Source organism: Choloepus didactylus, chromosome 8 (assembly GCF_015220235.1).
Source record: "Choloepus didactylus isolate mChoDid1 chromosome 8, mChoDid1.pri, whole genome shotgun sequence".
Lineage (NCBI taxonomy): Eukaryota > Metazoa > Chordata > Mammalia > Pilosa > Megalonychidae > Choloepus > Choloepus didactylus.
In genome coordinates, this window is record NC_051314.1 from 136496213 (window position 1) to 137027425 (window position 531213).

Sequence of the window (531213 nt, forward strand, 5' to 3'; positions counted from 1 at the left end):
GTGACTTAACTTGCCTCTCAGAAGAAAACTCAACAAGCTTTTAAAGGAAGACAACAAAATCCATACTCTCTACAGTGTAGAATCTGCAATATCCAGCATCTATGAAAAATTACCAAGACACACAAAGAAGCATGAAAATGTGATCCATCAATTCCATTACATGTGTGCAATGCATAGAGGCTTTATTTATAAGAACCCAAAACTGGCATCAACCAAAATGTCCATCAACAGGTGAACGGATTAAAAAAAAAAAAAAATTGTGGCAATGGAATACTACTCAGTAATAAAAAAGAACAAAGTATTGATATACACAACATCATGGTTGATTGTCACAGATATTGTACTGAGGGAAACAAGACAGATGCAAAAGAAGACATCTTGTATGCATTCATTTATATGACATTCTAGAACATAAAGGAAATGGAGAGAGTGCTGTGATCTCTGGTGGGAAGAAAGCCAACAATCACCAGGTACCAAATCTGAACATTGTTATGTCCAGTCCAGTCCATTCCTGAGTCATTACAAAGGAGCCACAGGAATCCAGTCTAGAGAAAGGAGAAAGATGCAACTTTGAAAGCGTAGAACAGCAAATCTGGGTTTTACATACCAGGTCAAACCAGAAATTCCTGCCAAAATAAAAGGGAAGGTAAAACTGGATCAAGCTTGAGCTTCCATGGAGCAGAGCCTGCAAGATACAAAGTAAAAACAAACCCCAGAAAAATCACATCATCAGACCAACAAAATGCAGGAGAAATTATGCGTGCCCAAGAAATGTAGGCATATAGTAGATCAGATAAGCGCTCTGCCCTTCCCCTGGAACACTCTGTGGAATTGTGGCACAGTATCCTCAAAGGATTCCTCATAGGCCCTAAAGTGGGGAGAAACCCTGGTTCACCGAGAGTCAGCTCTGAATATTCTCTCCAGCTGACTTAGCAACAATTACAGGCAAGTTATGGGGCCAGTTGGGCATTGCTATAATCACACTCAACCATGACTGTTTGTATCTTCCTGTTAAACAGTAGTAAAGGCAAACGCCATCTTTCTCTCGTTTTAATGTATTAGTTCAAAGTAAGTCTTGATGCATCATCCATGATTATGGTCACAGATAACCAAGGACAGAATGATGACCTTACATCTCACACTTCCTGGTGCTATGAGAAGGGCATGCTTGAACATGGCGAACTGATCACACGTGTTTATCGATTCACCCAACGGACAGAGGAAAGGCAAGGAATGATAATGGTATTTGTTCATAGGGAAAAGGAGATTGTGAGTAGGTCGAGTTTTTGGAAGACCCAGAGTGGATGAGGAGTGGTACACGATGTAGCAGTACAGAGGGAGTTAGCAGTAGTGGCCTGCAAAGGGAGACACTTATGGGAAGTGACACATTTTCCCTTACAGTCCTCTTGAGAAGGGTTGTTCTAGGAGGGAAGGTTGGAGTGAAGCACATGGCTAAAATCAGTGGGACTTGCTGCAAGTCTACACAGAGGACCCTTGGAGAACCCCCTCTTGGTATCACTCACCCCAGTGAGTACAGCCAGGACACCACACCTCTCCAGAGAAAAGACCTCTCAGGCATGCTGCCTCAAGTAGCTACAAGAAGATGCATTCCACCTCAATTAAACAAAGAAAGAGAAAAGCATGGGATGGAGAAAACAGGGCCCCAGGAAGGCAGCACAGGAAGGACACGGAATTCAGCCCTATGTTAGAGAACAAACTGGAAGAGAACAGGGAGCATGGCTATCCCTCTCCATCTCCTGGAGAGGAACAGGGCAGCTGGAGGGGCCGGAGGGCGGAATGGAGCTGGTGGTTTGTTTGGAACTATGTTTGAGCATTTAGAAAAAGTATTAGTAGCCATGTGAAGTCCTAGAGCCATCTGGAAAGAGCAACAAGTACATTAAAAACTAAGCAAGCCCTTCCCCCTACGTGGGACCTGACTCCCAGGGGTATAAATCTCCCTGGCAATGCAGGATATGACTCCCGGGGATGAATCTGAACCTGGCATCATGGGATTGAGAATATCTTCTTTACCAAAAGGGGGAGGCAAAATGAGAAGAAACGGAGCTTCAGTGGCTGAGAGATTTCAAACGGAGTCGAGGTCACTCTGGTGGACATTCTTACGTACTATATAGATAGCACTTTTTAGGTCTTAATATATAGATAGCACTTTTTAGGTCTTAATATATTGGACTAGCTAGAAGAAAATACCTGAAACTACCAAACTCCAACCTAGTAGCCTTGACTCTTAAAGACGATTGTGTAACAGTGTAGCTTACAATGGGTAACAGTGTGATTGTGAAAACCCTGTGGATCGCGCTCCCTTTATCCAGTGTATGGATGGATGGGTAGAAAAATGGGGACAAAACCTAAATGAAAAATAGGGTGAGATGGGGGATGGGATCTGTGTTTTTGTTTTTGTTTTTTTTATTCTGATTCTGATTCTTTCTGGTGTAAGGAAAATGTTCAAAAATAGATTGGGGTGATGAATGCATAACTATTAAGATGGTACTGTGAACAGTTGATTGTACACCATGGATGACTGTATGGTATGTGAATATTTCTCAATAAAACTGAATTAAAAAAAAAACTAAGCAAATGTGGTTGCATTTCTTTGATTGAATGTGGAATGAAGTATAAAGATGCAGTTCAGTTTATGAGACAAAAAAGGTGAGCATTCAATTCCAAACAGCTGCTTTACCTGGAGAAATACTGACCTAAGATGTGATTACACTTCAGTGATTCCAATGGACTTTGCTATGTTCAGTAGAAGAGTAATGTAAGCAAAGGCTGACTTGATTGTGGTATTTAGAGGGAACTCTTGGTACCTGGAAATGTGAATCTAGAATCCTAACTGTGTCATCAAAGTAGTGATGGATTCAATACTCCTAGACAACTCTCATCATTGGAAAAATGCAAACAAACAAACAAAAAATCCCTCTATAACGTGAATAAAATGTTAAAGAACAGGAGAAGGAAAAACGGATTAATTCAGTGAAGGATGATTTTGCTCCCAGTGTTGGAGTTTGAATTTCTGCCAGGATTGTATTATTTCAAAATCTCCTGTCTTTTTTAACTTATTCAAAATTAGTCTCTAAGGAAAACCAGCAGAACATTAGCCATACACGACCATTTGTTTGGGGGAGCACCCTCTTCCATTATGCTTGGCATAAAGACCTCCCTATGGTGGGATTTCTCCTTTTCTTTTCTTATTTTTGGTGGGGGTTGGGGGGTGGGAAGGGTATATTTTCCCTCTCTTCTCTCCTTTCCCCCACTCCCCTTTTTTCCAAATACAAGTTGTAGATGGAATAGGGGAAGCCCTTGTGGCTGTAGATGTGTGTGCATTCTGGCAGCCTTAAGCCCAGCTGGGCATTTTTAAGAAAACAAACAAACAAACGAACAGAAAGACCAGGGGGAAAAAAAAAGTGGTGGCATATATATTATATGCCCAAGGTGGTTTTTAGTCTTTTCTGATAATGGGGTGTTTGTGTTAAGTTTCTTTTCCTGAAAACCTTATCCCACACTAGGCAAGGTAGCCAAGAGCCTTTTCCTTTTGATTTTTGTCTTGGTAGGTTAGTGGGGAAATGGGATTTTAAGAGGAGTCTTTTCAAAGAACTTATCAAAGAATTCCCTTTTCCAACCAATGAAGCTAAGCAGGTATCCCAGAAACTTGTTTTCTGAAGGGGAAGACTGCAAGCCGTCAATGAAGTTGTCCAAGCAGAGAGTTATTAGCACAGTTTCTACATGTGGAAGAATTGTGAGCTGTAGCATCACTCTGATTTTCTGTCTAAAGATGTTAGAGAATGCTGGTCACTTAACATCTTTATTTTAGGACTGATTTGCACTCTGAGTTTTCTGGAGTGGTCAAATGAGTAGAAGCAAAGACATGATTATTTCAGACTTGAGAAATGCCTGTGATGGGTATTTTCCAAACTGCCCTCTATATGTACAGTGCAGATTAACCACTGATTGCCTTGTTATTTTCTTACTAGGTTCCTTTCAAGCTTAAAAAAAAAAAATTGCTGGTTCAAAACCAATACTGCCTAGTGAGTATGTGTCCATAGCCCCTAACAGGGTAGGTAGAAGAGAAACACAGGGCAACACAACAAGTAGCAAAGGGACTGTGCTGCCTGCGAGGTGGTGCAGTATTATTTTTGCAGATATGTTGCTGGGTTGGATATGCTGATCTAGACAAGCTGTTTTCCTGCAGTTGTGACTGGGTCGCACTGACAAAGCAAGTGGAAGGGCACCGTCAGGGGCTCTTGCACTCTTTTCACCTAGATATTACATATTTAATAATGATCTGCTTCTACGGTTCTGAATGCAGGCTTAGGGTCATCTTGTCCTGCTGGAATTTGCTGTGCAGAGCCACCAACTTCCCATTTTGTTAGGATCAGAGAGGCCAGTAGGGATAGACCGGGATCTTGGTTCTCAGTGATGATCTCTCAGATGCTGGCCGTGTGAACTGCCTGTTTCCTACTGCCGGAGTTGTTTTGAGTTTTAGCTACATGCAAATCTGCAGATTCTCTCCTTCCCCACCCCCCAAAACAAAACAAAATAATGATTTGTGAAATTGCTGTTAGGATTTTAAGGTGAAAGATGATGGTACTTTCCAAAATTCTTTATTTCAGAACATGACAATAGATTCCTTGAATGTAGGCTCAAGATCAAAACGACATGCTCTCCAAGCTCAGACAGACCATCTGCTGACTCCGAGGGTTTTGCTCAATACCATAACAAAGCTTTTGCCTTTGACGTACCCTGATTTTTGTTCTTTGAGGGGAGGAGTGTGTGTGTGTGTGTGTGTGTGTGTGTGTGTTCAGCGTCCAGCAGTATCAGTGCTTGCCTGAGTTAGGAAAAGAATATTCCTGGTACAGTATGAGGAGAAGGGTGTATAAAGCAACATGAAACATTTGCCCTTATTTTGTTTCAACTACAGGCTAATGTCAATTGCTCTCAGAATTCAAACAGCTTTTTTTCTTTTGGATTTAACGAAGTCGTGCTACCTGAAGCCAGTATGACATGGTGAGAGAGATGTCAGACTGATGAGAGATGTGCAGCCTGATTTAAAACCAAACCCCGAAACTTTATAAAGAACAATAAAACATATTTTACAAAAAGAAAAAAAAGAAAAAACCAAGAAGCAAATGGAGAAAACAAGGCAATAATTAATTCTGAGAAGAGCAAGGAGTAGCATAAGATAGGAAATGTAATCAAATTATACCACTTGACTCATTAGTAGAAATCTTTACATAGTGCTGTTTAATTGATTGATGTAGCCAAAACTTGACATATGACTCTATTGAGAAAACAGAGGAAGCTGAAGGGAAGTGGTGTTGGGATAAGACAATTAAATCCTCAATTGTAGAAAAAAATAGGAGTCAACTATTGATATTATCTAAAAATCAATAATTAGTTAAAAAAAAAAACAACCTGTGTGCACCTATTATTTAGAAATGTACAGGGAACTAGCAGAAGAACTAACGTGTTGACCGTGGTCTTGCCTGGGGAGAATGGGGATAAGGGAAGTTTATGGTGGGATCCTTACCTTCCCTGTACATGCTGATGGCAAGTCCCTGTGACTCTGCCTGGGGACTCTATCTGGCTGTGCTCAGCCTGCACATGGGGCCACCCAGAAGTGCTGGGGAGTAGATGGTTCCCTGCCAGCAAAGCCTTAGATGACGATGCATGGGGACTGGAAGATAAAGACTCCAACGTCCTCGTCCCTTGGGTGAGCCAACTCTGATGTCTAACAGTCACCGACTGCCAGAACTGCCCAGCGAGACCAAGCTCCAGGTGCACACAGTGTCATCCTGCTGACTAACGCTGCCTGAATTGGCTCCCTTCCCTTCCTTTCCCACTCTCCCACTTCCCTACTTCCTGGAATCTCCTCCGAAATAAACCCCTTGCCCCCTCACCCTTGCAGGATCTGCTTCTGGGGGAAACCAACCTAAGAGAAGCTGTTTCTCAATATGAGCCTTTTAGAACTACAGGTATTTGATTCCTTCACTATGTACATGTGCTACATGGATAAAAATCAAATTTTGAAATACTGCAAGGATGGATTATCCTCTGAGTTTGTGCCATACTGTATCTATTATAATTAATTATTAATTTGCGTACAACTTAAGTGAATTTGCGATAGATTCATTATAACATTATAGGTTCAATTGAGAAGTCAAGCATGACAATAGACCATTGGAGGTAAAAATATTCTCCTAACACACATTACCTGGCTGTGCTGCCTCCTGAATAATAATCTGAAAGAGGTAGACTCTTACCCCTGCATCTCCAGCTAGAGTGTCTGTGAAATCATCCATTGTGTCAAAAAAAAGTAAGTTTTCCTATAATTTCTGTTTCCACATCTGTTCCTCTGCTGGAACTAATATGTGTGAGTGTTTGTTTCCCTCATAGGTTCTGGTAAGTGTCAACTAAGTTTGGCAGCAATATTGATTTCTCTGCTTATAAAAGTGTTACTGCCTTGGGAGTTTTACCAAGGGCCAGGTGACTACTCTGTACATTAGGATTTATTAACCCCCATGATTCCCATCTTTCTACAGAATAGCACTGTGGCTACTTTCCAAAATACTTAAGGTTATGCTGTGATATTTTTTAATTCTTCACCAATTCACACATGAAAACAATTCACTGAAATCTCACCTCACCATCAGATGCCTAGCATTTCCATTTCATGCCAAGGGACTGCAATGATCAGTGTGTGAAAACCAAGCCAAAGTGACAGTTACCAGATCTGGTTAAGTCTCTTAGCCAGGACTCATCACCGAGGCAAGTGGAGAACAGACCCAGTCACCAAGTCTAGACTCGAAAGCTAGCACATTGTTTGATTTCACTGATGTGAAAAGATTAGAATAATCAAATTCATAGAGTCAGAAACTAGAATACAGGTTACGAGGGACAGGGGTAGGGAATGGGGAGTGACTGTTTAATTGGTACAGTGTTTCTGTTTGGGGTGGTGCGAAAGTTTTGCCAATGGATGGTGGAGATGGTAGCACAACATTGCGAAGGTAATTAACAGCACTGAATTATATATTTGAATGTGGTTAAAAGGGGGAAATTTTAGGTTGCATATGTTGCTAGAATAAAAAGAACCATAGGACTGTACAACACAGTGAACCCTAATATTAGTAAACTATGAACTATGGTTAATAGTACAATTGTAATACTGTTTCATTAATTGTAACAAAGGTACCACACTAATGCAAAATGTTAATAATAAGGAAAAATGCATGTGAGGGGCAGGTATATGAGCACTCTGTATTTTCTACACTTACAACTTTTCTAATAAAAAAGTAAGTAAATAAATAAAAACAAAACAAAACAAAAACTAGCACCAAGGCACTTATCAGTAGTGACAGGAGGACATCAACTAACTGAACTTCGCCATACATTTATTTTACTAATCCCAGAGTTTAACAACACTCAGCCTATCCAGCTAACAGCTAAGTAATATTAGCTCATATGCTCTTCAAAAACAGAGTAGCATCAACCTCTGAGAGTGGTTTCCAGGAGGCCAAAGACCAGAAGGAATCAAGGTTCATGAAAAGTGCCAAGAACAAAGAAAAATGGCGCATCATTTAAAATAAATGTTAAGGAACAAAAGTGACCAGAAATAAATAGCCCCTTTGCTTGAGAATATCAATGTAATGTTACTATGTGGCTAAGAGAAGGAAGAACTACAGAACTCCTAATTTCTTAGATTTCACCCAGGAAAATGGACAAGCATTGTTTAAAAGGAAGGAAGGTCCAATATAGGAGAAAATACAGAAAGAACATTCCTACACTCTTCAGCTGAATTGAGATCACATAGCACCTATCATGGAGCGATGAAGTTAGTAAATAATCTTGCAGATTTGGTCTCAGAAACATCATCCATAATTATTAAGAGAATGGGAGAGGGGCAGAAGACAGATGGCAGACAAATGCCATCCTAGCAGTGAAAGAAGAAGCAAAGGTGAATTTTAGGAGGGGTAAACTGGTAAGTTTGGTACAGTGCAGAGAAATTCTGGAACAGTTTCAAAGGGGAGATTCAAAACATTACCAATTAAGTAAAATTTGTTGGGACCAGTCATACCAGGGAAATGTCAGAAGCCTAGAGCATCTTCATTTCCTTGAGGCAGTCAATGAAATCTCTTATTAGACCTTTGGTGATCAGGCTGAGAAATGAATGGTGGCAGATAGTAGAAGAGAAGACCTTGAAGCTGTTGAAAACATGGACATGCACAAAGGAGTGCGATTTAACCCAAGCTAACCTTTTAAGAGGCAGTTAATCAGGAATAATACTTGGGTTTTGGATTTAGGCCTGTAGGAACCAGCTAGGTGTCTTTGGCAAGTTACTTAACCTCACCCGCTGAGCCTCCGCTTCCTGATCTGTATACAAATGGACATGAGAACAATGCTGGCCTCATGGGTTGCTGCAGATGCTAAATGAGCTAGCACTCTTAAAGGGCATATACAATACAAACTACACATAACAGTAAGTGCCACCAGAAAGCATCTCTTTATTGTCCTTGTGGATTTGAAGAACATGACCCCATTTGTCTCATCATTCTTTTCCCTTATCAGGGAAGAATCTATGGCCAAGAAAGCTTATCCTCAAATACTTCTACCTCAACATGAAGACTGCAAATTAGAAACCCATGCCATAAATGAACATTCTTTTCTTCAGGCATACTTAGCTCCTCTATTAGTCAGAGTTCTCTAGGGAAACAGAGCCAAAAGGAGAGATCTTTAAATATGAGATTTCATAAAAGTGTCTCATGTAACTGTGGGGATGCATGAGTCCAAACTCTTCAGGGCAGGCAGCGAACCGACAACTCTAATGACGGTCTTCTATGTACTCCCCAGGAGATGCTGGCTAGCCAAAGAAGTGAAGCTTTTCCCTCTTCTCCCTTAAAATTCTTCAATTGATTGGATTACATCCAGTTGATTACATTCTCTCATTGTGGAAGACACGGCCTTTGCTGATGTAATCAGTCACAGCTGCAGCCAATTGACTGATGATTTAATAAGCCAGCCTTCTGGTTTATTAACCAGCCACAAATGTCCTTGCAGTAATGGTTAGGCCAGTGCTTGCTTGACCAGACAGCTGGGCACCATCACCTGGCCAAGTTTATACATGAATCACCTAACCATCACAACTCCCTCTGCTTTGTAGTTTGATAGCGTTCTATTTTGTTAATGAGACGTGAATTTGCAACTTAACTTTAAAGTTTTTCTATCAATGTGGTACCAACAGGAAAGTTTGGCAAGTTACACATGCTTGAGCATATAAAACCCTGTGCCTGGCAGGTCAGCAATCTAGTGTCACAAGTTCCCCTGGGCATAGGAAGCTAGGGGAAAGAGCTAAGAAGTGCCTTTAAATTTGCCCCAGTTCTGAAGCAGTGACTGGGCCACTGCAGCGGTGCCCTTGGGTTATCTGTACATTCTGTACTGTATGCGGCTTAACACTGGACTTTTCTCTGGGGCAATCTAGATAAGCAGCCCCCAAACAGGCAGGAAAAACATTCTACGACATTGTCATGGTATTAAGAACATTCTCATTCTGCATTTGAAAGTCTGAGCTTATGGTGTTCCCTTTGGTCCACAGAAAATCAGTAGAAGGTGTCGGAATGACAAAGAAAACTGCTTTGTTCTTATAAATAATTACAGAAGGTCGGGGCCATTAGCAAGGGCCAGGGAGGGGGACTTTCTCATTGGGGAAACCGAATATCCCATGAGAGGAGCAGGGATAGATAGGAATCTCATGAGGTCCTTTTCTAGAGCTGGAAATTCTGACTGGCCAGCTCCACACGAAGAGTCTTTTGTATGTTGAATTGGTCCTGTTTCATGGCACTGCTCTCTCCATATTCTTCTCCCCAGGCCTGTTAAAGGGCAATGCCAGGCTGGCGGCTCTCAGTAGCTTCCCAAGTCCATCAAGTGGAGGAAACCCTGACAGGTGGGGTTTCCTAGGAGGACACTAGAAGCCTGGGTCAGCGCTAGACGTCTCCCTGTAGTTTTTGCCCACCCCGGGATAAATCTAAAATACCCCAAACCTCCAAGAGAGTGGTCAGGCCAGACTTCAAGTCTGAAATGAACAAAAACCTAGAGAGAAGTGCTTCCAACCCCACTGCACCAACAGGGCTGATTTAAAGTCAGAGGGTGGGCCAGGGGGAGGAAGACAGGGAGGAACAGAAGGGAGAAAACTGCCACAAATAGGGAATCGATCGTGGGCCACAGCAGGAACCCAACCAGAGCTCTGGGACCATGGAACCTGCTCTCCTGGCTCCGTGTAACCAAGGCCTCAGCCCAGGGCTGCAACTGTGTGGGGGTCAACAAGAAGGGAAAGGGATTTGAATCAGATCTGCCTTCTCTGGATGAAGCAGAGACCAGAGCTAAGGAGAGGCAGGGGTCAGCCTAACTCGGGGAAGGCTGGTAGATGTCTGGAGAAGTGCAGGGTCCTCAGGCCCAGGCTGGAATCCCTACATAGCCTTGTCACTTGGTATGAATTACTTACCTCCTCTGTCTTCATTCCCCCATCTGTGAAATGGGAACAATAATCCATGTTAACTACTTAGAGCAGTGCTTGACACATAAAAATTGCTCAAACTTTGTTTGCAATTATTATTAGTGAAATTCCCCTTGACAATTCTAGTAGCGCTGACATTGTACCTTCCCCTCTATCAAGGGTTCTTCTCCATGGTCTCATGTAGGTGAGTTGGACAGGTGCAAACTTACCTGTTCTTCATCTACACCTGAGCTCAGTAGGGAAATGAGGCATCAGTCATTTACATCAAATATGAATTTGTCACAGGGTGATGCTTCCTTTTTAAAGCCCTATCAGTAGCTGTGAAATACGACGATACGCCCACTGCTGAAGGACATCAGTGAACACACAGGGATCATTTTAGGGAAGAAGAGTCCCCTTCCCCAAAGAACATGAAAACACACCATGTGGGCAGCCAGTCACCTGCTCTGCCCAGGTGCAAGACTGGCCCAGAGCAGAGAAGGTGGTGACTCAGCAGCTATGACTGTGCCCTACTCATGACTAGTCAGTCCTGGGTCCTTAAACAGCCCTGAGCAGAGCTGGGTGGAAAACCAGCAACTGTTGGGGGCACAGAGCTGAAGCCAACTGCCCCAGTTCACCAGGGCTGCTGTGACAAATACCACACACTGGTTGGCTTCAGCAACAGGAATTCATCATTTCATGGTTTTGGAGGCTAGAAGTCCAAAATCAAGGTCTTGACAGGCCATGCTTTCTCCCAGAGTGTGTACTGTGCGGGTGCTGCCTTGCTCACTTGGGGTTCCTTGGCTTGCATTTCCGCCCCTGTCACATGGCCATCTGTCTCCTGGTCTCCTCCTTTGGCTTTCTCTGACTGCTGGCTTCAGACTGCATGCATCTGATTTCCTCTGCTTGTAAGGCCTCCAGTTAAATGGATTAAGGCCCACCCTGACTCAACGTGGCCCCATCTAAATAAGATCTTGGACGATCCATGACTTTAGTAATTGCATCTTCAAAGGTCCTATTTACAAATGGGTTCACACCCACAGGAGTGCAGACTAGGACTTGAACATTGTTTGTGGGGGGCATGATTCGATCCAAAACACCCCCCAAGGAGGCAGCACATTCTCAAAAAGAGCTACAATAGTCAATGTATGTGAAACAGTGGACTCACAGGAGGTTTCTTTTAACAAACTCTCTGATATTGCTTTTAATTCAATGGCTTAATAATTAATCAGGGATGGAAAGCCACATTTAAAGGCAGTGGATGGAAAATCAATGAGTAAACGTATATCCCTGCTTGCAAGGGTAAAACAGACCATCCCGGCCAGGAATACTTTTCAGAGCTATTGTCCCACTTTTCCGACTAGGGAGTAAGTGCAAGGGCCACAGGGCTGTGACGTGTTTCCTATTTGTCACTTAAATGGGTAAAGTCCCAGTCCGTCAATTTCCAAAAAAAAACTTAATCTAAAAAAATTCTACAAAAATAAAAAATAAAGATAGATGTGTTTCCAATGGGCAGCAGCAACACTGTTTTTTTTCCAAAATAAAAAGTCACAATTCCATTTCCCCAGCCTCTCAGTTCCTCTACTCTTTAAAACATTAACATAAATAGAAGGCGGTGAAACTTAAGAAACATATACTTATCCAAGAAATATTTCCAGATACTTCTGGTGAGCACATTTAGGATGCATCTGATACCACCTGCAAAATACTGACTTCATGTTTCAGTGTATATCAAGATTTATTGTCCCTTGAGGTAAATATTGACCTTCGCGTTGCCACAGTCAATATTTACTGTGCCTCTCACTTCGATAAATCTTGATATTCACTCAAATGAGAACTCGGTGCCTGCTCTGAATAAACTAGCTATAAGGAAAGAAAGTTTAGGAAGGAGAGTCCAGGAACTGAATAGCTCTACTCTACTTTCTCAGAAGGGGAACCCGGCTAGCAGGACAAATCCTAGGGAAACTTGTTAAGTGAGTGTGGTTTGCATTCGGCATTGCCCTGTCTGCTTTTTCAAATCCTTACTGCTGCTCTGCATTGCCTATTTAACCTAATTTTCTAGGTCCAAAATAACCCAGTCAAGAGGAACTATTCCTACCCTGGATCTCTACCCTACAGCCCGCACCCCCATCCTGCCCTGCCATCAACAATCACTCAGTATCTGTCATCTTGGCATACTGGAAAGCACTGGATCAGCTTAATTACAGTTAATGGCTGACTATGAAAGTAATGGAACTCCCCTTGACCTAACTTACCTAACTAAGAAATACATTTTTAACTGTGGAATTTCACACATGGGGCACCCTCACAGGGGCTGCTTTGAGAAAGATGAGCAGGTTGCACCCCATCCTATGGGTTGCTCTCCAAAGAGTGCCAGCTATTTCTTCACACTCTAAACTCTTTGTTCTGCTAAGGAGAGAGGAAAGTATGCATTTCCGAATAAATCCTTAAAATTCTACATGCATCATCTCTCAGGAAGTTGGTCCTGATCTTCCATGTTCCCTGGAAAGTGCATTCAGAAGAGTTGGGGCAAAGGGAGGGAAAGAAAACCGAGAGTCACCCCACAGAACAATGCCTGGCACGTGAAACATGGACACACTTTTAAAAAATGCTCACAGAATGAATTAAAAACACAAATCTACATAGATTTGGGGACTGTGTGTACTCTTCCAGGTGGAGATGGGTTTATGTTGGTAGAAGGGCTTTCTAAATGTCCCCACTGGGGAGTAGAATAGAATTTTTTCAGCCTAGACTGGGTAATGTGAAAATTAATGTCCCAAAAGTTTTGCTTAGAAGTTTTTCTGAAATTAGGTTCATTCGAGTTCTGTTTTCAGTCTGAAAATTGACACGTCAAGGAGTCCCTGAACCTCATCTAAAAAAAAAGAAAGAAAAAAAAAGACTGCTTTTCCTATATTGATTTCTCTTCTCTTAACCCTACATACACATTATGAAAAATTTTCAGAGATCAGCGATTTGCCGAATCGTAGAATACTGGAGAGAAAACACTAGAGATTATCTACTTCAGTTTGGTCATTTTAATTGGGGCCTCTAGAGCTTGCAACTATGAACACATTTATGTTCTACCTCCCCAAGAATTGTCTTGCCCGCATACATCTCAGAGGTATAGAAGAGGGTAAAGTCATAAAATGCAGGAATTTCAACGCTATTTTAGAGCAACAGCCTTAAATGCCTAAAGCTGAGGAGACCAATCAAAAGACAATCAAGTTGTAAATGTGGCTTTTAATTTAACATTTCCAACCATCTAAATTCAGGCTACATTTTTCTCTCTCTTTACATCTTTCTCTCCATTCTCTTTTTTCTTTAAAGTACCATTATTTGGATAAAAGCATCAAGGAAGTGATTCTAGGAAGTCAGTAGTATGGATCCCATGTGCACTCCTGTTGTGATGCTTTAAAGGGAAGTGAGGAGTTGATTATAAATCCCTGTCTTGGACAGTGAGTCCCTGGAAGAAAGAAAACACATCTCTCTCTGCCCAGCCTAGTGTTGAGAGCTGATATCATTAAAAAAAAAAGTATATTTTTCAATAGGGTTCATTAAACAACCACAGCAAAAGGCAGTGAAGTCTGTAGATAATAAGAAATAGATATTAGTGTTTATTTTCATAAAAGACAAATCAAAGAAAACATGTATCGCTTCCCCAATCACTAACCACAATTTAAAGAAAGAGCTAGAAAAGAGAGGTTTGTTTTTTTTTTAATCCTACAAAGTTACCCAGAAATACAAACACATCAGCAAACTAGCGTAGCCTGACAAAATGAATTTATTGGACTCATCTTGATGTCTTCAACAGACTCTCAAGCTGATAAACAAATGGGAGAGAACATCAACTCATCCTTTTATTTTCAACTAAGCTCTCTCGATAAACGACTGTCCGTTAGGTAAACTGAGAAGCCGCTCTTTGATAGTGTTCACATTTGATTAAGAAACTCTGCTTGGCAGACCAAAGCACACCAAACTGTTAACTGCTTTTTAAAGGAGAATTATGACACTTTCAACAAGCCACCAATTTTACTGAAGACGGTGAGGGTAGATGCTCTCATTCTGCTGAACTGTCCTATTTTGAGATTCGGGTCCCTAATTGCTTATAAACCACACTGTTTATTGAGTATTAACTCTGGCACGGTTGTTTATTACAGGAGCTTATTGCCTGATGTCTATAAAAAGCCACATAAAGTCTGCGCCTGTGGTATCTCCCCTCCCAAAACACACATGCACACACACACTCAAAAGCCCACAGAGCCACACTGAAATTCATCAGCTGAAAGAGGCAGAAGTCTTTGCAGAATTATGCAGAGGTAAAGCTTAAATAGCACGTTGCTTGGTAACCAGAAAGTCTGCTGTTGATTCTCCAGGGTGTCGACCATACATTTTCTTCTGCACATTACCGACAATGAAAAGGTCGACGACCCAATGAAATATCAGATTAAGTCAAACTATTAACTGGACAAATGCATTTAAAGTGCTCTTGTACCCTGGTTGGGTTTGATTAGTATACATTATGCTCTGCCAAGGCAAGCATGAATCATTAATATATTCAGAGTCGGCTGGTCTCTGCAATGAAACATAATAACTCAGAGCTGAGTAATGCAGTGGGTTGTTTTTAAAATGTGGAGCCTTCAGTTAGTGTGATCTACGGTGTTGTTATTTTGTGGAAAGGACACAAGCTCCTATTTTTTTCCTCCCTTTAGTAAATGGTGTTTGTCATTCCCTTAAAAAGACAGAAAAATCTTTCCCGGGAAAAACTGGTGCCTGTATTTCTGAGTCCACGTGGGGGGAGACGAGAGTAACTTGGCCCGTAGATAAATGTATTTCTTTTTTGCTCACTCTATGAAGTTTTTTTTTTTTCACCTCTTACTGTTTCAAGTCACTTCTAATAGAGACCTGTGCCAAGAGAATATGCATATTTAAAGTTAAAGAAAGGCAAACAATCTCAAAGCAAAATGCCAGTGATTTATTTTGAACTCTGACCTCTGCTTGTTCTCTCTTTCTGTGGCTGTACTGCGGCAGCTAGTTGGATTTAGTTTGCGAACCCATAAACTGGGAATGTGTCCCACTCTGTTTTCTCCCCAGTAGCTAGAACCAGAAATCTAGAATTCCATGAGCTCAGCCATTTATAATTTGACCTCTATTCATACAAGTTAAGTGCACAGGGATGGAAGTGATTAGATGGTGGAACTTTAGTTCTGTTACCACCTCTGCCCCTAATTAGCCTATTTAATTAATAAAAAAAATATGACAGTGGGAAGGAGAAGATGATTAGGGGACAGGGGACAGTATGATTCATGGCAGCCTTTAAACTCTGAGACTTTCCCTGGAATTTACTTCCACCCCCAAATGGGAGCAAACTATTCTTCTGCTCATCATTCTTTGGTAATCTGAAGCAAGTTTCAGCTAAGGTCAGTTCAGCAGGCATATATTGCACAACTACTGTGCACAAGGCATAGTGCTAGGATACAAGACGACAGCTACATTCAGTCTACACACTGAAGCATCACAGCGGAGATGGAGAGCTAGCTTAACTGTGTAGCCATTGAGGAATCTTTATGTTGTTGAATAGCAGCAATCCAGCCAAGAGGATGCTAATATCAATTTCCAAAAAGTGCATTCCACCCCCTGCCACAGTTCTAAAATATATACATATATGATTCCGTGTTTTCTTAATGGACATTAGGGAAGAAAAATCCCCCAACAGATGGACCGGATAATTTGCAGAGAAAGACGATGGCTAAGCCAATGAAATGTTGGGCAGCCTTCCATAACTCAGGGATCTGCAGTCCTAACATTTGTTTTAAGTTCTCTTTCTGCCTTTGCTTTGTATACTCACACTCTTCTCTTTTAGGAGTCTGCAGTATTGGGGGCCCAAGAGGTTGTTTGCCTCTCGGGATAACTACTACCAAGTCTTTCAGTGATTAAAGATACTACCACACGGAAGCAGCTCCCAGAACTCATTCTCTGTGGATGACAGTCTCTTCTCATTCTTTCTTGACTGAGTAGAATTCAACAGTGACCATGTGGAGCTACCATTTAAGAAAGCAAGCCCCAAATCACTCAAATTCTAAAGTTCTGGCTATTTCAATCAAATACACTTGCTGTTGTTAGCTGGCCGGGAAGTTCAGAAAGCTAGACTGAGGTGACCTCTAAGAAAGTAATCTTTCTTTTAAAGAATATGGCAGCCATAGGTCCTCACTTCAAGTTTCAGATCATCCTACTACACAAAATATCTTAGGTAATTCATCTCTCCTTTCAAGAGCTTCCCAAACCTTGTGATCATCTGGCTAAACACACACAACACCATACTTACAACAGAGAAAGAAAAATCAAAACACTGCATCAGGTGTTAAACTACACTTCCCTGTGTCCCCAGGAAAACAGCCCCCATGGGCAAATATCTATGTTTTTAATAGCAGGTAGCTTAATGGTTAGAATAAGTTAATGGGCTTCAGTTTCCACCTTGGCTGCAAAGCGGTGTAGTTAAAGGACCTTGCCTCGCCATTTTGCCTTATTTCCCTTATGTTTACATGAAGGGGACCCATTTGGAAGAGAATGCTGGTTTGCTGATTCAGGCTATATATGTGTGAATGTGGGATTCTTTCTGAACATAAAAGGAAACTGAAAGTGCTAAAGGAAGGGATTGGGGCTGAGAATAGGATGAAGAATTGGCATTAATCCAGCTAAACCTATACACTAAGACCACGTGACCTCCAGGAAGTCCTTCATTCCATTATGTTTCTGTATAACAGGGGCTGTAATAACTCCATTCATAGTAACACTCAGCAGAGAGATCAAAAAACAATACAGTTTATTTATTAGGGCAAAAGATAGAATGGAAGCTGATAAATGTTCCAGGGAACAACCATTAGCAATTTGATGAATTAAAGTTCTGTTTACATTTCCATTGTGATGGATCATCACTTGTTAGCTTAAGTAATCCCCATGCTTTGAATATAGCTATCAGCACATAAAAATACTGTGTAATCCTCAAAGGTGTAGCATTCGAATGTGCTTAAGAAAATTCAAGCACATTATCATTCACTGAAGCACTCCACAAGACAGGAGTTTAAGCAAATAATTTGAGTTGTCTTGGAAGGTAAAAATAGGCCCCTAGTTTATGAATAGGTCAATTTGTATTCTCTGCAAACATAGATCTGCTTCTCCTCCTCAGGTCTGTAAAATAAAATCATATCCTCTGGAGAGCTTCCCTCAAGCAATTTTTACAAGTCCAGAAAGAAGGATGGAGAATTAAGCATAGATGAGAAAGCTGATGATGATAACAGCCAAGGCAGGTTTGTATGTGATGCAAAGTGGTCACTCTTGTGTTTTCCCGCACACTAAAGCATTCAGTTGAGATCTGAATTACTGTAAGAGGAGAGAACAAGAAAAGGGATGACCATTTTGGGAAAGTGTCATGTTTCTGAAGAAGCTATCCTTTCCGCAAAGCCAAAGATAAAGGATCCTACAAGAATCTTCTGTCGATTTAGAGTCTATCTGAAAAAAAAGAAATAGTGATATTTCATTTCCATCTACTTAGCTACCAGGCTCGCTGCCATAGCCAGCATGTCTCAATCCATGGCCAATGCAGGGAGAGGTGCTACACACGGCACCCCTTCTTGGGTGTGAGCGTGGTGGAGGGACCCCACTCTCTCCCCACTAGGGACAGCTATACCACCAGGATACGAGCTAGATGCATAGAACTTGCCCACCCGAGTCAGACTGTCCCCTGAATGTTCACATATGCTCGCGACAGCCAGAGAAGGAACGAACCCAGCCCCCCTACCTACTAGGGCATTGTATTTTATCTTGCCAGGCCAGTGCATCTAGTCCTGAGCAGAAGACACACTTGTGGCTCCCAGGGAAAGGCAGCAGACCGCGCCAGGACTTCCCCTACCCAGAACACAAGAGCAAACCACACCACTCCCACTCCATTCATGCGTCTGGATGAAAGACACAACTTGGGCATTGGAGGGGATATTAGTCAGGGTTCTCTAGGGAAACCGAACCAACAAGAGATATCTGTAAATATGAGATTTTATAAAAATGTCTCACGTAACTGTGGGGATGCATGAGTCCAGATTTCATAGGGCAGGATGCACAAGTCCAAATTCTGTAGGACAGGCAGTGAATTGGCAATTCTGACGAAGGTGTTTGATGAACTCCTCAGGAAACACTTCATTGGCCAGCCAAAGAAGTGAAGGTCCTCTCTCTTTCTGCCTTAAAAGTCTTCAAATTGATTGGATTAAATCCAGCTGATTGCATTCTCTCATTGTGGAAGACAGGGCCTTTGCTGATGTAATCAGTCACAGCTGCAGCCAATTGACTGATGATTTAATAAACCAGCCTTCTGGTTTATTAACCAGCCACAAATGTCCTTGCAGTAATGGTTAGACCAGTACTTGCTTGACCAGACACCTGGGCACCATCACCTGGCCAAGTTGACACATGAACCTAACCATCACAGAGGATGAGGGGGTATTTTATTTGCCTTCTCTTCACCCTGTCAGTGAGAAAGGGGTTCCCAGCCCAGGGTTATGGGGATAGTTGGAGACATGGCACCCAACAATGGAGAGATGAGATCAACAGCAGCATATCTGTCATGTACATTCATAACCTGGGGGATGGGGACAACACAACCCATGTAGGGCACATGGGGGTTGCACTCAGGAATAAAGTGAATGACAGAGGCTCTGGAAGCAGGCTCTGTAGGAACAAGAAGGTGAGGTGCCCCTTGATTCCTGAAGGAGGATGTGCGCTTAGCTGGCAGGGAACCAAATCTGCTACTCAGGCATAATCAGGCACTGGGCCTGGGACCTCTGAGAAGAAAAATTGTTTGGCTAGGACCTCACCTGCATGGATTAGGTAAGATGGATTAAAATTTCAGGAGAGGCTGTTAATATGAAAAATGAAGCTATAAGTTGTGAAAATAAAATGGTATCTTAGTCAATAGAAAAAAAAAAAAGCCACGTAAGACCCTCTCAGTTTTACCAGATGTCAAGGCTACACTTCATATTGAATCTTAATTTCAGGCCTCACATTACAGGGAGATGGGAAGTTATGAGGGAAAGGGGGAGGTCTGAATCAAATATGAAATTAAAGTTTTTAAATAAAGGCAATCAATTCTTGAGATGTAATTGGAAATGTTTTAATAAGGGAAAGTGACTGAAAAGTATGGAAGTTAAGTGAAAATATCTCAGGGGACATTGCTACAATTAGAATAAAACCATTTCATGCTTATTTCTCCAATAAAGTGAGATTCCCCTTTACACAATGCAATAACTATTATTCAGTAAAGCAAATGTCTCATTGTAGATTAAGTATTGGAGAACAGGACACATATATGGTCAGAAGAAAGTGATATCAAATAAGAGAGAAAAGCTGTTCTGAAAGTTCTAGATTTAATTCCCAGCTTGTGAAAAATACTTTCGATTGCCTCCTCTGTGATCATAAGCTCCCCGAGCTCTCAGTTTCCTTGCTGACAGAAACCGTCTCCTCCTGTAAGAGCTAAAAAATACCAGATCCTCACTTTCCCAGCCTCCCTGCCTCCCCTGAGGATAGGACATGGGCATGTGACCCAATCCCAGCCAATGAACCAGACAGAAAGTCTGCGGAGGGTTTGGGGGCACTTCTAAGAAAGGTCCCACTCCTTACTGAAAAGAACAGTAGGGGAAAGTCTCCTTTTCTTCTTCAGGAGGACATAGTCACTTCTATACATTATGCCTGGAAGCAGGTAGCCAACTTGCAGATAAGAGGGCACAAACCTAAGCCCCCGGCCATCCACTAAGAATGGCAGCTCAGAAAGAAGAAAGAAGTCTGGGTCCTGGAGGACATAAGTGAGCCACTGAACCAACCTTAGACCTGCCTGTCAGGACTTCCTGTTTATGTTGGAACATAAAGATCAGCGCTGCTGAAGCCACTCTTAGAAGGCTTTTCTTTAGTTACATCTGTAAACATCCTAACCTATATGTGGCTTTTCCAAGACTCTGAGTTATAGACTGGAGTAAATTGTCTTCCAGTGTCTCTAACTAGAGCCGGAAATGACAGGATTGTTGGACCACGAAAGTTTAGAGCTGAACGGACCTCTGAGCTTATTTTAAACACGAGAAAACTAAGGATGAGAGGTTAAATGGTTTACTAATTCCAGTTTTTGTATCTTGTCTCCATCACCCAAGCCCCAGGAAAGTGTATTGGTTGAAGCTCACACTTTGCTACTCCTGGCAGAGTGGGGCTGTTGGACCAAAAAAGGGCAGGCAAATCCCCATGCTTGGCTAAATATCATTAAGCAGAATTCCATGAATAGTCATTCAGTGATGTTCTTTCCTTCCTTTCTGTCTCCCCTGAACATACACATATATACACTGGCTAAAAAAAAAAAAAAAAAAAAAAAAAAAAAAAAAAAAAAAATCCGTATCTGTAATTCGGGTCATCCATCAAGCTCTTGGGGGAATTGACGAAATAGGTAAAGCTGTCTCTTTTCTCTAGCCTGTCCAAGCCTGTACATATGAAAAGTAAGTTGTTGAGCCTAATTTTCTGCTACACAGGTTGAAAGGAGCCATGGGGCTGGAAATAACAGGAATAAGTATCACATGGATATTGTGATTATTATTAAGTTACCAAACACTTATTCATTCATATATATAATCAACCCAAAATTACCTTGAGAGCTAGGTAAGAAATATTTTTGCCAATTTAGAGATCAAGAAACCAAGGCTCAAAAATGCTTGAGGACTGAAACCCTGGTGACCTTCCAGGATTGATGCCAATCCTGGGTTTTCAGTTTGGACAGTGACTACCTCTCTGCTCCCCAGCCAGAGTTCAGCTACTTTATTTTAGAAAGATCCTAACAACACTCCTTGACTAAAATTTTTAAAAATGCTGGCAACAATTTCATCCTCCTCCCTGGAAACCACTCAAGGGAAACTTGAGTCCTTTCTATGCTTGGAAGGGGATGGTGTCTAGATTCAGTCCTAAACCACAGTCAGGTGGTGGCAATAAGGTGGGCCATGATCCATAAAACGTGTCCCCCTTTAACCTAAGTGCTCCTTATAAGGAATAAATATTAATGTTCTGCTTCATAAGCTGGATCCCTATCAGGTTGCTTGTTATTATGGTAATGCTTCGTGCAATACAATCAGCAACGTCAAGACGTGAGAAATTATGCGCTCAAGAAGGGAACTTAGACATGAGACGATGACGGAATGAATTCCCTAGGATAAGAATGCCGTTATTAGTTTGAATTTAATTTTATTGAGCGGGCAGTACTGGGAACACTTAAGGTACAGGAGAAATGTTTATTGCCAGTAACGATAACAATAATAACGACAGCTGGCCTGTTTCTGCCCCTTCAGCAATGTGTCTCTGATAGAAAATCTGGCTCTCCTTGACTATGTCATTAGACAAGCCCTTAGGAGGCAACAAGAGGCCAGGAATAATTTTATCGGGCAACCACTATAATCACAGCACCGTACTAGGCTCTGTAGAGGCATGCATCGATTGCTTCCTATGTCAAAGAATCTTTATTACCATTATTTCTAATTTCCCAACCAGCCTTCAAGGCAAGGAAGCTCAAAGACCTTAGGTATCTTTCCCAAGGTCAAAAGATTGAGGCCTCTGGACTCCAACACAGGGGTCTTTTCAAATGTCACGGGGCCTGAAGCTATACTCTTAAACCCTTCTACCTCAAGAGGCATGAGAATATCAACCAACAAGATTGGGAAACCGACTCTAACATCACAACAATATCAATGGAATAATACTACTTTGAATACAGATTCAATCAACATACTAATCTGGTGCTTCCTTGTGTTTTATTTTAACATGCTTTTAAAACACCTCCTGGAAATCCCTCCCCACTCTGAGGAGGCTATAGCTGATCTCCATGTGGCCCTTGAACTTTAAGTAACCTTGGCTTTCTCTACCACTTTCAGAGGGGTGAGAGGCATGGTTCGTACAACTCTCCCTTGGAAGCCACGTGTGTCACAGAAAGGCTTCTTAAATTGTTTCAGGGAGGATTGTCTGATCCTATTTAACAGCATTTATCAGGTTACGCAACTCTTTTTATTTGTGGGACTGTTTTGGCTGCACCCCTATCTAGCCTGTGCCTAGCTCTACGTGGGCAAGGATCCTGGTGTGTTTTGCTTACTAGCGAATTCCCAGAGTGGATCTCAAAGCTTCACCAATAATTGGCTCTCAGTCCTCATTTGGGAGTGAATGAATGAATGTCAAAACCCAGTCTATTGCATGTTTTCTTTCAACACCTTGTTGTCTTTTACAATAATCCTGTGAGGTATGTGTAATGATGGAACTCAATTCACAGGCAAGGAAACTGAGGTCCCGGGAGGTTAAGTAACTGGTCAAAGATCCTAGAGTTGGTAAATGGTAGACCGAGGACACTAGTCCACAACTTCCTTTTTTGAGCCTTTTCCCTACTATAGACCTTACACGCCAAAGTCTTAGCTTTTCCCATACTTCAGACCCTTTAAAACAACAACTTGACCACAGAAGCAAGAATGTAAATGGGGATTTCAGATGGCCATTTCTTGGAATGACCACAGAATAGGACCAAAGGGTGCGTAGGCTTTTATTCAGGTGCTCCTGGACCTGGGTAGGCCAGGTAAGGTTCTCATCAAGAGCATTACAGTGTAGACCTGTGTGCATCAAGTGCAACCCTCAAGGTCCATGCAATATGAGGTTTGGTGAGATCCTCACATTTTTAGGATAGCCTAAATGAGTCCAAGATCCTCAAGTCCATCCTTGGAAAATCTGAGCAAGAGCATATTGCAAAAAGACCCCAACTTCTTTTTTAATTTCCCAGATGTCTGATCCAAACTATTAGATGCTAACACACAAGATCTATAACTCCAAGCTGTCCTACCATGACAAGGTGGACACCAGAACCTGAGATCTCTCAAAAGCATCTATACAGTAATCTATGCCTTATTCATTCCAACCTCTGTTATTTTCTCATATTGATTTCTCATATTTCACTATCTGACCTACAATTCTACACCAGAGCCTTGGGGATGCTTTCCCTGTGCTCATGTAACAAGCTTCATACAATGATATAAAAGATAACAATTTTAAGACCAAGATGGTAGTGTAAGATGCTCAATCACTTTTAAACTGTGTGGCCTCAGGCAGGATCTAGACCTCTTGGAACCTCAGTTCCCCCCATTTCATGTATAAAAATAATAACGCTTATTTTTGTTTGGGGAGTAGTAGGAAAAACGTATGCAAGGGGACTATTCAGCACATGGCAACCATAATTATTAATCAGTAACCGTTTTTGATGGTACACTAGTTATTTCAGTTCTCTTGGGTCCTCAGTGAGAATGAAAGTTCTGGAGATTAGGGAACCTGTCTTTCTTTTCCCTGGTATGCCCCAGTTTTAAACACGTGGGAAATGTGTTTCAATGAACAACTCAAGTGCTACAGTTCCAAATATCTGAATTGTCATCTTAAAATGATTCTCCTTGTCTTGTCTTTAGGCATCTATTTTTTCCTTTCTTGATATGTTATTTGGTCTTCTAAAGAGCAGGTTTGACATCCAGATGGGAACCCAAACCCAACAGCAATTTCCCATAATTTGAGGAAGCTGACCCTGCAGCCTGACCAGGAGGAGTTCTGGCTCTATCTCCCAGACACACTAGCACTTGTTTGCTGAACCCCTTTCCAACCAATGTCTGTGCCAGCAGCTATTCTGAATCTGTAGCTGTAGGGTATGTTGCTCTCAGTGATCCTTGGGGAGCTCAAAACAGAAGGATCTAAGGACAGATAGAAAGTGGGAAAACAGAAAATATTTGCAAATCATGTATCTGGAAAGAGTATAGTATCCATAATCTATAAAGAACTCTTACAACTCAAGAATAAGAAAAACAATACAGTTAGAAAATGAGCAAAGTATTTGGATAGACATTTCTCCAAACAAAATATACAGATGCCAATAAGCATATGAAAAGATGTTTGACTTCATTAGCCATTAGGGAAACACAAATCAAAACCATAGTGAGATTCCACTTTACACCACTAGGATTGCTATAGTTTAAAAACAAACAAACAAAAACCATCGAAAATAAAAAGTGTTGGCAAAGAAGTGGAGAAATTGGAATCCTTGTGCATTGCTGGCAGGAATGTAAACTGGTGCAGCCCTTGTAGATAAAAGATGATGTATAGATAAACAAAATTTGGTATATCCATACAATGCAATATTATTCAACCACAAAAAAGAATAAAGTAATGATACATGCTACAACATGAATGAACTTTGAAAACATTATGTCGCTATAAGGAGACAGACACAAAAGGACCCATATTGTATGATGCCATCTAGATGAAACATCCAGAATAGGCTGATCCATAGGGAAGGAAAGTAGATTCATGGCTGCTTGGGGTGGTGGGGGAATAGGGTGTGACAGCTTCCCAGTACAGGGCTTATTTTTAGAGGAAAATAAATATTCTGGAATTAGATAGTGGTGATGGTCACACATTGCGTTTTTACTAAAAACCACTGAATTGTACACCTTAAAATGTTGAATTTTATCTCAATAAAAAATATTTCAAAACAAACAAAAAAAAGAAGTCTCTACCCCATTATTACCAAATATCATCCATATTTATCATAACTAAACCCCAGCCAATCCCAGCCTTATGGACACAGCTATTCAAACACACAGGATTTTAGCCTCTTATCTTTGTGGAATAAGAAATGAAATGGTGGAACTGTGACCCATGGCATCCTTTGAAATTTTTTCTATAGCTGCTTGTTGAATTACAGTTTGAAGGCTGTCACCTTTTTGTCTATGTGTTATATTTCACAATAAGGAAATAACTGAAACTAGGGTATTATAACTCATAACAACTGGAAATTTCCTATACAACTATTTGTTAAATCATACTTTGAAAGATACTATTTTTTTGTATATATGTCATATTTCACATAACAAAATGACTGCAACTGTGGAACTGAGACCCATGATATTCTTTGAAGTTTGCTCTCTAACTACTTGAAGTGTATTTGGAAAGTTATCACTTCCATGTATATATATGTTATAATAAAAAATGATTTAAAAAAGAACTATCCAGCAGGGGTTTAGTTAAACACAGAGTTTATTTATTTTACCATTTACACAGGACTGCACAATATATTGTTGAATAATCAAAATGTCACTGACATGTTCTCTTCCGATTTTCCTGGGTATAATTCTGATATTAAAAGCACTGAGGATAGCATGTGAGTATTCAATAAGTGTCACCAATCAGGAATAAATGTCACCAGTCAAGGACAATAGTAAAGGAAACACAAGAGAGCAAACACCTTTACTAGGAGAAGATATGAGAGAAAGTGAGGTCTAGGTTCTCTTAAGGATACAAATCCCCACCTCAATCCCTACCTTCACATGTTCATTGAAAGTCCTGTATTTCATATGCAGAGGCCCTCTTAGGAGCTGGTGGAGAATGCAGGGGTGTTGGGCTTCCCCACCTGGATGCTTGCTGATGTGCTCACAGACATAGGGGACTGGTGGTTTGATGGGCCGAGCCCTCAATACGGGACCTGCCCTTGGGAAGCCTGTTGCTGCAAAGCAGAGGCTAGGCCTCCCTATAATTGTGCCTAAAAGCCTCCTCCCGAATACCTGTTTGTTGCTCAGATATGGCCCTCTCTCTCTCTAGCTAAGCCAGCTTGGCAGGTAAAATCACTGCCCTCCCCTCTACGTGGGATCCGACACCCAGGGAAGTAAATCTCCCTGGCAACGTGGACTATGACTCCCGGGGAGGAATCTAGACCTGGCATCGTGGGATGGAGAACATCTTCTTAACTAAAAGGGAGATGTGAAAGGAAATGAAATAAGCTTCAGTGGCTGAGAGATTCCAAAAGGAGCCGAGAGGTCACTCTGGTAGGCACTTTCATGTACAATATAGACAACCCTTTTTAGGTTCTAATGAATTGGAATAGCTAACAGTAAATATCTGAAACTATCAAACTACAACCCAGAACCCTTGAATCTTGAAGACAATTGTATAAAAATGTAGCTTATGAGGGGTGACAATGGGATTGGGAAAGCCATATGGACCATATTCCCCTTTGTCCAGTGTATAGATGGATGAGTAGAAAAATGGGGGCAAAAAAAAAAAAAACACCCAGTGTTCTTTTTTACTTTGTTATTTTCCACTTTAATTTCTATTTTTATTATTTTTTTTGTGTGTGGTAATGAAAATGTTCAAAAATTAATTTTGGTGATGAACGCACAACTATATAATGGTACTGTGAACAACTGAATGTACGCTTCGTATGACTGCATGGTATGTGAACATATCTTAATAAAACTGAATTTAAAAAAAAAAGGTCCTGTATTTCATGTTCAAATTACCCTCAAAATTTACGTAACATCAAGGCTGACCTTCCACCTGGAAGCAGAGCAACTGGCCATGTGGCCTGATTTCAGGGCTTCTGGGAAGGTCTCAAAAGCTCCTTGTCTCCCACGCCTGATTCCTGACCAGTGGCTGCAAATTTTCCTTAGATAGTCTCTTTTTGTGTAGGGTCTTTCTCCCAGGAGGAAGTAACTGAAGTGAGAGTGAAGGGTGTAAGGACTGGATTTGCTAGGGACAGCAGTATGAGGACACTGTGTTTGGAAAGAGAGTGGTGGCAAGAAGTTAGAACTTCAGAAAACAACCTTTACCTGCTGCCCCTACCCATCTTCTCCAAAGAGGTGGTGACCTCAAGATCCAAGAACAGCCCATTCCTGCCACATCTGGCTTTGAAGGCTCTACTCCAACAGTAAACTGCCTGGATTTCCTCATCACAAAACACAACTCTTCACTTCCATACCTGGGGGACCTTAAACAAATCATTTAAAATATCTGAACCTCAGTTTCTTCTCCTACCATTGGGGAAAATACTGCTCTCTCAGAAGGTCGTAATGGTAATTACCTCAGATAATTTACATAGCATCTCCTAGCACACCGCCCGGCAAAGAGTGGCCTTCCTCTGGAAAATAAGCATACTCATTGAAACTTAATTTGGAGACCTGAGTCAAATATGAACTATTTAGTCTGAGTCCCATATTACAAGATCCCATAACATTCTATACATTCTCTTGTTAACATTTGCCACACTGGTAAATATTTGCTTTGGGCTCCTGATCCCCCACTGGATTATAAAATCCAGGAGGTGCTAAGTAATTTGCATTTGCTGCTCCCTTATCAGGGCCTAGCATAGGTGGAGGGTGCTTACTCACTATTTACTAGTTGACTGACAAGTCACATTGAAACCTAGTACTATTCAGTACATCTAAACAAGGCTCCCTTATGGATTTGGTCAGCACTTTCCTGTGGAAACACCTTTGTATGGGAAATCAGATCATCCAAATTCTCCTTAGGGCTTTAATGCCATGTGAATTTAGGTAAGTTGTATCTCTTCCTGGCCTCTGTTTCTTCCTTTGTTAAATAAGGAGTTGGGCTAGGTGGTGTCTGAAATCTCTTCCAGTTCTATCATTAAAAGGCAGAGATATCTGACCCCTTGCTAGTTTATACAATCCACTGTGCTACCCTTTGAGAGCCACTTGTTGGCTCCTTAATTAATAGGAAGCAATTTCGCATGATGTACGTACGTTTTGTACTGCAGATGAGCCTCAAGGCAATAGGGATGGATTACAGTGAAGGAAAGATGATTCAGACGTCCCCATAGGGAGAAAAGAAAACAAGCGAGCAAAGAGACTGGAGTTCTCTATTGGCAGAAAGAAGTTGAAATGAAGGTGATTTCCCATATTACCCAGACACTAAATAGAGACAATGTGATTTGTTTGTGATTTGTCCTGTTGACCCAGTGCCCTGACACACACACACACACACACACACACACACACACACACAGTGTGTAGACTTGCCAAACATACGGTTTTGGTTTTCAGAGAGGGAATAAGTTGTAAACTTTTTCATTGTTTTATTGTTTTGCACTCAAAATCTAGTAGTCTAACTGGGCTCTTTTTATAGGCTCCTGCAGCATCATAATTAAAATGGGATGGGCGCAAGTGCATGAGGCACCATTAAGAAGGATCTACCTTCTTTATCGCAGGATTGTGAAACACTGAGGACATTAAGGGAGGGTATGCAGTTAGTAAGCTACAAACAGAAATATTTCATGCCCTGTTAAACCTCAGTTAGCTTACAGGAAAATAGTAGAAAAATAATACAATTGTTTCAGAGGGGTGAATTAAATGTTTTCTAAAAAGCTAAGGATGGAGTTATTAGATCATAAGTTCTAAGCTAAATGCAAAGAAGCAAAGGTTTACATGGAAAAAAAAAGATATTAGGCCAATAGGATGAAGTAGCATCTAGGTTACGGGGTGACCTGAGCAAAAAAAAATGTGAAATGACAGCATTTTCTTTTAGTTTTACACCCTCCTTGTTTTTTAAAAATTAATTTTTATTTGAAAATTCCCCAAGTTTCCAAAAATACTCTCTACCCACCAAGCAACAATTCCCTTTTCTCCCCATCCCTTATCCCTTGGCAACCTCTAATCTACTTTTTGTTCTCTATAAATTTGCTATTTCTAGATATTTCACATAAGTGACATCACACAATATTTGTCCTTCTGTGCCTTCCTTATTTCACTTAGCGTAATGTTCTCAAGGTTCATCCATGTTGCAGCATATCTCAGAACTTCATTCCTTCTTCTGGCCCAAATAACATACCACATTGTGCTTATACATTCACCTATTGATGGACTCTTGGGTTGTAACCACCTTTTGGCTTTTTGGTTGTGAATTTTTAATGAGATAATGGATGCAAAGTGCTAAGAATTAGATCACACAGTAACTGATCAATGCATGCAAGCTAATTATATTCTTACTGATGTATTCCTATACTTCCTGATTTATTTTTATTTATTAAATTAAAATTATTTTACAAACCCAACTCCTGCTGAAGTCTTTACCCACTGGCTATAGAGTTTTCTCAATTTATTTCCCAATACTCCAAATTTTTGCATACAGAACTAATACTACTAAATCTGTTCCACCCCACCCCCCACCCTTTTAAAGTTCCATCTCTTTCTTTACCTGACTTCTCACATGGTTCTTCCCAATATTTCAGGTTACCCACAATACTTTCCCACTCAGCCTGTCCCTCTCCACCTTAGGGAGCTGACCCTACTTAATGTCCTTTCTCCAATTTCTTGCTAAAGAGATAATAAGCTATCCATGAATGTATCTGACCCAGTCAATGAAAACAGTTCCTGCCAGGCAATAGCACTGCTGACCATGAATCTGTCACTCTGGAACACACCATGCTGTTCCCTGTCCCCAATAAATCCTTAGCACCTAATGCCATCTTGACATATAATCATGTTTCTAAGATTCCAGTATTTCCTTTGACATACATCTTTGCACGCTTGTCTAATTGTTTTCTGGGGTTACTTTTTCAGATGGGCAATTGCTGGGTCAAGGGTGTGCACCTTGTTAAACTTCGAAACATATTGTTCATAGACCTCCATTTGAACCTATTGACAGTCACACTCACAGGATATGACAGGACTTAGCAACTCTAGGTGGAATAGAGTTAACAAGGAAATATGAACAAAACAGAATTTCATCCTTTTTCCAAGTCATACTTTTTAATTCTCCTTGCAGCCCTCCCCCCCAAAAAAATCCACCTAGAGTTTTTAAGTCCACTAAACCTTTGGAAATTATAAATTATGCCACCAATTAAAACTATTCATCTTCTTGGATAGAAATCTCCCTTTGCTCCTGAGAGAAGACACTGGAATGGTCAATAAAAGGGACTTTTCTGTTCTCTTGGGTTTTCCTGATGTTCTAATATTCAATAAGCGGCATCCCCTTGTCGAGTCATACATTTCTTCTAGGCCAAGCTGGGTAATCAGTTGTCCTCAATTGTCCTCACACCCTAACTCTGGCTGCCATGGTAAGGGCCCAGAGGAACAGCTCATTGGTAGTATTATTTATATCCATAGTTCTCTGTACTGAACAGCAAATCCTCATAATTTAACATGCAACAGACAGAGGAAAAAAGATGGGCCTTGAAGCAAATTAGTTCATATTAGCTAGAGGTTTTATTAAAACCCACAGAGCTCTCAGTTGACTGGAGAAAGACAGCTGTTTTGAACAATGAATATGATGATGCTCAGTGGTGTTTGCATTTTCAAGGTATTATTAGTCACGTATGTTGTTGATGATGATTAAAAGAACACTCTGCAGCTCAGAAGGAGACACATACAGACAGAACAATTATTAGGAAAGGACATGCAAATTACATAGACGGAAGAGTCTACCACTCCACATGAGCTGAATGAAAGAACTGACAGCCTGGCCCAGCTCCACCCACAGACCTCATTTTAGGCAGATCCTGTACAAGGATGAAGAACTGTTGTGCAAGAAGAAAAGGCCAACTCTTTGCATTTGGACTTGACTAACAAGCACTACCATCTGAGCAGCCTTTGCAAAAAGTCTGTGGGACAAATTAAATCAGGCCAGTACCTCACAGACAGTTTAGTCTCTGAGTTTGAAGACAATGACTGTGTAGCTTAAAAATCACCATATTCAAAAAAGTTTTGGTAATGGATGGTGGTGAGGGTAGTACAACAATGGGAAGGTGATTAATCCCACTGAATTGTATACTTGGGACTGGTAGAGATGGAAAGTTTTATGATGCATATATGTTTCCACAATTTCAAAAGAGAGAGAGAGAGAGACACTAAAGAGATAATGACATTTAAATGCAATATGTGATCCTGGACTGGATCTAATAATGGAGGAGAAAATACCCAAAAGGACATATTAAGACAATTGAATAAAATGGAATATAGACTGTTTGCTTTATATCAATGTTAAATTTCTCGAACATGATAACTGTACTTAATGAGATTACAAAAGTGAATATCCTTGTACTTAGGAAATATACATGGAAGTATTAAGGGTTCAATGAGCATAATGTATGCAGTCTACTCTCAGATGTTTAGAAAATAGATGTTTGATAGAGAGATGGCAGATAGACTAGATAGATGAAAGACGATAGATGATAGAGATAAATGTGTCAAAATGTTAGAAGTTGGTAAATCTGGGTATCTGGGTAAGGGTATATTGGAGTTCTTTTCTTTGGTTATTTATTATTTTTGCAACTGTCCTGTAAATTTGAAATTACTTCAAAATAAAAGTGTTCCAGTTTGCTAATGCTTCCATTATGCAAAATATCAGAAATGGATTGGCTTTTATAAAGTGGGTTTATTTGGTTCAAAAGTTACAGTTCTACAGCCATAAAAGTGTCCAAACCAAGGAATAAACATGAGTATACCTTCACTGGAGAAAGGCCATCGGAGTCTGGAAAACCTCTGTTAGCTCAGAAGGCACGTGGCTGGTGTCTGCTTGCTCCTAGGTTGCATTTTCAAAATGGCTTTCTCCCAGGGCATATCTCTCTAGGCATCTGGGGGTATTCTCTTAGTTTCTCCCAGGCACACTCTGGAGTAGCAAAAGTCTACTTTCAATGGCTTTCTCCAAAATGTCTCTCTCAGTTGTTCTTTTATAGGACTCTGATGATTAAATTAAGACCCATGCTGAATGGGCGGGACCACATCTCCATGGAAATAATCTAATCAAAGGTATTACCCACAGTTGGGTGGGTCACATTTCCATGGAAACAACCTAATCCAAAGATTCCAACTAATCAACACTAGTACATCTGACCCCACAAGATTGCATTAAAGAACATGGTGTTTTGCAGGACATAATACATCCAAACTGGCACAAAAAGGTTTAAAAAAAATAGTAACCATTCTCAAAAAGCCATCTTTTGGCTTAAAAGCAACCTTTCTGCTACCATATCAGATCTTCTAGAACATGGTATGTTCCAGTTTTTCTTTTATCTCCCCTAGAGGACCTAGGAACTCAGTAATTGCTGAACGGATGAATGATGGCTTACTGTGTTAGTGTGTATGTAATTTTCTGCACCACTCTTTTCATTCTCCTTTGAATGTGTCTGGATGGGTTTTTTCTCCCAGGATGCAGTAGATCTTTGCTATTACTCTTTGACAAAAGAAAGCCCAACTCACATACCCTCGGTTGCAGTTAAATATTAAGGTGATTCTTGGTGTAGTAGTGTTGGAATGACTGCTGAGGTGCTGCAAGAGTCACAGAGAAACTCTTTGGGAGGGCATCTGTTTACTAATCCAGTGTCCCCATGCTAAAACTACAATCACTTGCTACTATGCAGTGTAGCAATAAATGAAGAAATGAGAAATAGCACTGTAGAGCTGATACGCTATCTGTTGTCAAATGCTGTAAAATGTGTCTAGATGAAAAGGAAATAGATTTGTAGATCTTGAAAAGGCAAAACAATAGTCCATGTATGGTAGTTATGGGAAGGCAGCTTTCAGCTCATTGTGAGTAAGTTTTGATAGCAACTAAGGCTGGGGCAGTAAATTCTCCATCAAAGAAAGCTAAGTTAAAGTAATGCTGTTGCATTAACAAATAAACACAAGAATTTCATTGGCTTAATGTCAAGTAAGTTTCCTTCTTGCACATGTGACCTGAGGCTGGGCATTCTGATCAGCTAGTCCTTTCTTCCACGTGGAAGGGTCCCAGTTTCTTGCTTCTTATGGCTCAGACCACTAGAGCCTTGGGGGCTTCTGCTTCCAGCTAGGGAAAAGAAAATCACAAGTGGAAAAAATGCAAGCCTTTCTTAAAAACCATGAGTGGCTTTAGTTCTGTGCACATCCACCAGCAAGAACAAATCACATGACCACATCTGGATGCAAGAGGGGCTGGGAAACGTAGGAAGGGCAGGCCTGGCTGGGCAGCCTCCTCTCAGAGCCAACTTCATGTGAAAGTGGAGCACATCCCACCTACTCGGTCTCCTCACAGATGCCACAGATTTGCCATTTCCACACTGAGTAGGAAACTGGGCTAGATGGTCTTTACAGTCGCTTCCAAATCTGGGATTTAATTTAACTGATTCATGAAATAGGTATTGTGTACTTACTCTATCCATGATTCATGTCAAGCAATAAAATATAAATATAAAATATTTAGGACTATCACCTGGATGCTTACAATCTAGAAGGAAGGCAAGACAAACATAACCAATGATATACAGAACCATATGATGTGAGAGGTACAAATGCTGTAGGAACTCAGGGAAGAATTAGGCCACTTGAAAAGCTTTCATTGAGTAAATGGCGTCAGGGATGGGCACTGAAAGAAGGGTCGGATTTCAACAGGTGGAGATGGGGGAAATGTTCAGGGCAAAAGCATGTACAAAGGCATAAAAGATTATCAGATGCCCGATTTCTATTACTTCTATATTTCTATTCTGTTACAAAAATATTTAATAAACCTATACTGATATTTTTGTTAGTATAAATGAGTCAATGCCTTAGTCAACATCCACATGGAATCCACTCAATAAATGGTAGCTACTAGTAGCTGTAGGTGTAGAAATATTTAACACAACAGATATTAATGATTTTGCTTGCTTACTTCACAAGAACATGATGTAATCATATCTGGAGGCTCCAAGCTCTCTTAAATTCTCTTGATACTCAGGGAAACCACAGTCATAGATCCACTAACCCACAGTTTAGATCTGTTCACAAAACCACAAAAATGAACTTTCCCTAAAAACCATATCAACAGGGCCATTATTTCACCTGAATTACTGGGTGAATCACCCCAATTCTTGGTTCAGTTTTGTTACTGGAGACCAGACTCCAGTGTCCTAAATAGGTCACTTCACTTTCATATACCTTGTTCGTTCTCTTGATAAATGGAAATAATATCTAACACTGTCCATGACAGAATGAGATAATGTCTGTAAAGTATATTGCACTCCTTGCTAGAACCAGCCCATCCCCATGTCCCCAGACAATTACAAATAACCATTTCCTTCCTCTCTGAGTTCACTGCTATGGAGAAGTCATAGAGATTTTCTTATTTAATTTGCCTGGTGTCAGCTCAAGGTTTCCACTCTCTTCTTTACAAATGGTTTCCCTATATAGTGCTAGGATTGCTGGATCCTTGGTGTGTGCTTTCTTCCTTTCAGTCTTGCCAGAATAGTTGAGGTGCTTCATATCATTAGCTGATCTTGACAATTAAGGATGAGCAACAGATTTCCAAGCCTGAAAAAGTCCATCCTAGAAGATACCAGGGGAGTTAAAATGAAGTGCTCATTTTCAGACCTTAAAAGTAACCAGGAATTTTCAGTGCCAAGCAAGAAATTAATGAGAAATAAATCAAGCAGAGTTAAAGCACATTAATCCCAAGCCAATTTAATATGCTGAGGTTGGCTGGATTTTTTTTTAAATATAAGCATTCAATCCAAAATAAAATTGGAACTCAAAATTTCTAGAAATAGAATATTTCAGTGAATTTTGTTGCACAGATTTGTAGGAAACAATATAGAACATGGGTGTGTAGTAAAGAATTTGGCTTCACCCAAAGAGAGGTCTAGTCTTTTTCCCCAGCTCCTGTAAACCCTTGGAATTTCCTGAGTGATAGGAGTGTCTTTGGAATTCATGGTGGTCCCCTGAGACCATACCTAAGAGTTTATGCTAATGAGGTGACTCAAGGTGGGCCTGTGGCCCACAGGTTATCAGCAGGATGTCCAGGGTGCAGGGGGCGGAGAGCAAGTTCAGCCATGTGGGTGATCAATCACAGTCAATCACATGTATTAATGAAGCCCCAATAAAAACTCTGGACACCTGAAGCTCAGGTGAGCTTCCTGAGTTGGCCAGACTCTGTATATTTTCTTTAGATTGATTCTGGGAGGGTAACAAAACCCTCCCACACTCTGCCTATAAGGTCTCTTTCCTGGGCTAATTTTAACATATCCTTTCCCTGTAAAAAAAAAAAAAAAAATCTGTAACCCTGAATATAATAGCTTTTGTTGAGTTCTGAGAGTTCTTCTAGTGACTTATCACACCTGAGGGTGGTTTTCAAAAACCCCGGAACTTGCAGCCAGCAGCAAGGGTGATCTTATGTGGACTCTCCCCCCTAACTTTGTCATTGGACCCTAATTCCTTGCAGTTGGTGCCAGAAGTCTTGGGCAGACTTGGCAAACTGGGGGACTGTGCCTTCAAACCTTGCAGTTTGGATAACTGCGGGTAATAGGCCTGGCTTTCTGTCGTAATCCATGATTATCTGAAATGCAAAATGAGCCAAAAAATATGTGGGGGCTAAAGAGTGAAGAAGAAAGTGTCAGGAAAGAAAGGCAGATTTTATTTCATAATAAGCAAAAGGGAAAAAAAAGGAAGTCAGGGGACCTATGGTCAAGATTAGGAGACTGAGATAATTTCTGAAGAATTACTAAAAGAGAACGTGCAATCACAGTACAACTCCATAGTCTAGGCGTGCATGTGGAGACGAAGAGATTGAGTGTGACGCTCTGGCATGCAGTAATATCACCCATGCCAAGACCTGGGAAAAAGAGCTAACTTGTTTGTCTCACTGCCCATAAAACCTCACAAGTGTGTGTAGGACGGGAGGAGGCATATTGGGAAAATAAAGAAAAAAGAAAGAAAGAGAGGTGGGGAGAGAGGGAGGAAAGAAGGAAGGAAGGAAAAGAGGGAGGGAGGAAGACAATGGGGGGTGGAATATATCTGCACACACGTGTGTATGTGTTTAAAAGGAAAACAAATGAGTTGTAAGAGGAGCTGGAGGCCTAATTTAGCCACTTGTACACAAAAGCATTATATGAACCAATATTGAACCCTTCTAGTCTTGTCCAGTGCCAGGATGAAAAATGTTATTTCATTCCCCCACCTGACTGGGTTGCTTCTGGATTTCCAACTGTATGGAGTGACCTTTCATTCCCAAGCCCAAAAGGTGCCTGTGCTGGTGTAGATACATTATGTCCCCCACAAAAAGTCAAAATTTTTCATCCAATTTTGTGGGATATTGGGATTAGGTTGTTTCCACTGAGATGTGACCCACCCAACCAGGGGTAATACCTTTGATTAGATTATTTCTATGGAGGTGTGGCCCTGCCCATTCAGTGTGGGTCTTGATTAGTTTACCTGAGTCAGACGGAAGGAGCTCACTGCTGTAGCTAAGCCCAGAGACATTTTGGAGAACGCCATTTTGAAATGCAACCTGGGAGCAAGCAGACACCAGCCACCTGCCTTCCCAGCTAACAGAGGATTTCCAGATGCTATCAGTATTCTTCACTGAAGATACCCTACTGTTGATGCCTTTGTTTGGACTTTTTCATGGCCATAAAACTGTAACTTTGTAACCAAATAAACCCCCTTTATAAAAGTCAATCCATTTCTGGTATATTGCATAACAGCAGCATTAGCAAACCGGAACACTGCCCATAGACTCCGCTCAGCGGCTGAACGGCTGTTGGCCTCTCAGTCAGGTGTGTTGTGTTCTGTCTTGAACATGACGTCGTGGAGGCTGGCCCATAGAAAAGTCTTCTTCAGTGATTCCAATAAAGTTCAGTGGGATGTTGGGGGACTTCTCCCAAGATCTAAAACTAGAGGCAGGAGGGGAGAGTGCATCCATATGACTAATGACTTGTCCCATAAAAGGACTTTTGTACCTAGAACAAGATGGTAAACTCAGAACCTTAATGGAATCCCCAGAATAAATTATTAGCTACATTTCCTGAAAGCAGTGCAGGTCGGAGTCCACACAGCTTCCACTCGGTAGACACATGAATCCTTTCTGTTAATGTCTACATTAGGAATAGTGGCTCGGGTTTTTTCAAAGGGACAATGTGCTAATTCATGTTCATAGCCACTTAAAATACTGTTTCTGAGGACAGGAGGGTGAGGAAATAAACGGATCAAACTTGGGAGGCCTTGCCTCTTTCTCATCACTAAGATCTTCTCAGCCAATCACACTTCCCAGTTATCAAGGGCAGCCTCAGGGTTCTGGTAAATCTCCAAGTGGCCTAATATTGAACAACCTATATCCCACCAGTGGATCAGACCATCTGGATACAAGACTAACAAAAATAAATAAACCACCTCAATAAAAACACCCTTCCATTCCTCTGTCCTCCCTACATTCCAAATTTCTGATATGTGTGTCTACTTGTATTATATTCTACTTTATAAGTCCTTCCTTCATTCTTTGTTCTTTAATTGAATCATGATTCAACATTTTTTTCCCTTACATAAGGTTTAAAGCCTACTTGATGGCCCCCTTTGATGTTGTAGAAAACAACGTTAAAATAAAGGCAAGACAACTCGGCAGGTGATCTCACTGCCCTCCCCACTACGTGGGACCTGACTCTCAGGTGTGTAAGTCTCCCTGGCAACACAGGATATGACTCCTGAGGATGAATCTGGACCTGACATCATGGGATTGAGAACATCTTCTTGACCAAAAGGGGGATGTGAAACGAAACAAAATAAAGCTTCAGTGGCTGAGAGATTTCAAATGGAATAGAGAGGTCACTCTGGTGGACATTCTTATGCACTATATAGACAACACTTCTTAGATTTTAATGTATTGGAATAGCTAGAAGAAAATATCTGAAACTATCAAACTGCAACCCAGTAGCCTTGACTCTTGAAGACGATTATATAGCAATGTTGATTACAAGGGGTAACAGCGTGATTGTGAAAACCTTACGTATCACACTCCTTTTATCCAGTGGTACGGATGGGTGAATAGAAAAATGGGGACAAAAAACTAAATGAAAAATAGGGTGGGGGGGGATGATTTGGGTGTTCTTTTTCACTTTTATTTTTTATTCTTATTTTCACTTTTTCTGGTACAAGGAAAATGTTCATAAAATAGATGGGGCAATGAATACACAACTCTATGATGGTACTGTAAACGATTGTACATTTTGGATGACTGTATGATATGTGAATATGTGAACATATCTCAATAAAATTGAATTAAAAAAATAAAGGCAAGAACTTGTTTGTGATTCTCTTTGGGGAGAGTCTGAGATAAAAGGAAATATGCACATTTAATGTGAGGTGAAAACCTGGACTCAAAATATATTAGTTGGTGTTTAATATTAAGAATTAATATAGGCCCCAAATGCTAGGGGCCCTGCTTCAGAGGTAGCCTAAGCAAACAGACAAGGCTGGGAAAGCATGGGCTTTGCAGCCAGGCAGAGGGGAGCTGGAGGTCAATTGGGCCATGTATTAATAGTTGTGTTATCCTGCATAGTTACTGAGACTCCTGGTTTTCCTGATCTGTAAAACTAAGATAATAAAACCCACTTCTTAGACATTTTATGGAGATTAAGTAAAGAAATAAAAGTGAAAGCACACAGCAGGAGCTCAGAAAAAGTTATTTTATTTCTCCTACTTCAATGGATATATCTTAGCCCAGAAACTGATGGTTCTTGATGTTTGGCATGCATGAAAATGACCCAGAGACATTTTTAAAAGTACAGATTCTCAAATCCCATCCCAGTCCTACTGAAACAGAGGTTTTCCAAGTGAAATTCCGGCAAACTCCAGAGGTAATGGTGATGCACATCTAAGACTGAGAAAGTTCTTAAATCCTTTTTGAAAAAGATACACAGGTATTTTAGATGGACAGTTGATGGTAGATGGTCAGTAGAGAGAAGGATTAGGGTAGGGTGGGATACGATAGGATGGGATGGGATGGGATAGGGATGGGATGAGATAGGGATGGGATGGGATGGGGTAGGATGGGATGGGGTGGGGTGGGATGGGATAGGGATGGGATAGGGATGGGATGGGGTAGGGATAGGGATGGGATGGGATAGGGATAGGATGGGGTGGGATGGGATGGGATGGGACAGGGATGGGATGGGATAGGGATGGGGTGGGATGGGATGGGATAGGGATGGGGCAAGATAGGATGGGCTGAGATGAGATAGGGTTAGGACGGGGTAGGATAGGATAGGACAGGATAGGATAGGATAGGATAGGATAGGAGTGGAGAGAAAATTCTGTGCCTCATGTGTCAGGAACAAGTAACTCGTAAGTTCCCATTAAAGCTAAACTCAAAATCAAGTAAGAGGCTGGCTAGGTCCAGAGCCCAGAGATCTGTGTTCAGGGTTTCTGTGAGTGACTCTAAACAGTGGTTGTTACTCTGAGTCATAAAGATGGTTAGGGAGGAAACGTACGGTTTTAAACAAATAGAACAAAGAGGGCTTGTAGTGGGGAGGAGGAGGGCTACAAGTACATTTTGAGAGGAGACAAGATCTTCCAGTTATACATACCTCTTTCTACAGTGCCCACGTTCAGACATTCAGAGAAAAGCATTAGAATAAAACAAAAGCCATTTGTGTTTCATGGAGGAAAAAAACTTCATTCCTTCATCATCAGGTACTGTTTGTAGACCCCATTTCTCTGTTCCAATTTGGTTAAAACTCCACTTAAAGGGCAGGTATTTCATAGCTGGTCTCTACACAGATCTCCCATTTCAGTGGATCTAGGCTATAGGATTGGCTGTGCAGCTTTCAAAATTAGAGTAAGAAAAAATAATCAGTTCAAGAGGCAGCTGTCACCAAATAAGGCAGGAAAGGAACAGACAAGAGTGCCTGTTAGGGACATCAAACACGTCAGGGAAAGGAAGTCAGCAGAAGAAACAGTTCACCGAGCAGTGACAGGTACGCAGCCATGCCTGCTGTGACACTGCTTCTAAGAGCAAAACCACAAACAGTATAAATGTCCTTGAACAGATGATTGGCTAAGACAGTTTAGCTCACTGATGCAGTGGATTAACCCACAGCCATTAGAAAAGGTAACAGGTGTCACTATATACTGATGTGGGGAAGTAGTCATCGTATCTTGTTAAGTGAAAAAAAAAATCAGAAATTAGGTGATCCCTTGATGTGTGAAATATATCTATGGGTCATTCAACAAATTTGTAAGATAAGCACAAGTTTTCAGCTGTGATTTTCTCTAAGTAGGTGAGCTTATGATGTTTTTATTTTCCTATTTTGGCTCAGCTATGGTTTCTAACTTTTCGTTAATAAGCATATGTTGCTCTCATAATAAGAAAAAGCAAATAATCTTGTTTCAAATTAAAATAAACTTTAAATAAAAACAAACAAAGCTTCAGCCATATATTGCAAGTTGCCACTAAAGGATACCCTCAGCTCTATCTAAGACTCTATAAAAGTTTTGCTTAAGTTTATTTTTTCAGAAACTTAAAACCTTCAGATTGATCGTATGCCAGATAAGCCCTGGGACCCAGAGGTACCAGTCTCTCCCAAAACATCAACCAGTTTCATTCCTCTACCCCATAAGGTCAACACCCCTTTCCAGCATGAAGAAGCTAAAATGGTCATTGCCCAGGTATCCCCAAAGATTGAGAGAACGATTAGATGAGAGGGAGGAGCTGCAACAGAGAAGTTAGGATTTAACAAGTGATTATGACTACTGAATCATTATATAGATATTTCTTTTTAGTTTCTAGTGTATTTGAACAGCCAGAAGGAAATACCTGAAATTGTAGAACTGTAACCCAGTAGCCTTGATCTTGGATAATGATTGTCTAACTATGTAGTTTTTATCCTATGACTGTGGTTGTAAAAACCTTGGGATTGACACCCACTTTATCCAGTGTATGGGTAGATGAGTAATAAAATAAAGACACACATAAAAAAAAAAAAAAATCCAAGATCAGTCCAGGCTGAAAGGGGGCAATGGCCTGGCCTGGCTGGGAACATCAGCAGGCCAAGCCTTGGCCTGGGAGGGGAGGTTAAATGGGCCAAATGGGGCTCCTTTCCCCACTTTTATACCTTCTCCTCTGCCTCCTTTCCCTTAAATACTTAATCTCTCTTCAGGTGACAAGTCCCTTCCTGGCTTTAGGGTTTGCTCTGTATATTAGTTTCTTAGGGCTGCCATAACATAGTACCACAAACAGGGTAGCTTAAAACCACAGAAAAATTTTGTCTCACAGTCCTGGGGGCAAAAAGTCTGAAATCAAGGTGTGAGCAGGGACCTGCGCCCTCTGAAACCTGTAGGGGAAAACCCTTCCTGGCCTCTTCCTGCTTCTGTTGTTCGGCCAGCAACCCTTGGCATTTCTTGGCTTGTAGGCGCATCACTCCAGCCTCTGCCTCTTCTTGTAAGGACACCAGTCGTATTGGATTAGAGCCACCCTCATCCAGTTAGCCTCATCTTAACTAATGACATCTTCAAAGACACTATTTCCAAAAAGGTTATATTCATGGGAGCAGGATTTAGGACTCCAGATACTGATTTGTGGGACCCAATTCAACCCATAGCACCCTGTTTCAGGGGAGAGTTCCTTCATTCACACTGAATTTCAAGAATTACTAGGAGAGAGCAAGAGAGGAAAGAGGGCCTCCTCCTGCTGGCCACGCCAAGGCGGTGAGCCCCACTCCCTTACTCCTGGGGGCTCTGAGCCCTGCCGTTCACCTCCCGTGCACTCTTGGGAGCACACACTGGCCCCGACCATGTGGTCATTCCAGCCCCCATTGGGAGCGGCCAAGCCTCTGCCACTCAGACACCCAAAGGCTCCTCCTAGAAATCTCACCATGGCTCAAGGGAAATGCCACATCCCTTGGATTTTGTTGGAAGAGGAAATGACACTCTGAAGACATTAATTACCTCTCAGAACCCTTGACCTTCCTCTGATTCTTGGTATCAGAGACCTATAATGAAGCAATAAAAATATTCTTTTCAGGTGAAAGCTTCAATTCTTCAAATTGGGTTCCATTTTTCACAACATTTATTTCCTAACAGTAATGAAGTCCATTCCTGGCAAGCAAAATCCTGCATAACATCAAGGTGCATATATGTCCTCCCATGGGGCAAACCCTAAGGCCTTCAGGGAGAAACACAGCCCTTTGAGAGGCAGCTCCTACTTGTGGCTCTTCCAGAGAATCCTAAAGCAACGAGAGATCAGACAGATGGATTCCTCTTACTAAAGCCGAAATTCCACACGTTGCATTTCTCAGTGTTTTTGTGGTGAGGAGGTAGATCCTGGGTCATCTTGGGGAAACATTGCAAAGCAAGCAAGGTCCTCTTTGGGGTCTCCAGACCCCCTCTCTGTGTTTGTAACCTTCAGAAAGGTCTCTCCCATTCCATTGCCTTTCTTCCTTTTCTCTATCTTTCAGTGTCAAAACTTGTACTTAGAAGAGAAATAGAAAAATGAGATCCTGAAGCACGTGACATCAGGGATGAAACCTGAGGACACAATGCTGGGTGAAATAAGTCAGACACGAAAGGACAGATATTATATGAGTTCACTAATATGAACCAACTAGAATATATAAACTCAGAGTCTCAAATGTAGAATATAGGATACTTAGAGATAGAAGTTAGAGAACCCTAATATGTTCAGAATGTTTTCAGAGGTTGATGGTAAAACATTTGGAAATAGAAGAGAAATCAAGATCAGGAATTTATGGCATGATGGAAATAAATGCAAAGGGATGTTCCTTTGGAATTTCATCACAAACAGTAACAAGGACCACTTCCTCTCTGGGCCCTTCCAGAAGGGCAGGCACCCTGCCTTGTTCTTCGTTAACCTCTGGAAAAGGATCTTAGTTCATATTCAAGAGATAAAAGAAATGAGGAGAGAAGTGTTGGGCTTCCAGTATGAAAGTTGTGACTACTAATGATGAATGGTTTCTGTAACCACAGTTTACCTGATGTTAGTGTCCATGTTGGAATCATATTTCCATAGCAATCCAAATCAGCAGATTCCTATAGGCTCTGTTTTTATTTTGTAGCCAGTTGTTATAATAAAATTGCACAAGAGGAACAAATAAGATTCCAGAGAAGGTAGATAATGAAAGTGAAGGAAAAAAAAATCCCATTTCAAGACTTTAAATATTAGCAAAAGCTCTGATGCCCCTAGAATTTCCCATTAAAAAATAATAAATGGCATTTTTAATGTAAAGGCTGATGTGCAGAGGTAGGTAAAGGTCAAGGATTCTGAGAGGTAATTAATGACTTCAGAGTGTCATTAAATAATAAACTTATATTAATTAATATTAAAAATAATATTAAAGAGTCATTACAGGCCTATGTTTGCTGACTCTACAGTGCCGTAAATTGATAAATGTCTGGATACTATTATGATCCTATGTTCCTCTTCTGCAGAGTAATATAATCAAATTGAGTGGTGTAAATGGTGCAAGTATGGGTTTTCAGATCACCACATGGGAACTTGGGGAAAACTCTTGTCACGGTTCACCAAGGTCACAAGAAGTGACTAGGTACCTTGAAACTGTAGGTGGATCCAAGAGATATTTTAATTGCCACTTACCGAACAAAGAAGCATGAAATGATTGGCGACAATCACCTCTTTTATTTTATTAGCCCTTACAGTTGACCCTCATTCTATGTGTTCTTGAGTACAATTTAATTAAGTGGCCCGTTTTCAAGAATTTTCTGGCCTGACTTCGTCACCCACTTCTCAAAATGACACAGAAATGGAATCAGGTCTTGGATGACTTTTTCAGTGTGCAGAGAAATTTAATTTGAAGCTGGTCCATCTGTGTGTGTCCTAAAATAAAGGATAAATAAGGGGGGAAAACCCATGCTACTTCAAATGTCTTTTTATTTTTTCTTTCTTTGCCTCTGCCCTCTGACACTTTAGCCGCTCCAGCCTTCCCGGAATTGTCAATAAGTGGCTCTCTGCTGTGCAGCTTCCCAAAAGCTGTCCTGATTTTGTGCATGAGGAACTGGTTTTAGAGAAGGTTTCAAACGTTCTCCTGAGCACTACTTTCCACGGAGGTGCTTTGAGAACTGCTAAAGGGGTAAAAGGTGTCTCCTCCCATCTACCCCACATCCAGCTGCCACCAGCAGAGCACCACTGCTAAACATTTTGGAGTTTCAGATATATTTTTGCTTGAATCTAAATTGGTAAATGACAAATTTGAAAACCACTAGCCTATAGCATCCTTAAGCATCCCTTCCCCTTGTTAATGTACTGTACTAATTTATTTTTGTTTATACCTTCCACCTTACGCAGCTGCCACTCTCCAGGGAGAACAACGTGGACATGTTTCTGTGATGCCAAACCACTGCTGTTCTCACCACCCCACAAGGCCAGACTACTACTTGACAATGTTAATACATGTTCTCAGTGGCTCCAACGGAGTCTCCTCGAGCTCTGGTTTTGACATCAGCATCCGTGTGAGAAGAGCAGTGAATTCTTCCTTGCTAAGGAATTCTGATAGATTCTGTCTTCCTTAGTGGATGGCCGAAGTCACCGTTTACGTGGTCACCCTGCTTCCTTCTCCAGCCTCTTTCCTTGCCTCTTGCCACCTGCATCCCACACTTCCCCTACATTCTAATCTGCCATCTTCTCTCCTACTCTCTGGCCTTTGCACTGACTTTTCTCTTTTCCTGGGACACCTTTACACTCCTCCCTCCCCCCCAATCTTGCTAAATACTGCTTCTCTTTCACATCTCGGTGAGACGTCCTTTTGCCAGGAAGCCCTCTCTGATCACCCAAGACTAAGTCAGGCCCCCCTTCTGTGGGCTCCCCTGGCAGCACCTTGTACTGGGTTCCAAAAAAGCCACCTGTGTCACTGTACTGAAAACACCTGTGCCCCCCCCCACCAATGGACCATAGCACTTTTGTGTTGGTCCTACATGGGTCCCTGGGGCCACTTGTGCAGCCCCAAGAAGACTCTAAATAGATTTTGCTGCATAATTGAAGAAATGTCATTTTTTAGAGTAGGCTATTGCTAGTGTGTTTAGAAGGTAAATAGGGTCTAAAATAAGATAATGGTAGGAAAGATAGGAAGGCACTGATTTGAGAGACGTTTAGGAGATAGAACTGTTGATACATAGTGATGGATTGGATACACGGGGTGATGCAGAACAGAGTCCAAGTTTTCCAGTTTTCTGACTTGGGTTGGCTGGTGGATAATGAAATACAAATGAATAAATGAATGAATGAATCCTGCCCATAATGCTCAATTTGGTGGTGGGTGGGGATGAGAGTTGATACTAGCCCAGGAGTTAGAATATGTGGATTCTAGACCTCTGCAATAGATAATACGTTTTTTAGCTTTTGGGCCCATCATTTGTAATATCTGGGCTCAAGTTCTTTATTTGTGAAATATGGTGGTCGCTGAGTTGTTTGTTGCAGTTCCTCTGAGCTCCATCATCGAGTCACTCTTTCCCTTCCATGCAGAGTGGTTTGAGTTCTCAGTGGACTTCAGTACATTGGAGGTAATTCTTCTCTGAGAGTTCTTGGGAGACTTTCAAGATGCAAACAGTCTTAAGCATAATTTAAATGTCACATAAGTGCATAAGACGACCTCCAATCTTGTAGGAGGATATTTTGGGGAATGTGCCTCTAAAAGCAAAGCTGAATTTAAAATCCCACATCCAGTAAAGCAGATCTCAATCTGCAGCAACAACAAAAATGAATAAATGAATGAATGAATAAATAAATAAACTGAGTAGAGATTTACGTATACATCTGTTCCTCCAAAAGGGACCTGAGATGTCCTTAGAGACATCCACCACTTAGCCAGCATGACTCATTCTTAAGAACTGCACAGAAGTAACATCAATGGGGAGCAAAGTCTACAATGGGTTTGCGATGAGGGCTTTTTCAGGGTAGGAAACCTGTACTCCTAAAATACACTAGTAGAGCAAGTGTTCTTGAAGTCCATTAGTTTCTTTTCTCTTGCATGAAGTCTAAATTGAAATCTGCACAATGAGGTGTTTGTTCAGGGCCACACAACTCTTTCAGTACAGACTTGCCCACCAAGTCTCTTATTCTCTACATGTGTCAAACCCAGACAGGGAAGGCCCCCTTGGGTGGAGGAAGATGGGGCAAAACCATGCAATGGGAGGGAGACTGCAGTGGATGCTGGTGGGTTGTAAGGTCCTCGCCATTTTAGTGAGGTAGTAGTTTCCAGGAGGAGAAAGGCCTGATTTGCAGGGAGGTGGAAGTGTGTGTGTGGGGGAAGAACCTCTTAAATTCTAGAATAAAAAAACAATAAAAGAGAGGTTAAATTATGCAAATTCTTGGAGAAACGCTGTTCAGTCAAACGCCTAAGATCAAGGGCTCTGAAATTTGTATCAATGTTCAGCCACCGTTGAGCTGCCCAACCTTGGGTGAGGGACTTGACAGCTCTAGGCCTTGTTTTTTCTCATCTGTAAAGCCAGTGGTAATGAAAGCACCAACCCCTAAGGATACTGTAAGGATTAAATGAGATAAAGGTGGTAAAAGTGCTTAGCACAATTACTGACCCCCCATAAATCCTTAATCAATGTGAAGGATTATGCTTTATATAATCCACCAAGAGGCACAGGCAAGTATAGAACCATCTTGAAGTAGAAATCCCTTTTATAGGAGAAACAGTCTATAGTTTTCTTGATTATGGACTATGTTTCCTATATTTTCAGAACCCAAATTCAGGACAAGTGGCTTCTGAAATACAAAGAACTTTTAGAAAAATGGAAAAGGGTATTTTAAATTAACACTACTCAAAACATTCAGAACATAAGGCTGCCATAATGTTTATTCTTGTTGAACTCTCCAGGAAAAGAACATTGAGCACTAAAGATTTCATTGAGCACTGAGGATTTAATGATGAATCACATGAAAATATATAGACTGAGAAACAGTCTTGTATTGAACATCACCAATGCCTGAAAATTAACCTGTGAGGTCAACCTCTTTGGACAGGTCAACTTGCATCTTATTTAAGTGCTACCTGCTCAACACAGAGCAAAGAAGATGACCCCAGAGGGGTAATTTGAGCCAGGAATTTATTGTGACGGAAATAATAACTAAAATGGCTATTGTGATTGCTCCAAATTGATGGCTCACCACCATGCAATCTCCTACATTCCAGACTGCCTGCCAGTGATGGAGAGGTGACGGATTTTAGGGTAGCTTGATGAGAACAAGAAGTGCCCTACGACTGCTCATGATGACTGGCCTTGATTCTCATACACTGTATGTAAACTGGAATCATTCTGCCAAGAGAAAAGAAATCATAATATACACATATATTGACAATGTTTTCATTGAGGTTTAATATTATTCTAAAAACATTTTAGGTTTTTTTTTAATTTTTAAAATATTTTAAGTTTGTAAGCTTCTTTGGGAGGGATTTCTTTTCAGTGATGTGTGGGAAGGCTGAGCTCCACACCCACATACAGGACAACAAGAAGGAAAATACACTTTGCAGATTTCTGAACACAATAATTAAGTGTCAAGTTCAAAATAAACATTGAAACTAATTTCCACATAGGGACATCTACTTGCAGTAAGTAACCAGGATGAAGAAGGAAAAGAAGGGGCCCCATTTCTCAACTTCAGCACAATGCAAACAAATTCCCGGACTTGCCAGATGAATCTTGGTACTGATTATGTTGCCTGGGTATTGGCATAGAGATGACAGAAAGAGTATTTCCAAAGAATATCTGTAGCTGCTGTGAACTAAATCGAGGGGGATAAAATCTGAATAAAAAAGCAAACTTAATAAATAATGGCAAGGGCTATCCATTGAAGGCTTCTTAGAGGAGAACTGAGCGGTCAATAGGAAGTAGAGAACATTCTCATCAAGTTTAAACCTGTAAATTGTGTACCAGTTACCAGCTGTGGAATTTGATTTAAAACCAAAGTAGGTCACAGAATTGTGAACACAGGAACTTCAGAGTCCTAGAACTCTGTGCTTCAGTTTTCTCTTTTGGAAAAATGAGAATGCTAATTAGCCTCCACTTCACAGGAGTTTTGCCAGGATTAAATGAGCTGATCAATGTAAAGCACATAGAAGAGTGCCTGGCTCCGAGAGCAAAGCAAGTGCTCTCTACAGTGTTAGCTGTTGTTTGTTATGACTGCTGCATTGCATCTTCACTGTGATTCTCTGCCCCTTCAGATCTCGTGGGTGCAGAAAGCTCATGACGTCCCTAGATTTTATGGTTTCATTTACAGTAAAAGTTCAAATGTGGGGTATTGTCCTAAGATCAACTAATTTATATTTTGGACAGGTAAAGACGTGAAAAACAAAAGTCTACCATCTAATAGGAAAGAACAGTCTTGGAACAAAGGCTATTCCTTAAATTGAATGAATTTAGTTTTCTGAAAACCTCTTGTTCCTGTTTCTCATTTGCAACAGATGAGTGAAAATCTGTTGTGAGGTGCCAGGGAATCACGGCCCTGCATTTAGGAACTCCTGTTCTATAAAACAGAATTCCACGCAAACAGGCTAAGTGGACCCAGATTATACAGACTGAGAAACAAGCATAGATTCAGCCTAATCTTACCTATTTGTATTTCCTTCTGAAAAATATTTACGTTACAAAGGAATTTTATATTGTAGTTTATTGAAAAGTCATAAACCCCAGAATTTTTACTATTTGACAAAATTGAAGAAATTGGCCTGCATTAGCTTCCTGTGTCTGCTGTAACAAATTATCACAAACTGGGTGGCTTAACACAATAGAAATGTGTTCTCTCAGAGTTCTGGAGGCTGGAAGTCTGAAATCAAGGTGTCAGCACAGCCAGGCTCCCTCTGAAGGCTTTCAAGGAGGACCCTTGCTTGCCTCTTCCAGCTTCTGGAGGCTCCAGGTTCTCCTTGGCTTATGGCAGCCTAATTCTAGTCACCACTCCATCTACATATGGCCTTTTCCCCTCTGTCTGCTTCTGTGTCTCCAAATCTCCCTCTCCTTATAAAGACACCAGCCGTTGGATTTAAGTCCCAGCCTAATCTGGTTTGACCTCATCCTAATTTGATTTTATCTGCAAAGACCCTATTTTCCACCTAAGATCCCCTTCATAGGTCCCGGGGTTAGGACTGCAAGATATCTTATTGGGGGGAACACAATTGAACCCAAAAGAAGGCCCAAAGTAATTCAGAGAGATAAGAAGAGATAAGCAATAGGAATTAGCCAGCATATAATCAGAACAATCTCCAGTTTGGGTTCTTCCCTAAACTATCTACTTTGTTGTTTTTCTTGAGTAAAGTTGTACAGGGCTACAGGGCAGCATCCTTAGGTATCCATCAGCGTAGCTGGGGTTCCCTCTGCCCTATATAAAGCAGGTGCTGCCCATGGTGGTGGTGGTGGGGGGGCTATGACAAAACCAAAGCAATCACAGCTAAAATGAAGGGAATATGCATGTGCCAATAAGCAAAAAGGGTGAAAGGAAAGAGACCAAGATGTTGTTGACATATGTTGGGACTTGGAGGGATTTTTCTTCTCCTTTTTTTTCCTTCTAACTTCAGAATTTTCTCTAATGTGCAAGGGTTGGCTGGCAGTCTATAGAAGAGAGCATTTGGCTTTTACAAGAAGGTAATCTTACATCCATCACCTTGAGCTCTGAAAACTTAAAGAGGGAATTTGGCCTTTCTGAGTCTCAGTTTTCTTATGCATTGCCTTAAAAAAAAATTATATCTAAGTTGCTGGGTAGGTGAAGTGTTTATCCCAGCAGTTAGCATCTGGAGGCTGTTCAAGAAATATATCTCTAATAGAAAACATATTTTCACTTTATAAAATTGCTAGAACTATTTCATTTCTTCAAGGCCAACTGTGTTGACTGTATTAGCCCATTTACGTAAATTAAGAACCATATTGAGGAATTAAAGGCAGACCTGGTCCTAACTGTAAGGTGGTAGTAAAATGCTGCAGAATAGCTACATCGTCTACGAATGGGGTCTACCACATACAAGTTAGCAGAGACACCCCTAGCTATTACCATGGAAGTCAGGAAGTTTTAGTTAGGAGTTTGCATTGATTTAGCTGGACCAAAGAAAAAGCTTACTGATGGTGGCAGGCTCTTCAAAATGGCTTTGACATGCTCCTTGTTCTACCCTCCTCCCAACCTCTACTGTGAAAATCACCACTTTCTACCAGTTATTTGTAATACCTGGATTGTCAGACACTATCATCTCTGAAAATAGGTCTACATTTATCTCGGTTGAGTTTGAAAAATTTCTGGATAGGAATCTTATCACCAGGAAGCCTCATCACCTTCAAGCAAATTGTCAGGCTGAAAGGATGGGTACATTACCAAGGAGCCCTAGAACGGATTGTTGGAGAAGACTGGCTAACAAGACTTGCCAAAATCTCATCACTCACCTTGCTTATCGCAAGGAATTAGCCATGATGAAATACTACGATGATTCATGGCTCACCTCAATATTACAATAGCCTCCATCCAGACTTAGAGAAATACTTTAAAGAAGTGCAGGAATGCATTCTGAAAAGTGCTCTGGCTAAACCAATTTTTTGTTCATGTAAGCCAAGAGTCTTTTCTAAGTAGGAAATTGCATTTTTAATTGAGCATGAATAGGCTGTATCCGTCAAATTCCCATGTGCAAATCAGGCTCCACAGCAATGCTTTGGGGACCTAAAGAAAAGACGGCATTAGTGGCACCGTAAGAACCATCTCTTCTAGAATCACCCAACATCGATTCTTTAGCTGCTTCTCCTGAGAATTCCATCAAGGCCATGAAACAAGCAAACCCACAAAAGGAATTATTGTTCTCTGGCCCCTGCACAACTGCAGAGGCAGAATAACCTACATGTGTGCAGCCACTTGGAAACACTTCATAATTTATCCAATTAAATATTCCACTTCTTAAATTGTTATGGCATCTCCAGCTTAGGCATTTCCTCTGACAATATTTTCCTGGTGGTTTCATGTAACCTTCTCCTGTCACAGACGCGTTGCTCGAATTTCAGTACAGGCATGAGTGGGTGTAAAACATAGAAAAAGAATTGCCCATCTCCCTTTCCACTCCAGGCATCAGCACACTGAGAAAAGAGCTCATTCACCGGAAGAGAGGAAAATCCAATTTCTGCCTGCCAGCCTTTCTGCTGAAAATTTTGAGAGCAATTTCAGTCATTAGTATCCTTCATAAAGGCTGGAGTCATTACGGTAACAGAGTGGCCAGGAGGCACCCTGATCCCGTGTTCATTCCACGTTCCTGAAACCGCGACATAAATACGACTATTTGCCTTTCAAAATGATAGCAGAGCCACCATATTAGCCATGAGAGAAGATGGGATCTTAGAAACACTCTTTTTAACCGGCATCTGTTTTTATTGTTATTCTTTTCCGCCAGCATCAAGGAATATGTGTTTTCTTTCTTTCTAGAGCGTACAATTCCCATGACTTTTAGGAGAATTTTTTGCCACCAAAAGTTGGAGCAATCGACTTTTAGGTTTTCACCTTGAGTCGGTGATACCCTTCCAGCACATTTTGGAAACACACGAGCATGCCTGTAGGGGCTGCAGTGTGCAGTTTTTAAGATGGGGGCTTCTTACAGTCAGTCAGCTATGGGTCTGAGTGACTGAACGATTCAGAACCTCTCATTTCTGAACCGCTCATTTCTGAACTGTAAAATTAGTATGCAGTAGTCCCTGATTCATAAAGTTGCTGTGAAGATTCAATGAGCTGTGTATAGCACCTGATACATGACAAGCACCCAATAAATAGTAGCTTTTATAGTAGCTTTTATTACTGTTATTATTTTTATTACAGTTCGCATTCGTTGTGGTGCAGCGGCAGCTTCTTGCAAGAACGTCTTGCTTCCCTGATTTCCGTGGTGAGCACCTGTGGCCTCTAGAGGGCAGCAATGAGCAGTGCCCTGCAGAGTTCCCTAATGGGAACTAGCCGTTCCCAGAAAGCACTTTGCAGGGAGAGGGGGGCAATTTTCTGGGAGTTTGGGGGATGTTTTGTTTTGTTTTATTTCACACATCTAGAGAAACAAATCTTTGCATTTGTTCATTAATTAATGGCAAACTCCATGGGAAAATAGATGGTGTTTCAGCCTAAAAATGTAGCATTAACAAAAATTATAATAATTAAAGTTCCCAATATTGAGGGCCTTCTCTTCCACCCTGTCACTAATCCCCACAATAATCACACAAGGTTAGCATGCTTCTACTCATTTTACACATGTGGTAACTGATATTCATGAGGTTAAGGAATTTTCTTTCTTAGGACATTATTGATGCAAACAAGATTTGAATGTAGGCCTGCCTGGTTTAAAAGGCCATGTTCTTTCTGTTCCACCACTTTGGCAGGAGGGTGTATCAGTCATCATCTATTAAGTTATGCTGCAGTAACAAACAACCCATGAATCTCACTGGCTGGCAGTCACAATGGTTTATTTCTCACATTCTGTGGCAGCTGTGGGTTGTCGTGGCTCTGCTCTGTGTCTTTGCTGTCCCAGAAGTCAGTCTGGCAAGCAGCCCCTCCTGAGACATACTGCCCTAATGGCAGAAAGAAAACATTATGGTGGAGCTCTAGCGTGGCTCTCAGACTTTCTGTTCGGTTAAGCTCATATCTCCTTGGCCAAAGCAATTCACATGGCCAAGTCTGATATCAATGAATGAGGTCTTGCAGGGATGGACCTGGGGAGAAAGCAATTATTTTAAACAAATAATATAATCTACCAGAAAGGGTCTTCCAGGAGGAAAGATCCCAGATGCAAAGAGTTTTCAAGATCAATGAGTAGCCCAATCTACCACGTTGAAAAAGTACATGCTGGAGTTAAAGTTTGAAAGTTATGCTTAACTTAATATTTTGAAGCACTCTGAATGCTAGGCCAGGAAGGATGTACTGTATGCAATGGGCAGTAAGGAGTAGCCAAAGACTTTTAAGCAGGGATTCAAAACTAAAGATGACTTTGTGTTTCCATGGCACAGTAAGTCATGCTTTGCTGTATCTATCCTCTCCTGCAAACATGGCATTGACAGATACGACAGAAACCTTGAAAAGGAGAAAAAGGCATAACTAGGATCAGAAATACGCTGACCTTCTCTGCGAATCAGAAAGGGGCAGGAGCATAAAGCAGTGAGCAGTACTGAAGCTGAGGGTTGCTAAGCTGTAAGACATAAGCAGGGAACTCTGCTCTTTCAAAGTAGTGGGTACCAAAAAGCACCCCAGTTGATGTGGAGAGATGATGAGAGCCAGAGCAACAATGCTCTCAGAAACGGGGAGTGGAGCTAGCAAAAAGACAAAGACAAGAAACTAAGCCCAAATGCTGCTGTCTCCCTTCAAGGCCATAACTAACTCAGGGTTCTAATAATAGGTGGTATGTGGGAACTCTGTATTTTATGCATGCTTTTTTTCTGTAAATGCACAACCCTTCTAATTAAAAAAAAAAACACCTGGGTCTGAACTATCTCTAAGGTCAATGACCTGAAATATCATTATGAAATCTAGTTTTGGATTAGGGGCAGTAGGAACTCTATGCAAGAAACTGTAAATCTGAAAACTGATATAACTGCCTGACAGAAAGTAAAGGAAACAAATTAAAATAAAACAAAAATTGCCTTTTAAAATGAGTATGCAAACCCAAATTCAATAATAAATGAAGAAACCCAATGCTGAAGAATGGCATCCACCAAAAAATAACAAGCACATTAAGAATTTGCTCCAAACTGATGTAATCTTGTGGAACTTCAAAATAAGCATGTTAAGGAGGAAATAATATCCTTTAAAATTACCCAGAACTTGCAAAATCAAAACAGGCAATAATGAAGTATGATTATTGTTTCAAAAATGAAGCAATGAAGAAGAATAAAGTAGAAGTTTTGTAAATAAAATATGGAATAATAAAAAATACATGTGAAATAAATTCTAATCCAGGCAGTCAAAGAGGAAATTATGATTTGGAAGATAACTAAGGAAGTCACCCAGAAAACAAAATAAAATTTTAAAATTGAAGTTAAGCAGTGAGAAGGATTGAATGACAGTCTCCAATATATGTCTAATTCCAGAAGAATGGAGGGAATGGCAGAGAAGACATATTTGAAGAATTGATGATTATTTTCCAGAAAAATAAGGGTACAAATTAAATAATACACTCCAAGTACAGAGAAGGATACATACATTGCAGTAAAACCAAAGAACCAAAGTGATGAGAAGAATGTCTTAAAATCTTCTAAGAAAAGAAAAAAAAACTGAAATTACTAAGAGTGAAAAGTAGACTATGTAGCAGAGATAGCTCGCTATCCACCAAAATTCATGCACAACTCTCCACAGTATAGAGATGTATGTATATAGGTGGTTGTATGTGTGACCATATTACTGTTTCTCACCAAAGAATACATAATAGAATCAATATGGGTCCATTGAACATAAAACTTTTAAGGCACAGGTGGGACTTTTCCATACATTCTTTCATTTTCTGCCAGATGGATGCAGATTTTGGCATAATACCTTAGGTGGAGCTAAAAGATAGAAAGACCCAGTGCCCCTGAATTGTTGAATAGAGGTAAAAACCAACAAATAAGTGGAATCTAGACTGGACTGAGACCCAGAATAAAATTTATATTGTGTTTCCACTAAAATAATAGGATTTTATTTATTATCCTAAATAATTCAGACTTCTCATCTGCATAACTGTAAGCCAGGAGACTTGCAAGAGCTGAGGGAAAATAATTTGAAGCTAGAAATTTTACTCAAACTGTCATTGGAAAATAAGGGAAAAGCCCATTTCCAGGAATGGTGTGTAGGTTTGTTTGTTTTTAATCTATCTTTCCCCTGAGAACTGGAAACACTAGACAAAATTTTTTTAATAATTTGAGCTTCTATTTTCAGTTATGATGTGATAACTGGAACTAGCCTACCATCTGAAATAATTTTAAAAAAAGAACAAAATACATGAAGCAATGGTTTTTAAGAAACTGGACATTAGGCAGTGATGGAGAGTGATCCTGCAAAGCAGAAGACAAAGAGTGAGTCTCAAAATTACATCCTTGAGAGAGTTTCCAAGCCATGGCCTGTAGACTTCCATAACTAAGAGATGGAGTCAAGAGTCCAGGGAGACGCAGGTAGCTATAGGGAGAGTCATGGAGCTCCTTGGAGAGAGTGCTGGAGAGGACAAAGAGTGTTGCATAGAGAGAGGATTTTGGAGATACACAGATGGTCCCATTAAGCATTCAGCAGACACCAGTCAGCACACACATGGCAGGCAGAATTCTAAAGAAGCTCCCCTCACCCTGCAAGATTCCCACCTCCTGGATATTTAATCATACACTAATCTAGGTATTGCTGGCAATGGGTTTTGCAGATGCCATTAAACTCCCAAATTGGTTCATTTTTTGACTTGGATATCATCTGGGTGGGCCTGATCTAACCATACCATCCCTTTAAAAGCAGAGAAGTTTCTCCAACCAGAAGCAAAAAAAGGAAATCACAGAGACATGCTCTTCTTGGCCTCGAAGACAAATCCATTTTATAAGGTTAATAAAACTTGACACCAAAATTTTACAGGACAATAAAGAAAAGAAAATTATGGCTCAATTTCACTTCTAAACATATTTTCAAGAAGCCTACATGAAATACTAGAAAGTTGAATTAGGCAATGAGTAAAAACAATAACACATCATGACCAAACGGAAATGCAAAGATGGTCCAATATCAGAAAATGTATCATATACTATACTAGATTAAAAAATTAATGAACATGTTCTCAATATGTATATTAAAAGAAACCATATGATCACATCAATTGGTGCATAAAAAGTTTCTGATCATATTCAACTATGATTCATGACTATGAAACAAAACAAAACACATGACTTTCAACACATCCTTAACCAGGTAAAGAACATCTATCAGAAGTCTACCACAAATACTTAGTGCTAAATTTATAGGAACACTTTGTTTAAATTTTAAGAATGAGACAATGATGTCCAATATCACTGCTTTTATTCAACATCATAATGGAGGCCTATAAAAAGACAGTAAAACAAGAAAAAATGAAAACAACCTTCAAGACTTAGAAAGAAAGATTCAAAAGCATTACTATTTCCAGATGATAGAATTTCTTTCATAGAAAACAAGAGACTCTTACAGACAAATGTTAGGACTTATACATGGATTCAGCAAACTTTTGGACGTTAGTCAACAAAGGGAAATTAAGAGCAAATCTGCAATCCAGAAATAATAAAAAAAAATTTTTAAAAAAGACTCCATTCACAACAGACAAGGAAATTATCCCAGAATAAATGTAACAAGACGTCTATGAAGAAAAACTACAGAAAGTCATTTATCAACATAAAAGAAAACTTGAATAAAGAGAACATTATATGTTGATGGGGAAAATCCTAGTCATGAAAATGTCCATTTACCATGTATTAATTTATTAATCCAAATCCAATCAAAATCCCTGCAGAGTTTTACAGTAAATTTACAAGCTTATCCTAAAATTAATATTATAGAAGAACGAGTCCAGGTAACTTTTGAAAGAATAATAAAGGGGAACCAATCTAGCAGGTAGCAAAGTAAAGCCAAGGCCATCAAGAATGTGATACTGGAGCAAGAAGAAACAACCAAACAGAAAAAAGATTCCAGTGAGTCTTATAATTGCCCCAGCTTGCAGCCTTGAGTTTCAAGCCACAGCCACCAGACTCCCTGTACTGAAGAGATGGAGCGTAAAGTCCAGGAAACTAAGGTAGCTAGAGTTCTCTTCTGATCTCTCTCTCTGGTTTGGTATTAGCATGATGCTGGTCTCACAGAGTGAGTTAGGAAGCGCTCCCTCCTCTTCATCCTCATGGAAGAGTTTGAGCAGGATTGGTGTTCATTCTTGGAATTCTGGTAAAATTCACCAGTGAAGCCATCTGTTCCTGTTCTTTTCTTTGTTGGGAGATTTCTGATGACTTATACAAATTTTTAGTTGCTATTGTTCTGTTGACATCTTCTATATCTTCTTGTCAATTTAGAGAACTTGTGTCTTCTAAGAATATGTCCATTTCATCTAGGTTACCTAATTTGTTGGCAAGAAATTGCGCACAATATCTTCTTATAATCTTCATTTCTGTACTGTCGGTACATTTCTCATTTTGGTTACATGCATCCTCTCTTTTTTACTCTGTCAATATAGTATTGATTTGCCAATTTTATTTAACTTCTCAAAGAACCAACTTTTGGTTTCATTGATTCTCTCTATTGCTTTTCTATTCTCTATTTCATTTATCTCCTCCTCTAATCTTTACTATTTCTTTCCTTCTGCTCAATTTGGGTCTAATTTGCTCTGCTTTTTCTAATTTCTCCAAGTGTGAGGTTAGGTTACTAATTTGAGGTCTTCCTTTTTAATGTAAGCATTTACAGCTATAACCCCTCCTCTGTGCATGGCTTTTGCTGCATCCCTTAAGACTGAAATCATACAAAGTATCTTCGCTGACAACAATGGTCATCGATCTTTTGAAGTGAACCCTTCAGAATCTCTCATTTCCTACTGTACATATTTTTCAAATATTTTCTTTGTTGTTACCATGAGGCTTAAATTTAACATCCTATTTCTATAACAGTCACGATTTGAAACCAGCTTAATGTCAACAGAATACACAAGCACTGTTCTATAACCCTCCCTCCCGTTTGCTGTACTTATTACAAATTATATCTGTTCACATTGTATGTCCAAAACCACAGATTTATCATTACCTTTCATTCATTGCATTTTAGAACCTGTATTAATACATGACTCCCAGGAGTGTAAATCTCCCTGGCAACATGGGACATGACTCCTGTGGATGAGCCTGGACCTGACATCATGGGATTGAGAACATATTCTTGACCAAAAGGGGGAAGCAAAATGAAACAAAATAAAGTTTCAGTAGCTGAGAGATTTCAAATGGATTTGAGAGGTCATACTGGAGGGTGTTCTTATGTGCTATGTAGACATCCCTTTTTAGTTTTTAGTGTATTGGAATAGCTAGAAGGAAATACCTGAAACTGTCAAACTGCAATCCAGTAGCCTTGACTCTTGAAGACAACCGTATAACCATATAGCTTACACTGTGTGAACGTGTGATTGTGAAAATCTTGTGGCTCACACTCCCTTTATCCGGTATATGGACAGATGAACAGAAAAATGAGGACAAAAATTAAATGAAAATTAGGGGGGATGGGATGTTTTAGGTGTTCTTTTTCACTTATTTTTATTCTTATTTTTACTTTTTTTGAAGTAATGAAAATGTTCAAAAATTGACTGTGTTGATGAACATACAACTATATGATGGTACTGTGAACAACTGATTGTATGATGCGGATGACTGTATGGTATACGAATATAACTCAATAAAATGGAATTTTAAAAAAAGAACCTGCATGAAGTAAAAAGTGGAGTTAAATGCAAAATATACAATACAGTAATACTGGTATTTGTAATTACCCATATGATTACCTTTAATGAAGGTATTTATTTTTTTATGCCACTTCAATACACTGTCTAGTGTCCTTTCCATTCAGTCTGAAGAATTCCCTTTAGTATTGCTTGTAGGGCAGGTCTAGCGGTGATGAACTCCCTCAGCTTATCTGGAAGTGTCTTAATCTCTCCCTTATTTTTGAAGAACAGTATTGCTGAATATAGAATTCTTGGTTGGCAATTTTTTTCTGTCATCCCATTGCTTTCCTGCCTGGTTTCTGTTGAGAAACTGGCACTTAGTCTTACTGGGGTTCCCTTGTACATGACACATGACAAGCTGCTTTTCTCCTGCTGCTTTCAAAATTCTCTCTTTTTCTTTGCCCTTCGCAGTTTGGTTATATATGTCTCTGTGTGGATCTCTTTGAGTTTATTCTACTTGGGGTGCGCTGACCTTCTTGGATGTGTATTAATCACATCTCTCATTAAATATAGGACATTTTCAACCTCTATTTCCTTAAATATTCTTTCTGCCCCCCTGTGTCCTTCTTCTCCTTCTAGAACTCCCATGATGCACAGTTGGTACACTTGATGGGAGCCCATAGTTCTCTGAGGCTATGTTCACTTCTCTTCATTCTTTTTACTTTCTTTTCCTCAAATTGGATAATTTCAATTACCCTGTCTTCAAGTTTGCTGATTCTTTATTTTGCCAGCTCCAGTCTGCTCTAGGGAATTTTTAATTTCAATTATTATGGTCATCAGCTCCAGGATGTCTGTTTGGTTCCTTTTTATGGTTTCTATCTCTTCATTGGAATTCTCATTCTGTTCAAATAAATTTTCCTTATTTCTCTTAGTTTTTTGTCTGTATTTTCCTTTTGCTCTTTGAGCATGCAGTTTTTGAAAGTCTTTGTCTGGTATGTTGAAATTTTGGGCTTCCTCATTGATGGTTTCTGCTATTTTATTTTATTCCTTTGAATGGGCCCTCATATGCTGTTTCTTTGTATGCCTTGTGACCTTCCCTCCTCTTTGATGTTGGCCAGTGGAACGTGGGCATAAATGACAGCAGACCATTTCCAAGCTGAGACCATAAGAGGCACTGTGTATTTCCTCTGCTCCCTTGTACTCCTGTTGTCCACCAAGAGAAAAATCACACCTGAGTATCTCCTGTCTCTTTGCTTTGGCCCTAGTATGGACACGTGGAGAAGATGTGGACTCAGACCTGTAGCCCAGAGACAACCCCATCTGAGATCAGCCCAACCCTAGCCAATCCACAGACCAGTGAGGGAGCAAGATATTTGTTTGGGAGTTATTTGTTATGTAGCATTATCACAACAATAGCTATGTGATAAAAGTCCAGTTTACAGTTGGAAAAACAAAATTTAGAGACAATTCTCTGTCCAAGTAAAAATCCAGCAGACAAACCTAAGTCTTCTTTTCCTAAAATGTACGTTCTTCTCAATACACCATGGTATTCTCAGTTAAGTGGGTGAGAAAAGATTTGATTCTACAAGGGCACCTTATTCATGTAGAAGGAGGGTTCCAAAGACTTAAGTAAAAGAGCAAAGAAGTAGGGTTGGGAAGAAGTAGGACTAATCTGGATGAGGATGAACAGAAGCCACAAATATCGACTTGGAGGAATTGTCATTCTGAGGCTATAACTATTTATAACAGGTATCTGAAGGCAAGGAGGTGAGCTGTTTCCAATAAGGGAAGAGATGCATATCTTTGTGCCCTAAATTGTCTATTTACTGAATTATGTCTTTTCTTTAATCCATGTTGTTCAGCTTCCTTAGGGAAAACTTGCACTTAGTCAAGTGCCATTAATTTTTTTTTCTTTCTTCATTCATTCAACAAATATTTATTAAACAACTACTATGGACTAGTCATAGTCCCTCCTCTTAAATAGCTTAAAGTCTAGTGCAAATAGTCAAATAATTAAAAAAAAATAAATGTATAATAACAAATTAAGGTAAGTACTTTAAAAGGAAGGAACATTGGACCATGAGAATATATCCCAGAGGAATCTGATCAAGGGTGGTGAGTACAACCGAGGAAGGACTCCCTGGGAAAGTGCCCTTTGAGCTAAGATCCAAAGGATAAATAGGGATTAGCAAAGAAAGCTGAGAGTAGATGTTCCAGACAGAAGGAACAGCAGGAGTCAAGACCCTTTGGTTGCAGGGAGCTTGGTGCATTCAGGCAACTTAAAAAAAAAAAAAAAAAAAAAAAAAAAGGTCATATGGCCGAGGTAAAATTAACAAAGAGAACTTCTGAGAAACAGTGCTGGAGAGGTCTTATTGGCCAAGGCTCTATGTGCAGAGGAAGTTATGGAAAGTGGGACATTTCCAGTATTTAGTTTCCTGGATGGAGAAAAATTTCACCTTCTAGGTCAGCCAACCTTGTCAGTAGTGATGGATTATTCAAATTAGGTTCTCATGATGACTTCTGATGGAGATATTGGATCAGGTAGTATTGATAGTTCCTCAAAGGGACACTGGACTTTTTACAAGGGGATCCACTGCTGAGGTAAACCTGTCTTCCTCATATAGCTTTAGAAGCAAGAATTTTAAAGATCTTCTACATGAAGCTGAAATTGACATGGCTTCATCAATTACCTACTGGAATTCCATGCCTTTTTCCCATGATTGGATCACATCATCATGTATAAAACAGTGTCCCATGAGGAGTTAATTTTTGTAACTGAGTCACACACCTGCTATTCTTTCTCAAAATCCAGCTGGCTCTAAGCCACCTTGGCAGGTGATCTCACTGCCCTCTCCCCTACGTGGGACCTGACTCCCAGGGTGTAAATCTCCCTGGCAGTGCAGGATATGACTCCCGGGGATGAATCTAGACCCGACATCGTGGGATTGAGAACATCTTCATGACCAAAAGGGGGATGCAAAATGAAATGAAATAAAGTTTCAGTGGCTGAGAGATTTCAAATTGAGTCAAGAGGTCACGCTGCTAGACATTCTTATGCACTATATAGATTACACTTTTTAGGTTTTAGTGTACTGGAATAGCTAGAAGTAAATACCTGAAACTATCAAACTCCAACCGAGTAGCCTTGACTCTTGAAGACGATTGTACAACAATGTAGATTACAAGGGGTGACTGTGTGATTGTGAAAACCCTGTGGATCACACTCCCTTTATCCAGTGTATGGATGGAAGAGTAGATAAATGGGGACAAAAACTAAATGAAAAATAGGGTGGGATGGGGGGGATGATTTGGGTGTTCTTTTTTACTTTTATTTCTTAATCTTATTCTGATTCTTTCTGGTGTAAGGAAAATATTCAAAAATAGATTGGGATGATGAAGGCATAACTATATGATAGTACTGTGAACAGTTGGTTGTACATCATAGATGACTGTATGGTATGTGAATACATCTCAATAAAACTGAATTTAATTAAAAAAAATCCAGTTGGCTTGACAAAAACAGAGAAAGCATGTCTGTTACCAGTTTGATATTGGAAATTCTGTGATGTCTAACCTAAAATTAGGCTTCAAATACTCCCCCACTTCAGACACACTCTGCAATGATCCATGATTCAGTCTAATAAAGGTTTCAAAGTTATACAGAAAAAAATTCCATCCCTTTCTTCCAAATACCCACAACTGGATAATCACTTTCCTTAATCTTTCAAAGCAAATCTTGCAGGACATTAATTGCTCTGTCTTGTGTATGCCTCAAAATAGTACCACTGGCAGTAGCACACACTTAACTTTATTTGCTGTGTCAGATTTTACTTCATTTAATACTACTTTGCAGCAGACTTTCACAGTTTGGTGATACTTGAGTGCTATCAAAAAGTTGCTTTGAGGAGCATTTGCATTCTTAATCATTATCGCCAAAACTATATCCATCATGTAGAGGGACCTAGAGAATATACAATATCTTATAGTTTCTACTGCCAAGCTTGGTTCAGTCTCACCGTAAGCAAAGAAATGCACACACACACACATAATCTTTCACACATAATCTTTCTTTCACTAATAATGAAAAATGATGATTACTAGCAAGCATCAGTTTGAAATTAAAACTCATTTCTGGCTCAAACCATCATGTTTTCATGCAGCTTTGTTGGCAAATGATAGAGTGATTTTGAGGGTTCTATCCTGTCAGCTGGCAGGACCCCAGATGGACTACACAACCATCTGAAGTTTTCAGATAAACTGCAGACTTTTCTCTGAATAGATTTTTTCACATTTACTTTTTTCCTTTGGATTTTGGACTAGAATGGCTTTTCCATGGCTTTCTTTGAGAGCTTGCTCAAATGATACTTCCTCAAGATACTGTGATGTGTATCATGCCCAAAACTTCAGTCAAAGGGTGAGGTTCGGGAGGAAAACCTTGCTGACTAACAAGTAAAGCTCAAATCTGTGCCTGCTCCCCTGTCCGGGGCACAGATAGTATCGCCATTGTCAAAACCTGCCCCCTCAAATCACTCGTCTGTATAAATATATGGAAGACAGTGGCAGAGAGCCACGCACAATTTACAGATGGAGAAACTCAAGGAGAATGTTCCAGAATGTGTTTGAAGCCCCACATCACCAGGGGTAATGCTTAGGGTTGCAATCTAGGAGTTCAGGTGCCTAATTCATTCTTTAATTACCTACTGTTCTGCACTTTAATTTCTTATCTGTAAAATGTAAGCAAAAACATTGAACCTAGTGGTAATTTTACAAGAAGTAATGATAGGATTCCCACCCTACCCACCCACCCACACATACACAGAGGCTGGTGCATTGTAAGCAATCAATAACTGTCCAACCCCTTCCATTAGTTGTTCAAGTATTCAACATCCCACATACTTCAGGACAGGTGCACTAAAGCAATGATGCTAATATGGACTGCTTCAGTGAAACCAAATTTGAAAAAGCCAAATTTCCAGATTTAAAGAAGGTGACCCTTGGAGAAATCCTGAGAAAATACTGTGAGGCATTAATCATCAGAGGTTATAATCAAAACCAACATGGGAACTCAAATTTGCTCTCAAGTGGAGTCTTCAGTAACTTGTCCTGAGTCATGGAGCAACCTCATTCCCTCTTTTGTCTCCATTTGCTCACCTAGAAAATTAAGGTGATGGACCCAGTGGTCTCTGATGTCCCTTCTAACCACCACAAGCTACTGAGGTGTACACAGGCAGCTCACAGACACAATCGTATCTCCTCTCGTCCACACAGCAACTCTGCAAGTAAGATTCTTACTCTACCACCCTTCAGCTCTGAAATGCTATTATCTGATTTGTATAAGGTACCATGTCTTAATTGCAGAACATGAATAGGACTTGGATCTCGTGATTCTTGGGTAAATATTCTTTCCTCTATAACAATGGCCTCCAAACTCAGGGAAAAAAAATATTTTTGAGCATGTACTCTAAAAGTATGCATGCATGTTTGTATGTATATGTGTGTGTATACATATATATAACTTGTAAATTATATATATACACACAGATACAAGTTACTTGTCAATTATACATATACATGCAGTGCTATTCTTATATATTATGCATTTTGCAAAATATACACAAAAATTTTTGAAAGAGATGAGCTAAAAGCTAAATAATGGATTATTTGTGGAAAGTACAAAATTGTGCTCTTACTAAAAATAACTACTACTAATTTTAGAGAGGAGCATGCGATTGAGTGTATATCATCATTTTTGAAAATATCAACTTAACACTTTGATTCAGCAGTTTAAAGGCTGGAAACTAAGTTCAGCTCATTTCCCTAAGTGGTTTTAATGGCTGTTGTAACACAGGAGAAGGAAGTCATTGGCTGTGGGTTTTCTGTCACTTTCATCAAGCATGAAGATGTTTGTTGAGATTCAGCTAAAAAGGTTCTCTTTCCCCAGTGTTAATCAATTATTTGTATTTACTAATCAGAAGGTACTGCATTTTTAAATTTTTAGCAAATGAGTTTACAATGCTTGGAAACACTTTCATTTGAAATTTTTGAACAGGCTAGAAAATTCTGTGTCTAAGTTTTTTAAGTATAAAAATATGAAAGCCTCTGTAAGTGATTCACTTAAACCATTTTCCTCACAAAAGTCACATAATGATTGCATTCATTTCATAGCTGCTAAGACAAATACCATACAATGGGTTGGCAAACAACAGGAATTGATTGGCTCACAGTTTCAGAGGCTGGAAGGCTTGCTTCCTCCCAGGTCACTGTCTTCTGGCTGGCTGGCAATCTTTGAGGTTCCTTGGCTTTTCAAACACATGGCAATATACACAGCAGTGTCTTCTTTCTCTTCTGGATTCCAGGTCTGGCTGCTCCCCGTTATTTCTCTGTCCATGTCCAATTTCTTTTGCTTATAAGGACTTCAGCCATATTGGATTAAAGCCCACCTTCATTTAGTCTGGCAACCTTAATCAATAGCATCTTCAAAGGTCTTTTTACAAATGGGTTTCACACCCACAGACCAGCTTGGAATGTGAACATGCCTTTTGTGGGGGGCATGATTCAATCCCCAACAATGATAGAAACATTTCCCAACATCCATATTCAAAATGCTCTCTCCACAGCATGAGATTCTTTCAAAACGCTGTTCTTTTTCCACTGTTAAGTTACATTTACCACAAAATGACAGATTAAGTGCATTTATTACTGCTAGGAGCACACTCCGACAGCCACTTTTCATCACAGGAAAGGTCAACAATTTGGAACGCTTGTCTTTTTGCAAATGTAAAAAATGTGCAACTCGTCTTTCCATTCACAACTCTTTTTAACACTTGGCACAATATCGGTGGCAAACCTCGGTGTGGTCTACAAGATTTACATGGTCACTCCTCATCTGTTCAAAACGTATGCTAAATATCCCACTATTTTAGACCATGAGATCCATAAAAATGACTTACCCAGGCACGAATCAGCTGAAATATGCCCCAATACACTGAAAGTCATCCAAGAAAGGATGGACGGAGCAGAACTCCAGCTCCTCCCCACTCACCCCCAGGAAGGAGCACTCAGAAACCATATGATGCCTGACAATCTGACCTGCAGATTAAATGTAAACATGTACATTACATGCTATTTAAGGGTTGGTTTATCCTTATTTTTTGATGAAAATAGATCTAAACGGATGTCAAATATTTCCTTTCCCTACTCTAATGACTTTCTTACATCCCCCTTCCCACAGTCACCCACTTCTCTGGGAGAACTCTGCGCTTCTCTCTAAAACCTAATCACCTGGCCGTGTGGACAGCTGCTGCTCAATAAAATTTCAGGTGCAGGCCTAAGCTAAGGAGCTTCATGCAACAGCATTCCACAGTTTCTTCTAGACTGGGAACACCATGTACTATTTTTTCCCCGTTCACACCCATGAAAGGACAACAGTGCCCCTTCCATTAGTCTCTCCATCTCTTATTCCTTCTTACCCACCCTTTGAAGACATTGGATGTCCCCACGCCTCCGAGAAGTCGTCCAGTGAACAAAATCTCATCCCTTTCTCTGCCAGTTGGCATTTGGTTGTAATATTCTTCCCATTCCCCCCTAAGACCTCTCTAGAACCCAAAGGCTATTGCTCTTTTGCTTGAAACTTACAGCCAAAGGATGTCCTACGGAATGGGTCCCCCTTGTCCAGCCCTGCTCTGCTACCACCCACGTCCACTCTCCTATGGGATAAAGGCTCCCTGGTTCTTTCATGGCTTTATTGTGCTTCCTTCAAAGGTATCATTTGGCAGTGTTTACTTAAGGCTTCTCTCCCTTTTAAAGGGTGAGTATTTACATATTATAATGAGAACCACTTTATAATTCCAGAAGCAAAAACAGGGTAACAGCTTTACAGAGGAGATCCAATAAAACGTTTTATACTTCTCTTCTATTTTCAAAAGGTCAGAGTGTCATTTCAAAAAAAAAGCACTGATCCAATAAAGTAGCAGCTGTATAGAATGAAGACCTTTTTCCATACCCACTAAACTGTGATTCATATAAAAGCAAAGATCTCTTGAACTAATGAATAGCTGTTAAAGTTAAAGATCCATGCAGAGAATAATATGTGGGTGAGGTTCAGAGAGTTCCGAATTTCACATACACGATAACTGCACTTGGAGCTTGTGAGGAGAGCTTTAAAGACCGATGATCTGTTTACTCATAGAACAATAAATGTTTGCAAAACTCATTTCCAATCATTCTTTCTTTCCACTAAACAACCCTCCCTTCCAGGACAGCCCAGGATCCACAGTACAGAGATGTTTTCACTTCAGCATGTGGATTCAGAGCAAAGAGCCAGGGTCTGGGGCAGGGGTTTTGTTTTAAGGTGGAAGATCAGATTAGATAATCAGAGATCCAAACCCCTCCCCACCCCAACAATTTGCTTTATAAGAAACTGCAAGTCCTCTCATCTCTATTTTCTCATCTATGACATGGAAGGGTATGCAGCCCCTTACTTTTCACCACTCATTTTCTTGAACATTGAAAAATAAGCATGTCTTCTTGTTACTGACCACACCCACTCATTTAGTGATTTCCATCCTATGGATCACAGATATGTTCAAACTCATAAAAGCCATAGCTAAGACACAGTGTACTTCACATCAGTCCAAAAACCCAGAGCCCTACAAAATTGGGAACCATTTATAAATCAATAGCATTTGACTCACAAAGAGGTTTTGAAAATAATTAGGAAAAACGAAAAACAAAAGTGGTTCTAGTGCCCCAGAGACAGAAATTCCTGAAAATTCCCAACTGAAGATTTTGCCCAATGTAAACATTCCTTTAGTGAGCTGAACCATCCTTGCCTTTCAAAAGTCTTAAAGGAAGGAGGATAAGCACAATCCAGTGTACCTCATCCAAAATCCATTCCCCTTCCTTTATTTCTTTATCTAATAACAGATTATATGTAAATACATTCAGGGTAGAAACCTAACTTCCTAAAACATAGAGGTAAAAGTCAATAACTCGCTACTTACTAACCACCTACACTTTCATATTAAATAATAAGATAATTCTTACAGGGTAGAATTGGAATGCTCTTTAACAGCATTAAAAATACCATTAAGAAGAGATGCCATATTGCAGAATTTTAGAGCTGGAAAGACATCAGTTGGTTAAACATCCTGTTCTACAGATGAGAGAATTAAAGACCAGAGAGGTGAGGCGGGGCAAGATGGCAGACTGGTGAGCTGTATGTTTTAGTTACTCCTCCAGGAAAGTAGGTAAAAAGCCAGGAACTGCGTGGACTGGACACCACAGAGCAATCTGTCTTTGGGCATACTTCATACAACACTCATGAAAACGTGGAACTGCTGAGATCAGCGAAATCTGTAAGTTTTTGCGGCCAGGGGACCCGCGCCCCTCCCTGCCAGGCTCAGTCCCGGGGGAGGAGGGGCTGTCAGCTCCGGGAAGGAGAAGGGAGAATTGCAGTGGCTGCTCTTATCGGAAACTCATTCTATTGATTCAAACTCCAACCATAGATAGACTGAGACCAGACACCAGAGACTCTGAGAGCAGCCAGCCCAGCAGAGAGGAGACAGGCATAGAAAAAAAACAACACGAAAAACTCCAAAATAAAAGCAGAGGATTTTTGGAGTTCTGGTGAACACAGAAAGGGGAAGGGCGGAGATCAGGCCTTGAGGCGCATATGCAAATCCCGAAGCAAAGCTGATCTCTCTGCCCTGTGCACCTTTCCTTAATGGCCCTGGTTGCTTTGTCCATTAGCATTTCAATAACCCATTAGATCTCTGAGGAGGGCCGTTTTTTTTTTTTTGTTTGTTTGTTTGTTTTTAAATCCTTTTTGCTTTTTCTAAAACAATTACTCTAAGAAGCTCAATACAGAAAGCTTCAAAGAATTGAAATTTGGGCACGTCAAGTCAAGAGCAGAACTAAGAGAGCTCTGAGACAAAAGGCAATAATCCAGTGGCTGAGAAAATTCACTAAACAACACAACTTCCCAAGAAAAGGGGGGTGTCCGCTCACAGCCACCATCCTGGTGGACAGGAAACACTCCTGCCCATCGCCAGCCCCATAGCCCAGAGCTGCCCCAGACAACCCAGTGTGACGGAAGTGCTTCAAATAACAGGCACACACCACAAAACTGGGCGTGGACATTAGCCTTCCCTGCAACCTCAGCTGAATGTCCCAGAGCTGGGAAGGGGGAGCAGTGTGAATTAACAGAGCCCCATTCAGCCATCATTTGAGCAGACTGGGAGCCTCCCAACACAGCCCAGCAGCCCAGAACTGCCCTGGGGGGACGGCACTCACCTGTGACATAGCACAGTCATCCCTCAACAGAGGACCCGGGGTGCACAGCCTGGAAGAGGGGCCCACTTGCAAGTCTCAGGAGCCATACGCCAATACCAAAGACTTGTGGGTCAGTGGCAGAGACAAACTGTGGCAGGACTGAACTGAAGGATTAGACTATTGCAGCAGCTTTAAAACTCTAGGATCATCAGGGAGATTTGATTGTTAGGGCCACCCCCCCTCCCCGACTGCCCAGAAACACGCCCCACATACAGGGCAGGCAACACCAACTACACACGCAAGCTTGGTACACCAATTGGGCCCCACAAGACTCACTCCCCCACTCACCAAAAAGGCTAAGCAGGGGAGATCTGGCTTGTGGAGAACAGGTGGCTCGTGGACGCCACCTGCTGGTTAGTTAGAGAAAGTGTACTCCACGAAGCTGTAGATCTGATAAATTAGAGATAAGGACTTCAACTGGTCTACAAACCCTAAAAGAACCCTATCAAGTTCAGCAAATGCCACGAGGCCAAAAACAACAGAAAATTATAAAGCATATGAAAAAACCAGACGATATGGATAACCCAAGCCCAAGCACCCAAATCAAAAGACCAGAAGAGACACAGCACCTAGAGCAGCTACTCAAAGAACTAAAGATGAACAATGAGACCATAGTACGGGATATGAAGGAAATCAAGAAGACCCTAGAAGAGCATAAAGAAGACATTGCAAGACTAAATAAAAAAATGGATGATCTTATGGAAATTAAAGAAACTGTTGACCAAATTAAAAAGATTCTGGACACTCATAGTACAAGACTAGAGGAAGTTGAACAACGAATCAGTGACCTGGAAGATGACAGAATGGAAAATGAAAGCATAAAAGAAAGAATGGGGAAAAAAATTGAAAAACTCGACATGGACCTCAGGGATATGATAGATAATATGAAACGTCCGAATATAAGACTCATTGGTGTCCCAGAAGGGGAAGAAAAGGGTAAAGGTCTAGGAAGAGTATTCAAAGAAATTGTTGGGGAAAACTTCCCAAATCTTCTAAACAACATAAATACACAAATCATAAATGCTCAGCGAACTCCAAATAGAATAAATCCAAAAAAACCCACTCCGAGACATATACTGATCACACTGTCAAACATAGAAGAGAAGGAGCAAGTTCTGAAAGCAGCAAGAGAAAAGCAATTCACCACATACAAAGGAAACAGCATAAGACTAAGTAGTGACTACTCAGCAGCCACCATGGAGGCAAGAAGGCAGTGGCACGATATATTTAAAATTCTGAGTGAGAGGAATTTCCAGCCAAGAATACTTTATCCAGCAAAGCTCTCCTTCAAATTTGAGGGAGAGCTTAAATTTTTCACAGACAAAGAAATGCTGAGAGAATATGCTAACAAGAGACCTGCCCTACTGGAGATACTAAAGGGAGCCCTACAGACAGAGAAACAAAGACAGGACAGAGAGACCTGGAGAAAGGTTCAGTACTAAAGAGATTCGGTATGGGTACAATAAAGGATATTAATAGAGAGAGGGAAAAATATGGCAAACATAATCCAAAGGATAAGATGGCCGATTCAAGAAATGCCTTCACGGTTTTAACGTTGAATGTAAATGGATTAAACTCCCCAATTAAAAGATATAGATTCGCAGAATGGATCAAAAAAAATGAACCATCAATATGTTGCATACAAGAGACTCATCTTAGACACAGGGACACAAAGAAACTGAAAGTGAAAGGATGGAAAAAAATATTTCATGCAAGCTACAGCCAAAAGAAAGCAGGTGTAGCAATATTAATCTCAGATAAAATAGACTTCAAATGCAGGGATGTTTTGAGAGACAAAGAAGGCCACTACATACTAATAAAAGGGGCAATTCAGCAAGAAGAAATAACAATCGTAAATGTCTATGCACCCAATCAAGGTGCCACAAAATACATGAGAGAAACATTGGCAAAACTAAAGGAAGCAATTGATGTTTCCACAATAATTGTGGGAGACTTCAACACATCACTCTCTCCTATAGATAGATCAACCAGACAGAAGACCAATAAGGAAATTGAAAACCTAAACAATCTGATAAATGAATTAGATTTAACAGACATCTACAGGACATTACATCCCAAATCACCAGGATACACATACTTTTCTAGTGCTCACGGAACTTTCTCCAGAATAGATCATATGCTGGGACATAAAACAAGCCTCAATAAATTTAAAAAGATTGAAATTATTCAAAGCACATTCTCTGACCACAATGGAATACAATTAGAAGTCAATAACCATCAGAGACTTAGAAAATTCACAAATACCTGGAGGTTAAACAACACACTCCTAAACAATCAGTGGGTTAAAGAAGAAATAGCAAGAGAAATTGCTAAATATATAGAGACGAATGAAAATGAGAACACAACATACCAAAACCTATGGGATGCAGCAAAAGCAGTGCTAAGGGGGAAATTTATAGCACTAAACGCATATATTAAAAAGGAAGAAAGAGCCAAAATCAAAGAACTAATGGATCAACTGAAGAAGCTAGAAAATGAACAGCAAACCAATCCTAAACCAAGTACAAGAAAAGAAATAACAAGGATTAAAGCAGAAATAAATGACATAGAGAACAAAAAAACAATAGAAAGGATAAATATCACCAAAAGTTGGTTCTTTGAGAAGATCAACAAGATTGACAAGCCCCTAGCTAGACTGACAAAATCAAAAAGAGAGAAGACCCATATAAACAAAATAATGAATGAAAAAGGTGACATAACTGCAGATCCTGAAGAAATTAAAAAAATTATAAGAGGATATTATGAACAACTGTATGGCAACAAACTGGATAATGTAGAAGAAATGGACAATTTCCTGGAAACATATGAACAACCTAGACTGACCAGAGAAGAAATAGAAGACCTCAACCAACCCATCACAAGCAAAGAGATCCAATCAGTCATCAAAAATCTTCCCACAAATAAATGCCCAGGGCCAGATGGCTTCACAGGGGAATTCTACCAAACTTTCCAGAAAGAACTGACACCAATCTTACTCAAACTCTTTCAAAACATTGAAAAAAATGGAACACTACCTAACTCATTTTATGAAGCTAACATCAATCTAATACCAAAACCAGGCAAAGATGCTACAAAAAAGGAAAACTACCGGCCAATCTCCCTAATGAATATAGATGCAAAAATCCTCAACAAAATACTTGCAAATCGAATCCAAAGACACATTAAAAAAATCATACACCATGAACAAGTGGGGTTCATTCCAGGCATGCAAGGATGGTTCAACATAAGAAAAACAATCAATGTATTACAACACATTAAAAACTCGAAAGGGAAAAATCAATTGATCATCTCAATAGATGCTGAAAAAGCATTTGACAAAATCCAACATCCCTTTTTGATAAAAACACTTCAAAAGGTAGGAATTGAAGGAAACTTCCTCAACATGATAAAGAGCATATATGAAAAACCCACAGCCAGCATAGTACTCAATGGTGAGAGACTGAAAGCCTTCCCTCTAAGATCAGGAACAAGACAAGGATGCCCGCTGTCACCACTGTTATTCAACATTGTGCTGGAAGTGCTAGCCAGGGCAATCCGGCAAGACAAAGAAATAAAAGGCATCCAAATTGGAAAAGAAGAAGTAAAACTGTCATTGTTTGCAGATGATATGATCTTATATCTAGAAAACCCTGAGAAATCGACGATACAGCTACTAGAGCTAATAAACAAATTTAGCAAAGTAGCGGGATACAAGGTTAATGCACATAAGTCAGTAATGTTTCTATATGCTAGAAATGAACAAACTGAAGAGACACTCAAGAAAAAGATACCATTTTCAATAGCAACTAAAAAAATCAAGTACCTAGGAATAAACTTAACCAAAGATGTAAAAGACCTATACAAAGAAAACTACATAACTCTACTAAAAGAAATAGAAGGGGACCTTAAAAGATGGAAAAATATTCCATGTTCATGGATAGGAAGGCTAAATGTCATTAAGATGTCAATTCTACCCAAACTCATCTACAGATTCAATGCAATCCCAATCAAAATTCCAACAACCTACTTTGCAGACTTGGAAAAGCTAGTTATCAAATTTATTTGGAAAGGGAAGATGCCTCGAATTGCTAAAGACACTCTAAAAAAGAAAAACGAAGTGGGAGGACTTACACTCCCTGACTTTGAAGCTTATTATAAAGCCACAGTTGCCAAAACAGCATGGTACTGGCACAAAGATAGACATATAGATCAATGGAATCGAATTGAGAATTCAGAGATAGACCCTCAGATCTATGGCCGACTGATCTTTGATAAGGCCCCCAAAGTCACCGAACTGAGCAATAATGGTCTTTTCAACAAATGGGGCTGGGAGAGTTGGATATCCATATTCAAAAGAATGAAAGAGGACCCCTACCTCACCCCCTACACAAAAATTAACTCAAAATGGACCAAAGATCTCAATATAAAAGGAAGTACCATAAAACTCCTAGAAGATAATGTAGGAAAACATCTTCAAGACCTTGTATTAGGAGGCCACTTCCTAGACTTTACACCCAAAGCACAAGCAACAAAAGAGAAAACAGATAAATGGGAACTCCTCAAGCTTAGAAGTTTCTGCACCTCAAAGGAATTTCTCAAAAAGGTAAAGAGGCAGCCAACTCAATGGGAAAAAATTTTTGGAAACCATGTATCTGACAAAAGACTGATATCTTGCATATACAAAGAAATCCTACAACTCAATGACAATAGTACAGACAGCCCAATTATAAAATGGGCAAAAGATATGAAAAGACAGTTCTCTGAAGAGGAAATACAAATGGCCAAGAAACACATGAAAAAATGTTCAGCTTCACTAGCTATTAGAGAGATGCAAATTAAGACCACAATGAGATACCATCTAACACCGGTTAGAATGGCTGCCATTAAACAAACAGGAAACTACAAATGCTGGAGGGGATGTGGAGAAATTGGAACTCTTATTCATTGTTGGTGGGACTGTATAATGGTTCAGCCACTCTGGAAGTCAGTCTGGCAGTTCCTTAGAAAACTAGATATAGAGCTACCATTCGATCCAGCGATTGCACTTCTCGGTATATACCCGGAAGATCGGAAAGCAGTGACACGAACAGATATCTGCACGCCAATGTTCATAGCAGCATTATTCACAATTGCCAAGAGATGGAAACAACCCAAATGTCCTTCAACATATGAGTGGATAAATAAAATGTGGTATATACACACGATGGAATACTACGCGGCAGTAAGAAGGAACGATCTGGTGAAACATATGACAACATGGATGAACCTTGAAGACATAATGCTGAGCGAAATAAGCCAGGCACAAAAAGAGAAATATTATATGCTACCACTAATGTGAACTTTGAAAAATGTAAAACAAATGGTTTATAATGTAGAATGTAGGGGAACTAGCAGTAGAGAGCAATTAAGGAAGGGGGAACAATAATCCAAGAAGAACAGATAAGCTATTTAACGTTCTGGGGATGCCCAGAAATGACTATGGTCTGTTAATTTCTGATGGATGTAGTAGGAACAAGTTCACTGAAATGTTGCTATATTATGTAACTTTCTTGGGGTAAAGTAGGAACATGTTGGAAGTTAAGCAGTTATCTTAGGTTAGTTGTCTTTTTCTTACTCCCTTGTTATGGTCTCTTTGAAATGTTCTTTTATTGTATGTTTGTTTTCTTTTTAACTTTTTTTTTCATACAGTTGATTTAAAAAAGAAGGGAAAGTTAAAAAAAAAAAAAAAAGAAAAAAGACAAACAAGGAAAAAAAAAAAAAAAAGATGTAGTGCCCCCTTGAGGAGCCTGTGGAGAATGCAGGGGTATTCGCCTACCCCACCTCCATGGTTGCTAACATGACCACAGACATAGGGGACTGGTGGTTTGATGGGTTGAGCCCTCTACCATAAGTTTTACCCTTGGGAAGACGGTTGCTGCAAAGGAGAGGCTAGGCCTCCCTGTATTTGTGCCTAAGAGTCTCCTCCTGAATGCCTCTTTGTTGCTCAGATGTGGCCCTCTCTCTCTGGTAAGCCAACTTGAAAGGTGAAATCACTGCCCTCCCCCCTACATGGGATCAGACACCCAGGGAAGTGAATCTCCCTGGCAACGTGGAATATGACTCCCGGGGAGGAATGTAGACCCGGCATCGTGGGATGGAGAACATCTTCTTGACCAAAAGGGGGATGTGAAAGGAAATGAAATAAGCTTCAGTGGCAGAGAGATTCCAAAACGAGCCGAGAGATCACTCTGGTGGGCACTCTTACGCACACTTTAGACAACCTTTTTTAGGTTCTAAAGAATTGGGGTAGCTGGTGGTGGATACCTGAAACTATTAAACTACAACCCAGAACCCATGAATCTCGAAGACAGTTGTATAAAAATGTAGCTTATGAGGGGTGACAGTGGGATTGGGAATGCCATAAGGACCAAACTCCACTTTGTCTAGTTTATGGATGGATGTGTAGAAAAGTAGGGGAAGCAAACAAACAGACAAAGGTACCCAGTGTTCTTTTTTACTTCAATTGCTCTTTTTCACTCTAATTATTATTCTTGTTATTTTTGTGTGTGTGCTAATGAAGGTGTCAGGGATTGATTTAGGTGATGAATGTACAACTATGTAATGGTACTGTAAACAATCGAAAGTACAATTTGTTTTGTATGACTGTGTGGTATGTGAATATATCTCAATAAAATGATGATTAAAAAAAAAAAAAAAAAGAGAGAGGGAAGAGATAAAAAGGATGGGATTAAATGGAAGTTTATATCCCAAATATTGAGATGGCGCCCCTCCCCCAAGTCTTCTCCCCTCCTTAGTTCCAGAATGCTAGTAGCTAATCTCCAAAGGCAAGAGGTTAGAAGATCCTTTTTTGGGGAAAGTGGCTGACTTAAGAGAAAATCTCTAAGATAACCATATTTGTTTTATTTTAGCTATTATATTTTTAATTTCCAAGGGCTCTTTCTTGTTCTTTCTAATAATTCATTTTTCATAGCGGCCTCCTGTTTTTATTTCATTAATGAAACATCTTATCTTTTATCTTTGAGGATATTTAATTATATAAATATGACATCATATATATGTGTGTGTAAGTTTCGGTGTGTTTTAAATATCTATTCTGATCCCCGAATTGTCTCCATTTTCTCCAAGTTCATTTTTACTAACTTAGATCCCTGGCTCTGTGTTAGAATCTTTCCTAAATATCTGATCATCCTTGAAAGCCCATTTACATTCAAAAGAGAAGTAAAAAAAGGTGACCAGAAGCTCTGTGTACTCTGGCCTTAAAGACTAATAGGCATCTTTCCAGGGTTTCCTAAGAGAAAAAAAACAAGTCATATTCAAAAGATCAGAAATCAAAACCACACGAAACTTCCCAGTAGAACACTGGAAACTAGAAGGCAGTGGAGCAATTGTTGCCTTAAAATCCCAAGAAAAATTATCTTTATCTAAGAATTCAATACCCAGCCAAACTATCATTCAAGAGTGAGTGTAGATCAAACTGCAGCCTGAAACCCTTGGGTCTTGGAGATGATTGTGTAATGGTGTAGCTTATGAGGGGTGACAATGTGATTGGGAAGCCCATGTGGATCATACTCCCCTTTGTCCAGTGTATGGATGGATGAGTAGAAAAATGGGGGCAAAACAAAACAACAACAACAAAAAAAAAACTAAAGGAATAATGGGGGTTGACAATTTGGGTGTTCTGTTTTTACTCTTTTTTTTTTCATTCTTGCTTTCACTTCTTCTGGTACAAGGAAAATGTTAAAAAAATAGATCAGGGTGATGAATGAACAACTGTATGATAGTAATGTGATCAATGGATTATATACTTTGGATGATTGTATGGTATGTGAATAAATCTTAATAAAAAAAAAAACAGTGAAAAAAAAAAAAAAACAAAAAACAAAAAACAAAACAAAAAAAAAGACCAGAGAGGTGACAAAATATTTTCCAAAGTCAATCAATTGTGATGGCAACCAGACAGGGACCCAGTTTCACTCATCCTGAGCCTGGACCCGGTTGTCTTCACTGTCCTGCTTTCTGATGGGGTATAGACATGTGCTTGGATGATCTAAATCACTGCCCTTGAGCCTTTCTATCACATCGTGAATCCCTAAAAAAAAAACAAAAACACTGAGGTTATAGAAAACCTATTTTGTCCAACTGCTACACACACACACCCACACCCACACATTATAGAAAGCAAATATCATCCTCCACTATCTATACTCAGGACTTCACTCTTCTATTTCACAATCCCACAGAACAATTTCTGTCTCCTGGAAAATGTGACATAAATCCTGGGCCATGTTATTGACACCATGTGCTACAAGGATCAGAGAACTGGGTGGGATAAAGGACAATGAGACTTTCGAGGGCCTGGCAACTCACTGTCAATCTGCTGAGGAGGCAGAGAGTCCCTTTCCTATGTTAAACGAATTTCCTCCTTTCCTTTGAAGCCCTGTTCAGTGACTGCTCCTTCCCAGGCAAGGGGCTTCCAACCAATTCCTTTTTAGTTTATCTTCTGGAAAGATACAGCATTCCAGGTCACCATATGCCCACCCCCTAGTAATATACTTAAAAATGACCTGCGAGTTTTCTGACAGGCATTTCTCTAAAATACCAGAAGATTGACACTACACCTGCAGAAGTGGGGCGTGTAGAAAGAGGTAGCTAAGAAAAAGGGTCCCGTGACTTGAGAAATTATAAGTAGTTCTAAGATCGCCAGAGGCTGAATATGGGACAGGGAGTCCCAGGAAAGGAGCTGTGGCAGGTAAAACGTCCTCAACCGTTTCTCTTTCCACAGAGCTCTTAGCCCCTGACATACCAGAGATCACCCAATATGTGAGTTTGGTTGCTGAAAAGGAGATTTCAGCATTTCTGGACATCTTTGAAATTCAATTTCCATCCGCTTAAGGTTTCATGCCTCTTCTAAGGACTGTGGGTAATTCGTGGCTGGTTTTCTGAATACTGCCCTCAGGCTCAAAGCTGCTAAATTCTTAAGGAACAACCAAGTGAGCACAGAAGGAAGAAGAGAGGCATCCTTTTCCCATTAAATAAAGATCTCTGGAGGGTGGGAGAGAAGGGGTAATGTCCAATTCCTCTTAATGGAAAGTGAGTTCCCATTCCAAAGAAAGGGGGAGAAAGGGAGAAAAGCTTTATTTATTAGTATTACTTTTTTACTGTTATTTCTTAAGAGCTAGCAAGTCAGAATTATTGGTGTGTGTGTGTGTGTGTGTGTGTGTTTTATTTTGGGAGCTCTGAATTCCCCCTCAAAATATAGAATATTTTAACCAGTTAAGTGATGAGTGTGTGTGTGTCAGGGGTTAACAGAACTGAAAGGATGTGAATATTTTTCTGACACTACTGAAATTTTCTCATCCTTAGGCCAGGGACTGTCTGAGAGGAATGGAAAAAAAATCCTGGTATCTTTTTTAGGAGCAGGTAACATTCTCACAGTGCCTCCTGGATAGAATACTTCAGTTGGGTTTGAAGGAGTCAGATCTGTATCTCTTTATATGGATAATAATAGGCCACAGAAAGAATGGATTATCTAGGCCATAGAGTGAATGATGAATTATTTAGGTTGGTGTCTTTATAGGACACATGACAAAGAATAATATGTCACCAGCATCTTTCAGGTCTTTTGTTTGCTATGCAATCATGACTTCTTTTTTCTTTCTCCTCTGCTGGGTACCACTCAGTGCCTAACTCTGGCTTAAATTTTAAAGACAGTAATTAAGCCCTAGAAACTTGTGGTGCCAAAGCTGTTCTGCAGCACTGTTAGTGTCCTGTAAATCACCACCCTCTCTCCCTTGGGGATCCTTCCCAGAAGCTGTCGAGGCAACTCCCAGTTTATGAGAGAGTCTCTAGACGCTTTATACTCATTGAGATAAAATGAAGTCAAAGAGCATTCAGTTAAAGTGGCAGGGTAATTAAATGAGCTGTACTGTGTCCTTCCGTGTAAATTACTTCAAAGACTCTGAATTGGAGAATGAGATGTTGGAGCCATTTTCTTGCTGAGCAATTGTGGAATACTACAGAAACTAGTTTGCTAATTAGGTCATGGAAGACTGGAGACTCTGGGGTCTCTTCTGTGTATACTAAAAACATGCATGAGGCGTCTAGGGGTTCCTATGTCAGGTCAAAAAGTGGACAAGAATTGATGGAGCACCAATGGGACAACAGACAGCTCTGAACCACCTGGCTGGAGACCCAAAGAGTAGGGGACAGATGTGGTTCCTGGTCTCTATGAGTTGACAGATGAGTAAAGAAACCAATTCAACCAATGAGGGTACACTGAAGAAGAGAGAGAGAACAGGAATGACGAAGCAGGCATGGCTTTAAGTTGGTATCAACTAGGGAATATTTGGAATTATGAAATTCTGACAGCCAATAGAGATCAGAGAAATATCTAGTCCAGAGGTCTGCCTTCTCCTGGTGGTTTTTACTTAGATACTCCAAACATGCGCCAGAAGAGGTTAAGACAACTGGTAATAGCAAATCCTCCCATAATCCTACCGAGATTACTTTTTGGTAACCAATCAGTTCCCATATTCAGCCTCACTTCCCTGCCCACACACACCAAGGTGGGGATTTCAACAATGTACTTCTCAGCAGTTATTTTGTTTGTGGGAGTACAGACACCCTCCATAAACCATCCTCCTCCTTCTTGCTGAGGCCCAATGGATCAGCCTCTTCTTCACTGTCACCTGGGCTCACTCTTCCCCCAACCCAATCCCATCCCTTGCACTCTCACCTTTAACCTGGAGTCTACCTTCTTCCAAGACCTTCTCTGACAGACAGCCTCCCACATACTCCAAAGTATATTCAGCTCTCTTAACCTGAGCACATCATTCTGTCTCTTCATTAACTTTGTCACTTTCACATGCTCGTCTTTGAGAATCAGTATGTTGCATTTTTCACATATTGAACCATGCTGCGGTACCACAAAATAGAAGATGTTTATCAAATTAAATTTAAAGAATTAGTCCATGAGAAATGATTTCTGAATTACACTCTTTAGTATATTTCAATTTACTCCTTCTAGCCATCTGTAGAAGTTTAAATCTGAACAGTCCATAAACATTTACAAAAGACTTTTCTTCCAATCAAGCATTCATTTTCATATACCTTGTCTCCAGTAAAGGCAGTTTCCTGCTTTCATGCATTTTAAACATTATAAAGGTCAAGCAGGTAGGTAGACATCTATGAGATATCCTGGCAGGTGGTGCTTGGTTTTGGCAAGTTCCTGTAAAACTCCATCATTCTGCCCTTGATTAATCTTTGCTCGGTGATCAGCTTCTTCACCTAACGTAAGGCACCTGAAATCTCCCTGGTTAATGCCAAGTACTGACTGGATATCTGGGATCTCCCTGATGCTGATGTCCTGCAGCTGCTGCTCAACACTCGTGCCTCTGTCCAGAACTGCTTTTAAAGGAAATGTTTGAGAGTCATTGCTACCCTAAACACACGGCGTTCCATACTTGTCTGAGTCTTCAAGACTTGCTCAACTACAAAGGCAATGGCCCTGGGTTTGCCCTGATCATTTAAGTCTTGCCTCTGATACAGAATCCGAGTCTCAGCTTCTTGCCTGTCTCCATACTCCAGAAGTTTCCCTTGGGCTGACATGCTAACTCTGTAAATATATGACTCAGTTTCACTGGGAAATACATAGCTGAAAACCCTAAGGTTCCAACTTCATAAGACTACAGAGAGAATTGTAGAAAACACTAATGAAGAAAGAAATGGTGGCAGCAAGATGGAAACAAAGTTTGCCCACACCAAATGTTACCTGGTAAACCCGGGACATGAATACTTGTTTTGAAAAGGCAATTAACTCCAGGCTACCCAAGTCAATGAAGGAAATCGTCAACAGCCACAAGTTTCAGATATTTCCCAAAAGACCTTTTTATCAGATTTCCGATATCCATATTGATGTGAGTTTTCCAGAGGAACACTGAAATTGACAAGACATGGTCTGAGAAGTGGGGAAGTTGGGTACTCTTTTTGTATAATCAGGAGTTGATTGAAGAGACTGATCTGGCAATGAATGCTGCTTTCAGAGTAAGAACACTATTAATGTTACAAACTCTGATTCCAGCTGTTCTTTGGCTGGAAACTCCTAAAAGGCAGATCCATGGACTGTGGATACTACACCCTGATAACACTGAGCTCAGACGCCTGTAAATAGGGAACACTCACAAAAGTATTGTTGAATAAAGAATGAATTAATATCCTCATTGCGACCAGTACTGGATTTCCATATCATATTCTACAGAGAAATACGAGACACAATCTTATTAAGATTATATCAAGGTTGTAAAAATATTTCTGGCAAAGCTAGATTTTTCTATTTTGTAAGGACAGTAATGGGCTGAAAACAGATTAGAAAATTTCCCTGACACAAATAAGAGTTAGCACTACAGTAACAAAGCAGAGTGTTTGATAAAATGTATACTTTTAAAAAAGATTTATGCCATTGGTTGCCAGGGCATCTTGATGCTTCCTGATGGCGATTTATGTAAAAACTGAACTTTAAAAGAATTTTGTAATTCATTTGAAACTTAATTTTCTGCATTCATTATTAACTGAGAAGTACACAACTGATAAAAGAGCTTGCTAGGAGTAGCTACCCAGGGATTACACGAACTCTACTGTATTATGCAGTTGTTCTTTTGCATATTTCATTTACTCAAGGGGAAAATATTATAATTTGTAATTTCCATATTGCCAGATTATTGTGCACTCTCCAATGATTACTCTTTCTATTTGTTTGGAATCTGTCAATTTCTGCACAATTTAATAAAACAATTTGACTTCCCAAACACCAGAAGAATCTCCAAGGACTGCATTTCAATTGAAAAGACTACAGTTATTTCTCAGGAATACAAACTCAGAATTACCATTTGTTAAACCACCTTCCCCATTCCATTTCTTTCTCTTCCCTGAAGCTTAACTGTTTGATTTCATGTGGCTACAATAACACTTTCAAGAATATAATCTTAAATATTATTTTAATGCTGAAATAGGAAATACAGGAGATGCAGTTATTATTACAAGTTTGCTATATGTTGCAACTGCATTACATATTCACAGATTTATTTTGGGAGTAAATGCATTAACTCTTTGCAAAGACTGAAAGCAATTTCCACAGCACTGAATCCACCAACCATACAGTTTCCAAATATTATTAAGTTGAAGAAATCCTATTTGGTCCTTGCCTGTACGTTGCCCACATTTAACAATGCTGTCCTCAACTCCCTCGCAGCCCGGCAACCAAGATGTTTATATAGCTTCCACATCAGCCCATTTAATTTTGCTTTGCTTCAAGTTGGTCTTCAAATAGATTTTGCAATTAGTTCCCATTTGTGTCAATCATGAAAATCTGTTTGTTTAATTCCATTCAGTCAGCAAGTAGTTATTGAAAGCTTACTTGGAGCTGGTACTGAAAATACTCTTTTCTGCAATATTCTGAGCTGCGGGCTTGTTGTCTACTTTAAGGACTTTTTCAGGCTCCTTCTTTAAAATCCAAGTTTTTCAAACCAGGAAGTGCAGATCAATCCACAGGAAAGCGGATGGGGCTTTTGTAAACTTTATTTTTAGTGCCATCATTGGGCATTTTTCATGGGTTCAACACTATGCCTAGACAACGTATGTATGTGGCACACACTAAAAATTATAATATAATTATATCAAAATTTAGATGCAATCTATTCGAGATTTGCATGCTAATAGCATGACTTATTAAGATCCAGTGTCTTAACAGGCATATCAGAGAGGTTAAGTGCATGAACTTTGGAGCCAGACTAAAATCCCTGATCTGTCACTTTCCAGCTGATAGTCTTAAACTAGTTATTTAAATTCCCTAAACCTCAGTTTACTCACCTGTAAAATGGAAATAATAATATCAAATGCCTCATAAGGTTGTTGGAGGATTAAATGAGATGATTTCTACAAAGCACAGAGAAGAGACTACAAGTATGAATGGCCCTGGTGGCTTATCCTGGTAGTTTAGCAGAGACCTGCTTCAGGTGGTCTGAATTAGCTCAACAGAAACGCTGGTATCAGCTGTTGAGCGCCAGAGGATCCTCTTTTCTAAAAGGGCCATTCCCCCAACCAGAAAGCTTCTGTGATTCCATAGTTGCACAGACGTTGTGGCCCTCAGAACTCTAAATATGTGAGACATAGTCAGAACTATGTCTCTCTCTTCATAAACACTGACCAGAGAACACGGAGTTTATTTATACTCAGTCTTAAACTGCAGGGTAAGGAAAGTCCCAGAGATTATATTAGCTCTGCTTTCTCTCTGTAAGATACCCATCACCCCATAAACTCCCTTTTATATTTGCATCACATGGTGTTAGTGAGGTATATCTGAAACCTTTTTGCCCAACAAGAAACTAGCACAGAGACTGGGACTTATTAAATGCCCAGTATACCTTTTGATGATGATGATATTGACTACAACATGATACTGTCATCTTTTGAACTCTAGGAATGAGTATCTTGGTTCTGAGCGAGGGACTTAAGCTGCCAACTCTAAGATGTGTGAAATTCAAACACACTTGGAAAAATTAAGCAGATTAAATGATGCCTGATGCTGATGTGAATGAAGTTAAAACTTACTTTTTAAAAAAAAACAACAAAACAAACGATCACTTTTGATCACTGTCAAGCGAAAATGGAGCCCTGTGTTTTTATGAAAATTATACTCATCTAGAAGTTAGGAGATTGTGTTCTGGTCTCAGATCTTCTTGTATCTGTGTGACTTTGAACAAGTCATTTTCACTCTCCAGCTCTCAGATTCTTCATCTGTAACATGAAAGAGATGCCCTACTTTCTAAGATTTCCCACATTTTCCAATTCCATCACTTGGGTTCTAGAATTTACTTCCTATTAGCTCTTCAGTGCAGAAGATACAGACTAATTTATGTGATATTCAAGATGAGGCATGGGGTTATGCTATACATATATACTCAAAACTGAAACACACATGGGGCACAGGTCCCCAGTGGACAAGCCCGAGAGAGGCTGAAATGAGAGCTGACATTTGAACAGGAGAAAACAGCCTCTTTTTCAGTATTACTCAATGTCATTCAGTTTGATAAGCACTTAGCATCAACTGTGTGCCAGGTACTGCGGTCACTGAGGCACCAAGATGATTTAGATAAAATGACTACCCTGAAGGCCTCCTGAGAATTTCACAGTGTCACAGTCCAGGGGGAAGACCAATAAAAAAACAGATAACCTCAAACATGTTGGAAAGACTATAATGAAGGTATGAGCCAAGTTCTAAGGGGGTAAAGGAGAGCGTTGGGGAAGGCTAAACAAAATGGATCTCTCAGATCATTCTTAGGGGATGTGAAGGATGACTTGGCCAGGCAGTGCAGGGGGATAACAGCAATCAATTCATCTGTATTGCAGGTTATTAATGGGGGCAAATTTAAAGAAGTCACTAGTTTAATTGTGTCAAATTTAAATAAGTAAGTAGGCAAAATGACTTAACTACATATGATAGTTGGACAATATCCAGGAGGAAGGTGGACAGAAGCGATGCACTATAAATTATATCATGTTATTAAAAACTATCTTTTGCCATGAATAATCATCTCTACAAGGCAGGGCATAAAACACACTGTCACTGATAATAATTCCCTCCAAATCACACAATTTAAAAATATTTTATTTCAGCTTCAATTATGCATTCTCTTTAAAACTGAGGAGACATTTAGAGAAAAATTGGGGGGATGAGATACTTTTATGAAGGATTCGTTCTTTCATTTACCAATATTTACTGAGACCTATGACATCTCAGACACCATCACACATGGGATCCATCAGTGAACAAAACATTTTCTTTTCTTCAGATTAAAAAAAATTAAGTTGGCAAATAAGTTAGCCTTGACATCCTAAAATATTTTTTTGTTTCATGCTCTTTGAATGGTTAATGGAGAAAGGATGCTTTAACCTGAGTTGTTTATATACTCTATTTACATGCTTGGGCCATGTCTGGATGGTAAAGACAAACCATTCATTCATGATTTCTTCATTCTACTCTGTCTTTTCATTTGTGAAATTGATTTTTAAATATACTTGGTGGCATTAAGTGCCATTGGAGATTCTCTGTGGTGCCGTTTGTACTCCAGAGCTCACTGTGAGCTCAGGCTGAAGGTTCAGCAGAACCCCCTCTTTGCCCAGCTTACTTCTCTGCTCTGTTCTGCTCCCTTCACTGCCTTACAGGTTTCTTCTAGAAGATTCACCTAAAAGAAGCCCCAACTCCGGCTCTGCTTCTAGGGAACCTAACCTGAGACATGCAACCCTCTCTCTCTGCTTACCAGTTTCTTCTACTTGCCCATAGATTTTGGCAAATTTAGCTTGATCGTGGCTTTGGTTTACCTTGGCACCAACTTTAGACCTATTTTTCAAAGAAGCTTACTATAGTCTCTGGGTCTCCTGATTCAAGTATTTTAGAAAGATAATCAGATTGGCCAGGTTTCAACCTGTGGTTCAATCAGCTATCTTCTCATGGCTCAAACAAGGGATGCTGGTGATTGGCATATGCACTTAAAGCCTAAAGTCTATACATCTCTGATTCTTACATTAGAACATATATTCCTTGATGCTAGGAATTATGACTTTTAATGACCATGTCCAGGAAAGTTCATGATATATTCGAAGTGTTCAGAATATACTGGATAAATGATACAAATGAGTCTAACCTCAGCCCACAATGATCTTTCCATTCTTTGAAGCTGCTACTTCTACACAATTAAGTAGTAGACTACATAATCTTATGTTATTTTCCAATTCTTTCATTCATATTTAAGATTATCTTATTTTTTTAAATTGTAAACCCCATAAGGTCAGCTGAACTCAATTTTCCAAATTGGACAGTACACAGTAAGTAATGGGTTAATTTTTAATTTTTTAAAAGCACTTTTTAAATGGTAGGGGCCTAGCAGTGTGCTAGATTCTGGAGATTCAACAATGAACTAGATACGGTGCCTACCTTCAAGCAAAACACTGTGTAGTGAGATAAGTCAGTAGCCAGAACTTAAAATCCTGTGGGCAAAAGATAAGCACAGGATTCTGGGTGAACATGGGGGATGGAAAACATCCCTCAGACAGCCCAATTCATAGGATCGCTGTGAGGACTGAGTATTACAGTGAATAAAAAGGCTCTGGCACCTGGTGTCTGCTCCCAAAATGTCAGCCCATTTCAGCTTTACCTTCCTCTTCCTCCAATCCCTTGCTGCAAAGGACCCTGCTGCTAGAAGATAAATTCAGCTATTTCCTTAAGAGATGTTATTTTTAAGAGCGCTGTTAGGTATGAGTGGTGGATGTAAGATTTTTAGGCTAGAAATAGGCTGTACGGTATTAACTTCACTATATGCCTCCTCAACAGAGTTTGATCATTCTGAAAATGGATGGAAAACATGTGTGGTAGACTGAATTAGGCATCCCAACAAAAGACATGTTCATAATCTTAATCCAACAACTGTGATTGTGAGGCTATTTGTCAATAGGACCCTTTGAAGATGTTTTATCAGTTAAGGCGTATACTCATTTGTAAATGGGATTTCCTAAATTCCTGTTTAGAGGAGGTCAAATTGAATTGGGGTGGGGGTGGTAGGGGACTTAGTCCATACTCCTGGAGGCCTTGTAAGAGAAGCCAGAAGATGCAGATACCAGAAGTCAAGAAAGCCACAGGAGAACAAGGACATTGCCATGTGATGGAGGCAGAGATGCCAGCCAAGGAACCCCAAGGCTTCCGGCAAGCCAGCACCAGAATGCGACAGACTTGGGAAGAAAGCATGGTTTTGACGACATCTTGCTATTGGACTTCCAGCCTCCCAACCCATGAGCCAATAAATTCCTCTTGTTAAGCCAGCCAGTGTATGGAATTTGTCATGGCAGCCCTGGCAGACGAAGACAACATCTCTCTATAAAAGGGTCGATTTACTGATTCTAACCTAGGACCCTGTTCTCCTATCTTGTAACTCTTAGAGGAGGGATTAAGAGCATTCTGGATGTAGAGAGACTTGAGCTCTAATCCTGACTCTCGGACCCTTAATTGCTCTGATCAAGGTCAACTACTTTTCTTAACCTCATTTTCCTCAGCTTTAAATGGGGGGAAAATAGTACCCACCTCAAAGAACTGTTGTGAGGATTCAACAAGGTAATGCATGCAAAGAGCTCAGCTCATTCATTTATTCAACAAAGATTAATCGAGCACCTTCTCTATTCTAGACGCTAAAGATTTCACAGGAAAAAAAAGGACAAAATTGCCCGCCCTATTGGCACTTACAATCTAGTGGGGGAGGCAGAAAATAGACAAGATAAATAAGTAAAATGTATATTATGTTAGAGAGTGAGGAGAGCTAGGAAGGAAAAATGAAAGTAGACAAAGAGGATATGAAATATAAGGAAGAAGAGTCAAAATTAAGTAGGGCGGTCTATCTTAATAAAGACCTGATGGTGGAGAGCTCGGCAAAAGTGCATATTAAGTAAATGTTAACTCTTTTATTATTATATGCTTTTTGTTCCTCTTCTCTGGAGTTGGAGCACATTATGATCAGCGTATCTTGGAGAATGCCAATTTGAGATGGTGAGTTGAGGTTGTCACACTTTGCTTCTGTGATTAGATTTAATTGCCATTCATATTACTCATCTGTGTTACTGGCTGCTGCAATTTTTTTTCCCTTATTCCCTGTGCAGCTCTGATAATCACGTTTGAAGCTTCTTTTCTAAAAACAAACAAACATCACCCCTCTGGGGCAATCTTGCCTCCAGAGGACCTACTAAAGCATTTGCTTCTGCATCTTTCAGAAGAAACTGTCCCCATCAAAGAACTACTTTGTTTTCCACTATTGTTTCTCAGCAGATGCTAAATTATACAAAAGAAAGTAATGTTCCAAGTGGAGCTCAAATGTGGTTAGTGCTGCTAATGGGATTTGCACACTTGTGTTGTGGCTGAGACCTTCAGCCTGTCAGGGAAGATGACATTCTAAATGACAACATATTCCAACTACAAATAGTGTCAACGTATTTTGTCACTGATTTAATAGTACACTATGATCAGACAGAGGAGAAGAGAGTAAGAATTCTCATCCATCTCTTCCAGCTAAACAAAATCACTGAATTCCTAAAGCAAAAAGTAATCTGATTGGATCTTTCCTTTTGCATCCTCTTCCCCTCCTTCCCGGTTTTGACCATCTCCCTCTCCCCAAACTTTTGACCATGCTCCTCCTAACTTTAGTCAATGTCTATTTATTAAATGTCCACAGTGCTGAGGGTGAGACCAAGCTGTGTGTACTTGGGCAATTCACTCACCTTTTCCAGACCTCAGCTGCTGCTTCTGTGAAATGGTCATGAGAAGTCCTCACCTGACAGAACATGGGATTCTGGGATGGTGGGTTTTGTGAGGTAAGCTCAGATTCAGTGACAAGGTGAGCCAAAACTTTCAAGGAGCTTGTTGTGTAGTTGGAGAGACAGTGCTTACTGATGGGTGAAGAAAAAACACCATATAATCAGGTGCCATGGAATAATGATATCCATGATTCCAAAATGGAGGACTCACTCCTAATGGCCTCTGTCCAGTCCTGGCTTAGCACTTCGTCCATGAGATTGGTACATTAGGGTGCGTGTCTCTCTGTGTGTGTCTTTGTGTGTGTGTTCTAAAGATTAACAAGCTCCTTTTTGTCTTTTCAAAATAGAAATATAATTGCTATCTTTTCAGACAATGAATAATTGTCATAACGTTGCCATCCCAAGAGTAAGTCACACTGTGACAATTTGTTTTATGTTCTGCAAGGCTTTTTTAAAAACGCAACATCAATATAAATTATGTATGTGTATATATATTTATTTCTGACACAACAGGAATCATATTGTAATATCATTTGATAACCTACTGTTTGTACATAATATCTCACAGATATAACTTCTCAATAAAGAAAGCACTCTCTTTTCTGCTCCAATGGTTGCACAGTGTTTTAAGATGCAATTGTATCACAACTTATTTAAGCAATCCCCTATAATAGATATTTAGGTTGCTTCTAATTTTCTCTACTGTAAACAAAGCTTCAGTGAATATCCTTACACGTGTATCTTGCCTTTTTTTCTTATTTATTTTTTTATTTCTTTAAGATAAATTTTAGGTAAAATTGTTAAATCACAAGATAAGTATATTTACAATTGTAATAGCTTCCAAAAGATTGTGGCAACTGACAGTCTCATAAACAGTGTAGGAGTGTGACGTTTTTATACACTCTCATTAGCAATGGGTATAAGTGCCCTTTAATATCTGTCAATTGGATGGGAGAAAAGAAATAGCTTACTAATGTTTTAATTTGTATTCTTTGAATATTAAAAATAGATTTTTCATATGTTTATTGGCTAAATTTCTTCTTCTCTGAATTACCTATCCATGTTCTTTGCTATTTTTTTCTTTTGAGAGCCCATCTTTTCAATCTATTTAAAGTTCTGTGTTTATTGATGTGCCGGTTTGAATGTATTATGCCCCCAGAAAAAGCCATATTCTTTGATGCAATCTTGTGAGGCACACATATTACTGGGGATTAAGTTGGAACGTTTGGTTTAGGTTGTTTGCATGGGAACGTGCCCCACACAACTGTAGGTGATAACTCTGATGAGATATTTCCATGGAGGCTTGGCCCCACCCATTCAGGGTGGGCCTTGATCAGTGGAGCCATATAAATGAGGTGACAAACAGAAGGAACTCAGTGCAGCTGTGAGTGATATTTTGAAGAGGAGCTACAGCCAAGAAGGACACTTTGAAGAAAGCACAGGAGCTGCAGATGAGAGACAGTTTGAAAACGGCTGTTGGAAGCAGACTCTTGGTCCAGAGAAGCTAAGAGAGGACAAATATCCCAAGTACAGCTAAGAGTGACACTTTTGAGGAACTGCAGCCTAGAGAGGAACATCCTGGGAGAAAGCCATTCTGAAACCAGAACTTTGGAGCAGACGCCAGCCACGTGCCTTCCCAGCTAACAGAGGTTTTCCAGACATCATTGGCCATCCTCCAGTGAAGGTACCCAATTGCTGATGTATTACCTTGGACACTTTATGGCCTTAAGACTGTAACTGTGTAACCAAATAAACCCCCTTTTATAAAAGCCAATCCATTTCTGGTGTTTAGCAAATTAGAACAATTGATATTAACCTTTTGCCATAAATAGTGCAAATAATTTTCTAAGTTATTTTTAAAATTTTGTTCATTGTGTCTTTCAGTTTTTACATAGTCAAATTTGTTATTTTATTTGCTTTGGGGTCCTATAAATAAAGACTATCCTTTCATGAAAATATCCTCCTGTTTTGGTATACTTTTATTATTTTGACATTTGCATCTTGAATTCTTCTTGGATTTATTTTGGCTTAGTGTCTACAGGTATAGTAAAACTGTCATAAGTATGAAAATAGATGCACTATGTTGGTAAGTTAAAAAGGAAGCATTTATATAGCATTTTAACATTTTAAAGCATCTGTACATATTATCTCTTAATCCTCATGGCCAAGTTTGAGATTTCAGTGAGTATACTTATTTGTAGATGAGAACAATTAGACTCAACATGATAAAAAATATTTATTTCTGCTTCTAGCCATGAGGGAGTAACAGGGTCTGGGTTCACCTCCCATTGTGAGTAATTAGAAAATAAAACAAAACATAGGAAATGATTGTTTTCAGACATCAGGCATCAAATGAATGAGGTAAGCTCTAGGATCACTCAGATTTTCCATCTGGAGGTATTTCCAGAATCTCTTAGCGTGACCAACTGTCTCAATGTGGCCAGGGCTCTCCTGGATTTCCCACTTGAAAGTCCCGTGCCAGGAAAATCCCTCAATCTTGGGCAAATGGGGATGGTTGGTCCTTCTAAAAAAGGAATTAAAACAGAGCCCAATGATCTCACATAGTCTTGAACTTAGATGTCAGGGCTTGAGGAGACCTAGCTGGCGAGAATTTGTAGAGCACATTAACTAGAGATGGGAGCTGTGCAGAGAGAGAATCCCCAGGTGTCCTTGGCTTATTCCAAACCTGCAGGTTTGTGGGATTTGTTCAACTTTCCACATCCAGAGTGGAGCAGTGTCTTTGAAAGCATGGAGCATTCAATAGAGACCACAGAAAAGCTACGCCTTAAAAGTGGAGCTAAAGTAGTCCTGGGGTCCAGCCAGATTCACCCAAAGAACTTAAAAATAAGACTCAAAGGGATATGTTACCACTAATGTGAACTCTGTGAAAAATGTAAAATAAATGTTTTATATTGTAGAATGTAGGGGACCTAGAGACAGACAGCAACTAGAGCAAGGGGAATGATAATCTGATAAAAACAGATAAGCTATTGAGGGTAATCTTAATATTATGGGAATGCTCAGGAATGATTATGGTTTGTAAATTGTCTTGGGTATGGTACGAACATGTTGGAAGCAACGCAGTTATTTTAGGTCATTTTTCTCATTCCTTTGTTTGAATTTTTCTTAATTTTTTGATAATACAGTAAAAAAATAATAAAAATAAAAAAACTCAAGGGGATTTAAAAAAAAATCACCTCCTGGAAGGAGGAAAGTATTCCAGGAAACAGAAGGCCAAGGCTCTACTTTCCAGAAGTCCACGTCCCTTCCTGAAGCTACACCTCAGCTAGGGGCCTCCCACAGCCGTACCACTTGAATCTCCCCATGTCCTGGCACTTCGCTGCTCCTTCGCAAGGCTCTTTATTGTCTTTACCTGCAAGTTCCTTGGCCTCTCTGGAGAATGCTAACCCCAATTAAGATCCCAACAAAATGCCTAGAAATTTTCCCCAAGAGCTTCTGACAGCTTTCTTCTTCCTGTCTCGGTGACTTCTACTCCTTCCTGATCATAATACCCTATTTTTATGGTTTTGATTACCCTGCTCTTCTTCCTAGTTTTGCCCTTAATCATGTCTCCTGAAAACATAATTTTGCCTATTTTTGAACTTTTACAGAAACAAAATCATGAAGCACCTATTTTGTCCTGTGTGGCATCTTTCACTCAATATTATTTTTAAAATTTTCACTCAGGATTTTACAGACAATTGTAGATCATTCATTCATTGCTCTATGGTATTCTACTGTGAGAATATGCCACAATTGATTGATCTGTTCTAATAATGGTCATTTTTATTTGGGGCTATTCAAATGCTGTGTCTATGAACATCATGTGTATGTATAACTGTGTCCATGACCAAGCATTTCTAGAAGGGGGTTCTCTCGTTTAATCTTTACAGCCAAAGGATGCATATGTTCTTGTTATCCCAAACCTGCAGATAATGAAGCAGGGGCACACAGATGTCAAGTAACTTCCCGAAGTTACAGAACATGGATGCAAATCCAGACAGCCTGACCCAGGGACCCCACTCTGACTGAATCTTAAAAGAATGAGACTGTAGTCTAGGAATCATTTATTTACAGCACTAGCACAGAACCTGACAAATAGTATGATGCTTAATATATGCTAATTGAATGAGTGAATATGCTTCATTTAAAAGAAAATGTAATAAAAGGCCATTTTCTTGTCCTTTTGTCCTAAAGAAAACGGTAATCTTTTGTACTACAAATAATCCAGAACTAAAGTATTTGTTGTTTGAAAACTCAGAACCACAAAAATATCATGTTTTTACAACTTATTACCAGATGCTGTGGCCCAGGAAAACTTACTATTAGGAAAAAAAAATGTTTTAAAATATGAAGAAAACACTTGAGAGATAAGAGAACACTTAAACACTTTATGCTATAGCTACCAAGTAATAGGGACTTAAAGTTTATGACACGAATTCTCTAGGGACAGACTCAACCTGAGTCTCTTAAAAACCCATTATGCACCCCCATTTCTTCTCATTGATTGTAAATTCCTTGAACAAAAGAACCCACTATTATTCTATTTTATTTTTCCAATTGTGTCTAATATAATGCTCAATTAATGCCTATTGAATTTAAGTGAATCCAATCTCTAGCTGGAAGAGCCTGTTTTTGTGTTGGCCCCTTTGTAGAAGCTGGCAGATAATACCAACTTAATTTTTGAATGGCACCTTAGATTTTGTTCAAAGTATATTCATATTCATTTTGTGGAGACTTTAAATCCCAACTCTGCCCCTAAAAGGGAATTATTTCATCTCTTTGAGTCTTAATTTTCTCATCTATAAAATGGTATATCATAATGGCTTAAATCAGGCCATTTATGTCAAGTTCTTAGTGCCAAGCCTCACACACCAGCGGTGCCCAATCATCATCACACTCTGATCCCCATTTTCCAAGTCAAAAAACGCTAAATTTGCATGTGGGATTGGATTCTACACCCCAACAAACACATGCTCGTCATCTTAATCCTTGACCCTGTGGGTGTGAGCCCTCTGTAAATAGGACTTCTTAAAGATTTTATTGTAGTTAAGTGTGGTGAACTGAACCATATTACTGGAAGCCTTATAAAGAGAACCCAGAAGTCACAAAAGCCAGAAAGGGGAGGACTTCACCATGTGACAGGAGACAGGGACACAAGCCAAGGAATCCCAAGGGTTGCCGGCAGCCAGAGCCAGAAGGGTACGGATTCTGGGGAGAAAGCCAGCCTCGCTGATATCTTGATTTTGAACTTCCTCTAGTGTACAACTGTGAGCCAATAAATTCCTGATATTAAGCCTGACAAACTAAGACAAGTAGAGCAGGTATTTTACATGAACCAGGTTAAATGATTAGTACAGCCTGTGTGTTAGACCTCTTGATTTACAGACTCTTCTTTCTGCTGGGTTGATATGTGGATAACCATCTGCACCTGAGCCAGGGACCCCTGTCCCAGAGCAATTCTATGCCTATGTACATACACCTCACATGATAAAATGGTATTATGACTTGGAACAGTTATGAGTAAGCCTTCCACTAAGTAAGCATTAACTCCAATGTGTTTCGAATACTGTCAAAATATGTCAAAATTTGAGTGCTTTGGAAAAAGTGATCAAAACTCTCATATTTATTATTGAACGTGGGTCCCAGGTGGTTGCCTCTACATTAGTACTTTGCTGGCTTGAACAAGGCTTTAAGGCAGAGGTCCTCAACTGGCGGTTTGGAATCCAGCTGCAGACATTTTCTTTAATGTAAATGTTTAAATTTCTTGCCAGCATTTAACCACTTGGAGACTTCCCATACAAATCTGTATTTCTGGTTTCCCCTGGGAAATCAAAAGTAATGCAACAACCTGGTCCACATTTGTACTAAGAGCTGGCTGGAGAAACGCCTGTTAGGCAGGCATGTTCTCTTTCCACTTCCCCATCACCCCCATCCAGCCCACTACCCTCATTTGAGTTTTCAATCCCACCTTTAAGGCTGGTAACAAGGATTGGGTCCTTGTATAGGGATCAGAAAAGGAACATAAACATCACTTTTCTCCTTTATTTGCAGCTTGAACCTCCACTGTACACACATCAGCTCCTGGTTTGCTCAATAGTTATTTCTGTGCATGCTCCACCTCCCATTCTAGGTGGCTCCTGCCCTTTTAGGAGAGGCTAACAAAATGATATTCTTTTTCCTAATGTACCAATCAAGTGCATATCATTTAGTAGGAATGAAAACATTTTTAGATGCATTGATGTTTCCTTAGGGTTATCATGAGTTGGTTTCACACTTGCTTCAATGTTTCATAAAATGTTCTTGTTTCAGCTTATTTGAATGGGCCATTTGGACAGCACAGACCATCGATATCACAGACATTAAGGGTGACTGTTTCAAGTGGGTCAGTTGTTATATAGCAAAGAGCACAACATCAGTTTGCACACAGAGCCGGTATGCATAACCATGCATTCCAACAGAGGGGAGAGAATGGATTGATTTGCTCAAATTACAGTAGGTGTTTGCATTATTAATCTCATATTTACTCCACTCTAATGTCATGCCTCTCAGCTCCAGAGATTTATAAGAAGAAGTCAAAGGGGCTAATATGCAAAGCAGTTTTTTCAAACCGTTTGTAGAAAACTGAGGTTTTACTAAGTGTTAAACTATGCAGAGAAGACATTTAGAAATGTCAACTAACTGAGCATTTTGGGAATTGTAGCTTAAATGAACCCCATGCCAATATGAATTTTCATATGGGCTAAAGATCTTATTTATAAATAGTATGGATAATGTACAATTTAGCTTTATTCTGAGAACATGACCGAATACTACCTGCTGCTTGGAAGAAGTTTTTTAAAAGGTAATATTGGAGAGACTTTCAGTCAAAATGATTCTGTAAGCTTGAACTTGGACACATCTCCTATGTTCTAGACACAGAACAATGGTAACAAAGGCTATAAGACATGGCTGAACTAGAAAATGAGGAAAGCATTTCTGTGGACCAGAAAAGGTACAGAAACACAAAGTGCTGCATGGGGCTTCAGTCAAAGACTCACTGAGCTTTGGAGCATGACTGACCTAGTTGTCATTGGGGGCTCTGTTTCTATGGGGCAAAGGGTTCCATGAGTGATGGGGCAGCAGCCAGATTTGGAATCTGAAGCCATGAGCTGAGGTGGACCTCTCTCACAGTAAAATAAGACTGACAAGAAAGGCTGTCAGAGCTGGGGACCCAAGTGGAACAGTCTTGAGGAAGCCGGAGGATGAAGATATAGCTTCCCTACTGGGAAGTGAACCAAGCTGAAAATTGGCTAACTGTCTGGGTAGGCAATAGACCCAATTCCACCATGAGACCAGAATGTTTCCTCCCAACAACAGAAGACCTGATTCTACCTAGTTGACCCACAGGCTGGATAGAAGGAAATCAAACCACTAACTCAATAAACAAGAGGGAAAGAGAACAAAAATATACAAACACAAAACACAACCTTCCACTCAAAATGACCTTGCAAACCAAAATTTCAAAAACATAAAAATATCTAATGCTAAGAAAAAAGACCAAAAACACCAGGATGGAAATTCCTTTCATATGGGTTCAGTGAAGTTGCTGGATAGAATATTAGCATGTAAAAGTCAATAATGTTCCCCACAATAGCATTATATATAATGGAAAAAAAAGATAGTCAAATATTATAAAATATAGAGAGAATATATTTAATAAAATATGTGGAAGACTTTTATGGAGAAAACATTACAACTTTACTGAAGGAGATATAAAAGACATAAAAAAAGAACTATACTATCTTCTGGACAGAAAGATTCAACAGGATAAAAGAAATCAATTTTCCCCAAATTTTTCCACAAATATAATGCAATTCCGATCACTACCCCAACAGCTTTCTATGAAATCCAACAAGATGAGCCTAAAATTTATAAAAAAGAGCAAAATATCAAGAATGGCCAAGAAAACTTTGAATAAAAAGATTAATGGAGATATCTCCCTTACCAAATATCCAGGATTATTTTAAAGTCATAAAACTTGATCAAGTGTGATAATGGTGTAGGGACAGACAAACAGACCAAAGGAATAATAGAACACAGAGCCAGACACAGACTCACAGATAGATATAAATGTGAAATAAGATAGAAATGGAATAGCAGGTCCCTAGGGAAAGAATGGACTTGTGGGCAGTCAAAGTAGGACAGGGCAGTTTAACAACCTCACGCCACCATCCATCGCCATACCATTTTCATATTCATTCAACTGTCAATCATTAAAAAACTCTGCTAAGTGTAGGTGAGATGGTTGAGCAGGGATAAATCTGACACACTTCTGCCAGGAATGTAAACTCCATCACTGTGGACAACATTGGTGACATCAACCAAAAAAAAGAAATTATTCTAGGGAGACAGGGAAAAGCAAAATGTGTGAACTTTTAAAAGCAAATAAAAGACACTACCTTTACGCCCTCAGAGTACAGAAGGTTTCTTAAACTATAGAACACAAACACAAAAAATCATAACTCAAGAAACTGATATAGTGCATTAAAATAAAAAACCTTCTGAATTACAAAGGACAAAATAAAGCAAAAAGACAAACTGAGCAGAGAAAGAAAATCTGCAACACGCACTACTGATATGGGATTAAGACGTTATAAAGAACCTTATGTTAGAGAGACAGAGAGATGTCGGGAATCTGTAGACGCTATGAGCAAGGCCATTCACAAAGAGGAAACACGATGGTGCCTTGGTTTGTCTGCACTGCCCTCACGAATACCGCATGGACTGGCTTAAACAGCAGGAATTTATTGACTCACGGTTTTGAGGCCAGAGGTCCAAAATCTAGATATCGGCAAGACTTGCTTTCTCCCCGAAGACTGGAGCACTGCTGCCGGCGGCTGCTGGTGGTCCTTGGTGGTCCCTGACTCGCCCACCTCCTTTCTCTTCCGGGTTCCCTGACTCGCCCACCGCCCTTCTCTTCCGGGTTCCCACCGTCTTCCTGTTTCTCACTGCGTCGTCTCCACCACCTTCCGGTCTCTTCATAGGCTTCCCTGTAAGATCCACCCTGCTTCAGATGGCCACACCTTAACCAAAAATAGCATCTTCGGAAGATCTTATTTACAATGGTTCACACCCACAGGGAAGCAGATTAAGCTTAAGAGCATGTCTAAATTGGGCTACCAGGAAAGGCCAATAAGCAAATGAAAAGATGTTGAACTTTACTAGTGATTTAGGGAATGCACATCGGAACTATACTGAGTTAAACGTTTCCAACTCATCAGATTGACACTAGTTAAAAACTACTAGGTGTGGGGGAGAGTGTGGAGCTGGAATAGCTCTTACACACTCCTGTCGAGAGTGTAAACTGGTGCCACGGCTGTGGGTAGCAATGGCAATAACTAATAACATATTTAATGTTATTTAATAACATATTTAATGTGCATATTCCATGGCTCAGTGATTTCACTGTTAGCTAGACTTTACAGAGATTGCTATGTGAACGCTTAGGAAGTTCTGTATAAAATATTCATGGCAGCATTCTCTGAAATGGCAAAAGACTGAAAATAACTTAAAGGTTCATCAATAGGAGAACGGATAAGTAAAACGAGAATTGTTCAAAGGAATTTCTGCAGCAGTGAAAATAAATGAATTCGAAATGTATATATTAAACATATGGATACATCTCATAAAGATGATATTGCGCAAAAAGAGCAAACTGCAACCTGATGCGCGTTGTGTGATAAAAAGAAAATACTGGAAAAAAAACAGACCAGTGCTATATATTATTATGTCTATATACTGATGTAGCAATGGTATAAAATCATGCCTACATGAGAAACACCAAAATCAAAATAGTGGTTGCCTCTGGATATGTGGGAGGGGAATTAAAACAGGGAGAGGATAAAGGAGGCTTCAAATCTATCTAAATGATTTCAAGTAAAATAAATATGAAGCAATGTGGAAAGATGATATTATTTTTAAAACCTGGCTAGATGGTACATGTACATGTGTTGTGCTATGTTGAATTATTTAAAATTTATTTAAGATGAAAAAAATATTTGAGGTATAAAAATATTAACTGCACCCCATGGAACATGATTACAGAATAACGGTTCATGAAGAAAATCTAAATGAGATAAACAACTTGATTTCAATATTGTGTTATAAATATACATAGACATATGACAAAGTGGTAATTGGACATAGATCATATGGGCAATTTAATAACCATCCTTTACTTCCCAAATTTTCTGTAATGCACACATTTTACTTTAGTAATCAGAAAGAACATTTTTAATTTAGCCTCCAGCTCATTTTTTAAAGTAATTCCATAAAGGATTCATGTTAACGGCAGTGACAATTACCCAAGGCTGGTAGGTTTCCCAGGCTAGAGATAACTGCCGGATTACACTGGAATATTTTGCCATTTGTATTTGCACATTGCATACGTGAATATAATAATAGCTACTTTGAAAAGCCTACTATCTTAGCCTAGTTCCCTAGAAAACAGATCCAGAGTAAAAGCTTACAAGTTGATGCTTTATTGCGGGGAGGGTGTAATCGCACAATGGGGGCAGTTAGGGAAACTACATGCCAAGAAGTGCATTACAGAGTTGGCTATGATTTTATGGGTGAGCACACACAGTTGGGATATCTCTGGGCAGGCTGCACAGAACCACCATACCTCGGGACAGTCCATCTGGGGGTGAGAGAGTAATCGATTTGCTGACTCCATCACATCTCTCCTTGAGCTAAGTTTGCCCTATGGGACTTTCACTCCCTAGCCCTTTCAGGTTCTGGCACCCAAAGCAGGCTTATTCCACCCCACAGTGCTCCCTCTGGATCCAGAAGTGATGGGAGGAGCCAAGCTTTGATGGGTCAGGTGCAGTGGCCCTGAGTGTCAGAGCAGCTGTGGCTCTCACCAGGGCAAGTGTGATGAAGCTGCTCTGGAAATGGCCCTCACCCTGAATTGCCCAGGACAGCTCACCATGTTGGGAGATGGAGTGACAGCACCAGAGGCTGGGGCAAGTAGCTGAAAGCCTGGGATGCAGCTGATGCTAAGAAAATCTGGGGAAGGTCATTCAATGATCCAACACCACTGCTCCTTGGGTCACTCAGATGCACTTACACCCTCTCATGATGTCCAACTCTCATGTTCTGAGAACAAGATGCCCTCATTTCTTTCCCAAGAGGAGAAGTGTAAGTCCAGTTCTTCAAGATGGTGGGCAGTCACCCTCTCCTAAAAGACTTGATGAGGGTTAACAAATCAAGCTCCAGTCCCCAGTCAACTCTCTCCTCTACCACAAACTATGGAATTCCCTCACCCTTACCGGCCTGCAGGCTAGTCTGGATTCTTGTTTGATGGAGGGCTCCAGACCTTCATTTCCCAAGGAGTCTAAGCCCTTAGTTGCCCTGCCTTGGTTGGGCTCTGTTGCCTCATCTGCGTATTCCCAGTTATCAGTGGTCACATTAAACTAAGAGACCCCCAGTGAACTCCCTGCATCCCAGATATACCCTCCCCTGCTCCATTTTGCAGCACCAACCCTAGCTCCTCATGCAATCCAGCACATCAACTCTTATCTTTGTCTGCTGGTCTACATGCAGAAGTTCAAAGTGGCCAGTGGTTGTGCCACAGCTTCCAGTTCAATAGCACCCTGGGTCCCACAGGGAAGACATTCTACAAGTGACTCACTGGGAATAAATGGTGAGAGGGGCTGATCCTACTTCCCCCCTTTGGTTCCTTGACCCATATGTGCCTTCCAGTATTGGGAACACAGAACCTTACATTGGCAATGGGTTTGGTATAAATGTAGCACCTGGGAGGGCAACCTAAATCAATAAGATGCAGTTTCTGAGCTGATGACATAGCTATCCCACTGCTGTATCAGGTTGGCTGCATTTGGGTGATGGAGTGCAGGGTCAGACCAGTGAATCTCATAGTCATGAGATCATTATCATAATCCTTTTGCATTAAAAAGGATCTCTTGGTCTGATATAATGTTGTGTGAATACCTTATCAATGGATCAGGCATTCTGTGAGCCCTGAAGACAGAGGCATGGCAGGTGAAGAAGGCAAACCCATAGCAGAGTATGAATCAAGGACAAATCACTGTCTTCTCTAAGGTGCAAGAGATCCACTGCTATCAGCTATCTAAGAGGTGGCTGGCTGGTTTCTCCAAAGAATGATACCACAATAATAGGGTCTTAGCTGATGGGAGACTGAATATTCAACTGTGGCAGTGGCTAAACCATCCTAGAGAGAAGAGCTGTGCTGTTGGGCCCATGTAAAGTCTCCATCCCTGCCACTATCGCCACTGTCTTCAATGGCAAATGCACATGCCACAGTGGACAAGGAGAGATACGGGTCGACATCCATAGAACTGGTCATCATGTTGACCAGGTTTTTGAGAGCCCCGTCTGCAGAAGATTCTCTCTAGTGAAGAGCAACACCACAAAGGATTTGCCCATTCCTACAGATAAGCTCACAAACCTGGTTCTCCAGACCTTCTTGCCCCCAATTTAATATCTTCTATACCTCTGATCAAACATTGAAGCCATTTGTCACTTCCCAGAAGTCAGTGTTTCAATACCTCAGGCTACCTCTCCTTCCAGATGAAGTGAATGTCTATTATCAGTCAGAGTCACTCCTGAGTGGAGCTGTGATAAAGTGGTAGCCCATTTCTGGCTACAACCCATCTATGTGCATGCCTGAGTCCTTTCTTCCTCCATCAGCTTGGTTGAAGAGATGCCCTTATAAAGCCATATATGCACATATAGAGACAGGTATTGCTGTATTAGAAACAGGTGGCATGGATTCATATACTTCACTTGTACTTTATGGACTTGCTCTAGCTTCTTGCGTAATGTACAGTTTTCATCACACAATGGATTGCTTCCATGTCTGTCCAGACTTTTGACTTGGTAGATACTAGAGCACAGAGCTCATGGTGAACATCGCAGGTTGAAAAGTCACCTGGTTTCCCATGGCATGCCCGATGTATCTCCTAGGGTCCCATAGTGTTCCAGAAGCTATTTTCAAATGGAAAAGTTTTCTGCTGTGGAGGGCCTGGCCTTATTCTAGAACCTCAGGAGATGGCATTCTGAATCTCCTATCAAGGCTTAACAGAGACACCATATAGCATCCCTTTCCACTCTGGACACCTCCATCTCCTTCTAGATGGATTGGGTCTTATGGCCAACTGAGAGTGCAGCTTGGCAGTGCAGCCTGAATTTGCTGCAGAGCCCTCTTTTTCTCTGGGCCCCACTTGATGAGCAGCCATAAATCACCCAATAAATGAGTTAAAACATTACTCCCAAGTGCAGTGAATGCTGCCTCCAAATCCAAAGTGCAACCCCCCACCCGAGCGCTATGCCTGTTTCTCAGAAGTAATTAGTACAAAGTATAACAACTTGTCCTCTACATTAGAGGGGGTTTCCGGGGGTGCTCCAGGCCACAGGAACTCCCAACACTTTACCAATAGAGCAGTCCCCTGAATATTTGTGGGTTTATCTTCCACCCTCTGGCATGTATGTGTGCTTCACCATAGCATTTAGGTAAGATTCCTGCTCATTAAGTCCAACTGGCATGAAGCTATCAATACTGAGGACCAACAAAACATTCAGATGACCAATGTCCCTGTGACTATATTATGAAAACAAAAAAGGGTAGGAGCATTAGCATAGCCCTGATTTATATAGTTTCTCCATTAGAACGTTTCCCACCTTCTGACTTCATTCTCAACATTGTGGCAAGGATGCTCTGGCACTTTCATCTTGTTTATTGTAGGGCAACATCTGGAAGAGATCCCAGATCATCATTTCCTGGCTCCAAGTTACCCTTACTAAAACATTTAATACCAGGTCATAGGTAAGTACCCCAATATCACGAATCCTCCCACAGCCAGCCTTATATTTTCTCCTGATTGGGCTAACACCCTCGATATAACTCCACTTCTGACAGTATAAATATGGCATCCTATAATTACTTTGATGTTTGGACTATTATTCCTCGATCAGGATTTGTAGCTCCCTGCTCAGGCTGGGTCTGGTTATTGGTCTAGGAGGCATGATGGGTCACCGTGGGGCATACCTTGAGAGCAATGTCATCTTGCAAAAGCACTTGCATCAGTCAAGGTCATTCTATGGTGTTCTATGGTTCCCGGAGGAAGGGGCTGCTTCTCCCAACTAAGAAGGTTCAGGGGAATTCAAGGGTTCAAGATCCTTGGCTGAGCTACTCAATATCCCCAAATGAGATTTCAGATATCCACTCTCCCCTTCAGGACCCTGATTTGATGAAGCAAACACGCCAAGGTTACACATTTAAGCTTTGCAGCTCTGCCATCCTTATAAGAACATCCGGCCTGATGTTCAGTCCAGTCTTCCCTGTGGTGGCAGGTTAGATTATCTTTTAAAGCAGCTTAGAGGTCCTCAAGCTGGTAACTGGCTTCCCTAAGCCTACTATTTTCTTTTCTCAAGGCCAGTGCCATTGCACACACCACCCTTTTTAATATCATCACTGGTACCTTAAGCAGGAGTCATGTAATCTCCCATAGCTCTGCCTTCCAGCTGCTGCTCATCCACAGGGCAAAGCTTTGGTGACTCTGATGCCATTGAATGTCAGGCTTTGTTACTCCACTCACTAAAGGCAGTAGGGTCCCTATTGCTTTCAGACACATGGCAATCCACCTCCAAAGTCCCATCCTGAGGTTTGTTTTTCCAAGAAATTTCTGGCCCCAATTGTCTTCTCTGTGGTTCCAAAAACAAGCCTGAGGCAAAGCTGACACACTACTATTCTGTTGTGAAATAAAATACCTGGGTGGTTTGATGGGTTGAGCCCTCTACCACAGGTTTTACCGTTGGGAAGACGGTTGCTGCAAAGGAGAGGCTAGGCCTCCCTATGGTTGTGCCTAAGAGCCTCCTCCCGAATGCCTCTTTGTTGCTCAGATGTGGCCCTGTCTCTCTAGCTAAGCCAACTTGAAAGGTGAAATCACTGCCCTCCCCGCTACGTGGGATCAGACACCCAGGGGAGGGAATCTCCCTGGCAACGTGGAATACGACTCCCGGGGAGGAATGTAGACCTGGCATCGTGGGACGGAGAACATCTTCTTGACCAAAAGGGGGATGTGAAAGGAAATGAAATAAGCTTCAGTGGCAGAGAGATTCCAAAACGAGCCGAGAGGTCACTCTGGTGGGCACTCTTACGCACACTTTAGACAACCCTTTTTAGGTTCTAAAGAATTGGGGTAGCTGGTGGTGGATACCTGAAACTATCAAACTACAACCCAGAACCCATGAATCTCGAAGACAGTTGTATAAAAATGTAGCTTATGAGGGGTGACAATGGGATTGGGAAAGCCATAAGGACCACACTCCACTTTGTCTAGTTTATGGATGGATGAGTAGAAAAATAGGGGAAGGAAACAAACAGACAAAGGTACCCAGTGTTCTTTTTTACTGTAATTGCTCTTTTTCACTCTAATTATTATTCTTGTTATTTTTGTGTGTGTGCTAATGAAGGTGCCAGGGATTGATTTGGGTGATGAATGTACCACTATGTAATGGTACTGTAAACAATCGAAAGTACGATTTGTTTTGTATGACTGCGTGGTATGTGAATATATCTCAATAAAATGAAGATTAAAAAAAAAAAAAAAAATACCTGGGAAGCAAGAGTGAGGGAAAATGGAAAATGAGGGAAGGAGGAAAAACAAATAGGAGTTGGCCACAGCTTAAGGAAACATGGGTGGTTTCTCTGTCAAGAGCAACATCCATGGACAGGCCATACAGAAGAGCTACATTCTTCAGAACAGTCCACTGAGGAACAAGGGAGACCAACTTTTCTGCTCTGCTCTTCTATCTCCTTATAGATCTAACTAACTCTCGAGGACATTAACTCTCCCTGCCCTGGGGGCTGTCACCCAGCCCAGGGTATAAGCTGCTGGGGAAGGCAGATCCCGTGCCCCGTGGAGTGGTACTTCCCCTGATCTCAGAAGTGATGGGAGGAGCTCAGGCTTTCAAGTGTTTGATGGGTCAGGTCTGGGTGCTACAGTCACCGGGCTTCCGGCTGGGGTGGGCATCAGGCAAGTGGTGGCGGAAACTTTCCAATAAGCAAGTAGTCCGGGGCCCAGGAGTTTGAGCCCAGGACTGCCTAAAAATCACAGTAATTGTGCTCTTTCTCCTAGTCAACGCTGTCTGTTCTATCTTGGACTCACTCCCTACGCTGTATACATCTAGCCGTAGGGTATCTACTATTCCAAAATTTTCAAGCAAAAGATGGCAGTAACAATCACAAACCAAAATCTGGTTTTGGGGAGGTCATCATGTATTGACCTGACTTCACAATGACAATTTTCTTCTTATTTAAGACTATGAAACAAACACCACTTAGACACATCAGTTACATAGGTACACTAAACATCATGCTTTGGCACAACAACCAACTGTATGAAATAGGATGAGTTGCAGTACAGACTTGGGTGGACACCATAAGGATCTCCTGATGAGATTATTCTCTTGTAAATCTCTGTCTCTTATTATTTTGCTGTGGTATTTGCATCTCACCAGTAAAACATCCACTGTTTACCTAGGAGTTGTCCAAGCTTGTGCCCAAGTAAATAGTATGTTTTATTGTTGTCTCTGAACCTGCACTAAGCATTATGCTCTCTCAAAAACTTAAAATAAAATAGTGGCAAAGGAGAAGTGACTTCTGGAAAAACGAAGGTTGTAAACAGCCTCACTAGATGGCAGAAGAATTAAAAGTACATGTTGGTGACAACACAAGAGGCATGTGCTGATTTTCTGCTTGATTCATTCAATTTATAGGCATCCTGGAAATGGGTTTGGCTTTTGCTTTATTTGGTTATTCACTTAGTCTCTAAATTTTTATTCTCAAAGATCTTTGAGTGCAAATATAAATACAATGACTAACCCATATAACTCTTCATGTATCTGCTTCTGGTGCATTTTGAGAAGATGGGGGGGGGGGGATTTTCCTACTTTAAGTCTGTCCTCTTAGGTTTTGTTGTTTTTGTTGTTAAAGCCCTGCTACTAGAAAAAAAATTCCATGATTAAAAACAAAAACAAAACACAACAACTCCTATCCCAGAACTTGATTACCAGTAGGGCAAAAGAATGTATTTACAGTGATATTGGATACTTGAGACTGCCCGGCTTCAAAGCCAGGAGAAATTATTCTGCACTCCTGCCCCTCAACTTTACCTGAAGATCTTTTATTCTCTTTTCATCTCCTCTGTCCCTACGTAACATACTGGAGGCTGCCGTGGGACAGGGGAAAGGAGCATTTCCAGTGTATGAGAAGGTCCCAGCCAAGAAGCAGGGAGGCAGAAGTTAGCTTTTCCTCTTTCATCTTGGATGCTTAATGCCTATTTGTGATACTTAAAAGGAAGTGATCAATGTAAACACAGTACAGCGACTTAATCTCCATTCTCACAGATGCAGTCCTGCTAAAGTACCAGGTAATCAATCACAGACTTACTAAAATGATTGAACACGGAGAGGCTAGATGTGATCATATGAGAATATAGTGACATTTTGCCTACAAAAAAGAAGAAATCCAAGTTCCTTGTGTAGAAAGTTCCAGTTACTGTGAAAGGTCCCACAGAACTTTGACAGGAATGGTTATGAAAAGCCCATAAACATATGCTTTTAGTGCATGGCTAAAAACAAACAAACAAACAAACCCCAGAACAAAATAACCCTATGTTAACCCCAAAAACATTATTTAATAACCTTCAAAACAAAGATGCAAACACCATCACAGAATTTTTTTACTTTATTAACAATGTGGCTTACAATTTTTTTTCAAGTAAAAAGGGTTTTCTTTTCATTTAGAATAAAAATTAAAATATAACTCTGATATAGATTTTCATTTATTTACATGAAAACATATATACAGAATACAATCTTACAGCAAACTAATAACATGCCCTTCGTCCTGCAAATTTCAAAAGTAAAAACACCAACTTTCCCTTTTACGCACCAAAATGTACACAAGATATGAGTCAAATTTCAATACAACCTATTCAAACTGGAATGCAAAAGGGCTTTCGACAATTGCAACTAGGGACAGTTTATGCTTCTAGATATCATGCCAGCTCCCCTTCTGAACAACAAATGAGCTAATTATTTCTTCTGTTATTTAAAACATTTGTCTCAAATTTCCCATCGGAAGATGATTTTCAGAACACAATTGTCCTAGAACATTACTCTTTCTCCAATGCATCTCTTCAGCCTGTGAGAAGGACTGTTCAGCCTTGGTTAAAAGACATGGCTCACGCACTGGTGCCAAATCACAGCCATTTTGCCACAAAATCATTAAGATGGAAAGACAACAGCTCAGAAAATTGTTGGCATTATTTATCATTTAAACAAGAGAGAAATTTAATCCAAATACAAAGGCAGCATCACATCTCAGCATTTATAGTATTTAGGTAAATTGAGTGAGTCAAAAATAGCACAATTTGATTTTATCATGTCATTTTTTTGATACCTATTGTTAACCAACTCTAGTGATAAAAGTTATAAGAATAAACCAACTTAAAAACTCCAAGTAAAAGGGGGTAAAGTCATTTTCAGAAAACTCTGCAACAGAGAGAACAGTGAATAAGGGAATCTTTAAACTGCAGTGTCTGCCAATACAACTTGCCTTTCCTATTTAATTATTGCACCAAAGAGACATTAGGAGTATGTATGTCTCTCCAATGGTTTCCTCTTCAAGACTACAGATATCATAATTCACTATTTTATCCTTCAAATAATTGCACATTTAATCACAGCTTTCTAAAGACAGAACAGAGTGAGTGGAACCCAGGTTCACCATCTTAGCCAATAAGCAGCTCCAATGCTCAAACCACAACATAGATTTTAACACTATTGTTTTAGTTCTATATACAGAAATAAATATAAGTGGGTGTTCTAAAAAATAAGCATGAAAACCCCTAGTGCTTCCAAAACTAAGGGAATAATAGCTCTCAGAAAAAGGTATAAGATAAAAGACAAATCCCAGAACTTGCCTAATATAACACACAACATTCTATGAGTGAAATCAGGAAACTGAGATGAGTCTTCAAAAGGCTGATCAAAATCAACCTTCTCGAGATTGAAGTAAGGATCAGATGTGGCAGTGTTCGGTTTGAATCATTTTAATTTACTGAGGAAGAAATCAAAGCGGACACAGGAAATGATCTTTCAAATATGATCAAATAAGGTAAAGCAAACAAATAGCTGCACAGCTCGAACACTGTGTGAATCTAATTTAAATCAAAGGAACCCAATTTAAAAAGTAGCAGACGAATCCTCCATGCTATGAAACTCCGTGATGGAGGAAACTGATGTTTGTTTTGTTTGCTTCTTTTGAAGGCAAAGAATTTCTTCTGTAATGCCAGTGGTGCCCTGCTCTTTTAGGCTTTTCTGTTCATGTTTTCTGCATGTAGAATATTTTTACAACACAGCACACAACTGGAATCAAGAGGTCAGGGGCTGAAACAAGTTCCTTTAGGTTTAGGGAGGGAATGAGCGATAGTTATTTAAAGGAAAGGTGGCATTTCTGCTTCCCAAGTTAATACACACTGTACAGGCTGCAAAATGTCTACTTGGCCGGGAGAGGGAAAAACCACACTTCCTGGCCAGTTCTCGGAGGTAATGAGTGTTCTGATTACACAAGACCCAGGGGCCTAGAAGAGAGGAGTTTGGTCCCAAATTAAGAGAGACAGAGAAGAAATTGTGACGTCCGGGGACGACATGGTGGGGGTGCCGCTTGTTAGAGTATTTAGACCAAGAAACGGTTGGCCCAGGGGCTGTGGTGATTATTGGGGTACATATGTAAAATTAATTTTTCTCTCCTAAGAGACAAGGACACAACCCAGCAAAATGCCTCTTGGAGGACGGCTGGGCTGCTCTTCTAAGACAGAAGGTGGTGAGAGGAGAATCCTTCAGAAACGGACACAACCTTCGGATTCTGTTGCAACAGGATCGCTGCTGACGTGGTGAAGTACACCCAAGATCCTGGAACCACTCAAAGATCCAAGTTCAGGAGGACATTTGCAATACTCAGAGGAGAAGCAAGGGCTTGGTCCTAAAATATTTCTTGGCTCTCCAGAAGGGCTGGGGAGAGCGCATGGATGATCTCCATCGTGACACCCCAGAGCCAGGCAAGCTGCCTCCTCTCCTCTCCAGGCACTCGCAAGGCTGAAGCTGAAGTGCGTGGTGTCACGCAGGGAGAAGCAAGAGACAACTCTTCAGGTCTGCAGAAAAAGGAGCCTTGGGCCTTGGCCCCACCCAGCCATGGTGGCCGTGTCCTGCCTGAGGATCCCGGTGGGAGCCCTCAGCCCCTCGGGGTGGGGGTCCCACTCAGTCGGTCCACCTTCTCCCACATAGCCCCTCCCCCTCCATGCCATGACTTGAAAGGGCACGAGAAGGCGATATTCGCCCTGGAAATCCTATGCCCCATGGTAGCCAATGATTTCTGTCATCCCTGTTTCAAATGCAGCAGAAATAGCTCAGCTTGAAAAGGTCACAGTGAATGATCATCAAGGAGGGAGCGCACAGAAAATGCCAACAATCTTGAAATGGATACGTTTTCCGATCATCTGACAAAATTTAACTCCACAACATTGAGCACTTAAGGCCAAAAGCACGTGCCTGAGAAGGCAGGGATGGGAAACTGAGAAGGGGTCAAGACTTTAGATTAGCAGAAAGATATGACTGCAAACTAACCCTGAATCGCCAAGTCCATTTCCTCCCTCAAAATGCTGCGTGCTAACAGTGTTTCAGAGATTGCTCTTTCCCCACCTGCCAAAGGTTTAAAACTCGACTGGAGAAATTTGCTACAGGGGAGACTAAAAAGTCTCAACCACAAAGTATTTGCTTTCCATGTTCATCTGTAACAGCTACAGAATACTAAGAAAGGTTAGCGGTAGTTTGACAGATAATGGCCCCACCATAAACAGGGATGCGGTAGTCCATTTGGAAGCATCTGGGTCTGACCAAATACACTGAATCACTTATGTGAATACCCAGATGAAGTGCTTGGTTCCAAAGAGCAGCCACGTCTCAGGGCCACAGAGCTCCTGCAAACAGCTTTAAGTGACTAAAGGAACAATGCCCAAGACATTCTGTAAGCCAATCTCAAAGCCAGAATGAGCTTCAGGAACTACAGAGCGAAAGCAAAATATAGCACACTTCTTTCTCGTTTCTTTTCTTTTCCTCATTTTGGCCAATCTGGATGAAGGTGAGGGAGAGGAGGCATATGCTCACAGCCACACTCTTAAGTGTTCAAACCTGTCGTTTGACAGGAACGGAGTCCCCAAGAAGACTGAGAATGACCTCAAGTCATGGCGCTAGTCATTAGCAAAGCCGGGATAAGAAAACCGGGGCTTGCTCACTGAGCCTGGTTCTAGCTACGCCGCATCCCACCAGGAACACGACCTCATCACGCACGGTATCCATGGCCTGTCAGAGCGGAAATGCACAAACGCTGGGCACAGGAGGTCCCCCGTGGTGACCTCATGCCGGCCTTCCTCTAAGGGGGTGAAGCTCATTCATGAAAAGCTTTCCCCAGTCTCTTCACAGTCTTGCTCTCTGAAACTAAGCTTCCCCTTCAACATGCAATTCCGCATTTCTTGGGTGACTAAAGGAGACTCTCTATGATCTGGTGACAAACTAAAATGTGAGAGGTATCAGAGGTTCTATAAAAGACTGAGAATAGAACTTGTCTCTACAGACTTTCTAAGACTTCGATGCCTCAAGAAAAACAGTCTCACTATAATGAGTTGCTGGCCGGCCTTCCCTCCCCCTACCTCCTAAAAGGCACCGCTGGCAGAGGATGCAGGGCTAGCTCAGCTTTTCATAACTACATCTGGAAACATCCCCTACAGCTGTGTTTGAGAAATGAGTTACCACCAAGATCAAATTGCAGTGGCAGCACAGGTCCCTGGACCTCAGTCACAAGTGTATCAATGTGAAAGAAGCATTGATAAATGTGCCTGAGAATGGTTATGGCAAAAGCTACCAGCAAGGTATCCTCTGCGGTCCCATTTGCGAAGACACCAGCTCCACTTTGGTTTTCAAAGGAGCGTGGACCCTGTTCAGGGGAAGCTGCCTGGTTTGGGGTGGTGGCGAGGCGAGATGTGGATAAACAACATGTAAGCTCATCCATATTATGGCAGGGCCTGAAACAGAACTTAAAACTCTCCAGAAGGTTCTGCCGTGGTACCTGGGTGTGCTTGAAAAAGATAGAAAGAGCAGAACAGGCTGGTGTAGAGGAGGACTTGGTCTTGTCACTTTTCGGTGGTGGTGTACCATTTCACATATCCCGGAAAGAAATAAAAAGTCATGGTCCTGAAAGCTTTCACTGCATCGCTCTAAGGGGCCAGCGTATGAGAACAAGAGTCAGTTGGCATATTGGGCGTAGAAAGCCACCTTCACTCTCTCGATCTGATGGCACAACTTGATAGCGGGTCCCAGCTTCAGCTCCATGCACTCCTGCACCGTGGGAAGAGTCAGGAGGAGCAACGCCTGCCCATCGATGTCCTGTGGGAAATAAAACCAGATTAGAGAGGAGGCAGGATGCACCAAGAGAAAACTGCATTTATCCTACTGAGCTGGGTCCTGCTCCAGCCAATGGTGGAGACGGCCGCCAGAGTTATCAATGCGTTGCCTGGCTGTCTTGTCTTCCTGTTGATAATGTTTTTTTAAAGTTTTATTCACACACCATAAAATCCATCCTAAGTGTTCAATCAATGGCTTTTGGTATAATCACATAGTTGCACATTCACCACCATAAGCAATATGGAAACATTCTCATTTCTTCCAAAAAAAAAAAAAAATCCCTTATACCGTCCTATTATTGACATTTAGCCTTGATACAATTAACGAAACATTATTATTGTGAGCTATAGACCTTAGTTTGTATTAATTGTATTTTTTCCCATATACCACCCTACTATTAATACCTTGGAATAGTAATGCATGTTTTTTCTGGTTTATGCAAGAACTTTCTTGTATTTATGTAATTAACCACCATCATTGTCCACTCTGGGTTTTGCTAAGTTATACAGTCCCAGTTTTTATCCTCTAGCTTTCCTTCTGGTGACGTACACAACTCTAGCCTTCCTCTTTCAACCATATTCATACTCAGCTTTGTTAATTATACTTACAGTACTGTGCTACCATCACACAGTATCGTGCTCTCCATTTCCGAATACTTACAATCAACCTTATTAAACATTCTGTACTTGTTAAGCATCAACTGCCCAATCTGTACCTTCTTTCTATCTCCTGATAATCTGTATTCTTGAATTTAACTCACAAAATTTGCTCATTATAGTTAATTCATATTAGTGAGAATAACATCTTTTTGCTAATATGATCTTGGCTGCTCCGAAATTCACATGCCTACATGGTGAGCACACAGTGCTGGGAGACGTGGTGGCTGCAGAAATTCTTTTTCAAGTTCATCACCCATCAGCCAAGGGCTGGCCTTACTGGGAGACGGGTTCTCAGGCCCAGTCTCTCCTGTGCTGTGGTGAGTGCTGTGATGTAATTTGAGCACTAGAAAAGGGCTCTCTACTAAGAAAAAAGAAGCTTCCTTAGCTCCCTGCCAAAGCCTGACATTTCACCATCAGGATGGGGGAGAAGAGGCTCAAGTCATCTATACCAGCTACACAGCCTAGTTTTCCATAGAGGAAAACACTTGCATCCAGACACACACATGCACACACAACTACATACAAACACATACCTCACCCAGAGTAGGGCCCTACCTGCATACAGGCCTGCTTCCCCTGTCTGTCTATATATGTAGCCATTTCTGCACAGTGTCCCACAAAGTGAAGACATTCACTAAATGATTTTTTAAATCGAATTTGTTGCACAAAGAAGAAAGTCTCTCCCCAAAGCTTCAAGACCATTTCACTAGACATCTCTGACTCTTTACCAGCTTGCTTCCCATAACAATCTGGTTCATTTGTGCAGATGCCAAAGTGTAGCTTGGTTGAGTACTGTGTTTAACTGCAACCCTCTTCCTATGTAACAAGACAGCCTTTGTATTCCAGAGGAAATAGCTGAGGCTCAAAGAGTGTGTACGCCCAAGGTGGGGCTAAAAGGCAGTGGGAGAGGTGGAGAAGAAATTAAACCCAGCATATCAGAAATGTCTGCCACCAGAAGATGGATTATGCCAAGGGAGGTCAGAAGCCATGAAAGCTCAAGAAGCACGCAGCTTCCCATGGGCATGTGTCCTAGACATCACTCAGCAATGATTTTACACAAGGATAAATTTTTCTTAAAGAAATGAATGGTTTGTTTAGCTGTCTGGAAGACATCTGAAGAAAAAAAGAAAAAGAAAAAGAAGAAAAAAAAAAACGAAAAAAACACACAAAACACAAAATGTGCATAAATGCTAGCCCTGGGAAGACATGTGTAAACAGCAGGCATATGATCAGTTTCAAAAGCCACCTTGATGTGCTAATGTTCTCTAGTAAGTACAGGAGGAATATAAATTAAGCATTAACATAAGAAGGATCAATGCAAGTGCAATTCATTATTTTTAAGTTACAGAGGAGTGCTAAGGATGACATATGCAACTATAAGTCATGTCCCAACCAAGACTCAAATTTGACCATAACAGACCTCAAAATAAACGGATGAGTCTTGTATGCATACAGAAAGTAAGGGATAAACTGAAAAAACTGCCAATGAAATTTTCGTGTTATATTTATCTCATCTTTTCCTTTTACTATAATGCATTTACATGTTATTTTACGTTCTTTTAGACGATACCTGTAAGACTGATTGCCATAAGTGGGAATTGGAGGTACAGAAATATAAGAAGTTTTTGCTCAAGGTCAGGGAGCAAACAATGGTACCAGCTGGCCTGGAACTATCAGCTGACTCCTGTTTCAGAGTCAACTAAATATATATTACAGCAAAAGTGGACAGAGAGGGGACGGGCTTAGTGCGCAAAATCTTCTAAATATCACAGGCCTCAAAAACATACATTGCAAGTAGGCAGTGAGCTGATGTCATAAAACTAGGCACAGGTGGCTTAGCCATCATGTTCAATGAACAAAACAGAACGGGATAGAAGAAAACTGAAACTTATTTTGGGGAGCTGGAAATTCATGTCCAGAAAAGCTAGCTCACCTACCTAAGATCATAAAGCTAGAGACAGCACGGGAACTGGAATTACGGTTTTATGATATTAAACCTGGGGGAGGTTGTAGCTCAACTCTTAACCCTCAGTTGCGATGGCCATTGAAGATACACAGATTCAACTCCGACTGAAAATCAGCTCTAAAGCATTTATAGAGGCCTTTCCCTACGCACCATTTCAGTGAAGGTGGGTGACATATGAATGCACCTCTTCCAGTGTGGAAGGCCACTCGTTTACCTGCTCAGCAAGCATTTACAGCATCTAACGAGTGCTAGGCACACTGATGGCCTCTGCGGATGTCACATCGAACAAAACAAAGATTCCCTCCCAAGAGACTCGGAATCTGAAGGGAGGCAGACGAGTACACAGTCTATCAGGACACAGGGAGACAGTGTGACCCGAGGGCCATGGTCACGGAGCCGTGGACCATAGAGGAGGAACCAAGCCCACCTCACAGGAATTGAGGAAGGCTTCAGATGTCAGATGGTGCCTGAACTGAGGCTGAAGGGACCAGCAGGGATTATTCAGGTGAGGATGGATTTAGGGAACACAAGCAGTTTGCTGGAGCACGGCGTTTAAGGAAAGTGGTGAGATATTACAGGAAAGATGGGCTTCAACAGCCAGGTTCAAGTTCTTGGCACTTATTCTGAGGTAAGTAATAAGAAGTCATTACATGATGTTAGGCTGGGAGGGTGACATTATCAGATTTGTACTTCTGAAAGCTAGCACCGGTCACAATGTATGACAATGAATTGGGAGGAAGTGTGGGGAAGATATGAGAGGCTGAAGGTAAGATTTTTTAGGAGGTAATAAGATTGAGACATTTGAGAGAAATCACTGGCCAGAACTGGAGTACTATCTGTGGGATTCACTGAAAAGCACCATAATATGGATAAACCAACATAAACTGGGGGAAAAAGTTTGCAACATGCATAACTGACAAAGGTTTGCTGTAGTACCCATAATATGTAAAGAACTCCTACAAATCAATAACAAAAAGACAAACTATTAAAAAATAGGCTAAAGACATGAGTACTATTTCACAAAAGAAATAAAAATGTCCAACCTCATTAGGACTCAGGGAAATGCAAATTAAACCCACAATAAAATGTAATTTTATACCCATAAACATCAAGAAGTCTGACAATACCAAGTGTAATGTCTCCTACACTACTGGTGGACATGTAAATTGGAACACTACTCTGGGAAACATTTTGGCGTCACTACATAAAAGTATATAAGAGAAAACCAACCAGGGGTACAATAAACATGAAATTCACAATAGCGTGTACCTCTGACAGAAACAGAGAGGGAAACAGAACAGAACATGCCCTTTGATGGATATAGTGTTATCACAGTCTTCTAACTTTTATCTTGGGTAGTGGCTTTCACAGGTGTTCATTTTACTTGCTCCATAGCTACAAATGTTAGATTCACTCTTTGGTATGTATGAATTATTTCTCAATTAAAAAAAAACATTTTAATGCATTCACAGCTTGCAAGTAAATCAGTATTTCTTATTGGCTTTCTTTCTGAAATGCTTCTAGGTATCTATATTTTCTGACATGAAAGAGGCAGGAGGAGGTAGGATCCCTTTTGAAATAAAATCTTAGTTTCTGATGAGGTACCAGGCTTCCGGAAGCTGTTTTCAATTATTTGCAAAATATTTATTAGATTATCTGGATGGCAGACACTAGAGTAGATGCTAGAGAGACAAAAACCCCTAAGAGATGGTTCCCTCCTTCTCCAACTGTGCTGGTTTGGATGTATTATGTCCCTCAAAACGCCATGTTCTTTAATGCACTCTTGTGGGGGCAGATGTGTTAGTACTGATTAGGTTGCAATCTTTGGATTAGGTTGTTTCCATGGAGATGTGACCCACATTCAGTGTGGGTCTTGATTTAATCACTAGAGTCATATATAAGAGCTCAGACAGAAGGAGCTCAGAGCAGTCGCAGCCAAGAGAGACACTTTGGAGATGGCCATTGAAAGCAGACTTTGCCGACACTCTGCTCTGGAGAAGCTAAGAGAGGACAAATGCCCCAAAAGCAACATTTTGAAGAACGCACAGGAGCTGCGAGAGGAGCTGGAACACAACCCAGGACCAGCAGATGCCAGCCACGTGCCTTCCGAGCTAACAGAAGTTTTCCAGACGCCAATGGCCTTCCTTTGGTGGAGGTATACTTGTGTTGATGCCTTCCAATTGGACAATTTCATGGCCTTCAGACTGTAACTTTGTGACCAAATAAACCCTCTTTATAAAAGCCAATCCACATCCGGTGTTTTGCATAATGGAAGCATTACCAGACCGGAACACCAGACGAGAAGGAGGACACACACACACTGCAACACCTTGGCAGGGGAAGAAAGAGCTAAAGAGGTTCGACTGGGGTGGGAATGGGGAAGCTCAGTGAAGGCTTCACAGAGGTCCTGCATTTTAATTGGCTCCAAAGAAGGCACGTCCGTGAGGACAAGGGTTTTTGTCTGGTTGGTTTGCTGCTCTATCCTCAGTACCTAGAAAAATGCCTGCTTGGCACCTAGCAGGGGCTCAGGAAACATCTGTTGAATGAATGAATGAATGAATGGGTAGAACTGGCCTAGATAAACTTAAGAAAAGTCAACAGATGGATTAAAGGGAAGGGTGAGAGAAAATCTGGAAACAGGTGGATGTGGGAGAGCAAGAAAAGGGCCTCCCCGGTCTGGGGCTGCCGTCTGAGGCTATGCATGGTGGCCTGCGGCTCCGTGGTGCACCTGCTGCCCGTCAGGGGGGCAAAACCGGTCCAGGGAGGAGCCCCTTTCTAGCAGCTCCTTGGCTCCCAGAGAATCCTCATACCTGATGGCACTCTCACAGTGGAAGAAATAAAGACGATGAGGTTAACTATATTAAGCTGCTAATACACTCAAAATAAAAACTTGCATCCAGTGGTGAGGGTTAATAGACAGTCTCCAAATCTCCAAATCCAAACTTCCCAGAAAAGGCCACCTCACTTTCAGTCTTTTCTAAACTGTACCAGGGCTCTTGCGCCCCACAGGGCAGGCTCTGTGGAACAGACGCTGAAAGCGAATGTGGTGTTTATAGAGCTTTAAGGTCACAAAATCCTTCTATGCAGCCCAAGTGGTTATCCCGGGGAAGGCTGCAGAGCTTTAAGTCACCCAGGAAGGCACTGGGGTTTCCATACGCTGAGAGTTTGGCTCACTTCAATAAACTGTTCCTGTTGAGATGCACTTGATCTTGGGATGCTAGAAGGAACTGTGTTGTCACTACTCCAGAGGCTGGGGCTGTCAAATTCCAGGCTCATTTAAAGACTGAAGGATGACTATGGGGACACATAAGCTACGTTTGCCAGTGTCTGGCAGGGTGTGGCACACAACAGACACGCAAAGATTCCCTAAGTGAAGAGATGTCGTAAAATATTAGAATAAAGTTAGGTCTCCAGACTAAGCACTAAAACTGCCTAATTATGTTTCAAAATGGGAGGGGGAGATTTGGAGAATTTGGTCTCTTCTGGGGCACGTCATCCTTGCTATCTTTTGGAAAGATAACGGTGTTTTGATCTGTGTCATGATTTACCATCTGCCACAGGTCCCACACCTCTAGCTCAGGCCCACCCTTCCCACTTCCCAGCCCACCACCTGCTCTGGGCCCACAGCTCTAACCCCACTTTGCTCACCATTCTGCAAAGACCCTCCACCTCGCTCCTGCTTTTGCTGAGCTGCAGGCGGCTTCCCAGGCCTGCTACAAGTAGCATCACTGTCTTAGGTCTGATTCAATGCTATCTCTTCCCTGACTTCTCAGCTTAAACCTCCATCCTCCCCTTCACTGATTATACCACCATTTTATTCATTGATGTGTTGCTGCCTATTGTCCATCCATCTTTCACTCCATTTGACTGTAAGCATTCAGAATTCGTGGGCCATCTTATCTACCTTTGTACTCAGGCAGCTTTTAACAAAGTGCCCTGCACACAGAGACATCTGTAACTTCTTCTTGAAATGAAGAGACGTCTTACACATAAAAGGTTAAAGGAAAATAAGGGCCTGAATTATCAGTACTCTCTAGACCTGGAGGAAAAGAATCATCAGACTGTCTTGTCTTACTCCCCAACCCCCCTCACCCCAGCACCTAGCCCCATTGCAAGCACATAAGAAAATGCTCAAATAATGGTTGATGGATTGAAGAGCAAGAATAAGGAACGGATGGGAGGTGTGGAAGCAGCATTTGAGGCAGGGATTAACACAACCCGGGCATCAGTGAGCTTCCTCATGATTTCCTAGGACTGGGGTTTCCAGCATGAAGAACTTTTCTCTACTCGACTACACTGTATATATTTGAAACTTCTATTTTGGAAACTGTGGATGAGAATTATTAAAAGGGTTAGACTCAGGGAGGCATCAGGATTTTTACAAAGGCCAATACATTTCCATCACAAGCTAGGTTGGCAATTTAAGAATGTGCTTTAACTAGAGAATTTAGAATGGCTTTATCTAAAGGGAGCAAAAACAAACAAACAAAAAACCCTAACAAGCAAATTCCAAATGCCTGATACATACCATTAGTTTTTATGTTTTACTCTAGAAAGGGTGCAGGTTATAGAAGGACCGTCAAACTTTAGTTTCAGTTATACAGAATTATCTTAACAAATAGTGAGGTATAATGAGCTAAACACTAGGCTACTGGGGTGTGCATTCCTTAAGTTATGCTATTCAAACCAATCCCTGTTTTTGGTTTTGGTTGCTTCAAAAGAAAAAATATTCGATCCAGAAAAAAAAAAATCATAAACTGATTCCACAATAAGCTTTCATAAAAGGTATTTGGGACCTTCAACACAGAATGTCCCAAATAACTGCATTCATTCATTTTTTTAAATATGCAGCTACCTTCACAATAAGGGAGGCATAGTTTTCCCAAAAGAGAGAGGGTCAATACCTGTGTATGAAAACACAAAGGTTTTTGAGGACAGCATATATATTCACATGTTTCTTGCCTTACAAACCAGCCATGGAATAAATAAACCATCGACATGCCATGCCGCTCCCCATTCAGGGTTAGAAAAAGAAGCTCAGAAGTATTTTGCCAATTATTTTGAATCACAACTAGACTCGAGGGCAAGTCTAAGTTCAACATCACTCTGTCCCTTGCGCCCTTACTGAACATAGGAGGAAGCTGGGCGCAGAGGACAAAGGTGTTCTGATTACTTCTTGGACATCCCTCCTGGTAAAAATTCCCTGAGAATTTACGGATTCATGGAGGAGGATGTCCAGAGACAGAGAGTGCCTCAGGCTGGACGGAAAAGCAACTGAATGGTGACCAGGGTTCTCTCAGGGGCACCCCGTGACCCTCAACAGAGCAGCCCGTCCCCTGCTCCAAGGTATACTCACCCACCCTCACCTCAGGCTTCGTAAAGAGAAAAGTAAATGGGGGGTGCTCACCAGGCTCCCCCTTTCTGCCCAGCCAGCAGCAAAGGTGAATCCTCGAAAGTTTAACAGCGAAGTGGGTCTGGAGGCAGCATGTGGGGCTCGGGGAAGAGCCCACGTGCCAGGAGGTGCCAGGGACACGGAGACAAATTTCAAGTGGGGGCAGCCTGGGATGGATGGGTGCCTTGACCCACATCTTTGAACGTTTTCTCTTTCAGGGCTGGCTTACGCAAGTCCTGAGGTCTTGCCCTATCCCTCGTGCAACCCTTGAACATCTGGGACGAACGACTGAGGAGAAAACAAGAACTCAAGTGTGTCTGCAAAGAAACTCCTATTTGCAGGGAGATGTAGCTTAGGGGCAGGGGGGCGGGGACAAAGGTGAACTCCCGTGATTGGTTATAGGGACCTTTCACCCCGCTTTTTATTGGGGAAGAATTAGCGAACCCCAAAAGCTGGTAGTTGAGGTGGGAGGAGGTGGAAATGCTGTTTGTCATATTTGAGCCATCTAAGGGAAAATGGTTGCCCCCTCTGGGTTCTCAACTCATCTTCCATTTTCCCTAAATGAGACAAAAGAATGCCTGAGTAGGATCATTTTGACAAGAAAACGATACCAAAGAGAAAATGATGTCTCTGACTTTTAGGCACCAAGGGTTTATGTTGCCTCTTGAAAGGCACTAGATTCACCAACATGACTACTGGATTGTCGATGGTGAGGGAAAACTGTGGTGTGGTTTGATGATACCAGAATAATAATGGTGGAGCCACAGGGCTAAGCCCTGACTCCTCGGGCTGCAGACAGGATGAAATCGACGTCCGATCCACGTTCTCAAGACAGGGGAGGGAGAGATGGGAGAATGGAAGCCACACTGGGCAGGCAAGATAAGCCAGAAGTCAAGGAATGAGGGATGAATTCTATCCTACAATCCCTCACAGGAAGCCTTTGTCTTGGTTTGAAAAAAGAAATTATTATTTTTTTAAGGATTATGTAGACAACACACCAGACCTCAAAGTTGCATTAATTTTTACAAGCATGCTCCTAATTCAGAATTACTTGCATATCCCTTGTTATATTAAAACAAGAATTACCATAAGTGGACTACTCATTTTTAAGTAATGAACTAGGATAAAATACACAACATTAAAGTTATACTTGGTACAGATAAAATTAAGTTTATTTTGATCGAGTTCAGTTGAAGACCTGGCAGTTCCTTAATGGAGGCAGTGAGGTCTGTAGATGTAGAAAGGGGAAGGACGAATCTGAATCTGCACTAAACTTGTAAACTATCATTAAAACTTTTGTATTTTTCTAGTTACAGACTGTGGAGTTTACTGCCTACTGTAATGTTTGCAGCATTAGACGACTAGAGTACAGATTTTTTAAGCAGTTGCCATAATACGTCAGAATTAAAAAGCATCTATCCTGCTAATGGAAAGTTCTGTAATTTTTACAAATGCTCCTGGTGATTATAATAGCCTCTGAATTTATAACATCTAGAGAAGTGAACGTGCATAGCTATTATCATTCCATGCACTGTGATTTCTCCAACACACTGGTGAGTAAAAAAGCCTCTGAGTACCTTCTAGTTCATTTAAAATTCCATATAACGCCCGGAGGGACGGCATCTGAGCTAAAAGACAGTAGACCAAATTAGTAAAAATTAGTAACTGAAGGTCTGATTGCACAGAAAAGCATTCAAGTGGCCACTCACTTCAGACAGCCCAGCGGGCAACAGCCTTTTATTGTGACAGGTGGAACTGCCTAATGCGAGATTTAAAAGGAACTATGAACAAGACTATTAGTAATTAAAGCCTATCTATTTGTCTCTCTTGTAAGAGAAATAAGTTTGTAGACCCAGGCTTTTAGCTGATGTCTGGAGGAAGGGGCTTGCCCCCTGCTCGATTCTAGGAGTGATACTGTGCTTGTAGTGTTTCGTTACTTAGAAGTCGTAACGTACGAAGGCATAAAACTTTATAAGATAATGTTGGGTATAGAGTACAGTCAAGAAGACTCAGTATATAGTCTTCCTATATGTACGCAGTATTTCTGTATTCTACAGGATGTAGTATTTCTGCCTCTTTCTCAAATCAGCTTTGTTTTTACTTTCTTGCTTACTACTGACAATTCTGTCTGAGATACAGACAGATGAGCTTCTCAGGCTTTCATGGAAGAAATGGTCTTGAATTCTTTTCCGGACTTGGTACCCAAGAGGGAAAAGCTCTGTTCTTTCTTCTATGACAGGCCCAACTGATAAATGATTCACAGTTAAAACTGGACCTTTGAGTGTGAAAACAAAACAAAACAAGACTTTAGACTAGTATAGAAGGTTGTGTTCCAAACCTGCCTTTTGGATGTTTCTAAGGCACACAGCAGAAGCTCAATCAATATATGCTGACTGGATACATGAATGAATAGATATGTATTTGCATATTAAAATCTGTTTAATTAGCATTTGTCATATATTTGAACATGGTGCTTTTTCTGCAGTGCCACTGTAATAAACACTTGATTAGCAAACGCTGCTGTATTTGGCAATGTTTTAGCCAGGATCTCAACCTACTGCTTTATATTTGTTTACAAAGTGGCAATGTAGCATATCAACAATCCCAAATCATATAAGCTCTTGCATTTTTTACAATTTTGTCTTCTCTTTGTGTGTTTTAATTGAAAGGACAACCTCAACACCCAGATTTGGGGTGATAAAACAAACATCAGCAAACTGAAAACAATTAAAAGAATAGAGTGTGTTCTCTGATCACAACAGAATCAAACTAGAAATCAGTAACAGAAAGATAACGGAAAATCTCCAAATACTTGGAAACTAAACCACACGCTTAAAAATAATTCATGCGTCAAAGAGGAAGACTCAAGGGGGAAAAAAACATAACTGAATGAAATGAAAATACGACATATAAAAATCTGTACAACACAGCTAAAGCAGTGCTGAGAGGGAAATTTATAACACTAAATGCCTAAAGTGGCAAAGAGGAAATGTCTCAGATCAATAATCTAAGCTTCCATTTCAAGAACTTAGAGAAGCAAGCAGAATGAAGGAAATAATAAACCTAAGAGGAGAAATCATAAAATTGAGAGCAGAAAAATAACAGAGACAATCAATGAAACAAAGAATTGGTTCTTCAAAAAGATCAACAAAATTGAGAAAACTTTACAATACTGACAAAGAAAAAGAGAGAAGATACAAATTATCAATAACGGAAAGAAAGAGAGGATATCACAATAGACTTTGCAGACACTGAAAGGATAAGGGAATATTACAAACAACTTTATACACATAAATTTGGTTTTAGATGTAACGGATCAATATTTTGAAAAACACAGACTACCCCAACTCACCCTAATAGATAACTGAAATAGCTCTATAGCTAGTAAGGAAACTGAGTCCACAAATTTAAAATTCCTGAAAAATAAATCTGTAGACCCAGATGATCTCACCGGAGACTTCTACTCAACATTTAAAGAATTAACACCAATTCTATACTAGCTTTTCCAGAAAATAGAAGAGGTGGGAAAACTCACTTCATTTAACGTAGCTAATATTACCTTGATGATAAAACCAAAGACGGTACAAAAAAAGAAAAAGAAAACCACAGACCCAATATTCCTCATGAACAGAGTTGCAAATATCATTAAGAAAATATCAGCAAACAGAATCCAGCAATACATAGAAAAACTCTCGGCCGTGATAAAGTGGGGTTTATTTCAGGGATGCAAGGCTAGTTCAATATTGGAAAATGTATCAGTGCACTGCACCATAATAACAGGCTAAATAAGAAAAATATCATCAAATCAAATGATGCAGAAACAGCATTTGAAACAATTCAATATCCATTCATGACAAAAAGTCTCAGAATAGGAATACAGGCATATTCCTATTCATAGAGCACTGTACTAAAGTGAATATTGCAATAAAGCAAGTCGCATGAAGTTTTTGGTTTCCCAGTGCATACAAAAGATACATTTACACTACACTGTAGTCTGTTAAGTGTACAAAAGCATTATGTGTAAAAATACAAAGTACATACCTCAATTTAAAAAATGCATTATTCTAAAAAATACTAACCATCATCTGAGCCTTCAGCGAGCCACAATCTTTTGCTGGTGGAGGGTCTTGCTTCGATGTTGATGGCTGCTGGCTGATCAGGGTGGTGGTTGCTGAAGGTTGGGGTGGCTGTGGCAATTTCTTAAAATAAGACACAGATGAATTTGCTGCATCAATTGACTTTTTCATGAAAGATTTCTCTGTACCATGGGACGCTGTCTGATAGCATTTTACCCACAGCAGAACTTCTTTCAAAACTGGAGTCAATCCTCTCAAACCCTGCCACTGCTGTATCGACTAAGTTTATGTAATATTCTAAATATTTTGTTGTCATTTCAACAATGTTCACAGCATCTTCACCAGGAGTAGATTCCATCTCAAGAAACTACTTTCTTTGCTCATCCATAAGAAGCAACTCCACATCCATTAAAGTTTTATCATGAGATTGCAGTAATTCAGTCACATCTTCAGGCTTCACTTCTAATCCTAGTTCTCTTGCTGTTTCTACCACATCTGTAGTTACTTCCTCCAGGGAAGTCTTGAACTCTTCAAAGTCATCCACTGGGACTGGAATCAACTCCTGTGAATGTTGATATTTTGCCATCCTCCCAGGAATCATGAATGTTTCAGAATGGATGTTGTGTTAATAGACATGGAAACAACATTAATCTTGTCATATATCTCCATCGGAGCTCTTGGGTGACCAGATGTATTGTCAAGGAGCATTGATAATTTGAAAGGTATTTTTTTCTGAGCAGTAGGTCTCAACAGCGGGCTTAAAATACTCAGTAAACCATGTTGAAAGCAGAAGTGTTGTCATCTAGGCTTTGTTGTTTCATTTACAGAGCACAGGCAGAGTAGACTTAGCGTACTTACGGGACCTAGGCTTTCTGGAAAGGTAAATAAACACTGGCTTCAATTTAAAGTCACCAGATGTGTTAGCCACTAACAAGAGAATCAGCCTGTCCTTTGAAGCCAAGCACTGACTTCTTCTCTCTAGCTATGAAAGTCCTAGATGTCATCTTCTTCCAGTAGAAGGCTTTTTGTCTACAATGAAAACCTGTTGTTTCGTGCAGTCACCTTCATAAATGATCTTTGCTAGATCTTCTGGATAATTCACTGCAAAACTTGTACATCAGCACTTGCTGCTTCACCTTGCACTTTTATGTTATAGAGATGGAGTATTTGCTTAAACCTCATGAACCAACCTCTGCTAGCATCAAATTTTCTTCTGCAGCTTCGTCTCCTCTCTCAGCCTTCAAAGGATTGAAGAGAGTTAGGGCCTTGCTCTGGATTAGGCTTTGGCTAAGGGAATGTTGTGGCTGGCTGGATCATCTATCCAGACTACTCAAACTTTTTAACAGCAATAAGGCTGTTTCACTTTCTTATTATTCATGTGTCCACTAGAGTAGCACTTTTGATTTCCTTCAAGAACTTGTCCTTTGGATTCAGAACTTGGCTAATTATTTGGCGCAAGAGGCCCAGCTTTTGTACTAACTCAGCTTTCCATATGTTTTCCTTAATCATAAGGAAGCTTAATCATTTTTAGTTTTTTATTTAAAGTGAGAGATGTATGACTCTTTCTTTCCTAAACACTTAGAGGTCATCATAGGGTTATTAATTGGCCTAATTTCAATATAGTTGTGCCTCAGGGAATAGGGAGGCCCGAGGAGAGGGAGAGAGAAGGGGGAACGGCCGATCAGTGGAGCAGTCAGAACACACACAGCATTTATCGATTCAAGTTTTCTGTCTTATATCGGCGTGGTTTATGGAACCCCAAAACAATTACAGTAGTAACATCAAAGATCACAGATCACCAAAACAGTTATAATAACAATGGAAAAGTTTGAAATACTGAGAGAACTACCAAAATGTAACACAGAGACCCAAATGAGCACCTGTTGTTGGAAAAATGGTGCCACAGACTTGCTCAATGCAGGGTTTGCCACAAACCTTCAATTTGTAAAAAATGCAATAGCTGCAAGGTGCAATAAAGCAAAGTACAATAAAACGAGATATGCCTGTAGCCCCAAACTGGAGAAAACCTACATGTCCTTCAACAGGTGAATGGTTAAACAAACTGTGATACATGCATACCATAGAACACTCCTCCGCAATAAAAAGAAGGGGCCACTGATACTTGCAACCAATTGGATGGATCTCAGGGGAACTCTGCTGAGGGAAAAATCCAATCCCAGAAGGTTACATACTGCATGATCCAATTTATAGAACATTCTTGAAATGACAAAATGATTGATGTGGAGAACAGATTAGTGACTGCCAGTAGTCAAGAGGGGGTGGGTATGGGAGGGAAGAGATGTGGCTATGAAAGGGTGACACAAGGGGCCCTTGCAGTGATGAAAACATTTTGTGCCTTGACTGTATCAATGTCAACATCCTGGTTGTGAAATTTTACTATAGTTTTGCAAGAAGTTACCGCTGGATGTAAGAGTACATCTCTATGTAATTTCTTACCAATGCAAGTGAATCCACAATTATCCCAAAATAAAAGTCTTCTTACCAAAGAAAAGCAATGGATGTATGGTGTGATTCCATTTGTATGACATTCTGGGAAAGACAAAACTATAGGCATGGGAAACAAACGAGTGGATGTCAGGGGTTAGGGACGATAGGAAGGGTTGTCTGCAAGGGGCCATTTTGGGGCAACAGAACTGTTCTCTATCATAACTGGCATATATATATGTCTACTTATGTTTTAAAACCTATAGAACTGAAGACCACAAAGGGTGAAGTCTACTGTATGTAACTTAAAATATTTTTAAAAATGTATTTCAAATGGAAGGTATTATTGACACTGGTGAGTTCATTAACCTGTCCTCCAGATGAGTGACTTTTTCTAGGCATGACTCAATAAATGTTATTTCCTTGCCTGGTGGGTGTGTGAGTGTGTGGGGGCAACAAAATAAAGGTGAGAGGAAGGAAAGACAAAAATGAAGAAAGGAGAGAGGTGGGTTCAATGATGGAAGAAAGGAAAAGCTACAGAAGTGAGAAAAATGCAGCAGTATTAAACTACGTAACTGGAAGTGGTAGGTGAATTATCAACATCCTTTCCATCTCAAAAATGCTATGATTTTACTACTTATTACTAAAACCTTTCATATGACGCATGTTCTGAAGGTTTTGCTGGTATTAAGATACTAATTAAGGAAAACCGCCCGCATTTTTTTCCCTCATGGCTTCTCTCCTGAAATGAAACAGTAAGTCAGAGACGCAGTTGCATGAAACCATGGTGTGAAGGTGTGAAGGAGAGAATGAAGAGCCTCTAGCAGAACCACCGTACCTGTTCCTGAAATATTTTGGCCAAGGGGGCGCAGTCTGTCAGTTTAATGAACCTCACCACGTCGGTCACTGTCCACTCTAGTGGGTTGCTCTCGAGAATGAGTCTTTCCTCGTCTTCTGGTTTCATTTCCTACAGAAGGAAAGGAAGTGGGAGCTCACATCACCATCCCACAGTCCTCACCACCCCACAGTCCTCTCCACCCTGTCTAAACCCCTCTGGGTCTGAGCCAGACTTCCTGGACCACGAGCTACCTCCTCCCTTGGGTCTCTCCCTGGGCATCTGAACAAGCTGAAGAAACTTTCTGTCTCTAGGGAACTTCGTGTAACTTGTCTGGGTTCTGATAAGCCTTTAAGGACTTGTGTGCCTTCAGAGGCAGAAAAAAGGCACAGGGATAAGCAGTTCTTGAGTTCCGCGTTTGGGAAATCTCGGGCTTGCTAAAGAAGCATCTCTGATTAAAAGAGGAGAGATGATAAGGGGCTTATTCAGTTGTACACAAGAGAGAGCCAGTCCCCTCTCCCTTTATTTTTGTGATGATGGTAGCAATTATCATTTTGGCCAATCATGCACCACCTATGGGTTTACTGAAAACTGGATACACTGATTAATACTTTAAAACATCACAGAATTATGCTATACAAGAAGCAAAACACAAGGGCAGCCAAAGGAGATGCTGAGATGGAATTTTGGAGACTCGTGGCAAAGGGACCTTGATCACTTCATCTTGTCCATTCTCCTGACACCTAACTCACCCAAGACTGATAAGAATCTTTTGCCCTTGTAAAGCCTTCCAGAAAAAGAGATGCTATTATTTCCCTCCAATACTCCACTCTGATATTTAATGACTTGCTCTGTCAAGATGTGAAATCACCAAGCCTTCCGCCTCTGAACTTAGGAACTCAGCTGGAGCAGCCACTAGTGTTTTGGGCATTTTAAACAAGTTCCCCCAAGTCAAGGATCTAAATTCTAATGGGTTTTCCTCTTGAAAAATGAGAGGCAAACCCTGGCCTCCCAGAATGGGGGCAGGTCAGGGCTGCTGCCAGCTGTTACCTCAGCTCCCTCCGGCCTGGCCTGCGTGCTCTTCTCGTCCCCCTCGGCGTAGGAGGGCACCGGTGCTTTCCGGACCCTGCGCGTTCTCTCGACTGGGGGACGCCGCTCCGGCTCTGCCCCGCTCCGCAGGGTGGCGGCCCTCCTGGGCCGGGCGGAGGGGACCTCGGCCGAGGAGGTGTCCGTCTGGTCATCCCGGAGCTCAGAGCCCGTCTCCTCACTCCCCGTGTCATCTTCCACGGCATCTGGGTCCTCCTCTTCACTTTCCTAGGGAGAAGACAGACGCAGCTGAAGGGAGCTAGGCCACAAGGGACCCTCAGCCAGCAAACAGGGTGGACTGAACCCCTCGCCGCAGAGCTGGGTGTCCACCCCCACTCCAGTTTTCCTTCTCAGCATGGCCCTGAGCACATCCTTCGTGATGTCTGTCCCAGCAGGCCTCCGAGAACTGACTCAGTTACCTCAAGCAGCACCTGTCTAAGGTGGCTGAAAGTGCCCAATCTGTTTTCTTTGCGGTTCTAACCATTCAGCATCAAACTTCAGCCACAGCCTCCCTGGAAGTGGGTTACATTTGCCAGCCGGGCCCATGAGTCAGCGTGGAATGCTGGAAGGTGTATTTCGAGCAGGACATACCTCTCCCGAGCCAGTGGTGAAGTCCACTGTCGAAGAGCGCCGTTTCTTCTGCACAAAAATGGATTTCCGTCTTTTCCTACGCCTGGCGGGTTTGGGGTGTCCGCTTTCTGTGTTGTTTTCCCCAATGGGAGGCTTAATGATCTTCTTTCTTTTTCCATAATAATAGGCTACAGTGAGAAAGATGATTGGAAACATTTTTAAAGACCACATACACCCCTCCACAGACAAGTACGTACATGGACAGAGAAAGAGAGAAAGTAGAAAGAAAGAGAGGAGAGGAGAGGAGAGTGAGCAGGGAGAGAGGAAAAAAGAGAAGGAGACAAAGAACCCGTTCTTCATCTCATTTGGGGCAGTGGATACCTGACTTCTCATTTACACCTCAGGAAATAATTCTAGGAAAACAGCTTCACAGAGATGGAATATTTCTCCACATCCTCAGGTTGAGAAGGGAGAGAGCCAAATGTGCCCATGGTACTTACAGGATTTTCTCTCTACTCCATCCCTGCCCCAAATAGTGCGTACAGTGGTGGCAATTACTTCCCACTGGAGTGCACTGCTAACTACTCCTCAAGTCTGAACCCTGAAGAACGATCATCTGGGAGTGTTCTTGCCACTTGTTATGACTGATTCTCCTCTTCTTGATTTGGTCGAGCCAAACTAGTGACCTTAAACACACAGGGCAACTTAATGAAGCACCTCTTTTATTTTCCAAGAACACTCCTTGTCTGTTACATATTTTATTCTCCTCTCCTCTTATTCAGTGAAGACATTCACTAGTTCTGAATCTATAGCAGGGACATATATATCTATATATATCTGTCATCTCTTATTTCACTGGTTACAAAATTATTTAGTAGCTTTCAAAAATAAAATTTCTTTTATAATTCAACTACATATCAAACAAATGAAAACCACTACTACGATTTCAGTATTTGACAATAATCCTGATCACAGCAGCTTACTCATTAACAAAGGGCTCAATTGCCCCACTCTGTAACTCCCTTATTTCATAAAACAACAAAATATAGCAAAGGAAGCTTTGCCTACAGATGGAGTGAGCCAAAAGGGAAAATCAAAACGAGTGGCTCCGAGCTGACATGGCCTTCCCACACTTTGCATTGCAGTGTGGTTTTGGTATATGCCCCACTGCTGGACCACTACCTGCATTTTATGGATAAGTTAACAAACCTCTCTGGACCTTGATTTCCTTACATGTAAAATGAAAGCACTGGGACCAACTAGCATAGGTTTCCTTCAGGACTAAAATCCTCTACTTCCTATACGTCTCACTTGAATTTGGTCCATAAGCATAACAGTTATGAAAACTGCCAAGAAACCACATAATCCACAGAACTCACAGAAAATGACACCTGCTGTGGATGGCATGTGCATGGTCTAATCAGACTCTTGACTGGGGCTGGTTGATGAGAACCTGCAATAACATCCGTCTCCAATTCTACAGGGACCACACTCTTGGAAGGGCATGTGCGAATTACTGCTGAATGAACACTGCTTCACGGTTATCTCCAGGTACTGAGTACAAATGACAAAGCAGTTGTTCACACCCTAAAATCCCAAGTGGGCGTGCCAAATCTGTTTTCTCAGAAGTACGACTCTGGAACCAGAACTGCATTTACTAAATGTGCCTGAAGATGTGGCATGTTTTAAGAGCCTAGGTTGGGTGACCGCTGCTCCTTACTGCTTTCAGTTCCACCTAAATATTGTTTTATCATCCTCTCCTTAACGCTGTAGTTTAACCATTAAGCAATATCCATTGCCAGTTGACCCAAGGGATCCTAGGATTTGAAGTTCTAAAATACCAGATCCAGAAAAAATCTGTGGATGCATTTCCTCAGTTGTGTTTAATTTGAGGTGTACTACCCTAGTTCTTCTCCCCCATTCCCACATCCTGGAAGTAGGAGACGTCAGTTTAAAGGTAAAAGTTCAAGGCCAAGTTGAACCCTCAGTTAATGCCTCTTTTATTTGGGGACATCTGCTGATGAGCAGCTTGCTTCAGCAAATCACTCCCCTGGCCCGATACAATGAGATGTGGAAACAAGTTCTTCGAGAGCACTAGGAGGCACCTGCCCAGGTCTCCTGCGTGAGTCAGTGTTTGTGGGCTGAACCAGGGCTCAACCGGATAGAGAAGGTGGCTGACTTTTAGCAGAAATGGGAGTGGAAAATAAGTTTTTCACTATATATATACATATATATAATAGAAGGAAATTCACATTCTGCATAGCATTTCAAGTATGTTCAGATTCCACGGGTCCTTGTAATTTCCCAGATGCCAGCTTGGCACACTGGCTGTCAGGGCAACTTTCCAGGTCACCGTGACCAGGAAAGCAGCCTGCCCCTTGGGTTACAGACAACTGAGAGGAGATGTAGAAAGACGAGGTGAGGACCAGAGGGAAAGGTTCAGAGCTGGAGACAGCTCAGGTGGAGGCATCTGGGTGTGACTGAAAGCTCAGAGAAGAAGGCCCTTGGGGCGAGGAAGGGCAAGACTTTGGAGAGGCCATCGACAGAAGGCAGAGGTCTCAAGGGTGATGGTAGGAGATGGAAAAGGCAAGTACTCAAGGCAAGCAAAGTCCTGGTGGGAAGAGGATGGAGCCAAAGTGGTACGGGCAGGAGGTAACAACTCTGAATCATGCATCATGGTGGAGAGCCAAAGGCAGTCGGGGGCAAAGTAGGTGATGACTTCTTCTGAAGCCACAAATTACTCCACTAGCAGCTTTGAGGAACATGGTGCAAGTGAGGGACACACAGATTACAATGCACATGTTTCCCCTGGGGTAAGGAAGGGCAGTGAAAGAATCACTACAGCTTCCCAGTTTAAGGGCCAAGAAAGTAATTCTGGTTTCTAACTATTACTATTGATCAATTTTATCATGGTCTTCCTTTTAGCTGCTTAGTTTTCAAAATCAGCCAATCCACCGAAATTCATAACAATCTATTCATGTTCATGGCTTCTCTACCAAGACTTACCAGTGATAATTCATCCTGTTTTCAATCATGCCCATCCCTTCCTTACTTATGCCAAGGTTGAAACACATATCTGCAAAACTTAGCAAACCCTAGAGAAAAACTGCCTAAAAGATTCAAGAAAGAAAAGACCAAATACATGATCTCAGTTTGTTTTTTTCCCTCATAGTTTGCACTTACTGTATTTGGTTTTGGTATGAACCGAGCAGTTCTCTGGGCAGTTTTCAGAAACGAGCACTGGGCTAAACAAATTTGGACAGCATTCTAGCTTGGAACAAACACGTCTGCAGAAATCCGCTACTTGGTCAGACGTTCGTACGATTTTCACCACAGCCCTGTATGTTTTGCCTCGGTACCTAGAAAATAAGGAAGGTAAAGCTATAGTAAAACCAAGCGTTTATTTCGCAAAGGTGAATATTCTGTACAGCATATTCTACATGGAGCCACTTTATTTTCCAACAACAAAGTATACTGTGAGTAAGTTTCACTTTAATTGCTTTTATAGTTCTTAATGACCTCACAAAATTATCTTTAGGGATACACAGCATCATGCATAACACATGAGATAACAGGGCTAAGCCAGAGTCCACTGCAATGAAGACTTTCCCTTTAGCACACCCTTAGTGTGCTATATATAACTGAATATCAAATATTAGTGGTTTAGGGTGCAAATCTAATGGGCATGATTATCAAACTGAAGATAGTGAAAGAGAATGTACATTTTCCTGCTGCTAAAATGTATACTTTTTGAAAAATATGAGTACATAAAGTATCACACTTCTGCTTTGAGAACCATGCAAATTCAGAACGCTGAAGTAACACCATTGTCGAGACAGTATTCAGCCTTCTGAGTGAGAAACCCGTAAAATCAGCAAGGATACCCTAAATCTGAGACCTCAGCAGTAGGTGGCTTTAGTTTAGGCCTCACAGGACCATATCAGACCTCAGGGGAATTATGAGAAGTTGAGGAAAAAGACTTTTGTATTTCTTAGGTATGAAGGGGCAACGTGAAACGATAAAGCCTTCAAAAGTATCTTGCCCATTAGGGTAACCACGAATCTCATCCCCTAGATGGGGAAAGTGAAAATCTCTCAGCGAACTAAAACTTGCTCCCAGGGAAGTCATCTGCCCCTGCAGGTTCACCTGCCACAGGCTGGGGTTCCTCTCTCCAAAGCAATACGCCAAATCGAGGGGTCTCACACTGGGCCTTCACTCTCATACCTCCAGGAGGCTGAGAGGGTCACAAAAACGGGATGCCGGACAATTTGTAAACCCCTCAACACCAACAACAAAACTGCTTCTCCTTCTAATCATGGCTAAAATTCTCCCCTTTCTTGCTGAGTATTCTGTAACACTTCTCAGAGGCCATCATCAGTGTTTTCCCTCTTTGGGGGGAGGTAAGTCTACAAGAAGGGTATTGAAATTTTCTTCCAAAACTTTTCCAAGGTACTACAAATAAGATTTGAAAATGTAGACACCCTTTATATTCACTCACAATGAACTGATTTTATGGTATGGGAAGCCTTTTTAAAAAATACAGTGAACATTGCTTTATGGGATGGTTACTTTACTGCCATGATATTTAAATATTAATTAAATCTCTTATGTCTGCCCCACAGCTGAAACTGACAGATGAAAGTTCCATAATGTTTATATTCTTTGAATAAAGCACAACTGTTTAGTGAAATATGAAAATCCTACCACCACCCTGTCGTACCCACCAACATGACAAAGAATTTAGAGGGAGAATGCTTCTGGAACCCAGATAGTGTCATCTTTTGCTAATCACTTTTGACAAAAAATAAAAACTTCCTTCCACCCAAGAAAAACCACATGCAACAAAGTCACCGACATAAAGCAAGAATCAATACCTTCTGGGAACTATATTGGATGGGTTATTTTATTGAAAATAGATATTTAAGCCCTCGCCCAAATCTTTATAGTAATATGGGGTATATAATGCCTGGAAAAAAAATGAGCACTTGGAAATAACTGTTCTAATCACCTTTTAATACATTTCTAAAGTATCATCTGTACAAAATACTTTAAAACTTTTTAGTTGGCAATAGATTATAGGTCTTTATTTGGTTCACTTCTCACTAAATTCAGAGTGCACTGAAATTAGATGGCATCAAAATAGCTGTGCCCTTCATGTGTGGCCTAATTAAGAAGTTAAAATCTTGAACAACAAATTTATTTTCCAAGAAAATAGCATACAGTGGTAGCTTTGGCAAATAAGACTAGTTGGCGTTAGTTTTTGGAAACCCAATCAAAATCGAGGCATGAACTACCAAGGTTAAGTTGATGTTGCCAACTTGCTGAGATAATGACATGAAATCTGAGCCAAACCTGTTCTTTCATGCACTTGTATTCAGGTCTCCAGAAGTCCACTAAAAATACAACAGGGACATCAGGCCTTTTGTGCATATAGGAGTATAAAATAAGGAGATGGCCACTTTTTGTAATTTGCAAATGAAACATTAAATTCAAAGCCTTGCTCTGGTTTACCGCAAATAACGCAGTGGCAGATACAACTATGGTAAACTTCTGCTGAGTTTCTTTCACCTTTTTTTTAAATGTCTTCTGGAGAGTGTAAAAACCTCCTTCCCCCCAAATAACTCATCTCCTAAATTCTCATTGCAAAAAAATTGAAAATCGTAAGCTGAAAAATATTGTACTGTATGTTGACTCACTGGTTTTTCAGATTCCAATCCCTCTGTATGAGGGAAATATTAGAAAGATAACCAAGCTAGTATACAATAGAAAACCCTTGGGCAGTATAATTCATCTCAGAAAGAAAGAAGGCAAAGAAAGAGAAAGAAATAAAAGATCACTGGATTGAAAGTGATAAAGAGCAAAGATAATAAAAAAGATGGGATGGGGCAGGCAGAGTTGCAAGAAGTTCTCTAGCAAGGAGATCCTTCATTTAAGGCAGTCCTCAGAGAGGAGAGCTCTGCTTCCTTTTTTATTTTTTTTCTTTAAAGACTATTTCCGTTTCTTTCCTTAGCACTTTTGGATAGCCAAGGTTCTAGATAAATCTGAAAGTAAGAAGGTAATTTTCTTGTCTCTATAAGAGTCACGCTAGTCTCAGACACACACTGTGAAAACCCAGCCCCAAACAGCAGAGCGAGCCATAGGAGAACAGAAGGAAAGGAGAGAGATGCTCTTTGCTGGTTGTCAGAGAGGAAGTGTGAGTCGTCCGATTTCTTCCTCCCAGACAAAGAAGGGCTTAGACTCCACGTGTGTGTGCATAAGGCAGGGCTGGAGAAAGACAGATGAAGATGCAGAAACAAAAGTGCTGGAGCGAGAAGCTCAGAGAGGAGGCCACTGGAACCAGAAGCTGAAAGCAACAAAACCCAGGAGCAAAGGACCAGCAGACACCGGCCATGTGCCTTCCCAGGTGACAGAGGCACCCCAGATGCTGGCAGCCTGTCTTTGGAGTCCCGGTATTGTCCTGTTGATGCCTCAAGTTGGACATTTTCATGGACAAGAACTGTACATTGCCCATTCATCAGTAAAACAGCCAACCAGTCAACCAACCAATAAATGAATCCTCAAACCAGTCAACAAACCAACAAAACAGCCAAGGAGCCAATGAACCAGGCAACCAACTATCAATGAACTAGTGAACTAGTCAACCATCCAACCAACCAATCAACCAACCAATGAACTAGTCAACCAACCAACCAAGGAACCAGTCAGCCATCCAACTAACCAACCAACAAATGTACTAGTCAGCCAACCAACCAAGGAATAAGTCAACCAACTCATCAACCAACTAAGGAAACAGTCAACCAATCCACCAAAGAACCACTCAACCGTCCAACCACCCAACCAGTCAACAACTAACCGAGTGGACCAAACATTTCTTCAACCATTCCAACATCCTCTTTACTGATTACATCAGTGGTTTCTCTGATTCATTCCCTAGTTTTGTTCTTAAAATACAAACTAGATCATATCACACACATATACACACAGGCTCACACAAACCTTATGTCATCTTTAGTTCATTAATTATTGAAAACCCACTATATGCCAAGCATTTGGATACTGTAATGAACAAAATAATTGCTGCCTCAAAAAAAAAAAAAAAAAAAAAAGTGCTGGAGCAAAAATGGCCCCTACTCTTTCAGTAGTCAAGAGGTAAGAAAAACCAAAATGGATTTGGAGGCTAAAAGCAAGACAGTGAAAAAAGCCACACTGGTCTAACAGTCCTCCTAGCATCGTCCAAGTGGGATGACATCAATTTGGTTTACATCATGTCGTTTATCTTTGAAATGGCACATCGTGACCTTTTAACAAAATCTTCTTAGACACTGGGGAAGGTGGGAGTGAAGACAAGATTCCAGTTCTTCAAGCTGAGCTCACATTCTTGGATATTGAAAGAAGAATTAAAAGGAAACAGTGGTAATGCTACAAAAACAAGAAGCTTCGCATGCCATGAAGAAATCACTCTCCTCTAGCAACAGTAAGATACGGTCCTGTTTTCCTTCAAAACAAGGCTTTACTTCATTGGTCACATCTTAATCATCAGACACTAAGGCAAGTGCTCACTGGTTTTTAATCTAATTATGACATTTATCACCTCAGGACTTTCTATTTCCTCACATCTTCCATTTCACGAAACACAAGGCAAGACAATCTTTCCTAGACTCATTAAATTAATGGAAACTCTATACAACAAATGGGTGGGTATGTGTGTTTTAGGGAAGACCAAATCCAATTCAGAACATCCTAAAGTAGGTCTGTGTTCAAACCACAAACACAACACATAATCTGATAAACTTAAGGGCACATGTAGAAACGCACCCTTCTCTTAGGCTAGATTGGTTCATATGCTTGCTACAAGCAAAGGACAGCTTACGTTTTAGGAGTGCCAACAGCACAAATCTGATCAAAGTGAATGCAAATTAAAAAAAGAACCAACAAAAACCTTTCCCAGTGAAAATCCCTCTGTTTGGGAATCTTTTTTTTCATATGAATCACTTTATGGCCAAATATTGTATCTTACCCTGTTCATAAAATATGGGGGTGAGTAAAAGGCAAAAAAAAAAAAAAAAAAAAAAAAAAAAAAAAAAAAAAAAAAAAAAAAAAAAAAAAAAAAAAAAAAAAAAAAAAAAAGAAGTCAAATGAATAAAAACTAGCCATTGCTTATGAAAAAAAGAAACCAAAATAATATTTCCACAGAGCTAAGCTTGTCTTGCCTAAATGTGAAGATCTAACTCTATCTCCTTGCCACCATCTAAGGGATAATGAAGCTTAATTCACTTGGAATTATACTAGGATATTCCCTCTTTAAATTTTCTGGATAACAGAAACAAAGGACAACTTGAAAAAATCTATTAAGCCTCCACCCTGGCTTTTATAAAGGTTACCCATTCAAGAGAGAGCACAATCTTTTCTTTCCCCCAAGAAAATTTTGTTAACAATTGAAAAACATACTTAAGTGTCTCTAGATACATAGAGTAAGAGTTTATTTTATTTTCCAAAGGTATACCCTAAATCCCTTCTCCTGAGTTTCAAAATAATGTAGGTCAATTTGGTACACTTAAATTCATCAGGAAGAAAGAATTTTCTCCTCCAGAATAGCTGAAAAGAACCACGGTAGCTAAACTATATTAGAATCCATTTTTCCCTCTGCACTACAATGAGTACATTTTTGCCATTTAATATATGTTGAGTTCTAATAATAGGAGAGATTCCTTGCATGGTGTTCAAATATTGCAACAATTTCTTTAGGAGTAATATAAAAAGTATGGCTGTTGGATAAGTAGAAAAACCACTGAGGGGCGAGTAGAGATGATAATGTTAGTTTTTACATTTACAGGTCAAACACCTCTCCACATGCACCTCCATCCTCATGAGGAAATGGGGCTGCTCTTTAGTGGGGGAAAAAATACATAGTCAGAAATCCTAGATGCTAAGTGACAGCAATCACGCTGCCCTAAGGACAATCTCATGCCCTTTCTTCCTATGATCATAATTCGGCATAAACCCTGGGCAACTGCATGCCTTACACTCAGGTCTTCCCTCTGCTAAGTTAATTTATCAGACAGAAAACACTTCTAGGGCACTGGAGTGCAGAATGAGATGGAAAAAGCTTTGAACAACCAGGAAGAGCTAGCAGAAACATCCTTCTCAAAGCTCCAGAAAACAGTTCAAGGACTGTAGTACCAGGGCGAGCGCCAAATTGGGAAAAAGGCTACTTCAAAGTGGCAGGATCTTGGGGTGCCCTGGCTGGCCCCTCCCTGATCCCCTCGTTGGCCTGGCACGGAGCCAGCCCACACTCCCAGTGCAGGTTGCTGGCCCTGGTTCCAGAGGGAGCAGAGCGACCCTAGTGCACATTCTGGGAGCATGTGAGTCGGGCCCAATCTGTCTGGTGGTGGCCTGAGGACTCGCTGTTTCAGAACTTGCCCCACGTGTAGAAGGCAGTTCCCGGAATTCCCAGAGCTGCCAGGGACAAGGGATTGTTGGCTGTAGGACACAGGGTGCAGTGGCCGAGATCATGAGGATGCTGCTTCCTAGAAAAGAGGGGACATTCATATCAGTGTAAATGGGGGAATTTTTCAGAGCCACGTGTGCGTGCCCAAGATGAGAGGCATACGCAGAAACTACCAGGGAGGCCCCTATGCTTTGGAGCTACCCTACAAAGTCACTGTATGAATAAGCCCTGAAGGAGAGCACTTACACAGTTTCTTCTGAAAAGACTGGGGAAGGTATCCTCCCCCCTTTTTTTTGTTTGTTAGCTCCTGGCATTCAAGGAAAGCTCTGTCAGATCACGAGCTGCAAACAAGCTTAAGGAACAGATGCCTCAGAGTCTAAATTCCAGCAATAACATATTAAAATATCAAAATGTCCAGGTTTCAACAAAAGGTTATAAAACATACAGAGAAATGGGAGGTGATGGTCTAGGTAAAGGAGAAGAATAAAGTATTAGAAACCATTTATGAGGATGATCAGAACTGTGACAAACCAGACAAAAAACTTATAAACAAAATCCTAAATATGTTCAAAGAGCTAAGGGAAAACAATAGGTAAACAGAAAGAGAGTATCAATGTAGAGATGGAAATTATGAAAAGGAACCAAACAGAGGTCAACAGTAAGAGAAATTAAAAATTGCCTAGAGAGGTTCAACAGCAGATTGGACCTGGCAGAAGAAAGAATCAGAGAACCTGAATATGCAGCAATTGAAATCATTCAGTCTCAGGAACAGAAAGATAAAAAAATAGACAAAAGTGATGAAAGCCTGAGAAACCTGTGAGACACTATGAAGTATATCAATATACACACTGTGGGAGTCCCAGAAGGAGAAGAAAGAGAGAAAGGGGCAGAGAACATGCAGAGAAGTAACGGCTGAAAACTTCCCAAGTTTAACAAAAGACATGAAAACATACATCCACCATGCTCAACAAACTCCAAACAGCATAAACCCAGGTAGACCAATGCTGCAGCACATTATAATCAAACTGTCAAGTGCCAAAGATACAGGATTCTGAAAACCATAAGAGAGAAGGAATGAGTTACGTACAAGGGAGTCTCAGTAAGATTAAATGCTGATTTCTGATTGGAAACCATGACGGCAAGAAGAAGTGGGATGACATATTTAAAGTGCTGAAAGCAAAAAACAAACAAACAAACAAACGCCAACCAAGAATTCTATATTTGGCAAAAACTGTCTCTCAAAAAATGAGGGAGAGTTAAGACATTTCTGTATAAACAAAAGCTGAAGGAGTTCGTCACCATTAGGCCAGTCTTACAAGAGGTGCTAATTAGGGTTTTGCAGGTTGAAAAGAAAGGAAAAGAGACAACAGATCAAAGCAACATGAGAACTAAAGATCTCCTGGGAGGGTAATATCATGGTAGAAATATAAATGCCAGTACTACTGTACATTTGCTTGTAACTTCATATTTTACTTTTAAAAAGCAAATACATAAAATGTAATGGTAAATTGGTGGTTTTGGACTCATAATGTTTAAACATGTATTTGGTGACAAGAACTACATACAGGTGGGGGGACTGGAGGGGTATAGGAACATAGTTTGTGTTTATATTGGAGTTAAATTGGTATCAAAGCAAATGAGGTTGTTATACATTTAGAGTGTTACAGTTAAGCTCCATGGTAACTACAAAGAAAATACTTGAGACTGCAAGCTCACAGAGACAGAAATTAGAGTACTGATTGCAAGGGGCAGGGGGCAGGGAGAATGGAGTTAATGCATATGGGTGTAGGGTTTCTGTTTGGGGAGATGGCAAAGTTTTAGTAAAAGGAAGGTGGTAAGGGCACCACAATATGGTGAATGAGATTAATCCCACTGAATGGAATGCTTGGGAGCAGTTGAGATGGGAAAGTTTATGTTATACATATGCTACCACAATAAAAAAAAAAAAAAAAGAAGAAGAAAAAAGAGCAACTAAGGACAACAGTAATTAAATGCAATACATGATCCTGGATGGGATCATGCAAGGGAGAAGAAAAGCTTAAAGGGACATTATTGGGACATATGAAAAACTGGACTATAGACTGGGAGCTTTATATTAATGTTAAATTTCTTGAACTTGGTAACTGCACTTAAGGTGGTTACATAAGCGAACATCCTTGTTCTTAGGAAATGTATATGGCAGTGTTAAGTGTTCAAGGAGCTCGATGTATACAACTTCAGAGGATGGATGGATACAAAGACAAATAGATAGGTAGACAGACAGATAAGTAGAATGATATGGCAAATGAGGCAAAATGTTAAAATTGGTGGATATGGGTATCCAGGCAGGGGGCAAGGGCATGTGTGCATTCTCTGTATGGGGTTTGTATTATTTTTGTAACTGTCCTTTAAGTTTGAAAGTATTTCAAAGTAAAAAGTTAAAAAACAATAACAAAACAACAACACATTGCCCTTTAGCTAATGGAAGTAGCCAGCTGTCTCTCCTCCCATTTGTACCAACATAAATAGCAAAGTCGTCAAGATCTAAAAAGTTGTCGTTTTACATTAGAAGGAATGAGGTGACTCACGTGTAGTATTGTAACAGGAAAACTCCTGCTGACTGTAAACCTGTCATTATTAGAAGCTGCTCCGAGACGCTGCTGTGATCTAGCGCACTTGAAACCCAGTTTAGAACGACATTTTCTCATTATAAGTTGCTGCATAAGATTTTGCTATGGAACTTACTGTCATATTTAATATAATAGGTAACGTACTGCCTTTACAATATGGCAGGGCTGTATTTTGCAATGTCTGTTTTGATTGTTATCAGGCTTGATTTAATAAAAGCTCCAATCAATGTAGTAACAAGGAAACAAGTGCAACCTCTGCAAATAAACTACCCCTGTCATTTTCTGGAGTGAGTGTCTGGCTCTTCCCTGAGAAGCAGGGAAGATTATAATGGAATTTAAGATTCTTTGTGCTTTTGCTATTTTTATACTCATTAGGTGTCTCTGTATGTATTGAATTTTACAGAAAAGTTTTAAACAAGTAAGAAGGATTTCTTCATACAAACACTTGCTCAAATTTTGTACTGCTACTATTATAAATTGACCTTACAAGAAAATGCTCTTCGGTTGCTGATGATCTGTCCCTAAGATAAAGTGGGAAACTGTGGAATATCAGAGATGAAAAGAGCTTGTTTTACTTTCTTCTGGGTTTCACGTAGGAATATTATTTATGTATTTCTTGGGAAAGAAGGAAAGGCTGAATTCTAGTGCCACCTTTCATTGACACGCCACTTTATACAAATAAACTCTCTCTTTATTTACACATTATCCCTTTAACCTTTGTGATTTGGTAGAACACTGTTAGATCATAAATGACTCTTAATGGATCTAAAATTATGGAGATGCTCAAAAGAGGCACCAAGACTGCTGAGTTGATTACAGACAACAGAGGCAGAATAACAGTGCAATATCTCAAAATCTCCACTCGGTACCAGCATAATTTGACTACAGAGGAAAATATTACTGGTCACACAAATTTTTTTTAATATTCTTCCATTGCACTTACTTAGAGGGGTCTTACATACTCCTTAGCCTTGAGAAAGTGGTTTACTCTTTAAAAAAGCATCATTTCCCCAAGATCTTAATGATATTTTAGGAAATTGTTATAAAAGAAGTCAACCAGTAAGATCTATTGTTTTTGAAAAGCATAAATAAGTATGAAAAGCCTCTGAAAACACCAAAGCAATGACTAAACATCATGTTATCTTGAGAAATTTATCATTTTTCTACATACTACTCAATGGGGTATAAGCCCATCACTCCGGTTCGTGCTCTTAACTGCAGAATTCAAGACACTTAAAGCAAAGCCAAAGCCTCCCCTTTCCAGTTAGCCTATTTCCAAATAAAAGAAGAAAGTGATTTCTACACGTCAACCCAAAGCCCACTGCCATTTCCCATAACCAAAACCAAACAGAGGCATTGGTTGCTTTTACTTTTTTTAAGACTGTAAATTCCCAGAGTAGAGAATCTATTTGGCATAAAGTCTTTACAATAAAATACTAAGGGCTGTTCATGAATATCGTGTAATGATGGTAAGGGCTATCCTCTATAAACTTTCTCCCTTTCAATCAAATAATCTATTTGCCCTGAACAACAGTTCATTTTTTTTAATTAACTTTGTCAAAAAATTAAAAAAAAATTCCAAATAAAACATAGCAAAGGAATAAGAAAAATACAAATATCCTGAAATAACGACGTTTGATAACTGTGGCCACCTGACCACAGCACATTTTTATCCTGAATGAACAAATCTGACACTTAACATAGTCAAGTACCCATTAAGCAAACCTCTCCTCCTGAGGAGCCCTCCGGCTTAAGGCAACTCTCTAGAGCAAAATCGCCAATACGTGTGCAAGCAGGACACAGAAGCGCAGAATAGCACTCCTTTGGTTTGTTTCTATTTCTCTGTGCTAAAGCAAAAAGAGGAACGACGAGCTTCAGAGTTGCCGGCTAAGTACTTCCAAACCCCTCATTTTCCAGGATCGAGAGCACTCACTTGGCCTTCAGTGTCTCCTCCTGGAAATTCCAGCTCAGGTCTTCCACCAACTGCAGCTCTCTTAAGACCCTTCCGGGCTTGTAAGCCGCATTGATGATCATGCTAAGAACCTATTGGGGAAAGAATAATAACTGTGGTCAACTTTAACTGGATCCATTCCTACTCAAACAGTAAGGCCTTGAAAAATACGACACTGGCAGTTAAGGAGTCCCTGCTTTGCACCCACATTAAGCAAAGGACTGAAGGACCAAAGGACGGTGATTAAGTCTGATAGAACATTTTGCAGGATAACCCTGAATTGGTTCACCATCGACAGGATAAAACAGGTGGTGAAATCCAACCCCTTGGGCTAGGAAAGGATGAATTGCTCACGAGGTTGGGTGGGGGCGAGGGGTGGCAGACTCCCAGGAACTCTTCCTGGTTACAGAAAAACGGAACCATTTCCTCCAAAGAACAATTTATTATTCTTCAGCAGGATTACTCTTCAATAGCATGGGGGATTGAGACTTTTATTTTTAAAAGTGATTTCAAATGGAAACAGTGAAACGGAGGTGATGTGCTCTTGCCAACACCTGTGGATAGACTTCAACTACCTGTAAGGAGGGTAGCAGATTATTTGCAACTAACCTGAGCCAGGTGGGCTCCATTAATGGACATTTAACACTAGGGTCACTGTCTGAGATGTGAGAGTGTTTTAAAGGATAGTCTGGTGCACCTAACACCATCCAATATAATAGTTCCCCAAATTATCCCTTTACACCCAAGTCCAAGCAAATAAGCATTGCCTATTGCCTTCTCTAGGGTCCCACTAGAACCAAGCATTTCCCTTATGTTCTTCCCTGTGCATGCCCTGTAGAGAGAGCTCATTCTGTGCTCATTTGGATGTGCTTTTCTGTTGAAAAAGAACAAGGAACTTAAGACTCCGGGAGAACTCACCTTTCAATAAGCAAATCATCATCAACTACTAACACTTATGAGTTCTGGCACTAAAGCTGCCCTATTTGGATACAGAACTTAAAGAAATGGGAAGGCACAAGGCAAAGGAACACACAGATGATGCCTGGGGTTTAGTCCCATGAAATGGTTCTTGGCTGAGGATTTACTGTGTGCTGGGTGCTGGAAATGCAAAAGAGGACACAGTTCTTGCCCCTTGGGAAGTTTCCTACAGTCCAGAAGAGATAAAAAGGAACAAAGCAGGCACTGAGGTCACATTTCATGTTTCAGAGCAAATCCACCACAGAGAGAGAGGGAAGCATGTATTACTGAGATGGGACGCTGGCATGGCTGCCAAAGCACCCAGTTTTTGGAGACCACTTCCATTTGAATGGGAAGGAAGGCAATGGAAGTGTGCTGCAGGAATTCTCACGTTTTCACACATCTTGATGTGTCTCAGGAATATAACCAACTTGGTTTGTGCCCTGATGTATTTCTGAAAAACAAAGCCTTTCTCATTTGATAACTAAGAACTTGATTTATTAAAAAAAAATTTTATACTATACAGACAGCACAGCAACAGTCTCTTCTATGCCTGGGTAGCACATAGCTATGCTCCAAGCTATTGCATCTCCCCATCAAGAGAACACAGCCAGGTCACGAAAAGGAGCTGGCAATGCATTGTGGGCAGTTTTGGTGTGGTTATGTTTTCTGTATTAGAATAATCATCTGATTTTACTGTTTACTGTCAGTACAAATTACAGAACCTGAGTTTAAAAATAAATCAGATCAGAATTGGCTGAAATAAGACACAAAGTGCTTACCAACAAACAATAAAATTCCAACTACTTCTTTTCATTGTATTTCGCTGAGAAAACTCCAGAGCTACATGTTATTTGCTGCATATTGAAATGCATTTTGCAGCTGAGAAAAGAAAATGTTTTCCAGAGTTCCATTCAGTCTGGAATCAGCAGCAATTAAATTGTAAAAAGCCTCCAATGTTGAATATTGTAAAATGAGTGTATCCAATGGTTTTTCTCAATGTCATGGTGTTTGTCTCCAGATCCACCAAGCTCTCTATAAAACTTTGGAATTGTGAGCCAAACGATTTCCGTGTACATAATATCTTAATGTATTTTAGTTATTAGCACCATGAAAGTAACCAAGTAGATAGCAGTTATCCAGAATGAGACTGGCTTAGTATACCTTGCAAAACATAAGAGTTGATTCATTATGCTCTTGACCATGAGGGTAGCTTGGAACCTGCTCCCAAGGAAACTTTAGGATTTCAGGTGTGAAGTCAACAGACACTCTTCCCAACAAACTGGTGTGTGGGGGGAAGGTGGGGTTGGGTGGGGGGAGTAAGTACCTTTGAGAACAATGCACCTCACTGGATTTCTTGGGATTCCTGAACATACATCTACACGTGAACTCCCCACAGTGTATTATAGCAGAAAGGCAATAGATAACCTTTGCAGGTGGACAGATGTGGGATCAAACACCTGTTCCATCACTTAGAGGCTGTTAAGTCTTTGGGCAAGATGCTTAACTCTCTCTTCCCTCATCTGTTTAATGGGACACTGACATTTATCTGATTCCTAGGGATGTCACAAGAAATAAAAGAGATAATGTCTTGGTGTACACAAGATACGTAAAGGTACTCTCTTTTCGCTGCCAAAAATTAAAACTGTCAGTGCAGCCCTCATTAATCCATAAAATAAACTCCTTTCCCTTCAACCTTGCTGTCCCCACTGGTCTATATTTACATTTCAGTCTTGCATCTCTGGAAAATAACTCTCGTTAGAAGCTCCCTGATTTTCTGGTTGTTGCCTTCTTTTGAGAGCTACACTTCTCAAAAATGTACTTTATCCTTTTTTAGCTCTTCATCATCAATTCAATTCTCAACCTACCAAACTCTGGTCTCTTCTTCAATTACTACAAAGAAATGCTTTTAAAAGGTCGCCGAGGAGCTCATTCTGAAGTCAGGCAGCCCTTCCTGCCCCACTGGATCTCCGAGTCATCTGACAATGTGTTCACCCCCCAGTCCTGAAATCTGCTTTCCCTTCCTCCGTGATGAGGAATGGAAGTCGGTTCAGAAAATGGTGACTGGATGAGGGCACAGGGGGAAGGAGCAGAGGGATAATCAGAGGGAGGAAGAGAGAAAAAGGATAGTGGTGTAGGTGCTGCTGTGCCTACTTTAGCAAGGAAAGAAACAGTCGCTACGTGGGGGGTGGAATTGCACCCCAGCTTGGATTTGTTCTTGGTCTTGGTCCACATTTTGGTGGGATGGACCCACCATAAACAGGATCTCCTGAAGATGCTACTCCAGCTAAGGTATGGTCCAACTGAATCAGGCTGAGCTTTAGTCTGGATTAACAGAGTCCTTTAAAAACAGAATGAAATCCAGACAAAAAGAGAAAAAAATCACAAGAAGGAGCCAGAAGTCAATGGAACCCAGAGAAGAGAAGATAAGGCCATGTGCTTGGCCATGTGACACAAAAGCCAAGGACCAGAGATTACCACAGCCAGCTCCAAAATGCCACTGTCTTTGGGGAGAAAGTATTATCGTACTGATGCTTCCCTTTGGACTTCTCCCAGCCCATAACTGTGACCCAGTCAATTCCCAGTAAGGCAACCCATTATGTGGTATTTGTTTTAGCAACCAGGAAACTAAGACACATTACAAACTGAAGTCTCTCAATAAATGTTAGTCTCCTCCTGCACCTGCCTTCCCTTTCATGTATACAATTTTAACAAGATTATACAAATCAAATGAGATTTTTTTTTGTTCACTGCATGAAACTAGGCTATTAGCTTATTTCCTTTCATACTCCCTCCCATAAAAACTTCTCACAGAACACCAAAGTAATTTAGATATTTCTTATCCCAACTACATTATCTGATTAAAGTAATAATGATATTGAAAGTGCAAAGAACCACTTCATAGGAGACAATTTCTTTCAGTATCAAAGTTCGAAAAGCATTTCAGAATGCAAATATGGGTCTCTGAGCTTGAGTTAGATTGACTTAATGGGGAGAAGACAGATTCATGCCTTTGAAGGTCAGTAATCTGTTGAATTTTGGAGAGAGGTCTTTATAGGTAGACCTTTATGGACAGACTAGCCCCAGAGAAATTTGATGGAGAATTCTTTCTCAGAAAAAGGATGTGGACCCAAAGAAGCCCTCAATCACATGTTCACACTATGTTTCAACAGGTCTTTCGGTTCCTTCATCTGTCCACACATCATGGTTACAATTAACTTTTACAGAAATCAGGAAGCATCCAAGGACCCAGTGGACCTAAAAGATTTCTTCTTTTCAACTTCAACATCAGATGCAACGAAGCTAATTTTTCAGGAACCATTTTTATTTTTAAAGTAAAATGCTAATGAATTTTTCCTGCTTAATCAGTAATTTCTCTGTAAAAAGGGTCTCCCTAGCGAATGGTATCTTATGTGGAAAATTGCAAGAGAAATAAAACGAGATACAGACTTCAACACACCTGGCACTGGCGATACAATCAGAACCCCAGGAGGCTGCAGAGCAGGCAAGCAGAGTTTTTATTTTTTCATTTTTTTGCAACCAAATTTAAATGAAGAATGTTGATTTTAAGATGTTTCCTTTGGAAAAGGAGAGTTTGGGATTGTTGTAAAAGCATAATGGCAGTTGTACTTTTTTTTTCCCTGAATTATTTCACGTTTACTCTACAAATGATGGGCCTATTAGGACAATGATGTTGTGGCAGCCATTATTTCTTTCACTCTTATCCATGTAAATGCCACCAACAACTTGAAATAAGGGGAAATGTGCTTGCAAGAAGAGAGAGGAGCCAGGAGAGTCTTTTCTTCTCTTTAGTGCATACACCAGTTTTCAAATAAAGCCAGAGAAAGCACAAAGCTGGCTTTGAAAAGGAAACAAGGCAAATGACTCACAAAGTGACTTACCCCTTAAAAGTAGGTATTTTCATTTTGGCTCCCGAAAACAGAAGGCTCCGTGCACGTGCCGAGATCAAGGTAACTGCTGTGCCGAATGTACAACCCAAATGTCATCTCATCCCAACCATCACATCCATCTCCTTTTGTTGTTAGGTGCAAAATTCGAATCATAACAACAACCTGACATATTTATCAAGTCTAGAACATGATTATTTTGGTCAAAATTGACCGCAGTCTGCCCTTTTTTAGATTCTGAGTGTCACACTGACCTCCCCTGGCCTCCCCACGGACCCCGGAGAGCAGGCACTCCTGGTGACACTAGAATGTCCCAGCCTCAGCGGCAAAGTCAGGGAGCCCCACTGAGCTCTGTTTCTAATAGCAGGCTGGTCTCCTCTTGGCTTCCTTCCTTCCCAAAAGGAGGTTACAACTATCAGGAATTTTCCACCTCCCACTAGCAGGCCAACAGGAGACTCCCCTTCGTGACTGTATCCTCATTTATTTGACTCAGCAGAAACCAGAAACTCCTAAAACAGCCCTCCTACCCCAAATCTGTAGGGTCAGTTTTGTGTGTGTGTGTGTGTGTGTGTGTGTGTGTGTTTGACCTTGCTGTCTTCCCTTCTCTCTCCTACATCATCAGTTTTCTTCCTCCTTACTCAATCACTCCCCTTAGCACATGAACTTGCAATATCTCCCACCTTAAAACAAAAGCAAACCTCCTTTCATCCCTTACCTTCCTTCAGCCACCAACTCATTTCTCTGCTCTTTTTATAGTGAAACTCTACACTCATGGCCTCCTCTTTGTCTCCTTCACTCTCCCTTGAGCCCATTACAATGGGGACTTCCAGGTCCAGGACTCCTTGAAACTGGTCTTACCAAGATCACTTGCGCTGCCAACATTGCCAAACCATGGCCAGTTCTCTTCTTATTCCACTCTGTAAGCAAAGGGTGACACTATCTATCCCTCCCTCCTCTTTTTGGCTTTTGCTGCATCTCTCACTGGGCTGTCTTTTCCTTCTCCCCAACTCAAATGAGGTGCACCCCAGGCTCAGTCTTGGAACTTTTATCTTTACTATCTTCATTCACTCCTTCGTGGGTCTGCATTTAAACTCTATCCAGACGTTAGCAAACTCTTTGCAACCAAATTTCTATCTCCATCCCAGGCTTTGTCCTCAACTCCAGATTCATACTTGGATGTATCACAGTCAAAGTTAATCTGTCCAAAATGCAGATTTAACCTGTGCAATGGGTTCCCTCTTCTCTACAACTTTCCTCTGCCGACCGTGAGGCCAAACTTTGGAGGGCTCCTTGAATTCTCTATTACTCGTACAGCCCACATGCAATTCAAGACGAAATCCTCCCTGTCAGCTCCACCTTCAAATGCACCCACACCCAGCGGCTTCTCACAACCTGCCTGCTACCACTGGGTGCAAGCGACAACCTGGGCTACTGTCATTTTTCTGCTTAGGCTTTTGCAGTTGCTTCCAGACTGTTCTCCTGCTTTTACCCCTTATCTTCCTAGGGTTTGTCTCCTCTATATACTAAAGCCAGCACGATCCTTTAAAATTTGACATCAGATAAGGCCGTTCCTCTACTCAAAACTCATCAAAGCTTTCTCCTTCTCATAGAGAACCACCACCAAAGTCCTTATCTTGGCCACTAAGGCCCTACATGAACTGGCTTCACACAACCTCCCTGGCCTCTCTCCCAAGCCCTTGTCCCCTTGCTCACTTAGCTCCAGCCACACGTCCCCAGCATGTCCCTGCATCTCGAGGCCTTTGCTCTGGCTCTTTGGATTGTTCGTAGAGTCTCTCATGGGATATCTTTATGGCCCAACCCTCCCCTCACTCAGGTCTTCACTCACAGAGCCCGTAGCAGAGTGGCCTCCCTCGGACAGCCTCTGTTCCACAGCACCTTTCTCTCATGGTTCTCCAGCGCTTCACTGAGTTGGTTTTTCTTCATAGCACCTACCATCTGACGTATTATTTATTTACTGGCTTATTTGTTCACTGCCTGTCACTTTTAGAACATAGGCCCTACTTTTTTTTTTAAACAGAATTTTATTGAGATATGTTCACATACCCTACAATCATCCCCAGTGTACAATCAATCACAGTACCATCATAAAGTTGTTTATTCATCACCAGAGAAACAATTTTTGAACATTTTCCTTTAAAAATAAAAATGAAGGTAAAAAAGAACACCTAAAGCATTGCATCCTCCCATCCCACCCTATTTTTCATTTAGTTTTTGTTCCCATTTTTCTATTCATCCATCCATACACTGGACAAATGGAGTATGATCCACAAGGTTTTCATAGTCACACCCTCACACCATGTAAGCTACGTAGTTATGCAATCGTCTTCAAGAATCAAGGCTACTGGGTTGCAGTTTGACAGTTTCAGGTATTTCCTTCTAGCTATTCCAATACATTAAAAACTAAAATGGGATATCTATATAGCACATAAGAATGCCCTCCAGAGTGACCTCTCAACTCCAGAGGTTGAAATCTCTCAGTCACTGAAACTTTATTTTGTTTCATTTTGCTTCCCCCTTTTGGTCCAGAAGGTTTTCTCAATCCTACCATGCCGGATCCAGGCTCATCCCTGGAAGTCATGTCCCACATTGCCAGGGACATTTACACCCCTGGGCGTCACCTGCCACATGTATAAGCCCAACTTTTTGCTTGCTGCTTATTCACAGTAGCTAAAACTCTATCTGCCCATAGCAGGTGTTCAACAAATATTGCTTTGAATTTGTTCAATGAATTTCAGTATGGGCACCGAAATTAGATAAATTCTCTATTCAACTAAAAATTAATGACTCATTCACTCCAAGAATTTATTTGATAACATACAACCAATGGAATGGAGGCCCAAGAGATATCCATCGTTACTGGTTTTTGTTGCTGTAGAATTTTATCCTCTGCTATAACAGGAAATTTCAACAAAGGTATCTTGTCTTCTTCATGGGCACATAAAGCCTTAACAAAATAGCATTTTTTTCAGTTTTATTTTTCCAACCTTCCCAGATATTATCCAGTGTCCTAAGAATTCCCACATCACAGAATCTGTTTGTTTGTTGTAGCTTATACCCATCCATGAGCTGGGTACATAAACCTAACAGGAACACATTCTTTCTGGGTTAGCTAATATTCAGCAGCAAACAAAAACACAACAGAGTATCTTTAAGACATATGTCAACGATGTTCTTTGATTGCAATGACTGATTCAGCTGGATGATAGCTACGTGAGATTTTGCCTCTATCCAATATTGATTGAAAAGAGGAAGCCCTTGATACGTGACCAGGTTTCCCATGGCTTCAACACCAGCTTGTCTCAATGATACTGCTTAGATATGGCCACTCTGAAGAATCAAACTATCCTCATCAGCAGTAAATCATCGTTTGTAAACAGTCAAGGCTGCACTGGATTTCTTACTTTCTAGGGGTCCACATTAAGGTTTCCTAGGTTTTAAGGAGAAGTTGTTGAGAACAGCTGGGTGCAAATGTTCAGAGACATAATGAGGAAGAAATTCAAACAAGATAGCACAGAACTCCAACACTGAGAAATAAACACAATTATTTCTAAGTGAAGAAACTGAAGGAAGTAGCTTCACGATCACCCATGTAGTAGAAATGTAAACTATATAACAACAACTAAAGTCAAATTCCAAACTGCCAGGTTACAAGGAACAGTGGCCATTTTCTCTCTTTTGGGGCAAATCTACACTATTTGCCGAAGAGTCTGTGACGGAGGGCAGGAGAGTAGGAGCCCACGGCACTCCATTCGAGGAGACAAATAAGGCTCTGGCCTTGTGTAACACACAGAATTTCTTTGGAACCTCCTGCTCAAACCTATTTCACATACCAGCAAAGCAGAGCAGAGCCAGCCTGGGCCTGGAATCCTTGGTAATGGTCCATCTGCGTAGCCTCTTTCCACTTGAGAAAGATTCCACTTCAATATTTCCATCCTTTGCTGCAATGTCGGAAGTCATACTTCAACTGACTGGTTTATATTTGTCAGACTTCCTGGAATAATCTCAAAGCCAGACATGATTGCTTGATGCCCGCACGACACAGACTTCCTAAATTTCTATCAGTCAGCGAAAATGGGGATGTGATACTGAACCCTGAGCTATATAAGAATCATGAAGAACTCTATGAAAGTAAGACTGGAACTAACACAAAAGGTACATGGGGAAAGGGGTGTCTCTGTAAGAAGGCATTTTTTCCCCATCCTCTTACTGTTAAAGCAACAAATGGCACTGGGTTTCAGATTTAAAAACAACTAGTATTGCTACTACCAGAGACTCCAGATAACAAAGAATTGGGCTATCAGCCTAACAACCAGGCACAGATGTCTGCCTGTGTATTTGTGTTAGGCTTGTCAGATGAGACAGGCCTAGGGGGAGTGGAGAGGATAAGTCCCCTCCTTTCTCTGCAGAGTAGATGGGACCCCTCAGTGAGGCAGGGACCACATCTCTTGCTCGCCATGAGACCCCCCAGCTTCCAGCACAGTACCTGGCAGATGGTTAAGGACTCATTAATTGTTATGGCCTGAATGAATGAATGAATGGACAGATTTTGCTTCATTTACTGCTGTGTTCCCAGTGTTAGAAGTATACCTGAAATGTAGCAGACACTCAATGAATATCTGCTGAATGCTGAATGATTCAATGCCTTGGTTTCTGAAAAACCCTGGATAGGATGAGGAAAGATGGAAAAAAGAGAAATGGACACAACTGGCACCTGGCTGTCCCCACACCGCTTACTTTTCACTTTCTGAGGCCATGGGGCAATTAGACCACAGGAGAAGAGAAGGGAATAAAAGTCTTGTTCAATAAAAGTGAGTGCCCCAGTCTCCTCTATGGCTTTTTTGCACCCTGGTGGCAACGTGTTAACACCCAATTAACTACTCAAACTCTGACATCAGATCAGTACTTATGACTCTTAATTGCTCTGTAGTTCTTTTTAGTGACGTTAAACTAGTTACAACCTGTACTGGTTTGGATATACTATGTCCCCGACAAAAGCCATGATCTTTTAATCCAATCACGTTGGGTAGAAATTTTGCCTTAGAACTGTAAATCTGTAACCTAATAAATCCCCTTTATGAAAGCCAATTCATTTCTGGTATTTTGCATAATGGCAGTATTAGTAAACTGGAACACAACCCATCCCCTTAGATACTGAGGAAGGCTTAATTTCTCATGTCTAACCTTTGCATCCCTTGACAAGGCTAAGGAGGAGTACCAGAGTGACTCTTTTAGATATACCATTGTTCCAGTTTGTTAATGCTGCCATCATGCAAAATACCAGAAACAACTGGCTTTTATAAAGGGGGTTTATTTGGTTACAAATTTACAGTCTGAGGGCCATGAAAATGTCCAAATTAAGGCATCAACATGAGGATACCTTCACCAAAGGAAGGCCAATGGTGTCCTGAAAACCTCTGTTAGGAAGGCATGCGGCTAGCATCTGCTGATCCCAGGCTGTGTTCCAGCTCCTCTCTCAGCTCCCGTGCATCTTTCAAAATGCAGCTCTTGGGGCATTTTGTCCTCTCTTAGCTCCTCGGGGGCAAACTGTGGGCTAGCATCTCCAAAGCGTCAGCAAAAGTCTGTTTTCAGTGGCTGTCTCCAAAATATCTCTCTCAGCTGCAGCACTGAGCTCCTTCTGTCTGAGCTCTTACAGGGCTCCAGCGATACAATTAAAAACCACTGAATGGGTGGGGCCTCACCTCCATGGAAATAATTCAGAGTTATCACCTACAGTTGGGTGGGTCACATCTCCATGGAAACAACCTAATCCAAAGGTTCCAACATCACCAAGACTAAATACATCTGCCCCCACAAGATTGCATTAAAGAACATGGCTTTTTCTGGGGGACATAATCTATCCAAACTGGCACAACCATGTTCATGGATGGATGGACAGATGGATGGATTGATGGGTTAATGGATAGGTGGATGGGTGAATGGGTGGGTGGATTGATGGCTGGGTAGATGGGTGCATGAGTGGATGGCTGGGTGGGTGGATGGATGCAAGTGTATATATCTGTATTTTACCCATCAGGAACAAAGATTTCTGCCTTGGTACAGCAGAAGCTCATTTTAGTCTTGATTTTTTTTTTTTTTTTTTGGTCTATTCCACTATATTTAGATAATCTCATGACTGTAGCTGAAAGCCCCACAGGTCAAATCAGTGTCACTGGCAATCACCACTAAATGGGGCAGAGAATTATACTGCAGGGAAAGAATAAGCTCACAGAAGCCTATCAATTGAGAAGGCTTCCCGAGTGTCTAAGCTTCACGTTGCTTTCTCCCAGGCCTTCTTTTAACTACCAGAAAGAGGAAAAGGGAGTAGGAAATAGGTGCTATATTTTTGCTTTTTAATAGAGAGTGCACAATCTGTCAATTTTTCCTCTACAAAGGTTCATCTCTTAAATTACTGAGCCCAAGCTGCCAAAGAACAGCACAAAAAAGACAGGTCATCTCTACTGCACAGCTAATAACAGCATTCTGGACTGATTACCAGCTTAATACATCTAAAAGTAATGCAAGAAATGTGGAAAAGGACTCAAGATTCCCCACTTGAAATGAAATGCTTCTCTTCTTTACTAAAAACAGAGGTTATGTACTGGCCCAAATTATAAGTCAAATAACTTCCAGGATCAATCGTGGATGCTCCCCAAATCTCCATAAGCCACCCTGGGATTTTATCCTAATATATGGCCTCCACAGCCTTTAGCGTCTCTATGAGGACAGACTCTATCATTCTTCCCACACTGGTGGTTTCGGTCTCTTTTGCCAATAGGTCTTGCCTAGTCTTCCTCTGTTTCATCACGTGTCTTTACGAGAAGCTAAAATATTCATCCCAGGGCACGCTGCTCTGAGTAAACATATTACCTGTTCTACTTCCCTTTTTGCCTTGTACTCATGTTGGCTCACTCACTTCTTCTCTTACATGTGCAGACACAAGAGCACACAACACCAAACTTATTGCACTGTCTATAAAGGTAAATGTCTCAGGCCTGGCAATGTATGGAATTTCACATTAATGACTGAATGTGGTAGATCAAATTATGTGCCCCAACAGAGACATGTTCTTAAGCTTAACCCACATTCCTGTGGATGGGTATGAACTGATTCGTAAGGAGGATCCCCTGGGGATGTACTCTCAGTTAAAGGGTGGACTCATTCGTGAATGGAGTCTTGGAAGATCCTGTTTTGGTGTGGCTCAACTGAATCAGGGCGAGCCTTCATCTGTGTTCCTGGAGTCCTTTATAGGTAGAAGAAATTCAGACACAGACTTTGGAGAAAGCCAAAGAAGGAGGGCAAGGGCACTGCCATGTGATGGGGGACAGTGATGTCAGCCAAGGAATCCCAAGTACTGCAGCCAGCCAGCCCCAGAATGCTACAGATTTTGGAGAAAAAGCAAGGCCTTGCCAATGCTTTTTGAACCTCTAGCTTCCCAAACTGTGACACAACAAATTCTTGTGCTTTAAGCCACCCCATTGTGTGGTATTTGTCACAGCATCCTGGCAAGACTAATAACCTGAGCAAAAATTAGTTGAACACCTTCGTGCAATGCACCAGGAAGAGAACGACAAATGAGACCATCACACAATGCTAATAATCTCAGAGGTGTGTAGGTTGATGGCACAAAACTTCACAATTAACCAAGAGCCCAAAGAGACATGTAGTTTTTGTCACTGTTGGAGACCCTGGATGAGGCATTGTGGCGAGACCTCGGGAGGGGAGGTGAAGGGACAGTGCTGACTGACAATGGCAATGGTAGGTTTGATTTATGGCAAGCATCATCACTTATCTTTTGTACTTCCTGGGTCCCACCTCCATGCCAACTGGGTCCTGCACCCAAGGGGACCTCTATGGGCTTGCTCTGTCCCCACCTCCCAAGATCTGCTTTGTTCTGAGTTCCTTGACTTGATTCTCACCTCTGCTTGGTACCACAGGTTGGTTGGATCACCTGCCTGGTCAGACCCCCTGGCTTGACGCTGGCTCCAGCTTTGCCGCATCCTCTCTGGAATCGAGGCCCATCACAGCTCTCTCGAAACCCCACTCAAGTCTAGTGCCCAGAACGCTCACTTGTCCAGAAAGCGAGGAGACACATACAAATGACGACTTTTGCCGGGAGTTTCCTTCACCTAAGTATATCTCCCTGGCAGAGTCCAGGACCCCGCTTCTCAGACAGCATTTAATTTTCTCAAGGCCACTCTGCATCGATGCCCATGGTTGCTGTCTATTTCTAGCAGGCCAGACAGAGAGAAAACAACGATCAGCTTCCATTTCCTAAAGATACAAAAGTTTTTGATTTCTAATAGCACTGATGGCCAGGAAGAAGCAAACATGCTCTGTCTTTGCTTCAATTACCTCGTCTTTTTAAGTAAAATGAAATCTGAAACCATACGGAGGTTCTAGGCTGATGGAAAAGTATTAGCATAAATATTAGCCTGGTGGAACGTACGTGTTTCTTGCACTCCCAGATCTGAAGCACTTGCTTTTTTAATGTTTTTTTTTTTGTTTTTCTCCCTGTCTCATGCATTTTCTGAACATCAGCGAAAAAATTAGTTTTGTCATCAGAAAACTGCTCTGACCTGGCTGTTAGATTTGACAGCTGGCTCCTCTTGGATTATTTAACAAGGATAACTACCTTGGACTTAAAAAAAAAATCGTTTAGTAAAGTAAAATAGCTGACCCCCTCCTAATGAGAGGCCGAACCTAAAAGCTACCTTTTTTGTTAACAGAACTGGCGGATAACTGAAAGCCTCATTTTAACAACTGGAAAACGTAACGTGAAACAGCCTTGAGAGCAGCTCTGACAAAACCCATTTTTAGCAGCTGTCTTGATCTTTCCTATTACTCCCCCCAAAACAGGCACAAATACAGGCAGATATCAGCCCCAGAGCAAAAACCCATCCACAGGTGGAAAGCTACAGTGGACTGAAAAAGTCAATTCTTGGTGTAGGAGGCTTAGTTTATACTGATAGAAATTCTTCAGTGTAATCCTGCCTTGATTTCTTTTTTGATCAAATTTAACATCTGCAGGGAACTATGGTTTGGGCCAATTCAAACAGCAAGAGGGAACCAGCTGTCTGATCACCTAGCCAAATTGCTGAAGCTGTTCAGAAAGCCACATCCCTCCCTCTCTATCACTATTATTCTTTAGCACAGATTTTTTCATCTATGGACTCCACCTTCCACTAGGGCAGAGCAAGGCCCACACTGACAGGTTTCAGGATGTAACACCAAACTTCATTAAGACAAGCCATTTAAGATGAGAGTAGCTTCAAATTGCTGCCAAGTGAGACACACATGAAGGATCCAGTACAAAATCTAGACCCATGGCGGACTCCCAACATCCATTTGTGCCCTTCCCAGTTCCTCTTTTGCCGTCACTCCATCTGAAGCGCCGTAAGCGCTCCTTTCCCGCTTTTTTTCTTTTCATGCCTTGGCACCAGGGAAGGTCTGGCCTGCAGCCTCCTAAAGCTTCTCCCTCTACCTGGAGCAGGCTGCCCGTTTCACCTTGCCCACAGACCATGGGTGACTTCCATGTGATCTCCCAACTTCCGGACAATCCTGCACAGCACCTGTCAGGACTGCTCTGCCTTTAACTTTCTACTTCTTCGCTTTCCTGTTTGCCTGGACACATTTTAAACATTATATATACTTAACGCTTGATACATATTTATTAAATGCGCTCCAAAAAACATCCACAACAGTAGCCAGCTCAATTTCTTGCAGTTTTTCTTCTAAACTGTCACCCCAAATTTTTCTCTAAAAGAGAATTTTTCCCTCTACATCTATAAAAGCCTCTAACTTCTAATATCACTGATGCCTTGGATAAGCAAACACATTCTGGCTTTGCTTCAATTGTCTCGTTCTCTTTATGTGGAATGGAGTTCGCTACCAAGCAGGGGTTCTGGTGTTGGGGAGATGGCATTAGCAGAACATCTCTCTGATGATTCCCCATTACCCAGAACACAGAACCCAAATTCTTTAGGGTACTCAGGAAGGCCTTTCGCCAGCAGCCCCCCATCTTGGTGGTTCTGCCTCACCCGGCAGAAATCAAGCAAGTCAGATTTCTCTGTTTCTTTTGAAAAAATCATATACCCTTTTATAGCTATTAATGTCCCCCAGCCTAAGTACCCATGTTCCAGCCATATCTGGCCACTTTCCTTTCCCGAATACACCTGAACTTCTACCCGTGTGGCCTCACCCATGCTGTGCATTTGAAATGCTGCTCGCTTTGTCTAAATCAGACCAAATGTCACTTCCCATATACCTGTCACTCCCTGCTCTCTGCTCCCAGGGCCCTTCACTCCTGTCCCTCTTGAGTTCTGCACATCTACGTTTGGACGATGTTTCCTCTACAACAAGAATGCACAACTCCATCAGGCAGAGGGCACAGTGTTTGCATTTTTTGACCCTGTGCTTCACTCACCCGGCTCCTAGAAGCTCCCTAACAAATACATGTTCAGTGGATAACTGGATTGTTGTGCCCAAGGAATTAGAAACACATTCATCATGGTACAGGAGCAATAAAGAAGACATATCTGGTGTCCTCTTTCTTAAGAGAAAGCACTGATGTGTGTAGAAAAAGCAGAGATGGAGTTCTAAGAATTGTCCCAAACTCACACTCTGTCTCCAAGCACTGTCTGAGGCTAAGCTATAAAAATGCAGAGAGAGAAAAACCTCCATCAACAGAATCAGGACCCACCTCTTTTTTGTGCAGGTCATCTCCTAATGGCAGGGAGAGAAATGGAAAATAATGCCAGGGTTATAGGCTGTTTAGGATGCAGCCCACAACAACGCACTTCAGGAACAGGCCTGGATCCATGGAAACATTTACTATGCGCCTTCCCTCATCCGGGGGGGGGATAGAAAAAATAGGAGATACCACTCCCAAGTTTCAGAAACCCTGTGACCCAGCTGCCGTGTGCCTATTCCTAACAATACTCTATGTGGCCTCCTGAAGTCCTTTTCAGCCTTCTAGGCTCATTTCTAACACCACGTCTACTGAGAAACCTTGCTTGACTCTTCAACCCTTCGCCCTCACTCGATCACAATTAATCATCCTCCAACGTCCCACAGCACTTCATGAAAATCCAGTGTCATCTTTTCTCCTGACTCAAGGGGCAGAAGGTATGACCCTCCCTCTCCACTGGGAGTTTTTCAAGGACACCAATGTCCCCTTTCCCATCACAAGCTTGTAGCCCAGAGGACTGAGAGAAACAAGGGCACCTGATAAGTATTAATTGATTGGATCAAACTTCTAATGTCTCCTTTAGAAACTGGCAGTGCCCATGACTTAAATATCCTTTGGCGGCACCTGTGAAAGTAAACCGATGGTGATTATGGAAGTGCTTTACCTCCTTCAGAACCAGCACACATTTCCCTGGTCCCACCGACTGAGGTAGCTCTGCGATTCTTCCTTTGTTTAGGTAAGGGCCTGAGAAACACCTGTGGTTGATGAAAAGCTGAGGGCAACAGTACTTCCCGTTGACGGTACCTGCAGGGGAAGATCAACACAGCTGATGCTGGAGGATCACAAAATCACAACTCCCCTAACTTAGGGACCAGCAGGAAACTTGGCTAATCCACCTGGCTGGCAAAACTGCCTGAAGAGGCTATCAAACACCTTGATTGACAGGATGCCCGGAGTTTAAAAAAAAAAAAAACGAATGGGACTCAAAAGAGCTGGTAATGACCCTGAGGTTCATGCTCAGAACTCTAATTAGGGGGCCTTGTTTGAGTTCCAAATCATGAGAGACCAAAGGAGAAAAAACAGGCGCTGCTTCCTTTGAGAAAAGGTGCATCTTGTCTTAACATCAGGACATTTTATATCCATAATAATATCTTGGAAAGTCTGGTTATTTTTCCCACCATATAAATAAGTTTTTCCATTTGCTATGCAGCATTCATGACCCAAAACAACAAGATGGAAACAACAATCTGGTATCATACCCAGCCCACAAGACAAAACACCAACGCTGCCTACACAGCTAAGTCCCACCTCACTCCCATCCCAGGTATCTCCCCCCAAGAACTCCTCTACCTTCTCTCTCAGAGCCAACCACTTCCCTGGATTGGGTGTTGATCATCCCCATGCAAGTCTATAAACTTTACCCCATACATATGTATGTGGGTATCCATAACTGTATGTAATTTTACTCTGGGTATTTTAATAAAATGTTCTATAAATGGCACCTCTGCAAATTTTGATTTCCCTGTTTGCTCAATGTTTGATACAACCATGTTGGCAAATGTCCATCCAGAACATGCATTCATTTTTCACTTTTTTATATCATTCCACTGTGTAACTATATCACAATTTAGTTATGTGTTTTCCTATTGGTGGAAATTTAATCGTTTCCACTTTTTTACGATTACAAACAAGTGTCAGTGAACACCGCTGTAAAAGTCTACTTCTGCATATGGATGTGAGGGTCTTGAAGGTATAAAACGCACAGTAGGACAGCTTGGTTAGAGGGTCTGTCCAAATCCAGCTCTATGGATACAGCCAGACTGATCTCCAAGGTGACCGTCCCAGCATATGTGCCCATCAGAATTGTACACGAGTTCCCAGTGCCCCACATCCACCCAACACTAACTACTGTCCATCTTCATTTTGCCAATCCGATGGATGCAACAGGTACCTCCTAGTGGTCTAAATTTGGATTTTCCTGGTTTGTCTTTCAATTTAGAGAGTGAACAGGCAAAGTTTTTGGTTTTGCTGTGCCCCAAGCTACCATGGGGGTGTGGGGTGGGGAGAGGTTTCACTTTTGGCTAAGGGGCTCACCCTAACCTCACACCCCCCTCAACTGCAGCCCCAGGCTAAGTTCCCCTAAAGGAAGCATTTCTATTTATGTACTGCTGTGAATTAGGAATGGTAATTTATCAGTCTAGGAATGCTGGCTCTCACGAGGACTTCGACTAAGAACCAACAGGTAAGAAGGAGGCAAAAATGTTTTTTTTCATCCGACAGAAAACAAAAGGGATAAAAATAACAATGGCAGACTATGAAAAAGTAGCTGACATGGTACTTTTAAAACCACTCTTGAGTTTGAATTCTACACACCAGGCAAAAAAAATTAAGTCCATAGCTGCATTTACACGGAAATTTTGGGGGAGGATTAACCTGCCCAGACATTTAGAAAAAAAACCATTTTAGTAAGTCGACTAATACAATTGCTTTCTCTGCTGCAAAGATAACTTCAACTAATATGATTCATCTACTGCCTTACAGGTTTTAATCTTGGAATTCAAAGCAGATTCATTTTGGTTAGAATGTTGAATTCTTAATTAAATATGACTTAATGCACAAACATGTCTATTATCAGATTTGATGGTCAAAGGGAAACTCACAGTAACCAAGGTTATTGTGTGATATAAGATGTGACACATGCAAAACCATATATAGTTCACAACCAGCTGCTCAAACACAGAAGGTTTTAAGGGAACAATTCAAAAGCCAGCAGGGATGTACATATTATTCACTAGGGTTAAAAACGTAAATAAAACTGGAATAAAATGTTAAAAAAGGAATGCCTAATAATGTATATTTTTGACTCCTTCCTTTTCCACATGGTTGTCTATGGCACACAGAACCCGAATTTGGCTTATAATTCCCAAGGAGCCCAGGGACCCTATTTATGTAGATTTTTCAGTGCTGATCTACAGCTACTGACAGAGAAGCTATAAAAAAGAGGCACACAGAATTTAACTCTGAAATTAAAAATGATTACAAGATAGGTATCTTTTAATAAGCAGCAACAGAGAAAAAGAGAATAGGCTGAAAGTTCAGGTACACCCATATTCGCCTAAAAATACATGCACATTCCTACTCCTAACAATGAAATGGAAAGGAACATGGAACATTAAATGGGACTAACTTACTTGTATTGTCCGGGTGAGGGAATGAACAAAGGTCATGAGGTATTTTCTCAACAGGCACTGAGGACGTTAATCTGTTGATAAAAAAATAAATAAAACTCCATCACGGGTCACAGACTTTAGAAGGAACTCGTACTGGCCAACATCTTTTCGTAACTCAAAGCAACTACTGCAGAAATCTGAGAGTAAGACAGGATGTGTGTGTGCATCTAGGATCAATGCCAATAAGAACAAGTAAGATCATTTCGGAAAAACTCTTCTCAAATTCTTCTGAAGACCCTCACAAGCTTATGGGGCATCTGCCCTCAAGGAGTCATCGTTGGTCGGTGAGGTTCTTCTCTAGGTCACTGATGGGCTTCTCCCTTGCTATAAAACTGTAAGAGCGTCCCTAGTTATAATTTAGAAATGAAGAAACATGAACTTGTTTTTGAATAAAGTGGCACCTCTCATCCTCAGTGTCTAACTGAAAACCACTCTCGGCTAACCTGTATTTCTGGTGTCTGTGGTTTGGTGGGTCCTGACCACACTGAAGAGACCTTATAGGAAGGCCTATAAGCTGGTGACTCTTAAATGCGAACGAGGATTATTCTAGGACAGAGCGCTGCATAATGACTTGGTAAAAAGGTGCTGAATAAACACAGAAAAAAAGAGGAGACTTGAGTGGGGGGCAGTGAGGTGGGCTTCACAGTGGCTTTCACATGTTGGCCACACTGAAACTACTCAGCTGAAAAACTATGGAAACTCAAATACCATTACATGGTATTTTATGGGGTTTCATTCATGGCAGTGGTTCTCAAAGTGGGGTCTCCAAACCAGCAGCATCAGCGCTGGCTAGGAACTTGTCAGAAATGCAAATTCTGGGTCCCCACCACAGATCTTCTGAATCAGAGATTTCGGGAACAGATCCCAGCAATCACCTTGGAGTCTCGTGTTTCAGCAAGTCTTCAAGATGACTGACAACTACCCTGATCCAGGAATTGCAAATTTAGGAGGTGTGGATTCAAACTTGGATTCAACCATGGGTCTATAATTATTCAATTTCTCTACTTCCATGGTATCCAGATAAAATGAAGCCAAGTTATTAACCTGATGTACTGGCTAATGAATGTATAAAAAATACCCACATTGTTAATCTCAATAAATTCCCATTAAATTAAATTCTCAATAACAGTGTAATTATTATTCAGTCACAATGATTTAAATTGAAAATATGGTGCCAGAGACAATGCTGTTTTCAATTCCTTTTCCATCTGTATACTTTTTTCACCTAAGAATACAGACTCACTTGTCATAGGATGTCTATTTTTGTGTATTTTAAAATATTTTTCAATATACAAAAATGTTACCAACTGTTACAACTTTTCAAAAACATGTTGCCTGCAGGTAGACCCTCTTCCCTAACATCCTCTGCAGTAGGTTGAATTCTGTACCCCATTAAAAAAACATGCTCTTCATCTTTATCCATTCCTGTGGGTGTGGAAATCCACTGTAAATAGGAACCCTTGAAGATGTTATTTTTACTTGAGGTGTGGCCAAACTGAATGAGGGTGGGATTTCAGTCGGGCCACATCTTAACTATCTTAACTAAACTTAACGAATACTGGCAGCTTTTTGATGAGAAAGCCACATGGAAGAGCAGAAGCCAGAAGTCAACAGAACCCGGAAGAAAAAAGAGAGGCCATCATCATGCGATGGGAAGCCCAAGACACCCAAAGGGTGCCAGGCCTCCAGAAGGCAACCGACCCAGGAGGGAGCAGGCCTTCCAGCCTCCGAATTTGTGAGCAAATAAATTCCTATTGTTAGGCCAATCCATTATGTGGTGCCTGTTACAGCAGCTGAGAACTAGGACTACCCTCTTTCCTCATAAAGTTAGGATAGAAATGTGGGGGGACCTATGTCCATTTAACAATTTAGGGTCCACAATGTTATTCACATGGAATTTAAGTTAATCTTTCAAAAAAACAAAAACAAAAACAAGCAACAAGAAAAACAAAAGAACAAAAGAAACACCCCGGGAAACAGGCAATTTAGAAGTGAAGGCATGAAGACGTAGAGCACCAGAGCAGCTTTGTTTGAGTTCCCCCAGCTGAGAAGGCATCTTTGGGGATGAGACAGTTTCCCAGGCCTGGCTGTGACTGCAGAGGTTGGGAAGTGACAGCATGCTGGGGGGTGGCCTCTGGGGGCACTAAGAAACACGACCACAGGGAGCCATTCCCACCCATGGCATGTCTGGGATGTTCTGCAGGTGCACTAAGGTGGAAACATGACAAGAAGTTACAATCCAGAGTGCAAGCTCCTTGCGAGCAGGCAGGGCCTCCTGTACATACCAGGTGCACAATAAGGAAGGGTAGCTAAATTCTACTGTCTTCTTTACTACTGTGCTGTTTGTTAACTAGTTATTTAGTAACTGAAGCAGCCGTGCTTCTCATCCTCTAGGAAGACACTCAATAGTTTTTCATATAGTTTGTGAAAGAAAAAACTTACTGTTTTTCTGGTTGCACAACTGCAATCTTTCTCTTCTTTTGGGCTGTAAAACAGGCAAAAAGGGAAAAAAAGAAAACCAGCTTTGTTACCTAGTTAGTGATTTGGTCAAATGACTTTTTTTAACATTTTTTTTTTATTAGAGAAATTGATGGTTTAAAGAAAACTCATGCAGAAAACAGTTCCCATATGCCCTCCCCCATTATTAACACTTTGCATTAGTGCACAATTGATGAAACAATATTACTATAATTATACTAACTATAATCTATAATTTACATTGGGTTCATTGATTGTGTTGTACAGTCCTATGGTTTTTCTAAAAATTTTTATTCTAGTGCCATACATACAACCTAAAACTTCCCTGTTGACCACATTCAAATATAGAATTCAGTGCTGTTAATTATATATACAATGTTGCACTACCATCACCACTATCCATTCCCCAAACTTTCCCATCATCCCAAACAGAAACTCAGTACCTACTAAGCTTTAGTGTAAATGTCAGTTTTCAAGTAATAACTGAAATAGTGAAAAGCAACTTCACTCATGCCACAGTATTATATTAATTTCTTCTAGCATAACATAGGCTTTGCCTCATCAGAAATGAGGTCTAAATAGAACTTAGTACATTTAATCTTATCACCACACTGCTTATTTTATTTTAAAATGTGCCTTTAATAAGAAAGATAATGAGCACAAATCTCTAACCTGGCATAAACACACATGGGAAGATAAATTGTTGTAAGCATGATTACCCAGCAGGGTTCCCCCCCCAAAAGAAATTGCAATAAGTTGTTACTATAACAGTACACTCCAAAATTAGGATTAGAAGCATGTTTTAAAACGAAAACACTTTATTATGTAAGGAGGATTGAGTCCTAATGAATATGTCTATCAAATATTGACATAAACCAGCAAATAATAACTTTTGGATAAGAAAATTTTCAGTTTATATTTATAATAGATTAGAATCACTGTAACAGAAATAAACCAGAGCTTCTGGCATCCATTGATTTTGGCACAGATAATCCTGCATCTTCCAACATAAGCATAAATTAACTCTAACAGAACTTCTAAGCCTGTTTAGAGTTTGGCAGGTATAATAAGCCTCTTTAAAGCAAAAAGAATATTTGTAGAAGACAGGAAAATAAGAATAAATAAAACACTAGCCACTCCTGACTTTATTTAGTATTCGATTCTTGTGATCACTACAGTGAAGTATAAGTCTGATGATCTCTAAAACACGAGTTAACAGGGGTGGGGATGTGTGAACCGGAGGACATCCTGGCAGACGCCATCCACAGCAGACCTGGATACAACTGTATTAGCCTTAGCCCATATGTGACTTTGCTCCAGACAACCTCAAACACTTGTAGCCTCTCAAATCCACGTGAAACAGGGGCAAGATGATAAAGAACATGAAATCCTGAGCAGGGGACAACTAAGATACAGGGGATTGGGCCCCAAACCCCTGACAACCTAGGGAAGGCCAGACTATCAGCCACGTTAGTTGAGTGAGTTAAGAATTGGCATCATTTTAAGTGAAAAATGAATAAATAAATAATCACTGACAATGAAATAATTATTCTACGCCGGAAAATTTCCTATACTTCTCTTACTGAACACTGAACAGGAAGACTCTTAAGTGTCCTTCAAAATCTATCTACAGCAGGGACCGTGAGGCCACCTATGAGATGGAATGTTCCTTATACTAATGCCCTGAGAATTTACATAATTGTACATTCGGTAAGATGCTAGAAAGAAGCAAAGCTATCATATAAACTAGGAAAAGAAAATATTAGAAATACAATAATCTATTTCACAAAAATTGAAACCCCTTATCTTTAATTACTCACAGTTTTAAATAATACTTGCAATACACATTAGGGTGGAAATAATAAACTGCAAGATTGATTAGGTTTCAAGCTATTTCATGATCATGATTCCCAATACCCTATATTTAAAGCATATTCTTGCATTACTTAAATATATCTGTATGTGCACCTATGTTTATTGTTGGGTTGTTTAACTGCTAATATTGCATTTATTTGATACTTTTGTGATCTAAGTGTAGAACATAATGCACTTTTTAAAGTGTAGACAAAATCTTACCAGTTAGCGGGTATATATACATATACACAGGTATGTCAGTAAATTATTAAGACCAATTATTATTTCTTTGGGAGAAACCTCTTAAAAATTAGTTTTTCCTCAAAAATGGTAATATAAAAATATAGGATTTAACTTGTCATCTTTCAAATCAAAATAATTGACTGTATATGAAAACCAAGAGTACAGATTTCAGACATTTTATCTCTACCTGGGACTTCCAGTTGTCTCATCACTGTGCCTTAGTTTGTCAACCTACAAAATGCTTCCAAATCTTCATCTCATGCAAACTTTAAAGGATAAATGGAATAACAAAAATATTGGTGTTCCTTGGAAAATCTAATACCTTTTTTCTTTTTTTTTTTTCCCACAACATGGCTATACTTCCTTCACCAAACTGTCTATTCATTCAACAACATCCCAGATGTTAGCCCTTCCTGCCACCCCAACTTGGCAATACTTACAAACTGTTTTGTGTGGTGCAGTCAAGGGATAAGAGTTTGCTTCACACCAGCCCACTGGGAAGATATCCATAGATTCAACATCGACAATGAATTCAGGAATGGGAGTCTGCAGACCTGCATTGGAAAAAGTCAAGACAATAGGTACGAGCAGATCTCACGGACAAAGAAACAGAAAAAAATAACCAACAATAGGGCACCCCTGAAACTGAGCAAACCATTCCCTTGTTGGAAGATGCTACTTTAAGAGAGGCTAATTGTCTTGTGACAGATACAACTGCTTCCACACTAAAACTGCAAGAGTACAAGGTGGTACAGATGAAACTGGGGGGTTGGGAAAGAGAGCTGTACTTCCCACAGAAAATGCAAGGAGGAGGAAGGGATTTAGGGACGGCTGGCATCTGAGTCAAGTATGTTGTCAGAGGGAACAGTATCTTCCTTTCCTAAGAAGAGCTTTGAAATGAAGTAAATGGGGCAAGCTTGGGTTGGAGGCCACAGGGCACACATTCAGGCCATCAGAACAAACTTCAACTTAACACCAAGCAGGGTCAACATTCAACTAAAGACAGTTACGTGTAAAAGTTAAAGGAATCAGTAAAACTCTACAACACCAACCCTGAGCAATAAACTTATTAACTTGTCAGTTTGACTGAAGTCACGTATTTTGAACTCAGTTTGTGGCCTGCAGACTTTTGCCACATCACCCAAAAGTTGATTGTGTAGAAATGTCTTTTTTAGTGGAGATATGTCTAACTCACATCCTGTTTCACAGTCACAATAACGTCTGGATATAAACCAGCCTAACAGTCAAGAGAGTCTGAAAAAGAGAAGACATCTGGATATAACATATTAGCAAGAGTTTCAAGGAGTTCCAGCTACTGAGAAAATAAATTTGGAAGCCAATAAACCAGTTAATAGAAGAAAATTCTACACTGAATCAATAGCTGTTAGAAAAAGACTTTGAGGAAAGACACTCTTGAACCAAGAATCAAAAGATAAGAGCTCTATTAATAGATAGTGACTCACTGGCTCAGACCACTTAATCTTGTTTCTCTTTGGTTTCCCACTGGAAATCAAGATGAAAACAGCACAGTAGAACACCATTACACACACACGTTATCAAACAACATCGGATGAACATTGAATTATATTATCTCCAAAACATAACATCATGTCAGATGCAAAACAGTTCTCTCTCTGATGTCAGGTCCACTGGCTTCCAACCTCTGACCTTCTCATCATAAAGCAGATATTGTGAAAACTGAGTAAATTTTGATAAATGTAGGCTCTTAATTTAGTGTTAAACCAATATACTGGTGAATAAAAGTACCCAGAACATTCTGATACAGGTCCTAATGCATATATTTATCATCACCATTACTTACTTTGAACTTTTGATTTGGTTTCAAGAAAGGAATTATTAATGATTATCAACCTGAACTCTATGCTGAATTCTCCTATAATTTGAAGGATATATAAGCTAAAGGAAGGCAAGCAGGCTTTTAGAGATTATTTTTCAATAAAATTGAATGACTAGAAATATAATTTCTATTTATAATAGTATAAAACTCAACCAATATTTAACTAGTTGCCCCAAAAATAATCAAATAAACATGGAAGAATATATTCGAGACAGGCAAAAGGTAAAGAAACCCCCCAAAGAGCTTCAAATGTGCAAGGGGCTCCCTCTGTCCTCAAGAGCACACATTTCTCCAGAGGGTCCAATAAACGGGACCCCTTGAGCAGCTAGCTCCCTGACACATAAGGTCATTTTCTCATTGCCAGACTCACAAAGAGAGTAGCGTTTGTTTCCTAGCTACTAACAAGTTAAATTCAACTACTAGATACATTTGTATTTCCAGATTTAATTTAGGTTATGGATCAGATTTTCAAAGAAGCATAATGTGAACTTTATAGCTTATTCCTTTCTAAATTATGATTTTCATCTTCTAATGTTCGGCTGGTTCAAACATGGTCTCAGATTCATGCTTTAATTTACACATTTACCTAACAACGTATATAATAATAGATTGCTAGGTCTGTTTTTAGGATTCTTTAAGATTCTTTGATCATGCTATCCATACAATTAAACAAATATTTATGAGCTAATATGTATCAACCACTTTGTCCTTAAGAAAGTGGACTTCCTTCCATCCTAAATGTAGCCCATTAAAGCATCTAGTCAATATGAACTGAAGGAAAAGTGATTATTTATCACTCAGGAGGGTTTTCCTGACTCTGAAACCTTTCAAATCCCATTCTGAAGGATGGGTACCAAATCTATTTCCTTTCTTCAACCTTATGAATCTTCTTACATTTGGTTGAACTCAGAGAATAATCTTGTAAAACATAACCCACTATTTTCCCAGATTAGAGACCCAGCAGCTTACAAAATCATCCATTAGAAACACATGCAAGGCTCCTTGATTATTCTAGGGTTGGCCAAAGTATAAATGGAAAGTTGGATGTTCCACTAAGGAGCACTGCAATATCCTTCATCACTTCATAGAAAAAAATCTCTTATGAGCAAGACATAAATCACTGTTATCACTGACTCAGTCTTTGTCTCTATTAAATTGAGTTAAAATAGGTTCTACTGATTCATTTTTACCCAGAACCTACATTTCAAAAACCATCAGGAAGCCTAAACAATCTCCATCTATGGGAAAGTGCTTAAATTATGGTGCATCTTCATGCATGCTGGAATAATCTGCAGCTATAAAGAAGAATGAGAAACCTCTTTATATATTTATATGTAAATATTTTGTAGGTATATTATTAAGTAAAAAAAAAAAAAGCAGGGGGCAGAACAACACTGCATATAGAGTGTATACTACCATCTGTTTAAAAAGGAAAAATAATATATATTCGTATGGTCACAAGATAAATCTGAAAAGAAATGCAAAATATAGATAACCGTGGGTGTCTATGAGAAGGAAAAGGACTAGGGGACTATGGGCTGGGAGGGCAGAAAGAGGAGGGAGAATCTGACTAATACCTTCTTACATTTCTTTTTTAACACTTGTAGAATGAATTACCTGCTTTATAACTACAGCTAACATCATCACCACAATAATAACTACACAACAAAAGATATTCAGAGAAGAAAGGAACAGTCTCACATGAACACAGAATTGCCATAAAGCTTAGATTAACGAAGGGCAAGTTACCTTAAAAGGAAAAAAAAAAAAAACTAAAACAAATCATTTCAATGCTTACAGAAGACTTTCCATATTTAATATATTTAAAAGCATACAAATTTGTGCAAATCACTCTGGAATCTGAAAATAATTCTCCAAGGTGATATGCACTGAGAACTTCGGCCTCAGATCACAGGGCACCATCCGCTCCCAGAAGTGTTCTCCTTGTCCTTCAACCTGTGGAGACGGCCTCACGGCTGATTCCACACGGCAAGCTGCAAAACGGATGTAGCCTTGTTCTATTCAAAACACTGGGATGGAAAAAGGAGATGGCATGCCCTTATGTTTAAGTACCTTCCTAGGAACGCAGTCCTACTAACTCTGAAAATCATGTAATCTCTTCATTCCCAATAAATTACAGAAGAGAGAGCAAGTGTGGGAGAGCACAAGACGGAAAGATGCTACTGAAGGGCCAGAGGGAGATGAGGGGAAAGAGCCAGGACAACTGCAGGGCAGGCAGAGCAAAATGCATTTTCATTTATTTCAGTAATAGAATCGGAACAGCCTCTTTTATCTCAGTTAAAAACTGGGGCTGGAACAAAGGTAAGAGGTATTTAAGGGGACAAGTTAACCTTGTTAGGTATCCCCGTTGAAAGTTAAAGGGCACACCAGATTTGATAGAATCCGTATGAGATGAAAAGGTAAAACACAGACAACTATACGACTTAAAAGCTCATCCGATCAACCATGAGCAAGCAAGAATGGAGGGTGGAAATCTGCGGACCACCTGCCATGCTTTCTCCCTTTGCAGATGCCTGTCTACACAGCAACCATTTACAGCATCCTTTTGTCATCTCAGAGGCTAAATTTCTAAGGAATAAAGAGATTCCTTAACTCTGATTTCTTAGAACTGTGGCTGGTGAGATCAAGATGTCACAGGAAATAAGCAGTCTGAAGGGAAGCCAGAGAAAGGGGACTGAATATGTAAGTATTTATGTGCATGTATGTTTGTAGAAAGAGCAAACAGCTGTTAAATGGCAGACTCAGATTTGAACCCAGGCAATCTAGCTCCGGAGCCTTAGAAAGCATTTGAGATGGGCAGTTTTCTTTTTGGGGGGCTGTCACATATCCATCTTCTGCCTAGAAGAGCCCCGATCCCTTCTGCAGACTCTCCATGATGAGGTAGCTGTGGCCTCCTCTGCAAGAGCAGGACCAGGTTCAGCTTCTCTCTGCAGGTGGTTGAGGATGGGCTGTGGTGATGGCCTTTCTCTCCAGAGCTTGAGCCCAAGCAAGAGTGTGGTCAGCCAGAAGTCACGTTCACCATGCGGCACCTTCCACCCAAACTTTGCTTTGGTTCCTGATGCAAAACCCTCTGGAGAGGCGTCCCTCGGCCTCTTGTCAGTAGACTGCCTCAAAATTCCCATGTCGCTTAAGACAGCCAGAGCCAGTTCTGTTGCTGGCCACCCAGAACCTTGTCTGATGGAGCATCAACTTCCAGAACAAAACGAATGCGGTAGCATCAAAAGCTTGTCCCAGTACAACAGCTCACGCTCTTGGGCCACCTTATTTTAACTGTCCGGGAAATACTGCGCTGGCACCCTAATCTGCTGAAGCAGCTTCTCCCACAAATGTTTCACGCAGACCACACCCCTTTTTATAGATTTTTAAACCACCGACATTGGCTTAAAATGTAGTATTTTCACCTTTGCATTTTCCCTTTTTCATTTTTATAAGTCTCTACAAAATGTTTATTAACCACCTGACTTTTTTCACAAATTATGGAAAGGCTTAAGGAGCAGTTTTCTGCACTTGGTCTCTTCAGCATAAGAGGTTGCCTCAAACTTGTTTCTCTGAACCTCGCCATGAATTTTGACCTCCTAGAATGGTTTGCAAACTCTAACGTGCCAAGAACCATCTGGGAGGGCGACTTTATAAACCTGCTCCCAGGGATTCAGATGCACAGGTCTGCCTGGACCCCAGGAAATGACATTTTAACAGGACGGCAGTTAATTACGATGTAGATGGTGGTTTACTGGAACTGAACCAAGGATATAGAAAATTGATCAAGAATTTCTAAAATTTTAGCTTACAAGTATAAAACACCTCATTGCCTCAAAATTTGGTTGGCAAAACAGCAGCATTTAAGGGACTGCTGTATCTTCATTCACATTTTCATATAGGAACACGCAAAGTCTTGTACAAACATCATGCTGTATAATGTGGAAAAACAAGGGTACAGGCCCAACAAACGGTATATAACACCGATAACAATATCAAGTTGTTTACAGATCCAGTGAGTGTTCTGTTCTGATGGAGCACAGGCTATATGCAAGGTGGGAAAGCCGAAAAGATAAGTTTTAATATAATACCATCAACAACCTCTATCTACGGAGCACTGAGGACAGTGTTCCAATCATAGGTGCCAAGCCCTGTATGGATATTATTGCACCCAGTCAACCCACACTGCTATCCTATGGGCTTGGCTCTATTGCTATAGCGAGTTTATGGAACAAATAGACTTCTTCTTAAGAAGAGACTTAAGACTCCTAATCAAAAGTGTTCAAGATCACACATCAGGAGAGTATATGTGCATGTTGGTAAAGGGCTGCTGAGTGCCATGTTAACTAATTTCTCTTTACTCCCTGAGAATATGCAGAGCTCATTAGGAAGACGGCAATGGCTGGCTTGCATCTATATTTTACAAAGATAATTCTTAGTGCCTCATGAAGATGGTAGAGAAAGCAGCTGGGAAACTACTGAAATATAAAGAGAAAGGAACGAAGACCTGAATCAGAGTGTGGTGGTGCGAAAAGTATAACAGAGATGAAGATGGGTCGTGGAAATGACTCCTGGTTTGGGGGGATGGGGAGCAGCGAGAAAGCAAATAAACAAGAGCTGTTAGACAATTCCTAACCTAGATGACTGTGCTTTCTAAATAAAGTAAAAGGACGGTACCATCGAGTCAGACAGGGCGCTTGAGGAGAAGGGCAGGAGAGAGGGGTTACAGTCCTGAAACCTGTTTTGGACATGCCTAGTGGAAGGTGATGGAATCCACAGAGTGACGTTTACGGGTAGACGAAAGAGGGAGGCTTCGTTTCCTGCGAGAGTTGGGTATTTGCACGTCAGCACAGAACTGCTCCTTGAAGATGAGACCATGTACGGACACTGGTGAAGAAAAGACCTTTGAAGAATTCCAGGCTTCAAATGTAAGCGAAGCAGAAAAAAGATGAAGCCGAGAAAACCCATCTAAGAAGGAGGAGTGGGTGGGGAAGGGGACCCTGCACAGAAAGGGCTGAAGGAGAAGATGGAGAAGAGGGTTTGAGGAGGTCAAATGCTGCAACAGAAAAGGAACCAAAACAACATAGGGGTGGAGAATTGCAAATGATAGTAGAGAAACTTGCCTAAAAAGAAAACGAACTCAGTTAGAAAACAAAAACCAACCAGCCAAAGCAAGACAAGGGGCATACATAGTCATCCTCCTAAAAGGAGGTAAAGAAAAACTGACTGAGAAAAATGGAGATAGGAAGGGTACTTATTAGTGATAAGGGTTGTAGCACCTGCCACGTAAGGGACATAAGTGGTTACAGCCAGTTCACCCAGTTTATCCATGGATTCCTTGCCCAAACATATGTGTGGAACTAACGTGGCATGTTTTGTGTGGTTACTTCATTGAAAACATATGAATTGTGATTCAGCTTCCTCGATGAAAATAAGAAAGCCTTTATCCCGTTGATCACATAATCTAGGGTCTTGTGCTATCATCTACAAAGTCAAGTTTCCTTGAAGGAGGCAATGCTGGTTATGGCTTCCTGGCTCCCGGCATCGACTCCCACTTTCCCTGACCCCACTCTCCACTCTGTTCTGCTCATGTCTCTCCCTGATCCTATATCACAACGCAAAGGATCCATGCAGCCAGCCCAATGCCAAGTCCACCCGCACAGCTCCAATTTCGCCTAACATCACACCATAGACGCAAGATAAAACTCTGCAAGAGCACAGGGTCTGTCTTTGGGACCAGAGGTGGGTTTGCCCACAGGTTTATCCTTGCTGACTCCCTGGTTTCCCAGACAATGAATCCTGCCTGCTTCTCCTCTCCCATACCTGCTCCACTCCCTCCTGGCCAGGGCTTGCTGCCATTCCGGTCCTGGTTTGAGAGGGTCCTACTGCCTTCGTACAAGACAAATGGGCCCCGCAGTACAGACTTAGGTACAAACGCTCCATCCTGCAGGCACCGTCCGTCTTGCTGTCTGTCAGTCCCCAGCCACCTCCGGCACCCAGAAGAAAATGAAAACTTTCGTACGTGTCAGGGTCAATGAGGCGCATTGCCTTGTCTTTCTGTCTTTGGCTGGGTGTTCTCCCTCCATTCTTACTCATGGAAAACTCTTCCACTGGCTTTATGTACAAACAATGATACCCAGCCTTTCCCAAATGCATCTGCTGTGATGGGAAGGTCCTGTGCCGGCTGCTTTACACTCAAACAAACCCCCTGGCATGAGTATTAAATTACTGTCATTTTAGAAATGAGGAAACTGGGGCTCAAGGAGATTAAGCAACTTGCTCAAGGCTGGGCGTCAGTGACGGCTTCAGTTTGAACCTGGTTCTGTCTAGCTAGAAAACATCATGAATATAGCTGTCCACTGCCACCATGACTCCTTAGCAGATGCTCCAGATTACACTCAGCTCACATCCCAGTTTGCATGGGAGAGTCCAGGTTAAGCCTGCAGTACCAGAATCACATTTGAAGAGTATTCCCCTTCACTCCTAAAAGTCTCCCAGTTTAAATAAATTAGATGATCACTGTCCCTGCCATCTTCTGTGGCTTCTGCATTGAAATCCCAGCTGCCCGCTACCCATCTTCACCTGGAATTCATACTCATAACTTAAAACCAAACAGTCCAAATGCACATCTGTTTCCCACAAATCTTAATTCTCTTCTCCCATGTTCCTAGTTCCTCCAAATGGCCTCTCTAGCCTCTGATCACCTGGGTTTGAAACCTCATTGACAACCCTGACAGCTTTATCTCCTGTAACTATCCATCCTTAGAGCCCCAGCTCAAACATTACCTCCTCTTCAAGACTCTCCCCTGCTGGAAAGCATCTCCCCTTCTAAATTCCCATCATGTTTTCTACCTTGTAGACTGGTTTTATTTATGCTTCTTGGCTTCCTTCTTTGAAGGGACTGGGTTCATTTCTGGATCCCCTGCAGCCTCCAATGCAGTGCTTTCTATGGAGGAGGTGACTGTAAATGTGGCCTTTTAACCTTCAGCCTATAGCTCAGCCTTTCTCTGCCACAACCCTCCGTCAAGAGAGGAACTGGACTGCTACACACTGGCACAAAAATCTACAGAGGCGATGCAGCTTTTCTGCCCTTTCTCCTAGTAAGAATCCACAGACTCTTTTCCCAGCAAGGAAAAATAGGGGCTAACTGCCTGCATGGATTTTCTGTGTCCTCGATTAATTTGCCAATTAAAACAGGTGCCCATTCCTCCTACTCTAAGAGATTTTTGAATGCCTGCTAGGTGACCAGGTTTGCATAGAGCTGGATCATCAAGAGGGACAAACTGAAAATTATGCTGGTGACTGGAAATAAATATTACCAATGAAGAGTCACATCTTATTCCTTCAATTTTCTAGCACCCTGAGAGCTAAAGACTATATATTTAAAGGTTCTTTCATCATTTCACAGTCACTTCCTAAGGTAACATTCCATCTGCATGTACCAACACAAACTAAGCATGTACAATCTTCAGAAACTAAGAGAAACATTCCACTGTGCCAAGCTTAAAAAAAGCATGCTTTTTGCCAGGAGCCCACCATACTTTTTGGAGTTACCATCTCTGACCACGAGTGGACTCTCAGACGTTATCCCCAGGGGCCAAGAATCAAGGACAACTGACTCCGTCAAGTTCAACAGCAGCCACCAAAACTATGTCAATGGTTATTTTATCATTCATTAAGGATCTACTTGGTATGTGTTTTCCAGTGGATTATGGTCTTCCAAAAGCTTCTTAATGCTCAATTCAAGATGGTCCCAGTCTTTACAGAGTCATAAAGTTAGGTCTAGAAGGGAGAACAGAAACCAACCAGTTCTTTCTCCTTTCTGATGCTAAATGGATCTCACCCAGCCACACTCTCAGAAGCAATGCCTCCAGCTGGGTGTACTGCACTGCCAAAAAGTAAATGGCCTGGAATTGGTCCATTTAAGGATCTTCTACTCTGTTAGCACCACAAAACAGCATTGTAACATCAAAGACCAGAAGCTTTTAGAAGGACAGAGTTGTCAGACAGAAGGCATATAAATACTTTACTTGCCTATTCCTCTGTGCTTTCATCAACATCTCTAAACTCAATCCCTTTTCTAGCTACATGGACTTTATCTGGCATAATCTCTGTTGACTTTCCTATTCAGCTTTGTTTTGTTGATAAATGTGGCAGACACTATAGACTACCTGCTCAAAAATCAGTCACAATGCCTTCTCTCTTATCTTCCTTTTCTACAGAGGCTGGAAAATAAAAATACTCAATTTCCTAGACTTCCTTGGAGCTGGTGGCAGCCAAGTGACACAGTTCTGGCCAGTGAGATTTAAGCATGTGTCACTAAGAGAGCCTTCTAAGGAAGCCTTTTTTTTTTTAACAGTACAGACATATTCACCTTCATCCCTCCTATCTTCTTCCTTCCTGGAACTCTGACGCAATGCCTGGAGGTACAGCAGCCGTCTTGTAATCATAAGGACGAAAGACACAAGCAACGAGGATGGCAGAACAGAAAGATAGAAGGAGCCTGACTAATAAAACTCTCAAACTGACATATCAGCTCTACTCTAGCTATGCCAAAATTTTTACTGCTTGAGATAAATACCTTGCTCCCAAAAGTGAGATCAACAAACAAGCAGCATTGGCATCATCTAGCAGTTTGTAAAAAATGAAGAATCTCAGCCTGTCCCACCCTCCTTGCCCTTGAATAATAATCTGACTTTTAACAAGATTCCCAGGGGATTCATATGCACATTAAAGTTTGAGAAGCAATGGCTTAAGGCACTATGAATTACGTTGTTGCTTTCAGTTGAATTCAATCCTAACAATATTTATATAAAGTCCTAGGAGGACCACAGAACACATTTTCCCTTGAGTTGACTACTTGCGTTCAGATGACCAACTTTATGCATGTTTCTCATACTGCCTAAGACTGATGACCTAATGGTTTGGGGAGAGAAAATCAAGAACAAAACTCAGAGGCAAAGTGGCTTTGCAACTAGGAAACAGGAGGAGCTGCTCTGTCACCCAACTCTTTGAAGTTGCATAAACCATGAGCTTTCCACATCTTAATATCCTTGCCAGCTAAGTGGCCAGGTTTGTGAGGTTCATACAAGATAACATGGCAAATTATTATGAAAGTACCTAAACAGAAAGCACTATTATTATTTATTATTATTATTTATGCCAATGCTAAATGTATATGAGAGGGGGATATAGGGGAGGAATATGGGATTTTTGGTAGTGGTGTTATTTGCTGTCCTTACTAGTATATTGTATTGTATGACATGTTATTTTTCTTTTTATCATTTTTTTCTTATTGCTAAAAAAAAAAAACAATTTTTCTTGTAGTAATCAATATGTTCAAGTGCTGACTGTGGTGATAAATGTACAACTTTATGATGAAACCATGAACAAATGATTGTACACTGTGGATAAATGTATGGTGTGTGAATATAACTCTATAAAATTGTAGGAAAATTAAAAAAAAAATCTTGCAAAAAGAAAAAAAAAAATTTTTCAATAAAAATCTCACTTCCCCTGTAGAACTATGGGTGAAAAGCTAAATGATTCAAAGTTCTCATCAATCTCTTGCATTAACTAATGGAATTTGTGGCTAGAAATCTATTTTATCTCATTTAAATAGTGCAATGCATGTGTTATGTATTTAATGAAGTGTCCAGGAAAAACAATCCTGAGAGAGTGGACCTCACGAGAGAAGCCAATGCCAAGACATAAACCCACATAAGGAGTTAAAGAGCTGTGAGATCAAGTCCCTGAATTACATTTGCCCCATAAAAAAAAAATCTGAAATGAATGTAAAGTTGCTTGATTTGGGGGAATGCAGACATACGAGTGTGTGTGCCAGTCTCTATTTTTGATTAGTCCCATGTGGCTGCAATGCGAGAGGCAATAAAACTGAAAGTAATTCATATTATTGTGGGTAATGCCCACAATAGTAGATATGAGAAAGTCAGGCGGATTATTAACGTAAGAGAAAGCAGTGGGACAATACCCATCACCATAAATTGTCCTTGCTAACTATCAGTGGTTTGTGAGAGCTTGAAACTATTTTCAAATATGTACCTAAAATAACATTATATTAATCTCATGTATCTTGTTCATTGCTCCCTGTTCAAAATCTGTTCCTTTATAGACACTTAGAGAACTAACTGACTCCAAGAGAAGTCAGATATTAAACAAAAATGATCATTTTAATGACCTAAAAGTGGTCAATCAGCTGTGTGCTGAAAATATTTCAAATCAATCTAACGCATAAAAATAACTAATAAAATTGTGATAAAGCACTTTACGAATTTAAAGTGTCATATAAATGGTCTATAATCAGAATAACTGTCATTATATAAATATTTAATAGCCACAGAGCAACCATAGAGAATCTCTATCTTTTTATCCCCTAGACTGAAGGAAGAAAACACTATATACAGAGCACTGTGAAAAATAAGAAATTTAGCTGTCACTTTAAAAGTTAAATGCTCAGTAAGGGAAGGAAAAAAAAAAAAAAATCAAACCAAGACCAAGGAGATTGATAGGCTTTTACTTTATTTGTGTGTATTATATTTTTTAAGTGGTAAGACAGTTGCATGATTTTGGCTAATGATTCCAGATAGACGATATTCAAACAATTGCTTAAAACACTTACGAAAAATGTGCAAGGTCTGAAAAATCTGGCAATCTATTTTTTTACTGTTTCCTAACGGTGACTAAAATTTTCATTATTACAGGACGACAGCACTCTGGGGAATAAGGAAAAGAGCTGACGTGAGCCAATGTACTTTTTTTTTTGTTAAAAAAACAAAAATTTATATCCCAAAGACGACCAGCAAAAGGAGAAACTACTGTCAAAGTGTTAAATTTACACTGAATAATGCTCATCATTCTTTCTAAAAAATGGGACACTGTGGGGTCTAGTGAATTAAGCAACACAGAAGATGAATTTGAACCCCAAGCATATCTTAATGGCTCAGCTGTTTCTCCACCTATAAAAATCAAGATACTCTTACTGCTGTCTGTGTTAGGTAATTATCAGCTAAGGCACTCTGAAAGTAAAAACTCTAAAGAAATAATGGCTGTCAAAGAACTTTAACCATAATGTGTTAAATAATAATGATGATAATGGTCTTGAAATTTTACCATTTTTGTTTTCAAGTTACTAATGTAAATGAGATTCCAATTTCTTAATATGGTTCAGTGTGGTTAAATTTAAATTAGTTACATGTAGTTAAAGTTAAATTTGGTGACTGGGAATTACAGAAAGGGTTGTTTTTCCAAGAGCAGTTGATTCAGCTTTACGTGTAAATAATGAAAATAAAGTCATGCTCTATTCTTGTAGCGCAGGAATACACACCACTTTGCCTCTGTCTATATACTGGTTGATTCCAACTGGAAGCCATTCCACTTCAAAATCCGTTAACCAAGCACTCAACTTTTTCAGACTTTCCAATTATTTCAAATTTATTTTGAAACCCTAAATCAAAATCATGTTTTAAACTGTTTTCTGGGAAGTAATGACACATGGAACATCCATTTAAAATTACTGTTCTCTACTTTTCCCAATCTTTTGGACTACAATATTTATGAGATTGTAGACCTATTTAAAAGATTTTCACTGCCTTTTAGATTTGCTTACCAAGAAAATAAGGATGGAAAAGATATTAGCAACAATTCTGTAATTATCAAAAGAACGAACATTGACCTTTGAAACCTCCTATTCCAGTGGTGTTGTATAAGTAGGTCTTAAGATTTAAACGATAGACCAAGAAAGCCAACATTATTTTATTATGCATATCTAGTCTTCACTTTCAAATACACTTGAAGTGCTCTAAAATATTAAAAAAGAAAACCAAGGAATTATAAATCAGGGGGAAATCGGAAACCTTAGAAAACAAACCCATTTTAATTATTTCTCACTGAAAAATGTAACCTGGGAAAATAGTTATTTGCCTAAATCCAAAATAATGATCATCCAGGTTCTGTTTAGAAAGATAACGCTCTTCTGTGAATTATCTGTGTTCTTGTAAATGGACTGTAGCTATAAGGAATAATTTAAATATCACTGAACAAACAGGCTTAAATCCTGTTTATTAAGTAGTTGGAGAGAAAGTCATCCTCTACATACTATTCTGAGGAAAAATCAAGCATTGACTGAAGAAACTAAAAAGGTATTATTCACATTAAAATGCAAATATATAATTTTATCTTCCTAACAACCAAGACCTCAAATACCAATCTCAGTGACTCATACTAATTTAATTGTGACATTAGCTTTTATGATCACAGATGTAAAAAGACCACTGTGTTCCAAACATAATTATCACACCAGCATCTCATTTCATGAAATTATGAGCTAAGATGAGAGCCTCTGAGTGAATTTAGATTTGATTAGTTTCACTTATTTAAGAACACTGAATAATTTAAGAACTGTTTAAGTAAAAGGGAATCAAAAGGGGCCCTTCGGAGAAGAGCTGCATTCCTCCAGAACCTGCCAGTGCATGGTGGAGACACGTGTTCTCTGGAGTTACTACTCTCTGTACATACCTTCCAGGTGAAGCCACATCAGCCTGCCCTTCACACCAACGACAGAGGCCACACAGAGCTCTCCTGGATTCCTGGGATTGACAGCTTCGAGCTTCATGTTCTTTGTGAAGCCTCGACCGAATGATGTCTGAAAGAAACAGAACTAACACTGAGCCGGTGGATATCACAGCCTGATCACATGTGGCAACAGGGCTGGCAGATGAAGAAGCAGAAATACACACACATGTGTGCACGTGTAGCTCATTTATGAGACAGGCAGGCATTTTACGTGTTTAGCTTTCCCACCATGCATGAGGAAAAAAGAACTATGCATTCTTTATTTTTATATCCTAGTATCTAGAACGATGCTTGGCACACTGCAGGTGCCTAAGGATATTGGTTAAATGAGCAAGAGAATAAACACACAAATGAATCCGAAGTCTCGCTTTCCAGTTCATTTACTTCAGGGAAAGTTCATTTACTTTAGGGAAACCACCAAAGGACCAATCATTTCTTCCACTTTCCTATACTCCTGACTAGAATCAAACCAGGGCATATTTAAGTGAGTTGAAGTATGTATTTCCGAGCTCCCATCAGGCTTCATTTCCCTTCAGCCTGGAGAACACCCTTCTCTTATAGGACAGGTTTGCTAGTGAGGAATTCCCTTGGTCTTCTTTCACCTGAAATTTATTTTACATTTGTTCTTTTTGTTTGTTTTTATTTCCTTTTTTATTCATTTTTTAAAAATGTACATGTACTAAAGCTCACTCTTTGGTGTACAATTCTATGAGATTGGGGCTGGTAGACAAAGGCACACAGTCTGGCAGCCATAAACACAACCAAGATTGTCAACAGTTCCTTCAGCCCCCCAAAATACCCCAGCACTAACCCTTGTTAATCAGTCCCTCCCCAATCCCTGGCAACTACTGATTCCTGTAATTCTGCCTTTTCTATAATATCATCTAAATGGAATCATATCTTTGGGATCTGGCTTCTTTCACTTAGCATAATGCATATGAGATTCATCCATACTACTGCATGCACTGGTAACTTACTCTACTTAATTGCTAAAAATATTCCAATGTATAGCTGATAATGGATTGTATAGATGGACAATGTCTATCCATTTACCAGCTGAAGGATATTTGAGTTTCTCCCAGTTTTGTGTGATTATGAGTTAAGCTGATATACATATTCAGGTACAAGTCTTGGTGTGAACATAAGTTTTCATTTCTCTACAAATGGAATCAATGTTTCAGGTTTTAAGTGTATGTTTTACTTCATTAGAAACTGCCAAAGTATTTTCCAAAGTGGCCATAACATTTTGCATTCCCTCCAGCAATGTATGAGAGTTCCACTTATACATTCTACCTAGCACTTGGCATAGCCATTTTTAAAACTGTAGCCATTCTAACAGGTGTGCAGTAGAATTTCACTGTGGTTTTAATTTGCAATTTCCCTACTAACTGATGATGTTGAGCCTCATTTCATGTGTTGCTTTGTCATCTATATACCTTCTTTGGTGAAGTGTTGGTTTTTATCTTCATTCTTGGAGCATATTTTTGCTGGATATAGAATTATAGTTTTTTCTTTCAGCACTCTAAAGACTTTCATCCACTATCTTTTGGCCTCTGTCATTACTGAGGAGAAGTCTGTTGTTATTCAAATTGTTGTTCCCCTATTTGAAATATATCATTTCTTTTCCTCTGGCTGCTTTCAAGATTTTTCCCTTTATGTTTGCTTTTCAGCAATTTGACCGCAACCCAAAGTTGCAGCTTGGGGTTCACAGAGAGTCGTGAGCCTGTAAATATGTAGGTCTTTCAGCTACTTTGAGAAATTTTGGGTCATTATATATATGTTTTTTTCTGCTAGTCTCTCTTGCCACTTCTGGGTCTCCAACTGCACACAATGTTGTCTCTTAGATCCCTGAAGCTCTGTTCATCTTTTTCTCCCAAATCTTTTTCTACTCTCTCTTCTTTAGATTGGCAAATCTCTGTCTTCAAAAATTCAAGGTCATTGACTCTTCTCTGTCATCTCCATTCTACTAATAACTCCTTCTAGTGAATTTCCTTATTCAGATATTTTATTTTCAGTTCTAGAATGTCCATTCTTTTAAGTTTCTGATTTGGTTGATCTGGAATGCACCAGAGAATTTGTATTTTCCACAAGTATTTCTCAGATGATGCTGAAGCTGCTAGTCTGGGGACTATACTTTGAGAACCACTACTTTATATCATCGGGTTTAGTTATAATAGAGGTTTTAAAACATTTGTCTGCTAATTCCAACATCTGGGTCATCTTGGTTTTAGTCTCTGTTGATTATCTTTTCTCAGAAGAAACTCGTCAATATAAAGAAGAGAGAGTAGAAAAAGATTTGGGAGAAAAAGATGAACAGAGCTTCAGGGATCTAAGGGACAACATTGTGTGCAGTTGGAGACCCAGAAGTGACAAGAGAGACTAGCAGAAAAAAAACATATATATATAATGACCAAAAATTTCTCAGAGTAGCTGAAAGACCTACATATTTACAGGTTATAACCTAAATGGTTTCAACATTATGTGTGAAAACTGTTCTGGATTGTGTTATATTCCTCCCAAGAGTGTTGACTTCTCTGTTTTAGCAATCAGTTACCTTGGTTGGACCCAAACTAGAAACTCTGGCTCTTGAGCAGTAGCTCAAATTTCAGTTCACTTATTTTCTCTTTAGCTGAGTTGTTTGGAGTCTGCCTGGCAGACATGTGGATCAGGGATCAGCCAAAGATTTAGGCAAAGTTTATACTCAGAAATTGTGGTTCCCCCTCTCCATCTCTCTCCTTTCTGAGAGTCTCTCCTCACTTTCCAGTGGCTGTCGTTGGCTAGATTACAATATGTAGTTCATCAGACCAGAAAGGCCATGAAATTCCATCACTGTGGTAGCTATCCTCTATGTTGCCAACTGTGGCAGCCCTCAGGCAAAAAGCCTGAAAAAACTGGGACAAATGTTCCATGCTGTTCCTTTCTTCCAAGTGTCCTCTCCCTCCAGAATCTCACTGCTTTTATTCATTCTCCAGTGCACTCAGGTAGTTGTTTTTGGTACTTTTGTCCAGAGCTTAGAATTGCTACCTGAAGGAGGGCCAGTTAGGCATGAGCTTAATCAGCCAATACTGGAAGCCAAACTGTCACTAACATTATTTTAAAATAAATATGAAATTCTCCAAAATCACCAACTACTATCAATTATAATCAGACATGTTACAACACTATATAAATAAATGTAACTATTTTGAAACATACATACCAAGATAATCACGTTCCTATAAGTAACGGAACACCCTTATGTTATTCACAGAAAGAAATTAAGGTTAATACACGTTTACATGTCTTTTTATGTAAGTTAAATTGAAAAATGCAATTATGTCTTTACATAACCAGAGCAGAACTATCTAATATATATTAAGAAACCAATTTGTTCTATTCCTTTGTTTCTTTGCAAACAGAAATCAAAGATATTCTAGGTAGGCTAGAATATTTTTCTGCAAGTCATTCAGCCTCATCCAAACATATTATGTATTGAATTTCTTTCTGATAATACAACTCAATAGGCTGCCTAAAAAGACCTCTAAGTGAGTTATAAGCATTTTATCCCACTTAATAAGGGAAAGCTATGACCACATAACCTATTTTCGTTTCAGCTCACTGCCTGAGGGTATTTATAAAGGATCAATAGCAAAACTGTTACCTGTGAGTTTATTTTACTAAGCATTTGGCTGTGTCAATCCATTTCATAACTGCCTAGGATTGTTAAACATCCCCGGGGAAATGTCTTCCCTGCATCCACTGCCACACTAGCTCTCTCCTTCTACAGGGGAGATGTATGATTAAAAAATGAATTCATAATAAACATTCCATTAGAGAGCACTTGAAGCAAGCTAACAAATTCAGCAAAGTACCTGTAATGCAATGCATATGCCAATGGGCCGATGCCAATCCTGCCTATTAAATAAACAGAGGCAGAAACAAGGGGGGAGCATATTAGTGCCAAGGGTTTTCCTAATGAATACACCGGCAAGTTCATTAAAGGAGATTTAATCTTGGTTGCTAAATCCCAAAAGCTCAGAGGCCACCTGGGGACGTGGCTACTTGCTCCACTACTAAAATCCATTTGGACAACTGCTTGGTGAATGGGAGCAGAGGGCAGATAAAATGAAGCCTTAGTGGTGCTGTGTTATCATAGAATAAAAAGCTCCCTAAATATAGGAAACTAGGAGGAGATGCAAGGATTTTCTTTCCAAGGCTAGAGTGTGAGGAATATTTCTCTTCTCAAGTGGAAAGCACAACTTCCAAGGGGAATGGCAATGGGACAAAGTACTTCCATGGTCTTCAGTGAAAGGCATTGAGGCCAGAAGATCCTGTGACAGTGACATCACTGTGGTGAAAAGTCAAGTAAGAATTCACTGGACTTAGCAGCTCTCCAGTCACCCAGGTGCTGACTTCATGGAGGCACAGTCACATGGCTGTCCCTGCCAGACCACCTAAGCACATGCCACACAGGTCTCCAGTGCTGCAGAGAAACCACCTTGTGCAAAGGCAATGGAAAGTCCAATGGAAAGCTCATTTAACCATTTAAGGAGCCCTGAACTTCCAACTCTGCCACTAATTTTTTTCTGTATTTATGCGTATACAATGACCCAGTCATCAACTTACTTAATTCTCCAAAATCTGTTGTAACTTTTGCTCAGTATTGAGTTTCTCTCTATTAAGACAACCCTATGTGCCTCCCAGTTCTCATATTCTTTTATCCCTGTACTACAAATCATGGTGAGGTCAGGAGTGTGCAGGGAATCAGCAGCTAGAGGGGCACATGTTTAGAAAACAAGTATTTGATTTGGGAGTGCTTTCTACTGTTGTAAAATAGATCCCAAGTAGAGCATTACATCTTTTTTGTCTTGCCATAAAGAATTAGCTTACATGATTTACTGTATGTTCAACACACTACACTATCTATTTATACCTCATTCTCAAAATAAGGATAACAGTGCATATCCCTTTTCATAGTTACAAGGGATGATGAAGTTTAAATGAATAATTTTATAAACTACTTTATACAACCACAACCACCACCTATAATTTCAAGTGCACACATGTACACACACATACATATGCATTCACTGCTAGTTTATTGTCAAAAACATCCTATTACTATGCAATAAGCTCCACTTGAACAAGGTAGCAGCTTAGAGTAAGCAAAGTGCAAAACTGCCTTCCTAAATCACTCAAAAAAACATTTTTTTCTTTAAATTTTTTATTTTGAAAGAATTTCAAACTTACGGGACAGTTGCAAAGTAACACAAAACCCACAGAGAGAATGCCAACATACCTCTTCCCCCAGAGACCCAGATCCACCGATTTTAACATTTTGCCACATTTGCGGCATCATTCTATCTATGCAGCCATCTATCAACCTATCTATCTGCCTGTCTGTCTACTTATCAATTTTCTAAACATTCAAGAGTAGGCTGCATACATCATGTACCTTCAATACTTAATATTTCAATTTACATTTCCTAAGAATGAAGATATTCATTCATGTAACCACCTGAAACATGGTTATCAAGTTCAAGAACTTAACCCTTCCAATTTTTTTATATGTCCCAATAATATCCTTTTGGGCCTCAAAGAAAAACATTTTAAGATCATACTTTTAAGAATATAACTCAGGAGCAGAGAATCTTACATCAACGGGCTTGTCAATATTACAACACATAGCAAATGCGTATCTAATGGTAGCATAATGACTAGCTCTCCACCAAAATTTGTGCTCCATCTTCCACAGCATACCATCCAGCCAAAATACTTGTGCCAGCTTCACTTACGGCATGACACAGCCCTGTGACCAGTTCTCACCCATGGAGAGTGAAGGGGAAGTGATATGTTTCAACAGTGGGCTATAGTTTTTAGAACTAGAGATACCCTCTCCTTGATCTCCTGTCCTATCTGGTGGCCGGATTCAGATGGTGAAGCCAAAACCAGCTGGAGTCCAGATCTCTGATTCACCACACTGAGAACAACAACCCACTGATCAGGAACATTGTGGACTCTTCCAGAAGTGAGAAATCAACTTACACTATGTTTGAGCCACTACACAGTTATACAATTCTGACTACACCCTAAGTATCATACAAGCTGAGAGATGGACTTTCCAAAAGCTGTGAAAGCTTTTTGACATTGCGATACAAGGTTATACTCTAACTTTGCTCAATAAATAGAAGGTGACTTATAAAACCTGTGGAGGACAATGTTTATCAAAAAATGTAATGAAAAAGAAGAATCTTACGTTTCTGAAGCAGAAGGGAGGGGCTGCCTCTGCCCCATGTTGCTTATGATAATCTGCCCAGTCGAAGTCCTGGCTAGAGTAACCTGTGTGGGACAAAACAGAGATGAAATAATGGCGTGGATCAGGCGAAATCTGAGACACATGAACAGCTTCAGGGTGTACCAATAATTTAAACGATAATGGGAGCAAGTTTTGGTCCACCTAAGATGACGTCACCTGCATAAGCCTAAAAGCACCTCAGACTTCAGGAGGGTCAAATGGAAAGTTTTGAAAAATGCTAACAGATACATGTACAGTATACCATCATTATCATAATGTGGTGCCTAAAGGCTGGTAAAGGCTGGACTTGACCTACAGCAGCTCTTGCCAGCAGGCAGATTTGCTATAGGGAAGAAGAGCTGAGGAGGGACAATACCCAAAACCCTTTTGCACCATCCATTTGGCAGAAATGCACAAGAATACCTACCTGTGTGCAAACGCTGAGTTTCCGTGAACTTACTGTTCACTATCTACATGGACACCGTGAGAATTTATACTGAAAAAAACATGACATGGGAATGATTTCCAAAGAGTAATAGAAGGTCCAGCAGGTGGCAAACAAGGGGCAGAGGTTCCAGAGATGGAGTCGCCAAAGAAATGAAGGGAAAAGAGGAATATACACTTTGCTTTGGAACTTCATCTTCTTGAAGATGAAGGACAGTGAGACTTGGGAAAGATGGGATTTTCTGGTGGGAAGCTTTTGGGGGCAGATCTGAGATACCAGGAAAGGAGTTTGAAAAACAACTATTCACATATGTACTGGAATTCAGTTAAACACAGATCCTACTCAAATGGTATTTTTTCTCTTTTTTTTTCCATTCTTTTCTTTGGAAGCAGGGGTATGGAAGGAAGCAATTATCCAATATATCCATCTCCACCATGACAACCATGACAATACGTGGCAGGAAGTGAGAGGAAACTGTTCTGAAGTGTAAATAAGAAAGGCATCAGGTATATGGCTTAACCTAGCTAGGACAATACCTCCTAATACGTGTGTCGTCTGCAGAAAGCCAGAAAAATTAACAAGCTGTCCTGCAAAGGGGAAAGAGATGTTAAAAAGTTTCCTGTGAACACACAGGCTGTAAAATGGGAATGGAAACTGCAATACTAATTATGATTAATTGAAAAAGTGTGAAATGTTATCTTCATTGGACTTGCTCTCCTTATTGGTTTAAGTGTATGTAAAATAAATCAATAATGAATTTCTCAAGTATATTTTGACCCAAGTCCCGCAATCTCTTTTCTCCATATCATCATAAATTCTACAAATACCAATTAACTTAACATGAGCAGACTTTTTGTTTACTAAACCCCACAGCTACAGAGGAACTTCAGAAATTTTTTATTAAAGTAACTCAAGTTTATTGGTTGCCTTCTATCTCCATTTGTGCTCCCCGAGGACAAACAGGTATAATTTTTATTAAGTAACTGCAATCTATCAATTGCTTTTTTAGGATGTATCTGTCTGTGTGTATATGTGTGCATGTGTGTGTGTATGACCAAATTTGTCCAAAAAGGCAGCTGGCCTCCCTCCCCGGTCCCTGGGACTGATCCAAGACCCTTCCATAACCTTGCAAACCATCACTGGTAGAAACAGGTTTCTTTCCTTCCTAAAATGCCCATATCATCCTATAAAGACAACCGCTAATTTCCTTCCAACAAGGGGATAAGAAGTCTCAAAATTTTGAGACACTATATACCTTTCTAGCTAGTTTTGAAGATCCAAAAAGGAAATTATTCAAGTTTTCTACCTACCCTCCAACCCCACAACTCCTCTATTTATCCACCAGCTGAATGGCTATTTCACGAGAGGCTTCCGGAAGGTATTGAACCAGTTTTTCTTCAAACAACTAAAACAAAACATATCTTAAGTAGGATAATGAAAGTTTCTTTACAATAATACAATTCTTTACTTGGAACTCTGGAACGGTTTGGGGTGACATCCTTGTGTGACTAGGTAAGAACAGAAAAATTATCCTCAAGACAGTGCACCCTACCTGAGAGTCTATAAAAGATGTGCACTCACCAAGTTTTATCTCTCAGAAACTTAATTCCACTAAGACTGTTCCTATGCCAGACAAGTCCTAAAACCCAGAGGCAACAGCCTCTTTAAGAACAGCAATCAGATGCAGCCCCTTCCCCATACTGTCGATACCCCCCTTCAATATGAACAAGTTAGGGTGCTCACTGCCTAAACACCTCTGAAGATGGAGATAGAGATTAAGTGAGAGGAAGAGGTAGCAACAAACAAGGTAAGATTTAACAAAGGTCCATGAACACTGAAGCATTATATAAGTGTGTATATATATATATATATATTTGGATGCTGGGGTGTTGGAACGGCTGGAGGGAGGTAGATGTCATGAAGAACTGTGGCCTATGGCATCCTTTGGGATTTGCTCTGTGGCTGCACTTTGAATTGTGCCTTGGGGGTCTTCATCTTTCTGTATATACCCTGTATTGCACAGTAGGGAAGGGACTGGGACTGTGGAACTCTGGTCCATGACAATTTTTGGAATTGCCTACATAACTGCTTGTACACCAAGAGTGGACACCTTTCTGCATGTCTGTTGTATTTTACAATAATGGGGGACGCTCAGGTTGTGGAACTGTGACCCATGACATTCTTTGAGGTTTGTTCTCTGACTGCTTGTGGGATTGTACTTTGAAAGTTGTCACTGTTACATGTATACGTTGAAGTTCACAACAAAAATAAAAAAAAAAAATACAGTGCAAATGGTGAGGAGCTTTGTATATGCACACAAGGTACTAAACAGGAATGCAGGACTATAAATAACTGGATAAATCAAGGTAAAAGCCAATGAAATCTGTGCCTGAGTTCCTCGTCTACAAATTCACAAAATAAAGAATAGATCTTTGAGGGTTCCCCTAGCTACTGCATTCTAAGACTCTGAGCCATCATTACTAATTATTTTACTGTGGCCTCTTAAGATTTTTTGTCCTCTCTCTGTGGTTAATTCTCTGCTGGGTTGGACAAGGAGAGGTTATGCAGAAGGACATTCCCTCTTGATTTTGTTAAAGTCAAGATCTCCTTTTGTTCAAACGACCTCTGTCACTCCCTTAGTTAATTTTATGAACTTAAGAAAACCTTCACCAAGATTATGGGGGGGTGGGCAGGGGGTAAAGAGGAAAAATCCTTTTACATAAATGAATAGCAAATCACTTTCAGATATAACACGGGATTTGGGTATTCCTAAAGGTCAATAACTGTACAGATAACAACTTTCCAATTTAGAAGCTACCCCAACCCTCCAACAGACAGACATTTACAGGATTTGGACTTTCTAAAAATCCATATTCACAACAAACAACTTCCAATGGGCTTCAAAACATTCCATAAAATGTTATACTCCATGGTTTCTTGGACCTACATTCAACCTCTTCTAACTCCAGTACTCAAGTCTCTCTCTATGGGGAGCCATTTATGAATCTAATAATTTGAAGATATTATCAGGTCTTGCTGGTTATCTTCTAAACAACAATTAATTATTCTGCTCCTAAAACTCTCTGATTTCCATGAACGTTTTCTAACAGCCTGATTTTTCCTTCTTCTCTTAGGGACCGTAACTCATATCACAGCCTAAAATTCTTTCCTTCAGGCTGATAATAAGCTCTCTTTGTAAGGCAGTTTTGTGACAGCTCAAAAACTAGCAGCTACATGAAAACAAAGTGCTGTGGTTGCATAATAGAGACAACCGGGGTCAATTATTCTCATTAATCAACAAAGACAGAACAAGAAGTACTAAGGCTTAGGTGCAGCCAGGAAAACATGTTTTAAACCCCAGAGGGAAATAGCAATGGATTATGATGTATTATGTAGAAGGGAGTCCCAATAAGATGAAGTGCCAATATCTCATCTGAAAACATGGAGGCAAAAAGTCAGAGGGATGAAATATTTAAAGTGCTGAAAGAAAACAACCGTCAGCCAAGAATTTTGTATCTGGTGAGAATGTCTTCAAAAAGGAGGGAGAGATGAAGCCATTCCCAGATAAATAAACACTGAGGGAGTTTGTCACTGCTAGATCTACCCTACAAGCAATGCTAAAGGAAGTTCTTCCAACTGAAAGAAAACGACAAAAGACAGTGGATCAGAGCAGCATAAGGAAATAAAAACCTCCAGGAACAGTAACCGTATGGAAAATTTTAGATACCAGTATTATCGTTATATATATATATTTGGTATGTAACTCCACTTTAAAATTCTTGCAGATGGCAAAACGCAAATGTATAAAAAGTAATGATAAATCTATGCTTTGTGCTGGATTTTGTCAAATGCCTTTTTGTGTCAATTGAGATGATCACGTGTGGGTTTTTTTCCCTTTGTACACACAATGTACAGAAACACAATTGTAACGTATCACAAAAAAGAGGTTGGAAGGACAAGCACAGGAACAGTGTGTGTGTATGCTACTGAAGTTAAGCTGGTATCAAATCAAACACGATGGCTACAGATTTAGAATGTTAAACTTTAGCTCCATGGTAATCACAAAGAAACTATTTGAAAAAAATATATATTGAACGAAATGAAAAAGGACTCAAAACGGTACACTACAAAAAAAAAATCAAGTAAATATGAAAGTAGGCATTAAAGGAAGAATTGAGGGTCAAAAAAGGTATAAGATTTTAAATGACCAAGTAGCAAAGGGGAAGAAGAAACTTCTGCTTTATCAGTTGTGATTTTAAACATGAGTGGATTAAAGTCTCCAGTCAAAACGCAGAGATTGGCAGAATGGATAAAACACACTCATACTGAAATTCACATCAACATAAAAAAATCAAGTAATATATTACGCTACATGGACAGAATGAAGGGGAAGAAACCCCACATGATCATCTCAGTCGACACAAAAAGGCATTTGACAAAATCCAGCATTCTTTTCCTGACAAAAAACACATAGGAAATCAGGAATAGAAGGAAACTTCATCAACAGATGAAGGGCATAAAGGAAAAACCCATAGCTACCATGATACTGAAAAACCTTTCCACTTAAAGATCAGGAAAAGGACAAGGAAATGTTGTTAAGATGTTAATTCTACCCAAAGTGATTTACAGATTCAATGCAATCCCAATCAATGTTCCAAAAACCTTCTTTGCAGAAATGGAAAAGCCAATCAAATTTATATGGAAGGATAAGGGGCCCCAAATAACCAAATCCATCCTGAAAAAGAATGAAGTTGGAGGACACTCACGTCCCAATCTTAAAACTTATTGTAAAGCCACAATAATCAAAATAGCATGGTACTATTACAAGGACAGGTATATAGACCACTGGAGTCAAATTGAGAGTTCATATTTTAATTCAGGGTTTAATATCCAGAATAGATACAGAAGTCGAACAACTCAACAACAAAAAGAAAAACAACCCTATTAAAAAATGGACAAAAGACTTGAATAGGGATTTATCCAAAGAAGATATACAAATATTCAAAAAGCATATGAAAAGATGCTCAACATCATTAGTCACTAGGGAAATGAAAATCAAAACAGTAAGGAGATACTATTTCACACCCACTAGAATAGCTATTATTAACAAACAGAAAATTACAAGTTTGGAGAGAATGTGGGAAAAACAGGAACACTCATTCATTGCTGGTGGGAATGTAAAATGGTACAGCTGCTGTGGAGGACAGTTTGGCAGTTCCTCAGAAAGTCAAGTATAGAATTACAACATATTCTGGCAGGCACACTTCTAGGTATTCTCCTAAAAGAACTGAAAGCAGGGACTTGAACAGATATTTGCACACCATTCTTCATAGCAACATTATTCACAACTGCAAAAAGAATGTGGTAATCCAAATGTCTTTCAGTCAATGAACTGATAAGCAATATGTGGTGTATACACACAATGGAGTATTATTAAGTCGTAAAAAAGAATGCAGTTGTGATATATGCAACAACACAGAGGAACTTGCAGACATCATGTTCAGTCAAATAAGCCAGACTCAAAATAACAACTATTGTATGACCTCATTGATATGAAATTATTAGAATAAGCAAACTCATAGAGTCAGAATCCAGAATACAGGTTACCAAGGGACAGGGTAGGGAGAGGGAAATAGGGAATGAAGGCTTAAAATGTACACAGTTTTATTTAGGACAATGAGAAACTTTTGGTAATGTATAGGGGTGATGGTAGCACAACATCATGAACATATTTAACAGCAAAGAATTAAATATTTGAGTGTGGCTAAAAGGGGAAATTTTAAGGTGTATATATGTTACTAGAATAAAATTTTTAAAAATCCATGGAAATGCATAACACAAACAGTGAACCCCAAGTTAAACCATGGACTGTAGATAATAGTACAATCATAAAAGCGTGCTTTTATCAATTGTAACAAATGTAGTACACCAATGCAAGCTGTTAGTAATAGGATGGATGGCATGTGGTAATCCTCTATTTTATGCATTATTTTTCTGTTAACCCACAACTTCTCTAAAGAAGAAATAATACAGATACATACATGGAGGGGGAAGAGGGTGAGGGGGTTGAAGCTAAATAAAAAACAGAAGAATAGTAGATGTAAGAAGAAAATAACAGCCAAAAAAAAAAAAAAAATCCCTTCGACCATTAAAACTTGCAGCATGTCTGCCCTGGGACACTGCAAACTAGGACCAGTAGAGTTATTTAAGCTTTCATTAGTGTTTATTTTGAATGAAATTCCAACTATTGCAGGTTGAAAGGGGATGAGGGCAATGACCCATTTCCTTATGATCCAAATTAACTGACATAAACCAGCTCCACTTGTAACATTACTACTGGCTGCATAAACGGACAATTCTTCTGAAAAGCGATTTGGCAGTAAACATGTTCACGTCCTTTGACACAATAATTTCATTACTGGGAATTCAGGCTACACAGACAAAGTGTTAATTGAAAAAGTCTTCATAAAGACACTAATGGCAATATTATTGATAATACTGGACAAACCAAAACCAACTTCACATTCGACAACAAACAATTCAAAACTCAGCCAAGTCCACTGAATCTCAAGCAGGCAGGGAAATGTGCACAGTTCGTAAAGAAAAAAGCACGGGCAAGTGATTACTATGGGTGTAGATGAAGAGATCGCTACAAACATACGCAGAAGGAGCAATTTTACATAATAATATGCAAAGAAAAAAGAACAGAAGGAAATGTAGGAAAAACTTCACAGTAAATATCAAAATAACTGTTCGGGTGTTGGGATTCATGGTTACTTTTTCTTTTACCCCTGCATTTCCCAAGTTTTCCATAATGATCACAAATTATTCCAATAATAAAAGTTATTTGAAAACATAGCATTGTTGCTCTATTTTTCAAGATAAAATCTTTAGAAGTCACTGATCAATCGAGCAAGCATTTATTCAGCATTGTGGAATCCACCATGACTGCCTCTTGACAGCATCCTCCCGCTTCCTGCCTGGAAACAGCCCCTGAGTGAATCACGCCAACCCTAAGACCATCACAGTGGTCTCGCACCCCTTGCCAACGGCTTGGGATCAACCAGGCTGATGTGTAATTTTAATAACAAAAATAAAAAGAGGAAAAGAACATCATGCTTGCAATCTACCTGACTGGCCAAGATGGAAAAGAATGATAAGAACCTATTATTCTAAAGGATGTCAGGAAGCAGGTACGTTCAAGCACTTCTGGCTGGAGTCAAACCAGATAATCCACTGCAGATGTCAATTTGGCAACATGCATCAAAACCTTAAAAATGTGCTTGCCTACCCTCCAGCCTAGTCATTCATTCATTCGTATATATTCATTCATTTCAAATCTCTTGAAATAGTGCATGACATGTTCTACTAGGGATAGAGAAGTGAACAAAAATCTCTACCTCACAGAGCTTACATTTCAGTGCATGGAGATAGATAATAAACCCATCTAAAAGGGCAGAGTATCACAAGTGCTGGAGACAAAAAGCAGAGAAGGGGTACAGGTTGCTGCAACTATGAACAATAACAAGGTGAAAAGTGAGCACAGACTTGGAGGAACTGAGGAAGCCAGCCATTTGGCAATGCAGGGAACAGTGTGCAAGGAGGGGGAATGGCAAGGACAACAGCCCAGCAGCATGTCCAGAGTGTTTTGAGGAACAGCAAGGAGAGCTGTGGAGATGGGGCTGGGGCAGGGTGAGTCAGGAACAGGACAGAGCAGTCATTCCAGTGTGGCGTCAACAAGAGAAGTAAAAGAAGAGCTATACAAACACATTACTCTAAACATATTCAAAAACAACAAACAAGAACCACAAGAAATTGTTTACATAAATTATTTCCCTGCAGATCATGGATTTCTCCTCAGAAATTTAAAATATTAGACATTCTGACATGAGGCCCCTTAATAAATAAGTGACAAAAGCAATTTACAAGATGGATAAATTATATGTGTATGAATAATTCAGTAGATGTCTATATTACATACTCAAGGAAACAGAAATGTGAAGGAACATATATCAAAAGTTATTTCTTCAGGATAGGATTACTACTATTATAAGTAATATATTTTAAACTTTTTTGTTTTTTCAAATTTTTCAAGAAGGAATGCATATTAAATCTGTATTAAGTATAAATATTTCTCTAAAGAAATAAAGTGAAGTCCTATAAAATAGTAATGCCTTCTAAAACAAGGAAATGCATTTGTTCAGTAAGTATTCACTGTCTGCCAGACTTGAATTAGCTGCTCATAACAAAAGGATGCAAAAGGCATCACCCCAGCTTTCACTTGCTCCCCTAGACTCCTGGGGCTAACAGACACAGTCGGATAAATGTAACAGTGTGGGGTAAAGGCAGTGGTGGAGAGAGAGATAGATAATTAGGAAAGAGAGCTCTGAAGACACTCACCAAATACAATCGAGCAGCATGCAGGGGCTTCACAGAGCTCCATCTGGGAATCATACACTACATTTACCCGGACCCTACTGGAGCTAACTTTCTAGTGAGAAGATAGAGAAAATAATAAATTACTCTAGGTCTCCTGAAAAAAACAAGAACATGGGGAGGAAGCTAATACAAAACTGCCCTAGAGAGGAAACTTTCAACTTAGGAACACCCACAGTAATAGCAACTACCACTGCAAATTAGTCAACAGTGAAAAATCACACACTACAAACCACCACGAGGGGCAGTCGGACAAAAAAGACGTTGAAGCAATTTTACTAGAGAGAAAGAGGTATTGCCAGGGAGCTCAAAACAGCTTCGATCAGGGGAAAACAAAAAGGAGAAGTGGACACATCCTCAATCTCTGAGTGATTATTTTCTTTTGGAAATTTATAGAGCAAACAGACAAAAATACAGTAAGAATACAGAATATTTGAACAGTACAATGAATACAATTAATAAGCCTGAACTAGCGGAATATGACAATAAATTTGAAAACAGCTGAAACAGACAATTCTGTCGAAATATATGCCTTACTGAAACTGTCTCCAGCAGAAATGGTAATCAGAAGTAAACTTAAAACCATGAAAGGAAATACATTTATAGTCAACAAAATACCAACAGCTCCAGATGGTTTTACAAGCTAGTTTCATCAACACTTCAAGAATCCTCTAATCCACATCTTATGCTAACTGTTTTCAAGACAGACAGCTCAGCAATGCAGCTGGATATGAAAGGAATAAACAAAACTCAGTAGTTTTCCTCTGTAACAGCCACAACTAATAAGAAATTAAAATAATAATAAAGTTTCATTCATGCAGTCAGAAAAAGAATGAAGAACCCAGGAAAAATTCTAACAGGTGATTTCAATTTATAAAAAGATAATATAATAATATGTCAAATTTTTTCTACATTAAGCCATAAATCCAATGCAAAACCCGTGAAAATTCCACTGGGATGTTTACAGAGCCTTACAAATTGATCCAAAAATTTACATAGAGGAGTATCTTGCCGAAAACTTCAGAAAATTTTAAAGAAGAAGAAAAAGTGGAGGGCCCCATCTAATAGATAATTGAGACATCATAAAATAATATTCATAAAAAAGGTGAGGTATTTATATAGCATTAGACAAGTAGACCAATGAAACAGTAAAATGAAGAACAGGATAAGGTCCGTGATCATAAGGGAACTTGATATGTGACAGTCCTGGCTTTACAAATCTGAGAGGAAATGACAGACTGTTAAATAAATGGTGCTAAGACAATTGGTTATTCAAGCAAGAAAGAAATTTCTCTCTTCATGCCATGCAAAAATTAATTCCAAGTAGGTTACAGAGCTAAACATGAAAAGCAAAACTGCAAGATGTTAAAAGAAAACAGAATATAAGTAAAAAGGATTTCTAAAGACACAAACAGAAAACATAATGGACAAAATGGATGCATTTGACTACATTATAATTCAATACTTCATAAAATATAAAACACCATTAAAAAAGTCAAGAAATCACAGACAAGGATTCTGTTGCTGAAACACATTACTGAAAAGGGATTTATATTAAAGTATATAAGATTTTCTATAATCAAAAGAGAAAGGTCCAAGAATATAATCAGACAACACGAAATCAGACAATATAGAGAGAAGACACAAATTGCCAACAAGCATATATGAACTCAACCTCACTGGTAATCACAGTGCCAAGCAAAATGAGGAGATCCTTTTGCTCATCAGAAGGCAATGTTTAAGCCTGAGAACACCACGTGATCGTGAGGATGATGCAAGATGGTGCACTTTGGTGGACAACTAGTACAACTGGGAGAGCATTTGCAATATCTAGGGAATTCCAACAATTCCACCTCTAGGTATATCCCACATAAAGAAACTCGCACAGCTGGGTACTTATACAAAGATGTCCGTTTCAGTACCTCTTGGAAAAGTGAAAACTGGAAATACATGAGATATTCAGCAATAAGTAGACAGATTTAAAAATAAGGTTATTCATAAAGCAGGTAAAATGAATAAACAATTTACAATGTATCAACAGAGAAATATCTGAAAAATTGAAAAGTTACACCAATTTTATTTATGTAAACTGAAAAGGTACACCAATATTATTTATGCAAATATTAAAACATGATCATTTTAAAGCAATTGTAATAACAAGGGAAGACTGGAGCAGAGATAAACAAAGAAACCAGTGTAGTCATGTAGTAAAAGCCTAAATCTTTAGAAAGGTGGTTATCTCATGGAGAGTGAGGCCGGAGGGGAACAAAATGCGGGCAGGACTTTGGTTCCCCCAGCATTCTACAAATACTCATTTTGTGCCATGCGATATTCTAGCTACTGGGGAGGCAGCCAAAAAGAGTAAGTAAAATATATAGCATACATGCCAATAAATTCTGTGGTGAAAAACATTTCAGGAAGGAGATAAAATGTTGTGAGGTGGCAATCTGCAATATTAAATAGAGCAGCCAAGAAAGAGCACCCCTAAAAGGTAGTTGAGTGAAGATTAAAAAAGGTGAAGGAGTGAGCCAGGCAGCTATACAGGGGAAACAAGGGATGTCCCTGGTGTATTCCAGAAACAGCCAGGAGGTGGATGGCCCCAGAGCAGACGGAAGAGGGGAGTCAGGGGAGATGAGGGCAGCCAGGGAACTGGAAGCCAGAGCTGTTGGGCATTTGGAGGCTGCTGTCATGATCTTGACTTGGGTATTGAGGAAGGTGGGGAGACACCGGACATTCTGAGCAGAGGATGGACACGTCTGACTCAGGTTTCAAAACGAACACTGACTGCTATGATGAGAACAGACTGAGGAAACCAACAGACCACTGTGTACCCAGGTGGGGTAAAATGGCGGCTTGGACCAGAGTGGCTTTGATGAGAGTCAAGGATGACTCAGTGTTTAACTTGTATCTATGATGCCTTACTTCATTTTTTAAAAATCTGCATCAAATACAGCAAGCTGCTGGCATCTGTTTAATCTGGGCGGTAGGTCAGTAAGTATGTATATATTATTTTCTGTCCCTTTGGGTGTGCCTGAAATATACTGAATTACAAAATGTACTAAGATCATCAGTCAAAGTCTGAGATTTTTCTCTAGGAAAAGAGAATACACATTAAGGCTCCCAAGTGTGTCTTGGTAATAATTAAAAAAACACCTTTACTTCTTAAATCCCATTAACAGTTTAAGCATCTATTAAAATGGTCAACCTAAGAGACAAATCAAGTTGTTAAAATAAGCTATTTGTACTGCTCACACATTTTACAACAGAAGTTGAAAGGCTCAACCTTTTCCACAAAAGTCAACCCAGGGTGGAACTTTGTCCTCCTCTAATTCTACAACGAATCTTTGATGTTATGTGCTGGGAAGGTTAATGAAATAATATAAAAACAGCAAGCCATGGGTGGTAACCTCTGCACATTTTTCCTTCTTTATTTTCTTGTTGATCACTCTTCTTGGCATAGAAAGTGGCTATAATACAGAATTGTATGTTGTGTTTAACCAATGGGCTAAAATCTCCAAGGTTCTATCCTTGGCTTACTGGGAAAGCAAAGGCTCCCACAGAGAGCACCAGTGAGTAATTGCTATGTACTCTGCCTTAGACCTCTTGTCCCTAATGTCTGGCAGAGTTATGTTTTCTGTTGTTTTTTAATATAGGAATAGTGTCTAAACAATGCAGTTAAAGATCTACAATCTTTGCACCTCTCTCTCTTATATCACAAGATGCTCCTTGGTCCATCAGCTGCTTCCCAATAACATCTTTTGGGGATCAGACTACATATGGTAATTGCAAACAGAAATCCAAACAATGTAATACATTCCTTGAAAACATATACACATGAAAACATCTAAAAGCACTTGTCAATATATATAATAAATCCTATGGCCTGTATCTATAAACCACAGTATTTAACTTAAAAACTACAAAGTTTTCAAAAGAGTTTATTCGTCTCTCTATTGGTAGGACAAAGAATGGCATTTGAAAAATCCCTGTAACATATTCCCAGCCCTGGTGTTGAGATACAGGACATGTAACAAATTCCTTCAAAGAGAAGCCCTAAAATCACCACTACCCAAACCACCACCACCGTTTCTAAATTTTAGTTCATTTTAACCACAGAAATAAACATGCTTCGCTCCCACAAGATGAGGAGGACCTCACTAGATAGTCATGACTTTGCTATGACCACAGAGATGTGCAGAATTATTCCCTTGACTGGTAATTCTCCAACTGCTTTTTGCAAAATTGTCGACTGACATCAGCTGCTCCTATTTCAATCAACCAGAACTCCACTAAAATTACTACGGGTGAACATTGTGGCGCGACGAGTGAAAGAACAGTAGTGAGGTACGGATTTGTGATAGGTAGAAAAAGTAGTCAGTTCCATTTCAGATATTAGGACTGAGTAGTTTCAACATCAATTTTATTTATTTGTTTTTAATTGTGGTAAAATATGTGTTAAATGAAGAATCATTTTAACCATTTTAAGTAGACAATTATTTGACATTAAGCACCTTGGCAATACTGCAAAATTTTCACCACCACCTATTTCCAGATTAGTCACATCTTCCCAAACTGAACTCATACTCACTGAGTGTGAATTCCCCATTTCTCCCTCCCCTCACCCCTGTAACCACTAATCTGCTTTCTGTCACTATGAACTTGCTTATTCTAATTATTCCATATAAAAGAAATCATACAATACTTGCCCTTTGGTGTCTGGCTTACTTCATTCAACACGTCTTCAAGTTTCATCCATGTTTTAGCACGTACTGAAATTTCACTATTTACAGCAGAATAATATTCCATTGAGTGTGTATCACATTTTGTTTATCCATTCATTGGCTGATGGACACTTGGGTTGCTTCCACCTTTTGACTATTGTGAAAAATGTTGCTATGAACATTGGTGTGCAAATATCTGTCTGAGTTCCTGCTTTCCATTCTTTAGAGAATATACCTATGAGTAAAACTGCTAGGTCATATGTTAATTCTATGTTTAACTTTCTGAGGAACCACCAAGTTGTTTTAAAAGTGATTGCACCATTTTATATTCCCACCAACAATGTACAAGTGTTCCTATTTCTCTGCATCCTTGCCAATACTCATTATTTTCAAAATTTTTTACTAGTCATCCCTGTAGCTGTTAAGCAGTATATCCAATATATCATTGCAGTTTTAACTTCCATTTCTTTAATGGTTAATGATGTTGAAACATCTTTTCATATACTTATTGGTCATCTAAATATCTTCTTTGGAGAAATGCCTATACAAATCCTGGCCCATTTTTTAACTGAGTTTTTTGTCTTTTTGCTGTTGAGTTGCAGTTGTTCTTTACATAATCTGGATTTTAAAGTCTTATCAGATATATGGGTTCCTAATATTTTCTCCCATTCTGTAGGTTGTATTTTCACATTCCTAATGTCCTTTGATGCACAGAAGTTTTTAATTATGATGAGGTCCCGTTTGTCTATTTTTTCTTTTGTTGCTTATGCTTTTGGTATAAAATCTAAAACTTCATTACCTGTTACAAGGTCCTTTCGATATTTCCCTGTTTTCTTCTAAGAGCTTTTTTACAGTGTTAGTTCTTACATTTAGGTTGTTTATCCATTTTGAATTAATTTTTGTAATATGGTGAAAACGTAGGGGTCCACGCTCATTCTTTTGCATGTGGATTTCCAGTTGTGCCAGCACCATTTGTTGAAGAGACAATTATTTCCTCCATTGGATGGACTTGGCACCCTCATCAAAAATCAATTGGCCATAGATGTGTGGACTCATCCCCGGTCTCCCAATTTTATTCCATTGGTCTGTATGTCTATCTTTATGCCAGTTCCACACTGTTTAATTACTACAGTTTGTAGTAAGTTTTGCAGTCAGGAAATGTGACTCCTGCAAGTTAGTTCTTCTTGATTGTTTTGTCTATTCAGGGCCCCTTGCAATTCCATATTTGGAATTTGAGGGTCAGTTTTTTCATTTCCGCAAAAAAGGCTGCTGGAATTCTGATAGGGACTACACTGAATCTGTAGAACACTTTAGGCTGTATTGACATCCTAATGATATTAAGTCTCCCAGTCCATGAACGTGGGATGTCTTTCCATTTATTTGTCCTCTTTAATACCCTTCAGCAATGTTTTACAGTTTTCCTCGAACCAGCTTTTTACCTCCTTGGTTAAATTTATTCCTAGGTATTTTATATTTTAGATGCTGTTGTAAATGTAACTGTTTTCTTGATTTCCTTTTCAGATTGTTCATTACTGGTGTATGGAAAACCAGATGACTTCTGCGTGTTTACCTTGTATCCTGTAACTGCTGAATCGTTTAATTCTAATTGTTTTTTCATGGACTCCTTGTGATTTTCTATACATAGGATCATGTCATATGAACATAGGTATAATTATTATTTTTCCAATTCAGGTGCCTTTTTCTTCTTTCTCTTGCCTGACTGCTCTGGCTAGAAATTCCAGTACAGCGTTGAGTAACAGTGGTGACAGCAGACATCTTTATTTCATTCCTGATCTTACAAGTTTTAAGCCACCTCTGCCTCAGCTGATCCTCAAATTCTCCGTGTATAAAATGACGGGGGTTGACATTTATTTGTGAAGAGGTCCACATAAACACAAATCAAAAAGTTAAAAAATTCAAATGTAAAAAATAAAAAGTATTCTGTGAAGAGTTTCACTCCCACCCTTAAAACCATCTTCCCTGCTTTCTACCCTCCACAGCCCACACAGAGGTGAGCTTTTCCATGAAGTTCTATGGCAACTTCCAGAGTTTCTTTACAGAACATGAGTACATGCTAACATATACTCTCACTTACTCTTTTCTACCACAAAAGGTTTCACACCATACCCACTGATTTTCATCACCCACAGTGCACACTGGAGAACTTTCCAGAGTAGTGCATAGAGATTTTCCTCATTCTTTTTAACCACAGCATACACTTGAGATATTCATGTAACAAAAACTATTTGACCATCCCCTACTGACAGACACTTGGATATTTTCCAGTTTCTGTTATTACATATAATGCTGCAACAAACTTGTACATACATTATCTGTATAGTATATCTTTAGCATACATTTCCAAAGTGGAACTGCTCAGTCACTGTACAAATGCTTCTATAATTATAGTAAATATTGCCAAACCCCCTTCCAACAGACTGCACCTTCCTGCCCTCTCAATGCATCAGAATCCTTGTTCCACCATATTCTCATCAAAACAGATCCGTCTTTATTTTTTTAATTTCTACTCCATCTGATAAATAAGTGGCATCTCAATATGCTTTTAATTTGACAGCCTTGAAAAACTGAAGCTCAATTATTTGGCTAAGGCCACAGAGTTAGTGAGTACCAAAATGGAAACAGAACCTAGGGCTGCTCAACTAGCATCCTGCCCACTGGCATTGAGCACAGACTCAGGAGCCAGGTGTCCTGGGTTCTACCCTCGCTGTGCTACGTTCTATCCATGATTCCGTTTCCCAAGAGAGTTCTTTTTTTGAGGATTAAATGAGTTAAACAGTGATGGGTAAAGAGTCTGCGTTACGTAAAACTTCATCATATTATTATCAGACCACACACCAGCACTGCAGAACTTTAGCCTGAAGACTCATTCAAAGCTGGAATGGAAATAATAAAAGTATTTCTTCCAGGGCAAATGAGTATGGGGAGAAAAATCAGGATAGAAGGCCAGTGGAGTATAGTCACGTCAGAGAAAAAGCAGGTGCAGCAGAATGAAGTACTGCTTAGAGTATAGGATGGCCACAAGTACGCTGGAACTTACCCTGTGTATCCAGATATTTTCCCAGTATGGTTAATGTCACTAGTAACCCAACCCTGGGGGATTTGAAAAAGGTAGCACAAAACCCCTATGTAATCTGAGGTTATCTGTTAAAATCCTCCCATGATTTTATTTTTCTAACCTCTTTCCAATTTTCTCTTCTACTGTTCCATTTTCCTTTTCATATTCTTATCTTTCATTCTGCGGTTTTCTCCCCTGAAAAACCCTTAGACTTGTAAGTGACAACAAACCACATTACTTAAATACAAACTCAAACTCAGTAATTCCAAATAATTGGGTTCTTGGCTCCCAATTTAAAATTGTTCTAATGCATCCTGGCTCCAATTAAAAATTATGTTAAGATATTATAACATCAAATTGTTGGGTATCTGAGAGTAATTTGGGCTCTGGGGAAAATATGACTTAAAAATAAAAATTTAAATTGCTTCATTAGTAAAATAAAAATTTAAAGAAAAGTTTCCTTAGCATTCTGTTGCATTTTTAAAGCCACTTCTCAAGACACTTTTCACATTTTGCCCTCAATCACTTAGCAATTCTGTACCTTCTATTAGGAGACAACAATAGAATAACAATCAATATAGTAATTGATGGGGAAACTAAGGTTCACAGAGGTTGATTGAGAAGCCCAAGGTTACAGATCTCAACATGTGATGTAATTGTAATTGACTCCTGTGCCAAGCTAACTACAAACTAAGGTGTTTTCCCACTACACTTAAACACTTACGCCTTAATGATTTACAACATAAACTTTTCCGGGTTAACAAAGGCATTACTTCAGTGACAATAAGACATCCCCCTCCCCACCCTATCCAAGCCTTGCAAAATTTCAACAGACACAAACCTTTGGGAGGTGTGAGATTGACTCCGTTTTTAAGGCACCATTGAACTGGTAAAATCCCCAAAGAATCAGCATGGCACAGCATTGAGATTTTACTAGGTTCTGCTCTCAGGTCATCAATGGTCACTTGAAAAAAATGATTGCTAAAAACCTGAAAGAAAATACAAGTAGAGCCAAGGGTTAACTCTTTGATGTTACAAATGATGCTAACATAAACTACTGGCACAGCTTTCAAAGACAATAAATAAATTTTACCAAATGATTTGAGCACAATCTGGCATACCAACATATATTCACTAAATTAATCCAGTTGCTAAAATGTTACAGTTGGACAATGTTGTCATATAAATAAAGATACATGAATAATTAGAATATGCAGAAGAAAGAGATTTAAAAAGATGAAAGGCTTAGAGGAGGTAAAGCAATGACCATAGTTGGAAAAAAAAGAACACTGATGAAGAAAGTAAGACATAGATAAACCCTAGTCTGGAAGAAAGTCAAGGTGCACAATGAATGAAAGGTCAAAATGGAATACTGGTTTCCCTCTGTCCAAAGCAGATGCCAAATTCCTTACACCACCTCATTCAAGACCCTCCAAGATCTGGCTGAATCTTATCTTTCTAGCCTCATCTCACATCACATCCCTCCAAATAACCCACCTTCCAGCCCAGCAGCGTCCTCACTCCTGTCCTCAGTGTGCCCCAGCTCCATTTTTTATCTACCAAATCACAGTGTATTTTCGAAGGAACATCTTAAATATCAGTGCAGCTGGGAAGTTTCCCCAGCCCATCGGGTTGAACTAAAGGGCCTCCTACTCTCAAAGCATCTGGCTTGTAAGCCTATACTGAAAATTCTCATTCATTCTTGTGGACTGATAACACATCTGTTTCCCCCAACAGATCATAAGTTCTTTGAGGACAGGGGACTCTTCTTATTCATCAATGCATTCCTGCAATGTACAGAAAATGCTGTAAACCTAGACAAATGTAATGCATAGCTACTGAATACAAAAAAAGAACACTGATGAAGAAATAGGAGCAAGGGTTGCTGACTGACAAAGCAGAAGGCAAAGTTCAGATGTACACGACACTGAAAAGCATGATGGATTCACAGAACCGAGTCAGCAAACCAGAAAATAGAGATCACTTTCCCTACCCAACAAGAAACAAACCAGTCTTTCTTAGGAAACCTTAACATTTTTACAAAGCCATCAATCCTGGCTCCTTCATTTACAAAATATTTTCTGGAAGAACCCTGGTTAAGGACAAGGTGGAGAGGAAGCTCACTTATATTCCTCTCTACGTTAATTCCAATAAAGAGCTACAATAATTCTCCTGTCTGAGGTTTGCTTCTGAGATTAGATGTCAGGGAGCAAACGTCACCTTTCCTAATGAGGCCAGCTCTGACAACTCTATTTAAAAATTACATCCTCTCTCCATCTCAACACTCCATTATCCTCAGTGGATGCATTTTTCTCCTTAGCATTTAGCATGCACCATACTATATTTATTCATTTATTTATTTTATCCATTGTCAAGTCCTCCTCTTTAAAACATAAGCTCTGAAAGGAAAGGAACTTTTGTCTGCTATGTTCCCATTGTCTAAAATACCACCTAGCAGACAGCAAATGCTCAGCAAATATTTGCTAAATTAACATGGTCTAGTCTTACGCATATATACACACACATACATATGTATGTAAAATACATGTAATTCTGTAGACAACTGGCAGGATCTCTGTGCCATTGGACCACATAAGGGTGGACAATAACAAATCTCCAAAACCTCTTAAAATACATGTTTATGTGTGCACATTTCAGGAGAAAGGGTTTATAAATTTCACAAATCCATCAGCAAGTTAATGTCTCCAAACAGTTTAGAAGTCAGAACCAACAGGTCTCAGAACTGATAAGAACCTTCCTCAAAACTGCAGTTCAGAGCTGGTGGAAACAGAAAGAGAATCCAAGCCCTGGAATTGCAGAATCCTGTCCTCTAAACTATATGGTATATTTCACATACAAAGATATTACCATCATCATCGTCGTCATCATCTATCAATCTCTCACTGTTTTGGAACATCAAAAACACATGCCCTCTAACTAAAGGCTGATCATTTAATACTAGATCTGCCATGTGCTTGTCTATATTCTTGTCTGTTTGCTTTAATATTATTATTTATTTCTTCAACAGTTGTCCCATGAAGGAAAAAAAACAGAAATTTCATTATGATGAGTAATAGCAGTATGATATATCCTCAAGCATCATATTCTGAAACATTTTCTGATCTTGAAAGAAATGTATATTTATTTACAAATCTCTTCTACATTGAGAATAATCTGATACCTCATTACATGAAGATGATTGTTGAACTTGGGGAGGCACCTACCACCCAAGTTCTAAGAGGCAGAAACAGAATTCCAATCCATGAATTATACAACATATGATCAGTTAGAGAAGAAGAAGGGTGTATAAGAAACAGAATGACTTAAGCATTTTATCTTTGGTACAAAGGTTAAAAAAAAATAAAATGAAACACAAAATGTAGGTTAGGGATTAGTGAAAATCATCCCCCCACCCCCCCATCCAAAATGAGATTGACTTAGAAACATTTTTAGTGTGAATCCCAAACAGCTGTGAATGGAAGTCTAGCCAACTACATGAAGATATTTGTACTGAAACTAATTATAATTAGTATGTGCCATTCTAACTTCATATACTGCAATTATTTAAAGGGATAAGAATATGAGATAGTCTACTGTGGGCAAGCTAAGCACATCTAGAGCTCTGTTTAATTTATTTTATAAATACCTAATGAAGCTGACACTGTAGCCTTTTAGAATGAGGACAATGCAATACATAGCCCAGATAAACGGAATTAAGGGAAATTCTGGCCAGGTTTCAAAAAGATATCATTTCTGGTTTTGGAAAAATATGCTACAATTACCAGAATACATAGTAAAGAACCCCAAAGGCAATTTCAAATGAAAAGGCTTTTAATGGATGGTGTTTGAGCAAGAGAGCATGAATTTCAATCTTGAGATGATCAGGCAAAGCATAAATCAGTATTTTTTCCTGTTTGTGGTAAGTCTTTAAGAAAATTACCTTAAGAATAATAAAAATAATTCATGTTCACTAAAAATGCACATTTTGAAAAGAAGAAATTCATTATAATAATTTTCCATATTCTATCATGTACTATCACCACTAAATTTCTTAAACTTTACCAAATCCTGAATGATAAAAATCATGATTTGAAAACTTCAAAACGCTACTGGCTGCATCAACCAATCCAATCTCCTTCAGAAAAAGTCAAAACTCAACTGTCTTTTGAACCTCTAGTTAAGTTTCCCCACTGAAATTGCCAGAAGGCCATTCGTTAACCAAAACAATGCACTTATGAAGACTGCTAAATTTGTTGGTTTTCCTGTCACGTACAAGGAAACATTTACGTAACCAGAGGTGCCTTCATCCAAAGTCCTTTGCTGGGGAAGGGTAATTACTATCGTAAAAGAATATCAGATCATAATAAAAATGCCTTTACATGAGAAAGGAATTTTGTTCTTAATTTGGAGAGCTTAGAAGCGTGGGTTTCCTTTAGTCCATGAAAATCAATAAGAAAGAGATTGAAATGCTGACAATTTGGAGATGGAAATGTACTTTTCACCATTTTCAGATCTTTTCAAATATAAATAGATCATATTAAGTATTCTCGGTGCAAGAGGAACATGTTACCATTGCAACGATTACAATATGCAACTCATACCCTTATAACAAATACAGTATGCAACCAATAGGTAGCTTAAATATTTCAATGAGAACAGGAACAAACAACAGCTTAAAGTAAGTAATCTCTGTAGCTACCACTAGTTAATAGAGGCGGTCAGCTGTCCCTGACAGAGGTCACCGCTTCAACTCACAGTTATGCATCTGAACTTTTCTCCAAATCTTCAAGGACACCAGGGTTAAATTCCAGAGTATCAGAAGACAAGCAAAATTCGCCCCACTCATTATAAGAGGAGGCAGCTGATTCGACTTGCTCTATGGTACCAGTGATAAAAGGCAAGCTTAAAATATTACTGATCTGGAGAGAGGGAAATTTCTCTTCTGTTCATTTGACGTTACTGCATATCCTTGCAGGAAATATATTTCATCTGGTTGGCTTTGAGTTGAATGACTTCTTTGATTCACTCTGGAGGTGGAGGTGAGGGGCAAGAAGGAAAACCCACCTTAGTCACTGATGCAGGACAGATATGAAAGGGTTCACTCATATCCACTGCCTCTAGCTTCATACCAACTGTGAAGAAATGGCTTCGCAAATCTGCATGATCCTGTAGGGAAAGGGTTTAAAAAAAAAAAAAACAAAAAAAACTGAAAGCCATGGTATTGTAAATTAACTCAGTAACTGTCTGGGTGATATCCTGAAACATTTTCCTGAGCAGCCACTGAAATCTGATTGAAATAATGAAACCTCCCCGTTTCGAATTTCTAATTATTGCAAGATACTGTCGATTTAATTATTTTCTGCAGGCGAAATAGCTTTTCCGGGGGAGAAGGAAATAAGCCTTTGTAACCATTCTTAAATTTACACTAAGCAAAAAAATTCACATTACGTTGCTTTGATCTTACGAGGTGCAACCAAACGAAAGGCAGCAGGGTGAGAGAGGCAATCAGTCATCTTAAACGCAGCAGGACAATCTTCAGAAAGGATGGCCTCGTGCTCGTGGAGTTACTTCCCCAGGGTTTCAGTAAGTACCTTGTGGGTGACACAGTTACTCCCTGCCTCTCCACATCTGAGAGCACGTGCCTTATCAATAACTGGCAGTGAGCCGATGATCTTGGAGATATGCGCATAAAAGAGAAGAATCCAAAACAGCCCCACAGAGAATCAGAACCTGACCTCCCTACTCAATAAAGATGAGCGACAGCCTTCTGTAATCGTTGTCTGGCAATTTTATAACCCACTCACAGCAACCGGATGCATGGGAGACGGAGCTGCCCCGCCTTCTCGAGGAAACAAATTTCAATATTCACTTTAGCTCCAACAGCAATAGATGAGATTGGCTGGACTCTGGATACCAGAAGGCCACCTCATAACTCACAGTCTGCATAAACAGTAGTGGATAAATAAATGTATTTGCAGCCTGGCCCTGAAAAAATGATAGCTGCAAATAAATTCGGCTATTTCTGAATACATCAATCGGGTGTGAAGTACAAAACTTCAAAAGCTCCATCGCTTTCTTTTATCCAGTGACCTCAAGTGGCTTTCTAATTAACTTGATCTTGCCATTGCGCATCCCACTCTAAGGATGGCATACAGCCATGTGTCAGCTCCAGTCCCCCACAAGAGGTTGACAACACAGCCAGTGTCAGTCCCGGGAGAGGTCAGAGAAGATGAACTGCTCCCAAAACCCTTCCCTGCCCCAGGGCTTCACCAAACCATGCACAGAATATCAACCCCTGCAGCACCCCAAGGATGCTCTCATTTTTCATTTCCCCTTGGCAGTCTGTACAGGTCGCTGCAACCCATGGATATGCAATAAATGATGGGCTCCGATGAAGAAAATAATGCCTTGACCAGGGAGGGGGGCTGAGCAGGATGAGAGAGGACACGGCCAAGGTACAATGACTTACACGACAAAAACTAATAGAAAGAACTGGCCCATGCTAAACCTTGAGAATTCAGAATAAACGCATTATAAGCACTATATGCATAAGGAAAAAGCACGAGGAAACATTCTTAGGTATGGATGGATGGCTTTCATTTTTTTATATTGAAAATTAAGCATCTGTTTTTAAAGGTGGCTGGAGAAGACAGGTCCTAAAAGAAAGAAAGAAATAGAAAAGAGAGCTAAAGTATATTAATATCTACCAAGCACAATGCCAATTAAAAAAAAAAAAAGAGCTTTTTTGCTATATTGTAGCACAGCCACAAAGCACAGGTGTTGAGACATAAGAACCAAACAGAAAGATAACAAATTGACACCTGAGTTAGAAGATTAAAAGACATCATGGCCCCAGGACTTCACCCTCAAGGGAGACTGAGTCAAACTTAATGCATTTTGCAGATATTTTTTTCTATAAGCACAAAACCCTTTCACCTTTTGAATAGAGGGACTATCCTAGAATTATAATATGCCTCCCCCATTCTGCCTGAATACAGTCAGCAAACTTAAGCAGTCATTACTATACTGTTTTACAATACAGCAATGCCCTCAAACGCTAATGACACACTTTAACTTATAACAAATGGCCCTGGAGGAATGTAATATTTTAAAAGATGGTCTTCTGTTTCCCACTCTGCCATCAGATGTCCTTCCTTACTGCAGCAAGCCCTCTCATTACCCTGAGCTACCAGGCTACACATCTTTGACATGTGGTCCACCAAGAGGAAGTATGTAATACACTCCCTGTCCACCTGCCTCTATCATCAGGGTCCTCTTGGATCTTCCACCTCTCATCTGTTCTCCCTTTGCTTCTCCACTGAGCTTCCACAGCAGGGGCTCCTGACAGCAGCCTGCACATCTTGACCTTCTTGCCACCATCAATTCCCTCTCATTCCGCCCTGCATGCCCCCTCCTCTCTGACCAATATACTTGTTCCGATCTTTGTTCTCTGAATGGAGCCAGCAGCTCTCTAGTAGCTTTGACCCAGGCCCTCCTGGCCCTTTCTCCATCCCAGGCTGACCATTTTGGCCCTGACCACTGACTTGCAAGTCTCTAGCCTATATTCTGCAAGGCAAGTGCTACTGGAAAGTCTTCCAATCACAGCTCCCGATGACGGTGGGCTCCAGGAAGCCTGTGCTAACCACTACCCTTTAACCGCTGCCTTATTTTATTCACAGCTATGTAGTGGGAACTGGGTGGTGGCTGCCTCTCCTTAGAAATAAAACATAAAGGCTTAGGACAACAATTTGTTCCCTCGTAACCTCCTCATTTCAGGGCTCGTGACTGTATTATAAATGTTTATCATTAATGATTTCATTGCTTTCTGCTTCCTCTGACTGCATCGAACTACATATCTAGGGTAAGAGTGGATCTCTTGGTGCAGCTATTCCATATTCTTTTCTTTCTTTCCTGAAGCATCTGTGCGTTCTTATGTCAATCACTGAACTTCTCTGTCTCTCTACTCAGGCACAAAAATTGCCATAAACATCCAAGTCATGCATGGCCATATGTGAGACAAAAATAAAAAATAAGACAGCATTAAGATATTTCTAAACTCTTTAAAAATAATACTTAGTATTATTCCAAAGGTTTAGAGACAAGCTTTCCCTACATTTTCTACATCTTAAATATTTCAACTAGGTTTCACAAACTTCTTACTTGTGGAAACCCATTTGTTTTTGTTCCAAACTATTCAAAAACCCTTAAACTCTCACATTTAAGAAGAGAAGCCAGACATTTTGGAAAGCGGCAACAAGCAAATTCAGGTATTTTATATTCTGCTCTCAAATATCCACAGGCATCTATAATATCCTATTAAACTTGAACTCCAAATTTCAGAAATGAATCTGAAAACCAAAAAATACATTGTTGTATCTTCCAGCCCTAACTTCCACATTTTTAAAGTCACTTTTCAGCCATAGGGAGGAAAAATCCTTCTATGACCATGTAGAAATTGCATTAATTTCTTAGGTAAGTCAATTTAACGGAAACCCAACAGACTCAAGCAAAGATACACAACAATTAGGAGTATAACTACATCTGCTACCATAAATGTTTACGGTATCCATGAATGATGACGTCAGAATTGTTTTACTACAAGAGGCAGGATAATATTTTCTAAAGGGCCTTGCCACTGGGGAAGTCTTAAAAACAAGACAGGTGTTCCTAGAGAATGCAGATCTCTCTCTTTTAGTGCTATGCGGTTCACCCAAGAAAGCCTCAATAAATATTTATTGAATTAAACTAAGGAAACATCAAAAGCTATGATTTCTTGCCATCCATTCCAATTCCATTCACTCAATTTTATCATTCACTCAATAAGCGTTCAGTAGAAACCTCTAAGGAACCACACAGTAGGCTATGAGTGAAAAAAATCTACCAAAAAAAAAAAAAAAAATCAAAGGAAGAAGGAAAAGTCAAACAAAAACAGCTATGGAAGACGCAGACTTACATGAAATTTCAGAATGAATTCCTTTACTTCCAGCAGACTTAGATGAAATTTCAGAATGAATTCCTTTACTTCCAGCATATAAAAATTAAAGCTCACTCTGGTGATACAGTCAATAGATTTACAGGAATGAATCTTAATTTGGAATTGGAAAAGCATGCTACTCGGAGTGAGGAAGGAAAGATTTTTGGGAAGGAGGCACAGTAAATTTAGTGATGGAGGCAGGGTCTTAAATATCTAGCTGAGGCATTTGAGTCTGATCTAAAAGGCAAAAGGAGACATTCAACACTCCTAAGAAAAGAGTTTTTTTAATAACTGAAGAATTCAACACCAGAGGATGTCCAAATAAGCCAACATCATCGCCCCTCTAAGCCCTGTGTGTGTGCACATGTGCATCCATATTAGTATATGAGAAAAGGGAAACACACCCTCATTTACAAACACGGTGAATTACACAGTTTGTGTAAATGACTTGGGCAGTCATTTACACAAACAACCAGCCCATTTACCTTGGGCAGTCATTTACACAAACAACCAGCTAATCATTCTCAAGAGAGGGTCGCTGCCCCTGAAGATGATCCACGAAACCTATTATCCACAAAAGGATAATGGAAAAGTCACTGTGGTTTGAAAGATACATTCCAGCAGCCTCTGCAAAGCTCTCGAGAATCACTGACACCTCACAGTAACTGGATGAAGAATGATGTTACTTCTGATATCAGTGGGTATTACTAAGTTCTCAGTACGTTTACAGATATGCCTGTCACGTTCGAGAGACTGCTTATTTAAATGCACTGAAGTCTGGTTAAACTGCTCACAGAAAAACCTGCTTTCATTTAATCAATGCTGGCAATGCCATTCCACTCTACATTCATTGCAACACATCTGATTTTTGCCCTAAAGTAGTCTTACATCAATCAAAAGCAAAATGCCATTCATTTCATCAGGGCTCTGTCTTACCAGCCACCGTAACAATCTCTCTTCAAGGAATCTTATTTTTAGTCGAATGACACAGTAAAAGGGATTATGTATACAGCAACTTCCTTTCTCCACTCTGGTTGCATCTGCTTTATTTCTCCAGAATGTGAGTAGCTCGCTCTCTCTCCTAAGATACAGCGACTGCACTGAGAAAAAATTTGGTTTGGTGTATGATATCAAAAAGATGGGAGTAATAACAAAACTAACATACTTTAAATACTTTTAAGCACTTTCTGTGTATCATATATCCTTTTCCCCTCACTACAGTTCATGGGGTCATATCCATCTTAAAATGAGGAATTTAAGACACAGAGAGGTTATGTTGCAGAAGCAAAGACACAGAGCTAGTAAGAGTGGAGGCAGGATTCAACATCAAAACAGTCAGACTCCGAGTCTATGATCCAACTACTAGATTACATAACAGGCTGGGAAGCCAAGACCAAAAAAGAACCTTCAGTTTTGATCCCTAATCAGTAAAAACCAAACAAACAACAGCCCTACAATCTCTAGTTCCTAAAAGTTTACTTCAAAGACAGATATTACTGAGCTAAAAATTGGTAGCTATTAATACTGATTATTGACTTATAACCTCCAATTTGCACTGTTAATTCATAATATCAATCAATGGCTTATGAAAAAAAAGTGTGTTAGGGAGAATCCAGACATAAAAAAATAAACTAACAGTTATCCCCAAAATAATTATATCCAATCACAGTCTTGTCAATAACAAATATTTTTAATAAACTACTTTTCTGTGTTTTTATATTAAGCAATGAAGATTTAAGAAATATGTCTAGTAAAATGCCTAGGGTATACTTAAGTAATCTTTCATCAGGACCTATTTCCTCTTAATGTCAGCAATATTAGCCAAGACAGGTTTATATGATAAATGTGGTTAATCCCAGTACAACAAGGCTGGCTGCAAAATCCACACCAATCTTCATCCAGCTTTTAAAATATAACTATGGGTTAAGGGCTAATAGGTAGTAAGAGAAAAGGAGATGATATAATTCCTGACTTCAAGAAGCTCGAAATTAAGATGGAAAATAACTGAGGGGTGGGTAATAAAAAATTAGGCTGGAACAAGAAGTTTGAACAAACCAAACTATATATTTGGTTGTTTGGGCTTTACGGTTCTGGGTTATATTTCACTTTTTCACCTGCTAAACAGAAATCAAGATTCACCCACCTCAAGGCCTTCCACAGAGCATTAACTTCATGCTAGTCACTTACCCTTTAAACCTTAACCTCCATCGAAAATTTTGCCTTTGAAATGACTACCACACCTGGAGACAGGTATTACCTGTTTCTGGAAGAAGGAAACCTAGCTATTTAAGCCACACTGCTGCCAGAGGCTTCCCTGACATTAGTCATCAGTGAGTAAGGAGCAACACAAAATTTTCTGGCACAGTAATAACATCTCAGGGTGAATACTTAAGTTATAAAACGACTGTGAGTTTTAATCTACAGATGGAGATAAAGAGTATTAACTGAGAAACAGAGAGAGAAAAAGGAAGAACACTCAATCATTTTAGGTTCCCTTCATCTCCCACATGAATGCCTGAATTTAAATAATCACTCCACATTTATTTCAGGGGCGTGAAAGAACTACCGGTTATGCTCTTATAATTCAGTATGTGGCTATCAGACTTTCTAAGCAGCTAATGCTTCTTCTCATCCCTCCTTCATTAGATAAATATATTTCACAGGAAAAAAACTCTGAAGGCTGAGACACAGGGGAGAATGAGTTCAAACTAATTAACACAACAAAATTAAAATGTACCTGGTGACGATTTTAACATGGGAGAAAATTGCGAATAATCCCCTGTGCAGAAATCAAATTTCTAACCTGAGTTCTGCTATCAAATGCTACAGGACGTTTTCTTCAGTAGTGGCATTCTCAGTGTCAAACTTAATAATTGTTTCTGCTTATTTGACATAAAATCAAATGGGCAAAAAAATTGATATGTGTTCCCCTCCAAAAAACTGTTTTAAGTATCAAAATCTTTTAGTGTTTCAGAATTATCACAAAAATACCACACAGTATAATTTTCCAATTTCAGTATGTCAGGTTTTTTTGGTCTACAGGGAATTCAAATATTGCATATGCTTCTTTTTAAGCTCTCAATAATTTGCATAATTTCTAAGAATAGACTTCAGTGGAGTCAAAGGAAGGTTTTAATTAGTATTACATTCAAATTGGTATATAATGAACTACACTTTAATTCCTTTATTCACATCAGCATGGTATGTCATGCTAAAGAAAAGATTCAGTGCAATTTATGGTATCGTTATCTTTTTGTTTCAACAATGACCTAGTGCTCACACAATCATTAGAAAATTATTCTCATAATATTAGTTTCATCTAAAAATGGCCATTAGGGTGCCAGCATTTATTAAATCAATGGTATTAATGTATTTCAATTTTACTGTAACAAATTAAGTTTAACCAATGAAATATTTCTAACAAAACTGCAATAAAAAATCTATAAGCTGAACGCAAATAAGCATTTCCATTTTTTACTTACAGCTGTAAATAGCAATTTTATCTACTGGTCTTGCATTAAACAAAGGTTTGAAAATGAAGTACTACATATTTCAAACTGAACCACGAGATTTATAACTGGTGATTACAGTAGGCCTATTTTGCAGTAAATCTCCAAACTGATATACTAGATTGTTAAAAAGGGGGTAGAAGGGAGAAAGAAAAATGTCGTTCATTGATTAACAATTAGCACCTTAAAAGCATGTGTAAGTGGCAAGAAAGTCAACCTCACTTACAACATAACTATGCAAATAAATAAATAAAAGCCAAGGAAAACCAGGCTCATTTTGTGAGTGTAGGTAAACAGTGATTACACCGTGAGTTCTCAGGCTTGGTTAATTCTCCCCCAATACGCTGGCGTCGCTCCCTGTGTTGCCACAGCAACGCCCTGCGCGTGCGTACTGAGAGCGCGCGGGGCAGCAGCTCGGCGGGCCGGCTCCCGTCGCCTCCCAGCCTCACGCCGACAGAATGGGGTCTGCAGAACTTGCCGGGTGGGGTGTTGCTTCTGAGATCCCAAAGGTACGACTCAACCGTCGTCAACCTCCCCCAGCCGTGCTGTTTCCACTCGGTCGTGATCAGAACGTACCTTTTGGAGGAAGGATCAGGAGCTGGAGGGTGAACCGAATGCACAAGGAAACACAAACTTCTCCCCCAGGCGCAGTCTGCCTTTCCCTTCTGACACTTCAGGACATGTACAGGCTCCGAGTCTCCTGAGTGGCGATGTGCCACGGGTGGGGGTAGATTGCAAACCGCAGCGAGGAGCCAGCCCCGCACAGATCTGTTCAGGCTGCCTTCCGCCTCCTTCAATTGGCCAACCTGTTTCCAGGTTGGCGATGGGAGTGTCTCGAACTCGTCACTACTGATATCTGGGGCTGGATAAATCTTCATTGACAGGGTCTGTCCTGCACATTGGAGGATGTGCAGCTGGCACCCACCAGCGGCCAGCAGCAACCCTCCCACCCCCAGTTATCAAAATTATCTCTGGAGACAACTGGTGTTCTCAACGGGGAATTCCGTCCCCACATGAGAACCACAGCTGAAAGAGAAACCCTGCATGGTTGATGAGACACTAGAAGGTATGGTCTCCCCCTCCTCCCTCATCACTTTGCAGAAGCTTCCCCAGGGTCTTTTGACTCTCTTTGCCTCCTTCTCCAGCATCAGGTCACCTGGAAGCTCTTCGGCCCCTTGGTTTGACAGGCCATGCAGTGTCTCTTGCAGCTGGACTCACTCGAATGCCATCTCAACAAGACCTGGGCATCTGGACTTGGGCTCTGTGCCTGTGCACCCCACAGACCTGGTGCTGGGGTCCCCTGCCCGCCCATGGCCACCACTCTGAATATCATGTATAAACTCAGATGCTGTCATGAAAGGAGAGGAGGACCACACCATCATGGCACTCACGGCGGCGTTAGGTTAATGGTTATTTTGCATGCATGTAACAATGATGCTGGGTTAAAGTCCCCTCAAGTATTTGCTAATCTGCCTGCCTACCAGTAAGGCAGCAACAGGTTCATTTCTAAGGAGCAAGCTGCCATTTCAAACTCACAGACCAGCAGACCCAGTCATCAGGACCGGTGCTGGTTTCTGATGAAAGCTTCATCTATCAGGGTGCTGTCACTTGCAAAGACCAGAACACCCTACCCAAACTGGGATAAGCCAGAAGGAAGCCCACAGAACAAAGCACTCCAGAGGAAAGGCAGCTCACAACTGGTTAACAGAAGGGTTAATTAATGTTGAAGCGGCCCCAGTTCTTCCCATCTTCTTCAGCATTCCAGGAATGGCTTTCCCCCATCCAGCTGCCTTCATGGTCTCCAGATGACTGACTGTAGGCGTGTGAAGACCCTCAGCCAAAGACAGAGCACAGAGGAAGAAGAGAAAGCAACTCTTCCTTATTCCTCTTTTTACAAGCAAGGAGCCCTATTCCAGAAACCATCCAGCAAACTTCTTCATACACTGGTGACCCAAATGGTCACATGCCTCTTCAAAAAACAATCACTTCCAAGAAAAATGGGACACCCAGGACTAGCTAACACCGGTAGGTCTACACGGGAGCCCTATCATCGTCAGGGGAGGGGGCATTTGGCAATGTTTGCTACATTATTTACTACAGCTAAGTAGCATCCTGCCCAAAATGCCAAGACTATCCCTATCAAAGACAACTGAATAAGGAGTCAACCAATATAATGCAGTGTGAATATGATAACTGATAGGCAATGGTTAATACTCTCAGAAATCATTTTCTGATTCTTTAATAATAATTTTGCTCAATCTTTAAATATCTTGTCTTACTTCTAAAAACTGGACAATAACAGGAAAGAACTTTGCCTTGGGATTGATTCATTTAGATATGTGCTAAGTCCAGGCTTTCCCACAGACTACAATGTCCTCCTTAGAACATAAGACAGGAAAACTCACTTCTCTAGGTCTTGAGTTTCTTCAACTACCTTGTCAGGTTATTGTGAGATAATGAGATAACAGGTGGACTGCCCAGCAAAATGTCTGCATACTGTTGGTCCTCAATAATTAAAAGCTAGTGTCAATACTGCCACCACATTCTCCACTGAAGAATGATGGTGTGTTCATGTGAATTATCCGTGACCCCATTTATGTTTTCTCTTCTCGGCCTTGGTATGCTAGCCTGAAGGGTCTGAAAGGGTTAATACATGTCCCAAAGGGGCGTAACTTATTATAGGAGAAGAGAGGCTTTGCACCATATCAGCCTTGCCTTGCTCACCATCCCTGCAGTGAGGTGCTTCTGCAGTTTCTCAACATCACCAAAACCTCAGAAGCAACAGAGGTCCAGCGAATAGACTAATTTGTATAAAATCATGCCAACATGACTATCTTTTCTGACTTCCTTCACAGTTGGGAGGTTGGCATGCATGTATGCATGTGTTTACTTTCAGAAGAATCAAGATGCTAGGGGGAGTAAAAAAAAAAAAAAAAAACCGCTAATCTTAGAAGTGCCACATCATGTTAAACAGGGTTTAGGTTAAGTTTTTACTATTCTAAACTTATTTGTTCCTTTTTTAAAAAATGTTAAACACAAAACATTATATATCTGTGTAAAAGTTTAACTGGTTTTTTATGTTGGCCCTTCTGGTTATAAATGGGGATGGAAAGGAAAGCGGAGGCAGATTTTATCTGACTCTTGACCTTACGCCATCAAGACAAGGGAACTCAAGGTAGGATGGCTGTCCACGATGGTAAAGAGAAAAAATGCAGGACTGAAAGATTTTCACAGCTTCTATTTGCATCAGGCACTACACAGACAGGTCCTCAGGGTAGGCACATGTGTAGGAAATCAGGATCCAGAGAACTAGCAGCATTTGATTGCTGGGGCTACTTAGCCCATGTGGTTCTCATCTTCCATTAACCCTGATACCACAGTAGAGTTAAAGTGCTTAAACCTGTCTTTACCTTTACATCAGTTTCCTCAACTGGGACATTGCTATTTGCAACTACCTCTTCAGGGAAGGCACTATGTACAACCTAACCTACAAAGGATTTGTGTGTATTTGTAAGAAGGGGAAAAAAAAAAGAACCTCCATACAGTTTTATTGTGATTTATTATCAAATCATCCATAGATGAAAGAATTATAATTAATTCTTGATTATTCTTATTAATGGAAGGTAGCATGGAGAACTTGAAAAGTAAAAACATGACCCAGCGATCACTCTGAAATGTCTTTATATTAAACAAGAGATCCATCCCCCCCACAAACACCCCCTATATACAATTACACTAATTTCACCCCAATATTATCTTGCCTTCCTTACAAATGCAGTAAAACCACCAAGAGTCAAAATTTTCGGTGGCAAACAGAAGCCATTTGGGAATGATAACTCACAGAGCAAGCACAGAACCATTATGGTGATGATATTCTTAAATTCTTAATGTTTCGAATGAAAAAGTAAACAGCAGTGTTTGGATCCACATGATCAACCAATAGTCACCATAAACTCTTTACATGTCTGGGCTTTGCGATTTTTATAGTTACATTTATTGTTTGCCCAAAGTTGCCCTCTTTATTACGCCTCTTACAAGATTTTCTCCAATACTCGTAAAAGCTAGATGGCCCCTGTGGTCCTTTTATCCAGTTATGTAATTCACGTGCTTCCATTCAAGAACCCAGAATGTTCAAAGAATCAGCGCAAGTGAGCTTGACCTCATCTTTCTACAAACAGCAAAGGATGGGACTTAGATAAACAGAACTTCGCTGTGATTTACCATTCCAAAGAGATTCTTTTTTAACAAACCTCATCAAGTCTTCAAAGAAAAGAGACTCTCCAGAGGAGGTAATGTCAGGCAAGCTGGTTCAAATAAGGGTGACAGGCAAGAGGACCTTTGTCTTCCACTAAGATGCACAGAGAGAAAACCCCTGGGCCAGATGGCTTGGCGGGGGACCCTACGCCCATGCTGCTTGGGAAGTCAGAATTTAAATCTTCGACGCGCAGAGGACCCAAAGGGGCAAGCCATCTGAGCTAGTCCTACTGTCAAGACAGGCTTCCTTTAAAAGAGCCATTGGGGTTTAGCTTGAGGAGGGAGATCAACCACATGTCACCTAAATATTTATTGGTAAATGACTTGGTACCACACACTCTGCCAGGTGGAACAAGAAACCTCATGCCAAAGAAATTACATTCTACCTCTACCCAGGGAGCCCGACGCAAATTCTGGGAGAATCTAAGCATCCCACCTGAAGGCCAAACTCAGCGAAGAGTTTCTTATTGTTGCTGTATTTAGCTGCTGAACAAGAGAAAAAGAAATCAATCCCCATAGAAACGGCAGCATCACCATCCATTGTAACAGAGAAGCTAGCATCCTTTCTTACCCCTCCGGCTGTACCAGACGGAATGAGAAAAGAAAAGCTTTTCTCTCTTTGTCACGCTTAATCTTCTCTCACTGGCCTTTAACCTAGATCTCACATGCTAGAATAGAAAAGAGACTCCCTCCTAAGGGTTAAATATACAATCACACTGACAGGTATGCAATTCAAAGCTAAAAAGAACTAAAGGAATAGCAAGATGGGGATCTGCAGAATCTTCATGTGCTGGGAGCAAGCACTACCCGAGTGTTCTTAAGAGAGCAGACAGACTGGTGTGGATTGCCTTTTTTGCGGGGACGGGAGAGTCTGTGTAAAAAATAATAGTAATGGCCTCACACATCATTTTCTTTTGTCAACTAGCCTTCTCTCAGCTGCCCCTTCCCTCTGTTTATTAAACATTAACCTATGGGGAAAACGAGATTCAACAAAGAAAGTACTTCAGGCATTGTTTGAGATGGGATCACTCCAGGTTTAATTTACTGCTTTGCTATTTAGCGAAAGCCAGCAATTTACAGATTTTGTGGGCCCCTTTAGCTCCTATCCGTTATGTATACATAATTTTGAATCCATTCAGAAACTATCATTATCAAAGATGACAGAAACTGAGCTAGCGGATGGACAGGAAGAAACTAAGTATTTTATCTAGGTTCTTAGATGAGGGTCACTTTTGATTCACAGTGTGCTCTGATGAGGTAAAAGCCTTAGTCACCACAACCTCGGCTCCTTTCAACCTCCACTATAGCCATAAATCTTGATTAGTAATTAGTCAGAGAGGCAGTGATGGAATGGATTATAGCAGTAGTTCTAGGTGCCTGTGTCACATCAAAATACGTAACTCTGCCTCAGCCTCAAACAAAACAGAATAACCCAGAAGCATCATTTAGTCATGACCCACCATAGCTCATCTCTTCATAGTTATAATACATATCATCCCGGGAACCCGAGGAGAATATTAGGAAAGGCAATCTGTTGGGAAAAGAAGCCAACGAGAAGGCAGAAACCTGGCACTTAAATGCCAGCTTTATCTCTCGTCTGGAGTGTTCTCTAGAGCACGTTCCTTACACTCGTTCTCTGCATTTATCAATTTGTTTAATGTGGGAACAATAAATCACACCAGATTATTGTGAGAATCAAAAGAAATAATAAGGAAGATGCTTTGAAATGAGGAAAATAAAGAAAAACCACACATACACACACACACAGAGTGAGCGAGCACATGCCGAACAATATTAAGTCTAGTTTATGATCATTTTAAGCAAGAAGCAAACCTTGACATTTCAAGTTTATGAGCAATGGGATTTCACAGGATGCAATTTATTTTATGCCGAGATGTTTTCCTAATTTCTATTCATCCCCAATATGCTCTCAACCATTTCTTATTCTTAGCCAAGTCTCCCTTGACCTGGAGTATATTGAGTTGGTCATGAAAATGCCAGCCATAGTTTGGCAGTTTACCATCCAAAAACAATTCAGTCTTTCCCACTCTGTAGGTAGCTTTTCTATTACTCAGAACTACTCACAGGGGATTTAGTTAAATTTTTAAAAAGTTGTATCCATGACTTCCACTGAACTTGTATTCTTCTAAGTTGATTTCTGTACTTTTTTCTTCATTAATCCATTCAAGAATACTTCCTGTGAGCTTACTATGTGCTGAGCAATGTTCCAGAAACTGGGGACAAAACAGTATTAAAAGGAAACAGAAAAGTTCTCATGGAACTTAGATTCTAGCTGGGGAAAGAGATGTATGCAAAAGGACAAATTAATACTAGTATGCCAGGGGATAAGCGCTACAAGCAAAAGTAAAGCAAGGCAGCAGAGAGCGACGCAGAGAGCGACAACGGTGAGATGGCGGGGGAGTGCTAGTTTTGATGTTAAGCAGAGAACTGAAGAAAGTGAGGAAGGAGCCAAGCAGATATCTGGGGCATCATCTTCCAGGCAGGCAATGCATTACTGCAAAGGCCAGTGGCAGGGGCACCTGCTGGGGGTTGGGGACAGTCGGGAAGGCACTGGGGACAGCGCAGAGTGCACCAGGGCCTGGAGCAGCAGAAGCGCCATGGCAGTGGGGAGCTGGGTCATGTGAGACCCTATAGATCGTACCCAGAGTGAAATAAGAAGCTGCTGGAAAGTTTCAAATGAAAGAGGCAATCCATTTCTCGTATTGTGAAAAACGGCAGCATAAGCAAACCAGAACAGCTCCTTTCGCTGTGAACAGTATCCTATCCCAGCTGTGAGTATAATGACTTCGGAGTCATCTGAATCCTTCTGGTGAATTACCAAACCAGGAGGTGGTCCTGGGGACCCCTGACACCAGAAATGTGAGAAAAACAAAGGCTTCAAGGAGGATTCCAAGGTTTCTGGACCCACGTCTCAGCAGGCTTTATCTACAATTCCCTTCACTTGAGACCGAAATCCCTAACTGGCTTACTCAGAATTTCAAACACACTGCAGATTTTAAACATTTTTTTAAAAAGAGAATGAAAAATAAAGTTCAAATGATTTCACTTTTTAAGGGATCATAATGGGTAATGGGTTTTAGTGACATGTCAAATAATGCTCTTTCCTTGCAATGACAAGGCGAAGTTTGTCATTTGAGTGAAGTTTGCTGGAAAGCACTTGTTTTTCCTCCTCCACCTGTCTGAATTCCTCTAAGGAAAAAATACTTTGTTTCCATGAACTGGCAAATTGTGAACTGTTTTCTCTCATTTAATGGATATATGAGTTGTTAGTGAAACTTCCACAATTTAACATTTGCAGACAGGCGAGGTTACAGATACAGATTACAAATTGCAAGAACTGCAGACAATGAAAAGTGAAAGTAATTGCAGAAAGCACATGAGTATCTGACCCACAAAGTATTATGTTAATTATCAAGAGAAAGATACTTATTTCTAGCCTGCATTGGCTTTATTTTAAAAATTTACTTAAGTTTCTCAAAGTCCGGTAGTTCTATCTTGCTAAATGCTTAGTGAACTGGAAAACTGCAGAGTACAGATTATCACTGGCCAAAACGCTGAAATAGTGCTGTAATAACTGCATTTTTTGACGATAGAAGCAAACTCTGAAAGCAACCCATTTTAGTAGTTCTTTTGAAAGACAAAAATAAAAAGCTTTTACTGAAACTGGGGCATTTCACCGTAGCTGACAGTGGGTTAGGTCTGAAGTTAATCAAACAGCAGCTGACAAAAGCTGCATAATAGGTAAATTTGAGTATGTCCTCTTATGTTTTTATCTATTTTTAAAGATATCTAAAAAGCAGATTTCTTTTTGTTCTGAAAGCTGATCATTCCCCAGCACTATGACGAAGACTGACCTATCCTAAATTAAAAGCCAGTGAAAGACCATGCTGGTTTACAATTCAGTCACCTCTATATACTTATTATTTTTGAAGAGTACAGTGGTATTCATATGTGGGTAGTTCTGAGAAATCTATTAGGCCTTGAAATCTTGAGGCTGGCTTTCAGAAAAAAATTTATCTCACTATTTTTCAGTGAAGTTTTCCCTCTCCCTTTTTTTTTAAACCCATTTCATCAACTATTTCTTTTTCATCTCAGTTTAGACTGTGAAGAACACATCCATTTCCCAAATAAGGTAAACCAGAATTCCCAGTAAAATCGGGTTTCCAAAAGGCATTCAGAGTGTTCTCCCAAATCCAGGGTAAATAAAACAGGAACACTAATTACGGGCCTGTTTTTACTCCATTACTGCCTGTATTCGTGATGGATGGGGAAGCATTAGCTCTATCAGATTACACGTATAGATGTAGATGCATAAATACCAATATAGATGGGGGGGACATTTCCTACAAAGTGAGAGGCACTGCAGCATAATGAGATTCATTCCATCAAAATACCCATTTTACCTAAAGTGTAAAAATAATAAAAAGAATTGCTTTGAAATACTGCCTGTCTTTGGCCATTAAATGTGTTTAGCTTTGACTTCTGTCTCATAACAGCTAAACACTATGGCAATTTTCCGTAACAACATGCATCAAGGCTGACACACTGCTGAATCTGAACATATATTCCTTTTACCGTAATGAAAGTAACTAGAAATAACTTTGCCTGCTGAAAGACAGTGATGATCAAACAGTGACAACAGAGAAAAAAATGTTTCCTGAAATTTCTAAAATCTTGAGAGGGACAGAAAATTTCTCTGGCTTTTTTAAATGAAGCAACTGTTAAGACAGTTTGATCCTCACCCATACCCCCATGCAATTTCTTTGAACTTCATTACTTCCATGGAGGTAGAGTAACTTAGTAGAAAATAGTATTATTTGATTTCTTAAATTACTAAACATCATGAAATATGGTTTTTCTTATGATCTCAAAACTAAATGTAGAAATATCTCCTCCATACAAAGTACGATTAGGAAAGTAAAACTGCCCATTTCTTTTTTTCTATCTAATTGATGTACGAGAAAACATTATTTATAATAGGGGCTCACAAGCATTAACAATTCCTAATATTCAATTCAACCAATTTTTATTTATTAAGTACCTACTCCATATGTCCTGCCTTGCACTCAGTCCTAAGGAAAAGACAAATAGTATTCAATATCTACTCTTAAAGCAATTCTTATTTATAAACAAATTATTTAGGTAGAATGTAATTCTCAGGATACCTATCAAAATAATAATTTGAACTGTAACAGAAAGAAATTAAGATGCAGGAAGAAGGTAATTGTGTTTTGGAAAATGTAAACAAACCAACCGTGGAACTGGGTCAACAGCATATAACAGACTTTTGCAAAGTGTAGCAGCTCAATAATGTTTAATGATTTAGTTAATTTTTTATTAAAATTTATTAAGATTATTAATGTTGGTATCTTTGAGTTGTTGGTATTCATGGTTCTAAAGAGTGAAGTTTTCATATCTAAATCATCTGTAATATTAACTCGAAAAACTGTAATTCAAGGAGTTAAATACATATGCCCAAAGATTCTTTCATTTATTTAAAATATTATTAAGTATACATACTATGGGCAAAGAACTGTGTTTGGTTTCAGGAATTCAACGATGACCAAGAGAGACAGGTTCCTCCTTCCTGGAGCTTTGAGGTTAAGCGGAAAGAGAAGGGTTTATCAAAGAAGTTTGCAAATGAGTAAGTGTGACTGAGACACACAGGCTACAAGGAAAACCCTTATGCGCCAAAAGGACACATAATGGAAGCCTGAGCTCATTTGGGCTAGGGACAAGGGTCAGAGGTTCAGGGAAGGCTGCTTTTAGAGTATGTATGTAGGAGGAATTAGCAGAAATAATAAATCATGTACAAAGGGTACCAGAAGTCCGAAACAGAGGCCAGTGCTTTGGAAGCCTGGTGTACCAGGAGAGGGGTGTGCCATAAAGCAAGAGGGCATAGGGGAGCAGGGTCCAAGTCCCACCCAGCTCGGAAGTCTGGGTCCGAATCCCACCCGGCTCAGATGTCATGGAAGCTCTGACCTACAGTGTAAACTAGGGAGCTTTTCAAATGGGCCTGCCAGGTTAAGACAGCAGACCGAAACCCACATTCAATTTACTTCCTCCTAAACTCTAACCACAACACAGTAAAGGAATTTTTTTTTTTTAAAGACACAAACCCGCTCAACAGCAACAAAGGAAGGAAGCTAAAAAGCAGATGAATTAGAAATAACTAATTTAACATATTCAACAGAACCAAATCCCAAGCCTCCAGCACAAAAGCTGATAACCAACCCAATTAACACTGCAGCATCTAGAGAACCCTCAGAGACTGGTAACTCCAGACATACCTGAAACTACGGCTAAGTGGCACCTGATAAAACTAGGAGAACTGTGGGGATATGTCTGAGAAGCAGGCAAACCCCTAGAAATTCTCCCCAGTCCCATTTTACAACACAATAGACCTCTCCCAGTCCAGCAGAGGAACAGGGGCCTATTCTCTGAGGGGGATGAAACAAATGGCACGTTCACAAGACTGAATGCCAAGAGCCATCTTCTCCCCACTCAGCAGCCAGATCACCGCGGCCAGACCTTGTGACCCAGGAGCGAAACTGGAAACCCTCCTCTGGAAAATCAGCTGAAGAGGAAAAACCTACAGAATGGATAAAAAGCCTACAACTTGAAAAGCCCTACAGTGGCAAACCCTGCTCACAGCTGCCTAACTCCTCCCTCTTAATCACAGGCAGAGAGGAAAGGATTTTCAGATATCTGAAGAAGGTCACTGGCATGAAAGACAAGGGAAAAAAGCAATTTGGAGAAAACAGTTCGGGGGAGGGGGGATGTAAAAAACAAAAAACAAAAAACAATAATCCCAACAAGATAAACTACTGCTTCCATGCAACAAGAAGAGGATGCTATATTAAAAGAATGTTCTGAGGAATAAAAATCAAACAAGTGCTCTTAAAAATATGACAGCACAAATACTTTGAGGAAATTTCTCAGAGTAGAACAAAGAGATAAGGAACTGAAAAATAAGAAGTAAAAGGGAAAGAAATCCAAAGATGAATCCAGGAGAACAATTTCCAAATACTCAGATTTCTGGAAGGAAGAAAGGAAGGGAGAGAGGGAGGGAGGGAGGGAAGGAGGGAAGGGAACGGAAGAAGGAAGGAAAGAGGGATTCGACATTATCATTCTAAAAATAATAATACAAGCTAATATCCCAAAGTTAAAGGCATAGTTGTCAGACACCCAAAGTACCCAGCACCAGGCATGAAAACAGACCCATACCAAAGTAGATCATTGTGCAATTTGAGAACAGTAGGGAAAAAAGAGACCACAAGCATCCAGAGAAGGAAAGAAACAAAAATGGAGCCATACCTTCAAAATCTTGAGAAAAACAATAACCAACCTAGCATTCTATACCCAAGAAAACTATGTAAACTACAGAATAAATGCATTTTCAGCCACTCAAAATGAGACACAAATGTTGTAGGCTGCCACTGTTAGGATGCTTGTGCATTTTATCATCTTTGAAACCCAAGGACAGAATGCCTAGGTAAGCCAGGCCAAGATTTTAAACAATAGTTGGCTTATTTTTGATCATATGCTAAAGAAGTTTCCTCTCCCTACTCCATACCCAGCTGTCTGGATCAGAACATTTATTTCACTACGCAGAAATGTTGTGCTTTGTACACCGCTGATAGCTGGAATAAGCCATAAAAGCAGAAAATACAAACCAGCTGGTCCCTGTCCATATTGCTGAGGTTCATCAGGTACCCAGAATTCATGCTACAATTTTGGCAGCTGACCTGAATTTCTTAATCCTAATTTTTTTAAGATTAGTTCCCTGACTTTGCCTACTGAGTTCTCCAGAAGAGGCTCTTCCTCAATACTTAGATTTGTGCTTTTCGTATCATTTTGTCAAAAGTAAATAATATGACATTTAAGGAAAACACACACAGGTAATGAAACTACAGAGAGAAGCAAGGGATGAACACAGAACTTAGGGCACAGATTACCCTGGCTGAGAAGACAGCAGGGGGTTAGGGGAGACAAATACTCAGATTTCCAGAAAGTTTAAAAAAAAGGAAGGAAGGAAGGAAGGAAGGAAGGAAGGAAAAACGATGGAGACATCATCATTTAAAAAAAATAGTAATACAAGGTAATATCCAGAAATCAAAGGCGTAGTCAGACACCCAAAGTACCCAGCACCAGGCATGAAAACAGACCCATACCAAAGTAGATCATTGTGAAATTTGAGAACAGTGGGGAAAAAAAGAGACCGTAAGCATCCAGAGAAGTAAGGAAGCCAAGGGCTTCTCTGTATGTGCATTTGTATTTGATTACTCTTCCAATGCTTTACATATGTATAATATATTTTGAAATAAAATGTGCTTTTTTCAAAGCAGAGTGACATGATCAGTTTTGCATACTTAAAATATGACTATGGTTTCTACTACAAAGAGGAGAGAGTGGACATCAGTTACGAAAGCCCAGGGAGTGACGACGGTGGGCTGCCTCGGGCAGTGGCAGGGAGCCAGATATGTTATGAAAGGTTAAATGATGTTTCTCTTTGTTATTTGGAGAGAAAGGGATATTATCAAATGAAGGAAGGCAGGAGAAAAGGGAGAGAAGAGGAGAAGAAAAGGAAAGAGAAGACGGCTGAGAGAGTATTGGTTATTTTGCATTAAAAAAATGCCTGACATACTGTTTCATTGTCAGTGATTATAACACCATATCATACAATCAGTTATTATAACAGCATATTGTATTTGTATGGTTTTTCTAGTAGAATGGGCTCAAAATACAGTAAAAGTCATGCAATTAAACTTCAGAAAAAGTCATCATGCAATTCAACTTCAAAACATAATTACAGGACTAGCTAGAAGAAGAGGTCTTAATATATCCAATTTTACAAATGGGGAAAGGACTGAATAAAAAGGTTAACGATTTGCAATGACTGGCTAAAATTCTGAGTAAGGACTTAGGTGTAAGTCAAATTTGGGCACCCCAACCAAAGCCTTAAACTCTAGCTGCAGGTGGTAGCAAAACACCATTTTAATTTCATCTTCCACGGAAAACTTCTATAACGCTGCAGAAATGTGCCTCTTCAGGGCCAAAACGCAAGTTTATGTCAGTCCAATACAACCACATTTAGAACTATTCAAGAAAAAGAACAGTGTGGTACAGGCTTCCTACATATGCCAATTCCAAACGAGAAGAGCTTGCTTCATGATTTCCTCTAACCTGATGCATCTTTCTGGCCCAGAACTTAACAGTATTCTACTTCATGTATGTTTTTTAACTTAATTTTGAAAGTGTTAAGAACCCAGCAATCCTTTCCAGCTGAGAGATGTTTCACAAGCCCTTCTTCTTTGCATAAGCACCCAGCAAAACACCCAGGACCCAGGAGCTGCTCATGCAAGTTTCTGGAACCACCAAGAAGACTGAACCAAGATGCCTCAACACAATCATCATTTTCTATCATTTTACCAAACTAACAGCAAAAGTAGACTTGCTATATTTTCTTTTATTTCACTGATGGCAGGGAAGGGGGTTGAAAATGAAATTCCTATAATAATGCATTACAGAGAAAGACAGTAAGCCTAAAAAGTGTTAATCAGTGTCTCATAAACTGGGTATTCATGAAGATTACAAAAAAAAAATAGCAAAATGGAGCACATAAATTTTAAATATTTAAAATGGCAACCATGCCAGAAGGTAGTTTTGTAAATAGTGGGAAATGGTTTGATACAGAACACTTTTTGAACAGTTTATTCTTGTAAACAGTATGTAAATCGCTGTGAATGCGTCTCTTACCTTGAATACTTCCATTGGAAGAGGAAACTTTGCAGCATCAATAAGGGATTTTTCCAGAGCACATTTCCACTCAGATGCCATCTTCAAAGGATAGATTTCTGTATCAATAGCAAACCACATAAGAGTTTAAGGACTAAAATGTTCTACAGGGCAGTCCTTTCTGGATTTTATCTTCCCAACTTCCCAAATATCTTCACATCCTGGCCACCATAAGAGGCCACCTGCTAAAGGGATTTTCTGAAATTAAACAGCAACTCGGGACACCACAATCAGAAATTAAGAATAAACTTAGAAGGTCTCTTTGTCCAGAAGCATTGCACACATTTTGTTGGCATTCTGTAAGTTAATTTAATGGCATAAATCAGGTTAGCAAAACCTTCAGCAGTAATCCATTGCCCCAATTTCCAGATAGAGCCCAAGAAGTAATAGCCACTGACGAAGAACTTATTATCTGATAAGGTTCCAAACTACAAACAACTCTTGTCTGGCATTTGCGGTCGCTGATGCATATTTTTCACTAAATCGCTGAACTTTCATATGCTAAAAATAGTCCACATAAGTCATAAAATTATTAAAAAGTAAATTAAAATTTACCAACCAAGTTTAATATTTACATTTGAGATGTTGCTAACACGCCACATGTTGCCCAAATTTTACCCAGCCAGAGGGGCAAAGAGGGATTCACAAATGGAGGTTACAGGATCTGAATGCAAAATTAGAAGGAAAAAAAAACTGTTGAGTGCTATTGGTAGCTACTGCTGAAACTGCCGGGGAATTTTATGACCTGATCTCAACAGATTTAAGACCATATCAAAACAGGCAGAAGCGTGTGCCGGAAGCAGGTATATGTTTATACCGTCCCTGTATCAACCCAAGCTCCTTCAGACAGACACTTGGGATGTGAATATGTATTGAAGCACAGTTAAAAGGCAAGATTCAACCTCTAGGGCTATATTTATTTCTTGTACGTCTGCTTTTCTAGCATGGAACTATATATTTTGATCCTCATAGCTTCTGAACTCACCTTGAGCTTAATTTAAGCTCCAAGTAGAAGGTAAGTGTTTTAGCTGTTTATTTAAACCATTATTATTAGGTGTAAGATGCTGCCAGAACAGGCCAAGTTATTGCACTGTCACTGGCACGTCAGTTACACACAGACACAAAGTGCCATGAATGACAAAACATGTTCTACTTGTGTAAATGCACTATTATCCTTCCTAGCATTTCATTCATACTCTTCTACCTTTGGCAGAAATTTTTTTTCTTCCAATTTGGCATTCTCTATCAAAACAAAAGCACAACGGATTCTTCTTTGTACTGTTTAATATATTTTGGGGCTCAGAGTGGGGCTCTATAAACATTTCTGCAGGGACTGAGTGGTGAGGGAGGGACACACTGAGAAAGACCTTGCTCATCACAGGGTGCCCTTATGTAGGAAGAAACCAGGTCGCGGAGCCCAATAAATTGTTCCATGAGCATGAGATGGGTATCTTGGAATGCACTCATCCTTCGGCTCAGGGACACCGGATGGAAATCCTAGTTAACGGGAGATCAGAGGACTCCAGGAAGCTAAGCCCAGAGGACATCAACTACAGCAGTTCCAGAGGGGCCAAGAGAGAGATGCCAGACAGGAGCTCGATTTCCCACTGGACAGGAGCAAATTCACTTTTCCAATCATGTGGAAGGAGGTGGGTGGAGGGTTCAACCTCAGCATGGTAGTAAAAGAAGAAGAGATTCATGAAAAAGCATTGGATTTCCAAAGCCAAGACCAAAGGAAGGGTCTAAAGATACAAAGAGTAAGAAAAGGGAAAATTTTTGAAAGTCCACCTCATACCCCTGGCTCCTTCTCTCTGTAATGGTGACTACAGATGATTAGTTAATCATCCATTCACCATTAACTACAGGTGATTAGTTGGGCCCTTAAATGGGTTGTAGGGAGTCTTGGAGACAAAGGAGAAGGTAAGAGAGTGACAGAGATTACTCAAGGCCAGCAGCCATGAAAACCCAACATGGCCAGGATGAGATCCAAACAACCCTAACTCAGCAAGGTGATACGCTGACCCCACCAGGGGCTCTCACAGCCCTGCCTGACCCAGCTTCAGACTCACTGGCAGTGGCCCGGGGCCACCCAAGTCATCCTCGAGAAGCCAACCCCAACAATGCCAACCCCCTCCCTCACCACACTGGACACAAACGTCCTTAAGAAGCCCCGCTTCTCGGGGACATCTGCTCCTCTCCTCCATCTGAAGAGCCTTTGTCTTCTTTCTGAGGACACTGCATTCTGAAATGGAATTTAACCCAAGGCAAAGCCTACTTCTTCTCTTAAAAGGTGAAAATGAGCTGTGGTTTTGTCAGCGGCGCTCAGCCACCTGCAAAAGCCAAGCACCTAATGGTTCCAATAAGCAGAGAACAATATTGCACATTTGAGTGTCGTTAGACACAGGCACTCTGGTTGCACTGGCAATTCATGGACAATAAATAGTGCCATTAAAAGAACGTAAAACATTTTCTTAAAATGATCATGTTGCAGGTGATTTACTAGAGTGCACCGTGTCCGTTTCTGTTTGTGGGGAAGTACTAAGCAATTAAGATGCGTCCTGATGCATCTTCAACTGGAGGCCTCCTTGGAAATGGGGCCATCTCCCTCTGCAGTGGTTGTAGCAGGTTGGTTCGCAGACAGTGCTACAGGAAGCAGAGTGCGGAAGAGAATAACCCAGGCCTCTGACCCAAGGAAGGCTTCTGAAGATGTTACTATAGTTAAGATAAACTGGATTGACATGGGCCTTAACATAGGGCTTGTGTCCTTCTAGGCAGAGGAAATTTGGACACAGAGATGTGACGCCACGTGACAGAGGCAGAGACTGGGTTACACCCAAGGATAAGTCAAGGATCACCATGGATTGCTGCTGCCCACCAGAAGCCAGGAGAGAGGCCTGGAGCAGACTCTCCCTTGAAGAAGCAGCATGGCCTGGCCGACCCCTTGGTTTCAGACTTCTGGTCTCCAGAGCCATGAGACGATACACTTCTGTTGTTTAAACCAGCTGTGCTGTGGTACTTTATCACAGCAGCCCTGGCAGACTAAGACAGAAAGCAACCACCCTGTTTGGACAGGCAGCATTTAAGTCAGATTCAGAAGCTTCCTGACACCAGGCAATATCCCAAACAAACAGACAAACAAAGCTGAGAAAAGGATTTTGAAGAATAAAACATGACAACACAATTCGGAGAGCACGGACAAAACACTTCAGGAAGTTTCACCTCCTTCGCTTCTGTAAGAACATACAAAAGTTGACCTTGCTTGCTAAAAATCCAGAAATGTGGAAGCAGGTGGGCCTCTAAATGACCTACTTCAACTTCTTGGAAAGAAGCTCTTCTTGGAAAATCAAAGCATAACCATAATATTCTTTTCACAGATGGAACACCTAAAAGATGCAATCACTTGATGGACCTTATGCCTCAGCAGCCCAGCAAAGCTATAATTAGCCCCATTTAACAGATAAGGAAACTGAGGTCCAAAGGAGTAGAGGACCTTGTCCAGGGGCTCCGTAGTTAGCAACTGATGGTACTGAATGTCTAACTCAGAGGCTGACTCCAAACCCATGTCCTTTCTACTTTCCCAGATTGCTCAACCTTAATTCACATGTGCACCCCATTTAAAGGAGCAAATATTATCACGGACCCCAGAGATCACACTCCTGTACATCTTCTACGTCCTGGAGCTATCCTGGGTAACAAACACAAGATCAGATTGACAAACAGCATCTCTACTCTCTCTGAACTGGTTTTTGCAAGTTCCCCTAACATATCGGGCACTGAGGACAATACCCACAAGCCATTTCTGGGCATGTCTTCACTCCGGGACTGTAACAGTTAATTTTATGTGTCAACTTGGCCAAGTCACCCTGGCCAGTTGTTTGGTCAAACACTGGCTTATTTCACAGATCAGATTAGCATCTACAATCAGATGACCTAAAGTAAAAGGCCTCATTCAATCCGCTGGAGGTCTTAACAGCAAGAACCAAGGATTCCGAAAATCAGAAAGAATTTGCCTCAAGACCACAACCTCCACTCCTTCCTGAGTTTTCAGCCTAAGGAGTTCAGACTCAAGAATTCAACGTCACTCTCAATGGAATGTCTAGCCTCTAGCGTGCCCAACATTCAGACTAGCGAGGCACTGACGATCTCATGAGCCAATTCCTTATAATAAATATCTTTATAAATACATATCCTGTTGGTTGGTTCTCTGGCCAGCTCTGACTGATACAGGGTCCTCCCCCTTTAAATTGGCTCCCAAAGTCCTGGCAGATGCTGATGCTCCAGGCAGCTGAGCCAGACACGGCTGCTTCCTTCCTTCTCTGTAGACATACCCTCCTTTCTATGCAGCCAACTCATTCAACAAATACAGATGGGCTCCTCCGATTCACCAGGAACTGGGGATACTGCAGAGAATGCAGCAAGGTCCTTTGCTACAGGAGGTCTAGCAAAGTCCTCTCTGTGGCAGTGACATCTGAGCAAAGTGGAGAACAAAGTGAGGCAGTGGGCTGTGCTAGAATTGGAAGAAGAACATTCCAAGAGAAGGGACCATCTTAGAAAGCCGGTGGGATGCAGAGGAGACCAGCATGCCAGAAAATCCATAAATACATGGGACGTGTTAGGGATAGAAGGTGGGAGAAGAAGCTATGGGCCTGACCACAAGGGTCTCATGCTCCGTACTGAAGACAAGGTACTGCAAAGATTTCCCATCCTCTCTTGATGGAGCCTGAACGTGTATGGACCTTATGAAGCTACTGCCCCCATCCCCCGGTATTTTCCATTTCACCATTTTTTATCCCCCTGTGCATCTTCACCGAGGCTGGATAGCTCCCACACCTTCAGGACCTGTGCACCTCCTTGACAGCCTCCCACGTATTGGGAGGTGACTTCTTTCACTCTTTCCTATCGCCCCCCCCCCAGCATTCCCCTGCCCCTGCCCCCTCCCCACCAAGTACCAGAATGCTATTTCCTCTGACTTATGCCAGAAATTGAAGGTTTTGGCTTATACTCAACTAAAAACCGTGACTCCATGTTTCCCACAGGTGGACAGCCTAAAACCCAGTACTTTCCTGTAGAGTTTTTGAAGACTGCCTTCCTAGCTACTTCCTATCACCTTTTTCTGCTACCTCTATTTGTATGTCACAGTTGAGAAATACTGTTCCCCTTAAAAAGTGCAAAGGGTAAGCAAAAACTAAAGGAAGCATTATACTTATTTATAATGACAGCGGCGAGGACCCCGGGGTGCCCAGCAGAGAGGGGCAGGAAAAGCAGAATGAATGGACGGGGGCTTCCTCTCAAATTATACCCAAAGCATTGAATATCTACCTCCCCCACCCCCCTCCCCAGCCCAAGCCTGCTCCTCATCATCAGTGAAGGCTGAGCACTTCTCATGCATTTCCTGGTGTTTGGGAGTAAGAAAGTTAGCCCGATGTTCTGCATGCAATTCTGAAGCTGCATTCCCATCTATATTTCTACCATAGAAATCCCACAAGTCACACTGGGGCTTGGAATTAATTTCACAAATCCAAAGTACTGGGTTCCGCGCCCATGTGTAAAACCCAAGTAATACCTGCCTCTCCAGGGTGCTGTTCTGCTTAATAAGGTAACAGAGCCCAGTTTTCATCCTGTAGCTACTGTATTTTAAAAACAAAAAGCCACACTTTGAGGGTCCTTTTGCCTCTTATTTTATTCTCCCCATCTGTAACCTTTCTCCCTGACCATTTTAATGTGGGGAGAAAATAATGTTGCAATGAGAAATTACTTTTCCAAAGTCTTCGAGGGCTCTTGTGAACTCGTCATTGAAAATGAAGAACTGATGTCCAGAAAATTATTAAAGCAAGTATTTACTCCTATATTATAAAGATATCACATTACCTGACAGAAGAGACAGAGATCCCCCATGCAAATATTTTCTAAGGTTCTACAGTGACACTTTTCTGCTCCTCCTTTTGAGTCTATAACCCATGATTTCACAGAAAAGGAAAACTACAGAGTACCCAAGAAGCTACAAGCAATCTTTTGCTTTGCTATAAATTTGTATACTGGCAAGTACATGCTTCTCCTAAAATTTATAAGGCAATTAGATACTAAGCTCAAATGCAGATGTCCAACTTTCTGCACAGTGAATTTTTCCTGCAGGGTTTATGAATCCCAAAAGCAAACCTGAGCTTAGGTCTCTTCTCATAATACTGACAGACCCTTTGTTTGCCATCATCACCCAAAATTACTCAGGGCCTAAATGGATTTCTTGGCTGCCTCTCAAAACACTGGCAATAATACTACAAATAGCTTACCAGGTTACACTTCCTATGCGCCTGTCTAATTTATCACAAATGCAAACACATGAGATATAGAACCAGGAAGGGCTTTTTTGGTTTTTTTTTCCTCCCCCAATTAAAGTGCTTGAACCCCTCAGTTTCATGTATTCGTGTACTCAACTAATATGGAAGAAAAGTTCCTGGCAATTTTAATAAAACCAAAAGCCAAGGCTTGGCTCCAGATATACCTGTGAAATTCACAAGGAAGATCAGCAATTTCTGAGTATAACCCTCCTCAGCATCATTAATACCAAAAAGAACCAACTTTTTTGTTCCGAGGCTTCCCTTTAAAAAGTTGGTGAGATGAGTAAGGGATGCGGAGCGATGGGGTGGAGGGAGCAGGGAACCTCAATTCCAACACAACCCCCCCTTCAAGCTGGGTGATCTCGGGCAAGTAGCTGGACCCCAGTCTCAGTTCTCTCTGTTGTCAACTGAACTATTCACACCAAACACGCATCATTTTTGTGGAATCGAAATAAGCAACACCACACATGTAAAATCACCTGGCACACAGTAAGCGTTCGAGAATGGGTATTTTGCAAACACTGACATGTTGGCCCAGTCAAGTATGTCAGAAAGCACAATGTCCTATTCTGTCCAATTAAGCCTGTGGAAGGTCATTTGATAGCCCATTTCAAGCTCAATAATATCTTTGATGTGCCAAGGAAAAAGCATGATTGTCTCCATGCTATTTCCTTTTTGGAAGAGATTGTGACAACAAGCATTTGTTTTGGACCTTTGGTGGATGAGTGGATGGGTGGATGGGTGGATGGATGGATGGATGGATGGATGGATAAATGGATGGACAGATGGACAGACAGATGGGTAGATGAACAGATAGATGGATGGATGGATAGATGGATGGATGGATGGATAGATAGATAAACAGATGGAGATTTTGGACCCTACTTGCAAGACTATCAAAATTCCTAAAGAGAAAATGGAAAACATCCCCTAGTCCCAATCTATTGTATCTTTCATTTCTGAAACCAACAATTCCAAAGGAATTGTACTGCAACAATACTTTCTCCTTATAGGACACAATTAATTGAGGTTTTGGGTTTTATTCTCCATAGAGAGTATTCCGTAGTTAAAATACTTACTATTCATATACTCTGATGCAAAAGGTACCACAGCGCTAATAACTTTTCCAGATACACACCCAGGAAAATATGACATATTTCCTATGTGACACGTTCATATAAAATCTCTGAAATACTTTAGAGTTAGCAAAAGCTTTGCCCCCTTACCTGAAGGTGGGTCCATTCTGTATTTATTCTCTTGACACCAACCAACTGGTCGAAGTCTGTAATCCAAGTAAAACAACCACCGGTCATAGGATTCAGTGTCCTCCAATCCCACATAGCGAAGGCGTAATCTTCCTCCAACATTTTCAATCACACTAACTATCCAGTACTGAAAAGGGTTCTGAGAATCCTGAAGTTCTATTAAGGAATCAACTGTAATGAGGTCTATAGGGCCTTTCCCTCGCAGAGGCTGTTTAAACAGAAGCAAAACTCCTTATTTTAAACTTTATTTTAAGGTTCTCAAGGAAACAGATGACAGCAGAAGATAATATTTTTTCACACCATCATCCAAGCTATTGGCAAACAGTCTGGTGTTTCCCTCCACCCCCGTCCCTCCCGCAACCATCACCCCCTCCCCTGCCCTCCCATGCACACTTCCATTTTACCCAATTCTGTATCCAATGACAAAATTCACAAGTCAATAGAAAAATTGCAGTTTGTGCTAACTGCTCACCAAACAAATCACCCTTCCCAGATAAAAATTGTGTTTGTTAAAAACCAGTGCGTTAAGATGAGTTAACCCCAATTTCCCTGGGGCTAGAAAACATGTGGTAGGCAAAGTGTCTCCTTTTCCAATAGATGGTTATCTCTAATATGAGTTATAAAATTACACTGGCTCTTTGACAGACATTTATCTTAAGACAGCACTACTGTAATGACCAAGACCCTCTCATACTCTGATTACGTGAATATAGCATTTCTATGTGTAGATGACATGTCTAATAATATAATAGAAATGACCTACATTATGCATAATTATTTCTATACCTAACCTGGTAGTTACTTGTTCTACAGAATATATAATTATTGTCCCTTCTAAGGAAACTCTTTAGCATATGTTAGCATATGAAAAGGGTGTTTGTGCAATAAGCCTTGTAGGCAAATATGTAAAATTAAAAATGAAAACTAACATAGTAAGACAATTTGTCCATGTGCAAGGGTGAACAATCACCATTTAGATTAGTTAACCAAACAGTAAAAATAGCGGCAATTAAGATTCAATCAACAAATAGAGCAGGCAAAACCTTCATAAAATGAAATACAGATATCTGTACAATACATAGTGGTTCTCTAAATTGTGTGTACACATACACACACACATTTATGAAACAAGAGACAGTTATGGTTAGGAGAATATAGTTAGAATGATATTGTCAAAGCCCACAATGAATTCCTTGTTATTCATTTGCGTCTTCCCTTTGCTTAGGGGCATTCTTAAAACAGATACGGTAATCAGCAATTACTTTCAACACAGTACAGTTCTTTCCTTATTTGATTATATATAGTAAACATAAAAGTGGCTTATCATAAAATTGTTTCAAATCAAGATTTCAGATTAAACATTTTTCTTCAATACTTTAAAATTAACTTAACCATGCTTAAACATGGTTCACCATTTCTCCTCTTGTTTTCATAAGGTAGATTAACTCAATTATTAGTTCACACCTGTGTGTTCAACTCTTGGAGTTATCCATCCGAAACAGAATATTTAATGGAACTGTTTATCAAAATAACTAAGAGACTATATGACAGCACATATATCCTTAGTTGTAATCTGTGCAGAACATTTATTCTACAATTTATTTGCAGTCACTAATACCGGATAAAGACTTAAAACTTGAAGGATAGAAGAAAGACAAGCTAGCATGTTATTATTTTAAATTGCATAGAAGCAAATCTTCCACTTATTGCTTGTACCCCAGGTGAAGATTCTTCAGTGCCATTAGAATCAGCATGTAAGTAACTCAGGAAAAAAAAAAAAAACAAGATATATGTATATCTCAGTATATGCATGTATCTAAAGAAGGATATATGCAAAGGCGCAGTTAGATTTGAGCTCATGTAACTGTGATGCTTCAGAGATATAAGAGCTGTATAACAATAATACATACACCTTCCAGTAAGCTGGCGGGCGCTGTCCGTGAGCCAGTCAAATCTTGTATGAGAAATTCTGTCCAGTCCGCGTACTTCTCTTTGATTGCTGGAGAGACAAAGAAGAAGAAATCCACTTTAACACTGTGGTGAGATAGCAAATAAATTTAAAGTCATAGCACTCTTCTGTATGTATGTGTTATTTTGATTTTTTTTTTTTTTTAATTTTAAGCACAGTTAAGTAGGTGCTAAAACTGAGGCAGTGACTTTGTCAACAGCAGTGACTTTACACCTACCATGTGCCTAGATTTAGCTGGGCACTGAGATGAAAGAAAGAATGTAAGTCCCGAAATCTTACAACCTATTTAGAAATTGCTTCTTATGAACAATAACAACCATGAGAAAAACAGAAGATATTATAAAGTCTACAATTCAGTAGGCTCCAAGAAGAGCGAGCCGAATCAAGGAAAGTTTCCTAAGTGGAAAATTAAAATCAGGTCCCAAATTATACAAAAGGTTTACTAAAGATAGAAAGAGGGATTTTTGGACAGATGGGAACAGAACAAGCTACTGAGAGAAATGGAGTGAGGAAAACAGTACAGTTATCACAAGACTAAGGCACCACTCAGGCTTAGTAGCACTAGGAAATAACATCAAGTGGTAGAAATAAAATTGCAGGCAGCCCAGAAAGTCAACATAAAAGTTTAGTAAACACGAAATCCCTGCAGAAAATGGGTCTGGCAATAGCATAAAGGTTTGAATGAAACTGAAAGTCTAAAGGGAGGGAAAACAAGGAAGAAGCCACAGTAGCAATCTAAGTACAAATCGAGAAGGTCCAAAAAGGGGACAGGAAGAAACGTCTATGGGGCTTGAAAAAGAAATCTCAGACCCAGGGGCCAACAACATATATAAATGCTTAGAACCTAAGACCCAAGAAAAACATAACTTCTTGGCATATCTCCCAAGCTACAGATCTCCAAAGACGCCACTACAGATTACATTACACCCCTGGGAAGCCCTGAGCCTTTGGAAGCACCACAGGATTTGCAAAGTCAGCAAAAGGGAGAGCCACACACTTGCCGCCAATTCCCAGAGACTGACAGTGACCCTCATTGCTGTGCAAAGAGCCGGCAGACAGGGGAGCTCCGCCAAGGCTGCAGCCAATACTGAGCCTTCCTAAGGTTCACAACTCAAGTGGCTTTCCCGTTGTTTGGGTTCTTCTAGCTCAAACCTAAAGAAATGGAGTTATTACAAAAGGGAACTAGGCCACTATGGTCTGGTGGAGAAAATTCAGTGGTGGAGCAAGGCGTATTGGGTTCCAGGGGAGGGTCTACTTTCCTGGGCTCCATGACCTTGAGTAATTTACTCAATTTCTCCTATACTCTGCATCCTCAACTGTAAAATGATGCTCACAACATTTTTCTTATAGGGGTGCTATAGGGATAAAAAGAAGATACATACATAAATAATATATAACAATACCTTGGTACATATAAAGCAATTAATACATGATTATCTACTTTCTTATTATAAAGTATATATTATATTATTCTATATTCCTGCCAGTTATTTATTGTACATTCCCACCAATCCTAGACTGAAACTCTCAACAAGCTTATCAATAGAAAGGGAGGTATCACAGCACCTGCTAGTTCAATCACTAACTGCATCTCAGTCAACAGTCCCAGCCCCTATTAATTATTGTAAGACCAAGAGAAAAATGAAGAGAGACGGTACTCAGGCAACAGGTGGGAAAGCCTGGAGGTAACAATGTCTAGTCTCTGTCCCACTTATAACAAAGAACAATTCATCCATTTCATCCTCTCTTTCCACTAGATATTTTTGCCGAATAAAATACCATCTTCCTTATTTTATGCACACATATTCACATAGCAACACATATATTGGGGGCAAAAATTATATCCTTTTCCATCACTAGCAAATGGAGTGACCATTTTTCAATGCCACACCCATTTTTAAATTCGCTCTTCTGCATGAGTCAAGCAATTGAGAAGACCAAAAGTTATGCTACACAGATAAATTGATTAAAATTTGCATTTGCCCTATGGTTACGAAGACCTTTCACTTAACGTGATCTCCTTTAATCCTCCTAATAATGACAGGAGGTGGCAGAGATGGCCTCACACCCAAGTATTTAGACTCCAATCTTACCTGGAGCATTTCTACTAGCATCTATGGCTCGCCAAAGCTTTCTCATAGTGACAAATCAATAATTTAAATTGTAGGCATGATAGAGGCAATATGGGAATGATTGTCTTAGCCAAAGTTTAAAAATTAGGATAAAATATACAAGCGTATCCAATACATATGCATTTCATATTTCATTACAAAAGAAGGCAATTCATAAACTTAAGCAACAAATAGTCCTGGGCTAAATAGAATTACATTGATATCCCTATAAGAAGAAAGTTCAGTTTGCTATTTAGACCTTCTAACATGCATACAATCCAAGTTAACATTTCAGTGAATGTATTAAAAACATGCAAGCTCCCTATGAAGACTTCGGGCAATGTTTAAATTGTTCAAGTCTTAGCAAGAGAGCACTAGAGATGGCTCCAAAATTTACAACTTGTGAGCCCTAATTTCCAGAGGTCCTATAACTTTCCATTTCCATGTTTCCGCACAAGACTCAAGCAATCTTTTATGTGCCACAGAATATCTAGACAAATTACTCTCCATGGGAAATGTATTTTAGCTATAAAGGTACACAGATCATTTTAGGTTAAAAATAGTAACAGTTCTAAAGAATTCTGCTAATTTTAAAAGAAAAACTTTCTCGGTGAACATTTAGTTCTCAAAATCTACATTTTCAAATGTACAATAAATCTATAACAACAGTTATCAACATACATATAACAAATTTGCAATTCCCAGTCAATGGATTTATTTTAACCAGTATTCAGTTTGGTTAAATTATAGTAAAATAAAAGTTATCTGATGGCTCCTCAGAATTTACTGCAATAGAAGACAACCTTGTATCTGCAAACTTAAAAACTTCAAATTTTTATTGACCATAGTATAACATCTCTCTTCAGAGACTCATCATCAGAGGAAAATTAATGCAAGAATAATCCAAATGTTAGCCAATTCCTTCCCCTGTGGTCCTCATCTCTTCCTCTGAATTGAAGGGCAAATACACATAATAAATGTTGGAAACCCACAGCCTGCCATGCACCTGAATGCCAGCAAATGCAAATTGTATGGCAGGAAAAGAAATAATAACAGCAGAAAAAAATAATCTGCAATTTCAGGCAAAGGAAAGTTTACTCACCACCTGGATGATCATTTTAGCATGTTTTCAACCTATCAAAGGAAAATCCTAAAAGTCCATAAGCATAAAATCTTATTCGTCAAGGATCTATTTATATCCTTCTCGTGGACATTTTTGCAAGGTTCTATTTAGTTATAAATAGTCTATGCACATTCAACTATGCCTCTTTAAATTCCACGGTACATTCCAATAATGCCCCATTTGGGGAAGGAGCCTATCTCCCCTGAGGGAAGCAATCATCAACAGGAGTTTCAGAAAAAGAAAGACATACACAAAAACACTTTTTGTGAGAACATTTAGAGATGGCCCCCAAATCCCACCAATAGCTTTATCGGGATTAGAAAGTCATCTCTAAAAAGAGTCCCCCCAAAAAAGGCAGATGGTTACCACCATTTTTTCAGAATTTGGGCATATACCCTTATGTTGGGTTTCAAGCCTGATCAAGCACCCATAAACATAAACAGTCCAATGATTGTGTTGCTTCTCGAGGACACTGTCCCCTGTCCTTGAGGGCTCCATTGGAGCTGCCCATCCAGGCGGCTCCTGCACAAGGTCACCACGTTGGGGTCACGTGGACAAACGGTGCCAGCCCAACTCCTAAAGCCTCCTTCCTGTTACCAAAGCCAAGAGACAGCCCCTGATGACCAGCTGCTTCACGGATTTTCATTCATTTGAAAGATGGGGACAAAAACTACACTAAACAGAAAGGCCATTTCCACTCAAGCATACACTAGGTAAAAGGGTATTGTCATAGTCCTATATTCTAGAGTGAAGCACACAGAGGATTTTTTTGAGTGTGGTTGTTCTTTCTGGGCAATTCTCTCAACTCGCTTCCAACCAGCTCTTCTTTGAATTTATTTTGTCATTCATACTTTTAATTTACAATGGTTCTTTCTTGTTCTTTGGTTGTTTCTTTCTTCTAGCACTTTTTTGTTTTCAACAGAGGCAATTTTCAAAACCTCTCATTAATGGTAATTAGAGACTTTTTCCCTCTTCTATTCCCTGGATCCTCTCTGATTCCTGGGGGTTGTTTTGTTGTTTCTCTAGCTCCATCTTTCTTATATGAGAGGCTTTCCGGAAACGTCCAGTGATCCTCGGTCATGCATCCCACTTAAATATGAGACACCAGAAAACCTGGAGGAGAGTTTTGTGTGCTGGGATAGCAGTTTTTGACTTGGGGTGTAGTGAGATTAGGAAAATTATCCTTCTATGTAGCCAACTTCCAATCTAGCTTTCCAGGTTCTCCCCAGGCAGTTCTGTCAATCCTTCAGAAATCTGCCTGAGGGATAAACATCTGGTTTCTTGGCCTTGGTTGTACAGCTGGGGGGGGGGCGGGGGGGAACTGGGGTCCAGGAATCGCTCTGGCTACAGATGTCCCATAAACCCTGTCATCTCAGCCCCTCTAGAGACACCCACCCATGGGGTATTCAGAGTCCCATGCCTTGGGGGGTTCTGAGCCTGTCTCCAGGGCCACGTCCCCAAGAGTGTTCTGGGGAGCAGCTGCCTCCACAAGGCACTAGCCTCACCATGTCTTCATCAGCCTCCAGGCTACCAGAAACAATTCAAAATTTCTTTGTCTTTGGTGGTCCCCCCTCAATTCTTTCTGTTGTTGCCTAGTGTTTTTTATTCCTTCACTACCGTTTTTGATAGGGTCTCTGGAGGAGGAAGAGATAAATAAGAGTGCTCAATCCACTGAAACATCTTCTAGCTCACCCTTTGACTTATTTGAAAATGTATTTTAGCACTGACTTTGCTAAAGCAAAGAGGAGGCCATGGTGAATCTTGAATGGAAACATTTTATAATGGAAACTTACTGTTAAGAAAAGAATACAGAGTTGTTTCCTTTGGAGATTTTTAAAGGAAAGAATCTACATTAATTTTTTCTACAGGGTTCAAATTACAATGTGCCCACAAGCAGAAGGAGAGAACATAAAATGACCCTATAGGACTGATAAGCTCCTAACACGTGCAATGGGCCACATCACATTTAAACTTATAAAGTTTCCTCTCTTTAATAATAAATACATCCCAGATGAAGATATAACTCATTAGGAATATCATAAAATTATATATTTATACACACACAAACACATACAAATACTCACATGCACACACATATATGCATAAAATGCAAAACCAGATTGAGAAAGTGATAGGACATAGTCTGTTATAATATTAGCTCATTAGTTCACATTTATTATGTGCCAACACTGTACTTCTTAAGAAGCTTACATTTATTTTCTCATTTAATCCTCACAACCACCCAATGAAGTAGTTACTTCTGGAAGTAACACATGACTCCATCATAAGCTAATTTCAAAAAAAAAGCAACACTCCTATTCTCCCTCCCAATACTGAAAACCCTATACAGTGTGTAAAATGCAAAGGAGCAAAAAGCCTTTCTTTTTAAGGGGCTGTTTAAATACTGACCAAAGTTTTAAAGACGATAGCATAAATACTGAATATTCTGATTATGTAGATTATTCTGAGTTTCACACCACTTATTTTAACTCTTTCACTTCATGTCATTGCAATGAGAAGTCTGCCATTTGCCTGTAACAATTCTCAATGTCTTCATTAAATCCTATTCTACATACAGAATAATGACATTTATTTTTATAATCATACCAGTATACTTATACAACTGATAAAGTCCTGAAAGGTTGAATTTAAGATTTTCCTCCTACAATCTATACAGTAAGTACTAAGAAAACTCTTTAGTTCCGGTGGTACGGTAACAACCCTCGTAAAAAGTGAAATATTCTTTTGTAATGCAACCCATCATTCCTTCTTTAATGCATGCAAATTTTTATATAACATACTAAGTTTTCTTTCAGCAGAGCACACATAAAATGTCAAAAACTGATGCCTTAATTACAGTCTAATAAATTCTTGCAATCCAAAATTAACTTTCAATAAACCATAGACATAAACATCAGGCTAAAGACAAAAAATGACAGCCAAGGATATAAAATCTATAGTAATATTTTATTCATTTGAAAAATTATAATTGCAATAAAAATTCCTTCCAGAGCATGACAACCCTTTTTAGCTTTCTAATCTCCATTTGTCCCTCCCAAACTTGGGTACCAAGCCAATTTTACCTTCATGATCACATCTGGAAATGTGCAAACTGGCACCAAAACGGAGTATACCTTATAGAAAATAATCCCTCTTGTAAACTGTTACAGAAACACAATTCATTTTGAGCTTCTATTTCTGTTTCCTCAGATTATTATAAAATTGATCACTTATCATACATAGTAGTAAAACGCAATATCCCTGGTTAAACTCCCTGCTTAAAAGACGCAATAACAAACTTATTACCATAGGATGCACTGTGCAAAAAGATCATTATCCCAGAGACAGACTTTCATTTTTTTATGAAAGCAAGATCCATTGCAAATAGATGATATGCAATCTTTACATCAACATTAATATTTACACATACAAGTTTATCTATTTGGTTTTCAATTTACCCTAGAGACTGTCGTTCCACTGTCCAGATTTCTTTCACATCTAAACCAAACATCTGTTCTTTACAAAAGCATACAGAAACTAGAAAATAGAGAAACTGAAATCATCATACAACTCAAGATGCAGACCAGCTTTCTCCACACCTATACTCCAAATCTGGCTTCAGCAGCTTCTTTGCAGCTAGACTTTTCATCGATTCAGTTTCTCCTACAATTCCAGAAGCCATGTCTTACTGAAAATGAATTCATATTAATAAGCTCTTAGTTTTATTTTGCCTGTTTAAAAAAGGCAAGTAACTCAGCACGTAGTTCTCTGCAGTAATGTACTCCTGAGTGGATTTTTGTGAACTGCGTAATATTTTTTCACCCATACCTTTGAAAGGCATGCAGGGCCGTCTGGGGAGGAGCAGCAGGGAGCACTCCCAAAGGGGCAAAGCAGAGGGCAAGTGGCCTGCAGAAGCCACCTCCATCTTCCCTAGAAACCACCCACTTCCAATCATTCTGCCCATCCCCCTAACTCTGCACCCTTCAACTTTTTCCTCGTTCAATGAACAGAACCCACCTGGGCTCTCTCACCTTCCCCATTCCTGCTCCTAATTTTGCCTCCCCATCCTCTGAAACCAGGGCAGCATAAAGAAAACACAGGGAGTCAAACCATCATCCTACAGGCTCTAGAATCACCCATCTTTTTATTAAAGCCTCCCCTGAACTCTCCTCTCCGGCAAGTTAATACCCAATTTCTCCGCTCCCCAGCACACCCAGACTTCATGCACAGAAGTCTTAAAAATGGACTTAACTCCGCTCAGTCAGCAGTCAATGCATTCAAATTTCTTCCCCAACAACTCCCAAGTCAGTAGTTACACTTGCTAATGTCTTCAAAGACCTCTACGTTCCCAAACCGATGACTGCTCAGGCCTCGTTCTCCCAAGTGACACTCCTGTCAACTTTCTCCTTTAAAGAGTCTCCTTGGCAGGCTTCCAGAACCCCAAACTTGGATTTTTTTTCTTTCTCTTTTCTAGGCACATCTTTTCATTCTCCATTATTTCCTTCTCTACTCAACTTCTAACTATTCAAAGTTACTTAAACATCGGTCCTATGAACAGACATTTGCACACTGATGTTCCTAGCGGCACTGTTCACAATTGCCATAAGATGGAAACAATCCAAATGTTCATCAACAGACAAGTGGATAAACAACAGGTGGTATATACATGTGATGGAATATCATGCCGCAGTAAGAAGAAACGAGGTCCTGAAGCATGTGACAACAAGGATGAATCTTGAGGAAATAATGCTGAGTGAAATAAGTCAGGCACAAAAAGATATTTTATGATTTCACTAATATGAACTAACTAGAACACGTAAACTCAGAGTCTTAAAATGTAGAATACAGGATACCTAGAAACAGAAGTTAGAGAATGGGGAGTGGTAACCTAATATATTCAGAATGTATACAACAAGGTTGATCCTAAAATGTTTGGAATAGGTATGGGGTGAAGGTAGCTCGTTGTTGGGAATTTATAAGGAATAGTGCTGTATTGTAGGTGATTTGTATTCACCAACTAACATTACGAATATAAATAAGTACTTGCATGAACTGGTACAAAAGTACAAAGAGTTAATAATAGAGTGGTATATGGGGGAAAACACCTATTGCAAGCTTTGGACTATAGTTAACAGTAATTCCTTAAAATTCCTTCATCAACGGTAACTGGTATACCACACCAATCCTAGGGGTCAATAATAGAAGGAGATCAGGGATATGGGGTGTTTGGGGTTTTCTTCTTTTGTGTGTCTATCTGGTAATTTTCTTTTTGGAGTAATTAAAATGGTCTAAAAGTGAGTGTGATGACGATAGCACAACTAAGTGAAGATCCTGTGAGATACTGATTGTATAATTTGGATGGAAATTCAGTGGAACCCAGAAGAGAAGGCAGAGGCCAGGAGAGGCCTCCATGTGCTTTGCCATGTGACAGATGAGCCAAGGACCAAGATCACCAGCAACCAACCTAAAAACACCAGTCACTGGGGAAGAAAACATCACCTTGATGATGCCTTGATTTGGATCTTCTTTTGCCTCAAAACTGTGAGCTAATCAATTCCCAATGCTTAAGCCAATCCATTGCATGATATTTGCTCTGAGCGGCCATGGGGTTTTGTTCATCCTCTTCCCTTTGGATATAAACACTTTCCTCCGGTTTCTCCCTAGCCAACTCCTACTCAATCCGTCCTTGTCCCAGCTCAGTTGTCACTTCTTCCCTGCTCATCCGTCACTTCCATAATTTAATGTTTTTATTCTCTCCATAGTCCCAAATTCTCTCTCTCTTCATACACCAAACATAATATATGATTACATATTTGTGTTTATTTGTCTGATGACAGTCCCTACCTAACTGTCAACTCACCAAAGCCAGGGGCCATTGCCCTTACTTCTGCACACCCCAATACCTAGACCATCTGAAACAAAGCAGGTATTTAATGAGTTTTTGTCACAGGAAGAAAGGCCTGACAAATCAGGTGGTTTTACAAATTTTATCTGTCTTACCTTTTGATATGACACAAATCGCTATATATTCAGATTAGGAACGACTGTAACTGTGAATATTTAATCACATAGACCTTTCATTAAAATACAATTTAACTCAATAGAGACCATAAGCACTCACAAATGTACTGCGCACCGCCATTTCTTTTTGTTTCCTTTTTAATTTACCTGGCTTCGAACTGCTTACCTATCAGGTAAATTCTCATGTAAGAGTTTAGTCTCCGCATACTAATCTAGAAAGCCAGGGATCCAACCATTTAATTGGAGTGGCATTTACCATCTTGTGAGATGGAAAGACATTTAATATTTCTCTGAGAGTTCTCCTGTGTGAGTCAAGACTACCAGCCCATCAGGCAACACCAATTCTGTTCATTTCAAAGGCAACACCCAGAAATTAAAGAAATACAAGGTACTACACAACGCCTTAAGCCCCAAGGGACAAACTTCTTTTCCTGAAGTTCCCAAGACCTCTTAGTATTAGCAACAACCAAGATTTCCAAAGAAAAGGCACAAAAATAGAAACAGTTTATGACATCCTCAAGGTGTAACCCATATTACTCTGTATCGTATCTTTAAGAACCTTGTAGGTGAATAGCCTCTGAAACCATTAGAAGAAATTTAAACCCTTATCGCTGTTCACTGGTTAGAGATTTTATACAACCCAATATGAAATTTCTCCCACTCTTGCACATTTTTTCCTAAATTCTCTCTAGCTGCCAATATCTCATCTTTATAGATATTTCTGCCATATGCATTAAACGTTTTCTTGCTTTTAAAGAATATCCTTCCAAAAAGTCAGCCACTTTTCTTTCCTTCCACTATGAAAAATTCCTTACCTGGGTCTTTTATTAGCTCACACTACAGAGGATCTGCCAAGACTGAACTGACATATCTACGCAGGTCCAGGGCTCGAAGTTCAATGGCGTAAGATGCTTGCTTGTTGAAGATTTTATTTTCCTAGGTCTCTCTTTCTTTCTTTCTCTCATACTTGCTTCTAAACTAGTAAAGTTACTTTCTCTTCTGAAGCAAAGTAGCTTCCATTCAAATTTTTCCCAACACTCCCCTTAGATATATGTTTTTAAAAGCAAAGAAGAGGCAAGCTTGCATAAAATTTACACTAGTTTGCTCTCTGCACACATCTAATTAAATGAGTCAGCCTGTTTCTCAATAGTTTCCACATTACTGTTTTATTATTACTATTCTAAAGGTCCTCTGCAGGTAGGAAGAAAAGATGAACAAAAACACTTGTAGAAAAGGGGGAAAATGATCATGAATCAATCATCAGACAACTCTTCCAGGATGTACCTTCAAAAGTGCATAAGATGAGTCAGTCACCAAAAAGCTCCCAAAAAGGAAAAGCCCAGGACCAGATGGTTTCACATGTGAATTCTACCAAGCATTCAAGAACGAATTAGTACCAATCCTGCTCAATCTCTTCAAAAAAATTGAAGAAGAGGGAAAGCTACCTAACTCTTTCTATGAAGCCATTATCACCCTAATACCAAAACCAGGCAAAGATACTACAAAAAAAGAAAATTATAGACCAATTTCTTTAATGAATATAGATGCAAAAATCCTCAACAAAATACTCACAAATCGAACCCAGCAGCACATTAAAAGAATTATACACCACGACCAGGTGGGATTTATTCCAGGTATGCAAGGCTGGTTCAACACAAGAAAATCAATTAATGTAATACACCACATCAATAAATCAAAGCAGAAGAACCACATGATCATCTCGATTGATGCAGAAAAGGCATTTGACAAAATTCAACATCCTTTCCTGATGAAAACACTTCAAAGGATAGGAATAGAAGGGAACTTTTTCAATATGATAAAGGCAATATATGAAAAACCCACAGCTAACATCACACTCAATGGGGAGAGACTGAAAGCTTTTCCTCTAAGATCAGGAACAAGACAGGGATGCCCACTATCACCATTGCTATTCAACATTGTGCTGGAAGTTCTAGCTAGAGCAATTAGGCAAGAAAAAGAAATAAAAGGCATCCAAATTGGAGAGGAAGAAGTAAAATTTTCACTATTTGCAGATGACATGATTCTATATATAGGAAATCCAGAAAAATCTATAGCAAAGCTACTAGAACTAGTCAATGAATACAGCAAAGTAGCAGGCTACAAGATCAACACGCAAAAATCTGTAGTGTTCCTATACACAAGTAATGTGAAACAAGAGGAGGAAATCAAGAAAAAAATCCCATTTACAATAGCAACCAAAAGAATCAAGTTTTTAGGAATAAACTTAACCAAGGACACAAAAGACCTTTACATAGAAAACTATAAGAAACTGCTAAAAGGAATTGAACAAGACCTGAAAAAATGGAAGAACATACCATGTTCATGGATTGGAAGACTAAATATAGTTAAAATGGCAATTTTACCTAAACTGATTTACAGATTCAATGCAATACCAATTCAAATCCCAACAACTTACTTTACAGAAATAGAAAAACCAATAACTAAATTTATCTGGAAGGGTAAGGTGCCCCGAATAGCCAAAAATGTCTTGAGAAAGAGGAGTGAAGTGGGAGGTCTCACACTACCTGATTTTGAAGCATATTACAAAGCTACAGTGCTCAAAACAGCATGGTACTGGCATAAGGACAGATATACTGATCAACGGAATTGAATTGAGTGTTCAGAAGTAGACGCTCACATCTATGGACAACTGATCTTTGATAAGGCAGTGAAGCCAAAGCAACTGGGAAAGAGCAGCCTGTTCAATAAATGGTGTTTGGAGAACTGGATATCCATTTCCAAAAGAATGAAAGAGGATGTCCATCTCACACCTTATACCAAAATTAACTCAAAGTGGATCAAAGACCTAAACATTAGCACCAAGACCATAAAACTCTTAGAAGAAAATGTAGGGCAGTATCTTAAAGATCTTGTGAAAGGAGGTGGTTTCTTAGACCTCACACCCAAGGCACGAGCAACCAAAGAACAAATAGACAAATGGGATCTCCTCAAAATTAAACACTTTTGTACATCAAAGGACTTTGTCAGAAAAGTAAAAAGGCAACCTACACAATGGGAGATGATATTTGGAAACCACATATCAGATAAGGGTTTAATATCCCAAATATATAAAGGAATCCTGCATCTCAATAACAGAAAGACAAACAATCCAATTAAAAAACGGGCAAAAGACATGAACAGACATTTTTCTGAAGAGGAAATACAAATGGCTCAAAAGCATATGAAAAAATGCTCAACTTCACTGGCTATTAAGGAAATGCAAATCAAAACCACAATGAGATATCATCCTACCAGAATGGCCATCATCCAAAAAACAGAAAATGACAAGTGCTGGAGAGGATGTGGAGAAAGAGGCACATTTATTCATTGTTGGCGGGAATGTAGAATGGTGCAACCACTCTGGAAGACAGTATGGAGGTTCCTCAGGAAGCTAAATATAGATTTGCCATATGACCCAGCTATTCCATTGCTGGGTATATACTCAGAGGAACTGAAACTTAAGACACAAACAGACATTTGTAAACCAATGTTTATTGCGGCATTATTCACAATTGCCAAGAGATGGAAACAGCCCAAATGTCCATCAAAGGACGAGTGGATAAACAAACTGAGGTATATACACATGATGGAATATTATGCAGCTGTAAGACAGAACAAAGACATGGATCATGTAATAATGTGGATGAACCTTGAGGACATTATGTTGAGTGAAGTTAGCCAGAAACAAAAGGACAGATTCTGTATGGTCTCACTAATATGAACAGACATTAATGAACAAACTTTGGGAGTTAAAAGCTGACAACACAGGCGACCAGGAGATAGAAAGAGGGCAGAGATCAGCCATTTGATGCTGAAGGACTACAGAATGTTTAGGATTGATTGCATAGATCCAGAAATAGATAGCATAATACTGTGTGATGGTAGCACGGTATTGTAAGTACACTGAACAAAGATGTCTGTGAGTAAAGCTGAAAGAGGTGGGATAGGAGAATGTATGACACCAGAGGTAAAAACAGATGATAAAGACTGGGACTGTATAATGTGGCAAAAACTGGAGTGGCCAATGACTGTTACTAAATATGCAAATATAAAAATGTTTTTGCATGTGGGAAAGCAAATGAATGTCAACCATGTAGAAATTTGAAAAAGGGATGGTATTCAGGAAAAAACATAATCAAAGCAAACTGGAGTCTATGGTCAACAGTAACATTGTAATATACCTCCATTAAATGTAACAAAGGCAATATGCCAATGCTAAATGTATATGAGAAGGGGATATAGGAGAGCAATATGGGATTCTTGGTAGTGGTGTTATTTGCTGTCCTTAGTAGTATATTGTATTGTATGACATGTTATTTTTCTTTTTATCATTTTTTCTTATTGCTAAAAAAAAAAAAAAAAAAAAAAAAATTTCTTGTACTAATCAGTATGTTCAAATGCTGATTGTGATAAATGTACAACTTTATGATGATACCATGAACAACTGATTGTACACTGTGAATAAATGTATGGTATGTGAATATAACTCTATAAAATTGTAGGAAAATATATATATAGGAGTAAAAGTGTTGGAGAAAACATGGTGAGAGGGATGATGCCTCACCAATATGGACTAACTACAATGTGTAGGCTCAGAATTGAATCTTAGAACATAGCCTAACGTGGACACAATAATTGTAATAGTCCCTAGATTGTAAGCTCTTACAGCAGTTAACTCTATCCCTGAATTGTAAGGCCTATCTCTAAACTTTGAGATGCTGATCCCCTAGCGTATGTTGTCACAAACATTGGGACTGGCAGTTTGATGTGCTGAGCCCTCAAGCATGGGACTTGCCCTTATGAAGCTCATTACCACAAACGAGAGTCTAAAGTTGTATGTAATGGTGCCTAAGAGTCTCCCCCTGAGTACCTCTTTGTTGCTCAGATGTGGCCCTCTCTCTCTCTGAGCCGTCTCGACAGGTGAACTCGCTGCCCTCCCCCCTACGTGGGACCCGACTCCCAGGGGTGTAAATCTCCCTGGCAATGCAGAGTATGACTCCTGGGGATGAATGTGGACCCAGTATCGTGGGACTGAGAGTATCTTCTTGACCAAAAGGGGGATGCAAAATGAGACGAAATAGTTTCAGTGGCTGAGAGATTCCAAATGGAGTCGAGAGGTCACTCTGGTGGACATTCTTATGCACTATATAGATAACACCTCTTAGGCTTTAATGTATTGGAACAGCTAGAAGTAAATACCTGAAACTACCAAACTCCAACCCAGCAGTCTGGACTCCTGAAGACAATTATATAATAATGTAGATTACAAGGGGTGACAGTGTGATTGTGAAGACCTTGTGGATCACACCCCCTTTATCTAGTGTATGGATGAGTGGAGGAATGGGGATAAAAACTAAAGGACAAATGGGGTGGGATGGGGGGATGATTTGGGTGTTCTTTTTTCACTTTTATTTTTTATTCTTGTTCTGGTTCTTTCTGATGTAAGGAAAATGTTCAGAGATAGATTGTGGTGATGAACGCATAACTATGTTATCATACTGTGGACAGTGGATTGTATATCATGGATGAATGTATTTCAATAAAACTGAATTTAATAAAAAAAAAAAAGTGCATAAGAAAAGGCTTGGCACAGCCTCGTGCCCACTGAGAAAGCTGCACAGCACAGGACACGAGGGGCTGTGGGCTGCACTGCCCGAGCTAGAATCCCGCTCCAGCCACAGTATCCATGTGACATTAAAAATAAAACAGAATCTTTCTAGATATGCCTATCTCAACTGAAAATGAGCTTAAAAGCAGTACTCACCTGGTGGAGCTTTATGAAAACTAAGTGCAATTACCCATACAGTGCCCGCGATACAGAGCTTAGTACAGTGGAGGAGGAGGACAAAGGAGAGAAAACAGGTAACGTAAAATCTGGGATGGTGGGAAAATAACCATCCCCATTCTGATGAGCTGTTGCCGGGAAACAAACCAATGTTAAAATCTAATCAAAGAGATTGTTCTAGTTTGCTAATGCTGCAGAATGCAAAACACCAGAGATAGATAAGCTTTTATAAAACGGGGGTTTATTTCGTTACACAGTTACAGTCTTAAGGCCACAAAGCGTCCAAGGTAACACATCAGCAATCGGGTACCTTCACCAGAGGATGGCCAATGGCGTCCGGAAAACCTCTGCTAGCTACGAAGTCAGCCGGCGTCCACTCCAAAGCTCTGGCCTCAAAATGGCTTTCTCCCAGAACGTTCCTCTCCAGCAAGCTTGCTCCTCCTCAAAACATCGCTCACAGCTGCACTCTGTTCCCTCTCTTTGAGTAGCTCATTTATATGGCTCCACTGATCAAGGCCCACCCCGAATGGGCAGGGCCATGCCTCCATGGGAACATCTCATCAAAATCATCACCCACAGCTGGGTGGGGCACATTCCAAGCAAATCTAACCAGCACCAAAACGTCTGCCCCACAAGACTACAAAGATAATGGCATTTGGGGGACACAATACATTAAAACTGGCACAGAGATGTACATGCAGGAGTTATGTTTTTAAATTTCAAAACTAAAACAAAACCATTATCAAAGATCACATAACAGCTTGAATATGAAATAGAATTACATTTTAAATTAATTACAGCTTTAGAGTTTTCACTTGCTTGACTACAAGCATACACAATGAATAAAGGCAATATTTGCAACACCTTTCTGCCATGCCCCTAATCTCTGCAATCTGGGCTGCAAAGGCTAATAGTCCCAATCTAGAAGGCTGAATCTATCCTAAATGAGACTGGCAAGAATGAGGTCTGGAATTGGTCTTGATGTGGTTGGCAGCAAACCCAGCATTTGGAGATCACTCACGATAAACTAGTTTTCTCTTAAATGAGTGCCAGATTTTTGCTTTAGGCAACCAGGAGAGAGCCAGGTGCCCACTGATTTCCCAACAGCCAGCCACTTCAGGATGCTCTCCAGGGTCCAGACCACAAATAGGCTCTGTACTTTCAGCTTCTACTCAGAGTCTTGCTCCAAATCCTGACCATGAAGCCATCACTTGCTGTCCTGAAGCACCTCCAAGGAAATGCTAGAGATAAGATTTTGCACATGACTGCCATCTAACTCACGCTTAGGCTCGCCATCTCTTAGGCCACCATATTTGGACTGCTAGGAACTTCACTTAACCAGATGTTCACTGGCCAGGTCAATTACCAAGCCCCAGACAGGCCCATTCCTACAGTCTTAGTTTAACCTGTGATGGTATCTTCTAAAGGAAAAGTTTTAACCTGGAGTCATGATAGACAGGCTGCATGGATTCATGAGCCCATGAAACTGAAGACAAACTGGGAATGTGTGTATGTGTATGTGTTCAAGTTCTCTTCCAAGAAGACCCAAACAATTCATCAGATTCTCCAAGGGCTCCCTAACTACTAAGAGATTAAGAACCATTTACTCTAAAACATTAAAAATAAAATTATTACATTAAAATGTGGCTACAATGTTAAGCCACACTGACTGCAAGTCCCTCGAGCATGACATCACTGTGTAACTGAGAGCCTAGCACAGAGTATCCAATAAATGTTCCCCACCCAGCTTCCAGGGACATTACTCTTATGAAACGTAAAGCAACTGGTCAAGATGTTTTCCCCAACGCAACAAATATTAGACACTACACTTCTGCTTGCAAAAACATCTACTGAGAGCTTTGCTATGTGCCAAGCACTTTCCCACCATTATCTCACCTTAGTGCTTCCAACAGCACAATGAACTGCTTATTCTTATCCCTACTTTGCAAGTGAGACACAAAGACCCGAGGTAATGCCTCTAATCAGAGTTAGTGATATACTAAACAGTGTGTTTGCAAGAGATGCATTCTGGTAACTTATGTTAACTATGTGTAAAATGTCATTTTTAGAACAGTAACTCTTCCAAATATATGTGTTGTATAATTAAGGAAATAAAACCAAAACACAAATTATTTCAGATACTCTAGTCATAAACGCAACTGCTTAACAAAACCTTAGGCTCTGCATCAGATTTCTCAAAACTACTACTTGCCTGCTTTAAGATTTATTATCGCTAAGCAAATTCAACCGTGCAATGTATCTTTCTTTAATTTAAAATAAAAACTCTTGTTTACCACCAAAACTACGCCTCATGAATGAGTGGGAAAAAAGCCATACTTTGTGACAATACATATCTGAAGATTACTTTCTTAAAAGGCACAAATCTAATTAACATGTTAAATTAATTAGATATCATTAAATATACCTCATTGAAAGTATCTTTGCAAAGAGTATCAACAATAACACAAAAAAGAAAATGGAAAGATTCTATCTGTAAGCACCTAACTTTAGAAACAACATATTTATGATATGCAATGAAATTCCTCTTACTAAAGTCAAGTTCAAGAACATTCAGAACATGCTCTTCATGCAAATAGGCATGATTTATATATAATCAGTCAGATCCCACTATAAGCACCCATATAGTGCAGACAATCTGCAAGTAATGCACAAGCTTGGTGACTTGACATGCATGTCTGAAAATAAAACATGGGTCCAGGTGTGGTTAAATTCTTTAAATCTGCTGTGTTTGTGAATGTTAATGAAATGCAAACTCTCTTCTATCTACCTCTCTCTAAATGAGTTCTGTAAAACACTGAAACTGTCTCTGAAGTACCGTAAAACAGAACTTCTTGCCAATGCGGAGACCCTACACAATATGATCTTCAAAATAGGACTTCTTATCCAGCTATGGCAGATTTAAATTCTTTTCATCACTAAACTCTATGAAAACATTATTAATGACCCACAGATTTTTTTAACCTGTTATTGAAAAACTATTATAGACTTACAAGTTCAAAACTTACAGTAGTTGCCAGCAACTCAAAATTACAGGGGTAGAAAAATATGTAAAAGCCTACATATATTAACTGTTGTCTTCAGTGGAGAATAATCCCAACAGATGATCTCATTCCTTCACACATTTCTCCTCTTAGGAACCTTCTTCTCTGAGTCCTCTACCTGGCAGGCTGCACAAGTACCAACATGAGCTAGGTGAAGCCAGAGTTCCAGAGTACAAGACAAAGTGGAAAACAATAAGAAGGTAGTAAGTTAAGATCACCAATGGCCTCACTATGGCCAAATCCAATGGTCAATTCTCAATCGTATACTTACTTGACTCTATCAACAGCATCTGATATGTCTGACCATTCTTCCTTCTTGAAACACAGCCCTCACCTAGCTCTGAGCCACCATGTTCTCTTGGGACTCTTCCTACTACACCGGCCATCACAGCTCATCTCCTTTGCGGCTCAACTTCTGAACATGAGAGTGTCCCAGGACACAATCCCATGACTGCACAGAACCTACACTCATTTCCTGATTCCATCCAGTCTCACGGCCTCCAAGATCACCTACATGCCCGGCAACATCCAATTTAATCTCTAGCCGGGACTGCCCCTCTGAACTCCAGGCTCAAATATACAACGGCTACCTTGACATTTTCACCCACACCTCAACTTATGTCCAAAAACAAGCAAATGTTCTTCCCACAGAATTTCTCAATTCTAAATAATTCTGCCTTCCAGTTGCTCAGGCCAAGGACTCCAGCATACTGTCTCACATTCATTCCTTCTTTCTTATTCTCTCTCTCTCTGTCTCCCTCCTTCCCTCTCCCTCCCTCTCTCACTCTCTCTCTCTCTCTCTCTCTCTCTCTCTCTCTCTCTCTCTCTCTCTCACACACACACACACACATGCACACACACACTCTTACTTCATATCCAATCCAACAGCAAATCCCATCAACTCTACCATCAAAATATATCCAGAATCCAATCACTTTTTACCAAATCCACAACTACCCCTCTGGTCCAAGCCACCATTATTTCATGCCTGGACTATAGCTAAGTCTTCTAATAGACCTTGCCTGCCCACAGTCTATTCTCACAGAGCTGCCATAACGATCCATGTAAAACCCAGGTCATTGAGAAACTCTGCTGTCCAAAACCCTCTGATGGTTACACCGTTTCACTCAGAGAAAATGCCAGAGTCCTCACCTGGGTCCACAAAGCCCTGCCCACCTTTCCGACTGCTCTCCCCGCACTTGCTCCACCTTCATTGGCCTCTGCAATGCTCCTCCAATACACCAAGCCTATGCCTGCCCCAGGGCATTTGCATCTATTGTCCCCTCTGCCCCAAACACTCTTCCTCCTGATACTTGCAAGGCTTGGTCTTTCACTTCATTCAGGCCTCTACTCAAATGTCACTTTATTCAGGGGGCCCTCCATCTCTCCCCACATGTAAAACATCTACCTTCACCCAACCAACCTCTATCATTCCCCATTCCATCTGCCTGCCTTATGTTTCTCCATGGCACTCATTGCCAGCTGACAAACTACATACATACATGTTTATTGCCTATTTTCCCTTCCCTCTGCCAGAGTTTTAGGCCCATGAGAGGAGGACTGTGATATCTCAAGCACCAGAAGAGGGTAGGTGCACAAGAAATACTTTCTGAATGAATAAACAAGTCATTTTAAAACCTCATCTAATCTTTCATAAATTTGTATGTTTATCAAAGGGAGTATGGAATTTAAAATATTTCTCTACATGTTTCCTATGTCCATGTGGACAGGGACTGGGAATTATAAGTACCTTGGCTTGTGGCACTCTAGAAGATGCTCAATAAATCTTTACTAAATGAATAGACAAGGTAGAACTTAATATAGTGTCATCTTGAAAGGGCAAAAACCATAATAACATATTGCATACAGAGATTCCAAAGAGAAATCAAACCAACATCCATGTATTTATAAACTATAGCCCTATATGTTCTCATTTGCACTAACAACACCAATATACAAAGCAAATACCATGAAAATTGGTTAAAAATAATCACAACAGAGGTTAGAACACTTACAAACCTCCACCAAGGCTTCCCTTGTGCTAATACAGAAGAACGAACAGCAACTCAAATGAGATACATCTTGGTGTCCTTTGGAAGTGGGCCAAATTCAACAAAATGAATCCATTCTTTCAAAACGACTTAAATTGGCGAGTGGATAGGTTGAAGCATAGACTCCCTCTGATGCATTAAGCAGCTCTAATTTAGAAAAACACACACATTCAAAATTATTTCCTGGAAACTCTCCATTATATTCTTAAAGTATTGCACTAATATCGTTCTGACCCAACAACCCCACATCTCTAAATCCTAATCCCACTTCATTACAGGAAGGCACGGACAGGCGAGTAGATTAAGGCCAGCATCCAGGCATTGCTAAAAGACTGGAAGAGCAGCACACGTGAGCGAGTCGATGACAGGCTTCAGCAACATGACTTTCCAGCCCCCAGAAAGTGATGTCCCCGTGTGGTCTTCTGCACCCCCTTAAAGCCCAGACACCCTATCCATGCCCCGTACCTCTTTCTTCTGACTTGCGGACCCTTGCTCACATCTCACTGGGCCTCTGTTTGAAACTCTAACTCCATCTTCCTGGATTAGACCTTTTGACAACATTCCTGGATGCCCCTCTGGCTTCTGATTCTGCTTGCTTGCATCTAGCACCACCCCTTAATATAAGAAGAAGACAGCCCTCAACCCCCACCCACCCTGCCCAAGCAAATGCCCTCCCTTGGAGCACACATCATACTCCTCTACTCTAATACCTGCCCAGTTGCTCACCTGCATCCTCCATTCAACAGTACACTCTATGAGAGTTTCTCCTCAAAGCCCACCAGTCTCTGGCACACAGCAGATATTCAATAAACCCTTTGGGAATGAATAAATGTACATTTAAGGATGTCTTACATTTAGTGTAACAGAGCACTAGATTAGGGCTTGGAACACTTTCTAGACCTCTCTCTGCCATTAGCTGTAAACTTCAAGAAAGTCTGTTTTACTCTCTAGAATTTAACATGACAAAATTAGAGGGCTGATAAACACACTGTATTAGTCAGAGTTCCCCAGGGAAACAGCACTGATAGGTTTATTATAGGAACTGTGGGGATTGGCAAGTCTGAATTCTGTGCAGCAGGCTGCAAACTGGGAACCCCGATGAAGGTTTCAATGAATTCCCCTGGAGAAACTGGCCGGCTGAAGTAGAGATGGAAATTCTTCTTGGATGAGACTTCTCCCATTGCTGAAGGCAATCTCCTTTGTTAATTGTAGATGCAGTCAGCCGTAAATGCAATCAACTTACTGGTGATTTAAGTCCACGAAATATCCTCCCAGTCACAATCAGGCCAGTGCTTGCTTGACCAAACAAGTGGACACCGTATCTAGCCAAGTTGACACATGAACTTAACCATCACACACACTTATTCTCCCATCCATCCAAAACACACATGTAGGATGTTTCCCTGTATCACACAAAAGCACAGATATTTGGAGAAGAAACAAAGAGGGCTAAGACACAACCCCTATTCCAGAGGAGTTCATTTAGGAGGACAGGTGTGTGAACAAGTAATGCAGAGGGAGAAGGAGTGAACCAAGTATTACAGCCCTGAGGACAAGTACAAGGATGACTTCCGACAGAAGGTCATCTGAGGACTATGTCTTAAAGAAAGAGCCGTTAATTAGGCATTGGGAAAAGGGCATTGCAGAATTAGGGAACATCGTGTGCCAATCATCATGAGATATTGACTTGTGCTCTATGAAGCTCACTCTGAAAGGAGAGAGTAAGGGGTGATTGGCCAAGGGGCGATTCCCATCACTCAAAGGAGAAATGAAAGGAGTGTGGGCTCACGAGAGTCAGGAGGAAAATCAGGGGAGGGAGGCAGCCTGGAAGTCACTGCACAAAGGTCCAGGGGTCAGGAGAGCTCAGCGTGACCAGATGGATGCCACACGGTGGCCGAAGGCTGGGCCGTGTCCACTCATCTAGTTGTCAGCCATGAGTGACGTCAGCTACAAGTTTCACTAGGGCAGCAGGGCCATGGCCTTGTTTACAGATAAAGTTACAGAACTCAAGTTCTAGGAATTGACATTTCCTGAGCATGACACACAGGAGACTATATCGGGAGAGAAGCGGCCATAGTTTCTGATTGTGCCATTCAATTACTTAGATGTGGAAATTGGTATTTCTTGAACAGGATCCCCCAAATGTAACCAGCATCTCTGTTAGGCCTCCACACTTCCAGTCTGATCCCTCACCCCATCTTTCTAAGGCTGCCTAATCAGAGGGCAATGTAACTGAATTGGTATATATTATCAAAGGAAAAAAAAATCCATTGGTTTAGAGTTTTGGGTTTTTTTTAATCAGGTCAAGAGGACTTCAAATGTCAACTTAGTATAGGCATGTGAATAAGGAGCTATAATGGCCACACAGAATCGGGGCTGGGGTGGGGGGCAATAGAGAAGACCCAGTTCTGGGTGAACAACTCTGAGTCCAAAAACACATGTCGACTCAAAAACAGTAGAAAACCAAACAAAACATCTGGCAAGGCAATTTTAAGACCTACCTTTTTAACTTGCTTTCATTTTCCCACTGTCAGGAAGGGCCTTCTTAATTCTAACCTAAACCTTCTTGCCTGCAGCTTCAGGCTATCACCTTCTATTCCAGAGTGCCCACAGCCTTCATACAGCTACTCATCCGCTAATAAGATACTAGGCACTCTTTCTCCTCTACTCGTGTCATTGAAACATTTCCGTAATAAACTCAGTTTTTATAGTTTGAATTCACCTTCAAAATTTTAATGAATATCCACACAGTCATGGTCTTTGCTTCCATAGGAATGTTGTGGGAATGAATCAGCACTAATTAATTAACCTTAGAGAAAACTAGTTTCACCGGAGGCTAAGTAGCTGAGTAGGACCCGACAGCTTCAAAGCTGAACGTGACACTGACTCTTGGTGGAATCCTGGTGAAAACCCTGAACTGAAATGACCACTCCATAAACGGAGATATCAAGGCAATTAACCAGCTTGATTTTTATTGTTATGAGAAAGAAACCCTAATAAAAGTGATTGATGATAAGGAACTTTGCAAAGTGCTAGAATCATGATTCAAACCCATAAATCAGGTACTTACTGAAGGAAAACGATTCAGAAAGAACAAAAATTTCAGACAGACCCCTCCCTCAGCAAAGGAAAAAGCTGAGAGGTCCCATGCTGAAAATCACAGAGCTCCATTTGGTTTTTGGGCACCAGGAGGAGTAAAAAAGAAGGTGTATTTTAAAGTGCTATCTGACATTCTACCCTCTTCATGATCCTCAGTAACTGGACAAGAGATTCTAAATAAGTCAAGTCCCTAAAGTTTTTTGGTTTTTTCCCTCATATTTTTTTAATTGTAGAATATGACATATATACATAAAAGTGATAACTTTCCAAGTGCAATTTAACAAGTAGAGAACAAATTTCAAAGAATATTATAGGTTACAATACTGCAGTTTCAGTTATTTCTTTATTATGAAATATATACAAAAAGTTAATACTTTCAAAGTATGATTTAACAAGTATATATATAGGAAATTTCCAAAGTTATTATGAGTTATACTACCATAGTTTCAGTTATTTCCTTATTGTGAAATATAATATATATACAAAAAGGTATGGCTTTCAAATTACAATTTAATAAGTAGATACAGAACAAATTTCAAAAGATATTATGGGTTACAGTTCCACCGTTTCAATTCTTTCCTTCTATCTATTCTAATACCCTAGCAACTAAGAAAACGCAAATCATACAAAGACTCAGTGTTCATAATTCTTTGATAAATTCCATCTTGTCTGTTGCTACCCCTTCCCCTAGTTTAATCACTTTCCCGATCTTCAGGGATGTCTAGGCAGTGACCACCCTAACCTGTTCATGTTGAAAAGGGGTGTTGACTTTATGAGCAAAGGGGACACATCTGGTTGATGTTCTTGAAGAGCCTATTGCCTCTGGGTTTTGAGTCCCTGAAGTCTGGTCCTCTGTGATTCTTAAAACCAACCAACCAATTATCCAAAACTGCTTTGTTGTACCATGGTATAATGTGATATACTTCTATAAAAATTTTGCAGAAGGGTCAGAATATGGAAAAAAAGAAGCCATCCCTGAGGCTGACCATAAATGCGGCTTGCTTTATGACATAAACAGAATTCTCTTGGATTACTGCCCATGGCAGTTCTTGAAAAAGTCAACTGTAAACAAAGCCTGGACAAATTTCCTGAATTTTCTTCTGTCAATTACACAAGATCAAATTACGTTTGTAGAACTAAAGCTTTACTAGTGACAATTATTTGTAAGCCATGAAATGTAATGGATATTAACTTATGGTTTCCTTCCTGTTAACACTAAGACCATACTAGATGAGATTTATAGTTGTTTAACAAAACAAAAACTATCATGTCAGCCTTAGAATTAAAAGCAGCCATTCATCAACTCATGTGGGGCAAACAAGTCATACCAAATGAACAGATAGGAATAAATTTTCTACTCATTTTGCAGCCATTATTCCTTCCATGGAGGGGGTGGTGGGGAAGAGAGGGGAATTTGAGAAAAAAAGCAGAGCAAGTGGTTGGCATGATAAATATAGGACCTTAGACATTAGCTTTCACAATAACCTAGAATTCACATGCCCAGTAATCACAAGCCACTGGCAATTTTTCTCACCTTATCCAGTATTTAAATATCCCTAATATCCTAATCTACTGAGATTCAAAACTAGGCCGCAAGGGCGTTAATCTGGAAATATGTTTCTTTTAGTAATCATTCCCAGGCAAAATTCTTGTTTTGTAGAATATTTCCGCATGAGTAAAAAGGGGGAAAAAAAACTCAGAAATGTTTTAATGCCATCTTAGGGCGGTTTTATAAGCAGTTATATAAAGAAAGCCCCAGAGAAGAGCAAGACAGAAACCCATTTTCTTTGACCACAGGAGAAAAAAACATGATTACATGGGAAAGGAGAAAATCAAAATTATGACTTGATTCATTCAGCTCAGCCCTCTGTCCTGGAGGTGACCGAGGTCCCTGCTTGGCCCCAGGAGGGGCTGGGAGAATAGGGGATGCGTCGTAATTGGAGATGTGTTCTTTGCACAGATGAGCTGGCCACAGAACTGTGGGGGAAGCCACAGAGAGAAAGAGCCCACCAATCACTCATTAATACACTTGGCTTTCTTATGATGGTTACAGGGAGCCCCCAACTCACAACCTGCTTCTGTTCAACAGCCATTAATACATCAGTCTCACAAGCCCCTAAACAACATTTTAGTGATGGCAAAGCTAGTGCTAGTTAGGAAGGGCTCCCCAACCGTAAGGGCCCACTTACACAAAATATACCAGATTTTACTTCAGCTCTACCTAAGCATCATTTAAATACCATCCACCGTGAAGAACATTTCCAATTCCAAATCTTCACGCCAAAAGTTAATTCAGGGAAGAAGAAGGAGATCTCTCAAATGGAATAGAGAAGAGGGATAGACACTCCATGTTACTAAAGTATTGCTAAAGCTACATTTATATACAAGGTATTTCTCACTTTTGGCCTAAGGGAAGGCAGCTCTCCAAGGTCAGACCCCTCCTAATTATTGAAAAGGGAAACCAGGTCTGTTGTACACTTGGGAAGCAGGGGGATGCAGAACAGATGGGAGAAGGATGGACAGAGTATACTCCTTGCTTTGCATTTTTAGGGGGTGAAAATAGGAGTGATATGTTGGCTCCCAACTCAACACCCCACTCTTCGTAAAAACAAACAGTGCATTTGTTCACAGGCAAGGGGTTGAACTGAAAGTTCTTCTAAAAAAGAAAATTGTGGGGGGAGAAAGAATTGCCAAAAAACCACTTGTGTTACTAACAGTAATTACTGAATCTCAAGAATACAGCTTCAAGAATCCATCTAAAATTGGAAAGGCAATGTCATCTGCAATCCTCTCCTTTCAACATGAGAAGTATTTAGCCTGATTATTAAATGATACTCTAGCAATTAGCCCAACCAATAGCATGGAAGCCAATGTGCTACATTCGGTAAATTTTATGCCAAGTTCTTCCCTACTCAGAAAACAGCTCAACAGCTTCTCCCTCCCCAAGTTAATTCATTCCTTTTGGTCACCTACGTGCTTATAGGTCTCGTCCACCATATTATAAACTTCAGTGGGAAACAGAAATGATATTTTACTTGTATCCACTCCCTCCAGCACCTAGCAAACTGTCTCTTGTGAGGACAGTGTTCAATAAGCATTTATTAGGTAAATATCCACTGCAAAATCCTCTAGTAGTTTAAGTGTTATGTATAAAAACGAAACTGGCTCCCATCTCGCAGCCATTTGGACACAGGTGAAAGTAACATAAGAAACTGACAGATCTGGGTAGTCATATGAAGACTGCATTGTTGATTTATCAAAGGTTAACCCTCCAGGGAAACTCAATTTGAATATCTACAGAGGGGATGTGATAAAGTGGAATGGGGCTGTCTGTCAATATCTAGCTGTGTATCTCTAGTTAAATCCCTGAACCTCCCCAGGTCCCAGTTTCTTCACTTGAAACAAATCAGGGGCGAGTTGTGGAAAGTAAAAGGAACAATCTGCAGAGGTTGTTGCAGTTATTGAAACACATCATTGGAGGTGGAGTGTGAAAGCAATGAGACTTCCAGTAGTACATCAAGTACATCTATTTCACCTACTTACTAAACAGCGTTTCAGACCAACGTAAGACGGATTCATTTTGCAACTGACTTAGAAAGACAGCCTGTGTAAAACTGATCATGAAGGTTGCTGGAACTTTTGTTAAAATATACCTTAATGTAATGAAGATTCAAATTATGGTCAATGGGGGTCAAAAAGAAGCCACTAAAAACACATAAGTCAATGTCAATTTAATGGAGTAAGTCCACGGTTAGAGGACGTCATAGGACAGAGGCCAGAAAATTACACTCAGGGGCCAAATCTGTCCCACCACCTGTGTTTGTATGGCCTGCAAACAAGAATGGATTTTTGCATTTTGAAATGGTTGGGGAAAAAAATCACTATTTTCTGACACACAGAAATTATATGAAATTTAAATTTCAATGTCCATCAATAAGCCTTTATTGGAACACAGCCACACGTTATCTGTTACGCACTGTCTGGGGCTACTTTCGAACTACACAATGAATTAAGTAGTTGGTTGTAACACAGACCCTAGGACCCACAAAGCCTAAAATATTTACTATCTGACCTTTTACAGAAAAATTTGCCAATTCCTGCTAAAGAAGTAGTTATAAGAGGGGTGGGGGAAGGGACAGTCAGAAAAAGTTTTAAGAGTTATTAAATTGAAGAATGCTGAATGCCTTAAAAATAAGTATTATTATAAGTAATAACCTTCTACTAACACATGCCACTAATAACAACGAATAAAAAGGGAAAATAAGAACAGAAAGTGAAGCCACCCCCACAAAAGAAAAAAAAAAGAATAATGACAAATGACTAAGAAGCAAAAGAAAAACAATTGGGGCTACTTCAGGACATTTCTTGCAATGTTCTTAACTGCTATATTATCCTTGAAGTGTGTAGCTGCAATGATTAAAGTTAAAAGCACATCCGTCATTTCCCTTGGGAATGGGGGTCGGGGACAGGAATGGAAATCGCCAGTCTTACTTCCTCATCCTAAAGCATCCCTTTTAGTAAAAAGTAGTGAACATGGCATGCTCTAGGGCAAAATTCACAATTTATATTAAAAATCTTCCTGCAACCCTCGCTTTCTACTTCATTACATATCTATATTTGGTTTAATATAAAATAATGCTTTACATTATTTACAATCCTTTAAAGCTCAGGTTCCAGGAAGATGTACAACATCTGTGGCAGAGCTTTGAACACCAATGTCATCCAAACTTGTCCAGTCTGCAAGTCAGCACTGTTAATAGTTGGCTGCCCTCCGTTAAAGATTCATTCACAGATTCAAAAAATAGTCACGAATTTCTACTTATAACAGTTTGGAGGCACAGACAACTGACCCTGCAACTGAAAAGAGCTAAAAGTGCTTTAAAAATAAAAGCATAGCATAGCATTGGTGCGGTACATTTGTTACTGCTGATGAAAGAATATTAAAATATTACTGTTAACTATAGCCCATAGTTTGCAACAGGTGCATTTTCCCCCATGTACCACTCTATTATTAACTCCTTGTAATAGTGTCATACAATAACGGAGGGAGGGACTAAGGAGTATGGGAAGTTTGGGTTTGTTTTTTTATTTTTTATTTTTTTGGAGTAATGAAAATGTCCTGAAAATGATTGTGGTGATGAATGCACAACTATGTGATGATAGTCTGAGCCACTGAGGTACACTTTGGATGGATTATACAGCATGCGAGTATCTCGCAACAAAACTGCTTAAGAAAAATATAAAATAAATAAAAGCATAATTTAAACGTATTAATAAGCTAGCAAAAAAGTTAAGACTACTCAAAACCACCCCAAATAACTGAAAGCAAGAACTCAGAGGAAGAAGGGTAAGCTAAGCCCTGAAACCACGTTTCCTCTGAGGGTATCTGCAGAACCCACTGAAATTGGACTTTGCTTTTCACAATTTTGTGCTGCTCAGGAAAAAGGAGAGGAAGACAGAGACCCATGGGATGAGACAAGTCTAACAGAGGAACCCCCTTCCCATAAAGCTGAGACAACCGAGCCTCCCCCTCCAAAAGTGTAAGGGAGAACCAGGAAAAAAAAAACACCTCACCCCCAGGGGAATGTAAGAAAACAATCTTTCTCAAGAACTTGGCCCTGAGGTTGGGGGATGAGTGTGGAAATATCTCCCTGAGAATTCTTAACCACAAACTAGTCCACAGTACCCAGCAGTCCAAAAAAACAAAAACAAAAAACAAACCAAAACCCTCAAATTGAAAATATACTTAAAGTGGTCCTGGGTTATTTATTTGCCCACAGGTTCCTGGCAAAAGTGAACTCAAATCTTCTTTGAAAGGACCCACCTTCAACCCAGGATTTGGAGAAATCTCACAAATAAAGTTCTCCAAGTATATGAGCTCACTCTGAATAATCACTAAATAACAACTATGATCGCTGCTATTCTGTTTACTATTATCGCACCATAGGTAACACGTATTGAGGGCCAGTTACCATTCGAAGTCGATCACCTGTATTAGCCTGTTTAATAGACAAAAATTATTGTAAAGATAGGGTCACGATCACTCCTATTTGACCAACGATGGAACAGACAAAACACACAAAGACCAAAAGCAAGAGCCAGGATAAACAGAAAATTCAGTCCCCTAAAGATTTCAGATTTGGTATTGTTAAATACACACAACATGTTTAAAGAAATAAAAGAATGAATTTAAATTAAATAAGGAAAAACAGCAACAGCAATCAAAAAAAACCCCTGTAACAATAGGAAACTTCTATAAAGGGAAAATACAATGATTTCTTTAAAAATTCAATGGCCACGGTCAACAGCAGATTGGACACTAACTAGCAAAATGGCGTACCAGAAGATGGAGACAAAGAAGCTACGCAGAATACAGCATTTAAACCAAGAGATGAAATTATGAAAGAAAAATTTAAAAACATGGAAGATAAGTTCTATTAGTCTATCTGGAATTCTAGAAAGAGAAGAAAAAAGAGAGAATAGGGAAGTGGCAATACCTGAAAATATAATGATTAAGAATCTTTCAGACCTCGTGACGGTAATCCACAAGTTCAACAAGTCCAATAAAAGCCAACCAGAAAAAAAAGAAAAGAAGTCTACATTTAGAAACATTATAGTAAAACTCCAGAATATCAAAGACAAAAATCTTACAAGGAACCAGAGGGAAGAAAAGATTCTCTTTCAAAGGAATGATAATTAATCTGATAACTGATTTCTCAGCAATAATTCAAATCAAAGAGTAGAACTATCTTGTCAGTGTGCTGGTAGAAAATACCTGTCCATTCAGCATTACATACACAGCAAAAATACTCTTCAATAGTATGAGATACATGAAGACATTTTGAGGCAAACAAAAACGAGCTAACCAAAAATATCCCCCCAATATAGGAAATTCTGAAGCATATACTTCATACAAAAGGAGTTATCCAGAAGGGATATCAAAGAAGAAGTAATTATGAGAAAAGTAAAGTGCTAAAATACAGGAGTAAATCTAAATGAATATTGCCTGCATAAAATATATGAAAATATTTAGAACCACAAAATAATGCATATACCTCATGTTAAAATTTGAAAAATGAAAGGGAAGTGTATAGCCTAAAATGATATGTTAGAAAAGAAAGGCAGAAAATTGATGATCTAGGATCCAAGTTTAGAAATTAGAAAAACAGAATAAACACCCCCAAAGGGGGAGGAGGGGAGAAAACATATAAGAGAAAGGAGCAACAGAGCCAAAAATCATTCCTAAAAGTTAATAAAATTGAGAAACCTCTGCCAAGGCTGATTTAAAGAAAAAAGTGCAGAAACAGAATTAGGAATCAAAAAGACTACATTTATAGATGACGAAGAACTTAAATAAGGTAATAAAAAAATATGAGCAACTTTTAACAATATTATTTTAAATGTAGGTGAAACGGACAATTTCATAAACATATATATATAGCCAAAACTGACACAAAAGGAGAAATAGAAAACCAGAATAATTCTATTAACACTAAAGAAACTGAGTACCCAAAAAATCTTACCCCAAAGAAGACATCAGGCAATTTCTAAGAGTCAAGTGACAAATCACTCTATATTACACAAAGAATTCAGAGTTTAGAAACAGCGAGCTCTCCTCATATCAGTTATTGTGCCAGCATAACTAAAATCAGAGTCCAACAAATGGAAATCACAGGAACACGGTGCAAAATATATTCACAAACTAAATCCAGTTTTAATTTACCACAGCATAATTTTAAATTGGATTCATACCAAGAATGGAAAATTGATTTAACATTAGAAAACAAATCAGTATAATTTACCACATTGACAGAATAAGGAGAAAAATCAGATGACCATGTCAATAGATGCAGAAAAACAGTCTGATAAAATTCAAGACCTTTTTATGATAAAATCTTTTAGTAAACTATACGTAAAAGAGACCTTCCTTAATCTGATAAAGAGCTTTCTCTTTAATGTCAGAAGGAAAACAAGGGTGTTTGCTATCAAGCCATATTTTCAACAGAGAACTAGAGGTTTCAGCCAGCACTGAACAACCCATTTAAAGATAAAAAGAAGAAACAAAACACTCATTATTCTCAGAAAATATAATTATCTAAGTAGAATACCCAGAAGAATGGAGAGAAAAATTATCAGAATTAGTGAAGTTTATCAAGTAACTTAGAAGAAAAATCAATATATAAAAATCTGGTTAATAGCTATATGCCAGCCATCAACAATTAGAAAAATATGAATTTTAAAACATACCATTTACACTGGCTTCAAAGCACCTAAGAAAAATATCTTATAAAAGGTCAAAAATCATTAGGCAGAAAACTATAAAACTTTCTAAAAAAATATTTATAAGTCCTAAATAAAGGGAAATATATACTATATTCATGGATTAGAGGACTCAATATTATGAAGGTATAAATTTTCCTCAAAATAGTCTACATATTTGATGCCATGCCAATCCAAACTCAAACACATTAGCTTTGTAGAACTTCATGAGTTGATTCTAAGACCAGCCAAAATGCTTGAAGAATGCCAATTTAGAGGACTTGCAATACAGATAGCAAAAATAATAATACTCGAATAATTTTAAAAGCATATGGGTAAAGGGAATAGACAAGCCAATGAAATGGAGTACAGAAACCACACAAACAGAGAAACTTGACTAATGATAAGAGTGAGCACTGCACATCAGTGGGGAGAGAACAGACTGCTCAATAAAAACAGTGTTAGGACAACTGCTTCTCCGTATGGAGGAAAATGAAATTAGACTTCCACCACAAGCTCTACACAAAAATCAATTCCAGCTGAATGAAAGACTCAAATGCGAAAGGCAAAACTATGAAGCCACTGGAAAATAATAATGGAGAATACATTCATGCCCTCAGTGTGGAGGAGGAAAGGATTTCTTACTAGAGAGAAAATAAAAAGGAAAAGCTTGATAAATACAGCGTAGTAAAATTAGGAATTTCTATTCATTGAAAAGCCATTCAAAAGAGTGGAACTACAAGCCACAAACTTTAAGAAGAAACAGGAGTTTCTACTCTAATACCGTATGTGTGCTCCTGAAAAGCTTTCCGTTTTGCAAAGTTGTGTACTAAAAATAGCAGGGCTAGTGAAAACCGAAGCTTGGGTGGAATTATATCAAAGCCATGCAATTTTGTAAACATGGTACCAAAAAGAATAATAATAATCCTAACAATGACTTAATCCTTTTTAAAAAGCTCTTTGAATAAATAAATAAAACTACAGTAAATATAGAACTTTTCCTTTAGGGAAAAAAAAGGTGAAGGTAAATTGAAGGAGACAAAAGGGAGGGTGCAGTCTTCTAAATTAATGGAGAGAAGGACAAACATCCTCAGATCAAGGGGAACTGAAAGAAAAACACTTCCAGTTCAGAATACACTGCCTCACTTAGCCAACAGGAAGGTGAGAAGGGCCACGTGACAGGCCCATCTTCCCTGCAGCTTACCCACTGGAGCTGGGTGAGTGTCCTCTGTTATCAGCTGGTGTAAAACATTAACACGCTGGGAAAACTTCAAACAAACCAAGCTAACTCTGACACTGTACTGACATCAGTCCCCTACTTGCTGGTCCCATGTGAACTTAAAGAAGCATGCACTGTAATATAACAAACCACATCCGCAACTCATAACTAACAAAGGATGAATGAAGAATACCTACATATTAGTAGGAAAAAGAAAAATATTAAACAGAAGAATGGGCAAAGGACTTAAAACAAGCACTTCACAGAAAAGGGCATCCAAAATGGCCTAAAAAAAACATGAAAAGATCCTCAAGCCCACTGTTGATCAGGGAAACTCAAATTAAAGCCACATCGATATGAGTTCTCTGTATGGGATTTGTATCATTTTTGCCACTGTCCTGTACATTTAAAACGATTTCTAAACAGTAAGTTAAACACTCACACTCACACACACACACACACACACACACACACATACACACAATAAGAAAGGTCAAGTGTTGCAGAAGGTATAGAGCACCCAGAACACTTGTATACTGCTGGGGTACACCAGTACAAACACTCTGATAAACAACAGGACTAGCTAGTAAAGCTGAAAGCACATGTACTAATACGTAGGAATCCCACCCTAGTTACATACTCTAGAACCATCTTACTCATGGATATCAGGTCAATATCCAAAAACGTTCATATCAGCTCTGTCATTGCAAAAAAGCAGAACAAGTGTCATACAATTTTTATTTACACTGTGGAATATTATTGCACAGTACAAATGAATAAATCACAGCTGCATGCATCAATACAGATAAACCCCTGCCTGTAAAATTTTTTTAAAAAAGATTTCAGAAGAATCAATTCTGTATTATTCCATTTAGATAAAAAGTTCAAAAGCATGCAAAATTGTAGAATATGTTATTTGGGGGTGTAAAAATAAGCAGTATAAATTAAAGAAAAGCAAAAGAATCTATACTACAAATGTAAAATTTAGGAGAATAGTTACTTCAGAAGTAGGGAAGAAGGGAAAGAGAACTGCGAGAGAGACACATAGCAATGGTAACGCCCTTTTTCAAATTTAGTTTTATCATGACTCTATAAACCTTAACACATTTTCTAAATATTCTTTGGAGTGATGTGCTATTTAATATTATCAGTTGTTTAAAAAGAAAAAGAAAGAAAAGGACAGAAAAGTTTAAAAATGCATTCACTGAGCACAACCCTATAATAGGACACTACAAAAATAAATAACGAAAGTTCCTTTCCATCAAGGAATTCATAGTCTCTAAAATGAAAATACATAAACAAACAGGCAATGCCTTTAAAAGCATTTATTTCAATGTATATATAAGGATTACAGAACCCTAGAGACAGAGTATCAGTTACGACAACTTGCAAAACTGCAGATCAGATTTAATATTGATTAGCAGCTAAATTGTACTAGTGTTTCTTCCTCTATCAATCCTGATTTTTGTACGCAAAATAATAATAACTGAAAACTCAGTAATTACACATTTTACTTTAGGAAAACATAAAACCAATTCAACACCAATGACCCTCTTCAAAAAAAAAAATAAGACTTTTGCTAAGTTTTCAAAAGAATGAAATGTACACTATCCATCTAAAACTTTGAAAGGACTTCATAATTATTTGTTGACTGATACCTATTAACCCATTACAGATCTGAGTCTGCTCTTTAGACAGATGATCTCATCAACTGCGTAACAGTTCTGCAATAAAATGCAGCTCACCAGGAAGTCAAAAGATCTGGCCAGAAGCAGCAATCTGCTCGAGTGCCCAACCATCATACACCCCGCAATGGGGCTGCTAGATCTCCAGGACAGCTCTCCTCCTCCAGTGGGGCACTCACACCTCCTGGTTCTCCTGCATCCCGGCTAGTCACATGGCTAGTTCTTGCCAATGAAAAGTGCCCCCAGTGATGCATGTCCACTCCAGGACGAGGTGATTAGAAGCAGCAGTGGCTCCTCCAAGCTCTCTCTTCCCATTTGTCAGCTGATGGCAGAGGAGAATACAGTCCCAGGAGTCCGCTCCAGGACGAGGCGATTAGAAGCAGCAGTGGCTCCTCCAAGCTCTCTCTTCCCATTTGCCAGCTGACGGCAGAGGAGAACACAGTCCCAGGAGCCACATGCAGGAAGATGGGATGGTGTAAAAGAGCCAGTCCACCAACCCACAGTGGACTGTAATGTGAGCAAGGAAAATACATTTAATAGCATTATGCCACTGAGACATCAGGTTTATCTGTTACAGCAGCTGACATCACCCTAAGACTCACCCTACTTATTTACCCTAAGAATACACTTTTATAAAGGAATATACATCCTCACCACCTTCTAATGTTAGAATAATAATTCATTAAACTTTCCCCAGCCTCTTCCATCTGTGATTATCACTTCAGCAAAGGGCAGGGGCCCGTAACAACGAAGAACCCCAGATGGTTCAGCCAGAAAAATTCATAAAGACCCAGGTCTCAATAAGCCATTAGTAACAGCAGAGATGGCCACTGTTCAGAACAGGTTTCTCAACCTCAGGGAGTACTGACATTTTGGTCCAGAAAAGTCTTTGTTGTGCTGTAGGTGGGCGGTGAGGACGGCCCTGTGCACTGCAGGATGTTCAGCGGCAAACCTGACGTGATGGCTAAAATTCAAGGGTCACCTCGGCTAGGGTGTGGTGTCCAGTGGTTTGGTCACTTGTCTGACTGTCAGAGTGAGGGTATTTTGTGGATTACAATCATTAGTTGACTGCAGCTATGGCTGCTGATTACATCTTCATTCAAAGAAGGAGACTGCCTTCAGCAGGGAGAGAAGTCTCCTTATCCAGCCAGTTGAAGGCTTTAAAGGGAGAACTGATGACATCAGCAGTCAGAAGGGAGAAGTTATCTCTCTACTCCAGACTGCCAGCTTCTCCTGGGGAACTCATCGTCACCTTCACTGGAGTTCCCAACTTGTGGCTTCTCCTGGGAAATTCAACGTCACCTTCATCAAGTTTCCAACTTGCAGCCTGCCCTACAGACTTGCCAGTCCCCACGGTCATATGAGCCAATTTCTACAATAAATCTCTTAACATTTACATACATATATGTATGTATGTATGTACATATGTACCTCCTGTCGGTTCTGTCTGGAGAACCTTGACTAATACATCTGGCCTCTAACTTTTAGATGCCAGAAGCATCCCCCTCTCCAGTTGTCACAGCCAGAAATGTCTCCAGACATTGCCAAATGTTCCTTGAGGGGCAAAGCTGTCCCCAGTTGAAAACCCCTGATTTAGACAGAGCAGCTGATAAACAGTTTCAAACATATAATACTTATTTAATGGTGTGACTGCTGCTACCCAAATATCACAAGTTCATCTGAGCAACAGCAATCCGGGTCAAACAAGTATGCATCATGCTAGTCAAGCCCAGAGAGGAAAAGAGCCAAGATGAGACAAGACGCAAAAAATGGTCCAAATGCCAGGAGCTGAGAGCTCAAGTTCATGAGCTGGGAACTCCCAACAACCAACCCATCTTGTGGCCACAGTTTAAACAGCACTTCACTCTGCAATGCACCTCACCTCCCTGATTTGAAAGGAAAACAGCATCACTGTTTTAACTCCCCAAGCAACCAAAGGATTACAAAGTTACAAAAAGGGCAATTTATTAACATACTACTTTAAATGCTAAACATTTTATTAATGTAGACAACTCTCAATCCATTCTAATGAAGAGAAATGGTGCTACAAATGATGAAGAGTTGGCATTTAACTTTGGCAGGGTCTGTCTGGGGTTTTTCCCCCCAAAACAGATGATCTTAAGAATTTTCTTTTACAAAAGTAGATAAGAAGTTGCTGTGTATTTCCTGACTACACACTAACTTTGGGAAGTGAGATGTAGGTTTTTTATGAGAAGGATGTCGCCCTGAGTCACACAGTTTTCTCTAAAAAATTAAGATTTACCTCTGTATTTAAAAGATAAACTCCCATTACACTCTCTGGGTTAAATGTACGCAGGACGAATATCTTCTTCCTAGTCTATCAAACAAATGAATTAATAAGAAAATAACTGCCCTCTTGTACCGAAAAAGATTAATTCTGAGGCCAACATTTCCAGTGGCTATTTCACGGTAGTTTATCTTTTATTATGGCATTCCATTGGCTGAGCTCTACTCTACAAACGAACAGATTCTACACTGAAGGCATTCATAATTTCTCCACTTGCAATTTCACCTGCTAGGAATATAAAGTGATTTTTCAAAGAGAACTCAGCTAATAAATCCATCACATCATCCATCGTCATCCAAGAGTGACTAATCCACCTGGGTTTATCTTGATTGACTTCCCAACTCTACCAGCTGTCACTCAGCCACCCGCAGCAATAAAAGAGCTCTCTGCAAGCAGCTGTGATTAATCACCACCCTTCAGTTAAAGTCAATGCCCCACTCACATCATGTTGACAAAAAGAAAAATCTGGTAATAGGAAATGGCTTTGCTTTATCTAGGCTGCAGATATATAAATTACAATCAGATTATGTAGATAAAATACATGAGCTAAATTTATCTGCTGTAACTGCACTTGTCACAGCAGTCTTCAAATGCCTCTAAAAGGAATTATGGAAGTAATAGAGTTAGTGGACAGTTGAAGAAAATGCCGGTACGACCCTCAAAAGAGCATTTGTAACTCCTTCAAATATTTCTTTTTCACGGTAGCCATCGTTAGCTGAGATCTCTTCATTTTCCTGGCCCAGAATTCATCTTTTAAAGGCCACTTAACAAAAATTGGTCTGCCCGTGAGGCATGAGCCATAAATAAAGAAACTACACTATTTCCTTCAGCTCACTGAAGAAATAACTATAGAAATGGGACTCACAAGGTCTGAAGGAACTAGGGCCACTTTCCAAAGCATGTGCTCTACCCATGTAAAACTGCACAAGATTCGATGGATCCAGCAATCGCCATTCACATCTTCAAGAGATAGAAAGGATAAGGCAGCAGCAAATACTGGGATAAACAGAAGGGTGGAAGCCAAAATTAAAACAGCTTATGTAGACGGAAAGAAGAATATGGGAACCCAGAAAATTTGGCCCTAAGACCCTACACACTGGACATGGGGCCAGAAGGAATCTCATGTTTGATTCAGGGACCTCTGCTGGAACCTACTTCCCTACATACCCATTGATAATTAGCAAATTAGTAGGCTGGAATGCTTTGAGACTTATGTTCTCAGTGTAATGGCCTGTTTGGTTTATAGCCAGTAGCTGTCTCCCTAAAAGGGGCTGTTGGCATATCAAAATGATATGTAATGAACCTCAGAGAGTAGAAAGTTAGGCTGGGGGTATTTTCCCTCTGTGATTAATTATAAAGCCCTGAAACAAGGATATTAATTACTTGCCAGATATACACACACTATATAAACTTACTTCAAACAGACAGAGATAGCAGTTAGCATGGTAGAAGGGAAAACTGGATAGATTTTCCTGAATTCTTGAGATGTCCCCACATTTGGCTGTCGAACCGTGGAAATGTGAAGACAGGCAGCACTCTGCCCATCTTTGGAGAACTGAACTAAAGAAAACACTGAATTCTGGTCCCAAATACAACCTGAAGCCAGTATACCTGAGAGAAGTTTCCTCACGTCCACACATACCACCTCCCTGCAAGGTGCCATACCCAGCAGAAGCTGACTAAGTTCTTCTTTTTTTTTTTTTTTAATTATTCATTTTATTGAGATATATTCACATACCACACAGTCATACAAAACAAATCGTACATTTGATTGTTCACAGTACCATTACGTAGTTGTACATTCATTACCAAAATCAATCCCCGACACCCTCATTATCACACACACAAAAATAACCAGAATAATAATTAAAGTGAAAAGGAGCAACTACAGTAAAAAAGAACACTGGGTGGCCTTGTCTGTTTGTTTGTTTCCTTCCCCCACCTGTCCACTCATCCATTTTTATACAATTGTCTTCAAGATTCATGGGTTCTGGGTTGTAGTTTGATAGTTTCAGGTATTTACTGCTAGCTACTCCAATTCGCTAGAACCTAAAAAGGGTTGTTTATATTGTGCATAAGAGTGCCCACCAGAGTGACCTCTCGGCTCCTTTTGGAATCTCTCTGCCACTGAAGCTTATTTCATTTCCTTTCACATCCCCCTTTTGGTCAAGAAGATGTCCTAAGTTCTTCTTTATAAGCCCGACTGTAGGTTGTTATGTCATTAAACCAATGAATTTCAAAATACAGTGGGTATAATGCAAGTACTCAAACTGCTACACTGTATATAGAGCAAAATTTAAATTTTTTTTAAAGATTAAATAAATTCTGTAATACGTCCGTACCACACAGCAGCTAGGACAAGAAATGGGGTACATCCTGTGTCCTAACGTAGTGTTCTAGTTTGCTAATGCTGCTGGGATGCAAAACACCAGAAATGGATTGGCTTTTATAAAGGGGATTAATTTGGTTACAAAGTTACAGTCTTAAGGCCATAAAGTGTCCAAGGTAACACATCAACAATCGGGTACCTTCCCTAGAGGATGGCCAATGGTGTCCAGAAAACCTCTGTCAGCTGGGAAGGGATGTGGCTGGCGTCTGCTACAGAGTTCTGGTTTCAAAATGGCTTTCTCCTGAGACGTTCCTCTCTAGGCTGCAGTTCCTCAAAAATGTCACTCTTAGGTGCTCTTGGGGCATTTTTCCTCTCTTAGCTTCTCTGGAGCAAAAGTCTGCTTTCAATGGCTGTCTTCAAACTGTCTCTCATCTGCAGCTCCTCTCTTCTCAGCTCCTGTGCATTCTTCAAAGTGTCCCTCTTGGCTGTAGCAAGCTCACTCCTTCGGTCTGAGCTCATATACTGCTCCAGTAATCAAGGCCCATGCTGAATGGGCGGGGCCATGCCTCCATGGAAATTATCTCATCAGAGTTATCACCTACAGTTGGGTGGGTCACATCTCCACGGAAACACTCAAAGGATTCCAATCTAATCAGCACTAAAACATCTGCCCCACAAGACTGCATCAAAGAATATGGCTTTTTCTGGGGGACACAATACATTCAAATCAGCACACGTGGGAAACACACAAGCCACAAAACAGTATAAACGGTAAACCCCGCTTTTCTCATTTAAATTTCCAACTTAAAAATATCCTTATGAGGGTATCTTTATAAATACAGAATGATCTCCTTTAAATTTCTAACTTAAAATATCTTTATAAATACAGAATGATATAAAGAAAGATGTACACCTTTCCATGGTTATTTCTAAGAAGTGACTTTAAATGGGAAGGACTTTCACTTTTGACTTTAAATATCTATCTATTTTCATTTTCACTGGCTTTGCCTTTTTTTTTTAATAATGAAAAAATACAGTTGAATCCCACTGCAATCATTATGTAGATTCAAATATACTTATGTCAGGGCATTTAGTTACGTTTAGTAACAGCCTAATGCAGTATCACCCTCTATCTGTTAAGGTGTCGTTTGTTTTTTTAATTGTTTTTCCAAACACTAGTAATTATCTTCAACAGAAAAAAAGGGGGATAAGTTCTCAAATGACAGGCAGATAAAACAGGGCTAATCGAAATATAACAAAATTCGACAGTTTAGTTTCCACTGGCTCGACTGCAAACTCACTTAATCTGCAAGTATGATTTAGCAGTTAAAGAAAACTCCACAAAACATCAAGTCCCTGGCTGCTCTTTTATTACAAACCCAGAATGTTGAGCCTCTAAGCAACTATGGAAACAAAATCAGAGACCCTCCTTCAGAATGAGCAAGCACTCACCCTTTGATTTCTTAACGAATACAGGATCTCTGAGACGTATATCTCAAGCACACTCAGTAATAAGATGCAGACTATTATCCCAGCCTTCCTGTGACTAGAACTCTTTGCAAAGCCAAGGGCATTTTTACCTGAACAATGTAAAGGGCCAAACCCAATTTACCAGCTCAAAAAGGCACAATGTCATGATACACCAAATAATTTATATCTGTTGTTAACACAGACTGCCTGTGTTCAGTCCAGATTCCACTTGTCACTAGCTATGTGACCTTAGGCAAGTTAATTAGCATCTCTGATCCTCTGTTCTCTCATCTGAAAAACAGGGAGACTAATACTCCCTACCTCACAGGCTTGTTGAAAGAGTGGGACAGAGGCAGCCTACATAAAGCAGGAAAGACATCATGAAAGCTGCAAGTCCGGCTCTGAACAGAGCAGGTGGGCACATTGCAACGCTTGCAAAGCCGAATAACCGGGGGTTGGGGGAACAGCAGAGGCTGGTCAGCCCAGCAAACCCAAAAAAAAAAAAAAAGGGAAAATTGTCTCGGGCAGGCTAAAGCATAGCTGCAGGAAAAAATACAGAGATGAGAGCAGGGTTGGTGTGAATGAAGCAGAGGAGGCCAAACAGGTGCCTGGATGCTTGCCAATGCACCTGTAACAAAATGACACAGGACATTCTCTACGTCATACTCTGAGTTCAAACTCTGGCTCCACGGTGTGGTGGGCAAGGCACCGTAATATTTTTACATTTCAGCTTTTTCATCTAAAACACAAACAGTGTTAATGTGCAGATTAATAAGAAAACCATGACAGGAACTAGCACAGTGCCTGATACACAGTGAAAATTATTATTGTACCCTTTCCTGCATGGTGGAATCGATTCATCTTTCAAAGTCTAGCTCATGAGCCTCACTTCAAGGATATCTCCACCATCATTCCATCTAAAGAGGCTGCATCTATTTTATGCTCTCACGAATCTCCTTGTATTGTATGGTTATAGCATGATGACTGGTGGTAAATGTGACAGTCCTGCCACTTAAACGTGCACGTGCACATACACATGCACAAAGCACAAACACAGATATGCATGCTGCAAATTAAATTCAGACACTATGTCTATCTGTTTCTCTGCTGAAAAACTTGCCATCTAGGGTAAGTGTGGCACACAGCTCAGGAACCGTCGGATGCACAAGCTCATTGGAATAAAATGCTGGCTCCCATCCTCTCCAGTCAGTTCCAGTCTTGACAAAGCTCTGCCAATGACTATGCCATCTTCACCAGAGGAATCCCCCTGCATCTGCTGGGGCCCCAGCTCAGAGAACTCACCACTGCTAAACCAAAGGGACTACCCTATGGTATAGCTTCAGAAAGCCACATCATTTTATTCTCTTACACTTAAGAAAAAACTACAAAATGTAAAGCTCTTTGTTCTCAAAAAAAAAAAAAGCATCTCTTCTTGATTCCAGGCAAAGTTATATTATTCATGGACCGAGTTGGAAATGAGAACTAAATTCCGATTTCCTTGAAGTAATACTGTCGACGATGAAATGTATTCATGTGGAGGTTGACAAGGAGCTGGAGAGTCAGGCACAGACCCAATGGATAATTTGCAGATACTTTCGTTGTTCCTGCTACAGTGGATACTACAGAAGAGCTTCCATATTTATTAACTCTTTAGGGCTAATTTGGAACAATCTCTTTGCTTTGCCAGAATACTTAACCTTCCAGCAACAATATTTGCTTCTAAGAGCTTAAGGTCCTATAGAAAATAATCTGTAATGGTGTAACAAACTGCCCCAGAATTCAGCAATTTAGAACAACAATCATCAACCACCTCACACACCTTCTGAGGGTCGGGAACCCACAAGCAGCTAACTCTGGGCCTCCCATGGGTTTGCTGCAAAGCCATCAGCTGGACCTTCAACTGCGTCAAGGCTATAGTGTGGGTCTAAGTGCCCCACTGGCTGGTGTGGCTGGAGGTTTCAGTTCCTTGCCAGGTGGCCTCTCCATAGGGATACTCCCAACCTGGGAGCCAGCTTTCCCCAGAGTGCGAGATTTAAGAAAGAGGGGGAATGGGCACCAAGAGGGAAGCCAGTCTTTTTATAACCTCATCTTGGAAGTGACACTGCATCACTTCTGCCATATTCTAAGTATCCAAAGCAAGTCAATAAATTCTGCCTATACTTGCCAGAGGAGGAAATTACCCAGGGGATAAACCCTGGGAGGGGAAAATCACTGGGGCCATCTTAAAGGCTCCAACCAAGAGGCCATAAAGGGCCCTGGAAAAGGTTAAGAGAGTGGGGCTCTGTGAGCCACGCCCGAGACAAGGCTGAGTGTTCCTTGGAAGCACAGAATCCCCAAGAGCTGATGAGAGCCATACAGATTACCTGGACTAATATTTTCCAAACTGTAGCTCATAATCTACTAGAGGGTCATGAAATCAATTTAGTATGCACTGGCCAGCATTTCTATTTCAAAAAAGAAGAAAATGGAAGAGGAAACTATCACCCTGCAATGCTCCGGATAAGGGTAAATACTGTCCTGTGAAATATTTGGTTTGTGCACGTGTGTGCTGAGTCACAGGAGAAGCATCCAGAAATCACTGATGTTCCAGGTGAGCCACCCATTTGACACCTGCCTCATCACCATCCGATTACCCAACTTCCACTTACACAATTGAGCAACCAGAAATTTATACTCCTGTACCTCTTGATCACTAAAAGGTTCTTGCGTTTACAGTCCCTCAACGTGTCTCCCTGTCACCTCTACTCATTGGACCAGATTCTAGCCTTTGAGGTCATAGAGAACTTTTTCTTTTCCTTTGAAAAGAAAAAAGCCCTTATTATGCCCTCCCATCACCCCTCCCATCTCCATATCATTAAACATCCATATTCTAATTGTCACGACACGGTTTCGCTGCTTTTTGTGTACGAGAGTTTGCTTGTTTGGAGGTCCCTCTGAGGAACTGGCTGCCTGGAAGGGAGTAAATTCCATAAACCATGCTAAACCTCTCCGTCCCCTCCTTGAAAATTACTGCTCCTGAAGCCAGCACTCCTAACACTAAGAATTTAGAGTATTTAAATCTTTGTCCTTGATAGATCGCCATTTAGCAGTGCACTGCCAACTCTCATGAAAAATTAGGCTGCGCTTCAAAAGTTAAGCATTTCAAAACCAAAAGGGATGAGAATTTGGATGTGAAGGAAGCGCAGATTCTGGAAACATTTTCACCCAAGAAAAGCAGCTTCACAATGTGGAAAAGCAGCATTCACAATCTTATAATCTGGAACCACAAGAAAATCCAACTCCTACAAGCTAGAACTAATGCTAATTCTGGCCGAAGGAGTCAGCAGATCCAGAGCAGAGATACCAACACGGCACATTAAGTGGACAGTTTAAAGAAATCAGAGTTCACTATGAGTTACGAGACCCGTCATTAGAAACCAAAATAAAAATGAACCTAACAGCGATACCATAATATGATGGCCAAGCTGACACAGTCCACAGAAGAGAATGTAAGAGATCAGATTAGGTCCCTGTGGTAATTCATCTGCTTAAGAAAAACACTAATTTATACATCAAAAACATACCCTGTTTCAGGTTTCAAATTCTATTCAGTTAACAAGGAAATGCATGAAGACCCCTGGTGAGAAGGAGGTGGGCAAAATTGTATCTCTGGATGAAAAAGACATTTGATTTTGTTATAAAAAGTAAGCTGAGGAACATCACAGTGCAAAGCTCTACGAATCACAATTGGAAGATAATCCAAAATGGTAGCTTAAATGTTACAAAGATATGTCCCATCATAAGAAAAGAGGTTTTTCTGAGAATTATAACAAATATTCAAGGGGTAAGAATCACTTCGACACAGAAATGTAAATTGGTGCTGTCATACAGGTCTGACTATCAAATTCTGGCTAACGCCAAGAAGAACCCCACCACCACCACCAATTGGCAAATTCCCGGGAATGCAGAAGGAGGCATTCTAAAAGAATGTTCTTGCCTGTTTTCAATGATACCAGTTGTCCTAGTTTGCCGATGCTGCTGGAATGCAAAACACCAGAAATGGATTGGCTTTTATAAAAGGGGATTTATTTGGTTACACAGTTACAGTCTTAAGGCCATAAAGTGTCCAAGGTAAGGCATCAACAGTAGGGTACCTTCACTGGAGGATGGCCATTGGCATCCAAAAAACCTGATAGCTGGGAAGGCACGTGGCTGACATCTGCTGATCCCAGATTGTGTTCCAGCTGCTCTCTCAGTTTCTGTGCATTCTTCAATATGTTGCTCTTGGAGTGTTTTGTCCTCTCTCAATTTCTCCGGAGCAAAAGTCTGCTTTCAACGGTCGTCTTCAAACTGTCTCTTATCTGCAGTTCCTCTCTCAGCTCCTGCGTGTTCTTCAAAGTGTCCCTCTTGGATGTAGCAAGCTTGCTCCTTCTGTCTGAGTTTATATAGTGCTCCAGTGAAATAATCAAGGCCCAGACTGAATGGACAGGGCCACACCTCCATGGAAATTATCCAATGAAAGATCTCACCCACAGCTGAGTGATCACATCTCCACGGAAACATCCAATCAAAAGTCTCCAACCCAATCAACACTAATACATTTCCTGCCCACACAAGACTGCATCAAAGATTGCGGTCGCAGTTGACTCGTCTGGCGGGGGGAGGTGGCGGCCGGTTACCAAATCCTAGGCTCTCAGGATTGCTTGGAGGGTACCGGCGGCGGGGGCTCTTTCCCGGAGGCGAGGGCGAGGCGGGCCCGGTCCCCGGCGTAGGCGTGCAAAGTATGGAGGGCGGCGAGAAAGGAACAAGCGGGGCACGGTTCTTTTAGGGTGAAAAAGCCAAGAGAGTTTATTAGGGGAGAGTACAAGCTTATATTGGGCGTTTAGAGGGCGGGGTAGCTGTAGAGGTTAAAGGCTTGGATTGGTTCTGAGAGGGCGCGGAGGTTGATTGAAAAGGGGTGAGAGTTGCTCCGGTAACGGTGTCTGGCAACAATGTATGCGCACTGGTGGTAATGGGAGTTGCACTGGCAACGGGGAGTGTCCGGGCAAGATAAGGGGGTGGGGAAAAGGCGGTTCCCTCCGGCAAGCCTCCCCTAACAGTGTTATTTTGGGTGAGGAAATGGGGCCTGCCTCCGGCCTCACTTTCCCAGGCCCGGGGGGCTGTGGAGGGCGCTGTCGCCCGTGCCCACCACCCTCCCCAGGGGCTGATCAGGTCCCCCAGCCCAGGCCCGCCAAGTTGAAGCACGTAATCAGTGTCCCGCAAAAGATAATGGCATTTTGGGGGACATAATACATGCAAACCAGCACACTGGTTTCCTAGGGTCCTGGGTTTCTCAACCCTTTTGCTTTCATTATTGGCCCCAAAAGGAGCTGTTTTAGACATCTGTTTCCTAATCACCTCCTTGTGAAATTTGAAACCACAGGTATCCTGTACATTTGTTTAAGGGCTATATGTGTATCTGTGCTTTATACATTAACAAAATATTATTTTTTCTACCCCTTTTGCGGTGATCTGCTCCCCAGTTAGAATGCTTGGTCTGAATCCCCAGGACCGTAAATGGCCAAGTACTCAGGTTCTAAGTAGACACTCCAGCTCAGTCATGAATTTTATGACTTGAACAAGATAAATAACATTTATCTTTCATTAGCGGAAGCAAAGCACAGTAACTCTATTAAATATCTCTTGAGCCATAATGTGACCTATCGATCCAGGAACAACCCTTCAATCTTTCTTCCAGATGCCAGGAGAACAAACATCTGAGCAAAACAGTTCAAGTTCTTGTGCTGATGCCCTTCCACGATGGGATAGGGAGAGGAACAGCCAGACAATGATAAATCCTAACAGGAAAATTAAATCCACTGGGGTGGGGCAGATTATATGCTTATACACAGGGAGCTAGCTCTGTTTCAGTTTGCTAAGGCCGCCGGAATGCAATGTACCAGAAATCGGATGGCTTTTACAATGGGGATTTATTAACTTACAATTTTACAGTTCTAAGGTTGTGAAAATGCCCCAGTTAAGGCATCAACAGGATGATACCTTCTCTGAAGACATGCATGGCATCCAGGGTTCCTCTGTCAGACAATAAGGCACAAGGCTTGCATCTGCTGGTCCTTCACTCCTGGGTTTCATTGCTTTCAGCTTCTGTTTACTGGCCTTGTCTCTGAGCGTCTGTGGGTCCTCTCTTAGCTTCTCCAGGGCTTTTCTCCATGGGCTTCTGTTAATTTCATCTCTTAGCTTCTGTATATGTTTTATCCTCTCATTAAGGACTCCGGCAAGAGTTGGATCAAGAACCATCCTGAGTGGGGTGGGTCACATCTCTGAAACAACCTCATCAAAAGTTCCCACCCACAATAGGTCTACATGACAGGAATGGATTAAAACAACATGGCCTTTTCTGGGTTACATAAAGGCTCCAAACTACCACAGTCTCATTGATAAGGTGCCATTTTGACTGAGATATAAAAGAAGTGAGAGTCATCTGTGCAATTACCCACGGGAAGAGCGTTCCAAGCTGAAGGTACAGCCTGTGCAAAGGCCCTGAGGTAGAAATGATCTTGGCACTCCAGGAACGGTAAGAAAGTTAAACCAACAAAAGGAGGTTCACAAAGAAATGACTCAAAGAAGACACATCAGAGAGGAAGTGGGTAGCAGGGTATGTAGGTGTGGGTTATTAACATGTACACAGAAAGACGCTATTTAACTGGGTGCCTCAGAATTTGGGGGCAAAGCAATAAATACACAAAAAAAAAAAAAAAAAAAAAAAAAAAAAAAAACCCTGCTGATGAAGAAGTTACTAAACCAAGAACATTAAGCTCACAGTAGTCCAATCAACAATTTGATGCAAAGAACTATACACATCACCTTGCTTCAAAACCTAGCTGCAATTCTTTCCTGTATCTGCAAGAGCATTGTTTTTGCCCAGCCAGGTGAGATAAATCCAGGGTTTAAAACTAAATACTGTCCCAACACTGCAAAAACAAGGCTTCTGAGAGAACCTGAAAGCCAACCAGCCTGTCCTATGCTCCGTGGAAGTAGACCTGTTCGTTACTTGACCTAGTCCTTGGGTAAAACATTTTCTAGGAAAGTAAACATGTTTCTGAATATCAAGATATCAAGAGTCACAGGTATCTGGTTTTTGTACGTGCTGGAGGTGTTTTGATTTTATTTTTTTTTATTTTTTGTTAAGATATAAACTGCAGGGAGGACGGGCAAGATGGCGGCATAGAGAGGAGTGGAAGCTAAGTAGTCCCCCTGGAACAACTACAAAAAACCAGAAACAACTAGTAAATAATACAGAATAACTGCGGGGGGCCAAACGAGACTATCCACTCATCATACACCAACCTGAATTGGGAGGAATGCCAGAGAACACAGCATAAAATCTGTAAGTAAAACCTGTGGATCCAAGTCGTGAGACCCCCTCCCCCATAGCCCGAGCTGCAAAGCCTCGTGGTGCCAGAGAGAAGCTCTCTCCCAGCAAGCGAATACAGCTCAGCTGAGCTCCAACTGGGGTTTTAAGTAGCGAGTGTGAATTGCTCACTACAGGTACGCAGCCCCAAAAAACAGACAGAGGCTTTGGGTGACAACTGACCTGGGAGAGCCGGAGGGTCACCTTGGACTGGGTCTGAAGGAGACTGTTCCTTTTTCGGCTCAGTGGAGAAAGCCCCAGTCATTTTCAGTTTCCAGGGCTGTGACTCGGGGAAGGGTGGAGACAGCACAAGCAGAGAGTGAGACCATTGAAATGCTAATGACCTCCACCTGGGGGCTCTGTCTTCTCTAGGAGGAAAGGGGTGGGGCCCTTTCCATTCAGAACCAGACCCCAGAGCCTGGGGGAACACGGCCACACCTCCTCACACCAGGCAAGAATTATAGGCTAACAGGCATCACCTGCTGGGCAGAAAAGCACAGTGACCTGGGGCATCAAAGGGTGGAGCAATTTTCTAAGACACACCCGCAGGGAAACCAGATACTGAATATTTCTTCCCTCTGGGACCTGAGCCTGTTCTGGTCTGGGAAAACCTGATTTGGATAACCAAGGAAACCATGCCTAGACAACAGAAAATTACAACCTACACTAAGAAAAACAAAGTTATGGCCCAGTCAAAGGAACAAACGTACACTTCAACTGAGATACAGGAATTTAAACAACCAATGCTAAATCAGTTCAGAAAGTTTAGAGAAGATATTGCAAAAGAGATAGAGGCTGTAAAGGAAGCACTGGGCATGTATACGGCAGAAATCAAAAGTTAAAAAAACAACTAGTAGAATCTATGGAAATGAAAGGCACAACACAAGAGATGAAAGACACAATGGAAACATACAACAGCAGCTCTCAAGAGGCAGAAGAAAACACTCAGGAACTGGAGAACAAAACACCTGAAAGCCTACACACAAAGGAGCAGATGGAGAAAAGAACGAAAAAATATGAGCAACGTCTCCGGAAACTCAAGGATGAAACAAAGTATAATAATGTACATATCATTGGTGTCCCAGAAGGAGAAGAGAAGGGAAAGGGGGCAGAAGCAATAATAGAGGAAATAATTAATGAAAATTTCCCATCTCTTATGAAAGACATAAAATTACAGATCCAAGAAGCGCAGCGTACTCCAAACAGAAGAGATGTGAATAGGCCTACGCCAAGACACTTAATAATCAGATTATCAAATGTCAAAGACAAAGAGAGAATCCTGAAAGCAGCAAGAGAAAAGCAATCCATTACATACAAAGGAAGCTTAATAAGACTATGTGCGGATCTCTCAGCAGAAACCATGGAGGCAAGAAGGAAGTGGTGTGATATATTTAAGATACTGAAAGAGAAAAACCGCCAACCAAGAATCCTGTATCCAGCAAAGCTGTCCTTCAAATACGAGGGAGAGCTCAAAATATTTTCTGACAAACAGACAATGAGAGACTTTGTGAACAAGACAACTGTCCTACAGGAAATACTAAAGGGAGCACTACAGGGTGATAGTAGACAGGAGTGCGTGGTTTGGAACACAATTTGGGAGACGGTAGCACAACAATGTAAGTACACTGAACAAAGGTAACTATGAATACGGTTGAGAGAGGAAGGTGGGGAGCATGTGAGACACTACAAGAAAGGAGGAAAGATAATGACTGGGACTGTGTAACTTGGTGAAATCTAGAGTATTCAACAATTGTGATAAAATGTACAAATATGTTCTTTTACGAGGGAGAACAAGCAAATGTCAACCTTGCAAGGTGTTAAAAATGGGGAGGCATTGGGGGAGGGATGCAATCAGCATAAACTAGAGACTGTAACTAATAGAATCATTGTATTATGCTTCCTTTAATGTAACAAAGGTGATATACCAAGGTGAATGCAGATAAGAGGGGGGGATAGGGGAGGCATGTTAGACACTTGACATTGGTGTTATTGTCTGATTCTTTATTCTACTTTGATTTAAGGGTATTTTTCCTTTTGCTGCTTCCTAGCTGTCTTTTTTTTTCCTCTTTCTTTTGCCTCTCTACCTTCTTTGACTCTCCCTCCTGCCTTGTGGAAGAAATGTAGATGCTCTTATATAGATAATGGTGAAGGTGGTGAACACATAAATGTATGACCATGCAGAAAACCATCGATTATTTACTTAGGATGGAATGTATGGTGAGTGAACAAAAGCATATTAAAAAAAAATGGGTTGATGACAAAACCTCGAGGGCAATATACTGAGTGAAATAAGCCAGACACATTAGGACAATTATTGCAGGGTCTCACTGATAGGAACTAATTATAATATGTAAACTCATAGACATGAAATATAAGGTACCAAAATATAGGACGAGGCTTAAGAATGGGGAGTGGTTGCTTAGTATGAGCAGAATGTTCAATTAGGATGAACTTAAATGTTTGGAAATGAACAGGGGTGTTGGTAGCAAGACGTGAGAATAACTAACAGCGCCGAATGGTGTGTGAATGAGGTGGAAAGGGGAAGCTCAGAGTCATATATGTCACCAGAAGGAAAGCTGGAGGTCAAAAGATGGGAATGTATAAAACTGAATCCTATGGTGGGCAATGTCCATGATCAACTGTACAAATACTAGAAATCACTTCCATGAACCAGAACAAATGTATGACAATACAATTAGAAGTTAATAATAGAGGGGCATATAGGGAAGAACTATATACCTATTACAAACTATATACTACAGTTAGTAGTATTTCAACTTTTTTTTCATAAACAGTAACAAATGTACTATATCAATACTACGAGTCAACAATTGAGGGGGGTTGGTTAGGGATAGGGGAGGTTTAAAGTTTCCTTTTCTTTTTTTCTGTTTTCATCTTTCACTTTATTTCTTGTCTGGAGTAATGAAAAGTTTCTAAAAATTGAACAAAAATTAAGTGTGATGGATGCACAGCTGTATGAGGGTACCAAGGGGCAAGTGATTGTACACTTTGGATCTTTGGATAATTGTATGGTATCTGAACAATCTCAATAAAAATGGAAAAAAAAAGATATAAACTGCAGGAATTAAACTAGGTATTACCAAAAGAAAGAGAAAGAGAACTCAAAGCTTGACAACCCCAGGCTGAAAAGATGAATTGCCTTCATTACTTTAATCTGCTGTCAGACATGCCAGGCAATTTAAATTCACTGAACTTGTTTTCCTTTCCCATCAAACTGGGTGTCTGCAAGTGTGCAGCTGCTGACTTAAAAATTAATGAATGACTCACTTTTACTTAGTTCTTCCTCAAAGGACTTCAGATAGTTTTATTCCGTATTCTCTAATAACTTGCCCCTTTGTATAAATGAAACAAAACTGATGAGCCAAAGAGTCACAGCCACTTGTTCCCTAGGCCAGACGATCAATCAAGAGAGAACTGAGGCAGAAAAGCTGCTTCGTTACGATTGGAAGAAACGAGCTTATCCTTTGAAACATTCTTTTCTTCGATTTTTCCTGGAGTATCACTGGAGCATCTTCTTACAGCAAAGGAACCATCTCACTACAAGAAAGTTAGAGAAACAATTCCAGAAGAAGGCAGAAGTCACATTTGCTGACAGCTTATCATGTGCCAGGTACATAACTATTCATGGGATTTCTTTTATTCTCACTACCATTCAGAGATGGGACTGATACTGCCCCATTTTTCAGGTGAAGAATGCGAGCTTACCAAGTCTAATCTCAGGTTAACTCCGTTTTCTAGAGGCCTCGAGGCAGGGATTCAGCACTTGGATCCTTCTGACTCCCCGAATCTACCTTCTCTACTACACCATGTCAGTTCCAAATACTGTTTTTTATTCGGAGACTAAAATTACTTGTTTTGTATATACTAACTGCCCTATTATTAAAGAGTCAGAAATTCCCATTTGAGAGAATAATAGACCTGCTGAGCATCTGGGTCTTCCACTGGCCGAACGGTAATGAGAATTAAATGCATCACCTAAAAAACATCCCTATCCAAAATTTCACTGAACGCTTCTCTCCATATTGATTTCCCTTGGGACACAGCATGCATTCTTTTTAATTCATAATAGGACAAGTTTTATTACAGAATTACTCATATATAAAAAAAATTAACTGATCTTTCTGAAAGGGAAGAGAAGAAACACTCTCATTTTAAAAAGGAAATGCGTATTTCTCCTTGCAATGTGGATAGCTTCACTTCAGCCTTGATAAACGCCATCACAGTGGCTCAGGGCAGGACAGCGTCAGGGACATAATGTCCAATCCCAGGACACACAATGGGGATATTTGCCAAATCATTAAGTTCACTTGCATGTAGGATATGGTCCCCTCTTCCTCTGAGTCCTCTGTTTGGCAGCGTTTGTATAATTCTTAGGATAATCACAATACTCTACCATCTACATTTTGTGACTTTTGTCTCATCTGCTTCTAAAGACATCACTTTTAACCTGTGACCTGCTTGAGGGGTGGCCTGTATCACCTCATCTGGGATGCTCGGTACCACTTAGGACTGAGCTTTGACCATGAAAACTGTCATTTTTTTTTTTAAGAAACTGTAACCTGAACTTCATAATAATAATAAATTGTATGCAACACCAATCAAGATTCCAATGGGGTGGGGGAATGGACTTGACAAACTGACCTACAAGTTTATGTGGAATGTCCAAGGATTATGAACAGCTGGGGCCAGTTCTTTCCAAACCTTTTCATATCAAGGTAACATATTGTGTCAGTTTGGCTATATTACGTCCCCCAGAAAAAGCCATGTTCCTTGATGCAATCTTGTGGGGGCAAATATATTAGTGTTGATTAGGTTGCAACCTATTGATTGTTTCCATGGAGCTGTGACTCAATCAACCGTGGGCAAGACCTTTGATTGGATAATTTCCATGGAGGTGTTACCTCACCCATTTAGGGTGGATCTGAATTAAATCACTGGAGCCATACATAAGAGCTGGCAAACAGAAGCAACTCGGAGCAGCTAAGAGTAACATTTTGGAGAGGGCTGCAGCCAAGAGAGACATTTTGAAAACAGCCATTGGAACCTGACACTGACATTCTGGAGAGAGCCATTTTGAAACCAGAACTCTGAAGCAGACGCCAGCCATGTGTCTTCCCAACTAACAGAGGTTTTCCGGATGCCATTGGCCATCCTCCAGTGATGGTACCCATTGTTGATGACTTACCTTGGACACTTTATGGCCTTAAGACTGTAACTTTGTAACCAAATAAAACACCTTTATAAAAGCCAATCCATTTTCGGGATTTTGCATTCCAGCAGCATTAGCAAACCAGAACACATATGGAAAAAGATCATATTTGTACCCACACTGTAGCAAAGGAGGACATTCCAAATGGAAGTGATCAGCCCCAAATAATTACTGCCATATATGCCCCTTGGCACTCCCCAAAGCTGAGAGGACCATCATGTTCCCTGGCCAGCCTGTAACAACCCATTTGTGGCACAACCCTGAGAAGATGTTGCCTGGGACACTTCTAAAGAAGAAAAATAAGGGAGCATGGCATGAAGGACTTACTATATAAAGCAGCAGAAATGAAGACGTGGATTGGTGGAGGGAAAGGAAAATGGGTCAATGGAACAGACGTGAGAACCTAAAACCACTTCTCCGCACACAGTGAAGCTATTCATGACAGAGACAGCATGACAAACCAGTGGAGAGAGAAAGTGCCCCTTCATGATCTTTCCTGAAAACCTAGCTATGTTCATGGAAAGAGAGAACATCAGAACATCTACCCCAAACCCTCACAGATATCAATTCCCGATGGATGGAAGACCTTTATTTAGCACTTCAGAAATTCTGGAATATACAAGAACAATTGTATGGGCATGAAATAGAGAAAGAATGCTTACAGAAGATACAAAAAAATCCTGAAGAGCAAAGGAAAGTCCTAATGAAACAGACCACGTTACAGGGGGGAGGTGGGAGTGGAGGGGTGAGAATGAGCAAAGAAACCCTAATGGCCAAGAAACACATGAAGAGACACAAAACCATATTAATCATCAGGAAAGCACAGATGAAAACTACAAACGAGATAGCATTTCACCTTGAGTACAACAAAAATTAAGTGTTACCAAGGCTGTGGGAAATCTGGAATTTTCCTCTACTGCTCAGAGCATCAACCACTAAGGAAAACAAATGGCTATTATCATCAGAGAAATCTTCTCCTGTGTAAATAAGAGTGTTCACCAGAGAATACTCTCTGAGCACTGTTAATAATAGTGAATAATAGTGAAAACAGTGAAATATGATAGAGCTGCTGCATGAGGTCTATGTGGGTATTTTTTATTTTATTCTCTGTACTTTCCCAGTATTAACAAAAAATGTTACTGAGAAAAGCATAAATTAATGAAAAGTTCCCTGAACAATGTATTCAACAGAGATAATCAAAGAACTGTACAAAGAACTTGGCATTGGAATACAGTTTATTTTTAGCGGGGGGAAAAAAATGTGTGTGTGTGTGTGTGTGTGTGTGTGTGTGTGTGTATGCACATACTGAAAATCTCCCGAAAGTCCATCAAGTAGAGACTGGCTATGCTTTAGCAGCTACATACAATGGAATTCTGTGAAGCTCTTTAAAATGCTATCTTGAGAACGTCCGGAAGATGGCAATTAGGAGAGAAAGGGCAGGAAAAAAAAAAAAACACCTCTGTGAAAAATACTAGAGAAAAGCCAGAAAGTGACCCAGAACACCAGTTCCAGCGATGCACCAGCTGAACAAGGTCTGCTAAATCCACAGGGACTGTGCACATGGTGAAACCGGGAGTCTGCATTCTGAAACAAGTGAGTAAACCTGCTGAATATCTGACAGCCACGCTGCAGTGTGGGGAAACCATGGGTTGGCATTTGGAGGCGGACTAGTTCTTTTTTAAAAAACCCACAAGCAGATGCAGATACGGCAGCGAGAACTGCACAGCGAAGTGCAGCAGGAACGGGCTGTGCCAACGCTTCAATATCTGGCATGGAAGATAGCCTTTGGTGCACTCGCTGTTAATTGTCTCGGAGCGAGACATGCAGAGGTTAGCCAAAAGGGGAAAATAACCATACCCCTTACAGCCATTTTCCCAGTGGGCTGGGATCATTCCTTCCCGGAACCAGTGCCACAACCCAGAGCTGTGCCAAAAAACCCAGTGTGATGAGAAGTGTTTCCAGCATCATGCACACATGCCACAATATCAGGTGTGGGCGATAGCCTTTCGTGCACCCACAGCTAATTGTCCTGGAGCCAGGAAGGCAGAGCTGTGTGAAAAGGGGGAAATTAACACGCCACACACAGCCACCCTTACAGCAGGCTGAGAATGCCCCTACCTACACGGCCGGTGGCCCAGAACTTCCTTTGAGGGTCGGGGCCCAGAACTTCCCTTGAGGGTCAGCGCACACTTGTGACATAGCACAGCCTTCCCTCAGCAGAGGCCCTGGGAGGGCACGGCTTGAAAGAGGGACCCACTCAGAAATCCCAGGGACCCTACGCCAATACCAAGGACTTGTGGGTCAGTGGCAGAGACAAGCTATGGCAAGACTGAACTGAAGGTTTAGATGCTTGCAACAGCCTTAAATCACTAGGAACACCTGGAAGGTTTGATTATTAAAGCTGCTCTCCCTCCCTAACCACTCAGACAAAAGCCCTACATTCAGGGTAGACAGCACCAACAACACACCCAAACTTGGTGCACCAATTGGACCCCCACAAGAACCAGACCCCCACGCACCACAAAGACAAAGTTGAGGAGAACTGGCTTGAGGGTAATAGATGGCTTGCAGACGCCACCTGCTGGTTGGTTAGAGCAAGTGTACGCCACCAAGCAGTAGATCTGACAAATTAAGAGATTAAACTTTGAATTAGCCTACATATCCTAAAAGAACCCTATCAAGTTAAGCAAATGCCAAGAGGCCAAAAACAACAGAAAATTTTAAAGCATGTGAAAAAGACAAACAATATGGATAACCCAAACCCAAACACCCAAATCTAAAGATCAGAGGAGATGCAGTACTGGGAGCAATTAATCAAAGAACTAAAGACAAACAACGAGAGCATGGCACAGGATATAAATGACATGAAGAAGACCCTAGAAGAGCATAAAGAAGAAACTGCAAGAGTAAATAAAAAAAAAGATGACCTTATGAAAATAAAACAAACTGCTGACCAAATTAAAAAGATTCTGGATATTCATAGTACAAGACTAGAAGAAGTTGAACAACGAATCAGTGACCTGGAGGAGGACAAAACAGAAAATGAAAAAACAAAAGAAAGAATGGGGAAAAAAATAAAAAAAATCGAAATGGACTGCACAGATAATGACACATAAAATAAAACGCCCAAATATAAGACTCATTGATGTCCCAGTAGGGGAAGAGAAGGGTAAAGGTCTAGAAAGAGTATTCTATGAAATTGTTCAGGAAAACTTCCCAAACCTTCAACACAACATAAATACACAAAGCATAAACGCCCAGCAAACTCCAAGTAGAAAAAATTCACATAAACCCACTCCAAGACATATTCTAATCAGACTGACAAACACCAAAGAGAAAGAGCAAGTTCTGAAAGCAGCAAGAGAAAAGCAATTCACCACATACAAAGGAAACAACATAAGAATAAGTAGTGACTACTCAGCAGCCACCATGGGCAAGAAGGCAGTGGCATGACATATTCAAAACTCTGAGAGAGAAAAACTGCCAACCAAGAATTCTTTAACCAGCATAGCTTTCCTTCAAATTTGAGGGAGAGCTTAAATTTTTCACAAACAAATGCTGAGGGATTTTGCTAATAAAAGACCTGCCCTACTTCAGATACTAACAAAGAAAGGAGAGAGAGATCTGGAGAAAGGTTTAGTACTAAAGAGATTCAATATTGGTTCATTAAAGGACATTAAGAGAGAGAGGGAAAAAATATATCTGACAAACATAAATCAAAGGATAGGATGGCTGATTCAAGAAACGCCTTCACAGTAATGACACTGAATGTAAATGGATTAAACTCCCCAATTAAAAGATACAGATTGGCAGAATGGATCAAAAAATATGAACCATCAATATGCTGCATACAAGAGACTCATCTTAGACACAGAGACACAAAGAAATTGGAAGTGAAAGGATGTAAAAAAATATTTCATGCAAGCTACATCCAAAAGAAAGTAGGAGTAGCAATATTAATATCATAAATAGACGTTAAATGCAAGGATATTATGAGAGACAAAGAAGGCCACTACATACTAATAAAAGGGGCAATTCAATAAGAAGAAATAACAATCATAAATGTTTATGCACCCAATCATGGTGCCACAAAATACATGAGACAAACACTGGCAAAACTAAAGGAAACAATTGATGTTTCCACAATAATTGTGGGAGACTTCAATACATCACTCTCTCTTATAGACAGAGCAACCAGACAGAAAACCAATACGGAAATTGAAAACCTAAACAATCTGATAAATGAATGTGATTTAACAGACATATATAGAACATTACATTCCATATCACCAGGATCCACATTCTTCTCTAGTGCTCATGGAACTTTCTCCAGAATAGACCATATCCTGGGACATAAAACAAGCCTCAATAAATTTAAAAAAATTGAAATTATTCAAAGCACATTCTCTGATCACAATGGAATTAGAAGTCAATAACCATCAGAGACTTAGAAAATTCACAAATACCTGGAGGTTAAACAACAGACTCCTAAAGAATCAGTGGGTTAAAGAAGAAATAACAAGAGAAATTGCTAAATATATATAGAAACGAATGAAAATGAGAACACAACGTATCAAAACCTATGGGATGCAGCAAAAGCTGTACTGAGGGGAAAGTTTACAGCACTAAACGCATAAATCAAAAAGGAAGAAAGAGCTAAAACCTCAGAAATAATGGAGCAACTGAAGAAGCTAGAAAATGAACAGCAAACCAATGCTGAACCAAGTAGAAGAAAAGAAATAACAAGGATTAAAGCAGAAATAAATGACATAGAGAACAAAAAAACAATAGAGAGAATAAATAACACCAAGAGTTGGTTCTTTGAGAAGATCAGTAAGATTGACCCCTAGCTAGACTGACAAAATCAAAAAGAGAGAAGACCCATATAAACAAAATAACAAATGAGAAAGGTGACATTACTGTGGATCCCGAAGAAATTAAAAAAATTATAAGAGGATACTATGAACAACTGTATGCCAACAAACTGCATAATGTAGAGGAAATGGACAATTTCCTGGAAACATATGAACAACCTAGACTGACCAGAGAAGAAACAGAAGACCTCAACCAACCCATCACAAGCAAAGAGATCCAATCAGTCATCAAAAAGCTTCCCACAAATAAATGCCCAGGGCCAGATGGCTTCACAGGGGAATTCTACCAAACTTTCCAAAAAGAACTGACAGCAAACTTACTTAAACTCTTTCAAAACACTGAAGAAAATGGAACACTACCTAACACATTTTATGAAGCTAACATCAATCTAATACCAAAACCAGGCAAAGATGCCACAAAAAAAAGAAAACTACAGGCCAATCTCCCTAATGAATACAGAGGCAAAAATTCTCAACAAAATACTTGCAAATCGAATCCAAAGACACATTAAAAAAATCATACACCATGACCAAGTGGGGTTCATTCCAGGCATGCAAGGATAGTTCAACATAAGAAAATCAATCAATGTAACACAACACATTTACAAATCAAAAGAGAAAAATCAAATGATCATCTCAATAGATGCTGAAAAAAGCATTCAACAAAATCCAACATCGCCTTTTTGATAAAAACACTTCAAAAGGTAGGAATTGAAGGAAATTTCCTCAATATGATAAAGAGCATATATGAAAAACCCACAGCCAGCATAGTACTCAATGGTGAGAGACTGAAAGCCTTCCCTCTAAGATCAGGAACAAGACAAGGATGCCCGCTGTCACCACTGTTATTCAACATTTTGCTAGAAGTCCCGGCCAGGGCAATCCGGCAAGACAAAGAAATAAAAGTCATCCAAATTGGAAAGGAAGAAGTAAAACTGTCATTATTTGCAGATGATATTATCTTATATCTAGAAAACCCTGAGAAATCGACGATACAGCTACTGGAGCTAATAAATTTAGCAAAGTAGCAGGATACAAGATTAATGCCCATAAGTCAGTAATGTTTCTATATGCTAGAAATGAAAGAATTGAAGAGACACTCAAGAAAAAGATACCATTTTCAATAGCAACTAAAAAAATCAAGTACCTAGGAATAAACTTAACCAAAGATATAAAAGACCTGTATAAAGAAAACTACATAAATCTACTAAAAGAAACAGGAAGGGACCTTAAAAGATGGAAAAATATTCCATGTTCATGGATAGGAGGGCTAAATGTCATTAAGATGTCAATTCTACCCAAACTCATCTACAGATTCAATGCAATCCCAATCAAAATTCCAACAACCTACTTTGCAGACTTGGAAAAGCTAGTTATCAAATTTATTTGGAAAGGGAAGATGCCTCGAATTGCTAAACACATTCTAAAAAAAGAAAAACGAAGTGGGAGGACTTACACTCCCTGACTCTGAAGTTTACTATAAAGCCACATTAGTCAAAACAGCATGGTACCGGCACAAAGATAGATCCGATCAATGGAATCAAATTGCGAATTTGGAGACAGACCCCCAGATCTATGGCCGACTGATCTTTGATAAGGCCCCCAAAGCCAGTGAACTGGGACATAACAGTCTTTTCAACAAATGGGGCTGGGAAAGTTGGATATCCATATCCAAAAGAATGAAAGAGGACCCCTACCTCACACCCTACACAAAAACTAACTCAAAGTGGATCAAAGACCTCAATATAAAAGACAGTACTATAAAACTCCTAGAAGATAATGTAGGGAGACATCTTTAAGACCTTGTATTAGGAGGTCATTTCCTAGACCTTACACCCAAAGCACAAGCAACAAAGGAAAAAATAGATAAATGGGAACTCCTCAAGCTTAGAAGTTTTTGTACCTTAAAGGAATTTGTCAAAAAGGTGAAGAGACAGCCAACTCAATGGGAAAAAATCTTTGGAAACCATGTATCTGACAAAAGACTGACATCTTGCATATATAAAGAAATCCTACAACTCAGTGACAATAGCTAGCAGTAAATACATGAAACTATCAAACTACAGACAGCCCAATTATAAAACAGGCAAAAGATATGAAGAGACAGTTCTCTGAAGGGGAAATACAAACGGCCAAAAAAAACACATGAAAAAATGTTCAGCTTCACTAGCTATTAGAGAGATGCAAATTAAGACCACAATGAGGTACCATCTCACACCAATTAGAATGGCTGCCATTAAACAAACAGGAAACTAGAAATGCTGGAGAAGATGTGGAGAAATTGGAACTCTTATTCATTGTTGGTGGGACTGTATAATGGTTCAGCCACTCTGGAAGTCAGTCTGGCAGTTCCTTAGAAAACTAGATATAGAGTTACCATTCGATCCAGCTATTGCACTTCTCGGTATATACCCGGAAGATCGGAAAGCAGTGACACGAACAGATATCTGCATGCCAAATGTTCATAGCAGCATTATTCGCAATTGCCAAGAGATGGAAACAAGCCAAATGTCCTTCAACAGATGAGTGGATAAATAAAATGTGGTATATACACACGATGGAATACTATGCAGCAGTAAGAAGGAACGATGTCATGAAACATATGACAACTTGGATGAACTGTAAAGACATAATGTTGAACGAAATAAGCCAGGCAGAAAAAGAGAAATATTATATGTTACCACTAATGTGAACATTGCTGGGGGAGAATCCAGGGGTGTTGGGCTTCCCCACCTTGATGGTTGCTGACGTGCTCACAGACATCGGGGACTGGTGGTTTGATGGGCTGAGCCCTCAATCATGGGACTTGCCCTTGGGAAGACAGTTACTGCAAAGGAGAGACTAGGCCTGCTTATAATTGTGCTTCCGGAATGCCTTGTTGTTGCTCAGATATGGCCCCCTCTCTCTAGCTAAGCTGACTTGGCAGATGAAATCACTGCCCTCCCAGCTACGTGGGATCTGACACCCAGGAGTGTAAATACCCCTGGCAACATGGAATATGACTCCTGCGGAGGAATCTAAACCCAGCACTGTGGGATGGAGAACATCCTCTTGACCAAAATGGGGATGTGAAATGAAATCAATTTCAGTGGCTGAGAGATTCCTAAAGGAGCCAAGAGGTCACTCTAGTGGGCACTCTTACGCATCATAAAGACAACCCTTTTTAGGTTCTAATGAATTGGAACAGCTAGCAGTAAATACCTGAAACTATCAAACTACATCCCAGAACCCTTGAATCTTGAAGATGATTATATAAAAATGTAGCTTATGAGGGGTGACAATGTGATTGGGAAAGCCATGTGGACCACACTCCCCTTTGCCCAGTGTATGGATGGATGAGTAGAAAAACGGGGGCAAAAAAAAAAAAAAGCACCCAGTGACCTTTTTTACTTTAATTTTTCTTTTTCACTTTAATTTTTATTCTCCTTACTTTTGTATGTGTGGTAATGAAAATGTTCAAAAATTAATTTTGGTGATTGACGCACAACTATATGGTGGTACTGTGAACAACTGATCGTATGCTTTGTATGACTGCATGGCATGTGAATATATCTCAATAAAATTGAATTATTAAAATAAAAAGGCTCTCTCTCCATCCTTATTTATTGCCAATGCTAGTACATTCATGAAAACCTGTTAAAAAGCAGAGTGGGGAATAGCAGCCACGGTAGGGAGGCTTCCATGAATGACTAGCACAGCTGGGTGCACATGGGTGTGTGAGGGAGTGTGGCCTGAGGGTGCACAGAGGGCTGGCTGGAAAGTTAACCCCAAGATGCAAAACGTGCAGGTCTCTGTAGGGTGAACTGACTGAATATTTTGCCATAAGTAAGAAACACTATGGTAATCTCGCACAAAAATACAGACCTCTTTTTGCACGTGTGGAAAGTTTTCTCTACAGCATATTCAGCTGATTAGAAAATAAAAGTTTGTGAAACACAGCAGTTAAGTAACAAAGCAATGATGAAAAGTAGCAACAGAATAAGGACAATGAGGGGAGACAGTGGAGAGTGGGCAGCCATGAGGGAAAAATAAAGAAGCAGTGTGGGGGGAGCAGGCAAGAATTACTGATGTCAACAGCCTAAGCTCAAATTGCAACAGGAGTGGGGTTCTAGGAACTACATCTCTTAATCAGTATCAAGGTTACCCAATGGCAGATTTGCCCACATTCCCTGCAATAACTTCCCATGGAAATGCTAACTTCACCAGCTCCAAGGAACCTATAGCAAAGATGGAGAATGAATGAGATAATGAAGTTGTACTTGGAGAAGAATAAAATCTCACACAACTTCAAGGTATCAGTGCTACTAGTTGTTGCTTAACTATCCCTCTGACTAACGGTTATCCGTGTTGGAACCAACACCGTTTCTTCATGTGAACATTTGCAGTGTTCCCTTTACTATCTTGAAAGGAAATTTGTAAGTAACAAAACCAACCTTCTCATATACTTAAAAAAAAAAAAAATCAATAAAATGCCCTAATATGGAGATAAAAGGGAAATAAAAGGAAAGTAATTTATAATAAAGTCCTTCAATATTATTTTGGTTTCTAACGCTGCCGAAATGCAATATACCGGGAATGTGTTGGCTTTTAACAATGGGGATTTATTAAGTTACAAGTTACAATTCTAAGGCTGGGAAAATGTCCCAATTAAGGCATCAAAACGATACCTTCTCTGAAGAAAGGCTGATGGCATCTGGGGTTCCTCTGTCACATGGGAAGGCACATGGCATCTGCAGGTCCTTCTCTCCTGGGATCTGGTTTCAATATAGCTCTCTCTCTCCAAAATGTCTCTGGGCATTTCCCTCTCTCCTCTCTCCCTTTCTCCCTCTCTCCCTCTGTCCCTCTCTCTCTCTCTCTCTGCTTTAAGCTCTCTCTGCTTTATTGTCCTTTTATCCTCTCAAAAAGGATGCCAGTAAAGGATTAAGACCACCTTGAATGGGCTGGGTCACATCTCAATTGAAACAACCTAATCAAAAGGTCCCACCCATAATAGGTCTACACCCACAGGACTGGATTAAAAGACTTGGCCTTTTCTGGAGTATATAACACCTTCAAACCAGCACAAATATGTAAATTCTCAGACACAACCCTAACAGAAGGTACACTGTAGCTGACAAAGCTTTTATCTACTTATGATCAATAAATTGGGATTTAACAGAAAACAGCAAGTTGAACACTGCTAACACTCTTCTATTTGACATTTTGAAAACAGGAAAAATAAACTCATATACACAGTCATTTGCAGAATCATCATGAGGATGACAAATACAAACGTGCACTCAGATGTACTGCCAGGACGCAAATACCACCAACAAAACACAGCCAGTGAAAACATGATCCTCTAGAAGAGGAACAACTCTTCTTAAGATTCCAAACAAAAAAGAACCCTCAATTTACCAGGTAGTTACATTCCTGGAAAATTCTATTTTTAAACTGCACAAACCATACCAAAAAAAAAAGTTAAGAGTTGTGGTTAAGTTCTAGCCTCAGTTAATTACATCAAGGTTTTTCGCCTTCATGTCTAGCAGGACATTCCAAGGTCACGCGGAACAATTCCTCATGTAAGGGACTATGCCACGTGTTACAAGGCATTTGGCATCCTTAGACCTTGCTCACAAAATGCCAGCAGCACTTTGCCATCACTATAAAACCCAACAACTCCCCCAAATGCTCCTACGCTGCAACAGGATACTGTTGGTAATCACTGATCTATCTTGCTCCATAGCTCGGGCTCTGGATTCATATGTGAAATCAGCTCAGGCAGCCATGGTTTTGAAAACCCAGATCGCTTCCCACATCCCATGTAAATATTATTAGTAGCATGAATACTAATAATAGCCATTTGCATTGTCTGGAAATAAATCTTTCTTCGAATCACAGAGACGACTATGTTTACCCTTTAATTTTCTACGCAGTGCACGGTAATTTAATTGTATGGCTCTGATTAGCCTCAACTTCGAATTGTGCGATTCAATTCCTAGAAAATGCACTGGCAAAATGACAATTTCAAATCTCTGGCTCTTTATGGTTACATTAAGTCAAGCCTTTGTTTTTTTGTTTTTTTTTTTGAGCCTAAAGCAACCCTCCACCCACCCACATCTCTGTCTTCCACAGGTGCCCTTAAAACCAAACCAAGTGGATAAGCCTGGCCCTGGCATCGTGGGATTGAGAGCTTTCTTAGACCTCCCCTCAAAAAAGAGCTTTCTTGGACATCATAACAGATCCAGCACCCCAAAAAGCATAGTCACATTCTCCCTCTATATAACCTTTTGAGACTGTTTTCCAACCAGCATAACCCCTTTGAAATTCTTCCAGGTTGTTGCACATATAAATAGTTCATTCCATGTTACTGCTGAGTAATATTCCATCCACTATACAGATGTACCAGAGTTTGTTTATGCTTTCATCTACTGAAAGACATCTGGGTCATTTCCAGTTTGGAGCAATTATGACTAGAGAGGCTATAAAGATTTCTATACAGATTTTGGCATGAAAATAAGTCTACATTTCTCCAGGTTAAATATTCAGAAGGGTGGCTGCTGGGTCACAGGGTAAGTGTATGTTTAAACTTATAAGAAATGGCCAAACTGTTTTCAGAGTGGCTTTCCCATGTCATGTTCCCACCAGCAACATATGACAGCTCCAGGTGCTCCAAATGCACATCAACACTTGGCATTGTCAGTACTTTTGTTTTATTTTAGTAATTCTAATAGGTATGTAATATTATTTCATTGGGGTTTTAAATGACATTTCTTTAACGCTGTGCTTACTTGCCATCTCTATAACCTCTCTGGTGAAGTGTCTATTCAAACCTTTTGCCCATTTTTAAACTAGATTAGTTTTCTCTCTGTTGAGTTTTGAGAGTTCTCTGTATGTTCTGGATAGAAGTCGTCAGTCAGATATGTGATTTGCAAATATTTTCTCCCGGTCTGTAAATTCTTGTTCTGGTTTGCTAATGCTGCCATTTTATAGAACACCAGAAACGAATTGGCTTTTATAAAGGGGGTTTATTTGGTTACAAGGTTACAGTCTTAAGGCCATAAAGTGTCCAAGGTAAGGCATCAACAAAGGGTACCTTCACTGGAGAAAGGCCAATGGCATCTGGAAAACTCTGTTAGCTGGGAAGGCACGTGGCTGGCGTCTGCTTGCTCCCAGGTTGCGTTTCAAAATGGCATTCTCCAAAATGTCTCTATCAGCTTCTTGGGGCAAGCTCTGGGCTAGTACCTCCAAAGCATCAGCAAAACTCTGCTTTCAACGGTCATCTTCAAAATGTCTCTGTAAGCTGCAGCAGCAAGCCCCTCTTATCTGAGCTCTTATATAGTGCTCTAGAGTAAGCTAATCAAGGTCCACGTTGAATGGGCAGGGCCACACTTCCATGGAAATTATCTAATCAGAGTTAACACCTACAGTCAGGTGGGTCACATCTCCATGGAAACAACCTAATCCAAAGGTTCCAACTTAATCAACACTAATATGTCTGCCCCCACAAGACTGCATCAAAGAACATGGCTTTTTCTGGGGGACATAATATATACCAACAGTTACACTTGTCTTTTCATTCTCATCACAGTGTCATTCACACAGCAAAAGTCTCTAATTGTCATGAAGTCCAATTTATCAAAAATAAAATGTTTCAGTCTCATTTCGTCAAACTCCTTGTGAAACTCCAGGTCACAAGATTTTCTTCTTTATGGTCTTTTAAAATAACTGTTTAAGTCTTACCTTTTTATATTTTATATTTAGAACACTGATCAGTTTTGAATTAATTTTTGTATAATGTCTGAGGTTTGCCTCCAATTTCCTTTCTTTGCATACGGCTATTCCACTGTAAGATTCTGAATCAAACAATATCCTCATGGATAAAATAAGTGCCTAAAATCCTAAATGTCCCAGATGGGACCCACTTTCTGAGATTATCCTTTCTTTTGTACTTAAAATTCACGTTTCCCTGCTTACAAAAAACATCTGTATCTAAAATTTGTTTGAATGTTCATTTCTTTTCTAAGAACCTGTGTTTTAGTCTGCTAGCCTGCTGAAATGAAAATACCAGAAATGGGCTGGCTTTGAACAATGGGAATTTCTTAGTTTACAACCTTACAATTCTGAGGCCGTGCAGATGCCCAAATCAAGGCATCATCAAAGACAACACCTCCTTCCTGAAGACTGCCTGCTCACCATCCTGTCCTCCTCTGTCACATGGAAAGGCACATGGCAGTGTCTGCTGGTCTCTTCCTTCTCTTCTGGATTTTGCTGCTTTCAGCTTTTTGCTTCCTTAGCTTTCTCTCTCAGCTTCTGCGTCTTTCTCCCTATCTCCATCCATTTATAAAGGACTTCAGTGAGAAGATTAAGACTCACCCTGGGCCACACCCCAACTGGAGTAACCTAATCAAAAAGTCCCACCTACATTAGGTTCACACCCACAGGAATGAGTTTCTGGGACCACAGAGCCTCCAAGCTATCACAACCTGTGTCTAAGGAGAGTTTAAATGTGCAGCACCTCAAACCTGCTATCAATTTTTCCTAACTGTATCTTGTCTGATGACTTAAACCCAAGCGTAACTTCTCCCAATTGATTTTAATTTCTTTCGAGCAACTCCTTTCCAAACGTGTAAGGTAGGTAATTCTCTTCCCTAAGATCCCTGAAGTTTCTCCACCACCAAAGGGCCAAAAGGCCCATGAACTTTGGAAACCTTGAGGGTCTGCCTAATTATTTTATTTCTCCCTTCAACTCCTAATCTTCTCTTGAATTCGGCTAATAGTCATCTACTCTCCATTGCTGTCATATGATATTGTGTGTATCAGCCCAGAAACTCTTGCTGGTTTTACACATAGAAGATGTGATAGAGCTAAATAAAGTCCATAAAACTATCTGAAAAACTGGTGAAAACAAAGCAGCACTCCAGAGACTAGCAAATGTAATGGCTGAGAGTAAAATGACAGTGGACAAACATCAAGACCAACTGTGGAAGACAACATGCTTGTGTTTCTACCAGGTCTGTAAACAAAGAGAGGCACTTGCATTCTGATTCTCAGTGTCTCTTCCTGCATAGGGTTCTCATGAGCCATTCTTAGGTCCTGGCAGATCGAGTCCTTAAGGGCAATTGATTACCACACAGAAGAAGTTCTAAGAACATCCCCACAAACACAGGAGTGGTGAGGGCACTGAAGAAACTTGCATTCAAAGTCAATAAAGGGGTGCAAGGAAAGCTTGAAGAACTCTCAGAGAAGAGGAGGAACTGCCACTCACTGTTGCAGGTGCTACTGCTTTGTAACAAATCGCCCCCAAACTCAGAAGCTTATAATACCATTCGCTTATGCTCACAGATTCTGTGGGTCAGGAATCCATAAGGGGCACAGCAAAGCTGGCTGATCTCTGCTCCCCAATACTGGGGCCTCAGCTGGGAAGATCCCAAGGCTGGAGGTGACCTCATGGCCAGTCAGGGGCTGGAGCCAACTGAAAGGTCATTCATTCCCACGTCTGACACCTGAGCTTGGATGACTTGACTAGACTGCCAACCACAAAATCGATGCCTGGCCTCTCCATGTGGCTTGGCTTCCTCATGTCAGACTTGTGAAGAGGTGGCTTCAGGTCCACATGCAAGAGTTTTAGCAAATAAGCATCACCTTTTACCACTCAGCCTTAGAAGTCACACGTGGTCATTCTGACTCTACTCTATTGGTTCCAACAGTCCCAAACTGGACACAAGGAGAGGGTTTTGAAAGAGACCTCACCTCTGAAGGGGAAAAGTGTCCCAGAATTTTAGAGTCCTGTTTGAAAAGCACCAAAGAAGACATACATTTCAGGGTTTGGGGGAATTGACAGAAATTCCCTCCAATCATCTGTGGCCCCAGGGATCCCGCAGCAGGTAGAAATCTCTTCTTATTCTGCCAAAAGAATGATTTCTGGAGGAGTTTTTAATGAGGGGAGCTCTCTTTCTTATCCCTCTTAGACCTGTGCAGCCATCTATTTCTCAAGATTCTGGTTTTGAACAACCTGAAAAAGAAATCGATACCTTCGGCTAACTTCATAACATTTCTCATTACTTTTAAAAATAACTAGTCCAGCTAGTTTCAAGGCTACTATTTCGAGACTCCCACTAAAGTCACCTATTTGACATCCAACTTCTCTCCAGCGCAATCCCAATATTCTTTTGAACCGCATCACCTGAATTCTCATGATCAAACATTAATTAGTCCCTTTCATCCCATATAGAGGAAACATGTTAAGCTGAGCAAATCAGCGCCCAGTGGCCTTATAGACACACACTACGCATCCTTTCATTTGTCTAATCATGTAACCTTAACACAGGAAATCCCCAGGAGGCACGTTAGTCTGTAAGTGCACCATGCTAATTTATAATCACCATAATTACATCGTCAAGAAAAACTCCAGCAAGCCACCTTAGATGAAGCAGCTAGCCGTCTTCTCTCCCTCCTCCATCTCTCCTTTCTCTCTCCTTCATTTCAAATACAGCGTGCCCTTCCCCTATTTAAATTTTGCCGCTTCCACAAAAGCAATTTCTGACCCAAGCACCTTCTTTTGCTGTCAAGAAAAGGAGGGAAAAAAGCCAAGGTCTCTCATCTCTGACTTCCGGCGCCTTGTTTCTCCAGCTGATTCATTCTACTGAAAAGTTGTTCGTGGAATGAAGGGTGACTGTGGGCCATTTGAAACCATTCTCGAGCTCTGTCACAGTCCAACTCGGGTCCAGGGTGCCTGGGAACTGAGCACGGCATCACCTCCTCCCTCACCAAACCTCGGAGCAGCCCAGGCGTAGCAACATTATTTTTCATAAAAACCTTCTCGGTTATATTCCTCCGTGATTTCTTTCATATTCATATTCTGACATGAGTGCTCCAGTCCAAAAAACTCTTCGTTATAAGCTATGTTAGTGAATGGAAATAAATATTCTACTGTAAGTTATATCTCATACATCCTCCACATGCCAGGCTTTGTATCTATCCTCACGACCTTCCAGCACACACAATTAATTCTGAACACACTGTCGATCCAGCCATTAGTCTGTAACTGGGTTATTTTTTAATAGCAAAATAATTCTCACTATCCATCTTGAACAGGAAAAACGAGTGAAAACTGGGATCACTGCAATCATCTCAAAAAACAGCCTTTAAACATATGTATCCAACTATGGTCCTGAATGCAAAGTTCTTCCCCTATTAAATGTGGAACATCGGAGCGGGAAAGTGGTTTTAGCTCTGGAGACCCAGGCGTTTTCCCAGAGGGGCTGAAGGACCAGGATGAGTTTCCCCAGATGGAGAGCTTTTCCAAAACAGCCACTGTCTCCTAGCCCTGCTGTGCCCACCCCTTCCACTTTGATAGAGTCTGGATCTCAGGGATGTCTTTTGGAAGATCACTCTCATTTCACAGATGAAGTTAACCATGACCCAGGGAAGCACCGCGTCTGAGTCACGTGTAACCCTGGGCACGTTCTTGAGTGGAAAGAAAGGAGACTGGTTCCAGCTCTTGCAGGAACTACCTGTAACCTGCAACCTGTCTTCTCTAGGTAGCAGCACAGGGAGATTACCTGTGGAAGCCACCTCTTGCTGGCTACTGTAAATAATGTGCCCTTAACTTTTTGTGTGTAACTGCACTCTGAGTGCACTGAGATGGGATTTTCAAGTTTTTCCAATGAATATACTTTAATCAGGTATAAGGGCACAAAAGTGCATCTAAAACTACCTTCAAATAAGTAAGAAAGATGCTACAAATACTTTTATTAGTAAGACAATAGTGTTTACCCAAAGGCATGGCAAGATAAAGGAAATTTAAACAGTGCTATTCCTACTAATAGCATGCTAAAACACTCTACACCATTTATGTATGTGTATTCTCTAACAATTTGCTTTAATTTGGAAGGGAAGGTATAGAAAAGGTTGAATTGTTCAGTAAATTAGACTAACATTTATTTGTCTGAGTAAAATAACAAATGTATGAGAAATTTTAACAAATTTTACTTCTCCCATGCTTATAAAAATGCTTTTATGAAAGTAAGCCTTTTCAAAAACAAATTCACTAGGCTATGTGCTCTAAGTCCCCTCAAAAAAAATTTGTTCCATTAAAAGCTGGATACGTCTGCGGAGGTCTATCACACAAATGCAAAAACAAACACACTTAGAGAGAACTGACCAAACTAGATGTCACAATTCACAACTCAGCCTCCTGCTTCAACACCCTGGAAACCTAAACACAGGAACTCAGAACAGGCCAAAGAGAAATTATGCAATGAGGCTAGGAGAAATCACTTTTTCTCAAAAAACTTTACTTTAATGGTAATGAAATCTGTTCCAGTTTGCTAATGCTATCAGAATGCAAAATACCTGAATCGGATTGGCTTTTATAAAGGGAGTTTTTCTGGTTTCAAAGTTACAGTCTGAAGGCCATCAAAATGTCCAAATGAAGGCACCAACACAAGTATACCTTCACCGAAGGAAGGCCAATGGCATCCGGCAAACCTCTGTTAGCTGGGAAACATGTGGCTGATCCCAGGTTGTGTTCCAGCTCCTCTCTCAGCTCCTGTGCGTTCTTCAAAGTGTCTCTCTTGGCTGCAGCTTCATTGAGTTCCTTCAGTTTGTCAGCTCTTTTATACAACTCCAGTGATCCAATCAAGACCCACCCTAAATGGGTGGGGCAACACCTCCAGGGAAATTATCCAATCAAAGGTCTTGCCCACAGTTGACTGAGTCACAGCTCCATGGAAACACTCAATCAAAGGATTCCAACCCAGTCAACACTAATACGTCTGCCCCCACAAGACTGCATCAAAGAACAAGGCATTTTGGAGGACGTAATACATCCAAACCAGCACAGTATCGATTTAGGATAGGGAAAAATGGAAGATGGGCACATGTAAATATGGAGAGAACAAGTCCAATTTTGTCTTTCAGGCCTGCTCAAAGCTTCAAAGAAAGCTGAAAGGATTTATTATAATGCCTGGCACGTAACAAGCACCTATTAAATATCTGTTGAATGTTGAAGGAAGGTAAATTTGAGATTTGCCTGGAGGATGGCTTCCAAAGCCAAGTCTAGAAGTTCCTGAGGGGTTACGGTGCCCCTATAGGCTTGTATGGTCAGCTCCACTGGGACCTGGAAAAACTACAAGCTGTACGAGTATTGTGTGCAGGCCTCTCCCGCTTCTGGAAACCTCTCCCTGTAACTGATTTCCACTTCAATGTGGTAGGGAAAAAAAATGTCTTCCTCTTTTATCTCTCCCTTTTTTCTTTCCTTTCTCCCTTCCTTTCTCCCTTTCCTTCTCTGTTTAATATTTTCTTTCTTTAAGACTGTTGTGGTGGAAGTTCTTGAAGGAAAGGAACGAGTGGTGGGGCAAAAAAGTAAATAAAGTCTGGGAGAGGCCTTGATCTAAACCACTCCTGATGCTTCAAAATTTCTTTGGGAAAACCTAATATTTAAAAATGAGTTAAAAAAAAATAAATAAGTTTAGTTTCACGGTCCCCAAAAGGAGAAAGTAGAAACATGCCGTATACTCTATGACCATTTCTCCCTCACACTCTGAAAACACATGGTTTACATCAGGAAACAATAACTTTAATCTATGACTACGGGCTCAACATAATGATGCATAATGAGGAAAATAAAATCCAGTGTACCTCACAGCTGGCCCAGCCCCTCCCTGCCAGAGCCACCTGGCCAGGAGAACTGGGATGGGGGGCCCTTGTGCAACCTCGGCCGTGCCCCCACCACCTTCACAATAACAAAACCAAAACCACAGCCAGAAACCTGAGCCATGGACACAATGAGGCTCGGATGTGCTGCCTCCCACTTCCAGCTGCACTTTTCATTAGCTCCTCTCACAGCACTTGAGTGTCTGGAATTATTCCCCCATCCTTACCGTACCGAACTAATCGGGCAGTACCACAGAGCGATGTTAGGATCACAACTAGGACTCTGAACGGTGTATTCCTAAGGTTCCTAATCATACTCAAGACCATAAAATGGAGCTGCTAATTAAACACATTGCCCCATAAGCGACAGAGCTTTAACCTAAAGCATCACTCCATCTACCGCTCTATGTGAACGGAATCATGCTCATTCCTGGCTTTCAGCAAAAAGTGCTTTTCTCTTTAACAACCACTTCCCATCATCTGAAATGGTAATTCAACTGTTTCTGAGTCGCCTCGCTGAATTCGTTCTCATTTATTGAACACAGGACCGAGTCCCCACCACGTGGCAGACACACTGTTAAGTGCCAGGGATTCATGGAGTAAAACCTAGCACCTGCCCTCCTGGGGTTTACCAGGAGAAACACAAAAAGAATTTTTTCCTGTGTTTGAATCACTTCTTGAATGACTATTAACGACCATACAAAAGCAATGGAAGAACTGAGGAGGGAACAAAAATCACAATGCTTAATTTTTTAAATGTTCAAAAGAAAAGAAAAAAGGAAATCTCTTTCAGGATTTAGGTAAAGTTTATGAGAAGCCAATCCTCCAATGCATAGCTCAATGCCTTGCAATCCATGTCACACTTAGGCACATGAAATAGAAGAGGGCTATCTGGTGACCCCCAAAACCACATGCTTCTGGAGTAAATCTGCACCCCCTGGAGTATCTGTAGACTACTACAATTAAAAGTTCGAATAAACATCTTTCTCAAAAAAGAAACAGCCTTAAAAGCATGGTCAAGACTACATATAAACAGCATGGAATATTTCATGTAAGCTTGGGAAAGGGATTTGTGCTTTTATATAAAAGAGCCAAAATCCAAAGCATGTTTTTAGCATAAATGACACTTTTTTTATACCAGGCAAAGGATAATTTTTTTTTCTTCTAGAATGTAACAAAGGATTAAATCTGAAAGCAACTGGCAAAAGCTCAAATCTGACCATTTTAGTTACAGTATCTGTACTCAAAATATTTTTGGCTATAATACTGTATATACCACTGCATAATATGTACATAACCAAGATCTTTCCACTAGATTCTCAGGCACCATAAATTAAGACAGAAAATATATGTCAGTGGTAGGACAAACATTTCTTTAACAGCTCCTGGCATAAAATGCTATCACACACACGTATAAAAAATGAAGTATGTAATGATTCAGCCCATCTTACCTCACTCGGTTCCAATAGTCTCAAAAATCCTAACTCATTTTTTTAATGAAATACTGCCTTGAAGTAATAAAACAGCATAAGAACATGTTAATTGAGTCATAAGAGCCTATTTTCCTGCATAATTATGTTTAATTTTCTCCTCGCCGATTTCTTTACACTAGAATTAGCTAGAATTCTATCTGGATACAATATTGGCTCAGGGAAGAGTTTTACAAATATTGAAAGCCCATTGCAGAACACAAACAGTAGTAGCCTGGCTGGCGGGAGACAGCACCAGGGGAAGGAAAACCAAGGCCCATGAGTCCCAACAGCACAGACACGTCACCGAGTTTCCAATGCTACTTTGGAGAATGTCATATTTTATACTGTGTTGTAGTAGTAAGTTAAAATAGTGGTGCCACTGGGCAGGATGTAAAGAGATATTAGGATAGTAAATGATCAGGGAACTGAAAGAAGGAAGTCAGGGGAACGAGAGAGCCATAAAATGACAAATGCCATAGATTTATGAGAGGTTGACGGAGAAAGATCACTGAATTGGGCAATGAGAGAGGTGCAGGTGACCGAAAGTGCAATTTTTTAGCCCAACAATGGACAGAAAATAGGGCACTCAGGATAAGGTAGGTGAAGAGGAAATACAGATGGGGGTGTTTGATGAGAAAAATCCATGGAAGAAAGACCAGAAGGTCCAACTATTTACAATATTAATTCTTTTAGAGTACTTTCTGTGCCATTTAGATGTAACCTAATGAAAAACATAAAACAGTCCATTTATTTTCACTGATATATGTACACTGACTTCACATGTACACTGACTTACAGATGCAGCTTCTCTATTTCTATTTAAAATTGTGGTTTATCTGCAAGTTTGCAAATACGCAAAATAATCCATTACTCAAATGTCTGCTAACTGCGTGGGTATCTGTTCAAAATTGTTATTAGGCCTATAGATATAAAAAGTAGGCTGCTCCCCTTCATGAGGTAAGGATTTCTTTTCCAGGGCATCATTTTATTCTATTCCAAGAGGTCTAGCCTCCACTGCCATCAGATTCCCTGACCCCTCCTGCCCCATCAACCTTGTACTGGATCCCATGCATCTACCCTGGGAACGTCTGAAGACAAAAGATGGAAGATTTCATTTCAGTCTTCAATCAAGAGGATCACAATCATTCATGTTTTCATCTCATTTTAATCTATATCTTAAATGACTCTCTAGAATACAAATCCCTGACAACCTGGGCTTCCAAAACATAGCTTTCCCAATAAATAACTTCCTTTTTTCTAAGTCAATCCATTGTATGACATTTGTCATAGCAGCCCGGCAAACTAAGACATTAACATAACATGCATCGTATTCTTTAGCAGCAAGAAATAAGCCTTCAGGAATCCTCTGTGCTTGCAAGGACCCTCTCATAATATTATCTAGGTCTGTCCTCCACTTTCTGAGAGCCTTGCCTCCCTCTGCAGGTGGGAAACCCTGACCCAGAAACACGATGCTCCGCCATCACATGATGGGCTAGTCTCTAAAGGAAAATCAGAGTTCTCGGAGAAACAGAACCAACAGATTTTATATATATATATGCTGTAGGACAGGCCAGATGCTGAAAATTCCAATAAGAGTGATGGTGAAGTTTGAATTCCTTATGCTGGAAACCCAGGAAGGCATGGAGGGTATAGACTTGAGTCAAATTCCTTCTGACCACTGAAACCCCCAGCTCTCACTCCTAAAACTTCCAACTGATTGGATGAGGCCCACCTATATTATTGAGGGTCACCTCCTTTACTTAAAAGTCATCTCACTGTAGATGCTGATCCCATCTGTGGATTAGCAACAACTAGGCCAGTGTTTCAACCAAACAACTGGACACCGTAACCCAGCCAAGGTGACACATAAAATCAACCCATCATGGAAAGCAACTCAGAAAGAGTTGTCCCAGTATTTACAGGTAATCGATTCACTCTGGGCCATGGAAGCTGTTCCCAAGGCAATGAAGGAATTTCATCACAGACCAGTGGCTAAGCGTGCTCCCCTAGCTCACTCCACAATCGGAGCTAACGAGTTCCTAGTGCACTAATGTGTGTTAATATAATCTGTGCTAACTTCACTGGACATTTGGAAATGTGGAAAATGTGCAAAACATGGAAACTCTCCAGCTGTCGAGTAACACAGAGCCATTTTCACCACAACAGTTGCACTCAAACCTACTACATTTAAATCAAATATTCACACTGGGTATGAGAAGGGGGGAAAATGCACATTCTCAGTCCCCAAGTCATCATTTAACATATGAAAAGAATAGCATTTTTTTTAGGTTTCAGGGGGTACTAATTTGATTTCATATTTTATGCATTCAACAAATTTTTGAGGCGGCAGAAGGAATAACACGGCATTTAACTCCTACTGGAAGAATTTATTTTAGTCAATTATTGGTCCTACTTCCCAATCAATAAACAAAGTCTTCTCTTTAAATATCACAGCCACTCAACCATTCTACACATGGATGTCCAGAATTACCTTTTAGAGACACATACTGAAATATTTACAGAAGAAATGATATGATAATCTAGAATTTGATTCACATTAATATAGGTTGCGGGAAGTGGGTGGAGTATCGATTTAACAAGATTGGCCTTGAACTGATACCCAGCTGAAGCTGGGTAATGAGCGTATGAGGGGTTCCACTACATATTCTACTTCTGTACATGTAAATTTCCTGCAGTAAAAAAGTTTTGAACGGAGAATGAGAGGAGCATGTTACCATTCATTAAGAAAAAGGAAAGTTGCGACCATAGCAAATAACTATTAGAGCTACAGTTTTTAGGTGAATATGCCAATGCAGAGTTGAAAAGTTGGAGACTTGGCAATAATTCTTTTTTTCTTCTTAAGTTTATCTGCTCCACAGCTCACTGCCTCATTAAGAAGATATTATCATGTTTTCACTGTGATGGGCTTCTCCAAAGGAAAGAATCTCAATAATTACAAATTGTTAGTAATTTAAAGAGAATTCCAACATCAGTTTATGACAAGCAAATGAGGCTTAGATCACATTTATTAGCCTTCTTCCAATAAGTTAGGCACGTATAAATGAGCACACCTGAACAAATTTCATTCATGAACAGAATGGAATAGGGAAATCCAAATATCCTTCTAGAAGTGAATGGGAATGAAAGCCTACACAATTAAGCTATCCTATAGAATAAGTCTTTCAATCACAAAAGAAAATGAAGTTTGTTTACCTAACTCCCATTCTTAAAATGCAGTCACCAACGTGTACATTTGCTTCGTTTTACTCAAAACTATCAGGAACACATGCTTAAATGACCAAAAACATAAACTACTTTGAAGCAAATAAAAAACAAAAGCAATGTTTTGGGGGGGAAAGGTGAGGGCCATACACGTTAGGGTATGTCGGACAGGTGAAAAAAAAGCATGGTGCCAGAAAACAAGAAAATCAATATTGCGGTAGGCAGAATGAGTTGATAATTATAATTCAGAAGCACATCACTAAGGGCACGGGGACTTCTAGAGTTAATGGAGCAGAAAATATGACTTTGCCAACCTCAACTACTGCCCTGGCTTCTCCTCTAAGGCAGAGGAGGTGAGAAGAGAAATAGTCACCCTTATTATTACCAAGATAATCCACCGATTTAATTATTCATTCATATGCTTCTGCAAGAAGCCACAGTACATTTTCACTGGCCTAAATTAGTCAAGGGCTCTTTCTTGCCTTCTTGGCTGAATCCCTTGTACCATCTGTGCATGTACTTATCCGCATGCCTCATATGAGAGAAGGGAAACTATTTTGTTTTTGTTCTTATCTCCCTAACACGCAAGTACTAGGCACTTCTGCATTTTCATCAGTCAGGAACTTGAGTTCGAGGCATGTGTGCACCATCTTAAAAGAAAAGAGGGAACAAAGGAAGTTTTCATTTGGTGGTTTTCTCTGATCTATAATTAATTTTTTTGTAGATATGGTGCACGAACAAAGATGGTAAGAGAACGTTGTGATGTGATTTCAGGCACAAGGAAAGTAAAGGAAGCAGAAGAGGCCTTGACACAGACTCTGTGGAGGGGGCAGAAACAGGGGAAGCAAAACCAGAGTGCTGAAGACCCCACTTCCACATCCATGAGCAGAGGTGCTGAGCTCCCCGCAGGGTTAGGAGCTGGGAGTCCTTAGAATATGTCACTGTCTTAGGCAAATTCCAGGTTCTAGAACTTGCAGGTTCAAAACACCTAAGAGTCACCAAGTCCCTTAGGACTAATTCCCAAGAGATAATTATCTCCTACAGAAATAAGAAAACAGGAATTTAACAAACTAGTAATTCTAAAACTCCTTTAAAAATGATTCATTTGATGGCTCATTTGATTAAATGATTAAAATACTGGACAGCTGAGGAACAGTTTAAGCACAAGAAGCCCCCCTCCCACCCCCAGCTGTAAGTAACCACAGTCATGGAAGGCTGGCCCTCCCTTCTCCCTGTCCCATCACTTAAGAGCACCTGTGATGGTGAGGTTCATGTGTCAACTTGGCCAGGTGATGGTGCCCAGGTGTCTGGTCAAGCAAGCACTGGCCAACATTACTTAAGGACATTTGTGGCTGGTTAACCAACCAGAAGACTGGTTTATTAAATCATCAATCGACTGTAGCTGTGACTGATTATGTCAACTAAGGACGTATCTTATGCAATAAGAGAATTCAATCTGCTGGATTTAATCCAATCAGTTCAAGACCTTTTTAAGGGAGAAGGAGAAAGGACTTCAATTCTTCTTTGGCTAGCCAGCGAAGCGTTTCCTGAGGAGTTCATCGAACACCTTCATTAGAGCTGCCAGTTCGCTGCCTGCTCTACAGAATTTGGGCTCGTGCATCCCCAGAGCTGTGTGAGAGACTTGTATAAAATCTTATATTTACAGATCTCTCCTTTGGTTCTGTTTCCCTAGAGAACCCTAACTAATATACCACCTTAACTCAGTGTCCTGTCATTTGCATAAATGTCACTAACCCATCCTCAACGGCGTCAGAGGGACACTTACAGGATAACTGGAATGCAAATTCCATGGAAGTGGAGTCTTCATCTATTCAGTTCACCATTGCACTTTCAGTACCAGAAATAGCCCTGGACACTGATAAACACTGAATGACTCGCCATCACCTAGAGGAACCCTAGTTCCCACCATGATTTAGACAAAAATAAAGGCAGTGAACATCTTAGCTCTGTTTTCTTGACTTCCCCAAATTCCCTCATTCTTCCTACCTCAAGACTAAAGTCCAAATGGCATGAGCTGCTGCCTAATTTTGAAACTACCATTAGACTACACATCACATAACTTTCTCTTTCATCCCTTTGGCAAGGTAAGTGAATCAAACTCTTTTAATCCTTGTGTTTTAAGCCTTCGGTTTAGCTGTTTTGGGATTTTCCTCCTCCCATTCGGGACACTTGTTGGATCATTTTGTCCCCAGTGTTCTAGAACTGTATGCTGCTATGTCTTCATCAAGTGCTCTTTGTGATCCCTTGGACTCATATTTAGCGTTAAATGTGACTCATAAAGAGTTAAAAGTAGTTACCTCCCAAAATTGAATATTGTGCAGGGTGTGAGCAGGGAACTGCTATTCTTTAAAACAAGCCTTTTAAAACTATTTGTCTTTTGAAAACATTGTACAAAATATAACTAATAAACTAATTTTTTTAAGAAAAAGGAATATAAAACTGAAAAAAATTAATCTGGGTCAATAGGATATGTGTAAGTTCACAGTATCAGGAGTTGTAAATGATTTTATATACTTTTCAGATGTGCTGCAGCTTAAAAGCACAATGACAAGTGTAGCTGGTAAATTCTGACTATTAAGAAAGATGATAATATTTTTGGCCATTAATTTCTTTAAAAGTTAGCATGGGGGAAAATACAGATCCTATTAAATCAACACCAAATACTACAAGTTAAGGTTCTACACCAACTACAGAAAAATGCATTTGACTCCCAAACAAAGAAAAAAGTTGTTAGGTTTTATATTTCCAGCATTTTTACATTTTCCTTGAAATGGTTTCCAAGGATGAAATTGTGTTCCTAAAAAAAAAAATATATATATATATATATATATTTGCTGAGTTAAATGAGTTGTAGCACAGATGGCTAACTACCCCAGGACCCTTTTTCCCTTTCTTTTAGTAAAAGAAGCCCCCCACCCTGCCCTGCCCCAACCCTGGGAGTCCCCTCTAGGCAGCTGAGCCCTACAGCCAGAGTGGGCATTTCCCAGCCTCCTTTCAACTAGGTTTAGCCATGTGACTACGTTCTGGCCTGGGAGTGTGAGCAGCTGCCCCTGGACTCCTGTTTCCTGCAGAGAAACAGGGAGGCACAACACGCTTCAACCAGGCGGCTGTGGAAAACACCCAAGGATGAAACAGCACCAACATGGAGAAAACGCAGGGCCTGAATGACCTAATGGAACCAAGGCCCCCTGCCGTCCCCGAGCCACTCACCTCGGCACTGCTGCAGGAGAAGGCAATAAACTTCTAACTTAATTTGAGCCCCAGTATTTGGGGTTCTTTTTTTAATAGCAGCTTAGATGGTATCCTAATACATGAGCTATTCTATCAAGGCCCTCAAATGAGCCATAAGGTTCAAAACCTCAGGAGAAAGAAGCTTTGAGAAAGGGTAGAAAAAAAAAGGGGGGGGGGGTCCAGGAAAAGGAGAAACGGTACCCATTAAAATTGGAAGGTAAAACTCAAACTCAAATATGACCCAATCTCCTTGTTTTCAACAACCACTTAAAATCTTTATAACAGTTTCACAGTATTCACACGTAGCCAGAGGGGTATTTCCATGTACTACTCTAAATGTAAAACGGTTTATTTTGTTAATAGAAAGATGAGTTAAATTGGGAAACTAAATGGTCAACTATAGTAAAAAAATTAATTTGATCTATACACTCTGTACTTAAAATGTGAAAGGACTGCTGCCAACTATGTTAACAGAATTTTAATTGACATTTATTTGCCGGTTGTTTTTTATGTTAACATCCTCCCTGCATAATCCCTCACGGAAGGGCACATAAACACATATGCTTAAGTGAAAGAACCACTAGCAGTATTTATAAATGTAAAGATCCAGGTACATTAGCAACTGAAAATTAATTTTGATGGGCTAACAAATTACACATTAGATATACAGATAAAGAATATAAAAAGACTACTGCTTTCTTCAGTTCACAGAACAATTCTGTGATTAAACACAACTCCAAACAAGACTAAACAAGGCACATAAATCATCATTTGATCTCTGCAGGACAATAAAACATTTAAACCAGAAAAGAAGTTTTACATACACTTTGTTCTCTTTGGAGATTTCTGAAGTTTTAATTTGTTTATGTGAGGGGGGGCTTGGTGTAGGTTGAAGGAATTGTGCTTTATGATACTCTCAAAAGATATTCATCATAGAATTTCTAAGAACTAAGCTGAACAGATGCTAATGACCTGACACAAATGTCTATTGTGGAAAAAATAATTACAGATTTTTTTTTTGAATGGCTATAGAGGATTCCTAGATTCCATGATGAGCTTTTGGGGATTATTAGTAACTACTGTGTAAATATGTCATTATAGGTTTCCAAAAAAATTTGCATTACTTAATTAACTATGCACAGCAACTTTGTTAGTTGGTAAGAGGTAATCAGAAAAATAATTAGGGAAAACCCTTAAATAATACCTCTCTTCGATTCTGTAGCACTTCCCTCCAATTAGATCTATTTAGAAATATAGGTTGACTATTTTAAATTCTTGCACTAAGAATATTTCAAGAGACAAACAGTTAGGTCTCACTGTGTAATCATTCTGTCCTCAAAACTGTTGTATGTAACTAGATTTGTGTTACTCTCTGGAAACAGGCAAATGAAAGAAAGAAAAACACACTTGAAATAAACCTTTTTTTTGAAGGGAAGGCAGCTTCTACAATACAAAGGCAGTCTGACCTGTTATGAAATTGAGGTCTTTGGTCCATCTGAGTTCTCATAAATGGCAGTACAATGGACCAGGTTATTTCTACAGTATCTGGACCTCAGGGTCTTTAAGTGCTTTTGACTCAGTATAACATCTTTTCATCACCATGATGAAGATGAGACACCCATAAAGGAGCCTGAAGTGAAATTTCGTGATGTGACATGAAAATAGCTCTGGGCTCTGAATCAAGCACGAGGAGCTCTCCATCCAAGGGCCCTCACCAACCCCTTCTCCACCTCTCTGATCCTCAGTTTTCCCACTGGCTCTGAAGTCCCCAAGTGTCTATGATACTTATGAACTTCCCTATCTACTTTTAAATCTCTTCTCAAGAAACCACCAGAACAAAAAAGAATCACAGATCCCTTCCCTACCTCAGAGATCATAAATGTGAAAAGCATGTGAAACAAAATGGCACTCAGCAAATAAATGCTGTTGTAGCTCAATTTCCAAACGTTATGGAACAGTTGTAATGAAACCTTCGGCACCATCCCCTAAACTGGCCACATAATTCTGTGGCCCCCAGAGCTGGATCCTAAAAACAGTCCCAGGGTTGATTCCAGGACCACCAACTAGTATTACAGTAGACCCAGCGACACACTGGCATTCCAGAATGCCATTCGGAATCTCACTGCTTTCAGCCCCTGACCCTTTTATTCAGTTTTGCCTTCCTAATACCCTCAGCACCGGGCCCACTGACTTCCACGCTGTTGGGTACTGAATCAAGTGCTCCATAAAGGCATGCTCAAGTCCAACCCCTGGTCTTGTGGATGTGAACCTATTTGTAAAGAAGACCTTGAAGATGTTACTAGTTAAGGTGTGGCCAAAGCAAATGAAGGCAGATCTTAATCCAGTATGGCCAACGTCCCTACAAACAAACAAAATTGGAGGCAGAAGTAGAAACCAGAGGAGATGGCAAGCAGCAGATGGCCATGTGATGGTGGCAGAAATCACACCATCACCAGAATGCTACAGACTTTGGGGAAAAAAATATGATCTGCCAATACTGTGATGTTGGATTTCTAGACTCAAAAGCTGTGAGATGATAAATCCCTGTGGTTTAAGCCAACTAGTGTGTGGTGTTTGTCCTAGCAGCCCTGGAAAGCTAAGACACATCCCCCCCATCAGTAACTAATTGGGGACACCTATTGTTGAGAGCTGATGCTACCAAAGCAAAAACTGCACATGTTCTAGGATGCCCCCAAGTATAATCCACTTCTCAAAGACACAGGAAGGCGGAAGTCTCTCGGGCACATATGAAAGTAATAAATCACTCAGATCCAGGACCTGGGTGTACCCAGTAGTACTACCACACAAATGAAGGAAACATCTGGGGGTGACAGAGCACCAAGACAGAGAGAACCCAGGGCCTGAATGAGCTAGCAGAATGAAGGAACCCCACCGTCCCTCATCCACTCACCTCTGCTCCCTCTCCAAGCTTGTTAATTTAGGGAAACAGTTCAGGGCCCCAGAAAGTATTAAGTACATTGTCCCATTTCAAAGCTCTCTCTACCCACCCATTTCTACCCCATAGTGGCTATGTCAGGTCACACCTCGACACTTAATAGTAAGTTTCTCTACCTACTGTCCAATCTTGTTGTAGATTCTAGCTTTTTTCCTACCGATCGGGGCCTTGCCTTATTCTTGCCAATGCTACTTCCCAGGCCTGGATTTCCCATCTGGATGCACTGTCCATCTGATAAGCCCTTTCAACCTTATCTTAGAAGAGCAATCTCAAAAGACACCTGAACTATCACAGAGCAACTCCTCAACTCTGGGCCTGCACAGGTCAGCCTTATTCTACAGCCACATCAGCTACCCTCACACCTGGTCCCACCTACAGGCTACATTTCAGCACCATCTTTGTTCCTGGCCCCCTAAATGCCTATCCCAAGTGGCTGTGAGATGACCAGCAAACCACACTGTATCTTAAAATCTAAAAAAACCAACACTTCAAACTCTATTATTTGTGTAACAGAGCAATACCCCAGGTTACAGGTGAGTTGCATTGGCTTAGGGCTTTCCCATGTTTAAGAAGACAGAATAAAGACTATAAATCCAGTACTGGAGTAGAGTTCTACCAGAGTGACGACAGTAATAATACATCCACCCCAAAGTGTACCCATCTTTAAAGAATAGCAGTTCTTTACAATCTCTTTTTCTCCTTCTGAAGTTAGCCTTTGCTACTGACACCTACTTGGTAGATACAAAATAAATTTAAAACTTTTTTGAGGGTTGAGTTATATAAATCAATTATTCTGCTTTAGTGTATAATAGCACACACTTTACTATATAATAACCCCATACACCTCCAGACCTATCAATAGGGTATGTGCTCCTATATTAAATGTCATTAGATTTCTACTCCTTTCTACGCTGCTATCTATTTTTTCCAGTTTTTCTCTCTACTTCCTTGCATTCAGCTGACAGTTACCATTTGCTGGTTGATACAAGTATATATGACTAAGTATTCTCTCCTCTGCTTCTAATCTGCTGCTTCCAATACACACAAGGCTTCAAAACCAAGTAAGTGCAATTGTTGCGTATGAATGTGGTAAGATTTAAATGGTTCTCCAATAAAAATATGTATAGTTATCAATTAAATTGTTTTAATTCAGAGGCTTACTTAGTTCTTTATCCACTTAATTTAACAAATGAGCTTTAACTATGTCAAAGGCATTATAAGAAATACAAAGGTGAATGAAATATCATCCTTAACCAGGACAAAAGAAGAAAAAAGATAGCATTGATTCATTATCTCGTACATTCTTAGCACTGTTCTAAGAAATTTCTACGAATCACATTTAATACACAAAACAACACTGTAAGGCAGCTCTCGTTTTCCTCATTTTACAGATGTGAACATTGAAGATCACAAAGATTAGAAATTAAGTACCTGGTCCAAGTTCACACATTTAGTGAAATGACAGAATCAGGATCCAAGACATGTATTTCTGATTACAAAATGTTCACAGGGCCTTACTTTTATAATCAAACGGGTGAGACAGATGTAGCCTTAAATCACTATAACACAAGGCAAAAATAACTATTTTAAAAGAGGTAGGATCAAAGTTCTCCAAGATCATAGCAGACAGAAGCCATTCTTTGCCAGTATTCCAGACAGCTGATGCAGCTAAGGAGATGCCTTAACTTCCACGCTCCCCACTCAGAGGGAAGGTGGGTGCCTCCTTACATAGCTCCCTCTGCCACTGCCCTCAAGGAAGGCATCAGGTCTTCAGATATTAACAAAACCAAAAGGGGAAACGTGGGGGTGAGTGGCCTCCATTCTAAGGAGTGCTCAAAGGTTAAAAAGAGGTTTTCCTTCACCACCCAAGTTGGTGCTAACACTACCACTGACCGCCGGCAAGGTCAGGCTTTGAGTCATCATTTCAAAGATGGGGAAACTGTGATGCAAAGAAGTTAAGTGCCATTTCCAAGGTTACGTTCTGTGAGAGGAGAGCAGAGATGCTAGCCGGGCATCTGACTCACAATACTCTTCATCCTTCCGTACTGACCTGAAAAGTGCTATTACTGCACAGATGTCATCAGTTCTAGAGACTCCGATTTATTTTACTGAAATAGCACCAGAGTACAGCCCAGCGGGACCTTTCAAGTTAGCGGCTACCAGATCACCAGGGAAGTTAAGGTCGGGGTTCCCTCATCTGGTGGGCAGCTCTGTACATTTCCATTACAGGCTCACAACCCTTTTAAAACAGTTAGCATGAAACAGATAGCTATGAAAAACTCAAGAGAAAAGAAGTAATATCTCAGAGAACTTCCCAGACAAAAGAGACATCACCTAGCTTTCAGAGACCAGAATTTCAAATTAACTTCCAACCCCTCTTAGCAAAACAAAGAGACAGTCAAGAATGAAATGCCTAAGCAGAAAGGACCCACAAATAAGAAAGGACTCTAGGAGCTGCCAGGTAAAAACATCCATTTCCCAAAATAAAGGCATCATCAGAGTACACAAAATGAGCCAAAAGTTCTTTTCATTACAGATGTGCTTCCTAAAAATATGTTTAAGAATAGCTGTTGAATAATGACTCTGTGTTCCCATCAAAAAACCACTTGGTCATAGACATAAAATCTAGAATACAGGTGGCCAGGATATAAACTGAGGCTAAAGAATGGGGAGCAATTGTTTAATATGTGCAGTATGTTTAACTACGTTGAACTTTAACGTTTGCAAATGGATTCAGGTGATGATAGCACATTATTGTGAGTACAATTAACAGCAGTGAACGTGGTGGAAAGGGGAAGTTTAGAGTCATGTATATCATCAGAAGGAAAGCCGGAGGTTAAAACATGGGAAAGTATAACACAGTGCATCTTGTGGTAGACAATGACTGTGATTAACTGTACAAATATTTTTAAAAGTTCTTTCATGAGCTAGAACAAATGTATGACACTATTACAAAGAGTTAATAATAGAGGATTATATGGGAAAAAATGTACCTACTGTAAACTATGGACTATAGTTAGCAGTAATATCTTAATGTTCTTTCATCAACAGTAACTAATATACCACACCAATTCAAGGGGTCAATAATACGGGGGATAGAGGTATGGGATGTATTGGGTTTCCTTTATATTTTTACGTCTTGTTCTGGAATAAGGAACATGTTCTAAAATCGATCATGGGGATGTATACACAACTATGTGACGATACTATAAGCCTCTGTATACTTTGGATGGATTGTATGTTGTGTGAATACAGCACAATAAAATTGTATTTTAAAAATTTTCAGAAAAAACTACTGGGCACATAGAACCTCAATAAATAATTCTTCATAGATTAATATAAAAATGGGCCAGTTTCTATGGTAACAGTAATACATTTATGGAGCAAAATAGCTGCTGGTCATCATGAAAGAATTTTTACCCATCAACCCAAGACCTTCCTTCCAGCTCAGAGAACTCGTTGGAACATTGGCAAATTTTTAAATACTAATAAACAAAAGAATCCAGTGACCACAATAGAAACTCTGTCAAGACTCAGGATAAATTGTCTCAAAGCCCTGGGAACTTCTGAACATCTGAATTATGAGAAAGAACATCTTCATGAGTGAACAAGAGGGTCCTGGAGGGCCATCTATGGAAAAACCACAGGGGGCTTTACACCCAGTCAGGTCTCGTCCCCTCTGTCTCGAGCACAGATATGCGTGATATTCAGAACACCTGCGAGATCCACAAAGCTCAGGCAATAACCACTGAGAATGACCGTGCAGCTTCTCGATGATCAGCCCTGGAAAGTGGAGGGATGACAGGCTTCTCAGAATGGCTTTCATACAACGGTGTCTGTAACACTGATCTTCAAAATTTCTTGCTCACATACCACCTCTTAAAAGAGTTTTAAAAAACGAATGTTCCCCCCTCACATACTTCCAATTTGGCATTCTAAAATGTTTCAATCACTTTGAATAGCCACAATGGATGTAATTTCCTGTGGATGGTCAATCTACATTTTATTAACTACTATATCATTCCCATAAATACATTCAATAGAATGATCTCATATCCTTTGTCATGCATTTTTAAAAATACACGAATAAGTGCTACTTTACCAGTCACCTTGGATAACATTACTTTTTCTTCTCGAAACCTTACATTCATTTCACATTCCCCAGACACTTATCTTTTTATTCCCAAAACCTCTTGTTGCTCATCCTATCCTACTTCTCTGCAACAACAACAAAAATACATGTAGTATAAAATTTAAAACTTTTTAAATTTCTCTGACAATAAAGTTCTAAGGGTTCTAAAAATTTTCTTTTGGCTTGAACTACTGAAATTTTTTTTAGAACTGTTAAAACAACATAAATACATTATAAACTCTGAGGACGAAACATAACAAGTAAACTTCTATATGTTAATGTTATGGTTTGGGGTGGTAGGGAATACACCTGGAGTAAAAAAGGCTTCACTTACAACACCAGTATTTTGAGTTCAGGGCCTTAAACATTTGTTTATATCTCAGGACAATGCATCATGGTAAGATTCTCCTCTAAAGTCATCTACATATTTGAATGTGGTTAAAAGGGGAAATAAAAAAGAATGATTGGGCCTGGGAAGGGAGGAAAGGACATCAACAGAATATGCTCAAATTAATTCTAGGAAAGACACAGAATTTGAGGATCTGAAAACTGACTCTCTATGTCTACCCATGCCCAAGTAGCCCTTGGAAAGAATCCATATATCCATAAACCAGGAGAAGCCCCATTTGGAAACGATGAACAGAACCACGTGTCACATTTATAGGGAACAGGCAAAAGCTGCTGTAGGCCTACACACTATGTGTTTAAATCAGTTATTAGTCAAGCGAGCAGACTGTTAAATAAAGTACATTCCATCCTCCTACACTGACAAACATATCTTCAGAATGACAAAATCAAAAAATATATAAAAAGCTATGGTTTAGAAATTACTGAAAGTTGGCAAAATTCCGAAGACAACTAAATTTTATTATTATGGCATGCATCTGAGTGTTCTGTTAATGAACCAGCAATGTTGGAATGAGTGAGAAAATAAAGACGTGCATCATTCATTAAATTACTGTATATTTATTCCATAAAATTGATTGCCCTTGCCTTCATTTCAGCCAAATCATTAACTTGTCAGAAATCAAGATTTTCACATAATTTGTGTTAAATTGACAGAAATCATCTCAAGGATTAGAAAAACGTATACATGTAATTATATAGGCCTACACAATTTGAATTTTTTTCATCAAAAAATATAAATTAAAGAAAATGCAAAACTCAAAAATTCTAAATCTCTTGTTCTCAAAAAAGCTATTTCATTCTAAATATTCCAAATTATCTACTGCAATTTTAAAATAAAACACAAATTATAATTAATGAATATCAAAAATGTTAATCAAAAATATTTAAACAGAATTAAATATTTTATTTCATTTTTGAGACTTCAGTCTCACTCAGTGTGTTTCCTAAAAATAAAACTACTCTCAATTCTGGCATTCAACATCTATCTGGTTGCCAATGTTAAAAAAAAAAAAGTCAATGTCACACTTCAGGCATGTCATGTCTAGACCTATACATAAACACACACACACATACACACACACACGTTAGAGTAGTACGAATTGTTTAACATCATAAAATGTTCCTCAGTCAATATATATAACTGCTGCAAATTCTGCACTAATTCCTAAGTACCTTTAGAACCACAAGCTGGAACACAAAAACAAGCAAAAACAAAATAAAACAAAAAACAAAACAACAACAACAAAGATGCAGGATGCTCAGTACTAATGAAAAGTGAAACTTCATTATGCAAGAACTCTACCACATTCACGTTTTCAGAGAGGAAGGATTTGACCATCAATTTGTCTTCTTCTCGGGTACTGGTACTGCCACAACCTGCAAACATTCACAGCAGACGCAGCTGCCTCTGTTCTGAGGCCACAAGAGCCCTAGAGAATCCCTTCCCTGATGCCCAAACAGCAATAGTCCCAAGAGGGAACATTTAGGACTACAAGTTGCTCTGTAACTGAGCGTGAGAGCCCGAGAGAAAAAAAGGCAGTCATGATAACAACCACCCTGAATAAATGCACTGTTTGTGCTTGTGATTCACGGGGTTCTCCAAAATGCAGCTCTTAGACCAGAGGCCCCTCCTGCCAATACAGTGCTAACATCAAAGTCCAGCCGTCTACGATGTACTCACTTACGGATGTGTTATTTCTCAGAGTTGGAGACAGGCTGCATAACTGTCAAGAGACATGCCCTCAAAGAAGCTAGAGACGCTTCATAGTGAAGGCACACTGCTACCATCCTTTCAACACATGTCACAGAACCCTGGATCCAGAGGCACATTCACATTAGCAGAATCACTTGCAAGGAATCCCAGTGGGCAGGGACTCTCAGCTACAAAGAAGCTATGGGAAAAACCACTGTGTGCGGGTATGTTCTGTCAAGCCTCAAATAAATCCCAACAGTCCTACTGGTAGTTAGGTAGTGAACCTATCAAGAAAGCTAAATTTTTCTGCCTCTTCTTCCTCTCCATTCCATGCGTTCACACTGGCATTTAAACTTTCACAGAATTCAAAGGTAACCCAGGCATTCATTACATTTACTACACAATCTCTCAGTTTTCTATCAGAGTTTTCTGCTCAGAGGTTCATATTCTGAGATACCAACTGAATGTTGTCTGTTAAGGCAAAATCTACTATAGCAATTACAAGGGTACACAAAACAAAACTTTCCTTCTTGCAAGAAATTCTAAAGATGGCAGTACAGGAGGGTAGCCCTGTGGACGCAACCGTGACTCTGAATCCATACCAAACTCTCCTCTGAATCACAACACCTAAGCCCTCGGGACTTGGAGCTGAAAAGTTATATTTGCCAAATTTCAACACGGCAACCTGTTCACAAACCGACTGTTTGCTTAGAGCTGGGACCAAATGAGGCAAACCATGCTGTTCTGGTTTGTTTATGCTGCCATTATGCAAAATACCAGAAATGGATTGGCTTTATAAAGGGGGTTTATTTTGTCACAAATTTATAGTTCTATAGCCATAAGCATGTCCAAGCTAAGGTGTCAACAAATGGGTACCTTTGCAGAAGAATGGCCAATGGTGTCTGGAACACCTCTGTTGTCTGGGAAGGCACGTGGCTGGCATCTTCTTCCTTTGTTCCCAGGTTGTTTCAAAATGGCTTTCTCCCAGGAAGTTTCTCTCTAGGCGTCTGGGATTATTCTCTTAGTTTTACCCAGGCAAACTCAGGGCTAGCCAAAGTCTACTTTCAATGGCTGTCTTCAAAATGTCTTCTCTTGGCTACAGCAGCTCTGAGTTCCTTCTGTCTGAGCTCTTATAGGGCTCAGGTAAACTAATCGAGACCGAGGCTGAATGGGTGGAGCCACACCTCCATGGAAATAATCTAATCGGAGTTATCACCCACAGTTGGGTGGGTCACATCTCCTTGGAAACAATCCAATCCAAAGATTCCAACCCAGTCAACACTAATACATCTGCCCCCACAAGACTGCACCAAAGAACATGGCATTTGGGGAGACATAATACATCCAAACCAGCACACCTGCCCAGAACCTGCAAAACCTGAGGACTCAAGCCGGAGATGTGGTCCCAGTGATAAGCCATGATGGAACTTGACAATGACAAGTGGGCGAGTCAGGGGCTTGTTCATGAGGCCTGAGTGGGAACAGAAGTGGGAGAGGAGATGGAGGGAGTCAGACACACCATGGGGACAGATGGAGCTGAGGGTTCCTGGCTCAGATGGAGAAAACCAAGGCAGCCACTGGGCAGAGTCAGGGCCAGGAAAGGCCAAGGTGTGTCTGTTCAAAAGGGACCAGGCACTTCCCTGGAGGCTCTGCACTAGAATCACCTGCGGCATTAAAGGGGTTGGTCCACCAAGAGCATGCATGAGCCATGTGGAGAAGACCAGGGCCAGAACCTGGGGGTGGGAAAGAAGGGCATTATGCACTGGATCACGTCCCCCACGAAGACATGTGCAAGTCCTAACCACATGCATGTGAGCCCCTCTGTAGAGAGGACCTCTGAAGATGTCATCAGTTAAGGTGAAGCCAAACTCAATCATGGTGGGCCTTCATCCGTTAAGACTGAAGTCCTCATCAGCAGAGGAAGTTTGGATGTGGAAGGGGGAGCAGACAGGGAGAAACACAGCCATGTGGCAGGGGAGGAGATGGAGATACGGCCTTCCAAGAGGCCACCACCGCAACATCTCAGACCTCAGAGAAGGGACCGTCCTGCAACACCTTGATGTCCAACTCCCAGCCCCCAAACTGTGAGTCAATAAATGCCTGTTGTTACAGCGGCCCTGGCAAATGAAGACGAGGTAGGGGAACAGATCAGAAAGCACCTCTGCTAGTAAAGGCAATGGAAGATTTAACAGTAAAGAAAAGATTTACACAAAATGCCAAAGAAACACAACTCACTCACTCTCAAATTCTACAAAGAATTAAACACTGCTTGATTTATATTACATATGTTGCTGGATTAAGAAGCAGGAGAAAATAGGTTCATTTATGACTTACACTAAAAAGGAAATGCTCACAGTCAGTGTTGTGCTTACAGTTTTCACGTAGTGCAGAAAATCCCAAATAGCATCTGATACAATTTACATAACTTTACATAATCTCATGATTAACATTCGGCAAGGAAGTTCTCTCCCATTTATCTGCCTCCACAAATGACAAAATGGAAAACATTCTGGGCAACTAACTTTCTACTTATTCTTAAAAATCACAAGAAGGCAATTCTACGACTTTTCTTGATAACGTTTCTACTATTTCAAATCTGAACCTTCTAATCCAAGGCCTTATTGATTCAATTTAATAAATGAGCAGATATCTACTGATCTCCATTATTTTTCAAAGCATTGATTTCAGAAGTGGGGAGAATCCCTCTTTACATAAAATCTTCTTCAAGTTGTATAATATACAACCTGGGGGCTAGCTATTTACTCTTCTGAGCCACATTTTCTTCACAAGTTTGTTCTGAGGATAGGATTAAATTTAATTATTTGGACACCATAGGCACACAATAAAAATATGTTGTGTGAGAGAAACTGTTTTTAATTGGAGAGCTTTGGCACAGACATGATGAAATTCATGGTTCATTTAAGCAAAAACATAAAGGGAGTATATGGTAAATGTAGAAAGACTAACAAATGGACAAACGGACAGACAGAAGGACAGATGGATGGATAGGAGGGAGGGAAGGTGGGTTGATAGATGTAAAGATAGTTACAGAAAATGGTATGGTAAATGTAAAATGTTGAAAGGTGGTGGATCTGGGTATCTGGGTTGGGGGTAGGCTGAAATTCTCCATATGGGTTTTATGTTATTTTTGCAACTGTGCTGTAAGTTTGAAATTATTTCAAACTAAAAAGTTAAAAAATAAAAACACAAATACCGAACAGGGACGTATAGGAAACAAGACTGTTCACTGTTTACTCATAAACAAATAGTTATTTACCATTACATTAACAAAGGTATGAATGTATACAGATAAGTATTTTATTTATTTGTTTTATTTTTCATTCCACAGGCTAAAAACCCAGTTTTGCAAGCTCTTGTTCATAGAGTGTATTTATTTCAGAGCCCTTTCATAAGACATCTTTCATTGCTCCTTTTTGAATTCTTACAATCAGAGCATTTTGAGATGAAGCCTTAGCGATCCTCTGGTCCAACTTTGGTGCGTTACAAGAGATCTCTAGAAGCTCAGGGCAGTTAAATGAAACTCCATGAGTTTCCCACACTAGGGGACTGCACAGGACATCTGCAACTGTCATCTCCAATTCCTGGTTCCATGCCTGACATTCAGGATTCAGGCCCCAAGCAGATAAGAAAAGTGAGCAGGGAAGACTTAGAGAGCAAATCAATGATCATCTTTTGTTCTGGTCAGCGGCTGCCATGTGGAATGCAGATCCAACGTGTCTGCATCTTTCAGTTTTTCAAGAGATGCCAATAATCCTTCAAATGATGTGATTTGTAAATAGTAGATAAAACTGTTTCAAAATGCACTTTAGATCAAAACACACAAACACACACACACACACACACACACACAAACACACACACACAAGCCATGTCTACTCTGATCTATACCAGGGTAGATCTCTACAAAGGCTTTCTACCTGATCAGATACGATTCAAAAACAGATGCACTGTTTTTAAAAATCCATCAAGTCCCTATAGAGAAAGGATTAAAGTTTCCTACATTAGTATTCCTTCTTTCACATCTGCTATAGAGAATGGCCTTTTGAGTCTAGGATACTATATTAGTCAGGGTTCTCTAGGGAAACAGAACCAACAGGAGATATCTGCAAATATGCAATTTTTTATAAAAATTGTCTCATACGATTGTGGGGATGCACAAGTACAAGTTCCACAGGGCAGGCTGCAAGCTGGGAACACTGATGAAGGTTTTAGATGAACTCCTCAGGAGAAGCTGGCTGGCTGAAGTAGAGACGGAAATTCTTCCTTCTGACTGCTGAAATCATCACTTCTTCTAAAGCTTTCAATCACGATTGGACATGACTTCTCTCATTGTTGAAGGTAATCTCCTCAGTTAATTGTAGATGCAATCAGCTATAGATGTAATCAACTTGCTGATGATTTAAGTCCACAAAATACCCTCCCAGGTTTGCTCGACCAAACAACTGGGCACCACAGACTGGCCAAGTTGATCCCTGAACTTAACCATCACAGATACTAACTCACTTTTAAAATACAGCAATATTACTTTGAGTTCGTTTAAGACCATATTTGTAAAACACAGTCCTACCCTTTCTCATAACAATGTGGCTTTTTCTCTTTACATCAAACTTTCTTATATTATAGTGTGTCTTGTTTGCTTCCCTTTACCCTAAGTGGCCAATTAGCATTTTAATTTTGCCCTTCAAGTGTTTAGCATATATACTTAATAGTCTTATTAATAAAGAAATGGAACTCCAATTACAGTTTAGGTCCACCAACAAAAACAATCTGATTAAGTTTTATTAATATTACTAAAATGTTATTTAAGTAACAAAGTATACATTTAAAAAACTGACAGTCTCAGAAAACACAAACGAAATTCTACTTCTCCAGGTCTACAGTTACACAATGGTTGTTTGACCACTCTGAAGTCACATGCACCACCTGCCAATATCTCTTACTGTATAATCGACAACATAAAAACAGCAATTCCCAAAAACGGTCCGAGGACCAGGCTTCAGAACTTGGCAGGATCTTCTCACATAGCATAAGGCCATCTTCACACCTTCTCTGGATATTTCATGAATAAACATTCCTTTATTCAAATAAGTTATTTATTAACTAACTCCAGCAGTTTTGATTCAACTCTGAATGGTAAATAGAGTCATTCTAGCAAGACTGCAGAGTTTGCAATTCAAATTGCAGAAATTTTAATAATGGGGAAAATAAAAATAAGTGGCTTGATTCCTAAGGCACTGTAATTCCAACACTTTTATTGCAACACTAGAAAGCGTGCATAAATACTTCTCCATTTATAAACCAAGGGATGTCATTTGGGTATGCATCATCACCCACATTTACCTGCAATCTGTAAGGAACATCCGTTGGTCCCGGGAGGCACCTGCTAGAATCCAAAGCTCACCAGCCTCCAACATTAAGAAGTAATGTTACTACTTCTCAATAAATAACAATGAAACAGTCACTGGATTAAATGATTTCTGTACATTATCACCATAAACAATAATTATTTGGCAGTTGCCCTTTGCAAGCATTGCATGTGCTTATGAATAAATCAAGCTTTATTGATTTACTAAGCCAAAACGTTTTCAATTTTGCTCCTCTAATAAGAGCCATAATCCTCTACTCCACTTAGTGATGCTTTAATGCAGTATGTTTCTTAATACTTTTAACATGAAAGATTAGTACCGATTAGCTCATAAACAGGAACACTGCTTTTTGAACAGGCACTGGCTGCTAACACCAGGTCTCTCCAAACAAACCCAGATTAACAGAGATCTTTGACTGCTGAATGGAATATCATCTTAATGACTGTGCTGGTTTGTATAGTTATGTCCCCTAGAAAAAGCCATATTCTTTAATGCATTCCTTGTGGGGGCAGATGTATCAGTGCTGATTAGATTGTAATTCTTTGAGTGTTTCCATGGAGATGTGACCCACCCAAATGTAGGTGATAACTCTGACTGGATAATTTCCATGGAGGTATCGCCCTGCTCATTCAGCGTGGGCCTTGATTAGTTTACTGGAGCACTATATAAGCTCAGACAGAAGGAGCTCATAGCAAGCTGGAGCTGAGACAGACATTTTGAAGATGGCTGTTGGAAGCTGATGCAGACATTTTGGAGAGCGCCATTTTGAAACGCAACCTGGGAGCAAGCAGACACCAGCCATGTGCCTTCCCAGCTAACAGAGGTTTTCCGGATGCCAATGGCCTTTCTCCAGTGAAGGTACCCTTTGCTGATGGACACTTTATGGCCTTAAGATTGTAACTTTGTAACCAAATAAACCCCCTTTATAAAAGTTGATCCATTTCTGGTGTTTTGCATTCTGGCAACATTAGCGAACTAGAACAATGACACAGAGTTGCAATAGGGTCGTGCCCTTTCCTTCCCCCAACATGTAACGTAAGAGTGACAGCTCACAGCAAAAATTAAATTAATTTACAATAGCAAGTCAGGAAAAGAGGGGACTGGAAGGAACTCCACCTGCTTTGTAAAACTAGAGTCTAAAATAACAAAATGTATCCTTCAGTGACTTCAGGAAATATAAGACTATTCAGATAATCCTAAAGTGTCCTTAAAGATATCTGTCCTGCAGCCTTAGTCCAAAAAGGAGAGCTAGGCTTCTCCCTTTTCCCACTAAATATAATGGGCAAAATCACCACACACCCCCATCCCCTTGCTCAGTCCAACCACATTTGGGGGCTGGCATCCACATACAGACTGACTCAACTTGGCTTCCACCCATCACTCCATCTACGACTGAGAATTCCTAGTTCTCTGGGATTCAATGGGAAGCAAGAATCTACAATTCTTTATTAAGAAGAATTCTATCCACTGCAGGTGGAGATGGACCCAGACTCTCGGGATGATTTGCTAATGGAGCTTATCTCCCTAATCTATTAAAACACTGTCATCCCCACTAATGACTCAGAAACTAAGGCTTCTTTGCCCCATACAGATTCCTGGGTTAGACTTCCATGCATCTGAATTCCAAAACCAATCCCATTCTGCATCTCTCCTTGCCTTTGAGGACACATGTATAAAACAGGAAAAAGAGCACCCCTCCCTTTCTCTCTTGCTTCCCAAGGATCACCAAAGAATTTCAGAACTGGAAAGCTCTTTATAGACTGCATACTATAATCCTCTTGTTTCAAAGATGAGGAAACTGGGCACTAACTCACCCACGCAAGGGTTAATGGCAGAAGCAAGGTAAGAACTCAGCTTTCCTGTCTCCAAACACATTGCTCCTGCCCCTTTATACCTCCCTGATTCCTAGAATCAGTAAGAAAATCCCTCTACTGCCATGGGGCATTCCAAACAAAAGCATTATGTGTCGTGGATTACGATAACTTGTGTTAATATTCTGTGATGCCTTTCAAGTCTAACCACAACAAAGATCGACCACACAATAGCAGAATTTACAATGACATTAGCTCTCAAAGACAGAAAACCACACAAACAGGAATCCTTGTTCAAAAAATAGATTCTACTATTCCCTCTGGAACAACTGCCACTGCTGGCTACAAAGCAATAATTATCCTGTACTACAGCAATCAATAAAACCTCTTGCCCCATGAACCTGCTATTTCCTGACTTTGTTCTCTGTACTAAAGATTTCCAAGTCATATTGATTTCCCACTAAATTTTTTTAAGTTCTTTAAAAAGAGCAGTAAAGAAATCCTCAAATTAGCATAACTTGTTATTGTTTGAACAGACTTCAAATCTTTCAGTTGCATTAATGGTGAATGACTAGTTTCCCTCTTTACGGGGTTTTCCCATTTTTTTTCACTTTGAATTTGACACATTAAGTGCAACTTAACGTCTTGCCTAATAGCACAAGTCAATAGGGCACAAATTTGGTGGCGTTTCTGAAACCGACTGCTGCCACATTTTTTCATCCCAGTGAGAAAGAAGAGTTGATTCATAGACTATGTCCTATTCTTAAGTGATAGCATGGATTTTTACTGAACGAACCCAATAGCTCAAAGAGGGTTAAAATCCAGTACCTTGGAACTTCTCTCTAAAACTATCCACTAGAGAATTTGATACAGAGTGAAGCCATCTTACATCCGCTTTCCAAGGGCATTTAGCTACGAAAATGTCAAACTTTAAGAGTGAGTCATGAGCGAGATACAGGAAGCTTTAGCAGCAAGGACAGTGGTAACGCAGGACAGCAGTGGGGGCTGGGGCACACTCTCTGTCCCCTCCCTGCTCCCCACTCCACCTGCTGCCGGCACTCCAAGTGAGTACATGTCCCTTGGGAGGAACACACATCTGTCTGTGTCCTGAGTGTGCATGTATGTGTGCATCTGTCTGCTGCCTTTTCAGAGCAACCCATGCCCCCGTGTGTTAATCTCTGCTTGGGGCTCCATCTATGGCATATTTGAGAGGCGTGCCAGGGATATCTCTAATTCTCTAACTTGAAATGATACTTTTTCAATATTCCATCAGTACACATTATCCATCAAGACTGGTTTATTTTATGGTAGATCAGAACTAACAGGAAAATTAAATAATCAAATGTTACACCCTACTGTCTTACCTTGGTGGCTGTTTTCATTCAAAGTTAAATATACAAATGTCATTTGTGATCAATTTCAGCTGGGCCTGGGACTAAGTGAAACAGCCATTACCAAAAGCATTACTGTACATTGGTTAGCCCAAAACTTACTTCCTTACCTTATTATTTGTTTATACAGAACTGGGATGGAATTTAAATGGAATTTAAAAATAAAGTCCGATCCACTGACAACCATCCCACGGCACTCACCTGAAAAAGTACCCCTCGGTGCAGATGCTAGAAATAAAGGCTCACACATCTTCATAAAAAGGCACAAAAAATACTGACTTAAAATGTAAGGAAGAAAGGAGAAGGTGAGTTAGCACACAGATTGCTATGATAACAGCAGGGATTATTTTCCTTAAGGGGACCCACTGGCTGCTGAATAAGCAACATTTGGACCTTCATTGCTAGATCATTCAATTACTCAATGTATATTTATTAAGCACTCCTCACACACAGGCAGTCAATATCTGCTAGGGCTAGGGCACTATCTAGGGGAGCTAAGACCAGTTTTAACCTAAGAACCACACAATGGAAAGTTTGGTTGCACTCAAATGTCATGAATCGATGAACAGATAAACAAAATGTGGTTATATGTCCATGCAATGGAATATTATTCAGCCATTAAAAAGGAATGAAGTCCTGAAACATGCTACAACATGACTCTCAAATACATCACGTGGCATGAAAGAAGCCAGATACAAAAGGACAAATATTGAAAGAGTCCACTTATATGAAATACCTAGAATAAGCAAACACATAGAAGCAGAAAATAGATTAGTGGTTGCGAGGGGCTGGGGGGAAGAGGGTTGGGAGTGACTGATAATAGATACAGGGATTTCTCTTTAAGGTAATGAAAATGTTCCAGAATTAGAGAATGATGACGGTTGTGTAACTTCACAAACACACTAAAAACCAAAAACGTATACACTTTAAAAGGATGGATTTTAAAGGACAGTATGTGAATTATATCTCAATAATACTGAAAAAGATCAATAAGGCACATGAGGCTGGGGTTTGACCTCATTTTCCAGAGGAAGCTATAGATAAGCTGACAGCTAGAGGAAGAGGAGGGTAACTAGAAGAAGAGGGAGGAAAGAGCAGGTGCAAAGACTCAAGGCAAGAAGGAAAGAAAAAAGGCTATTTTACTTGCTCGAGACAAAAAAGGGTCAAGAGGTTCACTAAGGCCAAGGCAATGGGATTCATTCCTTACAAATGTCACATAAATGCAACTCTAAAACTCCTTGCCATTTCCTCTTACCCTTCCTTTGCAGTCTCTCAAGTATGTACAACAAAGGGTAGTAAAACCCATAGACCATTCCCACCAAGCAGAAAAACATCAATACGTCCAAATGTTAAAGCAGAAGGAGGAAGAATTCAAGCGCTCTCTAAGACAAAGGCAACTGCTAACACGGGGGACAAAATTAACCTCAGGATTTAATTTTAAAACTTTCACGTGTCATTTCAAAATAAAAATACCAATTCAAAATAAAAGTATACAGCCACATATTAAGAAGACATTAAAAGAGAAATACCTGAAGTGGTCAAACTGCATGCAACCCAGTGACCTTTTTCTTGAAGATGATTATATAACTCTGTAGCTTGCACACTGTGACTGTGTGATTGTGAAAAGTCTGTAGCTCGCCCTCCCTTTATCCACTGTATGGACAGATGAGTGGGAAAATGAGGACAAAAATTAGATGATGAATAGGGTGGTATGGAGGGGACAGAAAGGTTTAGGTGTTCTTTTTTGCTTTTATTTTTAATTTGGAGTCAAGGAAAAGATTCAGAAATTGATTCTGGTGATGAACACACAAATGTATGATGGTGCTGTGAATAACTGATTGTACACTATGGTTGACTGTAGGGTGTGTGAATATATCTCAAACTGCATTAAAAAAAGTAAATGAACAACAGAGGGAGGAGGGAAATGGAATGTTTGGGGTATTCTTTTATTTTAATTTTCATTTTATTTTTTGGAGTAACGAAAATGTTCAAAGTTTGTGGTGATGAAAGCACAACTATACGATGATACTGTGGACAACTGACTGTACACTTTGAATGATTGTATGTTATGTGATTGTATCTCAATAAAATTACTTTTAAAAAAAGACATTACACAGCTTCAGGGTTAGCATCAAAAGTTTTCAAGTATAACTTTTGGTATTGACAAGTAATGAAACAGAGAACAGGGCGAGATTCAAGTATTGGTAACTCAACTTTTCTCACGTACAGGATCGGACGAGTTTCTTCAATGCATTTATGATACTGTAATATGCAGCCCATTCTTTCAAAGGAGGGTTTCTCAACCTCAGCACTGTTGACAATTTGGGCCTGATAATTCTTTGTTGGGTCCAGAGGGAGGGGGCAGGGACTGCCTGTGCATTACAGGATGCTCGGCAGCAGCCCTGGCCTCTTCCCTCTAGATGCTTAAAGCACCCAACCTTCCCCTTCCCTAGCTGTGAAAACCAAAACAGCTTCCAAACATTGCCCAACGTCCCCTGTGAGGTAAAACTGCCCTACTGGAGAATGCACCAATTGATAGCAAATCAACCAATCTTATCTATAAAAGTTTAACAACTCCCAAGAAAGCGCTGTCATTTCTCTGCATCTGTTTGGTTTTCTCCTTGCTTCACTCTCTGACCGTCTGTCCAAGACAAGACAGATTAAAAGTTATTAAAGAAGCCCGTTTAAGATGCTCTCTGAGACTGTTCAAAATGTCCAATCTCTAATTCACCCGAAAAGCCAACATGATCCATTACCAAAGAGGAAACAAGAGCTCAATCCCCAGGCGCCCTTCAACCTTCCTTTCCTGCCCTCCAAAAGCCAGCTGAAGATGGTGCTCCAAAGCTTTCGTCTCCTAAGGGCCATGGTTGACGAAACCGCCAGATCCAGCTGGGACAGCTGGAACACACACCCACTCCCCACCGCCCCAGCTAAGGAACCTCAAGAATCAAGACCATGAACGGTGAGGGCTGCTCGTGCCTCGGAGGCCTTCCTCATGCAGGCGCGGTGGGCCTGGACACCAGGGGTGGGGCTTACCGTCCGGGGGCATCAGGACCTTGTTGTTCTGCGTGCACCACCCCACGGGGTGCAGGTCGGCGATCACCACGTCGCACCAGAAGTCGGCCCTGCGGTCCTCCCCGTAGCCGCAGTAGCGCAGCAGCAGCAGCTGCCCGCAGGTGGTGATGACGCTGGCCACCCAGTACGTGTCGGGGTTGTTTTTGTTGGCCACTTCCAACTTCATGCCTGGCTGGAAGTTGCTCTGAATGCTGATTTCGACCTTCCGGAATCAAGACACACAGGAAAACCCATAATTAGCCAGAGGCGCATACATCCGGAAGACTGCAACTACAGATGTACAGCAAGTAATATAAAATTGAGTAACTACTAAAGGTAAAAAGCTCAAAAACAGTATTTCGGTTGCCCTGAAACAGCACTGTCTAATAGATGGATCATGCAAGCTGTGAACGTAATTTTAAATTTCCCAGTAGCCACATTAAAACATAAAACCGAACTAGATGAAATTAATTTTAATCATATGCTTTGACTTAACCCAGTATGTTAGAAGTAAAGGAGTTATTTTAAGTTAGTTGTTTTTTTCTTACTCCCGTGTTATGGTTTGTTTGAAATGTTTTTTCACTGCATGTTTTTTTAATATATATAGTTAACAGTTAATTTTTTTTAAAAAAAGGTAATTAAAAAAAATGAAAAAAATATGCAAAGCCTTCTTGAGGAGCTGGTAGAGAATGCAGAGGTGTTGGGCTTCCCCACCTTCATGGTTGCTGATGTGCTCACAGACACAGGGGACTGGGGGTTTGATGGGCTGAACCTTCTACCACAGGAATTGCCCTTGGCAAGACTGTTGCTGCAAAGGAGAAGCTAGGCCTGCCTATAGTTGTGCGTAAGAGTCTCCTCCCGAATGCCTCTTTGTTGCTCAGATGTGGCCCTCTCTCTCTAGCTAAGCCAACTGGGCAGGTGAAATCACTGCCCTCCCCCCTACATGGGATCTGACACACAGGGGAGTAAATCTCTCTGGCAATGTGGAATATGACTACCGGGGAGGAATGTAGACCCGGCATCATGGGATGGAGAACATCCTCTTGACCAAAAGGGGGATGTGAAAGGAAATGAAATAAGTTCAGTGGCAGAGAGATTCCAAAAGGAGCCGAGAGGTCACTCTGGTGGGCACTCTTACGCACAATATAGGCAACCCTTTTTAGGTTCTAATGAATTGGAATAGCTAGCAGTAAATACCTGAAACTTTCAAACTACAATCCAGAACCCTTGAATCTTGAAGATTGTTGTATAAAAATGTAGCTTCAGAGGGGTGACAATGTGATTGGGAAAGTCATATGGACCATACTCTCCTTTGTCCAGGGTATGGATGGATGAGTAGAAAAATGCAGGCAAAAAAAAAAAGGCACCCAGTGTTCTTTTCTACTTTAATTGTTCTTTTTCACTTTAATTTTTATGCTTATTATTTTTGTGTGTGTGGTAATGAAAATGTTCAGAGATTAATTTTGGTGGTGAACCCACAACTATATAATGGTACTCTGAACAACTGATTGTACACTTTATATGATTGCATGGTATGTGAATATATCTCAATAAAAATGAATGAATAAAAAAAACTAGATGAAATTAATTTTAATTATATGCTTTGACTTAACCCAGTATATACAAAACATTATCATTTCAATGTGGAATCACTATAGAAAAACATTAATGCGGTATTTTACATTCTTCTTTTCGAAGGAAGTCTTCGAAAATCCAGTGTGTATTCTATACTTGAAGCACATCACCATTCAGACAACATACTTTCCAATAGCTTTCCAATAGCTTCATGTGTTGAACAGCAATTAATCCGTTAATTAAGGATTGCAACCAATTAATGATTCACCAAACCTCCTCCAAAAAAGAAAAAATAAATAAATAACTTCCAGGCTGGTGAATCATAACCTTCCAAAACTCATCTATCGGATCTCCATCAGCAACAGTTGCTTAAAGGAGTTGATGGAAATATAAATTACGTGTGCTACCTCACACTTAAACTTTGGTGTACAAGCTGGGAAGATTCTGTATCATGAAGGACAGAGGCCAGCCCGTTCCCATGGGAAACTATATCGTGACCGAAAGGGAGGTTGGGAGAACTGATTGGATGAAAGAGAACAGCAGTGACTCCATACAAAAAGAATATTGATAACTTCTTGGTACAGAAAGGAAGGAAAAAAGTTGGCAGTCAGTATCTCTTTCTTAAACTGTCATAAACAAACAACCACATTATCCCAGCATCTTAAGAAGTAAATGTTAAAAAGGTTTTTGCAGGATCATATCCACATTGTATGCCAGGAGAGTTTTTATTACTTTTAAATATTTAGCTCTTGGTTTTCCCAAATGGCCATAATCATATTCATAATTAACTAGGAATTCTAACACTGTAGATGTCAATACGAAAAGAGAAATCTACATTTACAAGGTCACGAATTTTTTTAAATGGTCTTAACTCCCTTTTCAAAAGAACACCTCACCTCCAGAAAGGATGAAGTGTTTTATTACAATAAAGACTCAAAGTTCTGGCTTCCTAATTCAACAAAGAAGCCAACAGGAAGAGGAGGCTAAGAAAGTGCCCCAATTTGCTTGCGTTACTCAGGCTAAATCTAAAACTGGGTTGCCTTAGGTAACCCAGTGAAAAAGCATTCCTCAGAATTAAATTTTTTTTTCCATTAAAGCAGTAGTAATGCCAAAGAACTTGAGTCCTGGAAATTTAGTCTTTTCCCAGCTAATGATACATTATCAAAATCTCATACCAAAAGCAAAAATCAGATAAACACTCATTTTTCCTTTTCTAGGACTTGTCCTCTTTGGGGCACACTACTTCCGTTGATCAAAGAATTTCTGTTGATGAGGATTTTTTTTGGTTTGATTCAAATGTTGTCTGAATGTTTGGCATGACTTCCTCTAATCTGATTCACCTGCCCATAAATGGCTCTAAAACTTTGGGGTGTCATTTTAAAAAGATATATCCAGCCAGGTTCCAAGAAGACATTACACATGATACCAACTTGCCTAATCTGCTGTGTTTTTTTATTTATTCAAATCATCCTTACCTATCTCAGGCTGTATGCCTCTCAAGGACAAAGGCTAAGATCTGTCTAATTCGGCGTTTTTAGGGATATGACAAGTGATCCGTTCCACACACACTGAGCTCCCACCCTGAGCCCACCCCTGTCACAGATGCAACGTCTTCTGGGAAGGTTCAGGGACGCTCTGGCTGGTGGATCTCAGCATCCTGCCCTGCGGTGGACAAGCCACAAGAGCCAAGACCAGCTGAATTCCCCTCTTTCCATTTCAGTCCCCTTCTTCCCATCAGTTATATGGTATCTTCCTGTAAATTCACCTCCAACCCTCCAAATGCAAAGTAGAAGAGGAGACGCTTGACGTACATGTTTGAATGATGCGTGAGGGGCCGCACTGGTACCTGTTTCTTCCAAATAATCTCCCCAATTAAAGCCGATTTCCTCCAAGCTGGAGCCTTCCTCTGTCCAAAAACAAAAAGCAGAAGAATATCAGTACAACAGAGAAGAATGAAAAGGTGTCGGCCTTCAATTAAGAACAAAAAAATCCTTGATGCAAGAGACAAACGAATTCAGGGGTTTAATGGGATTTGGTGGGATTTTTGCCATCATTTTGGTTTGTTGATTTCAAGGACACAGACCCAACAAAGGAAACACTGAAGAAATTCTGGTCTGACTATAAAATGAGGTGTTCTTGGGTGAATGAAATGAGACTTGTTCCAAAGCATATTTGCTGCATTTTAGTGGATTAGTTTGAAAGAGCCACTGTACATACCTCAGCTTTTGGGGTGGCTGCAGAACAAGGTGAAGGAAACCATTGAGAAGCAAGCAAGCACCGCAATGTAATTACAGAACAAGCACTATTTGTCCACTGGCTATTTACTGTGCTATTGAATGGAAGCTGGAGATCATCAAGCAATACTACAGACAGTTGGCACCACAGAGGATTCTGAAAGCATCGAATCCAAGGTCATTTTAAGGAAAAGATCCTCAAGGCCCAAAGGGACTGTTGGGGTGTAATGTCACACGGCAAGTTAGCAACAGAAACAGTCTAGCTGTCAACAGACCCTGACACGCACTGGTCCAGGGCCTGCTCTCCTGCCTTCTGGGGTGACAAGACTCTCAGGGCAGGACATACCCCAGCAGACCCCATAGGACATATTTCTCCCATTACGAGAAGCAAGGAGAAATACAAAGGCACAAGGTGGCTCTTAAAACCATAACTTTCTCCCAACCACAAAGAAGCTATTTTAAATTTGCAGAGACCCGGCAAACCCAGGCTCTGAAGGGACTCAGGCAATTCCCATGACACTTAAGACTATACACAAGATATCATCTGTATAACTGAAGTGCACCAAATAATGCATTTTAAAGTACTGATGAGTTAAGTGCTATGTCACAACCTCAAGCTGAAAGAGCAAGTAATTTTAAAGATTATTTTAACCTATTTGCAAGGCTATCATAAGGAAAGAACGCACAACAATAACTGTCCAAATACACAAACAAGTAAAAGCTTCAAAAATTTAGATTCTCCTCTCCTGCAGTTAACACTAAATGGATAATGATGTTCCATCCAAATATCTTCTACTTGTGATAGCTTATTTCACTGGCCAAGAATAATAAACACTTGTCTAATCTCACTGATATGAAATAATTAGAATAAGCAAACTCACATCGCATCAGAATCTAGAATATAGGTTACCAGGGGATGGGGTAGGTAATAGGGAATGGGAAGTTAAGGCTTCAAATGTACAGAGCACTTACTTGGAATGCTGGATGGAAACGTTTTGGTAATGGATGGTGGGTGATGGTAGCACAACATTGTGAACATAATTAATAGCACTAAAATATGTGAATGTGGCTAAAAAGAGGAAATGTTAGGTTGTATATATAGTAATAGAATAAAATTTTTTTTTAAAATCCATGAAACTGCACTATGCAAACAGTAAACCTCAACCATGCAATACAGTTAATAGGACAATTATAAAATGTGCTATTGTCAACTGTAACAAATGTTCCACACCAATGCAAGGTGTTAATAATAGGGAGGTAATGGGAATCCTGTATTTTATGCATGAGTATTCTGTAAACCCACAACTTCTCTAATAACAAAAAAAAGAATAACAAAGCTGCTTTCGATTATGTCATTAATGTAGAAATGGTATATCCTATCAGGTGGGCTGGGAGAATTAGCGACAGGAGGGTCTAGAAGGGAAAGTCTCATTGTCAGAGGTTATTGCTACCTCTTTCCTACCAGAGATATTTAAATTACAAAGGAAAAGTAATTCTCTGGTAATGCTCTGTATAGTCCCAGATGTTGATAGAAGAGGATAATTTTGATAAAACCAGAAGATGCTAAACTGAAAGACAGTTACCTTAATTTTCACCTTCTAAATCAAATTGCTTAGAATTGCATTCTCAAATTCTATTCCAATAAAGTGGCCTAAGATCCAAATGGCCAATGCAAAAAGAAAAGCCATCTGAAGAGAAAACCTTACCCTTTCACCTCTCCCCAAATTCTGCTTCACCCAGAGATTATGCACTTTGAACAGAAACATGAAAAAAGTCAGCAGGTCCTACCACCACCAGCTAACAAGGGATGCCGGGAGAGACGGCGGGGTGGGGGGTGGGAGGAGGGGAGGTTACAGCTGCTAAACACAGCCAAGCAAACCCAAAGAGACAGCAGTCTTATTCTGGAAACCACCTCAGGGCACTGAAACCCTTTTTCCTGAACACTGGGTGTCTATTTCTGTATCACTATCCTCGTATTTCCCAAGTTTTCTCTCATCCTCTGCCTTGTTCAGAGGCATCCTCTCAGCACTATTTGTTTGCTGACGTGCCTGGGTGCAGTGTCTTTTGGATAGCTAACTTGGTGCAAAGTCCAGAAGTTCTTCACCCCCTGTTCTTGTACGCTGAGCTCAGACCACACTCTCCCGCAGCCCCTACTGCCCCAGATAAGCCAGGCACTTGCAGCTCCATGCTGGGGAAAGCAGCAAGTTAAGCCATGTGTGTGCACAGCTCTCTTCTAACTGCTTTCTGTGCATCGCATCACTGAATCCTTCTAAGAACTCTGATGAGTGGATACTGTGACCCCTGTTCACAGAAGAGAGGACCCACAAAGAAAGGACCAAGAGGTGGGGAACACTGGGAGGTGGCAGCCATCCTTGGGGAGGAGAAAGAGTGGACAGAGCCCTTGGAACCTGCCTGTAAGGAAGGAGAAGAGAACCTGGAGAGAAGGCACAGGCATAAAACACAGTCTCGGGCTAAGGGGGTAGAAGGTCCTGGGTGGCACTCTCTGAGAGTCACAGCTGTTGACTAATGGATAGGTTCTCTTGTCAAGCGATTAGTTCCTTGGCACTGAAGACATCCGAGTAAAGACTCAGCCATCAGGAACGGCCTGTGGGGCCAGTGCCTCGGTTCAGAAGACGGGGACAAACCTCATGCCCGCTACCACTGAGGACTGGATATTCTCTCACTTCAAACCAGTTGGTGAGGGGGAAAGCACAACCCAAATGCTCAACTGCAACTTGGAGACTCTGTGTTGTATTCTTGATTCTTGACACAAATTTGATTCAGTTCTAAGCTAGGCTATTCATATTTTACTAAAAATTCTGTATCCGTCAATTTTTAATTCAAACTGTATTTCCCAATATAAAAGGCTGTAAGTGCTCTGGCCCTCACTCATGGAGTCATACAAGTTAACCCTGAGACTGGATGGTGCCACTGTGTCTTTCGCATCAGAGTCAGTAGGAAAGCACCTTTAAAAGGACCCCCAAAAGTCAGACCAAGAATGGGGCTGAAAAATAAAACACAAAAAGCCTTTATAGCTAGGACTGGCAACTTTAACTGGACCGTTTGAACAATAAAATCCTATACAAAATCCAGGGTTATGCACCACACAGCCTTGCAAAATCTGTAACACATCACACTTTCTCAGGCATGTGTGCCCCAGGCAGCTGATTCTCTAAGGACATGTCAATGAGCAATAGATAAACATACACAATGTTTATGAGTAGAGGTCTCATAAACCCAGAGCAAATATTTACAGCTAATTCATAAACCTCTTAAGCCCATAAACATTTTATCAAGGAAACTCTTGACAATCTCCCTCCTCTGTAAGTGAACCGTGCACAGCCATGACCCCATGACGTAATGAAAACAGACCATGAAAAAGCTACTAAGAACATTTCACAATTTAAAAGAAAACAGGCACGTTAATTAGTGGCAGTCCAGCTCTAGAAAACAGACGGCTATTTATGTGGCCAGAACATTTCGTAATAAATACACAAAGAATACCTTACTAAAAAGGTAGAGGACAAGTCACTTTACAGTGAAAAATGGAGTAAAACTGTCCATATGTCTTTTTTTTTTTTTTAAGTCATTAAATCTTGGGTTGTATGCTCTTATAATCAGAAACAAGGCAGACTATGTAAGACTGAATAATAAAGCCCTTAACCACCATCTAATCCAGGAAAGAAGAACTGGCAGATTGGGAATGAGCAAGATCTTACCAGGGTCTGTCTCATGGGCTAGATATTTTTACAGATGTGGAAGGAGAAACAAAGAAGGCGTTAAATGTGTTATTTTAACCACTGATCGGCAATCCATACCATCAGACGGTTTTAAAAAATAATTAAATTGTCAGCATATTAAACAGAAATAAGAGAATAAACAACTCAGAAAGAAACCGTGGCCAACTGCGGACCCCGGAAGGCAGCTCACAGAGGTAGGACTCCGCCAAACATCTGCCAAGAGAAGGAACCAAAGAAATCAGGAAGGGGACAGGCAGTAGTCATCCTGATATGAAGGTCCTTGTGGCTCTCTCAGCCACTCAGGAGGGCTCAATAAATCTCCATGCAAAAAATCACCTACACAGGATAAACAGCAACAATTCAAAAGAGAGTGAGAAAAAAAAGAATACTATTGAGCCACACTGAGCAGTTCCCAGCAAGGAGATCTGCATTTTCCTAATAAGAATGTTGACTCCTTTCCTTCCAAAACAGAAGAGCCAGTAGCACTCCACTTAATATATTCCTAACACCAAAGGGGAGGAAATAAAATTAAGCCGACATTTTCAGTGTAATTCTTTTTACTCAGAGGCTTGCCCAGCCTAAATCTGCAGCCCTACTTTATCTACAGACTTCATCTGAAAATTGCATTTAGCAGGCCTGTAAAAATAATGGCAAAGGATCTATTTATCACTTTGTCAGTGTACTGTTTTGCTTGCTTTTATCCCGGCCATGGCAGCAGCCTAGAATCCCAGGAATCAGGTTTCGTTAGGTGCTCCTCACGATGGTGCTACCGGTTTGGGGAGGCCTCGTTCCTGGGCCATCTGGTCTACCCGTGCTTGTTCTGGTTACAGTGCTGAGTACTGGCATGTGGATTTCATTTACAGGACTTGGTGTCCTACTGATCCGCACTATCATTCAAGCTTTCCTTAGGAAAAGAAGCAAAACAAAACTAACAAACAAAAAAGCTGCTAATGAGATTCACAGCCCACTGTTTTAGGCTGAAGTTTTCATTTCAGAGGGACCATCCTTGCAAAGGATCACAGCAGCTGGGGGTGGGTGGTGGGGGAAGGGACCCCACAAGCTGGAAACACGCTGGGAGCAACCAGGTTAGATTCCCCACTCTTGGGTCCCCCATCATTTTGTCATGAGAAAAGAACTGCAGTCACTTAGGGTGTCCGTTAGGGAGATGTGATCCTGGTCCATGTCACACATGGGGAGGTGGAGGGCAGGAGAAAAGGGGGGAGAAAATAAGAACAAGACAGAATTCAGGTTGTACCTACATGATAACAGTCCCACAAAGTGTGCGTATGTGCAGGCATGCCTGCGTGTGTGTGTGTGTGTGTGTGTGTGTGTGCATGTGCACATTTATGAATCAAGGATTTCCTGATGATTTATCTCTACACTGAGTACGTCAAAGCACTACCCAGAGCCAGGCTGCCTGGAATTAAACCCTGGCTCTGACACAGTCACCAAGTGACTTACCCTTGTCCAAACAGTGACCTCATCTGTAAAATGGGGATAATAAAAGCAGCTATTTCACTGGGTTACTGAAGGATGAAATGAGCTAATAACGTATGTCAAATACTAAAAAGGGTGCCTGCCATATAGTTTGAACTCATGATAATATGCCTGTTGTCCCTCATTTGCAAGTCAACCTACAACAGCAGAAGAACACTGCATTTGCCTTCTCTTGTGTATATGACAGGTAAATCTCATCTGAAAACTCTTGCTGGGAAAGGGCTCTCAGCACCAAGACTCTACAGCACTAAACATGTCACCGTTGGTCACAGAATCAAATATCCCCACAATTTATTCCAGAGCTAATTAACAGCTTAAAAGTGAACTATTTGATGGGGAGTTAATGCAGAGTGAGTGTAAGGTTTCTGTTTGGGGTAATAAAAAGTTCTGGAAATGGATGGTGGCAACGGTAACACAACACTGTGAATGTCATTAATCCCACTGAATGGTGTGCTTGAGAGTGGTTGAGATCAGAAAGTTTATATAGTATATATGTTTCCACAATTTTTAAAAAAAAGAACAACTAAGAGACAATGAAAATTAAATCTAATATATGAATAGACCTCATAATGAAGGAGAAAAGGCCCAAAGAGACATTATTGGGACATATGAGAAAAAACTGCAATATAGACTGTAAGCTTTATATCAATGTTAAAGTTCTTGAACTTGATTACTGTACTTAAAGTAGTTACATAAGTGAATATCCTTGTACTTAGGAAATACACATGGCAGTGTTCAAGGAGCATGATGTATACAACCTATTCACATGTTCAGAAGATAGACAGACAGACAGACAGATGGATAGCCAGGCAGATAGAAAGGTAGGTAGATGGCTGGCTGGCTGGACGGACGGACGGACAGACAGACACATAGATGGTAGGCAGACAGATGGAAGCACGGACGGATGGATGGATGGATAGATATAGGTGGGTGGGAGGAGGGAGGGAGGGAAGGAGGAAGGAAGAGAGAAAGGGAAATGTTAAAATTGGTGGATCTGAGTATCTGGAGTGGGCTGGGAGTTAGGGGTATGCTGCAGTTCCCTATATGGGTTTTGTATTATTTTTGCAACTGTCCTGTAAGTTTTAAATGTTATTAGATTTGAGTTTCTAGAATGACATCAACCTCTGCTCTCCACCGTTTCACACCTACTCTAAATCTATTTATCTTTAAAGGAGTCTGCCTTTGTGGTACCTTCTAAATGTTCCCTCATCACACACGTACATATGGAAATCCCAAGGAGAAAAGGACAGATGAGCCATGGAGAAAAAAGAAAAGTCAAGAGCCAATCCCTGAAAACTGTAAAAATAAATCAGAGTTATGTAGAAACACTATTTCTATCAAAGATCTTAACATCTTCCAGGATTTAGACTGTCCACCACACAAGTGCAAGAACTCATCATATGTGATGGGGCTGTCAATAGGGCATACCCCAATGATACGATGAAATTGTGAATCATACCCTGACACCTCCCTACACGTGAAATTATCCTCAAAGGAAAAGTCAGTACAAGTAATTTTCTTGACATCACATTATCATTAATGAACTCTGGAATCTACTTAAGCTAGAGAGATACACTGCAGCTGCACAAAAAGGAAAAGTCAATAGGTAGCTGGCTTTTAACCACTTTTGAAAAAATATATACTATTGAAAATCATGCCATAGTGGCATAAGATGTCAGATGTGTGGGGCTGCTATGCTACAAAAAGAGGATGAAAGCACGGGAATTCCAAAAGTGGAAAAATAAAATAATCCCACTCAGCAAACATAAGAAAGACTTTTCAAAAAGGACCATTTGTATGTAAATAAAAACAGAATAACTAAGATATACTCTTCAGCCTATGGAACTGTGTTCTCTCAGAAAGTAATCTCCATATTTCCATTGGGGAATAATGATCCATTTCCACTTTTAGAAGAAAGAGAAGTTTTCTCACCCTTGCTTTATGTGAAGAACCGGAAGGGGGAGAACCAAGTTGATTTTGAAATAGATACTAACATCTTTTAACCTATTTTGGTGGCTACTTATTTCAGGGTTTTCCACATTTCTCCCAGATCAAGAAATACATAATTTGAGAAAACTTATCTAATAAATTCAACAACATCAAGAAATCTGTAATGCTGTCATTAACTTGTCTCATCTAAATGTGAAGACAAGCTTTGTAACTTCTTTGGACAATAGTCAAATCTCCCACTAAGTCAATGATCAACTTTTTTTTACATGAGTTCCCCATAACAAGGGTTTATGATTCAGATAGCTAAAGTGTCCTCATTTAATCCACTGTTACATAAATAGTGCAGTAATTTATTTTTTGTAATTACCCTTTTTAAATAAACCTTTTGTTGGGTTAAATATTTAGAAAAGCATTCATCTATAAATTCATCCGTTACATATTAAATTCAAAGACTTTTTCTTTTAGATCTCTTAAAGGGAGAAACACCTTACCACAAATTCACATGATCTAAATTTTTTTCACACTATGTCATTTTCATGAAGGAAGCACTCAAGCTTGCAAAGAGATTTTGTGGTCATGGCATCTAATGTTTAGGCATACCCAGTTCTCCTCTCTTTCTGGGAACGTGAGAGAGAATTATACTTCCCAGTGCTTGGCAGCAGCAGGACCACATGACCAGTTCCGAGTTCGTCTCTTCCAGGCTGGAGCATTTAACTGTTGGCTCGAGACCCTCCAGCCCTGCTTTTCCCCATGTCTTGGCAAACACTGACGCACCCGGATGAGATGGCAGCACTGAGACACGACACAGAATTACTGTGGGACAGGACATCCCACAGACCTCCATCGGACAGAGGGTGAATGACATATACATCTCTATTGAGCTAAGCCACGGAGATTTTGAAGTTATTTGTTATCTCAGATAACCCAGACTGCTCTGTCTGGTATAGGTAATATTAATTTTGAACCAAACCTCGCGTAACTTTAAAGCTGCTATGTGTTTATGTATAAATATGGCAGCAAATCTTGGGAACGGGCACTATATGAGGTTTAGAAATATTGCCCCATGTTTTCTGAATAGTTGCAGGAAGACACTGGTCAATAAATCAAATAGTAGATGGATGAATCTAGAAAAACAAAACCCTCCTTGTATCAAGCTCTCGTTACTATCTAGAAAACAAAATCCTACCTGAGTCAAGCTCTCCATTGCCATTCGCTGAGCTGTGATGCTTTTCTAAGGACGAAGATGAAGGGTCTTGCATACTGGAAACCGACAAACTGCTCTCCATTCCTGACAAGTAAGCGTCCTCCTCTCTTAATTCATCCTGCTGGAAAAGTTACCTAAGGGCAACCAAAAAAATAAAGTCAGAGCAATTTAATTACACTAACATGTTTTCCAGCTTCCCAAATATAATCCTATCGGAGTTGCTACCATTTTATTATAACATTTAGGATGTACTATAATGTTGATAATAAAAAATACTAGAAACAGAGAATAAAGAATACATCTCAGCACAAGGTCACCAACAAAGGTCACAACAGAGCAAAACCACCAATGTTCTCTAGGTCATTGCAACCATATTAAGATGGACAGATTTTTCACCAACCCATAGAACCTACATTTCCATCCAAAACCCATCACGGTAACATTAGGCACCACCATCAAACGACTTCTTCTTTTACCCAAAAAGCCAGTGTACTCCCACACTGTATACTGATCCCAATACAAGGAACAGTTAAATCATCAACATTTGCAAATAGTGTGCTCTCTACAAATTAGACACGGTGACAAGGCTTTTTCTGCAGTTGACACTGCTATCCTGCACTTGCATTCTGGTATGACTAGAGGAGAGGAGGGTAAGTTTACAGCAAAGTCTCAAAGAATCCCACAATCTAGTTCCCCCACATCTGAGCCCATGGGACCCCCAGAAGCAGGCATTCCTAATAAGCACTCATTCAGAGAACAACCAGGTGGTGTTTTTTAGTCTCTCATTTATTCAGTGTTCTCTTTTATTTCACATGTAGAAAAAAAGTTTAAACCAGCAAAAGGGCAAGGTTGAAGAAATTACAGTGCATCCATACCTACAAAAAGAATATTTTGTTACATAATTTATTTTAAAGAATACCACACCCTTCTTAAAACACACACATATACACCTATCTTTGATGCTCCTTGATTTATTTTCCTGAAAAATATTTTGAAGTTCCATTCATAAAAGAGTGTTTATCATGTGTGTAATGGGTAAAAATTGAGAACTATACTTGAGGAAGTAGCCAGGCAGAGATAAGAAATGCATAAGGAACGCAGTGTTGTCTTCATGCATTTATCATCCACCTGCTATATAAAAAATAATGTGCTGACCACTATGGGGAGGAGGGAAAGCTATTTCTCAATCAAAACACAAAGAACAAAAACACCTATCTACGAACAGGAACTAGAAAAAATCTGTACTCGTTCATTAAGCATCAATCTAGGCATCTTGCTACTACAACTCTAGTACATGAATAAGCAAAGAAAATGAAAATCAAATATACAAGGTAACTGTAATCTATTAGGAGATCATCTTTCATTCATTCAACAAACACTCTCTAAGCACAAAGGCTTGTATTTTCTGAAGCCAAAAAGGAAGGCACATGGATCAAAGGGTTGAAGTTGGATCAATGATAAACATAATTTAAGTCATGACTGTCCCAGATACTATGGGAGTGATGGTTACAAAGCAGAGCACTAGGTACAGAATGTTTATTTCTTAAAAAAAAAAAAATCACATAAAGGATAAATACCATGTCTGAACATCCACTTATTAGAAGCATTTACAGGTGCTCTTTGTAGCATTATGCAGTGCTTCTTAGAGGAAGAAAGTTCAAACAGTCTTAATCTCAGCCCCCTAGAAGCTTCTAAGACAGTCAGTGTAAGAAAATACGGTATATACAGGAATGACTTCAATCTAAACAGAAACTAGGTTTTCTTTAAATTATTCAGAAAAAAAATAAAGTGATTTATTTTCACACATGAATCATTTGATGAGCTTAGTTTCTGAACACTCAGTTGGAAACAACAGTAAAGAAAGGAACCTGTTTAACGGATAGATGGGTTCTAAGATTATTTACAATGGAGGGCATTGACAAATGCAGCATTTTAATATTGAAGCTGGCTAATTTTACCCTGTGGGTGTCAATTTGCTAAAAATAACCCACATGATGACAGGGCAGAAGTACCTTCTCCTAAGGGCATTTTTCCAAGATTTCTATTATGACCAGGACATATGAATTTGTGGATAGCTATCACCTCTTTCACGGAAATTAATCATTCAAGAAGGAAGGACAAAATTAAGCACTGCCGAATACCAAATATCAGGAAGGAGCATGTGTTTCCACACTTAGTCTAACCCTGCTCCTGGAGATGTCCTCCCCCTGGAAGGAAACATCAGAGTAAAGAATAAGCCTGAATTTCAGTAAGCAGTGGGTCCCACCAATTCCTCTCCATAGCTACTGGTATTTAAGAAGCAACCACACAACCAAGCTGCATAAACACCACTTTTGGATGACAAGTGTGTCCATACAACAAAACGTCCATTCACCAACAGCATCCACTGAGAGAATGTTCCCAGGGAGCCCCTGCCCTCAGGGAAAGGAAGGGGGATGGTGCATCTTCTCCATCACCTACCACTCCTTCAGTACTTATGGAATAGCATCCACTGAATCAGAGGCAAAAGGAGGGCATGGACACAGAGAAGAAGAGGGCAGCAGACTCCAGAAGGGCCACCAGGCTTTGAGGCATCACGGGAATTTCCTGTCCTGTGTGGCAGAAAGTGGTAAGTGCTATCGGGTGAAATAAAGCAGAAGATAAGATAGAGGAGAGCAAGGCAGAGGGATTGTAATTATTTAGATGATGGTCCGAGGGGTAAGAGTTGGCAAGTGATGTCTGAACGAAGACCGTGAGAATGAGAATAAAGAGGCAGGCTGAACCCCAATGAGGTACAGGGAACAGTTTGGCAAAATAAGGCAGGGAACCCTGATTTCATACTGCAGGGAGGGAGCAGACCCTTAAATGATCAGATTTGTTTTAGAAAAAGCACTGGAAGCTGAGCGGAAAACAGGCAGGCAGGGACAAGATGGAATGAAGTAGAGAAACAAAAAGCCACAAAACTGCAAACGGGGAGTATGAATGAAGACAATAAACAGAAAAGGAAGGGATCAACAGAACATGGTGGGAGTGAAGAGAAAATAATCCAAGAATCTCCCAATAGTAACAAAATGCAATTTCACAGTATGTAATCTGGTCCCTAGAATAAATCAGCCCACTTTCTACATCTAGCTCTCAGCAACTAATGCAATCTATGCAGTGGCTATGGAAACAGATAACCCTGCAAAGAATATATGTGTACTTTAAATGTGAGATTGACAAACATTTCAAGGAAATTTCTATTCTTTCAATGGAGAAAAAAAAAATTTGGCACTTCTTACAGGTGACAATTGGTCCACAGGCAGTGCAAAATAAAAACAGACTCTTAAAAGGCAAATACCTGTCCTAAGTATAACACCCTAACCCAAAACAAGGCTACTTTAAAAAGTAAGCACATTTTCTTTTGGATTTCATAAAATATGTGTAATTTCAAGACTGGAGGTAAAAGTGCCCATTAATTAAAACAGCAATTTCTCCAAAGACATATGAAAAGATTCAGAAGACTGGGCTGTTAAAGGGTAATTTCCTGTTTTTACAATATGGTTTATGATCCTGTGTAGTTACTTACACTGCAATTGGCTCCTCTTGCCTCTAAAGCTGTTGAAAAGCAGAATTACAGTACTGAACTCCCTACAAATGTCATCTTGGCCTAGTGACAACAGAATGGTGAAAAGATCCGTAAACTTGTAGAGTAAAGAGTGACAAGGCCACTACCTTAGCTATGTGACCAGAAAAATTCATTCAATCTCTGGGGTTTCCATTTCCATAAAATAAGAAAGTTTGATGAGATGCTATCAACAGCCCTTTTCAAAACTAAAATTCTATCCATCTATAGCAGGCATTTTTAGTTTTAATTGTATATACTCTGCATCTAATTATCCATTTATCTGCATGAAACTCAAAACACAGGGCTTCTCCTGTCACCCCAAACTATTCCCAACCTGCCTCCTATCATTTTTGGTTTTATCAGAGAATAGCATACATTTTAGCCTTAGGCTAAGGAAAGCCTTGGTAGGAAAGAAACAAACAAATGGATGAGGAAGAAGACTCATAAAACAACATTCTAAAATTAATCAGGAATTATTGGGGACTCATCAGCTATTTGAATCTCTAGGCCAGCAGTGTTCAATAGAACTTCCTGCAAAGCTAGAAATGTCCTATATCTGCAGCATCCAATACAGTGCAGATATTGTGCAGAAATTTGGCTAGTACAAGTGAGGAACTCAATTTTAATTTTACTTAATATAAATTTAAATAGCCACATGTGGCTAGTGGCTACCAAACTGGACAGTGTATCTGACACCATCACCATCAGCCCGAGTTTGCTATTTTAGAGAATCTGGAACAGAGTCCTAAATAACCATCAATTTTTGGCTCTCTTAAAAGTTTCAGATTATTAATATCAGGCTACTTAAAGGAAAACAGGAATTTTTAAAACCTAAGAAATTCTCACAAAAAGCTCCCTAAAAGTAGTGGATTTTTACTGAATGAGCTGCATTTTTATATCAATACAATTTCAAAGGAGACACAATCTTATAAGCTAAGTTAGGTGTGGCATATCGAGATTATTTCCTTTTTCATTCACCGATAAAAATTAAAGAAAATCATTCCACCTCAAAAAATATCATCAGGCAAAAACTGTTTTCTATCAAGGAATAAAAAAGGTCCCTGAATGTATAATAAATCAATTAAGTGTCAGGGGCTTATATGATACTTATTAAAAAAGAAAACAAAATATGGCTCCTTAGTAGTTCAACTCTTTATGCATTTGCCTCTATCCAGACACCAGAGAAAGGTAATCTGGGATTGTAAAATAAGACATCGATTTAAATTCACCAAATCAATCATTTTAAATATAACTCAAGGGTATCAAAATAAATACCAAAGAGAAGGCCATCTGAGAGAGTGGTGAGGTTAAATCTTCAAAATCTCACATTATTCTGTCAAGACAGAGTGACAACCCCACTCAGAGGCTGTAAGTCCACCCAAGGGGCTGCAAAATTTATTTATTTTGGCAAACGATGTGTCACTTTCACTTTTTCAATGCTTACTACAAAAGAGATACACATTCTTTGTGGAAACCTTGGAAAATAAAATTGCAAAGGAACTAATTAAAATCACTTTAATTCCAACACCTGGGGATAATCACTTTTTTTAATCGTATTTTCTCTTGCTAGTTTCTCTATGGATTTTTTTTAATTGAGTTCATATAGAATTTTAATCCACTTTTCATTAACATCACATAGGAAGCATTTCCTCATGTCATAAAAACTCTCTGAAAACATGACTTTTAAATGGCTGTATAATTTTTATTACATGAGTAAGGAATAATTTATTTACCATTCCCCCACCGCAGCTGTTTTTTTTTTTTTTTAGTTTTCATCCCAGCCATAAGTCCCATTTCTATTTCTGATGTTTCCTTAGTGTGGAATCCTAGAAGTTAGATTATGGGGTCAAAATCAATGAATATGTTTAAACACACTTAAAACGCTATCCGGACGGCTATACTCACTTCCACTTTGCCTAGCAGTGTATAAGAGTATATGTCTAAACATAATATCCTCCCCAGGCAGAAATCTTGCTTCCTTTCACCTTTTTCAACATGATATTCAAAAACTGATACGTGGTCTACCATTGTAATTCATAATTCTCGTGTGCTATCTGCTCACATCCCTTCCTATATTAAAACTCTACTAGTATTTCTTAAGAATTGGTTAAGAGCACAACACATTTTATTTCACAAAATTATTTGGAAATATCTTCCCCAATTTGCCCTTGAGTAGTTTCTTTTGACCATTCAGAACTGTTCATCTTTTTTGTTTTTCTTAACTTAGTCACATTTATCAATTCCCTTTCATTCTTCTAGGACGTGTGTTCCTAAAAAGTCCTCCCCACCATGAGATACCCAAAGTCCACCTTCTTTGGGATTTCAGCCTTTACATTTAACTTCTCAACATGTGCGTAATGTGCGGTCAAACATTTTGTGAGGGGCAGCTCTGGGCTGGACACTCCTCCCGACAAGCAACTGCCCCAACATCATTGTTTAAACAATCCATTCCTCTATCCACTGGGGCTTTTTTTTATCCTGCCTTTATCATATATTAAACTCCTACACATTCAAGGCTATGTTTCAGAATAGCAAACTTTCATTTAACTAGAAAAGTCACAGAAAGGAATTACAGCAGCTGTCCACATATCCCTTTGTGGTTAAGCAGTATTCAAACTCGGGGTCATTTATGGTCATTTAAGGTAAATTCATAAAGGGGCAACAGTGATTTCCACTTGGCGGAGGAGTCCAGTCCCTCCTGATTTTATCATCACAGCACATTCTCTTGTGAACAGAACATATCCGAAAGTGCACATGGGTGGAAATTACTGTTACTTGTCCCGCCAATATCCATGTTCCCATCTTCCTACAATAAGGAGTAACGGCTAACAAAAATGACATCTTCCTTGTCATTAAGATGTGTCCATGTCACTAAGTTCAGGCCCAGAGGGATTTTTATGGGATCAGGGTGTTCCACTCCAGGGAACAGTCTGCAAGGGAAAGGACCCAACTCTGCATCTACTATCTGTAGCCCCCCTGGATCCCGTGGCTGAAGGAATCTACAGCTGGGTTCTGAGCCCACAGAGCTGCTCCATCAGCTCCAGACTACTCCTGCAGACAGAAGCAGATGTCTGTATTGTCCGTGCCTCTCTCAATGTTGGGTCGCTGGAACACAGCCAATGCTATATCCTAACACATACACCCCAGAAGTACTGTGCTCCTTTTTAATCATCGTGTCATGACGATGTGTAGACTGTTTCTGGAGAACTCAAAAGATGCTCTAAATTTTATCAAAAAGACTACCCGTAATACCAAATGCTGTCTTTCCGTTTGTTTAAAAATCAAAGTTGGGAGTGACCCCAACTCCCTAAAGAAGGAAAAAGGGCAGCATCCCCTATAATCGCATTAACTGAATCAGTGGCTCTCAAGCTTTAATGTACATCCAAATCCCCTGGAGGGCCTCACATCCAGAGTTTCTGGGTAGATCTGGGGTACGGCCCAATCACTTGTATCTCTAACAAGTTCCCAGGTGCAGCTGACGCTACTGTACAAAGACCACACTTAGAGAAGTGGTGCTTTATGAAAAGGACATTATGCCTGGGTTGCTTAAGAAGATAAAAGTAGTTCTTCATCAAAGATCTCTATCATAAGTGTACTAGAAGACATAATATTTCTGCAAAGCCGTTTAAATGCAGGGAGAGGAAGGTTGATTTCTCTAGAAAGAGTTGTGCAAAGCAGTGAGTCCTTACAGAATGCCAATAATTTCAATTCAATTTTTTTTTACCAAGTCAAGCCTTTCTGTATCAATTTCCTAAAGTAGCATACCCATTCACTGTAAGTCCAATACAACTTACAATACTAAGAATGTATCATGTTGATCATTCATGGCTCAGACATTCTCTTAATAGATCTAACTATCTGGACCAATTCTTTTTTTTTTTTTTAAGCCTCCATTTTCTCAACCATGAAAGAAGAGACTGGGTTAGATCATCTCTAGCTCTTCTCATTATGCCTCTCATTCCTAGCAGACAATTTTTATATCAGAGTTACACATGCATATAATTTAAGCTCTCCCTCAAATTTGAAGGAGAGTTTTGCTGGATAAAGTATTCTTGGCTGGAAATTTTTCTCTCTCAGAATTTTAAATATGTCATGCCACTGCCTTCTCGCCTCCATAGTGGCCACTGAGTAGTCACTACTTAGTCTTATATTGTTTCCTTTGAATGTGGTGAATTGCTTTTCTCTTGCTGCTTTCAGAACTTGCTCCTTCTCTTCTGTATTTGAGAGTCTGATCAGAATATGTCTTGGGGTGGGTTTATTTGGATTTATTCTATTTGGAGTTCGCTGGGCATTTATGCTTTGTGTGTTTATATTGTGTAGAAGGTTGGGGAAGTTTTCCCCAACAATTTCTTTGAATACTCTTTCTAGACCTTTACCCTTCTCTTCCCCTTCTGGGGCACCAATGAGTCTTAAGTTTGGATGTTTTATTTTATCTATTGTATCCCTGAGATCCATTGCGATTTTTTCAATTTTTTTCTCCATTCTTTCTTTTGTTCTTTCATTTTCTGTTCTGTGGATTTCTAGGACACTGAGATGTTGTTCAGCTTCCTCTAGTCTTGTGAATATCCAGAGTCTTTTTAATTTGGCCAACAGTTTCTTTTATTTCCATAAGATCTTCTACTTTTTTATTTACTCTTGCAATGTCTTCTTTATGCTCTTCTAGGGTCTTTTTTATGGCGCTTATATCCTGGGCTGTGGTCCTCTTGATGTCCTTTAAATCCTTTGCCATGTTTTCATTCTTTGATTGTAGTTCTTTAATTAATTTTGCGAGGTATATAACGTTTCTTCCAAAATCTTGATTTGTGTGTTTGGAGCTGGATTCTCCATATCATTTGGTTTTATCATATGCATTAAGATTTTCTGTTGGTTTTGGCCTCTTGGCATTTGTTTTGCTTGATAGGGTTCTTTCAAGTTGTATCAAAAAAAAAAGGGATATCGATCTAATTTTTCAGAGACACAGTTTGGTGACGTACACTTTCTCTAAGTAACCAGCAGATGGCGTCTGTGAGCCACCTATATCCCTCCATTCAGTTCTCAACCTTTTTTCCCCATGTAGTGTGGGGAAATGATTCTTGTGTGTTCAGTTGGAGAGCTCAGCCTGGGCGCGCCGCTGGAGTCGCCCGCCCTGAATGTGGGGTGTGCGCATGGGTGGCCAGGGAGGAAGGGCAGCTCTCTCTCGGTGTCCCATAAACCACCGGACTTGGCGTAGCACCCCTGGGTTCTCCGAGCGGATCCCCCCTCCCAGCCGTGATCCTCCCTCAGCTGAGAGAAAATGCCGTGCTATGTCATCAGTGTGCTCCGTCCCTCTAGGGAAGCCCTGGGCCGCTTGGCTGTGCCACGGGGCTCTCAGCTCATTTCAGAACGCAGAATGTGTGAGGCTGTCTCTACTGTGATGCCTTGTGGGCTGAGAGCAGCTGAGGTTTTCTCCAAAGAGAGCGAGCGCGAGACAGAATATTTCCCCCGATTCTCCCAAGGTCAGTTGTCACCAAAAGCCTCTGTGTGCTTGCTGAGGATTCGCTGTCTGTATTGAGCAGTTATTATTAAAACCTCACTTGGGGCTGGGCTGAGAAAGTGCACGGCGAGGCTTCCGTGAGGGAGGGGCTCCCAGCTCTAGGTCCTCGGCTCTCAGCGCGGGTCCGCAACTTTACTTACAGATTTTATGCTGTGATCTCGGGCATTCCTCCCAATTCATGTCAGTGGATGTTGAGTGTACTGTCACATTTGTCTCCCCGCTACCATTCCAGGTTATTTACTGGTTTTCTGTTCATTTATGAATTGTTCTGGGGGAGACTAAGTCTTCCACTTCTTTCTATGCCACCATCTTCCCAAAATTCACTAATAAGTTTTTATATGGAGCATCACACAGACAAAGTTGGGGAGAACTGGACTGAGGGCAGTAGGTGGCTTGTGGGTACCATCTGCTGGTAACTCCAATGAAGGGCACATCACCAAGCTGTAGCTCGCCAATCATGTACAAATTCAGATGGTTTCACAGGTGAATGTTTCAAACACTGATGGAACAGATAATTCCAATTTTATGCAAACTTTTCCAGGGCATGTGACATCAGCATCGTATCAATATTAAAACCATCCACCATCCTGCGACTACAGTGACCGCCTTACGCACCCCAGGTTGCTACACTCGTGTTGTCTCAACGCCATCCAGACATGGGCCGCATATAATTTAAAGAGGCAAATAATTCTAAAAGGCTTATACACCCTCCCACCATTAAAAAATAATAATAAAAACAGCAATCTTTGCCCTTCTCCAACCTCTCCCATTTCCTGCTCCCAGAGGTAACCATTTCTAACTCCTTCAGCTGACTGGGTATTCATCTCTCTATTGCCACATAATATGCTCCTTCTGAATTTTCCAGTTTTTGCCATGTTCAAGTGACATCCTGTGAGTCATGTTGCCAACCTGCTCCTCACACACACACACACACACACACACTCCCACCACTTCCTGACACACTTAACCTCCTAATATATACATTTGCATTATTATGGCTCTATAAATGCATCGCTGCTGAACCATATGATAAACTACCATTACTCTTCCTCGTTTACACTTTTCCCTGGAGTTAAGGATGGGTCTTGTTTATCCATGGCCTTAGTTTTCTACACAACACCAATACAAAGTCAAATTTTCCATCCATTGTCTAAATCTCCTCACAACAGATTCAGATGTGTGGGTATTTTATTATTAATTTCATTTTAAAGTAGTTTCTACCAGGGCCCTCGGTTCTGCTCTAACCTGGACACACAAGTGTTAGAGGATTCTCTTCCACAGGAGCTCCTGTTCTCGTATACTGTTACTTCCTCTTTCTTGGTTTTCTCCCTCCTCCTGAGGGAGCACATTCTCTAGTAGCTTCATGAGAAAGGATTTATGAGGGGAAACCTTGTGAAGCCTTATGTGGCTGAACAGGATTTTAACCTGTTCTCACGTTGAGAGAGATAAAGAATTGTGGGTGGGAAAAACGTCCCTCAGAATTTCATTGTGTTGTCCTATAGCTTCCATGGCGGAGAAGTCTGACATGATCCTAATTACTGATTTTTTGATGTTCTGAAATTTCAAATTGACGTCTGGTGGCAATCTTTTAGGCTTGGGCACACTAAGTGACTTCTTCCAACACTGAAATTCATCTTCTTTGGTTCTATGATATCTTCTTGAATTACTGCAAGTTTCTTCATCTCCATTTCCTCTGTTCTTTCATTCTGAAATCCAATTCATTCAAATGTTGGGCCTCCTCAATTTCTTAATTTTCCCTTTTATTTTCTTTCACTTTATTTTTTTTAATATACCATCTAGGGTATTTCCTCAACTTTCTCTTTCAACTCTTTTATTGAGTTTTATATCTTTATTTTTCAAAAGCTCTTTTTAATTCTCATAATACTCCTTTCATACTCTCCTGTTCTTGTTTCACAAATGTAAAATACATTATATCCCTGAGGCTATGAATGACTTTTTTTTTTTTTTTAAGATTTTCTTCTCTCCTTCATAGAAGGCTTTTTTTTTTTCTTTTTGGTAGCTTGGTATCTATTTTTTATATAAGCTGATTTCCTCAAAAGTCTAGTAATACTTCTTTGTTGTTTGCCCAGTTTAAGAATGGGGGATTAAAAAGCTGACTGGTATCTCTAAGAACATGGTAGAAGTTGCTGATTATGGGATTCACTCTGGCTGGGTTATTCTATTAGGAAACCCTAGTGTTACTGTCTTTAAGTCTTTGCTCAAAGGTTGGTCAAACGACACAGAAAAGGATCTTCCAGGTCCCGATACATAAGGCCTGGGAGTCTTCTGCCTACCATCACTGGTTTAGAATCAAGCATCCCAAACAGACACAAGTTTCTTCCCCAAGATTAAGCAAAAGCAGTATCTAAAAAAGATCTCCCAATTATATATTAGAATGTGGTTAAAAGGGGAAATGTTAGGTTGCATAAATGGTACTAAAATAAAATTTTTTAAAAAACCCATGGAACTACACAACACAAACCACAGCCTACAGATAATGGCACAATTATAAAAATGTGCTTTCATCAATTCTAACAAATGTACCACACCAATGCAAGGTGTTAATAATAAGGGGGTATACAGGAATCATCTATTTTATGCATGATTGTTTCACAAACCCACAACTTTTCTAATTAAAAAAAGAAAAAAAAGAAGCAAGATGAAAACACAAGACTCCTGATTCCAAACGCAGTGTCCTTTCCATTATGCCATTCTGCATCTCCATGTAGGAGATATATTTATTTTTATTTATTTATTTTTATTTACATTTATATCTGTATAATTCTTAGTTTAAAACTATCTCAAACTTATGGAAAAGTTGCAACCACAGTATAACTATTATTTTATCCCTGATCCATTTGAAAGTAAGTTGCTGACCTGATGCCCCATCACCTCCCTTAGTGTAAATTTCCTACGAAGTAAAGAAGTTTTAAAAAAAAAAAAGATCTCCCTCCTAAATCCAAGCCAATAAAAATGTGTCTAACTCCAGCTCTGGATTTCTAGTTAGGAGAATCAAATCCTTTCCTTTCCTTAAGCTAATTCTGATGAATATACCACCTTTTCACCTTCATTTTTTTAATGAGATATAATAAATGTTAAACAAGCACTGAACCATTAGCGTTTGAAACCGAAATTATCCAAACTCAGGTAGAAAGGTGAAATTTTATATTATACTAACAAAGGACCTTAACATCAGAAATCATTCTTCTCTCCATTCGTTACGGGAGGGTTCCAAGTACTTACTGCTCAAGAAGGGCTCGCTGCAATAGTGGTAAAAAAAAATACTGAATTTACTCAGACTTCAAACTGCTCTGCCTTACCGTAGTTCAAGAAACTCATATTTTGACTAAATACTAAATATTCATAATTCCAGGCTTGCTACTCTGAAATGAGATAAGGTCTGAAGTAGTTTGTTTTTTACATGACTCAGAAAAGATAATACTCTGCAAGTAGAAAATAAAATGTGAAGTTCTAAACTAAAAGCTTATGAAATTCTGACGCAGCCCTTGGAAATCTAGCATGTCTAAAAGACAGAAAACACCATTTCATTGCACACTCCAAGAATTTCAAAATGATTGCAGAATATCTAATCAAAGCTCAGACCTTTCCAAATATTTCAATCAAAATGGAAAATCTCAGAGGACTCCGAAGGATGCACACCAAATTTTGGACCAAAACCTGATCTCTGAACATCCCTGCTTCCACCTGCCGAAGAAGCAACATGCAAATAAGAGTCTTAGATCACCAGAGTAATGGAAGAGTCATACGTGTAAAAGGCTGTGAAGATGAAAAGCAGTGTTAAGAGCCAAGAGCTATTATCAATGTGAGTGTCCTTCTATTTATATTCACGCTGTCACCCAGATCACTCTGCTAATAATGCCTAACTAAATACATCTCCTCCCCACTCTTACCAGCCTTCCTAAGAAGAGACAGCCCCTGCCTCATTCCATCATCAAGTGAGATGAGCTGATTGCTTGGGGCAAAAGGTTCACAGAATTTTGCCATTCACCATATGCTCAGAGCTTGATTTACCTTGATTAGGGCAGCAATTTACTCACCATTTTTCAACCAGGCTTCATTGGTTTGCACTCAAAACAGACTGAAATCTGACACAAATTGCTGCCCCAGCAAAAGAAATGCTAATTTTTTACAATCAGATTCACACCTCAATACTAAGAAATAAGATACGTCAGAGATAATAGGCAGTCACGAGTAAATACCAGCCAACCATTCCCACAATAACATGCTGTGTCTTCTAAACCACGGTTTTAACTGCCACCTTTTAACCTCCCAATCAAACAGCATGTACAAAACGAGTTAAATCCCTTATATGGTATATATGGGTATGTGCAAAATGAGAGAAGTGAGAACCTTGCGAGTTACTTGCTTGAGAAGCGAGCACCCTAAGTGCACACCCTGGGGAGCACTTGCAGAATTTTTAAGCAGGTTGAATTTAAACATTTGGAAACGGATAGAAATGACATAGCACGTTACTGGGAGTATAAGTAATAGTGCTGAATTGTCTGTGAATGTGGCTGAAAGGGGTTGTTTAGAGTCAAGTATGTCACCAGACTATATATAGAAGTTAAAATATGGGAAGGTATAATACAGTGAATCTTGCAGTAGACAATGTCTGTGATTAACTAACACTACAAATATTCAGTTCTTTCAGAACTAGACCAAATGTACGACACTTTTACAAAGCGTTAATGATGGGGGAAAATGTACCTATTGCAAACTACCGTCTATGGTTAACAGTAATATATTAATATTCTTTCATCAATAATAACAAATGTACCACACCAATACTAGGAGTCAGCAGTGGGGGGATAAGGGATATGGGGTGTTTTGTGTTTTCTTTTTTATGCCTATTTGTTATTTTTCTTTTTGGAGTAATGAAAACCTCCTAAAATCAACTGTGATGATGACTGCACTACTGTGTGATGATACTGTGAGCCACTGATCATATACTTTGGATGGATTATATGGTCTGTGAATATATCTCAATAAAATCTGCATTAAAAAAAGAGAACAAAAGACTTTGATCTACTGAAGTACAGACCAGCTGAGTGCCATCTTACTAGTTTACTCTTTACTTACAAGTTATTTATGTACTTTTAACTATTCACTAGCTATAAATACAGGACGATGAGGCTCGAAATACCCAACTAAATACTACTATACAATATATCCTCAAGGAAAATTGACATCCAAGCCACAAAATTAAACCATTCTTAGCATATGACTGAGCTCCATGAAATTCATGACACAGAAGAGCTTGCTCATGGGGCCTTTGAAAGAGGCCTGAGATTTATAATTAACACAGACATAATCACACTGGGTCTTGACATCTTGGACAAACCCCAAATACTGGATTTTCCTCCCCTTCCCCCACAAATGTGAGGAGGAATAAATCAGGGTATCAATCCAAGTTTGGTAACAAAACTAAGTGACCCTTAGAGGGTCACACAGTGGTGTGTGTGTGTCTCACATTATCTGACACGTGCATATTAGTCATTTTAGATAAATCAGAACAAGTGTTGTAGATGCAGTCGTGAGAACTTGAAAGGTAAAGAAACCTTGTAAGGAATCCTTCCAGAGCTGAACATGTACAGGGAATGTCTACTCAACGGTGCCTAATTTTCTGAGTGAGTTTTATTAATTGATTACTTCAAGCCAGATAGATGGACATCAATAATGCCTGAGGGGTGCCACGAAGTTGAAAATGCCTAAAGCAGGATCTTCTCATGGAAACCAAGACCCCACTCTACCTGCCCACCTCTGGGGAAAGCAAACCAAGAGGGAATCTCACCTGCTGAGCTCTGTGATCTGGTTGGGGATTCTCAAAACCACCAACAGCAATTCAGGTTGTTTGTTTTTTTTTTTTATTTTATTTGAAGCCACAAATATATCCATAAAGTTGGGCATAAATCAAATTTTGTAAATCATATCATTTAAACACATGAAGGAAGCTTATTCTTTACTGAAGTCTGACTGCAAATCATTAAACAAAATAGATTTTTTTTAAATGCCCTAATTTACTTTAGGTAGTAAAGAGCATGGAAAACACTGGAGGGGGAAGCAGAGGACCTGGGTTTATACTGTAATATAACTTAACACTTACCAGAATGCACTCTTGGCTTTTTATCCACCACAAGGAACACTGTTCTTCTCATCTGCAAAATGAGCAGACTGTTCTAGATGCCTCCTCACATCTCACCTTCCACTCAAACATTTCCAGAACTCTGGGTTTTTACTTACCTGCCTTGTTAAAATTAAGTGTACATGGCGGGAGAGAATAATACATCCACTAGAACGGAACAGAGTCACAAAGAAGGAAGTATGCACTGTGGTGTAAGGTTGGTCACAAAAGCTTTCATGAAAGAGCTAGGTCCTGACCTGGGGCCTTGAGAAAAGAACAAGGCTGGAGCAGGAAAGGGGAATGGAAAGTTCTTCACGTTATGAGTCTGAATTGGGAAATGGCCAGGAGACAACAGACAACTAAGATGTGGCCAGCTGACAAATGGCCTCCAAATGCCCAGCTGGCTGCTCAAAGGCTTCATCTGACAAACTGTACAAAGCCACTCTAGTTTACAGTCAGTAGAAGGATGAAAAGGGAAAGAGAGCAGGATGTTTTGCATTTTATAGCAGGCTGAGAAGAATAAAGCACAGTTCAGTTAAGATTTGAAGACAATGAATGACAAGGACCAATCGCAAAGCTCCAAATACTATTTCTTTTACACACAGCCCCTTGCCCTACCTACAAACAGAACACCAATATGAAGTACCATCGGCGGTATGTTCGATCCCAGAGTTGGCTCGATTTCAGTAAGAGTGCGATGGAGAGTGGACTGGAGAAGAGATGAGAAAAACGAAAGCTGCTGCTCCACAACTGTCAGCTTTTATTAAAATGATGGCATCCAACCGTTCACATCTCCTTCCCGAAAATCAGGGAAAGCGCATTTTTGGCAGAGATTAGATGCACCAAGGTGTGAAGCCTTCGAAGACCTTGAAAACTGTCAGCTTCGATATTAAACCATCACCAGCTGCATTCTTTTTAACTTCTTTTTTTCTTTTTAATTAGCATCTTGATGGTAATGCTTCTCAGAAGTCAGCCTGACTAACCCTACTCAGTTAGGAAAGTCCTCTCCCTGGAAATGTCCTTCCCAGGCAAAGAGATTCTAAATCAAAACCCCAATCTTTGGGAATCCCACCTGCCACAGTACAGACATCTGAAAAATCAACAAAAAACAAAAACAAACGACATTATTACCAGGAGTTAATTAAAAAGGGGTACATGGGGAAAATTTCACCTGTTGCCAACTATTATAGTTAAGAGTAATATTTTAATATGCTCACCAACAGTAACAAACGTACCACACCAAAACTATGGGTCAATAATGGGGCGGGGGGGGTGCTAAAAGATATGGGAGGATTTGAAGTTTCTTTTTTTATTTCTTTTCTGGAGTAATTAAAATGTTCTAAAATCGATCATGGTGCTATATGCCAGTATCCATACTTAAGATGGCTTGTATTGTGTGTGACTGTATCTCAATAAAGTTGCATTTAAAAAAAAAAAGAAAACCCAGGAAGGGAGGCCTCTCACAAACAAACCTTTTTATACATTTGGAACTTGAAAAGCCTCTTCTTGATTGAGCTAACTGGGAAATTGAGGCTGAGAACTGCAAAGGAGATAAACAAAGATAAAAAAAAAACCCAGGATAAGGAACTACTGCTTCCAACTAAAATCATGTTGCCTTAGTGTAAATGTTAACCAATCAATCTAGACAAAAGAGCAAAATGGGATCCAACCTACAGTTTTCAACATAGCTAGAGTTGGAGCTGTAAATGTTACATTTATTGTTAGATTACTTCAATGGGTTTATTTGTAAGTAAAAGTATTATGAATGAATAACTCTAATATGGTTAGAGCACCCCTATTAGCAGATGAAGTGTAACTTAGGGAATTAATACAGTGATATTAATTAATAAGAGGTGTAGGCTGCCTAAAAACTAAATGTTTGTCCTCTGGATTTCTTAGAGTCATGATCTCTGACCTCTGAATCAGGCAACTGTGGGTTAAGTATCACCAGATAAACCCTCATCTTCCCCAACTACCTCCTTTAGGAGGCTCCTCTTTGCCACTCCTCTGCCCTTGGGAAAGCAAATCAAGTTTCTTCCCCCAATTTCAGCACAATGTGCTTTTTGCTGTATCCCCTTCGACTTGCCAAACATTGTCTGTCGCTATCTCAACAGCAGTCCATTCTACGGAACATTTCTCCAAGCTTTCCACATAAGTCGTATGTCTCTTTCAGACAAACAACTGGAAGTCTGTTGAGAACAGTTTCTTATGAGTGTTTCTTTTTAAACTGAAGAACTCTAACCTAGGCCACCTGCCAACTGGTACCATTTCTAGCAAGTGGCAGATCCTTTTGAGGTTGCATGCCCAGCGAGTATGTTTGTTTAGTACAGAGACAAAATGACTACTATTGAATATACACGTTTAAAAAACAACAACAAAAAAAATGTCTTGAGGGAAACATCTTTTCCAATCTAGAGATGGGGGAAAAGAAAAATGACTGACAGCACAAATGCTTCCTCTACAACTGTTAAGGATGGACCTTATGAAAGAGTCAAAGAGATTCCTCTCTAATAAAAAGATAGGCTATTTGTCACAATGCTATAGAAATAATTAGTCATGTCTTTTATCTTTTAAAGGAGGTTTTTAAAATAATGTATGCCTAGCTAGAATTCCATACTGCCATTCATCATGGGAAAAATCAAAAACAGTGGAGATCAAAGATTAAAATTAAGGAACGGAGCCAGGGTCACAGCAAAAGCTCTGAACCAGAACTAGGGTTACCAAATTCCCAAAATTTGGTTCACTTTAGCCAGGAGACTATGTTTATTTACGCCATACTTGGAACACTTTCTAAAATAATGCAAAAAGTCAATTTCTCTGAAAACTCAGGTACTTCGATTTTGCAAAAACTGACTTTTTCTCTGGTGCTTTAAAAGAAGGGAAATTAATTTCTGTTCCCATAGAGCAAAGCTTTGATATGTCAGCTTCACAGTCTGGGGTCAACCATACCAAGGAAGAGATGTATGCACAACCAGCTGATCTAGACCACAGAGGGCAGGCACAAGATGTTCACGTAGCACTCACAGAAAGGTAGCTTTTGTTTTTTGTTTTTTGTTTTTTTTGCCTTCAGTTATCTACATGGGAAGAAAACCCAGTAAAAGACCAAAAATTAAGATGAATCTAAAGGACTGTACTCATCAGTGGCCAACACTGTTAAAAAAGGGAAAATTCTAGGCTTCCCATCACCCACCTCACTTTTGATAGGATCTTTTTTGACTTCTACTTTCCACTTCTTCCAGACTTGAGAATTTTTAATACCCGTACCTCCATTAGCATTACAGCATTTTTCCGAGGAGGGAAAATAAAACTGATTTATATTAAAACCAATTTTCTAATCGGGATGGAATTTCAGAAATTCAGTATTTTTCAAATCTTTAATGGTCAATTCAGAGGGCAGTGAACAATGTTCAATTCTAACCCAGGAACACTGAGTATTTTCATGTCTATATTTAAAAACAAATAATCTTCATTGAAGAGCTCTGCTCTCCCATAACTATCTGAACCAAAAGCAACAAGAAAATCCTCCAGTCTACTCATTTCAAAATATTTGGGTGACCCCATATAAGCTCTCCAAAGACTCAACTTCCTTATGTATAAAATGAAGGTAGCAATACCAACCTGTAAAGATAAAATAAACTAATGCATTTTAAATATAAGACACAGAGTCTCACATGCAATCCAACTACTGTGGTGGGGATGTTAAGACAATGTAAGAGTAGGATTCAAATCCTAACTCTCTCTCTCACTAAGTTTACCACTTTGGGCAAGTTACTCATGGCAAGTCTGAGCCTACTCTTCTGAAATGAGAATGCTAAAACTCTTACAAGTAAATAAAATATAAAGCAGTAAGAGTGGCTGGCAAAGAGATGTTTAATTAAGCAAGCTAATTTTAATTTTTAAAATTATTTGGAGTAAACAGATTAATTCCAATTCCACTACTCTAATCCCTAGACCTTCAGACCCACCTGTCCTGTTTTAAAATGATATTTTAAATGACACTCTATAGGAACTTGCTTGGAATTTCAGACTCTTGGGTTTTACCTTGCAGTGATTCCATTCAAACTTTAGTTTTGATTGAAACGGGAAAAACACTGCCAAATTTCACAGAAAGCAAGGAAGGTATACTTCAGTATCTTTTTATAAGACGATTTTTTTCTCAGTCAATAAAACCACAGGGGAAAAAATCAAAGGAAAAAATCTGTCCCCATTTTCCCCTGCCCATCAGGCTACATACTCCTTTTCTCTAGCCACAACTGCTGACATTAATTGCCCTATTTTGCAGGATTCATCAAATGTTTTAACAAGGACTCTATTAAAATGTGTCATTTTTTTGTTTTTAAGGAAGTCAAAAAGGAACAAAACAGAAAAGCACAATGGATTCTTTCTTTAATCAATGTTAAAAACAACTCTCTTATCACATGAATGGAAACCTATGTGGCAAGAAAGTAAAACTTTTTGATTAGTGTCATCTTATCCGTAACACAAGTGACCCTAACTAGCAACTCTTGGTGAAGTAGCATTTTCACTACAGGCTAACCAGATGGGGAACATGACAATGGCAAGTTTGCATCAGAACACTGTTGAACTTCCCATACAGAACCAATCCCAAGGAACCTTATTTGGTAGCTTTTTACAAATCACGTAACATTCCTTGTTATATAAAAATTCCAAATTGGATATCTCCCCTTATTTACAATACACAGCCCTGCCTATAAACATCTTGTTTACACTGACTTAAACACAGCCAACACTTGTTTTAACCAACAAGATCATTTGTCTTATGAATTGTCCCAGGACACTTTTAGTGTTACAAAGAAAGGAAGCCCTGCCTGCTGGGAATGAAACGCCTTGAGCTTCAGAGCTGATTTTTCACTTACTAGATTATCAGACTTGCTACAGGCATCCAGCCACACGATAAACATTAGTGAATGAAGTCCAAACACTCTCCTGTCTGGGATGTTGAATATAGAGATCTATTTGCTATGGTCCCTTTTAGTCCTAGGAACTATTAGAGCAAAATCAAATCAGGTGTTTTCCCCTGGCTTGTATTTAAAGACATGGTGACCTAGCCCTGCCTGTGCCATTACCGATGAAATTTGTGAAGGCTCTATTTGTCCACACCCCAATTTTTATTTCTCCACACTTCACCTTTTCCAGAGCATAAATGGAAACACGACTCCATGGGGAGCTTCTATCAGTTAACAATAGCAGAACTTTGCTTCTGCACCGTGAACACAACTCACCACCTGCATTCACAGATATCCTGTCACCCAACTGTCAACTAGGCCAGTAGTGTTTTCACTGTACTCTGTGGACATGAGGCCGAAAAGTGAATCCCTTGGGCATAACCGCATTTTTTCCCCCAAATAGCAGCATCAAGATCCTTATTTTGTCAGTAAAGAAGCTGAGGTTCAAGAAGATGATATATCTGTCCAGGATCATATGCTAGACAGAAAAATCTCTAAAACCAGAAGCCCAGGCCTCCTGATTCTCTCCTCTTTCCTTCTCTATCAGGAATCTTCCCTACCAGAGTTGGTGGACCTCAGATCACCACCCTGAATGCACAAACTGACCTTCTTGTTTGTTGTAACCAAGCATCACTACACTAAATTTTGCTTCTTTATTTGTAGAATGGGAACAGTAAGTTGCTACCAAAATAACATGGATATAAGCACAGTCAGAGAAAGCTCAAAATGTGTCTTGAATTAGATTCCAATTTCTTTCTGGTCCAAGAACCTTTATGAGTTCTTATTTTAGAATAAGGTAAAAACATTTTATACCACTATTGTTACACGGAGGTCAAAAATTCTGAATAGCAAAACATGGAGAGAAATGTCCAAAACTGGTATACTAGAACTGGAGGTAATTAAAATCCCACAACAGACATTTTTTGTTCAAACTACTTAAAGGAAAAAAAAAAAATTTTTACTATTCTATCCTGACAAAAACTTTCAAGCTTAAATATAAACACTAGGGGATTGGAATTTTCATTGCATGGACATCTTAGATCCCCAAATGATCATGTATTAATTAAATGGAATCCTCATTCACTTACTGCTGAAAGCAATGTTTTCATCACTCAGCATTTCTTCTCAAGTTGGCAAGTCATTTGTGGGCAATGGCATGTAAAGACAGCTGAAAAATGCCACGTCAGCTAAAGTGGGCAGAAATGAGATTTGATAATATTCCCAGGAAAGCACTGGAAGGCCCTATGATAAAAAGGAGAATAGGAAGGAATAAAGACTCCTGAGACCACCAAGGTTTTAGCTCTCTTTCTTCAGGAACTATTTCAGCTTTTTTTTTTTTTTTAAGTCAAGAATCCTGAAGGTATTTATTTATTATCTAGTCAAGTTAAAAAAAATTAGTCCATAATTTCTGCAAGAAAACATAAAGAAGAAGAACTCTTTCCAATCAATTACTCCCATCATTAGTGAAATGCATCTCCCGGCAGGATGGTCTGTTTTGAGGTTCAAGGAGCCAGGATCCTGATGGAAAATGGGGAATAATCAGTTCTTGCCTATTCAGGTCTCCCCTGGAACTTCCAGAGCAATTCACATCAAAACAGGGCAGCCGTTCATACTTATCTGGGACCGGGGCAGTGTTTTACACTAGCACAGGAATGAGTCCTACACGCATTAAAAACACGGGGAACAAGAAGGCTTCAAGTGTGCATGAGCGTGTTTTCCCCTCCCTTCCTTCAGGCAGGTGGTTTAGTCCCAGCACTGAGTTAAGATAAAGCTCGGATACACTATTTACTTACGGAAGGGAGCAAAAAGAGCATGTGCTATTTTAAGTAGGAAGAAAGCAGCAGTTCCATCTCAAAGGAGAGCTCAGCCGACAATCCCTGGCCCCTCCCCTCCCCCAATACCCTTTTCCCACTCCTTACCGGTTCAAACTCCTCCTCCCCCAACCACCTCCCCAAGAAATGATGCCGAATTTAAACCTGTTTTCCCGTTCTCCAGCCTGGTGAAACACGGATCCTTTCGCCTAGTATGGACACGCCAATCGGCCTCCTACTTCCCTGAGCTACAGTGCAAGGATCGAAGCGCCAAGGGATGAGGAGGGTGGAGGGCAGAAGTGATGGATCCGGATTAAGGCAGGTTCAGCCTTAGAAGGAAAGTGGTTCCGCTCCAGATCAGCCACTGGAGCCGACAAATGCGGCGGGAGGGCGGCACTCTCCCCGGCTGGGGCGGCAGCGCGCGGGAGCCGGAGGACCCCAACCTCTCTCTCCACCGACAGTGAGATCCAGGAAGGCGAAAGGGGGACGTTGGGGTAAAAGGCAGGATCTATGATCTGTGCAAAGTCTGATTATTGCACCGAAAGGAGGAACATGTACCAGCACGGTGCCTGGCCCTTCCGGAATCCCACCCAACTCTGGAAATCCAAAGATCCCGAAAATTCCGAAAGCGAAACTGCAAGCAGGACTCGAGAAATTTGAGGACAGTCTCCCAGGCTTCCCGGCGTCGACTCGGGACTCCCGGCACCAAAACCACTAGCCAGAGTAAGTCCCAGAGGAGAGTGGCGGTCGTGCGCAGCCAGCGCCGCGTCCGCGAGGATTAGTGGATTTTTAACGTGTGGAGGTCCCCAACTCCGGAGCCCCGCAGGGCCCTGCGCCCCCTGGGTTCCAAAGGCAGTGGTCCGCCTGGCTCCTACCCGAGTCTCGGTTCCTCCCTTCTTCCTCTCCTCCCCAAAAGAAAGGGAAACTTGGGCCCTGAAAGAATCCCGTGGAATGTTCTTTGTGATGGCTCGTGCATTCACGTCCACAGCGCAGCCCCGTGCAAAATCGCGGGTTCGGGGCGTTGGAGTTAACTGTGCGGCGACGTCAGAAAGAGGAAGGGAGGGGTTCCCAGCTGAAATGGTCGTTCACAAGCAAAGAGCCATTTTAGGATGGTTTCCACTTAGGCGAAGCCGCCTCGGTCGCCCCGGGGAGAGCCGTCCCTGCGGAGGAGGCGCGGGACCTGCAGGCTGGAAGGGGCCCGGGCTGGGTCTGGGTTTGACGCGCACTGGGACACCGGAGCAAAACGCTTCCAGCCAGGAGCGCTGCAGATCTGTCCACCTCCGCAGCCACGTGGGAAGAAAAAACCTGCCGCCGCGTCCCCAAGGCCGGCGACGCTGCCCCTCGGCCCCACCCCCTGGGACACCTCGAGGGGGAGGCCCCTCAGACAACGCAGCGTCCGACTAAGTGGCAGAACAAACCAATCCTATGGATCCTACCTCTAGGCCCCTGCAAGTGCCCAGACACCAAGCACTGCAGTAACGGCAAACCTGGCCAATGTTTTCTTTCTAATCCTGTTTTTAAACGTCTGGGAGAACTTTGCAGCTGCGCGGTCAGGTTCGCAGGCCCGGAAGGAAGGAAAGCTCCCAGGACCTACCCGGCTCCCCGGGTCCCACCTCCGGGGACCTTCCCACGGACACTGCCGCACGACCTCCGCTAGGCCGCCACGTCCTGGCCACGGGCGACCCCTGTCGGGGAGCCGGTTCCTAGCCTAGCAATGTTCCGATATTCTCGCAGCTCGGGTTTGCTTGCTTTCTCTATACTGCCTTCGATTTCGCCCCCAAGCTCCACTCCCAGACCCTTCTGGACCCCAGATCTGGCCTTTCCTCGGCCCCTCGCCGCCCTAAACCCCATGCGACAGCCCGCTCGCCTGCCACGGCCCGGGAATGCCCCTCTCCGATCCGCCCCTCTGTGAGCCCAACCTGAGAAGGGACACTTTCTTCCCAGAATGCTGTCCCCATCCCCCACGTTCCCCGTAGCGTAACGCGAAAAGTAACGCGCGTAAAACCTAGCCCCGACCGCAGACCCCTCCACCCAGCTCTGAGCGACCTCGCATTTCTGCCCCTCTAGTTTTGCCCTCCCACCCCACCCAGGCGCGAGAAGCAGCAGGAACTCCCCATTAAGCGCAGCGCGCCTCCTGCACACGCGCACACACACACACACACACACACACCTTCCCCAGGAGCCTCCAGCCCGATGGCACCGAAACCATGGACAGTTAGTCCTTTTGTTAAACACCTCCCCTGCTCCATTTACTCGGGGCTTTAACCGCACAGAATCCAGCATAGGGAGGAGACAGCGAGCTCGTCTCCTGGAAAGCCGAAATAAATTACCTCTGCCCTCATGTATTTTTCACCACGTGTCAGCAGTTTGTCACGCCAAATCATGGCAGAGTCTGATTCCAAGACGCTTTGGGCACACAACCCCCCTCCCCGAACTGCACACGCAGGCATGTATGCACACTCATCCAAACGCACGCCCAGTGGTGTGCTTGGATGCCCCAGTCCGAGCCACCCGCACCCCTCCACCCACCACCTCTCCACTCCTCTCCCTTCTGGCAGTGGACTTGACACACCCTCGCTCACCACGGAAAAAAAAAAAAAAACTAGGGCAGTTCATTCCCTCTCTCTTTTCCCATTTAATTCGCTAAAGTAGCTCCTGGGGTAACTAGAGAGAGTCGGAACTAAGGAATCTCAACTCCGGTTGGGTTTTTTCCCACCTCAAAACCTTTATTTTCAGTTTTTAAGAGACACCTTAGCCCGCCATATTGAAACTGGCACGGTTTATAAACACTCATTCACCGCAGTTGTAGCGCTTCCAATAACACTTACGTACGGATCAGGCTCTGGACGTGTGTCTGGCAAGAGCATCGCAACCACTTCCCACCCCAACGCTCCCCCCTCCCTGGCTAATCCCCGTCCTTCGCCCGGGGTCAAAATAAATAAATATATCTAGCAGTTTGCAGTTGCTTTCTGGCAGATTTCACCCCAAGACACACACACACACATAAACACATAGAAAATAAACTCCAGAGCCGGATTAGGTTAGTAATTTTGAAAGGAGGTCACATGAGAATCGACAACAGGAAAGCCCCAAGTGACAGGATATTACTTTAAAAAAAAAATGAACAAAAAGATCATCCATGCTGGAGCACGCTCCGAAACTACTACTGACAATCTCATTTTAGCTGCACAGGCAAACGCGTCCAAAAGGGCGATTCCAAAAATACATACGATTTTTAATCTCTCGCTGTTCTCCAATCCTCCCCCCACCATATTCTCCCCTCACGCCTCAACACGCACACCTCCCCCCAGCCACCAAAAAATAAAAAGAAGAAGAAAGGAACCACAGCGAGGAAGGGAGCGAGGGGCCAGGGACTGCCGCGTTGCTAAAAAGGAGTGAACAAATGAGGAAGGTGCGCGGCGCAGGGGGGCTCCGCGGTGCCGCGGGCGCGCACGGAGGACACACTTTGCAACTACGGGCGGACTCCCGCACAACCGAGCTTTGCAAAGCCCAGAAAAGGGAACGCGGAGAAGGGGGATCGAGGGAGCAAAAATGACAACCCGGAGCGCAGAGTGGAGTTTGAGGCTTCGCGGGAGTGGTGGCGCTCCCCCCCACCTCCCGCCTCCTTCCTTTCTCTTTTCCTCCTCTCCCCACCCCCCACGCCAGGCTGGCTCTTGGCTTCCCTTTTTTTACACTCTGGAAAAAAAAACTGACCGGCGCGCTCAACCTGCCGGCCGCAGAGCTCCCCCAGGCCGGGGCTGGGCGCCCGGAGCGGCGGCCCGAGCGGCGTCCTACCTGGTGAAGTTTGTCCTCCCCGCGGCGTGGAGAAAGGCCCCGTGCCCTGGCACTGCCGTGCAGGGCCCCCGGGCCCCCTGGCTCGCTCCCTGGCTCGCCCTGGCTTTCCGCGCCCGCGCTCTAGCCCGCTGCCCGCTCCCCGCCGCCGCCTCCCTCGCACGCCCGCTCTCGTCCTCCCGCTCCCACTACAACCGCCTTCCAATATGGCATCCTCGCTGTGCGCATGCCCGGCACTCTTTTTTAAGATTATTATTATTTTTTTAATGCAGTGAACTCCTTCAATGACCTTTTCCAGCGCTTGCAAAAATTTTTTAAGCCAATTAGCCTGCGTTTCGTTCCCCACTCCCTCTCTCTGCCCCCCCACCATTGCGCCCCCGCTAGCGGCACAAAACCCCCCACACCGCACACTGCGCACACAGATTTCATGCTCACCCTCTCCCTTCCCGCTGCACTCCCTTTCCTTCTTCTCTTTAGCTCCCTTCATATATCATCTGCAGAAAGTTCAAATCACAGGCGTTTCAGGGAGAACTGGAAAAACTCAGCATTTGACTGGACGCTTTTTGTGTTCTCTGTTTGCTGCCACCTTTTCTCCCTCGAAGAATTCCTGTTGATGAAGTGCACAAACTTGCACTTCATCCACTGAAGCAGCGTTTCCAGTGGAAAGACGTTCAATTAAAATAAGCGGCCTTTGCCCCGCCCACTTCGCCCCACCCCGAACTTAAATTGAGCGTTTTCTATACAGATTCAAATGTTTTCTTACCCCTCGGGGATGGCGGGATGAGGCCGGGGAGAGATTTTCCAGGGAAACGTGCCCCAAGGGGGGAGAGAATTAAGTAGGAGCTGCTGGGACGAGCTCGCAGCTGCGTCCTGCCGGCCTGGGGCAGGACCCAGATAACGAGGCTCGAGCCGCATCTCCTGGGGCCACTCGAGGGTCAGGACGCCCGAAAAGGGCACCTGGCGGGAGCTGGTATTGTAGGGCGGGAAAAGAATCCTTGGAGGACTTACCAGAGGAAAGCGTGCCCTCGGCAATGTTAGAGGGAACTGGAGGCCGCGCAGCCACGTCCAGGGCTGGATTGCCAGGCGGCGTCTGCGGAGCCCGCCCGCACTTCGCCAGGGATTCGAAGGCGGGGGACCGAGGGGAGGACTTGGGGTTGGGGCGCAAAGGAGCTCCCGGGCCTTCTCCGCATTGGATGGGCAGAGACCGAACGAAATGGCCCCGGTGCGGAAGCGCTGGCTATTGCCGAGTGGGCAGCACCAAGAGCTTCCCAAGAGTGGGGAGGCGGTGGGATTCTGGTTTTGGTTTGGTGATTATTTGCCCAGGAAATAGGGAACGGGAACGTTTGGTCAGGTTTTTTTGCTTTATTGCCAAGGGGGTGAAATTCGCCCAGAATCTCCCAATTCTGCGTCCATTCCTTTCTCACAAACCCCTCTCGCCACCCCCTCTCCAACTTCCCACGAGGCGGGAGACCCGGCGGTCCTGGAGGCCCCTGCAGGCTTGCAGATACCCCAGCCCGCCGTCTCCCGGTGGCAGGAAGGGACCCCCTCTATGCAGCTGCAGAGAGGACTGTTTGGACCCCGCCCTGCCACCCCAGAGGAGCTCCGAAAAGGGGGTGGGGTTGAGGGTGCCGGTGGAGAGCTGGAAGCCGTTCGGAAAGGTTGGGAGCAGTTTTGGGAGATGCGGTGCGATGGAGTGAGGGGAGCAGAAGGTGACTGCGCACGTGAAGGGTGGGTCCTCCCAGACGAATCCTCTCCCTGATTGCGGGCCCCAGAAGGCGCCCATCCCGCCCCCCCCCCGGCTCACCGCGGCGGGGCTTGCGGGGAAAAGACTCTCCCCCAAACCTCGACCTTCCGGAACGCCTCTCCAGGGGAACCGCGGCAGAGCGCCTAGATCCCGATCGCCGTCGGGAGCAAGGAGATCCCGCGCACGTCCAGCCTGGGGAAGCCATATTACCTTGAATTCTGGATGGAGCTTCAGGAGGTCTAAAACTCCTCCACTCTTCTGTTCACTTGGGTCTTATGTGCACCAACCTCCATTTGACAGTGAGACGCCTGAAACCCAGAACTGTCTAGCGTCCCACAGTCACAGCTACCCAGCAGCAAAGTTCAAACTCCAGCCCAAGTCTGCGAACCCTCCAGCTCCCTAGGTCCCTCATCTTGGGACACTAAAAGGGAGCCCCGAGCTCTATCCCCAGAAGGTCGCAGAAGGAAGAGATTTCTCAAAGGGTCCTGGCCCAGTAGCCCCACCCCACCGCGCACCGCCTCGGTCAGCGCCCCGGGGAGTCTCCAAATTCAGTTGAAGAACGAACCACGGCTCTTGAGGCTTCGAGAGCGTGCGCTCCAGGCACTCTAATGGTTAGCTCTGGCCTTTGGTCTCGAACACCCACGTCACCTCTTCTTGCTCCTTCACACAGCGGGTCCGGGGGAGGGGGGATGGGGAGACAAAGGCACGGAGGAGGTCCCATCTCGGGAGCACTTAAGCAAAGGAGACCCGGCCCTCGCACCCTTCTCCCCGCCGAGGCGAGCGGGCTTGTGCGAGGCCGAAGTGCAGAGCCCGTGCGGCCCAAAAGGCGACCTAAAAGCCGCCCTCCCCGGAGCAAGCCCCGCGCGCGGCGCCCACGGCTTTGGCCGTGACCCAGTGGGGCTCCCGCGGCCGCGTCCCCCAAGCGTGCGTCCCAGGCCTCGCGGCAGACGCTTGCTTCCCGCCCCTCGGCAGGACTTCCGGGCTGCTACTGTTTTGAGAGAATGCAAATCGGGGTCCCTCCTCGCGAGCAGAGAAGACGTGGGTTGCAGCCAGCCATTGCGCTTCTCCAGGTTTGTTTACCAGTGTTAAGTAATTATTATGCACCGGACGCTATTTCCTCAAAATAAAAACAAATGCAAAAGAACACTTAATCCCCGGCTCGAGGATGGTGTAAGCATCATTTTACCTGATTGCTCCAAAGTAGTTGAGTTTCTTTACGGTTTTGGAACTTACACCCCTGTGTAACTCTGTCCGTGTGTTCAGAAAACAGTATGGAGTTACATTTTTTATACCCACCATGATTTAGGAACAGAACCATGAAACCCTAGTACGCCGTGGTTGCACTATTATAGAGAATCTAAACGTTGTCTATTGTGAAATTTCTCGAAGTTCGGGGCCCTTCTACATTCCTATTGCTTTTCCCTCGTGATGTCTTGAAGTCTTGAACGTTCCTTGGTTTTCTTTTTTGCATCCTCCCCCCATTCTCCTTTATCCAAGGACACCAATAGGAAAATGAAAATTGGTTAGAAGGTTCCCGGAGGCAATTAAAGTGGCCCCTTTATCCCACTTCAATACCTTCCAACTTTCATTTTTATTTCAGAACCAGACACTTGAGGGATATGGGTATTCCAGATATAGGAGACATCCTAAATCAGTTAAAGATGAAAAATCCAACATATCCAGTCAAGGGTAAAGCACGGGTGAAAATTGTGATGCTTTTTCAAAGTAAAAAAGTCACAGAGTCCAACTCATGGAAATTTAGCCAATGTAAATCTCATAAGACCCCTCTACATATTGTTAACATTTCCTAAAAATCTTGGCAATAAGCCTTTGATCACACCAACTGACTGTAAATGTTACTTCATTCCTAAATTAGGGCTAAACCATGAATTTTGTCACTTTTTAAATGCAGCTACAGATCTAAGTTATGTCTTCAGATAGGCTTTGGAATTCTTCGATATGAATTAAGCTAAATTATACAGAGCACTAAGATGATATTTATTAGTTATAATATTTAGATGCCATTCCATTTGTTTGATGATGCAACTCAAAAGCACCTCATTAGGAATATAAAATAACAATTAAAAAGTTTGTCCCTCACAGTCTGTGTATTTCTAAGGATTATTTCACAAAAAAGTATTGCAGTAGAGTTGAAAAATTATGTGTATATAACTTGTGTTATTTATATTAATAAATATTTTAATCTTCACACCAAGGAAAATGTTAGTCATTTTGCTCTTAATTATTCCATCTTTAAGTTATTATTAACCACTGAGAAAAGGAAATATTTTAAAGAAGAAGAGCTATTATGCTTTTTATTTTTAACTTTGTTCTAGTGGCATATATATTTGGTAGCAAAATTTCCCATTTTTGCTATTTTCAAGTATACAATTCAGTGATGTTAATTCATTATGCTTTCTTAATATAGAGAATATTTAATGAGATATTGGATATACTACCTTAACACAAAGAAGGGAGGGTGGATAGAAGTCAGAAACAAACATCTGAAGATTTTGTGCAGTATTCTCTCTAGTCAAGGCTTTAAACCAAAATGTGTTTTTCCTAGGCAACCAAAAATAGTATTGTTCCATCACCCTTCCAAGGTCACTAGAAGTGAAATCTAAAGACACTTCCCTTTTTTTTTTTTTTTTTTTTTTTTAACCTTTTTCCTTACCACATATCCCCAGTTGAAGACTTTGGCTCATGTATTGGGAGTCAAATGACCTCAGTCACTGCTTCATCACTGGTTACCTATGTGACCTTGTGTAAGTTAAGTGACCTCTCTGAGCCATACTCTTCTCATGAGTCAAATGAGGTGATTGGACTAAATGGCCTGTAAGGTCCTTTCCGACTCTAATGGTGTTTATCAATCTACTCCAGCCCAAAGCCACAAATTGCTTTCTATACTATTTTGACACCATCTCAGCCAATTTGAAAGAGCAAAAATGTAGGCGCCGGGCTCATAAAGAGGAAAAAAACTCCAAGTAACCAGCTTGTGGGGGAGGAAGTTAAGGGCCTCCTTTGTCCTACTACTCTGCAGCAAAGGTCTCTCTCAGGCCACATCTCTGCCTAGTTTAGATTACAATGGTATTTTTTGCATTCACTGTATTGGTTTTTGCCTGCCCCTATTAGTGTACTGAGTGTGCACCGAGATCTCACAAGCGCTTGTCACACCCTCAGAAACCCTCATTCATGCCTCTTGTATAATTTGAAGGAGTTTCAGGCTTCCTTGACAACAGGGGGGGAAAAAATAACAGTATACGAGGCATATGAAAAATGCATGATGTCTGAACTCTGCTATGACATTTAAAGAGATGTGATGCTTTACTTGTGAATGAGCCTGTTTGACTGATGGTTTCTTTCTCCACTGAGGAAGACGAATCTCCTGACAAAAATCACTCCCAACTTCTGAGGCTGCTGGCATGTGTATTTGGATTTCGCAGTATCATATCCTTTGTTTGGATCTTATTTTATAATAGGTTTAATATTTTAGATCTTGTAACCTTGCTTCCAGCCCTGGTAAGAGGCAAAGAAGCTGAGGTCCAGAAAGGTTAAGTGATGGACGTCTCAGACAACAGTGGCAAAGCAGGGCCTGAATCTCAGTTTTCAGATTCTTCCTCCACTCAAAGACAGCAAAAGGGAGAGGGAGGATTTATTTAGTACCTGTTTTGTGCCAGACCCTCTTCTAGGTGCTTTTACATCTATGATAGCATTTACTATGTTCTAGTCTATATCATATGTAATATCTCTTTTAATTTGCTGAAAAATGTTTTAAACATATGTTCCTGGAACATGTGCTTGCATTGTGCTCTTTACTGTGGAAGCCGAAGTGTTGTCTGGGACCATTTACATTCTCTAATCTAAATCCCTTAAGACCAAGGGTATGTAATGGGGAGGGGGGGGCGGGCAGCACAGGTCAGGGATGTGGTCTGTACCCGCAACAGTTTTTTGTGTGTGTGCATTAACCGGCCTGAATAAGGGTGAATTTGGCACAGTGCAAAAGTAAAGAGTCTCATTGGAATTACAATGTAAAGTAGACTAAACAAATTAAAACAAGCAACCAAAATCACACATCAAAAAGAGGGTTTCATGTATAACCAGTGGGCACCAACTATTTTAATTAAAGTGCCCAACTATGCTATATAGAGAGGAGATGTCAGTGTTGGGGCTCTGTACAATCCTAATTTTATTATAGCTTCAAAATCCTCAACCTGTCTGTTTTTCAATGTATGAGTCACTTTAGATGACCTTATTACAGAAAAAAACACTTATTATCATGATCAAGAAGTGAGAAAGAAAATAAAACTTTTTTTAATAGCTCTATAAAGACTTGATTTGCAGTGCCATCTACTGGAAACAAATATTGACTTGCTTTCAGATTTTTTTAGATTTATTGGAACAAAAAGAGTATTGGGGTATTAGTATCAGTGGTAAGAGAAATTGTAGGTCCTTCCCATATTTGATGACAGATGATCACTTGGAAGCTCTAGTTTTAAATAAACTGAAATATTTATTTGTATCAAATTAGCTTTGAATGTTAGGCATATAGAATGTGTCCATGTTTCTTTGAAAAGTAAAAACTGTTCCATTTTGCAGGTTTTCAAAAATGAGCCATTGAAACTAGGTTTTGAATAGAGGGCTATGATTTTTTGTCTTATCCCAGTAAAAATTTACTTTTGTGCTTATAAATTCCTCTGAATTGAGTATGGCTGATGAATTCTAGGAGGATTTAATTTTAATTTCTTACCTTAGGGGAAGGTCTCAAAGATTTTTCAAGGTTTTCCAAATCAATTTTTTTGAAGAGATTAATGTATAAGTAATAGAGATAGACTAAAATGAACTAATTAAAAATAAGAGCAAACTTCTGCTTACTTTTATTCATTCAATATGTATGAGGCACTGTTCTAGGATCTGAAATACAATGAACAAATCTAAGCCCTGTCCCCTTGGTGCTTACATTTCAGCAAGGAAAGATTGACAACAAACAAATGAATATATAATGTCTTGTGGCGGTTGATACAGTGGGAAAGACTAAAACAGGAGGAACGATAGAAAGTGACAATGAGAAGGGCCCCCATGTGGGGTCTGGCATTTTATAAGGGAGGGGGTCGGGGGCATGTCCTTAGGGTGACATTTGAGCAGAGGCCTGAATGAGGGGAGAAGATTTTCCAGGCAGACAGAAGAGTTAGAACAAAAGCCTTAAAGATGTTTACAAGGGTTCTATTTTAAAGGAAGAATAAATTAATTATATAAAATTATGATGATTTTTAACAGCATACGCTGTTAACGCCTATCGTCTAAATTAATAAGGAGTGCTAATGGGGCAGATGGGAGACAGAAACAGAGTGATGGGTTCAAACATTGCTACATGTCCATGTGTCCCCCAAGGGACGGATCCCAATTTCCCTGAGTTTAATTCGATTCTTGGGTTGAATGGCACTACAAGGTCATCTGGTCAGGCATGCGCATGCGCGAGCGCTCCCTACGTTAGCTCCCAGATGAAAAGTCGGCGTGGGTTTGAATACCTTGCTCCTTTGCATAGCCCGGTGCATCTTTGGACCACTCTGAGTCAGAAAGTTCATCCTTACACTGAACCCGTTTCTACCTTCTATGGTGTTTGGGGTGAGCTGAGATGGGGCTCGGAGAAGGCAGAAAGGTCTCATTCTCTCCCTTCCTGGGCGGGTGGCTTCTGTGATCGGAAGCCCAGTTTAAAAGTCCAGGAATTGGGCATGGATGTCCCAGGAAATGTGGCCTTGCAGCTGACACTTCAGTGGACTCAGGCTGAAAACAGTATCTGGAAATGAATCCATCCATCATCGCTGATTCGGCTTACATAAGAACTCCTCGCGAACAGGATGATTTTTAAGCCTTGTCCTTATATTGGACACAAAGCCAATGGAAATAGTTGTTGACGCCACTAAGAAACCTCAGTGTTTCATACTTGTACTTGACTTTCATTCCTTGCTTGCTTTGCAGTTATGCTGAACCAGAAATCATTGCTTAGGGATAATATAAAAGAAATAATCTGGAAAACATAGTCAGTGACAAAGGAATCTGAATAAGCAATATAATACAGTCACTAAAGGCCAACTTCCTTTGGTTGGAGGATTAATAACAGCAGTTAACGTTGATTGAGCACTTCTAGGTGCCCAGACTCTGCCAAGGGCTTTGCATTCATTAACTCATTTACCCCCTATAGAAATCCTGTGGGTTTGGGGGTCGGGGGAGGCAGTGTTATCACCCCACTTTATAAATGAAGAAACAGAGGGGCTGAGAATGATTAAGCAACCTGCTCATGGATGCATAGCTAGTAAGTGTTAGGACCAGAATTTAAAACCAGACAGTGTGGCTCCTGACCCTAGACTCATCAGCCCTAAATACACTGCCAGATCACCTCTCTCCATTCTTAATGAGGGTAGAGATCCCAGAGACAAAGGATAATTTGTGGGACAGAAGACCAAAGGAACTTGAGTCATTAGACAATAGAAGAAAAGGATAAAATGAAAAGGAGATCCAGGTACAAGTTCTTGAACAACATCAAGGTAAATGACAAACAGCTTGGAAAAGACAGACTGGCGGCCCCAGCCTTATAGGATTAAATCTGAGGATAAAAAGTGATGAGGATATTCGGAATGTGACAGTAGCAACAATAATAAGAAACTAGCACTTACCACCTGCATGTTGAAATGTTTTATCTTAATTAATCCTCATAAAAGCCTATGAAGTAGTTACTATCATCGTATCTCTTTTACAGTGAGGGAACTAAGGCTTAGAGAACTTAAGCGATTGCTGAAGATACCCAGTTACATTATATAGCATATGTATATATTCTAATTTTCATGTTATTTTAGAGCCAAAATAGTGTTGGAGATTGGGCTACATTAAGACACTAGTAAAAGCTAGTGGTTGTCTTTTCGCCAAACTCACCAGAAGCCTTAGGGAAAGCCCCTGGTTTTCTGTTGAATCAATATCTACCTAAAGAAGTAGGTAGGGCATTAGAATTAGAAGCCAGAAGGACTTATATTTACATCCCAGCTCCAAAACATTAGACCAAAAGGATCTACCCCTCTGAGTTATTATGAGGATTAAACCTCTCTCACAGAGAGAGAGAGAGACTGGCATATAATGGAGGTTTAACAAATTCTGTCTGCTCCATCTGTCCATCTGTCCACCTGCCACCTGGTCAAAATGTGCATTGTTCATGAACTTTCAGTTCAATCTTGCAATATTTTTGGAGTCATGCTTAATAACTATATGTTGAATGATTGATTGACTCAGATGACATTCCATTTGCTTTCTACATTACCACAGTGTTGTACCCTATGTGATCCTTTTCCAGCCTTCTACCTCACTCACCTTCTTCTCTCTTATCTTTATCCCTGCTCTATTACTCAATAATTTCATTTTCCTGAAAATGTGAATAAAATGTTCCAAAACAAGAATGTGGCTAGCAGCTGATTCATGTGATATTAATTCATGTAAACTATATTCTTCTGATCAAGAACAAAGCCTTCACATATACCAATGCTATGTTACTTTTGTACAACTTCTTTATTAGTCCCTAAAAGCAAAACTAATGTCCAGTTTGACTCTCACCAACAGAACATTCCTAAATAAATCATGTTAAATTCACATGAGAGAGGTAGTCATAGAAATTATAACGCAGCTTAAAGTAGTGAAAAAGAAGAATAAGGAATGATGAGACTTGGATTCAAATCCAAATGGCACCCCTAAGCAGATTCTTTGCAAGTTAGTGAATTTCTTGAGTCTCAGATTTATCATCTGTGAAAGGGATATATTAACTTCTTATCTCATATAATTGATAGGATTAAGGGAGATAACAAAATGCTTGGTAACTGGTGCAGAGCTTAGAGTTGATTGCTGAAAAAACATTACCTTTGCTCTTCCTTTTTTGCTTAACAGTAAACTAACTTTCCAATTCTAGCCCAAACTATGAGTCAAAGAATACCGTAGAAACAGGCGAAGCGTGAATTCAGAAATGGAAGAGTCTAAGAAAAGTCTGAAGACCCAAATTTGTTCATGTGAATTTTATCATGTGAATTTGAACGAAGAATTAATCTGTTTTTGTCTCAAGATACTACTTTGACAAAATGACACTGATAAAGATCTCAGTCCAATCTTGGGCCACTCCTCCTCAGGCATGTTGTAAAGCAATGCTATAATCCAAGTCATAGTAAGTTATTATCTGTTTTTATTCTAGTCATTGTGATAGACACCATATGCTTTCGTATTTGTACTCTTGTTCCAAAATGGTTTGGGCTCTTAGAAAGAACAAAGCTACAAAATTTAAAGTAGAGCTTTCTTGTGAATCTTTTGCCAGTGTCCTTTAGCTGCTAGAAAGAGAGAGAGAGGAAGGAAGGAAGGGAGGAAGGAAGGAAGGGATCGAGGGAAGGAGGGAGGGAGGAAAATATTTGTAAAACCAGAAACTACTTTGAAACAGAAATATCTCCCTCTTTTTTTCTCTTGACTCTGAGTAGTGTAAAATTCATGTTGAATGAGCCAAAATTTTCTAGTTTAAAAGAATACCATTTTTTTCATTCCCCTTGTCAACTTAAAGAAAACTTTTAGCACATTTTTCATAGAATGAAAAAATACAGAACTCAAAATCAGAACCCAAATCTGATACTTACCATAGTCATTTGCACATAGAAGGAGTTCAATGAATGATTGTTGAATTAAGTCCTGGCTTTGGCCTTGGCCTCAGTGTAAACCATGTGGTGATGTGCTTTCTTTTCCCCTTCTGTAAAATGAGTGGGATATTATTATCATCTGTACACCTTTGTAAATATTGTATGGGATTCCTTACACTTCTGCCACTTTTTTACCTTCTTGGAAGAAAGGGGACAATAAGGATGTTGTTTTTGAAAGCAAAGGGTGTTCATATGGCCGGGTAAAGCCATCTTTTGCACTCCCTCTGGCTTGTTTACTTTGTGTTCTGTTATTGGGAGCAGAAGGGGAGAACATCCTGGGTAGAAGGCACAGCCATGGGCTTCTGATGTTTTTAATAAGAAAGCTATTTTCATAAATGGAATTTTAGTGACATCGCAATCAGGGGGGTGTTGAGGTCTGCAGTGTGAATTGTGCCTTTAAAAAGCTGTCACTAATGTGACTTTCAAACCGGAGAACCCCCAGGCGTAGAACCAGAGATCTCGAAATCATTCTCATGGTGAACTCGGCCCTAGCACCTTGCCAGCATCAAAGAATGGCTAGAATTTGAACCATTATTAATATCATTGTGATTCTACCTTGAGTGTCAGCCCTGGGCTTCTGTTGTGCAAGTACTTGCTGGGCACTGGCAGCTTTCGCTCAAAGCAGCTGACTGTGTTGCTTTAGAAAGGGAAGTGTCCGTCCCAACTGACACAGGTCACGAGAGCAAATAGTTCGGAGGCATGAGTCTCCCTTTCCACCAAAATTATAAAATGTATTGCTGTGTTCTCATTTTGGTTATTGTGGCATTCTGATACTTTCACCTAACATTCAGTACAATGGCCCCATACCAGGAATTTTAATGGTAGAAAGATCATGTGCATTCGTGGTGGGGAAGGGGAGAGACAAATGTTACAGTTTATCATGGGACTTATTCATTTATTTATTCATCAATTTATAAAACAAGTATGCCCTTGGACCACCAGCTTGGGTGTACAATCAGGAAGTAAAGAAATGGCCCCAGCATTCTTGTGCCAAAGCCCTGCTACTTACTTCCCTTGTTTCAAAAGTGTGAGTGTGTGGGGCTTAGGAGATGAGTGGCAGTAAGGGATACTTTGGGAATATGACTGTCCTCTGTTTTTGTTTGTGTGTGTGTGTGTGTGTGTGGCCATAGAGACTCCACTGCTCCCATTTCAGTGCACGGAGGCCACACTATTATGCTTGAACCTCCTTTGTCACAGAAGGGGTGCCAGGAAACTGCAGGAACCAGGAGCTGCCGAAATAACCCAGCTTCAGTGACACGGGCCTCGTGTTACCACTGCCAGGGTTAGCCATTCTTTGTCAACGTGTTGGTGTTGACTCTTCTGGGGCTAGCTGCCACCTAAGGGGTGATCCCATGTGTGTGATTATATCATCCCTCATCTAACTCCAGTTTTCTTCTCTGGCGAATAGCACTGAACCACAATTTAGACCTGCATTCCACTCGCTGCTCAGCTTCTCACCAGCTATGTGATCTTGGATGAGTCTAAGTTTTCTCATGACAAAATAAGAAAAAAAGAGAAACTAAAGTTCCATTTAGGCCTTATAAATCTAATATTTCCCATGTTTCACCTCTCCTCAAGTGCAAGATGTCTTCTAAGCTAGGGTTCTGAAAAGCTCTTAGAATCCCCTTCAAATTCCACCCACTCTCTCTCTCACCTTCCTCCCCCATAAATGAACGCATCAACTACAACGGTGACATCTACCACTTAGGAGTCCAATCGCTGAAATAACTCGAATGCTGCTTCAAAGATGAAGCAATAAATTTGCCAGAAAGCAAAAATGAAGTTCAACCAGGAATGTCAATCAGACTTTATTGCCAAAACCTGACCCAACTCATCCCTTCCACAGTCTCCTACCAGATACATAAAGCTGGTGCTCGAGGTTGTTTATGGGCAGACAAGAATGAATCCATCCATTTTGTTCCTCTGTTTAAATCCCAGTGCACCTCTCTTCCATGGAGGGAGATTTGGGGAAGAGAGCCAATGTCTTTACCGTACTATGCTCCTTTTAAGTCTCACCTTTACGTGCATATCCTTTGCCCAGAAATCGAGCTTCTAGAAGTATTAGAATACTTTAGAAACTAATAGGACAATTATTCAAATATGTTCATCACAAAGCTGGTGAAAATAATCATCTCTTGGGATTGATGAAGTCAACTAAGTTACATGCATACAATAGAACGTAATACAACATTAAAATTATGTGGTAGATTTGCATCTGTCAACATGGAAAGCATTTTAAAAATATTTTGTATGCCATGTTCTTATTTTTGTAAAAAGTATACATGTATATTTCTAAAGAAGGAATCTGAAAACACATATGCCAAGATGTTAGAAGCATGGTGGCATTATGAGTAATTTCATTTTCTTCTTTATAACTGTCTATATTGAGTGATTTTTATTACAACATGCATATGTTGATTTGAACAAAATAATTATTTTAATAGGTAATAATTGCACATGGTACAAAATTTTAAGGCTACAGAAAGAGGAAATAATAAAAATTAAAGCCCCTTTCCACTTGCATTCCTTTCCAGAAGGCAATTACTGTTACCCGTCTTCCTTAATCTTCCCAAGATAGTCTATATTTCCTCTTATATTAACTTTATAACCAGAAAAAACATCAATCCTAGTTTTATTTTGAAACAATAATTTCAGGAAGATTAAAATTAAATCTTCCATTAGTTAACTTAAATAGAAGACCTGAAGCACTAATATGAAGACTTGGATAGAGCCTAAGACAGGAAATGATGAACTTATCACCCAACCCTGTGGTAAGTATAATGACCTTCTTTTTTGTATTACATTCATTAAAGTACACATTTTTCTCCCCCGTGATGCTGCACATTTTTTTAAGAGCAGACTTGGTGTCACAATTTCGAGTGTTCTGCAGTGCCTACATACAATAGGATAAATTAAAATAATATTTAAATTTTGACTTCTATCATTTATTCACATTTTATGAGTAATATTGCTCTATAAATGCTAGAAATTATAAATCTTAAGTAACTTCTTTGTATACAACAAGCAGGAAATATATATTTGCTTAAATCAGTGAAAGAATGGTCTGAAACAAGATTGAACAGTTGTCTCACAAACAGGTTAGCAAACACTTATGCTGTACTTGCTGTATGCCAAGTGTGCTTGTATGCCCTTGACAGATGCTAAGTCACTTAATCTTCTCAACAGCCCTGTGAGGTGTTCCCCCTATTTCTTGAACTTCATTCTGTCACCTGCAAATGAGGCAACGTTTCCAGGATTCGGGATTTGGGGGGTGGGGAAACCAAAGCACAGAAAGCGTAAGTTAACTTGCCTAAGATCATCACATGGTATCAGAGGGCTGAGCCGAGCGTCAGACCCAGCAACCTGAGTCCAGGAGTGTGTGTCTTGTGTTAGTAAACCAGTGCTCTTCGACCGAGCCTCTTAAATTATTTTATAGTGGATAAACATGTACTCATTGCTTTAATCAGGCACTTTAACATTGTGGTTATTGTCATGCTATGCCCAAGATAAATATCTTAATATCATCAACAGACTTGAGAATTCTGAATCCTAGCCTCTCGCCTTGTCCATCTAGACCAGATCCCCCACCCCCCAAATCCCGAACCCTGGAAACGTTGCCTCATTTGCAGGTGCCAGAACGAAGTCCAAGAAACCGAACAGAAATACAGAATGTTCATAATTTACTGGGATGTTAACTGCGTATTCAAAGAACATTAAAAGCTATCAAAGGGAAAGTGGCTGGAGAGTGAGGTAATTGTATAAATGCCAGGGTTTGCGGTCTTATACATAGGTGAGTTGAATTTATTCTTTTCTGAGCTTGTGGTTCTTTCTTAAGTCTTGACTATGTCCAGCATCTAATGGGGACACTAAAGAGACACACTAAACAATTTGGGGTGAAAAACCAAGGTGGGCCTTTCTTGGGGCGATGTGAGAAGGCTAAAGTTCAGAGGTAGAATCCTGAACTCGGTGGGCCATGCAGGCAGCACCATGAAGAAAACAGGAATTCTTGGATCATTTAAAGAAACAGATCACTGCAGAGATGGAAGGAAATGTGTGAGTGATCATTGCTACAAAAAGCTTAATCCTTGGATCATCATCGTCCCCAACATTTTGGAGCTAGTTAGAAATGCACACTCTCTGCTGCACTCCCCAAACCTACTGAATTCAAATCTGCATTTTATCAAGATTTGACAGCCATTTCTTCAAATAGTTCAAATGCACATTAAATTTGAGAAACACTGACCTAGTTTAATTCCCTTATTTTGTAGAGAAAAAACTGAGTGCTATGAAGGAACCCAAACTCTCATCTCTAATCCAGGCTACAGACAAGAGTAAAATCCAAATGAGAAAATATAGACACTGATACAAAATTGGCTTACATACTAGGCTGTAAACTAACCTCTTGCTAGTTTTTGTGGTTTTAAGTGGGAGACACAGGTGATGCTGAAATGGGGAGTAACTTCAGTTCCTATGTAACCAGTTGAACTCCATAATTAATATACCCTGGCCACACTTGTCCCTCTATTATCCTACTATTTCTTGGACAAAATGTATTTTCTTAGTAAGGGTGATATTTCCTAGCTTCAGTTCCCTACCCCCACACCCCAGCACAGTCCTCAGGTGCAACTGCAAAAAAAAAAAAAAAAAAAAAAAAAAAAAAAATAGGCTGTCTCTTCCATGATATGATAATTACTATCAAATTTCAGATGTATTCCTCTTCTAAAAATATAGATGTTAAATGCAACATCTTAGCTGTACACTATGATTATCCTTCATTTCAATTTCTCAATTGATTTTCCAAGCAGTTTCAAATCAGCTAGGTATCTATTAGAAGGGTTTTGTTTTCCTTTTGGAGGAGAGATGCATTTATATTTTAACTCGTGGGAGAGATAAAGCAATTATAGATTATTAAAACATGGTGGTCTTAATTCCAACCTTGTAGGGGTTAATGATTAATTAGTATTTACAAGGAGATTGAAAAGTGAAATCATTCCTTAAACACTTAGAAATAGTAATTGTGTATACCAGTTGGCCTGAAAAATGTGATACCCGTTAGTTTATATCAAGGCTGAAGACAAGAGTCCTGGTGGACATCCAACTCTAGAATCCTGAATTCTTAGCCAGATTGTACAAGAAAATCTTGCTAGTTTGGCCCATATCATGCAATAGTATGGACTCATCCCTCCTTCTCAACCCATTTCTTTCTGTGCAAAAGATTCAACTGGTATTTTCTGAGCTCCTGCTATGTACCAGACACTATTTGGGGCACTTGCCACCTACATTATCACACTGATTTGTTTTTTTTTTCTTTATTAGAATAGTTGTGAGTTTACAGAACAACCATGAATAAAATACAGGATGTCCATACACCACACCACCACCAACACCTTGCATTGGTGTGGAACATTTGTTACAAATGATGATCACACTGACTTTTGAGTCAGGGTGTACCGCCTTAATTAGCCATGTCTTTCAAGTTTTAAAAAATGGTGATCCTCCTGCTTGGCATATACCCAAAAGGATTGAAAGCAGCATCTTGAACAGATATTTGCACACAGATGTTCATAGTGGCATTATTCACAATTGCCAAAAGGTGGAAGCAACCCAAGGGCCCATAAAACAATGAATGGGTAAATGAAATGTGGTAGATACATACAGTGGATATTATTCAGCCATAGAAAGGAATGAAGTCCTGTTGCATGTGACAACGTGGATGAACCTTAAAGATACAATATTGAATGAAATAAGCCAGATGCAAAAGGAAAAATACTATATGATCTTGCTGATTTGGAACAGTTAGAATAAGCAAGCTCATGGAGTCCGAATGTAGAGTACAGGTTACCAGGGTATGGGGTGGGGATTGGGAATGGGAAGTTAAGGCTTAAAATGTACTGAGTTCCTATTTGGAATGATGGAAATGTTTTGGTAACAGATGATAGTGATGGTATCACAACATTGAGAACATAATTAACAGCATTGAAATGTATATCAGAATGTGATTAAAAGAGGAAATGTTGGATTGTACACATGGTAACAAAATAAAATTTTTTTAAAAATCCACGGAGGACAGGGGTTTCCCCTGAGCAGCCGCTGCAGCTGCCAGTCGAGCTTCTTTGCACCCGTGGCCACAATGAGTTTATGTTGCTTTTTAGTCATCAGGGAAAGCTTCGACTGCAGAAATGGTATGTCCCACTGTCAGACCAAAAGAAGAAAAAGATCACAAGGGAATTTGTTCAAACTGTTTTAGCATGTAAACCTAAGACTTGCAGCTTTCTTGAGTGGCAAGATCTGAAGATTGCTTAGAGAAGATCTGCTACTCTGTGCTTTTGCTGTGCTTTTGATGACCATGACAGTGAACTGATTACCCTGGAAATAATTCATCCTTACATGGAATTACTTGACAAGTATTTTGGCAGCATGTGTGAACTCGATATCATCTTTGATTTTGAGAAGGCTTATTTTACTTTGGATGAGTTTCTGTTGGGAGGGGTAGTTAAGTAAGTATCCAAGAAAAATGTCCTCAAGGCCACTGAGCAAGCAGAGCTCCTGCAGAAGGAAGTTGAAACCCCACATAGTGTTCTTGAAGAAATTGGAGCGACATAACTCTGTTCCCTTGTCAATGACTTCTTGTGGCATTTTACACACTGTAGCTGTTCACTGCCTTCATATCTATTTTAGTTAATTGTTTAGGATGTTTGTCAGTATTACTGTGTGCAAAGCCACTTCATTCAGACCTACACAAAAATACTTTTTTTTTTATAGGGAACTTTGGTTACTCAATCGATTAATTACGGGACTTAAATATGAATTAGAATGATGCAGGAAAGAAAGATACCTTTTCTGGATAGTTGAAAGTTTGAATGTCAGTTTCTCTTAATCTGATTCTATGTATGTTTGAAAATCACACTGTGAGGCACTATGCATTTATTATATTACTGAATTTGACAAAGGAAATGGTTAAATTATAATGTGAAACCTGGTTTTATGAAACCAAAGAGCAGTGCAATATTCCAGTATATATGAAAATAAAGGGAATTGACATGTTACATAGCGAATGAAAATTTAACTCTATGGTGAGACTTTCTAAACCTACAAATTTTTACCAAAGACCCCTGCTGGAAGCTACACATCTTAAAACACAAAGGGAAAACAGATTTTTAAATGACTTAATTAGAATGATACTGTTTTACACAAAAAATTATTTCTTGGTTGTTCTGAGCCTGGGATGAGAAACATAGAATTGACTGTTTCCTGATAAAGAGCACATTCTTTATAAAACCAAAGCATATTTGACTGCTGAGATTAATTCTCTGTGGTCGTAATCATTTAGTCACTTAGTTGCATTGTTTTGATGCCTCAGATAAAGTGGAAATGTTGATTTATCAGGACTTCTTCATAACAGTGTCTTAACAGAAAACATGTAGGTCTCTTCACAAAACATTGCATAAGTCATTGTTTAAAGCACAAATATTCCTGCTGAGATGCTTGTTAAAGCCACATTTATTTTGCTTCCCTTCCATGGTACTATCTGGCTATAAGAAGTCTTAGAGAAATAAAAAAAAGACACCTCTCATAGAAAAGTGAGAGTTGAATGAGGTAAAATGGCATTAGCGGACCCTATATTTTTAAAAGCTGTAGAATTGTTTCAAAATCACTTTTTCTTTTTTTACATATTTAACATGTCTTCACAGTTTACATTTTAACTTGTGTTTGCTGGGCTGGATTAAGCTTTTTGTAATCGTGACCAATATTCAGGCCCCATGATTACTGTCTTATCACATCACCAACTAGTTGTAATAAATTTAAATGTACATCACCACAACGTGTTTTTATGTATCTCTTTCCAAAAGTATCAAACTATGGAGAGCTGCTTAAGGAAGAATTTTTAAATTTTTTTCAATAAAATGTTGAAAATTCACCTTCATTTGAGTGTGGTAGTTGTTATAAGCACACACAAGATAAATGGCAGAAGACTTAAGGAGTCTTCATGTACTTCAAGTTCATTAAAAAATGAATTCTATGCTACCAAAAGCTTATCTACACATTTAGTTTCAATCAATAAATGCTGCTTGAAAACATTGAAAAAAAAATCCATGGAACTACACTACACAAACTGTGAACCCTAAGTTAAACCATGAACTATAGTTAATACTATAATTATAAAAAAGTGTTTTCATCAATTTGTAACAAATGTTCCACACCAACGCAAGGTGTTAATAATAAGGTGGCATATGGGAATCATGTATTTTATTCATGATTGTTCTGTAAACGCACAGCTTCTCTAATAAAGAAAAAAAAAATTGAAAAAATGGTGATCCTCATCCAGGATTTATTTGAAAGATACTTTTTTTCCTTGCTCAAATGACTTACTCAGGAATTCCTTATTTCCTATGGCTAACAAATGATCAACACTATTGGGAAAAAATGCACAGACTTGAGACATTTCTAAGACTGCAGGGTCCCCCTAAGAACACAAAGCATTGCCCAGCAGTTCACTCCAAATGTAGGAAGTATGTGTGCAAGGAATGTTGAAGCCATGTAAGAAATTAGCAGCAGAGCTGAAATTATTATCCAGGAATACAACTCTCCGGGTCCTCTTCCAAAAGAAGAGGACATAAAGGACCTTTTGGCTTAAGTTGTTTGTACCTTGACAAAATGAAACATGCTCTTTCCCAATTCTCTGTGTAGGCTTGACGCTTTCTGTGCAATCAAAGTGGACTGTGTATTTTTTTATTAAAAGAAAATTGCCAAGCCATTTTGTAGGCGATAGTTGTGAAGCACAGGGAGAGCCAGAGTTATGTTTAAACTGAAATTAGGGAGAAAACCACACGTGGAATGTTCCTCCCTTCTCTCCCTCTCCCTGCCTCCAAAGGAAGGGAGGCAAGGATGAAGGGAAGAAAGGAAAGAGACATGGAGAAAGGAACTCAACAGATATTTCTCAATGATCTGGCTATGCAGGTCCGTAAGGATGGATGGAAAGGGGTTATCTAAAGCAATCATTAGGTTGCTTGCCTTTCTGTTTGTGCCAATATATCAATGTAGAGTTGCTCTGTTTTCAACAGTATTTATTGCTGCATTTCTGAGCATAAACTTGTCCCACTGTATTTTTTGTAAATTTTTTTAATGTTAAAAAAAATAAAGCAATCATTAAGCATCAATTATGGTATGTAGAACAGGCATTAGGGGCACATAGAAGTCATGAGTCATGAAAAGATTTAAAGGGATGACTAGAAGCCTTGCATTTTAGCTTGCAACTTAACTGCTCTCATTCATCCAGTCTTCTGGATCATATTTGATTTAGAGTTTTACAATATGAATCTCAGTTGCCTTATTCTGACATGGTGCCTAATTCCCTGAAGTCTTCATGAAATTCCCTTTTAATATATCTTTCATCATCATATTACAGTCTGTCTGGTGATATATGTCTTTCTGAAGATAATTATATCCCTCTGGTATTTTTTTTTCCTTCAATGACTTCCACAGTGTTTGAAATCTATGGTCTTTTCTCTTTTATCTCACAAAGCCTAACATTTTCCCTCATGAAGAGTTCTTTCATAAAGAGATCATAAAGTTTTTTACAGATGTTAATTAATTCTCTCACCAGGGAATTACTCTCCCTGTTTTGCAGCCTGGGGAAACTGAGGCACAAAGCTATGTCACATATTGAAGTTGTATAAAAAATCAGCACCAGAGCTTAAATTTTATCCAGCAGATAAAATTCTCGGTGTGCTCATCAGAAAGGAATTGTATTCTGAACTGGAGAAAAATAATGATGATCCAAAAATTAAGTCATAAAACAGAAGAGACCTGCACAATTTCACTTCAGCGACATATAAACCTGAAGGACAACTTATTCTTAATGAAGATTTAGCAGCTAAGGCTTAGAACAAAGCTCATATTGCCAAGAGTTTATTACCATATACATATACACACACAGCAGGACTTTTAGTATCCTACTACAAAATGTTATTTGAAATCACTAAAACTAAACTGCACCTGTCAAAATAAATCAACCAATACATTTAGTGACTCAGAATCCATGAATTTTTATCTTTTCTATATAGTCATTCATTCTTAATACTCCTTCCTCTCATTAGTGTTTAATTTCCAAGGCCTCCTGGTCCTATAAAAATAGTATATTGAAATGAAATTGGGTATTTAATGCACGATTTTGTCTTTGGATTCATCTGGACTGAGTTTGTCACACAGTGTGGGCTTACGAGGGCTGCTATATGGTTTTTCCTTCTATAAAATGTTTTTACAGCTTTATGCAGTAAAAGTCAATCCAGCTGACAAATCTTGGCTGTTGCCTTTATGTATGTCTGTTTGATTTAACACACGCTTGATTAACAATGGAGCTTCCTGAAGCTGTCAGAGTCAGTAAGGTATGCTATGCCTTTCTAGAAATGACTGTTTTTAAAAGAGAGATTAGGTAAACAAGCCATTCCTGCTGGTAAAATAATTGATTATGTTGCTGACTATTTAATATTAGGTTGAGCCAGAACTCCCTAGGGACAGTTTATTACATTAGCATAAACAAAGAGAACTGCAGAATGGGAGGTGGCATTTCTCCCTGAGGGAAGCAAATGAAGAGACGCTGGGGAGATTTCTGTTTGAAAAGAGAGCAAACGCTTTCCTTGCTGAAGTAACCAGCAGATTTCAATGAAACATATACATGGGTTTGAGTGTTATAAATAGCTTGGATAGTTTGCCAATGAAATATGCAGTTAAGAAAATGGTTTAATTAAGAAAGTTTAAAATCCTGAGTCCAGGAAGTAGGAATCTGGCTATTGTTTGCCTTTATTTTGCTCCATAACAGGTCCAATTTTGCTCCCACACTCTGGACACACTTGGGAAAATCTATTAACCTATTTTCCACAGACTCCTTTAGTAAGAGTGTCACAAGGAGAAATTGATTCACTCTCTAAGCTCCCTTGCTGAGTTAGGCATAAGATATATTATTAAAAGTCACCGGAGTAGCTGCTGCGTCGTATTATGCTTGTATCTGCAGTATGTCCTATAGTATTTTGAGCGTGTGTTTTCATCTGGGGACTGAGAGACATTTGCTTCTCCTGCTCTGTTGGATTATGGAAGAAGGAAAGAAGGAAGCTGACATGTATTAAGTACCCCCATGTCCTAATACCCCTGTTTGTGAGAGCTCAGAGTTTCTGCAGGCATTTTTTTATTGAATTCTGCCTCAATGACGTGAAGTCGTTATTATCTGCATTTTTTCCGTTCAGGAAGCGAAGACTGAGTAGGGTGTAGTAGTTCATTCAAGGCCACACAGCTAGTAAAAGGCCTTGCTGGGAACAAATTTGAGTCTCCTTCATGGCCAGGCCTGGGATATTTCTGAGCCCCAAAGGAGCTAGCTGTGAGTGCAGACTGGAGCAGGAAGGCTGGCCCTGGGGAGCAGGGGGGACAGGAGGCTGGGAGGCAGGGTGCCCCAACTGTGGCAGGAACCAGTCTTCCAGGGGACCGCCCCCACCCCCAGCACACCGTCCCGTCAACACTCTGTTCACATAATTATCTAATATTTATTGAGTGCTCTAATACCACCCCATTCTTCCCATTTTCAGGGGGAATAGCCAAATAAATAAAAGCATCAAGGGAATTGTCCCGATTTAAGAGACTAAGTTTATAATAACTTGAACAATGGAACTCTGGATATAAGGGCTGGGGACATAAGAATAGTGGATAAAAGGATCAGTGATGTTGCTCTTCAGATATTCAACTGTGCAAATCTTTAATTTAGGGATAATTGAGAATCAGTCATTTCTTCCCTGTTCCTTATTGTTGATATATTTCAGTCTTTATATATTTGTCACTAGAAGCATTTTCGCCCTTAAATTTTAACTTATGAGAACTACCACCGTCGTTGAAATCGCATCCATATGAGCTCCTTTTCTCAGCACCCATTGCAGCCCCACGCGGCCCCAAGCACAAGTGAATAGTTGACAAGGTGTTGACCTTGGGCAAAATTGTCATGAGGAATTCAACTGGTATGTGTTGTTTTCTGTTCTCTGTGGGATATACTTTGCAAAGCATGAATTTTGGAATCCGAAAAATGTTTTTAGATTAATTAATCAATTAGTGGACCACATGAATTCAAGATTCAAATTCCAGCTCTGAAGCTAACTATATATGATCTTGAGCAATTTTGTGTTTTTTAATTTTTTTAACCATTTTTAATTGAAATATAGTCACATCCCATACAATCATCCAAAGTGTAAAATAGTTGTCAGAGTATCATCATTATAGTTATGCATTCATCACCACAATCAATTTTTGAACATTTTCATTGCTCCAAAAAGTAAGAATAAAATAAAAGTAAAAAGAATACTCAAAACATCCCATTCCCCTCTTCCCCCCTATTAGTCATTTACTTTTTGTCCCCATTTTTCTACTCATTTGTCCATACACTGGGTAAAGGTAGTATGAGCCATAGGTTTTCACAATCACACTGTCATACCAAGTAAGCTACATAGCTACACAATCATCTTCAAGAATCAAGTCTAGTGGATTGCAGTTCAACAGTTTCGGGTATTTCCTTCTAGCTGTTCTGATAAACTAAAAACTAAAGAGGAGATATCTATATAGCATATAAGAGTTACCTCCAGGATGGCCTCTCGACTCCATTTGAAATCTCTCAGCCACTGAAACTTTATTTTGTTTCATTTCTCTTCCCCCTTTTGGTAGCTGTGTTTTTTAAACACCTCAGACTTCACTCTCTTCATCTATAAAATAGGGAGAGGATTTTCTACCTTATTGAGCTGCGGTGGTGTCATTGGATCATGTTTTTTAAGGCTGAGGAAGATCAGGCCCCAGCGTTACCTGCAGGGAAGTCTCCTGGTTAGGAGAGGTAGATTGGGCAGCGGTTGGGGAGGTGGAGAGAAAGGGAGGTAGGTGAAATCAGGAGCGAGTTGGGAATGAGAGAATTGGTGGAGTGGACTGTCTGAGAGGAGCAGCAGTGCAGCTGGGAATACAACAGCATATGTCAAATCCTCATGGCAAGGCATGTTCCAAAACTTGAGCTAAGTGGAGAAACAGGGACAGAACTAGGTATGATATTCCTGGGACTAGTGCAGTGGCTTCAAGGGACGTCGGTAGACTAAGCAGTTGAGAGAATTAAACGAAAGCATGGGAAAGAATCTGGCCTGGAGCCAGATTTATAGGAAACACTCCCCATTTTCCCATTTCTTCCCCTTTCACTTCCTATGAAACACTCAGTTGCTCCTAAAGCTGCTAAAAATCCAGCTGACCCAACTGCATTGCTTTCAGATGATGAGTCATTGAGTGATATTTCTAAAGAGAGAGGCTCTAAATCCACACAGTGCCAGATGTCCCATGTATTCAGAATGACTCGATGTTCATTTGTGCACATTTTGGATTTTTAAAATTGATCTCATCTGTAGTGATTTATTCAAAGATAGAAATCAAAGCTAGGTTAACTTTTTGGATTCAGGAAATCCACTTTTTAGGGATACGGATGTTTTAAATGATTTTAAATCTCTGCCGCATTTTCTGAAGCTCTGCTTCTATCATGAGAGAAGCAGAATTCAACTGCACAAGTAAATCTGACCCCAGTACTATTTTGCCCTATTTTTAACTTGCAATCAATTATATCAGTGTCATAGTTTGGGCTTTCTGCCATTATTCCATCTCCTGCCTTCTTGTAATACTCTAAATTACCCAAGACAGATTAGTACTTCTCTTAGAATGTGCCACCAAGTTTATAACTAATTTAATCATTAATAAATAGTCCTCCTTTGGATGGCATTGCTCCAGGCTCCACCACTGGGGGAGGAACCCAGGAGCCCCTCCAGGTGGGCAGGGCAGAGCCTGAGATGACAAACAAAGGGAACAACCAGATATTTATGTCATGGACTCTAATCCCTTCCAAACCCAAGCCACACCTCTCTCCACAATTTCCCTCGGGCTCTTGCATGTACAATAGTGTAGTAGGAAGAGCCCAGCTGTTGAAGACAGAAAACCTTGGGTTCGAATCTCAGTTCTGAAACGTATCAGCAAGTTACTTCTTGCTAGTTTTCCCATCTGTAAAACTGAGAGAACACCAACCACGCAAAGTTTTGTGATTTGTTAAGATAGCACTTAAGAGTGCCCATCACACAACAGCTCCCTAATAACTGGTGGGTATGGATGTAATAGGTAATGTTAATGAAGCACCTAATATTCGCCAAGCACTAAAAAAAGAAAAAAAATGTTTTGTCATTTTGTTCCTCTTAGTGACCCTAAGAAATAGGTATCATTATACTCATTTCGCAGACAAGGAAACTGAAGTGCTAAGAGCTTACCTGACTTGTTCAGGGTCCCACAGATGGTGAATAGTGGGTGGAAGATTCCAATTCTGGTTTGGTAAGCCCAATGCCTCTTTTATTATTATTATTAAATCCAGTTTTATTATGATATATTCCCATACCATACAGTTATCCACAGTGCATAATCAGTTGTTCACAGTACCATCATATAGTTGTGCATTCATCATCACAATCATTTTGAACATTTTCCTTACTCAAAAAAAAAAAAGAATAAAAATAAAAGGAAAAAAGAACACCTAAAGCATTCCATACCATCCTATTTTTCATTTAATTTTTGCCCCCATTTTTCTACTCATCTGTCCATACACTGGATAAAGGGAGTGTGAACCATAAGGTTTTCAGTCACACGGTCACACAGTGTAAGCTACATAATTATACAATCATCTTCAAGATTCAAGGCTACTAGGTTGCAGTTTGACAGTTTAAGGTATTTCCTTCTAGCTATTCCAATACACTAAAAACTAAAAAGGGATGTCTATATAGCACATAAGAATACCCTCTGGAGTGACCTCTCAATTCCATTTGAAATCTCTCAACCACTGAAACTTAATTTTGTTTCATTTCTCTTTTCCTCAATCCCAGGCTCATCCCCGGGAATCATGTCCCACGTTTCCAGGGAGATTTACACCCCTGGGAGTCAGGTCCCACATAGTGGGGGAAGGCAGTGAGTTTACCTGCTAAGTGAAGCCCAGTGCATCTTAACTAAATATATCAGGATAAACTTATGGAAACCTGAAGATTTGTAAATGGTTTAGACCTTCTTAGAGAGCTAACATGTTCATTATTAACAAAAGAGTAAATATTTTTACATATGACTGAATAGACATTAAATTAAATTACAAAAGCTAGTGAGGTTTTTCAGAATCTATTTTGTTTTGAACCTATTCATTCCAATTTTAATAAGTTGTGTCTAAGTATCAAAATAATGTTGTGATAAGTATAGTTGAATCCTTCCAGAGAGAGATGGAGGTGGCTTGGAGAGAATGTAAGAATCCATGGAATAAACATCAAGACTTAATTTGAGGCTATCTCTTTTTGGGTTGTGACGTATCCATTGACTATCATTCCAAGATAGTGTTACTTGCACGCAGTACTGGAATTCAGTCTTGAACTAAATTTTTAGTGGCTGCTGTCAGCTTGTTTCTAGAGAAACTATACTTAGTTATGATAGTAATGTGGTGGGTGTTTGTAATTTTTTTAAGGGAAAATTGTTATTAAGCTGTCTGAATGGGACCTGTGACTATGGGTATGCCAAGAGGGAGATATACCTTGAACAGAAGAGGGAGAACTTCCTATAAAAAATGTGAAGTTTAATGAGATGAAAATGGAATAAATGTGATGAAAAGCTGCACGTGCTCACGGATTAGGGAAAGAGAAGTTTTCCCTTGTCCACGTGCTCGAGGGTGTTACGTGTTATCATCAATCGCATTCCTGTAATGGACTGGCTATCAGGGCCTAATGTCCACTTTCAGCAGCATCAAGAGCTGGAGCAATTGAAAGATAATAAGAGGAAAATGAGTAATGAATCTGTTTTATTGCATGCTGTAAATGGCCTCCATTGAAGCAAGCTGTGTTTAGGCCGGTAATAAAAATGAGTGATGGAGGCAGACGTTGAACATGAGAACTGGTTGAAGCAAGGAACATATTTTCTGCTTTTGAAAACAAAGCCTCACAAATAATTTGGATTGTGGAGAAATTCCTGGGCTGGAAACTTCCTGCAGCTCCTTATAGTTTTTATAAGCCTTGGCGAAGTGCTGGCAGTCATTTTTTTTGTGTGCTAAAACATGGGCAAGAGCTGAGGCAGTAACCGAGGGACATAGGATTTTATTTAATTTGTCAGTTTCTGGACCTTTGTGTCCCTCTTGACCAAAGACTGAGCTTCTAGAATTGTATTGATGTTCATTCAACACCCAGTGCGCCTCAGGTGTCGAGAATACTACAAACGTGGAGAGCTGTTATTCAGACATCCAATCAGAAGCCTTATCTCAGCCTTGAAATCATTAATCCAAAAATGTATCCACTCTTCCTTCCTGTTTGCACTTCCCCAAAAAAGAAATTAAATCCTACTTTCTGTTTTATTACCTGTACTAGTTTAAAAGCCTGAACGTTGGAATAACTCATTTTTCAAGAATCTTTATTATGCTTGACACCCTGAACCCAACCGTTACAGCAACCCATCAAGGTCCTTTTATCCTCATTGTAGGGTTTGGGAAATTAAGGCTCAGAGAGCCAGACGACTTGCCCCCTAATAAGGAACAGAGTCTGGAATTCCACGCTGAGTTTGGTGGACTGTGGCAGCCCGTGATCCTTCCACAGCCCCGGACTGCCTCTCAGAACCTGCTACCCGGTTGTGATCATCCTCAGCAGTCTTCCAAATGGAAGCATCCACAGGAACAGCCACGAGAACACACCTCCAGGCAGGTGGGTTGGCAACGCTGGCTCTGCAGGGAGCTGGAGGTAGGGACGGTTGCCCTTACGCGCAGGCTCAGATCTGCTCAGATCTCGGCCGTTGCCTCCAAAGACAATTTCCTGGGCTGCTTTGCAAATGGAAAAAGTAATATATGTGCCCTTCTGCCCACCCCCACCCATTATAGAAGAAACCATGATTAGGAAGATAGAGAACACTTTGTAAACTGGGACAAAGATGAAATTAGATCAGAGACTGGGAAAAGGAAACTGGGGTCCCTCCCCACCCCCAACACTCCACACCTTTGATGTGAAGTGATCCATTAGGGCCTCCCCAGTGTAATTTACCAAGGCTTTGGTCCTAGAAGCAAACTGCACTTCCCCATTGCTCTTTGTCACAGGAGAATCGAGGTGATGGCATGCAAGAAAAACGATTCTCTTTCCATTTCCACGTTGCACCCACCTTAAGATCATGTGCTCAATATCCTGGGACCACATGTATTTCCTGGATGATTTAGCAATTGCTGGTAGAAAGATGGGATGGGACTTGTGTAAGATTCTGTTCAGGGTTTGCTTCACTTTTGTGACTGAAGAGAAAGGAAAGAATTAGTTACAATTAGTAGTTTAAAAAAATAGATTCTTATTTCAAAGCAAAAACCGAAAAAAAAACTAAAAAACCTTTGAATCAGGCTCCTGCATTCTCCTGAGTGCTCTGGTGTGTTAGAACCCAAAGGACCCAAAAGTCACCCAAACACTGGCTTTGCACTGTGGCTTTCCCGCATCCTGACAATGTCGTTTCACCCCAGGAATCCTCGTAACATGTAGAATGTTAATATGTCATGAGGTGGAAATGAAATATAGTCACATCTGGGGGCAATGAATCAGTCCACCGTATCCAAACAGCAAGCCTGCAAAGGAGAGTTATCGAGGATTATAGCGGGAGTTTAAGAAGAAGCAGCTTGAAAACGGAACACTCAATGTGGCCTCCTTCTAGCTAACTAACAGTCAAAATGAGAGCCCAGGAGCCTCCCATCCCCACCCCTCACCCCCGCCCCCCACAACTTTACTGTCAAGGTCGCACATCTGGGGACACCCCTCCCCACCACATGCCGGCTGGGGAAATCAGTCCGTTGTTTCATATGGAGTGTGATTTTCTAATAGTGCTTTCCATCCGAAACTTACATTTATGTTTGCAAGCTTGATTTGCTTTCAAGTCAGATGTTCTCCCCAGTTAAATTTTTCTTGACTGACTGAATAATTTTGCAGCCCTAGGCTGCCCTTGGGCCTAACAGGTGAAGAACCTGAATTCTCTATTAAATGCACATTTATTTATTTATAAAATACAATTATGCATGACCCTACTAATAGATTAAGTCCATTGTTAAGACACTGAAAACAGAGGAAAATTTTAAAGGTGGGCTTAGAGGAGTGGCTGTGGGGAATGGGGAGGTAAAAGCTGAGTGAACTGAGATTCAAAACCCACCATAGAAAAATCAACAAGTCAAATGGGGAGCACCAGATCGGAAAGGAGTTCAGTGCCCCAACACACACATGGAGGAAATATTTGGGGCTTAATTTTACTCTTGCAGAGAAGCTTAAATTACGCTATGAGGACAGCTGATTCCAGTGCCAAGGCCACGAGTCTCTCAATCCACAGACTGTACATGGTCCACGTCTTCACAATCCATTATGTATTTTCACACCAGAGCCCGAGGGAAAATTCCATATAAAAATACCCTTGTTCTGCAAACAAGTCAAGTGACTTTGAAGTGAGATGAATCGAAGGCCCTGGGCATATTCAGTGGCTTAGGCACACTGTTTGCAGGTTTAACATTCCATAGATTCTCCATGGGATTGCAAGCCCCTGGGTTCTACCAGTTAGGGATAGAAAGAAGAGGTAGGGAATCAGAGCCCACAATCAGGACCTCTCTACCCCAGAAAACGGCAAAATATTTTTTAACTATTTTATAAGAAATTAAGCTGTCATGTAATCTAGACTGCAAAATTAATTGTTTTCATTCCTATCCTTACTTTAAATGTTTATCCTCATAACTTTCAGTGAATCTCTCTTTTTTTTTTTGATCTCTTATTTTTTGGTGTGTTTACTTGTTCTGCTTCTCAACCAAAACATTCCTTAACATTTGAGCGGGTTATGGGGATACTTGTGTTTTCGCTGTAGCCAGTTATTTTTAACTAGGAAAGAGCAGGTGGTAGAAGCCATGATTAAGAAACTAGATTCTAAAGTAGTGGTGCCCCCAAATTTTTTATTGCATCATACTTATACCAGTATAAAGAAAAGAGCCTGGATTCTCTATTAGATGCATATTTATTTATTTACTTATAAACTATAACAATGCAATATTATATTATTATATTATGTATATTTAAAATGACAAAAAAAAGAGAGAAAAATTTAAAGGAGGAGCAAGAAATGAACTTAATTGGAAGTTCTTAATTTTCTTCCCCCCTACCATTAAAGTGTCTCAGGCACCCCATTTTTGGAAACCACTTGTCCAGAGAAGAGGAAAAAGGACTTGAAAACATTAGTATTTGAAAGTGACTTTTTCAGTTCTGTTGAAAAAGAAACCAGAAAGCAGAACTGGTCCCTCAGAAACCAGCTTCAGTGTTTCTATCCTAAAATATACTTAACCCTGCAAGTTCATTTCCTCTGGCAGAGAAAACTGCCTTGGTCTGCACTGGTTTTGTCCCTCGGTGCCTCCTCTACAGGTTGGCGTTTGGGGCATAGATTCAGCAGAACATTAACTGCAGTTGCTTCGAGTAGCCGTTTCTAAGGAGATTCTGCTTGCACGTAAATGCAGGACGCCATGCCTTTCTTCTCCCCGATTTGTCTCTGCCTAATTGAACTTCCATGGGCTTTCTTCTAGCACAATTTTGTCTCTCCTACTGATAAATGGTCTTTCACTTTCTTGTTTAGAGCTAAGCTAACCTCTGAAATGAACCACTATTCATCTTCACCAAGTCCTGAGTGCTGGGATCACACCAATCGATGTGTATTCACAGCAAATTGGCAGAGCTCAAGAGTTATTTACTGGACCATCAGAAACACAGATATGGTTGTCTTTTCACCTTCTGGCTAATGTCCTTTGACATACGTAAGGTTTTAATTTCTTAAAGTCCATTTAATCTATTTTATCTTTTGTTGCTTGTGCTTTTTGTGTCATGTTTAAGAAATCACTTCTAAATCCAAGGCTGTGAAGATTTTCCCCTAGGTTTTCTTCTAAGAACTTTATGGGTTTAATTCTTAGATGTAGGTCGTTGGTTCATTCTGAGTTAATTTTTGTATGTGGTGTGAGATATGGGTCCAACTTCATTCTTTTGCATGTGGACATGTAGTTTTCCCGGTACCATTTGTTAAAGAGACTCTTCTTTCCTCATTGAGTGTATGTGATGGTTAGGTTCATGTGTCAACTTGGCCAGGTGATGGTGTCCAGGTGTCTGGTCAAGCAACAACTAGCCTAACCATTACTGCAAGGACATTGGTGGCTGGTTAATAAACCAGAAAGCTGGTTTATTAAATCATCAGTCAATTGCAGCTGTTACTGATCACATCAATGAAGGGCATGTCTTCGCAGTGAGAGCATGCAATCAACTGGATTTAATCTAACCAGTTGAAGACTTTTAAGGGAAAAGAGAGCGAGCCTTCATTTCTTCTTTGGCTAGCCAGTGAAGCATCTCCTGAGGAGTTCATTGGATACCTTCACTGGAGTTGTCAGTTCGCTGACTGCCCTACGAAATTTGGACTTGTGCATCCCCACAGTTGCATGAGACACTTTTATAAAATATTATATTTACGGTTGTCTCTTGTTGGTTCTCTTTCCCTAGAAAACCCTAAATAATACAGTGTACTTGACACCCTTGTCAGAAACCAGTTGGCCTTTGATGTGTGGGTTCATTTCTGGACTCTCAATTCCTTTGGTCTATATGTCTATCTTTATGCCTGTATTGCACTGTTTTGATTACTGTGACTTTGTAGTAAGTTTTGAAATTGGAAAGTATGCATCCTCAACTTTGTCTTTCTTTTTCCATATTGATTTGGCTATTCAGGGCTCCTGGTGATAACATATGAATTTGAGGATTGGCTTTTCCATCAGAAATACAGATATGGAAAGGCTTTTCTGACAATAGCATTGCCTTCACCAGGGTCACTGGGAAACCTTGCCTGAAGGTTTAAGAAAAAATAGCTGACCATTATTCTAGCTTCTTGCTAAAGTTCAGGAGTTCTATGAGATAACTGAGTGAACCCATCGGGTAAATATTTCTCCACCTACAAGAATGAAATGAAATTTGATGTAACATAGGTATATGCATGTATCTATCTCTATATAATATATGAAACCAGAAACATGTATTTAATGCATGTCTCAGAGCTTATGTACCTCTGTCACCAAAGTCATCAAGGCTGAAAGAGCTAAGAATTTCTCAGATAATTAAAAATCCAGATTCATATTAATGGCAGCCAGCTCCAAAATTGGGAAAGTGAATTAGTATTGAGACTATTACCAAAAAATAGAAATTTTAATAAGACTAAAATGTGAAATGTCCTGTTTACATTTTCCTGCTTTGTGTTTCCTTTTTTAAAAATTACATAATTTTATAGGGATGAACAATCTTAGTCATCAGCCAGCATTTTACAAGTGAGGCCCAGATACGAAAAATAACTCATTTAAGGTTATATGATACTTTGTAATAAAGTAAACACAATCGGATCCAGGCACTTGATCCCATATCAGTGTTCCCTGATTTCTAAAATACTGTTTCAGTCCACATATGAAAAGTGCATTTTTTTTCTTAAACTTGCTTTAAGAAACTTACTTTTGGCCCCAGCCAAAAGCAAAAGTTCATTTATAGTTTTCCAAAGCCTTTATGAGTATTGTCTCTAACATAACGTAGGCAAAATAAGTCAACTTAAGAAATAGTTTTGCTTAATTTATCAGCATGTTGAGGATATCAGAAGATCCTGCAAACTTTAATATCTCACGCATATTGTCAATAAATTCAGTTTCATTTGCTCATTCATTCCACCAACATTTATTTTACCTCTCCTAGGTGAAAGACTTTGTAATAGGCTCTGTGAGAATATTCAAAAGGGAGTATGACACTGTCTGTAATACAACGCCAATATAAATCAATTAGCAATACACATTGTTAAATGTACTATTTCATAGCATAGTGATAAATTGCTTCCTTTATTTGAGCAAAGTGACATGGCCCTTGATGTTAAATAATTCAAATAATATGATTTGTAATGAAAAATGAAACACTGCCCCCTTCCACCCTAGACTCGCTTCTCGACAGTTACTTGTGTACCTTCTAGACTTGTCCCTGCAGACAGACATCCATGGACCTCTCCTTTATAAACAAATGGGGATGGGCATTTATCATTACATACCTATGTCATTATCTTGCATTTTACACTTGGCAGTATACCTTGACAGTCTTTTTTATCAGCACACATAACTCTATTAATTTCCTTCTAACGATGGAGTATTCCATTGAGATGCTATGGTATTAGTTTTTAACCAGTCCCCTATCATGGATATTAAAGTTATTTCCAGGTTTTATTCTTGCATACAGAGCAGAAATGGTTATTCCTTTCCATGCATATCTTTATATGCCTTTTCAGCATATTCGTAGAATAAATTCCTGGAATTAAAATTGCTGGGTCAGAGGGTCTATTAATTTTCTAATTTTGTTAGATGTCATCGAATTACATTCTAAAATAACAATGCAACAAACATGTCTAAGGATGCTGTACTAATTTACACTCCCATTCACAGCATATGAAAGTGTTTATTTCCCATACCCTTGCCAACACCTAACTTTGTCAATGTGAAAGGAAAAAATAGTTTCAGTTTAATTTGTCTTTCTTAATTTTCAATGAGTTTGAGCCCATTTTCATGTTAGTAATCTGTATTGATGTTTATGAGGTCTCTGTCCATTTTCTTTATTATTATTTGTTGCTAAAAATCTCTTAAATATCTTTTTAAAGTAATTTTTCTCTAATGTGTTGCAAATATTTTTTCTCAGTTTGTTATCTGTCCTTGGTATATTTTGTTATACTTATGTTTAAGATACACACACACACATATATAGTCAGATATTAAATGATTTGCCATATGGCTTTGAGGTTCAGGTCTTGCTTTGAAAGGACTTTCTCCACTCCAACATTATAAAACAAATTCTCCCATATTTTCTTCTTGTGATTTTAGGGTTTCATTTTCAAAAATTTAAATGTTCGATTCAGACTTCCACCTCAGGTTAGAATATAAAAGGACATGAAAGACCTTTGTTTCTATGGTAACAACAAGAAAGACCCATGCAAAATAAAAATCATACTTTCCCAAGTCTCAGTCAAAGGAAGACTTAATGGACTGAATTCCAGAGAGAAATGGAATTTCTTCATTGTTGAAGAGAAAGCCAGCTCAGCTTCCATACCTAAGGAAGAGGGGCTGGTCTAGACATACTAGGCTGTCCTAGAAAGAAAGATTTTGCAGGAAGGAGGAGAATCAGCTGAACTTTAGAAATTAGTGCTGTCTGGAGGGATGGATTTGAATCCGGAAGTGTTCCAATTGCAAATACAAAATTGCTTGGTCCAACAACTCTCACATCCCCACTCCTGTCCTCACACTTTGACACAAAAGTGGCAGCAAGGAAGGGGCTAAAAGGCAGAGCAAAATCACCAAGGCCCATGCATTGCCACAGTGCTTGTATTCTAGGGCTCTGGTGATTTAAATTCAAAGTAATAGAAAAATACCTAAAACTGAAGCCCAATTCCCCATCACCTCAAATTTGGGACTATAAAAAAGATGGCAGTACAGGCAGAGCTTGGGAATTTATCTAAGCAGAGGTGATCTTGATCTAAGGAAAGCTTCAGCCCAGACCCAGCTTGAGTTGATTCCAGAAAAAATCTTAATAATCAGCAATCTGTTTTAACTGCCAGACAGAAGAAACAGGCTGACACTCCTAGGGAAATAAAAATTACTGTGCTTCAGTCTTGTTGTCCTTCATATATGTAACTGATATACAATAAAAAATTATGAGACATGGAAAGAAACAGGAAACAATGACCAATAACCAAGAGAAAACATAATTAACAGAAGCAGACCCACAGATAAACCCAGTTATTAGTATTAGCCGACAAGGATTTTAAAGCAATTGTTATAAATATTTTAAAGAATTTACAGGAAAAGAGTTATATAATGAATAAGAGATGGGGTATTCCAGCCGAAAAAGGGGAACTCAAAAAAAAAGGGGGGGAAATGGAAATTCTAGAACTAGAAAAATGCAATGTCTGAAATAAAGAAAGTTACTGGATAACATTAACAGCAGTTTGAATCTTCAAAAGAAAGCATTAGTGAACTTAAAGATAATACAGATTAACTGAGTCAGAAAGTGCAAAACTATTTTCCAAAAAAGCAGTGGAGTGCCAGTGACTTTGAGGGATAATATCAAGTGCTCTAACATATGTAGTTGGAGTCCCAGGGGTGAGAAGAAAGAAAATGATGTAGGAAAAACATTTGAAGAAATAATAGCTGATTTTTTTCTGAATTTAATGAGAAACATCAACCTACACATCCAAGGATCTCCAAAAAACAAACCCAAACATCTAGGGATATCCTAATTAAATTGCAGGAAAACAAAGATAAAGAGAAAATCTTAAAAGCAGCCAGAGAGAAAAGACATGTTACATACAGGGAAACAACAATAATGTGGACTGATTTCTCATCAGAAGCAATGCAAGCCAGAAGATGACAAAATGATAACTTTAAAGTGCTGAAGGAAAATAACCTGTCAACCCAGAATTCCATATCTGGTGAAACTATCTTTCTAAGGCAGCAGTTGGGCAAACCAGATATGAAAGAACAACATCACCAAGGGACAGTCATAATTAGGTATGACAGATGGCTGATTCCAAGGGCATAAAAGATTTCTTGTCCCCAGAATCCCTGATGAGTTATTAGTTCTGATCCTGTGTCCAGACTCATAAGAAGCCATAGTTCCTTTATCTCATGAGTAGTCACTGCCCAGTGCTGATATATTTTCTTGATTCTTCTATTTTATTTTCTTTCCTTCTTTCTTTTTTAATGACAAGACATTGTGGGAAGTAAGAGGAAGTCTCTGTTCTTTGCAACCTGAGAGAGCCAAATGGATATAATTCCTTAGGATAAGAAGATTTCTCATCTAAGTTATTTGGTACATTTCACAAACATTTAATTTTAATGCACAGAGAATGTGGCAAAGGAGAAGAGCACTGGACTCATCACAGGGTCGCCAACCTCTAAGTAGCAGCTTCCTCAAGGCAAATGAGGACTAAATATCTTTCAATTAAAATTATGTAAATTTTCACAAATTCTTTTTCGGAGAGAATGCAAATAGAGAAGGAAATATGTGCTTGTTTGAATTTATTATGTCCCCCAGAAAAGGCCATATTCTTTGATGCAATCTTGTGGGGCAGACATATTGGTGGGGATTAAGTTGGAATGTTTGGATTAGGTTCTTTGCATGGAAATGTGCCCCACCCAACTGTAGGTGATAACTCTGATGAAATATTTCCATGGAGGCATGGCTCCACCCATTCAGGGCGGGCCTTGATCAGTGGAGCCATATAAATGAGCTGACAAACAGAAGGAACTCAGTGCAGCTGTGAGTGATAATTTTGAAGAGGAGCTACAGCCAAGAGGGACACTTTGAAGACAGCACAGGAGCTGCAGATGAGAGACAGTTTGAAGACAGTCATTGAAAGCAGACTCTTGCTTCGGAGAAGCTAAGAGAGGACAAATACCCCAAGTACAACTAACAGTGACATGTTTGAGGAACTGCAGCCTAGAGAGGAATGGCCTGGGAGAAAGCCACTTTGTAATCAGAACTTTGGAGCAGACGCCAGCCACATGCCTTCCCAGATAACAGAGGTTTTCCAGACACCATTGGCCATCCTGCAATGAAGGTACCTGATTGCTGATGTGTTACCTTGGACACTTTATGGCCTTAAGACTGTAACTGTGTAACCAAATAAACCCCCTTTTATAAAAGCCAATCCATCTCTGGTGTTTTGCATTCCGGCAGCATTAGCAAACTAGAACAAAATACTACCCATTTGTTTATTTTTAAACAACAACAACAAAGACAACAGACTGTTGGCTTTCATGAGACAGTCATAATTTTCAATGTAGAATGTAGACAGGTGTCCTGGTGGGAAGTCTACATATAGGAATAGAGAGGAAGGAGCATGGATTTCTCACTGTTTTGTGTGTTCTAAACCAAAGTAATTTTATGAGTCTTATAAATTACCATAATTATAATAAACTGGTCCCATAATGGTTATCTTTTATCTGTGCAATTTATCTACAATTTATATTCAACAAATAGCAGTTTAGCTATTACTGGTAACACTTATTGTAGGAAAAGTTATACACCAGCCACTCTGTAGTGCTGGAATGTCACATTATCTTTAGGGCAGTAGTTGATAAAAATGTGGTTTGGCGTCTAACCTCTACCAAGAGCTGGTTCAAAATGGACATCCTTCCCTTGCTTCTTAAACCTTCATTTGACTTTGCAGGGCTCCTGTGTGGCAACTTACTAAGGAAGGTAGCAGGATTAATAAAATTTGATATTCACATGCTACCATTACAGTAAGGCCTGATTTTACACAAAATCATTGCAGACAAATTCAGAGGTAATGTGATTGGCAATCAAAAAAAAAAAAAAATAAGGCAGGGAGAGAGAAAATTAAGGTTTTTAAAAATTATTTCTACGATTAATTTTGTTTATTGTGACTAGAGTGTTTACCTTATTTATTTAAAAAGTGTGACAGATATGTTTGTATAAGAAATACTTATTAAATAATGGAGTTTGCAATCATGTGTGATTTTCAACTTACACCAAGGGTCTTGGGATGTATTGCTCACATAAAACAAGATCCTACTTGTTCTTTTTTTTTTTTTTTTGGTACTCTTGAGTGTACCAAAAGATTCTAGTTCAGAATTCTTCTGAAAAGCCTGACTTGTTCATGTGTGTTAATGTTGCAACTCTCCCTGAATGTCTTGTTATTAGTGTATGATCACTTTAGGTTGTCATTGTATCCGGAAGGTTTGGGCAACAAAAAATAGAATCTTTGACTCCAATGACTTGAACCTAAGGACATTTATCATCCCACATAATAAAAAGTCCAAAGTCATGGTAGATTGACATCTTGTGATCAGGGATCGGGGTCTGCTCTTTTAAGTCTACTTTGACCCTTCCTCCACTTGTGTCAGTTTTGTCCTTAGGCTAGCACCGTTCCAGATTACCAGATGGATAAAGCAATTCCAGGCATTGCATTCAGACAAAGCAACGTCCAAAATAGCTTTTGTCCCTTGCCTGTGCCTGAACCAATCACCAACAAGAACTGGACATATTTAGACCAACTGGAACCAGGGATGGGCCAGCATCTCCTAACACACTTGGCTGTGTAGAGGAGCGTATACTCATCAGTAAAATCTAGGCTCTGTTAGGAAGCAGGAATGGAGAATTCATGTTAGGCAGCTTATTGTATTCATCCCAAGTTATATAACCACAAATTCCAGCTTGTTTATTTTCACACTATTGATATAGTTTTTTGTGGTTGTTTTGTTAAGTCTATAAGGTGTAGAGATGCATGTTGTGCTGGTTTGTATACATTATGTCCCCCAGAAAAAGCCATATTCTTTAATGCAATCTTGTGGGGGCAGACATATTAGTGTTGATTAGGTTGGAACCTTCTGATTGAGTGTTTCCATGGAGATGTAACCCCCCCAACTATGAGTGACACCTTTGATTATGGTGTGACCTCTTGACTGAATGTTTCCATGGAAATGTGGCCCTGCCCATTCAGGGTGGGTCTTTATTAACTCACTGGAGTCCTATAAAAAGAGCTCACAAACAGAGGGACCTCAGAGCAACTGAGAGCAACATTTTGAAGAGGAGCTGCAGCTAAGAGAGGACAAAATGCCCCAAGAGCAACATTTTGGAGAACACCATTTTGAAATGCAACCTGGGAGAAAGTGGACACCAGCCACGTGCCTTCCGAGGTAACAGGTTTTCCGGATGCCAGTGGCCATCCTTCAGTGAAAGTACCCTGTTGTTGATGCCTTACCTTGGACACTTTATGGCCTTAAGACTATAACTTTGTAACCAAATAAACCACCTTTATAAAAGCCAGTCCCTGGTGTTTTGCAAAACAGCAGCATTAGCAAACTGGAACATATATGTTCATGAAAAAATTTTTGGACTATAATTTTCTCATAACTAACCTTTGAAGACATGTGAGCATAGGGAACCAAAAATAAATTATCCACATCCCATTGCCAGAGCAGATAAATTCATAATCCTCATCACCACCAATGATATCCCCATACTTGCATCTGAAATCGATCCTTGTTGTTACCAGAGTTTTTCCTACAGAAGAGGAGAAACAAGTCAGTTACATGAGGTATGGGGTTTTCTGTTCTGCTGAAGTGGGCTGTCCTCCAAAAAGTTTGAGAATCTCTGATTTGGATGGGAATTCCCTGTTAGCTTTTCTTCCCTCTTCACCTTGATGAAGAGAACAGATAGCATCTCTCTCTTAGCGTCTGTACATGCTCACCTCACTCTTCTCCTTATCCACTTCTTCTATCAGAAATAGCAGAAACAAGATCACTTTATTCAGCTAACCCTCTTGCACATTTTTTTTTTTTCCAAAGGAAAAAGATCAAGGCTCAGGAACTAAAAATACAACTGTTCTGGCTAGAGTAATTCCAGGCTAATTACTACTATCATTGGACCTTAAATTAAAATATTGGCAATTAAACTATTCTGCAAAGCTCAGGCCCTCATCACATCTTACTTAGATTACTCCATCTGCTTCTTACTTGATCTGTCTGACCTCTGCAATTCATCTTGCACACTGTTCCAGAGGGATCTTTCAAAAACGCAAATCTGATCATGTCACTTTCCTGCCTGTAATCCTTAAAATGATTTCTGCAAGACACGTGCCCATAAGTGTCCTGGCCTCTGCCTGTCTTCCCATCTCATCTCTGGCTCCAGTTCCCAGCAAAATTTCACTGGACACTGCATCTTCCAGCACCATTCTTGCTCTGTCTTAAACGTACGTGTGCATCCTGGCTGCCAACATTTGTTCACATGATTCCCTCTGTCTGGGAATGTTCTTTTTCCTTCATTCTTCTGTTAAATTCCCATTTTTCCTTCAAAATTCAATCTATATACCACATTCTCTTTTAAAATCTGCCTTTACTAGGAAAAGTTAATTGCCTCTCTCAGATACAATATTAGTAGTGTTTAATAGTGTGGGCTTCAAAGCCAAACTACCCAGGTACAAATTCAGGGCCCACCACTTACTGACTGTGTGGTCTTGTCAAGAAATATGCAGGGCTTGAGATGTTACCCAAGCTCTCATATTAGCCTGTTACTGTCTCACAGATGCTAGCAGAAGACATGAGACTTCTGGGTCAGAGACAAGGGACTTTGTTACTGATGACAAAAGCAGCAGATAGAGCATCGTGTTTGTTGTGTTGGCTCCCACGTCCCTCCAAGTCTAAAGGTGGTGACGAGGGGCTCATCATTAACACCTGCATGGGTGGGGGGTTGCATTACAGGAGAGGAACACTGAGCTTGGGGGAATCACCACTTTTAACACCGAGGAAGTGTTGCAGTTTGCTAATGCCGCTGGGATGCAAAACACCAGAAATGGATTGGCTTTTATAAAGGGGGGTTTATTTGGTTACACAGTTACAGTCTTAAGACCATAAAGTGTCCAAGGTAACACATCAGCAATTGGGCACCTTCACTGGAGGGTGGTCAATGGTGCTGGAAAACCTGTTAGCTGGGAAGGCACGTGGCTGGCATCTGCTCCAAGTTTTGGTTTCATAATGGCTTTCTCCCAGGATTTTCCTCCCTTGGCCTCAGCTTCTCTTCAGAATGTCGCTCTCAGTTGCTCTGGGGGCGTTTGTCCTCTCTTAGCTTCTCCAGAGCAAAAGTCTGCTTTCAAAGGCCATCTCCAAAATGTCTCTGTAAAATGTGGTTCCTCTCTCGGCTCCTGTGCATTCTTCAGACTGTCCCTCTTGGGTGTAGCAAGCTCGCTCCTTCTGTCTGAGCTTATATAGTGCTCTAGTAAACTAATCAAGGCCCATGCTGAGTGGGTGGGCCAATACCTCCATGGAAACTATCCAGTCAGAGTCATTACCCACAGTTGGGAGGGGCCCACACAAGATTACATCAAAGATAATGGCGTTTTGGGGGACGTAATATATTCAAACCGGCATAGGAAGCAATCCTGCTCTTTGTCTGGAGGAGATACTACCTTATCCCTCAAGGTTGCTTGTTGCAAACATGACTTTGAGAAACAGCCCAGGTAAGGGGCAGTCAGGGCCTTGTGTTCTAGGTGTACCCAGCAAGAATGTCCAGAAATGCTCAGGGCCCATGGGGGGGTTGCCTCCCCCAACAGCCTGTAGCACATTACTTAACCCCTCAGTACCTCAGTTTCCTTGTCTCTCAAGTTTGGATAATCGTAGTATCTGCACCAAGCTGTAGGGGCTAAATGAGTTAATATATGTTGAGCTCTTAGACCAGTTTGTGGCCCCAAATAATTGATCAATAGTTGCTAGTTATCATTATTAATCCTTCAATCTGCCCCCTTTGGACATTCCACGTAGCACATCTCATGCTACGTATTTGTTGACACCTTTTTCTGTCCTACTTATCTAAGAGCTTCTTGAGACATACTCATCTTTGGATCCCAGTTGTTGGTACAGGTAGGCAATTATTTTATTTGTTGAATGAAAGCATGAGTCATCTTTTGTATATCAAATAGCATGATCTAAGTTGAATCTCCTTTCTATGCTTATCAAATTTGATGACTCCAAACTCTTCAGTCCTTTGGGAAAAAAATAGTCATTCTCTTTTATAAACTGGGTAGTGGTTGTGCCACCAATACCAGACGTTCTTCCCACTGAAGAAAATCATCTATTCTCATCTGTTTCCATTTCTGTGAAATGGGAATGATCATAGTGTCTACGTGATAGTGACAGGAGTGGTGAGTTAATGTATATAAAATGCTTAGAACAGCACTGAGCACATATTAAGTCTATGTTAGCTATTTATTCCCCATTAGATCCCATATCCTCTGATGTTCATTAAGTTATGAGAATTAATTGCTGGAAGTATTTCAGTCACTTGTGATGCAGAAGAGAAAAAGCAAATGCAGTTTCTACTGTTATTGCTTTAATTCAGGAGGGGACAGGAGACAGATGCCAATTCCTATCTAGAAAATAATCCAGGTCAAAACATGGCAGCCATCCTCGTGGCACTTGCTGACTCTGATGGGATCCCTCTGTCCAGTTCTCTAGCTCACACTCGATAAATCTCTGAGGAATGAATAAATAAAGGAATGCATGAATAAATTAATGAAGAATAAAAAAAGTTCTTTTAACTGTTTAGTAAGGTCATTGTTTCACATTTCTGGTAGGAAAATCAGTACCGAGTTTTTTTGTTGTTTTTTTTTTTCTGGAGGAAGCCAAGCTATAGGTGAATGACTGAACTGTAATTATTACACTGTCAAATTCTTTTAGATGAGTTTCCTAAAATTATCGACCTATAGCCTAGTGCCTCGACTCTGCAGCCCTTGCTGAAAAAGCTTCCCTGGAAGTTGGCACCAGGCACTGACTATTTTGTTAGCTAGAAAACGCTGCCTTTTAATTGCTGTGTGCTATACTGGTCTCAGGTGTGTAATAAATAGCCAAAGGCCTCTCCACCTAGAAATGTTACAATGGAGAAAAGCTTACAGTCCTGCAGGTGAGACAGGATTGACTACAGATCTGTGCTTTCCTTGGATTCCTCGACAAGACTTGTGTTGTTTCTTCCACCACAGTCTGCCAAGAACTGGGGATTTAACCCACAGCCGCTGCCAGTCAGCATTTGCTCAACGTGGATGACATACCCCTCCCTGCCTGCTTCTCCAAGGGGAGAACAAGAGAATAGAAAGATGAAATAGGCAGGAAGGGCAGCTCAACAAATACAATAGAACATTCAAGGGTGTATATTCCAGTCCCAGTTTAACCCACCTGTCTTGACAAATATATATATTTACATGTATATATATTTTTTTAAAATGTATATATATTTTTTCATGTATGTATTTTACATGTATATAAGCACACACACACACATATACACATGTAAAAATATACACATTTAAAAATATATAACCAGCTACCTACCTTAAACAATCATAGACTATTCTATCCACAAAGGACTTTATTATTTTGCAGATCAAGAGACTAATATGTCCCAAATCACATGTCTCATTAAAAGCAGACCCAGAATTCACTCCTGGAGGTTGTGACTCCCTAAAGGACTTGCCACGACGCACCATAGTTTCTCTTCTGTGTCCTTCAATATTAACTCTTAAATAAAATCGTTTGTAACCTAAATAGTTGTTCTAAGAACCCAAGCTCATTTTGCCAAAAAACTATAGTATCCAATAAGGACTACTACGAAATACTTAGGAACGTTCATGAGTTAAGACAAAGAAATGAGAAGCACATCGCTAGAAACTCGTTGTCAAGCTGCTGTGGCAAACACCACACAATGGTTGGCTTAAACAACGAACATTTATTAGCTCTCGGTTTCAGAAGCTTGAAGTCCAAAATCAAGCGTCAGCAACACCATGCTTTCTGCTCAAAATTCGTAGTGTTCTGATGCTGGTTTGCAAAATCTTTGGGGTTCCCTGGCTTGCATCTGGTTCCCATCACATGGTGATATCTCTCTCTCTCTCTCTCTCTCCCTTTCTCTCTCTCTCTCTCTCTCTCTCTCTCTCTCCCCCACCCCTCCCCAACTCCCGCCCCTTGGGTCTGCTCTTCCAATTTCCATTGAATTCCCAGTTTCTTCTGTTTATACAGGACTCCAATAACATGGAGTAAGGTTCACCCTGTTTCAGTTCGGCCTCACCCTCACTAAAAATAACATCTTCAAGAAGTCCTATTTATAAATGGGTTCACACCCACAAGAATGTGGATTAAGATTAAGAACATATCTTTTGAGGGGTAATGATTCAACCTACCAAACTCACTGAGTCCCTTATCCTCTTCTCGGGCACACAGGAAAACTACATTTACAAACATCCCATGCATTTAGTTGGGGACCACGGCACTAAGTTTGGGACAATGGAATATGCACAGAAGTGACATCCTCCACCACCAGGCTGGACCTTAAAACATCCTGCACAATCTTCCACCACCTCTCTCTTCTTTGTGTGGCAGAAGCAAAGGTCTCTGAGAACCACATACAGAGTTAGAACTCACAATCCTAAAAATACAGACCCTGTCCTTTATTCATTCTAGAACCACATAAGCCAATTAATTAGCATAGTCATGCTTATACTCAAGAGAAATGGCAAGAACTAATAATCCTGAAATTATTTTGCAAATGTTAAATGTTATTTTTTAAAGTAATCAGCAAAACTGTAAAGTTTATAAAGAATGCTTTCTGGCTACAAAGGCAAAATACATTCAGTATATAACATTTGGAAAGCAGAAAAGCCAAAGGAGGAAAGTAAGATGCCCTCCATTATCCCAGGGTTGCTTTTAAAATTTTGGTGTACATTCTTTTGGTGCTTTTTTTCATGCATTTGTATTATAACAAAACACAATCACATTGTATAAATGGTATTGTATCTTTATTTTCTCATTTACCAAAAAAACAGGTATGTAGGCTTGAATGGTACTCTGGGTATATTTTAGGAAATACCTTACAGGATGCAGACTGATTTGCTGTATCAGTATTGTATTTTATTCTATCCCGGGCCCACGTCTTGTATACGTAAATAAAAATATACAAAAGTTAGAAAGAATTCATATCTACTTAGCAAATGCCATGATATTAGAGACTTTCTTTTTCCCACTTTGTTAACTCCAGAGTTTAGAACAATAAGCTTTCACTAAATATTTGTTGTTTAAATAAATGAATAAACAAAGCACATGACATCTCCTAATTGGATTAGATCCACTGTGTAGTCAATGTGAGATAAAAATCAGTGTCTGATAGGTGCTTTCATGAGCATCAGGTTTCTGGGATCATTGCTTATTGCATTTTACTTTCTTTATTCCTTTATTTATATGTCAAACTTTCCTAATAGCAACAGCAATCAAACCCTTCTATTCCATAAGGACCTAAGGCCCCAGAAGAGAAGTGAGGTTTCCCAAGGGCAAAACACAATTCATTCCTATTGCTACAGTATCATGTCCCTGTAAATTCACCACACTAAGTTACATTGTTACATTTGTCAAGAAAATGATTGAGTGCATTTTTCAGTGCTGAAACCTGGATGTTATGGTGGAGAACTATTCTATTACAAATTTGCAATCGTCAATGTTGTGGCTAAATTACTGCCTTCCACAGGGGCCATGGAATCACTGTCAAAGCATTTATGGCCAACAGTGTCACCAACCCCTGATACCCTAAAATCATGAAGGACACTGAAAACAGAGTCTCAGACAAGCTCTTTAGTTCCTCCTGTAAGTCCAGACAAGACCTTCATTACTTAATTTACTAACAGTTCCTGCCTCTCTAGGGCTTTGAGAGATGTCAAAGCAACCTTAGAGACAAGTCTCAATGACCAGGTGATTTCAGATGTCACCTGTTTGAGCCACATCGAAAGTGTTACTCTGAAAGGTATGTCAGTTGTACTTGAACTTTGAGGACACCTGGGAAAACATCTTTGGTAAACTGGCTTCCTGAACACCGTATCCCACAAAGGGTGTTTCAATTCCTTAGCACGCATCCAGGCCATGACCGAAATGACCAACAGACTTGCTTGGCTCCCACCCAAACCTTCTAGTGTGCCCTCCTGTACTACAAGGGCCATCTCAATGCTAGGTGGTATCTGCTATTTCCTTCCTTGGAAAATTAGCTTCACAGCATAAACTTAATGGTGGTAATCCATAAGGAAGGATGGAGGGACATTATTTAGAAGGGAAATACATCAGTTCCCATGTCAGCTGTGTAATCCCCACAACATCCATCTCTGTAGCACTAAGTAGCCATCCCAGTGCCCTGAATAGAGAGGGCCTTAATTCAAAGTGAGTTCAGTGGAACTAAGAGAAAAATCCATCGATTGACATTCCATCAGTGCTGGCACTTTTTTATTTTAAATAATTGTAGTCCACTACTACAGCCCTGAAGAAGCACAAAGAAATAAGGAAAATAGTAATTACTCTCCTATCCAACTGGGTCAAAAATGAGGTGTTCCTAGTAATTACACATGGAGCTAACTGATACTTAGATATCGTGTTCTATATGGTTTGCTAATTTGCAATAATTAGAGCATAGATAGTCCTGGTTTGAGTGAACACACAGCTAGCGATGCAGGTGCAGGAGACGATAGCAGCAGCGGTTGGACAGAGAGCAGTTTCAGCAGGTGGAGACGCAACCAACCCCTGAACTTTTCTGTGCCTCAGTTTCTTCACTCATAAAATCAGATGGTTCAATCTGATCATCGCTGGGCTGTCAGGTTCTGAAATTTTTTGAGGAACCTAAACACAGGAACACATTTGACATAAACATTCAAAGACTGGGAAACACAGAGGGAAAGTCTATCATTTCTACCACATGGCAGCAAAAACATCCTTACATTCACATCACGATTTGGCATAAATAGTTGACATTGATGAAATACTCGAAAATAATGAATGAATTCCAGTATCATAAAAAAATGGAATAACATTTGAAAATTCATTATGGTCTGCTCCTCTACAAAAATAATGGAATAAAAATTTCCATCTGAACATCTCAGTGAGAGAGTTGCAGGTGACAGTTACTCTCATTGGAAGCGTGTGGTATATGACAGGTTGTATGTGAATGGTACACAATGTAGAACCACCCCTGTGCTCTCTGCCTGACGCCTGGCTTCCCGGGTGATCCCCCAAGCTGCTGTTGAGTCACTATGGTCACATGGAGTCTTCATCTTTACAAAGCAAAGCTAGGGCTGTAAAACAGATCGAGTGCTATCCCTAAAAATTACCCAGGAAAAAGAAAGAGCCAGCTCAAAGGTGTGCTCTGTATTTTGGAGGATCCTGGTAGAAAGGTAAATGCGCTTATCTAGGGCCTCTGGAGAACTGGATCCAACCCCTCAACAAATAACTTATTTGCATCTCTTAGGAGCCAGACCCAGGAAAAACTCTGTCCTCAAAGGCTTCACAGTTCAGAATGTGAGACTGACATGTAAACAAACAAAAGCCCCATATACGTGTTAATGAGAAGTAGGTAGAGGATGCTCTGGTGGCTGGTGGAGAAGGGACCACCAAGTAGAGAAGGATAAATAGAAGTGTGTATGTGTGTGTATGTGAGTGTGTGTGTGTGTGTCGGGGCTTGGGGGAGGTGTTAAGGGTTGCTCATCTGGAATAGTCTTCCAAGTAGAAAGTGACTATATGCGCAGAATGCAGAAATCCAGAGGGGAGACAGAATATCCCATTAACTCATGCACAACTTTGGGCAAATTTTGCCACACCCCTGGGCCTCAATTTCCACATCTGGATGATTACTCCTAGGTATGAATTTGTGAAAAATGCTGATACATTTTACGCATGGCCCTCTCGCTAATAATTAATTCATTAAAATAATTTTTCTCTCTCATTCAGGGTACAATAATTCATAATATTGACTTTTAAAATTAAAAGTAGAATTAGCACAAGGGAGACGTAGCAGAGGGGGTTGGGGATGAACTGCCTATGGAAAACAATAAGCCATTCTGAAGTAATTCATGAGTATAAAACCCATTGCTTATATAATAAAATTGCATTTTTAAAACTTGTTGAATTTTAGAGAACCAGGGCATCTGCAATATAATCAGCCAAAATGTTGGTGGAGTGACTTTGGCAAAAAGTATGACGAAAATTCCAAGGGCATTCTGATACAAATTTGGAAATTTTATATAGTGGGTTATCTGTTGGGAGTGGATTGCATTGTGCTTCAATACTTTGGAAGATGTAGCCTTGACTTGCAAAACAAAAAAACAAAGTCTCCTTGAAAATGAAACAGGGAGGCAGCTAAAGAGAGAAAGTGTTGAAAGCTGCTAACGTGGAAGCTGCGGGGTGGGGCTCCAGGTCGGGGAGAGAGGGGCAGATTTGTCCCTTTTCTCTCGATTATTCCTCAGTGCCTCGTTTGCACATTTCCATCACCTATATCCAACCCCCACCCCAACCCCTTCCCAAACCTTTTCATGGGATTCAGAAGTAAAGACTAACAGAGAAAAGAGTGGGGAAGGGAGAGAATGAGATGAAAAAGGAGAACAAAGAGGAAGTGTAGTAAAGGAGGGCTGGGTGGAAAGGGCACTTTAGCAGAGGAAAGGGAAGGTGAAGACAAGTACTAGAAAACCAAAAGAGGGCAAACAAGACTACAAGTGATGTGGCTTTTTTTGACAGATGTTTTTGCTTAAACACTGAGCAAAGGATATGAGCGTCAGGGACAGAGGACAGGCGGGAGCATGGAGGGCTGGCTGCTCCCCGGATCTCCCCCTCTGAGCTTGGGGACCCCTCTCTTTCCAGAGAACACAGTTGTCCCAGCTACAGGACTCGAGGCGCCTTTCTGCCAAAGGCACGCGTTGATCGCCAGCGTACAATAGCTGAAAACGTCACTCAGCCGGGTCTCTTGAGAATGCATGCAATTCTCTACTCAGTTATAAATAGAAAACCATTTCTGTTTCACCTGAGCTTTCCAGAGGAGTGTAGAAGAGGGTTTAATATTCACTCAGTATACAATCCTCATGTTCCTGCTTCTTCAAACAACATTACAAAGTCTTTATCAGAACCCTCCTCCTTTGTAATGTGAGTTAAACCTTCTTTCCTCTCTTCACTTAACCTTGGCCTGTTGCAAACTTGTTTAGCAAAAGTATAAGTTTTGATGAGTGAATGAAAAGTTTTGAACTCTTGGATGTGCATCCAGTGACTTCCTGATCTTTATTTCGAAGGTGTTTCCTTGCCTGAAACTCTTCACCTAGAACCTAAGGAAGCAGGAAATACTATGGATTTAGAGCATTTTCTTCCCCTAAGATCAGATTCTTACCCTTGATCCCCTAGGAAGAAATTTCGTACATATTCTCATCATTATCCCATAGAGCAAAAAGTTTTCCAGAACAAGCTTAGTGCAATCAAATAGCCTTTCATCTATGATTATTTATCACCTTAATATATTTAGTCTTTATTCTTTCAAGGAATTTTTATCATTTACTCCATCTATGACTCTGACTTCCTTACCGAAGATTAGCATAGATTTCTTTAACAAAATGATTCAGATATCCAAAAAAGTATTTAGAATAATACAATGAACACCCATGAGTTCATCACTGAATTTAAGAACTAAAATGTTTTAAAAATACAACCGAGTTTGGTGTTTTTCATTCCCTTGAATACTTTTTAAAGTGTATTTATATGTGTGTCTATGTGTGTGTAAATACATATATATATGTACATATATATTCCTTAAGATGATGATTAAGCTGGTAACAAAAATACATAAAGAGCAGCTATAATATAATAAAATAGGAATTTATTTCTGCTACAAAAGTTTTTTTAGGTGCCTTCCTATTTTTTTTTTTATTTTTTATTTTTTTTTTGCTTGATACCCTACTTTGACATTATCTTTGTATGGTTGTAGATGGATCTGCTGGAAGATGCGATTAAAAAAAGTGGAATCCAGGGCAAGCAGCTTGCCTGAAGTTTTTCACTTCTCTGGCCTTATCTTGGTCACGTCAATACCCCCAGACACAAGGGAGATCAAGAAGAAGAGAAAGCACTGTGGGTGACAACTCGCAGTTTGCCAGAATGAACAGTATTATACCACATGCTTTAAAACTTCATTTACATTGTATCATACTGTCGATAGCTGTAGAATGCTGAATAATGGCCATCCAGAGATACTGGATCCTATTCTCCAGAATAGGTGTTGTCTTAAAGGGAAAATGATTTTTTTTGCAGGTGTGATATTAAGGGTCTTGAGTTGGGGGACTAACTTGGCTCACCTTGGTGGTATCTAAATGCAATCACATATATCCTTGTAAGAGGGAAGCAGAGGGAGATTCGACAGCCTCAGAAGAGAAGGCAATGTGACGATGGAGGCAGAGATTGGAGTGACGTGGCCCCAAGTCAAAGAATGCTGGAAGCCCCCAGAAACTGGCAGGGCAGGGAACTGATTCTCCCCTAGAGGCTCCTGAGGGAGAGCAGCCCTGCAGACTTGGATTTTGGCTCAGTGAAACTAATTTAGGACTTCTGGTGTCCAGAACTGTGAGAGAATACATTTCTTTATTTTAAAACACCAAGTTGATGGTATTTGTTATAGCAGCCATGGGAAACATATGCAGTAGCTTTCTGCAGTTTGCTTGTTCAACATTATGATTTTGAGACCCTTCCATATTGATACATGTAGTTATATAATTCATTCGCTTTCTTCTATCTATAACATGTTGATCAACTTTTAGGTCATTTCTAGTTTCTTGCTATTTAAAAAAAAACTGCTGATATGAAAATTCTTCATCAATTACTAGCAGAGTGACTTTGGGCAAATTACTTAACCTCTCTTTTCTCGGTGTCACATAAGGAGGTGTAAAATGGGGATAATAATTGTATCTACCTCACAGGGCTGTCATGAGGATTCAATGAGTTAACATATATTAAAGCATTTGAAACAGGAATTTGCACGTAAGAAAGCTCTATGCAAGTGTTAGCAATTACTATGATTGCCATTATTATATTTGAAGATGAAGTTAATCTGTATATCCAGCGTAAGAGGTGCATAAGTTATCATTTTTTTATGATGGGTGTGCCAGTTTGTATGCATTATGTCCCCCAAAATGCCATGTTCTTTGAGGCATCTTGTGGGGGCAGATGTATTTAGTGTTGATTAGATTGGAATCTTTTGATTGAGTGTTTCCATGGATATGTGACTCAATCAACTGTGAGTGAAATGTTTGATTGGATAATTTCCATGGAGGTGCTATCCCACCCATTCATGGTGGGTATTAATTGGATCACTGGAGTACTTTAAAAAGGGCCACACAGGCCCAGACGCTTGCTACAGCCAAGAGGGACACTTTGAAGAATGTACAGGAGCTGAGAGAGGAGCTGCAGTTTACAAAGATATTTTGGAGACAGTCTTTGAAAAGCAGACTTTTGCTCTGGAGAAGCTAAGAGAGGGCAAACACCCCAAAAGCAACTGAGAGTGACATTTTGGAGAGAAGCTGCAGCCTAGAGAGGAGTGTCCTGGGAGAAGCCATTTTGAAACCAGAGCTCTGGAGCATACACCAGCCATGTGCCTTCCCAGCTAACAGAGGTTTTCTGGATGCCATTGGCCATCCTCCAGTGAAGGTACCCGATTGTTGATCCCTTACCTTGGACACTTTATGGCCTTAAGACTGTAACTGTGTAACCAAATAAACCCCCTTTATAAAAGCCAATCCATTTCTGATGTTTTGCAAATGGCAGCATTAGCAAACCAGAACAATGGGCCATGTTTAAATTGAGGGACACCATCCTTTTTCTCTGGCTCTGTTTTCCTTGTGGCCAAATATGGAAGACCTCCCGGGCCCCTTGCTTGTTAAGTCTTTTGGGCCACTTCTCAGTCCCAGACCAGTTTTTTGTGAATGGCCTGTCTTCTTTATCGCCAAAGGACTCAACAACCTAGCTGGCTCCCCCTCCCTTTCCAGAACACCCACTGCTATTGGGGTTATTTTCTCCCCAAGTCAAGTCCCCTGTTCTTTGCTGCTGTAAAGGCTAACACTCAGAAACTTGCTGTCTTAAGTCTCTTCTGCTCGTCTCTATAGAGAAAGAGATGTGGGTGGTTGAAATATCAAATGTAGGGCAGCTACAGAAGTTCCAAAACTTCACAAAATTATCTAGGTCTGTATTCATCGTTTCAAGGAATACACTTGAACTTGCTCTATTTATTTCATTTTTTAAAAATTCTGGGTGTGAACCACTATGTTGAGTTCACAATGCCACAAATGGTTCTGATCCTACAGTTTGAAAGTGCTGGTCCAACGGCTCCTGATTCTCTTAAATGACACCTGATGCTGTTGTGTTCTCCTAATTCCTTTGTGTTCAAGGGTAGATGTAGTTATTGAAACTGCCTCCTTGGTGCCATTACTCTAAGTACATCGTTCTCCAAACTCTAGGCTTAAAGAAACTCTTTGGCAGATGGTGGGAAGCAGAGGGCCACCCAAGCAAGCATCCTCTAGGCTCACATGGGTAATGAACCGCAGACCCCTTAATTCTTAAGTCAATGGGACCACTGCCTCAAAGATGAATAGTAATCTCAGTGTACCTCTTCATACCAAGGTCAGGACTCTGGATGACATCTGACTGAGGCTAAAGAAGAAGTCCACCATCACTGAACTATGCCTTATCCTGGTGAAGCTCTTTTGGCGTTTTGGTGCCATGCTCCATCCTGGAAAATTAACCAGCCCAGAAAAGCACATGTGTAACAAATGCCCCTAAATCCAACTAATTCAGTGCTTAGTGCCCTATTAGAGATGTGTCTCAGAATCCCATGCCTGAACATTTCTCAGCAGTCACATGTTGGAGGCATTTCTTCAGAGTTCAAGGGTGTCAAAGGAGCCAAAGGTTGTTAATGAGGTCCCCTTCTCCCCCCAGAAACAGTATGGTCTGCCTCACATAGTGCTGAAGATCTGTTACCCAGTCCATCGGTTACTCTTGCTACGGTTAGACACCCAAAGGCCTTCTTGGTACTGCCAGCTGTTGCTGCAGCTGCAGGCAGATGTGCCTGTTTTGATGGTCCACACACAGAAAGCTTGTTCACTGCCACTGACAAAGCCTGGGTCAATCTCTTCAAAGTCTGGCTTCCTAGGAAAAAAAAAAAAAAACTGCACATGCTTCAGCTTTACTAAGCGGGGGAGTTAGTTACTGGGAAAAGGCAACTTCTCAGATTAAGCCAGGAACAGTACAGTCAAGCTGGTCTTGAAACTGTTTTAAAAATAGCCTGGAGTGTTTTATACCTTTATAAACAGAAATGAAACTGGGTGTAAAGAACTACCAAGACCAGATGGCACAGAGGCTCGGATCATCTTTTTAGAAACTGTGAAAGAGGAACAGTAGAGAGAATCCCTCTCCAGGGAGTAAGTACAGCTGCTGATGAGCGTTGGGGCTTTCCCTGAGCCTTGCAAACACTGTCTAGTCCTGGAGCACCTGTGGGGAGTAAGGAATGAAAATACCCATTCTCTGGATTGTTAAGCACTTAATATGGTCGTGGCAGTTGTGGTCCTGCTGCAGCAACATAGGGCTTTAAACACAATTCTACTTCCTAGCTCAAGTATTTCTTGGAATGTGCAACACCACACAATATGAATGACCTACATTTTCTTGAGTGTTTATCCTAGGCACCATTCCAAGAGTGTCACTTGCATTAATTCATTTAGTCCTTCTGAGATGGATCCATTTTACAAATAAAAGAATGTAAATTGAGACCGAGAGAAGTTAAGTTATGTTTCCAGTTCATGCAGCTATTCACTAGAGTTTGGATTCAGGTCCTTTGACTCCAGAACCTGGGCATTTAGCCATCATTTCCTTTGCCAAGTTGACCAGTATTAAAAAAAAATGTAAGACTGAATTATTCATTCCTGGTTGTATTAGTTTCCTATTGCTGCTGTAACAAACGACCACAAATTTAGTGGCTTAAATAACACAAATTTATTATCTTAAAATTCTGGAGATCAGAAGCCCAATCAAGGAGCTGAAAGGGCTGCATTCCTCTAGAAGCTCTAGGAGAGAATTTGTTTCCTTGCCTTTTCTTTGGCTTTTGGCCCCTTCCTCTGTTTTCAAAGGGCATCACTCCACCATCTGCTTCCATTGTCACATCTCCTCTCTCTGACCTTCCTGCCTGCCTTTCTAAGAAACTTGGGATCATGTTGGGCCCACCAGGATAAGAGCTCCATCTCAAAATCCTTAACTTAATCATGGCTGCAAAATCCCTTTTGCCATGTAAGGAGACACATTCAAAACATTCAGGGATTAGGATGTGGCTATTTTGGGGGAGAAGGGGCATTATTCTGTCCCCACAAAGGGAGGTTTGAGAATCCCATAAATTTATCTTCATGATATTTTATTTCAAAAAGAGCAGAAAGAAATAACAAAACAGGAGTTTGCAAGTTCATAAAGGTTTTAGAGACTATCAGTGTCAACGTGGAGATGACTGTAAGCTGTCTGCCATGTTACCTCACTGGTAGATTTTCACAAAATTCACAAACAGTGGGAAGTTTCATTCTTGTGCCCACTCAGCTTTTATACTGGCCCTGATCCAAAGGCTATTTCAGTTGGCACTCTCCATATGTGACTTTATTTTATGACTGATTAATCTCAACCATCTTTAGGTCTGGAACTAGATCACTTCCTAGTTATGTAGAAACTATTAACTTTCTCTCCTTCTCTATTTTGTACCATTCACTTTTTTCCTTATATTAATCGCTTATATTTCCACTCCTAATCTGTGTTTACAATTATGAATATTGAAGTTGATATTTGGTTTACTGAGAAGTGGATTTATTTATTGTTGGCTATTTACCATGGGCTAAACACTTTTTTTATGACAAGTAGCAAAAAACAATAAGAATCATTTCTTTAAAGTTTGTTTTTCCTTTAGTAGAAGAGGTGAGACACAACCATCTGACAGAAGGTGAAAACTGCTCATGAGAAAAATACAGTACTCAAAAGCCCAATGGAGGAAAAGAGAGTCTGGGACTATCAGGAAAGGGACCTAAAAAGATGGCACTGGCTTGGACTTTGAAGGGTGAGTGGGATCTGGAAATGGTGGGGAGAGAGAATGGTGTAAGTATAGGACCTATATCAAGAAACTTTGGTGACATTAGAAAAAATGACAAAGTAAGAAACTCCAAAAATCTATCCCTCCATAAAAGCAATTCAGCTTTTGGAACTCTGGAGACTAACCAGAAGCTTGCCACAACCAAAGGAATGCTTACTCAAGAAAACCTGGCTGAATCTCAGTAAGGACAGCGAGTGTGGCATTTTACCTTCACCTCATGCCCTCTCCCAATCCCCAGATCAGCAGTGGCCCTGAAGATAACAGCCCGCATTCCCAGTACAGGTTCTGGTACCAGAGGGAGCACAACAACCTCATTCACAAGGAACTGTGGTTGTTTGTTTTGACCTGTCTGGTGGAACACTGGCTTAGTGCTTGCCTTTATCTCACTTAACTTGGAGGTCTCCCAGTCTAAGGCTCATTGGGAGGGGTGGGGTGTGAGGGGTGGGGTGTGGGATGTCCCAAGAATATTTACAAGCACATGTATTAGTTGCTGTTGTCTGGGACAATGGATAAGAGTCTGGGCAAACATTTGACTAAAAAGCTTGGGAGTAAGGTTGGGGAATGAGATGCTTTGGAGGATTTGAATTTTGTAAAGCTCTGACATATGCCTGGAAATCTAGAAGACCACACACATGCCCAGGCTGTGCACAAGCTCAGGAGAGACCTGACAAGGCTCCAAGCTTTCACCTCTGGCTGACATTCGGACTCTACACAAGCATGAAGTGAAGGCTAAGACAGAGCTGTAAACTGCCTGGCTGAGGGTTGAAGGCATGCCCCAACACACAGATACACACACTCACACACACATGCAGCCCATCTGCGAAGACTGAGAGTTTTTTTGGTTCCAGGTGCCCAAGAAAATCTTTGTCCAATAATTAGCTGGAACAGAGACTTCAGTAGCCACATGTAGCAAATACATTCTCTACAAAATTAGGTCAAAAAAGTGTCCCTAAACAAACAAACAATAATGACTACCAAAAAAAAAAAAAGAAAATCTGTGGAGAAACTGATTTCCAGAGTTGCAACATTATAATACTCAAAATGTCCTGTTTACAACAAAAAATTATGAGGCATGCAAAGAAACAAGAAAGTATGGTCCATACTCAGGAATAAAAGCAATTAATGGAAGTGATCCTTGAGGAAGCCCAGACTTTAGACTTACTGTACTAAGATAGTAAATCAGAGTCTTAAATATTTTAAAGAGCTAAATGAAACCATATTCAAAGAACTAAAGGAAACAATGAGAACAATGTCCCAGCAAATAGAGAATATCAATAAAAAGAGAGATATTGTAAAGAGAACCAAAAGAAATTCTGGAGGTGAAAAGTATAATAGCTGAAATGAAAAATTCACTAGAGGGGTTCCACGGCAGATTTGAGCAGATAGAAGAAAGGATCAGTGAACTTGAAGATAAGATAATTGAAATTATCCAGCCTGAGAATCAGAAAGAAAAAAGAATGAAGAAAAATAAACAGAGCCGAAGGAATCTGTGGAACAACATCAAGCATACAAACATTTGCATTAAGGAAGTCCCAGCAGGAGAAGAGAGGAAAGGGAAGAAAAAATATTTGAAGAAATAGTGGCCAGAAACTTTCCAAATTTGATGGAAAACATTAATCCCCACATCCAGGAACTTGAATGAACACCAAGTAGAATAAATTCAGAAGGAGCCACACCAGACCCATTATAATTAAACTGTCAAAACAAAGGAAAAGAAAGAATGTTGAAAGCAACAAGAGAAAAGCAACTCATCACATACAAGGGATCATCAATAAGATTAATAGCCAATTTTTTTTAATCAGAGACTTTGAAGTCCCAAAGGCAGTACTATGATATATTTAAAGTGCTGAAAGAAAAAACCTTGTCAACCAAGAATTCTGTAACCAGCAAAACTATCCTTCAAAATGAAGGAGAAATTAAGATATTACCAGGTAAGTAAAACCTGGGAGAGTTTGCTGTTAGTAGATTCACCCTACAATAAATGCTAAAGTGAATCCTCCAGACTGAAATGAAAGGACAGTAGATAGTAACTGGAATCCACAAGAAGGAATAAAGAACACTGCTAAAGTTAACTACATATGTAAATATAAAAGTCAGTATTATTGTATATTTTATTTGTAATTTCTCTTTTTCCTATTTGTTTTAAAAGATAATGCATAGGGAGAACCTAAGATGGCGGCTAGGTGAGACAGGGCAAAAAAACACCCCTGTGAAAAATACTAGATAAAAACCAGAAAGTGACCCAGAACACCACTTCCAGCAATGCACCAGCTGGACAAGGTCTGCTAAAACCACAGGGACTGTGTACTTGGTGAAACCGGGAGTCTGCATTCTGAAACGAGTGAGTAAACCGGCTAAAAGTCCTGCGGCCATGCTGCAGTGTGGGGAAACTGTGGGTTGGCATTTGGAGATGGACTAGTTCTTTTTTAAAAAAAAAAACAAAAAAACCCAGGAGCGGCTTCAGATACGACAGTGAGAACCGCGCAGTGAAGCACAGCAGGAGTGGGCTGTAGCCAGCGCCTCAGTGTCTGGCGTGGAGGATAGCCCTCCCCACACCCACTGCTGATTGTCTCAGGTCCGGAGGGACAGAGGGGAGATAGAAAAGGAGAAAGAAACCACGCCCCTTGCAGCCGGCTTCCTGGCGTGCTGGCGACACTCCTGCCCAGGGCCGGACCCACAGCCCAGAGCCACACCAGGAAACCCAGTCTGATGGGGAGTGTATCCCACGGCACTGTGCACACACCAAAATATCAGCCATGGACAGTGGCCTTGGGTGCACCCACAGCTAGTTGTCCCGGAGCTGGGAAGGCAGAGCTGTGCAAAGGGGGGCGGGGGTTGAGATGCCCCATTCAGCCATTTTTGCATCAGGCTGGGAGCGCCCTGCACGGCCCAGAAGCCCGGGGATTCCCTTGAGGGACGGCGCGCACTTGTGACATAGCACAGCCTTCCCTCAGCAGAGGTCCTGGAAGATCACAGCTGAGAAGAGGGGCCCGCTCGTAAAACTCAGGGACCATATGTCAATGCCGGGGACTTGTGGGTCAGTGGCAGAGAAAATCTGTGGCAAGACTGAAATGAAGGCTTAGACTCTTGCAACAGCTGTAAATCTCTGGGAACACCTGGGAGGTTTGAATATTAAAGCTGCCCTGCCACCCTAACCACCCAGACACACGCCCCACATTCAGGGTGGATGGCACCAACAACACACCCAAACTGAGTGTACCATTGAACCCCACAAGAATCATTTCCCCACACAGCACAAAGGCAAAGTTGAGGAGAACTGAGTTGAGGGGAATAGGTGACTCACAGACGCCATCTGCTGGTTAGTTAGAGAAAGTGTATGCCACCTAGTTGTAGATCTGAAAAATTAGATTGGTATTTTTTATAATTTGAAAGAACCCTATCAAGCAAAGTAAATGCCAAGGGGTCAAAAACAACAGAAAATCTTAAAGCATTTGATAAAACCAGATGATATGGAGAACCCAATCCCAAACACCCAAATCAAACGATCAGAAGAGACACAGTATTTGGTGCAATTAATCAAAGGACTACAGTCAAAGAATGAGAGCATGGCACAGGATATAAAGGACATGAAGAAGAACATGGCACAGATATAAAGGACATAAAGAAGACCCTAGAAGAGCATAAAGAAGAAATTGCAAGAGTAAATAGAAAAATAGAAGATCTTATGGAAATAAAAGAAACTGTTGGCCAAATTAAAAAGACTCTGGATACTCATAATACAAGATTAAAAGAATTTGAACAATGACTCAGTGTCCTAGAGGACCACAGAACAGAAAATGAAAGAACAAAAGAAAGAATGGAGAAAAAAATCGAAAAAATCAAAACGGATCTCAGGGATATGATAGATAAAATAAAACATCCAAATTTAAGACTCATTGGTGTCCCAGAAGGGAAAGAGAAGGGTAAAGGTCTAGAAAGAGTATTCAAAGAAATTGTTGGGGAAAACTTCCCAAACCTTCTCCACAATATAAATACACAAAGCAGAAATGCCCAGAGAACTCCAAATAGAAGAAATCCAAATAAACTCACTCCAAGACATATTCTGATCAGACTGTCAAATACTGAAGAGAAGGAGCAAGTTCTGAAAGCAGCAAGAAAAAAGCAATTCACCACATACAAAGGAAACAACTTAAGACTAAGTTGTGACTACTCAGTGGCCACCATGGAGGCGAGAAGGCAGTGGCATGACATATTTAAAATTTGGAGAGAGAAAAATTTCCAACCAAGAATACTTTATCCAGCAAAGCTCTCCTTCAAATTTGAGGGAGAGCTTAAATTTTTCACAGACAAACAAATGATGAGAGATTTTGCTAACAAGAGACCTGTCCTACTTGAGATACTAAAGGGAGCCCTACCAACAGAGAAACAAAGAAAGGAGAGAGAGATACAGAAAATTTTAACAGACACATATAGAACCTTACATCCCAAATTATCAGGACACACATTTTTCTCTAGTGATCACGGATCTTTCTCCAGAATAGACCATCTGCTGGGACTTAAAACAAGCCTCAATAAATTAAAAAACAACAACAACAACAACAATTGACTATATTTAAAGCACATTCTCTGACCACAATGGAATACAAATAGAAGTAAATAATTTTGTATTTGTTACTCCACTATTTACTTCGTACAGGGTCTAAAATACATAAACTCTAATGACAAATCAGTGGTTTTGAACTCAATGTAAAATATGTAATTTTTGACAAGAACTGTATAAAGGCGGGGGAATGGAGGAGTAGAGGAACATAGTTTACGTATCCTATTGAAGTTAAGTTGGTATCAAAGAAAAACAAGATTATTATGGATTTAAGAGGTTAAATTTGAGCCCCACAGTAAACACAAAGAAATTATCAGAGAATATGACCATAGAGATGAAAAGTAGAGTATGGGTTATGAGAAGTGGAGGAAGGGGCAATGGGGAGTTAAGAAATGAGTGTAGGGTTGCTGTTTGAGGTGAAGGGAAATTTCTAGTAATGGATGGTGGGAAGGTGATAGCATTACAACATTCTAAATGTGATTAATCCCACTAATGGAATGCTAGGGAGGGGTTGGAATGGGAAGATTTAGGCTGTATGTATGTTTCCACAATTGAAAAAAATAAAAAAAGACAGTCTAAATAGATGACAATTGAATGCCAAGGATGACCCTGGATGGGATCTGAGGATGGAGGACAGGAGGCTCAAAGGGACACAGTTGTTACATGAGAAAAAAAAAAAAAAAGGACATATAGAATGTAAGCTTTGCGTCAATGTTGAATTTCTTGAACTTCTTAGCTGCGCTTATTGGGATTGCATAAAAGAATGTTCTTGTTCATGGGAAATGTATACATGAATTATATTGTTTGTTCAAGGATGTGTGCAGCCTCCTCTCATATGTTCAGGAGACAGAGCAGTAGATGATGGATGATAGGGAGGGAGGGAGGGAGGGAGGGAAAGAAAGAAAGAAATGGTGGTGTGACAGGATGTTTAAGTTTGTGGATCGGGGTATCGGGGGAGGGGGGACGGGATATGCTGGAGTTCTGTGTATGGGTTTTGTATTGTTTTTGCAACTGTTCCTGTAACTTTGAATTTATTTCGAAATAAAATTTAAAGAAAAAGATAATGCATAGAGCCATAATTATAAATCTATATAAAGATGTAATGATATATAAAAGTGTAATGAATCCCTGCTTTGGGGATAGTAAAAAAATGCCTGACACATCCCAATCCAGAATTTCTCTGTTTTACTCTCTCTAAAGGAATGAACCTTGGGATCTTTGCCTGGGTGACAGAAAGACGATTGTCTGGCCTTGTTGGTTGAGGAAGGCTATCTAGGGATCTAACTTCTCAAACAACGTTCACCCTGGTCTTCTGTCTTTTGTCCCCTTACCCAGTTCCATGGGTACCTGGTGCTAGTTCCTGAGCCTTTTAGGGATTCTGTGGTTTAAATAGAGTTAGTTCTCAGTGAATGAATACCTGCTGTCTTGGCATTTGACTTTCGTGGGTCTGCTAAGACAGTTATCCACTGCTCCATTTGCTTTCCAACTTGGAAAATCTCTTGCTTTTGTCTTCTCTTATTATCCCATCCATGTGATTTTATGTATTATTGTTGTTTTTTAATCCCTTTTCTCCATTGTATTGGTATAGAACAAAACTAGTTGCTTGTGCTCAATCTGCCATTTTAACCTGGAACTCTCCACCTGTGCTTTTGATTCTCTTTTCTTCTTGCAAGATTCTGCTTCCTCCGTTATCTCTCTCCTCCCAGTGTTTCTGCTTTACCAGCAAGCTGGGGAGCCCTGTATCTTGTAGTCTCTCTCTTTTTGCTACTGCCATTTATTTACTACTTAGTTGGATTACAGTTAAAAAAAAAAAAGAAGAAGAAGAAGGCCTCTAATTGGTCCCCTTGCTTCCAGTCCAGCATGTAGCTACCAGCTTTATCTCCCCAAAGCACCACTATAAAATTTTAATGGCTTTTCCTGGCCTTCTGAATCCATTCGAAACTCCTTAGCCTTTTAATGACTGCACTTCACAATCACTGCTACCGACTTACCTGAATTTGCTCTCTACTGCCCCCTGCATGCACCCCGTAGACAGACTTTTTGACACTCTTGGAATATGCATTATACTTTTCTCCTCATGCCTTTGTCTCTGCCATTCTGTCTCCTGTCTTCCATCAATGCCTCCAATAAGTCTCTTCTTTCTTACAGTTCCCACTGAAATGCTATCTGTTTCATGAAGTGTCATGTAATTGTCATGAAATTTTCATAAAGTGACCCAAGAAGTGGTTGCAAATGGAAAGCAAATTTGGCTCAATAATCTGCATGCTTAATGCAATTTGTTTGCTTGCTTAATCACAAGCCACCAGCACAACCAATATGCAATCACCAGGTCAAGGACAGACAACACGTTTAGGGGTGGGAGATTCCAGAATCTCTAAGTTTCCTTGGGCCAACACAAGGGGTCTCAGGAGCAGTGTCCATGGAGGACCCACAGCCTTTGGCAGGAGGAACTGGTCACAGTGCAGTGGTGAAGCCAGAAGCAAGCCTGGCAGCAGAGCATGAACATCAAAGCTAGGAGCCAAAACCTCCGAGGGTCAGTCTGCCTGCACCTGATGCTCACCGGAGGAGCATCTGCAGTGGGTTTTTATGCCTCAGGGGTCTGGTCATCAAGGGAGCGTCCCTCTGGCAGACATCAAGCCAGTGCATTTCATATCCTTGCATGAATGTCTGGTTATCACTTGTTACAAAAATATGTTTTTCTCAATTTGCTTCCATTCTAATTATGGTCAACATGTTTACAGTGTTTTGCAGATTCAAGATCATTAATGTCATTTCAATCCATAACATGAAGCCCCCTGGGAGACCCCTTCCCTTCCTACACCTCCCTACACTCTCCCACCTCTACCGTCCCACTTGCGTCTCTCCCTCCACTGAATTTTCCATCACTCTGATGGAGCATTTATCATAAACTGTCACTTGACTTCTGCACCATTTTATCATTCTTCTTGGGTAGGAAGATGCTTGAGGACAAGTATAAGCTTATCCATCTTGGTATATGCCCCATGACATCTAATACACTTTGCAAAGTACTCATTATAAATGCCAGTTGAATGGGAAGGAATAAGTCTCAAATACTGTAGACTTAAACTTGGCAGGAAAATAGTCAAAGATAAAAGCAGCCAAATCAGAGCAGTGTTCTAGTGATGCTTTTCAGGGAACACAATCATTAACAGACCATTCCCTGGTTCCTCTGAGCCTAATTTGTCAAGAGCTCTGTGGGGTGCTAAAGGCACTATAGGAAAAAAATAGCTGTGGATTCTATCTTCATAGCAACAGGTTACAAGCGCTGATTTATGACTCTTGGCGGAAACAATTGGCTCTGTGCCGGGGCGGGGAGGGGTGGAGGAGGACCCCACAGTGGCAGCCAAGGAGCACATTTGGGGGTCCCCCACTCTACCTTCCCATAGTCATGGCAGTGCCCCAGGTGCCCCCAAAGGATCTGGAACTGCATAAAATAAGACATTCAGAAACTCCAGAGATTAAATAGAAAGATAAGGGTCACCTCTGGAGATTAAGTGGAGCCAGCCCTGAGCTAAATCAACATGTAAGTGTTTTGCCTTGCACCTTTAGTCCCAGGTCCCTTGCCCAGAGTCGTTTCCCGCCAAGTGTGTGGTGCCTTCCAGCTGGGGCCTGCTGTTTCTTCCTAGAGGCAGCCTGGCATCCATTCAAGTCTCAAATTCTTTTCTTTTAAAAGCCACGGGTCTCCCTCCTTCCCTCAGGGCAGTGGAAGGGGGATTGGATGGCAGGCCAGGTTAAAAGGATTCACACTGTTTAGGGTTTAATGCATTCCCCTCCCAGGGGTGTTTGCATTTTAAATCCTGGCTTCTGGAGGGTTCTTCAGTCCAAAGAAATGAATCTTTAATGGGCATTGATGTAGTACGAAGAATAGGGGAGAAGTGAGAGCTTTTGGCATCTCTTAAAATTTCACATTTAGGTGAACTTTGCAGTCTTCCTGGCAAACTGAAATGTGCCTTGGTGTGCGTTGGGAGGGAAAGAGGGATCTCTTACAAACTTCTAGAAGTACGGAAAATCATAGCATTTGGAACAAACCGATAACGGGGGAGTTGAAGAAGAAAAAAGTTGTTTTAAAGTGAGCACACTATAGGAGAAAGGCTCTTGTCCCAACTACTGGAGCATTTAAAAATTCCCCTTCTCTTCTAAAAATACATGCTGTCTGTATATTTTTTGGATACTAACTTTGATAGTTATATGAGAGTTTAGAAAACTCTCACCAGCGTTGATAACTTTCCCATATATCCTTAAATTCTCACTGCTCTTATCTCCCAAGTAAAAAACATAATTGAATTTTAGGGCAAAAGGACGCTTGCATCAGTATATTCTCTACCGCAATATGGTTTTCTTCCTGGTTCTAGTCTCCCCTAAATGTGGATAATTACCTTTGAATAAAGGTTAATTTAGGATCCCAAGCTCTTTCCTTTCTCTTTTTAGTTGAAAATTTATATGCTCTTACTGTTTTTTTCTTTATTAAAATTCATCTGTTTTTCTTTATTACTTACATCATGCTAGTTTATTACAGAAAATTTAGAAAACAGAGATCATAAAAAAGAAAATGAAAGTCCTCCATAATTCCACCACCAGAGAGTCTTCCAGGAATTCTTTCTATGCAAATGTATTTTTAGAAGTAGAGATCGTACTATATTTAGGGCTTTTACCTTTAGTAGAGTATGAATATCTTTTTTATGTCATTAAACATTCTTTGATTCAATCAACATGCTAAGCCCATGTCTACAGACTCTACCCTTTTCCCCAACTTGGGACACGCGCAGACACACACGCACACACACACACTTGCTTGGACTGGGGCTGGATCGGATTCAAATTGGACCAAATACTCTCTCCCAGTCATTGGAATTGGAACCTGAAAGAATGAGTCAGACCCTGATGGAGATCTTCAGCCTGAACAAGGCAGGGACAAAGGGCCACAGTTCTCCATGGGTGAAAAAGTGAGTCGACTTGTCTGATTTCCACTTCCAGCTCCCACGTGAACCTCATTTCTTCAGGTGGTCGTGAGTTTGCCTGTTGTTGCTTTCAGTAATTTTCTTTTTTACTTTACTCATTAAAGTGGATTTCAACTGAAGATCATTAACTAAGATGATCTATAATGTTGCTTTGTAATGTCTACAGAGTTTTCTATTGTATAAATATACCATAGTTTATCTAATCAGTTTTTGTAAGTTGTTCCATTTTTAACTATTCTAAAGAAAACTCTAATAAACATCGTTGCAGCTGAATCTCTGTAAGCATTTCCTTAGAGTAAATTATTACATGAGGAATTGTGAGTTAAAGGGAATTAAAATCATTTATTTATCTCAATCCCCGAAGTAGTCTATATGAAAATTCCTGTTTTCTGCATCCATACTAATATTAAATACTGACAACTGGAAAAAGAAAAATTGTGTTAATTAAGGAGCTAAAATGCTGTCTTATAGTAATTTATATTTCCTCTTTGATTATTGGAGTTGCACATACTTCTACACGTTTATTGCTCAGTCACTTTTCTCCAATTGCGATATGCTTGTTTGTGTCTTTTACTCTTTCTTCTGTTTGTCCATTTCTGTCTTCTTGGTTTGTGAGCTCTTTCTCTCTTTTTAAAATTAAGCATACTACTTATGTGACACACATACTTTAACGTTACCCTCTCCTAGTTAGGTATTTGCCTCCTAATTTTATATGTGAGAGATTTTGATATATATGTATATATATTTTAAATATTTTTAGTCATCTGTATTAATAGTTTCCCTGTTGTTTATTCCTTCAATATTATATCTAGAGAGTAGCTTGCCTCCCAAAGATTATATGAATATTTACTTTCTTTTTGAAGTGGGCACATCAAAAAAAAAAAAAATGAAATACCATACCACTTAGAAATCAAATACTCAGATGGCATAAAAAAGGAGACACAAAGCAACATATATACTAAAATAAAGACAACATCCATCATCAAACCATTTTTAAATTTTAGACACACTGAAAATCTCCAATTATAAAACCATTCTATGTCTAGGAAAACAAATCAGGAGTTTTATCTCAGAATAATATTTATCTTAAAAATATTTCAATCTTGCCTTAGATTGACCTGTATTATTTAAGCCATTAAAAAAAAAAATACCAGGAACTAAGTAAGACAAGAAAAAAATCAAGTAATTCAGGTAGCAAAGACCTTTAACTATTTCTCTCTGCTGGGGCTAAATTGCACACAGGCAATGAATGAGAGGAAATTCACTTTAGACCTCTGAATTCTTACGTCCCTATTCCTTTGTGTGAAAGTAGACTAGTTACCATTTGAATGTGAACTGCTATCATCTAGTGGATTGTAGAGTTCCTCATTGACATGGTTTCTATTCAGAAGTGTCCCTAGAGGGTCTGACTTTTTGGCTGCAGAAGACTGCAGAATCAGATGATTATTCTTATCATCACTTTTTTTCTTGTGGCTAAAGCGATGCAGTGGGTATGTTACAGGAGTTATTCAGGAATGAATGATAGCATGGATCAGGGATCAGAGTGAGAGAGGGGGATTGAAACCCACATTTTCAAGGGCATATTGCAGACTTGCAATTTGTCTCGTATCTGCAGCAGGTGTTAATACTCCGTTTTAACAGGTGAGAAAACAGAAGCTCAGAGAGCTCTAGCGACTTCTTGTGGGCACACAGCCAAGGAGTGGAGGAGGTGGGATTTGAAAAACAAGATGTTGGAAATAAGAGGAATAAGTGAAGACACTGGGAAGGTCCCAATGATAAATGAGATAGGGGATGGGGGACAGCTTTCCAATGGATGGATGGCTACGATTCTCACTCTAACCCTGACAAGGAATGCTCAGATGGACAAAAGTTTAGAATTTTTCCACTCAAGCATAAAAATACACTTTTTAATAAGAATGCCTTCAATTGGGGTATTCATTTTCCCTTTTCAAGGTGCTTTCTCTTAGGACATCTCATTTTATTCTGACGACAATCCTAGAAGGAGGTAACCTAGCTCCTATATTGTATTAATCCTTTGCTTCAAAGTCAGAATTGTTCATCGACTTCATGTAAGAATTCTCATACATTTGTTTAAACATTATGCTCTTGGTTATCTAACCCAACCCAAGCCCAGTCAGGATGGTCCCTTCTTGATATTGGAAGATACAACCCTCTCAGGAGGGCTCCCCTTGACTCTGTGTCATAGAGCTGCCCACAAATACTTTCTGTAGCTATTCAAAGAGTATGCTCTGCTTTTCCCCCAAAATAGAAACAGTTCCAGGAAGACCCAACATATCTCTCTTTTTTTGTAGACTTCCTCTTGGCAGGATCAATAGTGTCCACTTATAAATTAGACATAGGTGTGCAAAATATATCAAGGTTAAGTGGCTGCAGGAGCACTTACCACACCTCCCACATTACAGGGTGTTGCCCTTAATTCTTAGATAATCAGTTCTGCAAGAGTAGCTGATGTTGGCCACCTGGTCTGCACTCTGATCAAAGCAGCATTTGCCATCCTCCACTTAGAAAGGGGGAAATGGCTAATTACTGTCCTCAAAGCACAACTTCCCTTGTTTAATTTTTACTAATCTGAGTTTGAAAGAAGTTCCTACTCCTCCATATTAGGTTGTTTTCATTGATGAAGTTATTTGCCTTTGCCCTTTTAACTATCACATGCAAAATTCGTTCTGTTTGAATAAAATCTTAACAGGAAAGAGGAAATGCCTGCGTTGGGACATTCCTCTCCCATAATCAGATGCTAGAAAGCAGTTGAATGAAATGAATGTCCCTTCCCCTAACAGAGCCACTGGGAAGGAGAAATTCTTTGGCCTTGCAGACCAGTTACTTCATATGGAAACTATATGGTTTATATATATATATATATTTACACACATATATATGTATATACATATGTATATAAATACATATTCCATAATATATATGTACATATGTTCCAATAAGCATGATTCCTACCTTTTAAGAATTTAAGAATTGGTTATCTAAGACATCTCACATTTCCTGATAGACTAATACTTGTAAATTCACATTTAAAAGATACTCCTCTAGAATTGCGTTGGGTGAAATTTTTGGACCTCTGAATCATACTAGATATATATAAAGTATAATAATTGCACTGGTATTTAAATGGCTCATGATATTCTCTCTCCATCAGCCCTCCTGGTAAGTTGCTTCACGACATAATGATTGAAAAAAGAGTGAAAGAGAGCAAAAAATGGGATGAAGAAGAAAGAAGAGGGGAGAAAAGGGTGGGAAACTCCATATACTTTTTTTTTTATTTTAAATTCAGTTTTACTGAGATATATTCACATACCATACAATCATCCATGGTGTACAATCAACTGTTGACAGTACCATCATATAGTTCTGCACTCATCACCCCAATCTGTTTTTGAACATTTTCCTTATACCAGAAAGAATCAGAATAAGAGTAAAAAATAAAAATAAAAAAGAACACCCTATTTTTTCATTTAATTTTTGTCTCCGTTTATCTACTCATCCATCCATACACTGGATAAAGGGAGTATGATCCACAAGGTTTTCACAATCACAGTCACCCTTTGTAAGCTACACTGTTATACAACCGTCTTCAAGAATCAAGACTACTGGGTTGGAGTTTGGTAGTTTCAGGTGTTTACTTCTATCTCTTCCAATATATTAAAACCTAAGAAGTGTTATTTATATAGTGTGTAAGAATGTCCACCAGAGTGACCTGTTGACTCCATTTGAAATCTCTTAGCCACTGAAGCTTTATTTTGTTTCATTTCGCATCCCCCTTTTGGTCAAGCAGATGTTCTCAATCCCACGATGCCGGGCCCAGATTCATCCCAGGGAGTCATATCCTGCGTTGCCAGGGTCCATATACTTTTTACTGGCTCACTGGCCCATGCCTGCTTTTAGGCTTTCCTTTTTCTCTTTCGTGACCCCAACCCATACTTCAGGACTCTAGACAGTTGGTGACAAGAGTTCAAGGCTTTTGACAGCCTCTCCTCTTTTCTGGCACCTGGAGGCAAAAGCTGCAGCCCAAGGCCATTTAACTAAATAGAATGTGAGAGTTAGAAGGGACCTCAATTCATTTAGAGAAGAGGATCATGCTGAAAAGCCAGATGAAATGGCTTGACCATGGGCACACAGCGAACCAGTGTCAGGGCTAGGGCTGGAAGGAAGTCTACTGAGCTCCAGACTGGTGTTCTCTGTCCAACGTCACCCTGCTTCCCCTGACGAGGCTCAGCTTCCCAAACCCAGCACCATGACGTCATATGCAGGCCTGCCTCTTCTAGAACCCCCTTATCTTAGCTTCACCTCCCTGGTGTCATCCTACTTATAATGACACCTGCCACACAAAGTTTGAAACATTGCTACCATGTTTATAGACAAACTAGAGTAGTGGTTTTCAGCCAAGGGTGACTTCACCTGGATATTTAACAACATCTGGAGATAATTTTGGTTGTCACAACTCGGGGAGAGGAGAGGGATGGCATCTGCTGGGTAGAGGCCAGGTGTTCCAGTTTGCTAATGCTGCCGGGATGCAAAATACCAGAAATGGATTGGCTTTTGTAAAGGGGGTTTATTTGGTTACACAGTTACAGTCTTAAGGCCATAAAATGTCCAAGGTAAGTCATCAGCAATTGGGTACCTTCACTGGAGGATGGCCAATGGTGTCCAGAAAACCTCTGTTAGCTGGGAAATCACGTGGCTGGCACCTGCTCTGGAGTTCTGGTTTCAAAATGGCTTTCTCCCAGGACGTTCCTCCCTAGGCTTCAGCTCCACAAAAATGTCACTCTTAGTTGCTCTTGGGGCATTGGTCCTCTCTTTGATTCTCCAAAGCAAAAGTCTGCTTTCAAAGACCATCTGCAAAATGTCTCTGTAAGCTGCAGCTCCTCTCTCAGCTCCTGTGCATTCTTCAAAGTGTCCCTCTTGGCTGTAGCAAGATTGGTCCTTCTATCTGAGCTTTTATAGTGCTCCAGTAAACTAATTAGAGCCCACGCTGAATGGGCAGGGCCACACCTCCATGGAAACTTTCCAATCAGAGTCATCACCCACAGTTGGATGGGGCACATCTCCATGGAAACAACCTAATCCAAACATTCCAACTTAATCCCCACTAATATATCTGCCCCCACAAGATTACATCAAAGAACATGGCTTTTCCTGGGGGACATAATACATTCAAACTGGTACACCAGGGATGCTGCTAAACATGCACAGAACAGCCCCCCACATCAAAGAATTATCCAGCCCCAAATGCCAATGGTGCCAATGTTGAGAGACCCTGCACTAGAGCATCCCAAGGTTGGTCTTCCAAATTCAGAGTCAGATCTGTCCTTGGGGTCTGAGATCTGGCAGGAGCTTTAGTAGGTTTGGGGTTGTGAGAAGGCCTGTTTGTGGACCTGGAGACCAGCAGTCTGCATGGCAGGGTAGGGAAGAGTTACGCTATCTGGGGTATAGCCCTGCCTCTGCTACTGATCAGTCTGTGCACTGGAAGAAGCCATTCCCTATCCTAGGCCTCAGATTTCACCGGAAGAGACCTGTGTTCCCAGAGGATCATGGTTGCAAAGACATGGAGTCCTGCAGATACTGTCCAAAGAAATTCTTTGGGAACATTTGAGCATGCTCAGTGAGACATGGCTAAGGGTGCAACTCCATGCACAACAGGGTTGTTTCTGCAATTCCCTGGCTTTCCTTCACCAGGGCCAAAACCCGGGCCAGAGCACAGGGGTGGGTGAAGACACCCTGGCATGGCTCCATCCACGTCCTCACCCACTTATTCTCAGCTTCTGCATCCCTGACAGGCAGCCCCAAGGTCCTGGAGCATTTCCATGCACCTTTCTATTTCCCAAAGCTTCCCAGTAAATACCGTTACTTTCAATTTTTCCTCATCCTCCAGTTCCTCTTTTCACACTCATCATTGACAATATTTAAGTTTCATTCCAGACCAGATATTCTGCAGGTCTCTTTTCCTATTTGCATTGCACTACATCCTCAACTCCATTTGAGAAACTTTTCTAGTTACTCTGCTACTTTAAGAAAAAAACAAAAATGACTATTCCCCCATTCCACATGGATCTCAGGCCCTTCATTTCCCGAATGTTCTCCCGCTAAAGTAGCTTCCTCGAGGATTCTCAAGGTTCTTTGAGAATTACTGTTCACAACAAATTTTCTCTACTAGACATTTCTTGAATGGGTGTATATGGTGTCTTACACATAAGAAATGTTCAACGAACATTTGCTGATTCAATTGGTTGATCAGCAGGTCCCACAAATGTACTGCATTTTATCGCTACATGGTAAAATTAGCTTATGTCTCCGAAAAGTCAACCATGCGGCGATTTTTTTAGTTTCCACTTCATTGGTGTTACCTAGATAGCTGTTTCTCGCTTTTTCTAATCACTGAGTTTCTGACCATCTCACCAGAAACTCACGGCAGAGAGGAAAAAAGAAAACAAAACTCCAGCCGACAAAGGGATGAGATGGAACCCAACAGAAACATTTGTATGACTGCTGAGCCCAAATCTGAATTTTAGGGAAAACTACTACTATTCAAAGCCTTTCATTTTTTGTTTTTGCTTTTGTTTTTGTTTTCTTCTTTTACCATTGCTTATCCCTCAGGAGTACAGAGTTAAAAACTAAGCAATAAGAGATTTGGTTCTTGTTTTGTATATTTTAAGGCATGAGCATAGGTACATTTTTTGAAAGTCTCAGTCTTTTCACTTAAAGGGAGATCAATTTCAGTAAATTACTGTAATACTGGCAGTTGTGAATGAGTATCTGTTAATGTGCAAAGCCGGACTTTCCCATAAGGTCTAGTCTTTTAACCTCTCCCCTGAACAGAAACCACTGCTACAAAATGTGACAAGCAGGGAGTGAGGCACCGTGGGCACTTGATAACTCAGAAGTTAATACAGCTCAGTTCAGCTGTGACAGCTGTATTTGCTAGAAATGTGTTGCGCTAAGATTTTCATTAATTGCCTGGGGCCCCAGGATGTGTTCTGGTTTTGCAAGCTCTTTTTGCAAAGCCTGCCTTCCTGTTTATCTGTCTTGATGCACTCTCACAGCACATACAATTCATAACACAAGTGGATGTCTTTTACCCTCTGAAACCAGAAAAGACCAGAACATTTTTAATTAGACTGAAAAGATAAAGATAGCAGCTCTGGAAAGTGTGCTCCCCTTTCTTCCTTTTTCAGGCTGCAGTTAAACACATTTGTACAGAGAACGGGTCCTTAAAATACCAAGAAAAGGGGGCATATGATCCCAATTATTTGGCAGTCAATTTTGCCCCTAAAATAAATGAAACTGCAAAATTGTCTTTTACCGGACACCCAGACACTGACAGAAGGTTGCATGGTGGCAGCTGCATATCCATTCCCCTGGGGCGTTATTTAAACCAAGAAATCTCTCCTCAGGAGGGACATGGAGATCAGTTCCAGGGACACCAGAAAAGTGATGGTGAAGGGTTTTTGTGTTCCTCTCCACCCTGTAAAACTAAGTGAAACCGATAGCTGATTGATTATTAAACAGTTTGCATTAAATGACTTGGGGATATTCTGCTCATTACATCCGTGATTCTTAGCAGAGCTGTTTCTGTAGGATCTTAACTGTTGGGGCAGGGCAGATAATGAGAAGGAAGTAGCAGTATCAAGTTAGCAAAACTCCAAGGAGATTAAAAAAAAAGCTTTGGACCGCACCATAGCTTGCAAAATGGATGCTATTCTTTTTGAGATGAAGGAAGCAGGTGAACAAATATAAATCAAATGCATCTCCTAGGGAAAGCAGTTACTCAATGTGGTGAATGAGAAGATAATGTCAAACAGAATTATTTTCTTCTACTCGGCAAGGCCTACATGCAAGACAATATTTCCCATTCATCTCAGATTGATTCCTTGCTGTATTAATGTTGGTAAAGGTTAATGTCTTTCTCTTTATTTCAGTCATGAATTACTAATTATTTCTGGCATCATTTATTTGTGCCTGTTAAAAGATTTTGCACACCAGTCTTTACACTGTGGTATTTAATAGAGATGGAGAATTGCTTAGTCTTAGAAGAAAGCTTGATCAGACTCCAAGGTGTAAGAACAGGAGGTATCGTTATGTGTTTATTTACTAGATGTGTTTTCTCTCCATTTTCATGCTTTTCTTTTTTTCCCCACTTTGCTCAGAATAACATCATCTCCCATCTATCTGGGGATAAAAGATGATTACCTTTTTGTTCAGAATCCACTAAACTAATAGTTATTCTGCTTGTTGCTAGGCAACCGCACTGGGTTACCCAGAAGACGCTCACTCCACTGTCAGTTTCTCCTTCTCTTTTTGATAATTGACCACAGAGAGAGTTTGCCTGGGTAGGGGTTGGGGGGCAGGGTGGAGAGGGGGCTAAAAGAGCTCTTGATCAAGAGACTTCATGAATAAAAAAAATTTAACAGTCCCAAGTTTTCTCAAAGACTTTTATCTTGGATAAACAAATCGTGGGATATTCATACAATGGAATGCTACTCAGTGACAAAGGACATGGACTTCCATACACACAGCGTCAGGGATGAAACTCAAATGTACTAGAAAGCAGCCAGGCACAGAGGAGTACACACTATGTATTTCATTCCGTTTGCCCAGAAAAGGCAAACCTAATCTATAGTGACAGAAAGTAGCCAGTGTTTGCCTAGGACTAGCACTGGGGATTTTCAGAAATGGGGCACAAGTGAATTTTGGGGGATGATGGAAATGTCCAAATATCTCGACTGCAGTGGTGGTTGCGTAGATGTGACTCGAAATGCAATTTAAATGGATATATTTTATTGTATGTAAATTACATCTTAATTATAAATTAGTTTGCTCTAATCTGGTCTGGTGTTCTCCTGCCCATCACACAACTATTATCCTGGAATCCGCCTTTATCCACCTCCTGTGAATTGCCTTCACCTGGGTACTGGCTCATGTGTCTTATGTACCTCCCTAAAGGGTAAACGGCAGATCTTTGTGACTAGAGACATTTTAGTTGTAATGCCCTCCTATGTAAATGACTGCTTAACTAATTGTAGATATCTAGATTGGAGTCCATTCCGCTCCTAAATTTTGAAGCTATTTCTTCACTTTATTCTCGGGTTCCAGTGTTGTTTTCAGAATCCACGCCATCCTGGTACGTGATACCCTATAAAAACAATTTTTTCCTCTGAAAGATCCTACAGAATCTTTTTATTGCCCCAGTGTTCCGAAACATCACGACGATGTGCCCTAGTGTGGGTCCATTTTCATCCATTGTGTAAGGAACTCCTTGGCAACTTATTTTCCATCTGATCTGGGAAACGTTTTTGAATTGTTTCCCTGTGATTTCTTTCCCTCCGATTATTTGGTTGTTTGTCTCTCCTGGACTCATCGTTTAGTCTTCTTATCTTTCTTCCCTATTTTCTATTTCTTTGTGTGTTTCTCCACTTTATCTTCCTACACTTCTATTGGGTTGTTTATGGCTATATTTTAATTATACCAGGGTTCTTTTTTTTGCAAGTTTTGATATATTCTTTTATTTCTGTGCCTATGTTAATAATTGTTACTTGAGGTTTTATAGTCCCTATATGGTCTCCTCCAAATTTCTTTTTTCTGTATGTTTTGGTCCCTCTCTTTTGTGACAGAGACTTTACACAGATACCAGGTGATCCTTAGGTAACTGCTCGTATTTAAGATAGAAGCCCTCTATGTGTGATGGGGCTTGTTGAATGCAAGCCTCATTTTCCACTCCGCAGTGGAGATCAGAGATCAGAGAATCTAACCCCTTCTTAAACAGACTTTCAATTACACCTCTTGGTTTCAACCCTACTTTCAACACTCTTACTAGGGATACTGGTGCCACTAATCCCTGAGCATCTTCAAGGTCTGTTTCTTGGTTTTCCCAATTACTGGCTAAAATTCATCTTTCTTGGGTCTTACCTCTTTTTAGAGAATAAATACCTCCTGTTTTCTTGCTTGCAAATTTCTCCCCATCAAGTCCTCTCCTTCTGTCTTCTTAATCTAATGTGGATATACATTTTATGTGCTTGTTATTCTCTAATCCTTTTTCAGTCGTTTTGTGAAGTTTCAGGAGAGAATGGAGAGCAATGCATGAGACACTCAGGCCATCTTTAACTAGGAAAGAAAATCATTTTTTATAAAAGGGCTTTAATTCTATATTTTGGATCAGTTGCAGAACAAAAGAAGCAGTTAGAAGGTTAGAAAAATATATACATATAGACAAGGTAGATATGTGAAAACACCAAAAAAGAGAAAATGTTGACGCTAAAACTAATAGAGGGACACTAAAACTAATAAAAAGGCACAGACTATTATGAAATAACAGGTTTGTGGGATGATGTTGCTGTTAAAGTAATGTCCTCCTTTTGCAATGGAGGCCTTCAAGAGCAGAGGTCTCCTCCATGGGGTTGACCCAGACACTGAATGGAGCCATGGTGTTCTGGTTTGCTAATGCTACCGAAATGCAAAACACCAGAAATGGATTGGCTTTTATAAAGGGTGTTCATGCAGTTACACAGTTACACAGTCTTAAGGCCATAAAGTGTTCAAGGTAGCACATCAGCAATAGAGTACCTTCACTGGAGGATGGCCAATGGTATTCAGAAAACTTCTGTTAGCTGGGAAGGCACATGGCTGCTCCAAAGTTCTGGTTTCCAAATGGCTTTCTCCTAGGACATTCCTCTCTAGGCTTCAGCTCCTCAAAAATGTCACCCTTAGTTGCTCTTGGAGTGTTTGTCCTCTCTTAGCTTCTCTGGAGCAAGAGTCTGCTTTCAAAGTCCATCTCCAAAATGTCTCTGTAAGCTGCAGCTACTCTCTCAGCTTCTGTGCATTCTTCAGAGTGTCTCTCTTGGCTGTAGCAAGCTTGCTCCTTCTGTCTGAGTTTATATAGTGCTCCAGTAAACTAATCAAGGCCCACGCTGAATGGGCAGGGCCACACCTCCATGGAAATTATCCAAGGAAAGATCTTGCCCACAGTTGAGTGAACACATCTCCACAGAAACATCCAATCAAAAGTCTCCAACCCAATCCATACCAATACGTTTCCTGCCCACACAAGACTGCATCAAAGATAATGGTGTTTGGCAGGACATAATACATCCAAACCAGCTCACATGGTATGAGGGTACCTGAATCCATAAGACTGTGGCTGCTGCTTTTAATGTAACTGGATTTGTCCCTGAAGTGACCAGCCTTCCTCCTCTCCCCACGTCCCTGCACCCTATAGTCAAAGGGAAGAGCCTCTGCTGGTTACTCTGTCGTAGTTTTCCAGGCTGCTAAGAAAAGTACCCACCCAATGGATTGGCTTAACAATGGGAATGGATTGGCTCACAGTTTTGGAGGCTGGAAGGCTTGCCTCCTGCTGAAGGCAGTAGCATTCTGGCTGGCCGGCAATCCTTGGGTTCCTTGGCTTTCCCGTCACAAGGTGTTGCCCTCCTCTTTCTCTTCTGGGTTCCCATGGATTTCTGGCTTTGGCTCCTCCTGTAGTTTTCCCTTTATAAGGCCTCCAGTGATAAGATTAAGCCCCACCCTAATTCAGTTGGGCCACACCTTTAGCAAAAATAACATCTTCAAAAGGATCTATTTACAGTGAGTTTGCACCCATAGGAACAGAATTAAGAACAGGTTTTCCTGGAGTACATAATTAACCCACCACACTTCAGAAGGTGAAATTCCAGGTGGCCCAGAGTAGACAGGACCCAGGGGACCCCAGTGCCTTTGGAATAAAGAATCTTCCTGCCACAAGATAATTTCACCTATCATTATTTGTAATAATGAATCACCAAAAACCCTAAACTATCTGACAATGGAGGGATCATTTTTAACTGTTATTTTATTATGCGTCATACATACATTCTCTCTAAACTTCACAACAATCTTGCAAGGAAGATATTTGTGTTCTCATTTCACTATGGAGGTGACCAAGGTGCAAAGAGATAATGCAACTTGCCCAAAGCCACCTACCAACTAAAGGATTTAAATTTAATTCTGAAACCAGTGCTTTTTTCACTGTATTATCCTGCAAGAGAGGCAAGACATCCTTTTCAGACACCCTCTCCTCGGATTGTATGTTTTCATTTCTTAGATTGACTTGCATTCAACAAATATGTCTTAATTTATCAGTAACCAGGGAACCAAGAAGTAGCAAACTCCTAAAGCTTTACCACCAGGGCTCAGCGTTTTAAATAGGCAAAGGGGCAAACCCATGAACTGATGACGTGGTCAAAGTTTCCAGGGCTCTGAGTTAAGAAGAAAAACAACACAAATCTTTTGGCAGACTGCCAGTGATCCTGTTTGACTGCAAGCCCTCCGACTACGAACACCCTGCAATGTACCTTGTAAGTGTCATAGTTTGAAACTGGAGAGGACCAAAGAAAAATTCGGATGGCTCATTCCCAAGAGAAGTTTCAAGATGCCACGGAAAATATAACAAGAGCTCACATGTTGTGTGTGTGGGGGTCCATTAAAAAGTATAGTCTATAGCAACTTGTGACACTTACAACAACAAGAACAACAACAAACATCTGTTACTTTGCCTGCCTGATGCCATAATCTTGTTTCCTAACTGCGGCTCAGTGGAAGGAGCGTCACCTTCAAAGGTTTACTTTGAAATCAATCTACACAGGAAACACATCCAAAATCAGAGAAAACATGAAACAGTTGGTAATAACACTTCACCATTTCTGAAGCAATTAGTCTGCGAGGTACTAGGCAAACCACCCAAGGAATGGTTTGAAGTAGAACCCTCACTCTGGGGGAAGATTAAGGGGAATAAAAAGGCCACCTTTGCAGAGTTATCTCCTATTATCTGTGATAAGTATGAAATGAAGATTTTTACAGCCTCATTTACCACAATTCTAAAAATAATTCTCACTAAAATGTAAAAGACTAAGAATGGATTCATGTGCTGCTGTCCCAGGGAGAAGAAGGCATTTAATTTTAAACTGGCACTCCTTCACTCCTGCTTACAGTTAGCCCTAAAATTGTCTAGGGTTGTTTTAGGGGGTGAATGTTGGAGATGGGGTAGGGCTGGCAACTCTAAGAAATCTAATGCAGAGCCTTGTTCTGAAGATGATGACCTTCCACCCAATATTAAAAAGTGGCAAATAGGAAAAGCTACTTTGAAGTGGCATTTTGGCTTTAAAGCCCTTTACCTGTGTGCTGAGAAAACCTTCCTTGGGGCCTTAGCGTTTTTAGTCGTTTTATTTCTCATGATGATAGAAAGCAATGTCAAAATTATAATTTAGTATACAGATCATTCAAGTAGTTAATTTCTCCAATGTGTGCCCTCCACAAAGTATGTTAAAAGAGTGTTATTCACACCCACTTTCTTTTGGGGAAAGACTCTATTTAATAAGTAGACCTCTTAACCGAACGCCTGAGCTTAAGTTAAAGAAGCCAGACACAAAAGGATAAATATCGTACGATTCCACTTACATGAAATATCTAGACTAGGCAAATTTGTAGAGACAGAAAGTAGATTCGAGGTTGGGGGAGGGGGTGGGGAGTTACTGCCTAAGGGGTATACAGTTTCTGATTGGGGTGATGGAAAGGATTTGGTAATGGATGGTGGTGATGGTGGCACAACATTGAAAGTGTAATTAGTGACACTTAATTGTCCACATAGGAAATGACTAAAATGGCAAATTCTATGGTATCTCTCTGTTCTAGTTTGTTAATACTTCCAGGATGCAAAACACCAGAAATGGACTGGCTTTTATAAAGGGGGTTTATTTGGTTACAAAGTTACAGTCTTAAGGCCAATAAAATGTCCAAGGTAAAATGTCAACAATGGGATACCTTCACTGGAGGATGGCCAATGGCATCCAGAAAACCTCTTTTACCTGGGAAGTCACGTGGCTGGCGTCTGCTTCAAGTTCTGGTTTCAAAATGGCTTTCTCCCAGGACGTTCCTCTCTAGGCTTTGGCTTCTCTTGGGGTGTTTGTCTTCTCTTAGCTTCTCTAGAGCAAAAGTCTGCTTTTAACGGCCATCTCCAAATGTCTCTGCAAGCTGCAGCTCTCGCTCAGCTTCTGTGCATTCTTCAAAGTGTCCCTCTCGGCTGTAGCAAGCTCGCTCCTTCTGTCTGAGCTTATATAGTGCTCTCATAAACTAATCAAGGCCCACGCTGAATGGGCGGGGCCACACCTCCTTGGAAATTATCCAATGAAAGATCTTGCCCACAGTTGAGTGATCACATCTCCACGGAAACATCCAATCAAAAGTCTGCAACCCAGTCAACACTAATAACGTTTCCTGCCCACACAAGACTGCATCAAAGATAATGGCATTTTGGGAGACATAATACATCCAAAACACAATAAAAGTAAAAGCAAAAAAACAAAAAAACAAAAAATCCTGAACTGACTGTACAAGATATCTGCATAAAAGCCTGCCTTTTTCCTCTCTTCTGCTCTCTTTTTCTTTTATATATTTTTTTCCTTTCTTAGGAATGTACTATTACTGCTTGGAATAACAAGGATATACCAAATAATTATTCCTAATTATTCTTGTGAAAGATTCAGATTTCAAAAAAGCAGCTAAAATAATTTATTCATTTGCAGAAAGATGTAATTTTGGGGGAACTTAGGGGAAAAAATGTCAGCAACCATATTTTGCCTGAAGCTTGAATAGTTTAAAGCCGGGAAATGTTGTCATGGTATTAATCCAAGTAGAATTAGATTTCTACTTCTAACAACCAGTTTGGCATCCCAGGGAGAGGAAAAGCTGAATGGCTTTGCTTCATAAACATAACACACCATATGAAATACCTTTGTACGTACAGTTTTTGCTAAGTTGGTATCCCCAGCCTTTTATCCATACACTTCGCTGTGGACCAAGTGCACGGAAATTGACGACAAAGAGAAGATTCTGCTCACAAATGTCTCCATGACATATTCCGCCAATTAGTGAGCCCTCGACTGACTATGCCCTGAGACAGCAAAAAGAAGGAGGCAGATGGAAACCCCAAGGGAAATAAAGACCAACTTGTCTATCTGCAGTTTTGCCTTAGGCTCTGGTTACTGCCCAGTTACCAATGCTTCAATCAAAATATTGAGACCAGATTGGAAGATGGAAATGTTTAGTTAACTCCATTTCAGTTCTGTTTTCCTCTACTTTTAAAGATGAGAAAGGGTGAGAAAAAGAACAAGGAGGAAGAGGATATATACAAACATTCCCGCCATCCTGCCTTCCTTAGTGGCTACTACATGTCAAGAAAAATATGAATAAGACAGTCTTTCCAGAGGAATATAATATTTCGTGGGCTGCCATCTCTCACAATACATTGGCTGCATCCCGGGATGCTGAGCATAACTCTTGGCTCCTCATATGTGCATTAGACATTTTTGTTCAATTTCAACCCAAGTCTCAGTGTGTAGGGCCTGTTCTGCTCTATTGAGGGAATGTGGCTTCCAGGAGGACCGGGCAATTTCAAGGAGTTGTTAAGTAGGGCAAGGTAAGTGATGGTGGTGGGAGGTGGGGATTTGTAACTCAGAGGGCAGCACAAAAGGTGTAGACTCTGAGGGTCAAGGAGGGGGAGAAAAGAGAAGGAGTCTTGGTAGTAGAGACTGCCAGTTATTGCCTAATATCCATCCATCCTCTCCTTCCCAGAAACTGAACTTCTCTTTTTAGCTGGGCACCAAATGTTCTGTTTCCCAGCTTCTCTGCAATTTGAAGTGGCTATGTGATGAAGCTGTGTTCAATGAAATGCAAGAAAAAATGTTGAGTGGGAATTGAAGGAAGTTTTCTTGAAGGGCACAGACTGCTGGGAGGTGTCCTTTTTGTATATCTACGGTGCCTCTTTCTCCTTTTCTTGAGGATGTGGTAGCTGGAGCCCCAGCAGCTATTTTGGACAATGAGGTGCCCTTGGAAATGAGAGTCAGACATGCACCAAAAATGTCAGAGTGCAAAGATAGGGACATGGGTCCCTAACAGCCACTTTACCAGACCAGTACTGCCCATCTGAAGAGTTACACGACATAGAAGTGAACTATCTTGATTAAACCACTCTTATTTTGTGGTTTTCTGTTATGTGTGATCAAACCTAATTTTATATAACCAAGAATTCTAGTCTCCTCTGATCCCCAAGTGACCCCAAGTGAATGTGAATAGCTTACTATTTAGTTACTTACATGAAAAACTATAATAGTTTTTATATCATTGAATGAGTTAAAAAAAAAAACAAACACTGCTTTAAGATTTATTTTATTAAAATACTCATTTCTTTTTACTCATGCTCTTTGTCATTCACTACTCAGATTTCCATGAAAAGGCAACTAGTCAACCTGCTTTCTAGGCAGCCAGTGGTTTCCTCAAACACCACTGGCCAAGTTAAAAGCAGGATCTCAAAGGATAGGAACAGCCTTGCTCTCTAAATTCTTCTCCCAATAGTTCTGGAAGTCCCAGAGGAGAGTCTCAGGTTTGCTCATGACACAGTCCTCTTGCCTAATGACATTTTCCTTCTCCCATGTTCCAACTCCCTGGAGCCACTTACAAGGAGCAACTTCTGCTGTTGCCAAGCCCTCCCGACAAGTGTGACAGGCTGCTTCCCCTCTCTTTTGGACTATTTACCTGGGTCACTGTTTCTCCTTGCACCAGTTTGGCCCAAATACATCCTTTATATCTCCTTGTCACGCCTTTGCCCCAGCAAGGAGGTTGAGCTTGCACTTGCAATATCTTGAGTAGCTTATAGCAATCTTATTGAAAGAGCTCTTTGAAGATTTACTTCCATTGTTATCACAGACCCTTTTCTCTAGAACCCACACAGCAGTGCAAGGCCCTGGCGATGGGGTGGGAGGAGGTTTATATCTTGTGGTTCTTTGTATTCCTGGCATCTGGCCCAGTGCTTGGCACTTGAATAGTATTTATTAAAGTTTTTTTTAATAAATGAGAGCTCCAGAGACAACAATATGCATCTTAATGACTCTTCTCACCCTTAGCTGTCAGCCTGGGATGAAGCCAGTGTACGCCAGCTCTCTTCCTTAAAGAGACCTTATTTCCCTGAAACCTTATTTACCTCTGAATATCAAAAGGATTTGTCTTTGGTTCTCAAGTTGTGACTCTGTCCCTTACTCCCAACTCCTCACCACACACATCTATATCTTAGAAGGGTCTGGGGGAGGAAGAGATGGTCTTCTGCTTCTATGACCTTGATATACTCTATCATCCCATTTTCCACAACTCCTTTAGGTCCCCACTGGTGGCGTCAACATAGAAAATGTATGAGCAAGCATTGAAGCTTGGAAGTTAAGGCTAAATCTTCCCCAAATCTTCAACTTCCCTATTTATCTCTATCTCACCCCCCAATACTTCTACCATTCTACAGGTGGAAAAATGGAGGAGGCACAATAAAATATTACCATCTTGACACCTGTTTGGGATTTGGCAGACATAGGTGCTTTAAGGTGCTTGAGCTAGACCTCCTGGTAGGGCAACTTTCAGGCAATGGTGTGGGGGGCTTAGTCCCTTAGGATCGCACAGCAGGAGAGCTCAATACGGACAGATGCATGTTTGCATTATTCCTAGTAGTTATGTTCTATGAAGTTGCTGTGAACACTGAATTAGTGAATACTGAACCATGGGAAACATAAGGCTAGGTTCCTACGAGCATCTGATCATAGCATTTTTGTCAACAAATCAATGCACAACCTTGTTTTATGTGTGTTTCTGTGTAAGGACACCTTATATAATATTTATTGTTGATTCATTACACTGAACTTGCAGCCAACAGCACTATAACTCCTGCCTGAACAAAGCTTCTCTAACACATGTATTGTGCTGGCTTGAATCTGTTATGTACCCCAGGAAAGACCCTGTTCTTTTAATCTAATCTTGTGGGGGCAGACCTAATGTGGGTGGGACCTTTTGTTTAAGTTGTTCCCATGGAGATGTGACCCTGCCCACTCAAGGTGGGTCTCAATCCCCCTGCTGGAGGCCTCTATGAGAGGATAAAAGGCAGTGACAGTTTGGAGAGAGCTCAGAGAAGCTAAGGGAGAAAACACCCATAGACGTTGTGGAGAAAGCCACTGAAACCAAAACCAGGAGAGAAGCTAAGAGATAAAACCCAGAGTTTGCCCTGGAGAAGCTAAGAGAGGATCCCCAGATGCTTAGAGAGAAATGCCCTGGGAGAAACAAGAAAGGATGCACAGGAACTGGGAGAGACAGCCATTGAAACCAGAAGCTGGGAGAGAAGGATCAGCAGACGTCGCCATGTGCCATCCCATGTGACCCAGGAACCCCGGATGCCGTCAGCCTTTCTTCAGAGAAGGTATCGTCCTGTTGATGCCTTAATTGGACATTTTCACAGCCTTAGAATTGTAACTTGTAACTTAATAAATCCCCATTGCTAAAAGCCAACCCATTTCTGGCATGCTGCATTCCAGCAGCCTTAGCAAACCAGAACACGTATTTTCTCTGTAAGGCATATCACAGCCTTCTTGCACTTGGGAATACCAGATAGCACTGTAGAACCACACTTACGGACCATTTTTAACAGCAAAATCACCAACATAAAGCACAATAAATGTGGAAAATGTGGCACTAAATATACCATATGTCCCAGTTTGAATGTATTATGTCCCCCAAACACCATTATCTTTGATGCAATCTTGTGGGGTAGACACTTTAGTGCTGATTAGATTGGAATTCTTTGAGTGTTTCCATGGAATGTGCCCCAGCCAACTGTAGGTGATAACTCTGATTAGATATTTCCATGGAGGTGTGGCCCCACCCATTCAGGGTGGGCCTTGATCAGTGGAGCTATATAAATGAGCTGACAGGCAGAGGGAACTCAGTGCAGCTGTGAGTGATGTTTTGAAGAGGAGCTACAGCCAAGAGGGACACTTTGAAGAAAGCACAGGAGCTGCAGATGAGAGATAGTTTGAAGATGGCCATTGAAAGTAGACTCTTGCTCCAGAGAAGCTAAGAGAGGACAGATACCCCAAGAGCACCTAGGAGTGACATTTTTGAGGAACTGCAGCCTAGAGAGGAACATCCTGGGAGAAAGCCACTTTGGAACCAGAACTTTGGAGCAGATGCCAGCCAGGTGCCTTCCCAGCTAACAGAGGTTTTCCAGACACCATTGGCCATCCTCCAGTGAAGGTACACTTTGTTGATGGGCACTTTATTGCCTTAAGACTGTAACTTTGTAACCAAATAAACCCCCCTTTATAAAAGCCAATCCATCTCTGGTGTTTTGCATTCCAGCAGCATTAGCAGACTAGAACACCATATGTTAGGGATTGAATAGTGTTCCCCCAAAAAAGACATGTTCACGTCCCAATCCCTGGTCCCATGAATATGACCATATTTGGAAATAGGATTTTTGAAGACGAAGTTAGTTAAGATGAAGCCAAACTGGATTAGGATGGGTCCTTATCAAAATCACTTGCGCCCTTATAAGGAGAGGAAGTTGGCACCGACGGACAGAGCGAGAGACAAACATTTGACGGAGGCAGAGGTTGAGTTATGCCACAAGCCAAATTTCGCCATGGAGATTGCTGGCAAGCGACCACCAGAATCCTACAGCTTTCAGAGGGAGGGTGGCCCTGCCGACCCCTTGATTTCAGATTTTCCAGCCTCCAGAACTGTGTGAAAGTACATTTCTTTTGTTTTAAGCCCCCAGTTTGTGGTGCCTTGTTATAGCAGCCCTAGTAAACTCATACACCACACAAAGGGCACCTGTTTGCAGTGTGGAAGCTAAACAAAGGAGGCAGGGGGAACCTTGTTCTACTTCAGCTGGGAGCATGCACTCCTGGCAACTCAAATTTTCCCCACTCTGCCCACTTGGTGAATGACTGCCAAAGTGCCGCGAGTATTGATTCTGGGGTTGACACATAAATTTCAGTGAGTAGGTAAATTTGCAAATACAGAACCGTCGAACCATGATATTGGACTGTAATTCAGCTCTTGAGTCTGGAGGTAGGTGTGAGGAGGGGGCACCACCTGTTAACCCCTGGCTGAAAATGGCCACCGTGCTGTCCAAATAAAAGGAGCAGTGGCGTTAGCCACTGGAAGGCTATTTCTAAGGAAGGTGGGAGGCGGTGGGTGGCTTGGAAGCAGTCCTCGCTGGGCATAGCGTGGCTGCAAGCAGTGATGGGAACTACAGAGTCAGTAGTAATAGGGAGAGAAGCTGGCTTAGGAAAAGCCCCGAACCTCTGCTTTCTTGCCAGAAGTTTCTCTGTAGTACTTCAATCCCGTTAAGTCACAAGGGGAAGTGAATTTGTCTTGTTTCCTCATTATCGAACCAGCACATAGCACAGCACTGGGCATTAATTAGGAACCCAATACATATTTGTTGAGCAAATGTGTGAATACACACAATGAAATTGCTGACCTGTGGCTTTTAAAGTAAATCTCTGGGAACATGGCAGTAGGAAATACAGAACAGAAGCAACATAGGAGGCTTTGGTGCAAAACTGAGCACATGCTTCCGTTACGTCTGAGGATTTTGATAAGCTGGGTAAGAAATCTGCAATACAGCCTTGACCTCTGGGTCGCTTTCAGCCATAGAATTATGCACAGCCAGTAAGACTTCCAGAAAATCTTTTCTCTCTTTCCTTCCGATTTGGCTCCTTCCTACAGTGGAAGGAGGAGCAGATGAGAAGTGAAGACTCCTGGGCTTCGAGTCTCAAATCTGACAGCATTTTGTATGTGAGGGGGTGAGTGCGTGCGTGCTTAACTTTAATCAAATCATTTAGTCTTGCAACATCTCAGAGGTGGGCAAAAGAAAGATTCCTGCTCAACCTTACCCAAATTGTGTAGATAGCCAAGGGAAGAATTCATTTGAAAAGCACTTTTTAAAAAATCCAAAATCTAACATGCAAGGAGTTATTTCCATTTTCTAGCCCTTCTGTTTTTTTTTTCCCTTTTTGATGTCCTTAACTTACCTTTTTTTTTTTCCTTCCCTCCTTTTCCAATGTTCTTCTTATGTTTCTTTGTTGTTTTACATGGCCTTGCATGGTTTTAAGAAATGCCAGGAAAACCCTTCTGGCTCATGAGCTCTGTTTGTTGTTGCTGTTGTTGTTTTTAAATCTTTCATAAAATTGAGCAGAGGGGTTTTGCAGAAATGTATGCTCAATCTATTCAGTGGCACTGTGCTCTGCAATGCTCTTGCGTGGAGGCCTGTGCTTGGGGCAGAAAGGTAAAGACAGGTTGCTTGGATTCAGCAGCCTCCACCTGGTGTCGGTGGACATCCGGGTTCTCCATTGTTCACGGTTTTGACAATTACATTTCTAGCTCCATTAGGAAGCTCCTAAAAAGACCCATGCAAAGCTGATCACCTTACTTCCCCCATTCTTCCAGTTTCCTCCTCAAATGTTACAGGTTGGAAGTAAAGCAGTTATCTTAGGTTAGTTGTCTTTTTCTTACTCCCTTGTTATGGTCTCTTTGAAATGTTCTTTTATTGTATTTTTTTTTTTAATTTTTTTTTTCCATACAGTTGATTTAAAAAAGAAAAAAAAGTTAAAAAAAAAAAAAGAAGAAAAAACAAGGAAAAAAATATGTAGTGCCCCCTTGAGGAGCCTGTGGAGAATGCAGGGGTATTCGCCTACCCCACCTCAATGGTTGCTAACATGACCACAGACATAGGGGACTGGTGGTTTGATGGGTTGAGCCCTCTACCATAGGTTTTACCCTTGGGAAGATGGTTGCTGCAAAGGAGAGGCTAGGCCTCCCTATAATTGTGCCTAAGAGCCTCCTCCCGAATGCCTCTTTGTTGCTCAGATGTGGCCCTCTCTCTCTAGCTAAGCCAACTTGAAAGGTGAAATCACTGCCCTCCCCCCTACGTGGGATCAGACACCCAGGGGAGTGAATCTCCCTGGCAACGTGGAATATGGCTCCCGGGGAGGAATGTAGACCTGGCATCGTGGGACGGAGAACATCTTCTTGACCAAAAGGGGGATGTGAAAGGAAATGAAATAAGCTTCAGTAGCAGAGAGATTCCAAAAGGAGCCGAGAGGTCACTCTGGTGGGCACTCTTACGCACACTTTAGACCACCCTTTTTAGGTTCTAAAGAATTGGGGTAGCTGGTGGTGGATACCTGAAACTATCAAACTACAACCCAGAACGCATGAATCTCGAAGACAATTGTATAAAAATGTAGCTTATGAGGGGTGACAATGGGATTGGGAAAGCCATAAGGACCACACTCCACTTTGTCTAGTTTATGGGTGGATGAGTAGAAAAATAGGGGAAGGAAACAAACAGACAAAGGTACCCAGTGTTCTTTTTTACTTCAATTGCTCTTTTTCACTTTAATTATTATTCTTGTTATTTTTGTGTGTGTGCTAATGAAGGTGTCAGGGATTGATTTAGGTGATGAATGTACAACTAGGTAATGGTACTGTGAACAATCGAATGTACGATTTGTTTTGTGTGACTGCGTGGTATGTGAATATATCTCAATAAAATGAAGATTAAAAAAAACAATAGTTACATAAAAACAAATAGATTCACTTAAATAAATATTTTGTTAAATGACATGTCATATCTACTTGAAAGTGGCTGTACAGCATTTCTATTTGGGTTGATTATAACATTTTGGTAATGGATGGCAGTGATGGCAGCACAACATTGGGTATGTAATTTACAACACTGAATTATACATGGGAATGTGATTAAAAGGGGAAATTTTATATTGTATATATGTTACTAGAATAAAATTTGTAAAAAAAAAAATGTTACTGGAATAACGACAATATGCAATCTCTCTGGGAACTTCTGTACAAAGAGAAAAGCAGCTAAAAATATGGATTCCAAACTGTGCCAAAGCTGGAAAATGAAAACACTGGGGTCAAAAGAGGGAAATGGCTTGAGTTTCCCTCAGGACCCATTATTTCATTTTGATTAAAAATAGAACAATACGCTGAATTATGCGCAGGCTTTATCCAGCCACACATCTTAGAGAAGTGATTACCACTCAAGGTTCCAAGGGAAGAGGTAAAATGCTGAGAAAGTCTTTCTCTCCCAGCTATTCTCCAGAACAATAATGAACAATGACTCCACCAAACACGTGGTAAGTAACTCCACATTTGTTATATCATTTAATTGTAAAAGAAAAAAAAAACACCTATAAATACTGTTACTGACATCATTTGACTAAAAAAGAAACCGAGGCTGAGATTGGCTTAATAACAAGCAAAAGCTTGCCAACCAGAAATGGCAGAGCTGGAATTTTAACCAGGTGTTCCGGTTGGTTTTATAGTTTTCTTTGTAGTTAATTTATAAATTTACTTGGTTTTACAATTGTTTTAAGTACCCTAGGCATGAGAAGTTCATCTGTACTTTTATGCTTGTTCACACTTAAGTAATATTGTAATTTAAATGATGTAAATCACTAATGGAATCTGTAAGTACTTTTTTTCTTTAGAGTTTGAGTAACAGCGCCGTGGTTGATCAGCCTGAGGGTTCAAACCCCGATGTCCTGAGATGGAGGGTGATTTATTTGGGCTGCCCCAGGTCACCCTGCTAAGTCTGGTGATCTGTGGCTGTGTCCTCATGTCAGCCCAAGACTACAGCTCTTGCAACCCCTATGCATAAATGAGACAATGACTGTCAGTGCTCCTTAGTAAACAGAAAGCCCTTTGTATAAATTATAATTTTTGTTGTTGATAACGATATATGATCAGAAAGGTTTAAACAACATTCTGTTTTCCAACTATAAATGTGATTTTTGTAGAAAATTCAGAAAATACAGAACATAACTCCCCCAAATCTCTTACAATTGCTGCAAACCATAGGTTATGGAATATCGGGAGATTTTTTTTTGCTCCATTTCCTTCCAGTCTTCTTTTTGAAGTCCATAACTGGCACCATGCTTTGTATGGTGGAAGTGAGCACCTTTGTTCATTTAATATCGTATTTTTCCCATGTTTCTAAACATTACCTAAAAACATTTTTATACCTTTCTATAATCCACAGCATGATCTGTCATAATTTAACTATCTCCCTATAGTTGGACAGTTAGATTATATCCTTTAAAAAACAAACAAAACTATCATAAAGAACATGACTTAATTGCTTAGCACACATTTCCAAAGTAGAATGGCTGGAATAAACTGAAGCATCTATTTACAAAGTTTTGGAATTCACTCTCTTGCTAGCAAATCCCTCTACAGGAAGGCTGGACCCATTGCACTCTGCACGGCAGGCCCTTTCGGTTCTGGGGTCCCAGGCCTCCCCAACATTTCGTGCATTCACCTTGCAGCCCCTCAGTAGGTTTCCGCCGCCACCAGTGCCCCCCACCCCCGCCCGCCAAGATCATCTGGGCGCCTCGCCTCGCCTCCGAGAACCTGCTTCCTGCCTGACTGTGTAGAGCTGGAGAAGGATGCCCCGAGTCCCTTTCAAAACTGTGTGTCCCCCCTTCCAAGCGCAGTTCCCACCCTGCCCACTCGCCCCCACGGTCTGTCGGCGCTCCCCGCCTCTCTGGGCTCCGCCTCCTGCTCACCTGTCTCCCGCGCAGGTGGGGGAGACGGGGAGGTGGACCCCCCCCCGAAGGCCATCCCTCTCACCCTCGTCCTTCCCCTGCCTGGCAGGGCCGCTGTGGAGGTCTCTTTGCCCGCAGCCCCCCGCCCTCCTACGGCCCGGGGGTACCGGCGGGCCGCAGGGTCACCAGCTGCGCGCGTCTGCGTCTCAGCCTCCGCGCCCCCCGCGCTCGCCTCCGGCTTGTCGTCCTCCTCCTGAGCGTGGCCCATGCGACCCAGCGCCATCCCGCCCCGCAGCCGCAATATCGGGGCGCCGCCGGGCCGACTGGGGTTCACCCTCCCAGCCCTGCCGGCCGTGGTCACCTTCAGTCCCTTGATGTAAAAGTAGAGTTACTTTCAAACCCCAAACACTAAGAGATTCAACCTGTGAATTCAACCTGTTTGCAAACGCGTACCCAAGGAGTTAGGGAGCTGTTGGTTCCGGGTTGTTTGCACTTAGAATTATTGGGGCGGCGGGGGCGGCACCGATATGGGCAGGAGAAGAGGGGTGCTACTTAGCAAGGCTGCGTTTGATCAAGTGATGCAAATGGATGGCGTCGGGACGGGCTGGGATGCGCCTTTAGGATTTCAGCCCGGCGCTCCCCACCGCAGTGCGCCTCTGCTGCGGCTGCGTAAGCCCGGCTCCTTGTCCAGAACTTGGGATCCACCAGCTGGATTGTGACGCGAATGAAGAAACTGAAGTTCCCAGAAAGTTTTCCACCATGGAAAACAGATTCGTGGGCCTTGGGTCTGTCCTAAATTGAGAGGGATGGTTTCCTTCTTAGAGATGGAAGCTTCCGGTTGAGAATGAATAGATCTGATTACGTTTTGATGTCGTTCTTCCTCCTGTGATTTTCTAAGTCAATATCATTTCCCCATTGGTGAATAAAAGCCAGCTTTTAAAAACGGGACTGAATTCAAATGGCTTAATATACACTTTACTGAATTAAGATTATGTCCATCTGAGAGGGGCTCTAAAAATAAGAGGAGAGAAGTCAAGAAGTGATTTTTGTCTTACTGAAGCTCTGTGGTACATTATTGATCAGCTATAAGTCACATCTTTTCAAGACTAAGAGTAGCTTTGTCATACTCCATTTGAAATGGAGGAAAATGGTACAGTGATTAGTGGTTAACTTGGGCCTGTGGTTTCTTAAGAGGAGGAGAGAAGATAATGCTGGATTTGATGGCACCAAAAGCAAGGTCTGGGACTGAGAAGAAAGTATGATTCTATAAATACTCCATGGCAGAGCACAGATGGCTGGAGAGATACGTGCTAAGTGAGATTGGCATATGTTTCCTCAAGTCTTTGACCTACTAGTTTCTCAAAAGGTGTTAACAAATGCTTGGGAAAATAGACTGGAGAATTGTGATGACAAAGGAAAGGTAGAAAAGAAGAGAAAAAGGTTCCTGCAGGCCTGTGCCTCTCTCCCCTATGCAGTGGTTGATTTGGATTACAAGCAATCATCCTAGTTGTTCTGAGAATAGCAAAGCACCCTCAGAAACTCCTCCCAGTCTCCCCCCTCAGTGGCACTGGATTGCAAAGCAGAAAACGGAGAGAGCAGCTGGACTGCAGGCACATGGGGGCAGGGTTGGTTAGACCCCATAGAACCTTGGTCTGTTGACTCTCCTCCTGGGGATCTAGCTGTCCATGTGTGTATTGATTGTGTGGCCCTGTTGGTAAGAATGGCAAGAATGGCAATACAATTCTGAGTATTTTATCCAATAAAGTAATATATTGCCAAAGTATGATAGCAAGTTTGCTCACGTTGGACCAAGACTTGGCTTCCATTTGCCTTAAATATTTTCTTTGGCTGAGAAGTTTACCCATTAATGAGTTGTCCTTAGTTTACTATATTGCTAACTCCTTGCCGGCAGGCCTCTTTCTCGTCCCAGCTCCAAGCATAGCAAGAAACCGCTCCGTAATGATCAAATTGCATTGTTTTTAAGTGTCTCACTAGATTATAAATTCTTTGATGGTAGGCTTTGTCTTCTTTTTAACATTTTAATGCCTAGAGCAGCTGGTGCAGTCTTGCACCTCTCTTGCTTATTACATGTGGAACTGGATAGTCTACAGGTGGGGAGGAAGGCCATAGAGAGTTCCTCATCTCCCCAATGGAAGAAAGCCTCAAGAATGGAAAATGGGCTACTGTTGGTCCATCTGCACCTGCACGATATACTAGTGAATTGGGGTACACAGAGGGCCAGGCTGTGCAACCCATATGCCATCTATTCTGTAAGAACAGTTGGAAGGAAGACTTCTAAGACTTGGCATTCAAGAAACTGATGCACTGTGGAAATAGGAACCCGCAGCTCAGAATCACTGGGTCCCTGTGGGTAAGTCAGGGTTGCTGGAGTCACCAATGGGTCAAATTCTGGTTATGGGGAAGTGGGGTGGTGCCCAGGATCCCCACCTCCTTTCCCCAGGTATGGCTGGCCTGAAGCCCTGGAGGCCCCAGATGTGGAGCTGTGCTTTTGGACCGGCAGATGGCGCTCCACCTGCGAAACCGGACCCCTCACCCTCAGCAGCAACACACCCGGGCCTTCTGTCAGCAGCTGCCACTTCCCATCTGTGACCCTCACCAAGTCTCAGGCCTCATGCTCCAGTGGCTCAGAGGAGGTGTGGCATCTGCCCACTTCATGAGCAACTGCAGTATTTTCATATTTTCCCCTCCTGCCTCTCAGACACGATTTTCTGTGATCCTGCCTTCAATTCCTAAGGAATAAACTAATGTGATTGAAGATCAGATTACCTATAGGTAACACTACCAATAGGTAATACTAAAACATCATAAACAATAGCTGGAACTTTGTCTTTAAAATAAACAAATTACAATACCGCCTTTTGCTCCTTCCAAAGCATGGATGAGAACGTCTTTGAACTCTTCTACTCCTTGCTCTAACTCCAAAACTCAAGGAATCTTTTCTCTGAGGCCTACTTGTTTGTTTTGATGCAATAGAGACTTAGACTTGGTGGTGATGGAGAAACTGTAAGCTACTGCAGAGAGGACAGAACAATAAAAACTGGTAATTAGAGAAATTCGTTTTAGCTCCAAATAGAAAACGTAAGTACAAGCAGTGAGCTTATTTATGCAAAGGCAACTTCCAGGCAGCTTTTCCGGGACTCACATCCTAGTAAACCTTTTCTGTATGTAAATTCTGGAGTTGCTTATTTTCCATAATATGTCCTCTCTCTGGTTCCTGATATTTCGACAATCCAAACTTCATGTCAACTCTTGCTTTGGTTACCCAAATGCCCCTTGTGCCATTTTGGCTGTATTATGTTCCCCACAAAAACCATATTCTTTAATGAAATCTTGTGGGGGCAGACTGATTAGTCTGTTGATTAGGATGGAATGTCTGATTGAATTATTTCCATGGAGGTGTGGACCCTGCCCATTCAGGGTGGGTCTTAATTAGATCACTGGAGTCTTTTAAAGGGAGCTCACATGGAGAGCAGAAAGGACAAAACACTCCAAGAGAAGCTGAGAGAGATGCTTAAAGATGCTTGGAGATGCAGACAGAGGACGTTTGGAGATGCTAAGCTAAGAGATGAGGACCAGAGTTTGCCCTGGAGAAGCTAAGAGAGGACACCCAGACGCTTAGAGAGAAACGCCCTGGGATAATAAGCAAGGACGCACAGGAGCTGAGAGAGAGGAGCTAAGACAGATGTCCAGTGACATTTTGGAGAAAGCCATTTGAAACACAGCCTGGGAGCAAAGGACCAGCAGATGCCAGCCACGTGCCTTCCTAGCTGACAGAGGTGTTCCAGACGCCATTGGCCTTTCTTCATCTGCATCTTGTTGATGCCTTAGTTTGGATGCTTATGGCCGTAGAACTTTAAATTTATAACTGAATTAATCCCCATTATAAAAGCCAATCCATTTCTGGTATTTTGTATAACTGCAGCATTAGCAAACCAGAATACCCCTTCTAACTCACAACAAAGCTTTACCAGGAACTTCATTCAGTCTTCTGGCTCCTTTCGCTTCTGGCTCTTAGTGACCATTTTTGTATATTTCCATTATTGACCCCATAACCCACCCACAACAATGCCTTCCAGATTTTGGGCAACCTTGAATCCCAGCTTCCCATCCCTTTGCTATGCTCAGCACCACTCTTTCCTCCCTTCTGATTCTGCAGAGTTCTCTTCTGGTTGAGATGGAGGGAGACAGCAACCCCCTGCAGCCTTAAAAAAATTCCATAAACTATGACATGGGGTTTGATGGAAACGGGGAGGATGGTCTAAACATAAAAGTGCACATAATGAGGGGGTCAGAGAAATGTGGAAGAACCAATATGCAAGTCACCTTTCTGTTTGGTTAATGTGTGATAGCCTTAAGTAAATTACATTCTCAGAAGATTGCCAGGCTCTCTATACAAGGGGAAAACATTTCATTCTGGGTGAGTTCCCCTAAGTTAAAAAAAAAAAAGCCTAAGAAATTTCAGCTGTGAACTTAATCACAAAAGGCTTACCACGGTTTATTGGTGTTATGTCTGTATTATTGATCAGTTGATATGCAGATTTTAAGTTTTAATACTTTGCATTTTGGGGGGGAAATGTTCCAGTGGCTTAAGCCAATACTAAATGTTTTAGGAAGGGATTTTCAAGGGGAAGAGAAAAAATTTAGAGTATCAATAATGAGAGAGAACTAAAATTAAAGTAATATTTTTAATTTTTTCTACTTTTCTTTGTATATACCAGATCATGGAATATTAAAATAAAAGGGGGAAAATCATGCAACTGTGCTATTCCATTAAGTGGAACTGTTTTCCTTTGTCTGGTTTCTTCCAATCAACCATACAGATGTAATTTATCATTGTTATAATCTTATGTAAGTTAAAATCTTAAATTGTTATGTCCCCCCAAATTACAAATCAGTGCCAAATGGATTTGAATTTGATTTATTTCTTGAGAGCCTTACAAATCCCCCAAATATGTGAATACCTCTATAGGAACATATCTCAAGCTCGAGCAATGACTTTTCTTTGGAAGCCAGAGGGAAACTAACAAATACTGATTTAAAAGACAGAAATTTATTTCTCCCTTATATAATTAACAGTCCTGGGGTGACTGATTCAGATTGTTGGGAAGGCTCTGTTCAGGGACCCAGTTCTATCTATCTTAACATTCCAGTATCCTCTAGGAAACTTTTGCTGTGAAGAACCACACAGTAAATACTTTCGGCTTCTCAGTTTTGCTATTGTAGCACGAAAGCAGCCATAGACAACACGTACACTTTATTGACAAAAACAGGCTGTAAGCTGGATTTAGTCTGTGAGATGCAATTTGCCAAGTCCTGCTCTAGAGCATGTTTGAGCTGGACCACAGCCTTCCAGCTCATAGGAAGAGAAGAGAATATACAGCCAACGTTGGAAGCCCCAGACCTCTGAGTAATCCATATCACTTCTGTTCACGTTTCACTGGTGAGAACAAGTCACACATTCATACCTGGCTCTGATGGAAGTTGGGAGACTCAGTCACTAGCTGGGCAGCCAGGTGCACTGCTTTAGCTTTAGTGCTATTAATAAAGGGTATTCATACAGGGAGGATGGGTTTTTGTTGTTGTTTCTAACCAGCAGTCTTCACTACCCCAGCCAAAATTGTTGAGAGAGTTGTCTATGTTCCTAGCACGTTCATCCTTGCATCCCACTCTCAACTTAAACGCTAAAGAATAAAGTCACTGTCTCCAAGACTACAGCACTGACTCCCTCATTTCTAAGTCCTGTGGGAGCTCTTTACTCTCTATTTTACTTGGTGTTATGGATTGAATCATGTCCCTCACGAGGATGTGTTCAAGTGTTAACCCCCAGTTGTGTCAGTGCGGACCCATTTGTGAATAGGATCTGCAAAGATCCTATTAAGATGAGGCAAAACTGAATCAGGGTGGGCCTTAATCCATGGACTGGAGTCCTTTTAAGCAGAGGAAATTTGAACATAAGAGTAGGAGACAGGATGAGACAGACAGCCATGTGACCTAAGCAGAGATGGAGTTATGGATGGCCAGCCAGCCACCACCAGTACACTACAGATCTCAGAAAAAGTGTGATCCTTCTGGCACCTTGATTTTGGACATCCAGCCTCCCATGCTGTGAGAAAATAAATTCATGTTATTTAAGTAAGCCAGTCTGTAGTATTTGTAACAGCAGCCCCAGAGAACAAAGACACTCAACTTCTCTGAAATATTTGGTACTGACTACACCCTCCTTTGTGAAATTTTTTCAGGACTGAATTATATATGTGAATGTGGTTAAAAGGGGAAATTTTAGGTCATATATATGATACTAGAATAAAAATTAGTAGAAAAAACATAAGACTGTACAACACAGTGAACCCTACTGTAAATGATAGGCTATAGTTAATACTGCAATTATAAAAATTTTTTTTCAAGAATTATAACAAATGTACCACACTAATGCAAGGTGTTAATAATACACCATAACACAATTTGTGGACTGTAGTTAATAATACAATTATAATAATATTCTTTCATCAATTGTAACAAATAAATCACACTAATGCAAAGTGTCAGTAATAGGAGGGGTGTGCTGGTTTGAAGCTGTTAAGTATCCCAGAAAAGGCCATCTTCTTTTATTCTGTTCCTGTGGGTGAAAACCTATTGTGGGTGGGAACTTTGGGTTAGGTTATTTCAATTGAGCTGTGACCCACCCCAATCAAAGTGGGTCTTAATCCTTTTACTGGAGTTCTCTATGAGGATAAAAGACAGAAAAAGCCCAGAGAGCTCAGAGAAACACCCAGAGAGTTTGGAGAGAAAATCCCTGGGAAAATCAAGCAAGGATCCACAGAAACTGAAAGAGCCAGAGCCTGAAAGCAACGAAACTGGGAGAGAAGGATAAGCAGATGCTGGCCACGTGCCTTCCCACGTGACAAAGGAAACTTGGATGCCATCAGCCTTTCTTCAAAGAAGGTGTCATCCTGTTGATGCCTTAATTGGGACATTTTAATGGCCTTAGAATTGTAATTTGTAAGCTAATAAATCCTCAGTCCATTTCTGGTATATTGCATTCCAGCAGCTTTAGCAAACCAAAACAAGAGGTATACGGGAACTCTGTATTTTTTGTATGATTTTTCTGTAAACCTACACCTCTCTAAAAGTAAATATATATATATATATAAATGTGTATATATATATAAAGATTCAGTGCTGAGCCCCATTCCATTCTCACTCTACATATTCCTCCTTGGGCCTCTCATCCATTCTCAGGATTTCAATGACTACTATGCTGACACTCCCCAAATAGATATCTTCAGCATAGCCCTCTCTCCTGAGCTTCAGTTTCCTACAGAGTAAAACTCTCTATTGGACTCTCCACTAGGAGAATATTTTATGAAGACCTCAAACTCAACATATCAAACTTGAACCCTCCTCCTTCCCCCTGCTCAGGTCCTCTGTTCACTAGTGAGAACTACTATCTATTCCAACAACCCCAGCCAGAAACCAGGCCACGTATTTGACTTCCCCATCCACCTCTACTTCCACTACTCATCAGTCACCAGGTCCTCTTTCTTTTATCTTCTAAAAATGACTGTAACCCATGAGTTCTCTCCATGCCTGTTGCAGTCATTTACTCTTATCTACATGCTTCTCAGCTGGCTTCCTTTCTCCAGCCTTATGCAACTCCAAGCCTTTCTTTACACCTTGACCAGAATGCTTTTTCTCAAATGTAAACCTGGTTCTGACACTCTTTATTTTAAAACCTTTGGGACTTACCTGTGGCTCATAGGGGAAATGGACCTAGGAATTACTTTCTGATCTGGCCACAACTCCCTCTCCCCAGTAAGGACTAAAACCAAACTGAGTTTCTTGGTTCCCTGAATGGGCTAACCATGTTTTCTTCTAGCCCTAGACCTTTGACATTTCATCTCTCCCCTCTGAAAACACTTTTCTTCTACTTTCCTTGGCAACTCCACCATCCCACTTTCATCTGGCAAATTTCTGTTCATTCTTGGTGTGCTCCCTATGTGCTCCCACCACCTTCTGTGCTTTCTACATGCTAGCACTCAGTACACTGCATAATAATTGTTGGTGAACTTGTCTGTATTCTCTTTAGACTGTAAGCTTAAGAGGCAGGAGTCACTGTTATTTTTCTTACATATATACTGTTACATGCCATGGCACTTAGCACAGTGCCTGACATATACACAATACTTAAATAAATATTTGTTGAATGAATGCATGAATAAATAACAAAGCTGAACTAAGATGCTAACATATCTGCTAGGTTTACTCACTAGCTGAGTGGCTTGTTCTAATACAATAGCCTCCTGGTTCAGCTTATCCAAAACCATGCCTCTGAAACCTGACACATAAATGTTTATCACACAGGGATCACTTTGTGAAAACTCAAATAGAAAACTTCTAATTCTGGGAAGACTAAGGCCTACTGTAATTTAAATGGTGATTACTAGGATGAGCCTTTACTCTTTTTTTTTTTTTTTTTTTTTTTTTGGCTTTTTATTTTGAATTACAATCAAACTTACAGGACAGTTACAAAAATAATACACACTTCATACAGAGAATTTCACAATACCCCAATCCCCCATCCAGATACCCAGATCTATCTGTCTGTCTGTCTATCTATCTATCTATCTATCTATCTATCTACCTATCTACCTAATCAATTCATTTTCTGAACACTTGGGTATAAGTTGTATACATCATGCTCATTAAATACCTGTCATGTACATTTCCTAAGAACAAGGATACTCACTTACATAACCACATTAGGTGCCGTTATCAAGCTCGGGAAATTTAACATTGACACAAAGCTTACAGTCTGTATCACAATATTTTCATATGTTCTAGTAATGTCCCTTTGAACTCTTTTCTCCTCCTTCTCTAGATCACACCCAGGATCATGTATTGCATTTAATTGTCATTGTCCCTTAGTTACTCTTTCTTTCTTTTTTTTTTAATTGTGGGGACATATACACAACATAAACTTCCCCATCTCAACCACTCCCAAACATACCATTCAATGGAATTAAGCACATTCACAATATTGTGGTGCCCTCACCACCTCCCAATACTAAAACTTTCCTGTCTCCCCATGGAAATACTACACCATTATCAGTAAATCTTCATTCCCTATTCCCACCCAGCAACCTGTATTCTATAATTTCTGTCCCTTTGAGCTTGCATATTCTCTGATATTTTCCTTGTAGTTACCATGGGGCTTAAATTTAACATCCTAAATCTATAACAATATCATTTCTTTGTTACCAAATTCACTTCAATAGTATATACAAACTTTGTTTATTTACCTCTGTCCCATCTTTATGTCATTCTTGTCACAAAATACAGGTTTGCATATCATGAGTCCAAAACCACTGATGTATCATTACATTTCACATTTTGCCTTTCAGAGCCTGTAGGAAGTAAAAGTTGAGTTACAAACTGAAAATACAATAGTACTGGCATTCATATTTGCCCATGCCATTACCCTCATTGGAGATATTTCTTCACGACCCTTCAATTTATTGACTATTATTCTTTCCTTTCAACCTGCTGACTTCTCTTTATATCTCTTACAGGGCAGCCTAATGGTGACAGACTCCCTCAGTTTTTGTTTATCTGGGAAGGTCTTAATCTCTCCCTTATTTTTGATAGACAATTTTACCCGATGTAGAATTTTGTTTCCAACACTTTAAGCATGTCATCCCAGGGGCTTCTTGTCTCCATGGTTTCAAATGAGAAATCGGCACTTAATTTTATTGAGGCTCCCTTATATGGGACACACTGTTGCTTTCTCCTGGCTTTCAGAATTCCTTTTTATTGTTGGCATTTGACAGTTTGATTATAGTATGCCATGGCATGGGTCACTTTGGGTATATCTGTCTGGAATTCATTAAGCATCTTGGATGTGTATGTGTATATTCATGTCTTTTGTTAAATTTTGGGAAGTTTTCAGCCATTATTTCTTTGAATATTCTCTCTGCCCCTTTCTCCCTTTTTTCTCCTTCTGGGATTCCCACAATGTTTATGTTGGTGTGCTTGATGGTGGCCCACAGTTTCCTAAGGCTCTGTTCACTTTTCTTCAGTCTTCCTTCTTTCTGCTTCTCAGAATGAATGATTTCAATTGTCTCATCCTCAGGTCCACCAGTTCTTTCTTCTGCCAGATCCAATCAGCTGTCAAACCCCTCTAACAAATTTTAAATTTCTGTCACTGTGGCATGCCAGTTTGAATGTATTACATCCTCCAAACCACCATTATCTTTGATTTTGGGCAGATGTATTAGTGTTGATTAGATTGGAGTTCTTTGATTGAATGTTTCCATGGAGATGTGACCCACCCAACTGTGAATGATAACTCTGGTTGGATAATTTCCATGGAGGTGTGGCCCCACCCATTCAGCATGGGCCTTACTTACTTTACAAGTACTCTTTGAGCATATGTAGGACCATTTTATAAAAGTCTTTGTCTGGTATGTCCCTGGGCTGGACCTCCTCACTGATGGCTTCTAATGCTTTAATCTTCTCTTTTGCCTGGGCCATCACTTCCTGTTTCTTTGTATGTTTTGTGACCTTCTGTTGAAACCTGGGAACTTTGATAATTTTAATGTGTTATTGCAGGAATTTAGACTTTGAGGTATCTATCCTTAAACTTTATCCGGCTACTGTTATAACAGAGCTCTCCTTGAATTCCAGGAGCTAACAAAAAAAAAAAAGAAAGGAAGGAAGGAAGGAAGGAAGGAAGAAAGAAAGAAAGAAAGCTTTCCCAGTCTTTGCAGATTGACCTGTGTGAGTGCTCTCCTTCAGGGCTTACCCATATGATGAGTTTAGAGAGTAGCTTGAGGCCAAAGTGTAGGGGCCTCCATGATCCTTTCTGTTCATGTGTCTTGTCTTGGGTATGCACATGTGGCCCTAGGAATTACCCTATTTACATGGTTCCAAATGTCCCCTCTTCCCGAGGAAACAGTTTCCTCATGATTCCAGGCACTACACTGTATGTTCTACAGCCAGTAGTCCCTTGCCTGGGCAGCACTCCTTGACTGCTCTTTGTGGGAGAGTTCTGTGAACTGTCTTCTACACATGGGGCAAGTTCTGGGATGGCAAGTCCCCTGGGCCACAACCAATCAGATTGTGTCAGGATACAAGCTCCCAGTATGTGCACAAAGGTTACATAGTCCCTCTGGAGCCAGGACCAAGAATCTGCACTGGGAGTACAGGCCAGCTCTGTGCCAAGCCAGTAAGGGGATGGCACGGGGCCAGCAAAGGCACTACAAGATCCTACCACTTTTAAGTACTTTTTCTTAATTCATCTTGTTCGGGCCCAGACCGAGTTCATGCAAAGCATGGGCTGGTGCTCCAGGCACAGAAATAGACATAGATTTATCAGGACTTACAAACAGGAGAGATTCTTTGGTGGTGGCTGGTACGGGGAAATAGCGCTCTGCAAGGGGCAGGGGGTGCAAGGAGCAATATATGATTTTAGAACAAAGATATTCCATATAGCTATGAGGACATCAGGTCTCCGGTATAATCATTAAAGGGGCCTAAGACCTGATGTTTTACTAAGATTAATGTTTAAGACTAAGATACCATCATGTCATTTTACATCCATGACCACTTTCTTCCCCTTCTGTGAAGATCGTCTGCTTTCTTGACCTTCGTCCTTGGTTAAAGCAGGCTTGTTATGTGCCGTTTAGGACGGATCCTGGGTCCTGAGCTACCACACAGCCCTTGCCCTGTTACTGCAATCCCTTAACTGTGTTCTGGAGCTTTGAGAAAGATGTTTCTGCCAATTCTTGCTTGTTTTTTAAAGCTTCAGTGGAGAAATGGAGCCCTGAGTCATCTTACTCCACCATTTTGATCAGGGCAGAACACAGCCTTACTTTTTTTATAAATAAAAGCAATGATAATGACTACTATATGCATAGCCATTTACATACAGTAAGTTGGTCCTCATAATAGTCTTGTGTGATATATAGAAAAGTTATTGTCATTATCACATTGTCAGACAGGTGAAACAATTGATGCTCTAATTGATTCAGACAACTAGGAAACAGGACTCAACCTAAAAGGTAATGACCCAGATCTTTCTATTACACTGTTAAAGAGTCTGTTAACTTATTTATATTAAATTTAATCATTTACTGTTTTATAACTCAGCGATAGCTGTATTTGATTAATTCAGAATGTAAGTGACTTTCTCTAATGTGATTTTTTATATCATCTCAACAAGCATATTTCTTGCTAGTATTCCATCAGCATATAAAGATTATCTTGCATGCTAGACATTGAGATAATAAACTGGTTGCAGAATAAGCTATTTTGAACAGATTATAATTTTTTTCCAAAAGGGGATACACGAACATAATTGCTTGAAGGAATACCATATGCTGTAATTAGAAATTATGATGGTAATATCAGCTGTAATGAGATCAAAACTTCATATATTCTTAGCATATTATCTATTAAAAGCCTAGCTGAAAGGTGGTTTAAAAACATTGATTTTTTTAAATAATTTATTTTTATACATTTTGATATACAGACTGTGCTTTCAAACACCATACGGTAGAGAGAGATTGGGTTAGAAGGAGTAGCTGGAGGGAAAAGAGATGGGGGAAGAGAGGAGGAGATGGGACACAGAGGAGTTCACTTGAACAGAAATGACTTATAAAACCACCCTCAGTCAATCCCTCATGGGATCCCAAAAGACAAAGGCTCTGAGCAAGAACCACTGAACCCCATGTCGTACAGAACACGTCCTTTAGATCAGGACCTCCTTGGTAAGAAGTTGCTGCCCACCCGAGTCTTTCCACCTCACCAGTACAATGACAAAGCACCTGCATCAAGACTGAAAGGTGCAGTGCGTCCTCACTGTAATTGTCTATGGAAGCCAGGGAGAATTTTCATTCAAAGTCATCTCCTTGTTCGTGCCTATTCTTTTTTTCTTCTTCTTCCTCACTCTGATCCTTAGCTATGGCAAATCAAGGTATTTAAATTACTTTGGGGAGTGGTTTCAGTAAGCAAAAATTTCCAGGAAGTTACCAATTATGGTTTCTTCCTTTCATTTATTTATTTATTTTTATTTTATTCTTTTTCCTGAGAGTATGTTACTCAGGAAAGTTGGGTTTAACCTCATGATGGTTAATAGGACACTTGAAAAATGTGTGTATTTTCCGTGTTTGGATGAAGAACCGGCTGTCTGTTCTTTGCTTCACAATTATACCACCTTCCTTCCTTCCCTGTCTTCTCTCCACCCTTCCCTCCCACCCCTTTTTCTTTTCTTCCTGTCTGTGCCAGATGTCTAGGCTGAATCAACACATGGCTGTATTAATTTGCCTGAATAGGCATCACTCTGCTGTCCCTTCTGAACAGGCTCATCTTTTCCTTGGATAGTGCCTCAAACAGTGAAGAGCAGTCTAAATCTCTTGTCATCAGCTTTAGCCTTCCTGAAGGGGACTATTCTTCCGTAAGTGGATTTATTATCAAGCTTTTCCTCTCTCTACTCATACAATTTCATATAATGTAGCCTGGAAGAGGAAATCTTTGTTCCATGCTATCCTTTTCCACTCATAAAGTTTTATTCATATACTCAATAGAGAGAGGCATTTTGTAATGAAATATATCCTTGCAAAAAAAAAAAAAAAGAACATACAATATTCATGATTGTTGTAAACTCTAGTTTTGTTCATTTGGAGTTTTTGTTTCTACTCTTTTTGTTAGGAAATATGATGCATATATTGTTGTGTATTGAAATGATATTAATAATCTTGAATCCCTGAAATATTGCAAGCATGTTGACCACAATTAGAATGTAATCAAATTGAGAAAAACATGTTTTGGTAGCAAGTCATAACCAGACATTTGTGCAAGGATATGAAACAGACTGGCTTGATAGTGGCCAGAGGGACAATTCCTTGATAAAAATATTGGCGACCAGGCTTCTGAGGCTGGGGTACTCCACTGACACACTCCCAAGACCTCTCATTGTGTTGGCCCAAGGGACTTCAGAGACTCTGAAATCCTCCCCCTTCAAATATGTTGTGTGCCCTTGACCTGGTGATTGTGTATTGGTTGTGTTGGCAGCTTGTGATTAAGCAAGCAAATAAATTGTACTGAGCATGCAAACTATTGTGCCAAATTTGCTTTCCATTTGCAATCACTTTTTAGGTCACTTTATGACACTTTTACGAGAATTACATGATATACACATAAAAGTAAAAAGCCTGCTCTACCACCTTATTAACCCATCTTATCAACCCTGTCCCCACCCTGCCTCCACCCATCAATCCCCTCCCCCACCCCTTTTTGGGTTCCCTGGGTGACTCCATTCGTGATCCCCAACATCTCGTAAGATTTCACCCCAGAAAGAACCGGAAACCAGGTTTGGTCAGAACACCAGCCCCAGGAAGGATGTTTTCTCTCCTGGTGCACCCCGGAGAACTTGCTGAGTCGCCACCTCGGTTATTTCCCTCCAGCTGCTGTGGAACTGGAAAGCCATGGGGAGAGGTGCAGGAAGAAAACCAGAGCATCCTGGAAACTGCACCCTGACTTGGGTGGAAACGGGCACCTGAGACCATCGGAGACCCAAGTAATGAAGACTTATGAGACTCGAGGCCAGTCTGAGTTGTACCATAGTGGGCAGAGGATGTCTTCAGGTGAAAAAACTGATTTCAGTGGTAGCTGGAAAGGAGGCGTATCTAGTACCAGTTATAAAAGAACTCAACACTCTTGTCACAAATGCCAAAAAAAACAGATGGAAACCCTGGTCAAATCAAAGAACACAAAAGCAATAGGAGAGGACACCGTTTGAAAAGGTGCCAACTTTCCCAGAGGGTATTTCTTTCTATTCCTTATTGGTGGGCAATTAGTTACAAAATGCTTAATCCAAGCTGCAAAAATTGCCGCTGAGAATAAGGAGCTTGATCATAGTGTCTCCCATCTGGTGTCCCCAACAGCGAATTTCCCTAAACCAGGCGTTGCTGATCAGAGATTCCACCACAGCTCCCACCAAGTGCAAAACCTGAACTCACTGGTGTCTGAAAAGAAGTCAGCTCTAACCCCGGTTATAAAGTCACTCTACAGTTGTGTCAGAAATGTCAAGTAGGTGATTTTGAGTCTGTGATACTTTTAGTAAACTAACTTGTTGTTCAGATGCACTAGTTAGAATCCTGAATATTTTACTCGGGCAATTTATAGAAAGTAAATAATAATAATTATTATTGTATTGATATGGTTCTGCAAAAGAGAGTAAAAATGTGACGTGTGAAGGTTTTTGTTTAATTTATCTTATTTATTTAGTCATAAATTATTGGGGGAAGGGAGAAGGAGAATTTCAGAGTTTAAGCTGAAATCCGCAAGTGCAGCCAGATGAGATTTTTCTTTAAATAATATGCATGTCAGAGCTATAAATATAAAATTGCATTCTTCTGTGGTTGGGTAAAAGCCTAGAGTCTGCCAGTGTGTGGTGAGAAGTTTACTTTAGTGAATTCGCTGACCAGGGGCAGGCTGTGGTAACTCATGATAAGTGATGAAATACCATTACTTGGAAGCTAATTCTAAACACTGCTTTAAAGATAAATTATTGGTAGGTTAATTCCCCTCCACAAATCTGTATCAAGTGGCCTTGGCCATTTGACGTTAGCAGTTGATGTTTCATCGCTCTGCATGTAGTACTTTCAGTTTTGAACATGAGCTGTACCTCCTGTGCCTGGAGGTATAACTATAAAGCTTTTCATGAATTCTATCTGCGTCAGAGAAGCAATGTGAAAAATCCCATGGACTTTGAAATCAGAGAAAGATCATCTCCTTTTTATAGGAATGTTATGAGTTGAGGACAGGTTTGGTGACTTACCACATGGACGGGTAGGGAGTGAGAGAGTTGGGACTTGACTCGCCAGCATCCGTATCAGCGTATTCCATATCTCCTGCTTGTTATATTACACACCACTGCCATCATAAAAGAAATGGAGGAGATAAGTCCCCGTTCCCTGGAGTTCACACTCTGATATGAGGTGAGACAGGACAAACAGGTAAAGAAATTCAAGAAAAATAAAAGATTAACCCAACTTAAGATCAAATATAGAAAAAATTTAATAAAAATTGTAGGCATAACTGATAAGGAAAGAAGAAGCAAATAAGGTAGTTGTCATTTTTTTTCTGAAAAAAAAAAAAAAAAGGTTTCAGAAAGGAGGATATTTTCGAGCCAAGTTTCCAGACTAAGGAACATTAAGAATTGTTTTCACAGATGTATTCTAATTTACTAGTTTTCTTAATGATTTTCATGAGTAATCTACCTGGAGACAAAAAGAACCATTATATATATTTCCAGTGATGATAAAATTTCTCCCTGTTTGTAGGCTAATAAAATCTGCATTTGTAAATAAAAAAGTGCATAAAACATAAATGCACAGTTTAATGCAGTATCATAAAGCAAACTCCCACTTAGTCATCATCTAAGTCAAACACTAGAAATTGCCACCACTCCAGAAGCCCCCAATCCCACATGCCCCTTCCTTCTCACAATACCCTTTCTCTTCTCCAGAAGGAACCACCATCCTGACAACCTTTCTTTATAGTTTCTGGCAGCCATGTGTTCATCCTTTCCTTGCTTATCTTTTATATAATTTTAGCATTTAAGCTTCTCTAAAAAACACAGTTTAATTTTGCAAGTTTTTGACCTTATATAAACAGAACAATATATAGTACATATTCTTTTATGTCTGACTTATTTTCTTGGCACTTATATTTTTAAGATTCAGCCAAGTTCTTCTTTGTACCTATTGTTTATTCATTTTCCTTGTTCTATAGTATTCCACTCTGAGAATATCTATCTAGCTATATCTATCTATCTATCTATATGCACCATTTATTAATTAAATTCATTGGTGAAGGACATTGTATTATTTCCATTTAGAGCTATTACCAACAATCTAAAAGCATTCTTGCCCAGTTGCTAAGTAAATGCACAAGCCCACGTTTATCCAGGGAAGTAGTTCTCAACGGGTGATCCTGAAAATCCCACTAGCAGCAGCTGGGGACTTGTTAAAAATGCAAATTCTTGGACCACACCCCGCATATACCGAATCAGGAACTCTGGAGAGAGGGCTCAGTCATTTGTGTTTGAACAAGCCCTCCAGGCAATTGGGATGCACACTAAAATTTGAGAAACATTTCTCCAGGGAATATGGATTGATCATAATCTAGGTGCACAGTCATTAATCTAGGAGGGTCATAGGATATGCATGCATAATTTTAAATTTATTGCATGGTGCCAAATTGTTTTCCAAAGTGGTCAACCAGTTTATACTCCCACTACGGAGTATGAGGGACCCCATTGCCCCTCATTCTCTCCATAGTCAGCGTAAGGGGGGAGGAGTGTAGTGATATCTCAAAGTGGCTAAATCTGTATTTCTCTGATTGCTAATAAGATTGAGCACCTTTTCCTACATTTATTGTCTTTTTGGATTTCTTCCTTCTTGCAGTGGCTGTTCTGTTCTTTTGCTCACTTTTTTTTTTTTTTTTTTTTTTTTTAATTTCTGGAGAGTACGTTTTTTGTTGCTTATAGGTTCCAATTTTAAGGGTTGACAAAAGGCCTCAGGCAAAAATAGCTCCAGTGCTGATTCGTCTCCTCTGGGTTTTCTAGGTTTCCTCCCATCACTTTGACTTGATAATTCTTTATTATGTCGTCCATGCTTAATGTCTTTTAAGACTGTAGTTCTTAAAAATGTTTTTTCATCCAACCTATTTTGTTGTTTTCAGTAGGCAGGTTGATCAGAATAAGTTTGTCCATCATTCCTGGAGAAGGTTCACCTGTTGGCAGAGGATGGGGTTTATGTGTTTTAAGAAGGAAGGTGACAGCCCCCTATGAAAAATATAGTAATACCAGAATTTGTGGAACTTTTCATACCTTGAACTTTTGAGACAGGAAATTTAAATCTCATGGAGTGACAAGGAGGAAATCTTACTTTTATACTTATGTAAAATCCTTATTTATTCATTCAACTAATAATTATCAAGTGTCTACTATGTGCCAGGCTATACAAGTTCCTGTACTTACAGAGCCTACAGTCTGTTGGGAAAGACAGACTATTAATCAAGAAATAATAGTAAGTTGTGGTGCATTTTATCATAATGAAGACACAGGGATAAGTTTGCATAGAGTAGGGGTATCTAACCTAGTTTGGGATGGGAGGGCAAGGTAAAGCTCAGGGGAAGTGGCATAAAGCTGAGACCTGAAGAAAGAGTGTCTGGGTAAGGAGAAAATGAAAGATTGAGCCTGGCAGGGGAAACTGTGTATGTGAAGGCCTGGGGTCTGCAGATAAAGCTGAAATCAGAGCATGGATCATGAAAAGTTTGCACGCCTCTTGAAAGGGTTTGATCTGTATCCTAAGGGCAGTGTAAAGCCAGAGAAGTGTTTTAAGCAAGGAAGTGGCCTGACAACATTTGTATTTTATAAGGTCAGTCTAGCCTCTGGTGAATGAATTGGAGGGAAGCCATATGATGGAAAAAGAAAAAGAGGGAGAGAGAAGTTAGGAAGCTTGCACTACACTTGCAGCCTGCACTGAGTTAAGAGCAGTAGTCTTGGGGAGAAGAAAATAGTCTGGAAAAAGAACCAGGAGCTAGAGTAGACAGGGCTTAGTTCTTGATGAGATGAGCATGTTGACATAGAAAGAAGTCAAGAATGGTTTCCAGATTCCTGGCTCGGGTAGGCCAATTGGTGGTGTTACGCACTGAGATACGAAACACTAAAGGAAGGACAAGTTTGGGGAAGAGAAGGGATGAGGTTGATCTTGCACATGTTGAGTCTGAGGTGTCTGTGGAGGAGTTGGATATAAGAATGTGGAAAGTTAATCCTTGGACCATAATTAATACCATAATTATAAAAATGTGCTTTCATCAGTTGTAACAAATGTACTGCACCGATGCAAGGTGTTAATAATAGGGTGGTATATGAGGATACTGTATTTTATGCATGATTGTTTGGTGGACCCACAGTTTCTCTAATAAGAAAAAAAGTGGAGCTCATGCAAAAGTTGGAGGAGTACATTGTACATTATCGATGGCATTTGACGGCCTGCTATTGATGAGTTCTGAGGGTATTTCTGCAATGAAAAGAAAAGATGACTTAAATAGCACCTGGAAGGACACTGGTATTTGAGGGATAGACAGAGGCAGAAAAACTTATGAGTTATGGAACACGGACATCTAGATGTGTCAGAGAAAACCACAACCCAGGAAGTGTGGTGTCTCAGAAATCAAGGGAAAATAGTGCTTTGGCAAGAAGAGGATGTTTTAACAGGGTCAAATACTGCAGAGAGGGAAAGTAAGATAAGGAGTGAAAAGTTATAGGGAGATCATTTATAAACAGGGCAAGAGAAGGTTCAGTGAAGTGGAGGGGATGGAGGTTGGGGTGAGGTTGGGGGCGAGGCCAGACTGTGGATGTCCCCTACATAACACAGGCAAAGAAGTTTGCCTATGAAGTGGAGCAGAGACATGGGGCAGTAGATAGAAGATGAGGGAGGGTTGAGGGAAATTTTCTCTAAAGTGTGAGACACAAACCTGTTTTGAAAGACAATGGAAGATGCTAATAGAGAGGGAGAAGTGAAGTTCAATAAAGAGATCAGAAAAGCAAGAGGACCCCTTGCTGAGGTAGGAAGGATGGGATCTAGGTTACAGGCAGAAGGTTTCATCTGAGGGAGAAAGGACATCTTGTCCACTGTAACAGAAAGGAAGAAGGAAGGGGCAGCTGCAGCTGCAAGAAGTATGTTGGCCTTAGGGCAGGAAGTTGATGGAGACTTATGACTTTTACTTCCTCTGTAAAGTAGAAATCAAGATTATCAACTGAGAGCAAGAGGGGAAGAGGATTGTGATGGTTTGAAGCTGCGGGTACCCGAGGAAGATCACGTTCTTAAAGCTAATCCGTGCTCCAGGTGGGTCTTAATCCTCTTAGTGGGGTCCAAATAAGAGATGAAATTCAGAGATGCACAGAGAGAAGCTAAGAGAGAAAAGCCAGAGAAGCTGAGAGAGAAGGACACGCAGAAAACAGAGAAACCACAGAAACAGAGAGGAAGCCACTGAAGCCAGAAGCTGGAAGCAACGAAACCTGGGAAAGAAGGGAGACCAGCAGACGTCACTTTGTGCCCGAGGAGCCAAGGATCACCGGTAGCCCATCTTCATGGAAAAAGTATCGCCTGTTGATGCCTTGATTTGGACATTGTCATGGCTTCAGAACTGTAAACTTGTAAGTTAACATACCCCATTGTAGAAGCCAGCCAATTTCTGGGATATTGCATTTCAGCAACTTTAGCAAACTAAAACAGGTTGGATGAAGGCTTGAAGAGGGTGAAGAACAGTTGCTGAGGAGAATAGGAGAGAGAACTGAGCTCAGACATTAGAAACTGAAGGTCAATGTTTAGAGACCAGGTGAAGAAGGAAGCTTTGAATCAACAGAGCCACCGATCTGAACTACAAAGCCACTGTCTTCTGCAGGGCTGAGTTGCCAAGGGCAGGAATTGGTGGGCAGAGAGTGGGACACAGCCAGGGCTAAGCTGTACCAGGTGGTAATATGTGCAGGCCACAGGCAAAGGTGGTTCAAAGAAGTGGCAAGAGAATAGCTGAAATGGTAGACTATGGCATCTACGCTGGAAATGAAGAGAAGAAGGAGCTCAGAAGCAGGAAGAAAGTGAAGTTCTCAATAGATTGCAGGTTCCACTGAGGCTGAAGAACTGATTGGGGAAGCTCATAAGCATGCATACCATAAGAAACAAATGAAGAGAAAAATACTGATACATGCTGTGCCAGTTTGAATATATTGTGTCCCCCAAATGCCATTATCTTTGATGTAATCTTGTGTGGGCAGATGTTATCAGTGTTGATTAGATTGTAATTCTTTGAGTGTTTCCCTGGGGATGTGCCCCACCCAACTGTGGGTGATGGCTCTGATTAGATTTTCCATGGAGGCGTGGCCCCATCTATTCAGGGTGGGCCTTGATCAGTGGAGCTATATAGGTGGGCTGACATAGCAGAGAGAGTGCAGTGCAGCTGAGAGTGACATTTTGAAGAGGAGCTACAGCCAAGAAGGACACTTTGAAGAAACCACAGGAGCTGCAGATGAGAGACAGTTTGAAGACGCTCTTTGAAAGCAGGCTCTGGAGAAGCTAAGACAGGACAAGCACCCCAAAAGCAACTAAGAGTGATATTTTTGAGGAACTGCAGGCCAGAGAGGAACGTCCTGGGAGAAAGCCATTTTGAAACCAGAACTTTGGAGCAGACGCCAGCAACGTGCCTTCCCAACTAACAGAGGTTTTCCGGACACCATTGGCCATCCTCCAGTGAAGGTACCCGATTACTGATGTGTTACCTTGGACACTTTATGGCCGTAAGACTGTAACTTTGTAACCAAAAAGACCCCCTTTATAAAAGCTGATCCATTTCTGGTGTTTTGCGAAAAGGCAGCGTTAGCAAACCAGAACAGACCCCATTCTTAAGACCTATTTTAAAAATTTCGCTTTATAAAAATGAATTTGAAATGATTAACACAAGATCAAAAGAAAGTATTTAAGTGTATGTTTATCTATTCAGAAAGCAAGTCCAGCAATTTTTTTTTTTTAAACGCATGTATTCCATCCTCGTGAGACTGGTTTCCCTTGTCTAGTCTAGCATTGTTTATTGGGGGTTAAGTACATCGCCAGAATGTTCGACAGAGCCCTCACTGCTCGGTACCGTATCTTGTTTCTTATGTGCAGATAAATGCACCACTTTTTAACAACATGTTGTTGTACCCTTAGAGATTTCCAGCGTCAACAATCTAAGTGGGTTTTTTTTTCCCCTCCTTCTAGCCAGGAACTGGATCAATAAAGTAAAAAGTATAATGACTTCCCTTTCTTTATTTCAGTAGGTTATCTGATACTATTTGCTTTTTTTAGTCTTAGTCAATACTGATGTCTTCAGGGAGGCACAGATGATATCTGTGCCTGAACACTTTTCTGCACAATCCTAAATAAAAAGCCAGCCAAGAGAAAGGTCACTGACTGGTGGTAGGAATTTTTTAAGTGGTTCTCAAACAAATGAAAGCTGCCCCTAATTTCTATGATAAGAATTCCCTTTCTGATTACAGTAGAATGTGATGGTGAAGCACCCTGAGCTCTCGGCTGTGTTAGCAATCGGGACCCAGCTTGGTGGATGGGCAGTTTAGGTCCTGGTTCGTAATAGGGCCACGTGGGCACGTTGCTCAACGGAGACCCTGCAGCGTGTCACTGACAGCTTGGGAATGGATTTTAAATCTCAGGCAGGAAAAGTAAAAGAAATTCTTCTGCTCACATCTGGCGTTCTCAGGCTGTAACAAGTTTATTACATTGTGGGTGTGCCATACAATTCCCTTCATTTCTTTTTTTTATGCAACTTTATTGAGATATAATCACATAACATACAATCAGTCAAACTGTACAATTAGTTGTTCACAGTATCATTATATAGTTGTGCTTTCAGACAGCACAAACTTTGAACATTTTCATTATTCCAAAAAATAAAATAAATATTAAAATAAAAAAGAATGTCCAAGACATCCCATTCCCCTCTTCCCCTCATTGTTCATTTACTTTTTAAATACAGTTTAATTGAGATATATTCACATACCCTACAGTCATCCACAGTGTACAATCAGTTATTCACAGCACCATCGTACTGCTGTGCATTCATCACCAGAATCAATTTTTGAAACTTTTCCTACTCCAAAATAAAAAATAAAAGCAAAAAAGAACACTTGAATCTTTCCATCCCATCCATCCCACCCTATTCTTTGTGATTTTTGTCCCCATTTTTCCACTCATCTCTCTGTACACTGGATAACCTTCCTCATTTCTTAAACCTTCCTCTCCTTTCTTTTCCTCCCACCTGATTACTACCAGTGCTTTCTTCCAAAGAATTAAGACCCTCAAAGGAAAATTGGGGAGCTGCCTGGTCTGACTGAGAAAGTGAGATTTTGCATGGAGTCATTACCCTCTGATTCTGTTTCCTTGGGCTTTCAAGCTTAATACAGTTTCTGAGGGCCAGCATTTGTGGGTGCATGTCTTCCTCCAAAATGGACTTTAACATTAACCATGACGATGGTACCCAAGAAAGCTTGTCAAGCGACTTTCTCATCAACAATCAAAAAAAGAAAAAAAATTGTTTACCAGGAAGCAAACGCAATATTTTTGTGACTTAACCTCTTGTGTGACCACTGGCATTGGTTGGGGTCTCAGCTTCTGTATCTAGAGCATTCTACTGCTGACCACCACTCTGACTATGCTCAGCGTGTCTGTGGAAAAAAGATTGAAAGTGGGGGACCCTCCAAATTCAAATCCCAGCTCTGACACTAAATAGCTGTATGACTTTGAACAAGTCATTTTACCTCAGTTTCCCCATCTGTGAAAAATGGAGGATTTGAATTAGATTGATAAGGCTTTGAAGTTCTAAAGTTGTCTGATTTCTGGATCTTATTTCCCACAGGACAAATGGCATTAATTTAAACCTATTATGCAACTTATATGTGTAATGGAATGAATCATTTTTTATAATGTTATAATTAACAATAGGGAAACACAGATGAACTGAGTAGATTTATAAGGAAAACTGTGTAGGTGTCACCAATAAATATAGCTCTTAAAAGCTTTATCAGCTAAATCATCATCTTTCATGGCATTTCTATTTGGGAAATATTACCTGCCCTTACTGGTCTCACAGAAGTGAAATGAAGGATGAAGAGGGTCGCTTTCTGAAGTTGCATTTTTAGCACTAGAATTTACAGTTTTTCAAACTGCTATTTCTGAAACGTTAAGTATGAAGTGTTAAATTTGGAACAGCTTTCTTTTCTCTTCAGTGTTTGTGAGACAGACATTTACTCTTGGGTTCTGCTTCAAACATCAAATTATTTTATCTGGCCAAAGATTAAAATTCATATAAGTCCTTACAGGAATTTGGAAACTAGAGTAATCTATCTGTTTGTTATACAAAATCTTACCTCTCCTTACTTGTGCACAGCTTTTTTACCAACCGAATGAAATATGGATTTCCTTTACTACTTTATCCCTGCATGTTTCAGGATTAACATTTCTTTGTCTGAGGTTTATGGACCCCATCTAAGGAGCTTACCATCCCCTCCTGAATGATGCAAAAAAGTTGTTGAACTCTCTGAAGAGTTGAAAAAAGACTTCATGTGCATGTCTTTCTCTGCACTTTTTCCTGACAGAAATTGCAGTTTTCATCCGTTCTTAAAGAAGACTATGACTTCCAAAAGGTTAAGAACCATTGATCTAGATATTCATTGATAGGACTTGACTTGTTAACATTATAGGATTTCTTTTTTTCTCACCTTCTTAGCAGATGGAATTAGAACTTTAATTCTAATCAAATTAGCTTTATGAATTAAAACTTTAACTGGTTCCAGGAGATGGGAAATTCTCTGTGCCCTTGTTCTAAATTTTTTTGTAGAATAAATTTATAGAAGACAATGAATATCCTGGAGCATTCAGCCTCTCCTTTTTTAATTACATGGATTTTGGGGGAAGATAGTTGTTTGTTCTTTCTCTTCTTTACCAAATAATTAAGCAAAAATACTATAAGCCTCTTTCCTGCTCTATCATTAAGCTAGCAAATCCTATCATTCTAATGTGATATTTACACCCTCTTTTACACCTTTTTCCCCTCTCCAATCACCAGTTCTGAAGTTTGATGTTAATTGTATAAAATGTTGACTCTGGGAAGAAAGTTGGCAGAACCTGTGAACAAATACAGAGTTTTAGTGAAAAAAAATCTGACCCATATAAAGACATGCAACCTATCGCAGAAGTTTCTTCTTTCTTTTTCTACTATCCACAAAATTAGTGTTGCTTACTGTGGTGGCATTAGTCATTGGAGGCCATCCCCTTTTAAATGGACCCCAAGTTAAGGAATCCATATGAAAAACATCAAGGACATGCTGCATAAACCATACTGATGGAAACTTCAATTCCATTTAATTCTTACATTTGTCAGTAACCTCCTGAATGACTCACACTGTGGACTAAATTACAGAAGCAAATGCTAGAGTTCCCAGCCCTGGGGAGCTTTCAGTCTCGTTGGGTAGAGGCTTCTTGTGTATGTGAAACCCCAAGGAAGTGGTATGGGGAACATATAGTTCAGGTTTGAAAGAGTCTCTCATCTAATTCTACAGGAAGTCAGAAGAGGATTAAACTAGGGGGAATGAAACAGTTCCAGAAAGAATTCTAAAACTCTACTTAGATGAGCCCCAAGAGGTGGAACGGCAACATAGCCAAGGCTTTTCTGGGGAGACTGAGATGGCTGATAAGAAGGAATGGAAGGGCCTGGAAGAGTGTGGTGATCACGTAGGGAGAAAGTACAAATGTTGGGCTGAACTTCCAGCAAGAGCCGAGATCCCTTACCTTCCCTTGCCTCCGGTGTCAGGTAGTGCCTCTGTGTCACTGTTAGGCCTAAGTGTTGGACAGGTACGAGGGGAGAGGGGAGAGGAAGAAAGGGGAGATGAAAAAGGGAAAGAGAGTCAGAAGTGAACATCCTTATTCATTAGAAACCTACTTGTAACTAGGGCTTCTTAGGGCTTCCCCAGCTTGGTGACACCTCTCCTTTACGAAATGCTTCAGTGCGCAGCTTCCCTGGCTACAAATACGACTCCACAGTGGCGTTTGGATCCTCTTAACCACTCTTTCCTGGGACCCCAAGGCCTCTTGATGTAGAGAAGCATCTTCACTTGCCCCTCAGTTTGCATTGGGCCCCACCCCATGCAGTCTCTGGGAATCCCACTTCTGGACCAAGCAGCTCAGCAGATGCCCTGTTGCACAGTTAATTATTTCTCTTTGATACTGGCTTTTTTTTTTTTTTTTTTTTTTATCTTTTACTACAACCATTTTACTGTCTATAATTACCCTCTCTCAGATAACTCCTTTGAATCTAATGAGGTGTGGCAAGCTCTGCTTAACAAGGCAACACATCATTAACTTCTTGCTTCTTTATTTGTCATCTTATCACACTCAATTACTGTATCACTAGGCCATAAACAGCCTGTCACTTGCCACTGGCAAACAACGTAAGAGTGACCTGCTGTCAGGTTGCCAATAAGGGGACTTAATAAACTTCGGGGCCTCTCACAACCCTGCATTTTATCCTGCCCGCAGTCCAGGTTGAGGGGACCTCCAGGATAAATCAGTTTTCCATTCAGTTAGTAATAAGATCCTTAGGCAGGGACCTCTGCTTTCTCATCCCCTGCTCCCAGGAGGTTGTAATATTTTGTCTCAAAAGTCCCTGATAGAGAAGCAGTGAGAAGTAATGGAATGAATATTGGATTAGGCAAAAAGCTGTGTGGCTTTGGGAAAATCATTCAACCTCTCTGAACCTATTGCTTTGCACACACACACACACACACACACACACACACACACACACACCAACATAAATTTCTGAGGGTTGTCTTGCAAGTTAAATGAGATCATTGCTATCTATGTTAACAAGCCACATCAGCCTGGAAGAAAAAGTAAGATAATTCCCTTTACTCTATTTTTGAAATGAATTAGGTTATAAATAAATATAGAATCAAGGCAACTATCAAAAATCTATTTTTTTAATGTCAAGCCCTCTCCCCCTACTCTCCATATTCCATATAACTGCTACCTACTTCCTACTGTATCACTCCAAAATCAGTTGGGGAGTTCTTTGAGTTTATTTATTTAATCAAAACTTTTTAAAGCATCTACCTCTAGGTAGGTGTTGTGCTCAATGGTCAATGAGTAGAGAGGTCTCTGCCCTTCTAATGGGGGAGACAGCCAACCAAGTGAGTGCACGGTCAAAGGGCTGCAGTCACTGAGACTTCATGCAAAGAAAAAGAATAGCAGAGACTCCCGGGGAGGAATCTAGACCAGCACTGTGGGATGGAGAACATCTTCTTGACCAAAAGGGGGATGTGAAAGGAAATGAAATAAGCTTCAGTGGCAGAGAGATTCCAAAAGGAGCCGAGAGGTCACTCTGGTGGGCACTCTTACGCACACTTTAGACATCCCTTTTTAGGTTCTAATGAATTGGAATAGCTAGCAGTAAATACCTGAAACTATCAAACTACAACCCAGAACCCTTGAATCTTGAAGACGATTGTCTAAAAATGTAGCTTATGAGGGGTGACAATTGGATTGGGAAAGCCATATGGACCACACTCCCCTTTGTCTAGTTTATGGATGGATGAGTAGAAAAACGGGGGAAGAAAAAAAAAAGGCACTCAGTGTTCTTTTTTACTTTAATTGTTCTTTTTCACTTTAATTTTTATTCTTATTGTTTTTGTGTGTATGGTAATGAAAATGTCAAAAATTAATTTTGGTGATGAATGCACAATGATATAATGGTATTGTAAACAATTGAATGTACACTTTGTTTTGTATGACTGCATGGTATGTGAATATATCTCAATAAAAATGAATTAAAAAAAAAAAGAATAGCAGAAGGTGGCTTGCTGTTCACTTCTGTATCCCCACTGCCCAGACTATCTACAGAGGTTCAAGTTCAAAGTTTGAAACGCGTACACGTTGTCCATCCAAAAGAAAGAGACACATGTGACCACCTCCAGGGGAGGCATCTCACTGCATGGAGGGCAGCGAAGAGCCTGCCAATGCCTGTCACCAGGAGCAGCAGTCCTAGGGCAAACCTCTCCATGGTTAGCAAGTGTTGGGATCACCAGCAGAAGCACGACACATGCAAGCACTGGATGGAACAAGGTTTACTCAGTAGAGAAGAGACTGAGCAAGGTCAGCTTCACTGATGGGCATTGGTCCCCTGTGGCCATCACAGGGATAGATGGTCTATCTGTCACACCCCTCTTGAGACATAGTGGAATGACGCTGCTCCCTCCCCATGAGGACCAGGTAGAGCAGCAGGTGTGAGCCGGGTGCTATGAAATGGACCTGCTTTAGCCAGCCTGCCTCCAGTGGATGTTTACCCATGCTTGGGGCAAGAGGGGAAGACCTGCTATCTGCTGGGGTGTGGGGTATGAGCTTGACCTTGGGGCACTCCCAAGGAGTTGCATTTATACTGGGCACCAGGCCAACAGGGATGATTGTGAGTTTCAGGGAAAGGTGGTCCCCTGCCACACACATGCTGGCTTTTGTGGAGCAATTCTGAAGTTGTGTGTGTGGTGTGGTGGAAAGTGCAGAAGATTTTGTGCCACTAGGTCCAAGTTCAATATCTAGCTCCTTCATTTCTAAGCATTTTCACCTTAGCCACAGCATAGACCTGTTCATTCGTTGTTAAAAGGGAGATGACAACATCCCTCCAGGGGATTTTTTTGTGAAGCCTACATGGATTGAAGTATCTGCAAATTGTAGACTTGAAATTACTATTGGGGATATTATTACTGTTAATGGATTTGGGTCATTTCCTTGGGCTGTGGGTCACCAAAGGAATGACTTACAATAGAATGGGGTGCTTGAAAATGGAATGATTAAGCTGTGATTTCCTGCAAAGTGCCATCTCTTCCTCTGCTCTCATTTTATACCCATATTCTTGCTTTGCAGCCGAGCTTATGGCTAAGTCTTTTTCTATAAACTAACCTCAGAGACAAGATCACAGGAAAGGCTTGCCATCCCATCAGGGTAGCTGATGCAACTATGAAATTTTAATCTCAAGCACATTACCTTTAATAGGAGGCCAGGTTTAATTTGAGCACATAGATTTCTTTTATTTTTGGAAGATACAAGGTCAAAACATTTGTAACAGGTATTTTCCAGGTTATCATTCTGTGGATTTGATCAGTTTGACATAGACACTAACAAACTACAGTTCTGTGCCTAGTCCTCCAGAAAGTTCACTGGACTGTTACCTTCAAAAATCCTGCCTTAAAAGTCCCTTTGAGGGACTGGGGAGAAATGTGGAAAAATTAAAATTCCCACCTGGGGAATTCCTGATATTCTCACAAGCATTAGGGACTCCCAATTTAATAAGTCAAGCCCTCAATCTTGGGGCTTGCCCCTATCTAACTTGTTCCTGCAAATGAGAAGCTAAGCCTACTTATAATTAGGCCTAAGAATCACCCCCAGAGAACCTGTTTTGCTGCTTAGAAGTGGCCTCTTTCTCTCAGCCAACTCTGCAAATAAACTCACTGCCCTCCCCACTACATGGGACATGATTCCCAGAGGTATAAATCTCCCTGACAACGTGATTCAGGACTCCCAGGGATGAACCTGGCCCTGGCATCATGGGATTGAGAAAGCCTTTCTTGACCAAAAAGAAGAAAAGAAATAAAACAAAATAAAGTTTCAATGGCTAAGAGATTTCAAATTGAGTCGAGAGGTCATTCTGGAGCTTATTGTTATGCATTATATAAATATCCCTTTGTAGTTTCTAGTGTATTAGAATAGCTGGAAGGTAATACCTGAATCTGTAGAACTGTAATCCAGTAGACTTGATTCTTGTTGATGATTGTATAACTATATAGCTTTTATCATGGGACCATGTGGTTGTGAAAACCTTGTGACAGACACACTGTTTATCCACTGCATGAGCAGATGAGTAATAAGGATGAAAAATATATAAATAATAGGGGAATAAGGGGTATGGGATATTTTGGGTCTTCTTTTTTACTTCTATTTTTGCTTTATTTTGGAGTAACGAAAGTGTTCTAAAATTGTGGCGATGAAGGCACAACTATATGATGATACCATAAGCCGTTGATTGTATACTTTGGATGGATTATGTAGTATGTGGATATATCTCAATAAAATTGCATTAAAAAAAAAAAACTTGAAACATACACATGCACATAGTCCTGCCTTAGCACAAAGCAGAGGAGCATGTGGGAGAAGGGTGGGGAGAAGGATGGAGTGCTTTGCAAACTGCCCTGAATGCTTGGTATCTCCACCAGGCTGTGAGATCTGCTGGCCATCCAGGTGACCAGAACCCCCAGAAAAACCAGATGACTCTGCTGCCCTGGCTGCCACCTAGAGCTCCCAAACCAGGGTGCTTCTTTCTTGTCTGTTCCATTTGACCTGGAAGTTTCTTTTCGCCATCAGTGAGGAAGGTGAGAGTTTCTGGTCCCCATGGCTTATGTGCCCTGCTCCTGGGTAACAAAGCTGCACTACTCTGTACTCTTGACTTTACTGGGAAACTGAAGAGCCGTAACTTGGCATGTGATTTACTCACCCTGAGTGAGCCGGACCAGAAGCCAGGCTGAGGGGTCACATCCTAGACCCCGATTTGCCTTTAGCCTTCAACTCCCTGAGGGCAGGGACCCTGTGTGTCCTGTTCTCCTCTATATCACACTGTTTAGAGCTGTACCTGGTACAGAGTAAAACCCAGAAAGAATTTATTGAATGAATGTGTGAATGAATGGATGGATTCCTAGTGGTCTCTTATCTTGATCTTGAGGATCACCCCCCACGCCCACCCCCTGCCCAGATCTGGGGACCTTGACTCTCTTCTGTAACCATAAGTTTCCCCAAGAAGGACGCTCTTTGGAGCTCTAGGTCCCGAGCGTCCCTGTGTCTCTCTAGGCTGAGACTCATTTTGGTTCTTCTAGCAGTGAACCTCCACGGCAGTCTCGACGTGTCTAACCATCTGTCTTTCTGATCAAATTCATGTTTATTGATTAATCCATTTGCTCTCTCAGCATGATTATGGAGCACCTGCTGGGTCCCAGGTCCTGTTCTTTTTTGAAAACATAATGAATTTATGTGATTCAAGGATCAAAATTAGATTAAAAGGCATAAACTAAGACATCTCCCCCTACTGGTGGCCGTTGGTATTAGTTTTTGTTTGTTTGTTTGTAAGCAAATATAAATATACACAATCTTATCCTACACACACTGTTCCTTGGTTTCTCCAGTTAACAAATACCCTGGAAGTCTCTCCATATCTGCACATGGATATCTTCCGCAATATTTTTTTATGGCAGTAGTATATCCCATTGCCATATATCATGTAGACCATTGTTTATTCAATCAATTCGCTATTGCTGGGCATGAGTGGGTGGTTTCTAAGTTTTTGATATTGTAACACAGACAATGTCATGGTGATTAATTTTTCACACTTGTTATTTTGTTCTTGTGCAAGTGAAGTTGTAAAACCAATTTCCAGAGGTGGGTCACTGGATCAAAGGGAAGATGCATTTGTATTTTGGGGAGACCAGAGACCCACCAATCAGGGTTTACCCTCCTGTCCCCACCCCCCGCCTTGTGTGAGACCCAGACTGCTCCTGAGAACTGGGGAGGCAGTGGGCACCAAGGTGGACACCAGCTCCCCTCAGGAGGCACTCATTCTAGTGTAGACAGCCGGACCGACCTCAAGTACAAACACAGAGATAATTTCAAGTAGTGATAAAATGCCATGAAGACAATACAACACTAGCTGTGGGGAAGAGTTTAGGGATGGCATGGCTGAGGGTGGGCACTGTTACCCAAGGTGGCCAAGGCTCAATGGGGATGGGGCAGAATGTTCTGGATGGTCCAAGGGAGCAGCAAAGGGAGATGGTGGTGCTCTGGAAACACTCCCTGTCCAGCTCACCCAGAGAGCTTCCAGGGACACGGGAAGGGGATCAACAAAGAACATGGCTCAGCCCTGGAATTCTTGTTGCACATTAATTAGGGACCCTTTGAATTTCGTTGTCCCCAACCTGCAAAGCATGGAAAATGATGAAAGATGGAGAAAAAGCAACTTTGCTGCATTGCTTAGAATTAGGGACTTTCTGTTGTTTGCATATAACATATTTTTCATAATATTTTTAAATGTTCCAGCATCTAGCAATTACTTAACATTTTTTAAGTAAAAAAATCAACCTACTCTGGGAAAAAGATTGAAACAAGATAAAAATAACTAGAACTTATGGGCATGGTTCTGTGAGCAGCACCCTATGATACCAATGTCCACAGGAAATTGAAAGAGGGAGCAAGCACTTATGGGAGAGGGTGAAATTAAGGGTCTCAGATATCTGAAACACCCTTTCTCTAAAAATTTTCAATGAAAGAGGAGGCTCGACTCACCCTCACTGCCCCTCCTCATTCAGGTTATGAAAGGGTTGCATTTTTTTTCAGCTACAACAATGCACTTTCATGGATGGGAATGAATCTCATCTTTTACTTAGCAATAGAAAATAATTAATGCCTTTAAGTAATGATTGCATAAAATTAATCACTAGCTGGCAGGTCGGATGCCCGTCAGAGGTTAACCCACTTGTTTGCTCCACCTTCTGATGCATCTTTACTATCACAGGTCATCTCAGACCTTTTATCTTCCTGAAGTCCCAGCAGCTTGTTAGATGGATTAGCTAGTTTCACCCCATGTCAAAAGTGTTCCCAGGGTTAATTACTGGGAAGATGAGAATTTGCCACTTAATGATTTTATAATAAATGGATGAATGTTAACAAGTGTTGGCGAGGATGCAGAGAAATTGGAAGCTGCATACATTGATGGTGGGAAAGTAAAATGGGGCAGTCACTATGGAACACAGTTTGGCAATTCTAAAAGTTAAACATTGAATTACCATATGACTTGGCAATCCCACTTCTAGATATATACCCCAAGAATTGAAAGCAGGGACTCAAACAGATATTTGCACACTGATGTTCATTGCAGCATTATTCTCAATAGCCAACAGGTGGAAACAACCCAAGTGTCCATCATCAGAAAAATGGCTAAACAAAATGTGCTATATGCATGCAATGGAATATTATTCAGCCACTAAAAAGGAATGAAATTCTGACACATACTACTACATGGATGAACCTTGAAGACATCATGTTGAGTGAAATAAGCCAGACACAAAAGGACAAATATTGTTTGCTCTTACTTGTACAAAATACCTAGAATACACACAACAAGCAATTCATAGACAGAAATAGATTACAGTTAACCAGGAGCTGAGAGGAGAGGATAGGGTGTCAATGTTTAATGGGTGCAGTTTGTTTGGGGTGATGAAAGGCTTTGTAATGGATGATGATGATGGTGGCACAACATTGTGAGTTGATTAATACCACTGAAATGCATGCTTGAAAGTGGTTAAAATGGGACGTTTTATATTGTATATATGTTGCCACAATAAAAATAAAATCTACTAGAGATGTGTCATGTAATTTCAATAAGTGACAATAGAGAGGGCATATAAATGAGGATGAGGCAATAGAAAGTAGCTCTACTACAAATCAATGAAATGTGAAATGTATTGATAGTGAAAAATATATTCATTAGTGTCTTTTAAGACACTTTCCTTTATAATCTGTATTTTTCTTTTATTTAGGGTACCTTGTGGCAATAATCCACTAGATGGCGCCATCCATCTGTTTATCTGCCAGCATGTGTGTCAAGCACTAAGTTGAGCTTAATTTTGAGATTTGAAAGCTAGAGGGCAAGATTTCCTTAGAAATAACATCACTTTTTTTTTTAAGGCCACTTGGAATAGAAAATACTTATGAAGCTTGCATTCTTCAAGTAGCAAGGCTCAGCTGGCGACAAGGAAACATACATGTGAGGAAATTGTATAACAATTCACAAAATTTTACTGCAATGTATTTAAAGATTGGTAAACATTTATAATATTTTATAACCAACTCCCCATGAGGGGTAGTGGGTGTATCAAGAATGATTTGCAGAAGGTAGACGTTTGCTGTTGCCCTGGAAAAGGCATCTTAGCTCTCCGTGCTTTCTCTACTGTTGATTCCCTGCGGTGAAATTAGGATTTGTCCTTGCAGGGCATTTCCGCCGTCCTGCAGTGGGCGGACACCGAGAAAAGACGCCCCTCCCGGGAACCTGGGAGAGACCCCCTCATCTGGAAGTCATAACAGCCACTTAGGGGAGCAGTCGCTGTGGCTCTGTGAGCGGTGCTCAAGTTTCAAGGCGTTTCCTTGGGTTTGCACTCGCAGGCCTGAGCGTGCGCATGCATATTTCCATGTGGGGGTGTGGCGGCAGCTTTTTTTGGATCCTCTGTTCTTTCCCTCTTGCTTGACCTCTGGCTGCCCGGGGCACTTTCCCTTCCTTTCTCCTGCATCCTCCTTTGTCCCCTTTCTCTCTTATCGGGCCCCTTTCGCTCCTTTTGCAACGTCTGCCAGAACAGTTTGCCATTTGTTCCTTTACAATCGCTCTCCTTTTCTTTCCAGATTTTCCTCCCAAATTAAAAAAGGAAAAAATTGTAATGTGTGTGTGTGTGTCTAAGGGATGGTTGCTTCAGATCCACAGAGAAGTGAACTGGCCCTGGGTGGGCTGTAGTTTACCGACACTGGCAGGGGGCTCACGCGGCCTCGCAATCGGGTGCCCCTCGGGCAGGTACAAGGCTGACAAGATGCGGGGCGACAGCTCTGCTCTGACCACCCCCGGAGCCTGTTGGCTTCCATTAACATCCATGTCAGTTCCTCAGGAAGGTGGCTCCGACGCTTTTCCGGTAGGGATTTGGGGAAAGATACTACCCACCCCCATTTGTGTGTGGCCTCCCCAAACTTTAGGTTTGTCTGATGCCACAGTCCCTCGCTGCAAGCTGCCCCTGCATCCCTCCATTTGAGGTGCCTTAGCCAAGCAGGCTACATTCAACAGGCGGACCATGGGCCACATTTGCTAAAAGCAGTCATTTAGGTTGCTTTTGAAAACTGATTTTATTTTTTTAAGTTGTAGGGGCTGTGGGGGAGTGGGGAGGAGTGCTGCAGTCTGTGCGGCAGGGGGTGGAGTTTTACAGCCTAAGTAAGGCTACAGAAAGAGACCGTTGATTGTGTTCATTTTAATTAATGAGAAAGATGATGATGATGATGATGATGATAGATGATGATGATGATGATAGATGATACATAGACAGGCAGATATAAGTAGGCAGGTGGTAGATAGATAGATAGGATAGATGGACGGATAGATAGGATGGATGGATGGATAGATGATTGACAGATACATAGATGAAAGCTACACAGATGATAGGTGGATGATAGATAATGATAAGTACATGATAGATAGATAGAAGATGAATATATAGACATTACCCTCCAGCTTATGTTTCATAACTAATATTTAATGGTAATTTGAAGAAAAGGCACAACTAACTTATTTGTTTCCTTCATAGAGAAATCGTAGTAAAAAGTGAGTTGTTTGCCTAGTTCTGGTGCAATGAGCCTTGTCTGAGATTCCTCGCCTTGTCTGAGAGATCTCAGCCAGGTCCTGCAGGAAGCTGGATGTGTTGGGAGCAGCCCTGAGCTCCACCTGAGGAAAAAAGGCACCCCCAGGTGGGAGTGGCAGGTCTCTGTACATTTATCTGCAGCAACGGAGCAGAGTAAGAATTTGGAGATGAAACAATAAATAAAGCGTCTCTCTGCCTTTTTTTGTATTAAGAATTATTCACATACCATACAATCATCCAAAGTATATAATCCATTGATCATATTACCATCATATAGTTGTTCATTCATCACCCAGATCTATTTTTTTAACATTTTCCTTGCACCAGAAAAAGTGAAAGAATAAAAAGTTGAGTAAAAACAGAACACCCAAATTGACCCCTCCCTGCCCTATTTTTTCTTCAGTTTTTTTGCCCCCATTTTTCTACTCATCCATCCATACACTGGATAAAGGGGAGTGTGATCCACAAGGCTTTCACATTGTCATGCCTTGTAAGCACCATTGTTATACAGTCGTCTTCAAGAGTCAAGGCTACTAGGTTGCAGCTTGATAGTTTCAGGTGTTTAATACTAGCTATTCCAGTACATTAAAACCCAAAAAGAGTTCTCTATGTTGTGTGTAAGAGTGCCTACCAGAGTGATCTCTTGGCTCCTTTTGAAATCACTCAGCCACTGAAGCTTTATTTTGTTTTCATTTCACATTCCCCTTTTGGTCAAGAAGATGTTCTCAGTCCCATGATGCTGGGTCCAGATTCCTCCCCAGGAGTCATATCCACGTTGCCAGGGAGATTTATACCCCTGGGAGTCAGGTCCCATGTAGGGGGGAGGGCAGTGAGTTCACCTGCCGAGTTGGCTTAGTTAGAGAGAGAGAGGGCCACATCTGAGCAACAAAGGTCTCTCTGCCTTTTAAACGGCAGACTCTGTCTTAAGAGACCCCTGAGGGGAAACTGTGGGCATCCCCACACTCCTCCAGGGAACTCTTGAGATGGCAGGTTTAATTGCATCCTGGCCTGGAGCACCCTGTGCCACGCTGCTGGGTCACCTGGATGGGAGGGCATCACTGATAGCTGGTGTTTTGAGGGCTCTTTTGGCCAGACATTAAAATATACTCCACTTGAGGTTACATTAGAAAACTCTCTAGAGAAACTTCTCTAGAGGTCTTAGACACCTCCAGGCTTTGTGCATCCTGAGGATCGGGGTATGTGCCCTGAATAAGCCACTTTAAAAAGAATAATGATTAATTAAGACCAGTTCCACCGAGCCCTTGTGCTCTTTAAAAAGGATCGCCCTAACAACAGATTGCTGTTCTATGGATTAGTGTCGATAAAATGGCTCACTTGAGTACAATGCCACATGCTTCAAATATTTTTACTGAAACTGATCAGGCCTCAGTGATAAGGGAGGCTGTGCAAATGCCTCCTGGGGAGAAAATGGAGATCGCTTCAAAGGGCTTGGTCTCCGGATTAATAAGAAGAAAACAAGATTCTACAAAGTTAAAGGGTACAGGTTTGGCTCATCCTTTCTCACATCCTTGCCTAAGGCTTCTCTTACCTCAGTAGATCTGGAAATGTTGTGGAATTCTTTTTCCTTTCCTTCTAGTGAAACATTTTAAGGAACCAAGGGAAGACATCCTTGGAGAATCTGGAATCTGGTTGGATTTTACCACTTGAGGAGATGGAAAGATTTGACCAATTTCCAGAGGGCTTTTTTTCTCCCAAGTGTTCACTTGTATTCATATTGCTTTTTATTCCTGAATATTTCAAATATGTTCATTTGGGGAGTATTTATGTTTAGTTTCTACGGTAATCTTTAACACAAGATAATTTTGTTATTCTTATTTCTATTCTCACACCACAAATGACAGTCAAAAGGGGCAAATCTAATATTCACAAAGAATGATAAAATTGTTTCAGAAATACTTACCTCCATGAATTTGAGCTTATTTTTTTAAGATGCCATTGGTTTGGGTATATGGATGATGTCCAAATTTCTAATTGTTCCACAGTCTTGATGAGTAGTCTGAGGATGTTTTTTAACTTCTCTTTTGAATTTCCTCACTTGATGAAAATAAAATGGCATTATTCCTTATGACTGGAGTTATTAGGAAAATGAATAAAATATAAATATTTTCATGTAATTCTTCCAATGAAGCCATTGGGACTGATAAATGTCATAACACATAAAGACCAGAAATATACATTTTATGCTCACCCCATAATCTCATTTCTAAATATTTGCCCATAGGAATGGCACAGAATGGAACACTTTTGCAGATATGTGGTATAGAAGAGCACAACATAGACTATAGTCATTTAATGACACTTTGGTATTTATAGAAACCTACTTCTAGGTTATACGATACCTCACAGCAAGCTATAGGGGCCCTTTGTGTACGTATCACTCACAACTACAGGTGAGATTGTATAGGAGAGGATCCTTGCTCTCTTGTGAGTATACAGACTTGATCTTTAAAATATGCAATTGCCTTGTAACCAAAATTAATTGAATTTTGCATTTATTTGCATAATTAGGAAAAATATGCAATTTTCAGTAATTGCTATACAACTGAAAATGGACTCTAGGTAGCAATTAACAAGTGCTAAGTGCCTTTATAATTGATATTCAGTCTTTGCACTTTTTAAGCTGGAAAAACTGATGTCGTGGTGATAAGCTTTTCCTTTTCTTCGATTCTTATTTATTTGACTAATAGCATTTAATATTAGATAAACACATCGTAGGGAAGACAGCACAATTCATTTTCTCTAGATATGCTGCATTGCATTTTGCCTTTGATCTGTGAAAATGGCTTGGTCAGTTTCTTTGAAAGCTGTAGGAGATGTGGTGGTTATTGGAAATGAGAGAAGCTGGTCAGGAGCATTCAATTCAACACCTACTGATTGTGGACCTCCCTAGATAATGTGCTAGGTTTGGGACACACCAAAAATTAATTTGTCCTGCCCTTTGCTTTTGGACATATGACTCAAGGCCAGCCATCTGATTGTCCAGCCCTGGATCCTAGAACCCATCCTTCCAATTTATCCTCAAGTATAATTTCCCAGCCCTCTCTGCTTTTTAAAATTCATTCATTTATCCATCCAACAAGTCTTTCCTGAGCATCTACTATGTACCACCAAACGTACAGGGTACCAAGGATAAAAGGCAAGCAAACCAGACCCAGTTCCCAAGCAGGGAGCTCACAATTTAGTAGGGGAGAAAGATGCTCATCAAAGAATCATTCCCCATGAAAAACTGCACCATGACAAAGTGCTCCAAAAGAGAAGCAGGGAGTGCATGCTATGAGTCTCATGTGAGAGCGTAGGGGTCAGGGATGAGAACCAGGCCCGGGGTGTGAAGCTGGAGGAGGAGTGAAGTCAGCACAGGGGGAAGGGAAGCACTCTCCCTCCACCAGGAGCTGAGAAGCAGATGGTGAGGCTGGAGCAGGAGGATAGGATGGGAGAGGAGGGCTTCATTAGGCAGAACATTAGAAGAGAAAGGGGAGCATGTGTCAAACCATGGAGGGCTGTGTAGGAACTACCCTGGATAGAGTGGTGATGGGATCAGACTTGGATTTTGAAATGATTTTTTGGGGTGCTATGTAGAGAATCCACTTGAAGGGAGCCTTGCTGCAGTGATAATTCCAAAGGATTCGTGGCATGCGAGTAGGAGCTTCAGGAGGCACGTGACTTGAATAAATGAAGGTTCTGTGTTGGGCAGTGTCCCACGGTCTCTGAGGGGACAGCCCCCATCCCAGCTGTCAGAAATTGCTAGGCTGGTCTTCATATATCTTCCAGAATAAGCCAATGGCTCTGGGAATGGAGTTACTTCCAGTAGAACCTGAAATAAATAATATCGATTACATTCATTATCTTTCTGTAGTAAACTAGGAGCACATAACAGAGCAAAATGGTATGAGAAGATAATATTGTGGACTCTTAAAATTCTTCTTATTTTGTAGGCTATTCATTCCACAAGGGCAGAAACCACGTCTAAACGTTCACACTTTTTCCTCAGTGTCTGGAAACAACACACTGCTGTTCTTCATCCAGAGAGCGATGGAAAAAGATCTGTCTGTTTCAATAAAATGGGATTGCTATTACAGAACTGTTCACCAGTATAACTCCTTGAATTCTTTTTAAGGTTTTAAGCAAGGGAAGCCAGGAAAAGAAAGCCATGCTTTCCACTCTGGAGACTCATTGATGGATCTGCTTGGATGGGAAAAGCCTAGGAGTGTTGGCTTAGTAGCTCTTGCTTCTTTTCCTCTTTTTATAGTTAATAGTTACTTGTTGTGCGTTGTCTTGGATGCCACTCTGGAGAGCTACTCATATGGTCTGGAGTGAAACTGGCATCATGGATGGTGGAATGTTGTGAATATTCTGCGTTGGTGTTGGAGAGTATAGTAGGTAACAAGAAATCTAGCCTTTGTATCCTAGGAGGGGACACTGGTGCAAAGTTCCTGTCTACTCAAAGCTTCAGCTTCATTTCCCTCATCCCGTGGGCCTTCGTAGAAGGTTCTTTGTCGGATGGTTGCTCCTCCTGGGTTCGGTTAACAATGGAAGTTTCGGTAGCGACTATGACCAATGTGCCGATGGATCAGGATTCACTTGTAAAGAGCGGAATCTTCTCTAGTTTAGACAGAGAAGGCTTTATTACAGGGTGTTAAATGACTCCCGGATTCATTGGTGGCACTGAAGAAATGGAAGAAAGGAGGCCGTGGTTCCAGGATCTACTCTCAAAGCTACACTGCAGAAATGGGTCACCCAGGAGGCTGCTATTCTTTCGTCACCTGGAAGCCAACTGTCATTCAAGGGCAGCTTGGGAAGTGCACTCTTTCTGCCACACCTACTCCAGCCAAAAGGGGGCCTTGCACTCTGCCCCTCTCCCCTCTAGCTCAGTTCTGAATTCAAGTCCCAAGCAATGGCTTTGGACTGGTGGGACTTCAATTTCCTCAGGTGCCCCATTTGCAAGGGAGTCTAACCAATGTGTTATTCCAGCCCCTTCAGCACAGAAATGCACCCCAGAGGGAGGTTACAATAGATCATGAGTGAGCCAGTCTGCAGAATCAGCCTCAGATGTCTATAAAGACATCCTCGTGAAATTAGAAGAACTCTTCTAAGCTTATTTAAGGAGACTTTTTGGAGATCAGAGATAAAGTGTCACAGTCATTCTTGGTTTTCCTTATTATTATTAAGTCTTGATGGATGGGAAACAATTTGATTTAAGTTCTATCTTAGAGGAGTGGGAAATATTTCCATTATCACTATGACTGTATAGGGTTACTAAAACAAAAGCAGGGCTATAAACTAATGAAGAAAAGCTTCTGGAAAAGATTCTCCTACTCGTGTTCATGGCTGTTTACAGAGGTTTTGTGAAACAGATGACTTTAAGTTTCCACCTTTCCTCGTAAATATATTAGAAGTCTCCCCATGTATGTCCTTTTTCCCAAATTAATACAAAGCGACTGACTTCCAAGGTTGTTTAGTTTCTCTCAAAATTTTGGCCAAAGGCCTGGAAGGACACCTCAGTTTCTCACACTGGAATTTGGCCATTGAACAGCTCTTCAGAATACAACAGCTAATTAAAATACAGAATGTAACAATCATCCACGTTTGTATAAGTGCTTTATATTTTGAAGTGCTTTCCTGTCTGTTGTGTTGTTTGTTCCTTGGGACCACCCCGGGAGATTATTTTTGTTTTTCAGATGAAGGTAACAGGGCTTGGAAGCTCAGTTTTATTAAATCCCTCACTCTGTAAGACAGTGATCGGGTCTGGGGATAGCGGTCCCATTTTCCTCACTCAATTCCAATTTGATTTCCTACTCGCCATAGCTCACATGCCCTAGGTTTTGCCCCAGCTGACGTCTCATAACTCCAGACTGCAAGATTAGCAATAAACATTAATCCTTAGGTAATTGTCAGCCTTGATGCACAACATCTCCTTTGAGGTAACTCAAATGGGTTGTGAAGTTTGCCAGAAGTTCTTTTAATTCACTCCCATTGAAAATATATTTGTGAAATACAAAGAATTCAGGCAGAGTGGGGACAAATAACAATATAAAGCTTTTCTTCTGATTTAATATTTCTCATGCAGTCCCACAAGGGGGCAACAAGAGGTCTTGAGTAGCCGAAAATTCTAGCACAGTCTATCTTGTGATAGACATTCTTTATTCATAGCCAGACTTGACACGTATGAGCTTTGTAATGAAATTTCAAGAACGTTTGCTATAGCATCTTATTTGGTAAAAATTCTGTCTTAACCCACCTAGTTTGGACTGTTTCCTCATCAGAAGTGGATGCTAAATGTAAGATTTATTTCCTTCACCCCATTTTTCTTGTCTCTTCCTTGTAGTTTGTGCTGGCGTTTTCTTATAATTCGATTCCTTTAATGCTAATCAGACCCTCTCCTCCTCTAGTTGTGCCCCACTCATATTTCTCATGTATCTTGGCTATGACACCCCAAGAACCAAGGTCATGGTTGTCGAAAACTGCAGGTTGGCTGCCTGACGCACATACGAATCAATAGAATGACATTGGTGTGTCTGAGAGAGAAAAGGCTTTATTTCATGGCCACCAAGAAAGGAGACAGAAGTAAGAAAAATCTCAAACCTGTCTCCCCCAATCTAAAGAGTCTAGGGATTTTATGGATTCAAGCAAGGGAGGTAGAGTTGCTGCCAATAACAGGTAACTGAGCTAAAATAATCATTACAGTAACAAATATAAACAACCATAGTCAGCATTTACATCATGATCATGTTAATTTAAATTGTAAATGCCTTAGCGGAAGGGAACCTGCCATATATATTTTTTTTTGTATTCCACATCAGCACTGTAAAATGGGGTTATCTTAGTAATTGTATGCTAGAATGGGAGGGTACACAGTAGCTCCTCAATCACTTGTTGAATGAATGAATGAATGAACATTCAAGATGGTGCAAGATGATCACGGACTCTTGCGTCCAGTACCCATTTCTGCTAAACGATTTTTCACCCCTGGAAACAATGCCCATCTCTCAAAGCCTTGACTCTCCCCTTGATAATAGTCACAAACCTGGTTTCCGATCTCAATACCTCAATCAAATTATTGGAGACCCCAGAACAGTGGTTATCAGCCTGTGGTTTGCATTCCCTCTGGATCTTTTGAAAAATGAGATGCCTAGGCCTCACCTCTAGAGATTCAGATTCAGCAGGTCTGAAGCATGGGGCAAAGTGTCAGTAGGTTTAATGATTCCTCCGATGCACATCAAGCGATGAAAACCATCGTCCTAAAGTCAAGAAGGCTCAAAGGTTCCACACTGCTGCACTTTGCAAGGGCTTGAAAGTAGTTTTACTTTTGTTCTTCTTTGCAAGAGAGAAAGATGTCTATTTTTTATTTTAATGCATATAAAGAGAGCACTTCCCCAATTACCCTAGAGAACTTTTGGAGTTCCAGTCCTATCGCCTGATTGGGGCTTGGCTAACTGGTGATTGTCTTCCTAAAAGACATTGGAACTCACTTGTCCTTTGTCACCTTGAGTTTACTGGATATTAAAGGGGCCTTCTAGAAAATGACAGAAGACTTGAAGAAATTCCAACGGGTCCTCTTTAATTCAAAACAATGCCCATCGATATCTACCAAGCCCTCACCGTTGGTCAGGCCTTGTACTCTTCATTTGACATTTTCTCCTTTTAATCTCACAACACGCCAGTGAGGTCGGTTTCATGATCCCAGTTTAAAAGATGAAAGAAGGCAGCCTGTTCACCATGAAGTAATTTTTCTGTTGCGAGCCAAGTTATCAGGACTCGGGAACTTAAAGTCACACACCTCTAATTCCAAGGTTTGTACCCACTGCGCCATTCTACTTCCTATTTAAAACACGAGTTGAAAAGTACTAATCCAGGCTTCCTTTAGCTTTCTCTTGGAGTTTCTTGCCCCCTTTCCTTGTTGTTAAGCCAAGAGAGCAGAAAAGCAAAAAGAAGAAGAAAAGTTACAGTTCTCTGGGGCTTGGAGAACCAGGAGCTTGCCAGACCCAGCAGGGAATTGCACGCCGGGGAGCCCTTCTAGGCGGATGTGGTGGGAGGGGATTCTGGCAGGCCTCCAGCACTGTTAGGTGGGGACTGAATATAAAATAATTTCCATCTGCCCACACAGACCGTAACAACCCGTGTTGCCACCATTACACTTGCTGAAGCCCCCAGTTTTTTTTTTTTGTAGTTGTTTTGTATTTTAACAATATATATTTTATGAAAGTAAACAAAAATTTATACACATGTCAATATACTGTCTGTATCCTTCTGCACCTTGCCTTTTTTATGCAATTTAATGAGATATATTCGCATACCATACCGTCATCCAAAGTGTACAATCAGTTGTTCACAGTATCATCATATAGTTGTGCATTCAACACCACAATCAATTTTTAGAACATTTTCATTAGTCCAAAAAGAAAATAAGAACAAAAAGTAAAAAAGAACACCCCAACCATCCCATACCCTGCTTCCCCCCTCTCCTTTTATTCATTTACTTTTTATCCACATTTTTCTACTCATTTGTCCATACATTGGATAAAGGGTGTATGAGCCACAAGGTATTCTCAATCACACGATCACACAGTGTAAGCTATATAGTTACACAATCGTCTTCAAGAATTAAGGCTACTGGATTGCAGTTCAACAGTTTCAGTTATTTCCTTCTAGCTATTCTAATACACTAAAAACTAAAAAGGAATATCTATACAATGCATATGAATAACCTCCAGAATGACCTCTTGACTCCATTTGAAATCTATCAGCCACTGAAACTTTATTTTGTTTCATTTCTCTTCCCCTTTTTGGTCCAGAAGTCTTTCTCAGTCCCACAGTGCTGGGTCCAGGCTTATCCCCGAGAGTCATGTCCCACGTTGCCAGGGAGACTTACACCCCTGGGAGTCATGTTCCGCGTAGGTGGGAGGGCAGCGAGTCCATCAGCAAGCCCCTGTTTTGACCTTGTTGATTTTTTTGTGACTGCCTTACTTAATGACAAAATAAAATGACTGTTTGCAACTGATCATGGCACCAGCTTATCAGCCCAAAGGGAGAACATGTAGAGACTTGAAGCTGGAATTTCATTTTTGTTTTAAATAAAGATAAGTGTTTCTTCTTCCAAAGCCAGGTCTCAGACTTAGCAGCTGGCTTGCCAGAAAGACCACTGTAATTCGACAAAGCTCTCTACCCTACCACTTATCTCTCTGAGCTTCAGGAACAGGAAGAAAAGTTTAGATAAAGGATTGCAAAGCACTCATCCTAATACCGCCTCAGTGGGAAATTTAACCCAAAAAGCAAGTTTATTGGCGTCATTGAGATCGAAAGACAATCTGTGTTGGTCGTATCTCTGTAAAGTCAGTCCCCATGGGTTACCTATCAATATGGAAGAAAACGGTGTCCCCACAACCTATTATAAAAATGTGACATCTTAGTTGAGGGCTGGGCTGCCCTTCAAAGACAGGAAAATGGATTCCGGATTTGTCTTGTTTTCCTGATCTTCATGTGATCAAGGCTTCATACCTCTAGGGATGAGAAGAATCAGGTCATTTCATACTTGCTTAGAATTAAAAAGCAGGGAGGCATTTAGCTGTGAGGGTGGTAAAAAGAAAGAAGCTGAGGAGGGTCAGCATTAATGGCATCTGGCTGTGCTCTCCTCACTTTCTCCTTCTGTGTGGGAGAAGAGCAGATGGTGGAAGGTGGGTGGCAGGAATGGCTATTTCAAGTTGCTCCAAAAACTGGGAACAGGAGGGAATAAAGTCAGTATCAGGTCAAGTTAATACTGGTTGGGGTTAGAAAGTGAATGAGGAAGAGCTTTGACATTTATTTGTTTGGAAGGAGTTCAAAAGGCCTTCCAAAACAACATTCCAGCTCTCCTGAAAGCAATTCTTACAATTTCTAACAGGCAATTTCCACTGACTTATTGAGGCTCTGTTTTCTCTATTGATTGAAATTTTTCGAGCCTTCGTAATCTGAAAAGTCCAACTTATTCTTCTCCCATCTCCTTGGTCCATCACCCTACCCTCTGCTTGCTTCTGTAATGTCCTTGACAGAGGCTGTGAGCAAACTTTCTACCCTTCCCGAAGATTTAAAGAACGTGCCCTGATCAGCAGAGAGTAGGAGACCACAGGCTGTGCTGAACAGCTGTGGGCACACTGGAGCAAAAAAGAAAAAGGATTGAGCAATTGAAATGAATTTTAGCCATAACCGAATTACAGATAGAGGGACCGATCATACCAGTGATCCAAAAGAGTGGATAATTCAAAATTCAGTTCTTTTGGTTTAGAAGCTGATGTGCTATTTTCATGCCAGGTTTGACTTTTCAAATTGTGTTTTTTTTTTTTAATATTGCAATTTCTTTGAATTGCCTAAAGCATACACCAATTAGTGGCAGTGAAGTAAGTTCAGAGGACATGTGAGTTTGTGCCCCAGTAACTGGCCACCAGGTATTATTAGAATCTCGAGGAGACGTGTCAGGGTTTGGTTTTCATCCTTAGTTCATACATAATGGCCATGTGATTAGAAGGTGAGAGAATTTTATTCTAGCATGGTAAGTGCACCATATATTTTTAAAATTTTTTCATTGTAGTAACAAATACACGAATCAAAATTTCTCGTCTTAATTTTTAAATGTACAATCCATTAGTAGTAATTATATTCAAAATATTGTGCTACCATCACCAAAATCCATTACCCCAACTTTTTCATCACCTCAAAAAGAAACTCTGCAACCATTAAGTAATAACTCCCTGTTCCCCTCCTCCCCTGCCTGGTCTCTGGTAACCTATGATCTACTATCTGTCTCTATGAAATTTGCTTCTTCCATTTATTTCATGAGTGAGATCCATATAACATTTATCCTTTTGTGTCTGACTTGTTTCACTCAACAGGATGTCTTCAAGGTTCATCCAGTTGCAGCATGAATCAGAACTTCATTCACTTTTATGGCTGAATGATACTCCATGGTATGGCTATACCACAATTTTTTTTATCCATTCTTCTGCTGATGGTCGCTTGGGTTCTGTCCATATTTTTAAAACAAAGATTGAAGTTCAAAGAGAGGCCTTATTCTTTGTTTTGCCCTTTAGAAGGTAAACTCCTTGAGGGCAGAGATGGTGTCTCTTCCTAGAAACCCCCATGGATGCCACATAACACCATTCTAAAGGTGGGTGCAGTGGGTGCCAGTGGCAAGGACTCAGTAATGTCATTATAGAGAACAGAATGGAAATTTGACATACATTCTCCTCCTTATCCAACAATATTATATTCAGAGAAATGTTGAACTGAAACAAGTCATGGCTCTTTCTGTTCTTTGTCTCCCGTGACTATGTCTACTGGTGTAGCCCCTGAGATCTCCAGAGTCATTCATTGTGCAAAGGACATCAGGGCATAACTCCTCCCTCAAGTCAGGCGGATTCTGAATGTGGCCAGTTCTCTGCAGTCATGTCTTAGAGGTGTGCATCCTACACATGTCTGGGGTGGTACATGGGACACTCCTTCTGTGATTATCATGGCACCGTGCTGTGTTTTCATAACACAGCCTCCCCACACTCTGGGCAAGCCAACTTGGACAGGTTGCCCTGCATGATACTTGTCAGGCTAGAAAGTGACCAAGGACCCTTTGCAATTGATATTCTGATGTGCATGTGTGAAGGTTTGACTCTGGCTGAAACCAGGCACATAGACATACATAAGCATAGAACCAAGACCTAAAGAGGGTGATTGATCCCTGGGGAAAATCCGAAGGTGTAGAACACACTCTACCTCTTTCCCTTTCATTGGCTGTTTGCAGGGTGTTCAGAACACTTTGGCTGCAGGAATTCTCATGTGCGTGAGAGACAGGGAGCTGTAGAGAATGGACCAAAAGTGGGCAAAGAGGCAATGAGTAGGAGTTAATAACAAGTGCACAGACAATGGCTAACTCATATAGTTTAAAGATTTTAGGAGGTGACTTGCAAACATCCCTACTCTACCTTTTCTGCAAAAGAGCTGAAAGGAATTCAGAAACATACTTTGAACTTGAATTTGAAGAGATCCTTCTCTTTCTTGGCAGTGGCAAGCCACCCATCACCTGCGGATTGCATATGTCGCTGAAAAGCGAGTTCCCTCCCATCAGAAGCAGAGTGCGGTGGCCCTGGCTTGGGACATGCAGGTGGTCCTTTACCTCATTTTCATCAGCAGTTATGATGCAGCACTGAGTAGCTAGGGAACAGAATTCATGAGTGCACCTTACTCAGACCCAGAAAGAAACCTTGACTGGGGTTTGGAGGAGGCCTCCACTGACTGGGAGTCCACCTGCCACCCGGATGGGGCTTCTATGCAGAAAGGGTCAGGATGCTGCTGATTTCCACATCAGCTTCCGCTGCTGCTATAACACGACATCAAGACCTTCTCAGGGTGCCAGGGGTGACCTCTGCCCCACGCTGACCCCTTCTCACTGTTCCTCCCCTAGTCCTGGTCGATTCCACTGTGGGTCCCAGTTAGTAAAATGGAGAGGATATTCGAATTTTTTTTTTCAAAATTTCCCAGCTGATAAAGTTTTAAATAATTATATTTTTGTGTTTTTTTCTAAATTGTCCCTATCAAACAGTAAGTTCCTTGAGGGCAGAGATCATTCTTGCCCATATTTGTATCTCCTGCCTGATCCATTACGTGTTTATGTAATAAGCACATGATGAATACCTGTTAAACAGCAGAAATCAAATATCCTAGTGTTGCAGTAGTGGACACATACCAAAGTATCAACCACTATACAGTGGTGCCATCTCAGACCCCTTAACCTGCCAGAAAATTTTTTGTGTATGTACAAATGATTTCCCCTGCACAATACCCCACTCTCCTAACATATAGAAAAAATAAAATATAATGTAATGTATAACATAACATAACATAGTATAGACAGTAATTTTGTAAATCTCTAACCAGTATTTTCTTTTAATGCTAGTAGATTGGGTTAATTATGTGATTATGACCATTTATTTGCTCTGAGATTCCCTATATTAAGTGCCTGGTATATGCATTTTATACAGAACCTAATATAAATAAGAACCTAGCAATCAGAACCCTGTTAATAAGAAACTTTTTTTCCCTTGCTAAATAAGAATCTTAGCAATAAGCACTAGGAGCAATTAGAGCCTGGAGCTTTAGTTCTGTCCCCTGCCATCTTGCTTATGTGATTAATAATCAGGAAATCATTTACTAGTTTCTTTCACTTGGTAAAAAGGAGTGCCTGCCCATTTTGCATAGGGATGAGAGACTGTATATGAAGCCCTTTGTGATCCCCAGAAGAGAAAGGTGCTGCACAACCTCAGATGGTTTCTTTTGTCATCAACAAAAGTAATATGTGTGTGGTACCTTACTGGTTGCCAGATAACCAGTAAAATGATTGAATGAATGAACAAAGCTCACAAACTCTCAGTGTAATGACCCGTCATGGAGGTTCTCACACTTCATGAGACCTGCCTCCCATGGCCAAAGCTTTGTAGGGTCTTGTTTCTTGGGGCCAAGTTTCAACACGTAGAATAAGAAAGATCTGCACTCCCACACCCCTATTTCTTTCTCCCTGGGACATGCCTTAGAGATACATGTTTTAATGCTCAATAGGTCCAGTTCAGAAGAAAGAGATGTTGAATATTCCCATTATTTCCAATGGAAAGTTTTTGAGATTAAACTTGACATCTTGACCCTGAAGTGCCAAATCAGTGTCTATTATCAGCCATTGCAAAAATCCCCATACTTCTCTGGAAGTCTGTGTTCCTGAGGCACTGGTGAGCCCGACTTCTTACTCTTTGGTCCCAGAGAGTAAGATTCTTCCCACTATGCTCCTGGAAATAAATGAATTAACGTCTCAGCCATCATGTCTCCTTCTGTTAACTGATAACATTAAAAAAACGTAATGGGATACTCTTGATGATCAATAAACTCCACCTATGGATCAAACTGAAGACTCCAAATAAGCGAAATCAAGTCTTTATCCCTCGGCTTGTGACAATGTTAATTGTTTTTTTAAAGTATGTAAGTGGAGTTGGAGAGAGAGAGCACCAATGCCAGATTCTATTTCACTTGAGTAAGGAAAATCAGATTAAAATAATGAATGACAATCCAGGAACCAGGAGGTTTGGAGGGGCTGGTAATGATGCAGTCCCTCTGGGTCTTAGCATGAGACCCCCTCTGTGGGATAAATAGGGATACATTTCATAGCAGGAAATATGCTTTTAATTATCACTTAAGATGTAACCTGTCAGAGGTATTAGTATCACTTGTGTTTAATGAGAATTGATTTTCAGATTGCCTTCCCCAGAAAGCCCAGTTTAATGGAAACCCCTGGTTCTTTCCTGAGACGTTAGTCACCACGTGTCTCTCTGCCGGGGCTCGCCCACATCAGCAGCCACCAGAGATCTGGTTTGTCCTCGTGTGTCCCGGGCAGAGGCCTGCAGAGCCTTAAAGCAATTTCTGTTGCATGAGACACCACAGAGCTGAACCCAGCTGCAAGTTTCACTGTAAACTGATAGAGCCCCAAGGAACACTCATTAGGGGTTGAATTTTTCACCTGGGGGCCACAGACCTGGTCACTAAAAGGATATAGTGTAGACCTGATGTGTGGACATTAGAAGCATCCTTTGAACAATACACACCTCTGGCCAGGTCCTCTGGTTGTTTCCTAACCCTTTCTGAAATGGTCAAGCTTGTCCTGGAGAGGCAGGCCACATGGAGGTACATAGTGAGGCCATGTAAGGAAGGGAAATATGCTTGATTATTAGGATTTCCCAAGCTTCAGTCATTCATATACAACCCTCACATTTTCTTGCCTTAATCTAAAACTACCTTTTACTTAATGTTTTCCTTTAAACTGACTTAGTTACCTTTATCAATTTAGTTTATTTTGTAAAGAAAACTTAAATCGCTCCTTAAACAGATGACTCTTACTGGTTTGAAAATAAAACATTTTTCAGGTATAGCTTAATATTGTTGCCTGCTGATTATTTTAGGGCCTGGGCTATGAGATTTCTTTGTTAAAATGGAGATTAGAGAAGTATTAAAAGCATATTAACAATACTTGATATCTTCTCTTTTTCTTCTCTAAATCAGAAGGATTGAAAAAAAATTGGACAGGGAATAACTTTTTCTCTGTGAGATTCCATATTACTGATTTCTATGTCAGTTTCCAGCATAAAAGAATGGTAGTTTGTGTCCTTCTGTTTCGGAAACAATGATGTAATCCATGCATGATTACATCATGCATGGTGGAGACCATGTTGGAATATTATGGAGAGGGAAGTTGGAGGAAGACAGAAGTAAAGGACACAAAGAGGAAAGAGCGAGCAGGCTCTGCTGATCAAAGTACTGCTTCTCTCCATTATGTAAGAAACATAGTTCTTAAAAGACAAACGATCGGCATGGAAGTCAGCCCCACCTTAGTCTCCCGGTCCCTTTTTCCATGTTCTTTCATCCACTTGGTGTACATTAATTGCCTCCCATGAATCAGACACTGTGCAAGATCTTGGAGTCAAAAAGACAAAGAATCACTGTCCTCAAGGAGCTTGTCTACTTTGATAGACAGAGAACTGACCACCAACACACAGTGTGAGGATTGTTAAGACAGAGGCCATGGGCCCTAACAGGAAGTCACCGGAGTAAGGCTGGGGTGTGAACAAGACAGCAGTGAGAACTGGAGAAAGTGGTTACTGGAGTAGATCACCATAATGGAAGTCACTGGAGTGTTCCAATTCTGGGCGAAATGGAAGTTAATTGCAATCACACAGGCACATTGGGGAAAATAGCACACAATGCCATAGCTGCTTAAGGCCTCCAACTTTCTGGACAAGTGGGCAAGTACTGTTCCCTACATCATCATATTTTTCTGACTATAAAAGGCGAACACCAGGGCTCAACATCAGGTGCTCCAAGGCCCTGAAGTAGTGATGGCTCAATCTTAAGTTGAGGTTCAAACTCACCAGACTGTTTTACTGAAATGGCCTGATGGGATTCACTTTATGTGTATTACTCAGTGGGTTCACACTGGGCTCATTGTTCTTTTTTTGTTTTGTTTTGTTTTTTTAACTTTTTATTGTGGCAACATATATACAACTCAGAATTTCCCATTTTAACCACTTTCCAGGGTACAATTCAGTAGTATTAATTACATTCACAGTTTTGTGCTACCATCTCCAATATTCACCACCCAAACTTTTTCAGCACCCTGCTCAGAAACTCTGCACCCATTAAGTAATAATCACCCCCACCCCATCCCCAGCCCCTGGTGACGAATAATCTGTCTGTCTGTCTCTATGAAACGTGCTTCTTCTAGGCACGTCATATGAATGAGATGATACAATATTTGCCTTATTTGTCGCTAGCTTATATCACTCAACATGATGTTCTCAAGGTTCATCCATGTTGTGGCATTCATCAGAACATCTTTCCTTTCTTACAGCTGACTAATATTCCATTGCATACATATAACACACTTGGTTTATCCATTCATCTGTTGATGGACTCTTTGGTTGCTTCCACCTTTTGGCTCCTCCGAATAATGCTATTAGGAATATTGGTGTATACATATCTGCTTGAGTCACCACTATCAATTTTTTCTAGTATATACCAAGAGTGGGATTTTGGGTCATATGGTAATTCTAATTTGAGGAACCTCCAAACTGACTTCAACAGTGGTTGTGCCATTTCACAATGCCACCAGCAATGTTAAAGGGTTCCTATTTCTTCTCCACCTGCCACTGGGCTCATTAGTTCATCCCAGGTACTCTCCCAAGTCAAGGCCTGGGTTGGACCATGCATCCTGGACATGTGGATTACGATGTGTGAGAAGATGGCCAACAGCCTCATGTCGCTCATCGCAGGCTGGACCATGGTGGGAATGTAGTGAGCATTTCTGACTGTCCTCTAGGTTGATGTTCAAGAGATGGGTGAGGTTTGGAGCCAGGAGAAGGACGGGCTCTGAGCAGCCCTTGGCTATTCAGGGACTCATTAAACAGAGTCAACCTGCCATTCACATTTAAACCACTTACTTCTCTGGTCCTCCAGGGAAATAAAAACCAGTCCATTTTACTCATCTTGAAGCAGTTTTGGTAAAACATGTATTAGAGCAGAAAATGAAACCTCAGTAGAGCACCCTAGAGGCTGGGAGAATTTTGTGGATTTCAAGAGTTACCTCTGCACTCCCATTGGCATGAGTAATTGAGAGTTGCCTCTACTGGATTTCAATTCCCTGTCCCCAGAGCACCACTCCTCCCTTTGCCGTATCTACTTTTCAGCTGAATGCTTAATATTCATGTTACTCTGAGTTTCCTGATAGGAGTAGAAGCCAAAGGGGATTTAGCTTTCCAGGAAGAGGATTGCCAAGTGTTGATGACTAAGATCATAGGATTTATTCTACTCTATTGTTGTGTGGTGATCATTACTCTTCCTCCCAGTGGCTTCAGGAGGCTTTGGACTTCATCCCAGGTCCTCAGCTCAAGCTGATCCTAGTGAGATGTATTGTGCCTTTTGTTGTCAACGTAAGTATGTGTGTAAATGGGCATCTGAGAACAAAATGGGGTAGCCCAGCTAGGTACATGGGTCAGGGCAGGAACCTAGCCTGGGGGCCCCCTCAGCTCAGGATGGGGTGGGGGCAAGCAGAATTGTGCATGGCCCTTTGCAAAGAAGTCCTCTCAAGATTTGGATTTCCTTAAGGAACCCATAAAGCAATAAAATAGCATCTCCTTCAAGTTAAGAGAGAAGAACCACTGGGTATGTCTATAGGGCAGAGTAATCTCGTATCTATCTCAGATGTGCCATACAGGAGTTATGTTTTGCTTGATTTTCAAAATGTTTTCTTTGGGGCATTTCCCTCCCAGTTTTCTGTAAACAGCCTGGAATCTTTGGTGACTTGAACACTGCCCTCGTGTTTCCTGTCCATGAGAATTCAGCCTCCAAATAAAGGGGACACAAAGAGAAGTTTAGATTGTAAGAAGGCTTAGAATCCATTGTCTTGGTTCAGCCAAAGGATAGGAAATGGAAAACAAGCTCTTTCAGCTGTGAATGCATTAGTTATAAGGAATAGAATGACCTTCTAGCTATTCAGAACATTAGGTATTTTGGGCTTGTTCAGATTGCAATGACCCAAGGCTCTCCAACGTACCTACCATCACTTCTCCTCTCCCCAAGTAGTTTTAATGATAAATATTGCTTTTTCTTATCTTTCCTTCATTCCTAGGGGCTCCTTTCAACAAAGGTGCATCATCAGATGAGCAGGAGCAAGTGGCTGGGGTGGGGGTTGGAAGTGAGTCTAGCTACAGGACAGAGAACCAGAGATGCACTGAACAAAGACTCATAAAGTCATTCCATCCTCATTTTTCCTCCTTTTCTTACCAAGACTTTTTTTTTCATTTAAAGTGGCATTTTATTTTTTAATGCATTTTTTATTGTGAACATTAATATATATATATACATAACAGTATAAAATTTGATCTAACAAGTAGTTAGAAAGCAAATTTCAAAGAATGTCATGGGTCACAGTTCCACAATTTCAGCTATTTCTATTATTGTAAAATATAACGTACGTACAAAAAGGTGTTAACTTTCAATGTACAGCTCAATAAGCAGTTATATAGGTAATTTCAAAAATTGTTATGGGTTACAGTTCCACAGTTTCAATTCTTTCCTTATTAGACAATATAGGATATATATAGAAAGGTGAAGACTTTCAAAGCACAATTCAACGAATAGCTATAGAGCAAATTTCAAAGGATGTTATAAGTTACAGTTCCACCATGTCATTTACCTCCTTCCAGCTATTCCAACACCCCAGCATCTAAAATATATATATATATTTATATGAAGTTTCAGTATTCATAGACCTTTATTAAATCTTATCTTGCTTGTTGCTACCCCTTCCTCTCACTTAATCTCTTTCTCCATCTTCAAGGCTGTCTAGCCAGTGAGCACCCTAACTTGTTCATATCGAAAAGGGGTGTTGACAGTATGGGGAAGGGGGCTGCATCAGGTTGATATTCTTAAAGAGGCTGTTGCCTCTGGGTTTTAGGACTTGTCTGACATAGGAACAGTCTGGTGGATTTAAATTTCTGAGAGACAAAACTTAGTGAGTGAATCTTTTATAGAATCTCAGGTAGGGACCTAGGTATTTGGGAACTACCTTTGGTAAAGGCATGGCATACTGTGGCTATTTGGTATATCTAGCTGGAGCTTGGATAAGAAAAACCTCCAGGATAGCCTCTCAACTCTATTTGGGATCTCTCAGCCACTGTGACCTCAGCTTGTTACCTTTCTTTTTTCCCCCTCTTGGTCAAGTAGGCATTTTCAATCCCTCACTGCCAGGGCCAGGCTCATTCCTGGGAGTCATGTCCCATATCACCAGGGAGATTCATTCCCCTGGGAGTCATGTCCCTCATGGGGGGAGGGGTTAATGAATTTATTTGTCAAGTTGGGCTTAGAGAGAGGCCACATCTGAGCAACAAAAGAGGTTCCCTGGAGGTGCCTCTCAGGCATAATTATAGGAGGGCTCAGCCTCCCATTTACAATCCTAAATTTCACAAGAGCAAGCCTCAAGCGAGGACTTGATTTATTAAGTAGTGGGTTCCTAATTTCATTTAATATATATTCTATCCCAAGATACATGGTCAGTTTCTTACATTATCTTCACTTAATTGTACAATCATCATACTCTCAACTTTAAACATTTATCATAACATAATACATTCCAGAGCTCTTATTGGCTGCTAATTATTCATCCCTAGTATTAGTGTAGTGTTGGCAAGATATTCCTATTAAATATAGTCTTTAATATAATGGGTAGTTTTTCCATATACCACTCTGTTTTTAACCCTCTGCACCAGTGGCATACCTTATAAATACATCATCCTAACATTTATTTAGGTTTGTGGTGCTATTCTGTGGGTTACATGCCTTTAAACAACCATTTATGGACATGTTCACCTTTAATGAATCACTGATACTTATAATCCCATTAACAAAACATAGTCACAGCTGACCATTCCCATACCATTAAGATCACCTTCATTATCATATCTGTATGTATTAGATTATTGTTCCCCCTTCACTGCTTCTGTCTATCTCTAGGTCCCTATATTCCACATCGTAAGACATTTTACATTTTTCATGGAGTTCGCATTAGTGGTAACATACAATATCTCTCCTTCTGTGTCTGGCTTATTTCACTCAGCATTATTTCTTCAAGGTTCATCCATGCTGTCATACATTTCATAACCTTGTTCTTTCTTACTGCTGCATTCTTACCAAGGCTTTTTGATAGAGAACATGCTTCACCATTTTTTACTGTCTGGCTTCAGGGTTTTGTTCAAAACCATTTTCTGTATCAAAAAAATAACAGTTCACCCATCTTATTTCCTTTTAGCTCTGGGTGGTGAACAATTTGATCTTGAAGAAGTACAAAATGGCAAATAGTCATGACAATCCTCAGTGCAGGTGGGAGGTGGATGGTCTACCAGTGACAAAGCAAGAAGTATACCAGGTACAGGTTAGTCCGTGTGAATTTAAACTTGATCCTATAGGTTGAGTCCATACACATTAAGTCAAGCTTCTGGGTACAGAAATAGTGCAATTGTATTTGTAATATTTATTATAAAAGTAATATATGTCTACTTATAAAATTAGTATATAATTCATTGTACAAACTTTAGATATATATTCATTGTAGGAACTTTGCATACCATACTAAATATAAAAAAAGAAATAAAAATCATCTGTAACCCTTCCATCCAATGATAATTTCTCTTATTATTTGGCATGTTTCCTCCAGTCTTTTTTTTTCTCTATGATTTGTATACTGCTTTTTTTTCCATTTAATATATTTGAACATTTTCCCATGATATTAAACATTTTTGTATAATGAGATTCCATCAGATGGATGTACCATAATTGATTTGACCAATCCCCTTTTGTTAAACATTTGAGTTGTTTTTGTTTCGGTTATGTCATTGCCCACATCCCTAGAAGCAAGATACTAAGTCAAGGTGTATGCACATGGTTAGGATAATAATTACAGCCAAGTTACCCCACAGACAATGATACCAATTTTCCCACCAACATCAGTGTAAAAGGATGCCCAGTTAGTTCACTGCGTTTGAGTCTGTCTAATGGTTACGAGAGCAGGACTTCAGTGTAGAGTCCAGGGTAAGTTGGAGAGGCTCAAAACTGATGAGGAAGGAATGACTGCCCAAATAACAAGAATGTGGTTCTCCAAAATTGAGTGAAGCCTGGACTAGGAGTTGGGAGTCCTGAGTTCAAATACTTTTCCAACAAGCTGTGTGGCAAACTTGAGCCACTAAGTCTCTGGGCCTTACTTTCATCTTCTAAAAAGTGAAGTAGTGAATGAGACAATCATCCACAGGTTCTACAGGCAGAGAAAATCCCTGCAATGAAGCTTCCTGCTTCCGAGTGGGTCCCAAGACCCCAGCATGTGGGGAAACATGGTCTGAACAGTGCTTGTGGCACTGGGTAATAAGCCACTGCAATGTGCTGCTCATTCTCCATGACAAGGAAGTTTGGTTTGTGGCCAAGGCATCCACAGGGCTTTGGATGCCAGCTCTGGATTAGTGAAGAATATGTTTTCCTCCCTCCAAACTATGGGTTCAAACTTTAATAGTAATAACCAATTGGTAGCCAGAGGTCTTAAAACACATGTTGCCACATCTGTAGTTTTCTTCCAGAATTGACAAAACCAAGTGAAGCCTATGGCATGGAACCTGCCAAAAGGTTCTGTAGGTTTCGTGGAAAAGACTGGAGTCCAAGCTTTCTATTTCCCAGCTGAATGCTTTCTTTCAATGGTTGGCTGCCTAAGTTGCTGTCAATGTGGTTGTTCCATAAATTCCATAGATTTAGGAATGTAGAGATGACTTTTAACCCTACAATGAAAGGTAATCAGTAAGTCTCAGCCCTACAAATAAGAGATAACCAGGGCTTTCATGGAGGCTTTGAAACTCCAGCTATAGGAACAAAGCTAAGACAAGGGTTCAGTGATCTTCATTTATACAAAAGGTGAGGACAGGTGGGCCCCAAGTTAGGCACAGGAAGCAGAAGTTTGGCAGACCCCTTCATACCCTGCCTCCTATCCACTCCACTCACCTCAATTAGAGTGTCAGCCTGGCTTGGTTTCGCCCTTGCTGATTACTAGACAAAGGACAAGCTCAGTCCTATCACTCCATCTTGGTTTCCCTTGCTGGCAGCAATATCATTTTGAACAATGCATGGGGATAAAGTGTCTTTCGTGGAACTCAATGCAGGAGCAAAGCATTCATTCCCATCCTTGCAAGAAGCACATTCTAACTCTATCTGGCACACAGTCCGGTGAATCACACACTCTTTGCTTCCAGCAGAGTAGAAAGACATGAAACATGATAAGTTTCCTCCAGATACTCATGATTCATACCCTTTGCCATTTGCCAGGAGTCTGATAACACTAGGCAGGCTCGTGGTGTCAGAAGCCAAGTCAAGAGAAAGGCCAACTGGTATACCTCTGTGGTAATGCTCAAGTCTTGGTTGTCTTATTCCGCAGGTAAGTTAGGAATGAGTATCCTAACTCTACAGAGACCTTAGTGATGAGTCAAGTGGTATTTTACACACACTTTTTTTTACTCTGCACAGAATGAATTTTATCTTTGTAATTTTAAAAGAAATAACTGTATTCTCAACACATAAAATGATATGACATATTACATATCATATTATGCAGGAGTGCTTGATATAAAAAATGCTACAGTGATCAGACTGATCAATACTTTTCACAGAGATTGCTGGATGATTTCATTTTTAAGAAGAGGAATTCTGGGCTGTGTAACAACTCAGGAAAACTATGTTTTTTTCCCATTGGAGTAACTAATGTGCTGGGGTGGAGGGCATAAAATTCACAGAGATTATCATGTTCTTAATCAGGGAATTATAGAGAGCTTCTAAAATATCATACATTTTCACCAAAATTAACCTCTTCATTCAGCTCAACTTTAAGATTTTGTTTAATTTTAATAAATGGATACATCACTGGCACTTGTTGAGATGAGGTGAAATTTAGATCCCCAAAGAAGATGCTGACATTTATAAAACAAAGGCGAGTGATGACAAATATTCAAAATAATCTAAAATCCTTTGTAATCACTAAGATGGAATTCTATGTCATGCAGCCATACACCTGACAGTCTAGAATCATGATATAGGAATCACATTGCTCTAGCGTCAGTAGCAATTCTAATATTCCAGTAGCATGATATGGACCAAAGATCATTTGATGGACCTTAAACAATCAAAAGCTAACAAGTAAAATTTTCATATTCAAATAATTCTTACAACAAACAACTTACATAGATGTATGTGGTTCCTCTGTCAAATTAGAGCCAGGTACTGATATTCAGGGACACCAGAAATCAGAAAAAGTTAACACCCACTTTAAACTAGTAATATGCTACTGTGAAAAGTTGCAATAGCCAGACGTGATAGAACACCTTTAGTAACAAATCCAAAATCATGGTGATGTGAGCTTTTATTATCTCAAACGTGGAAAAGTAATCAACCAACACTGTGTCATCTTGGAAAATAGCACCACTCTAATGGAAACTGGAAAAAAATCATATTATAATTTTGCGTTTCACAAGTGTATTTTAAATGCCATTATTTTTCCTTCTTTTGATCTCTTCTTTGTATTTGCAAAAGGAGCTTTCATCTTTGGATATGTTGGGGGGGTGGGGTATATGAGAGCCCATGTCCTTCTGTGTTTATGATGCCAATAGTAACCCAGATGTTTGCAAATGACACAGACTATACCCAGATCATTTCATCTGGTTGCTTAAACCCTCTATTTGCCTGGGCAGTCTAGGAGCCCCTGCTGTGATGTTTTGTTTGCACACATACACAGATCAAGGCCACCACTCCTCTCATTAAACAAGAAAGCATGTGGGAAAATTAATAACTTAATTTTCAGGGAGAAGATGGATGTGGACATCAAATGTAAGTCTATAACCTACCCTAAGTGCTCAGCTTAGGAGTGTGTGGGGGTGGGGGGAAGAGAGAGGGAAGATAAAAGTAAGAGGGAGGAATGGAGGGAGTAAGAAAAGGGGATGGATGGAGGTGAGAACCTGGGTCTTTTTTCATCTTATACCACAGGATTCTGACCATGAGCTGCTCCTCCGAGCACATAAGAGCAGTAATAAGCACACCTTAGCTAACAACCCTCATCAAGCCTCATTTCCTTGACAGATTTACCTGTGGGGCTTTCATGAGACCCATCCAAATTACACTGCAGTTTTCTAAACCAACAGCTCCCTAAATGGCACTGGCAACAGCCCAGCTGTCTAAATGATGAAGGGCTCATATTCCCATTTGGTTGACCAGATGATTCGTCTCTCTGCAGGGAATCCTGAGCTTCATTTTGACCTCAGACTCTTAATTCATCCAAGAGCATCTGTCAGAGGGGAGAAACATTCAGGAGTTTGGCCCTTAGGCTGGCTGTACTCTAAGTGTCCCCCCACATTTTTTTTTTCTTTTTAGGAAAGAATAGAGCTAAATATTTCCTAGGAGGAGAGAACAGACTGGTCAGTAATATTTAGCTGTGATTTGCTGACAATCATACAGGAATACACACACTTTCACTTTGCAGAGAAATCCAGTTGATTGACTCTTTATTTGATATGTAGTTATCCTTTTCAAATACTTAGTATATGTCAGATGTGGCACCAGACAATATCCATGCATCAGCTCATTGATTCCTCTCAACAATGGGGAGGAAGCCAGTGAGATCTCCAGTTTACAGATAAGGAAAACAATGCTGTAGAGCTGAAAAATGACCTTCCCAATGACACATAGTTACAGCCCAGGTGGCACGAGGATCATGGTCCTTTATTGCTCAATATTTAGCACTCTTTTCAACATGGCATATTGTCTTTCTTGAGGGCCAGATTAACTGGTTTGGGACAGAATCCTGCTCCCTTGTGAAAAGCAGAAAACCCAGCAACATAGGACTATGGGGACCCAATCTTTTTCTTAATTTCAACTAAATATTTTACTTCTGAGACTACGTATCTTGCTGTTTACTGGCTTGGATTACTCAATCCAGGAATGGGTTTATTTTGAAAGTATTTTTTCCCAGAAAAGACCCAAAGAAGATTTAAAAAATCAAATTAAAAAGAAATGGATTCTTACTTTTTAGGAATTATATGCCCTTTTGAAACATTTTTTTTTTTTAATTAGAGAAGTTGTAGGTTTATGGAACAATCATGCGGAAAACACAAGGTAACCATATACCAACCTTTTATTAGCACCTTGCACTGTCTCAAATAGAAACTGTACATTTTAAACCCTAACTCCCTTTCCCCTTCTCCCACCGTATCCCCCAGGAACCCATATTCTAGATTCTGAACTTGCTTATTCTAATGATTTCTTCTCAGTGAGGTCATGCAATATTTGTTCTTTTGTGTCTGGCTTATTTCACTCAATATGATGTCTTCAAGGTTCATCTGTGTTATTGCATGTATCAGAACTTCATTCCCTTTTATAGCTGAATAATATTCCCTTGTTTTGTTTATCTATTCATTGATTGATAGACACTTGGATTGCATCCATCTTTTGACAATTGGGAATAATGCCGCTATGAATATTAGTGTGTAAATATCTGTTCCAGTCTCCATTTTCAATTTTGGGGTATAAACCTAGAAGTGGGATTGCTGGGTCATATGATAATTCTTTACTGAACTTTCGAGGAACTGCCCAACTGTCTTCCACAGTGGCTGCACCATCTGACATTCCCACCAAAAAGAATGAGTGCTCCTATTTTTCAAAATCCTCTCCAAAACTTGTAATTTTCCATCATTTTAATAGTAGCCATTCTAGTGGGTATGAAATGGTATCTCGTGGTTTTGATTTGCCTGTCTCTAATGGCTAATGATGTCGAGCATCTCTTCATGTGCTTTTTGGCCATTTGTATATCTTCTTTGGAGAAATGTCTATTTGAGTCTTTTGCCCATTTTCTAATTAAGTTGTTTGTCTTTTTGTTATTGAGTTGTAGGACTTCTTTATATATTCTTCATATGTTCCCTAATCCATCTGCACATCTTCTCTCTGCCCTCTGCATCTCTGGAAACTTTGTTTTTAACACAACCCCCTTCTTAAGGATCAAGGCCCCAACTTGGAGGACCCCTTGTCCCTTGCAGACAGCCCTGGAGAGATGCCCACCCCTGACTGCCTAGCGAAACCATGAGTTGCAAACATCCTAGTATTTTGAGAAGCTCTGGGTACTTTCCTGGCTGTGCCAATGACCCAAGGATCCGGACCATTCTGGTGCTGGCCAGGGCTTGCCCGGGCTGTGGAAATAGCCCTTGCTGCCCAACTCACCTTCTTCTGCTTCACTTTCTGTCCCTTCCCTCCCGCTCCCAGCCCCTGAGGGTTTTGCTCTTCAGATTGCAGAGAAAAGCACTCAGAGGATTTGAGGATGAAACACACAAGTTTGAATTCCACCAGAAAGGGAGGTCACCCCAATCTCTCCATCCTAAAAGGAGAAAAGTGGGGTGTTTTTCAGGTGGTAGGAGGCCTGCTGGCACCCTCCCCAGGAGAAGGGGTTTGCAGCCAAGGCTTCCCCAGGACATACGTAGGTTCCCAGTCTCCCGTCAATACCATTGGGGTTTAACCTGCCACTCTCTGGGGACTTGGGGCCCCCACTGCGGCTCTGCTCTCATTCCTCTTACACCTAAGGGGGCCTCCTACCAGCAGACTCTGAGTAGATCAGCAGAGCCAAAGGGAACTGAAATGACCTTAAGGTCTGGAGCAAAGTCAACCTCTTTGCCGCCCCTCTGGAAATGCTGTGAGCCCCTCCCTGGTGTCCCCATCTCCTCCCATCTCCCTCCAGCCCTCCCAGGCGCCCTTCCCTCCATCAGGTGCTAAGGTTTCCTGGGCCTGGCAGGGATCAGGGAGCCGGGAAAGCGCCTGGGGGGTTTATCAGAGTTCATCAGGACTGTCTAACTGCAGGCGCCACCAGCTCGCCAGCATCCCAGCGACTAGAATTTCAACCCGTTTTCTCTGCCTGACACCTCCCTGGCCCGGCCCGCCCCCACTCCGCACATAATGAGCTCCATTCTTTTCCAGCGAGCTGGGCAGTGACTGCAGCCTGGGACCCAGCCGGTGGGGGCAGGAATTGGCTTTCCTGAACCTGCTGGATTTTTTTTTCCCACCTTTCTTAGCAGCACATTCAGCTGTAATCCTAGCAGGCTCCAGCCAGAAGAGGGGCGCCGAGGTGTTTGCTTCTGGGAGGAAAGAACTGAGCTCGTTGCTGATAAGTCACAGGCCTCCCCAGGCAGCAGATTGTGCAAGTGTCAGCGGGTGCCTGGGTCTTAGTGACCCTATAAGAAAGAAAGAATAGGCTCGCTTCTCTCTGACCTCACAGGGAGGTCTTGGGAACTGCTTTAGCCTGCATGTCAAAGTACTGCGAAGGAAAGAAATGGAAGAATTGGATGAGAACAAAGGGAAAGAAAAAAACCCAACCATTGTGCCTGGAAGCTGGCTCTGTTTACTCAAAGGATGTGCAAAGTGGGAGCCAACATGGGGTAGTGAGGGTCACGCCAGGTTTCACAGTAGATGAATTAGGCTTAAATCATGTAACCGAGAAGTTAGGATTTAAGGACTGATTATGATTACTGAATCATTATATAGATATTCCTTTTTATTTTCTGGAATATTAAAGCAGACAGAGGGAAATATCTGAAACCTGAATTGTAATCTAGCTGCTTTAATCTCTGATAATGATTATATAGCCTTTATCTTGTGCCCTTGTGACTGTAAAAAACTTGTGACTAACCTTCACTTGTACCCATTTATCTGGTTTTTCAACTTCAAATTCTTGTAATTACTAAAGACAGCCCCTAATGTTTATTAATGAAGGGTCTTGGGTCAGCCCAGAAATAACCTACCCCAAGTCCAAAGTTATCTTGAAAACTGAAGCCGGATCTAACCAAAATGGGCCCGCTTGACATGTGCAGTAGCTGAGACTTTAACCTCCAAGTCACCTATTCCTCATTATAATACTAAAAATCACACCCACCATCATATTGAGACCTCCGTTTTCTTACATACCTTCTGTGACCAAGCATGTATTCAATCTGCACACACTCAATAATTAGGTCACTTCTAATTACATCATCTGGAGCCATTGAGCTCCTTATCCTAAAACCTGCCCATCTTTTGATGCTATAAAACTGTCAGAAGTACTGCGGTTCAGGGAGACAGATTTTGGACCAATCTGCTCTTCCACTTCATGCCTAGCAATAAAACTCTTTCTCTCTGCGAAACCCCGGTGTCTCAAGAATTGGTCATTTGAGTGTATCGGGCAAAAGAATCCACCACCTTGGTCCAGTAACAATCATAGCACAGGAGATTTAGGTTTGACAATGGAAAGAAATAATTGACTGTAAAGTTTGGTTGCCACCAGAATATGGCAGCAAAGAATTCTAGAGCTTCTGTTTTGTATAGCTTCAGTAAGAGTTGGGAGAACTTGCTAATAGGAATAATTTAGGGGTTAATCTGGCACTTAGTAGGGACTTTGTGTATCTACTTACATATAAATTTTTTGAGGGGGGCAGGTGAGAGAGAGGGGGGGGACCCTAAATTTTATCAGATGCTCAAAAGTGTCCATAAGTCAGAGGTTAAGTTCCACGAATATGCTGAGTTTTAAGGTCCCTGTGGGCTGTTTGGGCTACTGGTCTCTAAGTGGCTGGCATTGCATACCTCTTTCACCCTTCACTCTACGTCCCCACTCTAGGGCCAAAGAGGATGGAGTGGAAAGAGTTGGAGGTGTTGGATGTGGGCATGAAAATCAGACAAGAGAGGTCAGGACCTAACCCCCTCCCTGGTGGCTCTCAGGCCTAGGGATGAGGGTGACAAAGGAGGAGGAGGAGAGGCAGAAGAGCACACCCACCCAGCCTCGAGAAAAGGGACACTTGGGCAGAACCGCAGTTGCACCTCTGAAATCTGTTAACATGTCTGAAGATGAGCAGCTAGTAATTCAAGGAATTGTGCTTTGCTCCTCTTTGCCTGGCGATCAAGCAGGTGCAAATGAGGTTGGGCAATGGCACGGAAACCTTTTATTCTAAACGTCTCACCTTTGGGTGGTGGTATCTTCGCAGCACCTTGCCCAACGCCTCCCCAACCCCTTTTTCTCTAACTACTCTGGACTAACTCTTGGGTGCCGGTGGCCCTGGGCCTCCAGTCTGTGTTCAGCTCTTTTTTTCCTCACTTGCTGCCAAACTTGTATGTTCTTCTCGGGACTTGCTTAACTCCTCCACAGAAGCTGGGGCATGTCACCCTAGCACAGCAGCTGTGTGTCTGACCTTGGAAAAGGGAAACTCCTTAGCCTGATTCTCTCGCTGCCAGATGTGGCCAGGCCGGGTCATTTATCATTTTAATGGCTGTATTGTCCAGGCTTCTCCCAAGGAAGACAAGTGACATTTAGAAGGCACTGAATATGCATTTGAGTCTGTCTCTATTTTCCTGTGTCTTTAACCCTAAGGGTTGGGGTTAGGGACCAGACCAGATGTAGCGATGTAATCCCTGTTATTCCTTTGTTCAGCCATCCAGACGGCCCCGCCTGCTCCCAAACCAGCCCTCCACTCCCCAGCTCCCCAGATGTGTTTCCATGCCCTTCACCCCAACAATGGTTTGCTTCAGAAAATCATTCTCAGACGTGAGAAATGTGAAATGTTTCTAGGCTGAGCAATGTTTCTAGGCTGTCGTTTCTAAGGAAAAGGGAGAAAGATAAGCTTGGAGCAAGTCTGTGGTCTCTAGAGCTCCTCCTGGGCTTTGAGGAATGAGGACAAACAAATGCAGGACCCAGCAGCGGGTCCTGGCGACTTAGATGAGTCTCCTTCACCACAGGTCATACAGTCTTCACCTTTCTAGCCAGATTTCTTTCCAACAAAACCCTCATTCAACAACAAACTCTTGGAAGATGGTGGCTGTACTTCCTAGGAAAGTCCCCATCATCTCCTGCCCCATCAGAATTCCCAGCCATGACCCATCCAGACCAGTGGCAAAAAGTGCAGCCACATGTAAATGGAAAGAGCAGAACTGCATTTGGGAGCTGGTAAGACAGGAACCGTTCACCACTCTTCCTATCTTGCTGGGCCTTGTGATACACAGGGGATGTGCATCTGTGTTCTCTTGGACTCAGAATCCAGCAATCCATAGCAGGGGCAGTAGAAGCTGCTCTGGTTCTGTTAAAGCATGCCAGGGTCAAACAAAAAGCAAAGACATCACAGCCAGGCCAGCCAACTCTCAAATATTAGCTCTGCAAAGGAGAGCAAGTTATTTAATCTGAGTGTTTAGTTGTTCTATCCGATTTATTTTCCTTTTCTTTTTAATGCTTTTATGAGGAATAAATAAGTTTTTATATAAAATGCTCTTAGACATTTTCTCCCTCGAAACCTTCCAGTCCGGGAAGGCTTGGATCAAGTGTCAGCTCCTCTTACAGCCCAGGCTGAAAACTCTCTCTTCCTTTTTAAACCCCTGTGCTAGTTTGGATATATTATGCCCCACCAAAAGCCATATTCTTTGATGCAATCTTGTGGGGGCAGATGTATTAGTGTTGATTAGATTGGAATTCTTTGATTGAGTGTTTCCATGGAGATGTGACTCAATCAACTGTGAGTGAAACGTTTGATTGGATAATTTCCATGGAGGTGTTATCCCGCCCATTCAGGGTGGGTGTTGATTGGATCACTGGAGTTGTATAAAGGAATTCACAGACAGAAGGACCTCAGAGCAACTGATAGTGACATTTTGAAGAGCAGCTGCAGTTAAGAGAGGACAAAGCACCCCAAGAGCAGCACTTTGGAGAAAGCCATTTTGAAACACAACCTGGGAGCAAGTGGACACCAGCCATGTGCCTTCCGAGGTAACAGAGGTTTTCCGGATGCCAATGGCCATCCTCCAGTGATGTTTCCCTGTTGTTGATGCCTTACCTTGGGCACTTCATGGCCTGGACTGGAAGTATAACCAA

At 40.5% G+C, this 531213-nt stretch overlaps 1 protein-coding gene and 1 pseudogene across 7 annotated transcripts; one reads left to right on the forward strand and one right to left on the reverse strand.

Annotated features, from left to right (window-relative positions):
- Positions 1-105889: 105889 nt before the first annotated feature.
- SFMBT2 (Scm like with four mbt domains 2) lies at positions 105890-377190 on the reverse strand. Of its 7 annotated transcripts, XM_037845419.1 has the most exons (22): positions 366611-366634; positions 366474-366525; positions 351234-351385; positions 342438-342532; positions 339034-339274; positions 238540-238628; positions 236591-236837; positions 228991-229088; positions 207538-207639; positions 203315-203462; positions 185757-185839; positions 179465-179591; positions 165516-165629; positions 162943-162985; positions 160462-160532; positions 157935-158074; positions 141680-141789; positions 130873-131048; positions 127711-127877; positions 127084-127347; positions 126037-126165; positions 105890-110642 (listed from the first exon to the last, which is right to left on the reverse strand). In XM_037845419.1, the coding sequence occupies exons 3-22, from the start codon at positions 351331-351333 to the stop codon at positions 110502-110504; spliced, it is 2685 nt and encodes an 894-aa protein (XP_037701347.1). In that variant the 5' UTR covers positions 351334-351385; positions 366474-366525; positions 366611-366634; the 3' UTR covers positions 105890-110501. The 7 variants fall into 7 exon arrangements, with proteins under 7 accessions (XP_037701347.1, XP_037701344.1, XP_037701346.1 ...); XM_037845416.1 differs by lacking the exons at positions 366474-366525; positions 366611-366634 and adding an exon at positions 377065-377190; XM_037845418.1 differs by lacking the exons at positions 366474-366525; positions 366611-366634 and adding an exon at positions 373455-374437.
- Positions 377191-393329: 16139 nt separating this feature from the next.
- Positions 393330-394119, forward strand: LOC119542952 (annotated as a pseudogene).
- The last annotated feature ends 137094 nt before the right edge of the window (positions 394120-531213 follow it).

Coding starts and splice junctions, on each gene's coding strand:
- SFMBT2 (XM_037845416.1), bottom strand. CDS start 351,333: ATGGAGAGCAGTTTGTCGGTTTCCAGTATGCAAGACCCTTCATCTTCG. Junction 207,640..228,990: donor TTCCAATGGAAGTATTCAAG/GTAAGAGACGCA, acceptor CTTTCCCTACAG/GATCATGCAGATTTGCGAAG. Junction 110,643..126,036: donor CCAAAATATTTCAGGAACAG/GTACGGTGGTTC, acceptor TATTTCCCACAG/GACATCGATGGGCAGGCGTT.